The sequence below is a fragment of the Ascidiella aspersa genome, chromosome 2 (assembly GCF_963924565.1).
Source record: "Ascidiella aspersa chromosome 2, kaAscAspe10.2, whole genome shotgun sequence".
NCBI classification, from domain to species: domain Eukaryota; kingdom Metazoa; phylum Chordata; class Ascidiacea; order Phlebobranchia; family Ascidiidae; genus Ascidiella; species Ascidiella aspersa.
The window spans coordinates 9,196,409-9,768,422 of NC_139448.1; the positions used below are offsets into that span (position 1 = coordinate 9,196,409).

Below are 572,014 nucleotides of genomic sequence, written 5' to 3' on the forward strand. Positions count from 1 at the left end.
ATTTATTTATCACGCGTGTTGAAGTCCCCACTAAATTAAACGCATATATCAATAATTTACGATAGTTGTCAGATGTTCAACTACAAAATGGACAAGACAGCACAGTGTAAAAAAGCTTCGCGTCAAGATGCGCTTAGTATAGGTAGGCAAGGGTTGGGAAAATATTTTTGACAAGGGGCCGTATGAGAAACAAAAAACAAAAAATGTCTTGGCGGGCCGTGCTAGTGATTTAGTGAAAAGGCAGGTTACCTTACAAGTGTAAATTATTTCATGAAATAGTCTAAATTTATAAAAAAAGGTCGAGGCCTTCTTTTGCTTAAAAACATTTTATTAAAAGGGATTGAATTGCTTGGTGTACCGTGTAGTTTTCCCAGGTCTGGTTTACAGTAACTTCACAATCCACCATTACATTCCCACTCGGATTGCGGTGTCTTTCTGAACTACAAGTAAACACGCACAGCTCAATTAACGACAATTACGCGAAAGGCTTTTCTGCCATTGAATCAACAGCGCACGTGGATCAGTGGAGGTGTTGAATTTCGTGTTGGTCCTGCTTTGTGCTTAGTCAGTCGACTGCGAAGCGCCAACTTTTTGACTCATTTTCTCGCCTTTGTTGTCCTACTCCAGCCAACTATTTTCCGCACACTGAATTACTACAGTGTGCTGTTTAACATTATTTCCTTAAACAGGTTGTCAAATTCTCCTAAAGCTTTCACCTGTCGCATTGTTAATTGGCCTTGTAGCGTCGCTCGGGGTTTTGGTTAATAGCTTCCGCGAGCCGCCGTTATTATCTGCTGGATTAACGATCAGTTAGGATACACAAAGTAGCCTTTCGGCAGCCGCTGATAGGCCGAAGATGTGAAAGTCTGGTTATTAATTGCCATCAGAGCGACGGTCGACAGTAGCTGAGCTATTACGTTCTCTACTTGCTACTTTTTACACGTAGACGACAACGCTTAATTAGCCTTCAGGTCTACTTCTGGTCGCGTTTATTTAAAGTAGCATCAGCTAAGATTAGGTAGAACATAGTTTGAAAGCGAGCTGAGGTATTCGCCTGTATTTGATTAGATTCACTTCTTTTGAGCAACAGCTGTCGTGTTTTTATTGTCACTACTAATCAAACCCGCGCTTTGTCATAGAAACAATACTGTTTGTGTTTTTACAGGAAACTGTGGGCTTTAGGAATTTGATTGAAAGCTTTCGAACTGTTGCTATCACAGAAAACAACGACGAGGACCGAATCAACAAAGAAACTGCTGCAATCACAAACTCGGCATTTTTAAAGGTGAGTGTATAGTTACGAAAAACAGTTACTTTGTACGCACATGTTGTTGTAAACACCCCCTTGTTGGTAGGCGCTCTAAATTACAGGACTGTGTTTTGTTTTACTTTCCGGTAACCAGCGATAAGACGAATACAACCCAATGGGCTAAATACAGGTGTTGTTACGAAAAACAACTACTTTGTTGGCACATAATATTAATCACACACCCCATATATGTAGGCGCCAAAAAGTGAAACAAAACATTTCGTTCAGCGCAATGGAGGGGTCGTAACACTTGGATTTTAGAGGTTGGCTAGGGGCTACAGCTATTTGAGTACATCAGCATAAAGGTCAAGGCCTTTTAGCCATTGTGTAAGGCTAACCGCAAAGCGGCTGTGTAGGGTTTAATATCCTACCTGCTGCTACCAATGCCGCCTTTTAGCGTCCGATAAAAAAACGCTTCCCACACTCTTGATAGCGCAGAGGCCTTCAATTACAATCTGCTGTCTGTGCCTATGCGCCTTGGCAATAACATGCAAGTAGGCCTGGGGAAATTTAGACGGGTCCGGCGCTTTGTCCGCGTTTGCCTTGGCGTCTTGAGTGAAACCGAAAGGCGTGAATTGGCCTCGGGTATAAGATAACCTCAAACATACACAGAGACAGAGAGAGGTGCAGGGCGTCGTCGTCCTGTATAGCGCCTCAAAAAACGGGAGCCGAGTCATTGAATAGGGCGGCCAGGAAGCAGAAGTCATACATCGTGCTCGCGCAATCCGCTCCGCAAGTCGCTACCCTTGCTGCAGATTATGCCACCGGGGCCGCCTTTCGAGTAATTTGTTCCGGTGCTGTGTTATGTACTTGTAAAGCTAATGTTGCGCCTGTTGCCAGTGGTGCTGTCCGAACTTTTTGGTCAAAGTTGTCGTGTAAGATGAGGCAATTATGAACAATATTATAATTTCAGTGTGCTTGTATTTGAAATAATGCTGTTCCTGTATTCTATGGTGGTGTACGAAGTATTGTACAATCCTGTTGGCCAGGGAGAGCTTGAACGAGGTGTTTTGTAGGATGAGGCAGGTAAATTCATAATGTTTAGTATTTGAATTAATGCTGTTCCTGTAATCTTTGGTGATGTACAAAGAATTGTACAATCTTGTTGGTCAGTGATAGCTAAAGGTTGTTTGTAGCACGAGACAGTTAAAAACAATAATATAATATTACAGTGTTTAGTATTTGAATCAATGCTAGTCATGTATTTTTTGGTGTTCCGCTTTACAGTAGGTTAGATAGAGCGTAAATAAATTGTCTTACAAGATGCAGTGTTGTACAATATTACGAAACAATATTTAGTATTTAATTTTGTGGCCATTTTGCTGTCATTTTATAATAGTAAAATATTTAAAACTGTTACTTGACTAGCCACAGTGCTATTACCAAAGTAATGTGTTGTGCTCAGGACTTCAATGTTTCCCCGGTGGAATGTGCGCAGTTGTAGGTCAACATGTGCATGTCGACTTGTAAAATGCAGTAGCACTTTGGTGTGAAGTCAATTTAACCAGCGTCAGTCAGTTGGCTCAAGGGCGTCAAATTATGTTAAACTCCCAGCTAAAACAGTGCAACATTTCATTTACATTAAATATGACCGGGTGCGCGCAGTGCCTATTGCGCTTACTTCAGCTTTACTCCAGGCTTATATCTTTTGGCAGTTCCACAGTGCAGAAGTGTGCATGCGTTGCAGTTAAAACGGTGAAGCACAATAAAGCGGCTTAGGCTTGGCGCAAATGCAGTTGAACTATACGTCTTTCGTAAGACTTACGATATGTAGGAGCTATTGTTGCGACTACGGTTAGGCGTGAAAGGTCGCGGATAATATAATTATTCCGTAAAAAACATCTGAAAACTGTATATTACGCATACAGGCCACGAAACATGACATAATGTGGGGGAGTGGACAATAGTAAACACATACACGCGTCATACGGCCTTGTTAAGTTGCCCGCTATCGAAGCAATTATTAGCAATTTGTCAGCTAATTGACGCTCGTATGCGCTGAGTCTACAAATGTACTTTTAAAAAACCTGTTCTCGTAATTTTGCGATATGACGAACCAAAATGACGGGTGCTTTTTGTTGGCGGAACTTTACGGATTAATTCGACCACGTCTGGGATATTTAAAATCTTGCGCGTTCGAAAACTTACCTGGCGGGACTTGACCTTAAAATGGAAAAAAATCATCTCAAATAAAACACTATGAAACGATTTAAAACTTGTAAAACAAAAAATACCCTGTCAAAGTGGCATTCCAGGAAAATAGAAAACCCCTGACAAAGGCCGTTAGCGTTCCTAAAAAACAAAAAGGAAAGGTATTTTGCCTTAAAAATCCGTGATCGAAAATACCGTTTTGAGCAAAGGTTTCTCAGTTCAACGGACGACATTTTTCGACTATTAATAAAAACCCGGATTTTTAAAATTAATTTGCGAAAATTGCGAAATTTCCGACGTGCATGCGTAACTGTAACCTGAAAGCTGTATTTATAAAACAATATTTTTTTGTAAATTAGGTTTCGCAATGACATCATTCGAAAAGACGCCGTGGTACGTTTGAGTTCGTCGCACTTGCCGGTCAAATGCCCTTTGCAGTTTTGCTATTGTTAAGCGCTTGCCTTTGAAAACGTGCTTGAGTCTGGGCCCTGGTTGTGAGGACTTATGCTTAAAAAGGCAATGTTGCCAGTTGCGTTAGTTTTATAGAAAGTGCGTCAGGCGCCGCGGCGTTTCGAGGCCTGACGCATTTCGTCCACATTTAATGAATCAGCCTAATCTGGCGCGTTCTGTTCCATAGAGGCTTCGACAGGCGAGCGTGTATCTGCTTGTTTACGACTGGCAAGTTTTTTTTAGAACATATAGCTTGCAGCGTTTGGTTTGTCTGCGGCCGGATTTGTGAAAGTGCGAAGGGTAGAAGATACCGATATGCAAAAAGGGTAAAACTGCGCCTTGATACATTTAGTCTACGTGGAAGCGATTTTGACCTGCCTCAGTAGCTGAGTGGAGGATTTTGCGGTGACATTTGAGACAGTACACAGAATTGGTGATGTAGTACGCTTGTTACTGAGATAAAGTATATTTTGTTTAAAGAACTGATATTTGTTGTTGGTTGATGGAGTAAGAAGCAGCTAGGAACAGATAAAGCCGTTTTATTTTAGGTGTAGCTCTGAGCACCTGCTGGGTTTTCGCAGCGTTATCTAAGTTTGGTTTTCACAGACGAAAAAGAGTTAAGAAGAGCTGGTTCATAGGTAGTGGAGGTATTCGTTCTTAAATTTTTTTAAAAGTCATCAATAAAATATATATTTGTTAGAACTAGAGCTGAACTTAGGATAGGTAAATTTTTAGCAAACTTAGCAAGTCAGTTGCAAGTTGTTCAATACAGAACGGCATAAGCGTTTGCCGTTACACTTTCACTCGTTGAAATTATTCCGTCGACTGTTGCAGCACTTAAGACCCTTGTGCGTATGACGCGTAAAATGTAGTTGAGACTGGCTCGTGATAAAAAAGCGGCCTGAAAGCTGAGCGATGAACGGGCGGAGGTCGCCCCTGATGGGCAAGAAACGGAACAACTTGCAGAGCCCGAGACCCTACTCTATGTTCGTCGGATCCCAGTACCTCAAGGTTTCCGACAGCTATTCGATTTCGTCCAATTCATCGGGCAACCGATCGTCCTACTGCGAGCACACTTCCACCCCGTCGCCAAAAAGCGGAAAGTATGACGACCTGTGTAGAATGTATATACTGCTGCTGCTGTTTTTGTTTGTTGTTGCTGATGTTTTTGTTGTTGTTGGCAAGTGCGTGATTCAGACGCATTGGGATTTATATTTGTGCCTTAGTTGTTATGTAATCTGCTAAGCAGTTTACTGGATGAAAATGTATATGGCTGTCAGCCGATGCCTACTATCGAATTAAAGCTCACGCCTAAAATCAGTTACCACGTGTTTGGGAAAATCATCAGTGCCAAACGCATCACATTTAATTGTCTTGTTTAGACCAGATCCGCCAATAGTTGTCCAAAAGTTGGGTACTGCTACTGTGCGTGATAAATAGATAAATGGGCTTCGACCATGATATTCCATTATAGCACAATCGCCGGCCTAAAGGCGATTTGGAGCGTTGATAAAGCTTATAGAAATATTTTATAAATCTTTAACAGCCCTGCCTTTTAATGTTACAAATATGTACGGTTTAATACTGGTGTAAAAATTCTTTATAAAAGTTTGGATTTATCCACGAATTTGAATCATCCTACGATTGATTCATAGATGTTATTATTTTGAGAATGTGCCCCAGAGCAACATTAACCAAGATGAATTTTTACCATTTTCATTCGGGTTGGGTATTAAGTTAGATATACTAAAAGTGACGCGCTTTTCGTAACTTCAGAAAACAGTGTAGGCTACTGTATGGTCCCTTATACAAACTCTTTGGAACTCAATTAAGTAACCATTGATATGCATAAAGACCCTTTCCAGGATGCATAAACACTCTTTTTAAATATGTCTTATATTATAGTATATTTAGTTCCATTAAAGTACAAATTTTCACGTTGACAAAGGTATAGAATGCGGTCGCGAAGTATGCTGGAGTCGTTAATACTGCGGTCACCGACAATGGGAAAGCAATTCTTCCCAGAACGGTAGGAACGGTGAATGCGGTGCTTCAATTTAGCAATTCGGGATGGTCTTTAATTAACCGATGCAAATTAAAATAAACAACTCGAGTATGGGGTGCTGTTGCTTACAATTGCTTATCAGCGATTACTAACTTTCCTAAACTTTTTTTTCTTTCTGGTGTTCGTTGTTTTCTTTCTTTTGCTAAATTATAATATCTTTGTACTTATATGGTTGATGAATGGTAGAGATTCTACTCGCTTTGCTTATATTGGTATGGCGAAATTAACATGTTAACAGTATTTTTATGGTGTTTTAAGGGACAGAAACGGTCTTTCAAACGATAGCCTTCAGTTGAAATTACAGCAGAGAAATAGTAGTCAGTAATGTTTACCTATACTTCTAAATATTCCTTGGTGGTCACCAAAACCAAACATTTGAACAAAAAACTGCATGTAAAAGTTGTATAAAACATGTGTTATTTTTGTGAAAGCAAAAAGGAGATTTGCTAAATCAAGGGCCAATGCGGCTCGAAATCGGTAATAAAGAATAAACTCCTGTAAATATAATTTAAATGTAATACGAAAGGCCACAAAGAGTAAGGCCGGAATATTGGTTTGAAAGTCTACAGAGGGTAATCTCAACGTGCAGTGAAACCACGAAAATAGCACAACGAACATAGGTTTGTGGAAAATTAAATTTCGAATATTTTCTCAGCAGGGGTCAACAATGGAACAATTAAAATCCCCACGGCCAAAACTACTTACGCATGTACTCATTTCGGCTGTTGCATATGCCGAATATTGGCTAATTTGGCATCGTACGTTCAATCACGTCATCTTTTCCGCGAATAGCATTCGTTGGTGTGGTAGCTTCTGGGAACCAGCACGCCCACTTTGGGAATATCCTATTTGCGGACCGAGCCCGTGTCACCCGGTTAATGGTTCACTTACGCATTGAAAAGTTGCCCCCCTCCCGCTTTCCGCAAACACTCGCAATTCCAGCTTTGCGAGCAGTTTCCGCTAATTCAAACCAATTGAAAAGGTCGGGTGACGTAATTTTTATGGGGACGATGGGCACACGCTTTAAACGGTCGACGAGCAGAACATGGAAAAGCTTAAGGGGCTCTTAACAACCGTGGATGAAACATTTTTGATACACCATAAACCCGGGTCACCATGAACTAGTTTTCATTTGTCAAGGCTGCCTTGAAACGCAGTCGGCCTTTTACACTTGTTTAAAGATGTTTTTAAGCTTTGTAGCGCGACAACATAGTTCAAAATTACAACCAAGTCATAGTTCAAAATTACAACCAAGTCCTCGTAAAGTGCTAATGCAAACCGACAAAAGGGTATAAAGGTAATTGGAACAATGGAATTGTAAACTTTGTCTTTTATAGTGGCACAATGTTGATATGCGCATTTAATCGATTTACATACTTAGTTTCTAACCCATAGACTGACAGAGTTTCCGTTTTCTTAGTTAAATTCGGGGCGCCTCTTCCTTTTCCAAGCCCCGCTAATAATAAGGCGAGTGCCAGCAGTATACCGCCTCTGCGTTTACGAGTGTGCCGGTCGCAGTTGTTAGTTTGGGAGTTTATGTGCTGGTTTTCGTGTTCAATAGTTAGTATAGCACGTAAACTACAAATTGTGTTTTTTACCTGCTGGTGTGGTGGTTACTTCTGGGTGCTGTATCTTAACGTGGAGTGCCGAACCCTCAACCCGATTAATATGTACGTATCAAGGAATACCGTTGTGACTTGGGCAAGATTTTGCCACTATGATGCTCTATTTACAATTGTCGACTTGCTCGTTTGGTGTAAGCCGATCTCCTATTTCAGGGATTCGGAAAGCTTTATAGTTAATATCTAAACAACACCTTTACTGTACTGTATATTATACGCGCAACAAAGGTAAGGTAGGAATGGTAGCTATCTATAACTATATTACCCAATATGAATGGTGTTGCAATTGGAACGTGACTTTAACTCTTCAACTCACTCCGAAGCTAAAAGGTAAGCCTAATTCCCGCCTTTTTGCCAAACGCAGGTTGAAGCGAAACTCGAGCGCTGAGTGTTCGACAAATTGCACAGGGGCCTTTGATAGCCTTGTGTGCAGCTTACACGCAGTTGACGTCAACGCCAACAACACGACCATTGACCTGGTGAACAGCCCGCCCTACAGTAGCAGCAGCAAAAAGAAGTCAAATTCCCCGTGAGTATTCCTTAAAGCTTCTGTGTGGCTGGACATGTGGAGCTGGATTTTCTCAGCTGCGCAATGCTGATGATACAGTTGTGCCAGCTGTTCCGTCTGTTGTGGTAGGGCGTTATGGTATGTGGCTTGGCGCTGTGCGTTTCGTGTTGTCAGTTTGGCTGTGGACGTGCTCTGAGTCAACGGGTGCCCTTTAGCTTGTAAGGAAATGTATCTGATCATGCACAATAAAAGGTGAGATGGTCGGACTGACATGATTTGCAACATTTCATGCGTTTATTGTTTAGTAAAAGGGCCGAAATATTGCAGGACCTACATGCAGACAGGTACCCTTGTATATTGGTTTGGTGACCACAAAATAAATATTAGGATACGGCAACTATTTTATAAAGTACTGCTCATTCTCTGCTTTAGTTACTAGGCTGTATTTTAAGACCGTTTCCGTCTTCAAAACAGCTTACAACACACTGGATAGAAATATATCGTGTGTCTAGTACAGTGTAATCTTGAAGAAGGCTGGAAAATTGCAGGAACAACGGCCCACGTATTTCGAAAAATCAAAACAACGAAGTTATTTTGTTTGTTTTAGGCAAAAGCGGATGATGCCGCCGGCTGGTCCCAGCGCGCGGACCTGGATTGTTCCCAAACAAGTCAAGTAAGTTGGACTTTAACCTTTATCCAACGGGGTAACTATCAGCTTTTATAACAGGGGTCGGCAACCTTTTTCTAGTCGCGGGCCAAAAACAACCTCAGAAAGATCTCTGCGGGCCGCACAAAATCTTAACTAAGAATTGTGTTATAAAAGTGTTAGAACAACTGTGAATCTAGGGGGCCTCGGATTGTTTTGCGCTTAAAAACGTGTTTAACTATATTTAAGGAGGCAGTAAAGTGTTGACGCAAAGCGAAAAAAGCGTTTGTTTGGTTTAAAATTTAAGTTTACACGTCGTCATCCATACTACTAATGAAAAGTGTAATAAAACTACTTTGAGGGAACGCGATAACTTCAATGGGTAAACTTGTTTAGTGTTTGTTAAGTTCGGTCGCACCTGACGAGCGAAGCGAGCGCGTTTATTTTGGTATACTGGCATTTCTTTTAAATTTCTTACATGTTTTTATTACATTGCTGATAAGAGTAAAATGTTAAAAATATATGTGCAATATTTTGAATACGTTTTCCGTTTGTCCGCGCCGCCCTTGTCTTTCAGGCTTTCACGCCGCAATGGTAAAGCGTGAACCTATAGTTTAAAAGACAGCATCAAAACTAAACAAACGGGAAGTATAAAGATCATTCGCGCAAAGCTCGAAAATGTTTCTCACAAGTTAATTAAAATTGTCAAAAAGTATGTGAAATGGACTGGTATCTAGTTTTTTAAAGAGGCGGCGGGCCGGATGAATTACACTGGCGGGCCGTAGGTTGCCGACCCCTGTTTTATAACATTGGCCAGCAACAATATCACCAGTCATTTCAAAATTACAGCGTTCGAGTTACTGTAACGTATGACTTGCTGACCAAACGAAATAAGCAGGCCCAATATAATTAATACATCACGAGTGTTAAACACAAATAAAATTATGCCAAACTGATACGTCTCGAAAAGTATCTTCGACAGGCAAAAAAACATCCATACAATTATACATGTTATTTTAACTCGCAGTAATCAGTGTTGTAAACAAATCATTTCCTAACATAAGTGCCAATCAAGTCTTTTGCAAAATAATTAAACTGCAAGTCAAGTCATGTTGTCCGAAAGATTTAAGACAATTCATTTGGAAATTGTGACTAAAATGAAGTAAAAAAGTCCAATCGTTGACTTAAGTCATTATACCACTGGTAATGATAGGCTTACCTATCTAAGACTAAAGGAAAAAAACTTGAAAAAAAACTAAAAAATGGCAGAGAAAAGGTAAAAACGTGCATTTTTTCGTTTGCAGAAAACTGCCGATCGGCGGCGTTGTGTTCGGCACCCACATGGGAAGGTCGGGAACCTGCTACGTATCGGTGGTGACGTCAAAGGACGAACGTGTTCTCCAGATGTACGACCGAGCCGGGATGCTTGTCAAGTCCTTTCAGACCCGCGCCACCAAGGCTGGGAAGCCCTTCGAACCCTACCAGGTGAGAGTTAACTTAATGGAGGAGTCCTGAGTAGTAGTCTTCTGCATTTTTTTTGGTCTCAGAAAACTAGAGTTTGATAAGGTTTTGATAATGGTTGGATTGATTGTATTTGTGGATCTATTTAGCTTCCCAAAAATACAACGACCGGCTCCCTGCATATAAAAATGTTGTTTTTTGACGATTTTTGTATTTTTTGGAATTTCTTTTGTTTCAAGACGTTTAGGCCAGAGTAATTCTATAGAGTTTTAAATAAAGATATAATTATTATTTACACAAATTCTGGCAAGCTGTGATAGTGTTAAACATCAACCGTTCAGATTTCACTTTTCTCGATATGCTCTACTCTGATCTTCCAACAATATATTAAATTGCAATATATACTTAGCAATTGACATAGCGCAATGAAACGTGTGATGTAGTTGTATCTTCTGTATTTGTAACAAACAGACAGTAACTTGTTTTTTAAGTATTTTTTTCAAAATTTCTAACACGCGCCGTGGTTTGTTTCTTCAGATGTGTGAAACCAAAGACGGTCACATCGCGGTGGCTTGCGGTTCCTCGGTAACCGTTTGGTCCAAAGAAGGAAAGCTGATCACCGAACACGGAAAGAACATGTTCAAATGCGCCAAGTCGATCGCCGCACGCTCAACAGGTAAATCGTTGTTTACTTTGTCTCGATAGGTGTAAGAAAAGGCAAGCATTGGCACTGCCGTGTTTGTCGTCGAGTTATTGTAAACGTTTACCTAATGTATCTGCCAACGTTGTAAACAATTCGTCTTTAAATGACTGAAGTCGCAATGGAGTCATTTGTAAAATACCTCAAGTTTCATTTTATATCAATTACTTGACTTGTATTTAACTTGTTCTAATAGTGACTTGACAGGGACTTAACCTGGCGAATTAATTACTTGGACTGGGACTTGACTTGTTATTTTTGCTAACGACTTGACTGGGGGAGCTTGAGTTATTTTAGAAATGACTCCATTGCGCGACTTCAGTCATTTGACCTCATTTGCACCAAGATGGAATGAGCTAGCATTCTACATTAATTTAGGGTTAGATCGAATCTTTATCGTGTCAGTGCGCTCTTGCTTTCTCTTCTTTCGCTGAACGTCTGTTGTTTGTTGTTCGTCATAAAGAGCAAACCAACAAAGGATTTTGTACGTGACATACGGTAAATGGTACAAGGAGGCAAAATCAATTTTACACGTTTTGTGGGGTAATACTAATTTACGGAATGATGAATGGTCGGAATGGTCGGAACGCTCAGTAATTTAAGTGTAACCCCGTTAAAACAATTATTAAACCAACGCACAACATTTGGGTTAGGGTGGGGGTTAGCGTTTGGGTGAAGGTGGGTCAAGTGTTATTATATTTAATAATAATACTGTAAGCGTTCCGACCATTCCGACCATTCATCATTCCGTAAATTAGTGTTACCCCGTTTTGTGTAGAGTTTGCAAAACATGCGCTATAAAAACCTTTGTGTTATAAACGTTAATTATATATTATGAGCGAAAATATACCGTTCAACAGAAACTTGTATTATAAGATTTGCGTGTTCTTAAAAGTTGGTAGTTTGCATTTAAAACAAGGAGGCATGTAAAGCAGTTTGCACAAATTGACTGTTTTTAATTTTACGTGAAATACATTTATCGATATTTGTCATATATTTTGTTACACGACCTTGATAACTGCAGTCCGGGTGCCTGTCTCTGTTTTCAATCCAAGTGGTTACACATAAAAACGGCATATGGGAAGGGTCAACAACCATCAAGCTGTTTACTTTTCCTGTTAACAATCAATATTACAAATCCGTATTGAGTGTTTAGCACCTGTCGCAATACATTTAATATGTTTTGATTTATTCGGACTGTAGCATTGTTTGCTAAGTTTTCCCTTTTGTTCACTTCTCTGTGTACACCACAAAAACGTACAAAACATACTAACCCTTATAGCTTTATTGTGGAGAAAAGCCTACATTGCTCTTAACGACGCTAAGCAGTATTGATTGTAGGCCTGTATTTTTTGCGATATTGTAGAAATTTAGATCAATCCTAATGTGGTTAGTAGAGATGTCCGGTTTAAGTGGATCAGGACCGATACCCGATGCCAAGTGGTAGTATCGCTACTCGTCCGATACTCGGTTGGCATCGTTGCATATCCGACACCAAATTGATATAGGAATTTCCGGCATGATTTCTGATTTAAAATTTGAAAGGTTAAAAACTAATATAGGTTGACAATATAAGGTAACTGAACTTTTTAACCTTCAAGCAAATTTCGGCCTTATAACCTGTTAAACTGTTTCATTTTCTTTATTTTGCTAGTTTGGGCATAGTAATGACGTCGTATGATATCGGGTAAAATATTTTACTTATCTAATAAGTCAAGTCAAGTCATTTAAAAACAGTGACTTAAGTGCAAGTCTTTAAAACACTGGAACTTACCTATTGTTGTTGTTAACGCAGGTGAAATCATAGTAACCGACACCGACAACAACGCGGTTAAGATCATTTCCTCCAACGGTCAGCTGATCTCGCGACTCCAGGGCGACTTCTACTGTCCGGTAGGTGTCAGTGTTGACAGTGACGACAACATTATCGTGGTCGATTGGAAGGATCGAATATGGGTGAGTGGCTTAACGAGTAAAATGTGTTCTAAAGATACGATTACAGCAGCTGTGTAAATCTATTGTATTAAAAATGATGTTTTAAACAAAAATTAACGCTTTTTGGACGGAATTGAATAAGCTGGGCATATTTTATTTAATTTTTTTATTAACATGAGCACAGTCAAGTGACTTAGCCAAAGTCTTAAGTCACCTATTAGAAAAATGGCTTGGCGCAATCAAAAATGGCTCGTTGGCGTAATTCATTATAGTATTATTACCCTACAACGTCGTTGTTTTTTTGCAAAACCCCATTCTCCGGGTCCTTCCGTAAAAGGATTTTGTTTAAGAAAAAAAAATATTTTCCCAGATTCTATATATTTTATCGTTTATAGTGTGGGTCAAAATTCCCATAAAAGGATTATTTTGCGAATTTTTCCAACTGAAAAAACCATATTCCTTCGATATTCAAAAAAATGATTTTCTAGTTATGAAAATTATCTTAATTTTTTTTTGTTTTTGAAGTAAAGCAAAAACGAACATTTTCTTTCTTTTCAGATCTTCGACGAGGAGAACACCCTGGTGCGCACTTTCGGCACCAAAGGCGGCGCCGATGGCGAGGTCGACCTGCCCTACGGCGTCAGTGTGGACAGCGAGAACAACCTAGTGCTGGCCGACATGTGGAACAACCGTATATCGGTCTTCACGCGTGAAGGCCAATTCCTACGTCACCTGATTCCGGACCCGAGCCAGTCGGCGGTCCGTCTTCCCTGCTCGGTTTCTGTATCGCTGGGCAAGCACCCCGACGACTACCGCATGTCGGCCACCACCTTTAGCGGCACCGCCGTCTACCTGTTTACTTACTAGCGGACGCCGGTGTTGTGATCGCCTTGCCGCCAGGTGCTGACAGAGAGCCGATGTGAAAATGTGGCGTTGTTGTTGCTGAAAGCTGCGCCCAACCTCGGTTTGAGCAACTCGCGAGACACTGTAACGCATCCTTGCCCTGAAAATGAAGCACGATATCCCTGATGATAGTGTAACGCATCCTCGCCTATCGTAATGTTCTGGCAATAATCGTTCTTGCCAATCTTTGATAGTTAACATCTTCTAAAACATCAGAACTTTAGCGTGATGCAGACTTTCAAATGAAGCAAGATACCCCTTAATGACAGTCCTACATCATGTGATGATAAACTAACACTGCTGATCTATAGATGCGCATGTATTTTCAGTAGTGCGTCTTATAAAAAGCAAAATGCTGCCTAAAATAAGATGAAATTTCGATAAAAGGCTCGCATTTTGAATGCCTCTTATCTGAGTATGCCTGTCACAATTTTAAGGGCCTTTTGTCATCTTCTGTAAACCTGACTAAAAGTCGAACATTGTATAGTAATAATTTCTTGCGCCAAATATTAGAGCATAACAAACACTTTTTGTCATTCCAACACATAGACACAGCTGTACAATCAAGTCAGTCCGTTTTTATTTTCTAAGTGCATAAAGTTTACGACTGTTATTTTTTTTTCAATCATGCATCAAGCCATTGCAAGTTTTTCGTTACGTTCCTTTTTCCTTTTTTGTATTTTTGTGATTTTTGTGATATATTTATAAAACGGCGCCTTTATAATGCGTGTAGTTGTTGCTGATCCTGAAGTTTCTCTCGCGTCTCCGCAAACTGATTCAAATACAACGGCGATATTAAGATGATTTTGGAAACTCTAAAAAAATGTTTTAGTTTCTAGCTTGGTGATTCTTAATTCGTGTGTCTGACTCGGGAGATTTTCAAATGAGTCTTGAAAAACTTTGGCAATCTTAACAAAAACATTCCTATTACAAATAGGCAGACAAACGTGCGAGACTTAGAACTTTTGTTAAGTCGCGAAACACGTGTGTGTAATTTTAGGAATAAAAAATCAAAACTAAAGTTCATATTAATGTATTAAAATAAACAACAACAAAAAAGGGTTTTTCATTGACTTTCAGATTTTCTAAGTGCGATATCTGGGCCCGTTAGGATAAGTACAAAATTAATACTTAAGCTGTATTGTATACTTCGCAATTACAATCTTATTATCACACATCGAGTATTATTATTAGACAACAATAAATAGATAAAATGAAGACGTAACATTTTTAACTGTTGATAGCTTGCATAAAACAAAAGCTACCTACTTCCATTGTGTTAAACCAGTGATTTTGGACAGTTTTTTACGGAACAATAGTTAAGCTGAAACATTTCTTGCGAAACACCGGTTGAAAATTAGTGCATTAGTTAACTGATAACATAAGGTTATTTACCTAATGCCTTTTCGTGTGGTTGGCTTTGTTTTTAAGTTAGAATTGTACCGAATTTTTGATTGCCTTTGTGTGCCGCCATGCCTAAAAAGTTTGAAACATACTTGTCTACTGCGAAAAAGTGATGTTCAGCTTTGTAAGATGCTAACATCTGGTTTCGACTTATTTCTAAGTATTATATATAGTTTAATTCGGTTCCCGGAGTGTCACGAGTGAAGGCCCTTATTATAAAGCAATGTACAATAGCAGGTGTCCCATTGATAACAATACTTAAAAATAGAATTTGTTGATGAATAGGTATAGGCAAATGTATTGAAGGTCTCTTTGTTGGGACCACCAATCATGAAAGGATAAGTATTACCACTATATTTGTACCTCTGAATAAACTTGTGTTTTTAAAGCCATCGTCGAGAAATCTATTTTGGTTTAATTTACAGTTTCCCAAGCCATAATGTCACCTCGAAGATTACAAACCCCCAAAATGAAACATTTAGGACTAGGTGATCCAGACCAACACCGCACACTGCCTTTGGCGAGGCTATACCGCGCACCCCAATTTTACTCAAAATCGCCAAACAAACCCTTAAAACAATCAAAGATCGCAAAACGACCTAAAAATATTCAAAGTTCGCAAACTAACCTTTAGAATTGGATATTTGACCCGGAGAACCTCAGTGAATTACGCCGGTTTGTTTGAACACTCTCCCCACCACACACATATCACCTCTCCCCATCTCTCGCGCTTCGCGTTTGGCAAACCCAGTAATCGCGGTTAAGCCGTCTCGCGAGTGTGTTGCCAAACGCCGGGCCAATGCGAGAAAGTATATCCACCGACTGGCTACACAGCCGGGCCTTCCATTCAATCCTCAAATCATACCATTGTTCCTTTAGCATTACAATGGCCGGCGAGCACAAGCGCCCTGAACAATGCCATCGCGTCGTTCGTGTTTTACTCTTTCTACGAGGCCCCTTCGTTACCGAGTCGGTGGAGGTTCAGCTTACACCGGCCGCTAAACAGAGCCTGGCCCACTTTTCTCGGCCGCTTTTTGTGCGTATTTTTGCAGCTTTACACCTAACCCTGCAACTCCGACAAGCGGCCCGTTAACCCTGCAACTCCGAAAAGCGGCCCGCCAAATTTTTTTTCACGTTAGTTAAATTTTCTTCACCTTGCCCTTTTGTTATTGTAGGCGCAAAAAGTCTAGAAAATTGGTCTGAAAAAGCGAGCCGGCCCCTTTCTAAAGCGGCCACAAATTCTGGCCGCGGTGGGAATACAATTGAATTGCGTCACGGCGTTGTCGTATCAGCCCGTCGAGATGTGCACACGCGGAAATGTAGCTTGTTGGCATTACTACACAGCCCCCCTTGTATATCGAACGAAGCGGTGCGTTAGGGCGAGTGGGCAGCCGGCCACGGAACAAGATCTGTCATCGGGTGAAACAGTCGAGCGAGAGGGTTTGTAGTTTTGCCCCCAGGATATTACGTCTGTCAACTAGCAACACAGTAACAGAGAGAGTTATATCTCTGAGAAGGGGCACAGAAATGTATACAACACTAATGTATAACCACGCAGTTTTGGAGTTAGACTTGGCGAGGTAAAAGTTATATAAAGACTTCAGTGATAGTCTGAAAGCCTCACAACTATTTCTGACAATACTTTATGGTTCAGTGCAGCTTGTCACGTCCGAAAACTCGTATTTTTATCACCTAATTCCTGTAATTATGTATGTTCACAACCGTGCTTAGCAACGCGTAACACATGTTAGGAGGCATAGCGGCGCCGTGATTAACACCTTCAATGGATGCTTATTTTTTTATAAGATTGCCCCTAGCACCCCACTGCTGATGGCCCTACACTAAAAAGTGAACAGGTGACTTTTGAGTGGGGTTTGTATTAATAGTAAGACCCTGTTACTTAGAACTATTGCCTTGGATAACCTAAGCCGATGACACGTAGTACACTATTGTAATCTTTTTGTCGCAAACTGGAATGACGTTTCTAATGATATCGATAACGGGGTTTCAGTGGAGCTCGAAAGAAGGTGTTTCTACCAACTAAACTTTAATCACAGCCAGGCAGGGGCGTTTTTTTATGAAAATCACTGTCCTTTAATCAGTTTTTCAACATCCAAGGAGAAAATTGAAGGTAGATATAACGCTCGGTGTATTTTGGTGAAGGAAGTGATTTTCCTATTTCCTTTGAGAGAGCCATTATGTAGGACAAGTAAAGTATAAGGTAACTATGTATTGCCTGTAGTATTAATATTCTGCGTTCCCGAATCCCATATTCTTGTTTCCATAGTGGAGATCTTTTATCCGGGATTCAAGTGTTGTCAAGCACGAGACCGACACTTCCGATATGAGCAGTCCATACACACGCACAGCAAACAATACAACCACGTCCGAATTGAAGTTAACATAAGATAAAGGGTTTCGAGAACTTCCCCCTTTGCCTTTTTGATCCTAATATTACAACAGAAGTCACGTTTTGTGTGTATTCCGACAGAATAAACACCCGGAGGGAAGGTTCTGCTGTGAAAACAACGGCTTAGCGTTCTCGAGAGTTGCGGGCTTATTGTTTTCATTGAGGTTTTACAGACCTCATATACTCGAAGAGACCACGCGGAAGTATGACAGACATTTGGTTTACGCCCAGAATTTATTGCATATGGTTCATAAGTCATAACCCATATGAAATAGTTAAATTATTTTGAGTATTTTCCCACCTCTTATGTTTAGATGGCTATTCTTGACGTTTTTTTTTGTTTGACAAAATCCACAAACAGTAAATTTGGTAAATTTGCAACAATATCTAAATGTAAAACTTTGGCGGTCGCGTATTAAATTTAGTATATGCAAAGGCTAATGTGTTCTATATTGGCAAAGTAGCTTCTTGTTCGGAAACTTGCAAAAGTTAAGAGTAGCTTAGTGCAATCTTCCTCTATTTAATTAACATCAGGTGATTCGTTTGTACAGCGGTGGTCCAGATGCTGGACCATAGTCCGTATTTGTGTGGTTCAAAATCAGTGTCCGAACCTATAGGCTTGACTTATAAGGTCCAGGGATTTAAACTACTTCCAAATTTGCTCACCTGGCTTCAAGTTTTTTCGACGAAAGCATCAACAGATAATTGGAGAGCTGCTTCTTTTCAAACCATCAAAAGAAAAGCTGCAAGGGTGGACCGCGGCATTGCGAAGTGCAAATAATCAAAGACCCAAAGGGCCCGTAATTGGCTTGCTGTCATTAGGCATCGATTGGTGCCCTGTCTTCAAAAGTACTCGAAGCCACCCGAAAACCAGTTTGGACTTGGTTATTGTTAATCCCCGCGCGGGCCGGCATCTCTGCGTTCAAGTAGAACGAGCAAGCGAAATGACCAGTATCCCCGGCCCTCGACTTGTCTCACATAATTGTTGTCGGCTGAAGGGCCCGTTCATCTGCTTTCACCCTTTAACCCTCGGCTTAGGGCCGCGTTCAAAAGACTTGCCAGCTAAGTGGGACGAAAGTTTTTCTGGCGCGTGTAGCGTTCGGGTAGCAATTGTTCAGCAACTGGTAAATTCACACTTGCTAGGTTCCAGCTTGACTTTGTAGATGGCTTGCTGTTGATGTTTTAACCTAGGTCAGATCACACATATCGATGGTTATACTCGGTTTGGCACATAGTTGACTATAGCTGTAGTATGGACTTTGTAGACTAGCTTTAATATATATCAGTTTACTCCATCTAATGTGTGTTGAAGCAGTGTTTCTTAATCAGGTTAATGGTTCACCCCAGGGTGAATAAACTTTTTGCAGGGGTGGACACACCAAAAGGGTGAATAAGGGTTAACCGCAAGAAATGGATGATAGCTTGCGAGCAGGGCGGAAATTTCGGCTGTTGTTATATATAGACGAGTTAGTTTGATAATAGCATGAGATAAGGGTGAATAAAATCTGGAGATAGAAGCTAGGGGTGAACAAAACTAAACAAGTTTAAGAAGCACTGTGTTAAAGAACCGATTCAAGTTTGTGTTATTTTATTTAGTAGTTGCCGTCGATCAATTTCTAGATTGGTTTTGCTTTAGAATATATTACTACAAGAAAAACTAAATACTTTACGGAAAGTTTAGTTTTTTGTCGAGACACTTCCAAGTGTCATTTATACGTTGTTTAGCCATAGTGTATATTCTTAGCGCGTGTATTAGCCCAACCATACTTATGTCGGGTAGCAGGTGTAATTTTTTTCGTTCGCTCAGCGTTTATTTATTCAATATTTGTGCGAAAAATTGTTAGGGAGAATTGCCAACAGCTTCAAGTTTTATTCCCAGACAGCACTTGTGGGTGCGAGTCATGGCCTCGCGACAAAAAAACGGGCTCGTTCGTCTATTTCTGTGGCGTCTAGTTGGGGCTTTGCAATCACTCGTTGTAGTGCTCGACTGGAAAGTGTAGTTATGTGGTTCGCTGATTGTCCTCGTGGCCTGTCGTGGGGGCGAATGACACATCGAGCCGCCGGATTAAAGTAAACTTGTCGGTGGGTGAAAAGGCATATTCACACGGTCCTGCCTTTTAGCCGAGTGTTGTGATTATTGGGAATGAATATAGAGAGTGACAGAGTATGATCACAGTCTCACAGAGCGATTGTGTAGATATCACTACTCAGTTATTTTGCGATTGTGATCTCTTCTGTATTCCTAAAGCTGTGGTTAACCCTGCATTTTCAACACACAGGTTAGCCTTTCAATAACTTTAAGTCTGGTGAAAACCTTATTGGGAACAGGTCGAAATGGCTGACAGAATTATCGCTGCCCTGGAGTATTTGGACGCACACACATCGTATGTCTTGCAGAAGCATAAGCACGTAAGTAAATAGCGTTTTGGAAGCAATAACTGTTAGTGAGTAATGTTCCGCCAATTAAATATTTGGATCTTTAACATTAATCTAGATTCCGCTACTGTCTCCTGCCTTAATTTTTGTAATGTTTTCGTAAAATTAGCAAGCCTTGTCCCATTGTTTCGTATTATGTTATTTACATATCCGCCGACACACAGGTTTCTAAGCAGTCATCAAAAAATGTAATGTGAAGCATGCGACACAGGGATATCATTATAAATTTGCAGCTTGTTTCGTAGGTGTAGCATTCTCAAACGACACAATAACTTATTCGTTTCGCGCAACCTTTATCAATCATTTCGCGATCTGGTTAAACGCTTTGCGAAAATCACTCCCAACCAGCATCGAAACGAATGTGTGCCAAGCCGTAAAAATTGAAAACATGGCAAAAGGTTTACGACGTGAATTGAGCGCGTCCCGTAAAACTTCGCAACGACCTTCGAACGCCTTGGCGTACCAGTCCGAGCACGTCGCTGGATTTAACAACCGAAAGTTGCAGCTGTAGGCGTGCAAAATGTTTCACGTGAATATATCGGTCAGTATCTGGTTGCAGCAGCCAATGGCATGGTATTTTAACCAAGAAGTTAAATAGATGCGTGACTAGAGGAGTGAAGGTTTTAGAATATTTTACTTTTTTTAGTAAGTCAAATAGATGCGTGACCAGGATTTGAGGTTGTAAAGATAATATTTTTCTTAAGCAAAATGTTAACGGTAGCAATAATAATAGCATCCCTTCTTTAACATATTGGCACCATGCATATAACTAAAAAGTAAGGTCATATACCAAAACAAACTATTTTATCAGGCCGAGACTTGTTTAGATTTTGAAATAACATATATGGTGCACTATAGGTTTAGAATTTTGAGCCTTTAAAGGTTTAGTTTGGTCCTTCTATAAAAATATACGGCAATTCGATTGGAATGCTTTTTGTACCCTATGAACTAGAACATGGGTAGGGACATTCGTCATCACTAAGCAAAGTTTACCAAGAATCAACGTCAGAAAACGTGATCGCATGTTTCCGTCCGTTCGACTAACAGACGTAAGTCGAAAACGCCCTTCACGCAGAAATTCCTTATTCGCGCCTTTTTAAAGCCGCTACATTTCCGTCAAATGGCCGATGACACATTTTCGCAAAGCTAGCGTCAGGTTTAATGAAGATGAGATACATATTTTAAGAGCCCAAAAAAGGACGTGTTTACGGTTTTCCAGGGGCACCAACTATGGCAGTACTTTGCGTGCGCTAAAAAATAGAAAAATCTAAAGTTGTGTGAGTTGCGTTTTGCGCTAGTTCTCCTATAAATTAGACGCTTGTTACCTAACGAGTAGTCCACTGTACAAATTCTAAATATTTTCTTAATAAACGTATAAGAAATAATAAAAAAAATAAAGTTAAAAATATTCGATGCTCAACACGCACAATACACAGTGTCATTATTTAAACAACTCAGACATTGAATTTCTATCGTATCGCACGCCAACGTTCCATTAACACTCTTGGCCTTTCCGATAGCGCTCTCTGGGCGACATCGACTCCAAATACGAGGTCATTGACCCCACCGAGGTGCCTCCGTCCGTTGCCCTGCGCGACCAGATCCGACTGCTCGGGATCAAGCGAACCAACATGTCGCGGCAGAAGACCGTCGATCAAATCCTGGACGAGGATCGCGAGAGAGTCGTGCAGTCCGCCAGAACAAGGTTTATTTTTTTAAAGTATAGTTAAGGGCATATGTGTATTGTTACTGAGCTTATTTTTATGGGCAAGTGTATAGCTGCAATCTTTATACGCTTTCTGAGTTATGCGTGCGGATAGAATGAAGCATGCAGTCATCCTTTTTAGGGTCGTTTCACTATGGGCTTGTTTACTTGATTCAGTTTGTTACCCCGATTTTACCCTTTTAAGCCTATTGAAACTTTTCCACGAATATTTTACATTGATGAACAGATGAATTCTCGTTGCCATACGTTTTCAACAAATGTTTAAAGCAATGTGTGCCAAAGTTCTAGTTTGCTTAATTTATCTATTACGCGACCCTCAGTTTGGGAAGCCCAGAGTCAATGTTTCGGTTAGGTGAGGTCGTGAGTTCGAACCTCACTGCAGGATAGAATTTTCCATAGCCTTTACTAACTTAAAAAATACTTGCGGTACATATTAAAAAATCTTAGATCTTGCGTAAATTAAAAAGCGTTTTGGTTGGAGATGCAACTAATATGGTCAATGGTCATGCAAACGTCAAACGTTTGTCAATTTGATAAATCTACCATACTCTCTTTATTACACGCAGGTATGGATTTTCAAAAATAGCAAGTCCCAAAATTGTGTTCCACGGTATTCTCAATTAAAATATTGTTATATTATAAACGTCCTATGCAGGCAATCGGTAATTGGTACGAGATGCTAAAAAAATAACTCCTGAATTTGAAAGTGAAATTTGATGTTTAGTGCTGCTCCTGTAATTTTCCGTTTCCGCGTATCCAGAAGACAAAAATATCCTAATATCCGGGAAAATGCACCTTACGTGTGTATTGTACGTTGGATTTGCTAGACTTCAAAGAGTTGCTGTACCCTAGGAAAAACAATTTTATTTCGATCAAGGGCTTTCCAAGTTCGCCAAAATTGAAAGGTGTAGGTTAACATAACAATTCAAATCACAGTTGCCCTAACAAAACCGTACAGTCGTACAGCCAACAACATGTTGTCATTGCCAAATCGGCTTGCTTTGATTCGTTTTTGCGGAATTTCATTTTCTCCGGCCGCTCAGTCCAAATGAACGCCCTCTCCCCCCTGAGAGTTTGCGAGTTTGTTTTTGTTGGTCTGGTAAAAGCCTGTCCTCGTGTCTCCATTGTTCATTTTGGTCATGTAGAACCTGAAAGGCCCGTTACGTCCGACCGCAGAACCTCCCCAGACAATACTGAAATGCAGAGGAAATTATATCTGAGGAAATTGATCCAGACTGGGGACTTGAACATATAAATTATGCAACCAGTTGCTTTGATGAATGGCTATTTTTTTGGCTTTAGGAGAAGTGCTTTACCTTCGTTTTTTCCCAGGTGGTTATACGTCGGCCCTAGTTTAAATATCCTCTTTGTAGTTAATCTTTAAATCTAAGAATAGTTATGAAATAGGGGAATTTTTCACTGTTCCCTAACTTGCTTTTCTGAAATTCTTACAAAACAAGAAAAATTGTTCGATGTTTGACAACCATTTCAATTCTGGGTTTAGAAGTTTCAGATTTTTTACCACAAAGTAAACACCAGACCAATCGAAATACTTTCTACCCAAGTGGGTGTACCAATTATTGGAAAAGTGAATTCTTCTACGCTAAAATGGAAATATGCTAGCCCCGTTTCTAATGCCTTAAAAGCTTTATTGTTGCGACACAAACAGCACAGTCGGCGAGTTCTTAAACTGGCCAACTTTATTGTGTGGCAGATTACCAGCAACCGCAAGCCATTCTTCCAGTACCCCATTCACATTACGGGTATGCTTGTTGTGGCCTTTACATACACCTGTGACTAAATCCCGCTTCAGCTTGGATTTAAGACCATGACAGGACAAAGCGCCTGGATTACATGGCCACAACAAAAGCAAATGGCGCTTTTTTAGCGTGGTTTAGTGCTGTTTTTATCCCAATATATCCAAATATTACTAATATAGCACAAGACAGGATTAGGAAAACACATAGTCGCCGTTTGAATTCCTGGTGGTAAAGCAACATTTAAAACATATCTACAACAAAGAGCAAAGTAACAACATTTGCACAACTGCCGATCTTAAACGGTTAAACTCGGAGAAAACCCCCAGCAAAAACAATCTGGCTTATTAAGTCATGCAAAGGTGATGCAAAAAGAGAATTGATGCAAAGGCCAAAAAAAAAATTGGGTCGCCGGTTGTAGTAGATATGATTAGATTTATTGAGATTGGTTTCTCAATAGTTGAGAAACCTGCAAAAGTGCGAGGACATGGCTAATATTAACAAAATTTGAACTTATTTTTGCCAATTTCATGCTTTGTTGATCTACACAAAGTTCAGTGAAGAAAGTTTGGCTTGGTTTGTGTGTTGTACTTATGCTCACTATTGGGGTCGCCGCAAATCGAGGTTGAGAATCACTGAACAAATAACAGTTTAGTCAAGAAGTTTGGGTGATAGCAATTGAGTTTGGGGTTCGTTATTTAACCGCCTCAAGCTCTTGTGTCGCGTTGTGGTACGGAAGTAAAAAAAGTTCTTGACCCGCGAATCTACCGAGGCCGATTCGCGACAAATACGTTCTTGGTTGCTCCTGGAAATCCAACACCGCCGTATTTCTCTGCAAGTTTTACCAAGCATTCGTGAGGTTGAAGTTTTACCCAGTAGCCTTTCTCGCCGGTTTCTTTCAGCGCTAACATTCTCAGAAGCCAGGTGCAGATTTCAAATCGCTCTGTTTTGTGAAACTGCGGCTTGTCCGAGTATAGGCATATACTGTTTCCCTGAAGTCAGGATAGCAGACCTCGGCGTTGCCTTTCCTTTTGTGATGCACTTCTTGTGTGTAGACGAATGCCTGAAAGCGACACCGCAACTTTGAAAGTACAACTTCAAGCTATGTTGTAATATGCCCAACGAAACCGTGATATCGCTCAACAGGTGTGAAAGTAGACATGTTATGGCTGGCCTTTCGTTGTGGATATCGGACGCGGAACGATACACTACGAACGAGCGCAAATTGGACAGAGTCATCAACACAAATGCCATTATGGTGTAAGGCGATTGTCCCTAAGTTTATACTAACAACACAAGAAACAACTAACTATACATATAGTAGGCCAGTTGGCCTTTTTTAAGTAGTCGACTCCCTTTTTCCGCCTCATATCGTATGTCGGCTGTTTCTAAGTGGCCAATACTTTTGGGCCAAAGGCAGAATTGCGCACAAACGTGTTGTCGAGAAACTAAGCGGACGTGTAAACTGAACTATTGTTTTCAGTCAAACCCCTAATCCTTACCAAAGTATGTCGCCTAGTTTGACGCCTTGTCTCTTTCGACGGCTGAGGTTTCAAGCTACTGTGAAATAAACACCGTTAATAGGGTATTGTTGAAGACGAGTGTACAGCCCGCCCCCAAAGTATGGGGTTGGCGCGCCCATCTTTGTCTCTGCCCTGACACCGGCTTGTTTACTGTTATCGTGTTGCCGTAACGTGGTCTGTTTTAGGGCATTGCATTTCGTCGCGCTGTCTTGCCAAGGAATGTGCGTTTATCGGCCAGCTATATGGCTTTCAAAATTTTGTGGTTGCCCGTTCATTGGCATTAAACAGTTCGCAGTATCTTTTGGCGTATTTGTATTACATGAACCGAAAGTTCAATCCTTCATTTTTTTTGTTTGAAATATAAACACCATAAAATTATTACGACGCCATTCAAATTATGAATTTTTAACCTCAACTCGATAACCAAAAATAACCTCCTACCTGAAAGTAGTTTTGTTACCCTTAACAATGTGACCATAGTCTATAGGTCAGTGGCTACCAAACTTTTTTATTCTGTGGCCCGATTTTTTTTATAAAACATTATGTGGCCTATACCATGTCTCGTCAACAATTTTGTACGCCCTTTATGGCCTATCAGCCAAATGAGATATCCTGTGTGATGTGCATATAGCGAAAGTTTTGTGTATTTCCCACTTTCGAGCGATTACACAATGATTAACAACAGCCCAGTGATTTAAATGTTTATGTTTCTAATTACATTTAACAAGGCGCTTACGATAAAATGCGTTGGTTTGGTTTAAAATTGAGAGAGTCAATGTTTTCTTAATTTTGATATCAATAAGACCAAAAAATCACGGTAAGTTTGGTAAACAAGATAGGATTAAAAATAGTTTGTTCAAAGCTCTTTATTTGCCAACAGAAGCTATTTAAAAATTTCAGGTCGGCGCCGTCCAGAAAGCGAATCAGCAACTTTCGGCCGCTCACCTCCAGTTCCTACGTGGCCAACTCGGCCGGCGGCCCGCGTCGGCGCCGCGTCACCGGTCCCCGTTCCGCAATGACGTCATCTAGTACGTCACTGAAGAAGATGGCCTTCACGACGCCCGGCGTCAAAGTGGCCCCGAGCGATGCCAGGGACGAGGTTATGGAGGAAATTGTGAACAAACCCTTGACGCACACCCCTGCTAAGGTAAGCTGTGAAATTGTTGCATGGAATATTTTATCGTTTGTATGTGCGTTATTGTTTCTATATTTTATCGTTTGTATGTGCGTTATTGTTTCTATATTTTATCGTTTGTATGTGCGTTATTGTTTTTTATATTTTATCGTTTGTATGTGCGTTATTGTTTTTTATATTTTATCGTTTGTATGTGCGTTATTGTTTCTATATTTTATTGTTTGTAAGTCTGTTTTTCTTTCGATTTTTTATTTTTACTCACAATCTTGTATAGCTTTTCCACTTCTGCACTTCACCATTCACGTTTTACTTCTTATCTTATCACTTTTTCTGTTGGTTCACTAAACTAGTATCAAGAGGCTTACGATCGAGCAAATATCAGATTCTGAAAGATTTCCAAATACCTAGGCGTCTGGATCATTTAACATATCACCTCCGGTTGAAAAGCATTATTCTAGAATCTAGATTTTCATAAAAAACAACGAAATTTAAAATAGTCTTTCTTTGCAATTAACCCACCTTTGCGAATTTCAGCATCAATCCAGAAACCTTAACAGCAAAGTTCGACCGGATACAACGTCATCACTTCCGGGACGCGTCGTCACGGTCGGCTGCAAGTCGATCAACAGCTCCCTCAAGCGAGCGCAAACCTTTCACGGAAAATCGTCTCCCAGGAGCCACCTAGCGGCCGAAAATGGTGGCGACGCGTGGCAGAAAAAACCCGGACCATTTGCGACTGTCAAGGTATATATTGGCAAATTAAGACTTTTTGCGGTTTTAATTTCATATTTGTAGGTTCGTATACTTATAATTGATGGGCCTTCTTATGTTAATTCCACCTATAGAGATATCCTACTTATCTTATTTCCACCTATAGAGATATTCCTGTTATCAAACCGATGCCTGGCCTGCGAAGCACTGTTGGATTATAGAGATGGTTAACGTTTAGGGTTTGATCAACGAAATATAAGTGAGCATATTGAAAATGTTTGTTTGTATTTAGATTTTTCCGATTACACCAGTTTTTTTCGTATACACCTTTAAGTTCCAACTGGATATATCCTATGTTACTAAACCGAAGCCTAAACCCTATGCTCGGATACAAGACTTATAAAGCCGTTTCTGCAATAAATGCTTTTCCGCCAAGTGTTTTTACTTTAAAAGGTATTTAAAAAAAGAAAAATAACAATCCATAACTACAAGCCTTTTTTCTTATTTAAATATAAGTTTTTCAACACCAAAGCAAATTTTGGCATATGCCTACCCGGAAAACATTACCTCTGTATACCTACCCTCTGTATAATTCAAATCAATTTTGATCATACCGATGGTGTCACTAAATATTGGGTCGAAAGGCATTACGTTTTGCCTATTATATAGCCTATAGATATAGATAAAATAATATAAAAACCTTCATAGTTTAACTATTGAGTGTACCGCCTTGGTTTACCGGTGCAAGCTGTTTTATTTTATGTGCTAAAACGTAGAAATCACTTTAAAATGTTTTGCTGCTGTAGCTACTAAAAACCTATGCCACAAAAAGAAATCAACTATTTTATTTTATATGCCCAAGGAATCAACTATTTTATTTTGTATGAATTTCTTTTGAGCGGTACCTATACACTCTAAAGTTGACAGGTCGTCCATAATAAAACTAATTTACTAAGTATATTTACAGAGGCCAATGAGATTCCCTATACTTTCTCTATGGCAAAATAAAGTCACCAGATGTTTCTCATTTAATTAGAACAAATTAAATATAAAATTATTAGTGAAAACAGGCTGAAGAAAAAGCACAGTTTACACTTTAGTATATTGTTTACTATGGTTCACATAGAATGTGCGACAGTTATTGATTTGCATCACATTCAACACATATTTACATTGAAAGACTTATTTACGTTTTGTAGCACTTATTCAGTCTAGTGAGGAACAATTACGTAACAATGCGCACAATGTGTAAATATATTTCGTGTAACAACAAATCTACATAAAATCAAAAAAATACTATGACTGCCGGCTCCAACATATACAACGAATGTTTATACGCCGTAAGACTAATGGTACTTTGTAATACCGTGTCCTGATGCTTTATTTAGTGTGAAGATCAACAACAAAAAACAATGTGCATATAAATGTAAAAAGCAACCATTGATGCTTCTTTTCAAAGCTTAAAAAAGATCATGGTGCTTTGACACTTTTTACATTCAACGAACATCAACTTCGAAAAGTTGTAGCACCGTTTTACTGTTGAATTAGGCGCGTTTCCTCCGTAATATTGTTGTTGTCTGGCAGCGCATTTTGAAACTCAATCCGTTTGTTGTTGGACGAAAGGGCAAAGCACAACGCAAAACCCACCAGAATATTTAAACGCATGAAAACCAAGACGCCAAGAGCGCCCCACTGATTGAAAACGGCTCTACCAGCAATCCCGTACAAGATTCCCAGCGGAGTCTGTATTCCGCTCATCCAAACGCCCACGAAGCTTTCGTCCATCGGGAAGGTCGTCTGCATAACTACGTCATACAAGGTCACCAGGGCGAATTTCTGCGCGCCCACGGATAGAAAGTTCATAACGCACAACGCCGGGTAGACGGGAAACAGCCAACTTAAAAGAAAGCCGAGCGAGAACGCGAGGTAAATAAGCGACCCGAAGATAGCGATGAGCTTGTACTTTTTGTACCTGTTGACAAATGCGCCGGCCACAAGCGAGAAGAGGGCTCCGCCGCCTGTACTCGCCACAATTAGGTAGGCCCCGCTTTGATCGACCGTCAAGCCGCTGGGCAAGGCGTCAGCAATCGGCCTTACAATTTGCGACACCATTAGGAACATGATGGTGTTGACTTGAAGTTCAATGCCATAGATGAGCGACGCCAAAACGAAGGTTTTATTCTTGAAAAGACTCTTAGTCGCTTGTAGGAAGTCCGTGAGCTTCCGTGGCGCAGGACTCTGCGAATCTTGGTTAATTTTTCTGGCCGCTTGAGCTTCTGTTGGCGGCAGTGGCGGTACATCTGTCATGTAAATGCAAAGGAATACGTTCACCAGTACTGCCAGCGCCAAAAGCGCAATGTACAAGATAAACAACCCTTTCCTTTCGCTCTCAACGCCAGAATCTGTCCGAATAACCGTCACTGGCAGAAGTGCGCCCATTGCGCAGCCAAAAGACATGCCCATGACTTGACTTGCTATTGCAGTACCCACTTCGTTTTCTGGGAACCAAAGCGAAGCAAAAATAGGCGGGATGGCTTGCATTATTTGCGCCGAAATTCCAATAGCAAGCTGCCCCACCACCATCAATGGAAAGAGCGACTTGTTGCTAAAAGACGTCACGAAACACGCGAATCCGAGAGTTACGCCGCACGCTGATATGAGCGTCAAGCAGCGCAGGCGAATAATGTTGTAAAAAGTGAGGATTGCCAGCGGCACAGTAACAGCTATAACGGGGGCGTTGTGCGCCAAAGTAAGCCAGTCCACTTCCCAGTACGAAACATCGAAGTACGCCACGTAAAAGTTGTTGATTTCGCCGAAACAGCTGAAAGCAATTCCACACATTGCTTGCAGTAGAAACTGCGCTGTCAAAATCGCCCATCGTCGTTTATAAAGCATGCTTTTCGTCTCTTTAATTGCTAGCTGCTGAGTGCTAAAGCTGTCGCTAGCTTGCTGAAACATATTTCAAAGGACAACCAAAAATTATTTCGCTGGGCCACAAATTAGATCTGAACAACTTGCAAGCACAGACACTTTTGGTTTAGGAAAAACAAACCGCCAATTGTCAGTTTCCTGTCACGACACAGTCCCTTCCTTTTTCAGAAATGAAAAAAATAGGCTTGTCAAAGAATGGGAACGAAAGAAAACAGCAATCGGCGACCTCCAATATTAGGTAGTTTTAGGATGAACTATATATTCCATTCTGCAGAGCGCATTTAAACGTAAAAAAGTATTAGTTAAGGCTCTCTAAAAAAAGAAGCAGCTTGTAAAGAGTTCAGCGGCAGCAGACCTTACGGAATGTTAAACTAAGAAAGAGTTCTGTAAAATAAACAAAATAGTTTTATTAACTCCATTTTTTAGGCAATTTTTATCAACCATTTTTTAGGCAATGCTATCCTTAAAATACGCTAGCGTAGCCACGGCGTTTGAATGTCGATCAAATGTTCGCGAGAGAACAGAATTACTTGTTCAATAGCCATTGATGAATTGCCAGCTGCACTTAGATGCAGGAAAAGCGCTTATATTCAAATGCAGGCGAGTTTTATTTCGCACCGCACCGGTTCTCAGTGTACATCAGTGTTTTTTTTCGCACCGGTTCTTAGTGTACATCAGTGGTTCCCAAACTTTTTTGGCTCGCGGCACTCCAAAAAACTTAACTATTTCTCGGCACACTCTTAACAGAACAACAATATGTTATTTTACAATCGCCCTTAACACACGACGAACTATATGTAAATACCTCAAAAATATAAATTTGTATTGAATAGTGCGTATTCAAGTCTAAAATGCTTGCATGTATGCCCATTGCCCATTGGTAATATAAATATCCTCTTTTCTGCAATTACAAAAAGTTTCTGGGCACCGGGACAATCTCTCGGCACAGTTTGGGAATTACTGATGTACAATACATGCTTATAGATGGCATATAAGGTGGACGGAGTTTATAGAAAACAGTTTGTTTTCCTTCCTTGTGAATAATGCTGTTAAAAGTAATTTATTTTTAAGATTAATGACGAGTGACATTTCGTTTTCGAAACATACTGTAAATACAACAAGGTTACGAATAACAATACGAATAACACGCTAACACTATTGCATCAAATCATAATGGCAGCGTTGGACTACTGAACTGCTGGTACGTACCTAATGACAAACGGCATTATTTCGTACACTCAAAGCTTGTGCCCTTTTTTAATACAGCATTTCAGCCTTTTGAAAGATCTGCCTTGTATATTTCTGCAAACAACAAGTAACATGCCAAACATTTAGTTCCCTACTTGAGCGTTGAAAGAGGCGTCTTAATTAATGGTTGAGGTTAGGGTAAATCTATTCATAATTAAATGGTTTAAACCAACTTAGGGGCATTTAAAAAGCGGCAACAGCGTGATGTTTCTCTTGGCTGCCATCGCTTAAACCTGACTGCCTCTTCTAACAAACAATCGCCAACCTAGCTGTTAGTAAGAAGCGATTACTGCTAATCTAGTATAGAAATGTATTTCGCCACACTGTCCTGTGCTTCAGCTCACCTTTTACTCTACTCGTTTGTTTTGACTCTTTACTTATGCCTTTTCACTAATCAGCACTATAGCTGTTCTACGCTCCGCTTTTCCTTTAATATTTGCCTGTCGCAATAACCGATTCGAAGGAACCTCGGTAGGTTTTGGCGGTTTTAACAGCAAGCATTTCTGTACTTTTTACGTTGTGCCGACGCCGGGCCAGAGTCGGGCTCTTAAGCAGTCAATCTAACATTTGGCTTTTCAAATGGTGACCACGCCAGGACCTGCTATCGGCAGTATAGTTATCGCGTCAACTAAACCAGTATTTTTTAACCGTTTTGTGGCGACTCATAGTTACAACAGCGAAGCTTTTCGATGACCCAAATATCTAAACTAAACGTTTGGTAAACATATAGCGATCAAATAAGACAGTAGCGTTAGTGGTGCAAATTTATCCTTGGCATTGCTTCTGCAACTTCCCTAAGTTTTGGGGAGAAAACTATTTGAACTACCGCAGTCGGCAACCCAACCAAATCAAACCGCATCCCAATTTTGCCACCAACTTATAGTGAGGTGGAGCTACACTGAACTAAACTGAACTGAACTGTTGTACCACACACATGCAAAGCAAAGATCTGCAAAATTTACTAATTTCACATTGCCTACTTCCTAATAAACCCTAGAGGCAAAGTTGCCAAAAACAGCTGGCTGCTATTCAGGGGCTACTATCAAATGGCCTCTCTGTAAAGCCGAAATCAAAAACGACACTTCAAAGCAACAGGAGCAGGTTGCAGTAAAGCAAATTTTTTTCTTTAATTGGAGCAAACACAACGAGTAAAGAAAAGAAAAAAAAAACTGTACAACAGAAATCAAGCACTTAAATTTAAGTAAATAATTTATTTGGCGCGGCATTCTAAATACCTTAAAAAACAGTGATTTCGCAACTGTTTGTCGCTACTGGTCATCGTTGTTTACGTAATACCTATATGTTGGATCGTTTTACTAATAATTTCTGGCCCTAATTAAAAAGAACAAACTATGCAATCTATCAGGTTTTGACTTCATTTGTTTGTCCGAAACTTTTGATGTCTGTTTTCATAACATAGTTTAACATAGTTCAATTTTGCGCGCCATGCGGTTTCTAGTGCAGCGTTTTTTACGCAAACAGCCTTTTCAATTGACATCATTTGATAAGTTATAGCTCGATAGTTAACGGACGAGTTAGATTTATTGTGAAATCAGGGGCGGATATAGTTTGACATGTAACCATGCTCCTTGTTTACGAGTTTGGCCGGAACATGACTTCTATAATGGTAATTTGTTTTGCAACATCATTTTATGGCGTAACTTTGTGAAAAAATGATGTACCTCCCACACTAAAAAAAATTTTTTCGAGGGCTTTTATGGTTGAGTTTGGGGTATGTTCATCAGCGTTAAAACTTGACAAAAATATAAGTTCCGGACACAAACCGCGCTCTTTTTCACAGGTCACGGGCCAGGACATGTGGGTTGTGTCGGATTCCACTCCTCCTTCGTACTTTGGCGGAGAGCTAAATGGAATCCTGAACGGCACCGAGTCCTCCAAGCTTCCAGGATGGGAGGAGGCAGCAGACTCCGTACCCAGAGAAGAGAGAAAGTCCGCTCCGAGGTAAGACTCGAGCTCTATTGCCAAGAGATACTGTAAGAGCTTTTTGTTTAGGGTTAAATAAAAATCGCTAGGTTATGCCAGCATTATGAAACTAACTAGGTTTTACCAGCAATATGAATTAAACATAATTATATCTTTTTTTGGCAACTTTTCATTCTCATTTCTGTTCTTAGTCATTTAACACTGGATTTAGCGAATTAGGCCGACCCATTCCACTTTTCTAGGCCCGTGGTGTGCCGAGTTGTGCGTAGTTTTCCTTTCTAGATTGCAAAAAGGATTAAAGTTTGTTCTATTTCATCTGTTTTATTATTTTTCTAATTTTAGGTTCGAAAGGCAGTTGGGGGCTCCCCCGCAGTTCGGACCGACGTCACAGTGGTACAGCTTTGCTGGTAAACATCCCTCAAAACAGCAGCCAATTCTCACTTCGTTTACTGGTGAGTTGGGTACTTTTCGTACTCCCTCTACTGGTGAGTAGGGAAACTTCTTACTACTTTACTTTCCATTTAGGAAATGTTTCTTGTTATAAAGCAAGAGTTAATTTAAAGTAATTGGTCATTCTACGTATATCTCGGCGAGATATCATCCTTTAAATGACATTGTTTTTGTATTTATTCAATGAGTTTGCAGCAGTTCCAACTACTTTAAAGCTGAAAAAAACTTTTAAAGTTAGGAGCTATAGAATGTATTAGCTAGGGGGAAATATTTAGTTAGTGGTAAACAGTATTGCCCAAATAGGAATCAGAAGCTGTTGAGAAGATTTAGGAATTCATAATTTTGTTTTATTTGCTGCTTCTAGCAGAATTAGCATGACTCTTTTTGCAGGTGTTATGTAAAACTTAATGGCAAATGTAATTAGACTTGAGACATTTCTTTTATCAGCATAGAAGAGTGGTTCTTGCGTGGACCACCGTAGGCAAAAAAAATTAAAAAATGACGTTATAAATTTACGTCACAATACAAATAGACTTCATAAATCTGCTGATTTCGGTCCATAATTGTGAGAGTGACATGGAGTATTAATACAGTCAGTGCAAAACCGTTCTATTTTTAATTAAACTGTTTTCTTCGATAAATTGATTTAGTTCTTAAATATACACTAATATTTCAATTAGGGTTCATGGACCCCCTAAAACTATTTTACAGACCACCAAGAGGGTCCATGGACCCCAGTTTAAGAACCCCTGGCATAGAGCAAATAGCCAACATAGTGAAAAAAATCGTACCTTTTTTTAAAAAGTCGCATTCATTTATCCTTCAAGACGAGCAGCTGGACGATTACTACAACATCGAATCGAGGGTGAGCGAAACTCTCATCAACCAACTTCAGTCCAACACGGGCATACGAATCGGTGTGAACGGATGCGTGGTTTCCGATTCTATGAAGGTAAGGATTTTTCGCTTTTTTCGCAAAATGTTCGAAACAATTAGTTCTTTTCGTTTTCGTTCAACTTAAGCGTGTTAATAAAACGTGAGCGTCTTTGGTCTTAAATGTCGATTGGAAAAAAGCCTTAAGCCCATAACTTTTTAAAGATGGTGTTTTAAAACAATTATACTTATGAAACCCTTGTTATTTCGGCCGAAGTCATGCCTAATTATGAAAATGAAATCGCGTTTAAACACATTAAAAAATCGCCTAAGCCTTTTCAAATATTCACTTTGTTTAATTATTCCTGTTGTTTAAATTATACACTAAGATACAACCTTTATGGAACGCTCCAAACTACGGGGCCACGAACCCTATGGTTTAAGAACCTCAGATTTGGAGCTTTACAGAAACGTACAGTTTGGGGCGAATGCAAATTTCGACAACATTTTCCAGGTTTATGGCGTTTTTCCTAAATGAAAGATTATTATTTTGAAATGTCTTAGACGGAAGCAACAACACGGCAGCAAAATACCTTGGTGCTGCAAAAACACTAAACTTATAAATAGTTTATATATGGTGAATTCGGAGTCGGGAAAAATGTTTTCGGGTCCGACTTTTGGCCAAATGTGCCAGAGACCGGCTCCGACTCTACAGCCTGTATATGACGCTTTTACTAATAAAAGTGAATACCATGGAAAACACATATTAAAATAAGTCTGTGCAGGTTGTGAAGAAAGCTACACCTACCCCCGTTGAAGGGAGCGAGTTCGGTTCGGAATCCGGCAACATTGTAACTGATGCACCGAGCGAAGAAAAACCTGGGTAAGTTATCGTTATCGTTGCGTATTGTTTTATTATTTGTTTCAATGTAGAGTCCGAAGTTGTTAGGTTTCACCTCTTTAACTTCTGGTTGAACTAAAGTATCCTCGTCAGTGTGAAACTGCGAGGTTTCTTTATTAAAAGTTTAATATTCACTGGTAAAGTTAAAGAGTTGCCATCGAGCAACGAATATCAGTTTTTTGAGTCCTGCACAACAATATCAGCTCATTGCTGAACTGCGTCCTAATATTTGTTATTTCACTCTCTTCTGTAATGTATGATTTCAATCCTTCCATCAATTTCAAAAGTAAAACAAAACGCTGCTGTTGTTTAAAAACTCGCCAAAACTCGTTTTGCTATATCATAGCCTACATGGTTTCTTTAGCATTTCGTCATTCTGCTATTTTTCGTTAAACACTGTTTCTATGTACAACATGTTAATGTCGGAGTAATACAAAGAATGAAAAAGTTACAGTAAAAAAGTAATGCCACTTTCTTGAAATCAAAACTATTGATTGCGAAAATGCATGATTATGAGTAAAAAACCGTTGCAAAACCGAACACCGCACTTCTCTACCCTGGCAATATCTAGACTAGAGAAAAGGTATTTTTACATTAAACTTGATCTTTTCCAAACCTAGACCGCCTTTTTGCATCAGTATTTATTTTTATCAGTGACGACATCGAGAGCGTGACAAAAGACGTCTCGTCCCTTCACTCATCCAGCGACAAAGAGAACCGATCGATCCTGGGTGACGAAAACAACAGCAACAGCAACATTATTCCAACCCCGGAGCCCGAAGACAAAAAGTTCACCCTCCTGCGTTACGTGGGTGTGGCCAATGGGGCCAACCCCTACCTGGGGCCCGGGGAATCCTCGGTGGCCTCGACTGGCTCCGACGACCTGAGCGCCCTGCTGGCCGGAATCGCCCAGCAGCAAAACGGAAAGCGAGACTCGTCAAGGCCGGACCCCGAACTGGCGAGCGACGAGTCGATTTGGAAGCTCCTCAAAGGTAACGCTTGCACGACGTAGAAGCACACGCGACTAAAATGCGATAAGGAGCATCATGTCTAAATTATCCACAGACAAATTTGCGAAAAAGTGGGGGAGGGTTAGTCTATGTGTTTTATTTTATTAGTTACTAAATCACGACGAATCATACAGAAGCGAGACTTTTAATCCGCTGACACCACAAAATCCATTTAAATTTAACAGAAGTATCACATAAAAGGTGACATTGCCAACTACAAGGGCGATAAATAAACGTCTTAGGCAGGGCTTTAGACTTAAAATAACCCGATTCCGACTTCGACCAAAAAGATAAAACTGGTGCGACTTCCGAGCTCCTCGTCGAAATCCGGCCCAATGTGCGCTTTCGTCGAGTCCCGAGTTCAGCTTCTACAGCGTGTATATAACGAACGTAACTCAAATTCAGCAATCCACTTTTAGGGGTGTCACATAACTCCAAGACCCATATGGTTCAAAAATATTCCAACTTTACAATTTGCAGTTTGCGGTCTTATCGTTGTCGAAATTTGATAGTGCGCATGCACACGTCGAACACTCGATTCGGGTAGTCTTATGTAGTCTTACTTGAATCTCGAGCCCGACACCAACTCCGTTAAAACAAACCGATTTCATCGAGTCGTGAGTCCATCTATGACTACAACTCCGCAGCCCTGGTCTCCAGTGTTGACTTGACTATGTCTTTTTGGCAAAATTACTTGACTTGACTTAAGTCCTTGGAGCAAATGACTTGGCTTGACTTTGTGACCTGGCTTGAGATTAAGTGTTTTCATTAAACATTTTTTTCGTAAAATTTGGTTAGTTATCCCAATTTTTGCACATGAAACAATTTGCTTGCCCCCCATTGCCATTGTGTTTTTTTAGTTAAGTTATTGCTCATATTCGGACGAGTTTACCCATTTAAATAGCTTAATGTGCGATTTTTATGATAAGGATTTGACTTGAAATTGACTTGCCTTCATAACGACTTGACTGGGACTTGACTTATTATTTATTCAAAAAGACTTGACTTAGACGTGAGTTATTTTACACCTGACTTGACTTAGACTTAAGTTATTTTACAAAAGACTTGACTGCGATTTAAGTCAATTCAAAATGACTTGTTTATAACACTGTTGGTCTCTGTTCGTCCTAGGGGCGTCGCCTTGCTTTTGGATCTCCAAGGAGAAGTGGCGAAGGATGCGCGAGAAATTGATGCGCAGGCGATCCCGGAGGCTGGAGCAGTTGGCGGAGGAGAACGCAGGATCCAATCCGCTCTCCTGGGAGGAACAGCTGAAGCAGAGCGACGCGAGAATCGTCGAGACCAAGACGAAAGAGGATTCCAGCAACGGAAGGGTGAGTCTTATCAAACGGTTGTAGATGATTGTCAACGGGTCTTATATGTAGGCCTATGTTGTACATTTTCATAGGCTTTGGCGCAAATGATTTTTTGAATTGATGTATATCAGTTTAAAAAAATGCATTTTGTTGCAAACATAGAAGTACAAAACTGACACACCATGTCGGGATACAGCAGATGATTACGATCACTTGTGTATATTTAGTTACATGCTATGCATATTATTTAACAGGTCATTGCTAAAGAACGTTTAAATCTCACTAACAGGCTGATGTATTTTTGTGGACCTTGTTCGAAAGGCATTGAAGTTTACTCCTTCGTTCAACATTAAATTTTTCTGTATTTTTGATGACAAACTGTGACGTTTTAAATGGCTGTTAAATCAAATTGTGAAATTACACTTCTCACTGTTGGTTTACTGTTTGCCCATGTACTTTTTTTATTAGCAACTGCTTGTAATTTTTAATCTTAACTTCCCATACCTTCGGCAAATCATTCGAGTTTTCTAACCGCCGCCCCTTTTATATAGCCCCCCTTAAATTTTTAAGAAAACCATAACTTATTTTTTAGGAACTATAACTTTTTTGTATAGGGTCCTAATGGTTCTCTGCCTGTCGTCTTCCACAAACTCCTCTCGTACGACCAGCTTCCCAAGAGCTTCGTGCACCTGACAAACGCCGGTTACCGACCACACTCTGTCGTTTCTCGAGTTGACAAAGACCTGGATTTTACGACGCCCACCAAAGGATTCGAATCAGGCATATCCGCTCAACCGAGATCCGCAAGGTAAAACTGATATGTTTTTTGCGTAAATTTGTAAATAACCCGACAGAGGCTCTCATGGGTGTGTTTTGAATTATTATCAAAAATATATTATGAAATTTACTCATATTGGTGAGTATTGTGATGTATAAGGCACACACTTTCAATAATGTTTATGTTTATAATTGTTTTACATAGTGTCGCTATTTTTAATTTCTTTTCAGGCGCTAAAATATTGTTTGGCATAATTAACAGCTTGGAGGACATATTTGGCGTTTAAACTGTCACATAAAAATAGGATTTCTAGCGACACTCGAGAAGGGACACTCGAGATTTTCGGCAATTATTTTATTAAAAAGTTAAATACATCCAAAAAGGCAGTAATTGACCGTACGATGTTCACCTCGGAGATTATTATAATACTTGGCGCTGGTAACAAATTTAAAACAATCGCAGCATCCCCGAAACGAAATAAGCTCTCCATGCTAAAACACGCTAGGTTTATGTGGTTATCTTAGCTAAAAATGCCCAATTAAAAAAATATCTGATCGCCACATTATGGCATCGTTTACGTTGTTTTTTGATATGCAGATCTCGCCCGACGACCATCAACGGTTTATCAGGAGCAGAAAGCCCATTCCCGGTCCGTCCCTTCACGTCACAATCACACAGGAAGCGAGATTCATCGCTGACCTCCGCTGCCCTGGACATCGGTCAACTGCTGATGGTGTCGCAAGATTCCCTGCCTAACAACACGACGGCCGAAGAAGCGTCGCACTTTCAAGGTTCTTGCGGTCCAGACAAAGATTAATTTATGAGTTAGGGCAATTGGGATTTGGGGGACCGGTCATGACGTTCCCAAAACTAATTTTTCACCGTATATTTTTATTTTAAATAAATTATATTTAGAACCAATCTACGATTTTGGCGGCTATTCGGTCAACTATAAATTAACTGCTGAGATTTTTGTTTTTCTCATATTTTCGGGCCCTTTGTTGTTGTGTTTTGTACTACAATCTGCCTATAACCTTTACTCAGTGTGGATTTCATAAGTCTACATATACTACTACAGTAAGCAGTTGATACGGATAACCATTTAAATTTAAACCTTTACTTAGATTAATTTACTATAAATTAACTTTTCAAAAAGCACTTCGTTTCGTCGAAAATTTTGACATGCTCTGTTACACATTACAATATGCGCTTGGTGGATTAATATTTGAAAAAAACAGCGAGAGGTAGTCCGATTTACCCACATTTTCCCTGTAAACGCCAATAAAACACTAGATCATTTAGGTGGTATCTGGAGTTTCTTTAGCATATTATATGTTCCGCAGGACTGAAGAAAATATAAAGTTTACTGAATAAAAATGTCATAAAAATAATAGAGGGCAACAATTTTCACACCACATAAGCAAAGCTTTTAACTAAAACTGAATAACATTTTATAATAACTAGCAACACAGTTTACAGTTTTCCAACCATTGTTTGCAGCTGAAGAACTAAGCGAAGAAGAGTTGGCAGCCGTCCGCAAAGAAGCAACAAACAACATGAAGATGACCGGACTATCAGGACAACCTAATCTCTCCGGCAATTCCGACGAACAGGGCAAGACACAAAATGGCGGCCAAACCACGTCACCCAACCAGTCACGGTAATCTTACAAAAAAAATTTGCGTTCTTAAAGTAAACAATGTTATTGCCGTTTTACAGGTGAAATTAACCCTCTAGTTGGAAGATGTTACAGGTTGTATCTTGTATTTGCATCATAATACTTTATTAGCATTGTTTTTGTTGTAAATTTTGCTTTTTGGGATATTAAAGTGTTAACAAAGATTTGCCAAATAACCTAATTTATATAACCGCAATATGGTTAAACTTGTTTAAGTTCTATCCCTGTTTCGAATCTGAAATTAAACCTAAAAACTGTTTCTGCCTGTGTTTGAGTCATAAAGCATTCTAACCTTTCTATTGTTATTTCTACAGCGGTCAGCCCGGTCGAGGAGTTACGCTTAACAGCTTACCAATGAAAGCTGGTGCACTCATTTCAACCGTCGACATCCGCCCATCCGTTCCCAAGTTAGTAACCAACATTTTTTCCTTTAAAAAACATTTGGTAGCAAAGTGCAGTCTCACAACCAAGTGTCTTTGTGTTTCTGAATTTGTTGCGAATATGAATTTGATGTGAGGTTAAGGTAAAAGCAATTTTGACTTTGCACAAATATTAAGAATACATTTTAAAGCGGGGTTGCATTGGATTTTAACCAACTTTTATAGTTTTATAACAAACCTATTAACTTTCAATAAAAATACTATTTGTCTTTAGATCGTCGGTTCCTGTTAGTTCTCTGAATTTGTCCGAGCTGGATGAGAACTACAACGTTATCAACGGGCCTAACCCACCGAGTCCGATGTCACCTGTAAATAGTTTACTTAAATATGAACGTTCTGTATCCAAAACTGTTACCTCGAATATACTTTTAGTTTCCCAAACAATAATATTTTAGATGTTTTTCGATATAATTTGCTGCGAAGCAGGGTGTATATTTTTCATAATAAAAAAAACTATGGGATCTGTTTTTTTACATAATCTGTGAAGGCTGAAAAAGGGAAACATTTGCTTTAATGTACACTTAACTAAAAACACACATTGCAAAAATCATGTGGTAATTTATGGCCAATTTTAACGACGTGCTCTTTTAGATTTGCTCTACTATAGTGAAGTAAGCTAAGATTTTTTTTTTGATGCACCTTGTTTTCCTCGATTTTAGTTGCCTTTTATTGCACAGAATCGCACGGAGGAGATTTTTGACCTGGTCACCAACACCTCACTGGCCAACGTTCTCAAGCTGGGCATGGCGGCGCCGGTCAACACACCCAAGACGCCCAAGATCCCGGCGGGCCAGCAGAACCTAAGGCGCGTGACGTCAGTCGATGACCAATCGGCGCCAGGGCAGGGAGACTCGGATCGGGCCAGGGGAAACACCAACAACCGGAGGTACGGCGCCAGGTCGGCCGCTTCCACCCTTCCCAGGTCCAACGGGTCCTCGCCAAGAAACAACCAGATGCAGATTAATGCAGGTGGGACGGGATTTTGCGGATATTTGAACTGTCAACCCTACATAATGGAGAAAAAATATAATATAACTTTTGATCTTTGTAAGGATTTAACATTCTCAGTTTTAGTGAGGTTCGGAGTTCTCATCCTAGCGCTATTTAGCTCCTCACTTCGAAAGAAATAATTCACATTGCCTTTATTCATTCTCTCTATTGATTTTGCTTAAAAATACGTTTGGAAATATATGGTTTATTTATTTAGAGAAGGCTTGTAAACAAAAGTTCCCTTAAAATTGTATCTTTTCATATCCGTTTAAGTTAAGTTGTACTTATCTCGAAAAATAACTGAGCTAATCGAGAATACACGATTTTATTGTTTCATTGCCTAAAATTTTCAATGACACTTAATTGTAAAGCGAGCTGTTTTAAAATACAGTCATATGTGCCATCCATCGTGATGATAAAATATGCAAGGGTGTTGACATTTTTGACAAGGCGATACTTGCAGACCAAATAAAGCGTAAAACCGCTAAATTAGTTAAACCAACTTATTTGCTCCATCAGATATGCCGTTGTATTCGCCCAGCCGTGGATTCCAGGGATCACCGTTGGCCAGCTCTCGCGCTGGAGCGGTTGGTAAGAACGCGCGGCAGCAGCACGGCGCCAATGTGGGCAAACTGAGGGGGCCCGTAGGGGGAGTCCCGATCAACGGGGACACGCGCCCGGGCTTTATCCAGATCTCGCACCCGCTCCACATCCCGCAACAGCAGCGTCCCTCTTCCGCGGAGGCAGGCAAGAGGAACAAGATCTACGACAGCTACATGAGAGAGCTGAGCACACGCGGGGAGCCGAGGACCATTAGAAGAAAAGGAGCATCTTCCGCAACCGAATCGGCTCCTCGTCCTTCCGGAGTCATCGTTAAGAGCCTTGGTGGTTCCTCGGGCAAAAACCTTCCCAACCACCAGGGATACAACCGGAGCCAAACTTCAAAGAGCTCCTTTGGGTTTTCGGCGCAGGCCGGCCGCCGTTCAGGCCTGGCCATCGCCGCCGACGCCCCGGCGCACCCGAGCGTGGTCAGCAGCGCCAAGTCGGCTGGCCCGATGAAGCTCGGTCTCCAGGGCGACACGGTGCGCCTCAACCTGGACAAAAACATCCACGTCATCTACCGCGACCTCGGTCTTCTGAAGAAGAACGGCGGGAACGTATCGCTCCCCTCCTCGCCCAAGCAGTCCAGCATTATGACGTACGACGAGGTACGCGCAGCCAATGGAGGCTCGAGGCCCATGAGTAAGCGAAGCGGGGAGAGCAGGTCCCGGGCCGCGTCGGCAAAGTCTGCTTTCGAGGACGCTGCGTCCAGTCATTCGGTTGTCACCATCCCGACAGCCGATGTCCTACCAGAGAAGCCCGACTCGTCTGCCGTCCAGTTCGACGAAGATCGGCCAGATCGGGAACAAAAAGAAGCTACTGATCACCAGGAAATCCAGGATCCAATAGAGGACGTGGATATGAAGCAAGTCGATGCTACTACTGAGAGACCTACATCCGCCAAGGCGGTTCGAGTATCGAAGAATTTGAACGAGGTTGCCGACTCGGGAACTCAGTACAATCCGCCGGACCCCGAACCCGGAGCACAGCTTGCTGGTAAGTATGCAAACTAAACTGGCGTTTCTCTTTCATGGCAACATTTATAGCACATGCCAGAATGAAATTAATTATCCAGCGTATTTGTCTGGAACACTTGACTGAAAATACTGCTTCAGGTCAAATTTGGAATCGTTGAATAAGGATAGCTTATATCTAAGCCTAACAATCTTGGCTAATTCGAGTATCACGTAGTCATATTGCTGGATAATTAGTTTAAATCTGGCTTAAAGTAATAAAATCAATTACCTTAATTTAACCTTGCTGTCTCTTAATTATTGCAAGTCTGACAATTGCCGAACATTCGCATTTGCTTGGATACCCTATTTCCAGTGTTGTACTTACATAAACCAAAACTTGACTTGACTTAAGTGCACTTAAGTCACTGTTTTCAAAATGACTTGACTTGACATGACTTAATTCTTTCAGACAAATGACTTGACTGTGAGTATTTAGGAGAAATAAACGAAGTGCTTTTATTAGGATATTTTTATGTATAATATTTGCATATAAAACAATTGGACTAGTTTACCAGTTTTAATAGCATAAAGTTGTATTTTCATGATAATTACTTGACTGGGACTTTTTATTGATTCTAAAATACTAAATGACCATACTAGGACTGTTTTACAAATGACCATACTAGGACAAGTGGTTCGAATGACTTGTTTGACAACACTGCCTATTAATTTTACGCGCAGAACACTCTGATCAAGACGCACTGGCAGTGGACGTAGAAACGAAAAGCGGAGCAAAGAAGAATGAAGATTCCTTCCCGATCCGTATGGAACTGGAAACCGGTCACGTGGCAGAGGACGAACCAAATACTGACGACCTCGACAATAAGGACGCTCGGCTAGCTTTGAAGGAGGAAGATCAAAGCACTGGACGTGAGAAAGCTGTCGCTCTCGAAACTGATATTACCGAAACGAATCCGGTAAATGACAAAGAGCAAAAGAGTAACTCGCTTCAAGAAATTAAAGAGAGTGACAAAGAGAAAAGGGGTAAAACAGAAGAAGAAGAAAGAGAAGAAGGCGGAAAAAGAGAAGAAAGCGGAGAAAGAGAAGAAGGCGGAGAAAGAGAAGAAGGAGAAGAAAGAGAATACAAAAGCGAAGGAGGAGAATTGAAAGATCGCAGAAGCGTCTCGGAGTCGCACCTCGACCAGATTGGCAAAGAAGACTTTGAGGAAGAAGTACACGAAGACGATCCGGAGGTAAGAGGAGTCACCAAAGTAACTGTGAACATCCCTCCTCCGTCCAGTTAGTAAGTGGTTGTGGTTACGCATCTCGACGTCCAGGTAAAAGGCAAAAGTCAATCCCACGCAAGCTGTGGTCTCTTATTTGACAAAACTGGTGGAAATGAATTTAAACACAGTTGCCTTTAAAATGCATAAAGATGGTACCAATTCAATATGTTTTTGGTCGTTTTTCTGGTGAAAGTGCCAACTTGATTTTATTGTACCACGTTTGTCTTTTCTGATTGTGCCAAAACGATTCCACATTCTTACGAGTGTAATATGACACAATTCTTTTCTTACTTGTTTCAAATTTGTCGAGTGTTCGCAAATGTATCTGATCTGTTGTTTAAACGGTGACTGTGGTTGAATCGTTAAACATTAGAGATGTGTTTTTTAAAGTTGTTTTAAATCACTGTGAGGTTGCTGTTTTTGTGAGTGTACTGTGCGTGTTCAAATGGTAATTTTATTGACATCCAAAAAAAAAATACAACTTACTTTCCAGAAACTGTGAGCTCTACCTGGTTACCGTCAATTTTATCTTTTTAAAATGTAGGCCTACACAGGTTGCCGTTTTTCAAACACAGGTTACTGTCCATTTAAATGTTTGTAAAAGGTCCAAGTGACAGGTTAGTTTTGGGTGGAGACAAGAAAAAAAATCCATTTTTAGCGTTATAAGATCCATATATTTGGTAAAAGAAGAAGAAACTAAAAGTGTTTGAAACTTACTAAAATGACTAAACGTCGTATTTAAGAATTATTTTTTCGAATCGGTTAAAACCAAACCGGGCACTTTCAACAAATTGCTGAAGGAAAATACAAAACAAAGCATTTTTTCATAAAAAATTCTTGAAAATTTTATCAAAATCAAAAACTTTTATAAAAGCCCTGCTAAAATAAAACAAATTAGGTCAAAATAATTTTAAATTCTGATTTATAAGTGATTTAAATTAATGCAATTTCTAATCCGAGGAATTTCTCTTCGAACTTTCATTAGAATTTAGAAACAAACTATATTTTAGTAATTTGTTTTTCAACAACCTTTTAGAATCGCCTCAAATTGGTATATTCCAGAATTTCAAACCGGAGCACTAATTTGATCGTGAGTTAGAACCTTACTACAGTTTTTTTTTAACCTGGGGTTGCTTGCACTGTACTATGATTCTAGATCGCAGTTCTACACACTGACTTGTTCGACAATTAGTGAATCTTTTTGCTTTTTTTTTCGAATATAATTTTTATTTTGCAGATTTATGAAATTTTTTTTAAACTGTGGCTATTTGAAACAAAGAAGATTGGACCATGAATTTATGACCTTGGCAAGGCCACAATAGTCCTGGCTGTTTTATGTTTTATAATATTTTTTTAAATCCAACGATTTGCGGTAATTATTGCTTGTTTTTCCAAATTTAAAGAAATACAAACTTTTTCGTTCCCGGGGTAAATTTTCCGATTTGCAACCTGTTTTGGGCTTTAAATGCATTAGGTTCGAATTGCAATTGTTTTGGGCAAAATTTTGTTCTATTTGTTAATGCCAGAAGTTTGATTTGGTTAACATCAGAAAATTAAAAAAATCGTTGTTCAATGGGAATTTCCAAATATTGGTTTAGCTTTTTTTTGGTCTTTTGGTTGAAAAAGTTGTTTTATTTAAAAATTAAATAAACGTAATTATGATGGTCAGTCAATTAAAGAGTACATTCAAAAGATTTTATGTAAAACTGGAAAAAATTATATTCAATAAAAAACTTTTAAAAAACTTCCATGAGCTGGTTTCAAGCGGAACTTATTTCGTTTTTTGGGGCAAATTAGTTAAAAAAAATTTACAATGACCATTTTTATTGAAGCAAGCTGGAAATACAAAGGCAATGGTGAAAAGCCTTTTGAAATTGTTGAAAATTTAGTTCAAAATCGGGACTATTTTGCTTTATAACAAGTATTTTGGTGTATCTGATAATACGCTGTAAAATATCAAGATAAATCCCGTCATAAAGTTGTAAAATACATAGAATTTTTTCCTTAAAATCTTAGCTTATTGATTGATGGAAAGGCAATTTCATATAAAAAAGTTGATTGCCTTTTTTAATGAGGCGTAATGGCTGGATGATGTAGTTAAAGACGTACAATGAATATCAAGCTCATGCAGAATGAAGGAGGTATTTTCTTTAGCACAGGGGATCTTAAACTGTGGTCCATGGACCCCTTGGGGGTCCGTGAACTAGTTCTAGGGGGTCCATGAAGGTTTAATTGAAACATTAGTGTAGCGGTAATCAATTTATTAAAGAAAATAATTTATTTAAAAATAAAAAGGTTTTGAACTAAATGTATTTAGACTCCATTTCACTTTCACATTTTTGGACCAAAATCAGCAAGTTGGTGAAGTCTATTTGTACTGTGACGTCTTTTTCTTGGCCTTCAGTGGTCCACGCGAGATGAAAGAAAATTTTAAGGGTCCGCGGTAAAAAAAGTTTAAGAACCCCTGTTTAGCATAATTTGAAAGTGTCGAATATTTATTTTTTACTATTCTTCTCATTTTGCTAATGTAAATACAACACACAAGAATGTCGGGAGAAAATTACATTTATTTGCCGGATCAAGACTGTTGGAACATAATTATTCGCTCTTATAAACAAGGCAAGCAGAAAAAAACACAAGAACGGGGGATTTGGGGGGACAAGGCAAGAAATGCTAAAAAACATAGCAACGCGAAAAGAACGAAAATTAGAAGAAAGAATGCTTCGTAACAACAAGTACTGCAAACACAAAAACAGAACAAGCTGTAGGAATATATAGTTATTTGCAATACGACGAGTTGCAGGGGGTCAGAAAATCACAGCTGCGAATGTTTGGGTGTAAGATTATAAGATCAGGGTTTCTCAACCTTTGTTTTGCGGCGACGCAAATATACTTAGCGAAAGCATAACAACGAAGCTTTGGCGTCTTAATTATATTCACCAAACTTTTTGGAAGAAAACCAAACATTTGACGTCAATAAGCTCGAATTGGTCGTCAATAAGCTCGAATTGAAAATGAGCCATGTCTGCAATTTTGTCATATATTGTATAAAATATGTTCAGAACCAATCTTGATAAATCTAACCAAATAGAATGACTGTATTCTTCGAGCCAGCCAGATTAAACTACGACCCAATTTAAGGTCGCGGGCCATGGGTTGAGAAACACTTTCCGAAGAGGACATCGTTAGAAAACGTGACGAAAACATATTGTTGGGGTGTTGGTAAGCAAACTTAGAAAAAAAAGCCACAGAAAAAATTATTTTTGTTATAAAAGCAACGGCAGTGGCTCGACAGGTGACTAAACTTGCCATCTTTAGAAGCGAACCGTTAAAAATTACGAGCGCCGAAAAGAGGCTTTGATGAAGAAAATCGTTTTTGGTTGACTTTTTTGGTTTTAAACCAAGTATTACGCAAAATACAGTGACCAACGAAATTTTCGCAAAAAGCTGACGTCACACGTGGTCTCCCACGCGTCACGCCAATGACGTCATAACGGGGATGTGAAGAAAACGCGAGAAAAGGTTATAATATAGGGCAACCGAAAACCGCAACAAAAAACGGCAAAAACTAAAACGCGAACCAGAAAAACGACGAAACGCTGCTTGTATAATTCTGAGAGTATTCATCTCGGTAAACGTTCCACGATAGTCGCGTGGAATAACACAGTTTTCTATACAAGAGTTGTCGAACACACAGGGGGATAATAATAATACGAGAGGATAGACAGCGTGCAAGCGGGGGTGAATGGGTAAAAAGAGCGCTTTGAGGCTATATAGGACAGATAAACACTTGTAATGTGTACTCGGCGTGATGCTGTGTCTAATGCGCGGCCACCCATTCATTGGGAAAAAGCTTCAATCGACTGACGGAAAAACGAATATTTTGGCTGCCAACAAATCGTAGAAAGCAGTGCTTTAAAGGGGTAAAACGCCCGGAATTTGTTACTATAGGAATACTGAGCCTCAGTGGAAGCGTAATTAAGGTGCAGGCTTCGTCTCGCGCGGTGCCACGTAAAACGCGGACACTGTGCGTGTTCTAAAGGAAAAGATACTTGCGGAATCGACGGATAACACCGGAACATCTTCTACAAAAATTTAGTGGTTCTCAAACTGTGTGCCTCGGCTCGAGAAATTCTCAAGTGTGCCACGGAACTGATTTAATTTAATGAACTGGCCTGTATTACAAATAAGTGTGGCCTTAATGTACGCCTTGATTACCGATAATAATGGTATTTACTTATTGCAGTGCGGCGTAGTAAGGGTGACATTGCATTAAAATTTGCCTAACAATTTTCTTAAAGCAACTTTGTTTCGTGGAACGTGTGCCGCAAGCTGGACGAGTTTGAGAACCACTGGTCTAAATTAACAAAGGGGCATAATAATACTCCCAATGGGCGATAAACACTTGTAGCTAAACGGCGTGACCGCCTCTTGCTTCTAACATAGCTTATTGCATAAACGCCAGATCGGCGTTATTCGCTAAAGGACGGCGTCAGACGATCGCAGATTGTACTTGGAGGAGCGCACGAAGTTACTATGATTGCAGTTCCAGTCAGTAACCAGGGAACCACCATTGGGGTCAGGATTCAGACCGGACTTCGCTCCCAAGGAGCAGCTGGAGTACATCGAGTCCGGAGGCTCGGATGCGGAAAGTTCGTCCTCGTCTATGCTCCAGACCAAGTGGTGGTTGCCACTCGGGAGGAGCGAAGGATGAAGATCGTCCTCGAACCCAGAGTCCCGGTTGCGGAGCTTGGATGGATCAGAAGCGCCGTTGCAAGAGGCGTGGTTGATGTTGCTGTTCGAGAAGTTCCTGGAACTTATTTCGTTTCCTTTCGCTTCGGCACTTCTTCGTCGCCTGCGTGTGATTTCGGCTGCGGCCACCAGGATCCCGGTGGAGGAGCTTTCGGAAGAGGATGCGGAAGTCCGCTCTTCAGGAGCATGGCCGCAGTCCGAGCAACCAGTGGACTCCGAAGCAGCTCCTTGGTCAACGGCACCATGATTTGCGGCGGTTTTATCTAAAGTGGTAATTTTCGCTTCTTCAGATGTGGAGAATCGCACGTGGTGTCCTCCGCTTGATTCTCCGGAGACGCTGGAGTGATCGCTCACAACGACGCAGATCGATTTAGGACGCTGCTCGGGAGCGTTTTCCGCCGCGTCGGTGAGGACCAATTCCTGCTTCTCGGCGTTCTGGTAGAAGACCTCGTCTCTGGTCCGGGAGCGGCTCTTTCGCGGCGAAGAGGCAGCGGAGGAGGAGGGAGGAAGAGCGGCGATCTTCCCTTGGCCGTGGAAGAGCGTGCTGATCTTGGAGATGTCCGGAAGACTGATGCTGCGGCGCACGGAGCAGGTCATGTTCCGGGCGAGGACCGACATGACGGAGGCGAGGGACCTCCGTTCCACATCCTCACTCACCTCCGCGTCGGCTCTCTTCCGTGCGCACCACCAGGAGGCGAGGTTATTGCCGCGAGGAGAGAGTATCATGGATCGGCGAAGAGCCATCTTGTACTCGTCGCTCACTGAAGTCGGATGTTGGGATGTGGTGGAACCATCCGGAGTTGTGCAGTTGGACGCGGGAGCCGAGTCTAGGCTGTCTGAGGAGAGGTGGTGGACGGTGTGTGCCGGGGATGAGAGGTTCAGCGACATTCCTTGGTGGTTTGGGGAGTGCGGGTGAGGAGCCTGGTTGAACGTGGCTGATAAAATAGTAAATGCTTCACGTTAAAAATAGGTTTACATTGCTAAATTTCAATAGTTTTATTTATAATGTTCTGGCAGTAAATAGAACTGATATTTTTGCGCTATGTCCAGCCCGTGTAAAAATCCGCTTTCAAACACTTTACCAGACTGAAAAACGTACAAATTGATCTAAATCAGATTTTAAAGACACTAGTAAATTTGGTTTGGTGAAATTAGGTTAAAAAAGTATTAGGCAAGTATTCCTAACCTATATAGGGTCTGTCAGCAGGCGTTATGTTATAATATGAAATTGACAATTAAATATTATTAACAAGTTGCGTTTGTTTTATACTATAGCTTACAAATCTGCAGTTTAAAAAGGTCGCCGCTTACCAAAAACTACAAAATCGTTGCGCGTTAAATTTTCAATGAACTTTAAAAGCCAGCTGGCCCAAGAAAAATATTTTGAAATTTAATATTTCGGTTGACATGAGGGCGTGGTCGCAATTAAACAAGCAGTTTAAAACTTTATTTTAAAACTTCCATAAAGCGTAAAAGCTGTTTAACACAAATACGCCATCACGGCTTAATCGTTGCGCGATAAATTTTCAGTGAACTTTGAAAGCCAGCTAGTCAAAAATTGATAAGAGGTTTTATTTGGGAATTTCATATCTTTGATCGACTAAACAAGCAATTATAAAATTTTGTTTAAAATTTTCCATTGAGCGTAAAAGATATATTTTCAATGAACTCTGAAAGCCAGCTAGTCCAGGACTGATAAGTGGTTTTATTAGAGAAATTACATATAGCGTAAAACCAGTGTAACACAAATACGCCAACTTACCGAAAACCGACTTGGGCCTGTGTTTGCGTCTTGGCAGTGACCTGCTTCCCTCAGTGAACTGACAGCTCTTCAGATGCTCGCTGGTGGCGATGTCAAAGGTCATCTCGAGCAGGGCAAGGCTCGGTTCGTCTACCAGCTTCATACGCCCACCATTCAAATGCTGGAAAGATGAACGAAGGGTTAGGTTTGTGCGTTATGGGGGCCAGATGGCATGATTTGACAGAAGAGTTTTTGTCAGTTTTTATGGACTGTTTGAAAGCACCCGTCTCCCTTACCCAGACACACATTTTGGCCTTTTGCACGGCCAATTTACATGTCCCCTTCCTCGGTAAAGAGCATACTGTTATAGTAATTTTTACAAATGTATGTCAGAAAATAGATGAAACAAATGTGTACCAGAAAAAAATTTACACGTACAAAATTTGCAAAACCTAAAATTCGTATAAAAATCTCCGTTGTGGATTGTGGAACTGTGGCTAAGTTTATCTATAGACCAAATCCGGATCGGGTGTTACGCCCCTAAATAACATATCGATCTCGCAAGCTTTGTTTTCTTAAGTTGCTTGGCTAATTAAAAAGTCAATCCCGATTGGCTTGCAATGTATATGTTTGTTCTTTCAACGTGATATTAAGTAAAGACCCGAGCATATAGCTCACCAGGGCGGCCTTAAACGATGTAATAGCAACCGTTTTTGGAATTTTTATCTAAGAATTTATATTGAATGACATGTTAGTGAATAACTTGGGCATTCCAAATACTAAACAATTGTGAAAATCCCAGTTAGGCCAACGCAGAAGTGGTACAAATGTCGGTATGGTATGCGATTTTTCTTTAAAGCGATGTGAACCACAATTTAGTTTTTTTTTAATTATCCGGACGTGATTTGCCGTGTTTAAAATCAACCAGTGCTAGTTTTTAGGACGCTGATTTTATGTTAGAAGCAGACCAGTAATGAATCAAACTTCTTAGTGCATTAAATTAGAAAAATGATTTAGTCGTACGGCTAGCCTACACTAGCACTAGCCTTCTGCAAAACAGAAATGGTTTGGCCGCTTTTGTTAAATAGAGCAAGATTGCAGCAGTAGCAGCAGCACACATGACGTCAAGCACGTTGTTACGTCATCGCTGTAGCTCAGCGTGAACGTCACGTGACACAACATCCGCTCAGGGAGGGGATGGGCCATTACACCACATTCAAGAAATGTATAAAAAATAAAAAAAACTCTAATCGGGGCCTTTGTTCGTGCAATGATAGCCTAGGGTGAAAGAACAGTTTTGTAGATGACGAATTCGACGAGATCACACGAAGAGTTGTCGGTTAATTGAGGTCAACTGCTGGTGGTTTCGAAACGATACAGTTAGTTGAGCAAGTGATTTTTGAACTTGCAGAACCGCCATTGTACGATATACCAGGTCCCTCCAATCTTTTACTCAGTCATCGCGTCATTTTAAAAAAAAATCTCTCCGCGGGTCACAACGGCTAGAAAAAATAAGAGTTTCGCGAGACGTATTTTGTCTTTTATTTTGTTATTATAGAAAAAAAAATGCAAGATGTCAAAATAATTTATTGTATTGTAGGTTGAGCAGCCTTGTGATATAGTCTTTGCTTTGCGAAAAACCGATCAGTAACTCGAATTATTTTTCTAAAACACAAAAATGCATAGAAATATACTTGAGCATTTAATAGAAAAAGAATAAAAAAAAAAGAAAAAAAAGAATGGAAACCCAAACCAACGCGCAAGAAATCCAACACGTACCAAGGTGTTACCACGCAAGGCTGGCGAGTTAAATGTTGAATAGAGACCGGGCGAGTTTAGAATGATTCAGAAGACGACCGGAAGCTAGCTGGTAAACACGGGAGCATCCGGACTGACAGCTGGCAGTTTGGTCGGGCCGTTTTTTTTCTATCAATTCTACTGCTTTTATGGACGCCGAGTGCTCTTGGCTTGTCATCGTGCGAAATAAGTTGGGCCATTTCTGCGGAGGATTTCTTTCGTTGCATAACTAAATGTAAGACTTTGATGCTAATGGGATATAAAAGCCTGATTGCAAAAGGGTTTTAATTTTTGACTTAAAACCAGAAAGGATGGCCATAGGAGAATGTGATTAAAAGTTAACCCGTCCGCGGGTTTATAACTAATGCGCCTTCAGTCATCCTAATAAACTTAAGATAAATAAATAAAATTTTATTTTAAATTTTAAACATTCATGGTGTAGCTACTAACAAACTGAACAAACAGTTAAGAAAGCCCGGGAATATATATATAATATATTAATAATATGCAAAAGTAAATTTTATACCGAACCCCCCTTTTTACCCCCAAACTGTTCAAAACAAGGGAGGGGGCTCTTGAAAAAACTTTGGTGTGACACCATAATATACAACGTCAATGAGTTTTCGACGAATTGGTTTGGTCGGTGTCATCGCTCACAGGAAGGTAATATTTAAACAAGACTCTAACACAGTGGTTCTCAACCGCCGGTCCGCCAAACATATAACAATTTTAAATCTCAATTGCAAATGCAGGATGCTGAAGGCTTGACCATCAAATTTAGAACTTCGCCAGTTCCGTAATTTGCATCATTGTGACGTAATATAGAGTTAATGGTCTACTTTGGACTTTATTGTACGCCACAATGCTGCAAGTGTTGTGTCAAACTGTTTAAAATTAGGTTACAACTCGTTTAAGTCTTAAACTTTAGGACCAGTTGTCGGTGAAAAACTTCAATGGAACCACGTATAACACGTATGACACCGAAAAGAAAGCAGCATATTGCCCATTAAATAGAAGTTTCCATTATCTGCTTTTAAGTTGCATAGTTTTGTCATAATTACATGTTGGGTTGATTTTGAAGGTCCACCACCATTATTTTAAAATAAATATTTTCCTACATGTTTAAGTTGATTGTGTTGTTCCAGTTCTAGTTCAATTTATAGAGCATTTCAGTAAATTACTCAACGAAAATTCCAGTCGGGGTGCCGAATGCCCGAATCTATTTATTTTTGAGGGGTGCCGTGAGCCATAAAAGGTTGAGAATCACTGGTGTAGAAGTTATACTAATCTAAGAGTGGTGCTGATACACGTTCTTTAAAAAGTGTCCAAAATCGCCTCCTTGTTCTGATAATAATGTGCCGAAATGATAGACGGGCAAAGCCATGCACACCAGTCGATCAAACAAATCCAGAAATTTTACCTCGAGCGTTGAGAAGGGGTTCGAAAAAGTCCCCTCGTCATCAGATCCCTCACCCAGGAGCTCTGACGCGTGACTCGATGACGCCATGATGGCGGCGTGAGCGAGCAACTCACGTGAGATGTCCGAGAAGCTTCGTGATAGGCGTGACGCGGATGACGTGCGACGGGTCTGCGTGAGCAAATCACATGAAGACGTGTAAGTGAATCACGCACGTGGGTCGTGAGTGTCCCGGTAGGGTGAATTGGGTTTGAGAGTTATGGGGTTTGGAAGGGGGAAGCAATTAAAATTTATTTGGGGGGAGGAATTTGAGAGATAGAAAACCCACACTTTGGGGGTAAAATGTCAGAAACCTCTAATATGGAAGTTAACCCTAAAAATGCCCAACATTTTGAGAATTAAAAACCCAATATCCCACATTTGGGGAAGAGGTCAATGTTTCAACTAAATTGTAAAAGCGATTTTAGTTTTGTTTACGAGACAGATCGGGCAAGAAAGGTCGCATGTAGTTGCTTTGCCTGGAAAATGAACGCCACATGTTTGTTTTTATGGATGTTTTCACCAATGCACAAACGCTGAAAACAAGCACAATCGCTAGTACGGCTCGAGTGATTAAAACCGGGGTTACTCGGGGTTATCCGTGGTTACTCGGGTTCGGTTTTGGGAGATTTTGAGATTACGAATCAAACAGAGACACACGTCGTCTACTAACTGTTGTGTTGGGTTATTAGGGTTGGGTACACTCACCCTGTTCCTGAGTGGGGGCTTGGACGGGGAACAGCTGGGGCTCGATCCTGATTGGCTGCCGCCCGAAGCTGCGGGGGTGGAATAGCGACTTCGAATGGCGGCGTCGGCAACTGAAAAGAAAAAGTGGTTTTAGACCTTAGAAAACGGTTTAGACCTTAGAAGCTTTAACATTAACAATGTAGCGCATATGAACATTGTGTCAAATAATGTGGTAGAAAAAAAAAGAAATAAGAAATTAATGTTTATATAACCATATACTAAAAAGAAGTTCTCTTACGTTAGCCGAAACGTCGGATAAAAAAATTAAGTACCGGATCTACTTATTTTCAGTATATACTATGCCTGGTAGTAACAGAATATTTTTAGTTTAAATACCCAAGTTGGTAATTCAGCGCCAAATTCACTTAATTAAATTATGAAGACGAATGCGCGTGGTAAACGTAAAAGAATTCGGCCGATACCAAGTCAACACATTCCACGGCATGTTTGAGCGTTGAAATGATTTATATCACCTTTGGTAGTCACACATCGCGTGCTTTTGATGCGGTAAACACCCGACCGCTTTTTAAAGGATTTAATTGCAAAAAGGGAGGTGTTTAATCCAAACGGGATTATTAAACTTGGAACGCAAAGACAAGCGAGCGTGATTTAAAGCTCCCACGGTGCAAGTCCAAACAACGCACGTTAAACGGCACAGCAGTAAATTTAGACCCTATACGAGCCATTACGGGTCATTTTAACAGCTCTGTTAAGATGTTTACTTGGTTGTACATAAAGTCAAGGCCTAACTTCTAAGGTCTATAGGTGCTTGGTACCAAAAAGCGAAATTGCGGTAGGTCATACAACCGAGTCTTGCACATACAAAGTAGAGAGCTTAACAACATTGGTAACAGGTTATTTCGTTTTACCGCATTCCAAATATATTGGCCGCCACAAATTTACGAACTCAGTTCTTGCATTAAGTGATATTACTTTGTACCACAATTTTATACGGACATATAACTGACAATTTGTAAGGCGAAGGTTTCGTGTTTTAAAGCAGCTAAGATTAGTGGGAGTAAAATATCGCGGCTACAGTATAGAAGCGATGCTGTTTATGCACGGTTTTCAAATAGTTAAAACCAGTAATATTAAGCTGCGTCAACAGTCGCTCATCGCTTATTTCAACACATTAAAATCTCGCCCAATAAAGACACGCATTTCAACTTTACAGCACGGATGCACGCAGTTATTGTATATGTTGATATTGGGCACAGCTGCACAGTGATTGACGTGCCATTGAAAGCTGCTTTCCGAGTAATTATACTGTTTAGTAGGTGCGATAACCAGCACTGCTCATGTGATATAACGATTAATAGAATTGCTCTGGCCCGATTACAGATTACAGTGATCAGTATATATGCAAAAATTACGCTTAACGATACGCAACTATACCTACGCCAAGCAGAGCCAACGCATCAAAGTTTGATTTTGATGTAACGGCGCAGAATAAACCATCCCAAGGGTCACAACGCACAACTAGCATGAGAACATAAACAAACAGACAGATGCGACGGTACAGTCAATGCTTGGCTGACAATAAGGACACAGTAAACTAATGCAAAGCGTAGTGACCCGAACGCCGAGTCGGATGGATTTATGCCGGCGAGCATTAAAGGGCAAGAAAATAAGTCAATCACACGCGCTAGAGCAGGGGTTCTTAAACTTTTTTTACCGCCGACTTCTAAATTTTTTTTTTGGCTTCGCGTGGACAACAATAGGCAAGATATTTTCAACAATGACGTCATAAATTGACGTCACAATCAAATAGATTCACAATAACAAATATGATGATTTTTCATAATTTTACATTACAATATAGATAGACTTTCAGACATATGCTGATCATTTCAGTAAATTGGAGTCTACATTTAATGCTAAAACATTTTTTTTTTCTTTAAAAAATTAATTACTTCTCAAATATACACTAATATTTCAATTTGTCCTTCATAGAACCCCCACTCTAGAGAGACACCTACACTTGTGATTTGACAGCAAGCGGCGGCCACAAGTAAAAGGCCAGTACACGTGACCACTTTAATAATACAAATGGCCGGGTTAATAAAGAAAATTTGCGATGCTGTCCACCATACACCTAAATAAATGCGACATCTTCTAATGTAGTTAGCCACCTTTTTATTTGTGTTTTTTTTTTTTACAGTGGTCTAAAAAACATGGGGTGAAAAAACAGAGCCGGCCCTTGAAAACTGTCCCTGTAAACTGGCTTTTCAATCAAGTGATTTTGCTCAAGCCGTATTTCGTTACAGGCAGGAAGGAACACCGTGACTACCCTCAAACGGCTGGTGCTTGCAGTTTGCTGACTTAGCGCTTGCTCAGGTCGGCTCTGTGCTGCTGAAGGCACCCATGCATTGGCTCTGCGCACGTTTGCCAGCTATATTTAGGCCGTGTGTATGTTCGCGGGTGCGGGAAAAGCGGAACTTTGGGACTTTGGGGCGAGTTCTATGTGACTTGGCGCTGGTGGCGGTTAACTTCGCGTATGCTGCATGAAAGAGCGTTTGTATTCAGATGTGGCGGCTTATTTATGTTGCTGTCTCTGCCTTTAAACGTTCGTGTGTGTCACAGGCGTATCCGGCCATTGTGGCTTGCAACACTTTGGCGCAAAACCTCCGTGTGTGACGGAAGCCTAACGCTTTTATTACGCAGGTTTGGAAAATGGTTTAATGCCGTTTTAAGCGATGTTTAATAGGGGGAAGAATGCTAATGATTATATAAAGCTATTATCATTTGTCTAGGGCCCACATACGTCCATGCAACAGGTTATCAACAGTTGAAAAAACAGATCCTATAATTTACTTTTTAACTTCACAAACATGCCCGAGTTTCACAACGTACCCACCAATAACATTAAAGTTATAGGGATTGGTATGAAAATGAAATTAAAGGAGATTTGTAATGTCAAAACAGTTTTTAAAATACCATTATGTTGTAAAACCGTTAAAAAAAACATCATATAGTAAAAATAGAGAAATGCAACGATGCAATCAACTCCACTCACAGTTAATAGGACCAATACTTAACCCTCAAATAACCCCGTTCTAAATAATTAAAAGGCACCAGGTTGCCATTCAAACTACAAAGTGTATAAGAATGGAATTGAAACTAAGAAAATAGCGATACAAAATTCAAAAAATTTTCACGCTTTCTTTGATAATTGCGCTTAGTCACCACTCCAGGACAAAAGTGCAAAAAATAACCAGCCGATACGCGTTGATGGTTGAATTTCGATATCACGTTCAACCCCCAAAAGGCGAACAAGCCATTAACAATCTTTCGGCTTCTAATCGGAGGGTAATCGTATTGGCTGCGGCAAACCAGGATTCCTAGTAACGACGTGAAAACCGTGCTGTTTACAAGCACAGCTGCACGCACTCAAGGCGTTCACTAAGCAGCTAAAGAGACAGTTCTTTGTTGCGTTCTCCGATTTTTATCGTGATTGGCGACAAGAGATAAGTTTACATGAACGATTTATCCTTTAAACCCATGATTTTAAGTCACTTCCATGGCTTAAGTGAAATATTGAAGCCGACTGTTTTAGTACCGGCTATAAATATCGGCTTTCGGCACAAAACTCTTGTTGAAAACCAAAAAACTGCCCAGGAGCATTGTTTGCAGAAAAACACCGCGAAAATAGCGTTGTTTTCGTCGTATTTCGAGCAAAATGCCTCGAGCGACTCTCATTTGGCAATATACAATGGCGCGACTGTGTTCGTGCCTCTTTCGTGTTGCAGGCAAACCTCGTGCGTGTATTTTTGCACGATAAGTTCGCCAGTGCGGTTTTTGAGTGCATTTCACGGGCGCCGCCATAAAGATACGCATCAGGTTTGCATTCCAACCGGTAGCTGTCTTTACAGCGCTGCAGACAGCCGAAGTAAACAATACCCCAACAACCACTATACCACAGCTTAATGCTGAGTGCTCTTAGGTTATTCAATAAACGCGGCATAGTAAGAGTTTATAAACTTTAAAAAGCTGATAAAAGGGTAGGAAAAATAAGTCTTGTTATAGAATTAAAACAATCCAAGTAAAGTATACCCCAACAACCACTATATAATGCTGTTTAATGCTAAGTGTTTACTATTTAATTAACGCGGCATAGTAAAAGTTTTGAATTTCAAGGAGATGATAAAAGGATAAAAAATATGTCTTGCTGTACAATTAAAAAATTAAAAATTCTATATGTCGTACAAAAATGACTGTTTGGTAAACTAAAGTCATTTCATCAAATTTGTTAAACACAAAATTGACAATGCGTTTTGCTGTGCCACAGCATATATGTACACAAACAAAGCTACGTGAACGAAACGAGGCGGAAACATTTCAGTTTGCACAACCCGCTGCGACGGTGTTCGTATATAGAGACAGTCAGACAAAAAACGCTTGATGTTTTTCAAGTTTGTCCTATGCAACTACGGCATTATTTCGTGATTAACTTGCATTTGTCGCACTTTGTAACAAGAGTAAACATTATCGGCGTCAACAATGTGGTGACTTCATCATGCTTTTTGGCACAGAAAATATACGAACGAGCGTTTTGGACGACGTTCCTCGCATCGCAAACGCAGATTGCAGACGTTATTACAAAACGGTGCGTACTTTGCCAAAAAAATCGGACGCAACGATAACGCTGTGACGTAAGTTGATCTTGCGTTGCACGTCAAGAAACAACGCGGGTCAGTCACGCCAAAGAACTGCGCAAACTACAGCATTAAGTACATGCTTTTTGGTCGCGCTCTAAGAACAAGTAAATGTCAACATTACTGGTTTGCGTTTATAGTTTTGCAATAAGTACTCACAAAAATATAAAGTTGGCGATACAAGTTGTATATCGCTTTTTGTATATATACAATTGCTATAGCGGTTGTGTCTTGGTTAAGAACTGGTACCAGTTGTTTGATTAGTTAGGTATTTGCTACAGCACAAAATGCCTGCTATCTGTTTTAAATCCAGATCACAAGAGAAACAAATGAAAAATAACTGAATCGTGATGTGGCTGCAGTTTTACACCAAACACTCACCAAACAGAGTTGCCGAGTGACCTTTGACAAGATCGCTTTTGTGTGTGTATTAATGTGCTTCTTTAAGCATTAACTGAATAATGGTTGGGCAGATAGACAAAGCACGACCCTTGTCTATTCATCATATCTAAGTCATTAACCTATAGGATGTACCCTTCAATCGATTTTTAAAATAGAATTTAGCGTGCGATTAAGATGCGCAACGTGTAGGCCAAACAAAACCGAAAATAGCGCCGAAAATCAATTTCTAAATGGGTCCGCCCGTATTCGTTTGACTGGCTCCATAGCGGCAATTATCCCCAAACGAGCATGTGTCCACCTGGAGTTTGGCCGAAGATATCGCTGACAAACAGACGGGAATAGCTCGGCTCCGGTTTCGTTCTTGGGAAATCGAAGACGCGAAAGAGAAACTGGATAACGTTGGGCAGATCAGGGGCAGCCAATTTCGTGCCGGGCCCAGTTTGGCAAGTTTGCTCACTTTTATAACACTGTATGGCTTCCAGGGCAGAGCAATAGTTGAAATGGATCTGTACGTCTTTAAATTTAAGGTGACGTGTAACACTGGTCTAGAAGTACAAAACTCTTACAGGAGTTAATAAATAGAGCCAGGCGTTTTTTAATCCGGCCATAAAAATCGGCCTTGTGGTAGAATTTTCCACAAAGACGGGGGTCAAAAGGGGTAGGTCAACCTTTGTAAGGCGGACATGCCAACTGGCCTATATACACTTGGTAGCTTCCGCCTAGCAGCTATAGACAATTGCTAATTCGGGCGCGTGTTTACAAACCGGGAGAGATAGCGTCTTTCTTGCAACAGCTTGCCGTTTTAGAGACGGTTGCCGACGCAAAGCCGGGCTAAACAAATGTGTGGGGATTCTTCGTTGGCGGCTTTTCATTTTTTTGAATAGGAACAGTCGCGGAAAAAATCGGCGAAAAATGAGCCAGCTTTTAAATTACGCTTGAAAATTCAACGTTATACGGCATTAGGCCACGCGAAATTGTATTGTTCTGCAAGCAAATTAAAGGACCCGTTTCGACCATTTGCAATCGATAAACAAACGAAGCGTTAGGACCGCGGCCGTTCAGAATAGCGCCAGTCGTAGCGGGAATTGCTCAGGGCAGCGCTTCTGCGAAACCTTCAAGTTTCATTAGAGCGATATACTTATATTTTTCTATGAAAGCAACCGATCGCCGTTTTGCAGTCCCAAAATCGAATTGGTCCCTATTTCTCTCCCACCCTCATTTTTTTCGCAATTTAAAATGGCAAGATAAACTTACCGATCGTTTTTTTTTTAGTTCAGAGCATGTTTACACAAAAAAACAGGGACCAGGAATCACAACCTTACGTATAGCAATATTCTTCAGCCTATCTAAACCTTCTTAAAGTCAGAAATATAAAGATACATTTTTTCCGTCAAAAATATCATCATCAGTTCCTTACTCGGTGTCTGATAGAACAACTTACTAAGATTCTTAGATTGTAAGGCAGTTTGAAATATTTTCTGTAGATGGGGTTGTGATTTCATACCTATTTTGCTCTAAGCATTGGTCACACAAAAAACTTAACTAACGTAATGCGCTTTCACATTTGAATTGCTTGCTAAGTTGACCAGACGACGACCTACCTCGGTACGAAGAGGCTCGTTTTATCTTCTTGAGACGAGTGAGGATGGCCTCCAGTGACGTCACCACTTGTTTGATCGTCGGTCGGGATTTGGGTTCGAACTGTAATAAAAACGTTCATGGTTACAGTTAAATAGCAAAAGAACAGCAATTATTATAGGTAAGCGGTTTTAGCTATAGACGTTTCGATGAAAGAACTTATCGAAACATCTTTCTCAAGATGATGTCGATTTACTCAGCCTTTTTGGTTTTTAAAGTCAATATTAAGCTACATTACTGATCCGTGTATAGTGTGAAAAAACGGTCTTAATGACCAATTTCACAGCCAGAATTTGTCCCCTTTTTCGGTGTCATTTTTATACCGTTAATTAAGATGAGTTTAAGGGGTGGAGTGTCAAAGAGCACAACAGTGTTATTAAAAGGGTTGCCCAACAGTCGTATATACTGCCCGGCTTTAATGAAAGCTGACCCACCAATAGCGCATTGATTGACGCGCGGTCGCTTTTTATTAATCGCTCGTCGGAGTCGGTTGCAAAAAGTATTGTTTCCAATTACGGAGATCGATCACACTCGAAGGTTATGCAAGTAGCACACAGTGGGTTATCGAGCGCGTTCAAAAACGTAAAGAATGACCCTCAACAAAACTCGACGCCTCGGCATACTTCGATCGGCGGTTCCTAACGGCCGCAATCGCAAAACGGAAAATTAAAAATGTAAATGGCCGAGAAACAATTGGGGCGACGCAACGTTTTTTAGCTGTAACGTAGCGAGTGAGGTAACTGCGGGCCATATGCAGAACACAGTCAGACGCAGGTCGCGGGTGACTCACGCGGAACAATGAGCGATTAGGCATTACTGTACAGCGTTTACTACGTTCTACGCACACTCTGCCATGCATTGTAGTGCCAGTGTATTAATTCGTAACCTTAATTAGGTCGGTTGCCAATAGTTAGCTCCCAGCGACATGTCACAACAGTTTTTTCACCGGCCGCCGAACGGGACAAGCTTAGGGGTTGTAGGGGTCATGTGTTTCCCTATAGTCCCCTAAAGTAGGCGGCCTCGTACGACCCCCTTAACATGGGGTAATTTGAGGTGTCAGCAACAGCACCTTGAATATACAACGCAAGAATTCTTAGATGTCCCTAAAGCAATGGTAAAACTTGTTAAATGACTATTTGGGCTTAAGCTTCATTGCAGACTTCCTATAGTTAAAAAGATTCCGAAGATTGACAAAATGAGCCCATATTTTATCCAAACGCGAAAAAGGTATTGCGTGTAAATAAGAAACGATAATACAATCTTAACAATTACAGCAGGTATGTTATAACCTCTAACTGTCAATACATCTATAATTTGGCGTTCAGGTTATACAGGACCACATATTTTTGTGTATTAAATTGCACCGTTCGACAGACAAGTAATCGGAAAAGAACTGAATGGGCCATTGATCCATTCCGACGGACACTTGATATGCATTATGCCACGCGCGTATTGAACGTTGTGCGACAGCATTGTAGCACACACCATACGTATCCATCTACACAGTGATAAAATAAACGGACCCAACCCTATTCCACAGTCTCGCAGTGTAACGTTTTAAGTAACCGGACACTTGGTCTTTAGATTTGGAAACAATACGCGTTTCTTCGACGTGAAGTGTTCTACAGAAGCGTGGTCAAATTAAAGGCCGGAGGTCCACGTTTTTCCAGTACGCAATCTTTCTATGTATCGATTTATCGTGGTGGTAATAAGTCACACGAATAAACATAAGCAAAATCTGTCGAACATTCCTTTGAACAAGAACTCGGAACATTTACTTGCAATCTTTTTTCGAAACTGTCTAATTTGACAAGCTTTTGTTCATTGACCCACCGAAAATTAGTAATTTTACCTAAGCGATGTGTTGGAAAAGAAAAATACAAAAGAGAAAATAAAAGCTGCAAGTATCCTATAGCTTTATCAGGAATCATATTAAAGTTATTCCATGAAGGTACGGGTAACTCTAAGAACTGAATATGGCAAACAATTTATAGAGAGAGCTTTATCAAATTGTCCTCATAAATAATCAAAGCTTTTAAGGTTTAGTTTGATTTGCATATGACGAGCATTTCCTATAATATAGCTGTTATTGACCCATTATAGTTTTATCAAGCAACACGCCGCGGGCAGGGAAAACAAACCAAGCGGAAGGTAGTTTAATGGCCACTGTCCTTGAGGCCCGAAAGTGTCTTGGAAAACGTTAACGATTTGTTTTTTTTTGTAAATGATGCTGAAGACTGCAGTTTTGAAACGAAGGAGGGAGGCAGTCGTGAAAATGTGACGTGGTTAAGGAGGAAATGTCAAATGTGTGGGTGTTGGATGGATGCAATGAAATCAAGGAAGTGAAAAACATGTGTGTCAGCAATGCATTGGCCAGAAACATACGGCAAAGGTCAGAATGGCAAAGTAAACAAAGAAATCGATCCCAAAAATGAGCAATAAATACCTAAAGTCGTCTACAATAAAGAATTAAGGTTCTCTAGACCAGTGGTTCTTAATCTTTTAACACGTGTGGGCAAGTAACAACACAAAAATATTTTCATGGACACAAAACCAGAATTTTTAATGCGCGATTCCTTACTAAGACAACTAAGGCCAGTTATTAATGAACAACAATCACAAGGAGTTTAGTGTTGTACACGGTTACCACCTAATCTGGAAATGTTAAGAGGAATTCAGAGATTTTAGGACAAATAATTATTTTAGCATTCCTTTTTATTCAAGTGCTTGGCGGTCAATTCTCTTGTCTAAATTTTATGGGTTAATCTCTTGCAGTAATGCGCCATTAAAACTTTTTAGCATACTCTTTCTGTGTGGTTTATAAACAGACAAACACTACAGAAATAGTTTTGCCGAACACATAACACAATACATTCACTGAGTTGGCAAACTTGTAGCCATAACCAAAAAACAGTATAAGATTATATACCACGGATATATGTGTTGTTATAATTTGGAGCTAGAATGCCATTACCTACTCCGGTATTACGAGCAAAACGGATCAACTAACATTGTCGGATATAGGACTATAAACGCTTCCTGACAATATGTAAAATAGGACTAACGAGGTAGATTAACACACGGGAAATCGGTACAGTGTGTACACTACAGGTCCAAAAAGAAACAACTCTGCGCATTTCAACAAAGGCAATAAAAAAGCGAGGTCAACAAAGCAACAAAATTACGCGCAAAGCCACCGAAAGTGCCTCATAACCACCACGAGACGCAGTCTGGCTCTTCAAACAGCTGACACGTGCAGTTTTTTCGCCAGCAAAGGTGATAACCCGAGGGACGTGAGCCATTGTACTGAGCGCTGCGTACAATAAACGATCGCGTATATAATGGAGCGCGCTGAGCAAGCAAATCGCCCATATTTGGCCGATCAAATATGCGACGGCGGGCGCGTTTACATAGTTTACACGGACTTGTTTCACAATTTACAGCCTCGCATGCCAGTTTACATTGGGCCTTTCTGTAGCAGCCGATCCCCCTTTTTAATTACTCTGTTTTCCTTCCTTTTTTGTATGTTTTACCCGTTTAACAAAGATGTACATCAGTTTTACCTCCAATATATATAGTGGTGCTCATTTAATAAAAAAAAACATAGGTAACAAATTACAACAGTTATATTCAGTGCGACGGCTGCCCTTGCTTTTTGGCAACGAGTTTTTCAATGTCTGGTAAAGTAGTTGGTAATGCACATCGAATATCAGATTTAAGTCGGTTTCGTGCTTTAGATTTTATAGTAAGCAATGCAGAGAAGCCGCTTCGCATAGGTAAGTTGAAGAAACATGAAACCAGAATATTCAGAGCTTGAATACCCATCCTTGAATTTACCCCCTAAAACGTGGAAATTTACCCCCTGGGGTAAATTTACCCCAGGTTAAGAAGGGCTGGCATAAAACGAAACAAGAACCCAAATAAAAAATACAGCTGTTTTGGAAGCAGCGGTGCTAACTGGCCGACACGTTAAAAAATGTAAAAAATGTAGCCAAACATAGCTTTATGCGTTTCAAAGCTGACATGTTTATTGGGCTTATGTCGTTTATACACTCCCGTTTGGCAAATACAGGAAAATGTTAAGTGCGTTCCGGCCTCTTTGCGTGCCTGCACCGTTCTCTCTTGAATTATTAACAAGAGTGCGCACGCGTGTTGCAATGTGGCAGTGCGGCCGTATACCGGTCTATCATCGGAACGAGTATTGAACTTGAGGCCAGATGTGATGGGTTGATTAAAATTTTTAATGAAATACAGATCGCCTAAATCTTTCACAGAGCGTAACTTCGGTTCTTGAGTAGTTTATAACGCTTAAAAAATATCATTTTTAACTGTGTAAGTTCAGTGTTTCGCCAACGCAACAATACCCTTTGAACATAATAACAGATCCTGCTCAAGCGTACTACAATGGGTCCAGTTTAAGAATGGTTAAAAAAATAGCAAAATACAAGACAAAAAACCCGAAACAAGATAACATGGGTTGTTTTAAATCGCGTTCAACGATAGATTTTATTGTAGGTATTATAAATTGTTGTTGTAAAAATTTTAAACATCCTATCACTTTTTGAATTGTTATTGTAATACTATATCCCGTCATTTTCGATAAAATCGACATTTCGCTGTTGCAAACGTTTTGGCCTCATGCCATCATTGGTGTCTGCCACTGGCATGAGGTATTGTTTTTTTTTCAACACACACCTGGCAACAGTCGAAGGCCAACTGGAGAAAGTCGGGGGGTACAGGCTGGTCCAGGCAGTCCCGGGCGGCGCCGCTTCCCACCGTCACCATCCTCTTGAAGAGGTCGAAGGCGAGTCCGAAGTCATTGGATCGCGGCAGCTCCTCCGGATCGCTGGTTACGAGGGCGATGAGTTGGCAGAGGAGGAGGCCAAATGCGAAGATGTCCACCTGGAAGAAGTAGGTATTGTTAGGATGAGACTTAAGAGTTTTGGGTGAGATACTTTACAGTGCTTCCATCAGACTTAGATAACTATAAATAATTCTAGTTGTCTAATTTAATAAATTAGAGCAAAATGTGTCTAATTCTAATCTAGTTTGAAAATTGTATGTGTGCTCTAATTCTATTCTAATCTAATTCGGATTTTACCAAAGGAAAAAGATGATATCTTTAGGGTGGGATTTAGGATATTGGGGTAAGACTATAGGAGTTGGAATTGTTGTTGTAGTTGACTTTTGGTTCAAAGGGAGAGTCCCAGTTATACCAGTTACATGTTGGATTGCAGTTTGTTATGTGTTGCTATGAATATGCCATTTTCAAGTCAGTCACTAATGTTACTGAACATGCTTTACGACTCCATTAAAGTTTTAGACTTATTTTCGGTTTGATTTTTTAGTAACCCAGTGCTATTTAACCACGGGTAAAGGTTACAATAAGTACTCGGGGGTCCTTTGAGTAATATATAAAGGTATATTTTTATTACTCAGTCTGATCTGGTCATTTGCAAATAACTCAATAAGCGTTCTTGGCTGTAAAATTGGGTTATTAAATTTGTTAATCAAATATAGTGATTGTTATGTATAATAGTCTAAATAACAACATGTTTTGTCATGTATGCTAAATAGTTTTACGCCAATAACTTGATCGAAGTTAATAAATAAATCAGGTCATTACAGTTACTAAAGTATCCAATGCGCACATAAGCAAACCACCATTAGATAAGCCGACAGGCTATTGTGAGGGTTAATCAGCAAAAAATATACTTCATTTTTGCACATGAAAAAACAAAAAAAAACATCACGGATGGCAGCGATGGATTAAATTTCGTTTGGTCGCCTTTTTACACCTTCTATTTTCGAGTACTGGGCGGTATCGTGCGTGTGTCTACACTCTACAGCCTTTGCGGCGTATATCCGCCGATTGACAACAACTGCTTCAGTTTTTCCGCCGTATTTCGCGGGATTGGAAAAGGACGCAGCAGGTAAAAAGGTGAAAGATGAGTCGTTTGACGCTTTAAGACGGTGACCATGCAGTGATTAGTCCTAATGCCATTATCGAGGTAATGACCATTAAAACGCATGAGTTGAATGTCATTCGTGCCACGGCTCTTCAGCACATGCCTTGAAAGGTTCGAAAAGGTCAATCATGAAACTTGACTTCACGAAAAGCGAAGAAGGTCGAAAAACATGTGCAAGCCCCTATGTAGGTTCTAGGTGCAGAGCGATGTTCGAAAAGCGTCCTATGCGATACATAACTTACATCTGGGATGCACATTTTTTTTTTATTAAAATACGTAAAACTGAAGCAAATTTGCAATTACCTGTGGGCATAGGAATATAACTACACATTTGCTGTTCATCAGGTGGCACTGTTATACATCAATTTGCAAAGTATTATCTACAAGCTTTTGCACAACTGTGGTTCATCGGTATGAACCTGTTCTGTCTTTCCATAGTACCACCTTATATATAGGATTTCAATTGGACAAATGCGGCTAGAGATTGACGTCTACTTTTATTGTTTTACTAACCGCCAATCGTTATTGCGTGAACGGTCATATACGCCAGAGTTTCAGTCAGTCAGTCGGTAGTTCATGATATTGTGGTTGGGTGACTACAAGAGCCGCACGTTCACGTCAAAACATATCACTTTCTCGTAATCGATCACGAAAAGCTAAACCGAGGCTGGCTTGGCTTGGCGGCAGAATCAACAACACTGCGCTTCACTGGAAGCCGAATCTACAGCATTCCACGCATGGAGCGCACGCACAAAGACATCAAAGGGACAAGTTTACAAAACCGTTTTGAACGGCACTTTCCATAGGTCGGTTCTTCTTGGGCCGTATTTCAGACCTCGCCCATAATCGAAAGCCGCTACAAAAGAAGCCATGGCTTCTTTCTTTTAGGGCCATTTTCCAACGCTTGGCCATTCTCAACGGTCGAATAACTCTGCCATATACGATGGCCGCTAAAATGTGCCAAGGCTCCCGTTTTCAGCCATAGTTCAGGACCACCTTGCCAATTTTAAAAGCACTACAACCTGTTTTAAGGTTGAGGTATTTCTTTTTTAATAAGCTGTCAGACATTATCCAAAGCCAAGCTGATTTCGTTGCGGACTATATGACGTAAAGCAAAAGGCATCGGCTGCCTTTGAAGAGGTTAGGTTAAGTATGTAATAAAACATTCGAAGAATGTGACAGGGAGGTGGCGACATGCGACATCTTGTCTTTGCTCGTGTGACAAGAACGCGACATGAGCGCGCGACACAAGGCTACACACAACACAAAATGCTGCTGCTGCTGCTGCCTTACGGTCGCAATTTTAGAAGGCGGCGAATCGCACGACTAGTCCGTGACACGCCCGACGTGCATTTACTCTCGTTCGCGCGATTACACAAAAGCATCGAAATATCGCATTACATAATTGGCTTTGGCGTGCATTTTCGCGCGGAAGATGAAACGTACGCGTATTAATACAACAGGCGCATTTTGGTGCGATTTCGTCATATCTAAAACGCTAAAATGCAACGTTGGGTGACCAGTTTTGGCCTTGTAGAAAAAGGGTGGGATTTCTGGGGCAACAGGCGAGGAATTGCTCATTGAGTATTCTCGGAGATTTGAAACCTCGCAGGCCTTATATAGCTAATTTAACTGGTATTTTAAAGCCTTGCAATTCTCCTCGACGGGCAAATACGCCAACCTGTCAACAATGAACCGCATATAAGAATGGCGGCCGGAGCAATATTTGCTCAAAGGTTGGCCAAAAGATAACACACCAAGCCCCCCTAGGAAAGCGGTAACCGGGTAAATATGCTTTGTCACTCGGGTGTGGGTGGTATTTTCCATTCTACGACGCGGGAGGGGGGGTTACAATAGCTCAACGGTCAAGTAGACAATCACGAGAAAAGCGAATGGTACGCACGCGACAAAACGGAATTCCTTATGACTTTAAAGCTTCGGGCGCCATAATGTTTGCGGTTCCGGCTAAGTCCAGTTTACATAGCAAAGGCCCCTCTTTTAAGCCTATTTCTAACCCTTCACCTAGTTTTCAGTGTTTTCACAACCACTTCAAAACCAGTAGGCCGACACAACTTTGCCATAAAATTAGTGCGTAAGAAAAGAGAGCTGTCTGATTTTGAAGTGACTGAATGACTATGCGAGCAGCTAATAAATACCGAATCGTAATAAACACCGAATCCAGCGGTTCTCAACCTTTTGTAGTTAATCCCACTTAAAAGAGGCGCTTGATAACCGAGGCCATCTGCTTGTCGTTTGTTCCCGTGTCTGGCATTTTTTAGGTGCTTTGATGTCTAATATGCTTATCGTCACAATAGCATAGGAAAGCGCAAACAAAAAAATTAGGTAAAAACTATGCTTTAAACGCAATTTGTGTGAAAACTGTTCTCGGGTTTTTAGAATAACTCCCAAGTAAAGTCACCATAAAAATTACCTAACTTACTTTCAAAGTAACCGTAATGCTGTTAAATTATTTAAGGCCATAAGTAGCAAGAGAATTCAAGCCAGAAATAAAATCAAAGTCAAAGAAAATTTTTATTAACCCATTAAGTAGAAATTTGGCCCTTGGAAATAGGTAAATCCCCCAACCAGTTGACAAACTGAAAGCTAAACTTATGCGACTCAACAAATCAAAAATTTCAGGTAGAAAAAAAACTAGCGCTTACACTTTCGTTGTAGGGCTTTCCGTGGAGGACTTCGGGAGCCATGATGTATGGGGTCCCTACCATCGAGAGTCGAGACTCCTCCTCAGCGGATGCAGGAATCTTCTCCGCCAGTCCGAGATCGGCCACTAGGGCGCGGTATCGCTTCTTGGCAGCTCCTCCGGGACCCTTGAGGTTGCGAGAAGTGGAGGTGGTGATGCGGATCAGACAGTTCTGATGGCAGAAAAATTGCCCGTTTGAATACGATGCGAACGGATTAAAGGTTTGGGATTCGATGCATCGACTGCGGTTTGTTTTATATTGTTTTGTGCAAAGTTTACTGAATCGAGTGACTATAGCGATTACAGAAGTTTTGAGACGACATGTTGATGGCGTAAAACGCCAAATCATTATGATATGCGTTTAAAGTAATAGTAAATAGAAAAGGGCTTGCAAATAATCGGCCTTTTTGTTGAAACAAAAAAACATGCAGCAAAACGACATATTCGTATGGTTTTCCTAAAATACTCTAACTAATATTTCCCACGAGAAAATCGCTCAAGTTTTATGGCCCATATTGAACTGTTTTTAACCTGCTGTTTCACGTATATACTTAGCTCAAGCCAGAATGCGAATAGTTCGTGACTTAGCAAAGGAAATGGCACAACATGGCCTCCAGCACAGCTCAGTAAAATTATTGGCATAATAATTCATTTCAAAACCGTTTCGGAAATATAGGAACAGCCAGGTAAGCCAGTCAATCGGTACTATGCGGTCAGGTTTATCAAATTACGGGGAAATTAGTCGGAAAAGCCGCAAACCACATCATACCTTGGCACTAAGGTCCCTGTGGAAAACGCCGAGCGAATGCAAGTAGTGCAGGCCTCTGGCTATATCGAGGGCAATCTGCACACGCTCCTTCCAAGAGAGACTGACTTTCCCCTTTGAAACGAGCTGCTCCAAGTCTCCGCCGTTGATGAACTGTTGTTTACGCAAGGGAAAATCAGATTTATGGTTTGGTATGGTTTTGAGGCATAAAACCAATAAAAGTTGTATAGTTTTTTAAGGTTATAAGCAATTAAGCCGTACAAAAATAGTCAGCGATATGTGAACGTTGTAGCTATTTTTGTTTTACTTTTAACATTGTGAAGTAACGATAGTAGAAAATGGCCAACGTATTACGCCAGTTGCAATTTCAAAATTCATGTTAACCGGCTAACGGGTGGGAAAAACACAAACTTGTACTTATAAATTAAAGTAAGGTTCACCAAACTACGGCCAGTGGGGTTAAATATGTCGCCAAGCGGCTTATTGCTCTACTCAACATAAAATACAGTATACAGATCAAATGTTTGTCTTTTTAACTTAAACAGTCTAATGGTAGAAAGTGGTTTCGCGCAGTGCTTATTTTAAGAAGGTCATTTCCTCCAGTTGTAAATGACGTGAAACGCTATGAATCAATTCCCTTTATAACACCTTTACTAAACTTAGCCGCATTGCAATGAACACAATGACTTTTCAAATCGAGAATATGTCACAAGTATTAGTGGTTGATTGGTAGCAACTCAACAGTCGCCGCTGTAGCCATTAATCAGCAGTGAATATATTCAGCGCTTAATAATGAATTGATTTTCAATATTTAATTTACAAATATAAAAAATACCTCAGTAAGGCTGTGCAGTTGTCCATCGTCCACGCACACCCCTTTAAACCTGTGTAAAAAATCGTATATATTGAACAACAGCAAGCAAGCAGTTATGTGATGTTCGGGCATTTGACAATATCAAAACACACCAGAGTGCTTGGCGTGCTTTGAGTGCGCGTTTGAAGGCGCCAGGTCTGATAGGAAATGAGGTAAGAGGTGTTAGAGAACTATCAAGGAAGTGGTGGGCCCAGGTGGGGAAAATGCCCAGTTGAACACACACATGCACAAGGCACGTATTTAGCTCCGAACATTAAGCCGAAAAACGCGTTTCCAGTTATAAATTTCAAAAAAACATCGCCAACGTATCTATCGTTGCTCGTAACATCAAAGGCAGTGTTTCCCAAACTCGTCAGATCATATATATAAACTTCACGCCACCCACGTTTGAGAACAACAAACAAAACATTTCGTGTTGTCTCCTTATGCACACAAATGGCGACATGATGTACAGCTCGAATGGGGAAATTGCGTTTGCCGTAGTTTTACCATTTACATATCGAAATTTATAAGTGTTTATACAGATGTCGCACTTGTAAAAAAATGATATGGGCGCAATACATCTAATTAAAGGAACTCTGAGCTAGGGTACATTAACGTTACCAAACAAACAAATTACCAGTCGAAAATTTAACAAAAAACAAGCAAAAATCGCATATGTACACTTGCGGGCAACATCTAGAGTGCATTAACGCTATCAGTCGGTAACTGTGTGCGGTTATCAAGCTCTTGTAGCGTACCTAATGGAATGCAAGGCTTAGGCAACGAAGCCGGGTCCGTTTAACATCGCAAAGGGAGCTCCAGCAATCAATGAGCGGTGCAAAGGGGATCGATAAAACAAGCTCGTAAGAAGCGACGCTTACTTGAGAATGTTGGGATGCGAGAGGCGGTTCATGAGCTGCACCTCGCGCAGGATGTTCATCTTGCTGTTGGTGTCCTTGTTACGTTTCAGCACCAGCACCTTGCCGGTCTGCTTGTGGGTCACCTGGGGAAGCAAATAACAAATTGCGCTGATGAATTGCGAACGGGTTGAATCAGGTTCGTTGCCTTCCGCCCTATAGCGCGCGTGAGCACGACCCATTAGTGCATATTTAACGTTGCAGCGCACTTTGCAGCAGTAATGAATGCAATGCACGTCGATTGAAAGCCGCCCCGCCCCCCTTGACTTGGCTGTTTGAATGCGCACGTTACAGTACATGTACCGAATGTAAAATTTCTCTTACATGTACATTACTTCTATTGCAACTGCAAGGCGTTCAAACGGTGTTCTGACAAAGGATTTGATACACCCCAATTAGGGATTTTACATAATAATATCGGGGGATCGTAGCCGATACTTGATGCCAAGTGATAGTATCGGTATTTGTCCGATACTAGGGTGGTATCGCTTCCGATCCTATACCAAATTAAAATAGGAATTTTTCACATAATTTACGATATAACTGACCCATTTTCACTCCAAAAGGTATTTTTTTAGATATAGCATATTAACAGTTAAAGTAACTAAATGTCCCATATATAAAGCAACAGTTTGTCAGGAACACGAACAACATTACATTTGCACGTTTAAATTTGACTAATTTTCATTTCACCTTAGTAATGGCGTCATTCAGCAGCGGATCGGCGGTTTGCTCAAAACATCGGGTATCGTATCGGCACAAAATGCCAAGTATCGGACAAACGGACATCCCAAGCGGTGATATTTACCCAATATTTTATGGTCAATGTTACCCCTCATAGGCACGTTTTTGTACGATTCAATAAAAAAACTATATTCATCCTGTTATTTGGTTTCCAATTTACGCAATACATTGAAGAAGAATAAAAACAAACCTTTTCAGTATACGCTGTTTCAAGTTTGTGCAGGTCGCATTTTGGCTGCAAGGCACCAATGTCTTAAAATAACGCGCTTGTAGAATCGGACGTTCGTCGGGTCGCAACTTTTCAACTCTGATTCGATGCGAATGGGTCGATTACCGATTCGGGGCTGTAAATCATCCTGGGAGCGCGAAAGTACGTCCGCTGCTTAATCTATACGTGTCAGCAGAGGTCGAATTTACAAGGGAAAGTGAGTGTGTGAGTTCGTCCCAACGATGACAAGGTAGGCAAACTCGAAAACAATAATAGTGGCACCTTCTATGAAGAAGGTATCGCAATACAAGCCAGCATAAGCTGTGAAAATACTTTAAGCGAGTCAAAAGAGGTCGAAAGCCGCCGAGTAATAATTGCACAACCCAGATTTTTTTTATAAAAATTGCACAACTCGAGTTAGAATAATTGCCTAACCCATATTCCGCCGCCATTCAGCCGACACGTAGTTATCCACAAACCATGTTTTCTCCAACGGATTTCGGCAAAAAGGCCCGGTCAGCAAAGCAAACAACGAATGCTTTGTTCAGCTTCAAACACCGGTCGCGTTTTCCTGTAGAAGGGGCGGGTAATGCACACAAAAACCTCCTTGCACAATTCGCTAAACGTCTTGCACAATCATACGAAACGACAGAAGGAAGAAAAGCCTCCCACAGCTGGTGTTGAGAAGGGTTCTGCGGCGGGCAACTGCCATCAACAAAGTGGCAAGCATGTTTCCTAAACGTGGCGGAACGTCGCAGCAAGCTAAGTGTAAACAAAACTTTGGTAGCATTGAGGATCGCAAGCACAGCAGCAAATTAACAGGCGAAAAGTTTCCACTTGCCAATGTGGTGAACGGATAATTTGAAAGCCAAATTTCTGCGGGCTATTTTATATTGGTATACTAAATAGTTTGAGGGAGGGCGCAACGGTAACAAAATATAAACAACCATAAAACCATAATTAACTTGTCGCTATATCGCACGACAGGTACCCAACTAGCCATTGTATACAATTTTGGAAATATAACAATGATACTTATTAAAGATATAATCACAATAATTTTAGACGAGCAGAAAGAGACCCAGAGCGCAAAATGACAGAAAGGGTAAACAAAACAACCCAACTCGCTCCAAAAAGTGCACGGCAAGAAACGAGTTGCAGACAATTTTGCAGACATTTAGCCGGCTAGAATGTTTTCACCACCGCCCTTGCGTCAAATTTCGAGCACGGGAGTCGCAGGCGCCAAAACACGCGGCGGTGGAAAGGTTTAATTGCCTCGCAATATGCTGGCAACACGGTCGAGCGTCTGGAATTGTTTGCAGCAGCGAGACTTGGCAGGCCACAAAACGCGGAAGTGGCTTGCGAACAAATATGATCTGGTGGCTTTGGGCGGAAGCGGAGAAGTTTGTTCTGAGGGCTGCTATTATGTTGACGCCGTTCTGTAATCAACTTCGTGGGTCCCTTACACTAGGGTTTTCTAAGCTGCGGGTCGCTACCCTGCTGGGGGTCGCGCATCGGGTTTAAGAAAACGCTCTATAAAGTTGTTATTTTTTCTCTTTGATATGCTAATGGCAAACCTAATGCAAAACATAACCCTTTAAATGTACATTATTTTAATTACAGTAACAAATGCGTGCCAAAGCCCCGTCTTACACATCAGTGTTATCACAGCGCGCACAAAACTCCGGAGTTCGCCAGATTTTCAGATATCCTGCAATGGTAGAATACCTAAACGGTCGGTAAGTTGCGAAGTCGTAATTTCAATAAAGCCGAAATCGTGGCAAATTATGCGAAAAGCTGGGATCAGCTTCGGACACGCAGCGTTACTGGGTGAACGTGTCAACAAACAACCCGTTTCTTTAGAATCGCAAATCCGAAAATTACATGGTTCAGTTCAGTGGGCGAGCTTCTGGCCGCCAACTCCCGCGCTATAGCCTGCATTTGGTTTCGCGCGGCGCCAACAATGCCCTTCGACCAATGTTTACCTTTTAATACGCCGGCGACGACAGTGCCCGTGAATTACGGTCGGCGCTTCGGCTATTCATAGACACAGGTTGGTAGTCGGCCAAACAGCCAGGCTAGGCGGGGAATCGTAAATTACGACTGCGGGCCAACCACGTTCGAATCGCCGCCTTTTCCTGGAACCAAGTCCCGGTCAAGAACCAGCGGGCGAGCTCAATTTACTTCCGCAACCCAGTTTCGCGGTTCACTTGAAAAGCGAGGGGAGAAAATCTCACGAAAGTAACGAGAGGCCTGTTTAATCAGCCGTTGTAAAAAGTGCCAGGCTATACCGTTTTAAATCATACCTTGTGGTCTTTTTTGACATTTTAATAATACTTGACGTTTCATTGTGATGCAATTAGTCGAACTAGGACTATGCTATCCCACGCAAAAAAAATTCAACTCGGAATTAAGTTATTTTGTAAATGACTTCATTGGGATTTACGCAATTTCAAAAAGATTTGTTTACAACACTGACCATACCCAAAAAAATCAGCATTTATTCAAATATACATGTGACCTGCGGCAGAAGAAAACAACATGTAACCGTACATTTTCGGTGCACATAACAGGCAAAACGACTTCTTTTATAGTAGACAAGTTACTTTGCCTAATATTGGATCAAGAAGGCAATTTCTCGATTATACCTCAAATAACTGGCCGTAAAATAAAGTTGTTTGCACTGCGAACATCCGAGACGATTAAGTTTGGAGAAATAAGGTATTTATGACCATCAATAAACGGTTGCCCTGTCGCTGTTTTCCAAACGAAGGCAAATATTTTACAAAAAGCAAACGTAAGTGAATTAAGCCGTGGGTTGGGATGAAAAAAACCTAGGTTTTTTTTAGTAAAATGATTGCGAAAATATATTTATAAGAAAATAAACCAACAACAACAATAAATTTCGGAACAGAAAGAAAACCCGTGTTTGCGTACTGTGTTCCACGGTTTATTGGTAGCGATCACGAAAACAAAGTAAGGCTATAAGGATTGTTTTTAGGTTTTTTTAACATGGGGTTCGGTGTTTTTATTAAAACAATAAATTCCTCTAAAAAAATCTCAGAAGCAGAAGCCTGTTGGCAATTTGAATTATGACACGCCCGGTGAGCAGCTCGTAGGAGGTACACGTGCGATATAAATACTACAAGCCACGAAGCCAGAACTATTTAAAAACTGGGCGTCGGATTTCATTTAATTTGCATTGTCACACTGGCCGTTTCCGCTGCACTACCGCCGAATTGTGGCAGCGTGACGAGGCCATGATTGCCAGTACAGCAGTTGTTACAAACACCACGTTGCTGCTTTGTATATGTATTTGAGCGCGCGGGTGTACTGTGTGTATATGAACGATAAAGTGTATACACAACGTAAACGAAACGTTGATGGAAATAATGGGCCTTGTCAATAAGCCGACACGCAGCTCGTTCTAAAAATACTAAATTCTGCGCGACTTTATAATATATACATATATCATTGGTTGAATTCGGCATCAGCGCTATATATATATTCATAATGTTGAATAATGGCCGAGGTCTGAATACGTTTCAGGTCCCATATGTTTAAGTATGAAAATGCTTGCATAAATATCCGTAGTTTTGCGTGACACGGCCCTTTATTGAGTGCATATTTTCAATTTTGTAAAGTTTATAAAGCCGCATTTGTAATGTAAGTTAAATGATGTATGTGACAATATGTCTTGCTCACTATTGTTAATACACTGTACATGGTATGTCTTATACACGATGTTAACATTGGGCAAGTTGACTTTCAGTGCGGGCGGTCGCGTGGGGAATAGCACAACCGTTAAGATCGATGCTTCGAATGCAAAACGACCAACGATTCAAGACCAAACGCACAGTTGTGGCGGATATGGAATCTGTTGCGGCAATTAATCCGGTGATTAACCCAGATCTTGACCAGCCGTCGTTCTGGCCAACAGCTCAGCTTAAACGCCAACTGGCCAATTTTAGTGGCAGCTTAGAAATGTACTAGGCTTCTTTTTTTAATAAATTTTGGGCGTTTTCCACTGTTAAGCCAATTTATTGTAAGGTAGATCGTCGCATTTTATAACACGATGTTAACTTTAGAATCTCTAAAAAAGCCAAAAACAAGGCTTGTGAAAAGGGAGCCGGCTATTTTTAAAGTGGCCCTGTTAACTGGCCTCGCATATCTTGACGTTTGGACGAACGAAATTTGGATTTGCTAGAACAGCTTGCACGACAAGCGAAGGCAAACAGTGGCTAACAAGGCGACCTAATCAGCCGAAGTCAAGCGGGAAAGTTGACTGTCCGGGGACGTTTACCCAAGGTATAAAGGCAAGTGACACGCATACAACTGTTTGACTTGGACCAACAGATTAGCTAACTTCCGAACAGCCTGATATGGGTGTCCTCTGAAGTTCACAGACCCTGTAATCGACCTTTGTAGTGTTTATTTCTCCACACAAAAAGGCACTGTGCCATATGCTGCATTTTAACTCTATCACAACAGTATGTTACTTCTTTGGTCCTTGACTCTATTGTTGGCAAAATATTCCCAATTAGGCTACTCACTACTTTATAAATTCAGGATATAATTTCTTAAAAAAAAATGTTTTGCACTACATCATGCCATTTCAGAAAAAATGATACAACACAGTTAATAGAGGAAGCTGTGTGAATGGGTTTAAACTGCACACAACTGTAGGTATAACAATGATTTCCTGAATTTATAGTCAGCCTAAGAAGAACATATATAAGGAATTTGTATAAAAAACTAAATTTTAGGCCAAGAGTTTGATTTTTCAAGTTACACACCACTGTACTATACAGAAACATCTTTTTTATAAGACCTTGCTTTTAAAACTTTTTTAGTAACCCCTTGCGTTTAAAGTATGTACCACGGTAAACAAACTTCAAAGATGATACAGACTAAACCTAGCATGACTGAAATAACAAAACAAGGGTCCAAAATATTAGTTTGAACAATTGGGGAACATTATACCTATTGTGATCTGCCAATTTTGAAAGATAAGAGTTATAATTTGAAGAGGCCATTTGACTGCATTTTTTAGATAAATATGCATACCACTGTCGGTTAAAAAGTCACTAAATAAGCAGGAAACTATTACTCATAGACCACTAGGGAAAAAACTAAATGGATGCAACTGTGACACTAGTATTTTGCCTATAAATAAAGATACACAGAAAACTATTAATAACAGACAAATATAGATCAAATATTAGCCCTAACATATTATTGTCAAACTAACTCAGTCATGTTTTACTAAATTTCCAATAAAAATGAACCATCATTTTAAATAATTTTTACAACAACAACATCCGTCTCTATTTCACATGGTGTTTGTGTTAAATTATACTGAAACTATATGTTTTTTAAATAATTAAAAAAGTGGCCCTAAAACCAGAACAGCCAAACTTTATTTTGAGGGCTACAACTAGTCAACATTATTTAACTACTTCAGCGACACAAACTACAGACCTAACCCAACCAACTGCATTCCATAGTTCTAGGGGCCGCCAAACACTTTTTTGGTTGTTCATTGTACACCAAAGTTCTGTTATATAAATAAATTATGTTATAGCCACTATGGAAAGTATGGAAAGTGCACCCACAACTATTTTCACAACAGACAAGACCTGCACCCCTAAAAAATAAATATGCACTTGGTTTTCCCATATGTTATAATATTGGGGTGCAATTTTGACCTCAGTTGCACCCGGTCATCCCAATTTTCGGTTGTGCTTCCACGAGATCTCGTTGAGATGTGCCATACTCTCTAGATGTGTTTGTGGGTGATATGTATTTGGTAAAGACAACTAGAATGCAAGCCTGCCTTTCCAATCAGATTTAAAATTTACAACACATCTAAAAATTGATGTCTTACCTTAAAAACATCAGAGAAGAAACCAAAGCCGAGCTCTTCGAGATCAAAGTCATCGATTCTTGCCAAGTTGGATACCGCATTTTGAAGAGCGTTAAAGTGCGACACGTTAAGGCTCCGTCGTCTTGCATAGGTGGATCCAGGATTGGCTGAGGAAGGTAACGAAGTCCTCATTCTAACCTGGGGAGGCATATTATTATTTCCCAAATTTTGTGCTGGGGAGGCGTTGGGCATAGTTGTCGAATTTATTTTGTCAGCTTTCATCAGATGGCAGTTGTTTCCTCAGACATAATTTTTTAATTCAGAACAATTGTCTGCAATTGAAACAACATTTACTTTATTATTCTACATTAAACAACCTCACAATGGCAATAAACAACTTTGGCACTGGTCTAAAATTCTACAACATTTTCGTCCAGGGGTTTATATTGCTAACACTATTTGGGTTTGAGTTTATCAAATATTATGGCGCTGGTCTAGAATCCTACCACAACGTTGAAATGATTATTAAGCAATGCATAATATGTGGGTTAGGGTGTCGGTTAGTGTTTGGGTGTGGGTAGGTCAAGTAATATTGTTTAACACTATTACTGGACTCACCCAAACCCAAACGCTAACCGGCACCCTAACCAAAATAATGTTCGTTGTGGTAGGATTCTAGACGAGCGCCAATATTATTATTATTGGGTCAAATATTATTATTATATTTATTATCCTAGTTTGCAATTTTTTAATTTTGACAACTTGTTTTGTTACTGTAAAAAGTGGTAGGATTCAAGACCAGTGCCCAACACTGTTTTGAACTTTACCTAAAAATCCACAATAATGCAAGTCCTAGAAATTATTATACAGAACTTCTGAATCTGTTTGTTATTAATGAGCAACTGCAGGGCTAAAGATGAATACGTACCTACACAACTACTTAAGTTTGTCGTTAATTAATTACCTGACTTTCTCTAATAATTACAATGTAAAAACAGTATTCACTTGGCTATTAAAGTAAAATGCAGGCAAAAAAGCATGACATGTAGGGCCACCTACACCTAAACACAACCAAGCCCTTGATCGCAGGTTGCAAGTCAAGCGATAAACCGCAGTCAACTGTTTTTATATCTTCACACGCTCGCGGCATTCTTGACCATAACACAATTACTCTTGCCTGCGACCTAGCGGATTTTATTGTAACATGTAGGACTACGATGCTAACTGGCAGTATTAATTTGATATCTTAATTCTTAAGAATTCCTTGTTTTCCAATTCGACGTAGGTAGCGCCGGGTAAACAGAACATGTGTGTTAGGAAATAAAAAGCAAGTGCGGAATGTCGCTTTTATGAGAGAAACTGCAATGATTTGCTCACCAGTCACGACCTGTGTCCGACACCAAGTCAATTTTGATCGCTTATATTTTGTGACAATAATTATTGAGATTTAAGTTTTTAGGTAAATTAAATACTAATCAATCGTTGATGTTAGCTATACAAGAAAGATTTTTGGGTTGAAATACAGGAAACACGAGAAATGTTTAAATCTATTTGAGTAGTATCTGATTGTCACACTTCACTGGTGTTGTTAACTTCATAGAATAGTACATACAGAAAAATCGCTGAAAAGCTATTTTTAGGCCTGTGAGGCGTCTGCATTTAAAATTTCTAAATATCGGATTAAATCGTAGTTAGGTATGTCAGATACTTGTTGTTTATATATCTATAGGCCTACTTTATGTTTCGAGTATTTGGATAAAAATTACTGCGATCTGATCTAATGCCAATAATCATGTCATTACTATGGTAAAAAATGCAAAATGGATGAACTTGACTGCCCAAAACTAATTTCTCGCAGGTTGTGAGACCAAATTTGCTTCAGCGATCAGGAGTTTAGTTACCAGCCATTATTAACCTTCTATAATTGTTCAGGTATTATATTTTCAGGATGAAAGTCACAGCGTTAGATTGCAAGCATGTCTGAAATTCCTCATTGGTATAAGCATCGGTACAGATACCAGCTTGGTATCATACGAGTAGCGCTACTGCCAGTTAGCATCGGTTAATAATGGCTGGTAACTAAACTCCTGATCGCTAAAACAAATGACTTTGGTTGAAATGAAGTGCTTTCATTCAACATTTTTCGTAAATGTGTAAAACAATTAGATTGCTATATGCTGTTTTTTGTTATTTTTTTTACTTGATTTATTGCTTATATTCGGATAAGTTTACCGATTTTAATAGTTAAACGGTTTATTTTTATATCAATGACTTAACGTGCTGGAGTTAACTTCCTCTAACAATGACTTGACTTAGAATTCATTTGGCGAAACTGTGATTTGGACTGGGACTTGACTTATTAGCTTTGGAAAATACTTAACTTAGGTTTTGTCTACCAATGACTGGACTGGGACTTAAGTTATTTAAAAATGACTTGTTTACAACCTGATTAACTGGTAACTTGCGGTCAACTATTCCCTACCCCTATCCCTATCCATGCTCAAAAAGTATACTTTTTATTATATATTTCCACCTTTAGTCGATTCTTTTAAACCCTAAAAAACGGTCCACGGAAACATTTTAAGTTACAAGGGTTCTTGCAAGTCTCACGGGGACACAAATGTATATTCTTAGTGCCAGATATGCCTCGATCAAGACCTTGCCTCCAAGAGATGTGGGAATATGATTTGATTGCCACACGAATACGTCTCCTCGTTTATTGTTGAGTTGTAGAGTATGCACTGCGTTAATTCCAAGATTGTCTATTTCGCGTGTTGAAATTCACTGAAGGAAAGGGTAGCAAAATTGTCGAACGCTTCTTGGTGGTGATCTTCTCCTTTGAGGTGATCTGGATCTGGAAAAAGTATAAAGAGTACATAAAAAGAAGGAAGTATATACCAGAAGTTGTGAATTTAGTGTAGGTGATATAACTATCGCTATAATCATAGAGGAAGACTGTAATTGCGTGTTAGTCCTACACATTTGTAGGCCCCCTTTAAACTTAAAAAAAAATATTCTAAAAAGTACGCTACCAGGATCCCCAAATTCACTAGGCAGCACAAAGTTGTCTCGCACATGTATCCAAACAAGCCATTTAAATAATGACAGTTGTTTTCATTTGAGCGAAAGTGATAACAAAATAGACTTTTTTATGGCTATAGCGAAGGTGCGTAAAACCTCTTTACGGGGGCCAACGAAAAACTTGTTTGTAACACTAATATCAAACAAATACCGCGAAACATAGAATGTTATCCTGGCTAAAAAATGTAGATTGTAAAAAACTCTGTCTCTAGGTGGCGATAAAACGCTGGGATAGTATAACTAGAGAAGCGTTCATATATTTTGAAACAACATTTAAAAAGCTTGGTTTTTTTTAACTGTTGAGTCGGAATTGGGCGCGGCTGAAAGACTTTGAAGCGTAGATGAGATTACATGTGCTAAAGATTTTAGTTATTAGGAGTGCAAATATTCTGGGTACACTCGTCTAATATACCAGAATTTTGCCAACTGTATTTGTCCAGCATATAGAAGGCAGGCAGAACAGCAAAACAGTTGGGCACAACGCCCCAAAGCTAGGCTTAAGCTCGAAGGTGTTCAAGAACGAATTCTCCCTCGATGCCAATTGGCAATTGGGCGACTGCTTTGCACAAACAGGGCAAATCGCGGTGGCGGCAACGACGGTTCGAAGTTGCCTTTCAACAACACGCACTGACATCATTTCCACATTGCTTCCTGCCCGCGGCCGCAAAACGAAGCGCGGCCGCAGCAGAAAACGCGATCCTTCATAAAACGTGCATTTGAGGTGTGACGGGCCGCGCCCAACATCGAGCGGCAAGCAGTGGCAGTCAGTAGACTAGCTTCTGGCTGGTTGCAAGCGGATTGCGGGCGGGTCTGCGTCGCTCGCTAAGCGGTAGCTTTGCTGCTTGATTCTTCGCTTGTAAGATGGGCGGGGCAACTAGGCAAGATGAGCGCATTGGTCATGTCCGGAAGGATAGGAGAGCGGAAAGATAACAGCGAACTTTCAACTGCGAACAGAAAGAAAGGTTGAGGTCGAAGGTTTTAATCATACGAGTTCGCACAGCAGGAAAAGAACTGGTTTTAGCGTTTGACGTCTTGTTGTGGGTTGACTCACATATAGACTGGTGTTTTTAATTGAAGTGAACACGGCCGCGAAGATCGATCAACGCACTTACAGAGGCAAGGCGACTGGATCGAAAAGCGCGGATAAATAGGTGCTGTATTGTCGTGTTTAGAGTACCGGCGATTAGAGGCCGTCGTGCTTTCCCTCGCTTTTCTTGCTGCTTCTCAGACATTCCGCTCGTCGACGCAACGATATTTACTAAATAGCCCCGGGGAAAACGGAACGGCCTAGCTCGACGGAGAAAACGTTTGCCGCGCCGCAGTCGTTCACCACTGGCAAAAAGTCGCTCTTTTGCTGCGGGAAGAGCCTTGTTGGGTGCTGCAACGCTAAGCGATTCGCTCGCTGGCTGCAGTTTAAGTAGAAAGGGTGTTAAAGTGAAACGGCAGCGCGAATAAATGCAATCCTAATCGGATTTGAACAGTGTAATGCTAACGCTGCGATCACGCGCCGCCGATGAGCTAATGCTGCCAAACTTGGGCGTTAGAAATGGCTGTGCTAGGCTGGGCGGCCGACCGACTGCCAGCAGCGACAGTGATTTACCAGGAAAATGAGTGCGAAGCGACAGCTATCCGTGAAAACGTCATTTTAGGCACTGCAGCGCGCGCGGGTCCATAAATCCACAGAAAATGCGGGTTAAAGAGTATGTGCCGTTATCGCACTTGGTTAGATGGTGACAAGCGCGGCGGTTTTACAGCCGTTGGCGACTGTAGTGCCGCGTACAGCTCGAAGGAACAATAAAACAGAGTCTGTCAGCCATTCAGTAACTACTTAGGATCGGTCAATGGCGCTTCAAGAAGGAGCGAAAGTTCTCTCCGATAGCGACAGCACAGCTAGCAGCAGTGGTGAAGCCCAGCGCACCCAGAGCACGCAGTTATTAATATCATCCGGAACCCAAAAGCCTCAGGAAACGGGCGCTGTCCGTGGCTGTGTATTTGCTGCTGTATCGCCGATTTGCAGTAATTACCAGTCGACTGGGGAGTAGGTAGGCTTAAGGTCGTCGGCGCAATCTCGGGCAGCCTAGGTTGGTTTCTTTGAGAAAGCTCGCGTTTAGAGTGTGCTTTTCAGTTGCGCCAGGTCGGCGGGAATTTATTTCAGACATGGCGGGTCCCTGGGGAGTGGTTCCGCCTCGAAAGCAGCGGCTCCGGCGCTAAAGGGCTCGCATCGCGCGTCGATCCCGGCCGCGCCACTGAATATTTCATAAGCGAGGCGATGCGAACAGATTGTGTAATGAGGGAAATTAACGCACGTACAGCTCGCCTGGCCACTATAGTTAAGCAAGCGCACGGGCGTGCTGATACCTGACGCGCCACTTAAACCGCCGGCCAATCGAATTCCGGCACAGAAGGATGCGCGGCCACCACTTGAGCCCCAATGGACTCTAGAGATAGCTGCCTTGTGGAGACGGCTGGACACAGCGCAGCGCTCGGCCATCAGAGTGTCTTGTTTCTTGTGTTTCAAAGCGCCAGGAATGCGGTCTGTTGTGCCCCGGCCCTGCGCTGGCTTTCAGCCACTCACGATTAAAGAAAGCGTTTCATGTTTTAGCATCACGCCTTGCCTAAGCGGTTCATCAAGGGTTTTTTTCTTGAGGGCATGTGCCCAAGTCAATTAGACGCACGACGTCAGGCAAGTTACAGTTTTGTTAGGGCGATAGGCTGTTTACTCTGCAACTTTAACATACACTGTATTGATTTCTGCAGGTCTATTTTATACTTTAAACTTGTTGCTGCGTTCTACGGCCATTGGATTTTAAAACAACCAAACAACAGTCTCGCAAGTCCGGAATCTACTAAATAAATCGTCAACAAAAGGACAAAGCTCCAAAGATCAAGCAAAGATCCAAAGACTCGCCCGAAAAAAATCAAATAGATCGCAATGGGTTCAATCTGCGGCAAGGAAGCAGCTAAGACGGAAGCGAAGGCAGAAAAGAAGCAAGAAGAGGAAGCAGCAGCGGCCGGAGGAGAGGGAGAACAGGCCAAGGAGGAAGCAGGAGCTGAGGCGAGCCAGGAGGCAAATGGAAAAGCGGAGACGGAACAGGAAGCAGCTCCCGAGGGCGGCGAACAACAAGAGGAGAATGCCGAAAAACTGTCGAGCGAAATTGTGAACGACGCGGTGGCTGAGGCCAACGAGGTGCAACAGGAAAGTTAGACTTTTTTGTCGCCGCTGCGAAAACCTATTTTTGCGAAACGAAAACCAACTATTTTCCTACCCAATTATCTTTTGCCAACATTCCCGCGAGAGGTTTACCGCATATAATACAGTCGCTATATTATTTTAATACTATTATGATGATTATGCTACAATGACACGCTAGTGCTTTCTCTTACGTTTTTTTTAACTGTAGCGTTTTCAAGTCATTTTATTTTTTGCGGCGTCATAACGGCGGGCGAGATTTTTACCTTGTTTTCTGTCTCGTATACCGTGAAGCAGTATTTTCTCCCCATGTGTCTGTGTGGAGCCCGCGAGTCGCCTCTGTAATTCAACGGTGGAAACCAGTTCGGCGCGTGGCCCAGTCGACATTCGCACGTTTTTTAGCCTAAAGTTTTTTTTTTTCCATATTCTAATCGTGGTTGCGCCCCTAGCACTAGCCTTGCGTAGTACAAGCGTATGTCATACGAAGCAAGTCGTTCTCAATTGACGATTACTGATAGCGGCCCTTCATATTTTGCGAAAGGCTCGAGGCCCTCTTCAGCGTTGTTGTGGCGTCGAAGCTGGCTCAGCAACCGCAGTTTACCTCGCAAGCTGACTCGCGCGCCCAGCAGCCGAATTTGGTGTAGAGAAGCCGCCCGGGCGACCTCGCCCAAAAGCGATGACGTCACTCGAAAGCGGCACAATTAATTGCTTTGCGCGCGGGGCGGCGAAGCGTGACGACTGTGCTGTTCCAAACGCTGCTATACTGTTTCGGTGAAAGTGCTCGCGCTTATGCACGAATCCCGGCACCTCGAAACCGGACCAATGCGTTTTCCGGGCGCTTTTTCTTTGGCCATTGCGCGAAATGCATTGCGCCCTAGAAAAAAGAAGGTAGAGCGACTGCAAATCGTGGAGCGTGTGTGAGCATCGCGCGCTTTCCCACTTGCGAGCGTTTGGCCCAAAACGAGTTTTCGCGAGCGCGCGCAGTGTTGTGTGTGTGCGTGCGCGTGTGACGCCGAATCGCCGAATGAACGCGCGCCCTTTGTCTCTTTTTTTCACGTGTGTTTGTCGTACCGTCATGTACTACTACTTATTACTACAACTAATAGTACTACAGCTTCCCCCGTTTACTTCTCCCGTTTGCTACAACGACATTATGTTGTGCCCCCTCCTCCTCGCGCAGATTCACCCCCCGCACTAATACTCACAAGTGTATGACGTAATAATAGTGACACCGACCGATAACGCGCGCTGTTTAGAACATTATGTGCATGTTGTTATTTTCAGAACAAATAAAATTTGACACGACAATACATAAAATATGTGGTCTTGTATTTTTTATTTAGATGCAAGTGCTGCGTAAAATAGTTAGTACAAGTTTTGTTGAGATTACACATGTTTTTGCCAATCACATCAGAGAAGATTTCTTAAATTGATTCCTTTCTTAAATTGAACTAATGACACGTAAAAATAGCAAAGGAAGTATTCAGTCTAAGATGTAACTTACGCAAATGCATAGCACCACTTGCGCAGTAATTTTTGATTCTCATGTGCAATTGCAGAATCATCTATATCAAGATTTGGCCATAAACCTTAATAAAGTAGGAAAATAAAAAGCTATGTAATTAAAATTTGTAATTCATTCAGAAATTTACAAACTCGAGTTGGAAATATTCATACTGGAACACTGGTCAAGGGCTACAAGAGATTATAAAGGATACGTGACTATTCGCATGCCGCGTAAAACCACGTCAATAGAGAAGGCCATTCCAACACCCACCAGCAGATTATGGCCAAGTGGTCGTATCACGTTGGCATACAACTAAACAACAAACGTACGCGTTTGTGCACGTCGCACAAAAATAACGAGAATCCAGGCCGATGGTGGACTGTATTCAAGTTTAGTAACTTTCTACCGTACGCAGTGCTTGACAGCGGGCATACTCACGCAGCAAAGAAAAGAAGACCTTATGACATGGTGACCTGCTTTCCAGCAACGGACAAAATTCCGATGCAACGGATAAGAACGAGAGTGGTGCCAAATGCCCTGGGGGCGAGCGCTGGTCGGGCTTCAATGCTTCCAATAGAAAACGTAAGCCGACACCGGCGAGCCGATATTGCCTTGGCGCTGATATACGACTGTGCTTGAAACAGGAAATCCTGGGTGGCAGACAACAAAGCGTCGTTGGCTGTTGAACTTGTGGGTATTACGCTTGTTGAAAGCTTTTTTTCAGACAATTTTTTTGAAATTATGACTATTATCTTGGCGCGTGAAAATCATCGGACAAATGCGTTCTGGCTTTCTTCTGGCCAAGTTTGGGGATAATAAGTCCTAACGTGACGTTGTAAAAATAAATCACGATGTCAAGTCACGTTTCGTCCAACTAACTTGCCTTGTTTGGGCTGCTGTGGGAATACTGAATAATGTTCAAGGCGGGCTGCACAGTCAAGGTCCCTCGCCAGCTTTAATTTAGGTTAGTTTGGAGCTTGATAAATTAATTGCACAAGACATCGTTCTTGCTAAGGCATAAATCAACTTGACACTAAAAAATCAACAGTAATTTATTGCAAATCGTGTATATAGCAGTTATATACGAATCTTACGGTTAGCTTATATTTCAGATTTTTAAGATGTCCAGTGTAAAATTGTCGTCTGGTTATTTTTTCTTTTTTTAACTATGCCAAAACTCGTTACATTTTTAATATATATTAGCTCATGTTGAGATATTTTAGCAGTATAAGCAAGCTGTGCGTCTCATGGCATTTTGCTAACATTTAATCCTTGAATGAATGTATTTATGTTTGATTTCCGTTGCATATATTTGCATATATTTTGGCATAAAAACTTAAAAAACGGCTTGCAATCAAAACTTTTGGATAACGTTTTTTTGAAATACTAAACATAAACTGTATTTTGAACATTTCTTGCCTACATTAGCAGCGCTTCGGAGCCGAAGGGGCTACGTTATCGTTGTTGTTATCTCAATCGGCAATCTTAACCGCTTTTAAGCGGACTGATTTAACGCATAGAATTTGCAGCGTTCCGTTTCTTGCGGAGTCTTGTCGAAAAGTCGGTTGCAAGGTTGAGATTTTGATCGCAGCATGCTGTTGTTGTTGTTACTTGACTAGATCAACCCAAAAAATCACAGGGGCCCCGCGCGTTAAGGAGTTATTTTTTTCTCTGTCTAGAACATGCCCACACAATTTAGGACGATACAAAGGTCGCATTTAAACATATTTTTCGTGTACCCCACACTAACGTTGCTACGTGAATACAAGACGATAAGAAAAAACAATGAAAAAAATGCCCCAAACGGACACCTTTTCAAACCCGAAAAACAGCCGCATGTTGTGCAGCCCTAATTAAGAAATCACCCTTTTCGCGCATACGCATTCGGGCTAGACCGCACACAGCTTGCTCTTGTTGACATTCGTTTGGTGGAAACGCTGCTTCGAAAGCTGTAAGCTGTTGCTGCCGCCGCTCATCAATCAGCCAAAGCGCCGACAACGGCAGGGACGTCCTGATAGTTGCTGATATCATTGCGTTGCGCTAAGGCAAAGTCCGTTTCGGCCTCATCCCGTCTGTGCGTCAGCTGTGTGCGCAAATTGAATTACGCGCGCGGACCAAAAAAGGTCCGGCGCCTTATGCGAACCGTATTTGACCGCGAATGAAAAACTGGTCAAGCCGTGTTAGTGATTTTTTCTTAAACGCCTGACCTAGCATGTGGATTCACATTGCAAAACAATCGGCTACACAAGAGTTTTGAAGTATTTGTTTATGTAAAACAATCAAGGATGAAATTTCGCCTACTTTGGTGCAGTATTTGAACATAAAAAGTCGCTTTGAAACAGAATGAAACAGCCCACTGGGCTTACGTCATACCATAATATGTTTGACTTGTAAAAGAATCGCGGGATTTTAGAATTGAAACCCGTAGCACACCGTCAATAAATGCCACATGTTGTCAGTACTTAAATGCACAGATGTTGAAAAGGTGCACAAATTACTCACCGGTCATCTGGGAACGCGTCGCGGCGGCCATAAAACCTGTGCAGTTTACAAGCGCAGGTCGTGTGAAAAGCCGGTTTAGAAGGCGCCGTCCTTTTGCGAACGTATAGAGTGATTTACGGTGCGACGAAAACCGGATCTGGGATACTTTGTCGGTGCGTTGTAAAAGAAAGTATTTGCCTTTGAGCTGCTTTTGACTGAATTAAATCGAAACCTATAGTATGTTTTAACTCGGAGGCCTTATTTTTTCAAACACCATTCATGTCTAGAAGTCCCCCTAAAAGGAAAATGCACAGGCGTTATATTAAGATATTTCTCAATTTTTTTAGTTTCATGGTCGGGTGTCATCTTACATAAACTGCCTGGTACAAAATGCAACAGAAATGTGGTTGGTTCACAAAAGTGCTTTGGCAAAGTATGTTCCATATCCAGAAATATTCCATGTATTGTTTATGTCGATTTCTCTTGGAAGTCGTAGGAATAAAAAGTAACTGCCTTTTGTACCACGCTTTAAAGCAGGGGTTCTTAATTATTTTTTGCTTCACGTGGACCCCTGTAGGCAAGAAATTATTAAAAATGACGTCATAAATTGACGTCACAATCAAATAGCCTGTCAGAAATGTGCTGACGATTTAAGTAAAAAGGAGTCACATTCAGTGGTAAAACGTTTTATTTTTAATTAAACTCTTTTTTTTAATTTGATTACTTTTTAAACGTACACTAATATTTCAATTTGGCCTTCATGGACCCCCTGGAATTAGTTCACGGACCCCCAAGGGGTCCATGGACCCAGTTTAAGAACCCCTGCTTTAAAGCCTTTTTTCTCCTCCTTTGTTGCAACTATACCGTGTATAACTGGGAAAACGTCTGCTTTTCTAGCCCCTGAGAAAACAATGTGGCAAAATGAGTCGGCTGTTGTCACGGAGGGAAAATGAAATGACCAAACGTGAGATCAAGTTACCAAAACCACCGAAAAGCGGTTCACGTTATTCGAAAGTGGCCACCACGCAAAACTGGGATTTTATCAAGCTGCTAAAATTTGGTGCTAATTTCGCGTTTTTTTAAAGTAGATAAGCAGCAAGTCGAGATTTCATTCGAAATATATTTACCGGAAAGAGAAAAACGCGAAAAAAGCGTCGCGGAGTTTCGCACGACGACGGCAAAGGACACTGAGACAGGGAAAGATAATAATAATAGGTGGTAGAAGACGAACGTGTAGTAGTAAACGACAAAAAGAGACTTTTGCGCTTCGACCAAGCACTTAAGCGGAACCATAAAGCGGTAAATGCACAACGAAATTTAGGCATGAGAACTACAGTATAGGAAACGCGAAAAAAAGAACGTGACAATTAAACGTTTCGATATCTTGTAAACATATGTCTTAGGTACAGCATTTTAAAAAGCTGTTGTACTTTAAAGCAGTTATAATAGGAACTTTTCATTTACCCGGCAATTGTTTATAACCTTTTTTCGAGCATGCTGTATTTCAATAAGCTTACGAAACAAATCGGTACAGGCGTATAACAGTGGCGGGTTAGGAAAACTTGCGCATATATAGAACACAACGAGGGTTTTGCAAGCACACAAAGCTAATCAGAAGGTGAACATGCAACACCAGAAAGAACTGTATCAAAATCGAACGCGAAAATAGGGAGAAAAAGCCGAAAAAAATCACAAACAGGCACAAAAACACGCCAACCCGAAACACGTTATTTACTGTAGGTGTAAAAAAGAACAACGAAGTACCATACACATTTGACTAGAGACACTCCAGTTACATTTAAATTATAGACTTTCGAAGTGTAAAAAACTAAACCTTCAAAATGAATTCCTACATCCGACAAAACCAACACTACATTTTTTCATAGTTATTAGGTTTTTACAGGAATCGCATGGTTAAGTTAGTGATAATTTGGCCTAATTACACATGACGTCATGTGGTGATGAGAAAGGCACACTTAATATTTGCCGGTGAGCATTTGGAGTTTTCGTAACAACGATCTAATGAAATCCCTTCTTGATGTGGTTAGGGAAAAGCGCTTCGCATATAGGGCAACTATAGGTGAACCGCGCAACGCACTAGTTTAACGCATCAAAAATCAGATCTGCCTTAGTTTTTACCCTTCTGTCTTGACGACATGACCAACGTTTTTAAAGGTATTTTAAGGGACCGAAGATTTAGCAGTTATACTTCAGACGAAATAGTCACGGCCTTTCTAAATACCTCAGCGTTCCCATAACCAAGCCTTAAAAAACGGTTATGAATGTGACAGGAGCAAAACGTCACGTTGCCGAAGTTCGTCGAGTCAGGAGAATCTGCCGCCCGCGAGTTTTCGAGACGCAAGTTAAACGAGTTTGAGCAACGGGTTGAATATCGAATGAACCGCAATACTCTAAATCGAGAGGAGAAGTGCACCGGTGGGGAAGTATGTGCGTTACATGTTTTGAAGGGTCGAGAACATGGTGCGACAAAACTCTGTATGATCAAGTATCAACGGTTGCTTTGCTAGGCAACGTGCTATACAGCTTTTGAATCAACGCCCTTATAAGTTTTTTCCAGCTGTGCGAACTGGAAAACGACCGTCAAAGCTATACATCAGTTGAATAAACGCCCATAGCACAAGACAGGTTAGTTGGAGCACATGTCTAGCAAAAATTCATCGGGCCATGTTTAATTGCACTACACTCTCAGGCATATGACTGTACAGACAAATCAAATCTTGGTTCATAGACATCGGGACTTTGTGCAAGATTTTCAACTGTCGTTTTGTTCTACGTTGGGCTCAAAGTAGAAGAAAATGCGCTTTGGGGGCCGAGGACTGGCACCGGATCTGCTGTGGGCGCGGGACAAGCCAAGTCAGCGTTCCGGCTCGTCTGGGCCAAGGGGAAGTAATAGAACGACGTGGGAGCGCCGCTTTCTCCTGCTTTCAATGCGACTCTGGGCCGTTTTGTGTGGCCATTTTGAAAGGACCAGGCTCCTTTTTTACACGTGGTACTAGGCCCCTTTGTTAACTTGTAAGCCAATATAGAAGGTGGCTTCGAAAAAGCGGCCGGAACCCTTTTTTCGTTCCGTTTTCGTGCAATTTTGAGCCGATACAGCTACATTAATGGCAAAAAAAACGGAGAGGCTAAAAAGAGAGCCGGCCTAGGTGAACATGGCCGTTTGCGGCTTGAGGAATTACTAATCGGGCGCTGCTATTGCCTCGCGGTTGGTGCTGAGCATTGCCTAAGGAGATTAGTGGTTGGATTGAAATAGCTGCGTGAGTCAGGGACTTGGAATTCCAGCGTTGGCGCGCGTTTCTTGTTTAAGTGCAAGTTTATTTAAGTGTACACAAGATTGTTGATGTGGTACAGACTATAAGCCTTTCAGATGTTGGTATTTGTGTGGGATGGTGGATAATACACAATGTGGGTTAACACTAAATGGTCCACTGATAAAATGTCATTGGTCAGTGAGTTAAAAAAACAAATGAAACGTCGAGAACTTTGGTCGGTGTAGATATTTTGTGATCTTTCTTGGGTTGTCAGGTTACATTTATAAAATCGCAAAATAGTAGCCTATAGCTAAAAAACATTAAGGCTGGAAACATTACGATGAATGGTCACCAAAAAGTTGACCTATTTCAGAGATAGACAACCTTCTGTGACAAAGAACCATGTTTTACTTTTGCTGCTGATCACAACTAACCAAAAAAACACCGAAGACTACACTGGGCAGCAGTATTTGGATCATAAAACATTTCAAATAGAAACTAATAGTAAAAATCAGCCTACAGTACAAAAAAGTGTGACAAAGTATAATTAACCGTGTATCACGTTGTGAGTTACTAGAACTGGCCCGAGTCTACACCTGCCATTTGCTTGCAAGTATTCCCTAAATTTCAAATATTGTTTTAAAAATACATAGCTTAAAATCGGGTGTTAGTTTGGCGCCGTGGTCGGCAAAGGCATGTGCACAGCCGACAACCATTACCAGAGTCGAATTCCGAGAATGGGAAAAAACGTCGCACGTCCACGTCACAACAGCAGCGCCAAACCTTGCGAGTAATGTGCGGGGCCGGTGGAGCAACTTGACGAAAGCCCTCGGTAAAGTTAAAAAGATCCAACGACACCACAATGTAAATGTTAGGCGAACCAAATCGGACAGTCGCGGTAATATTGGCCTAACACATGGCGAAGAAGCGTCGACCTTAAACGTTTGCCATCAACACAAAACACGACATTGGAATATTGAGCTTTTCCGGGTAATAAAATTGCTGTTTTGAGGACGCTTTGTGCTGTAATCGTGGTGTAAATTGCATTTCTCAAACTGCTGCACAAAAAAAACGTTACGGTTGCTTTTCTCGATGTAAAAAAGCGCGCTTTTAACTCATAACGGTGGCGTTTCTGATGGAACTCAATTGCAACAAAATCTGTAGTTAACGGCATTAGCATCTTGCAAAAGGATACTTTTGAAGATAGGCAAAATGGTGTTTCTCCTTGAGGTCGGCGCGGATTCGTCATAGGGTGGCGGTTTTGTCGGATAGGAAAAAAGTTATCTGCCATGTGTTGAAGGTTTAACTTTTTCTTATACTTGAGCACAATATATCAAAATGTTGTCTTTTCGTGTAACTGACTCGTATTTTCGCCGCATTACACAGAAAATCATACAGTTTGTTAACTTGCGTAAATTGATAAGCCTGGTATTATTAGCGCACTATGTTCAATCATACTTGTACAGGTCATATAGCACCAATGTCGGGTAAAAGGTTGCGCAAAAGTATAAATAGCCTAAATTGCTTCCCTTAAATATAAATCATAATAGAGCATAACAGAGATAAGGGGTGCGGGTGTAGATTGACGCAAAAGGAGATTATGGCACTTGGGTAACAAACACAAACTAATTGCGCAAATAAATCGCGTTTCTCATAAAGCACAACTCTTTAGTGACGTAAAGAATACGTGTTTTCACATCGAAATCGCGCACCGTTTGTTGTATTGCGTTTGTATAGTGGGCGAAAAAAGGCCACGGCGACCTATTCGGTTATTACGTAAGAATGAGCGTTTAAAGCCTTGTCCGCTGCATTTTGGAGAAACGCAACGGAAGGGTTGGTAAAAAGCGATTTTGGCCGGCAGATGAACCAAGCCGAAAACTGGCCTGGCAATTTTTAGTTGATTTCGGGTGGCAATACGCAATTTCCGCCTGTGCTTTTTCAATTTTCATGTCCCTTGTGGCGTCAGGTGATGGGACAAAACGCACAGCAAGACATCTGCGATCAATACGTCTACCACATGCTTTGTTAGGCAGAGGTTCTTGAATCGATTTTCGAATACGTTAAAATAAATAATTCGATCTTATTCTTTACCGTTGAAGTTTCGCAATAGTACATGGTTTCACATTTGTGTAACATTGCAATGACACAAATGACAAATGTGACTTTCGATGGGATATTCTTTTGTAACCTAGTTTTTTAATCATTTTCGTGCTCTTTTGGGGGCTACGCGACTGGTTTACGTTCGTGGCCACAAACGGGTGAAACAGAGAGAAAGTAGCCACGTGCGAATTTTGAAGGATACACTGCAACTGAGCCGAACAATTTCGACCTTTGAAAAACCCGAATAAAACGAACACACAAGCGACGCGCGCATGCATGCACGCACACACACAAACACACACGCACGCACGACCGCAGGTGAGTCGCTTCTTCATAAACGCTGTACAGAAAGAAAAATGAAAAAGTTTGCTACTAAATTAAACTATGTAGAAGCCCGGCGCCAAACCGCAACTCGCCGCCCTTAGTTCAGCGCCGAAATCCTTCAAACGACTTCATTTTTTCGGCAACGTATACGTCATCGGTGTTGTCTGGCGCCGGTGCTAGAGGGGGGTGGGAACCCCCCGCACTGGGTAACGTCCCTGGCTCCCTGGGGCCTAATTTCTGGGTCCTGCTTTGTTTTTGATGTTGCGCGATAAGGTTTCCTCTTCGAGCAAGGATCCCTCGAAGATTTCAAGTTTCTCTGTTGAAGAATTCGGATCGATCGTTAATAACAAGAAAGGAAACTTGATTTGTTCATTTGGTTTAGTCTTCAATTCATACAAATAACGAAATCGGTATAATATATAAGGCGTCGGAATGGCGTTCTATCAGATTTTAGTTGGCCATTATGAAGTGTTTGTGTTGCCTGGCAGTTATGACGTCATATCACGTCTTCATCGTGACGTCACACTAATCAAGTGCTGTAGTAAATAGCTCATATTTCGCTAGGTCGCATATACGGGCGTTCGCATAATGTCGCATATACGGGCATGGCAAAAATGTGTCGCACTGTTCATTTGGTTATACTCTTCAATTATTATAAAATACGAAATCGGTATTCTTTAAATCGTATTACGCTCATTAAAGGGGCACTGGGTCTAATTAAGAACTAAACTTATGGTTTAAGGCGAGAAGCGCTTAAGTTACCTTTGATTCAGTTGAATAACAGCAATCATACCATTTTTATCCTTTACTTGGTTAAATGTAAAACGCAATTCATCAACTTATGAATAAAATATTGTCCAATGCGAAGTTTTGAAATTGATGAAAGTGCTTTTTGATAAGCTCAACACAGTGACTTTATTTTTTTCCAATTTTGAGAATTTGATTTTAATTTTATATTGCGACTTGATGTTACACAACAATTTCGAGCTCATTACTGGATGGGAACAATTTTCGGCAGGGCAGGGTACTTAGCTTTGCCTCATTCGAAATGACATTGCAAATAGAACGATACCCGTTGTACGACATTCTATATTAAAAAACGACCCATTATTCATCAAAGCGAGCCTAATCCGAAATTCAAATGCAGTGACTGAAAATTGATGAGAAAAGCGCAAACTAAAACTTTCGAACCGATTCACAATTTGTAATCACGTACCGAATTAACAGAAAGCAACCTTTGTAATTTGGGCATCTTACAACGAAAATTAGCGATTTGAGTAGAACTGAAATAGACAACGAAATAGACAACCTTAATTTCCCTTTAATATGGTACCCAATCGCCCTTTCTGTCCCTGATCAGTTTGTATCGAAGGCTACAGTTTTAGGGGTTAAGGCACCCTACACATAAAAGATAAATCGGTGATTTGCAGACAATATAGTAAGTTTACAATCGCCCTTAACACACGACAAACTACCTGTGAATGTTTTAATAACTGTGTCAAATTAATTTTGTAATGGATAGTGCGTATTTAAATCTGAAAAGCTTGCTAGTATGTCTATTGGTAATCCAAACAACTATTTTTTTCAAAACGTTTCACGGGACACTTAACAATCTCTCGCGGTATACAGTTTGAGAATCACCGAGATAAATAGTTGTGGCCATCCTTATTAGCATTTTTGCTCCGTGTTTAAGCCCAAAAAACAGAGCAAAAAATTAAATACAAAATAGGGTACATTACAGTATATCTCGGCAAGCTTAAGAAGCGTCAGAAACTGTTTGTAATCCAATGGCGTACACTGACGACCTGTCCCGAGGTAACCCCCATTTAGAAGGATATCTCAAAAACAAACGCTTTTAGTCGGGAGCGACCGAGAGGTGAAGCCTAGATGCGACGGTGGGCGGCTGTAGTTTGCGGGCGGGCGTGAATGACATTTCCCCTTCAGCAAATCGGGCTGTGGCGGGGGAGGGCGCGGAAACGAGGGGCGGTGGCGGTTCGCGGTGATGTCGAGTGTCGGGCCGTTGCTGTCGTCGCTCGCAGCTGGCCTGGCCTAGCCGGGGACTTACGTGATGTTGTTGTTGTGTTTGGTTCGCGTAGGTTTACCCGGATGAGTCAAAAAGAGAGATTTATGATTTTCTGTTGTTCGTCTTTTCCAGTTTTTACAAATTTCTTGCACTTGGCAGTTTTAACAATATTTTTAATTGGGCCAATTTTACGGATCACCTTTTTCACCAGGGGTAACCAAACTGCGGCCCACGTGGCTAATTCTGTCAGACGGTGGCATTCTGGCCAATCAAGCTAAAATGCCGTTGAACTAGTGTAGGATGCAATTTTAAACCAAATTTGTAGGCCAGGCCTACCCGGGGACTTACGTGGTGTGTTATTGTTGTTGTGTTTGGTTCGCGTATGGTTAACGCGGACGCGCCGAAGAGCGCAATACTGAGATTTATTATTTTCTGTTGTTTGTCTTGCCAGTTTTAACAACAATTTCTTCCTTGCCAACTGTACCGATAACCAGCCGGGGTCAAAAACTACGGCCCGGGTGGTTAATTCTACCGGTCCGCGGCATATTAGTCCAATCAAGCTAAAATGACGTTGAACTGCTGTAAGAAGCAGTTTTATTTAAATTTTATCCTGAACGACGCGCTACAATGTTTGTTTTACCAGCCTTACAGTTATCTATAAATAAACTGCAAACCTACAAAAAATTGTTAAGATTTTATTTTTGTCTGTTCTGCCGCCCGCCTTCAGAGGTGTCGAGCTCCTATTTTACACATTTTTTCTTTTATTTATCTATTTTCAAGACTGAATCAAAAGCGCCTGTTATTCGCCTAACATTTCCACCCCTTCTTTTATCCGTTGTACAAGCATGGCACAAAACAAAAATACATAGGAGAACCGAGCAACCGCTTTCGGAAATATAAAAGAATTGGAAATTAAAACCTGCGCATTTTTAGGTGTCTATATAAACTGGCGGTTTGTCGAAACAAAGACCGACCCTAGCTCGGAGTGTATTAGGTCGCAATATTTACGAACGCGCCCGCTTTGTAAGTATGTGTGTATACTTTGTGCATACGCAACAAGCCCCCGTAAGCGCGAGCTTAGAAAGTACATATTATGTGTCTAGGAAGCCTTAATGGGGCTTGTGAAATTTATTCCAAGAGGCTTTACTAAATAGTGCTTCCCCTGGTTCCCCAATCGGTCAACTGCTGTTGAATAAACTTCGAAATAAATGGTACTTATCCTGGTCAATTTTACAAGGGTTTATTTCAACATGCAAGCCTGTAGAGCAAATTTAATGAAACGGCGTAATTTTTAAGAAACGTGTAAATACTTGGTTTTGGTTAAATCACTTGGTTAGGGGGATAAAGGTGTAAGTCATTTTTCGCTCAACTCGACCAAATATAACTCGGTGGTATATGGCATTAATAAAAGGATTTTATTTCAAACTGTGGGATTTAGAAACAGCCAATGGTTTCGTTACCTACGAGAAGGACTGATAGATATAAGGGCTTAAGAAAACTGGTAAAATTTTGTATTATAAAAATATTACTGTCGCTGTACAATCATTCGTACGATGGCCGAAATAAAAGTATCAAAACAAATTTCGGCAGCCAAACTTGAATGAAAAACTCAATAGCCAGGAAAATGAACACTAAAACACGAGCTAAACATCGGCACGCGGCCGTAATCTATAACCCCGGATATGTAGCTTTGATATGATTAGCAGCCCGTCGTTATCTTTTAACCGGCGCGACATCAAAAGCATCGCGGCCAGCACGAACACGTATATACATGAGTCAGTTGATACAAGATAACACGAACCTTAGGCGGCGACAGGCTTTAAACACGCGGTGTAGATTGCTCGAGGATCAAACGCACAACGCTAAAAAAGGACCTTACCTTGCAGATCGGTCCTCAGTTTCCTGTAGTCGTCGTCGAAGCGCGTCAGCTGCTCTTTCACTTTGGCCACGTAAGCCTCCGGATCGAAATCGACGTCTTCCGTCATGTTGAAGAGGCTGCTCGAAGCCGCCACCGCGTTCGTTAGCTGCACGTTTTATTCAAATTTAAGCCACTGTTGGTTATATACGTGGTACACTATAGATCAGTGGCCGGCAAACGTTATTTGTCGTGGCCCAAAATACTCTGTCAAGAGCTTTTATAGGGCAACTATACTTAAAATTTGGAACCACTACGATAGCTAAGGCGATTTCAAGATTTATTTTGCTATTGGGGCCATGAAAATTGTTAGAATGACGTCAGAAAGTTACGTCATAAAACATATAATCTAAAAAACAAAATGCGAACTCGGCCAAAAAAGGAACGGCTATCACGCGGCCCACAATCGTACGATAAAACTAAAATAAAAAAAAAAAAATAGCTCGTGGCCTATAGCAAAACTGGCTAAATGGCCCAAAGTTTGCCGACCACTGCTATACATAGTCCGGTCAATGCCGACATTTTTGTCCAGCATGCCTTCGTTTTGGTGTAAAATATCTACCATAGCAAGGCAAGGGTAAATTGAGTATGGAAAATTTGGAGGTGCAAATGACAAAGCGCAAGTGTTTAGGTAAATACATTATAGCGCAGTGGTTCTCAACCTTTTCAGGTTTGCGGCACCCCCACTAGAAAGCAATTCACTGTATTGTCACAATAAACGGAACTGGAACAGCACACACGAACTTTACACAATGTAGGAAAATATAGTTTGATTTATTGTACTTTAATCGTACACAGAAATATGCAAAAAGGCTCACCAAATAAGAAAAAAATCACATTCTTAAAGATCCCCAAATATTCTCGGCACCCTTTAGCACCAGAAATGCCACCCGGTCGGGAACCACTGAATTAGCGGGCCAAGGCAACCATATTAAAAAAAATCTGAAAAAAACGCGAAAACCGATAGAACGCTATTAACAAGGCGTCCGCAAAACATATTTTTTAAACGAAGATCGATTGCTATTCAGCTTCAAAATAGAACGGTCTCATTGCCAATTGTTCGCTGCCCTAATTGCGCGCCGCACGTTGGCGAAAAAACAAGCGATCCTTTTGAGAAAAGGTTTCTCGTAAACAACGTAGAGTGGCGCGGGTTGGGAACTGCACGATCGTGGATTAACTTTTGGGTGAAAGTAGATTGCGTGGGCGACAAAACGGCGTTTAAGAATTTTAAAGAGAAATTGGAAGGGCCAAGAGCTGGCGTTTAATACAACGCTTTTGCTTTTGTAAATATCCTGGCACACTTGGATCGTTTATACATCAACTTAAAAGTGTACCAGTTTTTTCTTACCTAAACCAGTTTGTGTCGCCGTTTTTTTATACGAACAGCTTATAAAGCATAGGTAGGCTTTTGCAATCGGTACAGCGGCTGTTAAACATTTACTTTGCAATATATCCTGTTACCATCTTCAAAACGTTAGCGTGTTCTTTCTTTACCCCAAACCAGATCACGGCATCTTTTTGTCCAACCCATGTGAGCCAAAATCGCTCACACGCAAAGGTTAACCTTTCGAAGGGACGCCTAACCTTTTAAACTTGCTAATTGCCGACCGACCAAAGTGCAATACGCAATTTTCGATCTTTGTTCGCAGGATAGGGAATAACTGATGACGTGAAGGCGGCGAACGGGGTACCGGATGCTATGTAACGCACGTACCGACTTTTTAAAAATTGATTTACTACGATATGAACCAGGCCTCTCAACTGTGGGTCCAAGGACCCCTTGGCTCCATGACAACCTACCAAAGGGGTCACGGGGTTTTCTTAACTAATACTTAAGAACCCGTATAAATAGAAGCAGATTTACAGTGTTATAAACTAAGGAAGGTAGAATTTGTGCATTAAAAGTTCAGTGTTATTCAAGTTTGTATGTTTGTTGCTATTTGCTGGGGGTCCAAAGAGTAATCTCAATATGCATGGCCAAATCGAGTAAAAATCACTGATATAGACAAAAACATATCGCTTCTCGGTTCGGGTACTTACCCCTTGCAGGTAGTTGCGGTGGCACTCAACCGTTTCCTCCTCAACCTCCTGTAGGCTCGTCACGGTCTGGTGCACCTCGTACATCTCGCGCGACATCTCGTTCTCCTGCGTGGGTTTAAAGAGAAAGTGAAGGTTACTGTCGGGCACATAACGTTGAGTTTCGGATAGAAATGGTTCCGATGAAGGAAAAAGGGTGTCAGCTTTAATCGACATAATTACGACTTTTAAACAGAATGCCCAAAAGTATGTACAACCATTTTGATACTGAGCAATAAATTATAGCGATAGTGGGCCCAAGTATCTCCTTGCCTCATAATTATATTAGAATTAGAACTGAGGAGAATATTAACGTGGATGGGAAAGGGAGATCGATTGGTGACGACTGACGAGAAAAGCTATATCCCGAAAACAAGAAGCAAAGGGTTATATAGAGACCAAAACCGAAAGGATTGGATATCACGACAAAATACAAACGAGTCGTTTGCCATAGAAATTGTGTTTTTTTCGGGGGAAACTGTGGCAAACCAGTTAGAACTTTTTGAGGGCGAAAATACTTGATTGTATAATTCCGATCAGGCCAAGACATACGTTTTGGACAATCACACGCGGCTGTGAAAACAAAAGTGGAAGCGGCAATCAAAACAAGAGCGATTTTCCGAATTTAAAATACGACGTCGAAAACTCGCGACAAGGGTCAATGCCCAGATGGTTTTTCGTGGAGGGTGAAAGTTAGGGGTCGATTTGAGGTGTTGTGATGTGTCACCGTTTACTTTCAATCAAACAACTTAATTTCAGGTAAAATATGCGCGGATATGTAAGGCAGTCTGAAAATGAATGTTAAAGCCAAATAGGTTGAGTATATCGACATCATTTTAAAAGAAAAACGGACATTGACAAGAATTGTGTTACACCCTGTGAGGTTTGAACAGATTTGACTTAAAATAAATGATAATGATACAAGTGTGTATTTTTTTAAGATGATGTCACGATACCAATCCAAAATGTGCCACAATGACGGAAAATTTTCTCACTTTTTGTGAACCACAGGGATTGTGGTGGCACAACACAAAAAACTTAACTGTTTTAACTTCTGAAACTATAATTTATATGTAAAGTAGTTAACCAAACATATCAGCGCGACTCACGATTTTGGTCACAACTGAGTTCGTAAATCCGATAGCAATTAAAACACTATTTCAAAGATAACACAGACTTTTTATGAAAGCTGCGTTTTGGCAGGGTTAAAAACAATTAGGTTGCTATAAAAATTAAAGAAAGAGATCAGAATTTTCTTGTTTCACGTGTCGCAAACTGAACGTTCATCACCATGGTTTATATCTTCGAACAAGCCACTCAAAGCTTGAACAACGCTGGTATAACGTCAAATATACAGAGCACAACATACAGGTCTCGCGAGCTTTTCATTCACAAACCAGTAGACGCCGTTCGCCCTTTTCTTTCGGTCGCAAAAATATAAATAAGCGAGCGATCCTTGGGGAAAACCGACGGTCCATGCGGTTTGTTTCACCGATGGTGCCCTCCAAAGGCCTCTGCCTCTTAATGTGGCCTACGTGAGCTCTGCTGGTACACTATTGGTCGGAGGCGTCCTTAGGGAAATCGCGCGCCCAATTTGAGCTTTCGGTGGCTTGACGAAGTCCGTTGTACGTGGTGGCCAATTGAAAACGTGGCAGGTTTCTTTTTTACCATTTTTCGCCGCTCTGGGGTTAGTAGGCTTTTTTCGGCCAGTTTCGTGAAATTATCTCACTTTTACTGTAGCTGATTTAAAAGCGGATAGCTCCCTTTTGGATTTTCTTTTCTAGGTTGTAGGAACACATGAAAATTGCAGATTATCTTTAGCGAGATTTAGCTGAGGCGACAAAAGTATTCTTGCATAAGGGTTGTCTTCTAAGCGGCTATGTATGCTTTCCAGGTATATATAAATATAGACTGGGCGCTATATTCGTTTACCGATCTGCGTTTTCCCAGAGCGCTGATGCGGTTAAGCAATGACTGACAGAAAACAAAAATAGGCGACGTTTTGGCCGCTTTGAAGTTTCAAAGGGAGAATAATGCCAAGACAAGTATCGGCCATTTCAAAAAAGTTCATCAGTGTTTCTCAAGCCTTCTTCGCGGCGACTCAGGCGTCAGTATAACAGCAAAGCGTTGGCGAACTAATTCTCTTTACTAAACTTTAGGCGAAAAAAAAATACTTTCAGCGAACAAAACATAAAACATTAACATTAATAAGTTATAATTTAATTATTATCAGACATGCCCTGGTATTGCTTTCATAATGTTTTCAATTTTTGGAGAAATCATGCTTAAAAATTTTGGAGCATAATGGTTGGAGGTAGTAAGACGTAATAAGAATATCAAAGCCCATACAGAAGCAGGTAGCATTTTGGACGTTTCGAATAAACTCTTTATTATACATCAGATGTTGAAAATGAATAAAGCTGATGTTGCGCTTGCTCGACAGAAGTTGCGTAACTGCCAAGTCACGATCTCACAACGACAAATTTCGATTTGCCTTGAATCAAATTAAGCTATCCTTAGCGGTTACAGGATAAAAAAAAAACGCATTATATTTAGTTTTACAAAAGTAACACTGCTAACATTGTCAATGTAATATATCTCTGGCCCCCTTTTTAGATAAGACATATTCCTGGTTTGGTAGTTCTACCGTCATATTGCTGACGAGTTGCTATTATACACTTAAGACATTTACTGATTTTTGACTTGACTTGAGTGCACGTAAGTCACTTTTTACAAATGACTTGACTTGACATAAGTCCTATAGGCAAAATGAATTGACTTACGGAACTGGTGACTTGGATTTGTGTTTACAATCCTGCACAATACCAGTCTTTGTCACAAAAACGGCCAACAAGAAGACTATTTTTGGTGACAAAAAAGTTTAATTTAAATCGAGTAACAACAAACGCCAAATGTCATCGGCATGTAAATTGTACATACTTTGGGATGCGTATTGGATAACGCGTGGCATCAAGGTCGATCCGATAAGTATACAAACAACGCTTTTTATCAATCTGATAAATATACGAACAACGCTGTTCTGAACTTGTCAAACACGAGTGTTTGCCAATAAATTCCTCTACAGACCTTTATCGGAGGTATCAGGCATATACCGTTTATTGTAATCTGATGAGATCACTAATTAAAAGTTAAAACATCGAACAGCCTAGCGTTAGCAGTCAGCTTTTCGACGATCTTAAACAAACGCGAAGCTACAAATAAAGTGTTACTCACGCAAAGCGAGCTGATGAGTGCTAGATCGCTGTTGTTGGGCGAATTGAGGCTGACGCGTTGTTGCTGCTGATGCTGCTGCTGTTGTTGGTGCTGGAGTTGCTGGGGCGATTCGTCCAGACGCTCCAGGCCGGGACTGGGTCGCTTCTTGAACGCCTCGTCTCCCCCGTCGTCCACTGCTAGCTCCTTGACCCTTTTAAAAAGAAAAAAATAGGATCGCGGGCGGCACCAAGCGGATCGAAGGGCTTCGGTTCGACTGTTTTTTTTGTGTTGTTTGATTTTTAGATATGACTTGGAGATTTGATTGCATAAAATAGGTAGTTAATTGGGTGCGTTGAGTATAATTGAACGCTTTAGTTAAAATAAGGGTAAGTTCGAATACAACTGTGAAGTCTAGATCAGCGGTTCTCAAACAGTGGGCCATTAGAACATTTGAGGTGGGCCACAGACCAATTCAATAAAGCTAGATTTAGTTTCATCTGTGTTACTATATTTAATTTTACAGGAATAATGGCTTGGGGAAGAATTAAAAAGGAATGTAAATTTATTGTTCAGCCGCAAGTATCTCACTAATGCACGGTTGAATGTGTTTTGTTCTAAACCTATTTTACAGTTTTTTCTTTCATTAAGATTTATTGGGCCACAGAGTTTTTTGCAACATAAATGGGCAACGAAAGAAAAAAGGTTGAGAACCACTGGTCTAGATTAAGTGTATACAGAGTCCCAATACAAGAGTCAATGTGTATATACAACAGTATATATATAGAGTACACTTCAGCACTGATTTTTAATGTTAGTTCTAGCAACCGCAGTCATTCGAATCGTTTAAAACGATAAACAAAATATTTTACAACATACAACATAAGAAACACCCTTACAACATACAAAGGTAGTTATCACAACGTTTAGAAATGTTTAATGAAATCCTGAAAACGCCAATATGCAATGAAACGAGAGTCAAGCCTTGAGATGCTGGGTTTTTACGCCGACATTAAAAAAAGTTGCATACAAAAAAAGCCTTCGCATATTCTCGGCTTTACCGCCTTAAGGTATATAACAAAGGGCAAGACAACGTCAACCTACGTGCGCACAAAACGAGAGAAACGTGTTAGGGCGCTTCTGCACGCTGACATGACGTTACGTTGTCAAGCCGTAAAGTTCAGGCGTTTTTGCCAGCAGCGTGCTCTGTGATTTCTCCCAAACAGAAAAAAGATTCAAATGCCAAAATACCACAATCGCAACTCGGCCGAAAAGGTTAGAAACCGGCGTTTCGGCTGCAGATTGTATCTGACCTCGGGGTAAACGATTAAATGTGCGCGCCTAAACGGTAAAGTAACGCGATGGATTAGATACGACTGGCGTTGCGTGCCGTTTTAAAGGTTTTGTTTTTGCAGCTCGGCAGGCAAAATCGCGATTGTATAGATAGACCATCAGTGCTGATCAAACGAACACTGACAAAACACTATTGTTATTTATAGGGTAATATGTACCCAATAAAAATTCAGACAGTGGCAAGACAAAATAAGTTTCCTAAAAAAGGCAATACAAAGATATAACCGATATATGCTGTAATTCACACTCAAACGCTAGTTTTCTAAGCTTGGTTCAAATCGGCCTTGACATGTTTTCTAAAAAATCATCAATTCACAAAGCGGAACATCACAGCAATATCCAAGAACTGTGCTGCTCCACCGAATAACTTTTTTTCAAAACGCAATGTAAAATATTTAGAGTATTAAATATCCCCACTAGATTGCTAAATTTGGTGTTGGGGGCGGTCATAAGAGCAACTGTTTAAAGTAGATTTGCGATAATTTTTATAAAGATTTTAGCTAGAAAATTTTTCGAAAAAGAACAATTTCACGCCATGGTAAAGACGGAAAACACTAAATGTAACCTGCCCGGCAGGATTTTAAAACACCACACCAGAAATCAACATTTTACAATACAAAAACACGCGCACAACGACCACAAGCGACCCTAGTCAACAAAAACACGCACTGGAAGTGAAAGGGAGGCGGCAAGTCCTCGGCCAGCCACCGCAGGCAGCTCTCGTCATCTGCAAAGTCAAAATCGTCGCCCTCGTCACAAGTAAGCGAGCGCGTCAGTAAATCGAGATCGGCCTGAAGGCTGTAGGCGCCACGCAGCTCGCTGGCACTTGCCAGTGGCTCCACGTCGTCACTGACACCCCCCGAAAGGCAGGTGTCACTGTGGCTGGGTGCCATCGGCTTATGGAACGCTGTGGACGGCTGTTGTGGCGTTCGCTGACCGGACTTGGTAAGGTTTGAGGCGCCTATTTTGCGACCGCGAGCTTTCGCCGGCGGTTTTCGGGTTTCAGAATGCGAGCGCTTTTTGCTTTGGTTGGCAAAGTTTCGGTTTGAAATGAGCGACGGTTTGGGTTTTGGCTTTGGCAAGGCTAAGCAGTGGCTGGCGGGCGCCGAGAACTCTTTGACCCTGCGTTTGCGCGACATGCAACATGCGACGTGCGAACGTGCGACATCAATACGTTTTTTTACGGGGATGCGTCAGACACAGCATGTTACCGTTTTCCGAGTAGTTTTGCAAAAAGGTAGTCGATAAAAACACAGTTGTTGTATTAATAGCTAGCATTAGTGTTGCTTTTGAATTTATATACGACAGCAACACTTTACAAATTTTAATGAACAACCAGAGTTATAAAAAGGAGCAGCCTTGTAACCCTTTAAAAGTTCGCAAAAAAAACACCACTAAAATTTTCCGACTGTTAGTTTTGTATTGACCGACACCCCATTGAAACATTACCAAATATCTGGTAAACAACTACACTCAAACGATATAATCCCATTCCCATCCACACACTTAGCCTTTCCTAAGTATTTCTTGAAAATATATTCACAAGTTTTACCTGTCGGCGTATCTCAGCGTGTTGAGGGTGTGTTCGCACGACGTTATGCCCGGTGAGATGGTGGCGATCATGCACGTTCGTGAGCGCTCTCCTATGAACGAGTCACGGAGCACCTGAGTGAGTTTGCTGGCGCGGAAGGGCAGGTGCTGCTTGTTCTGGCTCATGGCGCGAATGCACTCCTAAAAAGGTTGGAAAATAGATCTTAAATTTTGGAGCATAATGATTGGAGGTTGTAGTAAGACGTAGTAAGAATAACACAGCCCATAGAAGTAGTTATCATTTTGAACGTTTCGAATAACCTGTAATCATTTTCAACAAAGAACAAAGAGTTATTCAAAAAGTTCAAAATGATACCTACTTCTGTACGGGCTTTGACATTCTTAATAAATTATAAAATAATTTATTAAGAATGTCAAAAATGTCTTGTTTATTAAAATTGTTTGGGAACTGAATTGTATAGGTGCTGAACCATTCGGATTTCGGTAACAGGTGGCGAATAACACTTGTTGGTGCAATCAAAAGTATGACAATTAGTGATCAGCGATACACTCACAAAACTATGCTGGTATAATATTGGGCGAGTGCCGATACTACCACTTGGATTCGGCCGCGCACCTTATGCTATATTATTCGGCCGCGCACCTTATGCTATATTTGGACATCACTAAAGAAAATTATAGAGACTGGAAATTATTCCAAAACTTTTTTTGTCTAGTACTTGATGACTAACTGTGAAAAGTGTTGCTGTTGTCAGACAGAAATTGGAATGAATGCAGTAATATGGTTGCTTATAAACAGCCTGCCAATTGTCGCACTATCGGTAGTAATCCACCGTTTGAAATGATTCGTAATACGCGCTAGCCGACCAAGCAGTCAGACTTGGAATGAGTCACGATCTTGTTTTCCAGATGCGGAAATTTGTCGGCTGACGAGAAAGTTGCCAGACCACTAAAATTAGCTTACATCGTAACCTACCTGTTTCTAAAACTTTTTCAGTAGACATTCCACAATATCTATATCATTAACAAAAACTGAACGGTCTAAATCTGACATATATGTAAATGTTTACTTCTATCTCTTTTAAAAGTCACTAATAGGTTTATGTCAATTTTTAGGAAATGTTGAACTATACGATATATACATTTTACCCAGAAAACAAAATACTCAATTTATTTGCATAAAGCACTTTTTGATATTTATTTTTTTTAATGTCAAATTTTCTTCGAAACAAGGTGAATAAAGCAAGTCTAGACTTTTACCATTGCAGCAAACCATTTGGCACGTCATCCAGACTGGGACTCGCAAGGGCAGTGGTTCTCAACCGGAGAGCCGAGGCACTATAGGGTGCCTTTTTAACGCTCAAGGGTGCCGAGATATATTTAAAATTCTTTGGGATTCTAATTTTTGCTCTATTCTATTGGTAAGCGTTTTGATACAATTTTTTGTGTACAATAAAAAGTGCCAAAAGTTAAAACTATTTTTTCAACCTTGTGCACAGTTAATGTGCTGTTTCAATCTCGTTTATTCTAACGTTACAGTTTTGAGCAGCAAAAATACAAAAAAGGGTGCCGCGAACTATTTATAATTTCTGTAGGGTGCCGCAAGCCACAAACGGTTGCGAAACACTGCGCTAGGGCATGTAGAAATGGTCATACAGCGCCGTCTAGCGACCAAATATTTTCAGGAATTTATTGGCATGAGCAGCGAGCCAGCGGTCCAGCTCGCGACACTTGGCTTACCTTGAGGGCGAGCAGACTCTTGTTGATTTCCGAACCCTCAACGCGAGTCTGTCGGTCGGCGCTCGTCGTGTCCGCGCCTCGCTCGTTGCCTGAAAAATCGAATTTTGTCAGTTATGTGATTTCGCTATGCATTTTGTAGTCTCGCGTAGTTCACTCTCGAGTCCCTTTGGCGAGAAACGAACACGACAAAATTTCAGAAAAATGTCTTCTGAATTTTACCAAAAAAGAAATAGCTATTTTAAACTCTATATATAACCTATAATGAAGTATAACTATTATACTGTCCAATTACACGTGAATTACCGGTTGAATTTACGTCTGTGAAAGAACTAAGGGTAACTTACCGTCATAGTAACTCCGCTAAATGTCGACTGAGTCACTAACTCCATTGAGGTTTTTACCGTTAGAGGTTGGCATTTGTTGGATATTTGTTTTCATTTAATAATCTCGACCGTTAGCTTTAATCCTTTTTCTTTCGGTTTCGAAGATTAGGTTTTAAGTATTTTGGAAAGTGCGACCAAGTTTGAGCATCAGGTAAATGCCGTCTGAACCGACAAGACTGGAATGTGGGTGTGCCTGTTTTGATGCTTGGGGAATATTTAATGACGGCAGCGCAGCACAAATAAGTAGTAAAATAAGGACTCTGCCGCCGCAGTAGTAATAAAGTAAGACGCATTCGCAATCTAGGCGGGTTAATGCAGACTTGGTAAGTGTTGATTTAAAAATTGCTAAAACGGTAACGAAAGAGAAATAGCCTGTCACCTAGGACAATATTTAGAAAAAACGCTAACAAGTCGCATTCAGCATTGAATCCGAACAGTCGGTGCAATAAAGTTTGCTTAAAACAAATCCCCCTGACCAATTTTACAAAGCACACTGACAGACAGTTTAATCAGGTAAAATCCCGGACCTGGACCGACAAGATGACCAAATACTACAAATCTAAAACAAAACCTAAACACATGGCATTTTCTACTTGCAAAAAAAATTTGACTGATGGAGTTTTTCAACGAACAAACCAAGTCCCTTAAGTTACAAGAAAACTGCTGCCAGTTAAACTTACCAGCGAGATCGATGAGCGAGAACTTTCCGTGGAGCTGCTGCCGAGGTCCACTTCTGCGCAGTATCAGCTGGAAGACCGCGTGCGATCGCGACGAGTGCTGGTTCGCTGATGTCACGCCTGACGTTCTGCGCGAAAAAAATGACGTCATTCCATTTGAAGGTGCTACACTCGACTCATTAAGCTACGGAATATTGGGACTCTTTTGTATTTAATTTTGAATGTGCTTTGCAGCTATTTATTACGTTTTCCTTTTGTAATCTGTATGTACCTGCTTGAATTCGGTCAAATAATTAACTTGATGTTGCCTATTTTAGGTAGAAAATTTTGTCAGCAATTTTTTATGTTAGAAATGACATGCACACGGCCGTAATTTGTGAACTGATAAATGTTTATTTATTGCTACAATGCGAAAACAGTAGCAAAGGATAAACGAAGAACCACAAAATGGTTATCGAGTCAGTTGACCCTGAAGATATTAGGAATTCAGGTAACAAGAAAATAGGAAATATAAACAACACAAAAAAAAAGATTAAAGCAAAAATGCATAAGGAAGGTTGGCAATGCAAACTATGTTTGGCGAAAATCAAACAATGAACAACCAATCGTTAGTTCGAGTAAGCAATGAAAAATTTGGATACTCGTTTCTTGTACCTAGCTGGGGTTGGGGGCACAAATAACGAGATCGGGACTTGGAAGTAATATTTACCACGCCTTTATTTTCTTATTTTTCGTTGCTGCTGCGACTGAGTGTTAAATTTTTCTGGCATGTCTGTAAACTCACACACTGTGTGCTTCGGGAAAATGGCAATTCCAGGTCGCGTCTAATCGGCGGAAAAGAAGGAAAGCCGAGAAAGGCATTTGGTTCATTAATAAGTAATGCAGACAAGCTGCTTCGGCGACAAGAATTCGGCGTGATGTTTAAGTATAATTCAGTAAATGATTTAACGAGCGTTGGGTTCGATTTGCTTGGGGCGGTTGACGAAAAATCATTCTCAAATTGCAAGCAAGTTTTGTTAATGTCTTTAAGTCATTACCAAAACATATCATTGACGAAGAAAAGAAAACATCACAAAAATTGATTCTTGTGAATATTTGGGAAAATGCCATAGACGGGTAATCCAAAATTATACTAAGTTAATTGTGAAAATTTATTGTCAGCAAAATCAACATTGAACACATGAATTTTTTCTTGTGTGTGTGTTTTAGAAATTTGAGTGTTTTAATAACAGTAAATAGACGTATACGTAGGACCCAATAATTGCGTTTATATGCTAAAAAATAAACCTCATACAAAGAGCAATTTGTCACTTGTTAGTCTTCCTTTGGAACGTTGAAAAGGTCAAATTCAAGACATAAAATGTTATACGTTTTCTAAAAATAAACCTAAAGCTGCATATCAAATTTAGTGATTATTCAAAGACTTTTGGGAAACCTAGGCATTTTGAAAGACATTTGAAAGACAATCATTCACAGATCCAAAAGTTTGTGACAATCTTGCTAAGTCACTTTTCACAATACTTTAGTCAGGAGCAAAACAGCGTATTTGGGTGTTGTTTGGTCGAGTCACTGACGTAGGCCAATGCACGATGCCATTTTGAAAAATAAAGTTTTCAAAGGTACCGCGCGCTTGTCTCATTTAAAAAACGAAAGGCTTTCCTAGAAAACCCACCTGCAACGGGTTCCCTCCGATATGAGTTGCAGAACGTCGTCGATGCAGGTGACCCTTCTCTCCTGCAAGCCTACCACCTGAACTTGCTGCTTGCCGTCCTCCAAAACGCGCAGACGACACTTCTTGTTCAGGAGGTCGAAAACCTGGTTGGGCAAGGAGTAAAAATCAGCACTTTTAGGGAATAAATTGCTTACAGTTGTCATTTCTTACGCGTGTTAGGATTTATTCAGGCTTAAGCGTTTAGTTTGGAACATGTGAAATTCGTCGAGATTTTCGAGACGAGCTCGAAAAATTAGTTCAGTATAGTTGCTTGAGGTTTCATTATCTAGTGTGTTCGATTGTAAGGGTGGTCAATCTATGACATATATGGTATATAGGTTTATATCACATTTCCGAACGGTGTGCGTCATTTCTTACGTTATAAGTCTAATACTTTAACGCGTTGAAGGAGTAGCATAACAAAATAAAATAATTCGGTTATTTACACGCTCTTTTAAAAGCAAGTGGGTCCTGTTTTACTTTAAGGGGTAATTTTATTGTGAAACGTGAATATGGCGCAAAAGCAGGACAGAGAAAAGGTATAGTCGACTGGTATAGTGCCCAAAAACCGTGTTTGGTCAATGACCGGTTAAGAAATTCAAACGTTAAATTTAAAATTAACGCCAGCCGACCAGCAGTCTTTTAATGATTTGCGTCGGTTTCTATAGCGGCCTAAAATACAAATAAACAGTAGCGACGTAACGATCTATATCCGAGATTGCGCTACAGAGCGAAAAGTTTCGCCACCGTGACGAGCGAAGAACGACTAAGCCCTTTAAACTGTGGGATGAGGCAAAGGTGAGTGGGCGCTTCGTGTCTGGTTACCACTCGTCAAGGCACGAATACCGACGACAAAGGGCTTGTGTTATTTCGCCGCACGACAACGTGAATCAGCTGCGAGTATACCACCCGAAGCGCACAGCACGTGTTCATTAGAGCCAGGGCTCCTCAAACTCGTTTTCGTCCGTAAACCGCTATGTGTGTTAAGTTAACGTTGTGAACGCCCAGCAAAGTGTAAAACGCGTATTTTCAGAGCTGCATACATAAAATGCGAAATCATAACTGTTTAACTGTTACTCGATTCATCGACCAAGTGAATTGTCCATATTCATATGGGTTTTAAAAAACTGTAAAAGTTACCAGACCCTTTGATAGGTATGAACCCCCTTAAAGGTTAGGATTAGGGACCCCAGTTAACAAACCCAGCATATGAATAGTAGACTGTTTGGTCAAGCCACAAAGCAACAGCCTTTGACTTTTTACTCTGGTTCCACTTCAGGGAAGTTTAATAAACTGCGTTGGAATAGAGCCCGATTCCACCCAAAGCTAACGTAGCTGTACTTTTTCCCGGGTGTCCAGTTCTTATTTTTTATTGAGGAAAGCAGGCTTCTCCCTATTTCCAAATTTCTATGTGGACAAAAATGAACACGACGGCCTTTGAGTCGGTTAAAGTAATTGATCACATAAGCACAATATCCTGAAGTTAAAATATTGGAGACTGGGCTTTTCGAAGTGGTCAACTAAACTGGTCGCGGTATAGAAATGTGCACAAATTAAACTGGGGACCAAGTTATTTATAGGGACTGTCTGATCTGGCCATTTGAAAGTAAACAAACCTAAACAACTTCGTTGAATCAAATTTCGGTTGCTTACAAGTGCGTGAAAATAATCGTATGATTCTCTACAGGGATTTCATAATTTCACTGAAGCACGCCAGATTGTTTGTCGTCATAGCAAAAAAAAACAAACAGGTTACCGACACAACTACAAGGGACTCGGTACGGGTAAATCGTCTTTGCCAATGTACTCGTCCGACCGAGTATAAAGCAATTGTGTCTACAGTAGCGGTCACCAAACTACAGGCCGCTAACCAGATGCGCGGTTAGGTCGTGGCCTGTGCCATATTGCCCCAACAAAGCCAACATACAGTTATCAATAGTTTAATAACGTAAATATTTTTCGAAAGGAAACGCTAAGCAAGCTTTATCAAATTTTAAACTAAACGACGATTTGCTTTTACATTACATGTCTATTTAATTAATTTTTTTACTTTATGCTTTGGTCAACATTTTGTTTATGTTTTATTTGAGTAATAACATTTAATTAACAAAAGTCGACAAAAAATGTATCCCATGTTGCATGTCTTAAAGTTATGCGGCCCTTTATAAGAAAAAAGTTTATTGGCCCTTGACAATTTGATTACACTATATATTTATTTAAATTTTGCACTTTGTATTTTAGTCAATATTTTGCATATTGGTTGGAGGTTGTAGTAAGACGTAATAAGAATATCAAAATCCTTTATTCAAACAAATAAAGTGTTATTCGAAACGTATATCCTTATTAAGTCAAATTTTTGTTTATGATCATTTTTGCGGGCCACAATCCTTGAAAGTTACCCGGCTTTATAATATAAAAAAAAAAACGGTATAAAGCACGTAACGTGTGGTGCGACAGCTGTTGTTTACCTACCTTGCCGCTGTAGATTTCGAAGAAGCTGGCGTACACGTCCAAGTTCAAGTGACGGCGTGAGGGCTTCTGTAGAAACTGGAAGACATCTTGCGCTAAAAATAAACGTTCGCCTCGTTATGTTCGCCTTGATACAGGTTGCAAGGCTAAGCTAGCCGAGGTCATGTTTTTTCTTTAATAAGCGGTAGGATACAAACAAAAAAGCTTAGGATACAAACAAAAAAGTTTTGGCGTACCCTAATATGTTGAACGCCTTCAAATTTGCACAAATTTTTCTCGTACAAAGGACTACAAAACTTGTTGCCGAATGGACAAAACTTTAAAAAAATGTCAAGTAGGATAACTTTCACATGCTAAAAAAATGGAGTTGTCCAGCCCACTTTTGTACAAGTAAGTTTGTGGTTTTGTGGGTGAAAGTGGGTAAAATTGCATTTTATAACTTGTTGGCCAGCTCCGAAAAGTCGCCCATCAATAGTATAATCTGTTCATTGACGTAATTTCAAGTAGGCGAATTTTATGATCCGTATTTAAAACTAAGAGGGACCATTACGGACAGTAGTATTACAGTTGGGTAGCCCAGGCGCACAGTGAAAGCTTAGCGTATAATAGAATTCATAGACAAACTTTTTTTAATTTGTTGAATTAAGGTGTACTAGATTACCGGCCAAAGCGTAAATTCCTTTCCGTGTGTCTTGGGCTTTTCCTGAGGTGAAGTCTCCTCCCATTGTCTGCACCAAAAAATAAAATAGTAGTTACAAAATAAAACGACAAATATCAGCTTAACAATGTAAATTAACGTGCAGAACTGCAGATATATTCAACAACGTAGAATTTTGAAGCAGGTATGGGGAGTCGGACTCGTGAATCCAGAGTTTGAGTACGAATCCCGAGTCCGACGTGCGTATGTACAATGTACATTACCAAATTTCTAGACTGATATGGCGCAATCTGTAAATTGTACAGGTGGAATAGCATATGGTGTAATATTTTCCTACCATGTTTTGTGGGTGGATGAATTAATATGAAGCCCATATGAGTGGATTACTGAATATCCAATTATCCACCTTTTTAGTTGGACAAATGGCTGGAATACAGGATATAAAGGCGGGACCATACTCTGGGCTAGACGAAATTGCACATTAGAACAGAGTCGCGCTCGGATTCAGCTTTTTGACCATAGTCGGGCTCAGGTTATTTTTTAATTCGAGCCCTGCTTTGAAGTTAGAAATACGAAAAAAAAAACAAAAAAACGCGTTCTGATTCAAAAGTATAGATCTGTGTATAGCAATGCTATAGCACCATTTAGAACCACAATCCTGTTTAGGTTAAAGAAAAGTGCATCGAAAAAGTTCCAACCCAGTGTAACCGAGATTTACGTCACATGTTTTAGTAAGCTTACATGCGTTTTTCCGCTGCCAGTCTGGCCGTAGGCGAAACAGGTTGCCATGCCACCGTCGAATATACACTCCACTAGTGGGCGTGCCGTGTACCAGTAGACCATCTCGTTGGAGCAGGTCTCGTCAAATGTGTAGTCGAACCTGAAGTTTTGATTTTCTAGGTACTTGGTCATGTCCACCTTGGTCTTGGGTTCACTGACCTTTATTAGAAAAAAAGGTATTATGTCAGTGACCTGGAGTTACCCCCACCCTTTATTGTTGGTGTATTTTACGTTACATCAAAGACAATTTAGCACATGTTAAGCCATATATGCGGCAAAATTTGGGTGAACATGAATAACGATTAAAGTATAAACACAAGATCATTTAGTAACAATGACGGAACAAAAATGTCTTCAGACAATGACTAAAAAGTAAAAAACTGTAAATAAAAAAATTATAATAAGCTTTAAATATTGTGTTAATTTGTCTGACAACGTATTTAAAATACATCCAACAAATGCATTATAATGTCTTGGCTGGTCGATAGACACATGATGTTAACAATGGGCTATTCTTAGTAGGTGGCCTGAATTGTATTTCTATTTTCTGGGCTCTCTAAACTGGGCAAAATTTTCTATCTAAAAATAAATTCAGGCCGTTATATTCTTCAACTGACAATATCGGACAGATATTTTGCTTCTACCGATATCTCAGTATCGATTAAGTTTGGCCGATACGTTGGATATTTTAGGAAAAAAATGCAGTTGTTCCTGAAGAAACATTAAAATTTTCTATTTGTTTTTTGGCAAAAAAACTTTTTGTTTGGCATCATGCCATGTCAATCTGCAAAAAAAGACTTCAATAAACATTGGTAGATAAACTAAAATGTTATTAATGTGCTAAGTTTATTTTAATTTTTGACCATATTTCAGGAACATAAAAAAACAGTAAAGGATATTGGTTGGAAAAAACATAAAAATTGGGTATAAGGTCTGAAATAGTGATAACGGACAATCTTTTACTACCGAGTACTAAGTACTGACCATGGCGAGATTCTTGTTAGGAATTGTGATGACATCAATCTCTTTTCTGCCGGTCTCTTTTTTGTTTAGGGGTCGCTTGCGCACACAAACGCAGATCCTGTGGTCTATTACAGGGTCGGCTGCAGTTAGTGGCTTCATTTCGAGGTTGGCTCTGCAAACACAACATTGTTTTATCTGACATTATTCATGGCTGTAGAACTAGGGTACTAATACTGACGGTTATTAAGAGCTTGTGATTGTGACATTTACAAAATTTAAAAAAGTTCGCCGAAAACTGTGTTAATAAAACAGATGTTTAATTGATTTTGAAAACGATTAGTTACCTAAATAAATTATAGTTAGTTTCATAAAATCTTCTGGTTGTTTCAGTTTTTATATGATAACAGAAAATAGAGTAAATGTACTTAAAGTTAGTTGTATATTTACTAATTAAGTGAAGTTAATACAGAGACAATATGAAAAACTAGTAATATTTTAAGGGAATAACCTTTACTTAAAAAGTTTATAAATGCCAAATGAAAACGACTATAGGTTTTAATAAAAATAGAGTCTTGTAAAAATTGGTTTACACCATAATGGATTAAAATGATAAAAGCAAAGCTGCACAGGTTATACAAATGGAGTGAGAATAATATACGAAAAATTTAACATTTTTTTTACTTGAAGTCTTTAATCATAATGGCAAACTCCCAATTGGCGTTATTAGGGTCGAAATATTGTTGTCGCCTTTCTCTTTCGATGACTTGAGCTGCCCTACGCTCCTCGCGATTCTTGCGCAATCTCTCAACTTCATCAACTACAGTCGACTTTCTTCCTCCTATGTGGATCACATGAAACAGATTTAAAAAAAGTTTTGGTAAACCGTTGAATTTCAATTAAAATATACTTGATAAAATAACGATGTACAACTCAAAACTAAATTACCAGAGGATATTTTAAAAGCAGTAAAAAACATATCACACCGTAGTAAAAATAAAAGCACAAAAATATTAAAAATGCCAAAAACGGTGTTGCCACACATCACAAGAAAATAGAAACAAATGCTTTTTTAAAGTTGAAAACACAATTTGAATATTTACAAACACTGAAAAATCTAATGTATGGTTATTTCAAACATGGGTAACAGACTTTTTATCTAGCTTTATTACTATAAAATGATATATATACTTACATTTAATTATAAAAAGACAAAAAATAAGCTGTTGAACTAAAATCTATTTGTAAGAAATGCCTATAAAAAAGAGTAAACAAAATTAATAATCCCAAACATACGAGGAGGGGCTTTTGGAGCTGGCATCATGGATCCATTTCCGTTGACCCCGTTGCTACTCGGAATCTGGCTGTGTGCCTCGTTGACTTTTGTGGGATTGGCGAAACTCTGCCGAGAGGAATTTGGGTTTTGTACTGGGGGCGCCTCGGACTTAATTACTTTCCTACTGTAGTAGTTGGGCGACGGGCTGCGGTTTTCTTTCTGCTGAAGCCTAAGTGGCCCGGCGGCTGGTGGAGCGATCGTTCTGCGGCTGCCTCCACCCCTTCCATCTGTTCTCTGAAGTAAAAATAACACAACATTGAATTAAGGCACTAAGTGGGAACCTGGTCAACGATTAAAATGAATTTGATAAGGTTATTTTGAAAAAATAGCAATAAGAGTATAGTTTTACATCAACTTATATATAGTTGAAAAATTTAAACAAGAATTAATACCAAATAATTTGTATTCTCATTTGAAAGCGTTAACACACACACAATATATTGAAAGCTCATATAAAATATAGTTTTTAAGCTGGTTGCTATTCAGGAAATAAGTGTTACTTTGAGCATGATACACCTCTTACATTGTTTTTTTAAAGTAAAAATTACAGACAAAATAAATAAAGCACTTTTGGGGCAGTCTGGTCATCTAATGGAATGTAAATAAATGTAAATTTAAAGCGATGGCATAGCAGTGATAGCACCTTATAATTTTTAAATGTAAAGTAGAATCAATGACAAACCAAAAGAAAATATTTAAATTTAAGAGTATATTAAAAGCTAATATAAGATATCGAGCATATTAATATTCAACAAATTAGGCTTGGTTTCATTTTGAGCATACAAATTAACAGGTTGTCAGCGGCGTTTGACACCAAATCACTAAGCAGCCTTAAGCGGGCACTTGACACAGGCGCTCTTCACATAATTGCCTTTTATTTACTCAAAATCGCACAGCAGTTGGGTAACACTCAACCGTTACCGTCTCCTAGACACCCTTGGAGTGCAAAAGGACACAAACACACAACTTTCACAAACTTAATACACACCTGTCTAAAATGTATACAATATTTTTTAAATTTTGTATCCAAATTTATGTACACATAAATTATATTTGTATTTTTATCATGTATCTTATTTGTCTCCAAGTAACAAGAGAAGACTACCAAATTACACAAACAATAAACTTTCACAAACTAAATACCTGTCCAAAATTGTATATATATTTATAAAATGTTGCAATTAAGATGTAATTACACAAATATGATATTTATAATTTCTATTATTTATTAGTTCGTGATTTTTTTATTTATTTGCTTGACAATTTATATTTTGTAGAATCTCATTGACTTTAAAAGTCTGATTGCTAATTTGATTTTCAATTATAATACAGTCTTTCATCATGACCAAAACCTTTGTTTCCTTAGTTTTTCTGAAGGAACGGTAGGACCTGGATTGTCTCATCTTAATGGAATGGAACAAAGAACAAAATAAACTACTGTTTAAAGTGTTTGAGGGATACATACATATAAACTCTTGGGGGGTATATCTGTTTGTACAACAAAACGCAAGTCGTCAATAAGTGATATTTATAAAAGTGATACAAAGAAAGTTATACATTAACAAAAAATAACTGGTTTTAAACTAAGCCGTTTAAATACTAGTACATTAAGGTTTGGTTTGTGTGTACACAGTACTGCCTGCTACACAGAGTTTAAACTTAATGGTTACAATACCACGACTTATTCAACTGTGTTAAAGATAAATAAAGCCACAATTTGATTAACAGTAAATAAACCAAGCAAGTGTTAAGTTTATTTAGGAACTCAATAATTCAAAACTCCTAAACAGTTTTAAAAAGTAAAAGAGCTTTTGGGTTTTATAAAAACTCACCCTTGATGAAGGCCTGTCTTGTGTTTTTTGACTTGCTGACGGTGCAATTTCTGGATTTAACTCAAACACCATTTCCAAGGAGACCTGTGTATAGTGAAGCATATGTTACTACCAGTCGTAGTAACGTTCAATATGCATTAATTTTTAAGTAGTTATGAAAAACACATATCTGTGACAAATAATTGTAGGCACACAACATCAATTACAGTTCATTTTTTGCAAAATAAACAGCAAAATACTATTTGGTGAGCAGCATAACATAATTTTAATGCAAAAGTTAAACGACAGCTTTTAAAACGGTAACAATTTAAATCCAAAGATCTATGTTATATTCTAAATTTAACAGTGCAATAAATATACAAACCTCTTTTCCTTTTGTTTCATCATCTTCAAACCATTCAACAGTGACACTGGCAGTACTTCGTTGTAACTCTGTTACTATTGCTTTGTGAACGCGACCTAAACAGATGTAAATTAAATTTATTGCTTTGTTCAAGTGGTGATTGATATATTTTTTTTAAATTGATCGCTCACATAATATTCTACAAAGAACTGCAATTTCAATATTTGAATTTTGACTGTGTATACCTAGTTTGGGATAACTAATGATAGTTATGTAAAAAAATTATTAGATTGTTTACATCTAAAAAAAGTCTTGTAAATACTCTCAAGGAAGTTATAAAACAATATATAGTATGATTAAATGGTATGGTTCATTGCATTGCATTGTACACAGCAGGATTAATTAATATTGTAATTGTATTCCAAAATTTAAACAACATACCATTGCTTCTTCGTATGTTCACACTTGTTCCCTTGGCTAGTGCACCAAAATCAACGCTCATAGTTAAGATTTATAAAGTAGAAACTTCAACCACATAAATAGGAAAATAAATCATCTAATACAAATCTAAACATACAAAGTATTACAATTAAATTTTGAACTATGAAAAAATATTGGTAGGGTAGTAAGTTGTAAATGGAGTCTAGCAAACTTTAACTAGAAGAACCAAGTCAAATGCCAAGAATATATTTTCAGACAACTAATTTCCCCAGACAAAACATTGACGGAGATGCCATCCAACCAAAGTGAAGTCTAAAGCTTTTATTAAAACTGTTTGTGTTTTTTCTTTAATTAGTAATAAGAATGTAAGGGAAATTTCAAGCTATCTTAAACAACTCGAAAGTCAAACAAGTAAAATCTAAACAAGTCATTGGTTGCTGTAAATACCGGCAAAACCTTTGACCTTAGTTGCACCCAGTCACCCCATATTTATTGACTGTGGACCCATGAGATTTTTGTTGAAATTTATTCATAATGGGTTATCAGTTAGGTTAATACAATTCTCAACATATATTGTCAGTGGCACAGAGGATATGAAGTATACACAGTCAATAATAGTTTGGCGCTGGTCTGAAATCCTAACGTTTTTTTTTTTTACGAGTTGTCAAAATTGAAATTCCAAGGCAGAAATAAATATGGGAGAATAAAAATTGTAATAATACTTGACCTGCACAAACTCGCACCCTAACCCAAAAATGTTAGCAGTACAACCCCCCTATAAAAATGCGATAAGATTCTAGACCAGTGTCCATAGTTTTTATTGGATAAAAGTATAAAACATAAACATTTTGTAAAGAGTATATTCAAAACAAAATAAAAAGACAATTTTGGTGTAATATTAGGCAATTATATATTGCATCCATGCAAACTAAGGGCTCTGGTCTAATCTTACCACATTTATTTTAGCAGCATCGAAAAAAAGTCATCCAAGTTGAAATTACAAGGAAAGGCATATGTTAGAACTAATATAATAATAATACTTGAACCACCCAAACCCAAACTCGCACCCATAGCAAATAATGTTAGCCATATAAATCCCCAGAAGAAAATGTGGTAGGATTCTAGACCAGGGCCAAACTAAGTTAAAATATTATTTTAGTGATTCTATTGAGTAAAATATTACTTAAAGTGAAAGATTTTCTGAAATGAATTAGGCACAAAATGAATTTTTTTAGATATATAGAGATGTAAAACACTATTGGCCATGTGTAGCATCGTCTTTCTAGGTACAGCTGTTGTAATTTATAGCGCCAAACCTTGTTTATTATAATAACACTTCGTTTAGTTAAACTACAATGCAAAGTAACGATTTCACTAATACATTCGCACGCTAAACCGGATGAAGTAGTTAATATCTAACATGGCAAGGCCGTAAAAATAAAAAGCAGTACTTTTGAAATCCGTTATCACAACTTGTGTTTTCGCGTTTAAAGCATCATTTTCAAACTAAAATTGTCTCACAACATAGAAATCATTTAACATGACAGTGACATCCAGTGGTAATAAATGACATAAGTGTTTTCTTTGTTCAAGAAGCTACGGATTTAAAGACCACTGTTCCGTTCAATCGTACGTTCATGTAACACAAAATTAATTCCATTTTTTCTGTTGGACAGCATGCCTGGTATTTTGCTTACCTCAATATCTAAATATAACTTCTCGTTCGCAAATCAATCACGGTGTAGCCTGGCTACTACTGATGGAGTTATGCGGCTCTTGCCTTTATATTTGAGATAAGCAATGCACAGTATGAGTCAATAATTTCTGCATGTTTCATCTCTTTACTATATGAAAAAGTCAGTCTATCTGCAATAAAAGCGTGACTGCATTGAAAAAGTATACGACCCTGCTTGTGAATAACAATTCACTTTTAATTTAGCATATCTTACTCATGATTGTTGGCAAGTAACGTTTTAAACAAATCACGTTGATCAAAGGAAAGCGCGTAAGTAAAAATAAAGCTGGGCGATGTTCACTTTTGCCTATGTAAAGAACCCCTGTCCTACGTGTATGATATGACTCGTTACCTAAACACAGGAAGTTCAAAATGGCGTTGGTCGCCTCTGACAGTAGTCGTACTATTAAAACGATTTAGTGATTCCCTTATACACTAAAATAGTTGAGGCCGGTGAAAGCAAACATAAATGGCGGTTAGCCTTATCGGCATTCGACAACAGGCGCGGATCTAGGATTTTTGTTCGGGAGGGTCATGAAATTTTCTTTAGAGATGACGTCACAAAGTTACATCGTAACGTGACGTCACAAAGTTACATCGTAACGTGACGTCAAAAATGTTAGACCTTAACGTGAAGTCATAAATAAGTAAGAACATTTATTGTGTTCAGTTTATAAGGTTGGGATGGTGTGACAAACGCTTTATTATAAAGATGTTATCGATTCGCGCAAATTAAGCGAAAAACGCCTTTATGTTGATTTAGATTCCAAAAATTTAATTTCAAATAGTGCTTTAAAACGCACGATGCCTTTGGGCTGAAATAAATTGAGATGGGGTAAAATATACAATATACCAAAACCGTAATTATCCAGATTCGAGAAAAAGTTTTCATTTAGTTTTGCTCACGTGACCATACCTCCCTGGTCCGCCCCTGGTCGAGAGTAGTGGAAATGGACGTGATGCACCTTTAATTCGCCATCGCGTAGAAGAGCTTCAACAAACACAACAAACACTTGACTGGAGGAAGTGTTTGACAAACCCTAACACAATATTAGGCTTAAGCGGCGGACATATTGGATAAACAAAAAGCGGTGGTAATTGACCGAAAACATTCCAATTATATTTGGTATTGAACCCGTTTGTCGGCAATGTTTCTTCGAAAAGAAGGACATTTTTTTATCTTGGAATGACAAAATGTGTTGTCTATAAAAGTGTTTAGACTTGTGCAAGACATATTCATTTTACGTTCTGCGATACTGGCTTATACGTTTTTTGAATAGTGAATAGCGACAGATAACATCGCTATATATAGAAACTAACAATGTCTTGATTTATTATGAACGGTAAGACAAGTCGTTTTGTTGGAATAGGAGTAGGCCTAAGGCCAGTGTTGTAATGACTTAAAATTAAATCATTGACTTGACTTAAGTATTTTGACCAAAACGACTTGACTTACATTTAAGTAATTTTGTCATATAACTTGGGATTAAATTTAATGTTTTTCATAATTATCTCACGTTTTGCACATTAAATACTTTTATTTCTGTATATTGCGTGTGTGTTCTTTTGTAGCCTATAGTTGAATTGTTGCTCAAAATCGGACGAGTTTACCAATTTTAATGGTAACCTATAACAGTTTACTTTTATGTCAATAACATAACTTGAAATCCAAAGACTTGTCTTGGGTAACCGATGATTTAAACTTTAACTTGATCTTTTTTAAATGACTTAACTGGGAGTTTTCATTTGTTTACAACACTGGCATAGAATATATACGTTTTTAAAAAGGATAAAGTAAATCGACTAAGATAACAGTGAACTACATGTTTCAGCTAATGGCTTTGGTTGCCTTTCAGGTTTGTTGCGCTTGGGAGAGTGTCTTGGTTGTATTAAGCCGGACACAGATGAAGATTCGCCGCCTGGTTTCGGTAACATGGCCATTTGTTGTTGATTTTAAATAATGTTTGCACGACAACCCTAATGGCATGCGCTTTATTTAGGAAAAAAACACCCTTCTAGAGTTAATTGCTGTTACTATTGGTAGATCAGTAGGACGAAAAAGAAGCAACACCTATATCCTACGTTACATTTATTTCTTTAATTTTAATTTATTCTCTTTTCCGCTAATGTGTTATAAATTAGGCCTTCAGTGGATAATAGGTGACTGTACGTAGTGACAACTGTAGTGACCTTTATTTTACTAGGTCCACATAGATAACGGGTTATAATTATGCTACGGAGTGTATCTGTTTAACTGTTGGTAATTGCTTGAAATTTCATTTGTGGTCCAAACCGTCAACTCAGGGGCAAATATCTGCTTTCGTTAACCTTGCCCGGTTAACAAATTCATGCAAACTCTCACCCCTTGTCTTAAAATCTACATATCAGTAGGCTAACAAACGAAAGTCGCCCACCAGACTAGGGTTGTTGAGATGACAATCCCCTAATAATTTGTTCATTTCGGCCATGTTTTGCTATTATTTTTGTTTCTTTGTATTTTTGTTTTATATTATTTTAAAGTCGAGGATAAATAACCTTTCCAGTGTAAAAGCAAAATTAAAACAAAATTAGCTTTGTACGTTCTTATTTGAAATAAAATACTAACTCACAGTAACGACGTATATCATGCAAATATTTGGTCCCGGATTTCTTTAAAGTTCATTTGTCAACGCAGGCAAATGGAAGCCTCCCAAGAACAACAACGAACGCGCTGTAATCGAAGAAGATTGTGGTGCGCAACACACTGTAATCACAACCAGGTCCAACGTTTTCTTCACTCCGCGGCCGCTCGTCTCACAAAGCCGCGTTGGATGACGATAATCTGCTATCTGAACTGGAATGTTGAAAAGCAGGATCGTTTAACGCAACAATGTTGTTTGAAATGCTTCTCATATCTCTGTAGACTACGCCACTGTTGACTGTATCTCTTTAAAGTGTTACGACGTTAATTCAAATTCAACCAAAACAATTTCTTAGAATATTACTGCCTCACTGAAAACTACCCAGAAAGAAATTTAGACGCTTCAAGATGTATTAAATGGGGTGCACTGCATGGATAAAACCACATTCCCTGTTATTAATTATGTTTAGTTACTTAATTAAGTGGTGCATGCGCGTTGTATCGTTCGTAGTTTTTGGCGGTATAAAGGGAGACAATTTTTTAGATTACCTGCTACACGATGAAAATGAAGGATGACGTGAAAACCACTACGTTTTTTGCGATTTACTGAATGTTCGTATTTTCTCATGATGCTTCGGTCGCTAATGCAATGTTTAAATTACGTTAACCTCTACAAGCACTAACCATTGTAGCATTTGTGTTTTGCGTAACCTTATCTTGAGCAGGAAAATCGCTGATGACGTAATGAGCACTAAACCCGTAAAAACGGAGGCGCCATTCCCGACTGTCCTCGATTTTCTTTGCTTAAACAGTTTGCGCAGATCTTGTTTATACCCAACGCCCTAGTATTGCATTAAAAAAATAAAATAATTTATCAAGTTTGACCTCAGTTTTGTCCAAAAAAAATTGTAAAATTAGTTATACGCAAGATTGCAACGGCACGATGCTGCAAAAAGCGGAATGTTAGATATGGTAAGTGGAAATATAGGTTCAGCGAACGTTAACAAACAAGCTAAAGCTTTCAAAAGTAAAATTAGGTAAAAACTGGAAAAACTTTTACTTTCAACCATTTTTTTGGTTATGTCCATACAAATCAGAAGACCCAAATTTTGAATTTAATATTAGGGCAAAATCAACATTTTCTAAAAGATAGTCTTACGAAATTAGATTTTATGGAAGTCACTTAGTGCTGAACAATACTTAATAACAAACTGAAAAGTCAACTTAAAACACTTTTTAATAGTGTAAATTTAATATGCATCGTATATCCCGACAAAAAATAGACGAATGGCAAGTTGACACAACCCAGTTTCAAGCTTCATTAACATTTAGCTTGGCATTGCATCCGAAAACGCTTCCTTAGAAAAGTACAATTAACCGCATTTTAGGATAATTATAGAAATATGCCACGGACCAAAGAAATTAATCTCGCGAACGGAATCTAGCACGCGGCCAGTAGTTCGGGCCCCCTGAGCTAGATGAATAAGTCCTGGCGATTTAAACAATTTTAAGGAAGTTGTATTGGTCAGTCATGCAGGAGTCATTGTTTTTTCGAGTGCAAAAAGGCGGCGCGTCCTTGAAGTTCGATTAGCCCAGGGGTTCTTAAACTGGGGTCCATGGACCCCTTGGGGGTACGTGAACTAGTTTTAGGGGTCCAATAAGGTCTAATTAAAATAATAGTGTATATTTAAAAAGAAATCATTTTTCAAAGAGAAGACCTTAATTAAAAATAAACAATATAGACTTGACACTGAATGTATATTTATACCTCACTTCATTTTTGGAACCGGAAACAGCAGATTTCTAAAGTCAATTTGTTATGTGACGTCAATTTATGACGTCATCGCTAAAATTCCTTACCTACCTGGGTTCACGCGAAGTAAAAACAAATTTCAGGGGTCTCAGGTAAAAATAGTTCAAGAACCCCTGGTTTAGCCTGAGTAAAACATCAGTTGTATGGACTGTATAGGTCACGAGTTTGGGCCACTTTCCCAAGGTCTTCAAGATATTACTATCTCAACCAGAAAAGCATTGCATTTTCAACGCACAATTTTAGTTAACGAGGAAATGTGAGCTTCAAGTTTGCCCTGCCTTTTCAAGAATCAGTTTATGGATCGCATTTCGTTCTTCCGTGATCGCGCCTGGAGACAGACTCTCTTCGCTCCAGGACTCGTTCCATTGATTTTCACGGCACACAAGTTCGGCGGTTTTGATCACGTAAACGCCGCAGTCGTAACCTGAGATGATATGATGTAACGTTATTTGAAACATAAAAAAATACGAAAATCGATTAAATCGAAATGTTGTGCACTATTTGGCGTTCCCAGGAGACAGCGAAAGACCGTAACCTACGGATTATTGAGTTGGTTCAGGTTAGGACGGCCCTTTTAAACTGTTTTCACAACCTGATTGGAATGACATATTAACAGATGACCTGAGTAAGCGATATTATAAAGGGTAGTATTTTCATTTGTTCTAAAATCTATCTGACCAAGTCGAAATGATTACATTAGAGGGCTGAGTGGCATTTTCTATTGGTTCGGCTTTAAGCTTAAAGTCCCCATTTGGTAAGAAGACCAACGATTAAGAATCTGGGTTTTAACCACTGTAACTGTACATTTTACAAAGTTTGTGATGGTCTCTTTTACCTACACATATACATATAAATTGTATATAACAGCTTGAAATCTCTGATATAATCACTAGAAAAGGTTAAATCAGGTTGTCTCGGTTTTATAGCACAAAAAAACAATGTTGCTTGTTGTACTTTTATCTAGATCACACCGCACCGGTAAACAAAATTGGCGGCACACCTACGGAATATATGACGATTGAGAATAGACAACAAAAGCATAATAGCAGGCTGCTCAGAGAATAATGTGCAATTCAGGATTAACGCGCCAAAGGCGCCGAAAATTTGACGTTTTACATTCTTTAATCTTCTGAATTTACGGTTTTGCGGTCTTTTAAAATATCTTAAGACGGCCAAAAGGACTTCAGCCATAAGACCGGATTTAGAACAACATCAACGTCGAAATAAAACACAGTTCGGAATAAGACCAACATAGGACTAATACCCATAGTCGTATAATATTGTCCAAATCGGAATATGTCCTAACCTGTCGAAATTAGATTTAGGCCTTATTCCCATCAACTTTAGGTTTATTCCGACAGGTTTAGCCATTTTTTTCGACGTTTTTGGATCTAATTATATCGCGGTTAAAAATCATTTGCTGAAAATTTATACTCCTGTTTTTTAGTTAGTTAAAAAAATATGTTTTGAAATTTGACTTCCGGCGATTGAACGTAACATAGGTCATAGTTTTATATATTAAGGAAAAATAAAAAAAGGGATTTCTCACAGTTAGCTTGTTTTGAAACTTCCATTTCGCAAGGCGATGGTTTTGATGCTAAAAAATAAATGTTTCAATTTAACACAAAATAATAGACAAATATCAGTTGACAGTGTTGTTACCTTTTAAGGTGCTTAAAAAATTGCGACAAACGTTATTGGCGGCACTGATGTTTAACCTTGAGAATGAATCATAATGTAGAAAAACTTTTCTGGCACTTTCATACACAAGAAGGCTCCTACAAAAAAACAGCATCTTTGTTAAAAAAATACAACTATAACACAACGTAGCATTAGATATTTGTTTGTATTTATTAGCTGCTATAGCATAACTGTAAAAATAAAGTAGCATGTAACTTCAATTCTCTAATAGCAACTTTTTGGGTATGAAAGAATAAATTGAATTAGAAAGAAAATAACTGACCAATGAGTTCCTCCTGCATTTGACGAATTCATGTTGTCATTAACTGGTACAAAAACAAGATCTTTGCTTGCCAAATCCATGGTGGATAATATGGATGTTGCATCTTCTCCTATAAATACATGTTATTTTTTGTTTGAAGTTCAACATTTACGCTATGATACAGTAAATTAAAAATATATTACTTGTGGAAAGCTTAATCAGTTGCACAAAGTTAGGGTCTAAAAAGGCTACTCTGCAGCTCTTGAATAGCTCTAGTTGAAAATATCTGAAGAATAATAAGAATAAGATATAACACAATTTTTTCATAAATAAAAACATTTTTGTATCAGAGTTATGGTAAATTTTGATTGCAAATTACTATAAAGCACTGGAAAACTTCAATATTAAATACAACAAATGGCATCAAAAGACTCTTACTAAAACAGACACAATAACAAGAAAGCATAACAAAAAGAAAAAATATTCATAGAGGGTCAAGCTTTTAGAATTTCTAAAGAAGGTGTACAACTCTTCGATTTGCTTGTTTGTATTGGCAATAGCACCATTGTTATCGATAGTGTGTGTTGCATACTTTATTTTCTCACTCAACGACATTTGGCTGTTTATTCTTTTCAGAGATTCGCTTTCTGAGTATCCATTTCTAAGATGCAAACGATCAAGCTGTGCCTGTTGTGAACAACTGACAACCACAATGTATTTTAAGCAGTTAAGCAATACTTTGTTTTTTGATTCAAGCAAGAGTGGAACATCCAACACAACAAATCGCTCCCCTTTGAGGAAGTGTTTCATAACTTGCATGAACATTGTTTTACTGATCTCCTTGTGGGTAATGGCATTGAGTTTCATTCTTTGCTCGCGGTTGGAAAAGATTAACTCCGCCAATTTTTCCCTGTCGACTTTTCCATTGCCAAGCAAAATGGAGGGACCAAATTCGGTCACAATGGCTTTGTACGCCTTTTTGTTCGGCTCCAAGATTTCTCTAGCAATTAAATCTGCATCCACTATAGGGCAACCGAAGTCTTCCTTAAAGATTCTAGACACGGTGGACTTTCCTGAACCAATTCCCCCAGTCAGCCCAATTAAATACATTGCAGTTACAAGAATGTTCACAACGCATATAACCGTTAAAAAAATTGGTCATGAACTGTAAAAATAAACAAGCATGCAATTTAAACACTGAAAATGATTGAGCATAAACAAAATAGGGCATTGTGCTCATTGAAATTGGTATAATGTACATTTTTTTAGACTTATAGTATAATATTCAAATCGGTAAAAAATAACAACAGAATTTGATGTTATTTATATTGGCAACAAGAGGTTTGAAGACAGCACCTTAAATGACTACTAAAACTGATGATTTCAAATTATTCAATAACATTTTTTTAAACCTTATGAAGGTAGACCAATAGACCATACATAAGTGTAGTGAAAAGTACAATTCATTCAACACTGATTCTATTCACAGTAAATAAATTACAAAGTGACATTTTAATTTTCTAATTTTTTAAGGTTTTTTCAAGATACAAACATGATAAAACTTTTATTTTTATATGTAAAGAGCTGGGAAGTATAGGCCAGTGAAAAGCAAGCTTACTTAAAAACTTACTCAAACATAAAAGCGATGATATTGTCATTCAGCCAATTTCCATTCTGGAGTAACATCAAATCTGATTCACGAAGAAGGGAATCATTGTAGCTTAACACAATTTTATCCATTTCATTTATTAGTTCTATTTATGGATATTATTGCAGACTTTTTGCTTAGAATAAACAAATCCTGTTCTGGATTTAAATTTATGATTTAAATTTTAGACCTATTTCAAATCTTAGAAAACCCTTCAAACAATCGTCCTCGATTTCTTTGTCGATTAATTCGAAAATCTTTTCTTTGGCATTTTTTGAATCCTTGTAATATTTGGCGAGTTCCTCTGCATGTTGAATCCAAACACAGTTTTCACATCCTGTGCCACAACAGAGAGTTTCAACGGGTCGAATTGGAGGAGCATCTTTGGATTGTTCACATTTCATTGCATCCAATGTTATCAATCGATGAGCAATACTTGTTGAGTGTTTGGGTATGAATGTTAGCAGTCTCTTTAAAGCTCCATGAAACATCATTTTGTAAATTGAACTTAATTTTCTTTGCACAGAAATTATCTCTTCGAACTAGAAGGCGTACTTTTTAAGGGTTAATTGCCACAAAGCAATTAAGTTGAAAACTCAAGTTTAACATCGAGATCACGAATATAATGTGTTGGGATCAATTGAAAGCAGAGTTTATTTCTATAAGGTATAATATTACCTCGTAAAGTTCAAGAATTGCATATACATTTTAATATACCATATTTTTCCATATTAATCTTCATATTATGTACACCTGAACATAAACAGTTTTAATTCGAAAAATATGAGGTTTGTAAGAATTCAGTATGTGACTCAAGAACCATTTCAATTATATTATTTGTGCTTACATTAAATCAGGATCGAAACATACTACTGCCACAAAAACTCAAACAAAAGGTGATAGATTAACAGTTGCTGTTAGAAACTAGTATGACACATTTTTTTTAAACATTTTATGATTAAAAAAACACTGGAAAACTCGTAGCAAATGTTTGTTTACAATATTTGTAAGCGTCCCGCATGTGAGTTTCTATGTTTGCAATCGGCCAACTGGAAAGTCAAAAGCTCCTGCCAATCACGTGACTTGCGCGCAACCAACCGTGACTACAGGAAGAAGTACGTAAAAGTCAAAGGAATCGACGTATGTGAAACTTTCCTGTTAGAATTGAGATGTTTCGTTGCCTTTGTGTAAACGTGTGGGATTTTTAATGTCCTTTTGAGTTGTTTTTGTTCGTGTAAGATGTCGCACGAAGTACGAGTTGTTTGCCTTAGTCCCCCTTAAAGCAGTTTACCGGGGCTATTAAGTAAATAAATGGATAAACGTATAAAAACTATATTTTTGAAATATATATAATTTCAACAGATTTTAAAATTTGCGTTGTACAGTACAATAAGTTAAGAATAACACGCAGTTGTTTTGCACAATATGACCAAGTAGGTTAAAATGGTGTTCATTATTTTGTAATTGTAGCAGTATAAGTAAAGCGTGTGTTTTTAGCACCAAAATAGTTTAAGTAAGACTGATTTGCACGGCTAACACATTAATAGGTTTAAGTGGGGAAAATTAGGCAAGGTTACATTATGTATAACAGAAGTATTTTGTTAAATTTTACTTAGGTGTGGTATGATATTTAAGTGATGCCCCTAACTAGTAAATAACATTTTTTTTTATTTCTTGTAATTCAGGGTTACAACTTAGGTAATTAAAAAAAAAAAACTTCTGTGACAAGGGCAACACACAAAGGGCAAGATGGGAAAGTCGTACAATAATTACATGTGCAAGAAAGACTTCCATCCATCATCACGGGACAACATCAAGCGAGTGTGGATGAGGCAGCAGAAGCTGGAACACGAACAGAAGAAACAGGAAGAAATGATGGAGCAGTACCGTAAAGAGCAGGACATGCACGAAACGCGCGTCTTGATGGGTGACAGTAAGGCTAAAGTGGGATTGAGCTTTATGTACGACGCCCCGCCGGGAATGAAGGACGAAAAGAAAGAGGAAGGTGAAGAAACTTTCAAGTTCGACTGGCAGCGTAACGCACCAAGAGAGTCTTGGATGAAAGGTGACACGAGCACGCTGCAAGATCAACCTTTCGGCGTCTGTGTGAGAAATGTAAGATGCATAAAGTGCCACCAGTGGGGCCACATTAACACTGACAGGGAATGTCCCCTGTTTAACAAAACGTCGTCCTTCGATCCAAGTGCCTCTGTAAAAACCTCTAACGCGCCAATGGCAGATGGTGCCAGCGCCAATCTTGCACTCAAACCGAATGTTTTAATGAGGAAAATAAATGAGAAGAACTCCAACCAACAGTACCTGAAAGAGGAACAAGAAGACCCTGAGGTGGCCTTCCTAAAAAATCTCACAAAGAAACAAAAGCGCAAGCTGCTGCGTCGATTAAACAGGATGGATGATGGCAAGGACAAAAAGAAAGGTAAGAAGGGCTCTGAAAAGAAGAAGAAACGTAAAGCAAGCGACAGTTTATCAGACTCAGAAGAAGAAAAAGTTAAAACCAAAAAACACAAAAGGAAACCGTCGTCCAGTGACAGTTCTTCAAGTGAAGAAGAATCGCCGAAAAAAAAGAAAAAGGCAAGCAGCAAGCATAACACCAATGGGCACCACTCAAAGCCACACTCCTCACATTCGAGAGAGGACAATGACCGTAGACACCACCAAAGCAAAATAACTGATAGCAGCCATCACCGTGACTCACATAGCAGTAACAACAGAGAAAGGAACAGTTCAAGTTATGACAGGCACCAGCATAATGGCCATTCCACAAATAACAACAGAAGACATTAGCTTGACAATTCTGTTTCTATTGTATTTTATATTTGACTGTATATATATTTCTGCCTAATTTTTTATATGCCTTTAATGTTAAACTTTGGGTACAAGTTTTTGTTTTTATTTGATACTAGGTGTCAGTGCTTATGCTATCATAAAACAACCAATTGGATTTTAATAATTTTGAGTGATAAACTTACGTGTACACTTTTGCTTGTTTGCTCATAGAAATAAGACATGTTTAAATTGTGGTGAATTCTGTATGGCAAAGATGACCACCTTACCTTCGGGAAAGCCTTATTCTTCACACACCTACAGCAGCTCCATCCTGGATGGCTTCTGCCAACTTCGAGCAAATGCAGCGCTGTGCGACGTAACGCTGTGCGCAGGTGGCAAGAGCTACGAGGCTCACAGAGGCCTATTGGCTGCTGCTTCTGACTACTTTAGAGGTTAGTATACGCATAACACATTCCTACATAGATTACAATTTTTGGTTTAGTTTTAATAAAGGCCCTATCAGTTTATTTAAACAAATTGTAATTTTACATTTTTATTAAAATATGTACATTTTGAAGCAGGGTATATGTAATTTAAATAGTGTTAGAAAGTTTCAAAATAACTGTAGTCTTTTTTAATGAAGCATTAATCTATAAAGCCAGCTTCAATGTAATTTTTTACACTATGTGGCTATCTTAACATGTAATCATAAACTTATGTTCTCAGCGATGTTCACATCAGAAATGAGAGAAACCTTTGCCAAAACGATAGAGCTGCATGCCGTCTCCAGCACAGGCCTGGAAAAGGTCTTGGAATTTATTTATTCTGGTGAAATAGTTTTGTCGTTGGACAACATCCATGATATACTAGCTGCTGCATCACACCTTCAAGTTACTGCCATCATGGACTTCTGCAAGGTATGCTTCATTATGACAGTGTATAACTTCTAATTTGCCTTAAAATGTAAGACCAGTAAGCCTTTCCATGTGCTTCCATAATCCATACTTTCTTTATTCCTTGTTTTGTTATATTTGACCTAAAAACAACATTTTTGTTTTGCATTTATGAGACCATTTTAACTGGTAATTGTAATTAGGTGTTGTTTTATTTCATACTAAAGATCTAATAGGGTTTGTTTAGATTAATTATGACATTGTAAATTAACAATGATAGTGGATATCATTTCCTGTCAATTAGTTCATCACACTGCTTCAACCACTAATGCAATTTAATCCTAATTATCTGACCAAGTGCCCTGGCTTCCTGTATTTAATTGTCTTTATCCTACCTAATTAAAAAATTGTTATCCAGGCTTTTCTGATATCCAAAGTTACTCTGGAAAACTGTGTCGACATTGGCCATATCGCCAATGCATACAACTTGTCGTCTGTCGACCATCATGTTAACGTCTACATGCTGCAAAACTTCAACCTTGTTAACGACTTTAACAAGGTTCCTTTCGAAAGACTAGCCTTCTTGCTGTCCAGTAACAATCTTAAGGTCTGTTTATTAGATTATTGACTAATCCAAATATTTATATAGATAAAAAAGTAGGTGTATCGCCAGTTTTTCTTTCAAAATGTGTTGTCTTTGGCTGTCTACATTTTCAGAGACGATTTGATGGCTTGAGAAGTAGTAAAACATTTTTGTAAATCACTTAAAACATGGTTCTTTTGTTTTACCAGTGTTATAATATGAACAGCGAATGATGTTTTTAGAGCTGTTGGCTGACTGGAATGTTGTTGAACTCTTATATATTTATCCATAGTATGCCCTTAATATGTACACACCAAAATGGTTTCAAGGCTGTTAAGTCAATAAGCTTCTTATCACCCAGGGTTGTAGCGAGCTACAATTGTTCAATGCTGCCAAACGCTGGATCGAAAGCGACCTTCCAAATCGTCAGAAGCATGCCGCGGCGCTGATGGAAAATATTCGCTTTCCCCTTATCAATCCAACCGATTTGATCACCCACATTCAGGTATTGTGTGCAGATTAACTTCAGTATATGTGTATTTAGAACCTCATCATAGGACGACATTATTATGACTCAAATTACAACACTGTGTCCATAACAAATATTCTTTAACTGATTTTGTCGTCACTCATTTTATAAGATGTAAAGAAAATTATATTTTGCCCCAAATGCATGTTTTTTTCCGAGAAAGACGATTAATAAAAAAGTAAAAACCAACAATTAATAAAAAAGTAAACCTACACCAGAACTAACAGCAACATCAGTGGCATGAATAAACATATGTTCTTCTCTTGTGATACCCTTTAGTTTAGTTACAATATTGATTTTTATTTGATGTGTGCATTACACTGTGCTGTCTGTCTATTTAGTTTTTGTCCCGCTAGCAAAGGCATATTGCGATATAGTAAGCACAATTAGGAATCCAAACTGCATGGACAAACAGATACAGACTACATTACAAAGGTATCCCAATTGCCTAGTGATTGTTGTAATAGGAAGTGCCCAATAAGGGCTAGCCGGAAGTGGCCTGTGGGTGGGTTAATTTTGATCTGGACATTTTCTGGCTCAAGCATGAGATGAGATGCATCTGTATTGTATAGCTACCTGGAAGTATATTTTTGCTCCATAGCGAAAATTGACTAATTAGGTCGTTGGCTTTTGACGACTTCGTGTACAATAACGATTTGCGTATGTTGATTTTAATTTTCACACATATTTGACACTTGTCCTTTAGTTTCACAATTTCACTGCTTCAATTCGGGTCAATACACGACTTTTAAAAGCTGGTATAACAATGAAATAATAATCTGCCGTCTTGCCCAATATCTGTATGTTCAAGTCTTATAAATTATTTCTGCTTTTTAAATTAGATTAAAATTTTCAAAAAATAAAAAATAAACAAAAATCTGAACCAGATTAGCATTTATCGTTTGACATCAATTTAGATAAGATCGCATTTTTTTCTGTTAACAAAGCCAATAGCAAAAAGTTACAAGCCTACATTTGTAGATTTTAGGCTGTATAATTTGCCTGCATTCTTGAAAAAAAACGCCGTTGGACAAAATATAATTTCAAGGTAAAATCGAAAAATTAAGTAATTTACAAAGCAGATTAGAGTTAGAATTAGCAAGATATCGCTCAATTTCGACTAGAGGTATCTACAGTAGTGGTTTAAGACTGCGTTTACGGTGAAGCCTTTGTCTTACCAGCGCAATGACCTTAATTCTGTCAATTGTATACCAGACTGTGGATTTCATGCGAAACGACAATTCCTGCATGGGCTTGCTGCTGGAGGCGTCCAATTACCAGATGGTTCCCCACATGCAACCAATCCTTCAAACTCCCCGCACCAGAATCAGAAGTGTAGCGACCCACCTCGTTACGTTGGGTATGGCTTGTTTTTAGCGATGCGTTTTAGAATATGTGAATCGTTCAAAAACGCCGACCAGTATTAAAAGTTTTAAAACTATGCCTTACTTAAAAGTCTAAGTCAGGTCATAGTTAACACAAGCCAAGTCAGCAATGTCCTAAACCGAAAAAAATTAGATTTTGCAACATGTAGAAAGCTAATTGTTTTTTGTCCAAAAACTAAAATGAATAACCCCAACTTTCATTTAAAAGCAGTGGCTTAAATGTACTTTAGTCGAGTGATTAACTCAAGTCATTACAACGCTGGTTGTGGCATTCGGAAATCGTGTTAGTATTGTTTGTATTGCTATTGGTTGAAAGTAATAAACATAAATTGTACCCTTGTACTCGGCATTCAGCTAGAATACCCCAATTAAATTCCAACCCCTTTATAACCAGTTCTTCGATTTTCCCTATTTTTACCCCGTCCATTATATTCGGGCAGGAAAAGGGAAAAGCAGCTGCTCTTTTTACTTACCAACTAAATTTAACCAATTGTCAACGTACAGATGTTATTGACGCAAGCTGCCCTGCCCTGTCCTAACGACACCAATCAAGTGTTCCGACACAATACACTTCTCCCCACTGACTTGCTAGACGTAAACTCGATAAATCGATGACGGCGGCCTTTTTACCGATCCGACCGAATTCACGCGCGAGCCTAATTATAGCGTTGCTGCGATAGAAATTAGGGATCTTCGAATTCTTGTACAAATGATGTGCTACGTACGCATAAACGCATATAAAAAGGCTGTGTTGTGGATATTTTGACATTTGCAACTTGGATTTATGGGGGGGCAAAGATTTGCTTAGCAATTGCCGTAAAACAAACAAAGCTATGAATTTGGGCAATTGAATAATGACTGATCACGATTACCCCACGTTGACTAAATACTATAACACCTGCAAACTTGCATGGACAGAAAGTATTTTCTAATCTAGGGTAAAAACCAGCAATACTTGCGCTCCTAAATCAGATTGCTTGAGTTCCAGCCTGTCTAGTAAAAACACACATGATTATTAAGACTGGAGGAAGAAAACACTTGCTGTGATAAAAATTAGGGATGTCCAAAAATATCGGCGCTGGTCCGATATTTCAGTATCGGTACTCGATGCTAAGGAGGTATCGGAATAAATTTCCAATTATCGGGCATCAGTACTAGAAATGAAAATAGTTCGACCGAAACTAAGTCAGACGTTTTTGCCCTAACTCAGGGAAGCCCTAAATTATTTTTTTTGCTTCGCGTGAACCACGGTATGCAAGAAATTTTCATAAATGACGTCATAAATTGAAGTCATAGTACAAATAACCACGGAAATCTGCAGTTTTCGGTCTACAAAATGTGAAAGTAAAACGGAGTCTAAATACACATTTCTATTTAAACTATTTTCTTCAAAAAATTAATTACTTCTTAAATATGCAATAACATTTCAATTTAACCTTCATGGACCCCCTAAAAATAGTTCACGGATCCCAAGGGGTTCATGAACCCTAGTTTAAGAACCCCTGTCCTAACGTCATTGTCGTTTTTTCAATTTGAAAGATTCAGTATGGTTTTGATTTCCTGGTCTTAACTAAAATTAGGCTTCCGTACAACAAGGATATAGCTGCTTTATTGCTTAATATAATAACAGTGGGCGCTTCTAAATACACATGATCGCTTGAATCAATGATTGCGCGTTTAAACGACGTCCATAACTGGTGCTTATATTAAGATCCGCGCTCACTGGCTAAAATCAGTGTTTCTCAACCTGCGGGTTGCCGTTTAGTTTGCCTGGGTCGTCAACTGCAGAAATTTAAATAGTTCGATTTATTGAGATCTGTCCAGAGCATGATTTCTTCTAAATTTAAGGAAACTGTTGGTGAAATACGAAGTTAGGCTTGAATGGATTGAGTTCGGGTTGATTTATGCCATTTGTTTTATGTTTTGTTCATTTAAAAAAAATAGTGAAGAGAGTCGGGTAAAAAGGTTCGTAATTATATTAACGCTTAGTATTTTGGCCGCCCCGAAAAAAAAAAACGTTGAGAAACACCGGCTCAACTCGATAGTTTATTTCCTTTGCGATTTGCTCCCAAATATGGCCCAATACATCAGAGTACTTCTTTGTCATCCAAGACCAACCTTACTGCTTTCTAATGGTATCAGGCTTTAACACCATCCCATTTCTAACGTTAACAGTGAGCTGCTATAAATGACTCAAACCCTAACTCTTAATTATCTGGCCGCATTTCATAACGCGTCATTGGTTTATAAAGGCTAACTTTTGTTTGGCAGGAGGCGTTCTTCGTCACCAGCTCGACGTATCCAAGGATCTTCGAGTTTACGACGAGCAGCAAAAGCGCTGGGTGAACTTGGCCCCAATGGAGAACTCCAGGTATTTATGATATAAATGGTGTGTATGGCACGCCTATTTCAAACGCACTTTTGTAGCTTGTATGTTATGCGGTTAAATGGCTTGTTTAACTCAACCTGTTCATGTATTGCTATTTTTACACTGTGTGTAATAGGAGGGCGGGAAAATGGGTTAGGTGCTGTTAAAGGGACCACGAAAGTTGAATCCAGGCGTGTCTTGGTTTATCCGCCGTAGTTCGTTTTTCATCGTAACCGGATTGTACCAGCTTTTCTAACTTGGTTTGATAGTCTGATTTAAGGCGAAGCTGCTGACTTTGTGTTTATTACATGTGCCATATACCACAAGGTGATATCACAATTGAAATATGAATCTGTATTCAACAAATATCCGGATCAAACTTGAAATAAGTCATCCCAAATTGCTGTTTCCTTCCATTCAAACCTCGTCAAAGCCCTACTGCTACAAGTATACATGCATCCCGTCGTCTGTGTGTTGTGTAAGCCGTGTCATGGTCAAAATCGCCGCCCGAATCGCGCCGGGACCCCTGAAGGTCTGACTCAACAGCAGGCCACAAAAATAGCCGCATTACCGCAGCCGGCACCTGTTTGCTCCCATGTAGACCACAAGGAGCTGGCATACCATTCATATGCCTTTGGCCGCAGATGGCAATATGTCATAAACGCTTATTATGGCCTTTTACGCATCGCACCAAGTCGACTGGGTTTAAACCTATTTGAGTCGGTTGCTCTTAACACGTCATTTCCACGTCCGTATTGCCGGGTCTTTCTCAGACGAGTTCACCTGACGCCCATAACCGCAAAGTAACTCGAGGAATGTAACCACGTACTTTATTAACGCGCTGCTTAGTGACGGCTAACGTGAATAGCATATACATTATACTAGCTTCGATAAGGTTTTACTGCATTTACATCCGATTGAAATCACACTCTTTGTTATTTTTAGCATTGCATTTAGGGATGTTTGATACTTGTCATTGTATTCCGATACCGATACCCGATATTTTGAACAAAAAGTATCGCGATCCGATTCCAAATGACGTCATTACTATGCTAGAACAAGCGAAACATGAGAAATTCATACGTTTAAATTAAACTTTAATGGTATTTTTTCAGTTTATTAGCCGAAAAAAATTGCCCTAACGTTGAGGTAAACTGACCTTTTACGGTACAAAGCGCGGCATTCAAACGAAAAAAACAAAAGTTGAAAACAAGGGTGCGGATACCAATCTAACATATAATAAATTTAGCCATGGTTGAGGATCTAAAGCAGCAATTCAATCTAGAAAGGCATTTTTATAAACAGTAGGTTAACAACTGGAGTCAACTAAACTTAGTAACGCTGCAGGAAGTTCGCCAACAACCTTGCAAAAAGGTCTTTGAATGTTTCAATTCCATCCTATTTAGCTTATTTGTTCATAGTAATGACGTCATTTGGAATCGCATCAGATCGCGACACTTTTCGCAAAAAAAATCGGGCATCGATGGTAGAATAAACTATGAAGTATGGTATAGTGATTTCTTACATAACAGCAAATTTTGTCGGATCGGCACCGCCCTAGTATCGGATGAATACTGATATCCTCCCCGATCCGATATTATTGGAAATCCCTAATTCTATTTTTGCCCTGCATTCCAAATTTGCAGAAGTCCTTCGAGAATATATGTTGGCATTTTGGGAATTTTGTCCGCACTTCAGTTTAAAAATTTTAATTGCAAGTTATTTTCTACTCAACGCACCAATCGAGTTGAAGTGAAAAGGACAGATTGCAACAGTTGACCTTAAAAGTACAAAATGCCGGTTAACTTCTCACTTCGGTGCAGTTTAACCCCAATGGCAGACCACACGGTGGTTGTTAATACATGACTTATTAAAAACAGCTGAAAATTAACTAATCGCATTATAAATGACCCACTTGGCCAGATACCAGCACGGCATCGCGGTGATCGGCAACTTCCTGTTCGTCGTGGGAGGCCAGAGCAACTACGACACCAAGGGTAAGACTGCAGTGGACACGGTGTTCCGCTACGACCCAAGGTACAACAAGTGGATCCGCGTGAGGCCGCTCAACGAGAAACGAACCTTCTTTCATCTCAGGTGGGTTGCAGAGATTCGTGGCTGGAGCGAATTAGAGTTGTTGAATGTTCATGAGGTTGGCGAGCGCCTTCGGTACAGTTTTAACCGCATGCTTGTGTTCAAGCGTCAAATTAAAAGGCCACCCTGAGCCCTTTTGGTCAAAACTCTTAGCCCTGCTTTTGGCTTACGACACCTAAAGGCACAGTTTACCGATTTGTTGTTATTATTGAACCAACGTGTGTGAAATACCTGCGTGAAAATATCAAAATAGAAAACCATGATGATTGTTTTCAATTTACTCTAAACATTATTTTACAAATAAACAACCAATTGCTTAGCCCACGCCTTAAGTTTTTTAATTTGCGGGCATAGCTTAACAGGTGCCATCTGACATTTTTTTAGAATGATCTTCCATTTACGCTTGTGAATGCTGTAAATCGCCTTTAGACCCAATCTATATAACGCTTCTAATACAATGGCAAACGTTTTCTTAAATCAACGAGCAACGACCGTTGAAAAATTGATGCCAAAGCGGCTCAAGGCCTCCTTACTTTGTTCACGAGCGATTAACGAGCACACGTATATCTTCTGTACAGTGCAATCGAGGGCAAGTTGTACGCTGTGGGTGGGAGAAACGCCGCTGGCGAGCTATCCACGGTGGAGTGCTACAACCCGCGCTTCAACGAGTGGAACTTTGTCGAGAAGATGCAAGAGCCCCATTACGGACACGCAGGTATGCGGCCGTGACTTTCTATTTTATTCGCTTGAAAATTGTAAATGGAGTCGCTCCCCATCTTGCCACATTATCTTCCCCCTCTCACTTTTGCCGTTTTCTTCGGTATAGCTTTTTAAAATTTTTTTAAATGTTGCTGCTTTTGCCTTGCACTATGGTTACCAAATAAAACGGCCACCCATGAGTTGAGAAACACTGGGGAGTCTGGGGTACGCCACTAATGACGTTTTTATTAACCGTTTATTTTTGCAGGAACGGTTTACGACGGGCAGATGTACATCTCGGGGGGAATCACCCACGACTCATTCCAGAAGAAGCTGCTCTGCTACAATCCCGAAGCCGACCAGTGGGAACAGAAGTAAGCGAGTTCCAGCCAAATATTGCTATTTGTCATAGGGACAAACGTCCCTCCATTTAAATAATTGTGTATTCGGTTTACTGACCGGAACATGTAGTGTACTGCTTGCTATAACACTAGACTTGAATTTCAAATTTTATAGTTTGATAATTTTGTGCTGCCTGCTAGCAATACAAAAAACAGGCTACATAAAGCGATTAAAATGTTTTTCAGAGTCAACTTACATGCCTTTAGTTTCGCATAAGCAATAATAAAAATGGGATCCTACATAATTACACCATCAATCGTGTGCATTGTACAGTGAAATGAAATCAATATCGGTAAAAACTCTAACACGTCATGAAGTAAAATATTAAGCCTAGACCAGTCAAAAGTGGTAATTAGCTCGCCGTGCGGTTTTCTAGGCTACTTATAACGCCGTTCGCATTAAATATTTATGCGTGGAGCAGTATGGGTTGGCTCCGTGCTTGTTAGCAGATAGCTGGTATTGTATTTATGGAAGGTTTTTTCTACTATTCGTTAGGAAGTTGAAACTATTTCCGTATACACTTTTTTTTTTTTTGATTATGTGTTTTTCAGTTATGCGAAATTCGAACTCGTGAAATGTTAATGCTCAATGTATTTCTACCTTTTTTCAGCAAAGCGACAACATTCTTGAAAGAAACTTAGTTTTGTCTGCTATAGTTCAGCGCGAAATTCTGTTTTTCGGTGAACAAGTGAAAAACTTAAAATTACGTATATTCGGTATTTCTCAGTTAACTAATTGCTAAAATAATAGAAACAAAGCGGATACGTATTTTTAGCTGTTAGCTTAAACACGATTTCTGCGGTATATAGGCAAACACTTAATGTGGTTAAAATGAGATTTTTGCTAATTTCTCTGGGAAAACACCTTGGCATTGCTAAAATAGGGCATTAGGAGAACTTGTTTTTGTCGGTTGCTGGACACAATATTTTTGCGGTATACAAAAACATGTAAACAACGAAATAACTGCGGTAATCACAGTTTCGCTAATTGCTCGTGTGAAACGTCTCCGCATAAAACTTTTAAACAAACGCGAAAATCAAAGGTTCGCCAATTTCTCAGGTAAAGCAACCAGGAAGTGCAAAAACGGCGAAAAACAGAAGGGGTAAAAAACAAACTGTGCGCTGCCTTAACAGCAGGGCTCACCAAACTATCCGGCCCCGCCGGGTCAGTTAATTAATCCTTCCCGCGAAATGTTTCCTCGATAAAGATGAATGCAGTTCAAAAAAATAATGTCGAATGCAGCTCAAATCAATTTTGATAAAATTGTAACACACATTTTATAAAGGCTCACTGTAGTTTTTTTTTTCTAGTTTATTGTATTTCCTTCGTTTAACAAAAATCAAGCTAATAAAGTTCGGCAAAAAAAGTTATTCACGGCCCTCGATCGTAAATCGCAAACGTAATCCAGTCTGACAATTATTTGGCCCTTCATCAAAAAAAGTTTGGTGAACCTTGATTTACAGTGAAGTGGCGACTAATTCGAGCCCGCTTACACTTTCGCACAGCAATTAGAGCGAATAACTGGCGCGGAATCGGGCGCCAATAGTTGATTTTCTTTATCGATTCGCGCGGATTAGGACGGAAGCTGATTGCACTTGACGGTTGGCCGACGTCATACAGTGGTCCAATGACGAATGGCGACGCTATTTACGTGAGTTTTCCCGATTGGGCGACCACCCTGTGTGAACGGGGCACCGCAAATTGCCGTTGGCCTTCCTCTGATAATTGTGCGCCAAGCGGTATAAATAGAAATATGGGCGTTTTTTGTGCATTTACGAGCTGTAATTCCGGTTCGTGTCCAATATAGTTAACAACAACAAAATAAGTCGGCCATATATAAAAAATACATCATTTCAATTGAATTAAATGATATATCAAGTTAGCATTGGAATAGGGTACGAAAAATAATTAATATGTTACTGTTATATCATATAAAAAATCATACCGAGTGAGCATTGGATTATAGGATTACTAAAAATAAGATATTAGAATTAAAATAAAAATACGTTGAATTAAAATAATAGATTAAGCCTGCTTTGATTAGGATACGCTACTAAACCTGTTTTTTTTTCTACACTGTGTGCTTTTTGTTTCTCTAATCTAAACAAGTAAAGCAAATATTATCGTCATCCCATGAACAAAAAACTCGAAAAAAAAACTTGAACAATAGTAACTCTGTCAGTACGCAATGCGGACGATGACTTATCCCGTTGGGCCAACACAGCTTACAGTGTTTGTTGTCACCAAATCTCAACTCGGCTTTGTAAACAGCGGCCTGAAAGACGACCGTTGCTGTTACAATTCGCAACCGCGCGATTACGTCGCTGTAAATAAGCTTTTAATCGCGGCAAACCTTCAGAAGTCGCACCTATACCGACGCCAACCCAAATGTTCCACGGCCGAAGTGCTTAAAAAAAATGTGTAGAAAAATGTAAAAAAAAACTTGGAATCGTTTTTAATTCTTTATGATAATGCGACGCAAAAAGTTAAAATTAGTATTTGAAATTTATTTTCAATTAGAAGGATGCGCCTCCTATACCTCAGAGTTGCGTGGCGTAAAATGGATCTACGTGATCCACTACTGAAGCTCAGCCTTGAAAACCACCGGATAATCTTAAGGCTACAGGTGTTTTGCAAATACTCTATCGGTAACGCGAAAATAAGGATTTCACGTGAAAATGAACGTCAAAGTCAAATAGGCCGAGTAAGTGGACACCACAAACGCATTTTTACAGATGATGTCGATATACTCGACCTATTTGGCCTTAACATTCGATTTTAGGCTACATTACAGATCCTGCATACTGTATGTACAATTGTACAATGTACATAAGCAATTCACTATTTGCGACTTCCTATTCTTGTACAAACACGGTTATTGTTTTTATAACAGAAGCCCAATGTCGACTGTACGCGGCCTCCATTGCATGACAACTGTCGGCGACAAACTCTACGTAATAGGCGGAAATCACTTCAAAGGTGAGTTACATAACATTGGAATGAATTCAAATTTAGTTGCGTAACAGTTTAATGACCCAAATTTTGGCAACCCTATGTCAAGGTTTCATAATCTTTTCAAAAGCATCCGGATCTTAATTGTATTGACCAGTTTTTCCGCCGTGTTACAATTCATGATAAAAGTAGGAAACATCTACATATGGATTTGCTCATCAAGTGCCTATGGAATGGACGTGAAGTTATAATTAAATTAAACAACCCATAAACTGTAAACTGGTTTTAAATACCAAAACGATTTTCCAGCGAATCGTTTACGTCTTGATATGTATTGTTCACTACAAGAACTGCTATAGCAGTGGTTCTCAAACTGGGCTTCACGGTCCTTTTGGGGTCCGCGAGACAATTTTCTGGGACCGCGAAGCAACCAAACAAAAAATCAACACGACGCTCCTAAAGAAATTTTTTTTGTGCAATAAACTTTCAGGCAACTTACTTTTTCAAACCAAGCTGATTAGTTGTTCATTCACGTTATTGCACGCTTGAAGTTGAATTGTCCATTGTGACGTCATAGTGTTGTGCAACTGAGAATTACGTTTATACAGCTTGCTGCGTGGCCACTGTGGGCTGTACGGTCACGGTTTTAAAACTGTTCGTGATTGCTTCACTCAAATATAATAAAGTGTTTCGTTTAAGGCTAACATACCATTAAAAACAACGTGTTGTTTTGTGTTTATTGGGTATATTTTTAAGGGACCGTGAGCAATTAAAAAAATTGCCGGGGGACCGTTGCGTAAGTTTTTAAAAAAATTTTGAGAACCACTGTGCTATAATGATGTTAAACTGTATAGTGACCGAAAATTTCGTGACGCCATCCTCCTTTCACGAGTAATTGCATGTGCACAGCCCACGTCATATCCCGTCTTTTCGGTTTGACTCTTTAAAAGGATTTGATCAGAACGCGTCACTTTGTTTAAACAAGCAACAGTAGATTCTACAATCATTTCGTTTTACAAACGAATTTACATGAACAAGATTATATAGCCCTCTTTGTGATGGCGTTTTTAAACAAATTGAACCCGTTTTTTTATAACTTAGTTTTAGAAAAGCAGGTGTCTTGTTGTGTTACGAACTTTTCACACACATCCTATAGATGGCTATAAACTTCAGCACCTAGCAAAATATCCTAGGCTTAAACCTAGCACGTGGCCTTAAAACTGTATTTTTTACTGCAAGGAATAGTTTAAGTTTACATTGGAATTTTCCCTTCCAAAACAGAAATTGCTGGATCAAAGTTATGGCTGAAATGTACAAATTAAATGTGACCTTAATGGTAAAGTTGAGTTGCTAAAAGTAAAAGCCTATTTAATAAATACAATGTTTTAGTTGACACGGAATTTATAAAAATGTGTGCCGTATTGAAGACTTATTTGTTAAAAAGAACAGTGCCCTGAACAAAAAACAACAGTGCTGTTGTTGAATAACCTTTCGTCTATAAAAAGAAGCTTTTCCAACATCTATTTATTTCATCCAGCGTTACGCTAAGCTATGCAGGATGCCTTTAACAGGAATGCAGAAACAACACTTAAACCAGTGTTTCTTAACCTTGTATGGTTAGCGGCACCTTACAAGATTTTTCCGTAGGTAATTCACTAGAATGCCACAATAAACAGAACTTGGACCACACACATCAACTCTACACAACTCAGGAAGTTATAATTGGATTTATTCCACTCTAATCTTTACAAAAAAAGTTGTAAGAGTTTAACAAAAATCAGATTTTTAGAGATTCCCAAATATCTCTCGGTACCCTTGACCATGAGAAATGGCACCCCGGTTGAGAACCACTGACTTCAACACTATGCAAGGAACACACGTAACGCTTTCGTCTTTCCAGGTACGACCGACTACGACGACGTGCTCGAGTGCGAGTACTACACGACAGCAACCGACCAGTGGACGTGCGTCTCCCCCATGCTCACAGGACAGAGTGACGTAGGCGTTGCCGTATTCCAGCAGAAGATCTACGTCACCGGTAAGTCGGCGGATTTCGTATGCGCTATGTACGGTGATATTGCTAAGGTTTGCGTCCTCCTTGCTTGGAAGACACAAGTAGCGTTTATTTTGCATTGAAATAAGGTATGATTTAACTAACCCTATTGTTATAAAGTTGTTTGATGTACCTGTATAAAGTTATTGCCCCATGCTACGTCACAAGCAAGAGATGTTAACTGTGCCTGTTCTAAAAAACTTGTGGTGTCGTTATCACACAATAGAGGTCAACTCCTCGAATTGAGTTCTGCTTGACTTTAGACATTTTGATCACTTGTACATCCCTAAAATTATGACAATTTATGAATAGTGTTAAAACAAACTTTTGTGTTGTAAAAATCTTAATGTTTTCAAAAAGGTATTGTTTTGAGCGATTTTATATGAGATCTCATACCAGTAAACCAAAATCTCAAATAATTTCGCATCATTTTTTGTCTGAAGTAATCCAGCATTGCATATCTTGCTTCTAAAACCTACTGGCTCGTTGCAGTTACGGTATTGAAAACCTTTTAAAGTTATAGCAGCCGTTATTTCACGTTAATTCCGTCAGACGCCAAGCTATCGATTGTTCGTCAAATAGGCTTGCTATATGGGTACTCCCCAATGCTAAATACTGGAATTATCTATTGATTACCTGTCGTTTTAATACCGTGCCAAATATAGCACGTAAATGGTCTTTCCAAACTAAAAAGTCGAATGTTTTCCGTTTAAGGTGTGAAATAATTGAAAAGTTACACTCAGAAAAGGCTTCCCCTTTTTTTACATTTATTTGACTTTAAAAAACAAGTTTTATGAATTTTAATTGCGATTTAAAAAGTCTAAAAGTCAGTATTACGACATATTTTTGTTATCTTTTGCTGCGTCGCTTTTAAAATATCCGAATATTCGTCGAAATGTTGACCTGTGAAAAGTCCCAGGTGGCGCCCACCATTATTTATGACCTTTTCAAAAGGTCGTGTTTCGCCAAACTGAGCGGCAGTCACACGGTAAGTGGCACGGCTAGCAGGTTTTTGCAGCACCAGGTGTTTATTTTTTTCCTGCAGCGACAAGACACCTAGGTCGGATGAGTTTTTACAGAGACATTAACTGAATATTATTTTTTAATGGTTCAACCTACTTTAAAGCATCCGATTGACTATTTTTCTTTATAATTTATTTTTATCGAATTTTTTAATTTTTTTATTTACTTCTGTTTGATAAACATTAGACGGTTTCGTTGGTATTTTAATAAAAACGTTAGGTTCTCTATAATTATAGCAACTTAATGCAAACGCATCATTCTTAATGTTCTTAATCCGCGTATAAAGAGGAAAAATAACGTCTCGTCATAGCTCCATAGCACAATAAGCAAAATGTCGAAACGCTGTAGCAGTAGGAAAACATCGGCAAAGTTTGTTGATATACACTGGTTGACAAAAAGTCTTCTCCACCAAAAAAACTCTTACAGTTAATATTATGGGATTGCCACGGTTTTGAATCTTTAAATCACGTTAATTGTCTGTAGTTCCAAAATTTCCTTTAAGCTTATGTTTGGAAGGTGTCGTAGTAAAACAAATTTTTAACCATTTTTGTAGTGTTGTGTATGGCATTTATACTGTTTTTTTTTTAGTTAAATTTAAAATACGTCGAGCTTTCCAACTTAAGCTATTCAAAAGTCAATCACTGTCCTTTTAAAAAGAATTTCAACGTCTTTGAATTAGTTTTATGAAAATATGTCAAACCGACCTTATATAACTTATTTGATACTTGGCTTTTTAAGCCCCCGTGCCCTTTTCACTGTTTATTAATTTATTCTGACTTTACTTTTTCGCCGAAAATCCTTGAAATTGGACAAAACGCCCTCGTGTTTTTCTCGCTTTAGTTGGAAGACTTTAAATTTGTTTCATAAAATTAACTTAATTTGATAGCACTTGGCCTTTTAAGCCTCTGCGCCTTTCTTACTGTTTGGACTTTCCTTTTTTCCGAAAATACCCGGGCCGTATTTTGGACAAAACTTCCTAGTGACGTCATGCACCCTTATTTCCCGTTTTGATTGACAGGTGGCTACTCGTGGAACAACCGCTGCATGGTGGAGCCTCTGCCTATATTGTTTTTGATTTATTTGGACTTCATACTTTTTCCTAAAAAATACTTGATCGAATTTTGACAAAACTTCCTAGTGACGTCATGCACCCTTATTTCCCGGTTTGATTGACAGGCGGCTACTCGTGGAACAACCGCTGCATGGTGGACATCGTGCAGTGCTACGACCCTGACAAGGACCGCTGGAACAAGACCTTCTCCCTTCCGGCAGCTCTCGGAGGAATCCGCGCCTGCTCCCTCACCGTTCTCCCCTCATCCTCCCAGCAGAGGAGCGGATCTTCTTCATCTTCCTCCTCTCCTGGAACTCCTCAAGGACTTCCCAATATCGGAGGTCTTCCGGATCAGGATAACGCATCCGGTAAGTTGGCGTTTTTTTTTTTTTGATTGGTGTTTTATGAAATGTTGTTTTTACCGTCGCAAAGAAAAGTTTGGGGATTTGTTTTTACTGTCTTCCTATTTTACGCGATAGTTTTGTTATGAAAATTGTAACTTAACGGGGAAATATATTGAATATATTGTATTTTGGAAAGCACGACGTTATTTTGAAAAATAAGCGTGTTAAGAGTTTAACTATGCTTAAATGTGGTTTTAATATTTCTTAAACTTTACTCTAGTTTTAACGTTTAATGTAAAAGTTAGAGGGATTTAATTTGTTTTGTTCTTAATGTTTTCTATTTTACGCGATAATTTTTAATGAAAATCGTAATTTAACGTGGAATTATATTATAATGAGGAAGCACGACGGTTTTTTTTTTTTGAGAAAAACTGTTTAACAGTTTAACTATATTAATGTGGTTTTAATATTTCTTAAAGTTTACTCTAGTTTTAACGTTTAATGTGGTTTTAACCATTAAAAACAATCTTTTTTATATCATAACATTATTATGCAGATGTGAATTTGTTCCACTTGAAAATAGTAACTGCATTAAAGCTCACGTGTGACGGGGATATCGATATTCCTACTTTACTTGCACAACGGCAAATTTTAAAGTTTTTGAAGTATACTGCCAATATTTCTTGTCGTATTTTCCGCCATATCTTCTTTTACTGAACGTTTTTGCTCACTATTTTATTTTTTCTTTTGAAGAAATTACACAAACAATTTTGTTTTAACAGTTTGCTATGTTTAATGCGGTTTTAGCATAATTTCCAAAAGCAATATTTTTTTTTTTTAACTTTCTGATGCAGTTGTAAATTTATCCTGCTTAAAAAAATAACACATTTGAAAGTTGCTAATTGCCGTTATACTCTCAATTCTTTTGTCTTTTCCTCGAAGTTTTTTTTTTTTTTATATCAGTCAGAATTAAAACCTTTGTCTATACAGGTGACATGATGTTATCCGTGGAACGACCCCCGGCCTCCGCTCGATCTGCTCGATCCAACGCCCACGCGGCCGCTGATCGGGTACGCGGAAATCCGCCAGACGGCGCCGTTTGATCGCCGACCACTTTTCTTCTCTCGCCGACACAAAATCCATCCTGATTGCTACTTTTACCTTCTCAACTTGTTGCAATACGCAGCCCGGGTTTACCTTTAACACTATACGCTCGAAAGCTTATTCTTATCACTTATCAGCAAAAGGAACCGCCAACTTGGTAACACACTTTACTTCAGGGTAGCTGGTGAAATTGCTTTAGCTTGCGCAAAAACGTAAAATAATGTTGTGGTTGTGTGAATTTGGCTTGCAGTATGTTGGCGCCCATTTACGAAATAAGACGGGTTTAGTGTTAACTGATGTCGCCTTATAAGCTTGCGTTGAAAGGAAAAAATGAAGAATGATAATTTCGAATGAAGGTATAATAAGTTCACTCATTTTAACCGCCTTTTTATGGATCGCAATTTTTTTAGCGACTTTTTCTTTCTTTCATTTCGAGGCTATATGTTACTGACCACCTTACGCGCGTTCTTTTTCATTGTTGAGGCACTGTTACGTCACAGAGTAACGCTAGAGACTTTCCGAATGCCGATATAGGTTCACACTGACATGTGCCGTTTAACTTCGCAACAAACCAATTGAAAATAGTTTTCTCTTTTGATCGTGATGACAGAATTGTGCGAAGCTTGCAATTTACCGAATGATATTTCTATTACGTGTTTTTTGTGCCACGCCTTTGCTTTCTCTGTATTTGTCTGCTTATATTGTAAGCACCGTAACTGAATGCCGTTTAGTAACTTTTTCTAAGCATCACAATAAGGGATTGACAAACTCTGAACCTTGAAGAATTGTCCAGCTCTTTATATTATTAAGCTGAACGCCAACACTCAAATCAGTGGTTGTCAAACTTTTTAGCCCGCCGCTTAGCAAGAAAATATAAATCGAGGATACCTTTTTACAAAACAAAATACAAGTACAACTTGAAAATCACCTTTAGAAGAGTTAAAGGCCAAAAAACTTGAAAAATGAGCATTTAATTCTCACCTACATGACTACATGCCCATAGTAGTAATTCAAACAGGTCATGTTGAGAAATTACAAACAATTCTGCGGAGCACAGTGTTGAGAGCCACCGCCCGGCTTGACGCGCACCTAGCCACTGTAGGTCCGGATAGCGTGCTTCTGTCGCTCCGGATCCGCCCGGTTTCTCTTCTACACCGCTTTGATATTCACAATGTTGACCCAAGCATTCGGTTGAATGATGTGGATTTGACACCAGGGCTAAATACTTGAGCGCGGTTGTTAAAGAGGACTTATTCTGTTTGGCTGTGCGTATGAGTTAACATATATAGTTGTCAAGGTAGCGGTTACTTTTTTGCCTCGCATATTTCAGTATTGTCTTTTTATTCTCTTGCCATTCATTCGTCCGTTTTGCTTCGCTGTACAGGCGGAAAATGGCTTTGCTGCATTTTGTTTGACAACGTGAGTTTTTTATTGCGTTGCCCGTCGCTGCGACGTCCACAGTTGTCAGATAGTGATAGTGAGTGGAGAGATTCCACCACACGTCTGTTTCTCATACTTTGTAGGTGTTTAAATGAGGTTTTCTTCTATCGCTTAATATTTTCTCGATTCTCGTCGCTTTAAACTCGTGTCTCCATCTATCTATTTTGCAGCATTTTTTCCTTTTTCCTTTTGTATATTAAATTGCGAATCAAAACGATGCCGTGTGTTTTATTTGGACGTGAACAGCGGTTTGGAACTGTAACGTAAGCTAACAAAAATGTGGTAAATATTGCAAATCCTATAGCTTGTGGAGCGCAAGCGCTACATGTAGCGCTTGCGCTCCACTTGCAATACCGCGGCTGCAAACAACTCTCAAGAAAGAATAGCCCAGACTTAGCCTTAGCAACATATGGTACATAAAGACAAAAATTTGATAAAAAATGACCCAAGCTATAGAAAGGTATGACGCAACCCGCTTTTTACTTAAAGCTTAATGCACTATCACGCAAAGTTACTTTGCGAACCGTAAAACATTTACATAGATATTCGATCAAGTTGAAGAACCCTTAGACCCTGGGGTAGGCAATTATTTGGACATAGGACCGCATGACAAACAGAAATTTTGTTTGCTGCTGTTTTTTGCCAAACCAGTTAAAAAAATGAGCAGCATGCTCGAATAAATTGCTTGGCCGACTGGACCCGGCCCTCGGGACGAAGTTTGCCCAGGTATGCTTTAGCCACCATCTAAAATAAGCTCCATTTTTTTCAAAGAATTAAGTCGTTTAGAAAAAAATGTTTTACTGTTCACGTTGTTAAACTTATTCGATTCTGAGCAACTTTTCGCCAAGTTAAAACTTGATGTACAGCAGCTAACTATTTTAGGTGTATGAGGTTAAAAATTAATTAAAAAAAGATGAGTCGTTTGCCGATCCAAGTGTACTTAGGCTTAGCGAGATATTATAACATAAGTTAATACAACCTGTTTAAGGGATTGCTGTGACTTTTGAATTACTTAAGGCCTACAATGACAACTCTCTGATTTTTAGTAGGTTTTAGTAAAGCAATAACGCCAATGGTTCGTGTGTTTGCATGGAAAAATGTAAGGTTTGGTTTTGCATTTTATTAAACTCATTTTGTCGGTTTAAAAATATAACTGCTTTAATAAAATTCGTTGACAACAAGAGACAAAGAAGCGAGGCTTTGTGAAAAATGTCTATTAAAGAAAGATTCCTAAAAACGAATAAACTTGGTTGTAACTGTAGAAGTCAAACAACAGACTAAATAGGCTGCAACGAATTCGGTTTGTTGACAAACAGCAAGTAACTCTTTCGGTAATCGTATCACATGGAAAACTCGAGCAGAGAAAATGTATTGTTGCAGCCCTCTGAAATATTTTAAGTGCCTACCTTAGAACAGCGTGAAAATTCCGCAGATGTATGTATTGAGTGAAATGTTTGATCTATTTTGTTTGAGTTCAAATATTTAGTCACGATGGGCTGCATTAACTAGCATTAGTTAAATTATCACTAATGATAGCTCAAAACAGCAATTGAAAACAGAGTGCCGTTGTAATTGCTGCTTCGCGTGCTAATACACCCTATACTTCCATCAAATTAATACTTATCAATTATTACAAATGAAAATCCATCAAGGGACATTTGTTTATTTATTGCAGAGAGCACTTAATTATTTCCTGTCTTTCAAAGGACGAATTTTTGTGTTTTGTCACGAACAAGAAGATTAGCGAGATTTTCGTGGGAAATCCTTAACGCGAAGCTGGTTAAGCACGTTTTGCGCTCACTTAAGCTTTTCGATATGATATGCAAGAAAGAAGTCCCGTTATATTGCAGGTGCCGTTATATTGAGAATCACCAGCCTATATGGCTTTTATATATATAAAGGGTTTATAATTTTGAGACTTTCACAGGCCATTGAACTGTTTAAACAACGTGTAAAACAGTACAAAAATGAACAAGCTGCGTACAACCGGAAGGTTCGTGATCCGTCCAATATGGAAAAGCGACCTCGCCGAGGTGTGGAGGTTCCTGGAGAAGCATTACTTGGGGCGCGAAAACTTGCACAAACTCACCGGCTTTGCCAAGTCCGACCTCCGCGACTTCTACAAGTACAGACTGGAAGCCACTGTAGAAAGAAACCCCGGGCTCGGCGTTAGCTGCTTCGATTTGAACACGGGTGCTCGGGTTGGCGTGATGCTGAATTCCCTGCGAGACCATTCCGACAAGAGAACCTCGATCGAGCAAAGTTTTCTCGAGATGAAGCAGCACAAGGTTTCCAAAAACATCCTGATGTATCTCAGGTTCCGGGATCGCTTGGAAGGAGCCTTTCGAGAGAAATTTCGTCCTGAGCGCTACATGGCGTCCAATATGCTCGCTGTCGATCCGGATTACCGAGGTTCGGTGGTGGGTCCCAAAATGGTGACGCAGAGCGGTAAGGTTGCGACCAGGAACGAGTGCGAGTGCTTGGTTGGTTCTTGCGTTTCGCACAGGATGACAAAGATTTTGTTGAAGACTGGCTGGATCATTTGCAACGAGCTTGACTTGTCCAGTTACGTCGATTACCCAACCGGAATTAAAGTGTTTAAAAACGCCGCTTGGCCTGATAACAGAGCCACCTTATTAATAAAGCCGTTACAGGGTTCATTTTTACACTAGACTCTTTGATATAATTTTTCATCCATGTATTTTAAGCGATTTTGTATGCAAGAAATTGTAACGGGTTACCGGATAACGCAGTTGACCGTTTACATGAACACTTATCAAGTGGATTCAGCGATGGCTTTCTACCCGCTGTTTTCTTTTTTAGGTTTTCCGTTTATGTTTTTTATGGGCTTGCACACAGCATTGCGAAAAAGTAAGAGGAAAGCCCTTCTTAAATAGAATAAAAGATACAAGTTTTAAGCGACATAACTTTAAGATATATAGAAGAGAATATTATAAACAAAGTTTTATAATTATAGGTTGCTTTGAAAGTTGTTTTCCACTTCCCGACCCGACAAACTGTGTCACATGCAGTCGGTCAAATAACATTACTAGGCAGGGCAAACAGTTACAGTACTGTTGGGAGAGCCACATGATTCAGCCGAATAAAACCTGTGGACAAGGAGGGTTGGCTATAAGAGAAAATGGCCGGATTGCACAAATGACTTTTATTCGACTCTTACAAGTTGTTCACGCAATTACTACTTAGGCCCACTTTTTTATTGAAATAATTTTTATCTCATTTGTATTTTTTGATATTCTTTGTAAATTTTGTTATCTACCTCTTCTTCTGAGATAAACAATTAGCTTGGTGTTTACGTTGTTTTGTGTTTGTTGTGTAAATATTGACTCTTATTTTATTGGTTTTTCTTGTATGAAATGACTTGGACCGCTGGTAGGACTTTATTTAAGAGGGTTTAAAGCACAAAGAAAAAATTAACAGAAACAAAAAACACAAGTGTAATATTGCGCCTTTCGCTGTGGCAAGTTCCACTTTAAATCGCCTACAATCATCTAAAATCTTCGGCTAGTGCTGGTAGCGAGCTTTTTTTTCTTTTTTTTTTTTGAGCTTTGATAAAAGTTATTCAAATGAAGTTTTTCTTCTGTTAACAGGCGAAACGCAGCGACAGTAAACTGCCACTTGGTGCGCGACAAAAAGTAAGGAACCACCGGGCTAAAGGTTACTGATTGCCGAATGCTGTTTAATTAACAACACAAAACAGATGAAACTTTTACATAAATAGGAATCGAGCGAAGGTTTGGTTGTCATTGGCGAGAGTTCCATGATGGGGTTCCGACCCTTAGTACAATTTATAAAAAATGCAGCTAAATTGCGCCAACCTAGAGGTAATTCATCAATAAGAATACTAATATTTTAATAAAAGTATGATTGCTGGCTGAGTTAGATTGCTTCAAGTATTATTTAAAATGTTTTACCGATATTCAATTTACTTCGGGTTATATATTACACGGGGAAATTTCGAGCTTCATGCTTCCTTTGGGTTAAAGTAAGACGAAGGAACGAAACTTGTAACATCATATCTATTAAAATTACTGGGTCTTTTAGTCGGTGTTTCATAGCAGAGGTAGTGTATGAAAGTTTTGCCTGCGATAAACCAATCTTTTAAAACAATATGCAAAGATTATAAATATATGTTTTATAATTTCTATTTTTGTCACAAATTAATATGCCTTAATTTAGGACACTTGCGGCGAATAACACAATTTTTTTTATAAACATGCTACTTAGTCAGTTTTTAGGCCTATATTCAATCTGAGCTGTGTAAAACATGCTTTTAACCGGAAGACAAATTCTTAAAATTAATCCGACACGATTTATCAATCAATCAACCTAAAGCTAGTACGCGTATAGGGTCCGATAGTACGGTGGTAAGTAAATGTGTCAGTAACACAATGGGATTGCGTGAATCTAAATAGAAGACTCGTTTTTTAATATGTTAACTAAAAGCATGGTATAATACGAAGGGGGTTAAGTATAGGTAAACTCAACACAACTTAAGAAAAGTTGAAACGAAATATAATAGAAATAACGGGATTTTAGTCGGCAAAGCACTATGTTATTTTTTTCACAAACTTGTTTTGGTGCTATTTTCACGATTAGGTGAACACAAATCTGATAACAAACTTTAACCAATCAACCCTTTCGGTTCTGATTGGCTGATTTTGAGCAGACACACGCCCGCGGGGCGTCTTCAAGGGAAAAACCAATTGAGAGATTTAAACTGTGCTAGATTGGCGTTGCCAGTCGCGCAGCTTAACGACAGGTCGCTTGCAGCCAGGTGAACGGGTGATTTTTTGCGCCTGTTAGAATGCACGAAGATGCGTCAGAACCAGGGCGAACGTTTAGTATTTAGGAGCCGCAAAACGAAACACGTGTTTTCTTTATATAGTTATTATGTTACATTATCTATAGTCTTCAGTTTCTGTATGTTGAGGCAGTATTGTAAACATGTCGTTTTACAATGACCTAAGTATCAGTCAAGTCTTTCAAAAGAAATAAAAATAACAAGTCAAGACAAAGTACAAGTCATAAGTTACCCAAGTGACTGAAGTCCAAGTCAAGTCATTATTACAGCAAGTCACCTCCAAATCTAAACACTGATATAAAAATAAAACAATAAATTGATAAAATAGGTAAACTCGTCCAATTATGAGCAATAGGCCTATCTTAACTCTAAAATAACATAAAAGAATAAAAGAAATAAATGAGATAAATAGCTCAAATTTATAATACAATTTTAAATGAACATTTAATTTTAACCGAAGTAATTTGACTTTAAGTCCAAGTCAATTGATTTTTCTAAATATTTAATTTAAGTCAAGTCACTTTACCGAGACGACTAATGTCTAAACAAGTCATTTGAAAAGAGCGACTTATTGCTTTTAAGTCAATACAACACTGTGTAGAGGTGAAAGATGATTGCTATAAGAAAGGAAGAAAACAGCTAAATTTTATCCGTGTGACGTATTTTTATGCACTCTGAGACCCCCTTAAACATATACGGTTTTAGCAGCAAACAACATTATGTATAATTAAATATACGAGTTACAGGGTATTGTAGAATTAAGCTGTATTATAGCAAATACATAGAAAATAAAAGTGGAATCTGTAATAAGTATACATACGCCTTATAGTTCTGTATATGCAATTTTCTGTATATTTTTTGTTATGTTCATTGATTAAACCCTAGTTTTATCCCAACATCTCAATTTACTCCACTTTAACTATAGTTTCATTGTTTATTTTCCAGTTGTCAGTGGGAAACGATAGACCCGTTGGAGTAACTTTATTATTTTAACGCCGGACTTGTTGCGTACAATATTGCAAGGATTAAAATTCCTATGTAGAACATAACTGCATTTTTTTAAGCGGAAGTCATGCGGAAACGCATTATTCTAGTTAAAACGCCGCTTTGTTGGTTTCGCTGAACACGTTGCATGCTTTGTCGAATAACTGGTTGCAAAGAAAAATGTTGACGGCGTTTGCAGTTTCAGTCATTTATAGGTTAAAAAAATCGTAACTTTGTAGCAAATCTGACAAAATGGCTTTTGATTACATTTGGCTGCACGTCGACGTTAAAGTCGCTCTCATCTTCATCGCTACCTTGTTGGTGATCTATGTCCTACATTTGAAGTCATCAAGAGCCAATCTTCCGCCTGGGCCACGGGGAGTGCCATTTCTTGGCAGTGTTCCCTTTGTAGGAAGCAGGGCCGACCTGACTTTCGGGAAATGGGCAGATAAATACGGCCCAGTGATGTACCTTAAATTGGGCACGCAACCAACGGTCATTTTAAGTACCTATGAGGCTGTAGAACAGGTAGGATATTGTCTTTCCAAAAAAATCATTTTTTTTCTTTTATTGTGGAGTTTTTATTGTGGTAGTTATTACACAAAATTGCAAGATTTTTCTGCGAATGTAGCCCACACCAAAATAATTTCACTGTAAATAAATTAACATAAATAGGACGAATACAGTTTGATTCTGTGGATTTATTTTATCGCAACAAATTTTAATCATAGCGTTTTAATCTCTATCTTGTTTAAGATAATATAGTCTTCGGCGAAGTTTTAAGTGCGTGGTAGTTTTAAAAAATATTTCAGTATGTACTGCGAGTGTACCATAAACCAAAATTATGTGATTGTAAATAAATTAATATAAATAGAACGAATACGGTTTGTAACTCAGGATTTATTTTTTTTTGCAACAAAATTTAATCGTAGCATTTTGAATGTGAATGTTTTCTTTGTATGACGTAGGCGTTCATCAAACAAGCACCAAAATTTAACGGAAGGGTTACCAACGCATACACCAAGGCAATTACTGAGGATTCGGGAATTATTTTTTGCAATGATTTAAACAAATGGAATATTTACAGGAAATTCGGTCATAAAGTTCTTGGAAGGTATGGATCAATATATTTCTATTTTGCATAATGTTTAAGGCTAGCAGTTCGCTTCACAATGTTCGGGGCTACCAGTTGCTTACAAACAGATTATTATATCAGTGTCCCTTTATAGAGACGGGTGGAATGCGAATGGTCTCACCAATGAACAAAACGTCATTTAGAAAATCTCGACCGAAAATTTCGATTTGCAAACGTTGCAACATGAAAGTAAGCTTCTGCAACCTTTAATCCCCGATTTTGGCCTATTTGCGAGACTAATGAAATGGCCTCTGTGTAGGCCTACTTGACCTACTGCACCATTGCAAATAGTTGTTCGCTAGCAACTAAGGTGAGATTCAAGGCGAATTGTTTGGTCCACTTGCTCTTTCCGAAAGATAATAATGTTTGGAGAATCAAACAGAAATTATGACAAAATTATAGGCACATTGGGCTGCCATATTTTCAGCACCCAAAAAGAGCACATTTTTTTGCCGACAAGTAAAACGAAAGTTGAATTGTTACGATTGAATTGATGATGTTTTACATTTTCTTGGTAGTTGCAGGCAAAAGTTACAAAAACAGACAGAAACAACAAATCAAATCTATTTTTTAGATTCAGCTCATGGATGCTTTGCGGTTCTCTTAATTTTGCCAATAGGGAATGATCATTTTTAACGAGATCGTGAAATTGTTTACACGAAATATCATTGAAATTATTTACAACGGTCAAGATGCTTGAAACTCATTCAACTAATAGGCTGTCTCTTTTGTTTGTACCATTGTGGCTGCATCAAAGAAAAAATGCATTCAACATTTGCTTATGAGCCATAATGCTAAAGTAAAATTGCGCGATCTATAACAGTTCACTAAAATTTCTTGGGTTCTGGATTGCTGGAAATATTACTGAACATACAGTGACACTGATAGTAGGCTAAGCCTACAAATTTCACACCTTTGCTTCATTAATGGGCCTTTTTACATGCGAGGTTCTGTTGCAATTTTTCTGGCGCAATGTTTGCATCAACCATCAGAAAGGTAGGGCAATTTATTGGATAACCTTTTTTACACCAGCAATTCAGCATGTTTTATGGCTACAGTATTTTTTTGGAAATAAATACAAAGTCTTGTTAAAAGTATAAGCAATTATAACTCCAAATGCGAGAAGAGAGGACTTCTGCGCATTTTTGAGCGTCCTCGGAGGACCATTCACTTTTCTTGTAAAAAGAGGACAAATCCTCCTAAAAGAGGACGTATGGTAGGCCTTACATAGAACTTGATTACATCATCATTACGTTACATATCTTAGACAAACAATTCAAAGGTTTCGTTCCAAAATTGGGCAATGTTTTTTAAATACGCATGCGCCCTCTTAAACTAACAAAGATATAATCTGCCAAAATCATGTTAATGCTATGAGATTCAAAAACAAAAAAAAACATAAACTTTAGAGCATAATGTCTACTCTATAGAGGTTGTTGTTGAACGAATTCCACTCAGAAGTTGGTATTGATAAACATAAAAATGTTCTATAGATTTTAGATATCCGGTCTAATCCAATTATTTCGTACTGTTAAATACTCGCAGAAAAAAAATCCCTGAATATGTGCAAATTTTACGAACCTTGTTATTTTATGGTCATCCTATGATGAGAGATCGTCTACTAAACTAGAGCAGTTTTTTCAACTGTTCTCACCCTGGACCTAAGCTAAAAAAATATTTTTTAATCCTTGCGGGTTTTGCCTTAACAAAATTTATTAATGTGTATGAGTAAAATTGTATTGAAAGTGTTGTAAAAACTTCGACATAGGCCTACTACAATTTAAATTTAACAGTTTTGAGAATGTATATAACAGACTGGATAAAACAAAAGATGGTATTTTCACCTCATCTAGGATTTAATGTGTTTTTCAGTTCCGAGCTGCTAGGTGGCAGCATTGAGAAAGCAATACAAACAGAAGCAAAACTTTTATGTGAACTCATTAAAGCCAAAGAGGAAACAGCATTCATATTGGAGGTTAGCTGAAAAACATCTTAAGTTTGCCGAACAGTTAACATTTCTTTTTTATTTAACACAGGGGCCTCTGAGTTTCTCGATTGGCAATGTTTTATTCCGAATAATGGCCGGAGAAACAATTGAGGGGTCGTCTTACAAAGATTTGGAAAAAGTATTTTGCAACACTATCAATGGGTAAGCGGTTAAAAGCAGGGCTGCGGAGCCGGACTCGAGTAAGACAACCCGAGTCCGTCGTCGGCATGCGTAGTAACAAATCTCGCAGTAACGAACAAAACTGATAACGCTAAAAACTGCCATTGGTAAAGGTGGAATAGCTTATGGTGGAATATTTTTCCACCAAGTATTTTGGGTAGATCAGTTATATAACACCAATATGAGTGGATTGCTTAATATCATCCTTTAGTTTGTTACGTAAATGAGTGCAATCCAGGGTGTAACGCCGGACCCGGGACTCGACGAAATCGCACACTTGATCGGAGTCGAACTCGGGTTGTTTTTATACGCCTCCGCAGCCTTGATAAAAATAGATAATAATTAGTTGATAATGATTTAGATTTGAATATTTGGCTTTATTTAAAAGTGGGTAAAACAAGGAATTTGACGTTATATTTATATGTGTGTAAATTGCATGAAAACACAATTAATTATAACATTCTGACTTAAAATACGGTTTGATCTTAGAGGTTAGTTTGTCACAAATAATGACAAAATTTTATTTGTTTAGGTTCGAAAATCACAGAATTACATTAATGTTGTTCATGCTGTTTCCTTGGACGCGCCAGCTTCCCTTCCTTTCAAAAGATTTTAAAATTATTCTGGGAGAACTAAAGTTGTTGGGAGGTAGTATACTTGCAAATTTGATCAAAAATAATTTGATTGAGCTTATTAGTAATATACTACAGTGAGTGGCCAACAAATCAATTTTTTTTCTTGAAAATGTTCTTTTGTAGAGGTGATGATTTCAATCATCAACGATCACCAGAAAGTGTATGACGCGAACAACCATCGAGATTTAATTGATCTTTACTTAGAGAAAATCAAGAGGCAAGAGTTCGGCTTTGATGTAAGCTTCAACAAATCTCAACACAATTGTTTCACAGTGTTGTGATGACTGTTGGGTAAAATGATGTACTTAAGTGTGTTGGGTAAAATTACTGGACTTTAGTTATTTGGACTTATTTTTATAAAATTGAGTTGAGCCTTATCATCATAATTTTTCCAAATAAAACAATTTGTTGGCTCGATGTTTTATTTTGTGTTATTTTTTAGCTGAATTGTTGCGAACAATTGGCCAAGTTTACAAATTAAATTGTTGAACGTTTAAATTTAATGACAAGGAGTTGACTCGTTATTATTCAAAACGACTTGACTTGGACTGAAGATTTTTTTACAAATGACTTGTCTGGGACACAATCATTTCAAAATGACTTGTTTACAGCACTGTTCTTTCATTAGAAAACAATTTTTTAAACAAAATAACCTTATTTTTTATTGTATTTTTAGATTCTGTTTGCAAATAGCACACTGTGTAAGAATAATGTTCCTTTTATTAAGGTGGACCATTTAATCTACGTTCTAAAAGACTTTTTGGCTGCAGGATCTGAAACCAGCACCACATCTGTTCGTTGGATTCTTTTTCATTTAATTACATACCCCGAAGTCCAAGAGAAAGTACACAGAGAAATTGACCAAGTTATCGGTTAGTAACCTAATATGACAGAGTCTGAAAAGCATTTTAAGATTGCGTTACGTCAAGAAACAGATTAAACTGGAGTTTTCTGAATTAGGAAGGGATGGTTGTATAAGCAACAGAGTTGAACTTCACTACACAAAAGCAGTAATAGAAGAAGTGTTTCGATGCAAAGCAGCCGTTCCACTAGGTGTACCTCGTCGAACAACTGACGATGTACAATTGATGGGATACAAAATACCTAAAGATACCCAGGTTTGATTAATCAGTAACTTTATCTGTTAGGCTTACCAAAACATAGTCGGGTGGGATCGCCGTTAGACTTTGATTATTTTAAAGTCTGGACCGAATCCCGTCGAATGCGGCTATTTTCAATGTCAATTTCAACATAATTTAGGCTAAAAATGAATAATTCATTTTCAGGAATAAATTCTTAACATGTAGCATGTGTACCACACAGTGATATTGTATCTCGGTCACAAGATACTTTTAAACTGTGCGCCCTTAACATTCTGAAAGTCTGACTTTAATACGGTTAATTTAGGGTTCAAAAAGAAATTGTTTAATATTTATAACTTATCTTGAGGACATTCTCATTCTCTTCAGTATAACTGTTGCCGGTAGTATTTTTAAAAACTTAACGAGAACAACTGTTTTCAGGTGATTGCAAATATTTCAAAAGTACATCACGATACAGCTATTTGGACAAATCCTCAAGTTTTTAACCCGGAGCGGCACTTGGATGAAAACGGCAGGTTCAGAAAATCAAACAAGGTTATACCGTTTTCGGTGGGACAACGGAACTGTTTGGGAAAGCAGCTGGCAATCACAGAAGTGTTTGTATTTACCGTGGCCATTTTGCAAAGATTTAAAGTTTTCGCTGGTCCAGGCGTCAAACAACCACTTCTAGAGGGTGAACTTGGTGTTGTTTACTACCCCAAAAAAGTCCCAATCTTGTTTAAAGAGCGCTGACTGTATCTTGGGAAAACATCTGGTTTATTGATAAAACATATACTGACAATTAAAACGTCTTCTGAATGTGCGCGTTATTATTGCAATACAATTTGTTATATTAGTTTTTTGCACCACAGTTGTTGTTCATCTAATTGCGTTTAGTTAATCCTGTTTATGTCAAATTTATATGGTTAGCAGGTTGACCTTGTGTTTGTATTTTAAATTAGTTAAAAAAAATCAGTTTTTATAGGAAAACCTAATTGCACTTTTATGCAATTTTATGCTTTAGGCATTCTTTAGACAAAATTACAGGTCAATACGGATAAAACCCTGGGACTCATTTGCAACCAAGTGTGATATTAATTCGTTTTATAGTCAAACATCCGAGTACACACACACAAAAAAATAATTCAGTCTATTAATGTCTGTTTTACGGACCGCATATTATTAAACGAACTCGTTCAGGAGATGTCAGCAAAATTAGTTTATTCCAATCAAAACCTTTGGGGTAAACAAATATAAGCCAAGCAACGAACATTTTTTATAACAATTAAAATAGGGCTACAATAATGTCTCTCTGACACTTTTCTTTAAAAAATGAACGGTCGTTCTGGCCGATAAATTTTGCGTAAAATTACTATCCGTAGCCTTTAATTAACCAAAATGAGGAGATAAAATCTTCAAACGTATAACTTCGTTTGCATTGTAATTTTTCCGTCAGCCTCCATAATGCAGTATGAAAGAAATTGGATGATTTCAATAACAAACCCGGCTAGGTTGTGTTATTAAACGGCGCCAAACTCAAGCCAGCTGATATCTAGTCAATTAACTGATTCGATTGTCAAACGGTTTGATAAATTTACGCAGTGAATAGATCACATATTAGTGGCAAACAATCACTTCTAGAGAAATAAATGTTGTTAATACTCCAATAAATGCGTAGAATACTAATTATTTCAACGGTGCGGAAATAACTGACAAGTACGTGGTTCGCACAACTTCTTTAGTATTAAAAATTTGTTTGTTATATTCAATTTTAACATTTATTATTATCAGGAAAGACTGTCAGAACTGAAATACTATATCGCAAAAGTATGTTGTAGAATACCAAGCTTTCATAACGACATCGCCACATTACAATATTAACCTAATAACAAAATATGCTTTCCTAAAATCTGACTAGGCTCAGTTCCGGAAGCATGCAATTCATAACACAGTTAGCATTATAGCCATAGAGACTTGATTCGACCAAGCTATGCGCCTTCTAAGCATCACGCTTTAACAGTCATGCGTCGAAAAACGTCTCGCTGCTAGATTAAAGAGCATCACGACTTGCATAGCACATTCTCGCTTTTGTGAGTTAGTTCAGTTAAACGTACCCAGTGAGGTTTGATAGCAATTATCTTTAAAAAACAATAATAATGGAGGTATAGCCTATGGTTTATAATGCTGGGGTTTTAAAGTCACATTATGGATCTACTTAGAAACACAGTTTGATCAAGATACTGCCTGGGCAAACTTTAAAACAGACGAAACTTTGTAAATTAAATAGCTGTCTCACACTATCAGAAATGGCAGCGGGGTGTAGCGACAGTAGTTACCGTATCATCGACGAAAACAGTCAAAAAAGTGCAAAAGGCATTTTGTGCGCAAATGTCGGCGATTCTGTACCAATTTGTCTGCAACAGATACTGTAGCTTTTAACTTAGAAAGCAAGAAACATGAATGAAGCTGCAGCTTGTGCACAACTAACCCTCGTGCACTTCCGCGTGATAGTCGTGCGTGAACGTTTGTAATAATTAGTAGCGCACACACAACATGAATGACGTTGGCAATTAACGATGTACATTTGTTGCTGTATAAATATTTACCTCGCCTATTTGACAGAACGCTGTCACCGTACTGACGTTTGAAAATATCGTTTTTAAAGTTGAGAAAATCTGAATAATATAGTCGGTCGACCACTCGGGTAGCCCGAGGCAATCGAGGCATGGTACTGTAGCCTACTATAGGAGTTTAAAAAAAAAATCGAAAACGATACTTATAAGTTAGTGCTACTGATAGCAAGGTTTGCCATAAGGAAAATTTTTGTTATCTGTGTTAGTTTAAGAAGTGTATGACGGTCATACTAACCACACAACGTTCCTAATTCCAGTACACTAGAAGGTTCTGAAAACGCAACATGATTTTCGATTACATTTGGCTGCACACCAACTTTTACGTTGCACTCACATTCGTCGTAACCTTGCTGGTGATCTATGTCCTACATTTAAAGTCGTCAAAAGCCAATCTTCCGCCTGGGCCATTCGGGGTTCCATTTCTTGGCAGTGTTCCCTTTGTAGGAAGCAGGGCCGACCTTACTTTCGGGAAATGGGCAGATAAATACGGCCCAGTGATGTACCTTAAATTGGGCGTACAACCGACGGTCATTTTAAGTACCTATGAGGCTGTAGAACAGGTAGGATATTGTCTTTTCCAAAAAAAATCATGTTTTTTTCCTTTTATTGTGGAGTTTCTATTGTGATAGTTATTAAACAAAATCGCAAGATGTTTCTGCGAATGTAGCCCACACCAAAATGATGTCACTGTAAAAGAATTAATATAGGACAAATACGGTTAGATGCTGTGGATTTAGTTTTATTGCAACAAATTTAATCATAGCATTTTCAATGTGAGTTTGTGAGTGTTTCTTTGTATGACGTATAGGCTTTCATCAAACAAGCACCGAAATTTAACGGAAGGATTACAAACTCATACCTAAAGGTAGTTACTGGGGATTCAGGAATTATTTATTGCAAAGATTTCAATAAATGGAGTATTTACAGGAAATTCGGTCATAAAGTTCTCGGAAGGTAGGATCCAATATATTTCTATTATATTTTGTATAATGTTTAAGGCTAGCACCAGTTGGTTTACAAACAGATTGTTTCATCAGTTTCCCTTCATAGAGACGGTTTGAATGAGGACTGTCTCACAATCAAACAAAACGTCGCTTAAATAATCTCGAACGAGATAGCGACTTGCAAAGTAAATTTCTGCCAGTGTTGTAATGACTTAAATTATTGGGTCAAATGACTTGGGTTGAAATTAGGGGTTTTCATTTAGCATTTTACTCTATATTGAGCGAGTTATATCAAGTATTGCAGGAAAAGGGATTAGATTGCTAAATATTTTGTATTGATGTTTTTTGGTTGAATTATTGCTGATATAATCGAGTTGTTTTATGATTACATCAATGATTTGACTTAAAACTGACTCGCTCTAATAATGACTTGACTTTTTTTTTTGAAAAGGCTTGACTTGGATTGGAGCCATATAACAAATGACTTGACTTTTTTGACTTGACTTGATTACAAAACTGGGTTCTGAAACCTCTAAGCCCTAATTTTATCCTTATTGTGGGACTCATGAAAATGACACCTGGGTACTTGACCTACTGCACCATTCTGTAAGTAGTTTGGTTCGTGACAACATAACGCAAATAGTTGTTCGATAAAACAAAGGTAAGACTCAAGACGAATTGTGTAGTCCTTTTGCCCTTTTCGAAAGATATTTGGAGAATCAAATTGCGGCATAGGTATGCCTATACGCAAATAGGAGACCCTGATTAAATCATAATCGCGTGACACAAGCACAACTAAGACAAACAGTTTAAACCTTTCATTTTAAAGTAGGGAAATGTTTTTCAGAAACTCATGCACTGTCAAACCAACAAAGATAGATACCGAAAAAATCTTGTTAATGCTTTGAAATTCAAGAACAAAACAAACACTTTCGAGCATTATGGCTAGACGACAGATGTTGTAGTTAAACCTCTTAACACTCATACCGAATAACGCATATATGAAAACATAAAACAATCTGTAGTTAAAGACAATTGTTTCGTACTGTTAAATACAAAAACAAAACCTGAATATAGGTAATTTTTACAAACCCTGTATTGTCGCGGGTTTCATTTTATCATGGTCATGCTATGACGATATATCGTCTTACAAATTTAAGGAGTGTTTCTCAACCGTTGCCATTGACACCCGGGTCTTATGGAGTAGAATAGAACCTAAATCATTTTTAAGGTCTTGAGGGCTCTCCATTAACAGATTTTAAATCCCGTACATGTAATGTATGACTGAAATTTTAAGGGTAGTGAAAAACTTGAACGTAGGCCTACTAAAATAAAATTGTAACAATTTGGAGAATTTTATGGCAGGTAGGATAAAACAAAGCGCTTTTTCGCCTCATCCAGGACTTAATGTCTTTTTTAGTTCCGATCTGCTAGGTGTTAGCATTGAGAAGGCAATACAAACAGAAGCAAAACTTTTATGTGAACTCATCAAGGAGAGAGAGGAAACAGCATTCATATTAGAGGTTAGCTGAAAAACATCTCAGGTTTGCCGAACAGTTAACATTTCCGTTTATTTTAAACAGGGGCCTCTGGGTTTCTCGATTGGAAATGTTTTATTCAGAATAATGGCCGGAGAAACGATCGAGGGGTCGTCTTACAAAGATCTGGAGAAAGTCTTTCTAAACTCTGTCAATGGGTAAGTTCGATCGGGACTCTAAAGCGTCCGTAGTGCGCATGCGCAGAAACGAATTTTAAAACTCCTACGACAGCAAAATGTAAATTGTAAAGGTAGTATAGCATACGGTAGAGTATTTTCCCACTAAGTATTGTGAGTCGATGAGCGAAATGACGCCCCTATAAGTTGGTTTGTGAATATCCATTTGATTTTTCTTACGTATATTAGAGGAATATAAGCTGCAGACTAAAATCCGGGACTCATCGAAATGGCACATGTGACTAAATAGATCATTACTTCATAAAAGAAGCTTTATTTGAGGCAAAATAAAGAAAGTTGATGCTTATATCTAAAAGTGTGCAAATTTCCTGAAAAACCACTTAACTATAACATTAATATCCTAGAGGTAAGTTTGTCAAAGTAATAAATCCCATTTGATTAGGTTCGAAAGGCACAGAATTACAATGTTGTTGTTCATGTTGTTTCCTTGGACACGTCAACTTCCATTCCTTTCAAAAGATTTTAAAGATATTCTGGAAAATATAAAGTTGGTAAAAGGTGCTTGCACGTTTCGTTAGAAATAAGTTGATTGAATTCATTTGTACTATATTAAGTAGTCCACAAATCAATATTTTTCACCTGAAAATATATTTTTTGTAGATGTTATGATTTCAATTATCAACGATCACCAAAAAGTATATGACGCGAACAACCATCGGGATTTAATTGATGTTTACTTAGAAAACATCAAAAAGCAAAAGTTCGGCTTTGATGTAAGCTTCACTAAATCTTAACATAATCGTTTCATTAAAAAAAAACAATTTATTAGACAATACAGCCTTGTTTTTATAGGGTATTTTTAAGATCTTGTTAATAGTGGAAATAGCACAGTGTGCAAGAATCATGTTCCTTTTATTAAGGTGGACCATTTGATCCACCTTTTAAAAGACTTTTTGGCTGCAGGAGTTGAAACCAGCACCACATCTGTTCGTTGGATTCTTTTTCATCTAATTACATATCCAGAAATCCAAGAGAAAGTACACAGAGAAATTGACCAAGTTATCGGTTAGTATAATTATTATGACAGAGTCTAAAAAGCATTTTGAGATTTTCAGATTTAAGAAACAGACTAAACTGGAATTTTTTCTGAAGGAAGGGATGGCAGTATAAGCAACAAGGTTGAACTTCACTACACAAAAGCAGTAATAGAAGAAGTGTTTCGATGCAAAGCAGCCGTTCCACTAGGTGTACCTCGTCGAACAACTGACGATGTACAATTGATGGGATACAAAATACCTAAAGATACCCAGGTTTGATTAATCAGTAACTTTATATTTTAGACCTACCAAAACGTAGTCGGGCCCTTTCAACGAACTTTTAGGGTAGCCGTTAGACTTTGAATATTTTAAAGTCTGGAACGAATCCCGTCGAATGCGGCTATAGTCACTGTCAATTTCAACATAATTTAGGTAGAAAATGAATAATTCATTTTGAGGACTAAATTGCTTTAACATGAAGCATGTGGACCACACATTGATATTGTATCTCGGTCACACGATACTTTTAAACTGTGCGACTTGTCTGAGGAAATTTCTCATTCACTTCAGTCGAACTGTCAAAAAAGTTAACAAGGACAACTTTTTTCAGGTGATTGCAAATATTTCGAAAGTACATCAAGATACAGCTATTTGGACAAATCCTCAAGTTTTTAACCCGGAGCGGCACTTGGATGAAAACGGGAGGTTCATAAAATCAAACAAGGTTATACCGTTTTCGGTGGGACAACGGAACTGCTTGGGAAAGCAGCTGGCAATCACAGAAGTGTTTGTATTTACCGTGGCCATTTTGCAAAGATTTAAAGTTTTCGCTGGTCCAGGCGTCAAACAACCACTTCTAGAGGGTGAACTCGGTGTTGTGTACTACCCCAAAAAAGTCCCAATCTTGTTCAAGGAGCGATGACTGTATCTTCAGAAAACAACTGGTTTATTGATAAAACATATGCTGACAATTGAAACGTCTTTTGTCTGTACGATTTATTATTGTAATACAATTTGTTATATTATTTTTTTTGCAACACAATTGTTTCTTTTAATTAGGTTCAGTTAGTCCTCCTTATGTCAAGTTTAGATTGTTGACGATATGTTTGTCTTTTAGATTAGTTAAAGGGTATTCAGCATTGTTTTGGGAGCTGATTAGACTTTCCTGGCGGCTTAAGTCACTTTCTCAGACCAAGTTACAGAAAAAAATACGGATAAAACTATGGAACTTATTCGTAATCAAGTGTGATACTAAATGAATTTTTAGTCAAACACCCAACACATACACAAAAAAACTGATTCAGTCTACTAACGGTAATTTTACTGACCGTATATTATTAAGCGTACTCGTTCAGGACATGTCAGCAAAATAATGTTATTCCAATCAAAAACACCTGGGTTAAAGAACTATCTAAGCGACGGATGAATATTTTCACAATTCAAATAGGGCTACAATAAGTCTTTCAACACTTTCCTTTAAAAAAATGAATGGTCGCCCAAGGACATACTGAAAAACACCCAAGTGATTTTTTAATTTTGCCTTTGTTGCTGATATTTTTAACACAAATATATTGTTATGTGACGGCTTGATACCTAAGTCAAGGCAACTGACTTTTCGGCGACAGGATCAGGTCTAATCATTTTTGTTATCACCGTTTCTTAGAAAAGTTAAGGAAATCGCAAAATGTACATTATGTGAATCTAGCCAATAAACCGCTCACCAAAGACCAAATAGAATCCAATGTCAACGAATTTGATAGGTATGAAAAGTAAACAGAACAGATATTTGCGCCAAACACTTTCTAGAAACAAAAAGATGCTTGCTACTCACAAAAAAACTCCACTTTTAAACTTATTTTTTTGCTATATTCAATTTGAACAAAAAAAATACTATTTTGCAAAATGCATGTTCTAGAAGACCAAGCTTTCAAAATGACATGACCACACCAAGATATTAGGCTACTAACAAAAAATATGCTCCCCTAAAGCCTGACAAGGCTCAGTTCCGGAAGCATGCAATTTCATAATAACACAGTTAGCATTATAGCCATAAAGAGACTTGATTCGACCAAGCTATGCGTCGCCAAGCATCACGTTTTCACAGTCATGCGTCGAAAAGTGAGAGTATCACGACTTGCATAGCACATTCGCGCATTTGTAAATTGGTTAGGTAGCCAATGAGGTTTGATAGCAATTCTGAATAAAGATGTAGTTATAGCCTATAGTTGACAATGTTGTAGTTTTATCTGTATGAAATTCACAATACGTTTAAAAAAGACAGCAAGTTACTGCGTGAGCAAAGCTTAGAACAGACGAAATTATGTAAATTATATAGCTGTCTCTCATTTCCAGCAATAGCGACGGTGTGTAACGCCTACAGTAGTTAATATATTTTCGAAGAAACAGACTAAAAAAGTGTAAATGCTATCTTGTGTGCAAATGTAGACTTCGAAATTTCTGTGCCCTTTCTGTCTGCAACAGATACTGTAGCTTTTAACAGAGAAAGCAAGAAACATGATGCTGTAGCTAGTGCACAACTATCCCTCGTACACTTCCGCGTGACAGACGTGCGTGAACGTTTATGATAATGATTAGCGCACACACAAGACTGGCGTTAGTAGTAACTATGCACGTTTGTTGCTGCAAATCGATTTAATTCAACAGAGCGCTTTTTACCGTATTGACGCTTCAAAAGATCGTTTTTATTTTTACGAAAATCTTATTAATATAGCCCGACGACCATTCACTCATTCAGGTAGCCCGAAGCATGGTACTGAAGTTGTATAAGAGTTTTACGAAATTTGAAACGATGTTTGTAAATTGCTGCTAGAGATGGTTGAGTTTACCTTCATAGAAAGGTTTGTGTTAGTTAAAGAAATGTATGACGACCATTAACCACGCAACGTTCTTAATTCTTCTGCATTGATAGGTTCTAAAACAAATAGCCTTTCAGCATATTCTGTCGTCTGTGTCGGTATGATTTTGGATTACATTTGGCTGCACACTAACTTTTACGTTGCACTCACATTCGTAACCTTGCTGGTGATCTATGTCCTACATTTAAAGTCGTCAAAAGCCAATCTTCCGCCTGGGCCATTCGGGGTTCCATTTCTTGGCAGCGTGCCTTTTGTAGGAAGCAGGGCCGACCTTACTTTCGGGAAATGGGCAGAAAAATATGGCCCAGTGATGTACCTGAAATTGGGCACGCAACCAACGGCCATTTTAAGTACCTATGAGGCTGTAGAACAGGTAGGATATTGTCTTTCCAAAAAAATCATTTTTTTTCTTTTATTGTGGAGTTTTTATTGTGGTAGTTATTACACAAAATTGCAAGATTTTTCTGCGAATGTAGCCCACACCAAAATAATTTCACTGTAAATAAATTAACATAAATAGGACGAATACAGTTTGATTCTGTGGATTTATTTTATCGCAACAAATTTTAATCATAGCGTTTTAAATGTGAATGTTTTCTTTGTATGGCGTAGGCGTTCATCAAACAAGCACCAAAATTTAACGGAAGGATTACAAACGCGTACACCAAGGCAATTACTGTGGATTCTGGAATTATATTTATCAACGATTTAAACAAATGGAATATTTACAGGAAATTTGGTCATAAAGTTCTCGGAAGGTAGGAACCAATATATTTCTATTATATTTTTTATAATGTGCAAGTCTATCACCAGTTAGCTTACAAACAGATAGTGTCCTTTTATAGAGACTGGTAGAATGCGAGTTGTCTAACCAGACAAAACGTTATTTAGAAAAACTCGACCGAAAATAGTGATTTGCAAACGTTGCATAATAAAATTAGGATTCTGTCAGTGCTGCAATGATGACATGACGATTACTTGACTTAAGCGCAATTAAGTCATTGTTTTCAAAAGAAATGACCTAACTTAAGTCGGTTGGTCAAATGACTTGACTTTGACTTAAGCTATAATGTCAAATGACTTGACTTGGACTTAAGGTATTAGGTCAAATGACTTGACTTTGACTTAAGCTATAATGTCAAATGACTTGACTTGGACTTAAGGTATTAGGTCAAATGACTTGGCGTGAAATTAGGTGTTTTTATTTAACCTTTTATTCTAAAATTGAGCTACTTGCCTCGCAGTAATGCACGAAAGGATCAGGCAGCTTTGTTGTTGGCTACTTTAGTTTAATAAATATTACTATTGCTGATATAATTGGAAGAGTTGATTTATTATAATATCAGTGATTAGACTTGAAAATGACTTGCTCTTATAATGACTTGACTGGGACGTGACTTGTTATTTTTTAATAGCCCTGACGACTTGGACTTAAGTCATATCATAACTGACTTAACATATACTTCAAAATGAGTTGCTTACAACCCTGGGTACTGCAAGTTCTAATCCCCAATCTTGGCCTATTTGCTGGACTTATGAAAATGGCGCCTGGGTACTTGAACTACTGAACCATTGTGTAACAATTGTTTGGGACGTAACAACCTAACGTAAATAGTTGTCCAAGACGAATTATCAAAAATTATTTTTACAAAACCCAGTATTGTCGTTCGTGTTCATCATGGTCATGCTATGACGATATTATCTTCTAATAAACTAATGGCGTGTTTTTCAACTGTTGCACCCCCCCCCCCCCCACCCCGTATCGCCTCATCCAGAGTTTATTGTGTTTTTCTTTTTCAGCTCCGAGCTGCTAGGTGGCAGCATTGAGAAGGCTGTACAAACAGAAGCAAAACTTTTATGTGAACTCATCATCAAGGAGAGAGAGGAAACAGCATTCATATTGGAGGTTAGCTGAAAAACATCTTAGGTTTGCCGAACAGTTAACATTTCTTTTTATTTTAAACAGGGGCCTTTGAGTTTCTCGATTGGAAATGTTTTATTCAGAATAATGGCCGGAGAAACGATTGTTGGGTCGCCTTACAAAGATTTGGAAACAGTTTTTCGCAACGCTGTCAATGGGTAAGCGGTTAAAAGCCAGGGCTGTGGAGTCCGACTTAGTTTGTTTGGCTGGAGTCGGATCGAGTAAGACTACCAGAGTCAGGAGTCCGTCGTGCATGCGCTGCAACGAATTTCGAAACTGATACGACCGCAAAGCAAACTTTAAATTGTAAAGGTAGATTAGCATATGGTAGAATATTTTCCCAACAAGTATTGTGAGTCGATAAGCGAAATGACGCCCCTATGTGTGGATTTCTGAATATTCAACCTTATTTTTGTAACATAAATAAGCTGAAAACAGGCTACAGGGTCAGAGCTGGACTCGGCAATATAGCAAATTGAGATACATAGATTATTCGTTCTTTAATGAGGGTTTATTTGGGGCAAAACAAGAAAGTAGATGCTTATATGTGTGTAAATTTAATAAAAAAACCTAATTATAACATTCTGATTTGAAATACAGTTTGATCGTAGAGGTTAGTTTATTAAGTAAAGAACAATTTCCTTTGTTTAGGTTCGAAAGTCGCAGAATTACAAATATGTTGTTCATGCTGTTTCCTTGGACACGTCATCTTCCATTCCTTTCAAAAAATTATAAAATTATTCTGGAAGAACTAAAGTTGTTAGAAGGTGATTGCAAATTTGATCAAAAAAAGTTGATTGAACTCAATTGTACCATAGTAAGAAAAATAGTAAAAAAATTGCTTTTGTAGATGTGATGATTTCAATGATCAACGATCACCAAAAAGTGTATGACGCGAACAACCATCGGGATTTAATTGATGTTTACTTAGAAAAAATAAAAAAGCAAAAGTTCGGCTTTGATGTAAGCTTCCCTAAATCTTAACATAATTGTTTCATTAAAAAAAAATTTATTGGACAATACAGCCTTGTTTTTATATAATATTTTTGAGATTTTATTAATAGTGCAAATAGCAAAGTGTGTAAGAAACATGTTCTTTTCATTAAGGTGGACCATTTGATGAACCTTTTAAAAGACTTTTTGGCTGCAGGATCTGAAACCAGCACCACATCTGTTCGTTGGATTCTTTTTCATCTAATTACATATCCAGAAATCCAAGAGAAAGTACACAGAGAAATTGACCAAGTTATCGGTTAGTAACCTAATATGACAGAGTCTAAAAAGCATTTTAAGATTGCGTTACGTCAAGAAACAGATTAAGAAACAGATTTTCTGAATTAGGAAGAGATGGCTGTATAAGCAACAGAGTTGAACTTCACTACACAAAAGCAGTAATAGAAGAGGTGTTTCGATGCAAAGCACCTGTTCCACTAGGTGTACCTCGTCGAACAACTGAAGCTGTGCAATTGATGGGATACAAAATACCTAAAGATACCCAGGTTTGATTTATTAGTAGGCCTAACTTTATCATTTACCAAAACGTATTCGCACGCTTTAACCAACGTTTTGGAATTGCAGTCAGACTTTGATAATTGTAAAGTCAAAACCGAATCCTCAGTCGTGTTTTTTATCGAATACGGCTATTTCCTCTGTAAATTTCATCATAATTTAGGTCAAAACTGAATAATTCATTTTTAGGAATAAATTGCTTTCAACAGGTAGCATGTGTACCACACAATGATATTGTGTCTCGGTCACAAGATACTTTTAAGCTGTGCGCCCTTAACATTGCGAAAGTCTGAATCGCGCTCGCTTTGCTTGCCAGGTGTGCCCTGATTTGCAAAGGTTAACAAACACTGATAACTGTTAAGGTTATTGCGTTTTCTTAAAGTAGTTTTATTACACATTTTTAATTGGTAGTATGAATGGCGACGTGTGGACTCGAATTTTAAACCAAACATTTTTTCGCGCTTTGTGTCAACACTTTACTGCCTCCTTTAATGTAACTAAACACGTGTTAAAGTACAATAAGAGATTCGAGGCCCGCTTTTTCTAACATTTTAATAGCACAATTTTTAGTTAACATTTGGTGCGGCACGCAGAGACCTTTCTGAGTTTGGTTTTGGCCCGCTACTAGAAAAAGGTTGACGACTCCTGCTTTATAACGACGCCATAACGGTTTATGTAGAAAAAGTAATTGTTTAAACTTGTCTGAATTTATCATACTCTTCAGTCTACCAGGTTAGTATTTGTAAAAATTTAACAAGGGCAACTGTTTTCAGGTGATTGCAAATATTTCAAAAGTACATCAAGATACAACTATTTGGACAAATCCTCAAGTTTTTAACCCGGAGCGGCACTTGGATGAAAACGGCAGGTTCAGAAAATCAAACAAGGTTATACCGTTTTCGGTGGGACAACGGAACTGTTTGGGAAAGCAGCTGGCAATCACAGAAGTGTTTGTATTTACCGTGACCATTTTGCAAAGATTTAAAGTTTTCGCTGGTCCAGGCGTCAAACAACCACTTCTAGAGGGTGAACTTGGTGTTGTTTACTACCCAAAAAAAGTCCCAATCTTGTTTAAAGAGCGATGATTGTATCTTGGGAAAACATCTGGTGTATTGATAAAACATATACTGACAATTAAAACGTCTTCTATATGTGCTCGTTATTATTGCAATACAATTTGTTACATTCGTTTTTTGCACCACAGTTGTTTCATCTAATTAGGTTTAGTTAAATCATCTTTATCTTAAGTTTACAGTGTTGACCTCATGTTCCTATTGTAGATTAATTAAAATGAATTCAGCATTGTTTTGGGAATCCATTTACACTATCATCTCATGTAACGGTTTTGTCACTTATTTATACAAAATTACAGGAAAATATACGGACAAACCCATGGAACTCATTTGTAACCAAGTGTGCTGATACCAATTGGTTTTATAGTCTAACACCAGAAAACACACAGAAAAAAATGATTCACCCTATTAAGGTTGACTTGACGGACCGTATATTATTAAACGTACTCGTTCAGGCCATCTCAGCAAAATTAGTTTATTGCAATGAAAAACTGGATTAAAGAACTACCCAACCAAGCGGCGGATAATTTAGGGCTACAATATATCTTTCAAGCTCATTTCTTAACAAAAATGAACGGTCCTCCGAGGACATTGAAAATCACCCAATTGCTTTTTGTATTTTTCCTTTGCACTGTCTTGCTGAAATTTTCAACACAAATATATTTTTTGTGACTGTTCGACATGAGGCCTAAGTTAAACCAACTGACGTTTTGGCGACAGTATCATGTCTAATCATTTTTATCATCAATCATAGTTTCTTAAAAAGTTAAGGAAACCACCAGATGTGCATTATGTGAATCGGGTAAATAAATATTCGGGATAATTAATATGGATAGCGTACAATTATCGACAATAAGGTGATAAAATCTTTAAGCGTTAAACTATATTTGCATTGCAACCTTTTAGGGCGAAATTGTTTAGCACGTAATCGTTTATCGTCTTGCAAAGACCAAGAAGAATCGATTGTCAACGGGTTTGATAAGTTTACGCAGTGAATTCAACAGATATTTTTGGCAAACAATCACTTCCATGGAACTAGTAGGTGTATTTTTACAGTACTCAAAAAAAAAAAAAAAAATTTCTTTAGCAGTAAATACTCATTACTCTGCGATATTTAATTTTAACATTTACTGTGATTGGGAAAAACTGCTACAATTAAATACCATAGGGCAAAAGTGAGTTAAAAAAACAAACTTTCTTAACTACATGGTGACACCAGGTCATGAAGCTTATAACAATATACTACCACAAAGGCTGACAAGGCTCAGTTCCGGAAGCTTGCAATTTCAAAACATCTCAGTTAGCATTATAGCCAGAGAGACTTGATTCGACCAAGCTATGCGTCGTCAAGCATCACGCTCTTACAGTCATGCGTCGAAAAATGTCTCGCTGCTTGATTAGAGAACTCACGACTTGCATAGCACATTCGCGCATTTGTGAGTTGGTTCAGTTAAACGTACCCAGTGAGGTTTGATAGCAATTATCTTTAAAAAACAATAATAATGAGTTATAGCATATAGTTGATAATGTTGTGGATTTAAAATCACAATAAGGATACTTAAAATACAGTTTGATCAAGATACTGCGTGGGCAAACTTTAAAACAGACTTAGTAAATTAAATATCTGTCTCGCATATCAGCAATGGCAGCGGGGTGTAATGACAGTAGTTAAAGTATTATCGATGAAAACAGTCTAAAAAGTGCAAAAGGCATTTGGTGCCCAAAGGTGGGCCTCGGCGATTCTGTACCCTTTTTGTCTGCAACAGATACTGTAGCTTTTAACTGAGAAAGCAGAAACATGAATGATGCTGCAACTTGTGCACAACTAACCCTCGTACACTTCCGCGTGCTAGTCGTGCGTGAACGTTTGTACTAATTAGTAGCGCACACACAACATGAATGACGTTGGCAATTAACGATGCATATTTGTTGCTATAAAGATATTTAACTCGCCTTTGGACTAGGATAGAGCGCTTTGGCCGTACTTACGTAAATTGAAAATATCGTTTTTAAAGTTTCGAAAATCTGAATAACATAGTCGGACGAGAACTCGGGTAGCCCGAGGCATGGTACTACAGCCTACAGGAGTTTCACGAAATTACGATGTTTATAAATTAGTGCTACAGATGACAAAGTTTACCTAAAAGAAAAGGTCTGTTTTCCGCGTTAGTTTAAGAATTGTATGATGGTTATTCTAATTACACAACGCTCTTAATTCTACTACACTGATAGGTTCTGGAAACGCCGTAACCTTTCAGCATATTCTGTAGTCTGTGTCAACATGATTTTTGATTACATTTGGCAGCACACCAACTTTTACGTTGCACTCACATTCGTCGTAACCTTGTTGGTGGTCTATCTTCTACATTTGAAGTCATCAAGAACCCATCTTCCTTCTGGGCCGTTTGGGGTTCCATTTCTTGGCAGTGTGCCCTTTGTGGGAAGCAGGGCCGACCTGACTTTCGGGAAATGGGCAGACAAGTACGGCCCCGTGATGTACCTTAAAATGGGAATGCAACCGACGGTCATTTTGAGCAGCTACGAGGCAGTTCAACAGGCATCGTTTTAACCATGAAACATTCCAATGTAAGTCTATGAAATAACTGTTTTTACTTTTGTATGGCGCAGACTTTCATTAAGCAATCTGCCAAATTCAATGGAAGGATTACAAATTCCTACACGAAGGAAATTACGGAAAACTCCGGCGTCATATTTTGCAATGAATTGGACAAATGGAAGATTTATAGGAAATTTGGTCATAAAGTTCTTGGAAAGTGAGACACTGCATTTTTTTTACAAAACTATTAAAGATCAACGAAACATTTTGTATACATGTCATGCTTTATTCAAAAAATAATATAAATTTTTAGCTCTTAAATTTTTTATGTTTCTAGCTCTGAACTGCTAGGCGGTGGAATCGAGAAGGCTGTGAAAACAGAAGCTGAAAACTTATGTGAACTCATTAGGAATAAAGCGGGACCAGGATTTATATTGGAGGTTTTTTTCAAATATTTTTTTTTGTAATGAAAAATGTAAAACTTACTTTTTTTAAATATAAGTTCTAACCTTCAACTATGTAAATATTCTGTACATAGGGTCATCTGAATATTTCCATAGGAGATGTTTTACTTAAAATATTGACAGGAGAGACAATTTCTGATTCAAGTTACAAAAATATGAAAACTATGTTTGACAATGTCTTATATGGGTACGTTTTTTGCTATATGGACAATGGCAGAACAATCTGTAGCTATAGTTAAAGGGATAACCTAGTTTGAAATAAGTGATAATATTTAAAACATTTGCTTGAATTACTTTATATGAAAATAAAATTGATCTTGATCCCTGTTTAGGTTTCAAGTACATAGAGTTGCATACCTGGTGTTCTTGCTTTTTCCATGGGCACGTCTGTTTCCACCTTTTTCAAAACACTTCAAATTAATGCTTGAAGAAAAGAAAATGGCAGATGGTACAATTCTTCTACAATATTTTCTAACTAAACCCATGTTTTTGAAAAGTTACTGTTATTTCGGCAATTTGTTTTTATTTTTATATTTCCTAATTAATAATTTTTTATAGATCTTATGCAGATGATAATTAAAGATCACATGAAAGATTTTGATCCGAACCATTATCGAGATTTGATTGATTTATACTTAGATGAAATGAAACAGCAAAAGTTTGGTTTTGATGTAAGTTTAAGGCAAAGTTGGCAATAAGCATAGTACGAATATTAAAGCCCAGACAGAAGTAGGTAATTTCAGCATGTTGAAAATGAATCAAGAGTTATTCGAAACATTCAAAATGTTACCTACTTCTGTGTGGGCTTTGACATACAACCCTCCATTTTTTTTTCATCCATCTTATTACAATACTGGGACTTGAATAAAATTGTGTCCTGTCTTTAAGGTGGGTCATTTAAGCTATTTCTTGAAAGACCTTATAGCAGCGGGTGTCGAAACTAGTGCAACTACTATTCGCTGGATCCTTTTTCATTTAATTACTTACCCAGAAATTCAAGAGAAAGTTCACAAAGAAATTGATCAAGTTATTGGTGAGTAATTTAGTTATCGTTAAGTGAAAAATAATGTTTAAAAGCCTATAGTTTAATAAAACCAATATCAGGTAGGAATGGTTGTGTAAGCAATAGAGCTGAACTTCACTACACAAGAGCAGTAATACAAGAGGTGTTTCGATGTAAGGCAGCAGTCCCACTTAGCATCCCTCGCAGGACCACAGAAGATGTGCAATTTATGGGCTTCACAATCCCGAAAAATACCCAGGTTTGAGAAGTGATTATAAAAATAAACAAACTGTATTTTTTGGAGATTTCTAAACATTTCCTGGTTTAACACTGGGTAGTACTTTGACAGAGTAAGTGCTGAACTATTTGTAATCTTACAAAGGTTTGATAGTAAACAATCTAGATAAGTGCAATTTCGCCCATGACTTATTAATTATATACTAAGTTTAACAAGCATATGTAATTAGTTAAAAACCACTGAGATATATTTAAAAAATAACATCCTTCTACTAACAATTGTTTTCATAACTTGGTAATTAAATGCAAAGTCAAAAGGTTAAGTAAATCGACATCATCTTGATTAAAATGTTGCAGAAGTTCCAGCTTTCGAAATTCAAGCTATAGCGCTATAATGTTATACATCTTAATCAAGATGTCGATCTACTCAACCTTTTTTGGCTTTGCAATTAATTATTATCAAGCTACATTACCAATCTGTGCATAGTGTGCCCAAGTACTGTAAAGTAGTTAATTAAGTAGGTACCTGGCAGAGAATCAGAAACCATGTTTAAATATGTTTAGGTAATAGCAAATATTTGGAAGGTGCACCAAGACCCAGCTACCTGGACCAATCCCCACATTTTTGACCCAGAGAGACACCTGGATGAAAATGGCAGGTTTATAAAATCAAACAAGATAATGCCTTTTTCAGATGGACAGCGGAATTGTTTGGGGAAGCATCTGGCAATGACAGAGATATTTCTATTTGTAGTGACAATTTTGCAAAGATTCAAAGTGTGCACAAATCCAGGCAATGAAAAGCCTTCACTGGAGGGAATACTGGGGGTTGTATATTATCCAAAGAAATTTCCAATGTTGTTTGAGGAGCGATAAGAAAATCAAAAATGCTTAAATGCACCTTCTGATTTCAGTTCACAAAGCTTGCAGTCGTGGAGTCCTGTTGTTATCTTACACCCTTGCATATGTCATACTAGTTTCACGCTTGACAATTGCGATTTTTGTAAATTGAATTTAGAGGAGAAAAGGTTTATTAGATTACAAAATTTAATAAAAGTAAAATTTTAACCATTGAGAAATTATTTTTATACAAGCATTGTTAAACATTATTTGAAAATGAGCATTAAAACTGTAACCACATTTATCAACAGAAGTCATTACACACAAGAATAGTTTTTTTTAACAGCATTATATTGTCTCACCTCACCTAGTTCAATTACCTTCAATTTTGTTGTTTGGTGTATTATGTGCTGCCATCCATCTTGATCTGGAGTTAAGTGATCCTTAAGGAATGAGATCTTGTTAAATGTCCCATCTGCATTATAGTACTGCAACACACATACTTTTAAAAGCTAAAAAAAAGATTTAATGGTAAAATGGATATCTTTTCATAAATCCCCGTGCTCAAAATTTAAGATAAATTGATGAAAACTAAATAATAAATCGGATTTTCACTGAATAAAAGATTTTGCTTGGTGGAAGAATGCTAAGAATACTGGCAAATTGGAGACGATGTTGGGTGAAGAATAAACCAAAACTGAGGAAATGCGGATCAGGAAAAATAACTTTAAATAATTTTTTTAGTTAAAAAACGCTCAGGGTTGTACACACATAGTCAATCTAATACTGTTTTAAAGTTTTTAATATACTATAGTGCCATTCAGAAAAAAGTCACAAGGCTGGCAATATTCTGTCAGCCTGTATATAACATTGTATTTCTTAGTAGTTTCCTGTTTTTTCTGGTATAAAAATATCTGACAGGAGTACAGTTATTAAAATTTGTTTTTTGAGTTATGGGCGGGGATAATAGAACATAGCTCATTTCAGTGACATTTAGTTCTGTTAAATGTGATTGGTTAACTGCTCTAAAGTAGACTAGTTAATTTCCCTGACAGCTATATAATTTTTTTCTATACATAATTTGACCAATTTTAAGTCTCACCCCTACACCAACACCTTTCTCTGTTGAGTTTTAGTACATGTAGAGGTTATGTCTATCAGTTTGTTAATAAAATAGCGTTGTCTGGCACAATGCACAATGAAATACCTTTGTAGTGAGGTCCCTTCATTTTCAGTAAGTTTTAGACTTCAGCCATATTGGCCAGTGTCACAAACAACCACACCCTTAAACAAATGTTTACGAATTTGACGCAGGTCTAGAATCCTACCACTTCTTTTGTAGTAATGAAACGAGTTGTTAAAATTGAAAATTGTAAGCAGTTGGCAATATACAGCACGGCGAAAATGTGGTAGGATCCTAGACCACTGCCCATCTTTTTAAGTAGCCTAAAGGGTTGTCAAAATTAAAATTACAACGAAGAGATAAATTTTGGAGAATAAATATAATAACAATAGTACTTGACTAACAAGAACCCAAACGCCAAATCGCACCCGATCCCAAATAATTTTAGCAATGTAAATCCTTGGACAAAATGTGGTAGGATTTTAGACCAGCGCCACGAATTTTGTGTTTCCTATTATTGTCATCAGGATTATAAAAACTTAAAAAGACCAACCAAAATCTTGCGTAGTTTTTGTTTAAACGGTTCAAACTACCTTTCTGCCAGCAAAAAACGGCGGGCAAACTTGTTTTGCACGTTTCGCCAATCAAGTGATTTGCTTTTAACCACGTGGTTTTTGCGGTCGCTAGGCAAAGACCTTAGCGGGGCGCCCCAACTGAAGCGGAACGAATGTCAACAAACTTGTTCTTCATCGAGAGCAACACATGCAATCATGAATTGCAGAAAGTTGTAATTTCAGCAGTGTGGTTAGGGCTTGTGTCAAAGCGCACATAAGTGTTTTTCAAATGCCTTGATTTGGACTTGGTTGTAATTAAGTCTTTACATTTAACATTTTTTTATATTATAAATTAGGCTATTTAATTTATTTTTTGCATTTAATATGATTAGATTGCTACATGTGGTTTTTTGTTTGGTTTTAGTTTAATTATTGCTCACTTTCGGACGATTACCTATTTCAATTGTTTATTGTTATATCTTTATATCAATGATTTACCTATTGACTTGAGTGGAACTTGACTTTAACAGGTATCTTGGATTGGGAGTTGACCTTGGCGATGCAAAGTGTCATGTATTTTATAAGGACTTGACCTGGAATTAAGTTATTGTACATATAACTTGACTGCTACTAAAGACATTTTTAAATTTCGGTGACAGACCGTGATTTGACTAACAATAGTAAAATCCAGCCCATTCAATGATTAAGTTCATGACCTGTAATAAAGCAATGGTTTAAATTTTGAGTCAATGAGTAACATATTTTTTGTAACATTTGGGTGTTTCAATTTGTTTTCACAAACACCTGTAGTTAAATATTATTATAAATTATAACTCTCTTATTTTTTGTTAGCTTTAAAACATGTAATGGGTGGCATTTAAATTCAATGTGTAACAAAATGCGAAAGTTTGTAGATTTGCAGTGCTCTGCTAAACAGTTAACTTTAGCAAATAAATTTCCAAATATATAATTGTTTTATAGTGGGAATTATTTAATTGTTTATCAATCTTTTTTGATTGACAGGCTTTTGTAAAACAAATAAAACAACAGCAAGCCAAATATGGTGCTAGTCCTGCTGTGGAATTGGTTGTCTTCCAATGTTGCTTTATTGGCAACCACAGTCGTGTTTCTTTTCCTTGTTAAAAAATACTTTTTCTCCAAATCTTCTCTTCCCCCTGGACCTTTTGCTCTGCCATTTCTTGGAAGCCTGCCATTTATCGACAAAAGAGCAGAAAAAACTTTTGCCAAATGGGCAGATGAGTATGGTCCAGTTATGTACGTTCAACTCGGAAGCAGTCCAACTATTATTTTGAGCAGCTATGAAGCCATTGAGACGGTTGGTCAGATTAATGAGGACTTTGTTCTTTAAACCAATGGTTAGTTTTATACAACACTAATTATTTGTTTTGGAAATATAGGCCTTTGTGAAACAAGCACTAAAATTTAATGGAAGGTACACAACTTTTTTCACTGATGTATCAACTGAAAGCTCAGGAATTGTGTTTTTGAATGACATGGCCAAATGGATTATCCATCGGAGATTTGGATTAAGGGCTATTGGAAGGTATATTTCAATTGCTTTTAAGTATTTCGATTCTTGTCCTTTTAAAATAAAAATTGTAGGGGCAAACAACTAAGTTTAACATTGTAAAAAGAACAAAAACACATATATAAAGGTAGATACCACTTGACTATTAATCTAGAAACTTTATAACTCAATATAGTGCTGGACAATTGGGAAACAACATAGAGCAAAGTGTTCAGGAAGAAGCAAACCTTTTCTGTGAAGTGATCAGAAGCAAGAAGGGAGAGCCATTTATTGTCGAAGTATGTGGAAATTAAAATTGTGAATAGGAATTTATTGACGTTTGATAAAGTAAGGTGTTTATTCAGTTAACCCTAATACAGTCTAGTAAAACACTTATTTATGGGTTTGATATTTACACTGTTTTGTTATTGAATATTTTCAATATCATTTGAAAAATTTCTGTAAAAAAACATTTTAATGTTATTGTAGAAAGTCCTTATTCTGGCAATTGCCAATGTTATAACAAGCATAACTATTGGCGAACGAACTGAGCAGTCAAAGTACAAGTTAGATGAAGCATTTTTACAAACTATTGAAAGGTACTTAATATATGATAATCTTTAAACAAAGTTGGAAATCATTTACATAAAAAAAGTTTTTTTAAATTGTATTACTATTTTGTAAATTCGTTTTTCTATATTAATTTTTATAGCTTTCGCAAAGATGGATTTGCTTACATCATGCTGTCTGTGTTTCCATTGAGTCGCTTTTTTCCTCCCATTTCTAAGAATTATAAACATTTGTTGTTTTCAAAGCATGAAGGGGATGGTAATGTTTTTAAGTGTTTCCTTTGGTAGTTATTTTGTTGCTTTTTTTTTATTTTTATGTTTATTTTTAGTTAGGATGATGGAAATTCTTAACGACCATGAAGAAGTCTTTGACAGAAACCACCCAAGAGATATAACTGATCTTTACCTAAAAGAAATGAAAGACAACAAGTTTGGATTTGATGTACGACTTTATTATGACACTTACTCTAAAAACCTGTGTGTTAGGTAAAAATGTTCTTTAAATATACCAAACTAGATTCATGGAAAGAGCAAAACAAGGGACGTGACCTTAAGTGTTTATCAAAAATTACCAGAAATAAAGAAACCAAGATTCAATGCTTTTAGGCAATTTAAGCCAATAACTCCTTATGCGGTCAAATATTTGCATTTATAATTATAGATAAAGCATTTGTGCCAGTACCTAAAAGACATGCATGCGGCAGGAACTGAAACAACCACCACCACTGTAAGATGGGCTCTTATCCAGCTCGTTAAGTTTCCTGAAATTCAGAAACGCGTTCAGAGGGAAATCGACAATGTTGCAGGTAAAATACTACTATTCTATTAATACAGATTTTGACCACGGCCAAAATAGAAAGAAGTCTGGTATAAAATGAAAGTTTTACAGAAGTCATGTAAATAGACCAAGTAGGATGTGAATGTTAAACTTTGTTTGTTTAAAATCGTTTGTGTTAACGTTTGTACGTGCACTTCTTGATTCAATTCATCACTATTGACATCGATGTTGTTTTAAAGCAATGACTGTGCATTAAGTTTGTTGGCGATGCAGAGTGTCAGTAAACGGTACACTTTGTCCAGTTGTCGTCCTTTGTCAATAGTTAACGAACGTGCAATCGTGCTGCTTCTGTCATCACCATGTGGTTTTGTTGATCGTTGCCAAGTGTGTAACAACATCAATGATACATTTTAGTTTCCGTTTTGAAATGTAATTTTATGAGATCGGTGACGTACTTTTAGCTATTCCTAGTTGTTTTTTTGTCAATTAACGGCGGGTAAAGCAACATTCTAGGATATAGAGTAGACTACAAACGGAATCGAACTGTGTTCCCTGTAATACAATATTATTTTTTAAATTTTTCTTTTTAGCTGGTCTTATGCCTGGGTATTGGTATGGCAACTCATAACTAAGTCTGTGACATAATTCGCAGTCAATCAATTCCCATTGTTAAAAAAATGTTTAAAAGTGCACCACTTTATGTAAACAATCAGGGCGCGACGGTCGTCTGAGCATCAACTCTGACCTACCTTACACGAAAGCGGTCGTTCAGGAGGTCTACCGCTGCCACACGGTGGTGCCCTTGAGCGTGCCGCGACGTACGACCGAAGAAGCGGAACTGATGGGCTACAAGATACCCAAGAACACCCAGGTAAAGAATTAAAAAGCGTTTAAAATAAGCCTGGTTGTCAAAAAATGGGAAACAGCACTAGTTATTTTTTCACTAGATTTGTGAGAGCGACGGTTTTGTTATGTGGACTTCGTTTTTACTGACTTTGCTACATTGAGCATTTGACGTTTCTATGGCAACTAGTATTATACATTTTGTTCTCGTGAAAGAATATCAGTGTTGTACTGAATGAAGTCAATGACATCATTTTACGTAAATCAATGTTTTTGAAAGACTTGCCGATGCGACTAAAGTCGTTTGAGTAAATGACCTTTTTAGAGGGTTGAATTTTTCCACATAAAATAGTTTGCTTGTTAACTGTAGCGTTTTTGATATTTTTTGTTAAGTTTATAATCGTAACAGTTTACAAATTTTATTGTGAGTTATTGATAACGTGTTGTCCCTCAATACTGGTGCGTTACTTGCTGTAAATGGTGTCAGGACAAAAGGTATTCTTCAGTAGTAAGACTGTCACCTGATTGTCGTTAAAGCAACAATAATAATAATAAAATCTTGACGCCGCTTGCAGGTGATCCCGAACCTGTGGAAGATCCACCATGACTCAAACCTCTGGAAGCATCCGCACCAGTTCCGGCCCAGCAGGCACCTTGACGCTGCCGGCAAGTTTGTCAAGTCGCCCTACGTTATTCCCTTCTCAATCGGTCAGCGCAACTGCCTGGGCGAAAACCTGGCCAGAATCGAGGTTAGGCTTTGTTCTTTTTTTGGAATAAATGTAAGACTGAACAAAGGCAAAAGGATTGGGACAGCATTCTCTTTCGATTCGACCAAAAATGTGGTCGAGTGGTTTAGAATTCATTTGTGCCTCTACAAATTTGGGCCCGACATATTAAACTGCATGACAGATAGCGTTTTTCTACACGACTCTTGTTATTTATAGGTGGTCAGCCATCCAAGTTCTAATTAACCAGTATTATGGTTGCTCAGGTGCATTCAACCTCGTAGCCTTTAAAAACCTTTTATTGACCCAATGGTCAGATTCAGATTTATTTTATTACGTGCAATAAAGTTGTCGTGTTCTTGTAACAAAAAAATCTATAAAAAAGGAAACTTTACGAATACTTCTATTTTATGTTTGCTACATTATATCATAACCAAACACAATTAAATCTGTGAAACTGACGCATAACAAAGTTTATTCACGTATAAATACATGTGTTTCTTTTCAATTTTTTCTCTATGTCGTCGGGGTTCATTTGTGTTGCATTCAGACGCGGTTAAAATTGCCACTCTGCCCTCTCTTTAACTTGAAAAAGGTTAAAATCTTAATGTCCTAAATTAAAATCCGTGATGTCCACATGCAGGTTTTTTTTAAGGTTTGGTTTGGGTGACCGCTAAGTAGTTTTAAGAGACCGCAATTGTATGAATTATTCGACAGCGCTCAGCTTAAATGATTGTGACAGCGACCAAACAGCCTGCCCAACACGGCCGCCAAACAAGTTTGCTGCACAATCAAACAAAGTGTGCTTGTTGGCTTCTGCTTGTTATGTTTTCACACGTAAAAACTGATCATTATGCGCCATAAATCAGAAATAAACATTGACGAGTTTCGAAGGTGCACTTCTTTTGTGAATAACTCTTTGATTCAGCTGTTAGCTGTACCTCCACTTATTCTTTTTTCCGAACGTGAACTATTGATCGTAGGCTATATTCGTATTATCGACAAGACATAGCGAGAAACAACCATTACTTTTCTACTGTAGTTGCAAGTCCAAATTTGGGGAAACCGCTGGAGAAATTTGGGGGACCGTTCAACATTCTCTTTTGTGTCCTACTAATGCTAACAATTGTACATTTTGCGTTGTTGAAGGTCTTCGTCTTCGTTGCCACCATCTTGCAGAAGTTTAGAATCCTACCCGACCCAGACAATCCCATTCCTATAACAGATGGGATATTGGGCGTGGTCTACGCTCCTCATCACTATAAGATGAAGTTCGAGGAACGCTAAACGATTAGAGATCACCTCCTTTTGTCAATACTCACATGGTCGCGGTGCTATAGGCATATTTCTGTTTTTTTGACAGGAGCCCGGAAATATATGGGAAAATTTTAAAATGTAAAACAAATCAATTCTAAAAACAAACCTCTTTTCGATTAGTGACTTTTTGTCGTTCAATTCGCCTGGGTTTGTTCGAAAAAAAGTATATATTTTAATGTGTATACGTTGCTCTCTGTTTCTTTCGTTTGGCGATCACTAACCTTCAAACTATTTTATAAAATTTCTGGTTGTTTTGCTATTGTATATAATCTCGGCATGTCGTGTAATAATTCTGTTGCCGCCAAATTACACGTTTACTAACCGCGCATCCGCTTTTTTTAATCGCAAAATGTTTTACTAACTTTTGCCAACAATGCAAATTTGTCAAATTACACGTTTACTAACCGCGCATCCGCTTTTTTTAATCGCAAAATGTTTTACTAACTTTTGCCAACAATGCAAATTTGTCAAATTACACGTTAACTAACCGCGTATCCGCTTTTTTTAATCGCAAATTTTTACACTACAATCACACTTTTACCAACAATGCAAATTTGTCTTTTCAGATCTGGGTTTTATGTGTTCCCCAGTTCGGTGCTTTTACTTTTATGCAATTTTTAATGTTCGAGAATGTTTTCTTTCGTTTACTGTAATTTATAATCTGTATTTTGTAATCTTTGAAAGTTGTGAATTCTTTCAAAGTACTTTTAAAGTTCAATCGTTAAACCTGAGCTAGCATATTTTAGGTTTCGCTGTGTTACTTGCTTAACTTGCATGATGATTCTACTAATTATGTTCATGTGCCACTGGTACGATTTAAATAATTAAAAATGTAACATACACCAAGCTCGACAGCTCGACTAATGCTTGTTTTAGATCAGCCTTACTGATATTACTAGAATAAAGAAAATACAAATCGAACAACATTTTACGATGAAGTGATTTTATATTTGCGTATAAAGTGCAGAAGTCAATCGACTTAGATGAAGAATTTTAGTACAAGTTTGCACCTTGAAAATGTGGAAAAAAAACCTGAAAGGTCGTAACAATTAATGAACTCTGAAAAGAGTTAAACAATGTGGATATATGAGGCCAGAACAGGTTAATAATATCATCAGGTAAGTTTGTATATAGTACCACTGTTGGTCACTTTTTTTAAAAAAAGTTAACGTAATTATGAACTTTGTCACGATTTTTTAAGACAAAAATTAATTTGAAAGTAGTTTTAAAATACAATGATTGAAGAAAGTCGTAAAAATTAATAAACTACCAAAGAGGTAAAACTTAAGGATACTTGGGGATGAGACACGTCAATGCCACTTTTTGTTAAAACTAACAAATATTATAACTTTTTAGAATAACAAGATGTAAAATATAGCCTACTTGTTAATAAATGTTATGAACTTCGTATTGGTAAGCTTAAATTTTCACTTCTACCCTGACGCTGATGCTCAGGATTAGGGCATGATTTTTAAAAAGAGCGTAAAGAGCTATTTTTCTATTCAGCAAAAGATCAAACAGTTCTTAAAAATACGACCATATGCTGCTAAGTACCTTTAAATTTGGAATCGGTAAGACGGGAATTTTTTGTTTTGGCAAGAGGGGAATCTCCATTTTTTCCTGGTGAGTTTTACAAATAAAAATTCAGTAGATTCGTGTTTGGACCCAGAAAAATGTTTCCCTCTGGTCAGTATTTCATGTTCTGCAATTACCGCGTCGTTGGTAATAGGCTAAGGCTAGAGCTTATAATCGAGAGTTTAATTTCTGTTCTAAGAATTAACCTACATCAAAATCTTAATGTAACGATATTTTAGCAAAATAAGTTTCTAGGTGGAAATTAGTCGATTAGAATATCGACTAAAAGGGTGCACAGGTAAAAAGGTAGGAAACCACTGGGCTAAGCCGAATTGGTCAACAATTATCATTCCCCAAAAAACGTTTACAGCAATTAACCAGCCAATTTTCCCACAGCGGTCGAGGGAGCACATAGGTTGCACAGAAGCTCAATCTCTCAACGACTGGCAAATGGGATCTTTGGGATGCAACCAGCAGTGTACCGACAGCATTCGGCTGCGATCCTTTTGAAACTTGAACGTGTTGATCGAGGGTGGAAGCTGTAGTGTGTTTTTGTACGCATAGCTTAAGGTCGCCTGTAAAAGTCAGATGAAACACGATCGGTCAAAAATCTGCTTAGGAAACTTCGATAAGTCAAATTTGTCCGATTGCACGATTTAGAGCAAAATGCAAATGATTGTGCTTCAATATAAGTTAGGTTCTAACTTAAGAGTTGACTAAATATACAACTTTTAACATTATTAAATCCGCATTTATATTGCAGACGAATATTAAAGTAAACTTTTTTTCGAGTTTGTGGCATGAATAACACTGTACTACAGTTAAAATCAGGTGTATTCGATTTAATATGACTTTGAATTTGGTTGTGTTTTAAGTTTTTCTTAGTTTAAAAGTAACTTGGGTTAACTTAAATTCTACATTTTGTTTAACCAATTGATTTGGATGGTCAAAACAACTTGTTTTAAACAAAGTATAGGCCTATAAATGTCGCAATAGCCAGTTGCATATGAAGCCTTTTATTTCAATTTGTGTTTTACTATAGGTAGGCTACTTCGTGATAAATAGGTGGTCTCTATTAGACAGAAACACTATCAAAAAATGTATCAGCAACTTTTAATTTTTCTGCGGTTGTTCAATTACGGTTGACGATATATTAACGGCACCAGGCCCGGATCTTGGAGGGGGACAACTGATCTTGCCCGCACCCCTTGTTGTTTCTACGAAGGCCTTGATTGTTGTTTTTACGAAGGACTTGACTTTTACGTAAGTTATTTTTTTATATAAAGACTTTTCAAATTCAAAATGACTTGTTTACAACACTGCTTGGCATGCTTTATTCCAAAGTTCTTACCGCGTTCATCCAGTCCGACTCGTTAAGCGTTTCCAGCTTCTCACGGTGTGAATGAAATCGGAACGACTCGACGAATGGAACCTTCAGCATGTAGGTGATGACGTAACCGAGGGTGCAATCGTCTGTGTTAGAAGCCAGGTTTTCACACGCGTTCACGAAAGTCCCATTTCTATAAAAATAGATTTTTCGATTTTGGAATTGAAAAATATTTTTTTCAAAATCTACACCTTCTGTGGATGACAACAGACTTGATTAATAACAGCGATCTTAGGGGTCCGTAACTCATTTGTCTGTACAAACTTGGCAAGCAGATTGTCTTATCTTCTTTTCTTTCAACCTCTCCAATTATATTTTCCCTTTTCGCTTTACCATCACCATTACATCTTGCCATTACATTACATCATTACATCTGGTTACATCTTCCAACATTTGGGCAGTAGGATGGCCCACTTTTAGTGACATATACTTTTTAACTTATATTTACGCATTTCGCTTTAAATCCTGTTGTTGTTTTTACTTTCTTATTGATTGCTACCAACCAGTTTTTCGTTTGCACTGCTTTTTTTTATTACGTCAGAAAAAAGTAAACAATAGAAAAGAGTAAAGAATAGATCCAAAGGCTAAAATATCAAACAGGGTTACGCAATTATTTGGCTACAAAAATCGCAACCTAAACCTAATCTTACCCACAAATCGGGTTCATTCTTTGCCACAGGGTCCTTGTAATGCACAATCCTGCCCCGCCATGCGCAAACTCATATTTCTGGTACCCTTTATTCGTCCATCGCTGTAAAATAAAATATTTCGGGCAATCTAACGCTTTAAGGCAAGGCCTGTACGACTGAATGTACGTAGAGCCTTATTTGTATTAAATTGAACACAAACTTACTACTAGCACAAAAAAAACAGTTAGTTTTAAAAGTCATTGTGACATATGCTAATTTCCTTTTTATACCAACCTAAAACTGTTGTAAATCTTTTTCACCTAGGTACATTGTACAGATCTGTAAAATGTAGCTTGATAATGAATTTCAAAACCAAAAAGGTCGAGTAGATCGATATCAACTTGTTTAAATATGTTTCGCTCCGAACTTGTATTATCTTTAGGTAATGTGACTGAGAAGTAAATTAAAACATCATTTATAAAAGGTTTTACTCAGGTTTTTAACCCTTGAGTTTTTTTGTTTATAAAAGGTGGGGCGCAATTCTTATATTTCTAATAGAAACTTGACCTTTTCGGCTTTGAAAGTCATTATCAAATTTTAAACATGTTTTAATAAATTCATCACCTTGTGAAATGGCACGCTTTTTCTGCCTAGGTAGATGGAATCGCTTGCCCGATATTGGTTAAGTACTTCCAGTAGATGATCCACGTTCACGTAGTTGTCATCATCGAAACGGCACCACCACCTTGTGTAATTGAAATGGTAAACGAAAGGCACAAAACACCTTGTCTTATCTCTAAGGATCAGGGAAAGTAATCTGTCATGTATACAACTGGTTGCTTTGTAGAAAACTGGTGACTGCACAATTCTGATTTTAGAAGTGGGGATATAATTACAAACTCGGCACGAAAACCTGGGTTTGTGACCATTATAAAAGCAACCGATTTTCAACAAAGTTTTTCACAAAAAATAGACAGAAATATCTTTAAACCTTCCCATGCCAAAACATGTGTGGGCAAAAATTCCTTTTTTGTGGTTTTCATTTCGTTGATGGTCGCGATGCTCAGTGTTGTAATGACTTAAGTCAATGACTTGACTTAAGTGCACTTAAGTCACTGTTTTTAAATGACTTGACTTGACTTAAGTCATTTGGGCAAAATGACTTGACTTGACTTAAGTATTTCAGACAAGTGACTTGACTTGACTTAAGTCTTTTGAACAAATGACTTGGGTTTGAAATAAAGCAACTATTTTTTTGGTAAGATTAAGCTATTTGTCCAATTTTTGTACAAAAAACAAATTGCTTGCTATATGTTCCGTTTTCCTTATTTTTTAGTTCAGTTATTGTTCATAGTCATACGAGTTTAAAAATTCTAATAGTTTAACGTTTTCTTTTTTGACAAGGACATGACTTGAAGTTGACTTGTTACAATTATGACTTGTCTGGGACTTGACTTGTTATTTGTTCGAAAAGACTTGACTTGGACTTAAGTTATTTTACAAATAACTTGACTGGGACTTAAGTCGTTTTATAATGACTTGTTTACAACACTGGCCGATGCTTGATAGTAAAGCAGCTGTGCCAATTTGGGGCGTTCATTCTTATATTAAGCCCTCGGTATGCTATTTGTTAACGAAAAAGTATGACAAACTTACTTTTTGTTCGCATGAGGAAGAAACAAATCGAATTCTTCGCCAGTTTTGCAGCACAAGTCTTTCCTGAAATGAAAACGAATTTAGAATTAAGGAAGAAAATCAATTAACATTTACGATGTCCAGATACACGTGACAATAATATTATAACCCCTTTCAAACTGTATATAAGAGCGTTTCGAGCAAAACTTAACAAACGTGAAATCTTGTCGTTCAGCTTGATCGGTCGCTGAAATCTCTGTCATTGGACAGTGGGGCGCTTTTTAGAAAATTTACTCGTTATGCGAAGGTAAACCAGCCTGAAAAAATAAGCGCTTTGGAATACAAAGGCCCACGTATACAAAGGCGGTCGTTTTTGTATATGTGGGAGCTGTGCCGCAGAGCGGATACCAGCCACCCCCGTAAACTAGAAGCCCAATAATAAAAAACGGAGTTTAAGTTCAACAGGGATAGCGCAAATAACCTGTTTATTGCGTGGGCTGCCAATAATAACATAACTACAACTATACGTATGGTATCTTTGGTCCAACTGTGCACGTTAATTGTGCTTTCATAATGTACATCAAACATGACACAACGAATTACTGAAAACGTTTTTTCAAATTGAAAAAATAATGTCTTTTCATCTTATTTTGTAAAAAAAGCACATTTTAAACGCGATTTTTTTACATCGCATTAGTTATTACTATAAAATGGTTCCTACAGCGATTTAAACTATTTTCGCTTTGATCATTGAAATTTGTAAAGTGAGTCAAACATTATTTAGAACAGTGGTTCCCAACCTTTTTTGTTACATTCCTCCCTTGGCCCATTTTCGAACTATTCATTCCTCCCCACGAAAAACAAATATAACGTAAAAAATTATAGCATTTTGAAATATATTTATTTCACATTACAACTCAATGCGAAATTTGCTCTTGTTTGCGCTCTGAAAGTAGTTGTATACGCGGCGCAGTTTGTGACAGTGCACAACGCAAGTCATCCTCAACATCAAGTTTGTTTCTTGGTTTGCTCCTAATCTGCAACAGAGCAGAAAATCCTGACTCACATAGGTAAGTCGACACAAAAGGAATAAGAATGCGAAAAGCTGTTTCTGTTGTTTTGGGGTAAGAATCTTTTATTTCCATCCAGAACTGTTGAAGAAGTTTTTCTTGATACACTTGCCTTGCCGAAGAGTCATTCTTTGCTCTAAAAATTCGTCCTGGCCTTTATCAGATGTCTCTGGAAAGTATCTTTCGAATTCCCTTCTCAAGGGTTGACAAATGCTTTAAAATTCCTTTTTTAATTAGCTCTGGCATTTTATCTGCTCTGCTATCCACAAGCATATCCAGTTTTTCAAACATTGCACAATTTTGTATTTCGATTTTTCTTTTCCAATTAGTCAATTTAGCTTTGAAAGCCTTCAGTGCATCAACAAACTTAATAATATTGGTATTTCTACCCTGCATCTGTAGGTTGAGTTTGTTTAATAAGCAAGAGAGAGTATCCATTGTTTATCATCTAGCCAACAGTAATAATACTCCATCTTGTTCTTAAGTTTACAAAATTCCTTTAATTATCTTCTAAGTTCAAAGACTCTTCGCGTAACGTTTTCTTTGGATAGCCATCGAGTTTGAGTGTGATGGAGAAGCACCTGGTGGTCTTAGTCCAAATCTTCACAGAATGTATTTAAAAGCCGGGAAGTCAAAGCTCCTGATGAAATTACCTATTGGAATCATCTTATGTAGAACCTTATCAAGTGATTCAGGTAATGTTTTGGAAGCTAGGGCTTGCCTGTGCAACATGCAGTGAACACCTTTGCTTCTTGGAGATCGGTTCTTTACAGAAGCTTGAAAGCCCGAATGGCACCACAACATCGCTGGCGCACCATCAGTACAGCAGCCAGCAAGATTTTTCCAATCCAAATTCCCAGCCACAAAACAGGATAAAACTTTCAGAACATCTGCTGCTTTTGTAGTCGTTTCAAGAGGAGAGCAAAAAAAAAAACTCTTCCTTAAATGCACCATTGAAAACATATTTTGCAAACACCATCAACTGTGCACATGAAGATATGTCAATAGATTCATCCTGCTGGATGGCAAAAAGACCAAACGGATCAGTTTTGATTTGTTGCACTACCTGACTTTTTATATCATCAGACAAATCTTTGATTCGTCTTTGAATCGTGTTATTGGATAGCGAAGCTGCCGCTAGCTTTTTTTGTGCATTTTTTCCAAGTACTACATCTGCCATTTTTAGAGCACAAGGCTTGGTCAATATATTCCCAATAGTGTGTGACGTTTTCTGCTTTGCCATTTCAAGTGCCACTAAAAACGATGCTTCAACAAGTCCGTTAAAAAAATTCAACAGAAGCATCCAGTCTCAGCATTTTCAGAGCTTTATTGTGACGTTCGAAAACACTTTTTTTCTTATTTTGTAGATGTTGCTTAAGCTTCGTTGGTCTTATTGAGTCGTTGAAGAGTACTTTATTACAACGTACGCACTGTGGCTTTTCCTCACCGCTTTCAGTGATTGCTGTAAATCCATACTAAATATATATCTCATTATATTTTCTTTTTTTACTACCCATGTCTCCTAAATACTAGTAGTATTTGACTAAAACTTAGGCTACAGCTAAAATCTACACTAGATAATAATATGTAACTAAGAATCTAGTTTCATTACACATACTGTTTACTAACTGTCAACTGTTCAATTGTTAAGCAACTAAGCAACAGCCAGATTGTCAAAAAACAAATATGGCAAAACAATGGACTTTGTTACGACAATAATCGATTAATTTTACCCTTTGAAATGTGACATGCGGCAGTTTTTACAAGTAGAGCTTATAATTAGGGAGGTCAATTTCAGAACACTTTACAACCAGTTCTAAATGTGAGCCGGGTCCAAATCATAATAGACATCCCCAATTTATATACAAAAATGCTCGGCAACATTTTCAACGTATTTTTTTTTTAGTTTTTATGAAATTCCTCTGCTGAACTCATAAAATTCCTCCCTAGGGAGGAATTCCTCCTCGGTTGGGAACCACTGATTTAGAATATAGGTATCGAAATTATGTAGGCAATTGTATAAAAAGGGCTGTCAGTGTCGCTTATTATTGTTGCACGGAATATTTATCGTTTGTGCGTGCGATTTTGTTTCTATATCACATCGTTTGCAACGTCTTTGTTCTTTTCACTTATTTTCCCCTTTCGTGAAGTATATCGTTTTATCTACATTTCCTCTATTGAATACAGTTTGAAGGCATTTCGGGTAGCGCTTGGCTTTCGCCAAATTGATAAGTGGGGCACCTGAAATTCGTGTAACACTATCAGTGTGTAATTACATGCTACACTGCGTTCGAACCTTTCGTGACTTTTCCCGCAGCTTGTATTGTGCATGCGACCGCCGCTTTTGCGTTGGTATTCTTCATCGTTCTCGTCCGTGACAAAGTAGATCTACAAGAGCAGTATTATAATGACATCTGCCTAAGCCAGTGATTTTTAATCTGTAAGTAATATCCCCAACGAATAATTGATATTTTCCCACAATAATATCGGATGATATATATTAACCATTAAAAAGCCAACATTAGTATTCAACTTTCAGTTTGGAACTTTTGATTGTTTATTTGAATGAAAATTAATACAGTCCAATTATAAATTGCACCAATCAATTCTTTCTTGATTACTTAGGTAGAAGTGAACGTAAGGTTTAGAAGAAGTGAACGTAAGGTTTGTATAAAATAAAGAATGTCATTAGACAAAATGATTCATTAAAACATGGCTTATCTTGAACTGGGTTAGACAAGGCTATGTATTTATACCATCTTTTCTTCAATAGATTTACTTCGAGCAAAGTGCAGCTTTGTAGGTATAGGACGTTTGACATGGACGAGACTAAAAAGGGGTTCACGAATAAAACCATTTAAACAGTTCTTGCCAATCTCTTTTATGGTTATATTGGTATAACTAACCTGGTCCCTCGAAATGTGCTTAAACCACGTGTTGAGAATTATCTCCAACTTGGTTCCGTGATTCTTTTTACAAGTTTTAACTGTGAACAAAACGTCGCTTAACAAGGTCTGCAAAGTATTAACTCCTTCCTTTTCCTTTTGGAGATGCGGTTTCACTTTGTCGATATTATAAACGGCAAACAGAGTACAAAGCGTCACCGCAAGAAATCCGAGGCGAATAAGACTCCGTTTTTTCCTCAAAAATTCCATTAGACTCGTAGTTGACAGCATACGTTGATTCCATGTGATTTGCTAGAGTAGCAAAATCGCACTCAAATCGAACAACATTACGAAACTTAAATGTTCAAATTTGTCTAGTTTAAGACAAAAAATTTTTTCAAGACGTATTGTATTCAATAAACCGGCACACTATTTTTATGTAAGCAGTCGAGCACCTAAAGCATGTGCCAGTTACAGCCTGCGCCTGTCAGCCAGCGTTAACCAACAGTACGTCTTCCATAAAAGCTAAAGCACTGCCAAACTCAAAGATTAGAACCTAACGAGTGAAAACCTAAGCCCTTTTAAGACCTTTTAGTTAAATTTCTAGCCGGAAAATTGACTTACCAATATCCATTAAAAGACAACATATACACAATGTAAGAATATGCTCAACACCCAGCCTGTGGTTAACTGCCGTCTTCATAATGATTCTCGACACATTGACTCAAACTCAGGGGGCGGTTCCCCAAACGTTACGCCATTAAATATGGGCAGTTCGCAGACTGTGCCTTCTTAGCGCCACCGCACGGAAGGCAAACGTTAAAAGTTAAACCAAAAGGCATTTGCAATGTAAATGGTTTAAATCTTCTGAGAAGTAACAGCATAGCACGGGGTTTAATTGTTATTTACTGTGATTGATTGGATTATTGTTGTGTTTGTTAGTTTACTTTACACTTTTACAGAAACTTGGGATTCCGATACCCAATATTTTGACCAAAAAGTATACTACTGTCATGCATTACCAACTAGTTTATGACCTAAAATTGCGGTAGTAGGTTAGAAACTAAGTTAACCACGATAATTTGTCATATTCGGGTTAACATTCACCGAGTAAAAAATACATTTCCAAATAGAAAGAACACAGGTTATTTATCCTCTTATGTATCCATATATACAAATAAAAATGGTGATATACGTCAGGGTTCGGCAACCTTTTTGGCCCTGCGGACCGGTTTGAAATTACAAATTTTCCGCGGACCGGCTTTAAAAAAACAAAATTTCAGTAAAAGTAATTTATTACAACCTTTTTTTTAATGAACTAATTAAAACGCATACGTTCGTTTTGAAAAATTTCCTGCCTGAACATCAAAATAATAAATCATTTTGAAATGCATCTTACATGGCCACAGCACCTGTTTGTTTTGAACCTCACGAGTTCTTAATACTAATTGAGATTTTTTATCAAACCAATCAACCATGGAGTAACTTTAAACAAAAGTTAATGTGTTTTGAATAGAAAACCACATCTAATTGTTTTTGAATTATATCTTAGTTTTTTGGCATTTTACGTACGGTTTGGGTTTACATTAAAATTTTAATCTGGCAACCCATGCTACGGACCGGTAACGAACTCCCTGCGGACCGGCGGTTACCGACCACTGATATACGTAATACACGAAAATACGAGCACATAATACGTAACGAATCGAAAGATTTATTGTGAGCGGTTGTATAATGTGCGGTGTGCATATATGATCTGCAAAGTAAAATATTTTACAATATGTATTAACAATAAAAAAGGTTTCTAAATAGAAATTACTTGTGGTTCTTTTTTTGTTTGGCCGTATTTAAACATATTTATATCTGAAAGAATTGTTCAAAACTTTGCAAAAATATTAGAATTTACATCAGTAATATATCAATTAACTAAAGTTGTGATTTGGGCTTCTATTTGGCTCATTTTGCTCTATTTTTTGTTCTTATAAGCAAGAATGAGTTCGTGTTGAAAATCTGAGAAGCTGTGTAAATAACAGAAGCCTTAAAAACAAAAAAAATGTGAGTGAGATCTAGAAATAATTTTTAGCTCTTATATCCCCAAAATTTCTTAGTAAATTTTACATACGAAACACATGAAAACACTGTAATATATAAAGTCTAAACAAAAACTAGCCAGAATCGAGGGTTAGGCTTGTTCTGTTGAAATGGGTAGAATTTTCTTGGAATAAATGTAAGGATGAGCAAAGGCAAAAGGACCGTGACAGCATCCTTTTTCGATTCGACTAAAAATGGGGCCGAGTGGTTTAGAATCCATGTGTGCTTCCATTAGTTGGTCCTAATGTATTAAACTGCATTTCAGATAACGGTTTTCTCCCTACGACTCTTTGTATTTATAGGTGGTCCAGTCTTGTGGTTGCACAGGTGCATTCAACCTCGTAACGTTCAAAAACCTTTCATCCTCTAGATTTATTTTATTACGTGCAATAAAGTTGTGGTGTTCTTGTAACAAAAAAAATCTATAAAAAATCAAACTTCATGAATTCTTCTTTTATGTTTGCTACATTACATCATACCCAAACACAATCAAACTCTAACACTGACGTAGAACAAAGTTTATTCAGGGATAAAGTACATATCTTCTTTTACCTATTTTTTTTCTCTTTGTCGTGGGGGTTAATTAATGTTGCATTCAGACACGTTTAAAATGGCGACTCTGTCCTCTACTTAACTTCACAAAAAAAAAAAAAATTTTGTCCTGAATTAAAATCCTTGATGTCCACATGAATTAGTAAAAACGATAAAATCATTTCAACATTTTCTTTTGTGACATATGCTAACAATTGTTCGTTTTTTTTAAGATCTTCGTCTTCGTTGCCACCATCTTGCAGAAGTTTAGAATCCTACCCGACCCAGACAACCCCATTCCTATAGCGGAGGGTATATTAGGCGTGGTCTACGCTCCTCATCACTTTAAGATGAAGTTAGAAGAACGCTAAACGATTAGAGATCATTTCCTGTTGTCAATACTCACAGTGTAGCGGAGTTATAGGTTACTTTATGTTTTTTGAGCCGGTGTTCTTTTTTCTAATTAAAAAAAAAAATAGGAAAACTGAGAAATGCCGAATAAAGCAATTCCAAAAACGACAGTCTTTTCAATTAGTCGCTTTTTAACGTTTGATTAATATGGGTTCGTTTGAAAAAATATATATATATTTTAGGGTGCATGCGTTGCTTTTCTTCCCATTGTTTGGCGAGCACTAACCTTTAAACTTTTGCGCTGTTGTATACAATTTAAACATGACGAAAAGTTTGGTTGATTTGCCCTTGTATATGATTTGGCTGTGCCGCCGCAATCGGATTCCAACGTTGTGTCCACTGTACTAATTCTGTTCCCTCCAATATACACGTTTACCAACCGCGTATCTGCATATTTAATCGCAATCTTTTATACTAAAATCACACTTTTACCAACAATGCAAATTTGTCAAATTACACGTTTACTGACTGCGCATCCGCTTTTTTTAATCGCAAATTTTTTTACTAACTTTTAGCAACAATGCAAATTTGTCAAATTACACGTTAACTAACCGCGTATCCGCTTTTCTTAATCGCAATTTTTATAATAGAATCACACTTTTACTAACAATGCAAATTTGTCTTTTCAGATCTGGGTTTTTATGTGTTCCTCAGTTCGGTGCTTTTACTTTTATGCAATTGTTAATGTACGAGAATGTTTTCTTTCATTTACTGTAATTTATAATCTGTATTTTGTAATCTTTTAAAGTTGTGAATTCTTTCAAAGTACTTTTAAAGTTCATTCGTTAACCCTGAGCCAGCGTATTTTAGGTTTCGCTGTGTTTAGCTTCAATGCATGCAATCGCCTAACTTGCGTGATGATTCTACTAATTATGTTCATGTGCCACTGGTACGGTTTAAATAATTCAAAAAGAAATTATACCCCAAGTTCGACATTTTGACTAATGCTTGTTTCAGATCAGCGTTACTGACATCACTAGAATAAAGAGAGTACAATTTGAACTACATTTAACAAGGAAGTGCATAATTTACATTTGCATAGAAAGTACAGAAGTCAAGGTGAAGAATTTAGTAAAAGTTTGCACCTTGAAATATTACAAAATAAAATTAATAAGGTCGTGACATTTAATGAACTTTGAAAAGGGTTAAACAAGGGGATATATCAGGCCAAAACAGGTTAATAATCTTAGCAGGTCAGTTGTTTTTAAGTGGGATAAGTACTATTTGTCACTTTTGCGAAAAAATATACCGTAGTATGAACTTTGCATTAAGACAAGAATTAATTTGAAAAGTAGTTTTAAAATACACAGATTGAAGAAAGTCGTACCAATTAATGAACTATGAAAGGAGTAAAACTTAAGGATATTTGTATATGGAACACGTCAATGCCACAGTAACAAGTTTTATAGCTTGTAAGTCCAATTGGTCAACAATTATTATCCCCAAAAACGTTTGCAGCAATTAACCAGCCAATTTTCCCACAGCGGTCGGGAGATCTCATAGGATGTACAGAGGCTTAATCCTTCAACGACTGGCACATCGGATCTTTGGGATGCAACCAGCAGTGTACGGACAGCATTCGGCTGCGATCCTTTTGAAACTTGAACGTGTTGTTGGAGGGCGGAAGCTGTAGTGTGTTCTTGTACGCGTAGCTTAAGGTGGCCTGTAAAAAGTTGCCAAAACACGATCGGTCAAAAAACCGCCTCGAAATGTTCGATAAATGAAAATTTATCAGATTCCACGATTTAGAGCAAAATGCAGATAATTCCGATTTGATGTACTTGTGAAAAGCTGGTGTGCTCTAACATGAGTTGGATTCTTACATCAGATTTGACCAAAAATCCGACTTTTTGAGTTAAACTTAACTAGTTAAAGGCAGGGTTATTCGATTTCACAATCTAAAAATGTATCTGCAGCTTTTAATATTTCTGCAGTTGTTTAACTACGGCTGCTTTATAACCCAGGGTGGTATATGAACGGCACCAGGGTCGGTTCCAGAAGGGGAACACCTGACCATGCCCCCCTCCGCATTGTGCGAACCGATAAAATCTTGTTATGTAACTTTTTTTACAGTAACGCCTCTCCAACCTAAAATTTAACAAAATACTTTAACAGTGTGGAGCTATTAATTTAACTATTTTTGACCTAATGTTTCGATGTAACTCTTTGATGTTAACTCTAAATACGTTTTCATAGCTCCCCCAAACAAAATCCCGAATCAGCCCTCGGAAGACCACACTGCATATTTGTTTAGAATGATTTTTTACTTACAATGAAACACATTTATCGCACGATGCAGTAATAACCACCTTACGCAGTGCCGTGCTTTCTATAAAAGTTGTATTTCCTTTCAAACAACGGCTAAAACACGGACTGGCGAAAGCAACAAGGCCACCACACGTTGTTTAATATCTGCAGTGGACTCTGTTCACCGATAAACGTGCAAAATAGCGTTCGCACCAATCTGTTGATATTGATCGTTTTTTTACATTTGAAACGGAGATGTTCAATCTTTTACCATTTACGTATTATGTGGCGAAAACATTTGTTTTGTTTATAGCGGGCTTACTAACCAAAGTAATGAAATTATTATCTACATTTTATGAAAAATATTGCAAATACATTGCTTTTTGTGTGAATTACCCTTGCGAATTATTTATGTAAACATTTAGCTTTATAATTTTGTTAATGTCCGGCGAAGTGAGAACAGAAGGTTAATTGTGTTAAATGAGGCAAATTGCTTGGTGCTTCGATGATAATCGTCAGTAACGCATATCGATTATTATGTAATCCATATATTTACTTTCGACGACCTGTCAAATGTTATACAGGCCTTAGTAGGGGTTTCGCTCAATTTCAGTCAGGGGTGAAAGAAGAGCTGTTTTTTTAAAGGAACGATGAAAATTTTCTTAACGAAACGCATAAAAACTTCAGAGACGACGTCACAAGTTAAAGTCACAACGGGATAAGAAGCTTTAAAAAACCCGAGGAATTCCAGGTAATAGCGGGACGGCCTGGTGAAGAAGGGTTATGACCCGCTAAAAAGTCAAGTTTTTTACCAGTTCGGTGTAACGGAAAAAATTATTTAAGCGAAACCCAGTTTCGGACCATTCCGACTTACTTCCACTACTCATTACAATACAGCATAAGTATAACTTTCCCAAAAAACATTAAAATGGGGGATTTACGGGGACATGAAAGGTATCTCGGAACAAAGTACGATGCTAAACATTAAGTTGACTACACTGCAATTTAAATTTACATTAAAAGTCATTAGCAGCAATTATTCATGGCTCTACCATTCACATTCCATAGAAAACATTTCCACCTATAAAAACCGAACATTTTAATCGCAGGCTTATATGGAATTTTGTGTTGATTTTACTTTGGCTCAAGTCATTATGTCAAATAATTTGGTTTGAGATTAGTTGAGTTTACGAAATATTTAAAAAAAAGGTTGTTTATTATCTCAATTTTTGCAAGTAAATTAATTTGCTTGCGATGTGTTGCCTACGTTAGTTGAGATATTGCTAATGTGCAATAAGTTTACCGATTTTTCTTACTTTGAAGTTTTATTTTTATGTTAATGACTAAAAGTTGGCTTTATCTAATAATGACTTGACCGGGACTTAAATTGCTGTTTTTACGAAGGGCTTGATTTTGACTTTAGTTATTTTTCTTGACTGCGACTTAGGCAATTTCAAAATGACTTGTTTACAACACTGCTTGGAATGCTTCATTCCAAAGTTCTTACCGCGTTCATCCAGTCCGACTCGTTAAGCGTTCCCAGATTCTCAATGTGTGAATGAAATCGGAACGACTCGACGATGGGAACTTTCAGCATGTAGGTGATGACGTAACCGAGGGTGCAATCGTCTGTGTTAGAAGCCAGGTTTTCACACGCGTTCACAAAAGTCCCATTTCTATAACAAAACATATTTTTTAAATTGGAAAAATTTCCGTTTTGTGGTTGACAATGTTTTCCATTTATTAAGATAGTTTCTAGGGGTCCGTAATATGTTTGTCAGCGTATTTTAAAACTGGACAGCGTATTTTAAAACTTTTTTTAACCTTTTCCTATATTTTTTTCGCATTTTCCACTTTTTGACCGATTGCATTTTTTCCAACAATTTTATATTTACATTGTATTGTTTCCTGAGAAAAACTGTGCCGTTGGCAAAATATATTTTTCTTAACATTTCATAAAATCACTGGCTTTGAATACCAGAAAAAAAAAGAATAAATAGGATAAAGGTATGAGTTAACTTCATGCTATACCGTAAAAATGTATGATGTTTCTCAAAACAAATCCTTGATCATCTCTGTTAATTCGGGTATATAGGTGCGGTATATGATTAGTAAATCAGAGGTGCACAACCGTTTAGCTATAGATGGTGATATAAACAGTCTGTATTTTACTCACGGCCGCCAGTAGTCTAGTTGCCCCATATTATTGAATCGGCGCCGCTACCTGACGTCAAGTAATAGTATGGTATTCGTCTGATACTAGGGTGATATAAGCGCCGATCCAATACCAAAGTACTTTTAGTAATGACAAATAATATCGATTGTAAGTGCTGTAAGTACATCACGTACAAGGTTTATCCCTATGCGAGTTACATATATTCGCGTTTTATTGGCCCGTTTTTACATCCGCGCACGTACATTTGAGTGTTCTACATGCCGTCGGCTTGACAACAGATATATTGCCTATACATTTCAGTTCAGGTGTCGCTTGGAGCCTCTAAAGAAGTGTTTCTTAAACAGGTGAATGATTCACTGCAGGGTAAAAAGAATTTTTTGGTGGCCCATGATTGCCATCCTGTTTTGTTTTTCAATTTAACAAAAAATAGAAAAAAATAAAAAATAAAAAATAAAATAAAATAAAAAAAATTATTAAAAAAAAAGTTATTACAAAAAGGCCCAGGACTGCCATTCTCATATAAAACGCATTACGGTCGGACCAGCACTGCCATCATAGAATACTTGAGTATATGCAATTTTCTATTGTGTGCTGTTTGAGTTCCAAGCCAGCTCATGGAGGTTTGCCACTTAGTCTTTTAGGCCTTCTGGTGGGATTCACCAAGGGGAATTTGGCAGCTCGAAATTCTTTGCGTAATATCTCCGGAAGTAAACAAGATTTTTTTTTTTATACACATGAAACAAGGGTGAATGAAATCTGGAGATAGATGCTATAGGGTAAACAAAACTAAAAAAGTTTAAGAAGCACTGCTTTAAGGCATTTCGGGATAGGCGTGCTGTGCTGGTTCAAATATAGGCAACATGTCATCACGAGGGCAACTTTTTTTCACATAATGGTCCTTTTTACCCATTTTTCAAAAGGACCATATGTCGGACAAGGTTACATAGTTTTGCGGCTAGAAAAAACGCAAACAATATACACACTACTGTGTTCATCTTACCCACAAATTGGGTTTATTCTTTGCCACAGGGGTCTTGTAATGCACACTCCTGCTCCGCCAGTCGCAAACTCATATAACTGGTACACGTTGTTTGTCCATCGCTGTAAAATAGAAAAGTTTGGCTTTGTTAAAGCTAATCTAACGTTAAAGGCAAATACTGTAATAGCGCCTTATTTTTAATAAATTCAACATAAATTAAATACTTGCTCACCAAAAAAACACTGTGACATAATTTACCTTTTACACCAACCTAAAACTGCTGCGATAATTTTACACCTAGCTATATTTATGTACGGCTCTGTAATGGAGCTTGATAACGAATTTCAACGCCGAAAAGGTCGAGCAGATCGACATAATCTTGATTAATACGTTTATATACGAAGTTGTATCTTTTTCTGGAAATGTGATTGAGAACGAGAAGTAAATTAAAACATTACTTATAAACGGTGGGGCGCAATTCTTATAATTCTTATCGAGACTCGACCTTTTCGGCTTTGAAATTTATTATCTAATTTTGAACATGTTTAAATAAATTCATCACTTTGTGAAATGGCACGCTCTTTCTGCCTAGGTAGATGGAATCGTTTGCCCGATATTGGTTAAGTACTTCCAGTAAGTGATCCACATTGACGTAGTTGTCGTCATCGAAACGGCACCACCACCTATGTATTCAAATGTTAAACGAAACGCACAAAATATACTTTATCTTTTCTATTTAAGTAGCGTTGTAAGCGGGGAGAACGATTATACCGTTCCAGGATAAAAGTATAGGCAAAAGAACTTACTTTATTCATGGTTTACGTTTCGTTAACGGTCACGATGCTTGATAGTAAAGCAACGGTGTCAATTTGGGGCGTTCATTCTTATATTAAGTCTTCGGTATGCTATTTATTAACAAAAACTATGACCAACTCACTTTTTGTTCGCAAAAGGGAGAAACAAATCGAATTCTTCGCCAGTTTTGCAGCACAAGTCTTTCCTGAAATGAAAACGAATTTAAAATTCAGGAAAACAATATTTGCAAAATGAATTTTTTCGCGCCAAATATGTAGAAATAAAATAGACAATCCTATTAAAATTACTATTTTCATCATTTTAATATTATATAAGTCGTTTTAAAATCGGTAATGAGCGTCTACACTTATTTTGTAAAGAAAGCAAATTTTAAACGATTTTTTCACATCGCATTATTACTACAACATGGTTTATTCAGTGATTTAAACTATTTTCGTTATGATCATTGAAATTAATTTTGCGCCTTTTATTATTTGATCTACGTTTCCTCTATTGAATACAGTTTGATGGCAATATGTGTGGCGCTTGGCATCCGCCAAATTGATAAGTGGGGCACCTGAAATTCGTGTAACACTATCAGTGTGTAATTACATGCTACACTGCGTTCGAACCTTTCGTGAGTTTTCCCGCAGCTTGTATTGTGCATGCGACCGCCGCTTTTGCGTTGGTATTCTTCATCTTCCTCGTCCGTGACAAAGTAGATCTACAAGAGCAGTATTGCAATCACATCTGCCTAAGCCAGTGATTTTTAATCTGTGAGTAATTATGCACAACGAACAATTGATATTTTTCCACAAGAATATCGGATGATATATTTAACCACTAAAAAGCCAACATTAGTATTCAACTTTCAGTTTGGAACTTTTGATTGTTTATTTGAATGAAAATTAATATAGTCCAAATATAAATCGCACCAATCAATTCTTTCTTGATTACTTAGGCTTAAAATGACTTGGTAAAGATCGTGGTAGAAAAAAAACTTAACTTAGTGTATTTGGCAAAATAAATAGGCAAGATAAGAAGTTGGATTGGTTACAGAATTGCCCCTTAAGCTTTACTTCAACTTGGAAATGGTTTCCCCCAAAGTTTACATTGGCTATGGTTTGAATTGGGCGGGCACTAGAAGTGAACGTAAGGTTTGTATAAAGCAGGGTTCGGCAACCTACGGCCCGCGGCCTATTTGACAATAGGCACAACAAAGTCTATTTTACATACTTTTTGACTATAAAGTGCGAACAATTTTTTTATTTTTTTTTTCGCTTTGCGCGAATGGTTTAAATATGTCCGGTTCGTTTACGCTTGATGCTGTATTTGAAATATATAAGCGCTTTTTTACCGTTGCGGCGTGGAAGGCTGACAAACGTATTCAAAAATATTGGACATTTATTTTTTAACATTTAACTATTTTCAGCAATGTAATAAAAACTTGAAATGCCGGTATACCAAAAAAATCGCGCTTTTCTCGCTCGCCATGTGCGCAGGGACTTAAAAAGGTTAACAAACACTGAAGAAGATTAACCATTAAAATTATCGCGTTTCTAAGTAGTTTTACAGTTTTCATGTAGTATGGATGACGACGTGTGGACTCGAATATTAGCTTAGACCAAATGAAAACTTTTTTTTCGCGCTTTTCGCCAACACTGTACTACCTCCTTAAATGTAATTAAACACGTCTTTAAGTGAAAAAAATTCAAAGGCTCGCCTGATTCACAGTTGTTCTAAAATTTTAGTAACACAATTTTTAGTTAACATTTTGTGCGGCCCGCAGAGACCTTTCTGAGTTTAGTTTTGGCCCGCGACTAGAAAAAGTTTGCCGACCCCTGGTATAAAGGAATGTCATTAGACAAAATGAGTCATTGAAACATGGCTTATCATGGATGGGACAAGGCTATGTATGTAGACAAGCTTTTCCTTACTTTGGTTTACCTAGAGCGAAGTGCACCTTTGTAGGTATATATAGGAGGTTTGATATGGACGAGACTAAAAATGTTCCCGAACAGAGTCAATTAAACAGTTCTTTTCTCTATTATATAGTTATGTTTGTATAACTAACCTGGTCCCTCGAAATGTGCTTAAACCACGTGTTGAGAATTATCTCCACTCTTGTTTGGTGATTGTTTTTACAAGTTTTAACTGTGAACAAAACGTCACTTAACAAGGTCTGCGATGTATTAACTGCTTGCTTTTCCTTCAACAGATTCGGTTTCAATTTGTCCACATTATAAACGGCGAACAGAATATAAAATGTCACCGCAAGAAATCCGAGGCGAATAAGATTCCGCTTTTTCCTCATAAACTCCATTAGAGTCGCATTTGACAGCATACCTTGATTCTATGTGATTTGCTAGAGTAGCAAAATCGCACTCAAATCGAACGCCGGTACACAACTTAAATGTTCAAATTAGCCTATAGTTTTAGAAAAAATAGATTGTATGGTTAGGATGTGCATGGCACCTTAAATTTTCCAAAAATCCTTAAACAAGAATGAATTCAGTTGGTATTTAGATTACAGGTTAAACATATCATAAGGCATTTTGTAAAAAAAAATTAAAATCCAGAAGTCGTACCAATTTCCAGCAGAAAAATTGACTTACCAATATCCATTAAATGACAACTTATACGCACTGTAAGAATATGCCCAACAACACCCAGCCTGTGGTTAACTGCATTCTTCCTAACAATTTTCAACACATTTATTCGAGCTCAGGGGGTTTCCCCAAACGTTACGCCATTAAACTGGAACCTCACAATAGGCGTTTAAGTATCTTCCCCATTAAACATTGTCAGTTCAAGACTGTGTCTTTTTAGCGCCGCCGCACGGGAGGCAAATGCAAAAAGTTAAACAAAAAAGGCATTTACAATATAAATGGTTTAAAAGATCTTCTGACAAAAAACAGCATAGCACGGGGTTTAATTGTTATTCACTGTGATTTGTTTGGATTAATGTTGTGTTTACACTTTTACAGAAACTGCAGATCCACTTTGTTTCTTTATGCCATTGGTACGTTCAACAGAAATTAAACGTACCAATGGTGTTTGATTGGGATTCCGATGCCCCATATTTTGACCAAAAAGTATACTACTGTCATATATTACCAACTAATTTATAACTTTAAACTGCGGTAGTACGTTAGAGACTAAGTTAACCAAGTTAATTTGTCATATTCGGGTTAACATTCACCGAGTGAAAAATACATTTCCAAATATAAAGAACACAGGTTATTTATCCTCTTATGTATCCATATATACAAATAAAAATGGTGATATACGTAATACACGAAAAATACGAGCATATAATACATAACGATCCGAAAGATTTAGAGTGATCGTTTGTATGATGTGCGCAGGGCCGGATTAAGGGTATTATATAGGCCTAAGTCTGTTTACTTGAGAAGGGCCTAATTCACTAGAGAAGGGCGTAATACCATAACTTTCATGAACCTAGAGCCCCACACCTCATTTAAAAAAACACGCTAACTTAGTGGTTCTTAACGGCCGGTCCGCGTCAACTTTCCTGCCGGTCCGCCAAATATATTACAATTTTATCTCAATTGCAAAATGCAAGATGTTAAAAGCTTGACTCACCAGTTTATCATAAGTCACAATGCTGCAAGTGTTCTGCCCAACTGTTTAAAAGTAGGCTACAACTCGTTTCTGTCTTAAACTTTAACACCAGTTTTAAGTGAAAAACTTAATAGAACCACGTATAACACGTATGCTATCAAAAAGACAGCAGCAAATCGCTCATTAAATTGAAGTTTCAATTATTTGCTTTAAAGTTGCATACTTATGTCGTAATTACATTTTGGGTGAATTTTGATTTTTGGAAGACCACCGGTCCGCAAAACGTGTTTTAAAATTTTACCGGACCGTAAGCTAAAAGGTTGAGAACCACTGCTCTAACTAACCTGGCAACTAATACACAAATACGATTAATAATCCAATGATAATGCAACAATGTGCCACGTCGCCAAACCTAGTTCGCAGAAATTGCATAATGGTGACAATAGACGCCAGTCGTGCAGCAACTGTATTGAATTCCAACTATTGAATAAAATAAAACTAACTGAGGGCCGAATTTTGTAAGGGCTTAACTAAGGCTATAGCCTCATTAGCCTAATGGTTAATCCGGCCCTGGATGTGCGGTGTGCATATATGATCTGTATGGTAAGTTATTCTACAATATGTATAAACAAATGGTTTCTGAATAGAAATAACTTGAAGTTTTTTTTGTGTGTCGGCGTAATTAAACATAGTTATATCTGAAAGAATTGTTCAAAACTTTGCAAAAATATTTTGAACTTACATCCGAAATATAACAAATAACTAAAGTTGTGGTTTTGGCTTCTATTTGGTTTTGCTCTACTTTTTGCTCTTATAAGCAACAATGAATTAGTGTTTTCACATAAAATAACTTGAACTAAATAATATGAATTTATTTATGGTAGAAGAGCAATTTAAATTGTTAAACTTGATTAAAGTAAAATTTGAAAAGCTAAGAAGCCGTGTAAAAAACAAAAATATTAAAAACAAAAAAATGTGAGTGTAGTCTAGAAAAAGATTTTAGCTCTTGTATTGTGGGGCACGAGATTAGTTTAGTTGAAGCTTCTGACCCTCGTTTTAAGGTTGCTTGAAGGTTGCGTGCGTATAACTCGTTTGCCAACCACAATGCTTCTGGTGATTATTAATTGTATTGTCAGATAAGCGAACACCCAGTTGAAACTATAGTAGGCGGACAATCAACACTGTAAACAACACAGCGCTGTGAACAGCACAGCTCTGTCAACCGCACAACACGTTAACTGAAAAGAGATCCTGTTTACAAGCGGATAGCGGCCTTAAGTTGCCACAGACAATCGAACTGCTGACCGCCGGGAAATCGCGGAACAGCACATTTAGCATTTACACTTTGGTGCGAGTAAACAATAAATCTGGGGCATATGCCGTTACAGCGTAAATTGCACAATAAACACAAAATCTCTTAGTCGGTAAATAGCCGTGAGCCACAGTATCCCCAAAATTTATAGTAAATTGTACGTACGAAACACATGGAAACCTTGTTATATATACAGTCTAAACCAGTGGTTCTCAAAGAGAGCCACTTGGCTCACTTTGGGGGTAATTTCAAAATTTTTGGGAGGAAATTTGTTCCAGTGAGGAATTGGGGAGGAAAAGTGGATGAAAATGGCTCAATTTTTATTATTTGATAATTATAACACATATAACTATAACTGCTCAAGGTTTAAATGGGAACGTCTACTTACTATAGACTCAAAGTAGCCTTATGTGAAGACAATATGCTGCTTTAACTGTGTTAAATCTATGTCATAATAGACTCTGTTTGGTTTACAATGTCTATTGTTTCGTCACAGTAAGTAAAGTTCACTAGCACCAGGTGTCTGTTTTATACTGTTTGTTTGTTTGTTTTAGCATGGTTGTAAAAGCATGGTAGAAGTAATACGTAAAAGTATGCCAAATTAACCGTTGCAGAGCAAACACTTCTCCCATTTCCGACTACATATTAAGTTGAATGTGGTTTTAGTGCCATTACAGGCATTTTAACCAAATAGGGAACACTGTACATTTGCAAAAACGGTGATCTTCGGGAAAAACTGACATTCTGCATAATTTTCATTGTTTTTGTTTTAAACATGAAGCTCATGGTTCACATTAACAATGAATAACGCTTTGTACCCTACTTTTGTAATTATCACTGATATCTCTGAGATAAATCATAAAAACGCACCTTGCACATCATATCCATACTGTGAAATTTTGGCAATATTCCTTTTGTAATTTTTTAGGGAGGAATTAACATTGTTCAAGCCTTTAAGGGAGGAATAGGAAAAAAAACTTAGAGAACCACTGATCTAAACAAAACCAAGCCAGAATCGAGGGTTAGGCTTGTTCTGTTGAAATGGGTCTAATTTTCTTACAAAAAATAAGACTAAGCAAAGGCAAATTTATTGTGACAGCATTCTTGTTCGATTCGACCAAAAATGTGGTCGAGTGGTTTAGAATTCATTTGTGCCTCAACGAGTTTGGGCCCGACATATTAAACTGCATGGCAGATAGCGGTTTTCTATCTACGACTCTTTGAATTTTTAGGTGGCTAGCCATAAGTACTAATTAACAGTAGCCTATTGTGGTTGATCAGGTGCATTCAACCTCGTAGCCTTTAAAAACCTTTGATTGACCCAATGGTCAGATTCAGGTTTATTTTGTTACGTGCAATAAAGTTGTCGTGTTCTTGTAACAAAAAAAATCTATAAAAAAGGAAACTTTACGAATACTTCTATTTTATGTTTGCCATATTATGTTATAACCAAACACAATTAAATCTGTGAAACTGACGCAGAACAAAGTTTATTCAGGCATAAAGTACATATGGGTGTGGGTTTTAAGCACAATGATAGATGGGTTTCTTTTCAACTTTTTCTCTTTGTCGTTGGGGTTCATTTTGTGTTACTTTCAGGGGTAAAATTGCCACTCTTGCCCTCTCTTTAACAATCTTGATGTCCTAAATTAAAATCCTTGATGTTCGCATGAATTGGTAAAAACGATAAAAACATTTCAACATTCTCTTTTGTGTCCTACTAATGCTAACAATTGTTCCTTTTTTGAAGGTCTTCGTCTTTGTTTCCACCATCCTGCAGAAGTTTAGAAATTTTAGAATTCTACCCGACCCAGACAACCCCATTCCTATAGCGGAGGGGATATTGGGCGTGGTCTACGCTCCTCATCACTATAAGATGAAGTTCGAAGAACGCTAATCGATTAGAGATCACCTCCTGTTGTCAATACTCCCAGGGGCGCGGTGCTATAGGCATCTTTCTATTTTTTTAGCAGGAGCCCGGAAATATATGGGAGAATTTAAAAATGTAAAACAAATCAATTCTAAAAACAAACCTTTTTTCGATTAGTGACTTTTTGTCGTTTAATTCGCCTGGGTTTGTTCGAAAAAAAGTATATATTTTAATGTGTATACGTTGCTTTCTGATTCTTTCGTTTGGCGATCACTAAACTTCAAACTATTTTATAAAATTTCTGTTGTTTTGCTATTGTATATAATTTCGGCATGTTGTGTTCACTGTCCACTGTAATAATTCTGTTGCCGCCGAATTTCACGTTTACTAACCGCGCATCCGCTTTTTTAATCGCAAATTTTTATACTAGAATCACACTTTTACCAATAATGCAAATTTATCTTTTCAGATCAGGGTTTTTATGTGTTCCCCAGTTCGGTGCTTTTACTTTTATGCAATTTTTAATGTACAAGAATGTTTTCTTTCGTTCACTGTAATTTATAATCTGTATAGTGTAATCTTTTAAAGTTGTGAATTTAGCTTCAATGCATGCAATCGCCTAACTTGCGTGATGATTCTAATAATTATGTTCATGTGCCACTGGTACGGTTTAAATAATTAAAAATGTATTTTACCCCAAGTTCGACATTTTGACTAATACTTGTTTTAGATCATTACTGACATCACTAGAATAAAGAGAGTACAATTTGAACTACATTTAACAAGGAAGTGCCTAATTTACATTTGCATAGAAAGTACAAAAGTCAAGGTGAAGAATTTAGTAAACGTTTGCACCTTGAAATATTAGAAAAAAAAATTGAATAAGGTCGTGACATTTAATGAACTTTGAAAAGAGTTAAACAAGGGGATATACCAGGCCAAAACAGGTTAATAATCTTAGCAGGTCAGTTGTTTTTAAGTGGGATAAGTACTATTTGTCACTTTTTCGAAGAAAATATGCCGTAATATGAACTTTGCATTAAGACAAGATTTAATTTGAAAAGTAGTTTAAAATACACATTTTGAAGAAAGTCGTAACAATTAATAAACTATTAAAGGAGTAAAACGTAAGAATACTTGGGGCTGGACACATCAATGGAACAGTAACAAGTTTTATAGCTTCACCAAAAATTATTATTCCCAAAAACCGTTTGCAGCTGTTATTCTCGCCAATTTTCCCACAGCGGTCGAGGGAGCACATAGGTTGTACAGAAGCTCAATCTCTCAACGACTGGCAAATGGGATCTTTGGGATGCAACCAGCAGTGTACCGAAAGCATTCTGCTGCGATCCTTTTGAAACTTGAACGTATTGTTCGAGGGCGGAAGCTGTAGTGTGTTCTTGTACGCGTAGCTTAAGGTCGCCTGTAAAGGTAAGATAAAACACGATCGGTCAAAAATCTGCCTCGGAAACTTTGATAAGTCAAATTTGTCCAATTTCACAATTTAGAGCGAAATGCAAATAAATCAAATTTTGTTGTATTTTGTTACAAGCTGGTGGATCTCAATATAAGTTAGGTTCTAACTTAAGATTTGACGAAAAATTATACTTTCAACATTGTTAAATCCACATTTATATTGCCGACTATAAAGTGCAACTAATTTTTTTCGAGTTTATGGTGTGAATAGAACTTAACTACTGTTAAAAGCAGGTTTATTGGATTTTTGGTAACTTTACATTTTGTTGTGTTGTAAGGTTTTAAAAGTTTGGTAGATAGTCTTCTAAGTTTAAACTAAGTTGGGGTAACTTAAATTCTATATTTACTTTAACTAAATGATTTAGAATTTAGATTGTCAAACCCACTTGTTTTAAACAGATCATAGGACTTTACAAATGTCACAATATTCAGTTAAGTACGCATCAAACGTTTTATTTTAAATTTTTTTTACTATATTTCATGATAAGTAGGTGGTCTTTATTAGACAGCAACACTATCAAAAATGCATCAGAAGCTTTTAATATTTTGCGGTAGTTGAATTACGGTTGCTTTATAACCAGGGATGACATACTAACGGCACTAGGGACGGATCCAGGAGGGGGGCACCTGACCATCCCCCCACACTTCGCGTTGCGCGGATCGATAAAATCTTTGCCATGTAACTTTTTTTTAAAGTAACGCCTCTCCAACCTAAAATTTTAACAAAATACACGAACTGTGTGGAACTCGTCTTTTGACCGAAATTATTGTTATTCCGCTATGAAAAATATTGAAAATACATTGCTTTTTGTGTGAATCACCCTTGCGAATTGTTTGTGTAAACATTTAGCTTTATAATTTTTATAGCCTAACCGAGAAGTAAGAACAGAAGGTTAATTGTGTTACATGAGGCGAATTGCTGATAGTGCTTCGATGATAATCGTCAGTAAGGCATATCGATTATTATGTAATCAATATATTTACTTTCGACGACCTGTCTAATGTTATACAGGCCTCAGTAGGGGTTCCGCTTAATTCCAGTCAGGGGTAAAGCAGAATTGTTTTCTTTAACGAAACGCATAAAAATTTCTGAGACGACGTCACAAGTTAAAGTCACAACGAGATAAGAATCTTTAAAAAACCCGAGGAATTCAAGGTAATAGCGGGATGGTCTGGTGAAGAAGGGTTATGACCCGCTAAAAAGTCAAATTTTTACCTGTACGGTGTAATGGAAAAAAATATTTTACCGGAACCCAGTTTCGGACTATTCCGACTTACTTCCACTACCCATTCGCATTCCATAAAAAACATTTCCACCTATAAAAACTGAAGATTTTAATCGCAGGCTTATATGGAATTTTGTGTTGATTTCCATTTCACCTAAGTCATTATGTCAAATAAATTGGTTTGAGATTAGTTGAGATGACTAAATATATTTAAAAAAAGGTTGTTTATCCCATTTTTTGCAAGTAAATTAATTTGCTTGCGATGTGTTGCGTACGTTAGTTGAGATATAGCTCATGTACAAATAAGTTTACCGATTTTTCTTACTTTAAAGTTTTATTTTTATGTTAATGACTAAAAGTTAGCTTGCTCTAATAATGACTTGACCGGGACTTAAATTACTGTTTTTACGAAGGACTTGATTTTGACCTTAGTTATTTTTCATATACTTGACTGCGACTTAGGCAATTTCAAAATGACTTGTTTACAACACTGCTTGGCATGCTTCATCCTAAAGTTCCTACCGCGTTCATCCAGTCCGACTCGTTAAGCGTTCCCAGCTTCTCAATGTGCGAATGAAATCGGAACGACTCGACGATGGGAACTTTCAGCATGTAGGTGATGACGTAACCCAGGGTGCAGTCGTCCGAGTTAGAAGCCAGGTTTTCACACGCGTTCACAAAAGTCCCATTTCTATAAAAAATATATTTTTTAAATTGGAAAAATATTTGCCAAATTTACGTTTTGTGAAGTTTATAGAGCTCTTCTGGCAAAGTAACTTTTTATTCCGACGTTTCGACGTTCCGTCCTATACAGGTCGTCTTCATCAGGGTAAATAACACTGAATGTGACTAGTACAGTGCACAATAAACAAAGGAAAAAATAATAAAGAAAAAAGAATGGAACGCAAGCAACGTTACAACGCAACGCAAACACCGCGCGATAACTCTAACCTTTAAGCAGGTGCCTGTAGCACGCTGACAGCAACACGTCTGTTTTGATGTTCATTGTGTTGCCCCGTTGGTGAATATTCCATGACTCAAGAAATAGTCTTTTCCTGTAGTCAGGCTCCCGGGCCACAACAGACGCCGCATTGAAATCAATACGGTGGCCCTGTGACACCGCGTGATTGGAGAGGGCCGACTTCTTCGCGTCGCTGTTGGCAACATCCCGTTGATGTTCTTTTCGACGGGTGTTTAGTGACCTTCCAGTCTCCCCGATATATACTAACGGACATTCGGCGCAGGGAATAGAATATACAACACCACGTTGTTCAAAGGTGTTGATTGGATCTTTCGGGTGACTCAGTAGCTTGCGGAGAGTATTGGCAGGTTGGACGCCAACCGCTACACCAAAGTCACGCAACATACCGCAAAATATCCGTCAGTTTTGGTATGTACTAGGGTGTCACAAAACCCTCTGTTTTTGGATGAGTCACCTGTTTGGGACAAGTTTCCCGTCGATCAAGGAGAATCCAATTGGGGTAGCCATTATATTGCAGGGCTTTGCGAACGTTTGCCAGTTCCGCCTCGCAGTCGTCACTATGTGTGCACAAGCGTCGCGCCCGATTTTTTAGGGAACGAACCACCCCTTTTCTGGTATGTGGGGTGATGAGATCGAAAATTGAGATACCTGTCGGTACTCGTTAGCTTGTGGTACACTTTCGAGTACAAGACACCGTCATCGGTTTTTGTGTCCTGAACATCTAAAAATGGAAGACAGTCTACCGATTGGAGTTCCATGGTAAACAGAATGCCTGGTTGCGCCTCGTTGAGATGCCGTAGAAATGCCTCAACCTCGTTATTATCAATGACACAAAACATGTCGTCAACATATCGCCGCCAGAATCTTGGTGGGTAGGCAAATGTTGATAGGGCTTTTTCCTTAAGCGCTTTCATTGTCATGTTCGCGACAACCACAGAGACCGGGGAACCCATCGCTGTGCCTTGAACCTACTGGCAAAAGCTTCCCCTAAATGTTGAAAAGGATTGCTCCAAGTAAATCCGCAGACCGTCCACAATATCCAACGGGGGCCATGGTGTTCTGTCTTTAAGGCTATAGTCGTTTATAATCCTGGATAACGCGATGTTCATTGCCAATTCAACAGGAACACTTGTAAAAAGTGACACAACGTCATACGATACCATTACCTCTTCGTTGGACAGGGGCGGCACCTGTGCTATCTCTTGAACAAACTTGGACGAGTTCGAAACAATCCATTCTGTATTGCCCACGAGCGGAGAAATAACTCTCGCTAGGTACTTCGCAAGGTTGCAGGATTGAGTACCAACAAACGAAACAATTGGTCGCAGAGGGATGCCATCTTTGTGGATTTTTGGTAATCCATTGATGTGCGGGGCGGAGCCGTCCGTGCTATGCAGTTGATGGAATGCGGCTTCAGAAATGCATTGCCTCTCTGTGTGTAATTTCCCCACAAACTTATTAAGGACGCGTTCCGACTTACGTGTTCACGCTTTAAACGTTTGTAAGTCGAAGTATCCAGTAATAAGTCAGACATCTTCTTGTCGTAATCTAAGCGGTGCATGATAACAGTACAGTTCCCTTTGTCTGCGGGTAAGATCGAGATGTCTTCATTTGACCTCAAACGTTTTGTGGTTGACAATGTATTCCATTTATTAAGATAGTGGTTTCTAGGGGTCCGTAATATATTTGCCAGTGTATTTTAAAACTGGCAAGCAGGTTGTATTATCTGTTTTAACCTCTTTCTCTATTTTTTTTCGCATTTCCATCATCACTGATTACATTTTCCAACACTTCACTTTTATTGATACACAATTTGCAACTTCTATTTAGTGATGACTGATGTCACTTTAAATCCTTCTGTTGTTTTAACGTTTTAATTGATTGCTACCAACCAATTTTATGTTTACATTGTATTGTTTCCTGCGAAAAACAATGCCTTTGGCGAAATATATTTCTCTTAACATTTCATAAAATCACTGGCTTTGAATACTAGAGAAAAAAAGAATAAATAGAATAAAGGTATGAGTTAACTTCATGCTATGCCGTAAAAATGTATGATGTTTCTCAAAACAAATCCTTGATCATCTCTGTTTATTCGGGTATATAGGTGCGGTATATGATTAGTAAATCAGAGGTGCACAACCGTTTAGCTATAAATGGTGATATAAACAGTCTGTATTTTACTCACGGCCGCCAGTAGTCTAGTTGCCCCATGTTATTGAATCGGCGCCGCTACCTGACGTCAAATGATAGTGGTGTTCGTCTGATACTAGGGTGATATTAGCGCCGATCTAATACCAAATTGATAAAGTACTTTGAGTAATGACAAATAATATCGATTGTAAGTGCTGTAAGTAGATTACGTACAAGTTTTATCCGTATGCGAGTTGCATATATTCGCGTTTTATTGGCCCGTTTTTACATCCGCGCACGTACATTTGAGTGTTCTACATGCTGTGGGCTTGACAACAGATATATTGCCTATACATTTCAGTTCAGGTGTCGTTTGGAGCCTCTAAAGCAGTGTTTCTTAAACAGGTGAATGATTCACCTTAGGGTGAATACGATATTTGCAAGGGTGAACCAACCAAAAGGGGCAAATAAGGGTGAACCTTCAGAAATGGATGATAGCTTTGCAGTAAATCGACTACTAAACTGTTTTTTTTTTTGGCTAATTGTAATAGTAAAGTTGGTTTGCACTGAGTGTATAACTACAAAAACTTGGTGACTGTGTTTAGTGCTTTTGTAGCTTTATATTTATGGACTCGAAAAATTGTAAATTTGCCATGATAAAACTTAGCTTGAGTTGATTAAAAAAAATCGAGAGAGTATTATGTCATGAGACAAAGGGTGAATGAAATCTGGAGATAAATGCTAGGGGTGAACAAAACTAAAAAAGTTTAAGAAGCACTGCTTTAAAGCATTTCGCGATAGGCGTGTTGTCCTGGTTAAAATATAGGCAACATGTCATCACGAGGGCAACTTTTTTCACATAATGGTCCTTTTTAACCATTTTTCAAAAGGACCATATGTCGGACAAGGTTACATAGTTTTGCGGGTAGAAAAAACGCAAACCGTATACACACTACTGTGTTCATCTTACCCACAAATCGGGTTCATTCTTTGCCACAGGGGTCTTGTAATGCACACTCCCGCTCCGCCAGTCGCAAACTGATATAACTGGTACCCTTTCTTCGTCCATCGCTGTAAAATAGAAAAGTTTGGCTTTGTTAAAGCTAATCTAACGCTTAAAGGCAAATACTGTAATAGCGCTTTATTTGTAATAAATTCAACACAAATTAAATACTGGCTCACCAAAAAAAAACACTAAGTCATTGTGACATAATTTACCTTTTACACCAACCTAAAACTGCTGCGACAATTTTACACCTGGCTATATTTATGCAGGGGAAGTGCGGGAACCATGGAACATGGGGACCAATGGTACACTGGCATACCCCCTGTTGGCAGAACGAAATAAAATTTTGGTTGAGGGAATGAGATTTTGTGTACAGAACTTTTTCTAAAAAGTTCTACAGCGTGCTTTTGGAAATGGTTGATTTATTCCAATTTTTCACTTTTCTAGGTGAAAAATGTACTTTTTAGCTTGATATTCGTACGGTGTTTTGATAGTCTTTAGGTAATTGTAAAGTAGTGAATATTATTTTGTGGAGAGAGGGGATTTCTAGGTACATGTTGAAAGTTAGTTTGATTAATTTGGTTCAGAGTACTTGCCATGAGTGTTTTTATTAAAAATGCGATTAGAGGACCTTTGGAACAGTCTGTTCCGTTGGTCTCTCGATCATTTTGTGATTGTATCCTTAGATTTTAAGGATAGCAGTATGCCAACTTTTAAGACAAGAACATCTAATAAGGGGTTGTTCAAAGGACCAGGGCTGCGGAGTCGGACTCGGGACTCGAAGGAGTCGGACTCGGGACTCGAGTAAGACCACGTAAAACTACCAGAGTCCCTTGTCCGGCGTGCGCATGCGCAGTACCAAAAACCGATTTGCCGTCAATTGCAGTTTATTATAGCGGTATAGGATATGGTGGATATTTTCGAACCATTTGTTGAGTGGCTTATATGACATCCCTATGAGTGGATTGCTAAATACCCACCGTATTTAGTTACATAAATTGGCGGAATACAGACTGTAGAGTCAGAGTCGGACTCGGGACTCGACGAAATCGTACACTTGATTGACTATTATTATATTTGCAGATATGTTCTCATAAAACAGAAAAAAAAATTGATATAACAAACCCCGGCACATTCTATTAAAAATAATAATAAAATATCTTTTAGCATTTTGTGCTTGTTTCCATGTGTTTTTATATTTATTTCTTAAAATAAATTTTCTTGTGTCACTATTTCTACACCATTAACTTAGTAGTTATGCACTTCTGGAATACCCACGTTTTTTATATTTATAAAAAAACTTAGAAGGATATGTCGGATTTCAATTATTTTTCCATGTAGGTACCCATAGCGGTAAGCTTTCCAAAGAAAATAACTGCGAGTGTTTTTGAGTTGTAGATATTACCGAAAAAAACAAATCCGTTCCATGGGTCCCACACTTCCCCTACGGTTCTGTAATGTAGCTTGATAACGAATTTCAAAGCCGAAAAGGTCGAGCAGATCGACATAATCTTGATTAATACGTTTAGATACGAAGTTGTATCTTTTTCAGGCAATGTGATTGAGAACGAGAAGTAAATTAAAACATTACTTATAAACGGTGTGGCGCAATTCTTATAATTCTTATCGAGACTTGACCTTTTCGGCTTTGAAATTTATTATCAAGTTTTAAACATGTCTAAATAAATTCATCACTTTGTGAAATGGCACGCTCTTTCTGCCTAGGTAGATGGAATCGTTTGCCCGATATTGGTTAAGTACTTCCAGTAAGTGATCCACATTGACGTAGTTGTCGTCATCGAAACGGCACCACCACCTATGTATTCAAATGTTAAACGAAACGCACAAAATATACTTATATCTTTTCTATATGGTTTTGTGAAAACAATGTAAGCGCTTTGTTGAAAACTGGTGGCTGCACAAATCTAATTTTTTAAGTAGCATTGTAAGCGGGAAGAACGATGAAAAAAGCGGCACGCCAACGGGCTTTTTAACCATTGTAAAAGCAAACCAATAAATGTTTACCAATAAATAGACAAACACATGTTTAAACCGTCCCATGATAAAAGTGTAGGCAAAAGAACTTACTTTATTCATGGTTTACGTTTCGTTAACGGTCACGATGCTTGATAGTAAAGCAGCGGCGTCAATTTGGGGCGTTCATTCTTATATTAAGCCCTCGGTGTGCTATTAATTAACAAAAACTATGACCAACTCACTTTTTGTTCGCATAAGGGAAAAACAAATCGAATTCTTCGCCAGTTTTGCAGCACAAGTCTTTTCTGAAATGAAAACGAACTTAGAATTAAGGAAGAAAATCAATTAAAATGTACGATGTCCAGATATGCTTGACAATAATAGTATAACCCCTTTCAAACACTTAGTTAAAACAAAGTAGCAACTTTTTCCGCGCTTCGCGTGAATCCTATTGGTCTGTACGTGGCTGTTAGTCCGTTTGACGGTATCTCCTATTATCTGAAAGGCCCCGTTCAAATTCAGATTCAATTTATTTTTGCGCATGTTTGCAAACATCGAAAAACAAAATAACATACAGAATAACACAAGGACAGTTCGTATCATGGCAACCGTAATTAAAGTTTTGCAAACTTTGCCAATGCATTTTTGTGCGCTAAATATGTAGAAATAAAAAAAAAAAAACTTTTAAAATCACTATTTTTACCAACCTAAACTAGATGTTGAAAATATTATATGACGCTCATGGAAATGCAGCATTAAGCTTTTATGGCTCTCTAAGCTAAAAACGTTCCCGACCCCTGGTTTATAAGTTTCCGTGGGGTTAAAATTAATGTAATATATGTCGTTTTATAATCGGTGATAAGCGTCTACACTTCTACGCCTATATAACATTTTTGTACAACGTTATACGCCAGAAAATGAAATGTTTGTGTTTTACGTTAAAGAGTTAACATTGACGTAACATATTTCGTTTTACAAACGATGTTGAGAGTCTACATATTCCGGGCCGGACTCGGGACTCGACAAAATCGCACATTTGACCAGAGTCGGAGTCATTCGACAGTGGGGCGCTTTTTAGAAATTTTACTTGTTTCGTCATGCGAAGGTACTAGCCTTTGGAATACAGGCTCACGAATACAATGGCGTCGTGTTTGTATATGTGGGACGTGTGCCCGCAGAGCGCATACCAGCCACCCCCGTAAACTAAATACAACAGAGATAACGCAAATAACCCGTTTATTGCGTGTGCTGCCAATGATATTATAACTACAGTTATACCTGTCCTATAGTATCTTTGGCCCGACTGTACATGTTAATTGTGCTTTAACATAATGTACATCAAACATGACACAACGAATTACTGAAAACGTTTTTTCAAATCGAAAAAATAATGTCTTTTCATCTTATTTTGTAAATAAGAACATTTTAAACGATTTTTTTTACATCGCATTAGTTATTACTATAACATGGTTTCTACAGCGATTTAAACTATTTTCGTTTTGATCATTGAAATTTGTAAAGTGAGTCAAGCATGATTTAGAACAGGGCTAGAAATTTAGTAGGAAATTTTGAAAGTATAGGGTTGTCAATGTCGCCTACTATTGCTGCACGGAATATTTATCGTTTGTGTGCGCGGTATTGTTTCTATATCATATCGTTTGCACGTCTGTTGTTATTTTCACTTTGTTTCCACTTTTTTAAAGTATATCTCTTTTCCACTTTTGTACCGTACCTTTGACGTTTTGTTTCTCATATATTTTTACCTTTTACTGTTTGGCAATAACTATCGTTACATTCGGGACTTACACCATTCTTTGCCTCCGTTTTGGTGGATCGAGAAACTGAAAGCAAATAAAGGCGGTTGGGTTTTGGGAAGGCTAATGTACGTTTTTAAACTATGGCATTGACGTTTAAACCCCTTTTTAGACGTTGGCCGCTTTTACTGTTTTACGCCTTTTATTATTATTTCATCTACGTTTCCTCTATTGAATAGAGTTTGACGGCACTTCCTGTAGCGCTTGGCATTCGACGTGATGTTAAGTAGCCTAGGGCTTCTGAAATTGGGTAACGCTACCAGTATATATACGTTGTGAGTCTTGTATTACCGTGTAGATGTCAAACTTAATGTTAGTACTTTAGGGTTCCCAAGAGCAGTTTGAGCAAGTTTTACCCATTCAAAAGTAGAATCTTGTCATTCAGCTTGATCGGTCGCTGAAATCTAATACGTATTTATTTGTTTAACGCCTTTTGTTAGTTTATTTACCATTCCTCAATTGAATAAAGTTTGAAGACACGTCGTGAAGTCTGGTTTTTGAACAAAACACAACCGTTTTTGAACAAATGTTTGCATTTGTACAAGCCACGACATATTTTGCCTAAAATCCTACTTTGCCTCAATGGCAATTTTAGTCTCTCAGTCGAAACAAGTAATTTGAGCTAACATCGATCAGAACAAAGAGAATCAAATCTCTTTGGTCAGAAAACTTTAGGTGATTTTTATAGCCATTATTTTGCGCCTTTTGTTATTTTATCTACGTTTCCTCTGTTGAATACAGATTGACGGCCAAAATGTTAATTGTTCATCCGCCAAAATGTTAATTGTTCCGCCAAAATGTTAAAACACTATCAGTGTGTAATTGCATGGTAGAATGCATCCGAACCTTTCGTGACTTTTCCCGCAGCTTGTATTGTGCATGCGACCGCCGCTTTTGCGTTGGTATTCTTCATCGTTCTCGTCCGTGACAAAGTAGATCTGCAAGAGCAGTATTGCAATGACATCAGCCTAAGCCAGTGATTTTTAATCTGTGAGTAATTATGCACAACGAACAATTGATATTTTCCCACAAGAATATCGGATGATATATTTAACCATTAAAAAACAAACATTAGTATTTAACGGAGTGTTGCTCTTCCAGCAGAATATATAATAGATCGACGTTTCGACGTGCAATACAGAACGTCTTCATCAGGATACTGACGTGACATGTAAAACTCTCGATCTATTATATATTCCGCTGGAAGAGCAACACTCCGTTATATATTATGCCTGGCAACAATAGCTTATTTCATTAGTAATTAACTTTCATTTTGGAACTTTTGATTGTTTATTTGAATGAAAATTAATACAGTCCAATTATAAATCGCACCAATCAATTCTTTCTTGATTACTTAGGCTTAAAATGACTTGGTAAAGATCGTGGTAGAAAAAAAACTTAACTTAGTGTATTTGGCAAAATAAATAGGCAAGATAAGAAGTTGGATCTTTACAGATTTGCCCTTTAAGCTTTACTTCAACTTGGAAATGGTTTCCCCCAAAGTTTACGTTGGCTATATGGTTTGAATTGGGCGGGCACTAGGAAGTGAACGTAATGTTTGTATAAAGCAGGGTTCGGCAACCTACGGCCCGCGGCCTATTTGACAATAGGCACAATTAAGTCTATTTTACACACTTTTTGACTATTGTGACTATAGCGATTCGCGCGAATGATTTTAATATGCCCGGTTCGTTTACGCTTGATGCTGTATTTGAAATATATTAGCGTTTTTTTACCGTTGCGGCGTGGAAGGCTGACAAACGTATTCAAAAACATTGGACATATATTTTTTAACATTTTATTATTCTCAGCAATGTAATAAAAACTTGCAAGAAATTTAAAAGAAATGCCGGTATAAAAAATCGCGCTTGCCTCGCTCGCCATGTGCGCACGGATAGTAGTTTTATTACACTTTTCACAAGTAGTATGGATGAAGACGTGTGGACTCGAATATTAGCTTAGACCAAATAAACACTTTTTTTCGCGCTTTGCGCCAACACTGTACTACCTTCTTAAATGTAATTGAACACGTTTTTAAGTGAAAAAAATTCAAAGGCTCGCCTGATTCACAGTTGTTCTAAAATTTTAGTAACACAATTTTTAGTTAACATTTTGTGCGGCCCACATAGACCTTTCTGAGTTTAGTTTTGGCCCGCGACTAGAAAAAGGTTGCCAACCCCTGGTATAAAGGAATGTCATTAGGCAAAATGATTCATTGAAACATGGCTTATCTTGAACTGGATTGAACGAGGCTATGTATTTGGACAAGCCTTTACTTAGGTTTACCTCGAGCAAAGTGCAGCTTTGTAGGTATGGGACGTTTGATTTAGCCGAGGCAAAAGGTGTTCCCGAACAGAGCCAATTAAACACTTCTTATCTCTATTATATTTATGTTTGTATAACTAACCTGGTCCCTCGAAATGTGCTTAAACCACGTGTTGAGAATTATCTCCACCCTTGTTCGGTGATTCTTTTTACCAGTTTTAACTGTGAACAAAACGTCGCTTAACAAGATCTGCGACGTATTAACTCCTTGCTTTTCCTTTAGGAGATTCGTTTTCAATTTGTCGATATTATAAACGGCGAACAGAGTACAAAACCCAACGGCAAGAAATCCGAGGCGAATAAGATTCCATTTCTTCTTCATAAACTTCATTATACCTTAATGCTATGTGATTTGCTAGAGCAGCAAAATCACACTCAAATCGAACGACATTACGCAACCTACAGGTTCAAACATCTCTAGTTTCAGAAAAAATAGATTATGTGGTTAGGATGTGCGTGATTATACGAAAAATCTTTGAAAAATTTTCAAAGCATCCTAAAACAAGAATGAGTTCAGTTGATATTTAGATTACAGGTTAAACAAATCATAAAGCATTTTGTAAAAAATGAAAATCGAGACGTCATACCACTGAAATTACTATGTCAGATTGCATGATTTTCGCTTTCTTAGCGTGCTATGTTTGATCTGATGTAATTGTTCTAAGTGAGACAAGACGTTAGGTCAAAATTTGTCACAATTTTAGTGAAAGTATCAGAAAATTGTTGGTATCATAATAAAAAAAAATATTAAAATATAATAAATGATCAGTTTGCTAGCTTTGCTAGACTATTGTGCTGTTACTGACAAATTTAGATAAACATAAGCATGTGTATCGACCCAAATTTCCCTTTCTATCAGTCAAACTCATTTTGACGTCTTGTATTCAATAAACCGACACACTATTTTTATGTACGCAAGCAGTACAGCGTCTAAAGCTTACTGCCTGTTACAACCTGCGCTTGTCAACCAGCGTTAACCAACAGTACGTCTCCATAAAAGCTAAAGCACTGCCAAACTCAAAGATTAGAACCTAACGAGTGATGACCTAAGTCCTTTTGAGACCTGTTTGTTAAATTTCCAGCTGAAAAATCGGCTTGCCAATATCCACTTAAAGATAACTTGTACGCACTGTAAAAATATGCCCATCAACACCCAGCCTGTGGCTAAAATATGTTTATTTTGGCGTTAAAATTATCTGCCAAAATTATTTTGCCGACTAGCCCTTGGTCCCAAACACTAACCAAACCGACACCCTTTAAGGGCTCTGCACACCAGACACGGTGACGGCTGGCGATAAGCGGCGTCAACGGTTGATCGCGTTTCTTCCGCCTGTCTGGCCAGTTTGTTGGGCAATATGTTTCTACACATTTTCATTCCGCTTTTGATCCTTGTACTGGCTGCTACCAGAATCATATATACAGGGAGAATCCTGCACCAATTGTATCAGCACTTCATTGAATTCCATTGTTTTTTAAGCAAAAGTTTATCTAAACAAAACTCTACAACACAACACCAAAATAATTAAATCAAACCAACATTATTGCACCTTTCATCGTGTCTTTCATTCTTTTTGCGACACTTTAAAAAAAATATTAGGGAAAGACAAACTGTACCCTTACCATAAATAAATTTTACATAAACCTTCTATCCTCAAGTAAACTAACTTAAAACTACGAAATTGTCCCGTTGCAACAAGGTTCTGCACACAGCTCTTCAGTCTGCAAGTAGTGCGGCTGACGGAAAAGTTAAATCTGATTTAACTTTATTTATATATATATATAAACCTATATAAACCTAAACAAACACAAATACGGTATTCTATGTCGACACTCTTTGACAAACTAGACACGAGTCAATTTCAAATACTTTTTGACTTTTTAACTACATAAGTGTGAAAAATCTTTGTAAGTCCGGGTTGTTTGCGGTTTGATGCTGTCTTTTGGACTAGATCAGAGCTTTTTACCTGCGCTCTGGAAGGCTGCCAAAGTGCCAAATGCGTCGCGGACAACGGAAAGCGTATTCAAAAATATTGGAGATAAATATTTTAAGACTTTTTTTATTTTTATTTTCGGCAATTTAATAAAAACATGCAACGGCAATGTAATAAAACAAGAAATTTAAAAGAAATGCCGGTATACCAAAAAAAATCGCGCTCGTTTCGCACGCCGAGTGCGCCATGACTTACAAGGTTAACAAACACTAGATTAACTATTAACGTTATAGTTTGAATACACTTTTCATTGGGAGTATGGATTACGACGTGTGAACTCGAACTTCAAACCAAACAAACACTTGATTTTCGCGCTTTGAGCAAACACTTTACTCCCTCCTTAAATGTGATTAAACACGTTTTCAAGTGCAAAAAATTTGAGGCCTTGCTAATTCAAAGTTGTTCTAACATTTTAATAACACAAATCTTAGTTAACACTTTGTGCGGCCTGCAGAGACCTTTCTGAGTTTGGTTTTGGCCCGCGACTACAAAAAAGTTGCCGACCCCTGCTATAGAGTATACTGTATTTTATTTTTTGTGATACGAGAAGAATCAATATTTTCCCGATTCTTACATCACAGAGACGCCCTATTATAGTGTATAAATGGGTAATAGTATGAGTGATTTGGATTTTTTGATCCCCAAATGTGTTTTTCTTAATTTCAGCCTATCTTTCTACAGCGGCTTCTCAATAGCCTACTGTACTCGAACAAAAAATATTTGGTTTAGCAAAAAAAAACTGTTTCCACATACTTAGGTGAAATAGCTATGGCGTATCTCAAAATCTGTAACCGGTTCCCAAAGCCAAGTCCTAAAAAGTCTCATAAAACATAGCTTACATAAATAACAAATTATTTGGTGTAGCAACAATGATCATTTCTAAATACTTAGATGAAATAGCTGGCGACTCTAAAAATCTGTATACGGTTACCGAAGCCAAATCCTAAAAATCTATATCAAGGGGGCGTTCTTTTCATAATTTTGGGGCGCTGAACGCACATAAGGGGGCGTTACATAAAAGTACTTATATCAGAATTTTATAAAAAGTTCACATAAAAATAGTAACAAACAGCACTGTAGGACGTAGGTAACTTTTAACCTTAAATGGCAACTTCCGTACTGCGAACTGTAGTAGTTTCCCGACCATTGTAACGTAATAATTGGCTTTCTTATGTAAAACTGTTGGTTGCTGTTGCGTTTCACCGTTTTATACGCGGCAAAATGTTTGTATATTTAAAGCAGGGGTCGCCAACCTACGGCCCTCGACCCGCCGCCTCTTTGACAACTAGACACGAGTCCATTTTGAATACTTTTTGACTATTTTAACTTAGTACGGGTGAAAAATTTTCACGCTTCGCGCCAATTATGTTTCTACGTCCAGTTTGTTTACAGTTTGATGCTGTCTTTGGACTAGATCAGCGCTTCTTTACCGTTGGGACGTGGAAGGCTGCCAAGTGTGTCGCGGACAAACGGAAAACGTTTTCAAAAATATTAGACATATATTTTTTAATATTTTTTATTTTTTTGCCAATGTAATAAAAACTATAGCAGAAAATTTAAAAGAAATGCCGTTATACCCCCCAAAAATCGCGCTAGCTTCGCTCGCCAGGTGCGCTAGGACTTCAAAAGATTAACAAGCACTATTACACTTTTCATTAGTAGTTTGGATAGAAAAAATCCGGGGCCCGCCTGATTCACAGTTGTTCTAACATTTTTCTAAGTTAACATTTTGTGCGGCCCGCAGGGACCTTTATGAGTTTGGTTGTTGCCCGCGACTAGAAAAGGATTTAAAGTCTTGGTGCAGAAAGATATGATTTTTTCCTGGTAATAACATAACCTAGTGAAATAATGTATGTATAAATTCCAATAGTGAATGTATGTTAGACAGCCTTAACTATACGAAAGTGAAGACCATATGATGTTAGACTACGATTAATATAATAATTTACTGTAACGCAAGATTAGGGGGCGATATCAAATATTATTGAGCCCAAGGGGGCACTAGTGTAAAAAAGGTTGGGAAACACTGGCCTATATCAACAACAAATTGTTTGATTTAGCAACAATGATCATTTCAAAATGCTTAATTTTAAATGAAATAGCTGCCTCTTAAAATCTGTAGCCGGTTCCCAAAGTCAAATCCTAAAAAGTCTCATAAAACATAGCCTACATAAATATCAAATTATTTGGTGTAGCAAAAATGAATATTTCTAAATACTTAGATGAAATAGTATGCGTCTCTTAAAATCCGTAGGCTATGCGATTACCAAAGCCAAACCCTAAAAAGTCTCAAAAACCAAAATCGATAACAAATATTTTGGTTTAGCAACAATGGTTATTATTTTATACTTAGATAAACTAGATTGAGGTTTTTTAAAATCTGTATAACCGGTTACAAAAGCCAAATCATAAAAAAACCCTGTATATGCAACGGCCCAATGACTTTTTAGTGCCGCTGGTGGAGAATAATTTCGTAGGGCGCCGTCACATAGGTGGAACCAAAGATGCCATTGTGTACCGAGGGCGGCTCCTTGGCCGCAGGGTCCGGGCTGATCCGGAAGCGTTGCACCATGGAGACGATCAAGAGGAAAAGCTCGGTTTTGGTAACATCCTCTCCCAAGCAACGACGAGGTCCCATGGAAAAGACGAAGATGTTGTCTCCTCCCTTTACGAACTTGCCATCTTCGTAGATGGTGCGTTCTGGTCGGGTTTTCCCAGACCTCCGAGTCGTGGTGCACTGATCAAATGCTGGCCATCACCTAAAAAAAAAGAAACAAGACTAATGCGAAAAATGAAAAAACGACTTTTTGTTTCAAGTTTCGGCAATATTGGAGTATTTCGAACAGCTTATCAAAAGTAAGTATACTAAGGTTTGTGTGAATGTGTTGAATTCCTTGTTTGAGAATAAGATTTGTATTGGTAAGACATTTTAAAAGAATTTAAGAGGGAACATTTCTGCAGTTACACGCGCTGTATAATACTTTTTCAGTTAAACGAATCGACCAAGTCAGAGACCAGTGATGCCAAATAGTAAATCAAAGTGCCCAAAAATCCGACAAACAACTAACAAAGAAGAAGTTCTTAAGTAACCTCTGTGTTCTTGGGGATAAGGTATCCCCCGATTTTAACATCCTTGTTGGTTTTGTGAGGAACAAGAAGTGGACCGACGTGCCTGAAGCAGTGGACCTCCTCGATAAACGCCATAGTGTAGGGCAGGGATGGCGAATCACTAACCCACCACAGATTTTTTATGATCCACTTATCTCTCTAAAAATATCGAAATGTTATCAATCATTTTCAGGAAATGATAAATGTAAAATCAATTTTTCGTTAAATGGCACTGCACTATTTAAATCAGGGCTTCCCAATCTGTGGGTCGTGCAAAAGTGTTTTAGGGGTGACGAGTACTGCACTTCAAAAATGCGTGCAGAATAGCAGACAACTAAAAGCATTTTGTTTATCTCTGTAAAACGTAAAGGGTGGCGGGAAATTAAGACCTCGCAGACTAAAAGTTGTAAATACCCTGTGACCATGCTAAGAAGCTTTCTGCAAGTAGACCTGACGCTGGGTTTTTAACTTCTCGTTGTAATCCACATAAAGGAGGCCGTTGTTTTTGTGCAAAACTTGTTGCATCACGAAGCTGATTGGACGTCCGAAAAACGTGTCGTATTTTGTGACAAAGGCCTGAAACGAGAAATATGTATAACCAGTCGCCCATCTATTGTATAGGTCAGGGTTACTCAATTGACCGTGGTCTGAACATAGCGGTGTTTAACTTCTGTCCATCAAAAATGGCTGCGGGTCGGAACTGGACTCTAGACGCGGGACTCAGCGGAGTTGGTTTGTTTGACAGGAATTTTTACTCGGGACTCGCGCTAGTCTCACAAGACTATAGGCTACTCGCGTGCTGAGACCGATGCACAGTAGCAAGTTGGGAACTGATAAGGCCGCATGTAAATCGTAAAGGTGAAGTGACATAGGGTGGAATATTTTCACCCACGTTTCGTAAGTTGGTGAGTAGCCTACGTTGCGGCTTGGAATTGTGTTCGGGTCAAACCCCGGTTATTCACTCCGAACAGTCTGGCCGGTTGTGACGTCATCTCGCCTGCCAATGTGTGTTAGTTCGAGGTAAACTTATTGAACGTATCGTAAGTTCTGATTGGTCGTTTGTTTGTACGCAATAAATATTATTCCATTGTGGCTCGCGACAACAAGTACATGATAGCCCTATGAGTAAATTGCTGCATCTATGCTCTATTTTAGTTAAATGGATGCGTGGAATACAGAGCTGTGGATTCCTGTATCGCCGATTCGTACTGGGGACTTTACGAAGTCGGTTAGTTAGGCCGCAAATGAACAAAATCCCAAACTAATCCTGAATGTTTGGAAAGCTCCGTCGTAGACAATTTAGCATTTCGCGTGTTGCGTCAATTCAGGCATGACAAAGACATAGAAACCTAAATACCTTTGTAGAATGGTAAACACTAAAACATACTGACAGTCACACAGTGGTTCTTCTATTGAAAGTTCCTGATTTGGAACAAACAGTACTTTATATTTGTACCTGATTGCTCTAAAATTTCTTGCGATGGGCCATCAGGCTAGTAAGATGATGAAGAAAGGGATGGATTATATTGCAGGTAACACTGCAGAAGACGGTGGCACAAACTCATTCGATCAACGACTAGCAAGTTTTCGTGGAACCCCTTTCGTGTTAAAAAGGACAGGGTCAGTACTGCTATACATTTTTACTATTTTTAGGTTAATTTGTATTTACAGTTGAGTTTAAATTAGCAAAATAGGCCTATAAATATTTTTCCACTGTTGTATAACATGCCCAGTTTGCATTCTATGGCAAGTGCATTAGTGCACACTCGATATTTTTTGAAAGGAAATCTGTGCACCTTTATTAGTATATGGCGCACTTTTTTCTGAAAAAAAAAAAGAAATTTTTGTAGGATTTCAAACATGATTGCACACCTGCATAGGTATCATCTCCAAACTTGGCGCTGCATACCCGAGTTCTCGGCGTGAAGTGCCATGACATGCAGACTGGTAAGATGTCATACTCCCTACTAATGATGTGCTGCCATTCTGCATTTCATGGCACTTTTTGCAATCCCAATTATGGACCATCAAATTTAAAGGCATGCAGTTGTGCGATCAATACACAGCCTAACAAAAACTTAAGAGTCAGTCTGCAATCTGCATTCTGTGGCAAACCAAGATTTTTGGCGCTGGTCTAAAATCCTACTACAGTTCTAAAATCAACACACAAAATTTTATTAGGTTGCGGGTTAGCGCTTGGGTGTGGGTGGGTCAAGTATTATTATATTCTTTATTTAATAATAATACTTGACCCACCTTAACCCAACCGTTAACCCGCACCCTAACCCAAATGATGTTTTGTTGTGGTAGGATTCTAGGCCAGCGCCATATTTTTTAATAGGGGATGGTAGGGGTTTAAATTATACAGACAAACAAACCTGTAGAATTTCAGTTTAATACTTTGCTCTTCCAAGTATGATCTGATATAAATGCACTGCATGCTAAAATGACTAAATTTACACAAAAACCTACTTTTCCAATAATGCCCATACCCGCAGGAACAGGATTATAAAACTTTTTTACTTCCACTGTTTAAATGCTTATTTTGTTAAACTATATCCCAAATAATTGGTGCACAGTTCACAATATTTTGATGAAGATGGACATTTGGCACATGAGTTCTACACAGAAATTCGAGATAAAAAGGTTGCTGGGAGAGTTCGATTGAGAAGAATTTCAAAAGGTCTTCGTAAACAGGTTAGACCCAATGCATACAAATGTCATTTGACCACAAAGCACTAACAATTTAAAATCATGTTGTACTTTCAACTATTTTTCTCCAATAAAAGTTGTAAAATATATGTGAGGGCAAATAAGTATCAGCCTCAAAAATTGACACAGCTTTTTAAAATTGCTCAAAAAGAATACATAATTTTAATTATTCTAGGGTGAGATTCAACTGGACCTTCCACGGTTAAACTGCAACTTTCCGATTGTCATATATGAAGGTTGATGACACAGAAACTTTGCCAGTGCATCACTAGGGCTCGCTTGCCTAAAGCTGGATGGATGTTGAATGGTTTTGTTTTGTTGATGTTGTGATGCCAAAGTATATCAATGAATTTTACTTCTAATATTTAATAGCAGTAACAAACATGCGCCAGTTAATCATGTTTAAAGTCAAGTATGATTTTTAACTATTTTTTAGTGTTTTGTACCTTTCTAGGCGTAACACGATTAAACCTAAAATCTTGTAAACAGCAGAATGTGCATATATGTGACACAATGTTGTACAAATCACATTTATTTTACTGTATACCAATTACCAACAGCTATTGAAATTTTGTTTCATTTTAATATTGGATACTATTGTGTATTCTATATGAGAAAAAACCTGTGTTTTGCATGTAATATCAACAAGATCCTAAGAAATCTGCTTGCTTTTTAAATCACGATGCCTAAAAAGGGCTCAATAATCTTGATGCAGCTTAAGCTAGTATTATTTGCACTGTGAAGTTCTGTCCTTTGATGTTGCGTTTTCTCTAAATTATTATTTTTTTTTGCGCATTAAAATGCTATCACTGCCTTTGTGGTAATCTTATTATAATTTAATTAGACAGGTGGTGGTGCACATTCCTATTTGTGGTTGCTCCTGTTTTGAATGTCAATTAAGAGGGCAAAAAATAAAGACTTCAGGTTCCTTAAGTTTGTATAAATTAAGTTTATTTACACAACTTTTCGATTCACATGATACAAAAGTTTTGTACGACAAAAAAAACAAAATAAAAAAATTCATAACCTGCAGTAGGCCGCTACTAATATGCAACATATGTCGAAAAGGAGACGCATTAAAATAGAAAAAAGATGACCTCGCGACAACTGGTTGCACAGAAATGTTGGTTGATCGAAGGCAGTAAAACTAATAGACACCGGTGTCAGCTTTGCTCTCAACAACCTTACACACAGTCAGCATACTGGAGTACAACTTGCATCCTATTCTAGATGACGCAAACATGGAATCAGGTTCACATATAGGTACTTTCATACACTTTGTGTAAACTTCCACAGTAATGAAACAAGCCTGTCGCAAGTGGGAATCTTGACAATAACGTAACAAAAACTTAATACATGTGTGCATGACAGACAGAATGTGACGTATCGTACCTGTTCAGCACAATAACAAGAATAAAATATGAAAGCAAAATTTACATGGTTTCATTTTTACAAAATAAGAAACACAAAATTTCACCAAATGTTTTTCAAATTATTTTGATGTAGATCAAAAAACGTTCACTAGTAATGTTAAATAAACGCATAACACTAATGTGGGCAAGCAACCCGATTTTGTTCATTAATATGCAAGAAACAATAGCATGGTGGTATGCCTTAAAACAAAGCAAGCAGGACTATGAAATTGCTTTTGCTGTTTTGTTTGTGTCCCTCATATGTATGCTCTTTGGTGTTAAAGATGCCCGATATCATTAGATTTAAGATAGAGCACAGCTTGTTTTTAGGTAACCTACTTTATTCAGATTGGGATAATAACCTCACATTTTGTATACAATTATTTGTTGCTTTAGGAAGTCTTTATTGTGTTGTTTATAACTATTTACCAGAACATAAATTCCTAAAATTAGGTAATATTGGCCTCCATTTGGGGGGTGAAACAGCAATTATGGTTTTGTGCAATTCATAAGCTAGAACAAACCTTTTCATAATGTACATTGAGCATAATGGGTATTAAAAAAATTTATGTAGTTGACAAATGTTAGAAAAGCATTCACCACATTGGTAACAAAGAACATCAGGTGAATAATGCAGACACAGTTTATTTTTTTTAATTATCAGTTACTGTAAGTTAAAAAAAAAAGTAGTCCTAACATTTATTTAGCCAGAATACCAAAAATAAATTCAAAAAGTTTTAAATCGACACATTCAATAAGAGAAGGAAAGTAGAAAATTTGCAACACTTGCATTATTTTGCATTTTATAAATTTCATTGAACATGAATTGCACCCCAAAACTGTAAGCCCATATCATAACTGGTAAGTGGTAAATGCAGGTTACCATTTCAGCTGATTGATGGGATAGCTTTTTTTAACTAGGCCAAGTGAAAAAAAGCAATGAAAACAAAGGAGAAAGTGTTGCAGCTGTGCAGCTATTTCCGACAGCTAGCTTTTGTTAACTAGGCCAAGTGAAAAAAAGCAATGAAAACAAAGGAGAAAGTGTTGCAGCTGTGCAGCTATTTCCGACAGCTAAGTATTTTTGACGGTAACAGTGTTATAATGCAATAGCAGTATTCCCTCTAACATTGTTTAATCAAAGTGTCCCAATGTTTGCACACTGGAATAAAAATGAAAATTGAAACAGTAGTTGTAAATCAAGTTTAATTAATTATTATTGGGAAAACAATTGACGACTATTTATATGAGCCAGTTTTGCATAGCAATCTGTGAGATGAATACTTTGCAATTTAATAAAAATAAACAGAAATTTTGACATTTACTTTATCTTGGGAGATAAACCTGATAGACCTTTTAATATTATAATCTAAGAGGGAACACCGCAAAAAGTAATCTAAACTAACAGCAAATAATTCCAAAAGTTAAAAGTTGAGCAATGTTGTGGCTTTTTTGTTGGATACTGCAGCATATTTGAAAAATTGCATGAATCAAAAACAAACATAGTTTAGCTGAAGCACAGTTTCTAAAATCTATAAATCTCCAATAAAATGTGTCGACGTTGTCGGGAAAGCAAACAGCAAAAAAGTCGCGATATTAAACGTTGAAATGTTATGCTTACAAAGGCTTCGGAAATTTTGTTAGTGAAAAATATTAATATACAAATTGGTTAGGTAAGTAAGCACTCTTAAACATTAATAATAATCACCAAGAGAGATATTATAGTGGTGTAGACATTAGAATATGCAATTCAGTTATGAATGTTGGTTGTTTAATTAAACCAAGGTTCCATAGCAACAAATTAAAAAAAATGCCATACTTTTCACCATTTAATTTCTTGGGAAAACATTTAAATTGTTTGCTATCCACAAAAGAATTAAAAAATTCTAGTCATCAATGACAAAGAAGGATACCAATAATAACTTTCAGCTAATATTCAATTAGGCGTTTACAGTTTATATAATACACAAACATCTACTATAAGTTTGGAACATCTGTTAAATTTGTAAAAATATCACAATACATAAATATCACAATACTGTGACCAAAAGAAAGAGAGTTTTATTTAATGAAAAGGGCAAGCTTGTATTTTCACACTTCCTGTAAGTCCAGGCAAAGGTAAATTGAGGCTAAACTATCAGGAAAGTTTAAACAAGTACGATGGCTCAATACAAGGCTTACCTTGTTTTTAATCAAGTGGATTCAGTAACACCCTGGAGTTGTAGTTTGAAGAGAAATTGCATTGAAGTACATTCAGCGTTTAACTTTACCTAAAAAGAGGTGAGCCTAGTGAAAGGGGGGTCGGATAACCCCACAGAAAAAATATCAATTCAAAAGGGAGGCACTAATACGCAAATGGGACATGTGAAAAGGTTAGATTATAATACGGCGGTGTACACTCTTTTGAAGAGCAGATAAAAAGAAGGGCTGTCACGAGTTCCAAATCAGCTCGTCAACAGTGTTTTCGCTCAAAAACAAACTGCCGCTTGAGGGAGACAGCAGGTTATTGTGAGCGACGGAAACATCACTGCTGACCACAATACTATTATGACCACCACCCGGGTCAAGGGGTCGGAGTTCAGGAGTCAGCTGAACGTAGTTGACATTACAAAACTTGCTATTGTGGTTTAGTGCAGGGTTTGTGCTGGCTGGCGTGTCCAACATTGTCTCGGTGGAAGTTCTGTTGTCAGGGTTACCCAACACCTGGTGGCCAGTCATTAGACCGTTCCTGTCATTTTGTAAGTCAGAACACAACGTTGTGCTTTTTTCTGTTGGCGTCGTGGTTAGCAGCCTTTCAAGTGCGTTGCTTGAGTCTAGGTCGAAGTTATTGGAGTTGTTGGCATTACGCGAAACTTGTTCCACCAATCCACCAGACCCTAAATCAGAAAAGTATTATCTTCACCACTAAAACCAAAGTAAATTGCAAAACAGGTTAGGGCTGGAAGAAATCAATTATTATCTTAGGTAGAACAAGTTTAGCAGTCGAACTGTGGTAAATTGTTAACTGCAAGTAAACAATCACATTTTTACTTTCTCTTACGAGTTTTGGGTTAAATAGCAGTCTTTACAATATTATAATTGTATATGTCAATTGTCAATGAATTTCAAGCGAAAAAGGTTGATTAACTGAAGACGAGGTCGAATCGAATACGTATTAATCAAGTGATGTCGATCTACTTGACCTTTTTGGATTTAAAATTCATTACTTATCTAAATCACAGATCCGTGCATAATTTACTCGTGTATATGTTAATTTGCCAACACTGTTTCGAAGTTACCTTGTGTAAAGCTAATGTTGTCTAGTGCCACAGTGTTGAGACCATCTGCCGCAGGTGCGCCATGCTTTTGTATGAGTGCTCCTATCTTGCCACTGACCACAGTGAGCGGTAATTTGTGGTGGACATTGGAAAGTCCATTGAGAGGTAGTCCCTCGTGCTTGACGGTGATTCCAGTTTTCTGGTGATGATGTGCAAAAGATTTAGCACAGTGTTCTCAATCTTTTTTCGTGACGACCCAAATAATAGTCGAAGCTATGACGAACCAATTCTCTTCACTGAACTATTTGTAAGCTAACGAAAACATAATAACTTAACATTAATAACAGTGGTCGGCAAACTTTTTTTGTAGCGGCCCAAAGTACTCTTTTCAGAAATATTGAAGGCCCACTATGTAAAACCTCTACGAAAACAGCACTAGCGGATATTTTTTTTTAAAGTGATATATTACATGGCGCCTTAATGCCCTAAACACTGCTATGATAGTGTAAAACATGCTATAAAACAAAGAAAATATGCGTGAAGCGCGAAACATTTTGCGTTCACATATATTTAAAGTTGGCAAAAATATAGTTTGACAGGCTTCCACGACTACATTTGGCATGTGGGTATGAACCACGCTGAGACTATATAAAATTTCTAAGCGACGCGAACTTTTAAAATAAAGTGCAATAAATGCACAGCTATCATGCAGCCCACAACTGCATGATAACAATAAGCATTTAAAAGTAATTCGGGTCCACAAAAAATGGCTCTGCCCACAGTTTGCCGACCGCTGATTTATAAGCTTGAATTTAATAATATGAGCCAATTTTAATGTTTTCAAGTATATTGAGCCAATTTTTTTAAGTATTGGAGAAATCTTGCTCAGAACCAATCTCAATAAACCTAATCATGTGAACTATTGCAGTCGGTGACCAATTCAAACGGCGACCCAATTTTAGGTGGCAACCTATAGTTTGAGAAACACTGCTTTAGCAATTGGGCACCTCACAAGTCACAACATCTAAAATAATACAAGGACTTTAATGCATGAAATCTAAGTGCATCAAGATTTTAAATAAGTACCTTGGAGATATTTTCAAATCATATGGCCAGATCACAAATGTACTGTTTAATAGTTTAAGTATAACTTGATCGTTTTTTAATACCTTTTAACTCTTCAAACTGGCCTATTTCATTTTAAAGAAAACAGAAACAACCAAATGTAGCATTCCTTATTTTACATTTAAAATGCAACAATGGTATTTGAGAAAATCTTGTAGTTCTCCTTTTTTAATTGATGGTAAACTCACCAGAGCAGAATTTCTTCTTGATTTGGCAGAATGAGGTCGTTTGCTGTTGGATTGATGTTGCAGCACCAGTTCTTTGCCGGACGCTTGAATGTGATTGATGTCTCCAGGAACTTTAAATCCCGATGAGCCACCTAACCCGGAGCTGACTTTGGATGGAGCGCAGGACACGGTGAACTTATCTTGCCCGGTGGTCAGAAAAGAACTAAGATTGAGCATTTCGTCATGAATTGAGGTAGAAGACTTGTTAGCTCCCTGTTGCTGGCTGCTGCCATCGAGCGGCCAATTTACCACATTGAATTCTGTGTGCTCGCCATTTTGATGTCTAGCCTCTTGCAAAGTGGAATTTGAGTGCTGACCATACTCGACAGTGAATCGTTTCGCCCGGTTAATTTTCTTCGAAAGCGTCCTGGACGAAGGATCGTCGGTGGAGCGTTGCACCATAGCACTGTTGTCGATACTTGAGGATTTAGTGAGGCCACGGCCAGGGGGCGGCAGAGAGGCGGCGACACCTTGCTTTGTCCGCATTGCACTGCTTGCATAGGTTTGGGTGAAAAGGTTGCCTGATTGGTCTGTGACAAGCTCGTTGTGTAATCCAGTTGACGAATCAACTCGAGTCCTCCTGAGGTGTTCGGGAAACTTGGCACTTGAAAGGGGCTTAAACGAAAGTTTGTTTTTAAGAGTGCCGCCGGAAAACAATGCTGCTTTTGCGGTTCTTTCCGCGCCCTGGCTTTGACTCAGACATTTATTTACCCTTCTCCAAGTTAAGTGCGACTTTCTGTTGTAGCTGGTGTGCCTGTTATCCATTGACCAGCCATTAAAGGCGTTCACCTGCACACAAGTACCAAATAACAAATATTGAAATCAGTTTGCATAGAGATCTAAATAAAAACAGATGACAGTGAGTATACAAAATAAGAGGCTATATACTTGTTTTCATCAATGAATTTACTAGGCATGTAGGTGAGATAAAACTTGTTTTCCTAAATATTTTAGTAATTGTATTCTATTTGATAAAACTAAGAATAAAGGAAAAGCAAACAAAAAAAAAAGACAATGTTCAGTTTATTTGGAAGGTTAGGTGCAAAAACATTGCCTCTTTGCCATCTATCATCGTGTCTTTTTTACAAACTAATTCTAGTTTAATTGATTTATTTTGTATTGATAATAAAATGAGCTGGGAGAAAAAGTCAAAAGAAAAAAATTATATTTAAAAAAAATTGTAATGGCTTTAAATTAAATTTGTCAAGTTCATATGTAATGTGTACTGTTTCCTATTCATATGCGAATTGTCATTTCAAAATGGCACAAACCACTGATTATTTCCATGTAGATAAAAGTGTGGGGAAATAAGGGATAACTATTGTTTCCAGCAGCTTCCCTTTGTTTTACTTCCTAACCAACATTAAATATAGCAAAAAACACAAGCAAATTAGAGCATTCATATTTTCAATGTTAAAGGAAGATTATTGAGAGTAAGAATTATCCAGGGTTTTTGTGTTCCCTTTAGAAAACAGAATGTTAAAATTACTATAATAAATTAATAAAAGACTAAAAAATGCAAACAGCATTATGCCCGTAATGTTTTAAATGGCAGGAATTTAATAAAACATGATTTAAAAAAAGCTGTGAATAAATGTGTTGAATTGTGGCTTTATTAAAAAAACGGCCAGAATGGAACTTCTTTTGAACATCTAGGTTCCAAAATGTATAAAATGACACACAATGCCAACTGTCCAATTTAGAAACACTAGTATAGCATACAATCCGAATTTGCAAGTGTTACCATTAATGGCTTGGGATGATGGGAGATATAGTGCTGGTTTGGAAAGTTCTCCAATTCTGACTCCGTGTCTGCCGCAGATTCCTTCCAGCAATCAATGTGCCGGGGTGCGGTGGATCTGGTAAGACAAAAATGAAAATATAACTGAAAATAGAGCTTTTTTAATCCTATGAACTGCATGCAACACATCTGTTTATTCTAAATGCAAAAACAAAATAGTAGACAAAACCTTGTCTGTTTTGAAGCATGAACATGAATAGTTACTGAAAAAATGAATGAAGAGATATTTAAAAGAGTCAAAATGCAACCTACTTCTGTATGTGCAATGATATTCTTACTATGTCTTTACAACCTTTAACCATTATGCTCCAAAAAGTTTTGAATGTTTAGTGTTTTACTCAATAAAAGCACAGTTGTATATAAATGTTTTATTGATCAAATAGACTAATAATATTGCCTACATTGACAAGTCATCTAAAAGATATATATATATCATTACAGCCTGTCGCAAATGTTTATTCAGAATTCAGTAAGAGCAGACAAATGTCACCAGAAATAATCCATAAATAGAAAATACTAAATTCTCACTGCAGTAACATTTTGACTTTTTAAAGGTTATGATAATCAACAATCATTTTGAAACAGGTCACAAGAAAAAAAAACGCAAACCTAAGTTATACCAAGTTTTAAAAACTTTGTTAATAGTAACTAAATCCTATTTGGTGTTCAAAACTCTTAATAAATGTTAAATGTAAGGTAGGTTAACATCATAAGGAAAGGATAAATATGGAACTTCCCATTACTATTCCTGGCAGATAGTGTTTGTTTAGTCTGTGGCAAACTAAATAACACAATGTGCTATAGGTACAATAACATGCATAATAAATTACTTATTTAATCTGCACTCTTTCATGTGCCTTTAAACTGTTAAGTTGGGGTAAAAAAACAATGCCATCACACCTAAACTATTCTTTAATCAGTTTCTTTTTCAGGTAAAAAATACACTCTTAGCCTAACCAATAAGCCATCAACCATTTTCATTTTTCTCTCTGAGTAATAGCTGTTTCAATCTTTCAAATATTCTGGTGTTTGTTTTTACCTCAATCAATTCTATAGGAATTAACTTTCATGTGGCTCACAACTGTCTAACTAACACTTTCCTAATTAAATTTCATTTGTGTGTGTGTAAATTACTGCATATAATTGCAATCCAGGTTGGGACAAATTAATAACAGTTATCCTCTACACAAAGCAGGTGGTGTAATTATAACACACCCTGACCATTTCAAGTAGGATGGGCTGCACTTTGTCGTTCTTTGTTCAATGCTATTCTTTGAAGCACTATCAACTTAAACAACCTGCATAACCCTGCACTGTACCTGTATTTTGAGCTTACAAATGTAAACAAAAGCAATCAATTACCAGCCGGGCATCATTATAATAAAACACAGGCAGTTTTTAGGCAAAAATTATCTTGAGTACAATTATATTTTAAAGTTGGTACCATTAGGCAAACCCTGATATAACAATGTCATAAAAATTGACTAAAACATCTATAAAAAAGTGACACATTACCTTGGAAACAGATGGATAACATGCTTAGGCTTAGTAGAGGTCGACAGCGTCGGTTTGACCTCTATTTTGGGGCCAGAACTCTTGGCTTTGGGTGTTGTAACATTGACCGGCAATGTTTTGTTGATGACTGACTTGTGTAGAATCACAGGCTTGGGCGATTCAGTAACGACTGGTGAAACAACAGAACTTAATAAAAGGAAGTTAATTGTTCGAATGCAAGAAACCTACTATGATTACACATCACAACTGAAATGGATTGCTTATACCAGTAAATGATATCGCAGGTAATCATAAAAGTATAAATATAAAAATTTTTCATTTTCAACTAAATAAATTGAAATAAATATCCCATTCATACAGCGACAGGCCCACAGGTATTTATTTAAATTTAAATCATTACTAAATAAGCAATCACAGTTTTAAATAAAGTGAAAAGGTTAAATCCTTTGGGCAGTAATTTTGCAAACTAGGGTCTGCAAAATTTAAAGCCCAGCCGGATTGCTTTAAGCAGAAAGTAGTCGAAAAGTTCTTGTGCAATGTGGAAATAACTCTGGCATGGTTATTAGTGACTGGACAGTTTAACATATAAATAAGCTGAGAAATCAATGATTGGAATAACATACCTTACAAATAAAAGTGCAACAATTTAAACATTCAATTCAAAAACAAAGCATATTGCTTTATCATTCGGTAATCTAAAACAAGTAGAAAGGGAATACCTTTTGGTGTAATGGGCAGAGACAGTTTTAGTTTTAATTGAGTATCTTGTTCTTTTAACCTCTGCTTGGTTAGAGCATGCTCCTTCAGCAGGTCTTCATATGGTTTCCTGCGACCTAGTCAAACATATAAAATTATAACTTTAGTTTAGCCCAAAACAAACAGCTGCATTGCTTTTTATGGTCATAACATCATGTAGAAGTGTATGACGATAGTGGACCGGAGCGGATAACAGATACATATTGGTAGTAGTATTGGTACCTAATCCTAGGGTGATTTTGGTGCCGATTCGACAACAAATTATTATAGAAATTTCAATCATGATTTGTGATCTAATGCAGTGATTTTCACCTTAAAAACTTAATATATCAAACAGCTAGAAAAAAATATCAGGTTAAAATGTTGCATGAGACATCTCTAATACCTTGTAAAAAAACACCTAAACTAACTTTTATACTGTAAGATTGAAAAAAGTGGAGAGTTTGTTGTATGACTTGACAAAGACGCCACAAATAATAGCAATAAAATATAGTTTTTTTACAAAGGAAAAGCACGGAGTATATAGCAGTCTTTATAGGCCTGAATTGGGACCTTCAGGACAAAATAACTCCTCTCATTAAAGATATTTTAACAGAAACAGCAAACACTATAAAAACATACCAGCAACTTTCTTTTTTAAGCTTTTAGCGTGTGTTTTGCAGGTAAGCGATCTGGTGCAATTCATCATGTCTTCAACCACCCAAACTCCACAGTGTTTGTTAGGATCGTACTCACGTGCTACGCACAACCAAAAACAAAGGTTCATTAGTTAAAGAACAATACAAAGCAATAAGCACCACTGTATCAAATTTGTGAATTGACTTGTCACTTAATCAGTATTAGATCAAGTGTTTAGCAAAGGGTAACTTTACAAAGAACTGTTATTTATCATTTTTGCCCAAACTTCAACTGGTTATAAAATTTTATCAATAAAATAAATTTCCCAAAATGCAATGCAGCCATAACTATTTTTTTTTTCATAAATGTAAGGCATGTACCTATGTTGTTTTGCAAGGTTTACCGTTATAAAATAAAATGTGCTCTTCATGACATATCTATTTTTTTATTCTTTTTAATCCAATAACTTTAGTTTTATAAAATATTCAATAAAAGTCAATAAAACGATACAAACCTTTTAACGGAATATTTTTCTTTGGTCTTATAACAGTCCCATCGTCGCTAGTCTTTTCAGGTAAAGTTTTGGCACCCCTGTCCTCAGCCTTAACAATCTCCCGCTGTGGGTTGTGATGATGTTTGTACTGACGATTCGGTGACGGAGGCGGGCTTTGTCTATCGCGAGCTGCTTCGGCAAAACTTCGCGATGTAGTTTCAAGTTTGGGCGACTTCTTTAGCAGCACAACTGGACCGTTGCTGAGGTGGGTGCTTTTTACTGTCAAGGAACCAGGGTTTTCATTGCCGCCACCGTCTTTGGCATTTTTCACAACCTTTGCAATTTTGCTGGCAGAGCCTCCGGCCGTTGCAGAGTGGTGCTTCGCCGAGTGGGAGATCTGGCTGTGTAAGGATCGCTTTAAACCACTGGCAGATCGCTGCACTTTAACGTGGGCAAGCTCCGATGTAGGCTTAACATCGGAAGTCCGGAGAGGCTTGGATTTGCCATGTGGAGCTGCAGCCTTGTCCATTGCCAACTTGATCGCAGCAGAGAGCTTCTTCTGATCGACTCTTTTCGATGCCGAAGATGCTCCTTCGGGAATGGGAGGTGGCAGCTTGGTACTAGTTGGAGGGCAGACAACTGTTGGTTTAACGAAGGGCGCTTTGGCAGGATAATTGGATTTGGTGATGGGCATCTTGGAAGTTTTTCCACCATGATGTTTTTCTGAAACAGAATTGCATTTTTTTGTTTGATAACTGAGGGTTTATTGCAGCTGACTTAAAATCATTCCCTTAATATAATCTGCTTTTAGTTTTTTTTTTTTTTTTTTTTTGTTTAATTGTGTTATTTATATTTAAAAATGAAAGGTAAGAATTTTATATAGGTACATCTGTTCTAGCTTTTTAAAACCTAATGGTTTTGCATAAAAAAAAGTGTAGTAGAATGATACTTATATAAGCTTTTTTTCTTTTCATGCAATTTGAGTATAGTAACACAGATGCACTTAGTTGATAGTAATGAGCTGTACATTGCATTAATAGGAAAGTGAAAATTTTACTAAAATAGGTATATATTTTGGAAGTTGTTATCTTGGGGTCTATGGTAAATAAGTGATATATAACTTTAAGTATATAAACAAAACACAAGCAATTGTCAATGGTATGTGGTATCATATAAACAACGTGAGTTTTAATGAGCTTGAATGTTGTTATCATGGGTCAACATAACTTACACCCCGCCGATAATATAATCTGTTCTAAAGTGGAAACCTACAAATTAATAAAAAGTAGCAAACATCAGTGCAAAATTGGAGTACAGATAGGAAACAAACCACTTACCGACATGATAATGGAAAGTCTGGGGTTTAATCGACCGTCGACAGTGCTTGCAAACAACAACATAAAAGTTGTCTTTCGCCGGGCAGAATCCAAACAGACCAAGATCTAGATATTTGTATAAATTAAATTAAGTAAGTAAACAAAGGAAGGTGATAGTTTTAGACTAGTGTGACAGACAGTGATGATTCACTTCCCAGCACTGTATTGGTTGTTTAGGCTTCATGCATATTGCATATCACCGTAAATGATTTAATACAAGGGTAATTCTAATAGTTAATGACAGTTATTGATTGGACTAGAACTGAAAAGTTGACATGTGCATAGTTCGTTGCATCTCTCAGTTTTACATTTATGTTAATTTACCAACTATTATCATAAAACAACATATAACAAGCTGAACTTTTTTACCTTCTCTTTTAAGTGTGGCAACTTCTTTATCTTGCCTACCCGGTGGAGTGGATGGGGTACTACTCTCACCTGAAAATATTTTTAAAGTAAACAAACTTGTTTTAGGTATTTCAATTCATTATCTTGAGAAACCAAATAGAGTATTAGAAAAAGATGCAATTGAGTTGACAATTTTATCTAACTTTTTAAAAATTCAAAAAATAAGTAGCTAAATTAAAATGTTTTTAGCGTTTTAATTGTACAACAGCAATTGGCACAGTAAAATTATCAACTTTAAATATAGAATGCCGCTATAAATTTGAGAAAAATACTATTGAATTGTATTAAATATGTAAAACTGGTTCGTTTAACTATTATTTTAAAAAACAAATTTGTATAAATAACAATAACTTTTTGTGGAATATAGATATTTATGAACTATAAAACAACAAGTAAGGTGCTCCTTTAGCATCTTAACCATTGTGGACTTTAATTGGCATTACGTTTACACTTGTCTAGCATTGACCCAGTTTGGAAAGTATGGCAGATTTCAACAGATCTCGCGGGGGCACAGCCGAAATTGAAAAAATAACATGGGTGCACTTTCCATACTTTCCACAGTGGGTACTGACAAACAAAACAGTTTAAATCACGGAAGTTGGCACGATATTTAGGTTATATAACAGTATTTGAAAGCTTATATATACCTTGCCACAGAAAAAAATTAAAAATTTAAAAGTAAACATACACAGACAGTTTTACAAAAAAGTGATTCCGGGTTGGTTCATAAAAAAGGAAATCAGCCTGTAGTTCAACTTAAAAGGGACTAGAGGGGCAAAATAGCTTTTCAAAACCTGAAATGAACTTACCAAGTCCCTCCTGTTCGACTGCATTTTGCCACTCAGTCCACTGACATCCCTGAAACTGGTCAAGATCTGGTCCAACGTTGTCTTCAAATGCTGCCATACTTTACAGCATTTAAGAGTGTAGTACCATCGTTTGGGGCACGACACCTCTCAATAACTATACGAACGTATGTCCATATTTTGCTTTTCAGCTGACCGTAGAATGTTGTCATCAGAAACAGTACACCTTTGTTTGCACCTAATTCGCGGTAAATTTAGTGAGTTCTGTCCAGTACAAAAACACTTTTTAGCACACAGGCTTGGCTTAAAGATAAACAGTAGATCAAAAGTCGGTGCTTCTGTTCCTCTGTTTGTTTCACTCTACCACTTGTGGCGCAATATACACCTACCTGTAAACATGCTCCAGTGATGAAAGATTACTACAGCATTTTCTTTGCTTCGATCATTAAAAAAACAACACTGTAGCATTATCAGTTGATATTTGCATTAAATTTTATATAGTAACTTTATTCGATATTCATTAAAGATATTTACAAAATTTTGTACGAATGTAAAATAAAGACTACAATGAAGTGAAATGAGTCACGTACAATTCAATACAGTAAAATTGAACTGATTCGAATTAAGATAGCCGTAAAGCGCTATTCTGGTAAATACGTAAAATGAGGTAAAACTTCAACTAAATAAGCGACCTGGCTATAATCACAAACTATGGACTCTATAAACCACTGTGCTTTTGCTTTACAAACGATAGTTTTATTCCACTTGTAGTGTCCTTTGATCGGTTGTTATATTTTTCTCATCCTATTAGGGAATATATATACTTCTACATATAAACTAATAGACGAATGAAAATAACTTTTAAACTTATATATTGGTTGATTTTAGAATTTGGAAGGTATTATATATTAACAGGTTTTTACGAACCTTCAAAATTGATTTTAAAATTATAGCACAACGCCAGAAGTTCAGTCATACTTGCCACTTTAAAAGAGACACATAAATTAAACCTCGTAAAGAAGGTTTTTGTTAAAACGGTATGAAATCGAAAAAGAGTTACGTCTTTCATCAATCAATCAAAATATATTTATTACGTAAGAAAGAACACACAAATCCATTTATCGTTTTCCATGTAATATTTAAAACAAGGGTAGCTTTACAAACCAATAAAATATTTAGTTTAGCGTCAGAATATTTTATAATATTTTTTTCGGGAACGTTTGGATCGGTGTTGAATTCTATTTAAAAGCTCATAGATAAGTTACTATTTAGGTACTTTCCCAAATCTCAGTACTTCGTGGTTCTCAAGGAAAATCACTGTTGTTTATTTACTTTAATTTAGATTTAATTGATGTACAAATGGGGCATTTTAAATTACTAATTTAGTGAAATAAAGCTTCCAAAAGTTTTCACAATGACAACCGCTAGTGACGGTAAGTTTCATGTATTTATATTCCAGTTTACCCTGTTTAATAGTAATGTAAGAAAATGTTCGATTTTGTGGCTTTGTATAGAAAGAAGGAATGTTAAGTGAACTACCATGTGATAATAATAACTAGAAATCAGGTCAAACACAATATTTTAGAAAAATAACTATTTTACTACAAAATTTCTTTCAGATGATGTCATCAGAAGGCGATTATTAATTGATGGTGATGGCGGAGGCGATGAAAGAAGATTAAATGCGCTTATGAAGCTCTTCATAAAGTGGTGCAATGCACCTGAAGCTGACAAGTATGAAATTATCTGTTATAAAACTGAAATCATTTTAAACTTGGTTTGTTTCAGAAAAAATCTGAAGCAAAATTGTCTTCAGATATCAGCTATAGTGTTTTGAGTTAACAGGGCACAAATATTTAGATGTATAAGTTACTAAGTAATAATCTCTTATTTAAATTTCTTAAAATAATCCCAGCTGTGCTGCACAAAATAATCCCAGCTGTGCTGCACTCTTATTTAAATTTCTTAAAATAATCCCAGCTGTGCTGTCACTATATGCAGACTGTACCTTTATAAGTTAAGATTTCTAAGCAATATATACGTGGGAAGTATTTTTAAGTAGATAAAATATGAGTTTATTTTTTTTCGTATTCAATAACATCACAGATTTTTCATAAATCAAAAGTATTATTTTGTTTGTGAGTTTAAGACTACATGGTCATCATTAGTACACAAGATGCTTTTGGGAAGGCTTACTAAAATCAACAGAGATTACTGTTAAGCACAATAAAACTTTGACAACTCAAGTTTTTCGGCCACATAACCAGATATCAAAAACAAGAGTACATAATTTTGTGTGGCAAAATATGTGGAAAACATGCTCCTGGACGGCCAAAGAAAAATGCTTATAAATTAATTGAGGGACTTTCTGACCATCAAAGCAGAGAATATTTTGTAATTGGCAAGAAATAGTAACATATGGAGAAAACTGTGCTTCATAGCAGCCGAAGCCTGGTTCAGGCATGGCACTGATTGATAATGATGATACTAAAATCAGTCCGCTTGATTGGGATTAAAGTGGAAGCAAACTCGGGCTAGAAAAAAAAAAAAAAAAAAACAACCTCCGGTGAGGTGCAAACTTACAACCTTGTGTCACACCGCGATCAATGCTCTATCAACTAAATAGAGTTGACTTGGATATTTTAAAATGTTTTCCAGTTCAACTCATCAGCGAATGCTTTCATTCCTGGCTCAAAGCGAATTTGCAATGACAAAATCATCATTTGTTTACACAATGAACTTACAGCAAATGGAAAAATACAATATGCTTCAGGTGAATAACTGTGTTTATCTGACATAATTGAACAAAATCTGGTTAATCATCATGTAAATAGCCTTTTATGCATCCACAATTTTAACTTTGTAATATTTTAAGTATATTTAATTGGCAACTAAATAACAAAATGAGACTTACTTAATACTTATGTCTTACTTGTTTTATGGTTTTGGTATTTAAACCAGCTACAACTTTTGTGAATATTTCAAATAATTTCTACATCTTATCATCTTCTGTTTGAACAGTTGTACAACCATATTGAAATCTGTGGGTTTTATTCAATTAGTTTTTTTGCACCGCATAGGAAGAAATTGATAGAAATGTAGCGTTGGCTCACACGGAAATTGAAAAGTGCAAAAGTGAACTTGAGGAAGCGCGTTTGGTGCGAAAGAATCGACAGCAATACGATGCTCTTGCTGGGGTTGTGCTCGAACAACCTGATCGACAAAACACTGAAGGGTAAGTAATATGTAAAAATTAATAAAGGGGTCTGCAAAAGCACCTTAAACAAATTTGGGTATTTCTTTTTTTTTTTCATTCTGATACATATGTTTTTCTTTACATTGGTATATGATAGGGAAGAATTAGTATATAATATCTAAATTAGTATATAATATCCAATTTAACACCATTTTTTCTAGTCAACTTAAAGACCTTGCCCAAGAGTTGAAAGACCTTGAAGCCACAGAATTACAGTTGGTTACCAAACTTGACCTACGAAAAAAGCAGTTTCATGCCCTTCTAACATCCATATATCAATTGCAAGCTGTTTTAAAAGGTTGGTATTACTCCAAATTTGTTTAGACATTAAAATGTTTTTTGTAATGAATTGCAAAGCCATAAAGGTCGATACAAGTTCATATCGAACGTCTTAATCAACATGATGGCGATATACTCAACATTTTTGACTTTGCAATTTATTAAGATACTTTACAGATCCGTGCATAGTGTACCCAAAAACTGTTTTTATTTTTTATTAGCAGCAAAACTATTGTGAGATGTTGGTAAACTTAATAACGCTGACGATCAACTTCTAGACATCAAAAAAACAAATATACTAAAGCTTTTTTAGAAAAAAACTTCTAGACACCAATAAAACAAATATATTGAAGTTTTTTGGAAACACCTGTACGAAAAAACATACTACTTGTAATATGGCTTACCAATTTTCATAATATTACATGTTAAAATACTACTGTAATGGCAAGTTTGTAGTCGTTTAACTTGGCCTAATGAATGACACCCATTGTCATGTGTTGAATTAAATGGAATTCAGCTCTACGCAAAAGCTGGGACTCTTCCATTGTATGTATACACAGTTACTTTAGTTTTAATTATTTGTGCTTAAATTTCAACACCAGCATTATTCCTAGGTGCACTATGCACAGATCTGTAATGTATCTTGATAATGAATTGCAAAGCCAAAAAGGTCGAGTCGATCGATATCATCATCATTAAGACGTTTCAATACGAACTTGTATCATCTTCGGTTAATGCTTCAGTAAAACAGTTAAAGCATTAACTGAAGATGATACAAGCTCGTATTGAAACGTCTTAATCAAGATGATGCCGATCTACTCGACCTTTTTGGCTTTGCAATTCATTATCAAGCTACAATATTCCTTACTTTGTAAAATAGAGGAAGAAGAGGATGAAAGTAAGAGTCTCTCCAATGATGAAGATGACGCCATGGAGACTTCGTGAACTTCCTGTTCGGAAAACTGCTTTCCTCTTTCCAAGTTGCCTTCTGCACTGGCGGATCAATGTACTGGACTTCATTCAGCATTGATTTTCGTTCCTAGGCCATTTGACTATAGAAAAAACGCTGTATGTTTTTTCGGTCGACAAAAGTTTGCTTTGAGAAAACAAGTTCGTTGCGGTTTTACGTAACAACCTGGATAATTTCATCATCCTAATTAACATAGTGCTCTGCAGTTGCTGTTCAAATGACGTTTCGTTCCAGCAGAGTTCAACAGCCATCCGAAAGTACGAAAACGCCTTCTCGTGCCTAACTAAGATTTTTTAGGATAATTAATGATAACCTTTACATCCATTTTACGGGCCATGATAGCCACATTTTGTCTTACGCTTTTTTTTCTTGTGTTTAACTGTAATAAAAACTGTAACAAATTGTAACATTTTTGCATGAATTGTTCTTTTCTATCGGTTTTACAAATTAACACCAAACATTTTTTTCACTACGAATCGTTGCATCCGCAGAGGGGCGCTATGGGGCCAGTTACATCTGTAGAAAACTATATTTTAATCAGTCGTTAAAAAGTGGAGATTGAGTCGAATGCACGAAAACTGTAAATGATATAAAAGACACGTCACATTGCTGCATGTTTAATTTTCCTTATTTTTGCGTTTCGTTAGTTCCCGAAACAATGACGGCCTTAAAAGTTACGAAGTATTTCTTTTATTATTACGTGTGAGTTACCAACTCGGCCAAAATTCAGAAAATAAAGAGTATACAATAGGTGGAAGTAAAATTTACTGGTCTTTTTTATCCTTAATTGTATTAAGGCAGTAGATATCGGCTCAAGAATGGTCATCAATGCAGAACTCTTGGAACATTTATTTTTGGCTCTTAACTCTGCCTTTAATAAGCTCGAATACTGGCATTTTTTCTCAGCTTGTAAATAAAGCCATGACAACTAGAGTCGTTTTTAAAATATTCGTACAATATTCAAAAATAGACCGCCCCTTTACCGAAACTTTTTGCGTTGCTGTGTCTCGTTATTGTCTTTCTTTTATGTAAGTGCTATAAACTTTCCCATGTAAAGTTACACCCATTCTTATATGACAGGACCTTCGCGTTGGCCTGAAGACGCATTTGACAGACTTGGACAACTAGATAATTCTAGCTTTCTAATTCATTGAATTAGAGCAAAATGCGGCTAATTCTACTTCTAATCTTATTTGTGAATTCATTGTTTGCTCTAATTCTAGTTCTAATCTAATTTGGATTTTACCAAAAATGCTACTTTGTCCAACGGCATTTTTTTTTTTAATTAGCAGACACATATTTACCATTCACGTTCTTATAAGAATAAATTGTGATTAAATTAAATTGGTTGTAAAAACTAAATGTGATTCTAGTTCAAATTTGATTTTTTAGGAATTCGGTAATTCTAATTCTAATCTAATTTGAAAAAAACTCAAAACGATCTAATTCTAATTCTAATATAATTTGGAAAGACTAAAATGGTCTAATTTTAATTGTAATCTAATTTGGAAAAACTAAAATGCTCTAATTTTAATTCTAATCTAATTTTAAAAAGCTAAAATAAATCTAGTTGTCCAAGTCTGGCTTTTGGTACGTGATGGGTATTTTCTGGAAGAATTTACAGCTTAATCTTCGACGTAGCATTATAGGAGGCCGCCAAAGGTTTATAAGCCCATTGTTGGCGAATACAGTCAGTGGCAGTGCAATGTTGTTAAAACACAGATGCAAAATAGCTTTTCGAAGTGCGACTTCAAGATTAATGATAGTTATATGCAAGGCTGGCTTAACCATTAGGCAAAATAAACACACACTTAGGGCACCACATAAATTCCATAGCCGAATTTCCAATAGTGCCTTAGTGTTTGTTGAAATATATCGAGTTAGTCAGACGACTCGGACCTCATTAGTATAGCCGCTCGAAATGCATTTCTGCTTATTTTTACTTTAAAGTATCATCAAACCTCTATATTTTTTAACAATAATATCTTTTGTGGTTTAATATGCTTATATTTTGAATGACATATCTAGAGCACCAAAATCTTAAGTGCTTAAGGCTTTTAAAATGTAGGCTCACTATCCGGCCCTGGTCTTATGTAGGCTATAGTAAATGCGTGGGAACATATAACTTAATGTGTTACTGGTACGTCGCCATTACCAGCGCATTAATTCAAAAGGAAAACTAGTTCAGTTTTACTGCAAGAGCTAGCAAATATGTTGTGAATTTGATAAACTTTGATTTTTGAAAAAAAAACGTTTGAAAACACGCTACTTTTCTCGGTCAGTCCTGTAACCAAAATGATTTGAACGTACCAGACTCGAAAGACAGGAGTTTTAAAGGCGCCCTGCTTTTCCAAATGCGTTAAAATGAATGCAAAAATAATCGCACTTTGATACACATTATAGGGAAACTTTAGCACTGTAAGTAAAGGATGTGTTCAATAGATTTAAACGACAAAAGTAACGACAACCATTGATTGTCTTATAAAATTTCAAAGAGCTAACCGAAAACATCTATCAACTTACGAGGTATATTTTTATTGACATAGTTTTGATTTTTTTAAGGTGCCATTCAGTAAACACCCGAAGTTGGTCAGATAGTCGCAGTCCTTATTCACGTAGCAGGAACGCTCGGAATTTTGATATCCGCTAATGCATTGTGGGCGAACACGGTCTCGCGTTTCACCTCGGCAAAGGTCGCGAGACGACGCGGACATTTAAAGTTATGATTCGTCCGAACGATTGGCGTTAAACAAAGGCCCACGGGCCACCCCTTTGCGCGCAGTTTGTGAGGACAACGCTCCGGTTTCGTTTTTCCGTCACCCAACACGGCCTTCCGTGCTTAGGTACCTTGTAGAACGCAGCGTATAGAAATTGAAGTCAATAATATCTCCGGCGCGTCCCGAAATATTCAGGTTAATTGCTCCTCGGGCATATTCTCAAGTCCTGAAGAAAGTACAGCCATTAAAACAGTGAAAAAGGGCGACAAAAATTTACTTTTAGCCTATTTAAACCGTATAGCCTAAAAGTATTTTTTAGGAAAGGAAAATCTATTGCAGACTTGTCGTAAAATATTCAAATTTCATCAAACCTTTTTTCCTAGTTCTTTAGCTTATTTTTAAAAAGTATTTTGTGTGAATATATATTAGGGAAATCAATTTGAGAATCAACCACATGCTGAATATGATTTAAAATTTAGGTCTTTTTCATAATTTAAGCAAGGAATACAGGCTTTTTCTGACAGAACAAATAAAAAGGCAGTATGGAAATTAGTTGTATCCTTATAGGTTATTGGGAAGCTTACTTTATAGGGTTAACAGGTGTACAAAACGCTTACCTTTTTTACAACATACAGATTCATTTTTTTATCAATTTACAGAACGGTCGAGCAGCAACAAATGGCTGTCTAGAAATGTAGAAAATATTCTGTTCGTAGCTGAAAACCATTTCAAGCCATGTTTATCTGAATACGCCCATAATCATGGCCAGAAGGGTGGTTCGGAAGATTGCGAACCCGTGGTGTTCGTTTGGCACGAAGCGACGCCGATTATGGAGGTTAAACTTTAGGTTTTTTGTCGTCATATGCGTCTTGGCTACCCTGACTGTCGTCACGGTAAAATTTGGGGAAGAATCGTCAATTTCCACGGATACTTTGAAGCCGAATCTTGTCCAGCAAAGGTTGCTCAGTCTACAGGTAACACACTTTGGAATGCCAGAGGCTAAATTCAACTGTATGATTAATGAGAAATATATATTGGGTTTAAATCCCATGCTAGACTTTTTTAAATGCTATTATTTGTCTTGTAATTTTACTCTCCCCTTTTATAAAGAGCTTTGTTTTCTAACGACTGGAAGGTAGGCCTATAAATCTAAACTAAAGTGAACACAAAGTTAAACAACGGAGTAAAGTTCGCCAGTGAAACTAATGTGTGTTGACTTGGTCGTATTTTTAAGTTTTTGGAGTGCACAAAGAAACTGGTTAAAAGCTGGCTGGGTTCTCAATCACTAATGGTTGGGAGAGTTAAGGGTGTACGTATTTTTAGCAATAAAAGTGTTACTTGGGTACACTATGCACAGATGTGTAATACAGCTTAAAAAAAATTTAAGGAAGAAGAATCGATACTTACTAGTATCATCATAAGTTATATTTGCTGACTATAATTCACATTCCCAGCGATAAGAATCGCGTTCAACATTTTCAAGGTAAAATTAAATGCATGCTGGCAGTCAGTAAATTCACTGACGATGATTGAAGTATATGTAGTCTTTCGTGTTACCGACATCCCAAAATACAAGCCTATATTGTTCCCCTTTTTTAAAGCCCGCTAGGCGCTGCCCATTTTAAATTCACCCAACCTGGTAACGTATCTAAACATCTTTCTCAAGACAAAGTTACTTACTATTAAAATTAAAAAGTTAGTTTTCGGGTGCTTTTGAAATGCCAATGCGAACTGCCATATTTGGTATATAGGCTACAAATTTATAATGGACTGGGACACCACCACAAAGGTAAAAGCAAGAAACAAGAAATGTTCGCTTTTAATTTGTCCTATATTGATATCAAATTTCTTCTTTGTGTTACACCATATAATATGAGCCTATTGTTCCTATTTTAAAAGCTCGCATTGCGCTACCTTTTCAAATAAACACAACCAAAGTCTTTATGTAAGTGTTAATGTTTCAGTACAGCAGTTGCAACAAAAGTACAAAAACACATGTGGATATCGTTATTTATTGAAAAAGTATTGTAGGCTACTTGATTTTTTTGTTGGTGCCTTGGATTTATAATTATTTTTAGTTGATAATTACTATAATTTTATTTTTGCCACCTTTTCGCTTATTGCAGTTTGGTTGCGATATTCAGATGAAATTTACGTAAGCATGATTTGTACAAATGTTAACAATATTTAATCACAACTTTTAGCGAAGCTTCTCATAAAAAAAAAATTAAAATTAAGGGTCATTCCGCAAAAGCTTTATTGTGGCAATATTCTTTTTTCGACTACTTTGGGTAAATCAAGACAAACTTGGGTCAACCCTATTACATTTATTGTTGTTTTTTTTAATTTCACAAACACAAAAAAATACCGAAAAGGCTGAAGTAAGCTATCAGTAGGTTATCAACCAAACCAACTTAGTCAAACATTTTTAGGTTAAAGAAGGGTTTTTTTGAACTCTCTTTCGCCAAAAAAAAATATATACGACTTTTTGTAACAGAACTGGCCGAAAAATATGACTTTCGTGATATAACCGGCTGACAAAAAAAATGCATCCCCCCACTGCGTTAAACAAGCATGGCTGTAGGCTATAACCGGTTTGATAAAAACATTTATCTTACTTTCAGAGTAGAGCATTTGCGGAACGACGAAAGAGGAATCGAGTACAGAGTAAGATCAAACATTTTTATGACTCAAATTCGCTTATTTATAAATTTTTTGTAGATAAACGTTTTCCGAAACAATTAAAATATGCTGTTTGAATATGCCTTACCTTTCCATTGCTAAAGTTTGCTTTATAATTTGCAGATGTGTCGTTAGTAGTTGATCCGTTCGCAACATCAGGTAACGAGTTCGTGTAGTCTTGTAATCAACAGTCTTTTACCTGCTTAAGCCAACAACTTGACTTAAGTGCACTTAAGTCGCTGTTTTTAAATAACTTGACTGGGTTTAAGTCTTTCGACCAAATGAATTGGGTTAAAAAAATGAGGTTTTTCATATAAAACGGTATGAGTATAAACATAAGGGTTAAGAAACAACTAACGTAACACACTTTTTATTTCATTCAGTTCAAGCAGATGAGTGGAGAACGGCAGTCAGCGGTGACGGTAAGTCGATATGTATTGCAACATCTCAACTTCCGAGAACCTAAATATAATATACAAAGATCTAAATATATTGTACAATCCAGGTAGGCTATTAACTTTTGTTGTCAAGGGAGCTTTTCAAATGAATCAAAACCTTTGCCAACCAAGTTTGCCATAATGTTCACCTGAGAGGCGAACCCATTAATTCCAACATAAACATTTTTAAAGGCCCACATTGTTTATTTGTCATTGCAATATATATAGTGAGTATATCGATTGTCAATGCAATACCGTGCAAATGTAGCCTTTTGTTTTCAGTAGTTTATTAATGTGTTATAAGTAGGGCGATTATTTTTTGACCTAAAAAATAGGAAATTTTGACAAATTTTGACCTAGAAATAATATATTTTGACAAAATTTTGACCTGTTAGAAATTTCATTCATTTAAATACCCTAGGCGTCGTTAATGACGCGTTTTTTATACCGTATATTGCTCTAATAAAGATATAATGCGGTTAAAATGACTTTGAATATAAATCAAAACTAATTTTTTTGATAAAATTGAACGATAAATTTCAAAAGAACTAAACGACCAATTTTAAAAGGCTGACTATAGTTTTTTAATTTTGTAAACGATTTATGTGCATTTTGATTGGATTTTGACTTGAAAATTTTTGATAAATTTTGACCTAACGTGTAAATTTTGACAAAATTTTGACTTTTTTTGACAAGTTATAAAATAATCGCCCTAGTTATAAGTGCCTTTTGGGGCATATTGTTTGGAGGTTTGAGTTAGACGTTGTATAGGAATATCAAAGTTTAATCGAAATGACCAAGTCAATCGTATTAAACAAAAATAATTTGATCGCCTTCGTTTATTATTTCGTATTAAACAAAATAATTTGATCGCCTACGTTTATTATTTCAGGGTCTGGATCCGGAACTTGTGACTGCTCAGGTAGGTTTAGAAATATCAATTAAGTAAACCAATAGCAGTAAATAAACAATTATTCTACGGGCTCTGCTTGGTATGTTTTTATCTGGATCGCGAAGTATCGTTATAAATATATTCCACGCTTGGCATGCTAGGTCTAAAAAATATAAACTCTGTAAATGTGGAGAATTTTATTTTATTTATCCTTCTTTACCTTTCTTTAACCATAGAATCGCGTTGGTTGTTGCTTTTGCACAGACTGGGTTAAACTAATGTACCCAAATCAATAAAACGTTGGTGTTTTGGACTAACCAGGTAGTTGCTATTTTTTTTAAAGTTTGGGTATGTCTAATGCAAAAGGTTGTTACGCAAAATGTGACAAGTCTGACGTCAGATACCCTCTTCGCATAGCGCTAATGGCTGGTCATTTTGTTGTTTAGCAACTTCAGTTTCATCTGGTGCTGGAAGTGGCTCGGGTTCTACACGTGAGTAGGGTTTAGATCAGTGGTTCTCAACCTTTTTTCTTTCGTGGCCCATTTTCGTTGCACATAAATTCTGTGGCCCAATAAATTTTTATGAAAGAACGAATCATAAAAAAAGGTTTAGAACAAAAAAATAGCGGAGAATATATATAAACAGATTATTTATTCAACCGTGCTTTAGTGAGATATATACTTAGTGCTGAACAATAAAGTTACATTTCATTTAGATTGCTTCTTGATTCTTCCCCAAGCCATTATTCCTGTAAAATTAGGTATAGTGACATAAATTAAACTAAATTCTTCAATAAATATAGCGGTCTGTGGCCCACCTAAAAAGTTTCCATGGCCCACCAGTGAGCCATGGCCCACTGGTTGAGAACTGCTGGTTTAGATGAATTCGCGATAATCGTGTTATGCCGTATTTTGCACTGGGTTAATTAGTTACCTTAACTGAAATTAAGGGTTTTCGTCGCCTTACATCGTTTAGGGATACATCGCAGGCCTTGAAACCAGGAAACAAGTTCATTAATTATATAAATTTCTGTGATTTCATGTACAATATCGTTAGGACAAACCACATTGGGGATGTACATTACTTTCTATTTATTTTGATACTGATATTCGATATTTTGGGGTAAAATTTACTGCGATACAATCCGAAAATTTGTTTTGCTTTACGCTTTACGGGAAGCGTACATATATTTGATTTTTAATGTAACATTTTAACTAAAATATACAAATCAAAATCAAAAACTATACCAATAAGTAATGGACGAGTACCGACACTATAACTCGAAATCAGGTGTCGACCTAAATTCGATATTATTGTGCATCCTTTAACCACATTCACCTGTGCGTAGAAATACACGTTACTTTAACGACAAACCCTAACAGCTAATTATTTTTGATTAAAAAATGAAACTTAATGCATTACAATATGACCTGATAATGTATGGCAAAGCCAATTATAGTTTGAGTAAATCGACATCATCTTGCTAAACACCTTTCGATACGCACTTGTATAATTATTATTAGGTAATAATGTATCATCATAAGTTAATCAAAAGTGCCTATCATAACGTCTTTTTTGCCACGACCCACTTGACTTTAACATTCATTATTGTCCTACATTATACAAATCACTGTATAGAGTAGGCCTACCAAATAAGTAACTTGTTTGCAATAATGTTTGTAAGAAAATGAAAAATACTTCTTAACAGCCTGTGTGTGTACAACAACAACTTCAACAACAACGACTACAACAACTACAGCTAAACCAACAACAGCAGCAGCAACAGCAACAACAACAGCAACAATAACAACGACTCCAGGTGAGCTTGTGTGCATCGTAGAAGTAAAAAGCCCTTAAGGAAAGTTGCATGTTATAACGTTTTAAATGACATAATAAAATCGATGCTTGAATTATAATTCCTAACAAACGTTTTTTTTTATTTTAATAAAATTTAGCGTCATACTTGTTTGCTATACAGTACAATAAACAATTTCTAAATGCCGTTTTCGAATTTGAAAGACCCCGATACAGTTAGTTAAGTATTTACTTACGGTTATACGGGATAGATGATTTCTGTAAGCATTTCTTACCCCTTTCTATGTAAAGTATAATATTGGAAAGCGTGTGAAAGCCTTTGATTGCGCTTTAGTCAAAACCAGCATTGTTATACACCAAAAAATAAATTTTCTTAAGTCTACTGATAACATGACATTCCTTAAATTATATTTGGCAAGAGTTTTTGAACCACTAAAGAAATGTGAACATTTATTACCCTTCATTAAAAAGTGACGCCGACCCGTGAAGATTTTTTGTTCGCGTCGACCAGGGTCCGCATGGAATTTTTTAGAGATGACGTCGTTAAACCAAGAGGCTTAACCAACTCTACATGCAGTTTATAAACGGGGTGTTGTGACAGAAAAGCCGAAAATACTTGTCCGAGCTTAAAATTTCGACAAACACAACGCAATACTTTCCAGCAACAACTGTTCCGCCGGTGGTGACCAACGATCCTGACACTACCACGACGCAACCAGCAACCACGCAACCAGCAACCACCACAACCAGCACCACAACTGGTTCAGGGGATGGCGACGATTCTGGCATCACAATCGGTTTGCTCATTGGGGTGGCGGTCGGCGCTTTCGTGTTCGCAGTATTGATCTGCCTTGCGATCGGCTACGGCTGCTACAGATACTACAAGAAGAAGCGCGAGTCCTCTTACAAACTGACTGACGCCGTTGAGGAGAATTCCGGCGAGTTTACGCCTCACGCGGTAAGTTGCAGGGGCCTGAGGTATCTTTGATTTCGCAAACCTCCACGCAAAACAAATCTGGAACAGGCCAAAACACATTTGGGGTGTCTTATAATATCGGTTCGGTTATAGTAAAATCAATATTTTTTTCGTCTTGCAAACTGACCGACGCCGTCGAGGAAAATGCTGGCGAGTTACGCCTCACACCGTAAGTTGGAGTGGCCTGAATAAAGCTCCATTGAAGTTGTGTTGATGTAGTTTCACAAACGACCACGCGAGAAATCTGGAGCAGGAAAATACATATTAGGGATGCCCCATAATATCGGATCGGAGTCGATGTGATAATATGCATACTCGTCCGATGCTCGGGTGGTGTCGTTTCTGATCTGATACCTACTTAATTTTTGCATTAGAGAGTGATTTGTTATACTATTTAGCTTAAACTAATAAACTATTTATTACTAGAAGGTAAACAATTATCTTAACTTTCTACAAAAGATGGTATAAAAACTGATCAAAACAACTACATATTAACAGGGCTGATTGTGATTGTTGGTCAATGTGTTTAAATAACTGTGCGTTTCAGTAAACCATTGCAACTCCGCACTTAAAGTCTGGGATTAAAAATTACAAAAATCTGTCAAAAATAATGAAACGGTCCGCATAGAAATAATAATTACAGAAAAGTGGCACTTCCACCAAATTAGAAATACAAGACTAGTGGCGTTCTACAATTACGGGCATACTTGACGAGTATACTTTCGGCCACGCAACAAATTGCGTCTAAAAATATTTCCGATACCTAAAGAATGAATTCTCCAACAGGACCAGCCCTCCGCCACCCTGGCGAACGTCTCAGCGAAAGAGGACCTTCTGAAGGATGCTCTGGGCATGGGAAGCATCTCGGTACTCACCTTCGCCATTCAGCAAGCAACTGCGTCTGGCCTTTTCACGGTGAATGACGCGCTTATGACCAAGGCACAGTCCAAGTAAGTAAAACATTTAACCCAAGTACAATGGTAGACCGGCGACTTATAAGGTGCAAAAACTCAAATTTCGTAACTTCTTGGCTTCTTTTGCGAAACGTGAAAAATCAATGACTTACGATAAAAACATTTTTTTGATACCTGTTTTGTTTACCCAAAGTACTTAGGGATAGTGCATATTGATTTCTGAGGGGCATTTAAATCGACGGACCTCATGTTTATAGCTAAGGGGAACATATGTGTGTAGAAGAAACGTGTTCCAAATGAGATCGGTTTAAACTTTAAACACTCAAGCATACATGTTTCGCGGTATATTAAGAAACTTGAAAAAAAAGATATAGTTTTACGGTAAAAATGACTTTGAATTTGTTTAGAACCGAGAACGCCTTTTCGTAGAAACACAGAGGAAGATATTGAGAGAAAAATAAGGAGTACGGTACGGAGAGATAGATAGAGAAAGGAAAAGCAAAAAAGAGACGAAGAGACAAAAAGAGACAGAACGAGCAAGTGTACGAAAGAAAAAAACAAGGAGAGAAAAGGGGAGATAAAAAACGAGAAACAGATAGAACGAGAGAAATATGAAAGAGAATAGAACGGAAGAAATGAGAAGATGAGTACGAGAGAAGGAGAAAGAAAGAGAAAGAAGGAGTAAGAAAGAGAAAGAAAGAGAAAGACGGAGAAAGAAAGAGAAAGAAAGAGAAAGAAAGAGAAAGAAAGAGAAAGAAAGAGAAAGAAAGAGAAAGAAAGAGAAAGAAAGAGAAAGAAAGAGAAAGAAAGAGAAAGAAAGAGAAAGAAAGAGAAAGAAAGAGAAAGAAAGAGAAAGAGAAAGAAAGAAAGAAAGAAAGAGAACGATACGAACGAAAATGAACGAAAAAGAAGAGAAAGACAGAGAAAACAGAGAGACCGACTAGTCACGAGAGAAATAGAGTCTTAACGATTTTATAGCTCTCACTGAATTCTCCTTAACCCAACCATTTTTGCGTTTGCAGGTTGAACGATTGGAGTCGAGCGCGCAATAAGTTGCAGGCGGCCTACGAGGCCAGGGACCTGGACGCCATCGAGGAAATGATGACGCGTTTCGCAGCGTTCGAGCTCAAGGACGAGACGGGAATCTACAGCAAATGCGCGGACCTCCTGCACGAAAGGAACTCGTGTAAGGCAGAGATGAGAGCGGCGGCCAACATGCGCAACGAAGACGCACTGGTGACCTCGATCGCAAAGTTCAGGTTCGGCTTTAACATTCGTTGGTATCAATTTTGGTGAAACTTAATGGAGGCGGTTGGCTGTATTTTCATCGATGAAACTGTATGTCAACGGTTTGACGTCATGTTAATATTGTTTTTCTGTAGGCCAAAAAATCAAAATAGAAAAACGAAAACTGTTAAAAGAACGTTGCGCACCCCTTGTTTAAATAAATATTCATATTAAACATAGGTGCAGCATTCTGCTTCAACAGAGGAAAAACGCATGTTGTGCGCCAATTATGCAAACCTCAACGCGGTCGACTTTGATCGCCAAACTCATCAGCTTGTGGGTTAATTTTTCCAATTTAGAGCCTGCGTGGTTCATAAAGAGGCTGTACGTAAACACTGAACGCGCAATTATTTGCACAACCCAAACTCTGATTTTTAAAACAAAGCAATACTTTGCCAATGCACTATTTTAAACTTTAAATTTGGAGCAAATTATTTTCTTTCAACGTCAGAACAACCTGTTTTTGTTTTTCGTCAGACAGTAAAATAATAATCAAGTCAGTTAGAAGAAAGATTTTTTTTTAACCATTAACTGTAAGCCCTTTTTGCATCAATTTTTATGTGAATCGTCTATGTAGACGTTATGTAATAAATTCCTACCCCGTTTCTTACTTAAACTTCAGTTTAATAAAACGCTTGAATTTGCACTACATTAAAGACAAACGAAAGCTTGATCTATACTTGGTATAGTCTTATATTTCAGTCATTAGACTTAATAGCCTCACATAACCATCCACAGGAGCCTCAACATCCCGGCAGACTACAGCGCCCGCGACGGCGACCTCCTAGTGGCGCAAAAATCGCTCGGAGAAATCCGCCAGGGGCGCCTCCTGCAGGGAAGGTCGCACAATGAGATGCGTCTAGCACTTAAGGACGCCGTTGCGTTGCGCAACCGACGTAAGATCGTCGAACTGATGAAGCCATTCGAAGAAGCCAACATTCCCGACGTGGACGAAGATCTCGCCCAGGCCGACAGGTCGGTGACGTGCTGTTGCGTCACAATCGGTTGTTTTTTTGAGTTGGTGTGTCGCTCTGCGTGTTAACTTTCGACCAGTGGTTCCCGTCTATATTTTAATCACCGTCATTCTTCAATGTAATGTAACGCCTACGCGTACCTTTCATATTTAGGGCTGACTTTAATTGATTTTCGCAAAATTATACGTTTAAAAATAAGAGCACACTTTAAACAGCATCTGTTAAAAACACTCTGTTAATTCCAAGAATTGTGACCTCATATTTACTGTTACCTTCCATTTAAAAGTTTGTGTTAGTTTCCATTCCACTTGAAGAACCTTACATTACTTGAGGTTCGTTTATAGGGAACCACTGCTTATTAGGCTGGATGGGCAATTATAATTTTTACACCGGGCCACCTAAGAAATATAACATGTTGTTGCCAAAAAAAGGCGTTTAACATAAAAGAAATACAGATGAGATTCGCGTAAAGCTAAAAAAAATCATTTTACTATTTAAAACAGGCAAAATGGACGGGTTCGTGACTGGGTCCGTCCCTGGAAAGAGTAATATATATAAATATATATATGTTAAATACAAACATATAACAGTACCGCTTGTTTTTACATATCTGCCTTGACTTAATAGTGAACAGATTTTTTTTAAACAGGCTATAGGATAAATTTGCAGACGTTTTGTCCAACTAGCGCATAAACTAGAAAAAAAATAACCTGCGATTCGGTTTAAATTGCTTGTCCATTTAAATTTTTCCCTTAAATCAGTTCTGGGTTAAACGAATGATTTTGTCTATTTATGGCGCCGTATGCGCTTAAACGTGAAGGATCAAAGTAAGACTTTTCCTAGGTGGTGTATAACTATGCAGGTTTTAATTTGACTAATTTTGCCTATTCGACCATTTTAAGAACGTAATTTGTTACGGACGAAGGCCAATACGTTTTAGCCAAAAATTTTAGTGAACCTCTTTTTTATCAGCTTCAGAATAAAATACCAATGCCGACTGATTTCGGCCTGTCCTAACAAGACAAAGCGGTGCTCTTCATTTTACTTTAAAGGTGCGTTAAATACAGCCACTTTCGTTAAAGTATAAAAAAAAAACAGTCACATTTATCAGTCGTACATTAAACTTAAATGTTCTCAGGGTTGTTAAGGAGATCGACTCGGAGCAGCTGGCTTTGCGTGACGCGGCCTGGGACAAGATCCAGGCGGCCACGATGGCCAGGGACGCCGGGGCGCTCCGGGACGCTCTGCGGGATTGTCGGAAGAGCGGGATGGCGCTGGAAGAGATCCGGCAGTCGGAGAAGCTCCTCAAGGTGGTGGAGCGAGAAGATCAGCTCCTTCATCAGATGCGAGAGCTGATAGTGACCAAGGACGCGCCAAAGCTGCAGGAAGCAATAGCTGTGTTCCGGTATAAAATGTTACTGGTATTTTACCAATATCTCTCCTTGTCTGGTATATATGTATTTTTGTCTATAGTGGCAATTATACCCTGTAGAGAAGATTGGCTGAATGGGTATTCGAAACGTTGGTACTTCAATAAAATTTTGCCGGAAAAAAAATTTTACAATTGAAACAATGCCTGGTAGCAACAGCATATATTCACGTCCCTCAAATGGGACTCATTTTTTGTCATTTCAATTTATCTTAAAATGACCCTGTTTTAATAAGTGTTGGAGAAATACAGTTATATGAAACTACACTAGTTTTTCAATATAATATTGGTTGGGTATGCTGAATCGTTTGGTAATGGTAATCCAGCATGACTAACGCCAAAGCCTTATAAATGTCAGCCATTTTTTGTCACTGAACTTTTTAAGTAGAAGGCATTTTTAAGCATTTAAACTAATCTTGACGCGTGTGGTGTGAATAGCAAACGGTTACAAAGAAGTGCTGATGCTATAAAATCAGTGTTAAAGAGAAAAAAATGTAAAGAGAATATTTTACATATACGCTCAAACAACTCTGTTTCCTTTTAAACCCAGTTGCTTTACAACTTAAAAAAACTAAAACACTAGTATTGAAAAAGCCTTTACGTTAAAGAACGCGACCGTTATTATTTCCAAAGTTATATCGGCATCTGACAGCAGTGGCTGTATTTTCTATAACGTTCTCCTATGATTTAATTGCCCTGTGCCTTTCGCCTCCTCACAATTAAATAATTATTATACACTATGTTTCACAGTAAAGTTCTCACCTTTTCTTTTCAGAACTCCGGGCTTGCAGCTGGTTGACAAGACAGGCGATGTCCAGCGAGCCGATGAACTGCTTCACGGATTGCGCGACCAGCAGAGGATGGACAGGGCCAAGGGAGACGCCATGTGGAGGCTACAGACCGCCAGGAGCGTGGGAGACATCGGCGCCATGGAGGGAATGCTGAAAGGTGGGAGGCGGATTTGTTGGTGATCAGGCTGCCCTTACAAGATAAATGCCCAGCTAAATTCTTGATCAATAGCAGAATACTCATACTGACAATAAATAACTTGTGAAAATATATAAAAGAATATATATATATAAGTCAAAAAACAAAGTAACAAAAAAGTGTAAAAAACAATAAAAAATAAGTGTCTGACCTAAATTACTCTGCAGAGTGCCTCTTATAGCATTACTTGTAAAAAATGGGATAACATTGAGGAGATAAACATACGTCAAAGAAAATATAAAGCTATTTATTTACGAGCGCTTTGTGTTTGAGAAAGGATTATTTTAAGCATTCTTTTTCAGATGTTTTTGTTTTTTTCAAAATGAGAGAAAAGTTTATTCATAAGAATAGAGGGTTTCTCAAACGTTTCAAATTTTTCTATAATTGATTCTTGAAACAAGATTTGATTCTGCAAAAACGGAGTTCTGTTTTAAACACATTTTAGTAAGGATGGGTTCGTCATACCTTTCATACCCAATCAATAGTAATGTATATACCCAGTCCAACACTGGTTTTAACTTTCTCTGTATTAAAAAGCCCTGGAGAACTTGTCGTCAGCCGGGGTCGACGTCGACGAGGCGCTAATTCTCCGGACCAAGACCGAGGTCGAGACACTGAAGGGCGCTGTCGACTACCGGACCCGGATGGAGTCGATCAAAAGCGCCATCTCGCGGATGATTAAAACCGAGAGCCTGCCGCAGCTGGAGGACCTTATCGATCAGATGGTCGACCTCTCCAAGGACGGCCACTACACAATGACGCAGGATGACGCGCGCGTTCTCGACCAATCGCGTGACATCCTACACGACCTGAAGCGCAAGCACGCTCTCTTGCAGCAGATCGAAATGGCGCGTCCGATGCTCCAGGTGCCGCTGTTGCCCGGCGTGGTCGATCGCCTTGCCGAGGGCGTAGCGCGCATGACGGAGTTGCGCGACTCGGCCGCCGAGTTCCCTGGCGTCTTTACAAAGTCAGACGAAGAGCTGCTGGCCACCGCGACCGTTAACTCGGCCGAGCTCAAACGCAACGTCGAGAAGATGACCATTGCCAGGCAAAAGCTCACAGCGGCGATGGAGACCCGCGACTACAATGCGCTCACCGAGGCAATATCGCTCGCCGAGGAGGCACCCTTTATAGAGCCGGCGTCTTTGGAGGCGGCTAGGGAACGAGCGGCTTTCTTAGACCCTGTGATCCGCTGCAACGCGCTTAAAACCGCAATCGCGGCACGCAGCATTGCTGAGATCACGAGCGCGGTTGACGCGTTTAAGGAGGCCGGGGTGACCGGGCATGACCGCCTGTTGGCCAAGGGCGAGCGCACCGCCGCCAAGCTCAAGAAGCGCAAGCGCAAACAGATCAAGGCCGAGCGGAAACGGAAGAGGGAGGATGCTAGAAAAGCGGCTGAGATCGACGAGCTTAATACACGACTGTCCGAGGCCATGGAGTCCCGGGATGTCTACAAGCTTCAGGAGGCGCTAGATTTGTGCGAGAACAGCGGCTACAGCGACGGGGAGATTCCCATGTACGCGCCGGCCGAGGAGCTCTTCGACCGACTGACCGTCGAGGATTTGCGCGACAAGTTGGCCGACGGCATCGCGCGACGCGACATCGACCTGCTCGAGTCCACCATCGACGCCGCCGATTACGGAGGGTTGGGATTTTTTGTGTTTAATTCGGATTTTGTTTATTGGGAAAATGTGTTGCCATAAGATATATATACATTAAGGTGGATTTGGGTATTTAGGGAAGTTAAATCGGCATATGACTTTTGGGTATGTCACGTTTGGTCAGAAATCCAACTCACACAGTACAAGTCGACTTTGGTTTGTTAATTTAACACGACGTTTTAGTTTAGGGGGGAAATGTACAACGAGACTATTACACAAAGCTCGTATAATGACGCTTTAGGATCGGTAACGTACATTGGGTTAGTCAGTTTTCTACAAGAAAACGTGCTTACAGAATTTAAATGCTCAACAGCTACAAAAAATTATAAGACTCAAGTTATGATCTTCTTAAAAGGCTACGGAAGTGGCTTTTAATATTTTACCCTGGCATCATATCAAAATATTATGTCCAGAAATACATTAACTTGGTATTAAAAACACGCTGATCTCTAGTAAAAGTAAAGTTTTCCCAGCGTACCCACGGCTGGTCAAGTACGCCATGTATCATCTGTTACATCTCATTTAAATAATTTCGTGATAAAACATCCAAGAAAACGTAGTTAACGCCCACTTTTGATTGACAGGTTCGTTCCCGACCTGGAGCCTGACTACAGCTGCGCCAAGGACCTGCTGTACAGTCTTCGCGAACTGCACATGCTCAGGGAGAAGGTTGCCGGAATGAACCGATCCCTTATCTCGGAGATCCAGAGCTACAGCAAGCCGCCTGAGGTGGTGAAGACTGTGATGACCACAGTACTTATGCTTCTCGGCGAGACGCAGAAACAGGCGGCTGTAAGTAACTTAAGAACATGTTGGTGTAACTTAAACAACGAAACGAAGTTATTCTTTATGGCAGGGCTACGGAGTCGGTTAAAGATAACCCAAGTCCGACTCCGGCCAATAAAATAAACCCGAGTCCGACACCGTGCGATTTCGTCGAGCCCCGAATCCGGCTCCGACTCTACAGCCCTGCTTTATGACAAGAATCTTAAATTACATCTAGTAAATTTGCTTGACAATTTGACGAATGTCCTTCTTTTTATTACACCCGAGACATAAAAATGTGCATCTGACCACTTAACCAGTATTTTTTACTCAGAAGGCGGACACAGCTAAATCCTTTAAAAAATCCTTTTAGGCAACGTTTTTAGCATAATTTAGTAGTTTATCCCCACTCATTAAATATCAGTCAAGTCATTTAAAAAATAAAATAAAACGCAAGTCGAGTCTATGGCACGAAACAACAAGTCAAATTCCAATCCAGTCCAGTTACCACAGTAAAGTTCAAGTCAGGTCATTATTGGAGCAAATCAACTCCAATGCAGTCATTTAACCTAACTGACTTAAGTTCAATCAAGTCATTTGAAAACAGTAACCTAAGTGTGCTTTAGTCAAGTCATTGACACAAGTCATTGGAACATAGCAAAATGGACCTAAATATCAAACTTCATTCAATCTCATTATAACTCCGTCGGTTTTGCGAGCAGGACTGGATAAACGTCCGAGCAATCGTGTCCAAGACCGGCAAGGACTCCCTGGCCAGGAGGGTGCGTAGGAACGCCCCCGGGGATGTCCCGGCCGAGTTGTGCGACCGCGTGGAATCGGTACTTGGGGAACTCACGGTGGAGAAGGCAGCCGAAGTCAGCCAAGGATCCGGAACTTTCCTTGCATGGGTAAGCTGTGAGAAAAGCTGTACTGTGTGTTGGTTCCGCGGTTTAACGTGCCGGTTTGCTGGGATTTATTTCAATTAACCTCGGGTGACAATGCTAGCTCAACAGGTGGTAAATACTTTAACTTAGTAAAAGTAAAAGTTGGGTGAAAAATTCATAGAATGCTTAACACGTTTTTATTAATGATCTGATAACTTTAAAATAAACTTTTAGTTACGCTTTAAGCAGTTTAACATATAAATTGATATAAATATCACATTAAATAAATATTCTGTGCCTAATGATTTAGACCAGTCTATAAAAATGTGTGAAGCATTGTATGAATTGACCTTTCCCCCCTTCAGTTTTACCAAGTTAAAGTATTTACCAGCTCAGGTAGGTGATCAAGTATCAGGGCGTCAGGCTGGAAGATTTTTAGGCAGAAATAGGGATAAAGGATAACCTATCTCGTAGAAATAAATTGGTATTTTTGAGTTTGAGCTTCAAACTTCAAGAAAAGATAAAAATGAGCTTCAAAGTTTAAAATAGTGTCTTATCTGTCCTTATTTATTTTCGAATTTGTTTTGGGCTTATCTGACGTTGATTGAACAACCGCCCTTCATAAGTTTTAATTTATTTAAAAGCGAATGTTTAAAAGTTATTTACCAAATATTTCAGACAATATTCACAAATGTTGAAATCTCAAAATTCCTCTAAATTGTACCCAAAACTGCTGATAGCCTGCTGTCATACACATTAACACATAACATCGTCGAGTCTCAAAATTGTATACTTGTATGGCCAGATCACCTGCACCATCAAGGAAGCTCGATCGCTGCATTTTATGAAGCACGGAGCCGAAAGCTCGCACGCTGACCTCTCGGAAATCTAACTTATGATGAGACAAGACTTTTGGTGCTTTCCTAGAATACGATAAATCAAAACGGAGATTTTTTGGCGGTGCAAGAAGCACCGGAAAATATTATTCTAGCTACGTTGTTTTGAAACGAATGAACGGTCTTTTTTGCACAAACTACTATGCCAGCTTTTTGTACCATTTTTTAAAAAAGTGTTAGAACAGATTTTTTTTAAACAAAATACTTAACATGTCGGTTATTCGGCCAACTGATAGCGCGTCGTTTGGATGTTTGTAAAAGTAAGACGATACTTCATATTTGGACTTTAATCTCACGTCCATTTTAAAAAGCGTGCTTTAGCTTGCCGTTACGCATCACCTTTTCACTTTCTTCGTTTTATTTACGAATTATATTGTACTTATTTTGCTTTTCTTATCGTTTTTACTGTTATGCTTTGTCACGTTATTAAGGTTTTACTCAATATTTGTTAACATTGCCTAAGGGCTGTAATTGTTTGGTATATTGTGTATGTACGACGTGCCTTGCGAATTACTGCATCAATAAAATGTTGTGTGAATATCGAAAGAACTACAGCCGAAATACAGATTAGGTAACCGAGCTGTTTTTAGAATAAATGTTGACGAATCTCCATTGCCCAGTGCCTATTTCTCGTTTGCTCAATTAAAGCAATCAGCCAGAGTGTCGAGGGCGCTTTTGTCAAACAAATCACAATCAACGGGTTGTTTGGCTGAGGTTAACTGTAGCTTACACAGAAGAGAGCCAGACTTGCTATGCAACGTGTTTTAGTGTTAAAACCTTAACTATAGATAGGTTCACATTGTTGCTTGGATATCTACAGGAAACTTCTGATGTTTATTATGGTGTTGTGAAGAATGAACACTGTAAACAAAAAGTGGTGAGTGTTTTTATGTTTCAATGTTTGGCAGAATGTAAACCATGTATAACAATTATTCTGATACCAGACAAACGAAACTTACGAAGTAAAAAAATAAGTTATAAACGCAGTTAATGAGTTTACCCATATTTGATTGATTGGTTTTCTGAATTTTTAAACCTGTATTTTTTAATTCCCATTGCAGATTGTGTTAAAAATTATGAACGAGTTACACTGTTATCAAAACATGGTTATAGAATTATAGATAAATGTAAAAAAATAAATTTATGACAGGTCAAATCTTTTCTAAAGTGTTTTTGCTTCAGCAATCCATCGCACACACTTTTAGCAAAAAATATGGATAAAATATTATTTGTTTAAATTTACAAGTTTAACGTTGGACGAAATTTTATTCTACCACGAATCGTTGTTTATCGCAATTTGTTTTTTGGTTCTTGTTTGTTTTCGTGTACCTTATTCTTACGATAAGTTGGTTACTTTATTTATACTGAGTTCTTTATGTAGTTGAATAAGTAAATTTTATTATTTATATAGGAGGGGCAAGGCCTTACGGATCCAGAAAATCTGGCGAAAATATTAGACCTAAGGTTTCAAATAAACAAGTCAAATGGTTCATTGCCGGTTTGTCCTTCCGTGGTCAAACCATTATTCCACTTTCCCCTGGACTTTGCGGTCGCCACTATCCCAGGAGGAACCAATTCACATGATAAAAAAAACGGACTCAGAACGTCTTGTCCAGACAATTTATCTCCAGATTGAAAATCTAATGAAAATAACCAAGAAGCTGTATTCGAGGTCAAAGGTAAATACGCACAAATTTTGGTACTGCGGCGATCTAACTGATTGTTAAGCTTGCGCTTTTTGGTGTAAGCCCTTTATGACTAATGTAATTGCGTAAACATTCTATTATTTGCGGTCAAACAGTCACTGAGTAGTTGAGCACATTGTGCCTGACACCCTAGTTGTCTCCCTCTATAGTTGGTGTTACTATCTTGTAGCGGTAGGAGCTCGCGTTGTTAGTTACTTGACGCTTTACATAAACTCATGCGTTTTAATAACATTGTTTTGTACTATATTTGAGTAGGATAGGAATCCACTTAAGTAACTCATTGTGTTATTAGTAAGTTCATGTGCATTCATAAAGACTTCAGTATTGGATCATATTCAACAATTTTCACCTATTATAAGTTATAACTAAGAGATTTGTTTGATATAGCTAGTTTATCTGTATGTTTTTATTAACTATTTTGTTGTGCCTTACATCTATTGTATTTGTGTATCGAAGCCCATAATTTACCAACCATCATTAACGCTGCCATTCTTGCTGCCTTACCCAAACAAGGAATCAAATATTTTAACTTTGAAGTTCCGAACTCAACAGTTCTCTGGTATAATGCAATCCATGTCTCCGATGATGACCTGGCCATTTATATTGTGCAGCTAGAGAAGTGATAAAGCCTTCATGTCGCAACCCAAGGACGGCACTTTTTCGACGAGTATCGCCACTTTGTCTGAGTTGGTATACCGTCTTACACAGCAACTTGGAAACCAACTTTTATATTGAAACATCGTCGCTGGTATATGCCACATTAACGTGTTGCTAAACAAGGGGACTCATAAAAAAGGATAATATTATAAATATGATCTTGTAATAATAGCAATTATTCTTTAGACTTTCCTGTCCTAGTCAAAGTCAGTCGTTAATAAGTTCCAGTCTTTTAAAAGAGAAATATATTTCGCCATAAAGGCATCATCAATTTCTTAGTTCGAACGAATCGAATGATTTTTTAAAATACTAGCCTTATTAATGACTATTTTGACTAAGAAAGAAAAGTCTGAAAAATATTTGCTCCAATTTGAAGCCGTTGTCATCATTTACGTATAAGGGCGAGGAGATATCTTCCTATTTCACACACTCAGTTTGCCTTGTAATAAAAGTTGTTAGTAACAAATGCTGTCATTTATCACAGCAGCTGCCATCAGCGTCAGCTTTCGACAAAAAATTATCAGCAGCGGAGTTCCCATTCTACCTGGTTTTAAGGTTTTAGCTGATAAATCGGTATGAGATAATCTCTAACTAAGCGACTGCAACATGTTTGTTGTTGGGCGGGCCGCGACCGTTAGATGGGCAGCAGGGAGCGGGGACTAAAGCCATTGAGCGGATGGCAAAAGTTAAGTTTAAGATAAAAAATATGTTTATACCAGCAAGACAATGGAGTCGGGGAGAGCTTCGATGCGCCTTTCCTTAATGTCCGGGTGATCCGAGTAGTTATGTTGTGTTCTGAGGACACTTTGTACATTTACCACGATAGAACGCGCTTCGATGCTGCTTACATGAATGCCACCGGCGGCATTATGATAGAAACCAATAGTTCCGTTTTTTGCGTTTACGAAATTCTTGTTCGACATCTCTGTAAGGAAATAGCGCCATCAGCAGTTGATACTTTGTTACCAATTCCCACAACTCTTCATCGATTAGCAAATTATTGCATCTTTAAAAAGAGACAAAAATCATTTTTTTTATTCTTATAGGTGTTGTCATAAAGCAGTAGTAACCTTTGGGCGGAAGTCACGAAGGATTTTAATTGCCCTATTTTGCAACGCTTCCAGGTGTGCTGATGGGTATCAGCTTTTAAATGCAATATTGTAAATATGCTTTAACAAGGCTGTTGTAAAGCAGTTGTAGTTCACGTCTATCCAATATTTCTTAATATTAAACGTTGCTTTTACATTTTTTTGAAATAAAGACCTAATTATTTGATTTATTTAGGGCGATTTTTCGTATTATTAAGCTTACATTATATTCCTTGGTAAGTTTGGCTTTGATTATTGTGAAATTTGTTTTTGCATATTATACCAGGGTCTATGTTTTCCGAGTTATTTTTTGGATTGTATCTCGTGAGGTGTCTATATTACCATGCGAGACATAAAGTACAGTGTCATCACCATTTAGGCTGCAGGTTATGCAAAAATTGGATGTAAGGTTGTTAATATTATAGATCGAGCTAGAATGGGATATCGCATGCGTGCTTGGTCGAAAATATATATTTTTTTTGTGAAATGATTTCTAACTACTTGAGAAATGTTTCCAATGTCAAAGGCCTTAGCCAGATCCGAGAAAACAGTACAAATCTATCTTCGTGTTTGATTGTTATGTTTTATAAATAGTTTCGGTAGTTAAAAAGTTTACTTTTTTTTTAATATTTTTCCGAAAATTCATGTGACTGATATTGATAGGCGTTATGAAATCTGTATTCGAATTTAGTTTTCAAATGCATCCGGCAACAATTGAACTGTATTTTATCTTATGTAAAGAAGTATGCCGCGGGCCATAGCTTTACATTGTAATACCGAGCACACAATCTATATTTGCTCTGAAACAGCTTTATTTCGTTTTGTTCGCACGCTGGCAAAACTTTCACAAACAAGAACAACACGGCGGACATCGCACGTTCAATAAATAGCGACGGTAGGCTTGGTAGCACAGAAACATAACAATCGGGCTGATAGCGAAAGTCAGCACAGAAAAGTTCAGGCTCAGCTCGCGCAGCAGCGCCGCGTAGCGGGCGTCCATCTGCTCGAACCAGTTCGTCTCGCGCCGCAAGATGTCGCACACGCGCAAGGGCAGCTGAGTAAGCGCGAAAGCGACCACAAGCATCGCCAGGAGAAAGTTAATGGAGCGTTCGCGCGTTACTTGGTGGACAGTTTGCCGGTGGATGCGACTGGATCTCCGCCGGACGCTCTTCCCACGTCCGTGAGGCGGCAAGGAGGAGTTCCCTAGCGTTCCAGGGTTGTTTGAGTATGCAAGCGATAGAACTGAGATACCAGACATGCATGCGACCGAAGGGGCGACTGGCGAGAGTGGCGCGCTCTCTGACATAAGGTGGCGATGCGAGGACGCTATAGTGCGGATGCTGCCGTTGTTGGCTGCGATCTTCAGCACAGGGCTCGTCTCGTTCTCGGTGAGGTCTTCGCTGGAGAGCAGGGGCGAGAGGCGAGCGTGGTACTGCATGTAGGACGACTGCGAGAACTGCCGGTCCATGGCGAGGCGGTGCTGGTAGAGCGAGTCGCTTGTGTAGGTGCGGTTGCTTGGCAAACTGTCGGTCGGGTAATTGTGCGTGTGCTCGACGATCGGTGCCAAGTCCAGGTCCTGTGCGCGCGCGTTCAGCGTTCCCCCAGCCTCGCTGCCGGGCTGCGGCGATCCTTTTCCCGCGTAGCGCTCCAGCTCCCGAAGTGCGCGGGCGAGTCTGCGGGCGATGGCGATGCAAAGTCCCGCGCAGGTCGCCACCGGGACGAAGAAGTAGAGCGCGAAGATCCACCAGTGCCTAAAAGCGGCGTAGAAGGCCATGAACTTGGCCAGCAACGACGGGAGACCTTTCCACGAGCCCGAGCCGCTTTCAACGCACACGCGATACTCGACGCTGACCCGCGTTGTCGTGCTATTGTCAGGCTTAATAGGAAGGCGCGCCACTACGTTCCTAATATCCCCCTTTGACGCGTCTTCGTACGTGGACATGGCCTTCATTAAGCGAGCGTTTGCTTCGGCGCTTCTCCGCAGCAGTTCAATGTACTCTTCCCTTTGGAAGGTGACGCCTCTTTCTCCGTTACTCGTCCACCTTGATTCATCAAAAACGACCGGCGGATCGCGAACTAGTGCCTTTGCAGCTCGCGTCTCTCTCATCAGCATCTCGGGCGCGGCGAGCAGCATGCAGCCCAGCCAGAGCACCAGCAGCTTGCAGGCGCCTCTGACGCGTGAATCCCGCGTGGCGTCACCGCGATCGCGACCCACGTGACCTGCGCAGCGCAGCCGATCGATGGCCAGTGCGCAGTAGCTGAAGACGGTGGCGGCCAGTAGAAGAGCCTGAAAAAGCACCGAAAGATAAATAATTGATTGTTCGCTGACGATAGGGAATGCTGTGCGTTAGATATGGAAAAGCTGCTGCTCAGGGCATTTCATTGAAAATTATAATTTTTTATACAGGTCGCCGTTTACCTTAATTACGACTAAATAAAGTGTTATCCATTTAGTTTCAAAATGGCTTAACGGTGTTGTTATAATAATAATAGGTCAGCAACTGTGAAAAAAATTAAATTATTGTGGACATCTAATAAACCCGCTATATATTTATTAGAAATGTTATAACTATCAATATTATAAGAAGGCAGGAAAGCTTGTTATTTTTAGCATGACAATTCTTCTTTCAGTTGTGCCACATAATTTACGGATTAATATGTTGACCAATCAATTGTGCCTTAGGTAACCTGCCTGCAATTGGCTCGTTTGTTAAGTGTGCTCAGTGCACTGATTGAAAATCACATTTTTTCTAGATAGGTCGCCCCGATTACCTCAGCTTGACCATATAAACTGTTAGTCAATTATATCTTAAGTGACGTAACCCTGTTGTTAAAATAATAAATAATTAATTGAGCAATTGAGCAACACCTGTAAAAAGGTACAATTTTTTCGGTGTGTAATTTAATGAACATGTTGTATTTATATCTACGTTAAGTTTTAGAAGGTATAAGAAAAGTTTATTGATTTTAGCATGGAAATTTGTCTTTCACTTGTGGCACATAATTTACGGATCAATATGTAGCGTCAATCCATTGTGCCTTCAATTAAAATGGTCCAATCACTCGACACTCTCCTTTCAAACGTTAATTAGACTGAAAAGTTATAATTTGTAAGGCAATAAAATAAAGTGTTAAAATGTAGAACCGCATAAATATAAACTTGAACGTGCTTGTAATCGCCGAAACAACTGTTCCGAGTTGTAAAACTTTTTTCGCGACACCAAAACGGCAACGTTGTGCAATTAGCGTCGCAATAAACGCTAATCAGCTTTAAAGGCGAACGATCTCAAGGGTGTCGCGCGACATATGGCGTGTCGCGTTCGGCGTCAAGGCGACTGTCGCGACAATAAAACCAAGCTAATCGCGTCCGGCGCTAAATCCCGCGCGACAACAAAACGCTTAAAAACGAGCAAACAAGATTTGCAAGACAAGTAGAGCTGCGAAATTCGGCAACCGACGCGTGTAGAGCAATTAGGGAAAGTCGAACATTAGTTAAGTTAAGGTAATCCAAGAAACACGAACAACCAGCTAGTAAAATTTTGCAGGTACGTTTACGATCTATTAGATTTGAAACTTTGAAGCTGGGATCCGTACTCGTTTTGAACGCTACTCTATATTTTAGGGTTACTATTTTTAAACGGTAAAATCTCGCACATATTGATGTGGGTTGGATATTGGATAATCACCTCCAGCGGCACCAACAATGTTAAACATATTTGCAAGTTTTTTTTCTCCACACAGCCCGTTCTAATTTTCCTACAAAGTGGATTGATCACGGTAAAAAATGCCCTCACCCTCACAGACGCATAGCGCAATATCAAAACCCCAACATGTCTGGAAAAATCTGGGCGTATAGGTATGACAACCTTGGTCTATTTCTTAATTCTAAAATCAAGAAAAGAGCGATTAGGCTTTGACAGCTTTAGTGTGTCGAATCCATTATTTCTTTAAAGTTTTGTTTGCATTTCGAAACCCTAATAAAGCATGAATAACCAAATGCTTCAATTTTAGAAAGTAAATGTAACAAAGCGTGTGATTCTCATTTAAGCCCCAATCAAATCTCATTTAGTTGTTTCACCAACTTGTTCGCAACATTGTCTTAATAATACCAAAATATAAGTGTGCTTGTTTACTAACTAAAAAAAATCCGGTTGTCTATTGAAATAAAAACTGGTCGCGAAACAATATTTTAGCAACAAATTAGATCGGTGTGTAGGACTTGGTTCGAAAGGGAGGAATATTTGACCTTTTGCATGTTCTAGTTAAATGTCTGTTCGGGCCATTAACCCTCATGGCACGATAAGGGTTTGGAGATAAGGTTGACCAGTAGACATCCAGAGAAACCGGCCAAGACGTAAAATAAACCACTAAAAAGTGGCTATAAACTGGAGTTAAAGCGACGAGCAAACGTATATTCGTGTTCATTGCGCGAGGAGTAGCACCAATCAAACTTTCACCCATTCACAACGCTTCAAACACATATTGCCCCTGATTTTGACCTGCAGACGAACGAAGCTCGTGGGAAATCAAGCGGCGCGACGAAACTCGTCGACAAGTGCAAATCGAAATTCAGTCGGCGGCGGGGACGTGAAATCGCTGCGACAAGACAATCGATGCCGCATATGCCGCCTTTGGCAACCGGCCGCGGTATGTGACAGTAATTCGACGGGACGGAAAGAGATTTTTTGGGAATGCCACAGTAAAAATTATTTTTGTACGATTTTTTTTTAATTAGAATTAACGCCGGGAAACGAGTATGTAAAGTGGGGATGGCCAATATACCGATTCCAGCATCGGTACTCTCGATACTATACAGTGTGATATCGCTACCAATACAATGAAAAAAATTTGGTTTGACCATCTAAGTCACGTCAAACGATCCCGCACATGAATTTTAGCCTGGAATGCAAGTTTAACCACAAAGAAATCTTTTCAGCATTTTGCTTTAAAACACAATATCTTCTCTATATTTGGAGGAATTTATAACTTTATCACAGGAGTTGCATGACTTCTGCATGTCTTTATTACAACTCTTTTTTTTTCGTTTGAATTAGTCCTAGAATTGTTATCATATTATTGGGACAAAATATCTAGTATCATTATTGTATTCAATTACAAAATTTTGGAAATGTGCCACGTGAACACCAAACAAACAAACTTCAACGCCAAAAACCAAACGTTTTCTACGTAGACACTTTTTTACCTTTCAAAAGTTATACTGTCAGCTTATACATACGAATTTCCTGTAGCACGCAATGCTATATGTATCCCTATTTAAGGCTTAAATAAGTTCGGGGATATTTCAGCCCTTGGGAGTTAATTTCTTCCTGTTAAATTGCAATGAGCGGAGTGAGTCGATAGCGAGACAATGAAACAAAATCGATTGCAATATATCCGCAATGCGATCAAATCAAGTCGAAGAGATATCGAATGTGGAATTTGTTCAAGCCGCCATTATCCCCGGCTTGTCATTAGTCTCGTGCGTTCAATAATCTCGAATCCCAATAGAATGCCTTTAAATTATAAATCGTGGTTTTGTTTCTAAATAATCCAAGTTTCAAAACACAGTTCGAAATAAGATCAGTCACTGATCCTAAAAGATGTAACAACATGTAGTTTTGATAAAAACATAGAAGAAAAAAAATCCCCATCCTTGAACTAGGACAAATGACTGAAGTAGCATTTTAAAGGATCAATCCTCCATTTTACGTGGTTTAAAATCTCTGAATTTTACTTGATTACCAGCAACGGCCATTTTTGTGCGCACAAAGGGCCTACAATTTAAGTTACTGAGAATATAGTTTGTTGGTGAACCTAAATACGGTTACATGGTTGGCGTCAGCTGCAGACAAACCGTCCGTCAACATTGCAACAGTTCCAACAGCAGTAGCCCGTCACATACCACCATTAGAACTTAAACGTGCATATTTTCGCCGGGTTAAAATCTCAAAACTGAGGGACTCGAGATGACGGGGCGCCTCTAATCGGGCGTGACGACCCGTGACCGATTGACAAAGGCAAGAGGTCGAGCCCCTCGCTAATACTTAATTGCCGTGAACGATGCGCTACACACTTTCCGACTGTTGTCCGTCAAACAAACGAGGTTAACGCGTCGTCGTGGTCGTCCTATCAAGCAGATAGCGATCGAGAATCGTCTGGCGTGGCGAACCGTACTGACGCTCCGCTGTCGCAATGCAAAAACCGCACCGTTCATTTTCTGCCGCTTTTCGACAGCCGTGTAATGAAACCAATGCATGGAATGCAGCTGAAATTTTCGTTTTTTAACTATATTTTGTCGACTAAATAGGAAATCGACCCGACAAGTGTTCAAAACATTTTTCAGAAAAGTACAAACAGTAAAGCATATCTTTATGGAATCCCAAATCATTGGCAGCATATTTAAAGGCTGGTGTCGCTTTAATCAGGTTTGTAATTAAAAGGTACACTTATTTTGCACTATAGGTTACGTTAATTATGTCAATTGCGCAAAATAACAATATTGTAACTTCCAAACTTTAAAGACAGTCCCTATAAAAGAAGATTTTTTCCCCTTCGCAACACACCTTTCATACACTTATAAACCACATCCGATCGCTTGCTGGGCAAAACAAAGTACCGCCGAACATTTCGGGCCCAATTCGCACGCTCCACAAAAAGCGGGCAAGTCTTTAAGCCGATCGCCCATTGTCCGCGCAATCTCCGGCCGGTTATCTCGGCATTAAGAATCGGTGCCAAGCAGCAGCGCCAGGCCACAGCTTGACTTGTTACCGGGCAAAAGGCGAAGAGGCACGACCCCGTTTCACACCGCCCGGCGCAGCCCTTTTAAGCCTTTTATCCGAATCAGGCTGCTTTGAATGCGCCGGTGACTGTCGCAACTACGGGGCAGCTCATGAAAGCCGACCAAGGGATTTTCGATTGGGCGTAATTGATCCCCTCCGATAGAATCTGGTTCAGAACTTCAGCCGGATAAGAGTGCCGGTCGCGGCGGCATCAAACAGTCAAAGCGATTGACCAATGCGGGAAAATTTCGCACCGCGAAAAAAAAATATATAGGCCGTCTAATGAGCTCGGCATACCCTTTGGTAATCGGAAATCTGCTCCAAAAAGTTTGATTTTTTTTAAGTTGGCGCCCCTGTGATAAGCAGGCGAACATAGTTTACAAGTGCCGATAAAATAAGTCACGTAGAGCCCGCATAAATCCCAAGCGCAGGTAATCGCATGCCCAGCCAACTCCAAGATCTCCAAGCGAGCGCCAAAGAATCCGTCAAGCGCGTGATTTCAGTCAAAAATAAATTGCGCGCTTTTTCGACCTGCCCAACTGCCGTCAGCGCCCGGCCGTGACTAATCGCACCCCCTTGCTTCCCCCCCCCTGCCCTGACCACATAATGAATAATTATCTCGATTCTCGCCCAAATGCCAAGTTCGAGTGCGATGCAGATTCGCTCGGAGATCGCGCGAAGTGTATTTCGGGCTCAGTTTACCCGCGTGGGTCGTACATCAGCATTAGGTTGATGGATTACACTGCGTGGGTCGAACCGACGATGCCCATTTCGACTTGTTTACTCTTTTTTCGGGTGTGTGGCGTTTCAAAACCAGGGGGTGTTGTTGTCTTACAGGCTGCAAGCAGGATTCCGGGGTGGTTTTGTCGTCTTATGTTTATGGAATGTATTCATTACAAAATATTATAACATCACTATATCTAGGTTAAGGGTGCAATTAATTTGTGCAGCTCTTGGAAATTATTCGGAATCGGCTGGCATCAGTGAAAGTATTTATAAGTTTATTTACAAATTTATTTATTACTACATGATTATATTTTCTTGTTCTAAATGTGTGAAGGAAGTATAAATTATTCTGTACGCACAGGCCAAGCAATCCATCAAGGTCGGCGGTTTTTCCGGGGACTAATAAATCAGCTAAATTACTCTGGCCGGTGGTCCCCATACCCTATCCAGGAAAAGTAAACATCAAGAAATGCGTTTGTTTTTCCACGAAACAACAACAAACTGCGGCACAAAGCGACGAGGGGCAGCAAAATCCTCTCGGATTCCACAGCGAGAAATTTCTGATCAGCGACGAAGCGAGACGCGAAGTTTCGACCGCCATAAGGGGCCCTTGCTACCAACCAGTCCAACACAATGCACAAAAATCCAAAGCTTCGCAGCCGAGCGCCGCTGAATGGATGCGACAGGCAAGAGCCCCGGACGCAGCAGCACCACTAATGGATTTTCGGGGGGGCGGGCCCTTCCTTTAGTCGGAATGTTTCCAATTTCGCTTGTCAGTGGGCGAAATCAGCCAAACAAAAGGATTCCTCCCAGGCTCGCGTTTTGCTCAGCTGCGCCCGCTGCACCTTTTCAGGCGCCCGCGCCCAATCCCAGATTGGCCTGTCATTCAGTAGAATCATCAACAGCAGGGATCTTTTGTTTCCGTTCTTTGCCCAGAGCCCCTTTTTATGTCGTTCGCATGTCAATTAACGCGCGCCGGGCAAACAAATAAACAGAGTTTTGTTCGTGTCTTGGCTCTTGGGACAAAGCGGCTTTGCTCCCGCGGGGTAACGAGAAGGCGACAAATTGCGGGAAACGAGTAGAAAGGGCGTGGTTGCGAGGAAAATAATCGGCTTTTGTAAATTGAAGCAAAATTGTGGTGTGAACCAACATTCGCTCAAAGAGATTGTTTTGTTTAAAGAATCAGTGCACTAAAAAATGCCATTCCTTTTAAAAGCTTGAAAAGCGACTAAAGGTGTTGGGTTTGACAATTGCTGCCTGTAGAGAGATAACTTGCTTTGAAACTGAGCAAATTAACTATTTTAAAAGTATGTTAAGTCCTGACCTTAAGTCATACGCAAAATAATTTGTTTTGTCCGGTTATTTTACAACAAATTGCAAATTCAGCAGTGCACAATAAATGTAGCGATGGCTAGGAGTGCAGCAACGTATTTATCATGGATTAATTACTTTCGCTTGATAACAACAAAATGAAACTGCCATAAAACACTCCCAAGTATGTTTCAATAACACGGGGTGGTTTGTAGCACTATGACTGCCTACAACAAAATATTATGATATTTGCTTGAAATTAAAGCCTAAACAAAGGTTTAACCTCAAAGTCGAAGTTAGTAACGAAACAGCAAAACTAACTCCTACCTTTATTGCCAAACAACAGCTACAATATGCTTATTTAAAAATATGGTTTCCGTTGACCAGCCGCAAGGCTTATTGCTAAGCAAAACACTTATTAATTTTGGTTCGGCCACAATATGTTTATCTAAAAATATGTTTTTCGTTGACCTGACCACAAGGCTTCAGCCTAACAAAAAAAATAAATGTTCTTTGGGTAAACGAAAAAACCCGAACATACCAAGAAGTCGGGAGTTTTGTTAACGTACGTACACGATAGATAAGTTTGCATGGCCTTTGCGCACAAAGCCTCCCTTTCCATTTAAAGATTTTGTGTGTACAACGACACAAAAGCAGGGTGAAAAAACGACTGCTTTCAATGCGACAGTGCAAACCAGCCTTTTAAAATATTTGCATAAATATATGTAGTTGTTGCTTTCGGTATAATTACTAACGTAAATGTTACAATGAATTACACTGGGATTGGCAGTAGCGTCAAACTTTTATCACCCAAAGTGCTTCTACATGTTTACCGACATTATGCAGAGCTTGTTTGCCTGGGAGCGAGTCAATTTCACGTCACGTTACGGTTATTAAAACAGAACGCCGGTCACCGGTGTGGCAGGAGATATAGAGTTGTAATGGGCGGCACAAATCGCTCAAAACGGCGACCACAATCAACGAAAGCGCGTTTGAAGTTGTCGCTAACAGGGGCCACTTACATGCCGCTGCCCTCTTCGGTAAAACGGTTCACAGCAAAGGGAAAGTGAGCAAGTACTCGGTTTAACTGTGTGTGCGTATCGATCAGCTGTTTTCAGCTGGTGCGTTTGGGCGTTTGTTCAGCCGCGGGAAGACTGTCGATTGGTATTCCAAAACAAACAAGTCCTCACCCGCTGTGATGTAACGGCGTTGGCGACAGGAAATTTGTCGTCTTTCGATGAGTTTCGCCGACTGGGAGTTTTTTCTTAATTTTAAACTCGTTTAAGAGCATCTATATTGGTGCGATTGTTTACATTATTGAGTTGTTCGCGAACTATGACGTCACACAACAGGGCGCTTTGAAGTTTAGTTAACGCCGTCGGTTCGGCGCTAAATCGCCCCACTTGTCAAAACAGCGGCCCAGACAATCGCCATTCGCCTTGAACTGTCAAGGCGAAGTTCGTTTTCCCTCCAAAACGCGCCTTTCGCTCCGAAAAAGTGTGAAATCGTCCCATAACGCTATATGCACGGCCGTCACCGGACACCATTGAAAAGAGCGGACGACGCTGCCTAATTGGGCCTTCCTTACGGCAGGGAGACGAGAACCGTGTGAAAAACTAGCAGCACCCGCCTTCCAACGTGCCTTTTGACAGAAAAAGCAGCTCAAAGGGACAACAGTCCAAGGCCATTTCGTAGAGCGTTGGGTTGCCACTATTCTACCCCATCTTGTAGGCCGGTTTCCCTCTGGCTGCTTTTAAAAAAAACGACAATCGCCTTTGCAGGCAACTTCCCAGGCTAAAGTTGGCCAAAAACAGTAAAACGTATAATACGAAAAGGTTCTGGCTTATAAACTGGCCGAGAATGTTGACTTACTCTGTTGGTACATTCTCGTGAATCCCGTATGCCAGTTTCTTTCCAACTGCTTTAAAAATACTGCCATTTTTGCAAGCAAAATCCTAATCGCGGCAACAAATCATGGAAATGTAAATGGTTCTGGTCGGTAAACTGGCCGAGATTGTCGAATGACCCTGTTAGTACACTCTCTTTATGCGTTGGAAAGTCGTCGGAAAGGCAGCGCGGCCGATTCGATTACGCGCAAGCCGGCGATCGGATTTCACAGAGGATTTCATCGGCATCTTTGAGCGGCCGAAAACGGGCTGCCGACGCGCCCGGCAACCGCCAGTGCGTAATCCCCTTTTTGTTTTAATTGGCGATCGCAATAGCGTGCGTCCCAGTCCAGGAATTTCTGTGTCAATCCGGTTTCGTCGCGCGCGCCAAAGGCCTGTAATTACACACGGCCGAAGAGCGGGGACAACAGGCAGCGATTTGTGTGAAAGCGCGCCCGTTTTTACTTTCTCGCGAAGGGTAAAAGGTGGCGGCACCACGAACAATGGAATCCCACTTATTTGCCAGAGAAAGGGAAAACGGCTTTGTTGTTGTGCAGCCGAGACTATCGCAACGAGGTGTAAACACCGGAAGTTAGGCAAATGGAGGCGCATTGGTTTTAATAGAATGGACCAAATTTAAAAGGCCCTTTCGAACAGCAAAACCTTAGTTGTAACACAACAACGGCCTCTTGCGCTTTTCAACTCAGTACACAAAAGATACAATACAATGCACATAAGAAAAGTTCCCCTAAGCCCTGACTAGGGCCTAATATTAAACGAAAATGACTCTCGTAAATGACCAGGACTTAGAGAAGTTGTTACTTTTTTTCTGCATTAGATTATGCCGAGCTCTGACGATCGGCAAATTTATGTCCCGGACATCTGCAAGGCTTAACGCCCTGGACTTCAAAGAACAAATCCGCAACTACCCGAAAACAGTGTGAACTGCACTAATCCGTCTGGTCCCTAACTCGCAGTAAATTTGTCAACACCCTTCAAAGCCACAGTCTGACAAGTAACAAGGGCCACAACAGCCAGCAACGGAAGAGGGTCTCCCGCAAGAAGCCTTAATATAAATATTACGTTCGAACAGGCCAGTTAATAAGACCGCACTGGGTCTCTATTTGCAACAGATTTCTTGCTTTAATGCATTGTACATTATCTCACCTCTGTGGTCAGTTTGCAAGCTGGCTATTCTAAAACCACCTTTTTGCGAAAAGAGTACGAACATTTTTTTCCCTAATAGTAGACTCCCGTTTAGGAAAATTGTTTTATGAACTGTGCCACCAATTAAGCTAGTCAACATGCTGTCTGCTGTAAATAAACCTCGGTGAAAATAGGACATGACAAAACCAGACAAAAAAGAGCCGATTACATTTAAAGTGGCCATTACAACCGGCCTATTGGTGTACATGTCGATTATGTTTAGTGGGCTTAGCGCTTAACTATCAAGGGAGCCTATCATCCACGCGACAACGATGAAAACAAGTCCCCAAACGGACGACTTTAATCAACCGATACACTTTCCCGTGAGTGATCTCGCGTTTGCATCTAGCCCTGATTGCAACAACTGCTCGACCTCTAGTCGTTTGTACCAAGGCAAAGGGCTCTGCAAGGCCAGCGAGGTGTCTGCTCGGCAGAAAGAGAAGCGAAAAGTAATTACTAATTGGACGTAATAGCGGGCAATTGACGCCAAAATAACGATGGGCAAACACTTCAGATTTTTGCGATTACGACATGATTACGGCACGCGTGGGCCACACAAGCACAAACACTTCCGACCTGGCCTTAAAATAAGCGTTTCGAATCGCACTTTTACGTTTTGTACGTTTGTGTACAGTCGTTCACAAGTTGGCCAATAAAAGAAGTTTCAGTGCTCAGCACATCAAGTTTGATTTTTCTTCCCATTCGACGATTAATGCAATGCACACGCAAATCATAAAGTAAGAAACGTCAGGCATTAGGAGAAGAAACAGCCCTAAACCACAAGTGGTTATGCAAAGAGACTGACGCTGACTTAAGTCCTAAACTTAATTTCGAATAACACCAATCGCCGAAAAACGTTTTTTTAAATCGCACTTTTTACGTTTCGTTGATACGTTTTTGTGCATTTCCACAGTCGTTCACAAGTTTATTCAAGAAAAGCAGTTTCAGTGCCCATAGCATACATAAATTAGGTCTTACTGTGTGCATTTCGAAATTCGACTAACACAAAACGCCGAACCTCGCTCACCTCAATATATGACGTCATGCGGCACGTGACGTCGCCGAAGATCCACTCGCGCGTGACGAGCGCCATCACGGAGCGGTAGGCGATGGCGGGCAGACAGGTGCACACGTAGGCCAGCTGAGCCGCGCTGCAGTTGGCCAAAATGACGTAGGCAGATGAAAGCGGCGCGTTCCGATGGCTTTGCGGGAAAATAGAGAAACACAGTTTGGACTTAAGCCGGGCGAAATCCAAAAATAAAAGGTTGACCGGGGGTTCTAACGAATACCGACAGAAACCCCTTCGCATACCGAAATGATAATTTTGAAATAGCGTAGAAAACATTGGGGTTCTTGGTTTACAAAACTACGTCACTTTTTGTAGTGATTTTATTGTTACTATAGTGTCCTATACTTCCAATTAAAAAAAAACATGTATTCGTTACGTTGCTGTTACGACACATAAATTCCATTCGTAGTTATGACAATTATTATCAAGATTGATATGACGTAAAAGTCGTCGTTTGGCCCTAATTAGTATCTTGAGGGGGATACAAGTTGCTGGATAACCAGGTTACAAATAGTGGCGGTGATGAAAAAATGCCAAGAAACGTCGGAATAGTATAAAACGTCAAGTCTCATTTTATCTGGATTGGTCAGAAATGTTTAAACACAAATTTGAATCAACGAACACAATCACTCTTTTATTCGTATTTTTGTTTACATTGTTGTAGCCCTGTTTTAACAACCCTTGCCTTGGATACCATTGCTGAATTACAAGAAACACGGCGCGCAATGTTACAGCCGCGACGCCGAGCCACCCCTGGTTAATGTTTCCCTTTTACCGCGTGAAAGATGACGACATTGCGCCGAAGAACCGCGACAGGGAAAGTCGCTCACGTCACCTGTGGCCCTTATCCCCCCTTCCCGGGCGCGTTAATATTTTATAACGAGCACAGAAATCGGCGGAGGCGGCGAAACAAAAGGCACCTTTGTCGACGCGACGAGAAACACAGCACGAGCAGGTGGCCGATAAAGCCGGCGAGGAAAATCGCTCCGAAAACGACCAGGACGGTGATGGCTGTCACTCTGGTTGACTCTGCTACAGCAAGAGAGTCAGCGTCCGCAGTGGATGGTGACCCTTCGCTCGGCCCCGAGTCAAACGGCGAAAGGCTGTAGAAGACCTCCTTGGTATCCATGTTCCTCTGGTGTTTTCTGGCGAAAGAGTGGCGTTATAGTTTGGCTGGTTTGCAATGCCGGTCCTATATAGGCTACTGCATAAAAGCGCCAAGCTCAATTCTAATTAGGACTGAAAACAAAATAGTTATAAAAAACAAGAAAGTAGCCTTTGTGCCCTTTTGTCACTCCTTGGATTTTAAAATAACAGCTCAAAGGCCATTTCCTTCCCTTTTTGTTGAATCATGGTTCCTTTTAATTAACCACACACAAACTCGCGTAATACTACCCCTTGTTAATCGTTTTACCTGTCAGTTTGTTCGATTTTAAAGTGTATGAGGTCTCATGTAAAATAATGGCACAGAGGTTATGAGTTAAACTATGAATAAACACAGTTTTACACATTGCATTCCTTCTGCCAAGTTAAAACAGGAAATAGGTGGCAGTCACAATAGGTAAACCAATATTCGAATTTGATGCCTCTCGCAAAACAAAACGGCAGTAAACCTTGTCAGAAAAGCCCTCTCACTGGAAAGGTAATGCGATCGTCGTCTGGCTGAGGTGTTCGCGGCACTTTTACAACCTATTTTTACCGGTGACTCAATGTTGTACTTTCGAGTGGACCCATTTTGTTCAAAGGCGAGCCCAATGAGGTCATGGAAATAAGCCATTGCGGAACTGATCTCTACAAAAGCGCGCCAAACTGAGTCACAAACGATTAATTTCAAAAAGCAAATGGGGCCTATTAGGATTTGAACACGGAAAGCGACTGACTACTTATAAAACGCAATTTGGATAATCGCCCGAAACGACCTACATTTCTAGATCGCATTTTGACCGTGAATTGCCCTGTTTTCTTTCCACTTGATTTCAAGCACCCTTTACACTCTCAATGAAACTAGGAATGTGGTTCGCTAAGTTTATAACCTAAGAAAGTCGAACGTAAAACCAACCCACATGTCTTGTTTTTTGTTGCTGTTTGTGAGACATTCATTGCAATTTCGAAGAAACAGCAAAAACACACATACACAACTTGAGGTTATAATTACACTTACCAATCTTCTTGTAAGGGTATTCCAAGCTCTCTTGTCGTTGGTGTAATCCTCAAATAATCGCCGCTCTCATGCCCAAGTGCTACAGCAAAACGTTAACAGGCGGATCTAATACCTTGCAAAAACAAAGCACACGTACATAACACGTACGCACATGAGTCTCATGTGAAGACAACTGAAATCGATTGCCATCCCTCGGCCCTATTCTCATGGCAAATTCTCGCTTTTTACCTTTTCTCTGTACGGTTGGCTGTGAGGGGGCAACCAGTAATTAGCCGGGCAGCAGACAACAAACAAGCTTTGAATGAAGCGTTACTTTTGTCAGCTCGCACTTTCGCCGGCCGAACACAAACCGGTAAGTTGATACGCAAACTGTTCTCGACCAAAATTCCCTTGTCAGTCTATTAGGTAGCTTTATACGTTCGCTATGACACTCCTAAACAACCTACTGCACCGGTCAAAGTGAATGTTTAAACCAGGGATGGCTATCCTATGCTGCATGCACCAACAGGGGCGCATTGGACGATTACAAGTGGCGCAATAAACCACATAGATAAAAAGTGAAATAGCATACTGCTCGAAATAGCTTAAACACGCCGAATAACAGAAATAACTTTAAAACAGCAATGCTTTTTGTTTGTTTGGCATCTATTACCTATCTACTTGAAACAAAAAAAAGTTTCTGTGCCGCATCTTCCGTAAAAGTGAAAAATTGGCGTATTGGAACAAATGTTGGCCCTGGTTTAAATTACCTACTTTATGAACGTAAAAATATTATTTACAACTTCATTTACAAACTACAGTCTGTTCACTGAAGCCTCTCCACAGCAGGCTCGCTAGACTGTTTTTCAGAAACTGCGGGCAATCATCTTCGGCGAGGCTATTCAGAAAACCGTTTCACTCACGTTTTCGTTGTCTAAGAAGCCTGCTTTGAAGTTGAACGGCATGAACGCGCACGCAAAGGCGACTGTGCGTTCGCTTATTCGCCGAACGGGCTAAATCGTGAAAAGCGAAATGGCCAATTTGCACGCCGCCTGTGCTTTCGGGCAAGCGGGAAACGCCTCGCAGCCTTTGCGGTGGCGTTTAACTGTGGGAAAGCGGAAAAGCAGGCGCCCGGTTTACAAGAAAACGCGCTATTCTGGCCCCGTTAACTTCATCAGACTTAAAAAGCAATCTCCGTTAACAAACAATCTAACTGACAGTCACAGAGAATCGTACAAGTAGCTAATACAAACTAACAACTTTAGGCTTTCTGTAGTTGAACAAGTTGCAGCAGGTTTTTGTTTCTAAGATTACAAGCGACTGCTGTCCGGCTCTACGTTTTTCCTCCCTCGCTCTGTCTGCTCAACGATAAACACGTGCGAAACGGCGAAAAAACTATAAAAAATCCAGCCCCGCTGAAAAGTCAACAGCGCGGTTTCCTTTCGGAAAGCTGAACCTGCTGCAAAGAAAACAGGCCAAAGCCGCGAGATGGAATCGGCGCGATCAGAGGACCCTTTCGCAATACGGAAGCGCCAGGCGTAAACTTCCAGGGCCAACTGGTGCTGGACGACAATGGTGGAAGAACAACAACGGCCGTCTTAAGTTTACACAGCACCAGGCAACGAAAGACTGCTGCTACTGGAAAGTGAAACCGAACGCCCAGAGACCTCCCCTTTCAGCAGCAGCAGCAGCAGCGGTAATAGCAACGGCGGCTACGGGCCACCGGCCGACAGACTGCTGCCACGCTTTTGGCCTGTTCAACATCGCCTTCTTCGTTCGCCCTGGTGTCGTCGGGTCTCAGTGCAACTCCCACAACATAGAGCGTAATGGAATATCTTGACGGCGTGCCGCGGATGCCAGAACGCTCGACAATCGCGCGTTTTGCTTCTTGGCCTGTGTAAGCGAGATGTTTCCTTTCCGACTTTGCGTGTCCGATTTCGGGATCGACGCGACGACGGAAAGTAAATATTTTTGCCCGCTGAAGTGAAAGTGCGTCTATTTTTTGGAAATCAATTTTAGGTGTTGGAAACACCGACAATCTAAGACAAAGTATCGTTTTTATTGCCGCTTGCCTTAAATTGTTTTACTCTTAAAAGAAGAATCCCAATAGTATCCTACCGTAAAGTTAATTTTTGGACACTAAAAATAACCTGGTAACAGTAGGCGCATCTGAGGCTAAATTTGCTACAGTATTTTAGGCCCTTGAAACTGTGCAATCGAGACTGTAAAACTAGTCAAGGTTTTTTCTCCTTTCTTCAGCGCGAGAGGAACCCTATTTATTTCAGTAACCGGGTACGCAAAAACCCTGTCCTGTAACTGAAGCCAAGAGCCCGCTTTACATGCGATTTACGCAAGCGTTGCTGCTAATGGCGCATACCACCCTCATTGCAACAACCACAAAAATGTTTTAGGCTATTATTTTCTCTTCGTTTCCTCTGGTCGGACGTCCTACGGTAGCAGTTAACTGCTGAAATTGTAACGACGTACCTTTCAAGTGTATCTTAATAGCATTTTGTCTCCCACACATTCCACAATATACGTTTCGCTTCGTTTGTAAGACTTGAGTGACATTCACCCAGAACCATACTAACAGTATGAACAAAACGCTTTTTCACTTATGTATCAAACTTTGCTTTTTGAAAGCTGACCCTCTTATTTTATTTTTTGGGTATTCTACCAATCTACCTGTCCTCAAAAATAACACGTCGATCAAAACTTTTGTTCGCAAAGCAAGCAGAAACTTTAAACCCAGCATTTGGTTAACGGCGCGCGGGTAACTTTGTTAACGTCTAAAGTTGCAGCTCGCAAAAAAAACCGCAGCGATTTCAACAAAATCCGATTGGATTCCGTTAATTCGCGCCCTCGACCGTTGCGCCACAAAGAAGCAACCTGACCCGCCGCGCCCGATGGCATCTTTTCAAGTCGCCTTTTCATCAACGGCCAGCTCACGAGGCCGTTATACGCGCTAAAAAAAGCACATAGGGATGGTGAAAAAATAGGCCTGGCCCTCGCCAATAAGACGGCCCGCGGGTCGAATCAATTAAAACCCAATACCCCTGAAGTCCCATTGTGCTGATTGGCGCTGGATGGGCGAAAGTGCCTTCATTGTCGGCCCCTGTAAAGTTCGCAGCAAAGGCAGCCAGTCAAGCGCCAGGCGCCTCTATAGGCTTAAAACGTTAGGTGGTCCCGCGGCCATGGGGAATAGAGCAAACCTCGACGAAACTTGACAGGTTTATTTGCGTCAATGGCGAGGGACAATAGCTAATCAGGATCCGTCGCCCCTGTCCCATTCCTTCCGCCAGACTGCTCGCTTCCGAAGTGGATGACGCGAAGTGGAGAGGCCTTTTGTGTTCGATGCCTCGACAACCTTTCTGCTTTTCGACTGTAGAGGAGACCTATATCTCGGCTTCAAGGGAGTGTTTTCGCGGGGCAAACAGTTGCCTTTTGTGTATGCTTTCCGGAAAACGTGCGTTTTTTTTATCAACGTCCGGTTTTCTAACCTGTCTAAGTGTTTCACCAATGCAATATTTTAGTTTGTTTCGGGATGTGTGCCAGTTTACGCCGTTGATTTTTCATTTTACAAGATCAAAAATGAACCACAGCTCTTTTAACCTGTCAAAACAACTTTAGATAAAGAACATGCTGGCATTATTAGCTTCGGCGTAACTATAGTACTCTGTTTTCTTAAAAGTGTTTTAGATCCTTTTTTAACATTTTTGTTACATGTTTAGGATCTGCCTAAATGTTTTGAGTAGAGGGCTAAAGTAACAAAACGCAAAATCGCTGTTTTTACTTCATTTCGTCCAGCAGAATTTTGCAAACAGATGTGAACTTTCATTGCTTTATTGCACTTGTGATATAGCCATTGAGTTTGCATTATCGATTTGAAGACAAGCTCAAAGAGCATGACTGTCCAGTGTCCAGTAACCAATCCTAATCCATAGCGTAGCCAATATTGTGGGACCAGCCCACCACTCTCCTGCCATGTGTACATAATCAGCGGCAGGCCAACGCGTGAAAGTAGGTTAGGAAAGTCGTTCCGGGTCGGGATTGTTTTTCGATGGGCGCCGTCTGTTAAACTGAGAGTGGTCAAAAAAGTTCATCCCGCCACAACCTTAACAAAACGGCCTTTGTGCTAATGGGCTGTTTATCTAATTGGCCAGTTTACATACTCATCTTTACAATATTCGGTTTAACAACCAAGATTTTGTTTTGATTTCAACTCTTTGTCTGTTTGCACAGCATTTGAAAACTGATCAGGGTGGTGTTAAATTGGGCAGATTACCTTTATCTATATAAGGATAGCGTGAAAAGAAGCTGGTTGATTTTGCGGTGGCCGGGTACTGGTTCAGTAACATTTAACAGCACCGCTCCAATCGTCTTGCAATAACAACCCCCTCTTGGAGTTTCCCTGGTCCTGGTACAACGCTAATATCACCAGTGCTTGAAAACAAGTCATTTCAAATTGAACTCTGTCTAATACAAGTTAATTGCTTAAAATAAATACAATTGAAACGTTTAGTGGCCATATTGTCCAAAATTATTAGGCCACAATTAGCTTAAGCGCTAAAAACGTTAACAAATTTAGTTACCGCCAGTGGTCAACTTACTATGATGAGATAATTTAATATAGAATCGCTGTTTAGGATAGTAGATTATAGGTAAAATTCCCATATTGATTTGGTATTGCATCGTCACCGATGCAACCTTAGTACTGATCAAGTACCGATATAACCACTTGGCATCCGATATCGACTATAATCCAAAGACTAGTCACCTAAAAAAAACAAATGTTAAACTAGTGAAATACATAAACTCACTGGATTACTAGAAATATTCGGAGAGCAAACAAAACCAAATAAACGTAAATAAAACGGTTTACGAGTAAAAATCTATTAAAAATAAACGACTGTTTTCAAATTTTATACTTATTGAAAACTATTTTCTTAAGCTGATATCACGGGGTCCTAATTCACTACAACACTGTTTTTGCTACTGTTTTGGCCTGGCAAGAAAAACGATAAGGAAAGACTAATTTGTTGTCAAGAGAGATAACTTTGTATTTTGTTCTCAAAGGATGCCATAATGCAACAAAAAAAAACATGGGCACAAAGCATTAACTGGCCAGGGCTTAACGCAATGCTCCCGACCCAAACAAATAAGTTCGTAAATTGTTAAGAGCGCAGTTTTGTCTTCTATAATCTAGTGAACTCAGTTGAAAGCGCACGCCAACGCGAAACTGTGACGATGGGAGTTGTTTTGTTTCGATCGCGATAGTATCTCGCGCACGTCATCTAGATTGACTTCATGCCGTTGGTTCTAAGGTTAGACTGATATTTCCAAACACGGGCGTCACCTTGTTTAGGGTCGGTCGCCTCTACAGTTAGGCCTACCCTGTTTCTTGCACTGCGCGTGGGATAAGTCTCTATAACGTTTAACATTGCGCCACTAAACATGTGGTAAACACGCTGTTCCAAGACGACACGCATGTTTGAACAGCGTACACGGCGGTCGGCGGTTGATTTCGGAACCAGATCCCTGGGGAGCAGCTATGTGCGCATCCATATACGGAAGCTGCACGCTCACCTGTCGACTGCGAAAAGTGTTTACGTACTCTTGTTCTTTATTGGATTGATTCTATCACAATAAAAACATGCCCTCGAGTCCGTGAGTGTTATGTGGAACGATTTAGGTTGACATTCAAAGAATAGTTGCACCTGGAGAGTACAGAGTGCTGATGACATACATGCGATTTGGTCAAGTATAGCCTACAATGTCTGTAAATCCATGATCGTTGTGTCGTTAGTCTGTTAAAACCAGTGGTTTCCCCTTGGGGGTAGGCCTACGTTAAAGATAAGCCGAATAAAACAAGTCCTGTGTATCGATCTCAAAGAGCTGTTTTTTTAATATGGACTTATAAATCATTATAAAGTTGGCCAGGAATGTGATATGCATGTTCCTTTCAACATTTGGAAAAGCACAGGTTTATACAAGAAATATGTCCACGTTCAGCCTCTAATGGATAAAGTAACTGGCATTTTATACCCAACTCAAAGAGCGACCGGTCACTTTTTCTTTACCCTGTAGCAGAGGTAAGTTAATCGGGTTGAAGAATCGGAGCCGGCTGCCTAAAATTCGGTCTTTAAAGCTGACCAACAGTCGTTCGAAACGCGAAGTTGAAAAATAGAGCCTCGAACTCTTTGGTGAGGTCCCTTGAAAAAGCGCCTTGTTTCTTGGACTTAGTCGAGTTGGCGAACGGCGCCATTAATTATGCAACGAGCGGCGAAAAAAGAGAGAGGCCGCCTTCAATTATGGATGGCGAGATAAACTCCCATTTACCCGCTGACGGAAAAGCACAGAAACGTGCACCTCGACCACGAATAGCGATGGAGTCACGCGTTCTTCTTTACTGTCAGATCCGCTTCAGGTTCGTCGAATGATAAATTGATTGCATCCCCTGGTCTAATTGGGGACTCCTGAGACCTTTTACGTATAAAAGTTTAGGCGCTAAAAATGCAGGAACAACCTAATAGTTTTACTAGGGTTATACTTACTCGACTTGTTGTAGTGGAGATGTTTAGTAAATGTCAGAAAAACGTGGTTTTCGGCTAATGGCTTGTATAAACACATAATTGCAGCACGCTTGCTTTGATTTTTTCGGAGCTTATAGAAATACCTAAACCCTTGCACTCCTTGCAGTATAAAATAAACTTCTGCGTTTTGTGTAAATAAATTTCTCTATTTGGCCAATGGCAAAGGTTAAATATTTTTGAAATTGCGACTGCCCCCGAGTGGACTGGTTGTAAATAAGTCAACAAAATCGTATTCACAGGACGTAGCAAACCACGCTTATTATGAACTACCACTAAACCTTAACGAACAACTACTGGTTAGTAACAAGCATTAGACGTCAACTTGATGTGGATTTTGTGTAAACATATATACACAACACAAATTAAAGCATTTAACGGCACTTTGAAAACACTTATTGCATATAAAATAAATTTGAAGATTTTTTAAAGACTTTTTAAAAATATCGGGTTTTTCAAAGACTATAAGTAATTATGATTAATGCCATGGTGAACACAAAAAAAAACAGTTAAAAATATTTTTTGTAACCGGTGTTACTTAACACGTAACTTAAAACCGCATATAAAATAAATTCAAAGACGTTTGGAAAAAATGTTTTTTCAAAGACTTGTCAATATCTAAATCAATTCAAAGACATTAAAAAACTCAAAGACTTAGTGGCAACCCAGTACAATGTGTGTGTACTTGCAGATTGATCTTACGAAAACGACTTCGCTTCTCACAAGCCTTCCATATCCATTACAGCACTAAACTCTGCGTTGACGATTTTTTAAAACAAAAGTCGGGTTTTATCAAAAAAAATGATTTATTGTCGAACGGTTTGAAGAAGGCGGAAGTGAAACAAAACAACATCTTGCAATAGAATCTCCGCGAAAGGCAACTTTGGCGAAAGTGAAAATATGGACACAACTTGCTGAAATCAGTAGACGTTACAGAAAAGAACACGAACCTTAAAAAATACAGAAAATACACACGAACAACGCTTCTGCATAATACGACACAAATATTATTTAAGGTGGCCTCGTAAACCGGACAACCGTTTTTCGTTCGCATTTGCCCCCAAATCCACAAAAAATAGTGGAAAACACAAAAACGACAACCGGTTGCTTTGAAAGCCGCTATGCGAACGTGGCAATATGATTTTCACAGTAAAAAATCTAGAGAGTGGTGAACTGAGGACGTAGTTATTCGTCGAGTGTTCTAAAAGATTAGAACTAACTGGCGTAATTAAAAAAAACAGCCACACCTTGTACAGACCAATGACTCTTTAATTTTTGAATTTCATACTAACCCTTTCAAAAGGGTTTCATTGGCGTTATAAATAATTTTGGGAACGATATTCTTTACCATTTTTTATTGTTTACTAGCAAAAATAAGTTTACAAGCCTTCAAATTATTTAACATTTTAATGAAGATTACGTTACAAGGTAGTAAGTTAATATTGTTTTTTCTTTGCCTTATTAATTCCCGGAGCAATTTGTTCTTAAACATGGGAGCAAAGTAAACAATCACAAACTTCCCTCAAGGGGTAGACACGGGGCAGTTTAAAGAACCACCGACGTGGACTCAAAGGCATTGCAAAGTAAAAAAAAATCACATAAAAAAACAAATCTGCCTGAAAAAAAATGCTACCAGCGACGAAGCCGCGTATTCACGATTTCGTACAGCTCTACCGGGTCGCTCTCGCCATTTCCCAGACCCCGCCTACATTTCTTTTCCAGCACCAGTTCCACGTGCGGGGAGTCCCCTTGCTGCTGCGGGTCGGAGTCGATCAGCCGCACGAGGTCGCTGTCGACCGTGGCGCGCAAATCCGGGTCGGCGAGGTATTCGCGCGGGGAAATCCCGTGGAAGAATTCGACCTGGCAGTAGGGTGAATGAAAGGAGTGATTCACTCTATTGGTTTTATATAAATGAATGAGAAAATGAAAAAAAAACTCTGGTATACCGATAGCTTAGAATTCCAAAACTGATTAATTTTAAGTGATCCAAACCATATTCCAGAAATGTATTATTGTGCAAATGTACATTTTTCGAAATAAAAAACTCTTGTTTTTGAACAACTTTATTTTAGTAGTTTTATTTTATTTTCAACAACTTTATTTTACTCCGGTATTTTTTTTACCAGAATGTTTTTTGACTAAACAATAATTCGTTTAAAGTCACTATACGCATGAAAATTGGCTTTTAACAGTCTCAAGCATAAAAATGTTCAGTTACGAGACTATGTCGTATATGTTATTTCGGCACCTTCTATCAAAAAATGGCATCGGTTAGAACGGCCTTTCGCAGTATCACAAAATTCTCATCGGACAAACACTAAAAAAATAAAATACGAACTATAGGACATCACTAGCGGCGGGCATTACAAAACCATCCTACGGTAATATTCCTCACTCAACTTACCATCGATGAGCAAAAATCTGTTTTTTTAAATATCCAAAACATAAACTAGAAATGTACGTACATCTTTCTAATTATATTCGATAAGAAAATGTTAAAACACACTAGCTCTAGCTTATAAATCGTAAAACTTTTTTTTTTTTTTTGATAGATCAAAACCTATATCAGAAATTTAGGAACATCTTTCTATTTTTTTCCTCTAAATAAAAAAAACGTTTTGGAACCAATTTATTTCAGTATTTTAAATAGAAGGTTTTTTGATTAAACTATAATTCATTTACAGTGACTACCAGACTTGCAGGGGTTAATTTTAAAAATAAATTTAACACTTTCAAGCATAGAAATGTTCAATTACGAGACTATTCCATTTTTGTTATTTCGCCACCTTCTATCAAAAAATGGCATTGGTTAGAGCGGCCTGCCGCAATATGATAAAACTCTCAGCGGGTAAACACTAAATAAACGAAATGGGAAGTATAGGACATCACTAGCGCCGGGCATCACAAAACCAGAAAAATACATACAGTAATATCCCGCACTCAACTCACCGCAGACGAGCCTTTTACGCAGGCTTCCAGCTCCGTCGAATCGTCGTCGGCGAACGTAAACGTGACGTAATAGTGGAGCAGCAGCAGGGGACACGACAGGGCCTGTAGGGGCTTCCCCGGCACGAAGGTGGCCGCTTCCTCGCTGAGCGAAGGAATCGCAACCGTTCTCACGCAACCAGGTGAACTGAAAGTAAATAGGCGAACGTGAGGGTTTACATTGCGCTAAAATATAGTTGCTTGTGTGCATATCTGCTGCTATTATATTACTATTTTTAATAGCGGTTAAGCTGGTAGAGCAGCGGTCCTGCTATGGCTGGCCCGTGTTTGCGGGTTTAGATGTTTCTATAGTTGGTCTGCTTTTTGCACGGAAATCCGAAATGACTGATTTCGATAAGACACCTCCTCATCCAAAAACATCTTTTGCTTAATAATGTCGGCGTAGGACACTTGGTATACTAGCGATATGTGTGCACTTTACCCTTTGTCAGTGACCAGTCCTTAAAATTAAACAGCTAATAGGTATTAAGAACAGCAGTATGTCAATTTGACACTCTGGAAGCAACTTTGCACGACAATGCGAATCTCAAAACCGAAGTGCATTTTGTATCACGAAATAAGTTTACTTAGCAAATGTATCCCAAAGTTTTATCTCAATCCCAATATGGGACAACATATTTCTATTTTAAAGAACATACGCGTTGGCAAACCTCTTGCACTGAAGCTATCATGCCAAACAACCACCAACATTATTGGCACAAGAAGTAACCCACCAATAGTAATAAATACCCCCTTGGAATGCGACGGGGGGTAGACTTGATGACGTCAGCTGCGCCCTGGTGATGACGCGTACGACGCGGTTGTAGTCACGTGACAGGGTGGCGAAGCTCTCTGTTCCGTTGGAATCCTACAAGTTAGAATTGGAAAAAAATGGTTTCTTAAGAAATATATTGAGGCTGCCAAGGCCCCTTATACGAAAAATTATTAAAATAATTGTACAAAGCACCAAAGGGAGCTGAATTTTAACGTTTCAACTTGGTCGGAGAAACGAATGTGCTTTAAAATACTCCAAACACAATGTAAGGCTCTTTCTCAAGCACAACTCTATTAAGGCCGACTACTGCATTGTAGACAAAACATCTTGTTAATATATACTGCATATACGTGTGTTAAAGCCGCATAACTGCATCAAAACATTAAACTTCATTTAGTCTGTTCATAATAAAATTTAATGTCTCAAATAAAGAGTTATAAGAGAAAGCTATAAAGAGTTGAAAACTGCACACAGCGAAGCCGAGTAAATGTGATCTTTGCGCTAACAAATAGACTCACGTAAAAAATAGTGAACTTTTCCCGTTCGGTCTTCCGCTTGCGCACCAGGTCCTTGCCAACGACCATGGCCTGCCAGTGCGAACCATCGTCGGGATGCTCGTGGGTCGCCATACTACAAGAAAAATACAGAAGCGCTTTTTTGATAAACGTTTCTCACGGTTTGATTAATTTCGCACTACGTTTTGTACCCCATATCAAGGGGGAGTCACTTATAAAGCATTTAAATAAATTTCGTCAAGACAGCCTCGTGCATTAAAGGAAAGTTTGCCAAAAGAATAGGTGTAAAACGATAATGTAGCTTTGGAGCATAAAGTTTGAGGGTTGTAGTGAGTCGTAGCAAAAATGTCCGTACAGAAGTAGGTAGCTTTTAAACGTTTCGAGTATACCTTCATTCATTTTCAACCTAGTCAGTTACTCCCCTAAATTTTTTTTTTTTTGGTATACCGGCATTTCTTCTAAATTTAAGTTTTTATTACATTGCCGACAGTAAAAAAATAAAAAAATGTTTAAAAAATATATGTAATATTTTTTAATACTTTTTCCCATTTTATGCTACGCACTTGGCAGCCTTCCACGGCGCAACGGTAAAGAATCGCTGAGCTAGTTGAAAAGGCAGCATCAAACGTAAACAAACGTATAATAAATATTCGCGCGAAGCGCGAAAATTTTTCGCAGTTACGCAGTTAAAATAGTCAAAAAGTATGTTAAATAGACCTATGTCTAATTTGTCAAAGAGGCGGCGGGCCGGGTCCGGCCCGCGGGCCGTAGGTTGCCGACCCCTGGTTTGGACAAACAGGTCAGGGCGAAAATTGCTTATATTGGCAAGTGGTGAACAGCATTTTCAACTGATTATTTAAAATAAAACGAGTGATTCCGAAACACTTCTGGTATACTATGTTCGCCTCGATTCAGAATCTTTCCAAGTTATCCAATTAAAATTACCACTAAAACCATATGTTAAAAGAAAACTGTTTATGACTGACGCGACATTGACAGAAGGCAGCTTCCACTGTGTGTTACATTCTTCCTCTTCCAAACTCGCGAACGATTGGTCAAGAATCGAATCCTTGTCGCCATCTGACGGCTGATCGTACTGGTCCAGACCGCACGATTCTCGCCACTTGGTGAGCCATTGCTGCACGGAGTCGTCGAGGATGAGGTTCGAGCCATCATTCTTCGCAACGACACTGTATATTCAAGAAATGCAGACCTTAAGCATCCTAACACTATTTTGTTTACCAGAACGCATACCATTTTGATTGACAGCCTAATTACGTATTAAATGATATTGCCAACAGTGTTTTGTTTTACATATGTTTTAAGAGGGACCAGTCAACATTTTTTGCATAGGAAACGAAAAGATATAGCCTCCTTGTTTGTAAATTGTGTATATATTATGTTTTACACTACCGTTATATAATATTGCATAGAAACAATAAGTCAAGGTTTTACATTAAGATTATCGCTGACTTTCAACTAAATGTTCAATGTTTCAATTTCAACATTAACAAAACAGCGAAACTAAATATAAAACTCGTGGTTGTTACTCGAATAACGGGCTGTTAATGCACTTGTTTTTTTTATAACTGGTTTGGGCTACAAATCGACCGTTAACTGACAATTTTAAACCTGTGTAATAAGTCAAATTTCAAGGCCGCGAAAGCAAGACCGACTATAAAGACAAGTTATCTTTCTTTTCCCAAATTTTGCGTAAATACAGAAAATAGAAATGCAATTCAAGGCTTAAACTTATACCGCAGTCCAGTGGCGGGGCAGTAGTGGTAGACCAGGCGACTCGGGTCGGAGCACTTTCGGATCCTGGCCCGGATGCGGAAGAGCTTTGATGTCCTGGCGGGCACCTCGGCGTCGATGACGTCACGTATTGAGGAGAGGGTGATCGGCGATCCGTCACCGAAGACAACTGCTCGAAGAATTCGAAAAAAAGTTTTTTTTAAGTATTGCAAAGGTGTATACTAGAAAAAAAAGTTAAATTTTGGGGGGCTGGTCACAGATGTTACTTTTTTAATAGTTCAAAAGCGCTGGAATCACAATTTATTTATTTAGCTAGCCAGCTCTTTGAATAAATTGCATTTTCACACGTGCTTCAAATCTTTAAAATCGTTTAAAAAAAGGATTTATCAACTTATTTAAACTTGTGTTGAGATCCATATTTCAAGAGGGAAAATACGTTCAGTGTATCAGGGGGGTTGGCAAAAGGTTGCCGACCCCTGGTATAAGACGTTCTTGTATTTTAGCTGACTTGGCACACAGCTCGGCTCAGATGTTGCGCTAATCGAATAACACTCGGGAAAAACGATCTTCGTTTAGTATTGCAGGTGGCGAAAGACGTGCTTGTAATTTAGCGTTGTTCCGTACATGGATCTACAAATCAATCAGATATATTTCACGGTCTTGTTTTCGTTTTTCGCCTGAAGTGAACGATTGCTCACTAAGCGGTGTTGCAGCTGGCGCCTGGCAGGAGTTTAGACGACGCACGGTTAGCTTTGCGTCTAAAGGTTCGCTTTTTCTGGACGTTTATTGGCTGTTTCTGATAATTTTTTATTTATTTATGACGTTAATGCAAATGGCTATTTTATGACGTCATATCCGTCACTATTGTATGACGTCATTAACGTCAGACGGAAAAACGGGGAATTTCCCAAGTTAAAAACCCTACGTTGGAAAATTCGGGACCCCCCCCCCTTTTTGGATTTCTGGATACGCCCCTGAATACGTTCCGCTTTTTATATAAATCTTCAAAAATATTTCACAACAAACAATAAGGCAATATATGGCAGTAAGTGTGGAAAAAAACTTAAGATATATATTTCGACCTGAAAGCCAGGATAATGAAAATGAAAAAAATCATGCGATTTTAATTAAAATCACCAACATACATTTGACCTCAAAACCAAAATTAAAAAATATATATAGCAAATTTAATTTACAATTAAATAACAAACGATTAAATGTTTTAAGTTTTTAGGTCGCGCAAAGAGAAAAAAAAAGTCGCTTAACATTTTCTATCAAAACGACAATATTAAACTTGAGAATCACCCTGAAGGGCAAATATTATGCTATAAGGGCAATAAGTTAAGGTACTAATACTATCAGTTTTCCAGTGGATAATGTGCATTCAAGACTCACATACTTGTTTGCATTTAATTTTCGAATACAAATTTTTTTTGCAAAATAACAACAGTTACGCGCCAAGCTTGAAAATCAATCTAGCGACACACAGTTTAGCAACCTGCAATTCTAAAACCGCCTTCAGGCCGATGCGAAAGCCGCTGCGAAACCCAACAAACAAAACAGACCTACAAAGAACCAAAATTATAAAACTTACCCGTGCGCGAATCCTGGTGGCAGCGAAGAGCTTCGCCGCTCTCCTGTGTCGCCACCTCCTGTGAGTCCTGGGAAGCAGCTGGATCTGGATCCCCGTTGGTAGCCACTTCCATGTCCGCAAGCATCCCGAGGGTGTCCACGGTTCCCTGGGCGGACTGAGATAAAATTGTTATCAGAATGGGTGTTCACTGTTCAAACTAAATTGTGTTTGCGTTTGACAAATCACGTTCCGAGTATTTCTAACACGGAAAAGCAGTGAAATAAAGCGACAACTTTATAAACAAAAATACAAGAAAAGTTTAGTTTGTCAGGAAAAATATTTGTCAGTAAACAAACGTCATTCAGCAAACTTTAAGTTTAATGAGAAGTTTTGCCCTAAGGGCTAATATGAAAATTATAAATAATTTATTTTTGAAAATGTTCGATTTCAAACAAACAAATTTTTATGAAATATTTAAAAACACCTTGCATTTAAACTATATCTGTTTTGGTTGTTTTTCAATATCAAAAATAATAAACAATATTAGACCAGGAGCAGAAATTATAGTATCGTATATTTTGACTTAGTGATAGTTCGTGTTATCACTAAATAGAATTAAAAGAAAAAAAAATACTGTTATATCAAAATACCTTAGACAATGAACGAACGAAGCAGGACATAGAGGGCGAAAAAAACTGTTTTTTAGTCAGACTTGTGTGAAACAGTTAATGAGTAAACCTTTCAAGGAAAAAATGGAAAATATTATCAAAATATTGTTTACCGCAATCGGCAACGCAACAAAAACAAAGAGTGGGGGGGTTACTTCTAAATAAAAAGACCTCCGGAATTCTTCACACTGTTGTTTATATTCAGCCAAATGCTGATTTAGAATCAACATGAACCACGTCAAGGCAAACATCTTTGTAGAACCCTGACTTTTCCCCTCTCTCCTACCTGCACTGAGTTAGGTTGTTGTGCCACGAGTTCAACCACGCTTCCGCTTGGCATCGGGCTCCGGTCAACCAGTTCACCCTGAGAGCGCTGAGGTGGCGTCCTGAAAACGTCATCCGATGTAGTCGAGCTCGGGCTAGGGCCTTAAGGCAGACACAAAAATTTCACGCAACGTTCCGACTATACAGTCGAGTCAGGCTTGGACAACTAGATTAATGTTAGCTTTTTTAAATTAGTTTTGAATTAAAATTAAAGCATTTCAGTTTTTCCAAACTAGAGTAGAATTGGATCAGTATTGTTTTCTTAAATTAGATTAGAATTAGAAATACCAAATAATTGAAAACTAGAATTTGAACAAGAATTCCATTTAATTAACTACAACAAGTTTCATTTACATCGCAGTTTATTCTCATAAGACTGTGAATCGTAACTATTTGTGTGCTAATTTCATTATTTTTTTGCATGGGCCTCTGCTTTTTAAACTGTAAAAATCATGAACAAGTCGTTTTGAGTATTTAAGAGAGTATTTACATTCTTTGCTGCGACCGAGAGATTAAAAACGCCGCTGGACAAAATACCGTTTTAACAAAATTTGAATTAGATTAGAATTAATCAGAGCACACCAGCCATTCACAAATACAATATGGATTAGGCACATTTTGCTCTAATTCATAAAATTAAAAAAATAGAATAACTATGTTGCGTCACGACTGTATTTGGCGGTATACTGAAGTAAAGGAAAGCTTAAAATAAGTGAAACTCAATGTTTCTGCGACCTTTAAACGTGTGTGGATATTAGTTTTCCAGATACCTTTTTCACGTGGTAAATATGGGACCCTAATTTAAATAATTTAATTTTAAAGGAATGGACAATGTTTTCTAGATTTAATATTGATTTTTACACGTTTTAAGTAGATAAAAAGATGGCCGGTCTCTTTAAGACAGCTGGTAAGCTTACATTGTGTTTTGATATTCAAGGAAAATTTCGAGTACAGGTGCTCACAACCTTGCAAACAATGTTCAAATTGTGTCTGACATTTTAAAACGTTTTTTCAATTGCACAACTTTGATTTAGCAAATTCTGTTAAAAAGTTGGGTTAAGTTTTTTGTTAATCTTACTAGAAAACTTTTGCTTTTTTGCCAGCGCCGCTGAAGTTGAAGCATTGGGTGAGAGAATCCTCTTTTTGGGCTCTTCCAATGACGAATCGATAGATGCCAACCTCGCTTCTATTGCGTCTTTTAATGATCTACATGAACATGTCAAACGAGATTTTTAAATACCACCAAAAACGTAAACCATGCCAATCTGCCATGTGTTGGTTTCACAAAAAAAAAAACTTATCCAACTAAGTATTCCCAATTAAATACCTAAAGGCCTTACCTTTTTAGTTCTGTAAGATCGCCTGAATCAGTTCCAAGGCACATCAAGCCCCTGTTAAAGGCCAACCCCCCATGCAAAAACAGCTCTGAACTCCCTTCTGCCTCTGAATCTGCGTTGCCAGCCTTCTTCGAGGCGTGGAGGTTTACAAAACGAACAAACATGCCTTAAAAACATTTTTATATAAATTGTCAAGCGAGATTATGAGATATGTCTTTTAAGTCAGATGCTTGTTCAATACCTGGTTGAATGTCCAAAGTTTGTACTGTGTCCACATGATTGTCATAAACAGCAACATCAACAATATACTCATCTATTAATGGCATGTTTGGCATGAGGGTAAAAGTAGTGTCCTGGAAAAAATGTATATAGTTGTATTTACATATTTTTTTCCCAGAAATATAGTTTTATCTAAAGTGAAATCTTTATTTTAAAAGGCTATTGATTTGCAAGCAAATACCTGATTTACTTGCGCTTTTTGGATTTGATGAGATGGGAGGGTCCCATCCCACGCTTTAAAAACAATGGTGTCAACATTAATCCGAGCGATGCCAACAATCTGTACAAGAATCATAATAATCTGAATTATTATATACATAATATATAGAGCCAATGCACACAACGCATTAATTACTAAGATGGTAGTATAAACATTGGTTAGAAATTAAGCAGTAGCCTTTTATCCTGAAAGGATGATGTGCACACCTTAAATTTAGCTATGTACCCTGTGCATGGTTTTGAAAGAAATAAACAATTGTAGTGTTCTATATTTGTGAACGCTACATTGTTAATTTTTAGCACTGACCAAATCTATTGTTTTTTTATATAGTCAGGCAGCTTAACTATTTAGAAATACTTAAAGCTAAGAATGATATGTCAAAAAATCACGCTGAGACACTGTACAAATGTTATATGTATTTATATGTAATGCCATATGCCGCTTCAATTAAAGAGAATTTAACTTGGTCAATGTTCCTTCTTAATTCAGTATGAATTTTAGCTGATTGAAACAGTAACTTTCTTCATAATTTATTATTTTCAGACAATAACCTGACAACTCCAGTCAAAGTATGTTCCCGGCCTTGCTTCTATAAGCCTGCGAGATCCACCCATGGTTGCTGTCTTTCCCAACGAGTCCAGTGACCAAGATTGTATGCTCACCCACTTCTTAAGGTCTTTTACCAGCTTTTTATCGCTATCCAGAACAGTCCATGATACAGCTGCAGACTTACCGTTGTCAATCTGTTCATCTCGCTAAATAGCGGTAATCATTTTAAAATATCAGCTTATCTTATAAACAATAAAAAACAAGGAAACAAAATATTAAAGATTTAAATACTGATGATTGCCATTTATTAAACACCTTACTTTGACATTTGATGAGATGAAATTTACAAAAGAAAATGAAAACGAAAAAATTTAAAATTAGGAAGTCCATTTATTTCACAGTATCAAATTTAATTTAAATCTCATATTTCAAAGAGTCACCTTTGATGTCCATGTAACCCAGGACCATCCTTTTCCACCAACCAGCGTAATGTTCCCCATATAAATATCAATTCTCATCCTATGAAGGCGTATGATATCCAAAACGTTTACCTTAAAAAACAATTTTTGAGCTTAAAATCGTGCATTCTGCAATAAATATTATTGTTTTGCAACAAAATTATAAAAAATGAAATAGGGATTTTGCACAAAGTTGAACAAAGCTTTAAGCAGCCTAATCAAGGCAAACAAAGTAATATAATTAAGTTAATTTTTCATTTCACAAAATAAAATGATGTTTTTCAAATCAAAAACTCGCAAAAGATATATTTTAAAACTTTTCAATTTTCAGGGATAAATGCTTTAACGAAAACAATAAAGCATCGGTAATTTGTGTAATAGTTCTTTCTTCCCAGAATCTCTAAACAAGTGGTTGTTATTTAATACTAAACAATTTATAAATCATTACATCAGGAAGATCTTTCTCGAGGGGAAGAAACAGAGTCACTTTTATTCCATCTTGATCCTCATATGTATCATCGGTAATTCTCAACACTTTAAAATAGTCTACAAAAAATTATTTATTAATTTACTTGAGGTTATATTTACCACAGGCCAAACTAAGATCACTGCACCATAACGATGTTTTCCGCCAATTGCTTAATCAACACCGATAAAACAGTCATAAATAGTAGGCCAACTGTAAAGAGCTTAGACTTACCTAGACAATATAAAAGAGAAAACCTAGACAATATAAAAATAAAGACTTGTCTAGGGCACCAATCAATTAGATGCAATTAACGTTTTTTGAGCATTCCCTTCTTTATGTTTCTTGCAAAGCGGTTTCAGAATGTGTCATGCACGTTTTTTTTTTACTATTTTATACATAACTTAACTAAATTTGGCACAAAGTACAAAAACAGAAAAAAGAATATCAAATAGTTGTACAAGGTTGGTTTATTTGAGTGAATAGTTTGGCACTGGGTGTTGTTAGGATAAGTGAATGTAGAATTAGGAAATACTTTTCAATATTTCGCCCCATCGGGAGCCAAGAGTTTCATTTATCCACATACCTCTTCCTTTTGACATTCTCGTTGGTCTGCTGTCCATCACAACGCCATAAACATTAAAACAGTCCTTGCTTCCGACGTTGCTTTCAAGTTCCTTAAGCTTCGTGTACGTGTAAACTGTTACTTTTCCTCGACGGTTTTCGTTCCACGTTTTTGGTCTGTCTATTGTTGCATTTGTCGTGGTCATCTTGCATTCCGAATGTTCTAACCCTTCCCTTAACAACACAAAAACAGTCTGTAATATTACAGATAAACCGACAACAGCAGATATAGTTGTTTCATTATCGACTCTGTTTGCGAGATATAGTAACAAAAAGTTATAAGACCCAGTTCCATTAGTTTCAAAATTTAAACAAACTTGTTGTGAGTAAATGGGGATTACCCGTACCACTCACCCGCGCAATCGCTACGCGTGAACAGTTTTAACTTTGTAGAAAAATAAAGTAAAATGACAATTTTTTGCAGTCCAAAGTTAACTGAATTGATGTCTAATATTTGGTGTTTAAAGTAAAATGTTTTCATCAAACCGGTATTTAATTAATTAACTTCTGTAAAAAGCATTCTAGGTTTATGTAGCAAGTGTTCTTCTAAACAAAATCGAGGTCGAATTATTACAAAAAAATAGATTACCTAAAAAATTAAAAAATTGATGTTGCATTATAAATTTACTACAACTATCAAATTCGAGATGGTTATATGGACTTTTTAATTAATTTTTCCTTACAAAAACGTGAAAAACAAATATATACTAGAGTGCATTGGATTAAAAAATCTGTGAACCAAAGCCAAATTTTCGTTTATTCTTTGTTGCTAAGAAACGGAAAGTTTTGACGATTCTTTTGGAATTTTAAAGTCAGTCCCAACAATTTTAGTAAAAGTGAGCCTCAAATAAAGCAAGTATCTTCTTATGTCGATTAATAATAAATGTACTAACAGGTTATTTTTTATTTTAAAGCACTAGAATTTCATGTTTTTAACGTTTTATTAGTGTTCTTGTAAGTTGTTTTTAGCTAATATTTGTATCTTTTGTTTCATTCAGTATTACTGATATCAGCAGATTATAAGCATTATGTGGAATAATAATATAAACAAAACTAAAACCTTTATTTTTTGTATTATAAAACTTACAACCTTTTATGTAACAAACTACAACCTTTTATGTAACTTATAGTGTATGGGAATTGTGCTCAAAAGTTTTGCTATTTTTATTCTATTGTTTGTAAAACCTTACATGTGTTTAAGTAGTATATGCAATCATCTTTCAAATAATATCACATGCTGCCAGGCTTTAAATATTGCCACACATTTTGAATTACAATCTACTTATTATAAAACAACTTTAAATATTTTAACCATTCATTATTATTAAGTTTTAACTAACTATATAGTGCCAGTAGCTGAAGAATTACAAAATTCATTTTTCAGGTACCTTGAATTTTATTTACCCATTTATCTTAAATATAATTTTTTAACATGGGTGTAGATTATTATGCAATCCTTTCTTTGACTCGAAATTGCAACGATGCTGATATTAAGAAAGCCTATCGCAAGCTCGCCCTTAAACTACATCCAGACAAAAACAAAGACCCTGGATCTGAGGATAAATTCAGGCAAATTGCAGAAGCTTATGATGTCCTCAGTGTGCCACAAAGAAGAGCAATCTACGACCAGTTTGGAGAAGAAGGTTTAAAAGGTGGAGTCCCAGCTGGTCCAGATGGGTTCACTGTGGGGTACACTTTCCATGGGGAGCCTGAGAAAGTGTTCCGCGAGTTCTTTGGCGGCGACAATCCGTTTGCCGACTTCTTTGACGGCGAAGGCGACTTCATGCTCGGATTTGGCGGGATTCAGGGAAAAGGAAGAAAAAAGCAGGATCCAGCCATTGAAAGGGACCTCTTTCTCTCGCTGGAGGAACTCTTTCATGGATGTGTAAAGAAAATGAAGATCTCCAGACGTGTGATAAACGAAGACGGCCACTCATCCAGCATCCGAGACAAGATTCTCACCATACAAGTGAAGCCAGGATGGAGAGCCGGCACAAAAATCACGTTCCCACAGGAAGGCGACCAAGGTCCAAACAACATCCCAGCTGATATTGTATTTGTTGTCCGGGATAAGGCGCACTCACTCTTCAAGCGTGAAGAAAACAACCTCATTTTCGTGGCTCAGATCCCTCTGGGCAAGGCTCTGATAGGATGCAGCATTGAGGTCCCGACTCTGGATGGAAGGCTGCTCAACATTCCGATAAACGATATTGTGCACCCCAAGTACACCAAGAGCATCCCGGGCGAAGGTATGCCTCTTTCCAAGACGCCCTCCGAGAGAGGAGACCTCGTCCTACAGTTTGACATTCAGTTTCCCGAACACCTGACGCCAGAGAAAAAGCAGCTCATCCGACAAGCTTTGCTTGTTTAATTCCGCGTTTTGTTGCGCTATCGACCGTTTCTCTCTTGGTGTCAGAATTAAAAATATAGCAGCGTTCTTCAATTTTTGTACTTTTCTACGTTGCGTCGTTACTTGTTTTCGTTGTTGTTCTTCTAAGCAGCGTGCTGCATGGAATTTTCTTATTTGCATATCAGATTGTGATGCTCCGCGGGATAAACTACATTTTTGTTGTTCAACTGAAACACAACCATTTTTGGGGCGAAAGTGTTGTATTTTTTATCTCAAACAATTTTGTTTCGTATTAAAATAACAGCATATATGCTTGATGAGCATTACGTGATCAGTTTGAGAGCTTATACAGAGTTATGCCATGATTAAACTTGATGTCAAGACTAAATAATTATTTTTGGTAGTACCGATATAAGTTAATATAGGTATTTTTGCCACAATTTTTCACCCTATGCAGCAATTTCTACCTTAAAGGTACATAGACAACCAATGGTAATTAAAATTCTTTAAACTATTTCTTTTAAGCAACCACTTTAAATAAGCCGAGAAAAAATTATCCTTAAACGTTTTATTTTTATAACTATTTTGTTTGCTTTAGCACAGTTATGACGTCATTGGTATCAAATCGGATACTTTTTGCTTGAATCGGATTGAAATATCAAGTATCGAACTTCCCTAACTTCAAGTAGCCTACTAGCTACAGGTGACAATGTGGAGAGACTTTTGGTCCCTAATATCAACGAGCTTGAAGGCAGATAATTTTTGCAGGCTTAATTTTTATCAAGAAGATAATTGGATTTAAATAAAAGTATGCTGGATTGGTAATATTAAAATGACATCATTTAATGTCCACTTAGTAACAGCTTTAAAACATATTTTGTTCCTCCTTTTTCTTGCGGGTTGGCTTTGCGTTTGTCCGACCAGTAGGGTACAGGAAAAGCGAACCTTCCACACATTGAAGGTCAAATTCGCGGAAAATTCGACCAGGTTCACTGGAATGTCACTGCAAAAACTCACTCCACCAACCACGAAAACGGAATTGTGGTGTGACACGTCAGGCTCCGCGCCAAGAATTTACATTCCGCAAGGGTTCAGACACCACGTCTTCCGGATTCTACACTCAGTGACCCATCCAGGAATCAAACCCACCATCGAATTGATCGCCAAACGCTACGTATGGCCACATATGAAGAAGTATGTTTGCATTTGGGCCAGACAATGCCACGAATGTGCAACTTGTAAAGTGACACTACACAATTTCACTACAATTGGACGATTGCAAGCAGTTGAGAGAAGATTTGAATGTGTGCACGCAGACATCATGGGACCATTAAATGACAGCAACGGTTACAAGTACATTCTAACCATGACAGATCGATTTTCTAGATATGTAGAAATTGCACCTCTAAACGATATAACAACCGACACTGTGATAGAAGCTTTTCTACACACCTAGATTTCAAGATATGGAATATGCTACACTGTGACCACAGACCGTGGATCTCAGTTCACATCAAACCAGTGGAAGGAAATGAAGGAATATTTGGGGATACAACATAACACAACCACCTCGTTTCATCCACAAAGCAACGGCCAAATCGAAAGATTTTCACATACAGCTAAAATCGTGTATAAGATCACAGACTTTAGATGAGGACTGGTATTACAACCTGTCGCTCATTATGCTGCAATTGCGATCAACGTGGAAAGAGGATTCACAGTGCTCGCCAGCAGAACTTCTCTACGGGAAAACACTAAAATATCCCAATGAGGTTTTTGCCACTACGCCGGCAAAAAGCGAGGTAACAGCAAGAAGCATTCTTTGCAAAATTCGCGCCTATGGACAAACAGCGATACAAGCCACCCTTGGATACATGGAATAATTTGCTTTCTTGTAATCCAAACGTGCATTTGGGAAATGAAATTGACCATCGCAGCTCTGTCAGAAAGGCTTCAACAGCGTTTCCCGAACAACCCATTCGAACAGCGAATGACGAACATGCGGATTCGCTTCTCAGGATGGCGCAATCACCTACGCAATTTTGCTAGGAGAAACACAAAGATGCCACCCTCATAAAACAACACAAATAACCCTACCCATACCCCAACCCCTTCTAACTTACAGTCGGCGGCAATACCGTTGACGACAGCGCGAACAACGATACAGAGGCCTAAATTAAACCATGCTTAATCACCTAAAAGCCAAACGCTATAAGCTTGTCGAATTGTGCATGAAATTAATCGCCATGTATCTATAATTCGATGTATATCGTATTTTATCAATGTACGCCTGAAATTTATTTGTGTCGCAAAAGGGTTCGAGCGACCAAGAAAAATTATTTTTCATAAATTGTTTATAAAACAGACAGCCTTTAGCTGTCCATTTCAGTTGCCGCAGCTTAAAGAGCCCGGCCAAGAATTGATTGATACCTGTATTGCATTTTCAATCGTTTGTGTACATATGGCTCGCAGAAAAAAAATATTTTACAAAATCGCCCACCAAAAAAATATAAAAACACCCATAAAAACGTTACTCTGTTGAGTTGTATATATATTGCATTCTTATAACGCCACGCTTGTTTTTCGTTCGCCACTTTTGCATGCTATTTCTCTTTGTGTCCCACAGCTTTTGACACGCACCCAAACCACATCCTAATATCAATCTTACGGATCTCTTTTCAAATTAATGAACCATCCTTCCTACGTCTGAATTGTTCATTGGAAGGGGGATTCTGTAGCATTTAGCCTACTTTTACGTCACTAAACACGTGACCGTTGTCCACTGACGTGGGACCGCAGCGCCTAGCCAATTGCTTTCCGCGTTTTACAAATAAATTCTACCTTATGCATCGTACTGAAATTGTCTTACTCATTAGCGGCTTGAATCACTGCTTTGTCTATCGTTGTGTTTCACTGCTTTGTTTATCGTTGTGTTTACTCAACGGGCAATTATCTACGGAGTGGATTGACTTTGGCTAGAGTACAAGTAGTTAAGGACAGGTATTCTAGCAACCTTTTCCTTTTGGAGATTAAGAGGTTGTAAGAGACTAAGGCAGCCGTCGATTCTCGTATATAGGGTCAGCGCCTACTTACACTTAACTATAGACCTCAATTTGCTACAATGGTTGCTTGCTAATTCACTAAAATAAACCAAACTATATTGGCCTGCACGTTTGTAAGCAGCCGTTTCGATTTCGACCGATGCGCTGTTTTGGGGATGTTTGGTCAAACGTAAGATTTTAACTCTGAATTACAAATAAATTTAGGCACTTACTCAATATTGTTAAATTTTCATGAGGAGATATAAATGTTAAAAATTATGCCCAATTAACGTGGTTACACTAACTTTTGTCGTTTGATTTTATCTCTTTTGTTAATTTATCTATAGTTATGTGCAAATTGTGTTCATATTGAACTGCTACAATTATTGCTAAAACACCCTTTTTAATTCTGGTTTATTTTAAGACCGATTCATATTGATACTTCCGAACCCACCAATATATAAAGAGCAGTAGATAGCCTATAGTTTACGGAATAATTTGTTTTGTGTAGTAATAAGCAAGGGTAGACTCAGTATTTTTGTTTAGGTGTGCAAAAATCCTGCAGGTGTTAGTGTAAATTAGAACCTTTACTTTAGATTAAAGGATACCTGGCGCATCAAAAAAGCTAAGGAGTTTTATAGAATTCGAAACAAAACGTTTGCACAAAGTGCAAAGAAGCGTACTTGGCATTTACCTTGTTAACAAGTTAGTGTTACAATAGCCATATTAGAAATATATGACCGGCATATGGGAAAACATGCGATAATTTGAAATGGATTCGGGCGGCTTGGTTTTCGAGGCATACGAAACTTACTTTTTGCTCAATTTATAATTACTTCAGAACTCTGTTCTATTTGCCTCTCATTAGACTTGTTATCACGGATAGGTAAGAACAGCACACACATTTAAATTGTTCGGTTATGGTTTGAAAGTTTAAGTTAAACTATTGAACAATGTGGTTTCCTTGTACTTATGCAACCTATTTTATGTTGCCGCACAATGTGCCTACAACTTTTAGCCTGCCAAGATGGCATGGTAACCATCGACATTAAATTCTGCTTAGTTTGAAATATCAATTGTTTTTTTGAAGACAATGTCCCCAAAAGTAAGCAGAAATATTAGAAATAAGCACAAAACGTTAACCCCGTCTATATATGTTTGAAAGCGTTTTTATTATGCACATCCGGTTATCTCAAAAACGTGATGCAGCAATCGAAATACGTCTTAATGTTAAAGCGCCTGAAGACCTTTATGTTCGGTGGCTTTCAACTAAAAAAGTTCCTCTTTAACAGTTTAACATTGTATGCAGTTTTGCAGGTCAAATAAATGTTGTCGTGAATTGAATAGCTAAACTTTGATGTTCTTAAAACGAATTAAGGCAAACCAAAAATAAGGTTGTCAAATAGGTCTGGTATAGCAGTGGAACGGCGCAAATAATTTTTACAGGTAGGCCTACGCCGTATAAAATGTTCCTTTTTCAACAGCTACCTCGGCATCTCCTTTTATATTTTTTTAATATTTTTTCACAACATCGAACGATAGCCGTAGATTTCCTTAGGTTACTTGTTTTAGATGTCCAGTTATGACGTAGCTTTGTGACGTCATTACTAATAATCGTCACGCGTTCCGCTCAAAAAATGACTATGCAAAAATATATTCTATTTCAAAAATGAAAACTCTCAATTTGGACTTGGTTTCTTTTCAAGTTCAAATAGTTCCACGACATGTCCACGACATGTAAAAGAACAATCGCAATTCTAACTACATACTTCAGAAAATCGATAGACATTTGCTTTCGTAAAAACGAAAACAGTATTTTTTTTTTTTTTGTAAAGTAAACTGAACTTAACTAGCCAGATACATTACATACAACAAGTTAATATATAATAAAACATAACGATAGAGCAAAACATTTAAATAAATTTTGTGTCAAGAGTTTTGCCTGTATACTAGCATTGCTAGTCTGTATGTTATAAAATCAATAATAGCGAAATTTCTGTTTTTAAAAGTCTCGTGTACTTTAAAAAATGTATATGTAATAGAAGAGAAAACAACATGTTATTATTTTCTTTTTTTTAAGTTTACCCGCATAGGCCACACACTCAAAGCAATGTGGGTTACCTTATCGTGGAAGTGCCGTTATCACGGATAATTTGTGTTGGTGGAATGCTGTTTAAGTCTCCATTATCACCGGTCAGTCAAATTGTCCGAACGCCTGGACAACAAATCAGGACATGTTTGCATTTTCCATCGTTGCAGAGTCGAACAATGCAAAACTACTACTTCCGCATTTCGGAATTGAAAGCATGACGAATCCAACTTGCTGGAGTAGGTTTGTCGAGTCACGCGCACGTTTCTGACAGTCACGCAGTTGTGTCAGTTGTCGCCAGACGAAAGATAGATTATAGGCTGTAATTTGCCGGGCATGGAAACCCTGGAAGCCATTTGAACGCAACTTATTCACTAAAACCCCAGAATTTTCTAAGAGGCAAGTAGAAAGTTGGGCCAGGTGCTAGCGTAAGTCAATAACAGTTGCGTTTTATAGTTATAGGCTCGCTTTAAAGGTGCGGGGGATGTTTAATCGCCCACGGGGAACGGTTAGGCTATAACAGGGCACAGTACGTTATTGCGGTAACATTATTTGTGTTTGCTAGTTATTAAGTCCTAAAACGTTTGGATTTTAAGATGACTTTTAGTTAAAACTCCTTGATTTTAATCAAATTCCGCTTTAATTTTAAAATAATTTATAAAAGGTGCTCCATTTACATGTTTTTGTTGGATCGTCTGTTGTTTAGTGTACAAGTTTATAGCTTTAAAGCTTCCACACGGGCAACTGTTGCTTCTCATGCCAATCTTTTAATATCGTTTGGTATCTGCGGAAAAAAACCTCGTTTGGAATTTGCTTTACGGACCAGATTAAAAGATGAGTGACACTCAACCGATTGTAAGCGCAGCTGAGGATGGTTTGCAGGTGGGTGAAAACTAAACGAAAAAGTAAAAACACATGGAGAGTTTAAGCTTTGAAATCATAGCCGTTGTGACAAGTTTGACTGGACATCTAGCGAGGAATTATATTTTTTATGATTTGTTTAACCGGTTTGAACAAAGGCTGTTTCTGCTTGTGGGCTGCTGATTGTGCGGCAGATTAAACCTCGGCGCACATTTGGTGAAATGCATTCTTTGGCATTGGCTAAAAATGCATGCGCATCCGCGTAACTCATTTACTGGCGGCAAACAATTAAAGCGGCGGGTGCAATACAGCAAACTTTGTCCAGGGTACTTTGCGACTGTGGCATAACCTGGATTTGCTAAACATCGCCACTAACGTTGTTTTTAACTTCCACGCCAGTGCGCTCGTAATAGAACGTATTCGCTATCAGTTTTCGCAAAACCAAAGGCCTACTCCGGCCGTGCGTTTGAGGAAACCGTTTAAAGCGGCCAAACATCCACTGCTGATTGTTAAACGCCATTTTTACGACCCGGCAGTTCACTCGCTTCCATATTGTGGCCGTTTCGATTTGTTGTTGTAAACGATGTTTCGTTTTATGTATAGGCTATTTGGACTATGCGCGTATACTGGTTTCATTAGCTCAACATCACCGATAAAACTGACGCGCTTTTCAAAACCTTAACCCTGCCGTTACTTGCAAAACAGCCTTGATGTCAAGTCGAAAGCCTATAAATAAAGACACATTGTGAATTTTCCCGATATTGTTTACAGCTGCTGTTTGGAGACCACCTTGAAAACTACATAAATTACCGTTTACCAAAATATTTCTCGTTGGAATTTACGTGACCCTAAATAAAACCAGATAATTGAGCATCTACTGCAATATTGCCTCACAAGGTAGTGGTCTCCTAAAAGCAGCTGGAAACAATATCGGGAAAATGCACAATAAGTCTTTATGCTTTGAAAACACAAATAATTATCTGTAAATAATTGTTGTTGTTTAATAAGAAACATCATTGTCTCATAACAATGCGTTTTCTTAACTGCGCTGTGCTACTTTCAGAGATTGAGATTTGAGAACGGAGTATGAATTTACTTGCTGCCAGCAATCAACAACAAAGCACAAAGTTTTTACGAAGTATTGACATGAAAAACCTCTCAAATATACTATCTTAATTTTGCAATATTGCCCATCTTTTTACCCGAAAGTCATTACAATAAAGCAGCGGTAGCATAAAATTGCCCAAGCCACAAACTGTCGAAATATTACGACTCGCCTAACCATAATTTAACTTTAAGTTGCAGGGGATCCAAGGCAACAGGGGCCTGTCGGTGGCGGTGGCGGCCATCTTTATCGTTGGAACCATGTGTGGCAGTGGAATTCTTGCCCTTCCCAGGGCCCTCGTCGATGCGGGCTGGGCAGGTAATACTTGTGTGGTGCAGAAAAGGGCGATGATATTTCAATATCTGCGCCGAGCCTAATTGAAATCAATGTTTCCTACCAATTTATAGCCCTTGGCCTTGACGTACTGTACAATAATGAATGAATTACTATAATATATTAAAAAAACATATTGATTATTGATTTGGCGACGAAGTGCTGAAGCCATTGTGGATATAGTGTTCTAAAATGTATAGTCCTGGTAATTTTATATACATATACATGGTCTTGACAGTTGGCAGAACCTAAAATCTAACTGTAGGTTAAAATACAAGGTAGTATAACTCGAAAGTTTCACTTGGCTTTATATAATGTTTTATTATTAAATATGTAACGGAATTAGCTTAAAAAGTTTAGCCAAAGTTTGGGGTAGACACTTCGTATTGAGTTTAGCATCAAGGGTTTACACATAAGAAATCATAATGATATGACCATGGTAAAGAAACCAACATGTTAGAAAGAAAACCTGCATCATAGTTTGATCAACTGGTATTTTCGGAAACGGACTTAATTTAAATCTTAAAAGCAAATTCCAAAATTCCAATTTGGAATTGAACTTGGATTGAAATTAAAAAGATAACCCAAACCATATTTCAAATAAAATCATACATAGACATTAATTTTCTTAGATCGACAGTATGTTTTGACCAGACTATAAGGCAACAGCAATAAGGGCTTAAGCATTAGGGCGATTTCGTAAAACTGGCTAAACATTTCGCGCTTACAGGAACGTTAAAACTGTCGTCTGGCGCGTGATTGCCAAGAGTAATCGTGAAATATCAATTGACTTGGCGGAGATTGCGTGATTCTGGACGTAAGAAATCTAATTACTGACAAAGTAATAGCGGTATTTTTACTGTGTAATATTCTCGACCAACCCGAATTCTAAAGCATTTCGCCTAAACTGGAAAGAACGGGACAAAAAGCTTCGAGCGACTTGCTGGAATTTCCGTGGTCTGAAAAGTGGAATTTGAGCATTAATTACCGTTTCATTGAGCGTTTCTGTGGCGTTAAAACTTTGAATACTTGAGCATTGATTTATGTACGGGTAATTTTCTTGTAATATTGGGTAAAAAAATGCGGAAATGTGATTGCTGATGAGCAGTAATCATGCAACAGCTGGTAATGCAAAATGTAACACAACGGGCATCACCTTAAATTCAACAACACCTCAAAAGAGCATCGTATTGAAACTGCTGCCCTGGTACTGATTAGCGATTTCGAAAGCAGTTGATGCTTGGGCGATTAAGGCAATCGCGTCACATTTCGTGTGGTTCGAATGCGACCTACCGCGGAATGACCGACAGGCTAAAATCCGAGTCACGAGACAACGAACGTCACTAACCACACAATACACTTGTGATGCGCCGCAAATTGCAATGCACGGTGCCTACAGGTCTTCTGTCAAGTGTACAGCAACGCTATAACAAGAAGGTAATACGAAAACAACAGGTTACACCTTTCAACGTGTAGCGATGTAAACATATTATTCGAATACAACAAAGTTCAATTAATATCGTTTTTGACAAACAGAAATGTCAAATCAACTTTTTAAAGATTGGAAATTGTGTAATACAGTGGTTCCAATTGCCAAAAACGTTATAAATATAATTTCTTCAGGCGAATCTCAATTTTCTTTTTGCTGTATTTTAGCCCTTTTCGATAAACCGGTATTAATTTTGGCCTAAAAGCCCGCGCACCGAACCGCGCTTTCTAAAACAACAGTTTTTTTGCGTTTGTGCTACCTTTTTACCATGGTATCTGTGATCCATGGTATCTGTCACTAATTTTTAACAATTATTAAGTATAATCGATCAGTATTAAAAGTCTAGCTACGAAAGTATAAAATAGTGCGTATACAGCATTACTCTAAAGCCCAAAGGCAATATTTTTTCCTGCTATATATGTGTCTGCTATATCCAGCTCGTGTAAGAATATTTCTTAATTCAAGTTCCTCAAAAATACCACCGACTCGTACCTCAAATATGTTAATTCTTTTTCAGTAAACTAGGTAAGTTTTAGGTACAAATTTAGCAGCACTTTAAATGCTCGTCCGCCAGTCCACCAGTCCGCCAGTTGATTAGACCTGCAATGAACGAACGTTCGCATTCCTTGCAATGTAATTAGCCTTCTAGTTACGTATGTGCGCACGGAATCCCTAGGGTGCCTGTTTTACGTCGTCAAACTTTAACTTAGTTTTGTGCAGTCATCTTTGGAATTTCCGTGCGTTTTGATAATAATATTTATCAGCTTTGATTTGACCTAAAATCTCAGTTTACCCCTGAGATAATTGGTATAAGTCATCCCGCTTTCCAGAAGTATTTTTTCTATACCTTATCCTGGTGACAATATAAACACCCTTTGAAACAAGATAAACGCAATACATAAGTTTTTTGCTTCACAATATCTCTAGCAATGTTTTTTTTGTTGTTGTGTGTCCTATGCCTTATGTCCCCTGAATTAAAGTTTTGACAATTAAACCAAATAAAGGGATCAATTTTTAGAATAGGGCGACAAAGAATCATCTTCGTTATTTCAAGGTGGTCTCACTGATGGGTACTTATTTTAAATCAAAGGGCCGTCGAGCAATTCGAAAAGGGTCGTGGGAGAAAAACGTTAAGAACCATTTGTAACTAAACACACATTTGTGCCGTTTAGGAATCCCACTTCTGATCATTTGTGGACTCCTGTCGTCCTACACCGGGAGCATACTGGGCAAGTGCTGGACGATACTGCGCATACGATACCCAAACGAGTACAGCAAAGAAGTTTCCGATCCTTACCCTGCGATCGCCTTCAGAGCAGCTGGCAAGTGGGGCAACATTGCCACGCACTTCTGCATTGTTGCAACCCTGTTTGGTGGAGGTAAAATGGCGCAGTTTTAACATTTATTGTACAAGGATAGTTTACTCTTGTTGTCAGTGCAGTCGCTCACGTTTCCACGGTATATATTTCCATAGCCAGGGCATTTGAGTTGGTCAAAAACAGCCCCGGTCCGACAAACTAGTACGACTCCGGCTGAAAATATAAAGTTGAGTCTGAATTCAGATTAATTTTCCGATTCCGAGTCAAAACTTCCTGTATACATCCTTTAGATTCTACCCATTCACTTTTACTAAAACAGGGTTAATGTATTGCAACCCACTCATAAGGGTGTCTGATAACTAAGCCATAAGGAATACGTGGTAGGAAAATATTGCGCCATATAATCTACTATTCCACCCATACAAATAACAGTTTTAACGGCCTAAAATTGATAATGCGTATGTGCACGTCGGACTCAAGAGTCGGACGTCGTCTAACTCCTACCTGAGTCTCGGTTCCGACTCATAGAAAATTGCCGACTCCCTCAAAGTTACGAGTCCAGAGTCCGACTCCGAATCCGCGGTCCTGTCCCAAAGTAACCGTGTTGGAGTTTTTAGGTCTTTTTCAAAAAACATTTGGTTTTTATAGCGCCCTATCAATCATTATTTCAAAAAAGAAATGAAAAATTCCCGCTAACAAAAGATATTGGCCGAATTATAATGGCTACAGCGCTTTTCATAGCTCAGGACAGTTTTAATTTTTATGATATTATACTATAGACCTGCATATATATGCGAATAATAATAATGGATGGTGCTGATACTCATGGCAAAATAGAGTTATCTGTTCTTATACCAAAACCGAACGAAAAAAATGGTTGGTATGTCCAAAAAAGCATGTCCCCTTAAAAAGCTTGATTATAGGGTAGGCCTACCCTCTTTCAAAGTTGGGAAATCTTGTGACAAGCAAAAATTTAACACAATGCGCTTTTCAGCCACCGTGTTTCTCCTGCTTATTTCCGGGAATATCTCGAACTTGATCCTCAAGCTGGGCAACAAAGAATTCCACACGTGTTTCATGATACTCATCATTGCTGTAGTCCTTACACCACTCACGTGGCTTGGTACCCCCAAGGAATTCTGGCAGGCTGGGATTTTGGCCGCGGTCACCACCACTCTTGGAGGCATACTGATTGTTGTCAACCTAATCGTGGTAAGCTAATTGTCGCTAATTATAGCTAAGTTATATAGTTTTGAATATCGGTGCAACGTGTTGCTTTGCCAGGAAAGCAAGTTTTATGTTTACAAATGCCGTTAGCCTACTATAGATTGCCCAAAATGTGTCGACACTGGTAATTATTTGCAAGCATGGTGTTAGCTTCTGACAGGACAACTTAAAGGTGTTCTCAATTTATAATTATACAATTCATTCATGGACATGTCTATGTATTTTGGATTGGCCATTTCAGATATTAAACTGCACAATATTAGATATTTTAGATACATTTTTTAATGTTTAGGCGCAGTAAAAAATTTGAGAAAATTGATAAGGCTGTGACCCAGATGATTTTTATTTTGTTAAAGATGTGATTTGACTACCTTTTTTAAATTGAGTTTCAAAGGAATGTAAAATGAAAGTCAGAACACAATTTGATTTACTGTAAGCTCAGCACTTTTAATACTGATTAATTGATAGGGCTATGTCTAGTTCCACTTGTTTTTTAAGTTTCAGTAGTATTTTTGCTGGTCTCCTGTTTCCTGAAAGAAAATTAGCTTAAAACATAAGTCATGGTGTTGATAAAACATCCGTTTTCCAAATTACTTGTCTAAAACGAGGTTTTAATTGCAGATGGCAGGTACTACTCCAACAGCACACCATAGCAACCCGACTTTTGCCGGCTTTTTCAATGCCTTTGGTACGATCCTTTTTGCGTTTGGAGGCGCCAGTTGCTTCCCAACTATACAAGTCGATATGCAGAACCCAGACAAGTTTCCCATTGCCGTAGTGATTGGGATTTTGGGTAAGCTTGCTGTTTTAAATAAAAGTTGTTTGCTTTGTTGCCTATTTAAAATCTATTGTACACAATAAAACATTTCCAAACTGAACCCGGTTAAGCGTGCGCTCAATTTCTAAGAATTGTTTTCTCTTTTTAATCGCTCTAGGAGGTTTTGAATAAATCATGCAGTACGCGTATTGTTTGTTTTACCATATATTAAAAGATTAAACATTCTACAATCTCTGGATGTATTTGCATTTCTTTGAATGCCAAAAAAGGCTATACTAAATAACAGAAAAATATTGCATGAGTATTTACGTCTAGCCTGTTTTATATAAACGTGTTAAATCAAAGTTTTGTTTTGTATTTTCTTTTAATAAACTAAAGTACTATGAAGCCTGTTGCAAGCTTAATGAACGTATAATTCCAATTCCAGGAGTCCAAAACAAAACCTAAGCCTTTTACTCAGCTCAGTTCGGTTCATCAATTCATGTCTTTATGTTTGTACAATCCAAGCCCCAAAACAAAATCACGGTCAACACAAAATCACCCTATCTTCATACAAAAATTCCAAATTGAATTTATCATCAACATATCATTAACGCTTTTCTTCTTCCTCCAGCCGTCCTCTCCCTCTATATTCCTGTCTCGGTCGCCGGATTCGCCGTGATCGGAGACAGGATGTCCAACAGCAACATCCTTGACGAGCTGGAGGCGGGCTGGATCCTTTACGCCGTCATAATCCTCATCACTTCTCATCTGCTCATGGCTTTCCTCATCGTGATCAACCCGATTAACCAGGCCTTGGATATTCTGTTTAACCTCGAGAACAGTTGAGTTATTAAGATGTTTATCTTATGCACGCTGTGTGTAAAGCGAAAGATGTTTTTCACAAATTTAACTGGCCCTCTTATATGACAAGAAATCACACTCGTATCATTCTATTGCCATTTCTTTTCTCCTGACAATGCACCAACCAAACTCTTGAGAGTGGGTTTGTTCGATTCAAGCACCTAATGCCACTGAAGCTAAATATAAATCCTGTGAAACGATCGCCTGAAAACTTTTCTATATATTTCTCTATACGAATATGCCCTTTAACTGTTACGTGGGGGTTATTTTTCGTAAATTCAACTGCCCCTCTGATAAGGCAAGCAAGGACACTCGTATCCATATAATATCATTACCAAGTTATTCTCGCAAACTGTACTTGTTTCTCCATCAAGTCTAAAGTCTCTCAAACCTAAGACCTTGGTTATATTCCCAGTTAAGTAACCTCTTAAAATCCTTGCCCACAAATTGCGTAGAGAGCATTGCAATATAAGAATTTGTGCCAGTTTTATTCAAGGTTTAAACGGGGTGATTTATTCGATTTAAGCACCAAAAATAAAGCCACTAAGGCTAAATATAAATTCTGTAAAACAATCGTCGGAATGTGCGATTTTTTTGTCTGATTAAGGTTGTCTGTTCACTTGTTAGTAAGACTATGCCACTTCAATGATATCGACTACTACACGTGCTCCCGATGATGTATGTACACTTTAGTGTCATCATTTTTGCGACTTTGTAATACTTTATAAGGATTCACCATCAAGAGGTGCCTCGTACGCTCCGGCACCATGGTACTCGTCCTTTTAGCTGCGCTGACCATCCCCCATTTCGGTGTCATCCTTTCCCTGGTGGGAGGAACGACCGTCACCGCCACCAACTTCCTCTTCCCGCCACTCTTCTACCTCCTCCTAGCGAGACAAAAGTATCCGGAGGACGCATATGGCTCCCTCCCGCAGCTCGATTCCCAGGTGAACAAAGAGGAGGAGTCGAAGAAGTTTGACTCGGAGGAGGAACCGAAGAAGGCGTCGTTGGTTTATCCTGCCGGCGCGATCCCCTGGGCTCAGTTCGAGATCCCTATGTACGTCAAAGTGATCCTGGTCGAGATTATTATAATAGGCCTGGTGGGCGGGGTGTCTTCCACCTACTCTGTGATCCTGTCGTTGGTGGACGGATCGTCGGGATTTACAGTGCCCTGCTACGTGGATTGGGCGACTGCCGACGTTTAGACGACGGTGGCTTACATCGCTGATCTTTTCTCGCCTTTGCAAGGCTTTATTCTCGATACTACATTACGTGTTATCCTGAAAATAAGTTCTCCTGGTATTTGTTTATAGCAGAAGAACTTAATTGCAGTATATACAATGCCTAGTAGCATATTTATTACGTGTTATCGTTGCAATGGTACATATAATAGCACTGCTGAGTTTGTCAAGCGGGACTCCAATTATTTGTTCGTATTATCGATTGCTGTGAGTCGAACGCAAATTTCAAGATAAGCACCCAGACGAAACACGTTCATTCTTTGCTTGAACGAAAACGTGCGTGTAATCTCCAAAAATTCAGTCAAGTGAAAATCCATTTCCCCTACGCAGTATTTTTGCATGAGAGTTGTTTGTTGATTTGCTTAAGCCAATGACAAAACACGACAAAGCGATAGTTTAAAGTTTAAACAATTGCTGTTCACCAGCTTTTTTACTTATATCGCAAAATAGTTTTTTTGTCCCAATTTGTTTTGTCAAGTAAGTTCCAAGCGTATTTTAAAGTTAATCATGCGAGAATTTGTTACTGAATATTATCATAGCAGTGTTTTTATTTTGATTCGTTTCCATCAGCACTTAATGGCCGCATTTCCTGTGATCAATGCTTCTAATTACAAAAACAGACCAATACGTTAATGACGTGACTTAAAATTTAAGCAGCGTATGAGCCGTGAAAATGTTAAAAGTATTTATTTCCATTAAAAAACCAACACATAAATAAATAAACAAACTAATTTAGTAGATATTTGCACTTTTTTTCAATTTTAGGCCACAGTTTGTAACCCGGGTAACATAGTTCATTTAGGGCGGCTAAACACAAAAAGGAAACAATGTAAGCTTAATAAGATTTGTGATACTTCTAAATTGCTCAACCGTATGTTTATGTCATAAAATGATATTTGATTGCCAAAAGAATCTCAATAATATTAATTTGTTACTGTTTTAATGCTTTTGTCTATTTTCATTAAATTGAATTATGTCTAATACAAACAAATGAGTACACTTAATGATCGCAATAGCATTGTACATGACGTGATTTTACCCGAATTCGCAATCAGGAATACATGCTTTTGTGTTAAATTTGTGTCATTAGCACCTTAACATCTTGTTTTCTGTAGGTCGTTAATAGAAATACACGCACAGTCTGTATTCTGTATCCTCGTTAATGGGATTGTCAGCTCTCCAAATGGCACTGACATATTCTGAATCGAAAGGACGGCCCTCTTAATTAAATGGCACGCGGTAATCGCATCATTCATTGCCTGTCAGTGGCCGGATTTCAAGCGCTGCGAGTTCGTGCTCCGCTTTAGCTTCGAGTCAATGTTCCTCTTCTTGTTTACGTCATCTAGCCATCGCAGGATCATATCGGTCTTGCGAGAGTCGCAGAAGTTGATGTGGTCGGGCATGGACGGGATGGGCTGGAAGTCGGTGGCCGGCGGCATTTCTGGGCCGTTCTTCGCCGAGTTGGTGGCTGAGGTTGAGGTGTTGTCCAACGACGCTTTCGGGGTGCTTTGCCGCGGTTTGGGCCGATCAGGCGCCGGTTGCTGCTGCTGATTGTTTGGCGACGCGCGTTTTGTCTGCGGGGATGTAGTGAGGTAAACCCCGCCCTTTGCGCTGGTCAGCCTCGATCTCAAGTTCTCGGGATTCTGACGCGACTCGGCGCGCGAAATTGGTTTTCCGGGGATGTTATTATTGTTATTATCGAAGCGGCTTCCGCGCACGGCCGCCGTGAACGCGCTGTTGGCCGTTACAGTGCTGCGCATGCGCGGCGCGCTCGACTGCACAGGGAGGCTGCGTTTCGACCAGGCCGACTGCTTTGGGAAGTTAGGCATGACAACAGTCTGTCGTTTGGGCACCAGCTTGCTCACCCTAGCCATAGCCTCGTTGCTCCTAGCTTGACCGGCTGTGGAGGCGCGGCGAGTGGCCTGAGTTCCTCTCCTGATCAGGTCGTTTGGAAGACTGATGGACACGTGGTTGCTGATTATGCGTGACGCCATGTTGGCGACGCGGCGTTGCGGGTTGCCCGGGTCGGGCGCCTCTTTTTCCGCAGCGACGGGAGCTTTGTCAGTCACCTCTGATCCGCGGCGCTTGGTGACGATCACCTTCATAACCGGCGTGACAAACGCAGTCTGTTCCTGTCTGTCTTCTGGTAGGGTCCGGCTCGCTACCGAGTCCGAGTCGACGCCCGTTTTCTCCCTGTGGAGACCCTTGGAGTCGAGCGAGGACACTGACTGGTTGCTGGCGTTCGAAGTCTTCTCCATACGGCTGCGCAGCGACTGCAGTAGCGCCTCGGTGTAGGAAGGCTCGTCGATCTGGTTCGTAACCACCGCGCAGTTAAAGCGCACCTGTGAAACAGTTTTGTTACAAGCCAGCTTATCCGAATTGTGTAATTGTTTTCATTACAGTTTTCCTTTGTCTAACCCCATACCTATTTGCCAGTGGTTCATAGAACTTTTGACGTCACGGATCGCTTTTTAAAACGCTATTAAGCATACAGACCCCTAAATATTTTAACACTGAGGCAACCTTTTAAATATATTGACTTTTTTAAAAGCGACAATGTAGATCAAAATCAAAAAAGTACTCCAAGTTACATAAAGAGTTGGTACCTTCCATTACAAAACTTTGCTAATTTTCAGTGCGTCCGTATACTTTCTGGAATCTTTCTACGGACCTATAGTTGGAAATAACCTTTTTACAGTTGCGGTTTCACCGTATTGTTTTTAGCACGCGCACCCTTTTTTCATCGCCGACAGTCGCAGCGATTTCAAAGAAAGCACCAATGGAATGGGTTTCAACAACCAAATTAATTTTGAATCGTTTCTTGCTTGCCTATATTCTCCTAATACAGTGTTGTTCAACCTTCCTCTTCCTTCATATGCTTTCATCAACCTGTGCCTCCATACATACGTTTCAGATAAACAGGTCACGAAACGACGCAGGGAATTCTATAACTATTATTAACATAATCTTATATTTATCGGACTATAAAAAGAGAAGATGGGTTGGCCTAACAAAATTATAAGAAACTTCGCTGTAGAGGTAAGGCGTCCTACAGGGCGTAAAACAGGTACCGGTAACATACATACCTTCTTTTCCACTTTGGTAGGCGTGGCCGCCGTCGAACTACCGGTCTCCTTGTGAGATCGACGCATCAGCGCCGAGACCAGGGAATCCAGGGTCTCTTCGTTTGTGTTAGTCGGGCTCTTGGTACGCGAGTCGTTTGCGTTCTCAACACTGCTTGGGTCAGTAGGACGAGGGTCCTCAATTGGAAGAGGCTGGGGCTTTTCGATTGGGGCGGGGGCGATTTTGTCGATCTTCTTGCCTTCTATGTCGATCGAAGGCACGTCCACAACGCTAGCGCCGTCGCCTCTTCCGCGGATCTCGTAGAAGGGCACGTAGTTGACAGAAGAGCGCTGAGACAAGTTGCCGAACTGGTGGTAGAGGCCGGGCCTTACTTGTTGCTGGTGGTGATGGTTGTAATGCGGTAGCGGCGGTTTCTGGTCCTGGGGGAACACGCTGTGGCCGTTGGCGGCGATGGAGGCGTGCACTGCGGACCAGGCCGCGCTTGCCGCAACACCTGTGGACGCCGATCCGCCGCGACTGAACACGTTGCTCATGCTGGGCTCACTCGTTTGTACTCCAGATGGGATACGGATTCTATCTTTGTCGCTTAGACTTCGCGGCGTGCTGTTGTTGCTTGCGTGCGAAGGGTGGGCGAAAGAGCGCAAACCGCGACGCCGTTTATAGGCGGCGCTGTTTGACGACTTCTGCTTCTGCTGGAAGAGGTTAGGCAGCTTCTCAGCTTGCTGCTGGTACCTGGACTCGCCCAGCGCGTGCTGTTTGTATAGCGACGCTATAAGCGAAGTTGTAGGGTAGGAGGTGACAGGTTTGAACCTGGTGTAGGTCGCTTGTCCGTTGGTGCCTGGGCCTGTGACGGCCTTGCTTCCACGGATGTAGTGGTCCAGGTCTTGTTCAGTGACCAGGGCGCTGTTGATCCGGCCCGTGATGCCCCCGGCGTCCTCGAAGCGCCTGGCGCCGCCGGTGCCTCTGGGGCCCGGGGCGTCGACCGGCGCCGTGTGGGGAAACACCGACTTGCCGCCGTGGTGGTAGGCCTGGTCGTGGAACATCTTTACGGCCATTTTGCGAACACGGCAAGTTTTTGTTTTATATTTATCCCTGCGTCAACATAAAGTTTGCTTAAAGTTAGACGTATATAAAACACCAAGGTTATTTTTACATACATATTTGTTTTAATATATCAAAAGTTTCCTTTCAAGTTAACCTAGAGCCATTAATCAGCATGGTCCAGGGGTTGAATGAAACATGAACTGTATGCTGATGAATCCCGCCGGTAGCACCGACTAGCTCTTTGTTATCAGTGTAGCGGCTCCCAATCTATGACAGCTGTAATCATGGCGGCATTAATATTTGATTTTGTGGATCGTTGCCTATAGTTTATTTTGTGCATTGTTGCCTATTAATATTAACACATACCGGTATCCGCTTTGGTTTTGACATTATTTAATCACAGCGTCAATTACTGCCCAACTTTTACATGTATTAAATTTTGACTTTTTTATGCATTTACACACGCGTGGTCGTTACGGTGATCGAACCCTTCGGTAGTCTTCCTAGTATCTAATGATACACCGAAAAGCCATCGCAGACTCGCCGAATCTGTCGATCTATGATGCAAGCAGAGCAAGCCAGAAAAACAACTGGCCTGCAGTGTGGTTCGAACTCACGACCTCCGGTCAAGCAGTAATCGTTGGTCATAAAGCAACTTCCGAGGGGCTAGATCACAGATGTTATTAAACACATATGTTTGTGTGTGTCTTTCATTTCATAGTGTCTAATGACAACGGCACACTGAATCCTTGATTAATCGACTGATTTCGGCCCTAAAGACTTTATTTTAAAACATTCATTGGCCTTCCGCAATTTTTCGGTAAATATCCTAGTACCTATTCGGGACCCAGTCACTTGTCACTATCTCCGTTGGCTTGACTCGGTGGTTTCCAACCTGTAGTACACGTACGACTATTTGTACAAAATCCTCCAGGTTTTGTTTAAATTTACTTATATGCAATATCGTTGTGGCTTTCGTAAGCTGTACGCACTGTTTTACAAATTCCATTGACGTTTTATCTACCATCTGCGGTAAGCTCTATGAGAGAGGAGATTTTTTTCATTTTGGGCTTTAATAAACAAACAAAAATTTGGAAAACATTTAGGACCACTAGTCTAACCAATAGTCTATACATTTGCGACTTGAATAAAGTTTTTTTTATTATAAAAACACGGGTTGTCATCTTCATCAACATGATCACAACTGTCATCTTTATACTGCATAAACGCCAATAAACTCTTCAACCCTTTCGCTATGTTTACCTTGCCTTCGCACGCATCGCCAAGTTGGCCCTCGACTCTGAGAAAATCGTCGAAATAAACTTTCACTTTGGAGTGCCCTGTCGGCAAAACACTCAGGTTGCGATCGCGGTGGCACGAAGCGCGGGCTTGGGCCCTCTTCAGGCCGCAATCATGGCGTAATGTGTCTGGTGAACTCCGCTCTCCACAGGCCTCACCCCTTCACACAAACACAGTCGCGCATATGTAATACACCCGGCGTTACCTTTAAATCGCGCCAAACAATCCGAGTCCCTCGCGCCATTGTTTCGCCTGGCAACAGTAAGCGTTCTCCGAGCGCTTTTAAAGCCGTCGGGACAAGGCCGTCGCGAAACACGAGCGCCCAGTAATCTCCGCGGTCCGTCTCTGACACCCGAGCCGGCCAATACGCGTCCCTGGGCCTTGTCGAACGTGTAGCCGCTGGCGAGCCTTTTGTGCCCGGTGTTTACTTTTCATCAGAATATCTAATTGAAACAAGTGCTTCGCGCGGCCGACAAACAATCAAGCCCGTTCCGCTTTTGGAATTGGCCGGCCTGAACGCTGTGGTTGTATAGCTAGCAGCCTTTTCCATTTATCACATGCCTTTGGAAATGCTGTTCATCACTAAACTAGTCTGAAATAAGTTTTGACTTGACGGGTTAAGCAAAATGCATTTACTTGAATTTAAGTTATTTTATGAAATGATTTGACCAGAGCCAATGAGTTTTATTGAATCAAATTATTCTAAATGTGGCTTGGTTCTTCAGAATTTTAATACAAAACAGTTTTTGTTTTTTGTGCTAAATTTTTAATGCTTGTAAGATGTAAAGAGCTAAAACATATTATTTTAATCGTTTCAACAATTTCCTATTTGTTTTATAAAATTACTTTTTTGATAACTGATTAAATGGTCTTTACATGCTGTTAACAGACTTGTGTCAATTAAAAAATAACCAGTTTTTCCCGCCTTTTCAGTAAAAATTTGCCAGCTTAATGTGAAAAGGGGCAGCCGTACGCTGTTCAAAAATATAGGTTTTGTGAATTGGCAAAGCGGGAATAAAGCCAAAAGGCTTGTTAAAAATGAGAGCCAGGACCACTTAGAAGCGGCCGTGTAAGCTGACCTACCGTGACCCAACTCGCCTTTCTTCTGTGAGTCGTCGGAAGAAACTATGTTCAGGAAACAAGCAGGTGTGCGAGTTTATGTGTGTGTGTGTGTATGAAGCGGGAACCCGCGCGACATTTGCTAATGTGACATGATTTGGAAAGTCGAAACTTGCTTGATGACTTGTTACGTTGTTTTGATCCTTGCTCCTTTTCATGGCTACTTCCTGTTGTTGGCGAACACGTATTCTATTTATATATACTATAGAAGTCCCCGGGTTATGAAAACAATCGTTGATTTTTATTCAATTTTTCATATCGATCTGGTGTGATATTGATGTAAGTTTTTTTTACATTTGAAAAAAGAACTGAAACTAAGTATAAAAATCTGCTATTTGTAAGCATATTATATACTGTATACCTCTTGCCAATAAGGTTAAAACCATTTTCCTATGTATAGACTCAAGTTAACAGGGTCTAGAAGAAGATATCAACGAGTAAACAAACCTAAATATGTCTGTGTGAAAGTGAGGGAAATTTAATTGAAGCAGCTTATATTTTTTAGGACAAAAAATTGAAATTAAACATAATGTTTATCAACTGTCAAATATAAAGCACCCTAGGTTACGTCGTTTAAGTGTAGCCTACTTAAAAAACTGCAAACAAGATTGTCAGTCGTTTCGTGTGGAATTACGCCCAGCTACATTATTGTAATTATGGGTCTGTCCGTAATAGTCTACTTGTCGTTTTATTCTGATACCCACACACGATATTTTAAACAAAAAGTATTGCGGCCAAATCCATTACTAAATGTCGTGATTACTATGCTCAAACAAGCAATATAGGCCTATACAAAATTGAACGTTCAAAGATGTTTTTTTTTCAGTTTTTTATCCAAAAAATTGCATTAACGTTAAGACGTTGAGTTACCTCCAGTTTCTAATCTACTATTTTTCGAGAAACTGACCTTTCAAGGCACAAAAAACACTGAATTAGAACACAAATCATTGCTAAAATTCCTATATTGATTTGGCAATGAATAGGCACCTATACCGTCTCAGTATCGGGCGAGAACAGATACTAGGCTACTACTTGGCGTCGCGGGTATCGGCTCCAATCTGATATTATCAGACAAATGTAATTTTGACCAGTTCAGATCTAACATGCGTTTTTTTGGTTAAAGCAACGCCTATCTATATGTTGTAGATAGGCGTTGATTAAAGTAATAAAGATTTTTGGTAATATGAAGCCACAATAAGAGTAAAACAGAGAGTTGCATGTAGTCTACAAATACTTAAAATTCTTCGCTTGGCGAGATTCTAATTTTAAGTTCTTAATAAAGCATGTCTTTCTTTTCTCGCTTTTCATAAGCATTGTAAAAATGAAAACCTAAAATAACCATTTTTTTCTTGCCTTACAAAACGTGATATTTACAACGAATTTATTCTCAGCTTACGCAAGCTTAGCGTTATTTCGCAAATTCGGTAGAATTTCATAAATATTGTTAAAATGTCGTACTACAAATTCTCAGTCAAGCATATCATTTTCAGGTAAGGGTAAGTACCGTGAACAAACCCACTAATATTTTTCACATTGTGTACTGGACCTGGTGTTTTGTAATAAAAATAAATATGGATTGTTGACAACCATTTCCTAAATTGTTATAACCGTTTTATATTTTTAAAAGTTAATTTTATCCTTTTTATATTTTGGTTAGTTGCAACCAATAATAAAAGCTGTTTTTTTGTGTTTCTTTGCTTTCCCGTTTCCCCCTTGGTTCTTCCCTGGCCGGCATTCTATGGCAGGTGCACACCCCAGATTTTTTTGAAAACAATTTTTTGTGCACACTTGAAATAGTGACATAAGCCGAAAGTCGGAGTTGTGTTAGATTCTAGATCTCAGTTGTGAAAACCTTGATAGCAGACCTGTACACCGCAAAATTTAGCGCTGCACACCGAGATCTTGGCGAGAAGTGACAAATACAGACTGGGCTCCCCTTGCAGTTAAATATAAACCCCGTTTCTAATAAAAAAATGTACATAAATCTTCACAAGGAGATTAAATGTTTATCAAGATGCCTTAAGATACTATAGACGTGTAAGTATATATGGGCATTATTAGTCTCATATTTAAAGGAGAATATTGGCACTTTAGGCGCATTATGTATATTTTTGGTTATTTTACAAACTTATTGACTGATGAGTGATGACATGTCAGGAGAGTCCAAATACGATATATAATTTTATAAAAAACATTAACTTCTACAGCTTAACCACAGTTTCCATGTGTGATTTTAACCTAAAATTAAAATTAGAAAATAACGGCATTGGGGAACCGTTTGTTATAAGAAAATGTGTCCCTACAATGAAATGGACATTTGCTTCGTTAAATCCAAAAAAATTGTCACAAATGCTCGGAAACAAGAAGCTGAAGTTTCGAGTAGGAAAAATAACCAAATCAAAATCAGGTATGTTTAACTTTGACAGCTATTTGTGTCTCACAGCATAAAAAATAAATTTGTTTTCCAGTACATATATGGCAAATAAAGACAAAGCTGGATAAATTTTATTTTGTATGAACTTAGCTGTGACCACATACAGCAACTTTAGAAACTGTTGCGGCGATTTAAAAACAGACTGATTTAAGCTTAAAACAGTGGTTCCTAAACTTTGTGAGACACAACCCCCTTTTACAGTTTTAACAAAACTTGTGCCCAACTTGTTTCAAATCAAAAAACATAAACAGCAATTTATTTCCAGGTAAGTTGCATTAATACAAATGATGTAACGTTTTTTTGGATATCAAATGTTTAATTCGAGGATTAGTAGCAGGGAAATATAACTTTGTCTTAATGTTTGGTCATAATTTATACAGAGTTTGTCAATTTCTCGCGCCCCCCTTGTGAACCTCACACACCCCGAAGGGGGTCCGCCCACCAGTTTAAGAACCACTGGCTAAAAGAATATATACAATATTTCTGTATTTCAACAAATACTCTTTTAACAAGAGCTAAACTGGGAACATGAGAGTGAGTTCATATTTGCCTCAATGGAAGAATTCATCCAATGGAGTGAATCAAACAAGCCTTTGCACACTGGACCATTTAAGCAGTTTACCAAATCAAAAAATTGGTGCTATGCAGACTATATGTATGTAAAAGACCTATTTGAATCGCACCCTTATTTTAATTTGGCTGAGTCTATTGATTGGAGCACATTGGGCTTTTCTAAGAATGAAGGTCAAGATTCTGCTGTTTGGATTGGTTCTCCAGGAGCAAATACAGTGTGTCATTATGACACTTATGGCTACAACTTGGTATATCAGGTTAGTGTAGTTGCTAAATTGGTTATTTTTAGTTATATGAAATTTCATAATTAGGACAATTTTAATACATTTATCTTTTTTTTTGTAACATGATTCGAATATACTTTTGCTCTCAGTCATTGTTTCAATTGTAAAATGGTTCTCTGTGGCAATTATTTTAAAATTGTTCTTTCCAGCAAAATGTATTGGTAAAGAGATTTATTGTTCATTTTAAAATTATAATTTCATGGTATGATAAAATATGTTATTTCTCAAACATAGTGAGCATATTTGTGCTAATTAAAATCATAATTTTAAACAAAATTACATTTTAGGTGTATGGAAGTAAGAGATGGATTATGTTTCCTCCTTCAAACACGAGCTACCTTTATCCTACTAGATTACCTTATGAAGAGTCCAGCATTTTCAGTAAAGTTAACGTTTTGGCTCCAGACTTTAAACAACATGAAAGGTGTGGTTTTATGTGTAGATTTGTCTCTAATTGCCTGTTAACAGTGTTCGCGTGGCAGGTTTACGAAGAGTAACCCTTACATAGTGATCTTGGAAGCTGGTGATTTACTTTATGTTCCACATCATTGGTGGCATTCGGTGGAAAACTTGGAACTAAGCATCAGTGTTAATGCATGGTTTCCTGTGGTAAGTGAATGAGCTGTTGTGTTATTTATAAAAAAACACTAGTTAGATAAAAAATAATAAAGTATTTTTAATAAATAAGTCCGGTTTTGTTTGGCACAAAATAAATAAGTTGGTTTATGTTTGCTTTATTTTCAGGATTAGCAGTAGTTGTTAAAAAACTAAATATCATATATATGATAGTATATTTTAAATCTATAAAATGACAGACTCAAAATTTGTAAGGATATATTTTTAGAATACCTAGCACTAGTACGCCAACTGAAATCGAAAATTATCCGGGTTCTTGTTGCAGCACTCCTCAAGTTTGTATAAAAAACAACCGATGTTGTTTACAATTACATTGTTCAGCAGTTAGCATATGTTCTGCTGATAAGAGGTTTTTAAACGATGTGTTACGCCTTTTTAAACGATGTGTTACGCTTGACAGGATCAAGATCACCAAAACCGGCTACAAGAGGCTATCACGCAGCTGCTGATTAGCGTAACCTCGGAACAAGATCCCCACTTGGATCGTCTGCTGATTTCCAAAGCGGACCTACCCACTTTCGAACAAAGCTTAAAGACTTTGCACCAAACTTTTTCTGAGTGCAGCAAAAATAAGGCTTCACACACTGACAGAAAAGTTAGTCCTAGAGTTGAACCAGGGAACGAATGTTGTTGCGCCTTGTCCGAACCGATTTTTAGTCTCGGAAGCGAGCGTTTTTTGTCGTTGGACCGCTTTTGCGTTGGACACGCCTGTGAGAAGCTGGAACGTTGGAAACCGTTGAAAGGCGACTTAGTTCTCGGAGACGAGCCTCCGTGCAAGAAGTCTTGCGACTCTACGATTGTCGAAAAACTCGATTTTCAGCAGTTTGTTGAATGCCTGACTCGCCCGAAAGTAATCCAATGTATTGTCGACGAATTAAAGCACAATGACTACACGTAATCAAATCTGTTATTTAAATAATTTTCTTTTTTCTGCGTGCTGTTATACCAGATTCGTTTTTGTTTTGTAGCAAGACGAACTACATGTTTTATCTATTTCCACATAAAAAGTATTTTGAAATCCTACAAAATTGTCTTCTATAGGCCATTATTATACAAATGGCAAGTTTAATTGAACTAAATATTCAAAAAAAATACTTTGAAATTCAAATCAATTAAATTCATAGACTTTACCTGCCCTATAGTTATAGGCCTTTGTCTACTGTATTTTTTCACCACTGGCTAAATTTCATAACATTTATTTTAATAAAGTAAAAGACAGCAAAAAAGTTAGAAAGAAAAAGAGGAACGTATGCCAGTTGCCAGCGGTAGAAAGCGATTAGTACAATGCAAGTTAAATTTAACGCTGTGAATAGTAGTTAAATTGTACAAGAAATATGCTTAACGTACACACAGTAAGGAAATTCGTGAAGGCGCGATTGTGTATTCCGCAGTCGATCCATTGACCTCGTAATGTATTTCAGTGACTCCCAGGCAATGCTTTTGTTTTTTGTATAACTATTGATGTAAAAGCATTTCCAAGCATTAAAAAAAACCTTCGAACAGCAGTTGTACGCTAGGGGTAACACTAGTGGGAATTTACACAATCATTTTAATAGTCTTTTTGCCTAGTTTAGACGCTGCATATGAATATTGTCGCTTGGCCAGTTTTGATAGATAACTCATTTCAATTCTGCTTTCATGTGGTTCTTGCCCAGAAAACTACAGGAATACCAGCTTCAAGTGGTACTGGGTGAAGTTGAGAGATGCCTAGCGATCTCACAATGTCCATCAAAACTAAACGTTAGTGAATGAGCGATAAACAGTTGTTGCGGATTTAAGTAGTCCCCGGCCTCTTCCTTTTGAGCGTGCCTTCGCTTTCAAAGTGTATCTTCACCACAACGCTACCGTCGTTGCGCGACTTGAACGAAGCATCTGAAAACGCAAAATTCAGTGGTTGATTAATGTACTTTTGTGCCGAACATTTACTATAAAATTGGCTTTACTATACAAGTGTACAGACTAAAAGTTGTTTTGTTCTTGACTCGAGTTAATAACGAGTAGCATATATATACAATTTTACCATAGTAGGGACGCACCTAATCTTTTTAATCATTAAGCGGCCCTTGAAGATATCAATACTGCAGTGGTTAGTGTACACTAAATCGTCCCGTTTTGCAAAATATTTTATGGAAAAGTAATATTATGATTCTCCGTCGTTATCCTGCAGTTAAACCAGGGGTTCTTAAACTGGGGTCCATGGACCCCTTAGGGGTCCGTGAAGTAGTTTTAGGGGGTTCATGAAGGTCTAATTGAAATATTAGTGTATATTTAAGAAGTAATCAATTTATTAAAGAAAATAATTTAATTAAAAATAAAACGGTTTTGCACTGAATGTATTTAGACTCCATTTCACTTTCACATTTTTGGACCAAAATCAGCAAATTTATGAAGTCTATTTGTACTGTGACGTCAATTTATGACGTAATTTTTTAATTTTTTTGCCTACAGTGGTCCACGCGAGATGAAAGAAAATTTTAAGAACTCCTGAGTTAAACCATAAAGAAACCTGAGCGGTCTAAAACGGCGTTCCGATAAAAGAAGATAGTTTTTTTTTTTGCAAGTAGCCTACATCTTAACGAATTTTTTATCAGGCCATATTCCTTATAGACCAGGCCATTCTTGAATATATTAAAACTAAGCGTTCAGTTGAATATTTGTGCACAACATAGAATCATAGCCTTACGTTTCCTAAGTTCGTCCTGTTATGACGTAACTTTGTGACGTCATCCGTGAGCGTTTTTATGCGTTTCGGTGAGAAAATCATTGTAATTTCACCCCTGTAGTCAAGTGTGCGATAAGGCGACATTCGACCTGATTTCAATATATCCCCAAAACATCGTTATGTCTGGTTTTGTCTCACTGGCAATTAGTTCATGTAAAATGTTCTCCACTTACTCTTGACGTCGCCGTGAGAAAAATCGCTGGTCTCGGATCGAGCCTGTGACGCAAGTCGTTTCAACGTCCCCTTCAGCGGGAGAAGCTCGGCCTCACTTGCGTCGTCTTTCACGTCAGCTTTGCGCTCAACCTGACGTCACGTACAAGTTAAAACAATCTTTGTATATGGCCGTATTTGTCCTAATTCTAAATAGAGAAATCAGGTGGCACTGTATAAAGACAAATTGTATTTGATTCTCGACAAGCTTTCGCACAACCGTGCTTCATCAGGTCAAAGTATAAAATTTTATACGAAAAGCTTGTCGAGAATCAAATACAATTTGTCTTTATACAGTGCCACCTGATTTCCCCAAGTTAAAACAAGCTGTTGACACCACGGTAACGTGATAAAACAAAATCTTCAACAGGGATTCCACGAACAACAAACGGGTGGCAATGGCTGTCATGTTGCAGTTTTATAATTCGCTAACATTAAGGAAAATTATAATTCGCTAACGTTAAGGTAAAACATGAGAGTGATTCGTATAAGGGAGACCTGGGTTCCGCGTATGCCGAGATACATCGTACAAAACGCTTCCCAATACCATAGGGCATTCTAATATCATTTGGATCAAACTTTATTGCCTTCTTTGTAGATTTTTGAATTTTATTACGCAGATTTGGTTAATCCAAAAAATTATAGGTGAAATTCTAAGTGGCCCACAACAATAATAGCCTATAGTAACTTTTAACTGAACGTGTAAGTCCAAGGGTGTAATTTGTTTACCTTGCCAAAATGATTCACAACACACTAACACAGTTTGTTTATTTTGTTTTTGGCTGGAAAGGTGTCGGTTTTAATACTAAAGTTACATTACAAAGACGTTAGCGATCGCACAGCTAAAAACGCTTTTATAGCGGTTAAGATGCATAAGCTTTTACGAGGCTGCGATGAGACACATGGCGCCTTCGGGCAAAAATTATTTTATTTAAAATGTGCTAAGATATATCAGAAACGTTATTGAGATTCGAAGAAGCCCTTAACGAATAAAAATGCCGCATGAACATCTTATCCACTATTTTGCGTATGAGTTCCACCGGGTATAAGATTTCCAATAAGCCTGCCCTTTTCTTGTCTCATCAAAATCAAATCATATCATACTTCGGATACTTAAGTGTCTTTTAGTTAAGTCGTATTTGGCGCATATCTGAACTAAGGTGATATATAGACAAGAATGGGCGGTTAGAAAAAACGCAAAAACAGACTTATTTATGTCTGACTCCAAATATCGGGGTGCTGCTTTACACGCCTGTAGATAGATTGCGTATTTTGATTGGTGCGCACGACACCACTTTGCCCAATTGTTTATTTTGGTTGTTATAAACGCATCCATTTCATCTCAGTTTCCGACATCATCAAACGTTACCAGGCGACAGAGGCACTATTTTCGTAACACAGGAAATCGCAAAGCCGCTACTCCCAGTAGCACAGGAGTTAATGATGGTGAAATACATTGCGGGTGATATACCAAGCTTTAGTGAACAGTGAACACTATACAGTGTGAAATAAACGTCTAACTAATCTTTCAAATTTCGGATCTAACTTTACACGATTTCGCCAAGACACAGCCCACAAAGCCCATGTAAGAAGGAAGAAGCTTGTTCCTGATCCAAGTTAAACAGCATTTATTGCATGTTTTAATTCGCCTTGCGCGAGGGAAAACGTCAGCTTACCTTTAACACGATCAACCTGTAGATTTGTAGAAACACAACTAGAACGTTCTTTCCGGTGAAAAATACCATCATTTGATGGATTTGACGATAAACGATCATCATGTAAAGGCGGAAGGCTAGAAACGGAACGTCCTGGAAGTAATGAAAGTCGTTCAACAAAAGTATAGGTTTATTGCTGTAAAACTGACGATATAGCCTATATGATCGTTACATGTTTTTTTACGTTTTTACCAGTACTTTGAACAAAGTATTTTTTTTAAGTCCGAGTGAAATCATTACTCACCCAAGCCACGTCCAAGTTAAGTTAGCATGAAATATAACATTGAAACTTTGAAATAAACTAATTCCATTTCGAGCAATATTTAACATAGTAAGCAGAAGAAATTAGGAAAATAAAGGAAACTGTTTTTCGCCGTAAAATTGAGATAAAACCCGAATTGTAATGAAAAGTATTTAAATAAAACATTTGTTTTAACCTAAGTATAGTTTACCTGAAATGACTTAAGTCCAATCAGGTCGTTTTACCTATAAGGAATTAGTTACTTCGAAGTCATTTGGAACGAGTGACTTAGTTGCACTAAAGTCAATTTATTGACTGAAATCATTACAACACGAGTTTCTACAGTTTCATTAAATTCTGTTGTCCCTCTTTCGGTTTATTCATGGTCTGCTATTGGCCTTAGGGTGTACAATAATACATGTATCATCACGTGTACTCCATGCTGCATGTATAGACATGTTATGGATTATCCCCGCGTCACACGGAAAGCAATAGATTAAGGCGTAAATGTTAATCCGTAATGTTCGGCCACAATCAGTTTATGGTTTCTTCGTCGCGTCTCAATCAGTTCGTAAACATATAACTACATCTTCTTAATAGCTCATCTTGATTTAAAGAAAGAGAGTTAAGGGATGCCAGATATATGCGTATAAATAGCATATTGATAGTATATCCACCTTTAGAAAATTTTCGCCAATCCCAAAATTAAGCAAACTAGCCCAGTGATTATGGCGAGCCACAGACCAAACATTTAACAGTATTCCTAAATTCTGTGAATTTTTTAGCTGTCTTCATCCAGTGTTGTGTTAATTGCATTTCTCCTAATAAATCACTACAGAAGGTATAGTCGTGCCTAAGTCTAAAGTTGTCCTATTTTAAATATTTGACCCACACGAAGAATTAAATCTTTTTGCAAATCTGTATTCTGCTACTGCAGTACTGTTAGATAATAATTGTACAATATGGTTAATACAACGTTGATTGTTGCACTGAATATGTGAAAAATAGAAATCACCTTGACCCCTTTTTTTATTTTTGAATAAGATATACTGACGATGCCTTAGTTGGCGAAATATATATATATCTTTTAAGATCTGATTAATGTGTCTGACCTGACTTGCTAGCTTTGCTAGATTATTTTTCTGTTAAAACGTTGATTAACTGGAATATCATTAAAGGACCTAAAAACGATTTACACATGAAGGTTAATGAAAATGCGACAGCTAAGTGTTCAAACATAATAGATTTCCCCGTAGGGTGCTGCAAACAAATCCTATAAAATTGCCAACAAAAGTTTTTCAGCTCGTTTTCTCAACCAAATGATTTATCTACATCGAAACATTCAAAGTCACTTTGGTCATGATATATTCATTTTGGCCAAAAATAATAAAACGCCTACAGAATAGATCTAATTTCGTATATGAAATCAATTTAAATCAGCTTTATTTCTTTTTTAATTAAACACTAAAATTCGTCCAAGAGTATAGATATAACTCAATGTCAAATCACTTAAAATAACTTGCTTCCTATTTCATAAAAAAAAAATTCTGCCCACCAGAATACCACTTTAGCTTAATATCAGGAAATCGTGTCGTGTTGTAGTGACTTAAGTTATTGACTTGGCTTAAGCGCACTTAAGTCACAGTTTTCCAATTACTTGATTTGAGTTTAGTGTTTTGACCAAAATGGCTTGACTTGACTTCATGAACGTTAAGCAAGATACATTTCTTGCACCTTCCTATCAATTTTTGTGCAGTAGCGGCCATTAGAAGGCTGCAGCCGGTTTTCATGTTTTCACATTATTCGCGCCTTGTTTTCTTTTTTCGCCTCGTTTTGCCACCTTGTTTTTTCGTCGTTTTTCTTTACTGTATATATACCTCTGCAAGGTTACAAGTTTATATGCCCTGATGAAGATTACCTGGATAGGTTATCGAAACGTCGGTACAGAATAAATTATTGTCGGAAGAACCCTCTTTATAATTGACTTCAGTCTGTTGGACAAATAACATGACTTGGACAGCTTAGGCCTACCTGAAGCAACATGGTGACAAGTATGCCCCAGAGGTCGGCGTTGTTGAACACGGATCGGGCGCAGCAGTTGTTCCCGGACTCGACCATGGTCACCTGGCCCGAGCTCTCGAACCCAACGCGCGTCTTCCGCGATTTGGCGGCGGTCAGCACCAGAGTAAACTGCGGCAAAAGTTGCTTGGTATATTGTAGGGTTGAAAACATGAAATTTAAAGTTGTTCAAAAGTCCAATTCCTCTATTTTCGAACTAATACCACCTATCACTAATTTGAAAATTATGAGAAAATAAATTCGAAACTCGTTACATTTTTGGTGCGGTAAATGATAAAAGGCGATTTATGCAAGCACTACCTAAATTAGGAAGCTCCGAATTTTTAATTCAATATTAAACCAACTGTACATTAAAGTCAAACAAAAACGTTTTCTTTTATGTTAATCGAACTAAAACGTAAAGGTTTCTGGATTACCACTTCAATGTACTAGTAATACATGAAGTATACTCAGCATAACACAAACTACATAGAAACGAATATGCAACACAAGCGCGTTCTTAAATTGCCGGTTTCTCCCCTACTTTTGCGGTCAGTCGGTTTGTGAAAATGATCGGAACTAATCGTTTTGGGGCGCCTTGGGCAAATACGCAAAATTGCTTTTCCGTCGTCAAATATCGCCGTATCTAATTTTTGCCAGTCAATTTCACGACCGCAAAGTGAACATTAAAAGGGCAACGGAAATTTCTCTGTTTCTACAAATCGAAAACATATATATTCGAGTTTATTTAACCGGTTATAGGCTTTTCATATAACAAATAAAAACGACAATGCGAAACTACATCTAATGGGGTATAACGGTTGGAGGTTGCCGTGATATCAATTGACAAGAAATCAATTAAAAACCATAGGGAGATCGATTAAAACCCTTTACATCAGATATATAGTGTAGGTAATGTTACATTTAAGAAGAGAAGACGGAAGATTTTATCAAATCTTAACCACGTATTGGTAGATTTCATATTAATTCCACGTTGACACAACTGTATATTGGAATACGGCAACAATTTGAGCTTACTGGCATCCTATCCTAATATAAAGCACACATTCTGTCAAGCCCCATACATATTAAGCTGTACTGGTAATGCAAGTTTATCACTCATTTACCCTTACGTAATATTCACCTGCAAAAGACTCCACGACCAAACTCCGTAAATGATGAAATGCAGTAAAGGGTCGCAGCGCACCCCGCGCACATCGTCGTCAATGGTTTCTGAAAGTACAGGTTGTTTTTAATAAAATGTAGAATATTATGTAATTGTTTCTAATCCGTTGCACTGTTACCTTGTGGAGTAAGTTAAAAGTTTGTAAAAAAAAACAAACGGTCTACTGTGCTAAACTGGCTGTTTTCTATTTTAAAATGTAAAGATAGGATTCACTTCAAATGAGAGTAGCGTAGATATAGCTCAACCGTAATAGCTAAAACACAAACTTTGGGTCGATACACTTCTTGAGGACTGTCAAGAGTTTCGGGGGCTCAAAGACAGTTTTTGGTCCTAAACGTAAATACAAAAATAGAAAAACTATTCGAAGCCAAGCGATTAGTCCATTTCATTAAACTTTTGTTTGTGTGTTTCATTTTTATAATGTGGGCTACCACCAAATATATGCGAAAGCTTCGTCAAATTTTTTTATAGTTTGAAAATCACTGCACTACAGAGTCTTTAAACTCAAGTTTCGGATCATTTGTTTCTGGCATATAGTTTTTATTTTTTTTTGGCACCTGAAACAAACTCCAAGATGTCGGCTCCCACTCCGATGAAGACCAGGAGAAGTTGCGAGAGCTGGTCGCGGGTGATCTCGCCCTTGGGAAGGAGCCACCTCCCGATCACCAGGACAAAGAGGAGGACTTGATGAAGAGCCAAGAGCCAACTCTCTGGTTGAAGTTGGTTCAACTGAGTTGTGTTAGAGAGCGATTAGATTGCAGCACTAGTTTTTTTTAAGATAGGTACATGAGTCTGGTTTTTGTTTAATGCCGTTTACCTGAGAGGAGCTTGACGAAGTCAAGATAAACTTTTTCGAGATAGTAAAAAATGTTTGACCTGCAAATTAATATTGAACTTTTAAAAAAATTAAAACCTTTAAAACGTTGGATTAACTACACTTAAATGTGTAAGAATTTGCAAACCGATACTGTATTTTTCTACCATCGTTCTAAGATAGCATCTCATATTAATGTCAAAATAACCTCCTAAAGATGCCAAGTCTTGCTTTGCGGGTAATTAATACTTTAGACTTTAGATCAACATTTTCCTTTTCCTTTGTGGTTTATCTTTATACAGATAGTGTCACGTTAAACGTTTTATACAGTTAGTGCATTTTGAAGAGGGTTCATACAGTTAAAGTTATAGTTCTTCTTTAAAAGTTTCATGCAGTGTTTTTGTATAAAACTTAAAAAAAAACTTACAAACTGGTTCACAGTGTCCGATGTGTTCTGAAGGTACTTCACCGCATTGTTGCCAAACTCGTTGATGGAGCTCACGATGTCCTTGTCCTTGTGGCGTGTTGACGTAGTAGATGACGTCATTGTCGTGATCAATGTAGAAAACGGAATTTCCGTGCTACCCGACAAGGTTGAATTGACGGGGGAAGTAATCCGTTTTGTCGAAGTAAATTGCGTCGTTGTACTTGAAGCTAAGTATGTTGTAGTTGTGCTTGTAATTTTAGGTGGAATTGGTGTCGGCGCATTAGTGACGTCAGCTTTTGCAGTTTTATACGATGACGTCATCGCCTTGGTCGAACTGGTTGAGGTTTTCTGGACTGTATTGGTAGTACGAGTAGGTTGTGTAGTAGGTAAGCGCAAAGTGGGCGTTTGTGTTGTCGTTATTAGGTTTTGTGTATTTGCTGCTGACGTAGAGGCAACTGCGAAACTTGTATTTGCCATGGATAGAGTCGCCGTTGTCGGGTTCACATAATTCCCGTCATCGTTCGGAGCCACTTTAACTTCTCGGGTCGCATTCCGAACAAGTGCGCTGCCGTCTGGCGTAATGATCGATGATCGAGTGGGCGCGGAAGCACTTGATTTTGATGCTGGAGTGCCCTCGGATGTGGATAACCGACGGGGCTGGCTTGTTTGCGTAGCTGTGGACAAGACGGGCACGGTTGGCCTTTTAAGTCTGCCAGTCGTGTTTGGCGTCGCAACCAGCGTCGTGCTGCTCGGCCAAGTGCTAAGAGATGCTCCCGGCTTTAAACTCCGCAAAGTCGAGTTTCCAGCTGTAACATTAACTTTTTGCCAAGCCGCAGCAGCAGCAACACCAGTCGCGTTTGGCGTCGCAACAAGGGTGCTGGAAGCGGCTCTGGGCTTTGAATTTTGCAAAGTCAAGTTCTCAGCTGTCTCGTTAACTTTGCGCCCTGCCGCAGAAGCAACAGTAGTGGTTGGCGTAAGCTGCGTCAAATTTCCGCTGCCTGTTGCCACAGCGTTGCTGGTAGGCGGTGACGTCGATCGCTTTCTCTTGTTCCTCCGACGCCGTGCGTTCGGGTTGCGGTCGCGCTTCCTTTTCTTGCTCTTTGGCTTTCCTCTCACCGAGTTGCCGTCGTTACCGCGGCGAAAGCGACGCAAGAGATCGAGATAGGATGACGCGGAACTTCCGATATGATCTCGGCGGTCGTCGACGCTTCGCCGCAAGCGCGTCGTTCCGTTGACGCCGATCGCTATCGAGCTGAGTGGTGGAATCGGTGGGAACTAAACGGCGATAAGATAAATAAATCTCGGCCATGCCGCACAATCAATGCCGCATTACGATGGGCAACTGAATAGTGACATTTCCAGGAGATCGTACTTAGAAATCTTTTTAAAGCCGTACATAAACTACATACTTGCGAAGCGATATTCGATCGCAGTCAGATACATATTCACCTGACATCGTGTGAAGCAAAAACTGTTTTCCCTCGTATAAAATAACGTGAGCCTTGTAATTGAATTAAGGTCTAATTCACACCAAGACTGTAGCTATAAGCCTAAAATCTTTATTTATGGTGTTTTATACTAGTCGATATTTAAAGGTCGCTGCACTGCAAAAACCAACTGTAAAAATATTTTTAACCAACTGTAAAAATCTTTTTTTAAACCAACTGTAAAAATCTTTTTTAAGGCTTGTGATTAAATTAAATTGCCAAAAGCAAATGCGATTTTTATATATTGTGGCGACGCATTTGGAATGAGCGGCAAGGTTTAATTTCAAAAAAGGTATAATTTATTCCTCTTAAGTAAAAATAAATGTTAGCACAATCGACTTTAACAACGTAAAAATATTTCGTCAAAACAGACATATATACGTTGCTAAGACGTTTTCAATCGTTTCACTTGTAGGTGTAAAAAAAAAAAAAAACTCGTCGCAGAGCAAACCGCCTTACCGTGGCGTTCGGCTCCAAGTATACGTCGACGCAGCCTCCAGTCACCAAGGGCGTGGTAAGGTGGGTGTTCAGATGGTGGAGTTCCAGAAGCCAAAGGCAGGGCACAACGCTCAGCAAGTAAAAGAAGACGCTCGGGCAAAACCTGGAAAAGTGCGATCGCAAAGATAAAAAATTGCTCATATTATTTTCTTAAGATAAGGCGTTAATGTATACAATGGGAGTTTATTGTTATTTCTGTTCGCCTTCGAAACTAATCTGCCATCTCTCAGTTTTTGCAAAGAAATCAGGGTTAAAAGGTGCACATTTAAAATGACAATTTGTAGGCCTACTGGCCAGGCCTATATAATACCAATTAACAGTGTTGTAAACAAGTAATTTCGAAATGACTTTAGTCCCAGTCAAGCCATTCGTAAAATTACTAAAGTTAAGTCTGTGTAATTAAAACTGCCCGAACACGCCATTAAGATATAATTGGGTTAATTTGTTAAAGCTTGTTTCGCAAATCGGGGCGCGACTTACATAGAGAACTGTTTTTTGTTAGGGCTTAAACTGGTAATGATTGATCAACAGCAGGACTGCGCGGGGCTTGATATTTACAGAATATAATTCACGCTTCCTGCAAGACGTTTATCGAATCGTCGAACGACAGTTTACACATAATGCTGTGACATATGGCTTATAGCAAGGAAAAAGCTCTGCAAACAGTATCTAAGTAAACGGAAGTTTGCGGTCAACCACCGACAATGTAAAAAAGCTTTGGGTCTATAGCATTTTTCTAGTGTTTCAAAGAGATTGCGAACGGAAACCGCTTTCTTCTATTCTCTTGTTGGAGAAAAGTGCACTTCAAATATTACGTAGTTGCCTCTTCTGGTAAGAAACGGATCCAGGATTTTTGTTAGGGGTTTTAAAATATTTAGAGATGGGGTCACAAAATATGTACCTGTGGATATATTTGCTCGAAATCGTGTCCTAATGAATTGGAGTTTAAAGATATTCAAGAAGGTCGGGCTTTCGAGCGAAAAGCAAAACATTTGCGTTTATTATAGATTTAAACTGACATACTTTTATTTAGAAGAGATGTTACGTTTTTATCATTTTCGAGATGTTTTGGTTTACGAACCCCCGATTTAAACCAATACAATGCAAACCCAGTTGTTTGCACAGAGTCAAGGTGCGAAAAATCAAACATCGGTCCGCTTTGGAAAACTCTCTTTGAACTTCTTGCGTCATAGCTAACGGTAAAGCGATGCCTGAAATTACAGTCGACGAACCTAAAGCTACTTGAATTGCTCGCGTTAAAAAGGTCGTATTTCACAAAAATAGGTTTTATTAAATCCCTGCCGTAGTCGTTGTAAATTACGCAAGCAACGGCAAACAAACTTGACATTTTTATAATGCTAGCCTGTAATTCAAGAAAAATCCAAGTCATGGAGAACAGTATACAGCCAAAGGGTAAACGCACCCGTTCGTTTTTGATTGTGAAATCAGGCTTAATTAAAATCCCGCAGCCAAGCCACCATTGGTTTAAATTCGCCAACAATAATTTGAAAGAAAATCTAAAAAACTTTCTATTGCTTTATGTCTATGGCAGTTATTCTTACACGTCATACTAAAAATATAAAACCAAGTTCGCAACACACTTATTACCAAACCAGACAATTATAGTTTACAATCACCCTAACAATACGGCAAGTCAATACGTAAATACTAATCTTGTTAGTTATGTAATGAATTGTAATTCGAGTCTTGGAGGCTTTGGCTATTTTCCTAAATGACAAAAAACACTGCTTTGTGGCTACGCAACACGAATTAGTTTACATTGAATTTTAATCTGGGATTTTACACAACCGCACAGGAAAACCTTTCATCCTGTATCTATTTCCACTTAAAAAGATCAGGCTTTTTTTAACCTTTGGTTTGTCATTTTTAACCCATTGTTAGTTCATGTGATCTCTTTGAAAATGTAACATGATATCAAAACGAGTTTCAAGTATAGTTTTGGTTCTAGAAAAATACATTTCGTTTTATTGAAATTATGTTTGTGTCAGTAATGCGTACTTGGTTTCATTGTATTTACCGAAAAATGTCTTAAGTAAAGCATGCAGGTTCCAACCGGCGGAAAATGTTTAGTAAATCATGCTGGTGACAGCTGGCTTGAATGTGGGACCACAGCCCTAACTCTACAGCTAACAAGGGTTGGGCTGCACACGGCAAACAGAACCCAACGCCGCCGACAACAGCAGCAGCAGCTCTTTACCGGCCGCGCCTATATTTAGTTCTCACCATTTGTATTCCTTTCCCTGACGCACCGCCAGTGTAAATATCATCTCAAGCAGCAGAAAGAAGACTCCGATGCTGAGAAAGTACAGGTACTCGGGCGGGTAGAGTATACTGACTCGCCACAGAGCGATACCGGTGTGCAGAAGGAAAAGGCAACGAGTCAAAACCGCCGAAATCTTTTGGGTGCATCCCACGTTTTCACGGCGCAAGCTGTGGGCGGCGTTTTTCTTCTTTTTCTTTTTCGAAGAGCTCGAAGATCTATTCCTTGCCTTGCCGGCAGTTCCGTTCCGACTTTCACGCGACATGTTCGGCGCTGATTCACGCTTTCCGCTTCGTGTTAGTGCAGTCCGAACGTACAGGCAAACCTATGGGGCCTAATCATTACGCTTTTGAAAAAAACATAAATAATCTGTTATGGACGTTCTTCGTATATCTAACTGACAAACACAGTGTAAACTTGAAGCCAAGCGGGATCTCTGGCTTGCCAAGGCAAAATAGCATTGTTTCATTGATGATAGGAGTCGACAGCCTACCTATGGTCTTAAGGTGCAATAGTGTCTGACGACCTTTTCCAGTTAACACGTAAAACACTGTTTTAACAGTTTTATCATTTTTACTTTGGGTTTATTTGCAATTTTGTGTGGTGTTACTTAGAAAACGAGGGGTGCATTTTAGGGTAATTTTTGCTTTCTGTTTTGCTTACTAATTTTTTTAAGAATTCATTCTTCAGCAAAAGGTTTCACTGACAAAATGACGCTTTATTTACGTTGCCTGCCGTTTCCTTTCTTCACAAAAACGCTTACTGTCAGTTGTCGGAAATAAAAACTCCATGTTTGGCCTATCCGCGCTCGTTTTTAGACATGACCGAATGTTGTCGGCGCGTCTTAAGTGAAATCCAAAAACAACGCAAAACTGCACTGCGTGGGCGAAAAGGTCATTCGATGACGGGCGCCCAAGTTCGTTTCTTCGGTTTCCCGAACCTATCGATGGCGTTAACGACGTCAAATTCCCAACCGCAAACAGTGTAGACTGTAGACGTGTGGTGAATCTACAAATTACAAGTTTGGGGTACAAGAACTGTTTCTCGAGATAATGTGTGCGGATTTGTTTCTTCAGACAGTAAGAACATAGTTTGTGAAAGCTGCACTGCATTTCAATTAACCGGTTTAATTTTCACACCTGACACTATTAAACGCTGTAAAGCTATTGCTTGAGGACTAGAGCCTTCTCTATACATAAAAAATCTCGTTTTAAGCCTCACTTGGTGAGCAAGACGGCCCTGTGTATACAGTTGACATAGACGACTATCTCCACGTATTCGACTACGCGCGAACTTATGGGCCATGGTGTACAAATGTCCAACGTCGGAATGCGCCTAAAACTTTGACCAAAATAGTTAAAACATCTGACTTAAACTATAGTCTCCCTTCGTGGTTTCTCGCTCAATTTGCCTATCGCTAGATATTTGAATTGACCTAGTCAACCTGGCGCCAACATTTTAAATATCCCCTTATCCCATGCCCAAGAGTAGATCTGGCGAAAGAAGGCGGGGTTTATGCATTTCTCGAAAGCTTTGCTTAATGCCAAATTGTGCGAGCTTTAAGAATACAGAAGGGCTGCTTGTCGGAGCTTACCGTGCGAGCCCGCAGGCCACATCACGAGCACGGCTAACGCATTTACGCCGCGCTTGTTAAACCTTACGAGGCGAATAGGTCAAATTTTAACGCCCCATTGTTGTACTCGCGGGTGGCGCGCAAACACACAATTGGGCGTCGACACCCTCACTGTTTCTGCCTGTTCCGGCTGCCAGTTGAACATACCACTGAACTAACTTTCGTATTGCAATGAAATTTTGTTAGATCCTATCTACGATTAATACCTAAACGCAGAAACTTGCTAAACATTATATTGACAATGATACGACTGAACCACAAGTGGAGTGACTGTAAACGCTCGCCCCATCAAGTCCTGTCGTTACTTGGCCTTAAAAACAGGCTATTGGGCCATCACAAAGTAAAGGAACTAAAGTAGGTATACCTAAAAGCACAGTGTGATATTTTAGATAATTTTCACAAGTCCCATTCGCCAACTGTTGTTTTACCATGTGATATCAGCGCAACAGTCGATGTTTTCGGCGTTTCCTTGATTTGATAACAAGGAATGGCCACACAAATCTCCTTATGGCAGTAAAGTGCCTAACACACCTGTCCGATAGGGCTAACGTCGATTTGATTTCCTGAATAACGATCGAACCTCCCTAATGCACACCGTCGCCTGTCTGTCTTTTGTGCCTTGTTCAGCTGATTTCACCTGGCCCGGACTGGATGTTGATACAGTTGGGCAGTCGTCGCGCCTGGCTGGCTTTGTTCTGTCTGAACGTCTGTGTTTAATTTTGCTCGGGATTAGCTCGCTTCGACGGTATAAGGCGCTTTGGCAGACTCGCTTCCCGAGGCCGCAAATGTTTGGCATTTCTTAGCGGTAAAATCGCTTACGCGCGAGTCCCGCGATTACGATATTCTGGCGACATAGCGATCGGGAGAAAAACGCTTAAAAACGGCCTAATACCATGTTTTGACCCTTCGGGGCCTTTCAATCTTCCATGCTGTACCTTACCTCACAATATTCAGGTGTGATTAACATCTTTTTCATATTTTGGCTTGTGATGTCAGTTAACTTGAATATGTTTCAGCGACATAAACATTGAATGCCTGAATGCCTCGTAGAGAAACAACGATCTAATTGCGCGAGGACTTTGCTTCATTGTAACTCTTTCAATGTCACGTCCGCCCGCCAGTCCCAACACACAGAAGAATCCTATAGCATATAGCATTCAACCAGACCTATCTATGGCATTAAAATCAATGACATTATGAGTTGCAGCTACCTCTGTGAACAATTATTGTAACTGTAATACCTTAACGGTTTTATCACAGTAATACTTATTCTTTTACGTGCTATTGCCTATTGCCCAAGGCCAGATCGACCTCATATATATACAATTACTTCGAACCTAAATTGCGTACCTAAACCGTTAAAATAAATACATTTGTGAGTACGTTGTTTCGGCTTATAAATAGACGATATTCCGTATACAAACGTTTTTCAAATGTTTCCCTACACCCGTGTTGCTTTTGTGCATTAATATTGTGATTTGCAGTTATATGTTTGACGGTTTAAAGACATTGGTTTCGCTTATGTTAGCTATACTCATAGGGGATGCCACGTAAAGGCTGTCTTTGTATCCCCCGCAGTTATATGTTATGAGGTTTATGAAAGCTAAAAAGTAATGTCTATTGCAAGTCTAATTCAAACATATACGATTTAGTTGACCTAACTACAAAAAGTCCCTTTGGAAGCTATAATTTACTAATCCAGGAGCGGTTGACTGAAACGACCCGATCTTGTCGGTTGATGCGTTTTGACATTTTTCTCTAAAAAACTAAGGAACATTCCATGAATTGGGATCATCTGTACATCATTTTACTTTCTTGCCAACCTCGACAAAGTTAATTCAGTGAAAAAGGAAAAATTAAATAAAGGGCCTTATGTCAGTGGTTCTCAACCTTTCTGTTGTCACGGACCCCTTTAGACAGATTATTATTTCTGCGGACCCTTAACTAAATTTTGCCTGAAACTCAATTAACATACTATTGACTATTGTAATAGTTATGCTACTCAATTACTTTACTGTGCTACTTTACTTGCTGTTGTTGAAGAAAGAAAGAACGAACAAAAGTTGAATAAACAATTGACGTAATACTAAAATAAAAAATCTAGAAAAAAGTGGGGAAAAATATATAAATAAAGACAAGATAGGCTGACGACCAACCCGCTACATCTGCACAGCAGGGGAAGACGGTCAGAGGTTTTTAGCGGGAGTTGCGCCTCGCACTGTTAGGACTTCGCCAAGCGGTTTTCCTCGGGGATATAAATAAAAAAGGTGACCCAAAGTGCCATGCCGAAACTTTTACAACTTAAGCAAATTTATTAAGAAGGCGGTTGTTGCCTTTCCTGAACTAAACGGCTAAATTGTGGTTAAGTTTTTGACAATACAACATGTATGTCATCTTTAACGTCCTCTGCCTTAACCTATATGCTTACCGGTACATATCTACTGGTCTACTAGTAGTACAGCGAAATCTCCAACTGCAAGCAGTGGATGTCGTTCCCGACACTATGACGTAAACTTTGGTTGCACCGCATGCTTTCTATAACGTATTTTAACGTTGTGAATGCAATATATCATTTTTCATGAAAAGGGCACTTTCCCCCCTTGCCCCCCTTAGCAAAGGGCAGGAGGGGCGCTGTGGTCCTGAAGAATTAAACCAGTTGGCCAGATGCGGTGTTCTTTGGTGGTCGACCCCATATCCAATTTTAAAGTTTTTTTTTTGCGTTGTGATTTGATTTGAGTGACATTTGTGTGCGACAGCTGTTTTAAGACGTCACGTTATGGTGTAGGCTACTTTTGTGACGACATTTAAAAAAAAATGGTAGCCTATATAACCCTTAAAGGACTTTCTTTGAATCATTTCTAATTCTCATTGTCAATTGACACTCACTACTATTCCTCCTGTTAGGAGACCTGCGGAATGTTGCAGATACAAAATCATTTATGTGTATTTTTATTTGGTTCGTTTTTGAACCGTCGAACTCGTTCAATAAACAAGTAAGGGAGGGAAATCTGTTTGAGCTACGTCTCAATACTGATATTCGATGTTGTATAGCGGAGTAGACCTGCCGTCTACCAGTGTTACGTTAAATACTAGACTGGCATGAATAACGCTGACGAAGCAGTAATTAGGCGACTTAGTTCGCTGCAACCATGTCGTTGCGCCTTATTGCGTTTAGGTCAAATGCGGACACAAACGTAGGCCTGATACTGATCATATAAAAACCAATGATATTATCACTGCAACCTAATTAAAAGATAAATAAGGAACCATTAGAGGCAGTAGAAATAGTTCAAGAAGTCCGCAACCTGGGATATCTCTGCAAAGGGTTTAGAAGTCCGATAAACGTCATTTAACAGTAAGATAACATTTTTGATCAATAAACGAAAATGTGTGTGTGACGAACACCTTAAAAGATTGAAATAAATTATGACTTCTTTACAGTTACGCGACATGTAATAATATCAAAATGCGAGAAGGATGTCGTGTCTCACACAGGCCCGTAACCATCATGGTTTCAATAATAGCTATGTTTTACAGAGAGATCAGACCAATAATACTATAGTGTATCATTGATCAGACGCTAGTTAGCACCCGCAGCACACAAGAAAGGAAAAAAGGGCAATAAATAAAACGCGAATTTATTTTTGTGTTGTTTTTCAGTTATGCATCGCTAGTTACACACGTTGTGCTTGAGTGAATTACTCTAATCTTATTGAAAGTGTCTGATTGCAGAAGCTTCTGCAAAATGTAAACAACCCACACAGCTCCTTAATGTTTATGTTGTATTTGTTATTTATAATTTGTGTTAAAACAAAAAGATTGTGCACGGAAGTTTCTTCAATCTTAATCACTTTATTACGTGAGCTAATTTAAAAAACATTGCCCTTACCAGTTAAGTTAGCAGAACTTATCACTATTATATGGAATTTAATGATGAACAATAAGTTATTGTGTTACTTAACAAAACTGTTTACCCTGAAAGCATAGTTGGTTAAGAGTTAGTCACTCCAAATTAAGTACCGTATTCCAACATGTTTGTAATTTATTTCTTTAACTCAGTCGTCCTTTGGTTAAGGACCTTAACTTTTAAAATATTAAAATAAATGTTCTACATATAACTCGCAATAAACATATATTTTCCGCTCAATTTTATTTTATTCAAGTAATTTAGGTGTGACTAGCCTGTGATACCAACTTTTCTTGTGAAATTAATGTTACTAAAAACCAAGCTTCTAATAGTGCAAACTTAATGCAGTCTAACTTAGGCAGGAGTCAGTTGCCAATTCAAGGGTCAGTCCCTTACTTACCCATAGCAAGTTAGCAACAACCAAAGACCAAACAAAATTAAGTTAGTTTAATGGATTTGTTTTTAGATCTATGAATAAATAGGGGTTTACATTAAAACACTATGGCTTCAAATGGCATTTCTTTGAGAGACTTGTGTACAGGAATTCCAAATTCACTTCCTGAACTGAAAGCAAGAAATCCAAACATCCCTCATGCTCCATACAGGAATCATAAACTCACTGCACAACAGACACAGGTCAATAGCCCACTTATTTACTAACTGTATCAAAATGCAATTATGAACACCCAAAATCACTTAACATGACCTACTATTTGATTTTATCGACTAGCCTTAATGTTGGAAATTTAACATTTTTTGTGTTAAACATTCATTTTTTTGTGTTAAGCTTTTGTACAATATTTAAAGATAAATCAAGATAAGCAGAAATTCAATGTTATTTTGCAGACAGCCATCAGGAATGCACTGCGATACTTCCCAACCAAGGATCACAGTATTCTTTACAAGGAATTTGCAGCTGAACTATCTGAATATGGCCATATTTACATGTACAGGCTCCTTCCAAATATTGAGATGAAGTAAGGAATTTGGTCAATAATATTTTTTACTAAAATATATCAATACAACAATATATTCGGAACTTAACTTACACAGATAGTTAATTATTCAACAGAGCCTGCTAATGAAGTATATATTTTTTCATTTTATCTTCAGGGCGTACCCCATACAAACCTACCCTTGTAAAACTAAACAGGCAGCAGCTGTAATGCATATGATCATGAACAACCTGGATCACAAAGTTGCTCAGGTATAATAAAAATGTAACGGATATTTTAAACAATAGTGTATTTATACTAGTTAATGTGGCACAATCAAAAGCTTTCATTTTCCATATACCAGACTATTTTTTGTATCAGTCTTAGCATATAAACATCATAAAGTAGAGTAATTTTTAAATTATCTGTAACAAAATAAATAAATTTGTTGTTTTAGTTTCCACAAGAACTTGTCACTTATGGAGGAAACGGTCAGGTTTTTAGTAACTGGGCACAGGTAAGAAACTGGTTTGTTTTTGAAAATTTTTTGATTACTTTTTTTGGATGCATGGGTTTTCTTTGAATGTATGTGTTTTGATTGCCTTTTGTTTTGTGTATACAGTTTTTACTGACACTGAAGTACTTGTCTGAGATGACAGAAGAACAAACCCTGGTAATGTGTTCTGGCCACCCACAAGGTTTATATCCCAGTTCTACACAAGCACCAAGGGTTGTCATAACAAATGGTAAAAATGGTAAAAATTGTAAAACAAATAAAAACTATAACATTATGGGGAGTATATCTAGGTGACTAACTCTATCAGTCAATTAATAAAATTTAAGGATCTTCATGCTAGCAGGGCTACATAGTATGGTTTGTGATGTTCAGTCTTACAACCCCAGCCTCACCAGAAACGTACCAGTACCAAATGGGCTGCATATTAATATGTTTATAAATTAAAACAAAATATATTTTAGTTAATTGAAATGCCTACATTTTTTCATAAAAATTTTTTTTTTTTCTAAAATTCTTATGAATTGCATTTTTTTTAGGAATGGTGATTCCAAACTACTCTTCTCTTGAAGACTACAACCGAATGTTTGCCATGGGCGTTACAATGTATGGTCAGATGACTGCTGGAAGCTATTGCTACATTGGGCCGCAAGGAATTGTCCATGGAACTACTATAACAGTTCTAAATGCAGGTAGAAATCTCGCACTTGTTTTTTTCCGAATTTACATTACAGGTCAAAAACTTTGAGTATATTTAACTTGGCTTATTTATAAGCTTATATGCTATTGTCATGTCTGCATTTATTTGTTTTTAATTCAAGAATCAACTGTTTGATGTGCATGAATGTATTTGCATGTGCAAACAGGTCGCAAATATCTTGGTGTGAACGACATGAGTGGCAAAGTGTTTGTTACAAGTGGACTGGGTGGCATGAGTGGCGCCCAAGCCAAAGCTGCTGTTATTGCTGGTTGTGTTGGCGTTATTGCAGAGGCAAGTAGAAAATAGGTTTGAACACTACAAGCTTTAAAACCCTAATAGTACAACTGACATATCATTTTTACTACAAATTGTTTTTTTTTTTGTAGATTGTCATCAAGTTTTTTGTTTTTAACCTGGTTCTCTGGTGTTTTAAACCTTAGCTCACAATATATTTTTTTGCATATCTCAAGTGTCTTTGTTTACTAATTTTCCATATATGTGAGATTTATGCTTCATAAACAGGAAAAAGATAAAATACAATTTGTCAGCATTCAATTGTCATGTTACAGTAATAATATTGTAACAGGAAATGGTCATACCATACTTAAATTTGCCATGTATCATGTGTTTGTTGCTTTAATAAATTTTCCTTTGACCATTGCATTAGCCAACATCAAATATGCTAAAATTGCAAACTTTTCTGTTATAGGTGGATGGAGCAGCATTGAACAAGAGATTCGAACAGGGTTGGTTAATGAAGAAGACATCCGACTTGGATGCACTTCTTGTCATGATTAGAGAAAGTAGAACAAAGGGTGAACCTGTCAGCATTGGCTACCATGGCAATGTGGTAGACTTGTGGTAAACATTATGCTTTTTGTTCGTTATTTAGTGTTGCTTTCTAAATGCAAGTTTCACAATCATATTAATTAACAAAGGGTATTTTTTTTCATGACAAAATTATAAACATTTAGTCTGTTTTATGTAGTATAATATATAATATTGCTGTTTTTTTACTGTTACATTTAAAAAAAACACTTCAAAATGGTGTTTTAAAGAAATTTAAGTGATGTTTTTAAAATCATCACAAATTATTTTACACCGTGAGTCTTTAACAGACTAACAGAATCAGTCGATCAATGAAGATTTTCATGCAAGCCTGGCTAGAAAAAACAGCTAGACTGTGGAGAGGTTCGAACTCATGGCATTGACCACTGAAACCGTCGCTCTACCAACTGAACTACACAGGCTCAGAGGAGAGCATGTTGAGAAACAACCATGGTACCATTGCTTGCATCCCATTAGTACAAACAACTTCATACTGAAGGGGACCTATGGTGCAATGCCAATCAATGAAACATACATACACATACTACGTGTACAACAACTGTAATCTAGCCCCTATGAAGTCGTTATGTTTTCTTTGTTCTGCTAAATCTTATACAATTGATAAAGGGAAAAGTTGGCTGAGGTCTATGAAAGCAGTAATGAACTGCTGGTCGACCTCGGTTCCGACCAAACATCGCTACACAACCCTTACAATGGCGGCTACTACCCTGCTGGCTTGAGCTTTTCTGATGCCAACAAGGTGATGCAAGAAAATCCCGAAGAATTTAAGAAGCTCGTAAAGTTGTCGTAAGTTTGGTTTTGCAGTCACTTTCATCGTGGTCCATTCCTTTAAGCCAGTGGTTCCTAAACTTTTTTTATTGCTGACCCTACATTTTTTTGGCTTTGTGTGGACCAGGGTAGGCAAGAATTTTTTAAAGATGACGTCATAAATTGATGTCACATTACAAATAAACCTCAGAAATCCATTGTTTCCAGTTTAAAAAAATTTAAAGTGAAACATCAGAGTATAAATTCATTCCATACAAAAACGTTTTAATTTAATTAAACTATTTTCTTTGAAAATTTCATTACTTTCTAAATATACTCTAATTTTCAATTAGGTTTATATCGTTCCCCATAAACTAGTTCACGTATCCCTAAGGGGTCGATGGAACCCAGTTTAAAAACCCCTACTTTAACCTTTGTCTTAAATGTTGTTGGGTGATTTTTATAAACATTGAAATGGAATTTGCGGGGAAACTGACTTGCGCATATTTTATTTATTTATTGGACAATATTTGTTTACGACAGACTTCGAAGGCAAGTTGTGGCAATCAACATGCTGTCTAAAGGCGGAATGTACTTTTGGGATTACGGAAACGCATTTTTATTGGAAGCTAAACTTGCCGGTGCCGACATTTTGAAGGAAGGCGCTGAAGCCGACTCATCATCAACCACAAACTTTAGATATCCATCCTACGTTCAACATATTATGGGGTAGGTCAGTGATCCTTAAACGTGAGTTCAATGAGCTCTCGACGCATTTTTGTCCCCTGTTGCTCACGGAAAAAAGGTTCACATAGAGTCACAAGATAAGTCTCTAAAGTCCTGTCGAAAACGATAAATTTTAGTTTAACTGGCTAACATTTAAAATGAGATACTTTGTGTCCACCTGAAGACTGGCCACGGTTGAGAAATTCTGGGGTAGGCCTTGTCAAAATAATAGAAAGTTCAAAGTTTAAACTCAGCATATGTGATTGACTTTGATTTCTTAGTATAATGTTTTGCAATTTCTTGTTATTGAATTTGTTTATGCTACGCTTTCCTTTGCTTACGATTATTACTTTCAATGTTATTGTAGAGACATATTCTCCCTTGGGTTTGGTCCCTTTCGTTGGGTGTGCACATCTGGACTTCCTGAAGACCTGGCTATCACTGATAAACTGGCTGCAGAGGTTATTGACAAACTCGTGAAAGATGTAAGTGATTTATATCAACATTTCTTTATAATTGAAAGGAGGTCTGTAGATAACGAAATTGTTATAGCTGTCAGTTTTGTATTTTAAGTAGTTTTAAGAAGAACGAAGTTTGTATTTTAAGAACACCATAATAATTTATCAATGTGTTGCACAACATAAATAGAGAAATCATTTTATAGTCTGTTGTGTTGCGTGTTACAGAACGTGTTAAATTTGTATGGTAAAGAAACATTATACATCCTCAGGTGTTCAAACCGTGGTAATATTTGTCTTTCACCCGGATTTAAAATATTTTAATAATGCGAAAGCACTTGTTGCCCCAACCTTCGACGTCGGAAGATCGTTTCTCAGACTTTTATCATTTGCAACACTATATAAAATGCCTCAAAAGATTACATGCAAGACTGCAAGTGGTGCCTAAAACCTCTCTGTAGTAGTGTAGTGTGTAGGCTAGTTGTTTTTCTAGCCTTGCTTACATCATTGATCGACAGATTCGATTAGCCTGCGATGGCTTCCGGTGTCGTTGCCTAAAACGTTTCTTTTTACATCTAAAAGTGCCAATGAGCGCTATATTTTTGAACTTGCAATGTCAACCACGCACAACACTAAAAAAAGATACATGGCACCCAATCGTGGCTGAGTGACTTATCGTAGCACCCAAGATATTGCACGAAGTTTTCTTGTATTTTTGTAATCCAAAAAAACGTAGGCTTGGAAGAATTTATGTGTTATAAGCACGTAAATATTAAGATGATTATATTTAAAACTTCACTTAAGCTCGAGTAAACGAAGGTATGTTTCCATTGTAGAAATGTGCTTACCTTTCTAATAGTTGTTAGAACAAATTAGGTCATAAATTACGAATATAACGCATATATGATATTTTCATCCCGTTGCAGAAGCTAATGTTGATAGAGGTTTTGTGCATTTTCGTCTCGACGTTTTACCTAAAACATTATTGTTTAACAAAGGGCACTTTTGTATATTTATAGAACTAAATGGTTAAGATTTTATACTCGCCAGCCGCCTAGGCGAGTGCTGATTAACACTCGCTTGCCCAACTGACTCAAGCAAATGTTGGTTGTTGTTGTTGTTGTTATCTACCTAATGGTGGTCTCGATTTGTAAATCTGCGACAAATTATACTTAACTTAAACGACTGAATGCCAATTACTTCGTTAATTCGCTAACGATACAACGCTTGTGTCACTAGAACAATGAATTAAACCCGCGCATCGCACATCAATAAAAGTCCTACGTATTCACTACCCCGGGGTAAACAATCGAGGCCGCTTATCGGTGCACTGTATATACAAACTTTAATTTAATACCATTTCTGAGCGACGTAACATTTATCACAAAGTGTTAGTTAAAACAGCCTCAAATGCGCTAACTGTTCTTAACTTACTATCGGACATAGTAAACAATGACACAAGTTTCAGTGCATTTTTTTTCAGAATCCCACAACGATCGTAAAGCAACAATATGAGGACAACATGAAATGGATAAGGGAAGCCGGAGACCACAAGTTGGTGGTTGGATCACAGGCCAGAATCTTGTATTCTGACCAAAAAGGCAGAATTGCAATTGCGTGTGCATTCAACAATGTAAGAATGCACTAATACAGGGTTGTCACAAATTATTTGATTTGATTAGTACATAGCAAAGCGGTTGAAAACCCAAGGTCTTTGTCTTTGAATAGTCAGATTAATTAAGCTATAAAAGTGCTCTAGTAAAACCGATTTTTATATTATCTGCCATAAGGTTGACCATGGTATTTATAATGATTGGTTATCGAATTCCATCCAAAACATTACTGTTCAGTAATCCCAATATCGGTATTTGAAAACCTGTTTATTTTCTTTAAATATGGTTAAGTTTTTTTTCATTAAACTTTGTGGCATCTTTGTAATATTGGTTGCGTTGTTGGTTGGTTATTTTTCCTCGGTAAATTAAACTAGTAATTTTATCGCCCTTGCCAAAATAAGCAGCCCCACTATTTAAACTACCTGAACAATATAAGTTTATTTTTAATTATTAAAGAAAAACATCCAATCACCAATTCATCATACATACAGTTAAAATTAGGTTTTTTAACAAAATTTCTCTTGACTTTTTACAGGCCATCAGGAGTGGTCGCATATCTGGCCCGATTGTAATCAGCAGAGATCATCATGACGTAAGCGGAACTGACAGTCCGTTCAGGGAAACGTCAAACATTTATGACGGGTCTGCGTTTTGCGCAGGTACTATTTACTAATTAATAAAGGATAGAAAAATTCAATAAACCAAACTATAAACAATAAATCACTATAGAAAGTCCATTTATTTGATCCGGAATTACTCGTTTTTCAAACAGCTATTACTTTCTAATGTCCTATATGCTTCGTGGGGTAAAATATGGAACGAAAAATGAGTTGCATACTTTGTTGCTATACATAAATACTGTTGATATACATAAGTACTCTAAAAACAACATATTAATGCGTTTGTTCAATTTGCTTAAAATTCACTTTTAGCAAATTACAATGATTTAAAAAAATACATTGCCTCGTCCTTGCCTTGTGCGGTAAAATGACGACAATAACTCCGTTTGAAAACAAATTTTCTTCTGAATGGTCTGGCAAAAAAATCACTCACTTTATTAGATGTAAAAGATAAAAATGTTTTGCCTATATGGCATCAGCGGTCTGATTATTATTTATCTAATGAATCTAAACCAGTGGTTCCCTAACTTATTTGGGTCACGTCACACTAAAAAATATCTTAAATATTTCGCGGCACACTTTTAACAGAACAACAATAGAGTAATTTTTCAATCGCCCTTAACACACGACAAAGTGCGTATTTAAGTATAAAAGATTACGTGTATGCCTATTGGAAATACAAATACTCTATTTTTCAAAATTACAAAAAGTTTCGCGGCTCACTTGAGAATCATGTGAGGCAGTTTGGAAATCACTGATCTAAACTTTCATTTTTGTGTAGACATGGCTGTACAAAACTGCATCGGTGATTCGTTTCGAGGTGCCACATGGGTCGCACTTCACAATGGCGGCGGAGTGGGTTGGGGTGAGGTTATGAATGGGGGCTTTGGGTTGGTTTTAGATGGCTCAGAAGACGCGGAACGCAGAGCCACGCAAATGCTGGGGTGGGATGTGAGCAATGGGGTAAGTAATCTGACTTTTTTTGTCTTGTCAATGTACAAATATTGGCACTGGGTTTTTTACAACTCGTAGGTTAAGTTAGTTTATATACTAAAAATTTAGTTGTTTGAGTATGACTTGTAGTAGTTTGTAGCAGTGTTGTAATGACCTAATTCAATGACTTGACTTAAGTGCACTTAAGTAACTGTTTTCAATTCACTTGACGTGAATAAGTCTTTTGGGCAAAATTACTTGACTTGACTTAAAATTCAGCGTTTTTAATTAGCATATTATCTTAAATTTGGTTATTTATCTTACTTTTTGCGCATACAACCATTTATTTGCTAGGTTTTGTGTTCATGTTATTTTTTAACGTGATTTATTGCTCATAATCGGACGAGTTTACCAGTTTAAATAGTTTCAAGTTATATTTTTAAGACAAGGACTTGACTTGAAAATTTGACTTGCTCTGATATGACTTGACTTGGGCAACCGGTGACTTTGACTGTGACTTGACTTGTTGTTTATTCGAAAATACTCGACTTGGAGTTAAGTTAATTTGCGAATGACTTGACCGTCACTTAAGCGATTTCAAAATGACTTGTTTACAGAACTGGTCTGCAGTGTAGTTACTACCAGATTTTACAACCTATTAGGTGCTACTACTGTTGAACCCAAGCGTCCACTTTTCATTTATTTGAAATACTACCACCTAGTTTCACTTAAAATCGTTTGAAGTTTTACCTTCTACAGTCTGAATTTTGATATTTGCCCGGATTATAACAACTTGTGAGGCAGATAAATGCACTTCTCAAAAGTATCAGAAAGTGAGAAGTTCGATATATTACATTAAAATTGGACAAATATAAAATACATATATATTGGCAGAAGTTTATTGATGTTTTGCAATTAAGTACAATATTTTTTTAATTATGTTTTTAGGTATCAAGAAGAGCTTGGTCTGGCAATTCTCATGCAAAGGACACTATTATTAAAGCAATGGAAACCAATCCACGACTGGTTGTTACTTTGCCATTTGATGTTGATATAGCTGTTTAAAAGGTTGAAAAATGTCAGCAGTACACCATTTTAAAAAGTGTACAATTTGTGTTTAATATCTTTTGCTTGTATGTATTAATTAACGCACACAGTAACACCACACTTGCCTTTTTAAAAGCGACTTGTATATTTTTACCTATGCCTTCTCAAGTGTTTAGTGACATCATTTTATGTATTGCAAAGTTAAATCAGTGTGAGTGTATTGTCAATGAGTGAATTGTGGTTTATTATTCTCCATTCCAATCATATATTCAGTTGCGTCTTCAAATAGCACGCTATGCAATGGGTTACACAGTAACATGCAATGTTGTTAAATCGGTATATGCTTCTCTAACTGTTCTGTGTGTTATATTAACGCTATTTTAATATCCGATTGTTTAACAATGTTAGTGTGTAAATACAGCAGCGAAAAAAAGTGTGGAATTTGTATGGGATGGTGTTTTAAAAGCTCGTTAAAAGTTTAGGAAACAAATCTATGTTTATTCCAACACGGTTAACAAAAAATCATTTTAAAAGAGTTTAAAGTTGAATTTAAAATAACTTCATATTAGGGAAACTACCGAAAGCGTGTTGTCATCACATTTTATTACGAAATGGTTGGCGTCCCTTTCGTTTGGAATTGGCTTGTTTCGAATAAATTTTGGATTGTGAATGAAGTAAATCATAGCTGAGGATAAAAAAAACACACGTTACCATGCTTCCATTCTTTGCAGGTAAGATTTTGTTTTTTTCATTTAGCCATAACTTATTTTTGCAAAGAAATAGGAATATTCGCCAAAGATATGTATACATTGAGCGATTTTTGGAGCTAGTTTCGCTACGTGATAAGTCAGTTTAAAAATAACTTATCATAGTTTTTTAGATTAAACTTAGAATGTTTGCCGAACTAACTATAACTAGCAGCCATGGTATACAAGTTAGTGATGTTTAAGTATTTCAACAAATGCAGACATCTTATAATTATCAATCTGACATAACTTTCCATCTCCTAAATGCACAAATCAAAACGACTTAACTAAATTCTTTTAGGCAAATTATTCATTAAAAGTCTATATTCATTTCAGTAAAATTAAGGTATTTATGTACTTTATTATATATAAATCTTAACCTGCTGTTTGTGTTATTTTTTTCTTTGCCATGCAATTGTGCTCAGAATGAAACATTTTTCACAGATTTTTATGATTAACATTTGTTTTTGGATGGCAGAGATGTGACTTGGATTCTTTTATAACCACTTGGCCTTAAACTTGGCTAGCCATATGTTTAAAATTACCTGACTTGGACTTGAGTTGTTTTGGGAATAATTTGAACGGGACTTGGAGTCCTTTCAAATAGACTTTTTTACGACCCTTCTTTCTCTGATAGAGTTAGGAAAATTTATAATGCTGTCTGCTGTTAGATTGTGGTAAAGTCTCCCTATATATTTTTAGTTCGAGAAAAAGATGGCTTGTCTCTTGTGGAATGGGACAAAACTAATGGTTGTTTAAAACAATCTTTGAAGTATGTATTTCTTAATTATGGTATTTTGCCAATGTGGTGTTTATAGTAAACCTGTTAACCTTATGTTGTACATAGGCTCAACCAAAATCAAATCAAAGTCATCATATTTTCCTCAGATGGCAATGTTCTCCTTTGGTCTGACGGTGTAAAGTAAGATTGATGTGCTTTATTATGTGTGTGTATCAATTGTATAGTCATTTTAAATTGCAAGATAAAAAACAGTCTTAAGTGTTTTTGTGTGGTAAAAAATGCCAGGTTTTCGTAAACGAATATATCTCTATAAAATCTTTTTGTGTTTCAATAAAAAATAACAAATCCATTATATTCAATAAAATCGACAATTCAAATATAATAGCTTTGATATATTTTTGTGTGTTTTAATAAGGGTTTTTCTTTACGATGTTTCGAAGCACTCCACAGTATTGACACTGGACTTACCCCGTACTTTTGCTCTCTATCTTTCCCCAGATGCAAGCCTCTTTTGTACTTGGCAATCTTTCTCTGGTAAGTGAAAAACTTGATTTGTGATTATGCTGTGCAATACATAATTGTGCTTCCACAGCGTCAAAGGAAAATCCAAACGATGTAAACAACTTTAATATCTGGAAGTCAGCAAGTGGTGAATGTGTGCACAGTGGTGTGAATAAGAAACAATCCAACTGGCATCCGGTTTGGCTCTTGGGCACCAACGTGTGTGGAAAGTTTCTGGGAAATAGCGTGCACTTTTTTCAAAATGAAAACTTTGGTAAGTAATACAGATATACTCTCTATTAGAAATTGTTAAATTTTGTTGGTTAAGTAACAAGGCATTTCCTGCAGTTTTATTGGCTTTTTGTATGCGCCTGTCAGGAATTGATTTAAGGGTAAAGTTTTTTGTTTTTTAATTTTTGAGAATAAATTTTACAGAAGCTGTTAAGGAACGCTTACACATTGATAAGTTGGATTCCTTCTCTGTTTCACCAAACAGCCGGCCACCACACAAAATTGCTTGCTTTGTAAGAGGAGCTAAGGGTGCACCCTCCTCAGTTAGAATCTTTGAGTATCCCAAGTTTGCAAGGGAAGAAGTCTTGGCCAACAAAAGCTTTTTCAAAGCAGACTCTGTAAGACACATTTAATTTGGTATTCTAATTGAAAAAAATGTATCTGTTTCTGATAGAAAAATTTAATCTGTATCTGTAGCATTATTTTTTGTTCGAGTTATGTGCAGAGGCAACGCTGATATTTTTTAGTCAAATGCTATTACAAGAAGCATGCCTAGTTTATTTTGTCTGGTTTTTGGTAAATTAATCTGGTTTCCAGTAACAAAAATTAAGTTCAACAAAATTATCAAGTTCCATTAAATAATTTTTGGGTAATGAATAAGTACCACTACTGGCCTACTGGGGAGTATTGTTTCAAACAATATCTTTAAATTTGCAGCAAAGATAAAGTATAGGGAAACTATTTTATTATGTTTTTTTATTTTTTAATAAGTGATAATTTGGACTTTAGGGTGCTTTTTGCAATAACTGCTGTTTATACAAAACTTGCATTGAAAACTAATATTTTAGAGATTTGTGTTCGACCATTGCAAACTCCAAACTTTAAGTTTGTTGGGGCCCGAGTCTACAGCCCTGTATCATGAGTGATAAACACTCCACGAATACCACAAATTCTAATTGAAAAACTCTTTAGGTAAACATTCTGTGGAACCAACATGCAACTGACTTGCTGGTCAAAACTACTGTTGATGTTGACACAACTGGGGAATCATATTACGGCGAGCAATCTCTTCATTATATGTCTTGCTCAGGAGAAACCTGTATTGTTAGCCTGTGTAAGTTGATTGGTGTGACATAATATATGTGTATACACATTGGCTAAGTTTTGTCAATTGTTAAAGTTTGATACTCCCAATGGTTAGTTATTATTAGTTTGGTAACATTTTCTTTTTAAAAATAAACTTTTATGTTTAGTAGCTTGAACACAAAGAAGTTTTTCCCAAACTGCAAGATAGATTTGTTACAGATTTAAAATGATGTTTCAATGCAGTATGATTTTTAAAATAGTCCGGTGATGTTTTTATTCATAAATAGGGCGAATAGTTTTTGACCAAAAAATAGGATTTTGACTGTTTAGAAATACATTGACTTAAATTACCTTTTTATATTTTTATACTGTATATTGCTCTAATAAAGATATAATACGGTTAAAATGACTTTGAACTTATATCAAAACTAATTTTTTTTGATAAAATAAAAGATAAATTTTAAAATAACGGAACGACCAATTTCAAAAAGCTGACTTTAGTTTTTTTTTAATTTTGTAAGCGATTTATGTGCAATTTTATTCGATTTTAACTTACAAAAATATTGACAAATTTTGACCTAAAGTGTAAATTTTGACAAAATTTTGACTTTTTTTGACAAGTCAAAAAATATTCGCCCTATTCATAAACTTTCAACCTATATACAATAGTAAGGTGCTTTGCTTTCTTCTTTCAGTAAGTTTACCTTAAACATACCTAATTTAATTTTAGCCAAGAAAGGTCCTATTTATGATGTAAAGTGGTCGCCCAACTCAAGCCAGTTCTGTGTCGTATTTGGATTCATGCCAGCAAAAGCCTGTATATATAATCGAAAATGCAATTTGTTGTTTGAATTTGACCAGACTCCTAAAAATGAATGCTACTACAACCCACAGGTATATATGTGTTAAGTTTTAATTAAAATACTATTTATTTACCTTAACTATTTTGCTATGTCAGGAAAGTTGTAGTCAAAAACTTACTCTAACGTAAGGATTATTTTATCTTGGATTCCAATCTCATTTTTGATCAAATTATTCACTATTTTAACATGTCTTCAGATTTTCCAATCGTCAATTTCACCCTATCTAATTGCATTACAACTAAAACTGATCACAGCACCAGGTTAATCTGATTAATGTTGCGCTCACTTTTTTTAAAAAGGAAATCAAACTTAATCATAGTGTATGAATTACAATACAGCACTCCAGTTTGCCTAAGTTAAAATTTATATTTTGGCTGCCTAATTATTTATTTTGCCTGAAAATAAACACAATAAATTTTAGCCATATGTTGTGTATTTTCTATCTGGGGAATTCTTTATATTGAATCCTTTAAATAAATCGTTTTATTTTATTTTTTGTAAAAGCCACTACTCAACATCATGACTTCAATGAAGCTGGAGCAATTTTTTTGAATTTAATTTAAAAATGACGTTTTGTTTGTTTTTTAAGGGAAATTTACTTGTCCTTGCTGGTTTTGGCAATCTGCGTGGCAACATTGAGGTTTGGAACTGTGACAAAAACAAACAGGTTTCCAAGTTTACCTCTCCTGACACAACCCACTTTGAGTGGTGTGCCGACGGCATCCATTTCTTAACGGCGACAACTGCTCCCAGACTGAGGGTTGGGAATGGGTATAAGCTGTGGCATTACACAGGTTTGTCAACAAAACAATGTGTTTAATTGTCAATAAATATGTTATTCCTACCAGGAATAGTACACTAAAAAAGAAGCTAACTTTACGTCTGCCTATGCAGGAGGTTTTAGTTTGCGTGGTTTTGTTGCAATACCTGATGAAGGCATCTTGCATAGATAGCCAAAACGTTGGAGAAATAAATAAGTTTCATAAGAGGTTCATTTTAGTGGTAGTGTTTAATTGACATGGTTCATAATTCGGTTTGTGCTTATAAACCATTATAAACAATTAAAATATACTCAACAATAATTACATGGCATGAGCTGCCAATTGTTTTACAACCATTACACTTTTAAAATAATCAGCAGAATGTACTAACAGTATACTGTGGCTGTTAATATTTTTCTGGATGTCACTTACAATAGCAACATGACTTTTGTACTATATATCGGTTTAGCAAAAATTTCATGAAAAATACTTTTAAGTTGAGCTTACTAGTTATAATAAACACCAAGCGCTATAAGAGTCATAAAAGTCAAACGTGAACCGAAATGTAAGTTGTCGCGCGTCCACCTTTCTCCTTTTTCCACCAGAGGGTGTCATCCACGAGGTGAGCATTCCCACCGAGCTGCACCAGGTCTTGTGGCAACCCAAGCCCCCTGGAACCTACCCGGTACCAGTCATTAAGGACGTCTCACAATCCGCCTTGGCCATCAAAATCAACGAGGACAAACCGACCGCATACGTACCGCCGCATGCGAGGGGAAACACCGGCAATTACGTGGCCGCAAAGGTGGAATGTTTAGCTTGAATGAAAGTTTCATTTCCATTACCCAAAGCACTTTTTCGTTTAAAAGCCAACTTAGCCTGTCTGTATTTTAGCTGTGTATGTTTTATTTGTTTTTTTGGTCGTTTGGTTAATTTGGTTTTGAAGCGGCCTAAATGTTTGATGTTTACACCAAGCTCTATGCTTTTGGTATTCACTGTACGAAAGACGGGTAATATCTTGGGGAAATGCTTCAAGTTCGCCTTGGCCGATGGTATAGCTTTTACTTGCCCCAGCTGATTAACAGTGAAAAAGTTAAACTGTATTAAAACCTTAACAATACTTAACAACGTAGCACCAGCACCACAGCCAAATTGTTTTCCAGGCTGTCACTATATCGCGTCAAGAGGTATAAACCGCACAAAACAACCACGTATTCTTTTTTAGATAAATCCGACCTTCCATAGTTAAATCCGAAATTATGGTTGGATGTTAGGTAGAGAATAGAGATGTGCGATAATATCGAATCGGTTCGGACCGGAGCCGATAACCGATGCTAAATGGTAGTGTCGGTATTGGTCCTATTGAATTAGGAATTTCAGCCATAATATTCGATTCAACACAGTGATTTTACCTTGAAAGCTAAGCGCTAATACAAATTTAGGTTTAATAACCTGGAAAAAACTAAATTTAAACGTTCCAATTTCATCTATTTCACTTATTTGATTATAGTTATGACGTCATTTGATATCAAATCGGATCGCGATACTTTTTGTCCAAAATATCGGATATCGGTATCGGAATAAAATATTAAGTATAAGACAAGACTAGTGCCAGGCACAACCTACCGTATTTTACGGACCATAAGGCGCAGTTCAAATCCTTTTTTTCCCTCATAAATTGATCGTGCGCCTTATAAGCCGGTGCGCCTTATGTATGAACAAAAGTCAAATCACAGCAATTTATTGACAGTGCGCCTTATAATCGGGTGCGCCTAATGGAAATACGGTATAAATACGCCCAATGCTATATGACCAAATTACGCCCTTCGGCAGAATCGCTTCAACCAGAACGACGAGCAGTCGGCTTCCCAGGACCAGCCGCAGCAAGCTTTGTCGAAAGCTGCGCAAAAGAACAAGAAGAAGCGAGATAACAAGAAGCGGCCTCCCGTCGCCAACCCACAACAACATCAACATCAGCAGTCCAACCTCAGCGCGGAACAGAGAGACGTCGTCCAAATGGCGAAGTACCTACTTAACGACACGGAGAAGAAGCCCGTCGCTTCGCCCAACGTACCCAGCGCCAAAGAAAAGGAAATAAAGAGCCTCAGAAAGGTATTGGTTTGGTTCTTCTGCTTAGTGTTTTTGTATTCATCTGGGTAGATTTAAACATCTAGAATCTGTTATCTATTTTAAACTAAATTCATTACAAATTTGACCTTTTAGTTGTACTAACTTATAATCAGAATACCGAATTCCTAAAAACTGAAAATGATAAACCAAAATATGAACGAGAATTGCGTTTATTCAATCCACATTTAAAATAAATTATCATAGGGATGCTAATAATAATGGCAATCATCCATTCGCCAATATTGTGACGTTTCGCGCTGTAAAATTTAACTCGATGGCTTGAAAGACTTAAAAACTCCGTGGGTCAAACTAGCATTTTCGCAAAAAATAACATTATTAGACCTAAAATGAGAGCACCACATACCGTTTGCTTATTGAGTTAGAACTAGTAAAGTTTCGCTTTTGGTACGGCAAACTAACAATCAGAATCATATGTCGACAAAAGTCTTACATCCTGTATATTCATCCTAAAGCTTTTATTTTGTTTTTAGATTATGTTTTCATTAGGATATTGTTAAACTATTTATTTTAAACGTTGCTAAAATCTAGTCAGAGAAATCTAGCGTTGAATGTTAGCACTCCTTGATCGATTTCTTTATCAGTTCCAATGTTGCATTGACATAAGTTTTTCAAAACCTTGTTGATGATGCTTTTAAAAGCACGACGTCACATAAAAAACAGCCACTTCACATTACGCCGCTCGGTTATAGTTTTATGACGTCATTATCCTATATTCTTTAGTTACACGTCTAGGTAGGATCGTACTTAGTTAAGTTAGGAGCCCTGGGCGTTTTAAATCTTCCTTTAGATATAAATTATTTTTTATGGTTAGCTTAAGCACCATAAAGTTGTTTTGTCGTATCTTTGTGTTCAGGGACGCCGGAGAGGGGGGGCGCGGGGGGCAAAAGTGCCCTTTTCATGAAAAATGATATATTGCTTTCACATCGTTAAATATTATGCGACGGAAATCATAAAGGGGGTAGGGATTGAGCTACGGAAAAACGCAAAAAAAAATTCGTAAAATGACATGCTTGACATTTGTTAAAACATTTTTGGTACCATTTTAAGCCAATCTAGAGGGCGTGGCCGCAAAAATTTTTCCGGAAATACCCCCGCACCCCCCCCCAATATTTCGGCTCGCTTGCGGTCTATGTTGCCCTTACCAAAAAAGTTGCCCCCCTTCCTCTGCAATCGCTCCGGCGTCCCTGTTTTGATTGTTTTATTCCCTATTATTGTGTTTGATTTGTGCAGCAATAAATTGTAATGCGATTGCGTATAGCGCGTTCACATTATCAGCAAAAATGTAAAGAGAATGCAAAACACTGTGCCAGGTAATATGACATTGGCAGAAACATATTGCTTGTCACCTCTTGAATTTCACAGAATTTCTGTGTGTATTGTTTATGGAAAAGTGTAAACGCATAAAATTGTAACATTACGAGGAATTAAATAAAATAAATCATGAAAGTAGTACGTACACAAAGTCTTTTCCACACAGCCCATATTTTGTTAAAAAGCATCATTATAATCCACAAACCCCGTTTAATCATAGATAACTATTATTGTATATATTATATTATAACTTGAAACTGATGTTTTTTAGAAATTGCAAGCTATTGAAAAACTGAAGCTGCAACAAAGTCAAGGCAAAGTACTGGAGAAAAATCAAATTGAAAAGCTAAAGACCGAACAGTCGCTTTTGCAAGAATTAAATCAACTGGGGATTAGCACCTAGTAGTTACAACTTCGTAAAACAACAAAATGGATACGGAATACACTCATATTTATAAAAGCATCGTAATCAATAGTTTATGTTTTAATATTTATTTATAATGACAATTTTTTTAGGGTTACACGAACATTAAATTGTAATGCTTATCTATTTTTGAACACTGCGGTACGCGAAAACTGCAACCGCTTTAATCACGTATAAAAATTTGCGTTTTGTATAAACTGTTTGAAATATTTGGTTTATGGAATAAAACTATTGGCTATATAATGTGTGACTGTTTATGCTTGCAACTCTAGAATAATAATATGTATTTTTTAATTTGTTGAAATTAAAACAATACAGTAGGCTATAGTGCTTCGTAAACGTTTTAATCTGGAGAACCCTTCTGCGTCCGGTAAAAATGGTGGACCTCGTAAACTCCGAAGGCAAGGAAAGTAAAAAAACATTAATGTTCAATAGTTGCTGGTGTGCTTCAATATTAAGTAAAATAAATCAGGTAATGGAGCCCAGTATTTCCAAAATTTAGGCCCCACTTGTATGGTGGATCCTAGAGCATTAAGGCCCGTTTACACTACAGCTGCACTGGACGTGAAATAATTTTCGCTACAGCTGCAGTGAGCTGCGATGGGCGTAAAAATCGCCCCAAAACCTAACGTTTTCAATAGCTGCACTGCGGGCTTGAGTAAGCAAAGCGTGAAAATCGCTCCAAAGCGTGAAAATCGCTCCAAAGCGTAACTTTAAGCTATCTGCAGCTGCTACACGGGGCTTGAGTTTAGCAAAGCTTGAAACGCTCGCCACAATAGAATTTGAATGCAAATTACGCTTTGCTTAGCTCAGTGCAGCTGAAGTGTAAACAGGCCTTTAGAGCTCTATGGTGGATTACAGAAATTGGTGGTGCTTTCCCTAATTAAGAGTATTTGAATTCGCTACAGCTAAATTTTTTTATTAGGCGCGAATTTTTTTTCTAAAAGTTGATTAAACTCAAAACAACAGCAAAACGAAGATCACTGCACAGTTTTAGCCAGGCTTAGTTAAACAGTTTTTCCACTAAAGTGGTGTTTTTCAAACGCATATTACGTTACTAAGCTCTGGGCAGACATAGACGCTCTGTTAGCTGGTAAGTACTAAGTAGCAATGAGCAATTTGTTGATGACTAATATATATTAAGCCAATTAAGCTCTAATCGTTTATACTTGTTTTGTTTTGAAGATCTTTTTTAATTTTAAAAGGATTAATATGCTGTAAAATGTTTATTAAAAGTGTAACAATCGATGGTTTTAAGTCGTATGCTCAACGTACTGAAATAAATGGATTTGACCATCTATTTAATGCTATTACTGGCTTAAACGGCAGTGGCAAGTCAAACATCCTTGATGCTATTTGCTTTCTTCTGGGAATAAGCAACCTTTCACATGTAAGTTGTTAACAAACTGTCTTATGTCTGTAAAAACGTGTATATATCATATTAAGCAATTATCAAAAATCAAAATTGTGTCCAGTGCTTTTATTTACAAAATTAAAAAAAACAAATAACTGTGGAAAGTATGGCAAGTAAAAAACATTCATATACACCCAATCATCCTGATTTTTTGGTTATGCTGGTCCCAGATTGTTAACTTTGAATTTTGCGCGGGAACACTTTGCAGCTAATTGATTAATAACGTTTACGCCAAAATTTGCGCGGCTGTAATAACGTTATTTGTAAAATTTGCACAACCGAAAATGGAGTAGTATACGGAAAACCGCAATTTTTCGCGACAAACGCATAAGTTGATTTTACATAAAATGCACGGCTATGACCGTGGCCTAGTGGGAAACTGCTCAGAAGAGTTATTCAGGCCTTACTTTCCAACCTGGTGCTGGTCTGTGAGACCCACCATACTTTCCAGATGGTATAAAAAACTAAAAAAACATATATATAATAGAGTGATTGGTACTAGGGCTCATCATTTGATTTCCGTTTCTTGTCAACTTTACTATAAATAGCCGCATATCTTGGTTCCTCTTCAGGTAGTGGTGAATTTAAAGCTAAAAAAAGCAAAATATTTGTGTACTTAATTTTTGAGTGTTGTTTATTACCTTTTTTACTGGCGGGTCTGCATTTTATGGCACTTTATGTCACTAAAGTTGTTTAAAGTGTATTACAAACATACTTCAATTGCTTACTTTAAATACAGAATAAAGGATTCAGAAGTATTTATCTTTTATATAAATAAACAAAGACATAATGTGTAAAAGTATAATTTTTTAAATATATATATAGAGTAAAACACAGTTCTCTTTCAGTTGTGTTTGATTTATTATTTAGCATTGTTGAACACCATCTAAGTTAGGATATAAAATCTTGTTTTTTAAATACATTTTTCTGATTTATATATATACATATATCTTTAATTTTACTCACTACTTAAATAAGTCACATTTGAGAAAACTCTGGCTTCCCGATTCCATTCACCCAAATCGGATTGGGATTGCGCCTCGCTTATATCTTCAACTGGATGAGTGCGCTCAGCGTTTAATGGAATAATATTGTTCTGTTCATTTTCTGTCAGAACCCAAGATGCTTGTTGTCTTCTAGAATAAAATTTAATTTTCTAAGGAAGATGTCTGATATACAACAGTGCTTTAAACTAGATAGAAACCTTACATATATAATACATGCTTAATATGTTAAAACAAGGTTAAGAATTTATGATGATAAAGCAAGGTAAACTGTTTCTCATGTTAATTTAATATGTTTTTTATTTCATTCATGTTATTTAAACATTGATTTCACAAATAAAAGCTTTTTTTGGGGGTAACTACCTGTTCTTTCTTATGTAGAGAATAATGCTCACCATTACAACAATAAACACTAAAATTGCAAGTGGTATTATGGCATAGTAGAGTTGTTCGTCTCTAAAAGCCGCCGCTGTTGAGGTTAAGGAACTTGGTTTGGGTGTTGAAACGGTTGTAGTGAGAGAACTGAATGGTTGGTTAACCGTAGTAGTTGACAAACTTGACTGCCCAGGGACTGTTGAACTAGTGCTAGGCAAACTTGCAATTGGACTTATTGTGCTAGAAATTGTCGGTGTCTCTTCTTTAGTTGTCATTTGAGCTGATGTAAGCATAGAAGATGTTGACTGTATTGCTGTTATACAATAAAGTTTGTTCAATAGAGCAGAAACAGTAGACTGCTATACAAAAGTATTTATACTATTGTTTGGTTAAAATTGAAAAAAATACCTTCTCAATTTGATATATTTCTATAATAATTTTTTTTACATATATGACAATTATTAGAAAAAAATTACCATTATTTAATTAACAATTTACCAGCTATATTTAAAATATAGTTACCAGACTTTTCACAAATATATCCATAGTTGTCTTCAAAGCATCCTTGACTGTGCCACTTGTAGTTTCCAAACTTCCACATGGCACAGCATGTTTCGTCTGCGTCAAATTCCTCACTCACATTATGCCAATTGGAATAATTCAGTGCGTTTCCGTTTGGCCATGACCATGTGGTATTTGACCTTGTTGCGCCAATCCAGAAATACTTATCGCCCGTGAAGTTCAATGCTCTAATTGTGCCCTCAATAAAATTTTGAGCAGAAGCTGATAAAACTGTGGCCAGTGTGGCACCAATATTTTCGCAACTTTCCTTCGCTTGTTCAAAATTTGTTTCTGAACGATTTACAAAGTATTCCGATTCAGAAATGTTCGATCTCGTCCAACTAACAGCTTGCATTTTTTGTTACACATCAACACACACAACTGGAATACTAATGCAATGCATGGCATACAACGTCCTGTGAGGTAGACAAATGGTGACTCATTGTGCTTGCTGAATCACACATTTTTTCTATTCCATTGGATGTATAAGGCGATTTGGTTTACATCAATTGACCTGCAAGTCGCTATACTAGTAATTTTGTCATCTGCTAATAGTGAGTGACGTTCTCTCGAATGATTTCATTACAGGTACGTGCGACCAACCTGCAAGATCTTGTGTACAAAAACGGGCAGGCAGGTATCAACAAAGCAACTGTGTCAATTACTTTCGACAATAGTAACAAAGAACAAAGTCCCATTGGAATGGAAGCCCACAATGAAATTACCGTAAATGTCTTTTATATTTTGTTATTGCAATATGTTAGTCATTTTAGTTTATTACAAATTAAAAAACTCAATTTACATTTTTTTTTTTTTTTTTTTTTCATTCAATAAATCCGTATAATATTTCTTTGCAGATAACACGTCAGATTGTGATTGGTGGAAGGAACAAGTACCTTATTAATGGAGTCAATGCTCAAAACTCGAGAGTTTCTGACTTATTCCGATCTGTTGGACTTAATGTCAATAACCCACATTTTCTTATTATGCAGGGTAGAGTCACTAAGGTAATGTATGTTACTCTAAAATAGTACCTGGTCTGCCTTGCAGCCAAGTATTACGCCAACCTGCATTTATTTCATAAACAATGTGTCATATTGCTGTGGTCTGCCTTACTTCCCTAGTGTGATTCATAATTTGTGAATTGTAAAGAGCTTAGCTATATCCTTTCACAGGCACACAATTGGTATACATTTATTTTATATTTTAAACCAACTGGTTCTTATGCCAGCATAGGCAGGACATGTTGTAGTGCCTCTAGCATTAATGATACAGCTCTTAGCATTAATAATACAGCTATACTTTCCATTAAAGCTAATATAGAAATAATAAAAAAGTCTCCAGTCTTACTAATGTGATATTTGTTTGTTACATTAAAGCTATTTTAAACGTAATCACATAAATAAAAAAATAGTGTCTTAAAAATAGCAAAAAAGGTTTTATGCCAAGACACCTTGAATAAAAAGTATAAAAAAAAAATAAAAATACTATAAAAAAATATATTGTTTGAAAAAATTACAACTTTAAAATGTTTAGTTTTGTTTTTCCATAACAAATATAGGTTTTCATGTGAAAATAATACATAAAATTAACATTTACTTTTCATTTTCAGCTTCGATTTATTTTTGAAAGGCCTTATGTGTCTATTTTTACCTTTTAGTTTAATTTCATTTGTGTACGCTTTTCTCACATTCACTGCTTTGTGTTGTATTATGTGTCTAACTATAGCTATACCTTATCCAGGTTATGAACATGAAACCTCCAGAAATACTTTCTATGATAGAAGAAGCAACAGGAACAAGCATGTATGAATCCAAGAAGGATTCTGCACAAAAAATGATTGAGAAAAAGGAAAATAAACTTTCCCAAATTAACCAGGTTTGTTTATTAAGATTATTGCATTTTACTATTCTATGTATTTATTGTTGTAACTTGTAATATTTAAAGATAATATTATTTATGGGAAAAATAGTTTCAGTATCAACTGATCTTATAAATTAATGAAACAAAATTATTAGGTTACTAGGCACCCCCATAACCTGTTACTGGTTTATATTGCAGTGAAAAGCCTGTAAAATAGACCAACAATATTTATCTGCAAATTTAGTTTTTGGCTGTGCCATAAAGAAAAAAAGTGTAAAAAGTAAACTCCAAGTTTTCCAACATTTAAAATTTAGCCACATTTCTGAATTAATTATCTATTTAAATTAAATAAACAATGAAGCTGAAAATTTAATTGAATAAATTCTGATAGAGATAATTTAATTTTACAAAAAAATATTTCCAGAAAATCAAGAGTTGGAAAAATCCTCAACATGCTGACTGTATTTTACGATTATCAGTTGTAAAATAAATAAAAAAGACCCTAATAAGTACATAGTGCCCAAGCGATTAAAAATAGTGTTTAACAAACAACAAAAATTATAAGTCAGCAAACGTACAACAGGCTCATTTTAGGGTAATTCCATGTCAAAGCAACCAGAAAAAAGGAAAATTTTAACCACTACACCTTGGATTTCTTTTATATTTGCCACACTTGTGGAGTTTTTCAGCCAGATCATTAAAAACTTTTTTTTGTCAAAATTGGTTGAGGGGTAAAAAAGTTATGTTATTTTAAAATTTGGGGTAATTTGTGCTCGGTCAACCATGAAATTCATTGATTTTCAGCTATGTCAACTTCAACATCTTGTATCTTTGTGATGGATTGAAGTTTGTGTTTGAAATAAAGTTTATTTAAAAGATAATAATTTAAGGTCCTATTGCTTAGATTTTTATGACATTTGAGGCTGAAGGTCAGAGGTCATGCAGAGGTTGAATATTTGTCTTTTTTGAAATCAGTGAAGCGGAACCCAATTTAAATGCGGAATATCTCAAAAGCGTTGACTTAAATTTTTGTGTTAAGGTGTCTATGGAGAGCTTATTCCAAGTACTTTCATTTAAACCAGGTTTCATTGCTCCTTTCAAGGGATACCACTGTCATATGAGCTGTGTAACATGACCGTCTAAAAAATAGCATTTTGGTTCGAATTACAAATTTATTTCAATACAAAGTCTGAATTACATTATTTTTTCAACTACTAAACTGTGACATTTGTTTTCAAATAAATTTATTTTCACAATATATATTTTATTCTTAAAATGTTTATGGAAGTACACTCCAAATACTTTTTTAAAACATGGGTGGATAAAGTGCATTATATCATGTTTTTTTTATTACAAATTTTTTTTTTATTACAAATGGAAATTTCTGTAGTTTTGTGAATTGTTTATCTAAAATTGTCGAAAAAGTACTCATCCAGTTATTAAAAATCCAGCTAATGAAGAGTTTAGTGCTCGCAGTTACACACTAATGAGGATTCTGAGTGCCATAGATTAACTATGGTAAAAGAATGTGGGTATATTCTATTTGCTGAACTACCTATAAAAGATAAATCGTTGCTATTAATAAGAGCCTTATTATAAGAAAAATTTGAAGGATAAAATTTGCTTGTATCACCATGCTTTATTCTTAAACACAAGATACAACTCCTTTAATGTAGACAGTATTAACCTCTTCTGTTCATATACTTTAGTTGCAACACTAACTTTGTCGCTAATTCCTGGCATTATACGTGTGTTGTCATTGCCACAGATTCAGCACAGCTTCTTTCTATGTTTCCTGCTGGCAATGGTTTTCTCTTTTGGTGTACATTTTTTTTGGATCTTGCTGGATGATGGTAGGCTATGAAGTTTTAATGGGATTGACTAATCACATGTAGGCTTGTGTTAAGCTGACTTGTGGAAAGATATAAATCGCTGTTGTCACTAGTGTTAGAGGCAGCTACAATAACATTCGTCTCAATTGACGATTCCGATGAAATGCTTTCATTTTCACTACAAATTAATTTTAGTTTTGTTTTGCAATTACTAGAATTTTTTGTCCAGGGATAAGCTTAAAATTATTTTGCTTAGTTTTTTGTGAAAAATCAAGTTGTATTTTTTGTAATTTAGCCATAATATTTGTTTTATGTGATTTAAATGGATTGCAGCAGACTTTTTGAGGCAGATCATATTTATTTAGGAAAAAGCATGGTGATACAAGCAAATTTTCTTTTTGCAATAAGTTTGCTCTTATTAATAACAACAATTTAGATAGTTTAGCAAATAGAATAGGCCGATATTCTTTTACCATAGTTAGTTTATGGCAGTCAGAATCCACATTAGTGTGTAAACCAACACTACAAGCACTAAACTCTTCATTAACTGGGTTTTCAATAACTTGATGAGTACTTTTTCGATAATTTTAGATAAACAATTCACAAAACTACAGAATTTATCAACTTGTAATGAATCTGAAATAAAAAAATATGATACAATGGACTTTATCTACCCATGTTTTAAAAAAAGTATTTGGAGGAGTATATTCTTCATAAACATTTTAAAAACAAAAAATATGTTGAGAAATTAATTTATTTAAAAAACAAATGTCACAGTTTAGTAGTTGAAAAAATAATGTAATTCAGACTTTGTATTGAAATAAATTTGTAATTCGAACCAAAATGCTATTTTTTAGACGGTCATGTTACACAGCTCATATGACAGTGGTATCCCTTGAAAGGAGCAATGAAACCTGGTTTAAATGAAAGTACTTGGAATAAGCTCTCCATAGACACCTTACACAAAAAAATTTAAGTCAACGCTTTTGAGATATTTCGCTTCTAAATTGGGTTCCGCTTCACTGATTTTTAAAATACACATTAGTTTGACCTGCACTTGACCTCTGACCTTAGAGCTGAAACAACAAAACAATGTAACAAATCTAACATTAGGTTATTATCTTTTAAATAAACTTAATTTTAAAGTAAAACTCCAATCCATTAAAAAGTTATGCTAGATTGAACTTTGCATGAGTAAAAATCAATGAGTTTCACGGTTCAGCGAGCACAAAATGCCCAATATTTCAAAACAACATAACTTTTTAACCCCTCAAAAAATTTTGGTAAAATAAAGTTTATTGTAATCAGGATGGAAAACTCTACACATGTACAAAATTTGAGCAATTTTGAAAACATATGGGTTAAATAGGTTGGTTGCTTTGACATGGAATTACCCTTTAGTAAGTTTCGGCTATGATTTTCATGCCTTAGCTCCTGTTCCAGTTGTAAAAAAGGCGATCAAGCAGGGCGTTTAGAAACTCAAATGTGTATAGAACTAAGAAAATAATAGCAAAGCAGGACTGTGCCGACTGTCGTAGCTTCTTTCGTTGAAGACTATAGTACATATAAACACAAAAATATTAAAGGAATCTCGAAAATAAACTATTCTGTTACTTATAAAATTAAAGCTGCCTGGTTTAGAGTTGCTTCTTCAGTTTCAGGCGAATAAAACCGCCAAGTATTACAAAAATAGTTACTGTAAAGCTATAATAAAAAAATATAGTAAAACCGCTTTTGCCACCTTTTTGTCTGCCATTGCCTCTTCATTGCAGTCGCTGGGCGAAAAGAACGACCAAAATGATAAAATAGTAAAAATAAACAATTCTGTAAATACTTACAAAAAAAATGGTTATACAACGGTTTTGTTGCAGAATGATTTCATTCACTGTCAGCAATCAAAACACAAATAGACAGTGATCAAATACATAAAAAATGACAACACAAAACTGACGGGTCCGCTCTCTGTCACTTCCGGTCTGGTTTTGGTGTCAGACGCTATATATGCAGAGCCACTACAATTAAACAAAAAAGACAACATAAAACAACAGTTACTTAGTATCTCATTTATTTTGCTTGATTGAGCATATGACACCATTTGGTTTCGGAACAGATCGCAATACTTTTAGGACAAAATATCGGGTATCGGTGTAACATGTCGAGTATCAGAAATCCCTAATCATAAACCAAATTAAATTACGCATTCTAGCCATAGTTTGCAGTTTTCAACCTAACATTTTTTGCGAAAAAAAATTTCAACAACTGCAACTAAGTTTCCCGGTGCGCAAACGAACAACGTGTTAAACACTATTGTGTTATTATGTTATTTGTTTGGTATGAATATAGTTGTTACAGTTCAGGAAGACTGTAAGTTTTCGCGGGATTGCTATCGGCATCGGACATTGCAAGTTCCAAGACCTTATCTTAAACCGGCGATGCTGAACCTTTTAATGTCATGGGCCATTCTTTTTTTAAACCTTGCGGCCACTTTTACTGAGAAATTCTGACACAAATACACCTTCGCACGTTTTAATGAAAGGCACACACACAAATGTGTTTTAATAACAACTGAGATCTAGCCCCTCGGAATCTGCTTTTGGACCAACGATTACGGCTTCCGTATCATTAGTACACCGAAAAGCCATCGCAGACTCTCCGAACCAGTTGATCTATGAGCTCAGTTGGTGGAGCGGCGGTCCCGGTATGACCGGAGGTCGTGAGTTCGAACCTCACCGCAGGCTAGTTGTTTTTCTAGCCTGCCCTGCTTGCATCACAGATCGACAAATTCGGCGAGTCTGCGATGGCTTTGCGGTTTACTACTATTCGCACGTTTTGGGTTTTAAATTATGCCTAAAATAGTGTTATCGCAATAACACACAAACTATCGTCTCAGACCCTGGACGAGGAAATAACGCCGACTCTACAGAAGCTTAGAGACGAGCGCTCGAGCTACCTCGAGTTCCAGAAGGTTCAGCGCGAGTCGGAGCGCATCAGTCGTCTAATTGTCGCCTACCAGTTCATGTCGGCCGACCGCGTCGCCAGCAGCGCCACCGGCGATCTTGATGGAATGCGCGAAGAAAAAGAGCAAATGCGCCAACAGGTCGGTCAAAGCATCAACCCTCTCTGTTGATATTTTTCGCCATTAAACGCAATAATATAGCGGCATATTCAAATTTTATATTATAAAGGCCTATACTCACAGAATATCCAAAACAAGTGCGTTTTGACCTGGAGTCTGCTTTAAATAGTTATAATGCAGATTTTTGCTCTGAATCATGATAGAGTAGCTGTTATGGTTTAAGGCTGATAACTAGGGCTAGTTTTGACCTAAAACATCGAAAAATATTACTTTTTTTGTGATTTAAGACCAATAACTAATAACTAGGGCTAATTTTGACCTGAACAATCCAAAAATATTACTTTATTTTGTGATTTAGGAGTACGACCAAACTAGGGCGAGGTTTGACCAAAAAATTGAAAAATATTACTTATTTTTTTAGGAATATATGACTTTATTTTTTGAGCATTAAATTATGCCAATCTGCGTAAATAACAACTCGCATTTTACATGTTTTTGAACAATGACACTACGAACAACGAACGAAACACTTGCGTCACACGAAATTTCTTTTAAAAAAATGTCTAACAGTTGTTTCACTGTTATCAATTTTACTACTCTGTGTCACCCAAAATAATTGACTTTAATTACTTGTACTAGCCCAATTAATTAACTAATCGTTGAGCTGTTCCTCAGCTGAGTTCACACATTGATTTGCTTGGTGTTAGGTAAACAGACGAGAGTTGTAAGCTTTTCCAGAGTGGCTCAAGCGTTAAGCAACAGCACCCTAGTTGAATGAAAATTGCCCACCCGGTTTATATGAAAGTTAATCGATGTATTCAAACAATAGACGGAACTATTTTGTGAAAAAACAACCTTTTCCTGGCAAAGTTGTGGGCTACTACCGCTTCTTTGCGTGTTTGACAAACAAGTTTAAAGGGCGTTAATTTGGGTTACGCAGAAAAATACGTGTGTTTAATTTGTTTCGATCACTTTCTATCGTTTATTTTACGCGTTTGTATCCCAGGTCGATAAACTAAGAGAAACTTTCGAAGAAGCGACCAAGGAAATTTCCGACATGGAACATTCGCTGGACACTGTAAGTTGACAAACTCGAACTGTGATTATTTCTGGTAGTTTTTTTTTCTGATTGACAATTAAGTGGCAGTTATATTCAACTATTGAAGGTTGCATTTTTATAGTGACATAGTCCTAAACTCCTAAATTTGTACAAGTACCTAAATTGTCCCCATTTCCGTGGAATTTAGCTTTTGCAAGTGGGACTAAAATGGTTTTCTATTGATTTTAACGAATTTATGAAAAATAATTAGCTATTCGTTTTACATTTGTTTTAATCAATCACCAAAAATAGTGGTTACTTAAAAATATGTCTGAAATTTGGTAACTATCACGAAACTGCTGCTTATCTCACAATAAATGCATCTTGCTATAAGTTAGGCAGCTATAGGTTTTATAAGTTGTTTTAATTCATCGCTAACAAATTAGTTACCTTTTAAAAAAATATCTAAAGTTTTGTAACGATCACGAAAATACTATTATCTCTCAAAACAAATTCATCTTAATATAACTTAGGCAGCCATTGGTTTTATATCTTGTTTTAATTGATCACTAACAAATTGGTTACATTTAAAAAATGTCTAAATTTTGGTAACGATTACCAAAGTGCAGCCTATCTCTAAAGAACTACATCTTGCCATAAAAAAGAGACTTTTTTACACCTTGCTACACAGGAAGGGGGGAGCAAACTGAAAGAACTGGAAAAGATTCTGGGCGATACTGAGAAGGCAGAAGCCAAAGCACACAGCGACCTTACAAACCAGAAGAACGTCGTCAACGCAGAGAACAAGAAGCTTAAGGCTCTCCAGAAAAGCAAGGCCGAGGTAAAAGCAATTTTTGTGTGCCTAGTAACACAGGGTGTTGTTTTAAAGAACGTTAAATTAAACTGTTACTTAACCCGTCGTTGATCTTACAAGTGTCTGTCACGAGTACGTTATTTTGTTGAAAACAACCATTGTTTTTAACTGATTTGTAAGATTTTTGTGGTACATTAGTATAACAAAGTACAGGGTTGCCACAAAGTCTTTAAGTATTTTATGGTCTTTGATTGTTTTTGAATTTCTTGCGTATTTAAGAGTTTCTTAATCGCGCTAGGTTTTTCCTGAAGTCTCTGTGTTTTATTATCAGCTTAGGTTTTGGTTTTAGAAAATGCCGTAGTAAAACAAATTGGTAACTGTTTTATTGCGCGGATTGTGACATTTACACTGATTTGTTCTTCAATATAATCTTAACACGTCCAATTTTAGATCTTTAATCATTTTTTAAGTCTTTGATTTACGATAATTGCAATATACATTACTTACAAAAACGAAACTTGCTTGCAATACAAATAGGCTTTTATCGTTTAGTCGTGTCTCGTCTTTTAATATAAGAAATATTTACAGATCCGTGTTTAGTCAAAACGGATGCCACAAAGCCTTTGAAATTTTTGAAATATTTAATTTGCGTTTTGAAAAGTCTTTGATTAGTCTTTGAATTTATTTCATCTTTAGTTTAAGTTATCGGTTAAGAAAGTGCGTTGAGAAAGAAACGGTAGTTTTATCTAATTTATAAAACTGTGTGGCAACTTTATCAACACAAACTTCATTGAAAAAAATGATACCAGTAACAACAAAATTCCACACAATATATATATATTTATTATTTCGCGATGCAGTGCGAGGCGACAATCAACAAAAAGAAGAAGTTTGTGACGAAACAAGAGGAAAAGTGCGAGAAAGCTGACCAGGAGTGCAAGAAACACGCCGACGTGTCCACCGCTGCACAAAACCACTTCCAGGTATATTCGGTCGTCGCAAATGCATTCTTTAGGCCGTCATGTGAAAAAAATGTTAATCAAACCAAGTAAAAATCCAATATTTACAATAGGGACATGCGGCACTTGAGCGCGTTTCAAGTTTTCAAGTTTTTATTTTTCTCCCCATCCACGCTTAATACATACACACGCAAAATAGAAAAGTAAATAACGTTACCGGAGGATGAGCCTTGAACCACAAGTGGTTATACAAAGAGACCGGCCCTTTTTGCGTTTTAGCCTTTTGCCCATATTTTGGTTATAAAGTAAGTTTCACGAACCAATATTTACGCAGCAAGTAAGGACTGAATAAATCACAACCAGTGGTAAAAATTTAGTTTCACGTACAGGGCGTACTGAATTAGAATTATAGTTTTAATGTTTTCACAGCTGGCCATAAGGATAATTGGTGGCAAAATACAAAAAAATTGTTAAACTGGGGTTGATGATACGATGCAGACAATCGAACGATTCGCTTCCTATTTTCCATAAATGGCTGTTGAAAATTTTAACTACTCGAAACGCTTTCACTACAAGTACTTCAGCTTCCTTACGCTTAGGTTAAATAAATTTGAATATTTCTCTCAAACATATATACGTTTGGTAAATTGTGAGGCAAAAGAATAAGCGACCAACGAAGTTTAAAACTGATGCTTAGTCGGTACTCGTCGTATACTAGGGTGGTAGCGGTGCCGATCCGATTCCAAATTTTTTTTATATTGACATTTAAGCCATGATTTGGTCCAACGCAGCGATTTTGCCTTAAATAGATTTCTCAAAAAATTGTAAATTAACAACTGGGGGTTACTGAACTTATTTATGCAAAAGCAGTGCTGTGCTTACTGAAAAAAAAAAATAAATAAAAATAACTTTTCGATTTCATCTATTTTGCTCCTTTGGGCATAACAATAGCGTTATTTGCTATCGGTACATATCGCGATGATTTTCGAATAAACTGTCGAGTATAGGAGATCCCTAACTGCTTCGATTAATACACAAACCGGTTTCAGGCGGTTGCGGCCGGTTTGGCGAAAGCGGACGACGGAGTGGAAGCCTCTTGGAACTCACAGCTGCTGCAAGTCAAGAAGGAAATCAGCGATTTCGAGAGCGAACTAAAAAAGGTTGTTTTTCACTATTTTGTTTTTACACTTCGCGACCATTTTAGGTCCACTTTTATTATAACGTGACTTATATAAATTTTGCTTCTTTTTTTCAATAAAGTATACTATGCACGGATCCGTAATGTAGCTTGAAAATGAATGTCAAAGCCCAATGGGTCTGTCACATTAACTCATGGTCATACAATTGCGGATAGAAACATTTTTTTTAAAGATGATATCGATTTATTTCACCTATTTGGCTTTGACATTTATTTTAAGTAAAAGAAACAAGTTAAAAATGTTTAAAAACCACCGACCTAAAACAAACAACGCACACATCCCTGTAGGTCGACCTGCGCATGAAACACGCCAACAAGGAGCTCAAACCGAAGCAGGCGCAGCTGAAAAGCACCGAGGCTTCCTACAAGAAGGACGAGGCCGTGCTGAAGGAGGCAGAAAAGGCTTGTCAGAAGCACAAGGCCCGTGTCGAAAAGCTGGGCTACCAAGGTACGGGTTTGGCATTTATTGTTTCGATGTAAATTGTAAATAGGTTAAATTATTATCGGACAGTTTTTTTTTTACAAATAGTTGCTTTAATGTTTGAGGTAAAACTTTTGTGTGTTTTGTATGTTTTTTTTTTATGAAAGTTGTGTCTGCAATTAACTGGATAAAAATGGATTGCTTGTAAATTATAAAATTATTTTATTTGTTCGAGTAAGTTAATGTTAGTTGTAAACAGATTAACTTTTCGGAAAGGCTTCGTTTTTACAAATAGATGCTTTAATGTTTACCTTGAACTTTTGTGCGTTTTGTTTCAACATTTTTTTATGAAAAGTTTTAACATTTTTTATGAAAATGTCTGCAAAATAAACTGAACAAAAAAGGATTTGTTGTAATTGTCAAATTAAATATCCGAGTAAGTTAATGTTACGTCATTTGATGCGTTATTTATCATCAAAATAATTTGTAAGGAGGTAGCAATTACTGTTTGTGGAAACTGCATTTCGTTGTATATGATTAACAAACTCTAAAATCGTGAAAAGCGTTGCTTGTAACCGAGCTCGTCAATCATATTTTTATGGTGCTTCGATATACACAAATAAAAGTTAAGTTGACACTCTATTGACTAACTCAAAGGTTTGACTTGAATACGTGTACCAGAAAACGTGCAACGTGCATACTGTCACCACAAGGCCGAAAAACATTTACTACAAGTTCCGACTTTATGTTTCGTTCCTAGAGGGCAAAAAGGAAGAACTTCTGCACCGCAAGAAGGAGCTTTCTAGAGAGATTTCCAAACTCCGAAGTCAAACACAAGACCTTTACAACCGATTTCCGCACCTGCAATTTGATTACAAGTAATACAGTTTTTCTTGCGTAATAGGAAAGCTCGATAACATGCCTTTTAAAGCTAATTAAAAATACCTTGTCTTTGTAAAAGTGTATCAAATTGAGAAAAACTTTGTTGTTATTCGTTTTCAATATTCGTTGATTTTTTGTATAGAAAATTATCCAATTTTAAAGTGATGTATATCAGTTTATTTAAAAAAATAAACTGAGAAAAAGTGAATCAATAGTTTGGATTCGGTAACTTACAATTCGCCAACTATTAGTGCGGTTATGCTTGTCTGAAAAAATGTTAGGGTCCTCGCTAAAATATTTAAAATACTTTTGGATTTGCAGAGATCCGGAAGCCAACTGGAACCGCGATAAAGTAAAGGGTTTAGTTGCAGAGCTCGTCGATATTAAGGATGTCGGAAACGCAACTGGTAAGACGTATTTTATAATCCTATATATCGATCTATTTTCAGACAATAAATGACAAAATGGCCGCTGACCATTTTTAGCTTAGTAACATGAAGATTATAAATTATTGGTTTCTTTGACGATGAAAAACAAAAAATGTTTCGCTGATCTCACACAACCATCTTGAATGCTAATTAAATCTTAAGAGCGTGTGAGTGTTTTGCGGGAGATACGATAACATCACTCTCTGGTTCTAAAGCTGACCGAAAATGGCTTACCTTTTCCGAAAGCTATAGGCTAATGACCGCAGATGGAAATCGTTAACGTTTTTTTAACCAACCACCGGGTCGCCTTATATTCCTTAATTCAACTTCTTGTCCGAAATAACTCGTAATTCTTACCCTGCTCAACACAGCACTGGAAGTGGTGGCTGGTGGTCGTCTGTACAACGTAGTGGTTGACACACACGACACTGGAGGCAAACTGCTTAAGAATGGACAGCTGAAGAGACGCGTCACCATCATTCCCATCAACAAAGTGGCGGCTCGCTCACTCGACCAAAGGGTAGGAACTGCTGAATACTTTTTGTTCTGTTAACAATACGAGACAAGTAAGAACATGCCGTTTAGAAATAACCTAACGATTGTCATGGCATGGTCATAATTTATGTACAAAAAAAATTTTGGTGAACCTTCAGTACGTGAAAAGACGCATGTTGACCAATGTTGATCACACCGTTTTGCGCATTGGAAAACGCAATTAATTTGATTTCTTAAAATAAAAACTGTTGTGTTAACCAAGAAATAGATCGAAATATTAATTTGTAATAATAATATAAATTTTTTTTAATTCAGTGAGTTAACGGATCTGAGTTGAAGGTGTATATTTTCGAAACCAACAAAGTCGTTCATTATAGGAGCTAATAAAAGGCTTCTGCTTCGATATGCCCTGTATCAGGGATGGCGAACCTTTTTTTTACGTTGGTCACGAACGTTAACAAAACTACAGTATCAATTTCACGATGTTATATGAATTTAGGAGAAGCCCCGTGCTGTAAGTGTGAGGATTGTACCATAACATGGTTTTAACAATAGTGCCTTATTAGAAAGATTTTTTTAAAATTTATTTTTTAATTAGGTTATAATTTATTTATAAAAAGACAAGTGGGTCACCGTGTAAACCGCGCGTCAGTGATTGTAGCAAAACTTAACAAAATCTACGCTGAAACCTTCCTAATGCTGTTCTTAGCGGTAATAGTCGCCACTTACCTGGCAGCTGATCGCACTTTCTCATTCACGCTTTTTAAAATATGATATCCACAATGTTGCCTTTAGACTGTCCAGCGCGCCAAGTCTCTGGTCGGGGCCGACAACGTCCACCTCGCTCTGTCGCTGGTCGGAGGCGAAAGCGAAATACAGAAGGCGCTCGAGTTCGTTTTCGGCTCCACCCTCGTCTGCGACACTATGGAGCACGCGAACAAGGTACGGTGGTTGACGAGTGCGTTATTTCCTATACTTGTTGCCCTTTTGTAGGCCATATGGCGTTGCCTGCGAGCTACTATTGTATTGTTAGGTTTTCCGGTTTGAGTATTATTCTAGGAAATGCATAAAAAGGTTTGTGTGTATTCGCTACTTTTACCAGCAATACCAAAGTTTATGGGATTGTCTTAGCAAACGTTAATGGGGTTGTCTCCATTTGTTGTTATTGGCATTATTGATCATACGCTTTAAATTTTTTTAAAGCCGTTTTCTTATTGAACTGAAGTTAAAGAAACTTACAGAATTTTTGTTTAGAATTTCATCAAATCAGCACTTTTAATAAAAAAGTTGCTTATTTTTGTTTTAGGTTGCATTCGACCCCAACGTTAAGACCCGGAGCGTGACGTTAGCAGGGGAGGTTTACGACCCCTCGGGAACACTTACGGGGGGCGCCCGACCCAAATCCGCCCCCATTCTTGCCGAACTGCAGAGGGTGAAATCGTTCAGAGAGGATCTAAAGTCCAAAGAGGTATGGGTTTTCGCGAAGTGAGAATGTGTACTCTAAAAACTCGATAGAATCCGCAAACAATACCTTTCTGCCTTTTAAACAATGCTTTACCGGCGAACTTGTTTATTTATGCATTTATTGTGAGGTAACTATTTCGAATTTATTAGTTTTTGCTGCAACTAGAATAAAACTCGGTCTTCAGATAGCTTAATCAGGATCGCTTTTTTATCAGCATACTTTTTTTTGATATATGAAACAATTTATAAGTGTCACAAGATTTGATTTTACATAACAATATGTTTAGTCCTCAAAGACGAAATAAAGGACTTTTTCGTTACTGTGACTGTGGGTGTTGCGGAATTTAGCTAAACAGAGCATTTAACATTATAATTACGTTATTCTAAACAAAACCTTAATAACGTTAAAAGTAACAAAACAAAGACCTTATAATGAGCCACACGGGGAGAGTAACTATAAATTTAAAAAGTTGTAAAAAAAAACATAAAAGTCTTTAAAAAACGGTATACTTGGTTTCCCGCAACAACTCTACTCGGCTGTCACTAAAGCATAAACTGCTTACCAGCCCTAATCGTTTTTCAGCGTGAATATCGCGAGCTGGAAAAGTCAATCGTCCAAGCCACGTCACTCGCCGAGCAGTACGACGACTTCCAAGGTCAGGTTAACCTCAAGCAGAGCGAGATCGAAATCCTGCAATCTCGCCTCAACGACGGATCGCACGGAAGGCTGCTGGCCGAGGTTAAGGCGCTGCAAGTCGTTCTTGGTAAGTCGATTTGCGATGATCGTGAAGCGTTGGCTCGCGTGGTCGTTAGGACTTAAAATAATTATGTCCGATGCCTCGTATTTTTGCTTTTGATTTTGTGTCACTATTGGCAAATAAGCAAATTTGGTAAAACTTGAAACGTGCGAAGGAAATGTTTTTTAGAGTTTTAGGCTAAAATTTGACTTAGAAAATTAGCTACCTTCGATCGTTATCTTACTCTTTTTGAGAAATTCAAGTTTTAAACTAGGATCGTAGCGTTGAATCGTCACTGTCCCATGGCTATTTGAGTTTGATATCTGTACCACCCTGCTACAGGATGAATACTGATGCTTCAACCTAGCTTAGATTTCAGTTCGCACCAATAGCATCAAGCATTTAAGGTTTGAAGTTCAGGCTGTAGATATTTAAAAGCGAAAAACTAACGACTCTGCAATTGCAGTGTTGTAGTTGAAATGTTGTGTGTTCTTATCACAATTTAGAGTTAGAGTTTTCTTCTCAACAAAAACGTAAAACTATAGGCCTGAGCAAAGTTCTTCGAATCCAAGTTAAGGATTCGGCCAAATCATGTCTTAGACGTCCAAATAGAAAAAAAAAAAAAAACTGCCAACGGCGGTTTGGCATTGGGGAAAAAGAAAACTCCGCCACCAAAAGTGCAAGCATTGGGGAAACTTTGACCCGACCAAACATGTGAGGTTAAATATTCGACCCAAAAATCAAACCCTGTTTTTTTACCCAGAGGAATGCAAGGAGACCTTGGGAAGCTCAAAAGAGACACTAGCCAAGCTGCATGAGCGGGGCAAGGAGCTGCAGCGCAAGATCGACAACGCGCCCGCCGAGAGGGAACGGGAACTGAAACAAGCCGAAGCTGAGATGAAGAAGGCGGCGCTGGACGCAGAGAAATCGTCGCAGGCCGCCGAAACACTGAAAGAGGTGATAAAAAACAAATCCGGCCCGCGGCATATTACTTTAGTTTAGATCCGTGGTTCTCAACCTTTTTCTGTCGTGACCCATTTACGTTGCAAAAAAATTCTGTGGCTCAATAGAATTTTTATGAAAGAAAAAACTTTAAAATAGGTTTAGATAAAAACACAACAGAACATATTTCAAAACAGATTATTATTTATTCAACCGTGCATTAGTGAGATACTTGCGGCTGAACAATAAATTTACATTCCTTTTTAATTCCCCCCTAGGCCATTATTCCTGTAAAATTAAATATAATGACACAAATGAAACTAAATCTAGCTTTTTAAACTGTGGCCCACCTCAAATGTGTTTATGGCCCAGCAGTGAGACATGGCCTACTGGTTGAGAACCGCTGCTTTAAATGAAGTACAGGTTAAATGTTGTCGGGTGCAACCTTAAACTAAATTTCGATGTATTGCAAAAATATATATTCTGGAAATACATTCTTCTGGTATTTATTTGCTGACCGACGTTTCGCCTACCTTTCCAAAGTGCCTTTATCAGGGATTGTGAAACACCACGCAAAGTCAAACGACACACAAAAAGGAGATAAAATGCGAAAAACAACGTTGTGTAAAAGCAATGTTTAAATGCGAGGAACAGCGAATGAAACGAGATGTTTTGCATATTTTATCTCCTTCATTTGCGTCGTTTCACTTTGCTTCGTGTTTGTCGTGTTGTTGTTACATTCCCTGATAAAGGAATCCTGGATAGGTAGCCGAAACGTCGGTCAACAAATAAATACCAGAAGAACTTATTTTCAGTATATACTATGCCTGGTAGCAGCGGCATGGTCATTTGTATATATTTCTTTTGTCAAATGATAATCAAGTTTATAAAGTTTAACAAAAAAAATTATTATCCGGCCCTTTTTCAAAAAAAATTAATGATCCCTGATGTAAATCCTCAAATTGGTTTGGTTGTGTTGTTGCTGAATCGAAAACAGAAAATGTATTACTGTAATTTAGTTCTTTACTCAGTTAAATTTCAAACTGAGGAATGCAAGCTCACTTTCTTATGCTTTATTTAACCAACTTTCTTTTTATACGGTTTCGTTTGTTTGAACTAACGTGATAATAACCCTAAAAATAATAATCTATTAGTCTCCCGAAAGTGACTTTGACATGGCAAAGGTTTTTATTTATTAACAACAACGGAATTTGACCTTGTCCTGTAAATAGTTTTATGCGCTGCATTAATGGTTGACAGTTGACAAAGCAAACCAATTCCTTGTAAAATGTATGTTAATATGCAACTTCTTGATTAAACACGCATCATTAGCCAATTGTTAAGCCATAAGCACATCATGGAAATTGTTTTGTTTTTTAATTTTTAAAATCACAAACGTCTTTGGGAGGATCATTTGATTCAAAAAGCTTCTTTTAACCTAATTTAGCCTGGACCATTTTCAAAAATATTTTTAGTAAGTTCCCGAAAACACAAGATCATAGGTTATTTATCTTAATATCTCATAAAACAAATGGAGAAAAATAAAAAGGGTGCGGTGAAGCTGAATTAGAAATACATTCATAATTGTTGCACCCGCCAAAAACACTAAAATATTTGGCATAGAGTCTATACAGCTTTCGTTGTGTATTGCATAATCTACATAAAGGCGGAACAGGCACGCGAGCAACATGGGCTGCAGGTTTTTATAGTGCACGTTTATACTAGAGCCGGTTTCCTTGTTTATTTTTGTTTATTCGTTTGTATTTTTTTTAATTCTGATAATGAACCACCGATTTCTATGAAGCACAAATGAATGAAGGATCGCACGAAATCCTATCATTTAAGAAAGCGTATACGACCGCAAGCAATCCAGCTTATTGTCTATTAAAATTATTTTTTTATAGAATTAAAGGAGCCGCCACCTTGAGCTATACTAGCGGTAAAATATAAGAAAGGTTGATTCAAGGAGATATCTGTCGACGTTCCAGTCGTTGTGTGTTCCATATCCTGTGTCGGACCACCCCGCGAAATCACCGCAATGTCTTTCGTATTCGTTTTTTCCCGTCGAACCCAAGCAGTAGTGTTCCACGTCGCCATTCGCGGCAACTTTGTGGCCCGGGCAAAGCGCGAAGGCACATTTTTGGTTGTTGATGACGCGAAACTGCACAGAAACAAATTGGCCTTTGGCACAAAGTCGAGTTATTTTGCAGTAATAGCAGTGTCTGTGTGTTTTACCTTGTTAGAATCTACCAAGCAAGACCAGTTGGCGCAACATTAGCACATTTTATTCTATAAACACATTGAACTTACGTAAGTAATATGCATGGTACAATCTTCAGTCATTTCAACAGTGTTGCAATGACTTGAGTCAACAACTTAACTCATACTCCACTTAAGTCACCGTTGTTAAATGACTTTATTAATTTCGACATAAGTGTTTATTAAATAATTCTTGGGTAAAATTGGGTTATTTAGCTCAATGTTCGTACGTAAAATAAATTTCTTTCTATATACGTGTTTAAATTGGAGGTGTGGTATATTTGAAATAATGCTCATAAATATCGGACGATTTCACTTATTTCTATGGTATAAAGTTTAACTCGGATTCAGTGACTTAACTTGGGCTTGTTCTGATAACTATTTGGACTAGGACTCGCCTTGCGATTTAATGCAAATGGCTTTAAACTGGGTCTTTAGTCATTGTAAAATAACTTGGTTACAACACTGATACAATGTACCTGCATATATCCGGGTATCATGTGAGGCTGACTGTTTGGGCCGAAGTGTCCGATGTAATCTGACCCGGAGCCTTGATCGTACACGACGGGAATGGCTGGGCCGTGGCCAGAAGGAAAAGTGTACGCGCCAGACAGCACCGGGAAATGGGACTTGTAAAGGTTATAAAGGTTTCCTTGATAGGTTTGCAGAAAGCCGGACGTGGTGCGGTATCGGAGATAGGAGTCTTTTCTCCAATTCGCAAAGGGCGATCGGTTAGGCAGCTGCCATATCATTACGTCGCCAGCATCGATGCCAAAGTACCCCGGGTTTTTGTAATCGTCGCTAGTTGCCGATATAACGTCACCGAAAGTGCTCTGGTCCTCCCAACTTAGACTGCTAAGCTGGTTGGAAGAGTAGCCTTGCTCGCTCGACCATCTATCTCCAGCTGTACACCGGCCATTGGTGTGAGCGTTGTTCTCGTGTATCGAGGCCACGAGAGTCCAGCCCCCACCGTTGGTCTGCATATCGCAGTAGGTCTGGTATTGGAAGCCATCGGAATCGACCAACTTGTGTATACCGCTCGTTTTAATTCCGACGTCCCGCGCTGCCTTGCAAGACTTGTACAGCTTTTCGTGCTCGGTTTGCTGCGTTTTTGCTATAATATAATGTAATACTTTTTTCTATTCTTGATTATTTAAAAAAAGTAGTCGATCTCACTCGGCCGATGACAACCGTTTGTGTTGTTTATCGAAAGCCTCACGCTTTAAATATACATTTTATTCTCACCGAAACTATTAACTACAGATATGTGAAAAACATGCTTGTGTGTCACATTGTCAGCCCCCTTTATTCAGTTTCTTTATAATTGTGACAAAAGGTAGTACCTGGCCCAAGTATGGCTGTGCCAGTCTAAAGCTAAAATGAAATCATTTCTAACGGGTCTTCCCAGGTCCTTGTTAGTTTTTTTAATAAAGAATAACAAAGTTAGTGAACTTACACTGTGAGGCCAGGATCGCACAGGGTACTGTAATCGCCGTAATAATGACTATTCCTCCAAGAACTCCAGCTACAACGTAGCTCGTTTTGATTTGCATTTTGACTAAAATATCCGATCAGCTCTTACAACAAAAAATTCCGCTTTTAATTTGTTTTTGCCTAAAACTATTGTAAACGTTTACCTATTTCATACAATACCTTTATATTATAATATAAATTAACTTATATGTATTTACAATTTCATTAATTTGAATTTGCAAATGCAAGAAAAAAATGTCACAAATCTTATACCTTGATATACGGTCATTATAGTTCAGGAGCTTTGCAGGCAGCTAATCGAACATTAGTTGCGCTGTGCGGTGTACGTCAGTTAAACCGACGGCGTGTTACAATATTTGCTAGACTAACTTAATGCACACAAGGTGTAATATTACTGTCACAAACCCCTTGTAAACCTCATGATTTACGTTTTTGAAATTTGATATGCATCAAATTGGGTTTGGAAATGTGCTTTTATTAAGGCTATTTTCAACCAAAAAAAGTTTTTTCTTGCAAAGTGTTATACAAGTCATCAGTTTTCAAACGTGTAAATTTTGCTAAGTGGTAGGAATTGTATCTTCCACGTGCCAAACGAAAAAAATACTAATTAGCGATACTTAAAAAGTTTTTGTTTAAAATCTGCCTTTTTGTGCGTTTTAACGTTTTGTAAATGTGCACAGGAACTGAATACTTTGGCGCTAGAAATCGAGGAGCTCGCCCAAGAAGAAATCGAGTACGACCAACAGCTCTCTGCCGCCGACGAGCGGATAAAGGCGGCGCAGGAAGTGTACGGAAAGCTCAAAGAAAAAGTTCAGGACGCGGCGGTAATTATTTCGTTTTTAATTTCATAACCACCGGTTACCTTGATAGAAAACATATACTTCTACCTATTGTGTGCTTGCCGCAGCTCTCATTTGATGGAGGATAAGGTACAGACAAAGAATTTCATTATGAGCAGATGTGCGGAATCGTTCTTTTTTACACCACCACAGCTAAATAAGCTTAATTTTCCACTTTGCTCAGAAATCAATTATCTTTTTTAAAAATAATATGTTCGCCAACTTGTTCGAACCTTGGCACTCACCGTCATCAATTTTATTCTTTTTAATTATACAGCCTTAAATTAAATATATATTTTTATTAGGCTACACCTGAAATTTAGTTCTGTTTCATTACAAACTAAACGATTAAATACTATTTTTTACAAATTGTCATTCAAATCTATTTTATCGCAAACCCCACTCTGGGAAACTCCCTTCTGCAAGAGGAAACGACTTCATTTTAACACAAGAATTTTTTTTAAGTTTCTAAATTTTACTGCAAATACGAAAATGTTCTGGTCGACATTTGAATATCATCTTCCTCGCAACTCTAGTAACTTCATTTTACCAGAATGTATTCCCCCGCAAAAACCACAACGTTCTCTTTCCCTTCACATTTTATAAAATCCCTTTGTTCCTCCTTCCTCCAGGCTCTGGTCCAGACGTCGAAGAGCAACCTCCAGTCACACCGGGAGCACATCCAGCTGGTGAGCAGGGACATTCAGGCGAGGAGCAAGGCAAAAGCTTCCGTCCACCAGGAGATCCTCCAGTGGACTCGCAAGTTCCAGGAGCAGGAAGCCGCCATCCAGAAGCACATCTCCGAGAGCAAGGACGCCTCCGATAAAGTGAGATTTTCGAAATACTCTAGAACAGAGGTTCCCGACCTGGGGGCTATTTTAATTTATCATCTCTAAGTCTACTTCACTGTAACAAAATAAATGTATTAAATTTATAAGCTACTTCTTGATCTTGAGTGTTTTAGATTTATTAATATTATTATTTTAAAATTTGCGCAATGGCTCTCTCGCTAAAAGAAGGGAGTATAATGAAGGTTACCTGTGCTTTTTTTTTTGTTTTTTTATTCTAACTAGCGGGGTAATGTATAAACCATTTTTGTTAGTTAAAATGGCGTTACGTTATTTTTTCAAAAGGTTTAAAAAAAGGTTGGGAACCCCTGTTGTAGAATTATATATGGGGGCGATATAATGGTTTAAACATCAGCGGCCTTCCTACTCTCAAAAGCATTTATTTTCGGTTATATTTAGAGTATTTGTTTTTTAAACAGTTACACAACTAAAATTTTGTTTTGGCCGATTGAAATTGTGTATCAAAGCACATTTTGTTTTCTTTTCGAAGACTGAACTGGAATGGTAATATAACCTTTTCTAAAAGTAAATCAGCAATTAAAAAAAACATCTTTTAACCCTTGGATGTTTTTGGTAAATGCAGCAATTTGATGGTGATTTTCGACTGTCGTAATCTTATCTTCACCTCCGTGAAGAAGAAATCAATATTTTTGAAGAGCAACGACGAATTAGTTTTACACTGTGTCGTAATTGTTTTGAATATGTAACAGTAAGAGATATATTTTACCCGCGTCCGCAAGTCTATAGCTACCGAGAGATTTCCTTCGGCATCCTAGATTCTGGTAGCAGATATATTTTATGAATAACCCCGGAATTAAGATTTCTTCGCTTTGGCAGTAAAAAATGATTGGAGCTATAGGCTTATAAATAACTCGATCGAACGAAAAACAAAGTTTTATTAGAAACGCAAGAAACGAAAACAAATGCACGGTATTAGAGGCGAGGCGTTGAACTGATTTGTGGTTACCTCCTTCGAGTCATTACAGACGTGAGAAACGCGCGGATAAAAAAGTCATTTAAAAGGAGTGTTGGTCGTGGCCATAAAATTTCCTTCGTTTTCTTCGCTCGTGCACTGGCCGCAGAGATACTGTAAGATGCTGCTCATTGCTAGGTTGGCCCTGTCCGGGTTCATGCTCCTCAATTTGCAGGCGACCAACTTTCCAAAGATCTCGAACTCATCGTAATTTGGGGGAAGGGCGATCTTTGGCGTTGTTGGTGTCGCTGCGAAACTGTTCTCGCTTGAATCCTAGATAACACATAAATATTTGCTTTTATTTTTATTTTTAGAGCCTATATTGATAATCTGATAACTGTTTTTAACGTTGGAGCTTTTGGTTGTAAAGGTTGGTGAAATCAGTCGCCTTTTTTAGAGGTATGTACTTTTGACCTCGGCCATACTGGGACCGTTGCAGCGCTTACGGCATACAACACTTTGGAGCTTAAAGGTTAAATATCGTATGTGAAAAAAGCAATGCTCTTCTCAGATAACATTTTCTACCGTAATATGTCCAACAAAACAAAGAATGGTACAATGTACATGAAATATGCGACCTGTTTCTAAAGGCTTGTCACGGATACATTAAAAGTCTGAATGCTGTACTAACCCGAAAATTCAGGCTGTTGGAAAATTTCCGTTTTTTGTGTGAATGTTGTTCTGTTTGGGTAGAGTTACGTTCGCAGTTCAGGTGATCTTCTTCGACTTCAACCAGGAAAGGCACTCGATCCATGACTAGCCCATTTTCCGATGATTCCCGGTTTGTTTGCACTGTAAAAATAAATTTCTCCAGTAGGATAAGTACACTGAATACCATCGCGGACTAACCAAATCTGTCGATCAATGATGCAAGCAAAGACAGTCTAAACAAACACTGCAGTGAGAGTTCAAACTTCTTTGCAGGCTAGTTGTTTTTTTTTAGCACAGTTGGTTACCACGTTTGTGTTTGTATCTTTTATATTTTTTTTGTTGTTTGTATCTTTTATATATAAGTAGTAGAAAGTATTTTATGTGCAGCTTAAGTTGTGTCGCAGTAGAACTATTTTAGTGTGTTGACCATTGTATTATACTACTAAAAAATGATTTTAGGTCTTTAATGGACTTCCTTCTATAAAAAAATTGTGACAACCCGCAGACTCCACGTACGGGCGTAGAGCATTAAACTGCGTAAAAAAACATGAAACATAGTTGGCGAGAAAATCACACAACTTGACAAACTACCTTCGTCCAACGCAGCAATGGTGTCGGAAAGCGACTCGTCTTGCTGGAATTCTGTCGACGAGTCGTCAGAGTGAGGGGCGTCCGCATTTTTAACGAACCTGCCAAAGATAAACAGCGCTTTAACTCAAAGAAGTAATAAGGGTTGTGTCTATATTCTACCGAATGATCGAAATGGTGGTCGAATAATATCTGACTAAATCACTAGTAGTCTAAACCCAGTCGTATTGAGCAACCGGCTCCACTGGGGAGCAGGTGCCACCACTGAGGTAGGGTTCGAGTTGAACTAGAAAGGTAAAGATTTTTAAATTTTGTTGTTGTAGTAAAGGTTAGTTATTTCATTCACAGTGCGACAATTTTGTTTGTTTTGACGCTACGGAAGTAGGGCCCAAATTAAACTGCGCATGGTAAACGGTATTTATTTAAAAAAAATTGCTTGTGGTGGTAGTATAGGTTGGTAGTAGTTAAATTTTTTAATCATACCGCTACCAAAAACTCCGGTCCTAAGAAAAGGGCGGGATTCTTTTTTACGGGAGGAACTTTAAAGGCACAGCGCAATTACAATATCCCACACAGCCCAATCGGTGCACAGTGCAGCCTTGACCACTTAAAAAAAACTAAATCTCACAGCCTGTGTCGGAGGTGCGCCTTGAGGAAGCCGAGCGAGTTGTAGTGTTCCCACAGAGTGGCGTTCCCCGCCCAAACGCCGTCGCCGCCTCTTTTCGTTTTCCTAAGCTGCTTGCGCACTTTGCAGTAGCGGTCGCGCAGATTCTTCCAGCGCTTGGCGCACACTTCGGCTGTAGAAAGGAAAAATATACGGCGGTTGCGGACACTGTGGAGATTTTAAAGCGATACAGACCGACCTTGTGAGGTGCTATGTCTTAGCCATTTTCGATTCAGTATTCTCGAAACGTTTTATTAGATAATTAATGCGACCGCGTGCCGCGTTTGTTTCAAAAATCTTGACCAACCTTTTCAACGTATTCAGTTTGAACTCTAACGAGGGCTTGGGACGCCTATCGCGACCCATTGATAGGTTTCACTGTGGTAGCGTTCTAATAGAGTTTTGTACAATCAATATTTTTTTGTCCAATTAGAATAATGTTGAAAAAGAACAACGTGAATTGCTTCTGATTTATGGAATACCTATTTTTAGACAGAACACACTAAACAATTAACGACAAAGGACGCAATTAAAGTATAGCACTGCTTGGTTTGTTTTACTCGTCGAATCAATAGAAAGCCATTATGAACTCATAGCGGTTTGCTTGCCAAATGTATCTTTAGTAGTGAATTGAATAAACCGAGGGAATTTTACCTGGTTGCCCGGTGCTCTGACTGATCTTATTCCATTCCCTGTCCTTGGCTGCTTGGTCCTTAAAGTCTTTGTGCCTTGCGTTGTACAGGCAGGGCGCTTGACGCACCATATCGATGATCATGGCGTTGAAGTTCATGTCCTCGTTCAGTCTAACCACCTTAAAGCCTAACTCTTCTGAACAAGCCCTCTAAAAACAGAATCATTAGTTCCAAACATATCGATGATCATGGCTTTGAAGTTCTTGTCCTCGGCTAACCACTTATAAGCCTAAACTCTACCAGGGAAAAAAACCTTCTAAAAACGGAATCGTTAGTTCAAAGTTAGCTCTACTGAACCCCAACAAAACCAGGTACTGTTACCGTAGTATGCCGCTGTACTAAAGAGTGCTCGCCTTACGAGTGCTAACTGCTAACGCTGAAACAGCCGTACGCGTCTGGCGGTATGGTCTGCGCCCACCGCGTTTCGCATAAAGCCTTGCGGTAAAGCGACTCGCGCAGCACACACATACACACCAGTGCACTCCGTGCCGTCTGGCTTAAAGCGGCAGGCTTGGCGCGGTAGTGAATAACTCAGGGCAAGAGGCTCCATGGCTTGATTGCTTACTTTTCCTACCTGTTTTTTTCTATAGTTTTAAGCAGGGGACACTAAACCACGGACCGCGGTCCAGCTCCGGTCTATAAAGGTATTTCTTCCGGCCCGCGGCGTATTGTCCTAGACTCATAATTAAGTTGGAAAAAACAGTTGAAATATAGTCGAAATGTTGTATGATGCAGTACAAATTAAATTTTCGTGAGTTTGGCAACAAGTTTTAAAGCTCACGCCCAGTTTCGGTAAATTGTAATGTTTAGTTTCGTTTAACCCAGTTAATACACAAAAAGTTTATCTTTCAGGCAGGTTGCCGGCCCTTAATTGAAAAAATTTGGCGACCCCTCATGAAACTAAAAATGACGTGTGAAATTTTAACGGTAATCTTAAAAAAACACTGTTAAAAACACACACTGTCGATTACCTTCATCAAGACACTTGGACAGTTAATTTTGCGTCCTTTAATTGTGAGCCAATGGATTTTTGTTGCTGGAAAAACTGTTGGCGCTGTTGAAAATTGGAAACCATGCCGATGGAATCCCCGAATACAATTGAAATAGTAAAAAAGGCACACAGGGCGCTCGCGGGACACACACACACAAATCCGTCCCTCTTCACGCCTCGCATCAAGCGGCGCGTTGCGGCATGCCGCGCACACACGGCGTACATGCGGTCGCGCGCACCGCACACCCGCCGCCTCCCGCCTCGCCGTTGCGCAAATAACGACCGTTTGCGCCAAAGCGTCTGGCGCCGTTCGCCGGTCGAAAGATCGCGTCTGGTTTGCCTTTTTCCGCTTAATGCGACCCAGGCGGCCGCTGACTGCTTTCCTTTGAGCAACGGTTCTCAACCTTTGTTTTCGTTGTTACACCTTTACCAACTTACGAATACCTTCGTACACCTCACCAATAGTAATACTTTAGGATATTGTTACTCGACCTATGGGCGGGGACCGAAAATTGTGTGGATTATTGGGTCGCCGACTGCTGTAGTTTTTATATGATTCAAATTCTTAAGATTGGTTTCTCCAAACTGTCTAACAACTTATTTCTGAGATTAAAGTAGAATCCCATCACTGTTAACAGCCACACTAAAAAATACCAGTCGTCTCATAAGTTGTACTTATGATGCAAAAATTCATTTTTCAGACAAACAATCGCAAAAGGAAAAATCACTACAATTATAAAGTAAAACAATGTTTAACTGTTACTTGTGAACTTGACCATTGCACGTTTTGGGAAAAAACACTGTGAGCTACTTGGATCTCAAAAATCAAAAATCGGTGTATTAAATAAGATGCTAAATTCTATTGACAGTTACCAGTAGTGCGAACCGGCTGAATCCTACCACTGGGCTTATTAATTCAATTCGAACTTTAGGCCATTGTTTCATGCGTTTTCGCATACCAAAAGTTGAATGAAAAGAAATGGGTCGTCACAGCTTCGTTTTTACACTTACGCTTAACGTTTGGGTCGCCGCGAAAAAAAAGGATAAAATAATACTTTCACTTGTTCGACACACAGCTACCTTATTTACAAAAGCGTATTTACATATATTTTCCAAATGACCTGACTGAGACATAAGTCATCTCAGCCAATAACTGCAACCAACAAACTCACTGTAATACTTGCTTTTGGATTCGCATAAAAATATCTCTTAAATCAAAGCTTCTACTGCAATAATTCTCAAACTGTTTGCCCGAAAAGATTGTCAAGTGAGCGTACCACTTTTAATCTGGAAAAAGGTTATTTGTAGTACAAATAGGATTACACGCAAGCATTTTAGATTTAAACACGCACTATCCAATCAACGATGATTATAATATCAAGACATTTGATTGTCGGGTGTTAGGGGCGACAGTTACTGTATTGTTGTTTTTTGTACAGTTACTATATTGTTTTTCTGTTTAAAGAAATGTGTTGTTGTTTTTTTCTGTTAAAAAATATCATTCTAAAAAAGTTTTAAAAAAAAAGTACAAGAGCGTGGTGCGAACTATTTAGGATTGTTTTTAGTGTGCCGCAAGCCAAAAAACACATCTCCACTGACAACGCCCCAGACAACGTTGATAAACACCCTGTGCTTTAAATTTAGTTGAATATTGCCTTAACACCAAAACGTTGCTTCAGGTTCGCGAAATGCTTGAAGAATACGACTGGATCAAGAACGACCGCGTCCAGTTTGGCAAGGTTGGCTCGGCATACGACTTCGCGGCCAACCCGCCTAAGGACGCAGCGCGGAGACTGGAGAAGCTACAGCAGACCCAGGAACGCCTCAGCCGATCTGTCAACATGAGAGCCATGAGCCTGCTTGGGAAGGCGGAGGAGAGGGTAAGATGTTATAAATATTCGAGTCAAAAATACATTCATTTGACTTTAGGTGTTTTTGGTTTAATGGCTTGTTTTTAAACGTTGAGTCATTTGGACATAGGTCTAAAGCGCATTTGTCCATTGTTATGTTATATACTGACAGATTTCAAAAAGTAACAATACTATAATATTCGATTCAACAATACCTTGATTTGACTTTAGTTATTCACTTTAATAGTTTGACCATAGCGTCATTTGAATAAACAAAACTAAAATAGGTTCTAAGCGGGATTTGTCAATTGTTGCACTTCAGTTTATAAAAAATGCATTTAATTTGACGATTTCATTATTTTAGAAAAACGACTTGCTGGCTTTAATCAACTTAAATGATGTCAATTTACTAATTTTATCGACTGACAGACTGACTTTCCATTACGGTGACTTTCGACTGTTACTTGACTTGATTAAAGTGAATACCTGAATTAGGTCTTGTGTGCACATTGCTGTTCAAGAGCAATTGTATCGGGAATTAAATTTAAGGCCAATTTTGTCCATGAAGGATTAATAATGTTGGATAAAATAGGTGAAACAATCATTCAACTTTTAAAGTCTATGTACGGTGTGCAATGTGCATACGTCTGTCTGTCCAAAATATACCCCTAATTCCCTAAACCCAAACAAACCTATACTTGTGACTTCCAACAGTACAACGAGCTTGTGAAGAAGAAGAAGATTGTGGAGAACGATAAGGCCAAGATCCAGAAGACGATCGAAGAACTTGATCAAATGAAGAACGAGGCGGTCACCAAAGCTTACGTGCAGGTGGGAAGAAGGGATGATCATGAATTTGAACTAGTTAGAGCGGTGGTTCCCAATCCGATGTTCGAGTGAACCCTGTAGTGTAGTGTTTCTTAACCTTTTTACGTCAGGGCACATCTTTATTAATCTAAAAACGTGGTGACAACAAAAGCGCGACGTTTTTTAGTTGCACATAGTATTTCTTTGAATCGCTCGTAAGGTTTTATTGCATGCGCCTTAAAGTGCTATGCAGTTTTTGTTTATCCGGTTGCAGATATATATCTAGTAACCCCAATATACTACTTAAACGTGTTACATAAAATACGGATTAAAAAAATGCAAAAAACAATAAAACTTTACCAAAAGTGTTTAACATGAATAAACCCATTCCATATATTTATTTTAAATTTAACACTGGCAAACTGATTGTGTAAAATAACAAGATATCTCCCCGCCCTTACACGTAAATGACGACGATGACTTTAAATTGGGGCAAGTATTCTTTAGACTTTCTTGTCTTAGTCACAGCCAGTCATTTATACTTTTAAAACATGGCTGACTTTGACTAAGACAGAAAAAACTAATGAGTAAATTCAACACATCATCAACTTCCTGTACACAGGTCAACAAAAACTTCACCGCTATTTTTTCCGCCTTGTTGCCCGGGGCAACCGCAAAACTGGCACCACCAGCGGGCGGTAGTGTGCTGGCCGGGCTCGAGTTTCACGTAGGCTTTGGTGACGTATGGAAGACCAACCTGAACGAGCTCAGCGGTGGACAAAGGTAATACTTGGTCGATTGTTTTTGCAAGTCTTCTTATTCCAATCGCGACTGTTGCGTCATAGAGTAAGTGTGATTTGAAAAGTAACACACGAAACTTTTTTGCTCCGTGTGACTGAGTAAATTTAACTGTTTACTCTGTATAGATATGTCGTGTTGACATAAAAGTGCATTGTCGTGTTAGCATACAAGGTGTAAGTGGTGCGGCAATTTACAAAAAAAAACAAGTTGGTATTGATAGTTATTAGAGATGTTATCAGCAGTATTTTACCTTTTAGCGCGTGTCTTGCTGCGATTATCAATCAATATAGCACATCTTGTGGTGTCAGCCTTGAACGAAATCAAAACGAAAACATATGAATTGATTTCCCGGTGGCCCAACCACAACACCTGCGTGCAATAGTAAAGCATGCCTGGCAACGAAATACTTTGTTTTTTTAAGTTAATAATTTGAACTTTCCGGTGCGATTCACGTCGCTCGCTAATTTGTTTTAGATTTTATCGGATCGGGGCCCAAACACATTACCCGACCAACCTGTAGTATCGGTGATGCGCTCTTTGGTCCAGCACAACGATTTTTAACTTTGAAGGTTTATAAAATTATAAAAATGTATAGGTAATAGTTGAAATAAACCAAACTTTTTACTGCTGAAGCGAATTATGATATATTTCAAAAAAAATATTTAACTTATCAATTTTACTTATTATGACTCATGAATTACATCATTTATCGGCTCATTCTACTTTATCCGCAAAATATAAAATTATTAAAAAAAATATTTTCGGACATCCTTAACATCAACCCACTCATTGGCTTTTGTTGCGTAAAAACAGCAAGAAAATGTGACTACAAATCACCAGAAAGCACACTTTAATAGCAGCCTGCTATTTCACATTGTTATACTGTCAATTTTTTTCACATGGTCATACTGCCTCCTTTTACTTCCGACGGCCTAGTTGTTTGAACGGCAGCGATGGCCAAAGTTCCCACCTAATTCCTCCCATTCTTTTCCATGTAATTCCTCCTGCTCTTTGCAGATCCCTGGTGGCACTCTCTCTCATCCTGGCCATGCTCCTCCTCAAGCCGGCTCCGATCTACATTCTGGACGAGGTGGACGCAGCCCTTGACCTCTCGCACACGCAAAACATCGGCGGGATGTTGCGGGAGCACTTTAAGCATTCCCAGGTGAGCTTATTTAAGTTGGGTTCGCCGACTGCTGTCTGATTCGCGTGTCTAGTTATTTTAGATTGCGTTTTAATACGCTTGCCATTGCGTCGTAGTTGTGACGACTTTTATCTTGATATCATTTTTTTACAAAACTGACTATAAAGGCTCAACAATGTAATTATCAGTAGTGTTAATCGCTTTACTGAGGTTTTAGTCCAAACTGTATTTCAGTATCGATTCCCTTTAAAGTTTTTACCTGACTTTTGTTTTGCAACGTTTCTAAAACAATGAACATAAAGGCCTAAAAAGTATTGTTATTGTTGAACGCTTTTCTTGTATTTTGGTCAAAGCAATGTATTGTGAAGTTTATTTTTTTTCCAGTTTGCCGTCGTTTTGTTTACTGCTCAGTTTAATCATGAATGACATCACCTAATAATGTTCCGTCTTTACCAAGTGAATATCGATTTACTTCTTTAAAAAAAGTTGATTTTTAAGCTGCATTACAGATCCGTGTTTAGTGTTTCTAGCACTAAGTGCATTTTAATATATAGCCCTACTCTTCGCTTTTAGCTATATGGACTATTGAATTTAATGTTAGAAAGCAGGACCGCCAACGTAAAAATACCTTATACCGTTATACGCAATAATATTTTCGCCCGAGACTAAAACCTAACAATCGTAATAAGGTCAATAAGACCTTAATAATCAGAATCAGGCCTATACAACATTTGAAATACCCCAAACCTCACACCTAAGTACATCACTATAACTCTCCTAATAATTTTAACCCTTACTCAATTTCTAACCCCTAACATTACCCACCACTAACCCCAAACAGGGCAAAATACGGTGCCAAAACAGCGGAGCCCTAACGGCGCCGCGCAAACTAGGGCGCCCAAACGTCGACTACAAAATGGCCGATGTCAAACCCATGGACCCCGATCGTCACATACTCTAGTCTACAGTTTTAGGCGTTATTTTGGCCATATAGGCTTTAATCCGATTAGGGATGCATTACAACAGGTTTATGTCTTATTTCAGGCGATTTAGAATCCTATTTTATCAAAATTATTCTGCTGTAGATGTTCTTGCTTTGTAGTTCTTACAGTGTGTTCCCGCCCGTAACACTAAATAATTTTCTTTCTTTCCAGTTTATCGTAGTTTCGCTCAAAGACGGAATGTTCAACAACGCCAACGTTCTTTTCCGCACCAAGTTCGTTGACGGAGTATCCACCGTCAACCGCTACGCCCAGTCGGTGCCGACCGGCGCCAGAAACCCCCTGGCCAACCTGTCCGTCTCGGCCACTCCGGCGCCGCCGCACAACCAGAAGCGGAAGCGCGCCAAAGTGTAAAATTACGTCACTTCCCGTCGTGAACTTTCACGGTGTTCCAATTGTTCGCTGCGACCTTGATTGCGTCGCAGTAAAGGGCAAGCGGCAAATTTCGCCGCTATGTTAACTTCGAAATATGCTGCCAATTTTTATTTTCGAGAAGTAAAATAGTGGTTTAAGACCCCTGGTAAACACAGAACCAGACGTTTTTTCCAGGTTTACTTTCACTATTTCCGCCTTTCTTAATTTATATCTCCTGCAAACCAAAACTTCTGAATCGCTGTGTTGGTAGTCTACGACTCTTTTTTCTAAAGGCAATGGTGAAATTAGACCTTATTGCACGTACAACTTAACGCTTTTCATTTTTTCATGCCTGCCCTGCTGTCAATATAGAAAAACCCACAGTCCGCTTGTACGTTACACTAGCACTGCCCCTTTCTTTGTAAATATTCAGTTCGTGTCAATAAATTTCACGATAAGATTTCTGGAGTCCTTTAAAAAAATTAGGTTTAAAAACAGTACTGTAGAAAGTGATTTGTGATATTACAACTTAAATTTCTAAATTAGGGTAAGGTTAAAACAATCTTGGCTTTATCTTCAAGCAAACAATGCATATTTTTTACTTTCACCTAAATAGTAATGTCACTTACTCACTACATATATAAACAATTAAACATCGTTTAAATACATCTGTGTCAGTGATTTATTTGTTTTACACGAAACGCCATTTCAGAAAACATCAAATGTTTTTTTTTTCACCAACGGCGCACAAATCCATTAATGCTTAGGTTATAAAATATATTTACAGCGCTAAAAACAATACTAATTCACGTGATTTCTTTGTTTTACCAATAGGTCTACGCACAGCGCTCAAATTGACCGTAATGTTTAGGTTACGATATATATTAACTTAACAGTGTTAAAAACTGGTGCAAATGTATCTATGCCAGTGAATTCTGTTTATAACCCCAAATAGACGCACAATTAAATTTACATTACACAGCATTTATCGCCGCACTTGCAATGCGGATAAGTTTCCACCCCACCCCTGAGAATCACGTGGCAACCAGCAGTGGACGGTTTTGGCCGCAGATGTCCTTTCACTGTCTGCAAAAACAACGTTTCAATCAAGCATTACGTAATTTGTAGCATCGCCCTTAAACGTTAATGTAAAACACGCATCCCTCGCAATATCGATTCTATAAAAAATCAACATGTGTTTTTTGATTAATCGAACGCGCAGTTATCCCTAATTTCAAAAACACTCTTAGCAGGTAGTAAATTAAAAAAAATGATATTCCAATAATACGACGTTCAATAATCTGTATCATACACTTTGACAGTTGTGTTGTCAAATGGTGCAATTTTAAATTCGCATACTTGGATGCAAACTTCTTTACAGCAGCGCTGCAGCAGATAAATTATTTGTAAAATAAGAACTTTAGAATAATGGAATTGGATTTATCTTGCGCAAAATTCGCGGGAGAAAGTTTCTTTTATAAACCGTGTGGTATCCATGCCCTGTGATATCCGCACTACATTACAACACATTTCAGAGCGAAGTCAAATAACTCCCATTCATTAACGGCACTTTAGTAATTATTCCTATTTAACTTAACAGGATTCTGTTTGGTAAAGCAAAAACTTAACTATTTAACCAAATTTGGAAAAAATGGCTTGATTAGGGCGTATAAATTGAAAAGAACTTTGGCTAAATTGGATAAATTATTTGTTTGAATAGTTTAAAAATATTTAAACTATAGCCTAATGTTTATTATAAAATGGCTCGCTTACAACTAGTTTTACCAGGATTGAAAAGGAAATCTGGTCATGGCTCACCCTCGAGCGAACAACCCACCTGCACAGAGCTAACCAGGCCTCTCTTTTCGAGTACACGAAAAACGTAGAGCCGTCGGTTGTCGTTGCTGTACCACATGCCATCGTTTCGGCATTGCGCCACTTCCAACGGCTGCAGATTCTCGATGGCACTACCTCGGTTGAACCACCACATGGCGGCAATTTCGTCGATGGTCTCGTTTACGCCCTTGCCGTTTTCGAAATAGGGATTGATACTCTCCTGGGAGAACTGAAGCTGACTGGGGCTGAACGAGTTCATTACGACTTTTCTTGCACCTACGGTATGTCTGTCAGAGTGCAAAACAAACTTTGTTATAATAGGATAAAAAGAACCGAAAGGGGAACGTTCAGTGTTTTAGCGATCGTGGGAATATTTTGAAGTTGAGTTGTCAGAGTCCTCAACAGGGTCGGATCAAGAATTTCTGTTTTGGGGGCATGAACATTTCAGACGATATGTACAGGTTGTAATGACTTGGTTGAGCGCTGCAATTACTTGACTCTTTGTTTGATTTTTAACGATTTTTTCACTGTTGCTATAATTCACATTTTTTTAAGTGTTTTATGGCATCGAGCTCGTTTTACGAAAAACAATTCTTATTTCGGGCCTTTTGAAAACGATAAGATAAGACGCAACCTTTCCTTTGAACATAAATTCGTATATAACTTGCACCAAGCATAAGTGGTCTGTTTGATAACTTACTATGCTGAACTATTAGCTAAATTTAGTTGTTTCCTTGTTATTTAATAAAGTACAGTAAATGTAGTTTATTTTGGTTGACTTAGAAAAGTAAGCGTCACACCAGAACGCCAATCCTAAAAAACTAAACTTTTGATAAACTTAGGCCCACAATACTCAAACATGTTTGATAGCGTATTCTCATATATTGTTATTGTATATTAGGAACGTTTTATAAACTGTGCTGCAAGTGTAATACTCGGTATAAATCCGGTCCTGCTTGTCTACATTCCATGGTTACAATACGCAAAGTCCCAAACCCCATGCGAAACTTAATGTATATATTAAAACTTGATTGCTTGGGCAAAATTTAATAAAGGAGGCGGCTTCAACTGATATTTTTTTTAGTAAATCTAAAGCTTGGACTCCGCTAACAAAACACTACTTAAGCTTGCATGCAACTACGCTTGCACTTCTGTTTTCGCAGTTGTGACTTTAGAGTTGGCAGTCTCGATGGTAAAACAGAACTCATCCTTGTGGGAAAAACCCTACATCGAATATGCTGTGGCGTTTACGCATTGCATCCCTTGCAGTTTCTGTACTACAATAGTGAAGCCTTTGATATGAATAATTAAAGCATGCACGCCGAAAGGAATACCTTTTTTAAGTTGTTCTTTGTCATACTCCATAAATCAATGAAAAGGGGCTCGGACCCTTTTACGACTAGATATATCGTAATGACAATTTAGCGTGAGTTCTGATTATTTGTATCTTAGCGCTAATGTTCTGCCTTAGTAAGAATATCTGCCTGATTCTCAAAAATACCAAAAAAGGTAATTAGCATTATTAATTATTGACACAACAACGAGCTTGCAAATAACGATAATTTACATACATTAGCGACTAACAATCAACAACTAATCAAACAATTTTACATAACACTTTACCTATCATAGAATATATCTTCAAAACTGCATCAATACATAGAGACAAAACGCTAACAATCTATAACATTCTCGAACAAAAACTTATATCTACTGAAACAATAACGAAACATAATCAAATAATTTTGCTTAAATTTCACAATCCTCGCGTGACCTTACATGCTATAGTGATACATAGATTCGCGAGGTAATATCGTGGTAACTGGCGCCTATGAAATGCACGAATGTTTATAACCCGTCGGGGTACTGTGTGTTAATTTAGTATTCCTTAAGTAATTACTAACGGCTAAAGATGTTGTAAGACCGCAACAGACCCTTACCAGGTGATCGTGACGTATCCGTTTGAAAGCATATAATAATCGTACCCCACTTTTTAAGAAGAATTTTCCTTTTTACGGATAAACTTTTATGGATAAGGGCGTAAATGATGAACAAAATGCAAAACTTGGTAATGTAATATTATTTACCCTGATCCGCCTAAATCCAAATGCTAACTCCAAAATTTAAATGATGTCTAAAAACAGTGGTTATTAACTAGTGTTAGATCGAACCGTTGGGGTTCGACGAAACCGTTTAAGGGGCTCTACACACACGGCCTACTTAAAGGTGTATAAAATATTTTTTTAGAGTGGGGGCAGGGGTGATAAATAATTTTTTTTGACACTGATGTTAAACTTTTTCTGTCGACTCATGTCGTTGTCTAGTTCTCGCATTTATCACTAAAAACAACAACGCTACAGTCACATAACAAATTGGCTTCAACTAAAGTTGGCAGAATGACGCAGCGCAGAATTTCGCCAGGTAAACAAATGTTCAAAACCTCTGTTTAAATGTGTGATCGCTGGGCGGAAATTCAATGTTTACCTACCCAGTCGGAAAATTATCCACGTGCCATGACCAGTCTGGTCGAGTCCTTGGTCTATACTAGTGGATGGTGATATACAGCTTGAAGCGGTCACGCCGTTCTGCTCGCTTGACTTGACTCAAGTCATTTTGACGAATGACTTGACTGGGACTTGGTTTGCAACACTGGTCAAAAAGTCTTGAGTCTGTTACTTGATAAAGTCGATCAAAGCCGAACGCGCATAAGTTTGGATGAAATATGTGATTCTGGGCAATCTGAGAATACCTTCTTCCCAGTGATCGGATCGACGTATTGGCGATGTTCGATTTCCTTTAGACAAGTTCCACCCACTTGCTCGTAGTTCTTGATCGCGTAAATCGAATTGCACTCAGAAAAGCAGAACGTACACCCTGCCTCCTTTGAAAGTTCAAGCATTCTGAGAAAACAATCAAAAGTTTTGGTAATTTAAAAAAAATAACTACAAGGTTATCACACCAAGTCGTGCAGCCTATCCGTGAAGGCGTTCTTAAGCTAAACGTCTGTCTACAACACCACTTTCCTACAATAAAACCTGTCCTGTTCTGTATCTTGTTGGCAGCGACCTTACCTAAACCATTTGAAATTTTTAATTCTCGTTTTATGGCGACTTGTTTTCATGAGGCATAACAGTGAAAAAATGTTCTCATTTGTTGGCGTTTATCGATCAGAAAGTCCATTCGCCCATACAAGGCTAAGTCTGTTAAGTTGGAAAATTGCAGGCTTAAGGTTCAACTCTTGTTTGTGATTCTGAAAATTTAATTTAAGCCCGAACTATTTAATTAAAGTCATTTAAAAACAGTTACTAGAGTCAAGTTAAGTCACATTGACTTAAGCCAGTGGTCGGCAAACTGTGGGCCGCGAGTTACTTTTGAATAGCTTAGTGTTATCATGTAGTTGTGGGCCGCGTGAATGCCGTACATTCATTGCACTTTATTTCAAGTTGTTGTGCAATAGAAGTTTTATATTGGCCCAGCTTGGAAAGGCCCACGTACCAAATGTGGTCCGGAGAGCTTTTTTTTCGCGCTTCCCGCGTAGATTCCTCGTTTTATAGTATGTTGTACATTATGGCAAGGCAGGGTTTTGGCAATCAAGGCGCCGAGTTATATTTCACCTTAAAAACAAATATCTTGAATCCGCCACTGTTTTTTGAGGTTTTACGTATAGTGGGCCTCTACTAGCTCTGAAAAGGGTACTTTAGGCCGCGACAAAAAAGTTTGTCCACCATTGACTTAAGTCATACAACAGCGATGGCAATATTAGGTCAGAAAAATGGGTATTTAATGAAGTTATTTCATATGAAATTTACATAGACCTCCTCTGAAAGTTCAAGCATTGTGCGAAACAATCAAAAAGGGCTGTGTAACCACCTCCCCCCCCCCCTCCCCTCCCCGCAAATGGGTGATATACAGGCTGTAGAGTCGGAACGGGACTCGGGACTCAACGGAATCGACAAGTTTTTTTAGTCGGACTCAGGTTGTTTTTAATAGACTCCGCAGAAATTCCTGCCAGTAAACATAACCAAATATTTTCCGAAGTGTCCCTAGAATAGTAAATTTACGCTCACTTTTTGTGTACAGCCCTGGCTATTCCAGTGCGTTGATAATCTTGGTGGACGGTTATAACTTGGTGTCTCATGAACTTCTCATCTCCCGCGTGGTTGAGTAGCTCTTGGTCTGGACCGAACGATAAACACTCATCAAGCTGAAGAATATAAACATTGACATAATTCAAGGCGTAGTACACCGAAAGCCATCGCACACTCACCCAGTCTGTTGATCAATGATGCAAGTAAGGTAGGGTAGAAAAACAACTAGCCTGCAGTGAGGTTCAAACTCACGACCCTCGGTTATACCGGAAGCATCGCTCTACCAACTAAGCCAGTGGTTCTCAACCAGTTGGCCATGGCTCACTGGTGGGCCATAAGAACATTTAAGGTGGGCCAGAGACAAATTTAAAAAGCTAGATTTAGTTTAATTTGTGTCACTATATTTAAGTTTACAGGAAAAACGGCTTGGGGAGGTTTTGAAATATGTTCTGCTGTGTTTTGTTCTAAACCTGTTTTACAAATTTTTCTTTAATAAAACTACTTCCGGTCTGAGTGGTAAGATATTAATCACTTTCGTAAGCCCAGACATTGAACTCTCATACTGTAAACATTTTATGTCAGTCTTGTCCAGTTAATACAGTGAGCGGTTGTGCTTGCCAGCATGCTGACCGGCTTGCCCATACCAACCAAACAAACTGCGTGGACTTGTATTCAGAATCTGACAATCCCCATTGGAGAAGCAGGTTCAGATTCATCAGGCAAATACAATATTAAAAACTCATAATCTTTATTTGCGTTTAAGGAGGCGGTAAGGTGTTGGCGCAAAGCGCGAAAAAAAAACGTTTGTTTGGTTTAAAGTGGTTTCGAGTTCACACGTCGTCATCCAAGTGTAATAAAATTACTTTGAAGGGAACGCAAAAACATTTAGTGTTAATCTAGCTATGTGTTTGTTTACTTTTTAAGTCAAGGCGCACCTTGCGAGCGAAGCGAGTGCGATTTTTTTAGTATACCGGCATTTCTTTTACCCAGGGCCCCGCTTAGGGAATTCCCCTATTTTTCGTCTGACGTTAAAGAATATGACGTCATAAACAGTGACAGTATGACGTCATAGGTGATTGCAAGACATGATAAAAAACCCAGAAACAGCCAAATACGTCCAGCAAAAGCGAGCACGTGCGACGTACTGCGTCGTCGACAATCCTGTCAGGCGCCAGTTGCGAAACCACAAAGTGCAATCGTTAACTTCAGGCAAAAAAACAAACCAAGACCGTGAAATATGTGTGATTAATTGTGGTATAATCATACATAATTCGACTTTCAGCAGCGCAGTTTTCAATTTCCATGAACGAAACTAGCGCTAAATTACAAGCACGCCTTTCACCACGTGCAATACTAAACGAAGATCGTTTTTCCCGGGTGTAATTATGCCTTAGCGCAACATCTGCGCCGAGATGTGTGCCAAGTCAGCTAAATTACAAGCTGCGGTTGAAGGGAAATAATTGTGTCCATTGCACACTTAGCACGTGGTCTTAGAGTATGCTTAAAAAGCATCATTTTGCGTTAACTATCATTACTTAAGAATGAAGACTTTGAAACGCGTACGACAGTCACATATGTATACCTCTTTTTAAGAATCTGCTTCAGTTAAACAAATGTCGATGTTACACCAACATCGGATATTAGCGCAGAGACCAAACAGCGAGGAACATACATATAACTGGACGTTTTTTAGCAAGAAAAAAATAGAAGGTTAGACTTAGCGTTGTCAGTTGTCAAATACACCCTTGCTAATCAGTCAATCTAAATCTGCGGTTCCCAATCAGTAGTTTGCCATGGCTCACTGGTGGGCCATAAAAACATTTGTAATGGGCCACAGACCAATATGAAAAGCTAGATTTAGTTTGATTTGTGTCATTATATTTATTTGTACAGGAATAGTAGCTTGGGGAGGAATTAAAACGGAATGAAATTGTTTTGTTCTGCCGCAAATATCTCAATAATGCACGGTTGAATAAATAATCTGTTTTGAAATATGTTCTGCTGTGTTTTGTTCTAAACCTATTTTAATGTTTTTTCTTTCATAAAAATTCTTTTGGGCTACAGAATTTTTTTGCAACGTAAATGGGGCACGAAAGAGAAAAACTATTCAGCGCAGACAAAAACAGCGTTTTGCGCTCGATTTTGGTTTCGCATTAGATTAAGACGCGTGACCCAATTACTTAAAAGCACGCCGCTTTAAACAGTTTGTTAAACCCTGACAAAAACGAACAAATGACGATAATATCATTTACAAAAAGGGGGGTAAGAATCACTAATTTGATGCATTAAATATGAAAAAGCTGTAGCTACCTGTTGAAATAAATGATGTGCGTCACCACCTTTTTTACCCAGCACACAATTTTCAGCAAGGTGTCCATCGTAAAAATTCCATTTCCCCCTGAAGGAGTTTTTTGCGTTATTGTGGATATTGGAATAGGGAACGGTTTGTATCCAGGACAAATTCCCCTTTTTTTCTTTTGTGGACCTTTACACTTCGCCATTATTGCGATTTCGCATTACGCAGCAGAATGATTAGTGACATTGTTTAAAACAATCTAGGGCTTTTTCGTTTTTTAAAGCAATCTGAATCGTTTTTTTGAAATTTTAAATGTTTCGATTTCTTAACGGTTTATAGGAAAGTTAAACTACCATTGTCTGTTCTAATAAATCATTATTGACAAACGAATAACTTTTTGGAAAATATTTACGTTATTTAAGTTTTTAAACAGACCAGGGTATTTTTATTCAATATATATTTCTAAATAGGCAGTGAATAGAGTGTGTGCTTAGGGAGAAATTCAATTTAAAACATAAGTTTGAAATTTAGAGAATGGCGGACATTTTAAACTATGTTTGCTTGAATCTGTTTTTAAACGATCACATTTTTCAACTTTGTTGTATCTTATAACCTTATATCAGGGGCGTCCAGCACGTGGCACGCGACCTAATAAAAAAATGGCACGCAAGGCCTCTAAGAATACTTCATTTGTTATTCAGACAATTAGCAAAAATGCTGAATTTGCTATACAGCCTATTGACATTGTTTGTTCACAATGTAAAACAATCGCGCACAATTAACGATTACTTCTGGTATTGTACCACTCTAGTGCAGGGATTCTTAAACTTTTTTCGATCTCGTACCACTTGGACGCTCTGATGTGTCACGCGTACCACTTCTTGCAGAACAACTAATTAGTTCCAAGCATATTTTTGTAGTTTTAACTTACAACTAGCATTATTCAAATTTCGAAGATCGCATTGTTTCAAAACAACAGTCATAGTTACGTAACAATAAGAATGGGCTTCGACGAATTTTTTTATGTAAACAAAACAAAACCAAACAAACAAAATATAAAGTTGTGAATTCAGGGTTTTGTAAGAAAAAACGGAAGCTATTTGCGTACCACCTTAAGAACCTTCGCGTACAACAGGTTGGGAACCCCTACTGTATTAGAAGCTAACATTCACATAATTGTGTGAAGAAGCAAAAGTCAGGTCACCGACGGACACTTGGATGTAGTTATGCGCACTAGAGATGTCAACCGCGCAACGTTTGCATACGCTCGCGAGGTTTAGCCAAGTAGCCGCACAGCGGCGTGTAAATAACAAAAAAAAACGAACCTGTCAAAAAACTTTGGAGCATAATGGTTGGAGGTTGTAGTAAGACGTAATAAGAATATCAAAGCCCATACAGAAGTAGCTAGCATAGAGTTTGAAGATGTTGAAAATGAATAAAGAGTTATTCGAAACGAATATTTAAAATGATACCTACCTCTGTATGGGCTTTGATATTCTTATTATGTCAAAAAAGCGTGTCACTCCAGCAAGACGTCACATGTTGTATTTTGGCAGAATCAAGTTATGCCATGTTCAAAATTTTAGGAGAAACGGAATATTTACTAAATTAAACGTTGCTTTTTAATTTTTTAGATATTTAAATATTGATATGCTTGCTTTTTAATACGTCACGAAACTTAAATTTAATGCGAGTAAATCAACCAACATTTTATCAACCAACATTTTCAAATTTAACGCAAGTGTAATTGTATTCGAAACGGATATTTGTGAACCGATTTAAAATAACAATGGTTGAACCGGAGCTCACCGGTACTGAAACGTATTTCAAGTAAATCCTTGAACCCGAACCGAACCTGACCCGGAAAAGTGGAACGGTTCGATCTCCTGTTTCTTTTTATATTTTTTCGCTTCCAGCTCGACATTTCCTAAAACTACAAACCGAAATGTTTCCTATATTGTGCAATTTTTCTACTCTAAATCAAGGTTACTTTGTAAATTTGCCAAAAAAATCGTTAAACTCTATCGCGACCATAAGATTCTTGCCAATATTATATTAAACCCTGAAATGAGCATTCCAAAGATTTTTTTCCAAACTAAACAATTTAATTCGACGTATTTTTGTGGCGCCCTCTCAAACACGTGCTCTGCCAAAGACTTAAAGAGGATAACTACCAAGGGGCTGTCCTTATTTCTTATTGTTAGTGGTAACTTTGCTTTAGTCAGCATTTGCCTCGAGGTGGAAACAAATGTTCGACATTTGCGGTATTCTCTGGTCGCAAAGAAATCAATGTGAATTTTATTTCATATGCTCAAAACTCGCCATCTTTTTATATGTAAAGACATGTTTTCGTTGCCTCAAAAGTGATGAACGCGGCAAAAGTAACTCGAACAGTCAGTGGAAATCATCACGTGACTTGATCACAGGTTGAAAAGCATCACGTGACCCAATCGCAGGTTGAGAGGTGCTAGAATTGGGTTTCTATAACTCTATTTTTCCGTGGACGCCAGTTCAATTAAAAAACAAATTTGTATCTTCATGGGGGTGTCTGGGGTGTCGTTATAGTTTGTTTGCTTGATACGATAGTTTTTATATTAATAAATATTGTTTTTTCTCAAATAAAATACCTTTAATGTTTTCGAAATATTTATTGTTCCTTTAGTTTCGTTTTTATATAAGATATATTTAATTACTGACTTACAACAAATTGACAAAATATTTCAGTTACTTAGCAATTTATAAACTTCAAACAAGTAAAGGCATAATGTCATGTATTTTATTAACGATTCATTAAATGCAAAGTGGCGTGACGTAAGAGTTTGCAATACTTAAATAGAGAAATATACAATCGTTGGATCCAAATCGAGTCCTGGGTGAATGTCCAAACAAATTACCGTAGGTTTTATTCACAGAAAAAAAATTATTTAAAAAAAAATGAAGATCTAATATATCTATGTTTAAATGTTATATTGCAAAACTCGATGTTTTTGAGAATTAATTTTTAGTTTCACGATGCATGAAATGTATGTACAAGTTGCGAGCAATTATAAGCAGATCAATCGCATCTCAGTTTCATGGTAGTAGCTTTCAATGCAACGTAATGCACCTTCCAATGGTACCAGACGATGTTCTGGCTACCTCCGCTCGATGTTCTTGCCCACTCCCCATTCAAGTGCGAGTAGTGGCAACTACCGAACCACCAAGCTCCGTGGAAGTCGCTGGCGCAACTTCCACCGATACTAAACAACAGGATGCTATCGTTGAAGCGATTATCCATAAAATTGTAAATTAATATTCAAGAATTAAACAATGTTTAAGTAAATACAGAGCATCTTACCATGGTAACTTAAATTTAAGCTCTTGTTAAAGTGACTTCCCCAATGCAAAGCAGCAATAATAATAATTTATCAGCCGTTTAAGCAAAGTTTGCTAAACAAACAAATGATAACATTTAGACCTAACTATTTTATGTGTTAATGCACTTTATATAGTGGTCGAATGGCAGTAATGCAGTTTGTGTGATTGCAAAAAAATACAACAATTATTTTTTCCTTTTTTATTTTCATGATTTTTAATTCTTCTTGCAAACATAAAACGCAAATATCGACTTACGTGTCATGGTCTCGGTCTTTGGTTGAAAACTGCATTCCGTTGTGTAACTCCAAACTGTCACCAGCTGTGCCACTGTACCCAGCTACCAGCAGTGTGTAGTTGCTAGCCTCGTTCCCAACGGAGAATGAACTGAAAAAAAAACAACGTTGTAAAATCAAAAAAAGTCTAATGTTGTACATTTCATATTAAATGGGGAAAGCAGTCGATTAATATTTTCGGTATTTGCACTTGCTAAACATACAGAATAATATGTTTGGATATTTTACTAACTCACCTGTATTCTGCGTATGCATGGGTATCGTTGAAATCGTACAAATCAATGCGAAGCCGACATTGCTTGCCAAAGGTTAGCGTGTGGATTCTTTCCAAGCCTGTGCATTATTAAGACTTTTAACATAAGTTGTGTAATCGACAATTGCGTACAGTGCGTATATGGTTTTACAAGTTCTTTTCTTAAATGTGTGTGATGTAGTGTAAGATTCTGGCTACATTTGATTAATGTCGTACTTTAAACTGCTAAATTTGGCAGTTGTACGAAAGTAATTTAAAAACTTTTTTTGCACTTAAGCTGTTCACATACCCAGCCAAAATTCGCCTGAAAAGTCTCCGAATCCGTTTTTGTATTCGGTCCAGTTGCGATAGAAATCCACACTTCCGTTAAACCTTCGCTGGAAAACCTGCAAAACAAGAATTGATAGAAAACTGGTTTCGTGATAATTTTGCAGGGTTTTTGTTGGTTACTAAAAATATAAGATTCAGTGGATTCAATTGTTGGCAGGAGTTAGGGAATCGGCTACGATCCGATATTATCGGACATCCCTAGTTGGTGCGCCCATTTTAGCAAAAAAAAATTCAAACTTCCTAAAATTAACCAATAATTATATAAAAGCTTACAAAATGCAATTCAAAATAATGCCCGTTTTTCGCAAATGTGTTGTTAATGCATTGTTGTCCTCTTACCGTCCATCCGTCTTCGATGAGAAGTGTTGCCCTCGAGTTAAGTGACGTCACAATCCTTTCTAACTCTGAAAAGTTTGTTGTTGTTTACATTTACATTGGTTCGGATAACAACTTAAACAAACACCGCATTACAAGCCACATGGCTTCCTACAGCATAAAGCCTAGATGCAATTAACTAGGTTTTATGTTATTTAATCATTGTGTTACTTTAAACAGCAGCCCACACATGTGATGTAGAACCAAGTTACCTCTCAATCTCGCCAAGATTTCTTGCAAAGCGCCTTCATCGCTCTGAGCAACTTCACCCTTTTCGCCTTTTAAGCCCCTAAATCCGGTAATTCCCCTGGGCCCAAGTTTACCACGAAGACCTTGATCGCCCTTGGCTCCACGTGGCGCACCCAGGGACCCTGGTGATATTGTGACGTCATTGTCACAAACAGGAACTGTGACGTAACTGCATCGGTTTGCGTCACACGTCACAAGGAAGGAGAGACAGATTGTAATAAACTTAACCAGCATTTTGTTTTCCTGGCGAAACAAAACAAATCCTAATCAAACCAAATCAACCTAAACAATCAAACAAACAAATCTGATCAAAACAACCCATAGCAAACCAACGCAAGCCAAATCAAACCATGGCAGGGCAAGGCAGGGCAGGGCAAGGCATTTTTATCCTAACTTCCGGTAACTTACCAAACCATTTTTTTCACCCAAAGACACTTTTTGCACTTGAGGACACTTTTGAACACTTTAATTTTACTTTGGTCACCGGAAGTCACCTGAGCACACCGGAAATTGCGCCAGGTCAAGGCACACTTGCCGCAACTAACATCCTACTAAGAGGTGATGCAAGTCAAGGCAGGGTTTGAATAGTTAGGAAGCGTTACATTTACAAGTTTCATGCATCTTGTCATTTTTTTATAGGCTAATCAAAAATGTCCAGAAAACTTCGTTATTTATATTCGTGTTGTTTTGTTGGGTTGATGGGGATTATATTAAAATGTTGTCGCAAGAAGAGAAAATAAACGATTGTGCTTTTATATTTAAATTTGTGAGAAGTTGATCCTTAGATGGAAAATGTTAAAATCAGCCAACGCTAACTAGCAACCTAACCCAAATGTTGTGCGTTGATTAATTAATTATGGTAGGATTCTAGACCAGTGCCCTTGACTTTCTTTCGCACATTTCTGGAAAGCATACCTGTGATGTTATTTAAGCCTTTCCAGCAATGAACGCTATTTCAAGAAAGCTTCCTTTAAAATCACAAGAAGTGTCTGGAAATCTCTTTTTTTTCGTCTGGCAAAAAAGTCTGTTACGCTTCACTGATTGCATTGCGACTTTGCATAATGGACTTCACTTGCAAAGTGATTGTTTTTTTATGGTGGGTAGAAAACATCGGAATGAACTGCGAACTATGGGTGGAATTTGGGAATTTATGGGGAGGTTGGGGCCATGGGGGGATCCAAAGGGGGTGGGGGGCAATAGGAATTACATTTCTAGTGAGCCTTGGTCCATTTTTATAAAATACTTTCTCCCCAAAATCCTGTGACTCATCGCGAACTTAAAAATAAAAGTTTGGCCAACTTTAACGATTTTAAGCCGTTTTTTCGCTTTGTCAATAGATAACATCTTTTTAATGTATATGTCTTCATTAAAGCAATGCACGGTATATATGAGCTCGCAGAATTAACCACCAGGCCTAGTTTGATTTGCAATCATTCCATTTCCTATTTCGATAACTAGATGTTTTTTAAATTTTCTGCAATTATTTTGCGTTGTATTTCAACTGTAAATAAATTGCGTCTTGTTCTTGTTTGGCATTTTTATAGTTGTTTGTCTTTATTAAATGACAAAAAACATCAAAAAGCATTTTGCATAAACCCGAAAGAGTAACTGATTGTGTTCGACCGGTGGTCAGTAAAACATCAAAAACATGTGGCTGACGACACCAGCACAGTAATGCAGTACTTAAAAAAACAATATGTTGTTTAAATCAATGTATTCTAATAGGTCAAAATTTTGTCAAAAATATATGTTTTTAGGTCGAAAATTGTTAAAATTTTAAATTTAAGTTCAAAATTTCGCATTTTTAGGTTAACAAAGAATCGTCCTATTTATAACCTAACCAAAATGACAAAACCTTTCAAGAAGTGAACACGAACAGATGAAAATCCAGGCTTTTGTAGAACTGCACAGAATTAGTAATCAGCACTTTTGACACATTTTCATATTTCAACTTTTTAGCTCAAGGCAGCTGTTATCATTTTTGCACACTAAAGAAAAACAGATGTAATTAAATTATTCCTTTTTGTTCTCAAGTTAGATTAGATTCAGTGAATCTTTAAAAAATTATATAAACTAGAATTTGAACTAGAATTGCATTTCATTATTCACAATCAATTTAGTTTAAATCGTAATTTATTCTCATCAGAATGTAACTGGTAAATTTTTCTGAGCTATTTTTACCTTTGCTCATTCAGACTGTAAAAATTACATGCAAGTCGTTTCGACCAAAGAGTATTAATTTAAACTAGACAGGGGTGCGGTTGTTGTATATTTTTTCGGAGTGCATATTTTCAGGGCCCAGTGTTTACTTTATTTCAGTACATATTTTTAAAGTGTTAGTGCGTTGTTATAAATAGCTTATTTACCAGGGAAACTTTTAAATATTATTCATTATGTGGCCCGAAAAAAAAAATTTTATGGACACATGTTATTTTTGTTCCGAATTTTATGAAATTTTTACAACTGTTAAATACCCTCCCAAAGTTGTTTCTAATATAAAAAAAATTTGCCCAGGTTCGAAGGGATGGTTTTTAGGGGGGCAAAACTGTCATTTTTTGTTAATTTTGGTTTTAAGGACTTTTCAAAGATAAAAAAATATGGATGATGGGTAAATGACATATGCAATGCTAAGTAACAAAATTGTAAACTTTACCCCTGAACTGTTCATCCAGGGGGTCAAAATGCAAAACACTTTAGGAAATTTCAATGATATATTTACACCAGAAGGAAATGACAAAAAAATCTGAAAATTTCACAAATGTTAGAGAACCATTTTATGCTGATGTTAAATTAAACATTTTACCTCTTGAAAAAGGGGGAGTATTTTAGGGGGGCAAAATTAAAATTCGGCCATTTTTGTGATTAGACGTGTCTAAAAAACTAAAGAAAACATTGTTAAATAGTTTTCAATTATAAAGACAAATTATAGGTTGCTTGACAGCAAAATTTTGACCTTCAACTCAAAATAATTAACTCATGGGGGAAATAATTAACCAAAAATATAGAAATTAAAGTGATTTTTTGATGGAATAAACATTACAAACAGAATGGTGTACACTCCCTGGCAGATTTTTTATTTAAACTTGCGGCGGTAAAATATTTGTTTTGTAAGAGCAATAAGTTAATTTACTAAGAGAAGCCTCTTTCTAAAAGGCAAGTCGCACGCGCTTAGTTTCACTAAGACGAGACACTTTGCTCAATGGATGTTGCACGCGCTGGACAAAAAAGCACAGCAGGGAGCGAGCCGCTTCGCGGCCAGAACAAGGCAAGCGATATGAACAAATTCAGTATTAAAGATTTTCTGCCGCTAGATTGGAGTAGATAGCTGTAAAGAACTAAATCGATTACGTCACACTATTGACTTTGGTCCCCAATTAGAGGCGTATAGGGGTGCAAGAAAACATTGTTAAATAGTTTTCAATTATAAAGACAAATTATAGGTTGCTTCACAGCAAAATTTTGACCTTCAACTCAAAATAATTAACCCATGTGGGAAAATATTTAACCAAAAATATAGAAATTAAAGTGATTTTTTGATGGAATAAAAATTGCAAACAGAGCGGTGTACAGTGCCTGGCAGATTTTTCATTTAAACTTGCGTCGGTAAAATATGTTGTTTTGTAAAAGCAATAAGTTAATTTACTAAGAGAAGCCTCTTTCTAAAAGGCAAGTCGCACGCGCTTAGTTTCACTGAGACGAGACACTTTGCACGATGAATGTTGCACGCGCTGGACAAAATAAGCACAGCAGGGAGCGAGCCGCTCGCGGCCAGAATAAAGCAAGCGATATGAACAAATTCAGTATTAAAGATTTTCTGCCGCTAGATTGGAGTAGATAGCTGTAAAGAACTAAATCGAACACATCACACTATTGATTTTTGTCCCCAATTAGAGGCGTATAGGGGTGCAAGAAAAAATTGTCAAATATTTTTTTAATTATAAAGACAAGTTATAGGTTTGCTTCGCAGCAAAATTTATATTAAGACCACTGGCAATCAATCTTGTAAAAGTGCACCATGTCCAACCTATAACACGCAACTTCGGGCCACATCCGCTTTTGCCTGTTAAAGCACCGAAACTGGAAGCACAACATTGGGAGTATATGGACACTGACAAATAAGACCCGTTGAAAGAATATAGAATAACCAAGGAATAACACCCTGGTAAAGTATAGTGGAACTTCGCTATACCTCCTGGTATAATATAGTAGATCTGCGCTATACCCCCCTAGCAAAATATACAAAAACCGCGCACCCTGTCTAGTTTCACATTGGTTTGTGGTTTAATATATACCTGCATGCTCCATAGGGTGTCTTTAACTTGTTTCTGCAAGCAAAAACAGATGAAAACTTCCCCACTTAACTTATTGCTCAGATGCGAAAGGGGTTCAAATACGGCGAGGTATTTGGGGATTGATCGAAACATATATTTGATAAATATAATTTACGTACATAATGCGTACGGACCGACCATGTTAAATTTTGGCCTAACATGTTTTAAAAGCAAATATAATCATTCTCTTAAAATGGTTTAACGCCTATGGTTTGCTATACTTTTGCGATCTTGGTAATTTTTTACATTTTTTAAATTTGTTTAGCCATCCCTTAAAAAGAATTTAACTTCAGTATGCGGCCCGCGAAACTTTAGTTTTGCTTGCTGCGCCCTTGAAGAATTTTAGGTTGTGGAAGCCTGGTGTTGATTTGTTTGGATGGAGCAACAATTACAACAGGTGCTAACACAGATGTCTACATAACCTCCAGATTTCGCATTTAACTTCGTGGCGGTAAAATATCTTGTTTTGTAAGATCTGTAAGCTATTTTACTAAGAGAAGCCTCTTCCTAAAAGGCAAAGCGCACGAAAAAAATTCCCGCCTTAATTTATGGCTCAAATGCGAAAGGGACAGTTTGCCAAGAGAATCATTTTCATTTACATAAGTTTGGCTAGACTATGTGCAAATTTCACTTTATCAAAATACTCTCTTTATTTAGAATTTTATTTTCGCCGCCTCAAAATTAAAATCCCGTTCCCAGAAACAGTGACAAAAAGGCACTTCCCGCCTTAAAACTTTACCTATGTGAAAACTTAAGAGTTTTTGTCTGTATGGTTTAATCTGGCGACACAGTTCACGAACGCCATATAAATGTAGCTTCCCGTAGTGCTTCTCTGCGTTCTACGATGGGTGAAACTTTAGTAAATGGCCTTGTCTCTTCAATATATTACGACAATAAATTAAAATTCGACGAGGTATTTCGGGATATTCCAAAAATATATTTGATAAATAGACTTTTGTAGATAATGCGTACGGCCATACTATTAAATTTTGGACAGCTAACATATTTAAAAAGAAAATATAATCACTCTCTTAAGATGGTTTAACGCCTATGGTATACTATACTTTTGCCAATGACTTACTAAGACGAGCCACTGCGCTCAATGAAAGACGCATCGCGGGACAATAAAGCAGCAGGCGTCTAGTCGCTTTCCGAGCTAAACAAAGCAAGCCACTATAACCGAATTCTGTACTGAGTTTTTATACCGCTAGATAAAAACGATGACGTCAAAAATATTTTAGGTTTTTTGTCCCCTAATCGAAGGTGCCTAGAAGTAAACTCGTAAACCTCTTATGCACACCTACATACCACTGTTATGTCTTGTCTGAAATTTTGAGAATTATACGATGTATACTTTTTCTATAAAGCTTCGGACAAAAATCGGTCTGAAACATTTTCGGGCAAAAACAAGATATGTCCCGAAAATAAATTTTTGGCCCATATAATTCTTTATTTCGACTGAGAGAATAAAAATGTCGTTGGAAGAAGTAGCATTTTTGGTAAAATCCGAATTAGATTAGAACAGGGGTCTGCAACCTTTTTCTAGTCGCGGGCCAAAACCAAACTTGAAAAAATCGCGATTTTTTTTGGTATACCGGTATTTCATTTAAATTTTTCGCGAGTTTTTATTACATTGCAGAAAATAGAAAATAAAAAAAATGTTATAAAATGTATATCCAATATTTTTTAATACTTTTTCCCATTTTGCGCTACGCACTTGACAGCCTTCCACGGCGCAACGGTAAAGAATCCGCGGGCCGTAGGTTGCCGACCCCTGGATTAGAACTAGAATTAGAGCACACAGTCAATATAAAAGTTGATTAAAATTAGAATTAGCCTCATTTTGCTCTAATTAATTTAATTAGAAACCTGACAATATTAAACCTTTGAAGCTGTCAATTAACTGTTTTTCTGACAGATTTAAAGCCTTGATCTATCTTCTAATGCTTACTGGTTTAATTTACCTAAAAGAGGTTATGGTTAAGTCAAACATACCTCGATTTGGCGCTGCTCATGAATCCTACCACAGTGCACTTTATTTGGGTCCAGGATGCGTTTGGGTTAGGGTGGGTCAAGTAATATTGATAAATAATTAATACAATAATACTTGACCCACCCTCACCCAAACACTAACTCGCACCCTAACCCAAATGTTGTGCGTTCATTAATTAATTGTGGTAGGATTCTAGACCAGTGCCCTTGACTTTCTTTCGCACATTTCTAGAAAGCACACCTCTGATGTTATTTAAGCCTTTCCAGCAATGAACGCTATTTCAAGAAAGCTTTTTTCAAAATTACAAGAAGTGTCTGAAACTCTCTTTTTTTGCGTCTGGCAAAACGTCTGTCACGCTTCACTGCTTGCATTGCGTCTTTGCATAATGGAATTCACTTGCAAAGTGATTGGCTTTTTATGGTAGGTAGAAAACATCGGAATAAACTGTGAACTATGGGTGGAATTTGGGAATTTATGGAGAGGTTAGGGATTGGGTGGATCCAAAGGGGTGGGGGCAATAGGAATTACATTTCTAGTGAGCCTTGGTGTATTTTTATAAAAAGCTTTCTCCCCAAAATCGTCATGTGTCTCATCGCAAACTTGAAAATCAAAGTTTGGACAACTTTAACGATTTTAAGCCGCTTTTTCGCTTTGTCAATAGATAACATATTTTAATATATATTTATCTTTTGTATTGAAGGTTACACCTCACCAATCGAAGAAATAAGCAAACTGTTAGGTGCTCTTAAAGCTGCTTATTATGACGTCACGATTCGATGTAGCTTGTGACGTCACGTTATGCCGTAACTTTGTGTCGCTGAAAAAATGTCATGGCCCCAAACAAAAATATTAGACTCCCGCCTGGTTTGGCTTGGGGTTCATAGAGAAAATGACCTAACAGCACAACCTATGGTAAAGTACAATATTAAACATGTACTTTTGCTTTGCTTTTATTCATAAATCACGCGATACTCGTTACTCGTTAGATCCGAGTATTTAGAGAACCTAATCTCCAGTAGGCGGCATTGTCTTTTTTTTAATCTTTGTTCTCCAAACTTCCTGAGACCCGACCGGTTCAAAGGTCATTGATGACGTGATAGTAGTCAGGGCAGTAGAATTGCTACGAGTAATACAAGCAATGTTACCCTTATGCAAGACAGACGTAGGAAGGACTGGTTATTCAAGATCTTTGATTGACGTATGTGTTGGCTTTGGCCCGAAAATGGGGGGGGGGGGGGGGGCGCGATAATAAATGTTATCTCACCAGCGAAAAACATATGAAGCATACACAAAATTAACTTATGAACAACCAATGTTATATGGGTGTTATTTATGCGTGTCTTTTGACTTGAGTATTTTGGCATTCAAACGAATACAAAGTTTTCTTAAATGTACGTGTATAAAGCATGTTTAATAATATTTAAATCTTATTTAATAAATTCAAATATTTTAAGATAAAAACAACATTATTTTCACTTTATTAACATAAGTACATCGTCATACGTTGAAAATAGCGCAACTATACTTTCGATAAAGTTGAAATCACTTATAATTATATCGCGACAAACAGAAGAGCTTGTTTGTTTAGGGTTCTGCTTACTAGACACGACCGATACTTGGTGGTTTTTTTTTTGATATCCGATATTAATAACGTGCACTTTTTGTTTGCCAAATTTTTCTTTATCCACGCACGAAATGTATGTACAAGCCATTATAAGCAGATCAATCGCATCTCAGTTTCATGGTAGTAGCTTTCAAAGCAACGTCATATCCCTTCCAACGCCGCCAGACGATGTTCATGGCGCGTCCGCTCGACGTTCTTGCCCACCTTCCATTCAAGTGCGAGTTGTGGCATCTCTTAAAGCACCAAGCTCTCTCGTACTTTCTGGCGCAATTCTTGGATCTAAACAACAACAAGATTCATTATTGCAGCGTAGCAACCTAAATTTGAGAACCTAGTTTGTTAAAAGCAACTTCCTCTATGAAAAGTAGAAGTTATAAAAAATTGTAAAAACGCAAAATGTAACAAAAATGTTGTTAAACTAGAAACTAAAACATTTGGAACAAACTATTTTTATGTGTGAATGCGCTACGACTTGTTTGACTTTTTTTTATTTTTGTGTCGTTTTGGAAACGCGATATAAAATCAATGATACCGACTTACCTTCCGTCGTGGTCTCGGTCTTTGGTTGAAAACTGCATTCCGTTGTGTAACCTCAAACTGTCACCAGCTGTACCACTGTACCCAGCTACCAGCAGTGTGTAGTTGCTAGCCTCGTTCCCAACAGAGAATGAACTGAAAAAACATCGTTGTAAAAATAAAGACAAAGTCCAATGTTATACATTTCATATTGAATGAAAAAAGTAGTCGATTCATATTTTCACCCAGGTAGTAGCACTTTTCAAGCATACAATAAACATGTTTTGGGTATTTTACTAACTTACCTGTATTCTGCGTATCTGTGTGTATTGTTGAAATCGTACAAATCAATGCGAAGCCGACATTGCTTTCCATATGTTAGCGTGTGGATTCTTTCCAAGCCTGTGCATTAATAAGACATTACCACCAGATTTGTGAAATTAGAATTGCTACATTGTTAACAGGGGCGTATCCAAAAATCCATAAAGGGGCGGTCCCGAATTTTCAACTTAAGGAATTATTCCCCTTTTTTCCGTCTGACGTTTATGACGTCATAGAATAGTGACGTTAATGACGTCATAAATTAGTTTTTTTTTGACGTCATAATTAAAACAAACAATTAAAAACGGCCTATTAACGTTCAGGCAAAAAACTAAACCAAGACCGTGAAATATATGTGATTGATTTTGGTAGATCCTTGTACGGGACTACGCTAAATTCCAAGCACGTTTCTCGCTACTTGCAATGCTAAACGAAGATCGTCTTTGTCGGGTGTTATTGGATTATAATTACGTTGGCGTTGTCAATATAGCTGTTTTGCGAAGCAAAAAGCAGCAACCGAGTTTAAATAAAAACTCACTAATTTATAAAATTGCAGAGTGCATTGCCCGTGCTCTACATTATGCTGTCAAATATCATATACTTCGCATTTTCAATTCAGTTGACTGATGGTCCGTAAATAAACATGAATGCATTGCAGGAAACAAGCCCGGGCCGAGTTGTACATACAAGCTCGGGAAATTGAAAAGCCTACGGGCTACGACAAAGATCGACAAGATCAGTGTGTGCGGCATTGGGTAAAGCCTTGACGGAAAGATTACATGCACGCGAGATTGCTTAAATCTATCAGAGTTTGTTTTTTGAATTTAAAACACGTATTCAATGAACGATACACACACAAATGTGTGTTTAACAAATGTGGTGAAATGATTTAAATTTTTATCCACTTAATCATAGCCCAGTTTTTCCTAGCATAATCTTGGCTGTTTTAAAAAAGAAAACTAAATAATGAAGTGCAAAATACAATGGCCAGGTTTGATTTTTCTTAAGAGGTTCACAATCTATTAATGTCTGATTCGCTATTGCAAAGTACGCAATTTTTAGAACTATAAACGTTTTAAGATATAACGGTTGCAATCTTTCTAGGCCAGTGGTTCTCAAACTTTTTTAGCTTGCGGCACACTAAAAATTTTTAACCGAACATCAATATAGTATTTTTTACAATCGCCGTTAACACACGACAAACTATATGTAAATGTCCAAATAGCAAAAAGTCAACTTTATTATGATACAATATTATATAATCACATTTTGTCATCCATTTTTGACGATAAACTTTAAAACTATCATTTGATTTGATTTCCATTCTTTTTTTAGCGTTGAAACACTTTTTTTAGCGTTGAAACACGTAAGATGTAAAGCAAGTCGATGAACAACCATAGCACTGTTGCCTGCTGCATCATGTTGGTACAACTAGTCTATAGTGAGGTTCGAACTCACAACCTCGGTCATACAATGACCATCGCTCTACCAACTGAGCTACACAGGCTCAGAGAGGAGCAAGTCGAGTAACAATCATAGCACCGTTGGCTGCTGCATACCGTTCGTACAACTAGTCTGAGGGTACAACCAATGCTGTACAGTAAGCCCTGCAACGCTGTTTGTGGTTGGGAAAACATTTCCTTCCTAAATTACAATTTCCTTCATGGAAATTCATCGAATTTCACTTCTATAAAAAGCATTGTTAGGTGCAACGTGGAATGGATTAACCTTTACAAAAGGTTTTGATTACCGACGACAATCGTTGCTACGACATTTTAAAAAACATGTTTTAATATGCCAGGAAGCTAAATCATTATTACGCACATGTCTAAAATGAGATAATGACCAAATCGCAACAGACTTCAAAAGTGTCTTACCGTACAGTGCGTTTTTTCAGCTAGTGTTTCTTGCAACAAAATCCTTGTAAAAGTAATTCCAACGTCATCTAGTAACTTGATGTACTATATGACAGGGGTGGGCAAACTGCGGCTCGGCTCGCGGCATGTCTTTTGTGGCTCTTCTAGCGAATCGTAAAATTGCCAAAAAAATCGTAAAGGCTACCAATAGTACCGTTTTCTCTTTTTTATTTTCTTTATTTAGGCCAGCATTTCGTTTATGACGTAACACTGGACATAGAATCCGAGACAGCAAATCAACGCAATTTCATTGCCAAGGTTTAAGAGATTAGCCATTCAAACAAAATACTGATATTGATAAAAACATGAACTTACATTATTTACCGTTTTTGTATTGAATTAATTTTAAGGTTCTCTAGTACTTGTATTTATTGCAAATGGCTCTTCCATTGAATACTTTTGCCCACCCCTGCTATATGACGCCTTCAGAAGGTGTAAGTCACAGTCATTAACACATCTAGCAATTGTTCAGATACTTAAACTAATGTTTCTTGCAAAGCAAATAACCAGCACAAAAAATAAGGAAACTGTAGCCCCTGCAGCATGTTAAGCGAAGCGTGTCTTTTGTGCCTTTCTATGTACGTGTTCGCGTGTTTTGTGTTGGCCTGTCGCCCCCGTGGCAACTGGTGTCAGTCATCAGAACACGCAGCTTGCAGAATACAAGCTTGCCACTACAAAACGGCGATCACCAATGGGCGTATGGCATTGCGTACCTGAGTAAGCCGGGGAAAAAAACCTATGGCATTTCTTGAGGCTATTTACCAGGCTAACAAAGTAATTTAAATGGATTATAAATCCTGAAATGCTGGAAACAATGCAACCTCTAAAAAATAAATTTAACATTACCACCACCCGAAATTAGTGCTAACCCCAACCCTAACTCAAATCAATGTAATATTTCTAATAGGTTTATTTGAATTACCAGTGAGCCGGGCAAATCTCCAATATACATTATACTCCTAATATATACTTCCTGAAGCTATTTACCCGGCCAACAAGGTAATTCAAACAGATTCGAGGAAAAGTCATGAAAATAAATGAAAATAAAAGGTGTGTGCATAGCCGAGCGAATAACCAGTTGTACTTAGACTAAATGCATAATTTTGAAAAAGTTTAGGATACCCAGCATATTTATAGGCACTATTTAACTGATAAATTAGCCCTAATGTACATCCTTGCTAGTAAACATGCTACAATCTATTTTTTAATTTTGTGTTTGTGCCATAAGCCTAAGAGTGTGGGTACCACTATCCTAAATGGTAAGTTACTCTATGCCTGTATAAAAGTGCCTGATTAAAAAGGATGCGATGTTTGAAGTAGAATACCTCTTATTATAAAATGGTAGTTTCAAATTCAGAGTATCAATTTAGTAGATTTTATTGATAAAACTTGATGTAATTGTTGGTCCATAGTGAGTGACATTTTAGGAAAAGGAAAAGTAAAGATAATATTGAATTAAGAATGTGTATATAGATTGTACAAGTAATTAAATCTGCATAACTGACATTGTGCTGTGACATGTTATGCACAAAACCCTAAAGTTGGCCAAATGTGTTGTGTGCACAATGCACATATGGTACATCCAAAGAGTTTTTATTCCATGAGTTGAAACAATGACGTAACAATGGTGTTTTAAAATGTTTACTTCGGCCTGGTCACGGTTGAATGCACGACAATAAAGCACAAGGTCGTCAGTTTACGAGACTGCGAGTGACAACGTATTTCGTGCTTTGACCGTTACTTGCAGATAACAGCAATAAGTATTAGTCAAACTAATAATGCTAAGTTTAAATTTATTGTCCAGACGTTGTTAGGGCAAATATGACCTACGAACTCTCTTGCCAGGTAAATTTGGAGATTTTATTTGAGACGGAATTGGACGAAGATGGCACATTTAAGTAAGGTTTTAAAGTTAATCGGCCGAATATCTTGAACAGAAATGTCCTAATACTTAATTACTGACTGCGTAACAATTTTAGTTAAAATACAAATACAGTCATTAGGCTACATATTTTTGTTTTTAAAATTAAAACATTATAGTAAATAGTTGTTTAAGTTAGGAGTATAAATAACTGTTACAAATAACATCGCCGACACATTAGTGGGACTCTCTGGGTTGGCGTTTTAACCAGTTATTTAATTTTGTTTAACAGATGTCAATACTGCAAAACGGAACTAAAAACACAGACAGAAAAAAAAAAACTCTTTGGTACATCTCATTCTCATAAAAATAAAAGTATATTTACATGTTACTGTGGGTTTTAAGATTAATTTATTTATATACAAGTTTGCAAACTTAAACCAGAGGAGTCTACGAACTTGATGCTCTATTATGCCTATTTTTGTTCATAAAAATGCCTAAATCAGGCAAACTAAAGACGCTGATCATTATGAATAATTTAACTATTCAAGACAGAACTGTGGACGCATTACCTGAAGCTATACAGGTTTCTTTTTTATAAAAGCTTATATTCATATAATGTCAAGCAAAGTGAAGCGTTTAAGTCACAACTAACAAATCATGAATTATAGCACTGTAATGATGCTCGTTTAAAATTTCATTTTTATGAAATTAGTAATTTCTATTGACATGTTAATAATTGTAAATATGAAAAACTTGCTAAAAAAGTTTAACCTAGATTTTATTAATTTTTTATAAACTTAACTAGGACGTTCTTGTATATTATTTCTTTTGTAATATTATGAATTTAATTTCAACTTTGCGGTGTTGATTTGACTTGACTGGGACTTGACCAGGGCTGCAGAGTCGAAGTCGGACTCGGGTCTCGGGACTCGACGGAGTCGGTTTGTTTTGCCGGAGTCGGACTAGCCTTGCCAATTGCTAGTCTTACATCCAGTTACATGAATTATTTCAAATATTAAAGTGTTCTTTTAATAATATCAATTGCAAATTTCCAAAAGGAGGAGAATGTGTATGCAAAGTTTAAAATCATTTACAACGACTATTTATTCTGTGAAGTGTTGTGCGAATTTTTCTGTTTCTTTTCAATCTACGCCCATTATCTATTGTCAGTAATACTTGTTTAATAAAGGAAATATGATCACTTTGTATGTTAGCTATGTTCACATTTAAAGTAACCATTACATTTTTGTGAAAAGAGTTGTATTTAGAATATCCAAGGTAATGTAAAAGAATGTTATCTAAACTAAGATATCATGTTTCATACTTGCATAATATTAGTGAAATATAATTGAAATAAGCAGCAGTATGCTTTTATGGACAATATATGGGCTTTTGGCTAAAGCAATTTTCGCGGAGGTGGTCAGCACTGCACCCGCTCGTCTAGAATCCTACCACAACCATTAAATTAACGCACAATATTTGGGTTAGCGTGCGAGTTAGCGTTTGGGCGAGGTTGGGTCAAGTATTATTATATTTACTCATCCTAACCCAAAACTCTAACCCGCACCCTAACCCAAATAATGTGCGTTGTGGTAGGATTCTAGACCAGCGGCAAAAAATGTTAAAATACCAACTCGTCTGGTATTTTTCTCTTGTAAGAAAAATAAATTTACTACCTAGTCACCTAGTACGGCCGGCGGCCGCTCAGCTGATCGTCTGTTACATATCAACATGTTATCTGTGACGTCATCAAATTTCAGCCAATAGGAAGCGTTCCAATAATTCTTGGATTTGGAACCTCACAATGGACGTTTAAGTATCAACCACTGATCTCTATAAAACCTGGATAGCGCAACTAGCGGCACGCGTGAGCGGTTTTTGAAGCCAATTAGAAGGCTGAAACGCCATCTTGTAAAGGTCCTAAAATGCGCAAAATTTGCATTACGCCTTATGGAGAAGGGTGTTAGTGACAGCGTTTTCTGACTATTTAGGAATGCTTGTGACTTAAAATTAGTGGTTTCTAAGGCCGCAAGCCATACTTCAATTATTTAAAGGAGAAAAAATAAATAAAACTGTATAATTAACGCAAAAATCTGCTTTTTAAAGACGACTGAACCAGTGTATTTTTCCCATTTATTTTTAGACTACTTATAACTTAAAGTTGGTGGTTTCTAAAGCGACAAGCCAATATCTGACTATTTAGAAATAAAAAAAACGTTAAAAGCACCTATTTTTTGTGTTTTTTTACGAGACTAAACCAGTATGACAGTTTTACACTCAACTATACTTATCTTTTATTAAATCTTTTGTTCAATTCTTTCTGCTTGTTGGTTACTTTTGAGTTAAAACTTTAATACTACTAAAATAATGCTCTGCATTTTTGTTATGTAAAGGCTTCTATTTAAGTTTTATTTTATTTTGTAGACAGACATGGAACAAAACTCGTGTTCGGCTAGGATATCCTTAACCAGGTTATAATTTAAAAAACCCAAGGATGCATTTTATTGGATGTCCTGAAGGTTAGCCATATTTTTGCATATACTTCCATAGACTGACACAGTCGGTTTTAAAAGTAACTTGGTTGCTTGCAGCAAAGGAAAAAACGCAATAATTGAAAAATATTTAACAACAGTAGCAATAAACAAATAGTACAAATTTAAAACCACAAGTGAACATGTGATTAATAAAACTTATTGATTGTTAAATAAAACTAGCTTGCTAAGCTTTTTTCTTATTTTTTCTCCCACTATTTTTTCAGAGGTTTCCTTTCCAAGATGGTACAGCCTTATCTTACTGTAGCACTTCGATACAACTTTGATCAGTTGAAAGACATGATTATCCATCACTGTACTGTCAAACATGTGACTATCTAAATCAGGAAATAATTGGGATGCATTAATACTGTGTAATACTGATGTTGCAATGGCATCTGGAATTACCTGTATTAATCGGTTATTTTCCACCAGAACATGCCAACAATCTTAGAAGCATTTTTCGGTGTCAGAGCACACCCTAATTACACTTTCTGATGGTTTCATAAGACCTCCTCTGTCTTTGAATGTCAAAAAACTGGGTTGTGCTATCATTTTCTGGGAACCAAGTGCCAAGGAGCAGGTAAAACATGTTGTTTGTTTTTTTGCCATCTTTGCAACATACCCAGCTATGTATGTAATAGCTGCTTTTTTATATTCTGATAAATTTTTTATGTTTAGACTGTCATAGTAATCATGGTCTGTTGAAATGGGCAGACTTTCAATGAGGTCATATTTTTTAATTAATGCCACATCAGTTAACTTTACCTCCGTATAATTTGTTTTACAAGTGTCGCTTATTGCATCCAGAATTGTTGTTGAATCCTGGTTGGAGCAATTACCATTTGTACCTTTAATACAGCTTCTCATCAAAAGACGCTCGAAGGCTGCTGTGAACTGTTGTGCTGTTGGGTTATTATTGCAGCCACCAGCAGTTCGGACAGCACTGAAAAACAATTCTAGGTGATCTTGGCTAAACTTGTACATTAACAAATAACTTAGTGGAGCATTGACTCTGCCTACTAAGTTATCGAACAAACCTTTTGTGCTCTGGATACAGGCTAAAAAAACAACAAAACCAGTTTTTCTTCTGGAAATGTGCATTGGAGTGCTGTCAGTTGTTTTTAACTGCATTATGTAAGTAAAACATTCTGAAAGAAAGGGATCCCATACAAACTTATTCGCAATCCGAAGGGCAGACTTAAAATCTTTGGCGAGGGGATTTCTTGAATTTAAAATGTCAAATAAACGATCAAACATTCGTAAGAACCTGACAGTTGGTGCACATCCCTTAAATTCCTTTAGTTTTAAATTCTCTGCACAATATTGGATGGCATCAGCCACACTAGAACTCAATGCCTGTGCTGCAAGGTTTACCTTCATTTTTTGCTGCTGCCATTTGATGTGTGCCAGCTTAAGCTTGTTGCCCAAACGCAAACCTTCATTTTGTTGGAGTTTTTGCAATGCAATAATGTATTGCCATTTGATTTTTCCTCCATCTCCATCTACCAAAATTCCCCAATCAGCAAAAATATTTCGCACAAGTTTAAGCATATGGCAAACATCAAGAAGAACATAAATCCGCTCGGTTTTGTTCGAGGGATGTTTAAGGTTTGCTGTTAAGCAACCTGGTATCATAGATGCACCGAGTTCTCGTAACATAGTGAAATGACAAGAAGGACCGTCGCATGTCAGAGATACTACCTTTGCACCAGTGTATGAAACACGCTGAATACATATTTTGACGATGTTTGCACGCTCTGCACCACTTAAGCCATCTACAAAAAAATATGCACATGGCACCTTCCAACCACTATTAATACATACAACCATTAAAACGAGAACATCCTTCGCATATGGTAAAGAGTCGTCATCATAGAGACCATTTCCATGATCTACAAAACCACGAAACTTTTTACCATCCCAAGCAATATGTTTCCTAATAGACATCTCGTCAAGCATAAGGGAGCACATAACTTGTTTACCATTGTTGTGGGCGATTCTCACCTTTTCTTTAATTGCAATAAAAGCTGGTTTTGTAAATCCTGGATCCGCATCTATTTTGCCGTACCATTTTCGAATCTGGGCTTGGTGAGGTAATGAAAAATCGAAACTTTTACGGACAAATTCATATGCTTTAGACTTTAGAGGAATAAAATTGTAGAGTAAGTGCAAATGATTTTAAAGCTGCTGAATATTTAAATCCTTTGCCAGATTTTGTTTTTTTGATTCTTGTTAATAGTTCAAATGGTACCTCTGCTAAACACTGCTTTAACATGTCTTCACAGCGAGTTAAAATTAAATTTTTATATTTTAAAATTCTAATAATCCCCTTTAAAGAATTGACCTTCAATTTTAATCTTCTCGCTTTTTGTCGTGCAACTTTTATTTTCTTTTTTAATCGTATAATTTTTTCATTGCTTTCTTTCAATTTGTTCTCTTCGTTTTTTGAATAAATGTTCAAGCAGTAATGATGGTCATGTATTATGTAGTTCTTGGGAATCTTAAGTTGGTTGGTTGATCCTAGCACTTGTAGTCTGGCATTTGGTAGTTTTCTTTCTTTTGTTTGCTAAAAAAAGTTTTACACTTTATTTAAACTTCAAGTGTGTTTTAGTTTACAATGTAGTTAATGTTCAATCTTAGGGTGCTTTAGTTTTTTTTAAATAATATTTAATACATTTTGCTTAGGATACACAGTGGTGTGTCACAAATGTTTACTTTTTACATAGTATTTTTTAATGCTATAAATGTCGTTCATTGTAATACCCTAATTTGTTATATGGGTCATTCCACATTTAATTTAAAGTTTTTCAAAATTTTTGCACCCATCTATCAAAGACCTCAAAGGGAAAATAATTTTGCAACAGACTCCAGCTATAGTGGCACTTTTAATTTTTATGGCTTGTCTAACTTTGACAAACTAAATCAATGGGTTCGAAAAAATTATATTTAGAAATAGCTAGATATTTTACAGGACAATCAAGAAAGTAATTAAATTAATCAATACATTTGTACAATGTACATTTGTACAAAATATAAATATTATTAGGCATATTGCCACATAAAGACCAGTGGTTCTCAGCCTTTTATAAGTCAGGTCTCTGGACATACCGCAAACCAAAACAAAATGGTTTAACTAACTAAAAATTAAAATATGACATGTCTGTTGCCCCCTGAAGACTTCTTTGTGGCCCCCTGGGGCCTGAGGGACACATTTGAAAAATGCTCCTTTATTATTATGTGTATTTCATGAAACAAAACCATTTAATTGAATTTTTTTTATACCTAGTTAATAAATATTCAATATTAGTGAATATTTGAAATTTATAAATTAATAATCTGTGTTGGGTTTCCGGCTCTTTAAATTAAGCATGGAATGACTATCCAGGTAATTTTGGAGCTGATGCGAGGTATCTAATAACTAAACTACTATAGTATAGTATAGTAATTTAGTTATTAGACATGTCTATCAGCTCTGATATTATCAGTATGGTATGTTTATATACATATATATATATATATATATATAGATTGTATATATCTACCTTTTTTAAGTATTTTGGAATTTTTTTATGTCTGGTCGGAACCGCATCGCTGGCAAGTCGCACTTTATATCCAGTCCGAATTATTTTTTTCTCAGCAAAATGGTCGGAACACACCATCGAATGTTTCGTCGGCGCCCAATTGCTACGGTGAATGTTTGCCACCCAAAGATTTTTTCTTTCCTGATCTGCTGGAAATCTGTCAAGAGTACTATTACATAACTCATCTATAATAGAGAAATACTTCTAAAATTCTACGGAACTGATTTGTAATAATTATATAGAAATTGATGTGACTTCTAAATGCTAATTACTAGTATTAAAACCTGTCTAATACTAACGACTTTAATCTGTCCTCGTAGCTTATAGGTAACTAGTAACTGAAAGTTAAGCTAAATTAAGAACTAATATTTTCAATTAGCTAAGTGAGTAGGTAAACTAATATTCAATCTGCAACTATCTAAGCTAACTGCATTTATTAAAAGTATGTATATTTACAGGCCAACTGATTATAAGCGTTGTTGGTCGAAAACAGTATTATCAACCAGCATAGTAAAGATGTACCAAATTGAAATACATCTACAACACTGACCAAGAAAACCATTTTCAAAGATTGGCTATACTACTACAGTTATTATGAGTTTTATAACCAGTAAGACAACACTCAAACTGGATATTTCCGACATCTATTATAATTATCATACTTGAAAAGTTCTCGGAAATTTTCTCTTTAGGACTGTTTCTTCATCCGAGCTACCATCACTGTCACTTCTACTAGCTTTTTTGCGTTTGCGCTTTAGGCAACCAAACGCACAGCATTGCATGCCTGGCATTTTTATACTTTATTTGGATAGTTAAAGCAAAACTGGTCAACTGCAATACATATTCAAATATTATCATCAGCAGTCGATTCTCATTACCCATCTATAGTTGGGTAATACTAATTTACGGAATGATGAATGGTCGGAAATGTCGGAACGCTCAATAATTTAAGTGTTACCCTGTTAAAACAATTATTAAACCAACGCACAATATTTGGGTTACAGTGGGGGTTAGCGTTTGGGTGAAGGTGGGTCAAGTGTTATTATATTTAATAAGAATACTGTGAGCGTTCCGACCATTTATCTTTCCATAGATTAGTGTTACCCATCTAGTTTGAATTTGTGAAAAATAGCTACTTCAAAAGTATTTATATACATGCCACTGTCGGTGCCTCCTAAGAAAAAAATAGACAGAAAATGGCCAATCTGTTAACGTTGTGCTCAAAATTACTATTAATAAATTTCTGGCCGGTAACTGTCTATACTCCAGAGTTTTACCAGCAGCTTCTCAATCAAAAACTAAGCTGAAAGGTTGGGTGGCATTGAAGTGGGAAAAAAATCATACTGACCTAGAATTATACCACAACGATGACCCGACAAAACTTTTTAAGGAATTGCAATTACTTAAAATTTCAGAAATATATAAATTAGAATTTGGGAAATTTATGCACAAATTCCACAGCAATGCTTGCTCTACCTCCCACATTTAGCTCTTACTTTACTAAAATTTCTGATATACACGATCATGTTACTAGGTTAAAGGATACTAGGCAATTATTTTTACCTCGCACAAACACATCACTAGAGCAGAGATCACTTGGCTACTAAGGACCAGTGGTATGGGGAAATATTGATATCAATTTAAAATCATTATATATAGTGAAATGGGGCACCTTGACTGGTAAACCTGTTGGTTGTATCGGTGCCTCCTGGCATAATATTCTTATTGCATTTGTTGTTGTATTAACGTTATGTGCCAAAATAATAAAATTGAATTGAACGCACATAATTTGTGTTAGGGTGTGCGTTAGCGTTTTGGGTTAGGGTGGGTCAATAATCAATATAATAATACCTGAACCACCCAAATCCAAAGGCCAACTCGCATCCTAACCCAAATATTGTGCGTTGATTTAATAATTGTGGTAGGATTCTAGACCAGCGCCGTGCCTATATATTGAATATATAGGCACAGGTTTCGTCGTTCTAAAAATGCCGATTTTTGCGTTAATTATACAGTATTAGGTTTTTTCTCTTCCAAATGATTAGAGTATGGCTTGCAGCCTTAGAAACCATTAATTTTAAGTAACAAATGTTAATAAATAGTCGGAAAACGCTGTTACTAGCACCTTCCTCCATAAGCCGTAATGCAAAATTTACGCACTTTAGGACCTTTACAAGATGGAGTTTCAGCCTTCTAATTGGCTTCAATTTTCAACCACTAGTTGCGCTATCCAGGTTTTATAGAGATCAGTGGTATCAACCGACAATTTAATGATGTTTTGCCTTTTTTCGTGGAAGTTACGCATGGACAGTTCAATTAAAATACAAACTTTATTCCTTCAGCTGGGTTGTCATCATAGTTTATTTGCTTGATAAATTAGTTTTTATAGCAATAAACCTTTTTTCACAAATAAAAACGTTTCGTTTTTTCTAAATAATTATTGTTCCTTTAATTTCCGTTTTATATAAGCTATATTTAATTACTAACATGTTACGACAAATTGACCAAAATATTTTAGTTACTTAGCAATTTATAAACTTCAAACAAGTAAAGGTATAATGTCATGTATTTTATAAGCGATCCATTTATAAGCAAAGTGTCGTGTCGTAAGAGTTTGCAATAATTAAATAGAGAAATATACAATTGTTGGATCCAAATCGAGTCCTGGGTGAATGTCCAAACAAATTACTGTAGGTTTTATTTACAGAAATAGATTATTGTCTAAAAAAATCAAAAATTGAAGATCTAAAATGCCCTATGTTTGTATATTTTATTGCGAAAATCGATTTTTTGAGCAAAATTAAGGTGACTGATAGGAATTAATTCTTAGTTTCACGATGCATGAAATGTATTTACAAGTTGTCAGCTATTATAACAGATCAATCGCATCTCAGTTTCATGGTACTAGCTTTCAACGCAACGTGACTTCCCTTCCAATGGGCCCAGACGATGTTCTTCTTATATCTGGTCGATGTTCTTGCCCACTCCCCATTCAAGTGCGAGTGGAGGCAATTACCGAACCACCAAGCTCCGTGGTAGCGGCTGGCGCAATTTACATCGGAACTAAACAACAGGATGCTATCGTTAAAGCGATTATCCATAAAATTGTAAATTAATATTCAGGAATTAAACAACGTTTAAATAAATACAGAGCATCTTATCATGGTAACTTAAATTTGAGCTCTTGTTAAAAGTGACTTCCCCAATGCAAAGTAGCAATAATAAAAATTTATCAGCCGTTTAAGCAAAATTTGCTAAACAAAAAATCGATAGCATTTGGACGTAACTATTTTTACGTGTTAATGCGCTTTGTAAGGTGGTCGAATGGTAGTAATGCAGTTTGTGTGATTGCAAAAAAAAATACAACAATTATTTTTTCCTTTTTGTATTTTCATAATTTTTAATTCTTCTTGCAAACATAAAACGCAAATATCGACTTACTGTGTGTCATGGTCTCGGTCTTTGGTTGAAAACTGCATTCCGTTGTGTCGCGTCGTCAAACTGTCACCAGCTGTACCACTGTACCCAGCTACCAGCAGTGTGTAGTTGCTAGCCTCGTTCCCAACAGAGAATGAACTGAAAAAGCATCGTTGTTAAAACAAAGATAAAGTCCAATGTTGTGCAGTTCATGTTGAATGGGGAAAGCAGTCGATTAATATTTTCGGTATTTGTACTTGCTAAACATACAGAATAATATGTTTTGGAATTTTACTAACTCACCTGTATTCTGCGTATGCATGGGCATCGTTGAAATCGTACAAATCAACGCGAAGCCGACATTGCTTGCCAGATGTTAGCGTGTGGATTCTTTCCAAGCCTGTGCATTATTAAGACTTTTAACATAAGTTGTGTAATCGACAATTGCGTACAATGCGTATGTGGTTTTACAAGTTCTTTCCTTATATGTGTGTGATGTAGTGTAAGATTCTGGCTACATTTGATTAATGTCGTACATTAAACTGCTAAATTTGGCAGTTGTACGAAAGTAATTTAAAAACTTTTTTTGCACTTAAGCTGTTCACATACCCAGCCAAAATTCGCCTGAAAAGTCTCCGAATCCGTTTTTGTATTCGGTCCAGTTGCGATAGAAATCCACACTTCCGTTAAACCTTCGCTGGAAAACCTGCAAAACAAGAATTGATAGAAAACTGGTTTCGTGATAACTTTGCAAGTTTGTGTTGGCGACTAAAAATATAAGATTCAATGGATTCAATTGTTGGCAGGAGTTAGGGAATCGGCTACGATCCGATATTATCGGACATCCCTAGTTGGTGGCCCGATTTTAGCAAAAAGAATTCAAACTTCCTAAAATTAACCAACAATTATATAAAAGCTTACAAAATGCAATTCAAATCAATGCCCGTTTTTTGCAAATGCGTTGTTAATGCATTGTTGTCCTCTTACCGTCCATCCGTCTTCGATGAGAAGTGTTGCCCTCGAGTTAAGTGACGTCACAATCCTTTCTAACTCTGAAAAGTTTGTTGTTGTTTACATTTACATTGGTTCGGATAACAACTTAAACAAACACCGCATTACAAGCCACATGGCTTCCTACAGCATAAAGCCTAGAGCAGAACCTTCACATTATTAAACCATAAAGATGCAATAACTCTAGGTTTTATGTTATTTAATCATTGTGTTACTTTAAACAGCAGCTCACACATGCGATGTAGAACCAAGTTACCTCTCACTTTCTCCCACATTTCTTGCAAAGCGCCTTCATCACTCTGAGCAACTTCACCCTTTTCGCCTTTTAAGCCCCTAAATCCGGTAATTCCCCTGGGCCCAAGTTTACCAGGAAGACCTTGATCGCCCTTGGCTCCACGTGGCGCACCTAGGGACCCACGTGTTATTGTGACGTCATTGTCACAAACAGGAACTGTGACGTAACTGCATCGGTTTGCGTCACACGTCACAAGGAAGGAGAGACAGATTGTAATAAACTTAACTAGCATTTTGTTTTCAGTTATGGCAAAACAAAACAAAACCTAATCAAACCAAATCAAACCTAAACAATCAAAACAAACAAATTTGACCAAAGCAAACCATATCAAACTAAAGCAAACTAAAGCAAGCGAAAGCAAACCAAAGCAAACCAAAGCAACCCATAGCAAGCCAACGCAAGCCAACGCAAGCCAACGCAAGCCAACGCAAGCCAACGCAAGCCAACGCAAGCCAACGCAAGCCAACGCAAGCCAACGCAAGCCAACGCAAGCCAACGCAAGCCAACGCAAGCCAACGCAAGCCAACGCAAGCCAACGCAAGCCAACGCAAGCCAACGCAAGCCAACGCAAGCCAACGCAAGCCAACGCAAGCCAACGCAAGCCAAATCAAACCATGGCAGGGCAAGGCAGGGCAGGGCAAGGCATTTTTATCCTAACTTTCGGTAACTTGCCAAACCATTTTTTTTACCCAAAGACACTTTTTGCACTTCAGGACACTTTTGAACACTTTAATTTTACTTTTGGTCACCGGAAGTCACCTGAGCACACCGGAAATTGCGCCAGGTCAAGGCACACTTGCCGCAACTAACATCCTACTAAGAGGTGATGCAAGTCAAGGCAGGGTTTGAATAATTAGGAAGCGTTACATTTACAAGTTTCATGCATCTTGTCATTTTTTTATAGGCTAATCAAAAATGTCCCGAAAACTTTGTTATATATATTCGTGTTGTTTTGTTGGGTTGGTTGCGAGGGATTATATTGAAATGTTGTCGCAACAATATAAAATACTTTTACTGTATAAATTTTTACCATGCCTTGGTTTGAGCAATCACTGTTGAAACAGAGTTTAAATCTGTAGTTTTGAGCAATATGCAAACACGTTTATGTGCCTAATAAGCCACGTTTTATATTGAAAGTTTTGCCAATTTAAATCCAATAAACGCAAGATTTATTTATTTATGACGCCATGTTATGACGTACCTTGTAACGTCGTCGTTAAGAATGCGTTAAACTTAAGCTTTTTGTTGTTGCGGCCCTTGTATAATTATATTTGTTTAGACCTGGTGTTGATATGTTTGAATGGTACAACAATTACAACAGGTGCTAAAAGAGATGTGTACACTGCCTGTAGGATTCGCATTTAAATTTGCGGTGGTAAAATATTTTGTGTTGTAAGAGCAATAGTTTTTTTTACTTAGAGAGGCCTCTTTATGAAAGGCAAGTTGCATGTGCATAGTTTTACTAGGCAAGCCACTTCCAACACAAATGTTGCACGCGCGGGACAATAGGGCGCAGCAGGGATGCCAGCAACCGCCTCGTCGTGACGCGAGCTGGACAAAGCAAGCGAATATGAACGAATTCTGTATGAAAGTTTTTCTGCTGCTAGATGGCTGTCGTTAGCTACAAAGTGCTAAAACGCAATATTTCAGGTTTTTACCCCCCAAGCAAAGGCCCCTGGGAGTGCAGCCTCATAAACTTTTACAAAGCACCTACATACCTCTCTACGCCATGTCTGAAAATTTGAAGGTTCTACGATGTCTACTTTTTCTATAAAGCTTCGGACAAAACTCGGTCTGAAACATACCATAGGAAACCATAGGAAACCATAGGAAACCATAGGAAACCATAGGAAACCAAAAAAGAACTAGACGGGGATGCGGTTGTTGTATATTTTGTCAGGGGGTATATTTTCAGGGCTTAGTGTTTATTTTCACTTTTATTTTTTATTATTTTTTCAATTGATTTTATTTTTATTTTTTTTATTTTATTTTTTTTTTTATATTTTATTGATTTTTTTCATTTTTTTTTACTTTTTACTTAATATTTTTTTTGTATTGTGTATTTTATATTATATATTTTGTTTTTCTTTTTCCTTAACTTGTTTCTGCAAGCAAAAACAGATATGGGCCGAAAACTTCCCCACTTAACTTATGCCTTTGATGCGAAAGGGGTTCAAATATGGCGTAGATTTTGGGAAATGAAACATATATTTGATAAATAGAATTTACGTAGAAAATGCGAACAAGCATGTTATTACATTTTGACCAGCTTACGTGTTTGAAAAGCAAATATTATCATTCTCTTAAAGACTTAAAATGGTTTAACGCCTATGGTTTGCTATACTTTTGCAAACTTTTACCCGGTAAATTTTTACCATGGCTTGGTCCGAGCAATCACTGTTAAAACAGGCTTTAAATCTGTAGTTTCAAACAATATGAAAAACACTATTATGTGCCTAATACGCAAACTATTAAATCGTAAGTTTTGCTAGTTGTTTAGGCCAGATGTTGGTATGTTATTTGGAGCAACATGCACAACATGTGCTAACAGAGAGGGGTGTACTGCCTCAAGATTTCGCATTTAAATTTGCGGCGGTAAATACAACCTATTGACACTTGATTATTAGGCGAAGCTTATCGCAAAGCAATTGGTCGCCCCAAAAAATGCTGACGCCGCATTTAAAGCAAGCATTATAAATGTGTCGCCGATATTCTGCCTTGAACATCCCTACTCGAAATGCTTCCCTGCGTTAATTGTACGGTAGGTGAAAGTTTATTTACGGCCTTACCTCTTTTTGTATTACCGCGACAATACGATGAAATACGATTTGGAGAATATTTGAAAAAATCGTATTTGGAGAATATTTGCTATTTGCACCTGTATAGTATGTTACTCCAATCCAACATATCAACACACAATTTTAAGTTGTGTAGGCCTGGTGTTGATATGTTGGATTGGAGTTGCCAGCAGATTTCGCATTTAAATTTGCGGCGGTAAAATAAGTTGTTTCTTAAGACCATTAAGTAATTTTACTAAAGAGAAGCCTCTTTTTAAAATGCAAGCCGCACTAGCCCAGTTTTGGACGTGCCACTTCGCACAATGATAGTCTCACGCGCGGAACAATAAAGCGCAGCAGGCGGTGAGTCGCTTCGTCACTTTACAAACTGGACAAAGCAAGTGAATATGAACGAATTCTGTATGAAAGTTTTTCTGCTGCTAGATGGCAGTCGTTAGCTACAAAGTGCTAAAACGCAATATTTCAGGTTTTTACCCCCCAAGCAAAGGCCCCTGGGAGTGCAGCCTCATAAACTTTTACAAAGCACCTACATACCACTCTACGCCATGTCTGAAAATTTGAAGGTTCTACGATGTCTACTTTTTCTATAAAGCTTCGGACAAAAATCGGTCTGAAACATACCATAGGAAACCAAAAAAGAACTAGACGGGGGTGCGGTTGTTGTATATTTTGTCAGGGGGTATATTTTCAGGGCTTAGTGTTTATTTTAAATTTTTATTTTTTTCAATTTTTTTTTTTCTTATTCATTTTTAAATTTTTATTTTATACTTTTTATTTTTTAATATTTTGTATTGTGTATTTTATATTATATATTTCATATTTTGTTTTTCATTTTCCTTAACTTGTTTTTGCAAGCAAAAACAGATATGGGCCGAAAACTTCCCCACTTTGATGCGAAAGGGGTTCAAATATGGCGTAGTACTTGGGGAATGATCGAAACATATATTTGATAAATAGAATTTACGTAGATAATGTGTATGGCCATTTTATTACATTTTGGCCAGCTTACGTGTTTGAAAAGCAAATGTTATCATTCTCCTAAAGACTTAAAATGGTTTAACGCCTATGGTTTGCAATACTTTTGCAAACTTTTACTCGGTAAATTTTTACCATGGCTTGGTCCGAGCAATCACTGTTAAAACAGACTTTAAATCTGTAGTTTCAAACAATATGAAACACACTATTATGTGCCTAATACGCAAACTATTAAATCGAAAGTTTTGCTAGTTGTTTAGGCCTGATATTGGTATGTTGGTTGGAGCAACATGCACAACAGGTGCTAACAGAGAGGCGTACACTGCCTTAAGATTTCGCATTTAAATTTGCGGCGGTAAATACACCCTATTGACACTTCATTATTAGGCTGTAGTGGCAAGCTTGTATTCGGTCAGCGTGTTCTGATGAATGTAAGTAGTTGCCACGTGCGCGACACGCAAACACAAAACACACGAAAAAGGCAAATGCGAACACGTACATAAAAAGGCATAAGACACGCTTCGCTTAACATGCTGCAGGGGCTACATTACTCCCCCCCAGAAGCGGGTTAAAATTTTTACGTGGCCGACCTCGTCTTCTGGGAACGTGCAGTTGCACTGGTTGCGTTGGGTCTACATAAGCAGGTTTAAGGCGATCAACAGAGATAGTTTGTCGCTGTCCCTCAATGTCTACAACAAAATACTTAGCGTGGCGTTCGAAAACTTTATAAGGGCCCTCATAAGGAGGATTTAAAGGGGGGCGGTAACCATCTTTGCGAACAAAAACATATGCACAACTTAACAAGACACGCGGAACATCAATGATAACATTACGATGCTTTGACATTGGCGTGGGGAGAAAGTTACCAATTGAGTTTCGAAGCGTTTGAAGAAACTCTGTCGGCTCACCCAAGTTGTGAGGGATAAAATCCCCAGGCAGGGAAATAGTTGTTCCATAGACCAACTCCGCGCTTGATGCAATTTTACCAGATGCCAGATCTAAACATATGTTTCTTGTTCCATATGTATTTATGTTACTTCCGTTGGCTGCGATAAGTTTGGGGCCGCTGGATTGCTTCCGTTTTTGAAGAGATGAGGCAGGGTAAACGCTGATTTCCGCTCCTGTGTCGATCAAAAAGTTTCTTGCGGATATTTTGTCCCATACGTAAAACAAATTCCCTCTTTTGCCGACCGCTGAAGCATTTAGTAGCGGCCGGCTGTGTCGTTTCCCTGAAACGAACAAGGTTGCTGACATTTCCTCGCTTTGTCTTTAAACCTTTCGTGGAAGAAACACAAACCACCGGATTCGTTCCTTTGTATTTTTGTCGTTGAAAACGTTGGCTTCTTCTTGATTTTTGCGATAGTAAACTGCTGATCATCATTTCGCGCTTGCCACAACATGTCAGCACGTTGAGCCAGAAAGCGAGGATCTTCGAAACTTTCTTTTACCAAAACAACACGAATGTCTTCTGGCATAGTTTGCAGAAAGAGGTATCGGAAAAGAAAGCATGGCACATGGCCAGCCATAAGCGAGAGCATTTCGTCCATAAGCTGCGACGGCTTGCGATCTCCAAGCTCAGTTATGTGCAAAAGCTTTGCTGCTCGTTCATACTCGGAGAGGCTGAATGTGCTCAGTAATCGCTCCTTTATTGCGTTGTACTTGTTCCTTTCTGGTGGATCTTCCAATAAATCGATCAGTCTACTTGCGGTATGCTGGTCCAAGGCAGATATGACGTGGAAGTACTTAGTTTCATCGCACGTAATTTTTCTTAAGTGAAATTGCGCTTCAGACTGTTGAAACCATACTCGAGGTTGCTCGACCCAAAACGTCGGAAGCTTCAGAGAAACGGCGCTTTGCATGCTTGAATCTTGATTTTCAACCATTAAACTCGTCTATAGCCAAGAAATTTCGTTTCTTGGACCGGGGTCACCAAATGTAGTGGCAAGCTTGTATTCGGTCAGCGTGTTCTGATGAATGTAAGTAGTTGCCACGTGCGCGACACGCAAACACAAAACACACGAAAAAGGCAAATGCGAACACGTACATAAAAAGGCATAAGACACGCTTCGCTTAACATGCTGCAGGGGCTACAAGGCGAAGCTCATCGCAAAGTAATTGGTCGCCCCAAAAAATGCTGACGCCGCATTTAAAGCAAGCATTATAAATATGTTGCCGATATTCTGCCTTGAACATCCCTGCTCGAAATGCTTCCCTGCTTTAATTGTACGGTGGGTGAAACTTTATTCACGGCCTTACCTCTTTTTGTATTACCGCGACAATACGATGAAATACAATTTGAAGAATATTTGAAAAAATCGTATTTGGAGAATATTTGCTATTTGCACCTGTATAGTATGTTACTCCAATCCAACATATCTACACACAATTATAAGTTGTGTATAATAATATAATAACTTATGGCTTTGAAGCGAAGGGGGTTCAAATATGGCGTAGATTTTGGCAAATGATCGAAACATACATTTGATCAATAAAAATTTACGTAGATAATGCTTACGGCCATGTTATCACATTTTGGTCAGCTAGCATGTTTAAAAAGTCAATATTTTCATTCTCTCTAAATGATTTAACGTCTATGGTTTGCTATACTTTTTCCAACTTTTACTGTGTAAATTTTTACCATGCCTTGGTCTGAGCAATCACTGTTGAAACAGAGTTTAAATCTGTAGTTTTGAGCAATATGCAAACACGTTTATGTGCCTAATAAGCCACGTTTTATATTGAAAGTTTTGCCAATTTAAATCCAATAAACGCAAGATTTATTTATTTATGACGCCATGTTATGACGTAGCTTTGTAACGTCGTCGTTAAGAATGCGTTAAACTTAAGCTTTTTGTTGTTGCGGCCCTTGTATAATTATATTTGCTTAGACCTGGTGTTGATATGTTTGAATGGTGCAACAATTACAACATGTGCTAACAGAGATGTGTACACTGCCTGTAGGATTCGCATTTAAATTTGCGGTGGTAAAATATTTTGTGTTGTAAGAGCAATAGGTTTTTTTACTTAGAGAGGCCTCTTTATGAAAGGCAAGTCGCATGTGCATAGTTTTACTAGGCAAGCCACTTCCAACACAAATGTTGCACGCGCGGGACAATAGGGCGCAGCAGGGATGCCAGCAGCGACGCGAGCTGGACAAAGCAAGCGAATATGAACGAATTCTGTATGAAAGTTTTTCTGCTGCTAGATGGCTGTCGTTAGCTACAAAGTGCTAAAACGCAATATTTCAGGTTTTTACACCCCAAGCAAAGGCCCCTGGGAGTGCAGCCTCATAAACTTTTACAAAGCACCTACATACCACTCTACGCCATGTCTGAAAATTTGAAGGTTCTACGATGTCTACTTTTTCTATAAAGCTTCGGACAAAAGTCGGTCTGAAACAAACCATAGGAAACCATAGGAAACCAAAAAAGAACTAGACGGGGGTGCGGTTGTTGTATATTTTGTCAGGGGATATATTTTCAGGGCTTAGTGTTTATTTTCAATTTTTACTTCATTTTAATTTTTTTTTTTTAATTTTTTTTTTAATATTTTGTATTGTGTACTTTATATTATATATTTTGTTTTTCATTTTCCTTAACTTGTTTCTGCAAGCAAAAACAGATATGGGCCGAAAACTTCCCCACTTAAAATATGCCTTTGATGCGAAAGGGGTTCAAATATGGCGTAGAATTTGGGGAATGATCGAAACATACATTTGATAAATAGAATTTACTTAGATAATGCATATGGCTATTTTATTAAATTTTGACCAGCTTACGTGTTTGAAAATCAAATATTATCATTCTCTTAAAGACTAAAAATGGTTTAACGCCTATGGTTTGCTATACTTTTGCAAACTTTCACTAGGTAATTTTTTACCATAGTTTGGTCCGAGCAATCACTGTTAAAACAGGCTTTAAATCTGTCGTTTCAAACAATATGTAAACACTATTACGTGCCTAATACGCAAACTATTAAATCGAAAGTTTTGCTAGATAAGTTTAGGCCTGATGTTGGTATGCTGGTTGGCGCAAGATGCACAACAGATGCTTACAGAGAGGCGTAGACTGCCTTAAGATTTCGCATTTAAACTTGCGGCGGTAAATACACCCTATTGACACTTAATTATTAGGCGAAGCTTATCGCGAAGTAATTGGTCGCCCCAAAAAAAATGCTGACGCCGCATTTAAAGCAAGCATTATAAATGTGTCGCCGATATTCTGCCTTGAACATCCCTACTCGAAATGCTTCCCTCCGTTAATTGTACGGTGGGTAAAACTTTATTCACGGCCTTACCTCTTTGTGTATTACCGCGACAATACGATGAAATACGATTTGGAGAATATTGGAAAAATCGTATTTGGAGAATATTTGCTATTTGCACCTGTATAGTATGTCACTCCAGTCCAACATATCTACACACAATTCTTAGTTGTGTATCATAATATAATAACTTATGGCTTTGAAGCGAAGGGGGTTCAAATATGGCGTAGATTTTGGCAAATGATCGAAACATACATTTGATCAATAATAATTTACGTAGATAATGCTTACGGCCATGTTATTACATTGTGGTCAGCTAGCATGTTTAAAAAGTCAATATTTTCATTCTCTCTAAATTATTTAACGTCTATGGTTTGCTATACTTTTTCCAACTTTTACTGTGTAAATTTTTACCATGCCTTGGTCTGAGCAATCACCGTTGAAACAGAGTTTAAATCTGTAGTTCTGAGCAATATGCAAACACGTTTATGTGCCTAATAAGCCACGTTTTATATTGAAAGTTTTGCCAATTTAAATCCAATAAACGCAAGATTTATTTATTTATGACGCCATGTTATGACGTAGCTTTGTAACGTCGTCGTTAAGAATGCGTTAAACTTAAGCTTTTTGTTGTTGCGGCCCTTGTATAATTATATTTGCTTAGACCTGGTGTTGATATGTTTGAATGGTGCAACAATTACAACATGTGCTAACAGAGATGTGTACACTGCCTGTAGGATTCGCATTTAAATTTGCGGTGGTAAAATATTTTGTGTTGTAAGAGCAATAGGTTTTTTTACTTAGAGAGGCCTCTTTATGAAAGGCAAGTCGCATGTGCATAGTTTTACTAGGCAAGCCACTTCCAACACAAATGTTGCACGCGCGGGACAATAGGGCGCAGCAGGGATGCCAGCAGCCGCCTCGTCGCAACGCGAGCTGGACAAAGCAAGCGAATATGAACGAATTCTGTATGAAAGTTTTTCTGCTGCTAGATGGCTGTCGTTAGCTACAAAGTGCTAAAACGCAATATTTCAGGTTTTTACCCCCCAAGCAAAGGCCCCTGGGAGTGCAGCCTCATAAACTTTTACAAAGCACCTACATACCACTCTACGCCATGTCTGAAAATTTGAAGGTTCTACGATGTCTACTTTTTCTATAAAGCTTCGGACAAAAGTCGGTCTGAAACAAACCATAGGAAACCAAAAAAGAACTAGACGGGGATGCGGTTGTTGTATATTTTGTCAGGGGGTATATTTTCAGGGCTTAGTGTTTATTTTGTTTTAATTTTTTTTTTAAATTGATTTTATTTATTTTTTTTTGTTTTGTTTTCAATTTTCATTTTTTCATATTCATTTTTTAATTTTTAGTTTTCAGTTTTTATTTTATACTTTTTATTTTTTAATATTTTGTATTGTGTATTTTATATTATATATTTCATATTTTGTTTTTCATTTTCTTTAACTTGTTTCTGCAAGCAAAAACAGATATGGGCCGAAAAATTCCCAAATTCCCCACTTTGACGCGAAAGGGGTTCAAATATGGCGTAGTATTTGGGGAATGATCGAAACATATATTTGATAAATAGAATTTACATAGATAATGTGTATGGCCATTTTATTACATTTTGGCCAGCTTACGTGTTTGAAAAGCAAATATTATCATTCTCCTAAAGACTTAAAATGGTTTAACGCCCATGGTTTGCAATACTTTTGCAAACTTTTACTCGGTAAATTTTTACCATGGCTTGGCCCGAGCAATCACTGTTAAAACAGACTTTAAATCTGTAGTTTCAAACAATATGAAACACACTATTATGTGCCTAATACGCAAACTATTAAATCGAAAGTTTTGCTGGTTGTTTAGGCCTGATATTGGTATGTTGGTTGGAGCAACATGCACAACAGGTGCTAACAGAGAGGCGTACACTGCCTTAAGATTTCGCATTTAAATTTGCGGCGGTAAATACACCCTATTGACACTTCATTATTAGGCGAAGCTTAATGCAAAGTAATTGGTCGCCCCAAAAAATGATGACGCCGCATTTAAAGCAAGCATTATAAATGTGTCGCCGATATTCTGCCTTGAACATCCCTACTCGAAATCCTTCCCTGCGTTAATTGTACGTGGGTGAAAACTTTATTCACGGCCTTACCTCTTTTTGTATTACCGCGACAATACGATGAAATACGATTTGAAGAATATTAAAAAAAATTTGCGGCGGTAAAATAAGTTGTTTCTTAAGACCATTAAGTAATTTTACTAAAGAGAAGCCTCTTTTTAAAATGCAAGTCGCACGAGCTCAGTTTTGGACGTGACACTTCGCACAATGAAAGTCTCACGCACGGGACAATAAAGCGCAGCAGGCGGTGAGTCGCTTCGTCACTTCACAAGCTGGACAATGCAAGCGAATATGAACGAATTCTGTATGAAAGTTTTTCTGCTGCTAGATGGCAGTCGTTAGCTACAAAGAGCTAAAACGCAATATTTCAGGTTTTTGCCCTCCCCAAGCAAAGGCCCCTGGGGGTGCAGCCTCATAAACTTCCACAAAGCACCTACATACCACTCTACGCCATGTCTGAAAATTTGAAGGTTCTACGATGTATACTTTTTCTACAAAGCTTCGGACAAAAATCGGTCTGAAACATTTTCGGGCAAAAACAAGATATGTCCCGAAAATAAATTTTCGGCCCATATAATAACGGCAAAAACAAGATATGTCCCGAAAATAAATTTTCGGCCCATATAATAACGGCAAAAACAAGATATGTCCCGAAAATAAATTTTCGGCCCATATAATAACGGCAAAAACAAGATATGTCCCGAAAATAAATTTTCGGCCCATATAATAACGGCAAAAACAAGATATGTCTCGAAAATAAATTTTCGGCCCATATAATAACGGCAAAAACAAGATATGTCCCGAAAATACATTTTCGGCCCATATAATAACGGCAAAAACAAGATATGTCCCGAAAATACATTTTCGGCCCATATAATAACGGCAAAAACAAGATATGTCCCGAAAATACATTTTCGGCCCATATAATAACGGCAAAAACAAGATATGTCCCGAAAATAAATTTTCGGCCCATATAATAACGGCAAAAACAAGATATGTCCCGAAAATACATTTTCGGCCCATATAATAACGGCAAAAACAAGATATGTCCCGAAAATACATTTTCGGCCCATATAAAAACACAGAAATAGAAACTGTACAAGGCAATAACAAACTGCAGTTTGAAAAGACATCAATAATTGTCTGAAGGTTCCTTTTTTATGATTTATTCACTGTAAGAAATATAGATTCTGAAAAAACTAACTGACCTGCAAATTTTGATAAGCAGCCGCCCCAATTAGGAAAATCTTTAACATTTATAAGCTTTAAATCCCAGAGGCCACGTTGGTTTTGGTATTTATTGGCACTTTATGTCGATATCTTTAGTGTTTTTAAGATTTCCAGGTATTTATTCAGGATTTTATGCTCACTTGATATAAATATTTAGATGTGCCTTTAGATTGCTTAAAAAATCTGGGATGCGCACCTGGCACAAAAATAAACTTGTCAACAGATGTAAAATGGAGCTTGTTTCCTACTTTGTTTAGATACAAATTTAGTTCTTGCTAAAAGTTATTTTATTGAATGAATTTATTTTTTTATTTTGATATAAAACTTGAAATATAATTACAAATATAGCTTAGCCTACACTATCCTAAACATTTATTTGATAGCTAACCTAATCTTTAGGGCTCAAGGCAAAAAAAGAAAAAAACTACCATTAACAAAAAAGTCTAAAGCTCAGCTGCCCTATAGCTTTCAACTGATTTGTGATTTTTAATTGTCTTAACAATAAACATTCAAACTCGATTGTGATGTCATCCGCATATAAGCCAATCGGACGTCTGGAGTTTAAAATTATGCGCGCCGTATGTAAATGAAAAAAAAAAACGCAATATAATAAATTGCAATGACAGCGGGGGCAGGTCAGCGCGAAGTTGAAGCCGCGGGTAGCCAGTATTGTTGCCTTCAGTAGGAAACCATGTGCATAGCGTTGGTACGAATAGTACTTTTCCGAGCGATTTGTGTTCAGGCAACTTAACCTTTACTAATGTAATAAATTTTATCAATTAACATCTTTTTTTTTCAGCATATCTAAATATACCTTCTTAACTTTGCTAAATATGTTGCCTAAACAAGAAAACTATAAAGATTATAACAGCTAACTTATACCCAAGTAAAAATAGTAATCCCCCAAAACATTATTATCTATGTGTATGATATAGGTTAAAATTTTGGTTTAGCAAAGAAACTGTTAAAATAGGCGAGCCTACAAAGTAAAAAAAAAAACTTTGTGGTTAGGTCCGATTTTTCCAAGAAAACACATTTATCACCAAAATTCTGGGAAGCGCCGATGATTATGAAGCTTCGACAGAAATAACCCAGAAAAATATGTCATATATCACTGATTATTGTCAGGGTTACATACCTTTAGCCGGATGTAAATGTTTTCCGTGATGGGATAAACGGGGAAAATTTTCCGACTGGGTATAGACGGGACGCTACGTCCTATACACAGGGCCGGATTAAGATTTAAATGAATCTGGGGCTGTGAGGCCTATTGGTCTACCCAGAGGCCTATTGGTCTATTTTTATTCTGTTTGTTGTTCCAACCACTTTACCATACAATAACATCGATTTATACTTATCAAAAAGATTTAATTAACATGTTTTCTAGCTTCCGATAAAGCAAAGCGGTTGATAACTTTATCGCTGTCTATTTTGTCCCAAAATCTAGTTTTTAATACAGGGTAAAGCTAAGGAATGCAATTTTGGTCCATAAACGAACGCATTTATTTCTTTACTCTTTAAGGACTGAAAATGAGCGTTCGCCTAAACAATTTTTAGTCTTCAGACAACAAAACAAACGCTGTTACTTGCTCAAAGTTAGTTTTATTGTGTGTTTAGATTAGAAACTCGCACTTGTTTACGGCTGATCGCATCTACCACCATCAACTGCCAGCAGATCACTATAGCTGTCTACTGTTCAGCTTCAAGGGCCGAAGAGATATAAAACAACCAGAGTCCTATTTATCAATCCGTCTCCGGCCAAGAATATAAAGTTGAGTAGGCTACGACTCCGTGCAAATCCGTCGAGGAAAGAGTCCGGCTCCTACTGCACAGCCTGTAGATTCCACTCATTTACGTACTAAAATAGTGTGGATATACAGCAATTCCTCATCATATAGGGGTGTCATATAATTCATCCAACCCATTACGTGGTTGGAAAATATTTCACCATAATATATGCTATTCAACCTTTGCAATTTACCGTTTGCAGCTGGTTTTGAAATTTAGTACTCACGTCGGATTCCAGACTCGAGTAGTTATACGTAAACTTACTTGAAGTCCGAGTCCTATTCCAGTGAAATAAACTGACTTCGTCGAGTCCCAAGCGGGGGTGCTGGGGACCACACGAAGTCGGTTTGTTTTGCTGAGGTCGGACTCGTGACTCGAGTAAGACCACGTAAAACTACCCGAGTCCTGAGTCCTGTGTCCGACGTGCGCATGCGCAGTTCGGAATTTTAAAACTGATATTCCACCAACTATAAATCGTAAAAGTGTAATAGCATATGGTGGAATATTTTCCAACTGTGTAATTGTAAGTTACTGAATTATATGACACCCTTATGCGGGAATTGCTGAAAATCCACCTTAATTGAGTTACGTAAATTGGTAAATACACACTGTAAATCGGTCATGTTCAAGTGGCGGATCGCGATCCGGTTCCGGATCTTTACAACGTTTTGTGCGGATCTTCTAATGTAGTCTTAAAAAACAAACTTTCTACAGTGTTTTCATGTGAATACCAATTGTCAGTGTTAATGAATTTTGTAAAAAATCAAGCATATAGAACGAGACTCCCAAATGCTAATCCTTGTAAGCGTTTGAGGATATCAGTCAGCGACAGAAAGCCCCAATTCGATGCTATTGTAAGACTTAAAGTCTAAAACAGGGTTTGGCAACCTACGACCCGCGGGTTGGATGCGCCCGCCAATGTAATTCATTCGGCCCGCCGCCTCTTTGACAAACTAGATACGAGTCCATTTCAAATACCTTTTGAATATTTTAAATACGTAAGTGTGAAAAATTTTCCCGCTTCGCGCGAATCATCTTTCGACGTCCGGCTTGTTTACATTTTTATGCGGTCTTTTGAACTACATCAGCACTTCGTTACCGTTAATAGAAAACTTATTAAATAATATTGGAGATATATTTTTTAACATGTTTTATTTTCGGCAATGTAATAAAAACTTTTTTTTTTAAAGAAATGTCGGTATACCTAAAAAATATCGCGCTCGCCACGTGCGCCCTGACTTGGAAAGGCTAAACAAGATTAGCTATTAAAGTTATCGCGTTTCTTCAAAGTAGTTTTATTACACTTTTCATTAGTAGTATGGATGACGACGTTTGGGCTCGAATTTTAAACCAAACAAACGCCTTTGACTTTTACAAAGTTATCAATATGTTGTAGGGTATGCCTACATTTACATAAATAAAAAAAATTAAAAAAAAATTAAACATCATAAAAATTAAAGCGTGTCCAATATGTTTACTATTCGCATTTGGTGGATCACCATGTTGTCAGGTTTGACTGTGGTGGATCATGGCAGAAATCATTTGAACACCCCTGCTGTAGAGTATTATTTTTAGCTCGGGTTATTTTTAGCCGACTCCGCAGCCCTGGTCCCAAGTCCCGACCCCGATTCCCCTGGCTTATTGTACGACTTTTGAAGAACAACCTACAACGTTGTTACCGGTTTTGTCAGAAATTAGTGCATTTTTAAGCAACAAGGTCTACGACAATTATGGCCTCCAAAGACAGAAAGTCTGACTTTTAAACCTTGAGGTCGTGGTAATGCACTAATTGGACCTTTAGGTAAACTTCCGTCATAGCTAGATTGAAAATATTTGCTGAAAATTTACACAAAAAATGTGAGTTAGAACCAACAATACTTGACTTACCTTAACCCAAACGTTAACCCGCACCCTAACCCAAATAATATATGCGTTAATTTAACAATTATTTTAACGCTGAAAAAAACCCAAACTCGAGTGGACGTAAGATCATTTCTCCAGGGTGTATAGGATTGTTACGTTATACATTGATGTATTGGAGCCTAAAGCGTTTATTTAATTCTTAAACAATAAAACAAAGTTTAAAAGCCAGAGTAAAATCAGGATCAAACATTTTTTTAAAAGGAATATATATTTCGCCTATGCTGGCATCGTCAATTCCTATAAGTAAAGTAAAATATATAATATACAAACATCAGGCTGTCAGAAGAAAACTATCTAATGCAAAGCAGCACCGCACAGAAAAAACATGACGTGACACTCGATGAGGACAAGTCGCGATGGAAAGACAAAAAGGAGAAAAAAGAGAAGTTGTATGTTTATAGTGGCACATTTGTTATTTTTAACCATTTGGCGCTTCGCTAATATCCAATTAACTCATAGGCGGCTCTTCCAAAAATACAATTTCAAAACATTCCGAAATAGCAGGTTTAAATTTAAGTTTAGATATGTGTTCAACAGCATAGTGCCGTAAAAGAGCAGCTTTATCGTTCTTTTCCTTGTAATTAAACGTTTTCCGTACGGCTCTATGGTCCCTCCATCTGGTTGAAAACGAGTTCTTGGTTTGTCCTACGTACCTTGCCCCACAGAGTTTACACGAAGCCATGTAAATACCATGGTTGGTGCAACAAAGCACCTGTTTTAACTGAATGGTTCCACTCTTGGTTGTAACTGCGATCGTTGTTGGCACCATACCTTTGCTATCTTTGAAGTGGCCACACATACAGCAGTTACCACATGGTGATGATTTTCCAGTAGGTGGGCTGTAATCGTTTAAAGTTTTTCCAATAGATTTGTAATTGATTGACTTGCTTCCCAATGTTGGTGGCCGTTTATATGTTATCATTGCATGGGACTGCTGTCTCCTTTCGTTTTTAGTGGTTTTAAGGAATTTCGGAAAAGATATCGGCCAAACTACGAGGTTCGTTTGTTTTAACTGAACTGCATCTTTAACTGTTTCCTGGACCATCCTCCGAGGAAAATGCGATCGATCGCATTTTGTGCTAAGGTCTTGGAGGCTTGCTTTGTAGTCCTCCGTTATCTCGTTAAGACATTTAAGTCGTCGCTTCACCTGAAACAATAGATTTAGAAACGGTGATAGGGTGGTAAGATGAGCCATGCAAGAACTGTCGACGTTTGGCTGTTTCTTTTTTTCTGTTTTTTTTTTGTTTTTTTTGCAGAAACCTGCTGCCAATGGTTTTGGATTCCGTAAAGATACGCCATGGGCGCCCGCACGGGGGGGGGGCAAGGGGGGTCACTTGCCCCCCCCCTGGAATTTCAAAATACGATTATTAGTATTATTTATAAGTATAATATGTATTACTTATGAAGGTTAAAAATATTATACATTATCCATTGCCCCCAGTGGCGTATCCAGGGGGCGGGAGTTCTTACCCTCTTTTTGTAAGTGATATTACCGTTTTTGTCATGGTTTAACAAACTGTTCGAAGCGGCGTGCTTTTTAAGTAATTGGGTCACGCGTCTTAATCTAATCTAATGCGAAACCAAAATTGAGTGCAAAACGCCGTTTTTCGTCTTTTGTTTGGTCGACCGTAAACGCTGGAAGTTTTTCTCTTTCGTTATTTGTTTAGGTTGACTGATTAGCAAGTGGTCGCTTTTGCTGGACGTATTTGGCTGTTTCTGATTAGTTTTTTTTATCACGTCTTGCAATCACCATTCTATGACGTCATACTGTCACTGTTTTATGGCGTCATTATTCATTAACGTCAGACGAAAAATAGGGGAATTCCCTAACTTGAAAATTCAGGTCCCCCCTTTTTGATTTTCTGGTTACACCCCTGATTGCCCCCCCCTGGAAAATTTTCTGCGGGCGCCCCTGAGATACGCCCTTCTATGTAATCCTAAATTAACGCACAATATTTGAATTAGGGTTCTGGTTAGCGTTTTGGGTTTTGGTGGGTCAACTACTGTTAAAATTAATCTTTTTATGCAGATTGCTAAGTCAAATTATGGTTTGGGGTCAAATTTTGACGTCACAACTGGTATTTCACTGAGTAAAGTTACGCCTATTGATATTTTAATAAACTATGAATATTAATAAATAAAACGTGGATATTTTATTTATCAAATATTTGAATAATGAGTTGTTGTCTTTTTAATACGCCACGTAACTTTTAGATTTAACGCAACTTATATTGTATCTGAACCGGAACTTTATGAACCGGTTTTGAAATAACAAAGAGATTATATAATCTCTTTGGAAATAACGACGGCGAACTGAATCGGAACTCGGAACTTTTAAATTGCTCGAAACCGAAACCGGAACTGAACCGGATTTCGTAAAAAATCCTTGAACCCGAACCGAACCTACACCGGAAAAGTCAAACGGTTCGACTCCCTGCTTTGAATGCACTTATTGTCATAGACCTTTTTGCTTAGAACTGCACTAATTTTTGACGGATTGGATGCCGTTGTGGTAATCGGTTTTAGCATATCGAAAAAATGTAAACCGTGGCCGTTTAAGAGTTTTGTTTTATTCTGTTTTTTCGTTTACCAGCTTGCAGCCACTTTGACTAACTAACAAGTATACGATTCTGGCTTACCTTTCAAAAAATTTGGCGCTCTTTCACTATTGTACGTAAAAATTAATAAAAATTTTTTTTTTCAAATGCAGCATACCACAACGCATATTGTTTGGGTTAGGGTGCGGGTTAGCGTTTGGTTGAGGGTAGGTCAAGTTATTATTAATAATAAACATAACATTTCTTGACTCACCCAAACGCTAACCCTAACCCAAACAATATGCGTTGTGGTATGCGGTATTATTATTATTTTTTTTTGCATAACTTTTCACGTACAATGGTGAAAGAGCGCCAACAATTTTAGCAGTGTTGAGTGTTTACTCGAGTGAAAAATTCGCTTTAGATAAGGTGATGACTTTGGGGCGCTCTTTCACTATTGTACGAGTAATATTATGTTCATTATTAATAATAACTTGACCCACCCTCAACGAAACGCTAACCCTAACCCAAACAATATGCGTTGTGGTATGCGGCATTTAAAGAAAGTTTTTTTTTTATAATTTTTACGTACATAAGTGAAAGAGCGCCGACTTTGGTCACTCTCTTCAAATAATTTGACTTGATTTGAAGCTAGCCATAGGACAGTCATTTGGGCAAACGACTTGGTTTGGACTTATGTCGTTTTAACATATGATTTGGCGCTCGTCTAGAAACCTACCACAACCAACATCATTTGGGTTAGGGTGCCGGTTGGCATTTGGGTTTGAGTGAGCCAAGTAATAGTGTAAAACAATAATACTTGTCCCACCCTCGCCCAAACACTAGCCGACACCATAACCCACATATTGTGCATTGCTTGATAATTATTTCAACGTTGTGGTAGGATTCTAGACCAGTGCCGATGATTTTAGCTTGGAACTATTTTAATTAATTGCATTTGCAGTAAAATTGCAGGGTTCTTCTAATTTTTTTGTACTTAAAGTAATTTGCTGGCTATACTTGTGTTGTTTTTACCAGAGGCTAGCGAGCACACAAAATTTAAAAGAAAATTTTAATGGCCAACTAAACTCAAGCTGTTTACTGAACTTCAAAATTTGCCTGACTGTAAATGGCTTTAGCAATAAATCGGGCGCTGGTCTAGAATCCTACCACAGTTCTAAAATCAACGCATAAAATTTGAGTTAGGATGCGGGTTAGCATTTGGGTGTGGGTGGGTCAAGTATTATTATATTCCTAATTTAATAATAATACTTGACCTACCTTAACCCAAACACTAACCCGCAACCTAACCCTAATGGTGTTTCGTTGTGGTAGGATTCTAGACCAGCGCCATAAATCGTATTGTAACTTTGCAGATACGGTTACAGTAGTGAGAATTTCGATTTCGGTAAACATGCAAGCCGGACAAATAACCTCTTTCTAAAAAATATAACATATTGTTTTTTTAACATTTTTATATTTTTAGCATTATAAATACATAAATGATTTACCCATACAATTTTGTATTATGCTGAACCATTAGTTTCCCAACTACCATATAATACTCTCAGACGCAAATGCGCATTTAGTGAAACATTTTGATAAATGATGTTCAGTTACGAAAATTTGACTAAACATTCAAAAATCGTCAGTCGCACTTACAGTTCCCGCCATAGTACATAATTTAACACTACGTCAATATTGAAAATGCGTAATTACAACTGAGCATATATCATCAGTAGGGCGAATATTTTTTGACTTGTCAAAAAGTCAAAATTTTTCAAAATTATTCAAGTCCAAATTGAATAAAAATGAAAAAAAAATGTTTACAAAATTACAAAAACTTTAGTCAGCTTTCAAATTTGTCGTTCAGTTAAAGTTTTAGAAAAAAAGTTGTTTTGAGTTATATTAAAAAAAATTTAACTATATTAGAACAATATACGCAATATGCAAGCCGGCAGAATCAACCACCCATCAGGCCTAGTTTATGACATTAGGTTCAGCTCCAATTTGCGTTGTCAAAAACTCAACCACCCATTTCAACACTTGCGTAGGAGATGCACCAGTAAATATCACATTAAAATTAATGTGCCTTAAATTAATTAGGTATTGTCTGTCTCAACATAAGGCGCTCTAGGCAGGTATACACCAGAAAAATGTGGTCTGCGACTAATAAAAACATAAAAAGGGGCCATGGGTATAATAAGGTTGAGCACCATTGATCCAAAGCATGATGTTGATGACGCCAAGGCACTAATACAGTACTTTAAACAACAATATGTTGTCTAAATCATTGTATATCTAATAGATAAAAATTTTTATTTTTAGGTCAAAATATCTTTTTTGGGGGGTCAAAATTTCTCACTTTTTAGGTCAAACAATAATCAACAGACTCATCAGTAACTTTACTACAGCCGTGCAATTTTAAACAACATAAATACCTCCCCTGCTAAGTATTTGAAATTTATTATCATTGACTCCAAAAGTTTTAGCAATAAATTGATTTTTTTGTACATTTTTAACGAAATGGTTTAAATAATGACATATAGATGATAGATCAGTGTACTTGTAGAAAATTCAATAATGATTTTTCGCACGCAGAAGTCACTTATTTTTAATGAAAACAAAATTGTTTAGCCCAAAAGCAAATGAAGTTTATATTCCCAAAAAGGTAATTCAGGCCATAATGCATTTACTTTTAATATTGTTTGTTATGTGCAGGATTTTGTAGCATGGAAGATCCTGCCATATCTGTATTGGTTTAGCGTTAAAAGAGCCGTATGGGCCACTGAACTTAGTCAGTAGTCGGCATGAAAGTCACTGTCCAGTGCGGCCAAACATGAGCTTGCTGCACAGCGATCAAGAAGGCAAAGACAACGCTTTACAATTACCCCCAAATGGAAAGCCTGTGACTAAACAAGAAATATACACATTGCCTCAAAGCGCAGGCCAACTTTCTCCTGGCGTTCTGACGAGCTTCTGTCCCGGCTCACTGGGAGACCTCATGCTGACACCTAACAGGTCGCCACGCTTTTCCAACCCTCTTAACTTAAACCCTCACCGATTGAAGAACAGCAATGTGGTCACACATTTGATGGTAAGCTGTGCTGATTAAATTTACGTCTGACAACACCATAGTTGTCAGGCAAGGATCTAATTAGGACAGTTTGTTGCGAACCTGTAATTCAGGCAAGAGAATATATGTTAAATATATTTTATTGAAGTTGAGGACTTCTCACTATTATTTAACTTGAAAAACATGGACAATTTGCCTTGTTTTTCCTTATCAAGAAATGCTAAAAAATTGTTGTGCAACAAACTCCTTAACTTTAATATGTTTTACCTGTAGTTTGCCAGTGTTGTAAACAATTTATTTTGAAATGACTCATGTCCCAGTCGAGTCATTTGTGAAATAACTTAAAGTCCAAGTCAAGTCTTTTTAAATAAATACCAAGTCAAGTCCCAGTCCAAGATATCGGTAGGCCAAGTCAAGTCATAATTATAAATAGAGCAAGTCATCTTCAAGTCAAGTCCTTGTTATAAAGATAAAACTTTGAACTAACTTGTCTGATTATTAGTGCACTAACCTACGAAAATTAACACAAACGCAACATATAGCAAGCAAATTTTTTATGTCTAAAAATTGGTTTAACTAACCCATTCTTATAAATAAAATTGCTTAATGAAAACATTTAAATTTTAACCTTTGTCGAAATGACTTAAGTTAAGTCAAGTCATTTGCCCAAAAGACTTGAGTTAAGTCACGTCATTTTTTCCCAAAATACTTTAGTCAAGTCAAGTCATTTGAAAACAGTGACTTCAGCGCACTTAAGTCAGGTCATACTGTAGTTTGACATATATATTGGCAGTAGTTTATTCTATTGTTTTGTTTAAGATGACGCCTAAAGGTTGTACAACTCGACGAAGCAGACATTTTGTTCCAAATGAAAGAAAGGATGAATGCTACTGGAGAAAAAGACGAAAAAACAATGAGGCTGCAAGAAAGTAAGTTGAAAATGCAAATGTTCTATAACTCTGGAAAACCAACAATGGTTTATTTTATACATTTAAGTTTTACAAGAATATACTCGAAACGAAATACAATTATAAATTTATTAAATGTAAAACTTTAAAAGAATAAAAAAAATTTGACATTAAACAAAGCACACAACTAGTCACTTACATGGATCCGTTTTGTAATATTACATTAACAAAGATATATGCATGTATTTATTGTGAACGGACATTGCTCTTACATATAGCTTTTTGACCGCATAAAAGTATATTAAAAATAATCTTGTCTTGTAAGATAAAATATGCTATTCATACAAAGGTAGAAAATGCATTGTCACGAATTAAATTTAATCTTGTGCTATTAAGAGGAGTGTTTATTATCACTGCATTTAGGCCCAAACAAAAGCAACATAACAAAAAACATATATCTTGATCAAAATATAGAAGCAGACTGGCAAAATCTTGCCAGCCTTCTGGTGACAAGCGTTTTGGCCTAAATTCTTCAGTTATCTGGCCGTGCCCCTAAAGTTAAATGATGTGTTTGCCTAAGGAATGCATCAATCTTGCCATGTTTAAGCGATAAACAAAGCTATTAACGAGGAAATTCCTTAAGAAAAAGTTGTTTTGTGACATTAACAAATACATAAGGGGCATGCGGAAGTTCAACATAAGGCCCACATGTCTGCTTTTCTTCCTTAAACACTGTTACATAGATAAGCTGTTTTGGGGTGAATGTGCAGCTAAAAAAACAGATTAAAAAGAGTAATAAAAAATTTTGGGTTAAACTGAGAGAATTTTTCAATTTATATTGTTCGAAATAACGATATTTATAATTTAATTTACTAGAAATTGTTTATCGAGGTCATGGTTATGGTTGAGTCACAAAGTCATAGTGCAACATGCCATAGTATGCTCTGGTGCTTTACAGCTGAATAGATTTGGTTGAAACAGAGACACAATTATAGCAAAACTAGACCAAAGTTTGTGCAAAGCACGAACATTTTTTGTGTTGAAGTAATTAACACAGCCAGACTAGTTTTTGCCTTGGGTGGAGAAGCACGGCCTGGTACATCCTCAATATGTCCATGCCAATTTCATATTGTCTACTTAACAGAAAAGGCGACTATTGTGATTGCTTTTTTATCTCAATATAGGTGTACTTTGCCAAATCAGAAAACTGAAAACGCACAACAATTCTATTATCAAAATTGAGTCAGTTTTAAAATATTAAACAATCTATATGCCTGCACTGGCGTTTCGTTCTTTGTACTTCCGTTACTTTTTAGAATGGCACAACAAAGCTAATTCCTGCCAATTGTAGTGCGTAATGTTACTAAATATTCGGCCGAAAATATAAATTTGATTAAATATATATGTGCAGAAGCAAAGTTTTTTTGTGTGAAATGGATATTTAAAAAAAAACTTTTTTTGACACTAATTTCTTCGGTTTTCTGGCGGACATAGTCGCCAAGTCGCTACCATTCTTGTCTAAAGTTTTCTGTTTTTATAGGACATAAAAAATAACTCCTATTCAATGTTGTATTTTAGACAAAATGTGGAAAATTAGGTATAAGATACGCGTTTGAGAAATACCCTGATTACTGTAAACAAAACACTATTTATTTGGTGAATAATCAAGAAGTAAAGCATGGTTAAATTTTTTAGGGCTTTTTGGGAATTTAATGTATTTAGCCTACCCTGAGACTAGGGTTGGCAAGCCTGTCAATTGACCGCACTTTATTTAACTGGTCAAATACTCATATTGGATTTCAATGTTGTAAACTTTTTAAGGATTGTTTTGTGATATAAGTTTTTAATAATACTATTGTAAAGAATTAAAATATATAATCAGAGGGTTTACCTGATGCAAACACATGTTCTTTGGTAATAACAAAGTGTTTGTAATAGCAAAGTAGATTTATTTTGTTTAGTTTAGAATAATGCACGTATATATATGATGAATCGCGTTTGCCATAAAAGGAAACACTAATTGGGGTATACCACAATTTCAGGCTACTTAGAAATTTAGAAGAACCAAATCCTTGGACTTCAGTGAACCCTGGTGATAATTTAGAAAATTTAGATAGTGACGAGGAGTAAAAATATTTTTTTACTGATGCATTTACTTGTTGTTAAATTGCGGTAATAAACTTGTTGGCTTAACTTGGTGGTTGTAGTAATGGTAAAAATTACTACAATACTGCTAGTATTGCTTGCAAGATCGGCATGGTTTTGCAAAAATTTTTATTGATAGGCAAAAAATAATTGTTTTTGTTTTACAAACCATTGTACTTGAGCCAAAACGTTCATATATTTATTTAAAGATAAAATCAAGATTTATTTTATACTTCAATTGCATTTTGATAATGTGTATAGTATTTGACCTATTTGACAAGTATTTGACCGGTTGACCGGATTTTATTTGACTGGTCAAATGCCCAACCGTACCTGAGAGAAATGTATTACGTTTCAACCCCTTTGAAATACACAGTGAGCTGTATAAAGACAGCGGCACATACCATGTATGGTATACGTAGACGGTTTGTTGTTGTAACAAACAGATTTTAAGATCTTAGTCTGATTAGTCCCGTTTCAGAATAAATTTGCATAATTTTGGTCTCTGAAGCATGTTCTTGCTTCTATTGAGAATAATTATTTTAAAAGATTTTAATAGGGAATGGGTGCAAATTGTTCTGTTTCTGTAAAAAAATATAGCATGTTTATTTTTATCAAGAATATAAACAGTGTGCTAGATTTCCCTTTTTTGGAGTACTTTCACCAATTAAATTATACATATTTCATGACATGGTTTTGCAGACCTTTCGTTATTCATCCCTAAGCAATTCAAAGAATTCTAATGCTTGCAAAAAATCAAGTGTAACGAGATTTTTTCATACATTAGGGCAGTGTTTCTTAACCTTTTTTAATTGGGGGCACACCTTGAGACGTATGAAAACGTGGCGGCGCACCTGTTGAGAAACGCTGCATTAGGGAGTTGACGTTTTTTTTATTTAAAAAGCAATTGCTGTTAATAAGTTAAAAAAGGTTTTCATTTGATTCCTATAAGCCTATGTTGCCAATAAGCTGACTAATACAAGGTAATTTTCTTAAAAGTTACTGATGGTTAACAAAAACCCTGATCTTGAAAAGTCATGTACATAAAAATTGTTTCTCTTGCTAAAAGGCTTTTGATATAATTTTAACTTTATTTTGTAATCACCCTTGCAAATAAAAATCGGTGCAAATGACAATACTGCTGTAATTAAAAGTATGTGACCTTTCACATGATAATGCTCTTAACATGGTATCATTAATTATTAATTCATAAAAGCTTGTTTTGCTTTATATAATTCTCTAACCTTACCCTAAAAATTTAAAATCAATTTGCGACTCTGTATCATGCAAAAAGTTTTTTTGATTTTATTTCTCTGCTTTTTGTTGTACTAGGTCTTGTTTATAGCTGATCATGAAATGTAGCAAACGGCAAATAAGTTTATGGTTCTCTTTAAAGTAAACTAAATCAAAAATTATTTTATTGTCTCAAAGATCCAGAGAAAAGCGCAAAACGTTCGATTGTGTATTGGAAGAAAAAGTTTTTATCTTATCCCAAGAAAACAAGCTGCTGCGTGAAGAATTACACAACATAAAGGTACTGAATAATGTTACATTATATTTTCGTGAACTAAAAGTATTCTCCTCAGTTTCATAAATTTAAACTGTGTACCTCAGGTAATCTGAAGAGGTTTTCCTGCTATATACAAAGTTTTATTATTTTATTGAAATTCTTTAGGGTTGTTCACTTATGTAAGTCACTCTATATCAGCGGTTCTCAACCAGTGGGCCATGAGAACATTTGAGATGGGCCACAGACCAATTTAAAAAAGCTAGATTTAGTTTCATTTGTGTCATTATATTTAATTTTACAGGAATAATGGCTTGGGGAGGAATTAAAACGGAATGTAAATTTATTGTTCAGCCGCAAGTATCTCACTAATGCATGGTTGAATAAATAATCTGTTTTAAAATATGTTCTGCTGTGTTTTGTTCTGAACCGATTTTAAATTTTTTTCTTTTGTAAAAATTCTATTGGGCCACAGATTTTTTTTGCAGTGTAAAGAAAAAGGGTTGAGAACCACTGCTTTATATCATTCTTTGATTACAATAGTTAAGTTGAGTAAACTTTAATTTTAAATCAGTAGGGTTTACCCCAGGTTGAAGACTTGATTTGCTTGATCAATGCAAATATTTGATTACCCAATTAAATTAAACTTATTCTTCTTGATAAATTATTTTGCCATCCAGGTGACGCTGTGTTGAATTACTTACCATTCATGTAGTGCCAAGTCAAATAGGATGTTCGTTATTAAATACAACCTGATGTCACAAAGTACTGATTCTACCTTGCTATAGACATGTATTCATTATATTCTCAGGTGAAATATGGTGAGATTGGTGGTACTAGCGGGCACACCATTGCAGGCTCACCAATCGAAGCAGCTTACGTGAGTGTTGGATCTTAATCATTGCAAAGCTTTTTATTTAGTTTAAGCATTCGTTTTTTTTTTTTGTAGAACGAAGATTTTATCTCCAGCATCGCTCAACTACAGCATCCCTGCAAGCCAAGTGACAACACAGCAGAGAAAACTTGTAAGTTAAGTTTGTTGTTTAGGTACACTATGCACGGATCTGTAATGTAGCTTGATAATAAACTGCAAAGCCAAAAAGGTCGAGTAGATCAACATCATCTCAATTATTAAAAATTAATTATTAAGAACGTTTCGATTTGAGCTTGTCCTTCAGTCATTAACTGAAGATGAAGCAAGATCAAATTGAAACATCTTAATAATCAAGATGATGTCGATCTACTCGACCTTTTTGGCTTTGCAGTTTATTATCAAGTTTGTTGTTAATAAGTAGTTTTCTTTTGTGGTCCTGTCTTCTCTGTAGTCTACTCTACCTCAGCACTTGTATATATAAGCAGTATCATATACTTTGAACCAGTGCCTTCTTTACCATTAAAATGAATAAAAAATCATTTAAAACGTACAAAATATGCAAAAAAAATGCTACCTACTTCTGGAAGGGCTTTTGTAAACATTCTACGTCTGAGAGTTGTTGTGTTTTTCCTTTTTTGATCTATTTTTAATCTGCTGGATGTAGGATATGTCTGGTTGTTTGTACTAGTAAAATTTGCTAAATTCCTTTAAAATTGCTCCGACTTTATGATTTAGTAACACATTATTTTGTAAAATTGGTCAATGATGAAAGAGTAGATGCTACATATACATTAAAAAACAGTGAACTGTTCGTTGCGCTATTTATTTGAACTATTTTTGTTTCTGCAATTACATTTTGCCCCTAGAACCAGCTTTCAATGTACCACTAAGAGTATTTCCTTGGATGTATAAAACCTAATTATGATTTAATTGAACTATTGCCAAACCAAAATTGTACTTGATCAAAGCTGATCATTGTAGCCTTGATTTCAGTTTTGCTATATGATTTGGCAAACGTTTAAAACTAAATTTTAGTGGTTTTAATTACCTTACATATACGGCAGCTTTAGATACTTTAGATTTTTAATCAGATCCTTAAGACCAAAATTCTACTTTAACATCTCCAATCATTATGAGAAATGATATGCCAAAGGCAGTTTATTTATTTTTTAAATACAATTTTTTTTTTTATTTAAGATCGATGCATAAAAATGCTAGCTCACATTGGTATCGCCTACCTTTGTAGAATCACATGTATACCGCTGCTACTTGAAATGATCCGACAATTTGCTGCAACCCGGTATTAACGGACATACCTGGAAGTAATGGATAAATCGATGACGATTAGCTAAAATCTAGCAGCTAGGGTTGACAAACATCGGTTTGCAGCAAATATTGTGTTTCCCGTGGATTTCGCCAAAGTTTTACGCCTCGTTTTGCTGGACGCCAAACCGTTTCCTATTATTCAAAGCCTACGCACGTGCAAACTCTAAACTTAGATTTCCCTCAAACACGCCTTTTCGGCGCTGACTTGGACTTAAACTAGCTTTCCGCTGTCATTTTTTAAACTCTCATTAGGATCCTAACTTCGTCACCCACTTTCGCTCGTTTTGTGTGTTAATTCTTATATTTGGTAACGAACGTTTGTTCCGAAAGTTAGGAAAAAGAAAACACTTTTTTCTTAAGGCGGGTATCAGTAAAACCTGTATTTTTTTAACTTAGAAAGCTTATCTTTGTCGAAAGTCGAAACAAATTTAAAAGTTTGCCTACACATTTACGGCATTTCACATTTGTTTTTCGTCTTGTTACACCCTCCGATCATAGTTCTCTAGATGAATTTAATGAAAGTTTAGCATGTCATTAAAAAACCTTACTTTAAGTTTTAGTGATCCTAGCGCAGCTGGATTCGTGACCTATAGGAAAAACCTAAAAATTTAAGGAGATATAGTGTAACGAAAACTGTCTGAGATACAGCAAGTTCTATTACTATTTAGCGACAGAAGCTTCTTTCTTTTGGGAATTACATAAAATACGAAAAACTTGTTTACTTGTTTCGTATAACTAAATAATAAAAGACCTTGACAGCGTGCTTTATTTCGCGATTTTGGAAACCAAAATCTTTGTGCCTTGCAGCTATTAACGAACTTGAATACTTGTATGCAAAACAGACGGTATGTAATTTCATGCAGAGCCAAAGTATTGTGCGCATTTGCGACGGTGTTATGATAACAGAGATAATGAGTATAGGGCCTTATTCGTCTTCGCCTTGCAACACTTTGCCCGGATTTATCGCCATTTTGATGCTTAGATCAACACACACTCACTTATGGTCGCAGACCTGGAGCCAGATTCCTGAGTTCCAGGAATACCGCGTTAACCTTTTAATCGCACTTAGGCCAATAATTTATTTGTTTATTGGATTACGAAACTATTTAATGTCTCGTGCGAAAAAGTAGGTCACCTGTTGGTGTGTAGACTCTCACGAGTTATATCCAAGAAAGAGAAAATGGTAAAGTGTCGACAAGATACGCGAAAATACGTTTTAACCACATTTCATCCAAGACAGGCCTTTGAATGTTTCGTCTCGGACAACTTCGAAAACACTTGGTTCCCTTTCTTCCCACCTTGTTGACATAAAAAACAGGCCAGGCAAACCGGAAAACCGCTGCTTTGAAGCAGGCTGTATAAGCTGACCAGGTGGTAAAACAATTTTTTGGCATAAAAATGAGACAATGAAGCCTGACGCTTCAGTATAGGTCAGGGGTCAGCGCTCTTCACCGATACACCATGACCTAAGATAACGTTAAGAAACTTTGGTCATGTAGTGTTTTTGGGGTTAAGTTTTTTTTATAGGACAAAGAGCAAATAAAGAAATTTGCTAAGAACAAAACATTACTAATTCAAGTGACTTAGTAATTTAGATTAACTATTTTTAAAGCCTATTAGGTTCCCAAGAAGTTAAAACTCAAAGGAAACGCATAGGCTTACTAATAAAAATAAATACCATATTTTTATCGTAGTCGCGTTTCTGAACGGGCACGACAACGCGCACTCGGTGGGGCTCGACGAAGTTCATATCTCAAGCGTCGTTCCCCCTCCGCCCCTTCTCTGCCCCGGCACCCCCCCAGACCCGGCCCACCAACGCCCCAACCACCCCGGCACCGCACAGGGCCTCTACTGCCAGCAACAGCAGCAGCAGACTCGCTACATCGATGCGCTGCAAAGTTCGCAGTTCAACCAAGACAATGAAGCGACTCCGGCCATCGACCTGTCAATCAAAAAACCTATAAAGCTGCCCGCGCATATGCTTAAGGAAGGTTGCGACGCCACCAACCAGGCAATGCTGGCCGCCAGCGTCCTGGCAAGCCTCAACAGCAACAACAACAATACTGATGCGGTCGAGGTCGCGCCGCCCAAAGAGAAATCGCCGGTTTCTTCGCCCGAATCGGCCGGGTCGGCCGTCGTCGCCAGCGATGCCAGGAGCCCGGCCAAGAACACGCTGCCCTACAAACTGCGCTTCAAGTACGCGAAGAGCAACGGCGAAAGCAGCCCGAACGTGGCCGTGATTTAACCGACGCTACACTTTCGCTTTTTGTTTCCACCAGGCCGATTTCCCTTCGAGGATCGATCCGCAAGGTTTGTCTCGCTTAAATACTATTACTACGTGCCATATCGTGAACGTGAGCGCGCCGGGCTTGGGTTGACTCACCGACAGTTTATGTTTGGGCGTGAAGGATGCGCTGGCCTATTTGTTGGCGCAAGCAGTCTGCGATTTGAGCCCGCGGCCTTGCTCCGAGCCACATTTCGCAGAAAAGTCGACCTGTAATCGTGCTGAGAGATCTGCTAACGCCCTTAATACGAGGCCTGTTGCGTTTCTGCGGAAGCTCTCTCCTTGTCTTGGACAGCCCGTTGGGAACTTGGCAAAGTTATATAAAGTCCCTTTCGGAAATTGGAATCACGCTCTGTAATATTCTAACATCGCCATCGCCACGTCTCGCGCTTAACGTTGGTTAAAACAACAGTTTTTAACGGTTTAACAAGGGATCCGACTTAGTCCGTCTGCGTCAGTGCCATTTTTAGGCCTTTTTGCGTCTCTTTGTCACTGCAGGAAAATTATATTTTGCCCGTTAAAATTAAATTTGGACACGTGAATTTGGCCTTTTTGATTTATTGGTCTGACGTTTGGTACAGATACAGCTTTCATGCTCCACCTGGGCTGAGCAGTAGCTGACCATTAGATTTAACTCCATATATACAGAGTGGGCCAAAACTAGGCTTACAGTTATAAAAAGTAGGGTTTGGGTCTAAAAATAAATTTATTGTTTTTGGGTTCAACACCACAAAAAAAGAAATCCATTGGTGTCAGGTCAGGTAAGCGTGGTGGCTATTCAATGCTACCTAAAAAAAGTTTAATAACTGTGAGCCTACTTTTGGCTCACCCTGTATTAACAGAAAGTTGGACAAATCTAAAAAAAATTGCCCACTGCTTAGACCTTGGTGAAATCATGAACTACATTTCTGTAAAGCATTGCTATTTTCCACGACACCCGAAATTATACTAAAATTTGCAGCGGCATTGGGCGTTAATTTTCGTGAGGCTGGCCATGATGTAATCCTGAGAATTCACCAAGTGATATTTGACCATCTGCGTTCATTCCGGCCGTATGCCACAATAATACAGTTACGATGCAAGTGTTTTTCTATAGTTGAACAAGCTTATGTACATGGTTTTCGTGGTTCGTTTTTCAACGATCGTGTTTATTAGCGTGGTGCCTGCCGTTTGCAGCATACACTTGGTAGTTGCTTTACTTTTCGATACTTGGCAGCCTTGATTTCGTGAAGAAGTGTGGAAAATGCTGTTAACCACAACTTGTCCGCTCGATTATATATATTACGAACGAAAGCGGTAAGCTTGCACAATGACGTGAACACCAGAGCCTCTGCCCCCCAGTCCTCATTGCTTTACATTTTTGTGTGTGTGTGGGGGAGGGGGTATTATTTAAGCTTATGCGCAACTCTCAATATTCGTTTTCTTCTGCATTTTACATGACACTTTCAAGCCTGTTACATTAAAGTTATGTTAAGACTATAATAAAAACAACAGTACATGATCAAAATGCTTTTTCGAAAACTTGTTCCAGCAGTTGTTCGCTGCCTCGTTTATATTTATGTTTTGCTTTTACAATTAACTTTTCCACGCCCCTTTTTAACGCTATGATCGTGTATCGTCGTAATGTCCGCTTCGCCTTACCTACACCGCCTTGGTTAAATTGAGCTGGGAATCTTGAAAGCGACAAGGCCGACAAAGTTTTAGTGTCGTTTGGCAATTTCGCCAACTAAGGAAGTACTTTTGGTTACAATTAGACTCTCTTTTACCATCCTTAACATTCCAACGATGGCTTAGCTATCAGTTGTTTTTTGCCCCGGGCAAATTTACAAATTTTCCGCCCCTTGAATAGTCCTTTCAACAAAAGGCCTGTAAAAATTTGAAAACCTATATCCGGGAAAACACTTGAGATACCCGCCCCCATTAAGTCAGTATACATTAAAACGCTTGGAATATCCTGATAAGTATTGCACAGTCTGCCACTTGTCTTACTCTGCGTTAATATGGCTATTTTCAGTTCATGGCATTGTGCTTTGTCATGATTTACACTACAATCAGCATAAGCCAAAAAAGTATGGCATAGATTACGAAACCACGTCTTTGGCCTATTGTTTTGTACAAATTGTGTTTATATTTAAAGCGTTGTTTACCTAAAGGTGTGAGTAGTCATTGATGAACGATTTTGCCGTGTTTACACGTTGGACTGTAATATCAGTTGCATCCGGCTTAACAGTCAAATGCATACGTGACGCTCCCTTTTTTATAATGGTGCAAATGCTCGGGTTTGGGATTTTTTCTCGCAACTTTATTAAGTAACACATGTGGCAAAATTACTGCGCAGTTACTTTGTAGCGTCTTTAGGAATTTGACTGTTTCGATGTGAATTTTCAGGTTTTGACAGCCCATAAACTAAGAATCAGCATACCTACTGGAATGGATTAACTTTTTTTCTGACAAATGCCATAAATTGTATACCTAAGCCATGTTTATACAATGTTCGCAAGTTTAAAGTTTCGCAAGTTTAAAGTTCCGCAAGTTTAAAGTTTCGCTATTTTCTTGGTTCTTTAAAAAAAATTGTATTTTTGGATGAAAAAAATGAAACAGCCTTCACAATATAAACAATGTTGTGTTCGCTACTGACCGTTATTTGCACATCACATCATAGTGTAGGTTTTCTCGTATTCTTAACGTTACAAAAACACCTTGTCGCTTTCAAGGACCCGGACTTGCTGCGCCGTTCCACCTTTTTGCCGTTTTAAAGTCACCATTGCAGCTTTGAAACATGAAAGTGCACGCTACATGGTACTGACCTAGTACATGAACTTCTCGAGCGTCGTACATGATGTTTTCTTGTTGTTGTTGTTGTCTATCCTTTGATATGATGTCGTCTCCTCTCTTTCCACTTTACTTATATGTTGATGGTGTTCTTGCTTTTAATTAATGACGTGTTGTAGGCGCTTTGCTTCTATTCCGTCGTTGTGCGCACAGTTGATTAATGTTGTTTGCCGGTATTTTTACGCTTATATTAACGCACGTCTTGTATTTGCAACGGAACAGTGCTAACTGCTCGTTCTTCGCCATTGCTCAAAAAGAAAACAGATTGCGTTGGATTCATGCTCTGGCCATTTACCGTGAGAGATTATTGTTTTGCTTATACCAAGAACGATTTTATGTGCTTGGTTTTAACACAGCCTTTTTCGGGACGCCTCTCTGGTTTTGCTATCTTTCTGATAATCTTCCCATTTCCGTTTTGATTTTAATGACATGCAAAGTCCCAAATTAGATCAGAAATGGCGTTTGTATTCTACCCTTGCTTCATTTATTATATCGTTTATTTTTCCGTAGTTCCAAAAATAACCTTTTTAACACCGTTCGGTTCCACGGTTGTCCCAATAATTCGCATTTCTTTTCACCGTTTAAGCGACCAGAAAATAATTTACATTCAGTAGTAAATTGACCAGGTTCTCACAAAAATGTCTTCCCAGTAGAATATAGCATTGCTGAAATGCCTGCAAAAAGCTAGAATGCCTCCACAGCTTTTTTGCGCCCAATGCGTGTTTACTTTGTTCGTTTTCAAAAACCCTTTTTTTTTTTTTTTTTAAGATTACCTTTTCACATTTACATTACTTCTTGTCGTTTACCTAAAGCTTTTTAGTCCACAGCAGTTGCAAGACAGGCATGTTGACCAATTAGAAAGTTTTGTTAACGCGAACCACAAGGTATCATGATCACCTAAGTTGAAATAACATCTGAAAATGCGCCATCGATGTCCATGAATTAAATGAATTTCCGAGGTAAAACGTCTTGTAAGAAATTAAGAAAAATTTTGTTTTGGTCAATTTGTGGCACCTTGTGCAGCACTTCTCAAAAGGACAGATAGGATTTTTTCCCTATTATTGCTGTTGTCAAATTTGCTTTATATAAGGACTAACGCAGTTTGAAGCAACTAACGTTATTGGTAACCTTTTTCGTAAATGCGTTTCTTCGTCAATAACATATATTTTCTGGCATTTTAACTTTACCTTTTCCCAAAAATTGAACTAAAAAAAACTAAAAAATCAACCGTTACCGAAACACTTTTTACAAAATCCTCAATTTTCGCTCTTTTACCATTTTACACCCACTGACTGCAATGTCGCAAGCTTTGGCTTTTGTAAGAGCATTGTTCGGCCATATATTTGCGTCGTTGCGCATGGTAATGACATATTTTCGTGTCCTTGTTTTCTCCTTTTTCAAAGTTACTGTCATCGTTCTCTCCTGGTAACCTTGCTTTATCGCTTTTCAATTAACACCTTTATCTATGGTTTAAAATAACGCGAAAAACAATTCCCAATAGCAGGTTAAAAATTTCGTGCCCCTTGTCATTCTCTTCCATTTAGCTTAACTTTAACTTTATTATTGTATTGGTCAAGTGCTAATATTCCTTGCTCCGGCGATTTTGCGCTGCTTTAAACTTTTTTGTGCCACACATTCTATAACTTGTAACGATTGATTACCTGTTACGTTTTATTGCTATACGAAAGCGATGTTGTGTTTTGCTAAAGCCTCGGACAACCTTTTTGCTTATCTTTGTCACGCTGATGCGAAGGTGACAGTTTGTGACTATAGTGTCGTATCCGCCGGCCAACATAAAGCAAAATACATGTGAACGGTGTCATTTATTTCCCCTTTTTCTTGTAAGACAAAAGCAAAAAAAGTAGGTTAATAAAAAAACAAGTAGTTGAAATAAAGTTGATAACGACAGCATTCGGTAGAAGAAAGGTATACGATCCCTTAGGTAAGGCTCGCCAAGCGTAAAAAACTAAAAAATGTAATTTCCAATAAATTTTATTAAAATAATGGTTATAAGAAAATTGCATATCATTTCTTTATGGACGATTCTGCGTTTAATTTTCTTAACTTTGCAAAATTAAAATTGTTTAAATATTTTCTCGCTTATTGGATTAACACCCTTAAAACTTTAATGTCATATGCAGAAGTAATCGGCGGCAACGTCAGACTTCAATTCCAGTCTCAATCCTGGACTTCACGCAAACTTAAAACAAACAAATGTTTACTTGTCTTGCGACAAAACCACCCGATAATAATGTCACAGCTCGTTACGAAGGAAAAGCCTTTTCCTCTCTTTAAGGACGTCCGCTCCACTTCTTCCGTCTTCTCCCATCGTTTCATATCCCATGTACTCCTCACCCAACGCTCCGATCAGCTTTTCAAATAGCGCTGCCCGGAAAAATTGAAAAAAATTGTTTCGCTACAGTAAGAGTTTTGAAACTTTAAGGCAGTGTTTCTCAACCCATGGGTCGATTAGGTCGCTATTTGATCTGGTTGGGTCGCTTACTGCAGTTTTTCACATGAATAAATTATTTATATTTTCCCTAGTAGGCATTTATTTCTTCCTTGCAGTTACAATTTTGACAACTCGTTTCGTTACTGTTAAAAAATTGTAGATTCAATAACTTGACAGGGACTTTTACAACACTGTTTGCAAAAAGTCACTGGTCTAGAATCTTAACACAGCGTTCAAGCAATTAATAATTTAAACATATTGTTTGGGTTAGGGTGCGGGTTAGCGTTTGGTGGGGGCGGGTCAAGTATTTTTTATTAATATTTAATAATAATGTTTGACCCACCCAAACCGAAACACTACCCCGCACCCTAACCCAAATAATGTGCGTTTATTTAATAATTGCTTGAACGCTGTGGTAGGAATCTAGAGCAGCGCAAAAAAAATGTTCTCCAGGTAATTTTGTTTACCTAGCGGGGCTGCGTACACCTCGTCGATATCCAGGATCCCGTTTGTATTCTTGTCAATAAACTGGAATATCTTCTCTGAGTGCTTCGTCTTGTGAGAGTCCATCCACTTTTTCACGGCCGCGTCGCGAGATTTTTGCTGCGCTTCGGCCACCGGTGCCTCTTGATCCGGAGCGGCAGAGTCCATGGCGAAGAACTTGCGAAAGATATCGCGGCTCATGTTCTGGCCGCCAAGGAACAGATCCAAAAACGCCACTCTGGTAGATTTTGGTTTTGAATTATTAGAGGCTTAATCTAAGCTCCGTAAAAGGGTGGACATTTTTAGGCCTTATGAGATACCGTAACTAGTTTTAAGTGCTTTTTATTCAAACTATAAATTTAAAAGGGTCGGGAATCGGGAATCGGCGCGAAATATAAAAATGCATATTTATTTGAATTGGTGATAAGAATATCAAAGCCCATACAGAAGTAGCTATTAATTTGAACGTTTCTAAGAACCCTTTTATTCATTTTTTTAAATAAAAAGAGATATTCCAAACGTTTAAAATGCTGCCTACTGTTGCATGGGCTGTGATATATTTCGTCTTACTACAACCTCCAACCATTATGAGTCAAAATTAGTCATTTATTAGTTCTGGTTTAAAAGTCACTAGAACCTACAAATGACTGATTTTTAATCAGACAAGAAAGTCCAAAGTATATTGCTACCATTTGAAGTCATTGTCGTCTTTCACGTGTAGCCTTTTAGGGCGAGGAGATATCTTCATATTTTACATATTCAACTTGCCGTTTTTAAATAAAGTAACGAAATACTGTTATGTCAATAGTAATTCGCACCTGGCACTCTCCCTCGGGTCGCTCATTTTGACTTGGGACAACACGGTTTTGTGGCTTTCCTTTTTCTGGCAATCTTTCTCGTCAAAGCGGTAGATGTGCGTCATCCAGAAGCTAAGGGCCAGGTTCCTGGTGTTGGACGAGTTAACGAAGTGGTACCAGCTGCGAAAATAAATTGTATTGCTCCCGTTTTATACAATCGATTATTATAATTTTGCAGCTGTTGCATATTTCCTATACGATCGATAATAATCCCAGTATAGTAATCGAAAACGTCTGTTAGCTGCTTAAAAAATTAGTTAATATACGCCCACGGTAGGCTACAACAAACCAATTAATATTATCTTCAAATTATTCGCTTATTGTTTTATATAGGATTTGTATAAATTGTCGGTTGAAAACTTTGGTTAAAACCATGCTGAAAAGCTTTTTGATAAATACTTAACAATAAAAAATTGTGTATGTATATGGCCCACTTGTGGGTTTTTTTAAGATTATAGTCTAGTATGTGGCCTTTGCGATAAACAACGCCGTGACATTTCAAGTAGGCCTATGAATTACACCACGCCACGGTAAGTGGATTAAATTGTTTGTATAAACAGGTTATAGCTTGATTTTTATAAACTTAATAAATAAGCGCAGGACCATTTCCATAATCACACGGGTTTACTAATTTTAATAGTTTAAGGCAGTGTTACCTTTTTTACTTGGTGGCGCACCTAGAGACGTGTGAAAACGAGGCGGCGCACCTTGCGAGCGAAGTGAGAGCAAAATTATTGAGGTGTACCGATATTTCTCTTAAATTGCCTGCATTTGTTATTATATGTGTTTTGAAGTTGCATATCTTCAAAGGGAGTTCCAGCCTTTGAGACTAAAAACGTTATTTTGTCCATTAAAGTCTTATCCGATTAATTTTGGACGAATTTCGACATGTTCTTTCCTTTCGCTCGCGGCGCACCTAACAGCCGTCCATGGCGCACCGGTTGAGAAACGCTGGTTTAAGGTCTCATTTTTATGACAAGGCCTTAATCTGAAAGTGATTTGCTTTAATTATGACTTATTATTTATACAAAAGACTTAACTTGGACTAAGTTATTTTACAAATGTCTTTACTGGGACTTGAATCATTTTAAAATGATTTGTTTACAACACTATGGGTGTCGGGCATTGATTTTATAAACCACGCCTAAACCCACAGACAAAAAACAATTGAGAAAGTCACCCGTATGGTATAAAGTAGCAGTCGCCCGGCTCAGCGTGCAGTTTGTGCCATGGAACTTGAGCAATGACTGGAAACTTGATCAGGTCGACGCGGTCCACGTCCAGGGCTTGGTATTCTTCGGCCTTCGTGGACCACGTGCTCTCCCCGTCTTTCTGCACAAATGTGTACAACGGTGGTTAGTGACGATCATTATAAGATTAAGTAAGTGACGATCATCGAAACGTGTGCTGTATAGGATTAACATGACTCACGGAGCCTCGCAGTTGGTGTTTAAACTTGTGTATTTTAAGTAAAGATGCCAACAATCCAGAGCTATATTACTTATTTATGAAAGTTACAATAAAAACGGCAAAATGGACACGGATGAAGTGCAATTTTTTATTACCGATACGAAAGAAAGAAATCCGTTTTGCGAAAATTTATAAAATATATTAATTATGTTCTTTAATTGAATATTTTTGTTTACAAAAAATAATTTTCGAATAATACTAAGGGAAATTCTAAACAAAAATTAAGTATAAACGAAATCAAAATAAAAAATAATAAAAAAATAAACATTTTAAGTACCGGTAAGAAACAAAATAATTAAATACCGTATTAATTTAATTTGTACATATTCTCTTCAAAGCGTAATTTTTAATCTGAAAAGCGGAAAATGCATAATCGCCTACAATTTGTTTATAGGCTAACCAGCGCCTTTACAAAATAAAAGAATGAGTGAATACAGTGATTTTATATATATATATAAGTTTTTTCGGTATTATGTAGTTCGCTCTTTCCACATCACCTTATTTAATAGAAGATACTCCTTCCATCCGTCCAAAATGCATTCGAAGCTGTCCACGCCCTCAGCATGCAAAGTCGATTTGGTGCCGCCCGAAGAAAACCACATCACCACCGACTGGATGTTGTTTTGTAAACCGCCGCACTGAATGCTCTGCGGTACGGGAACTTCATCTATACACGCAACACAACAAAACAAACGTTCAACATTTGGTTAGAAACAAAAAAACAAGTGGAGCAGTTATAGCGGAAACCATATATGTCCGAAGATTATGCAATCCCAAAGTAATTTCCTTTATTCCCATTGTAGACTTTCAAGATAAGTTAGTTTGTAGTGGCAAAACACCAAGGCGGATCCAAGAAGGGTATCAGGCTGTGTGAACTATAAACTATTTAAAGTGCCGGTACAAATTTTGTTAAATTAAACTATAAAAGCTTTTATTTCGAGTAATATGCGAATCTTTTATATGTGCTTATTGCCTTGCCAAATAGGTTTTATGGAATTCAGCTGAAATTTGCGCACGAGTTCTTTCCATTGCGCACGAGTTCTCAAGTTTTTAAAGAATAATTGTTTTATGACGTCACGCCATGACGTATCTTGACGTCATTCCTAAACAATTTATGGCCGCCTCACTTAAGGTATTTTGTCTTTCGGTCGTAATTGTCATTTCGACAAAGACATATTTTGCAAAAATTCCGTTGGTTTAAGAATATTTTTTATACATAAACTGGTTTACTGTATTCATATTCGGCTTTAAATTTATAATACACAACCTTTTGAAATTTAAAGTAATATATCACCGAATTTAATAACTTTTATTTTATTTTGGATTAGCAGTCTACGTTTTACTTTTATTACCTAACTAGACACGGTTTGGGTAACAGATGAGGTTGGTTAGGAGTTGTGAGCAATTTTGGCCTGACTAAGAATGGGTTTGCATTGTAAAATAACTTAAATTTATACCAAACCGACTCGTATTCCAATTCATATTAAATTATAGTTCATATCACCAAAACAACTTAGCTAACAAAATGAAATGTTTGATTACCGGTCATTGGGTTAGGTGGCACGAGATCGTGCACCAAGTAAGTGTCGTTTGTCTTATATCCGTCGAGAAACTCGTTCAGTGACATAAAGTAACTTGGTCGTTGACGATCCTCTTTCTTACCCTCTTCGATCAGAACCTTCCAGTTTCCAAATTTTCTGTCGAGAAAAGATTAAAAGTATATATTGTCGCAACTGCGTGGTGAAGACCAGGTGGGCTATGAACTTGGACAAAATTTTGATGATGGTGATGGGCTATGTTTCGGAGTTGGGAAAATACTCAAGTAATTTTTAAAGCAAGACAACTCCAAGTCAAGTCTTCGAAATACAAATAAAACTTTAAATCATTTAAATTAGTATAGGGCCTACCGGTAGACTTGTTCGATAACGAGCAATTACTCAACTAAAACTACAACTTTTAACAAGCTAAGTGTTTTATGTGCACAAATTATAATGAGTAACCCAATTTTATTAAAAAATTAAAAAATCGAGAAAAAGTCATTTGTCCAAAAGACTTTATTCAAGTAATGTCAGTTTGACCAAAAGACTTACATAAGTCAAATCCAATCATTTGAAAAAGGTGACTTTTTACATGCACTAAAATCAAGCCACTGACTTAAATCATTAAAACACTGCTATTAAGTTGTCAATGACTTGACTTAAGTGCAATTAAGTCACTGTTTTTAAATGACTTGACTTGACTTAAGTCATTTGGGCAAAATGACTTGACTTGACTTAAGTCTTTCAGACAAATGACTTGACTTGACTTAAGTCTTTTGAACAAATGACTTGGGTTTGAAATAAAGCAAGTATTTTTTTTTGTAAGATTAAGCTATTTGTCCAATTTTTGTACAAAAACAAATTGCTTGCTACCGTTTTCCTTATTTTTTAGTTTAGTTATTGTTCATAGTCATACGAGTTTAAAAATTCTAATAGTTTAACGTTTTATTTTTTTGACAAGGACATGACTTGAAGTTTACTTGCTCTAATTATGACTTGACTGGGACTTCACTTGCGCAACTGATGACTTGGACTGGGACTTGTTATTTGTTCGAAAAGACTTGACTTGGACTTGAGTTATTTTAAAAATAACTTGACTGGGACTTAAGTCGTTTTATAATGACTTGTTTACAATACTGCAACTTGCGATAGTAAAAAATATTCTTGGACAACAAAAGTGACAAAAAATAGTAACTTATTGCACGTTATGTTTAAAAATTCCCCTATATTTGGGCTTGTTCTACGATTGTTGGAATCGCGTTTAGTATAATTAAAAAATATCCGGTGTGATTGGAATTGGCCTCGTACAAATTAGAAGCACAGCACTTTAATTTAATGTATATTTACTTCTGCTCAATATAGGGTTACCCAGCAATCGCACACTATTATTGAGACATGCCTAAAAAGAGTCTAACGTTTTGTTTAGTTTTAATTAAGTTCGTGCTAATTGACCTATTAACATACTTTTAGGCCAGGTTACACGCAAGCAAACCCGTCAAACCTCAAATACTGGTCGGTCCATCTTTGATAGCAAGGAAATCGCTTGGCGGCTTGCTTGAGGACGACTGGTACGCCGGGCTTAACGTAATTATTGTAGAACTCCTGGGGACTTGGAAGTCGATACCGGTGTTCAACATCTAAGGGTTGTGCGTGTGACCCAAGCGGTTCAAGATGCCCGACGGGTACATTTGGGTGTGCTGAACAAGCGTTAACGTTAGAACACATTCTTTATGGGTAGGCTACAATTAATAGCCAACGATAGATAGGCCTAGGCCTACTGATAACTATGTAATGACACGATAACGAATTGTTAGCGATTATAACTGCTTGTTCACCTCAACTTGTGGAAAAAAGCTTTTTCTAGGTAACCTTTACAAAACTATTTTTTTTTAAATAACAAGCCTTGCTATAAAACTTGTTGTAGAACCATACTAGTTATACATTGGGTACCGTACAGCCATTCTTACCGTAAACTGAAGTCAGCAATTGAAAAACAATTAAAAAGTTAATCAACGAAAGCATTTTAAGAGCCTAATCTGCAACAAAAACAATTTAAATATTTTGTATCTCGACTAATTAGGCGCATTGTTTACAGTTATATATAACCAATTCGATTTGGTCAAAGCACTATAACTGCTGTGAACCAGGCCCGCTGCCAACTAAATGCTTAAATATTTTTTCTTGTTATAGCTATTTCTGAGGAACTTTTTTATCTAGTTTCAACCTTGGCTTTTTAGTCACGTACTGCTTTCAACAGTCACTAAACCGTCTACCCTTTGAATGGCAGTTGCAACGAAACTCGACTCTGATAGCATATGCTTCCAAAATTTCTCACTACGCGGCACGTTTCAGGAAGTGGCGAATCTTTAATAATCGTTTCTGCAGACTGAACTGGAAACTTTATTCTCAGGCCAATTGTTCAGGGCGCATTTGATATACAGAACCTTATTTAAAAATTATGTATTTAACAGAGCGCTTTCCATCGGCATCTAGGCCACCTACGTAGCCTAAAAACCTGGTTTATTTTTTAGGCGTCTGGCGTAATACCACGCTGTAAAAATTAATCGTTATGTAGCGGTCAACGAATTTTATATGCTTAGTTAAAAAAAAAAGCTTAATTCATATATGTAAGTTATGTGAAAGCATAATATGTTGATGACGATTAAGGTAAACATTCGTGATGTGAAATGCCATATTATTATTTTAACCCAGGTAGAATCTAGTTAACTGTTTAATTTGTAAATATATTTTTTAGGTTTTGGCGCAAAATTATTTCAGGTCTGAATTGTTATAGAAAGCAAATCTATTAAAAAAGGAAGATTTTTCTCATTATCACAAAGTAGAGACTTACGCCTAGGGACCTAAAATGGCTTTTATTTCCCAACAAAATCAATAGAAGTATTGCTGTAAGATACACAGAGGGAAAGCTTTAAACATTACCACATTCTATTTTGGCGCAAAACATTACATTTCAGCTATGACCATGTTTCACAAAACAAGGATATTTGTGTCAACAAACGCATAGCACAATGTGAAACATTTGCACATAATTTTACACGGTATACAACATAGGTAAAACTTTTGTTACACACATTTTCATTCAGGTTCAGGTTTACCAACATTTTCAACGATTTTCGGTGATGGCTCTTCACTTTCTTGCAATTTACCAGGCTTTGGGCGCTTGTAAACCAGTTCTGGGTTTCCCTCCATGGAGGAAGTGTACCTGGCCGCAGTAAACAAAAAGTCACTTAGTCTGTTTACATAGCGCAGCACACTGTCGTCTACTTCTTCCTTTTCGTGTAGCTTGGAGATCTGCCTTTCTGCTCTCCGACAAACGCTCCTCGAAACGTGAAGGTAGCTGCTTGTTTTGCCACCAGAGGGCAGTATGAAGTTTTTCAGTTCAGGCAGGTCGTTTGTGTATGTGTCGATCCACGACTCAAGTTCACTTACTAGGTCCGGGTCAAAATCAGTGCGAGCCTTCTGTTTTTCGGTGGCAGAAGAAAGCGGGGTGGCAACATTGGAAGCCACATCCTGCAACACGCATTGTACTTTCTGTAGCGACTCTGAAAGTTCTTCGAAGTTTTCTTTCTGCCACGATTCTTTTATTAGTTCCATGGCAAAGCCGATGTTACTGCTCAACTCGTCAACTGTTCCTAAGGCTTCAAAAGCATTGTCATACTTGATTCTTCTTTCCCCAGTAAAGAGGCTTGATGTGCCCCTGTCACCAGTTTTTGTGTATATTTTCATGTTTCTTTTGGTGGTTGATAAATCTCTTGCTTGCGACATAAGACGAAAATTATACATCCATTTTCTTGACAGATTTTTAGAAGTCTGCATCATTTATAAATACCTAATGATAGTCTGAAAAATATTTATGTGTAAAATTTATATTATGCTTCAAAACATTGTGGTAATTTATTTATTTTATACAGAATATTAAAGCTCTGAGCTGTTTACAGCAAAAACTAATTTAATTTGGTCAGTAAAACCATCATCATTTAATTTATAAAAACAACAATGCTCTATGATTTAATTTGGGTAATAAAAATACTCTTTAAATCTCCAATAAAAACTAAAGACTAATCAATAGTAAGTTCAGTTTTCAAAAATCTATACCCAACTAAAACACAAAAAGTGGAATTAAAAAAATTATATATGTTGACGGATTTAGTGAAACAACATCCACGATTATTTAGTGAGTTAGTTGTTACTAGTATTCATAATCTGTCGCTAATGGAATAAGCTTCTACCTTTTTAGTACATCCTATTTCAAAATTAACACAATAAAAATCAAACTATGGGACTCACTTCACACCTAACTGAGGCTTTATGCTGTATTATCTATAAATGCTTAATCATATTACAACATTAAATAGCATAAGCGACTAAAAGGCATAACATTGTCTGTAATAAAAACAAAAATTACACTATACGGACATAAGCACGACGTTTACCAAACAGATGAAAATGCTACGCAGTGATGACGTTTTTTACTATTTACTTTTAAGTTCATTCAACCATACCCAAACTTTCTTACCCTTATGGTATGTTTAGTTTACACTTACTTGGGCCAAAGTGTTACTTGTAATAACTTAAGTCAATGACTTGACTTAAGTCACTATTTTTAAATGACATGACTTGACTAAAGTATTTGGGTCAAAACAACTTTACTTGGGTTGACATGAAGCTTTACAATTACGCAATTACGCATTTTTGTGTAAATTGGGGTATTTATCTTAATATTTGCACTGAATGAAACAATTTGATTGACATACGTTGCGTTTGTGACAACTTTTTGTTGAGTTAGTGCTCATTCGGACGAGTTTATCAGTTAACGTTTTATTTTTATTAAAAGTAGCCTACTTGCACCCCATCCGTCAGAAATCAGTGCAGTTCTAAGCAAAAAGGTCTACGACAATCAGTGCATTCAAAGGATCAAAAAGTCCGACTTTTATACTTTGAGGTCACTGATTTCTAACGGATCGGGTGCTACTTGACTTGATATCTACTCAAACGACTTTATTCGGACTTCAAATTAACGATTAAGTTATTTTAAGATTAACGTGACTGGGACTTAAGTCATTTTAATTCGGTGTATAAACACTAGAGATCTGGCAAAGGCAGTCCTAGCAGTCAAATTCACACCAAAATAATTTTATTATCATCGACTATTTTTTGGCCCAGGTGTCACCTATGTAATCAGACATTTTAACTATCGGTAAAAAGTAACTGACTTTACTAGCTAAACATAAGTGTGTACTGGAAAATTCTATTTATTTTGTATTACAAAGATAGCAATATTAGGCGTGCCATTATAAATCTCGTGACGGATAGAGCGATGAAGCGAAACAAAACACTAAAAAATAGCAAGCTTGACAAAAAAACTGCACAATGTTGCCTAAAATACACACAAGTAGAAAGTAAAGCTGAGAACAAACCTTAAGGGTATTATAAACACTTTAATAAGGCGAAACAACCAAGTGAAAACAGAAAATATTCGTTTGTCGACTAAAGTTTATAAAAAGGCAAGAAAGCTCGTGATTTTTTTTTTCAGGATTAAGCCAAACCACAACGAGAAACATTTCAAGATCTCAGCGAGGAAATTGGTTAAGTGACTTAATCAAAAGACGCGGTAATGGGATTACGTTTTTTGTATTATTTAGACACTAAAACAAAAAAAAGTTTTTAAAAGGGAAGCTCTTATAGAACCCGATTACAAAAAAGAGAAGAGGCCAAAACTGTTATAAAGTCGTGGCATTTTTTGCGAGGACGGATAAATGAAATAAAAATCTATGTTAAAATTAGGAAGCGAAACTTCGGTATGTAAGATTATTTATATATGCGGTCTTGCTGTTTAAAAAACGGTTAAAAGGCAAAAAGCATGACCTGTATAAGATCAAAAACTGTTTAAGACTTGTCAGCTGTTGGTTGTCAAGGTGCAACATTTCGTTGCGTGCTTATTTGTATTTTTTGAACAGTATTGACGATAACAGATGAGGACGTAATGCGTTCTAACGTTCAGCGGTCGAAAATAATCAGATGTGTTCTTCTTTATTTTTTCCTGCGGGCGTAGAGAAGACAGTTTAAATACGGGCCAAAGCTTTAAAAAATAAAATTCAGAATTTACTAAAAATTACTAGGCATATATCAACATTACACCTGTTCCAAAAAATATATATATATTGGAGCGGAAATCGATCTCCACATACAAAAACGTAGAAAAATATCAAAGACCCGTGTTTAAAACCAGGTAACAGGCAACGCTCCGCGCGGTTTAACAGCAACAACAACAAAACCCTACCGCTACAGCTTTACAGGCGAGGCCGGCTGGCGGGCTCCGGCTCCCTGAATGTAAGAGCACATGGCCGCCTGGAGCGCCGCCGCTCTCCGGGATTCGTCTTCTCTCGCGCGTTCTGCATCAGCCTCGAGGGCTCGGATCGTTTTGCCAAGACGGTCGAGCTCCTTGTCTCGTTCGTTGACCGTCTGTCTGTGGGCGGCCGCCTGCTCGCTAAGGCGAGTCTCAAGGCAGACTATCTTTTCGCGTAGACTGCCCGACTTTGAGGCCTCTTCTTCTAGGCCGGAGATCCTGGAAAGGAAGAAATCAATTGGGAATGAGCATTGAGCAATTTTGTCATAGGGGCATGGCATATTCGTTTTGCTTTTTTTAAGATAAGCAACCGAGCAGCCAAGCTTTGGTGGTAGGCGGTGAAAACGTGAAAGCGGCCTTTAAGATATGGTTAGCTTCTGGCATAGACCAGTTGTGATGTGCTGGTGAATGTTTTTAGGATACTATTTTTACTTTTTTATTTTTTATTTCGTTCATAATATACTTTGTGTTACTAGGATTAAAGGATTACTTCACGCTGAAGACGTTCATCTTTTAGTCAAGTATTGTGTTTGCTAGACGAAAATTGCTATTTTTGTAGGATGCCGCCTTTTTAATTTGTTTGTTTTAACCTGTACGTGGTCTGCGCAACTATGGTACGGCCGCCCAACCGGACAACAAAGAAATATAGGCAACACTATGTAAACGTCGTATTAACCAAAGTGCTGTAACACACGGTGAGCTGGCAAGAACCGCTCCGGTTTATAGTTCGTTGAGAGCTCACAGAACGGGCCTACAACGCGTGAAAGACTGAGAACCACTAGACTGTCTGCACTAGAAGTCTAACAAGAAATAAAAAAATACCCAGAAAGCAGCAACCGTTAAACTGGCTTCCAGCATCCTTCTCCAAGAACCCTATAGTAGATAAAAACAGCTCCCTCACCGTCTCTCGAGTTCCTTTCGAACCCGGGCCACCTTCTCTTCCGACTCGTCGTCCTTATTGCCGAGCACCTTCTGCAAGCCGTCCACCGTCCTTCGCATGCTTTCAAGCTGCGCGTTCGACGCCGTCTTGGCCGCTTCGGCCTCGGCCAGGCCGCCCGACAGCTCGGCCACTCGTTTCTGCAGATCGGCCTTGTCGGCCTGAAGGCAGCGCGTCTTCTCCTGAAGCTGCTCGGTCTGGAACTGCGCAGTAACAGCACACGGTGTGAAAAAAGCTTTTTTGTTGGTTGGAGTGAATTTGCGCAAGGGAAACTCCTAACTATATCGTTTGGGATTTTTGCGAGCAAGAAGGATGAGATTTTTTACGTTTGTTTAAATATTTAGAAATTTCGAACGATGAAAATATATGTGTGCTTTTGTAGTACCGTACCACACTTTTTTGTATTTTTTTTACCTTTGAAAGGACGAAAAAGTAAATAAGTTGCAATGTGACTTTGCAGAGCAATCTATTTATGAACAACTCTTCCTGTTGCTTAAACATTTGTAACGTAAGCAAAATATAAAATATACTGTGGTTAACGTAATTGGAATAACAAAAATTAACTTTAGCATAACTTTCAAGGCAATACCAACAATAACATTAGTAAATATACACTGAATCATCATAATAGAAAAGCTAAAACCAAAATGTTTGTCAAAAAACAAATACAACGTAATTTTCATCGAAAGTATTGGAGTCTATATAGCTTCAGTCGTCTTAACTGGTGCGCCGTGGAAGGCAGCCAAGTGCGCCGCGGGCAACCGGAAAACGTATTTAAAATTCTTGGACATATACTTTTTTAACATTTTTCATTTTTTTCTTTCGGCTTAGCTCACTGAGCATACAGTACTTTGGAGATTATGCAACTATGAAGCCTATGTAATGAAACTTAAGAAATTTAAAAGTAATACGGGTATACCAAATAAAACCCGCTCGCTTCGCTTGCCAGGTGCGTCGCCACATATTTCGAGGTTCACAGGTGCACCCTCACTCAAAAAAGGTTAAGAAACCCTGGTCGAACAAAAATAGTTGAGACATGTCGACAGCATCACGCACAAAAAACAAAATATGAAAAACAAAAACAAACAGTGGTGGCCACCTTTTCCTCATCCTTAAGTTGCTTGCGCATCGATCGTAACGAGTCGTCGTGGTCGATCCTCTCCTGAGCGAATCGCGCCTTGATTTCGGCCACCTCTTGATCCAGGGCCTCCCTGGAGAGCCGCGCCCGCTCTGCCTTCTGATCCGCTTGCTGCTGGAGTAGCGAGATGCCCGCCTGCATCCGCTCCACCTCCTGCATCTTCATTTCCTCCTGTTCTCGCATCTCGGCTTGCATCCGCCTCCGCTCCGACGAAAGACGCTCGTCGGCGGTTGTCATTGAAATCCTGGCAACACGTAAATCAGGGGTGTCCAACATGATACATGCGAGCCAAATGTGACACGCGACCTAATAAAAAATGGCATGCAAGCCCCCCCAAAATACAGCCAATTGTCAACAAAGCTAAAGTTGTTCTACTGCCAATTGTTATTGTTTATTTACAACACAAAACAATCCCAGCAATTACTACAAAAGAAACAATTACTTCTGGTATTATAACATTATACTGTTATTTTTTGTATAAAAGTGCTTTTAATATTAGAAAAAAAATGGTTGCTAAACTTTGGCACGGGAGGAGTAATAAGATAAAAATTGGCACGTCGGCATGTTTGAGTTGGATACCCCTGATAGTTTTTGTCGGTAATTTAACGACAATCAGCAGATAAAACTAATTTGTTTTTCTCTAAATGGCTGTATTTGTCTGATTCTAAATAAAGGGATCAGGTGTCACTATATAAAGACAATTGTATTAAATTCTCGACAACCTTTCGCACAACCGTGCTTCATCAGGTCAAAGTATTATTAATTTGCTGCGACTCTTTTTTTATAGGCCGACAAACCGGTTGTTTATGCAACATGTCAATTGCAATTACACAACATATTGACACTTGACAATACCTAACGGACATGTTTCGTCTTCAATCAAACCACCATTGCGGCCGAAATTCTGTTGCTTTATCGTATTTCAATTTGTTCTCTACTCAATTTATTTTACTTTTATCCGTGTACCTCCACATGTAATAGTTATATTATAGCAATCAAGGAGCAGCTGATTACCTAACGGTCTTTCACTGCTCCCTGGAAATCCGTTTCCAAACATTAAAAATATCTATGTATTTATCTATAATAAGTATTTCTGTGTCAGCAAAACAATGTCATAAGAAAAAACAGGATGGGATATTCTTACGCTATATTTTGCTAGGCTATGGCGTGTTGGCACAGATATCTTTAAAAACTGAATTATGTTAGCTCTTTTTAAAGGTTTTTTATAGGCTGCTGGTCCCAACCTAATCAGGATAGTTAATGTGGGATTACTAATTTTTATTTTGAATTTGTATATTCACACCTGTGTTCGGATTTCTGTTGGGCTAGATTTTCCTTCAGAAGGTTGATTTGATCCTGCTGATATTTAACCTTTCTTTCAAGGTCGTTTATTGTAGAGTTCGCGGTAGCCAGTGTTGTTTGAGTTTGTTCCAGGTCTTGCTGATATGTTGTCTGAAAAAAATTAAAAAACAAAAATGATGCTACAGTGTAAACATATAGATAAATTGCAGAAATGTCCAATAGACCTAAACTGTTGAATAGGCATTAGGCAATCTTGTAGTGATACCTTTACTGAATTGCTGTCGCTCCGTTCTCTTGCAATTTGAGCCTCATATGACTTGACAAGTTCCTGGTTGTCTCGGCGACAAATTTCAAGCAAGGCTGCTTGGTCAGCATTACGTTGCTCACTGATTGTCAGGGAAGCTTCATTCATATCAAGCTTCGCCCTGGTAAAACATAACAACCGAAATGTTTACAATGACTAAAAACCTTTTTGACCTGTACACATACACTTATTGTTCTTTCATCAAATTACTTTACTGAAGATATCACCCATTGTTGTAAACAAGCCATTTTTAAATGACTAAAGTCCAGGTCAAATTACATTATTTCCCATTAACTTTAAATATACCACAGTAAATATTTAGTAATGTTGCCATAACAAGGCAATTTAGAAATAATCTGGTATAAAGGCATTTGCTTGCAAAAACTAAATACAAAGGCTAGATTTAAGGACTTAGGTGAACCTTAAAGCATTGAGAGCAGACTTTCTTTCCTCCAGGGTAACTTGCAATTGGTTGATCTTGTTTGAACTTGCTTTACTTGTGGCGTCTAGTTGCTCTCTCGTCATCTCAATGTCATCCATGAAACCAATCATCTGCTTTTTCTTCTCAGACTTTAAGAATTCTATTTCCCTGCAAGTCATTATAGAAAAAAGTTATATTGTTTTCAGTATATATATATATATATATATGTAAAATGAAATAGAATCTATCATTCTAATCTTTTTAGTGCTTTAAGAAAATTATCAGTAGATAAAAAATGAAATAATCATTTTTTTCTTTTAATTACTGCTTAATTTTTACAATGTGTGACCTTTTGCTTCCGATGAAGAACCTGTTTGACGATCTATTTTTTATGAAAAAAATAGGATAAAGACTTATTAATTTACTGTGTATCACACTGCATCAACAGGGTCATAAATTTGTGATTGTCTTATATGTACTTTATTGTTGTGATATATACAACATTAGTTGCCCCAAACCGCCGTTTCTTAACGGTGGCCCTCGGCCCCCCAGGGGGGCCACAGAGCAGTTTTCAGGGAGCCACAACCATGCCCCATTTTTAATATGAGCCAGTGAGACGGAAATTTGTTGTTCTTATTATTACTTTATAGACCTCTCTTGTAATGCTATGTGTAATATTTATCCAATTGGTGAACAAGGGGGGTCACGGAGTGTTTAGTGTCAATCTAAGGGGGCCACGACTGCTAAAAGGTTGAGAACCACTGCCCTAAACCAAATTTTTGGTAATAAAACTAGGCTGTGATTAATCTTTTAAAATTTGGAAAATTTAAAAACTTTTGCTACTTTTTTCCAGTTTTCTTATTTTTCTAACCATTTATTTTTACCAATTATAGTTTTAAATGGTGGTTCCAAATTACCTAAATCATGGTTTTAAAACTGCTGTTTTTTCCGTAGCAAATAATTTTGAAACTTACTGTGTCAGAGTTTTTGTTTTGTGTAAAGAGCTCATTGTCAAATGTGCCCTGTCTTCATTGTGCAAAGTAGATGACTCAATGGCACTCAAAACATCTTTGGGGATATTGTTTCCTGTCACACTTATCTAAACACATAATTCAAAAATAAACATTAGTAGAGATAGAACAATATATTGGTTTAAGTTTGTCAATAAAAATATTTCAGTTCTACAGATATAACGGTATGAGTAAATTTCGACCAATATTTTGATACAAAAATATGATATAGTTGTTCCTCAAAAACAAACAAACTTTCTTTTTTTGTGAAAATTTTCTTAACAAGCAAGGTAATAGTTTAATAAATAATGGTAGATAAACTAAAATGTTGCTTGGATTTTATTATAAATTAATTTAAAATTTTTTTAGTAGGTATAAAAAAAAGTATTTGATATCAGTTGGCAAAACATAAAAATCAGGTAACAATTTTGGCTGAAAAACTGATATCGGTTGATCTCTAATCAGTGCTGTAAAATAGCACACAAAACAAAACTAGTTCCAAGTGTAACTAAAATTGTAAAATTATTTTATATTAACAAAACACATTTTAAGAAAGTTTGTTTTTTAAAGAAAGAAATATATCGATTTCTACCTTGTTAAGAGTGTGATTTTTCTTCAGTGCTTCTGCTAATGCCCTTCCTCCTACCAAGCCAACATTATTCCAGTTTAGGTCAAGTGTTTGCAGGGTACAGTTATTACGCAGGGACAAAGCCAATTCTTGTGCGGCAACGTGATCGATCTGGTTGTTTTTTAGGTCAAGGTGAATGAGAGATGAGTTAACGGCCAAGCCATCACAGAACGCCGCAAAAGAAACTTCCCACACGCCAAGAGCATTCCATTCCAAAGCTAGTGTCTCCAGTGTGTGATTGTTCTGCATTAAAAACATTTAGAAAATAATGTAAAGAAACTAACCAGACAAGTTGATTGTTATCACAAAAAACAAAAACACTAAAAACCATTTTCTCTCGATTGATTCTGGAAATAAATCTTATTGGATACAATATTTAACTACCATTATATTTTTAATGGTATATAAATTATGATTTTTTAGACTTTGTTTTTCAATAAAAATGTAGTATAAATGGATAAATAAATTTTTTCATAAAACTTAGGGACAAACAGATCCCTATAGTTTGCTTAGAAAAACAATTTTTGTATCTAGCAATAGGTTGCGACTGTTCAATACCAGTTTTTCATTTTATTCGTAGCAATTTACGGCGCTCTTTCACTATTGTACGTAAAAATTAATAAAAAACAAATTTTCTTTAAATGCCGCATACCACAACACATATTGTTATGGTTAGGGTGCGGGTTAGCGTTTGGTTGAGGGTGGGTCAAGTTATTATTAATAATAAACATAATATTACTGCGGTATTATTATTATTTTTTTTGCATAACTTTTCACGTACAATAGTGAAAGAGCGCCCAATTTACTTTAAGAGGATCACATATAATAGTTTTTAGGGCAAAAAAACAAAGAAATGTTGTCTGATTTCTAAACTTAATACTACATTACCTTCAGGAAGTTGCCCAGCGCTTCAGCACCAATCCGACGAAAGTTATTTCCTCGCAAGTCGAGTTCCTTTACAACTGTGTTCCGAGACAGGCCAGAAAGAAGGTGTTTAGCGCACTCCTTGCTCAGCATACAGTCTGAAAGCACCACGCTGACAACAGGAAGATCGTAGGAGAACAATTTGCTGAGAACAGCGCAAGTAGAAAGTTCAAGAGTGTGATTCGAAAGGTCTAACGTTCCATTGTCACCCGAACTCTGATTTTCGATCCTCGACAAAATAGAATCTTGCGGATCTATGGAATGCTCCTTGCAGAGCCGCAAATACAGCGAACGGAACTCCTCCATGTCTGCAAAATTTATTATAAAAACTGCTGTTTACATCACAAAGTATCACAAAACATGTAAAACTGCGAAAGTGATTGTTGATTTTGCGCAGCAAAACGCTTTAAAATCAGAATCTACAGAGCGGAACGGTGTAGCGGATCTTTAAATATAGCGGTTGTTAAATTTTATGTTGTTTTTTAAAACTGTATGCTAAGGCCGTGGACCATTTAAAAAAACTAGGATTTAAAAAAAACTGCGATTTATTTTGTTGCGCTTATATGCTACAAATCGCTAACAAAACCGTCACCTTTTAATTTCAATTTTGTAAAATATTACAGTAAAAGTCTAGATAAAATGTTATTGTATATAGAAGCTTGTGCTACAATCATTTACTTCATGTTTAAAAAATGTTAAAGATTTTCGGAAAGCGTATGTAAAATAAAGCCAACGCTATATCAATGGTTGACATGTTATCCGCCCACTTTGTGGATTGAACAATGGATGGGTGTAACATTACTGGGGCAATATATCGCACATATTACAATCTCACGCCAGTCGCTAACTGCACTAGGAGGTTTGAGGAATAAAATGAGTGTATTACGTGAAGAAGTACTGATAAAAAGCCTAAAAAATGTTAGCCTACAACGATTGCGGTATCTTAAGATGGACATGGACAGACTGGCCACGGATTCACGCATTCAAGATGAAAACTCGTTTTGGTCGGCGTTGGAATTTCACGAAATTAAGTAGGATGTAGATTATTACTTCTCAAGTGTTGCATGCGCTGCGTAAACTCAAGTATTTACTGCTGGTAACAAGATTGTATATGAGTTTCAATATTCTAAACAAACGTTAAAATAACGTGATCGGGTGACACTATACGGTACATAAAGACAAATTGTTTTAAATTCTCGTCAAGCTTTCGCACAACCGTGTTCACTGATAAAGTATGGTTGTGCGACAGCTTGTCAAGAATTGAATGCCATTTTTTTTTTGTAGTGCCACCCGATTAACCTATTCACGATTTAACAAATTCGTAAATTTACAAAAATTGAAATAAAGATCAAACTTTATGTGGTGTATGTGTAATATTAGATTATTACTTTGTGTTGATTGGTAATTATTAAGAAGCTTTTAAAACACCCGAAAACACCATTGTTATGTATTGTTAACAATTAGGGACTGGTTAACACTCTAAAAAAACTTTTAAGCCTTGATGAGCGAACCAGAAGGGAGTTCGGCCAAATTATCATCGATAATCGTGGAGTGAACATTGAAATTGCACTCCGCCACTTGAAGAAGGCGCAAAGACAAACAGGTGAGTCTGACTCTTTTGATAAATGCATTTTTAAATTATTTTGAATTGAAACTGTTTATTTGTAGGACGAGACAGTGTTGAAGTGCTACCAAAGGAACCAGAGAAACCAGCAATAACAACCGATAAAAAGTTTGTGTTACAGCTATATTTTACAAAATTGCAAAACGCTTACGAAGCAATTAGGCCTATCTAGGCCTATAGATTAACAACGATACAGTAACAAAGTTTGTTTGGTGAATTTGCTGAAAAAAATCAGGAAAACGTAATGTTTAGATTGTCACCACCTCCTACCACAATAACTGAGTTCAAACCGCCTACACCAACTGGAAAACGCAACTACAAACTAGACAAACTTCGAACGAAAGCCTTGGGGATCGGAAAGCTTAGAGTGGCATTTAGAAAAAGTGGCGGAACAGCACCAGACCAACCTCTGAAAGCAACCGGTGACGGACAGCTGGAGTCGGCAACCTCAAGTGAAAAAACGAAGAAAAACGTAGAAAATTCACCGAAACAAGGTACGCCCCGTCACTCTACAGCTGTTACAAGTTTAACTCCAAAAGAAGTTAAGGGTCAAGTTTTAGTTTTAAGTCAGTCAACCTAATTTTAAATATAACTCACAGGTTAATTTGGTAAATTTTCCTGAATTCGTACTTACAAGTCTTTAAATTAGTGGAACTTACTATAGCTTCAATGTTATTTTTCAGAGCCAAATCAAGTTCAAACTGACGAAAATCGCCCGACGAAGCCAAGCACAGAAGAACAGCCTCCTTTTCTTAAAATATTACTGCAACAGCCATCGTCCTCGGACCAAAATTCGACTTCAGACGAAAAGCAACAACCTTCACAAGAACAAAAGGACAACGAAGGCAAAGCAGAGTCGCCAACACTGGACATGAACAAGGATGAAGGTGGTGAGAAGGGTGATAAAAGGGATGAAAAGAGGCCTCCTTTGGACGAAAGCGAACTGAATCGAATTACGGCAAAATACACTGAAAAGACGCAAAATCAAACGGAAGACAGTTCCAAGGAGAAGGAGAATAACAAAGATGAGCTTCCCATCACCAACGATAATGGAGAGGCGACCGTTGGAAGTGATCAAGATAGTAAAATCAAAAGCAAAGTGTTAGAAGACCTACCTACCCCTGAAGTCAGAAAAGAGGCTGAAACAAAAGAAGACCCAGAAAAACAAACTGGATTGGATGAATTGCCAGCCGAAAGCAAAGAGTCAATCGGACAAGAAACCGACCCAGTTCAAATGACAAAAGCTCAGGAAGACCTGCCATCTGACACTGATGAACAATCGGCAGATGCACAAGAACATTTGTCAGACGATGCGCAAAAACCCGATGACGCGCACAACCCCAGCTCAGCCAAAATAGATGACGTCACGACCGAATTTGTAAACAGGCAAAAATTGATTTCAGAAAAAGATCTGCAGAGCGATCTCACGTCAGACGAAACTAATCCAGAACCAATAGAAAATGGCGATCCAAATCACAACACTCCTGCGAGTGAATCACTAGACGACAATACCGCTGATTCTCAAAACGCAGAACCTAACCTCGATAAACAGAATGACGTCACACCCAGCAATGGCAATGCTACGGAAGGCGGTTCGGAAGGAATCGACGCAGGACCCAGTCCTGGAAGCGAGACTGAAGAGCCCGACGATAAAGACTTGGCCGCGGAGAAAGACGGACTGAAGTTGAAAGCTAACTTTGATCAAGAGTGCGAGAGTGCAGAGAGTTCGCCGCGAGGAAAAAACCGTGATCCGGAGAAACAAAAAAACGAATCAACAAAAAAACAGAAAAAGCGAAAACGCGAAAAGAAAAAGGGCCCTGTCGCACCAGAGACGCAAAGTAACAAAAACGAACAAATCCCTGCTAAGAAGGAAGAAAGTATTCCGGAAAAGAATGAGGAAGACCAACCTCTGATTCCTGACAACAGCTCTTTGACTGGTGAGTCCTCTGGTGACGAAGCGGGCGACTTTTTCGGCCCAAGCGTTGTCAGATCTGTTAAAGTCCACGTCGGAACTACCGAGGTGGAGTTGTTTGATACCAGCGATGTTGGTCTACAAAATTTTCCCGCTCCGGTCGATATGAGTCAAGTCGACCTATCCATCGAATGGGTGTAAGTTGGAATTATTTTTAAAACGTGATCTATCGAAAAAGCGCGCTATTCGAAAAATACAGCACTTTTGTAAGACATTTATAGAGAAATGTATTTCGACTAGAATGGCATTTATCGGTTATTCGTCGCCATGGCCATATTTATTTATTTAAACGAATTGATGTTATTTGTTAGAAATTCATTTTTTTCGATAAACATTGCCAACTTTGGTATTTTTCAAAAGCAAGCTATTAACAAAAACAATGTGATAAACCAACGCTTCGGTAGCATTTTGTAACATGGCTAAAGGTAATAGTTAAAACAATATATAAAAACCATCAAAAACTTGTGTTTAAATATTAAAAATGTTTCAATGCTATATATTTTTAAATATTTCTGACCGTATCGAACATAGAGAAAGCATGAAATCAAAAAAGGAATATTAAACATATAACATTTTGTCGTGTAGTTACGGGTGCAACACGAAACTCTCACAATGCATGATCTCGAACGCGAATGGAGAACTAATTTACTTCTCCGGCCGAATCGTGATTATTTACAACCACCTTCGCAAGACGCAGAGACATTACATGGAACACAGCGGCATAGTTACAAGGTTAGTATAAGCATAATTTTTTACGCACGTATGACCTTTTTGCCAAACCGCTAGTATTTTGCTACTTGCTTAACGAGCCAAATTTGTGCGCTTGCTTTCAGGGCTACAAATTCGGACTCGGGACTCGAGTAAGGCCACGTTAAAATACCCGAGTCCAGAGTCCGACGTGTGCATGTGCAGTACCAAATTTTGAAACTGAAACGGCCGCCAACTGTAAATTGTAAAGACGGAATAGCATATGGTAGATATTGTTCAACCATGTATTGCGAATGAATGAGTTATACCACACCCCTATGAGTGGATTGCTCAATATTCACCGTATCGTAAATTGGTGGATACAGTCTGTAGAGTCTGAGCCGAACTCAGAACTAAATTACACATTTGGCCGAAGTCGAACTCGGGACTCGGAAGTTTTATTTGTGTTTATTTTTGGGGGGGCTGAAGTCGAACTCGAGTTATTTTTAACCGACTCCGCAGCCCCAGGCCTACTTTTTTTAATAAGCCAAATAGTGTATATTAGTGTTTAACTTCAACTCTGAAATTATAATAGATTTTCTTACTGAACCAGCAAAGTCACGTCACGTTGATTAAGCTGTACTCACATTTAACTATGCTCATCCAACGACTGGTAATCTGCAACATCCTTAATTTCTTGATTTCGCTTTTGCACCCGCAACCAGCTGTTTCGTTATAAAGTAATTTACCTTCTATGATAAGACAACTCAATAAGAAACAACCATAAAATAGCGTCTCCCGTTTAATTCCTTAAATACTGTTAAAACGTACAACCAACTTTTTCAGCATCGCCTGTCACCCGACCGAACCGCGAATTGCGTCTGCCCAGCTGTCCAGCCCTGTCCAGGTAGCCCCTTGTGACGAAACGTCGTCCCAGGTCGGCTTCGGCCAGGTCCACGTCCGGATCTGGAACTCGGAATCCTTGGAAACCATCACGGTGCTGGGCCTGGGTTTGCTTAGATGCCCGGTGCTGAAAATGCAGTTCTTGGATTTCCAGGTTAGAGAGTACGGCGGGAACGTTAACTTACCCTTCTACGCATAAACAATTATTTGGTAACTACAGCCGTGTTAGAGTTTGAAAAAAGGCTTAGACCTCACTGTTTCGAGTTAGTTATGACGAGGTTTTAGAGGTTAGATTAAAGTTATAGGCCAAATCCTAGTTTTAGTGTTGTAAAATCTTGTACATATATTTCTAAACTTGATTCAGGCCTATAAATAAGTGGCGAGGCAAGTGAAATAATATATTTTAATTATGGTAATCAATTTCTTCCAAAAGCAATATAACAGAGAAGAACAAATTACCAAACAACATTACGATTTTTATATTATAGCTCATTGTGAAATGGAGATTACCAACAAAATAGATTGTGTTAAATTACTATTCAACATCTCTCTTTAAAAAAGCAATTTCTCATTAAGGCTCTCTGAGGTTGTTTCGTCGGGTCCTTACCCTAAAACTTTTTATTGACGACTGACTAATGTCTTATTGATCACTGACTTTCTCAGGATCACTTTGTCACGCTGGAGAATGACGACAATTGCACGATGACCTTGTGGCGCGGCGGTTGCAAGGTCACGAGCAGAACAACGGCTCTGGAAACAAAGATTCCAGAAGCCTCCATGGTCAAGTCGAATACCAACAAGAACGAACTAAAAAGGCCAAAAACAAGCGGAAAACGGGTGACGGATGCGAAGAAACACCAGGAAAAGAAGCAGCCAGGTTTCCGTCAGCTTTACAAATTCATATATGTTTATTTTTATGAAATCGTGACTCTGGTCTATAAACCTACAACAACGAACATTATTTGGGTTAGAGTGAAGAGTAACGTTTGGGTTTGGGTAGGTTAAGCAATATTATTAAATATTAATACTTGACCAACCCTCACCCAAACACTAACAGACACCACAACCCAAATATTGTGCGTTGCTTTAATAATTGATTCAACGCTGTGGTAGGATTCTACACCAGCGCCGAAATCATTGACACCAACCAAGAAATTAAACTCACAAATCCTGATGAGCATCTAGTTTAACGGTTCGCAATTATGTACTCTGTACCTCTACGTCTATATCCACCTAACCAAAACATCGTTTTCTGTGTTGTAACAATTTAAACAGTATCTTGCATGAAGTGCACTTCACTTTTTTTTTTGATTGGACACCTTTTCGGACAAATTGACCAAATTAACGTATTTCTATAATAGAAAATAATACAAATTAACGTATTTTCATTTTCTATATAGCCTACAGCGGACTGGACTTAGATTAGAATATTGTTAAAATATATACACATTTCCCCCATTTTGAACACGTTTACTTGGTTAAAATATATTTCGTTTTTTCTGTTTGCCCTACAAAGATTTAGTTTCCAATTTCGAAATTTTAATGTTGTTTTGTTTTAAGCTCTTTGGCTTGTCATGGTATTGACTAGGAAACAAGTTTGATGGAAAACTATAGTATACTTACTGGTAACCTGCTATTTGTTGAAAACGATTTGACTTGTGGATTTAAATTATTTTGCAAACATTATGAAGTTTACTAGGCCATTAAAAAGTAATAGGGGTTTAACCCTGACTGCAATACAATAAAGCTGTAAAGCTCAGCGTGAACCCAAACGGACCGAGGTGCGTTGGGGCGATTAACACGGGCGAGGGGCAGTTCGTGACGGCCGGTAAACTTCAGCTGCAGCTCTGGCGTCTCTTGGACGAGTACGACGACGAATACGTGCAAGGGGAAGGAGAGGGCACTCAACTGTCGCTCCCCGTTACGTAAGAAAAACTCGCTTTAGATGATTTTGCGTAGATTTAAGGTGTAAACTATAATTTCAGACGTAAAAAAGTTTTTTTAAGTTAAGGTGTAGAAATATACAAATATAAAATGGAAGGCTATAAATGTTATCAAGATGCATTTTCAAAAAGAAATCGCAAATTTTTAATTTAATATTCCACTTGAGTTTTTATTTTTTTTGTTTTAACTTGTTTCCCCCTTTGCAAATTGATTAAAAGGAATGTAACTTTCGATTGATAACTGGTCAAACGGTTAATCCAAAACAGCACGCGTTTTCAATGAGATGCTTTTTCAAGTCATTAACAAGGTCGAATCGACTTAGGTAAGGATATACTTATCTTTGTTTGAAATAACATTGGTGAATAGAGTCGTATACATTTAAAGTCCCAATATAATTTATTACCCAAATTAGGGGTTACCAAAATACAGCAAGGGTAATTCTACCGGTCAGCGGCAAATTTTCTTAATTAAGTTGAACTGTTAAATTTAGGATACAACTTCAAACTAATTTAGAAATTATAAACTCAACAACAATTTATTACTATAATTTTTTTTAAGTTTTTTGCAAAGGTTTTTTGTTATTTCCTTTGTTTAAGGATAATCAAGTTAAAAACGCTTCACGCCAAAAAATTTAACTTGCCTGCGATCGCCAATCCTTACAGTCCAGCCATATATATAAAAAAAAAACAGTTTGGTGACTTTGGTGACCCCTGACCTAAACTAATGAGTAAAGCTGTAAATTAGCTCTTCGATATTCGCACTGACTAACGATAACGCATGCAGCATACATGATGGGTCGGTCTAGCACAGGGGTTCTTAAACTTTTTTCTCCGCGGACCCCTATATTGTTTTTTGCTTCGCGTGGACCACGGTAAGCAAGAAATTAAAAAAAAATGACGTCATAAATTGACGTCTTAATACAAATAGACTGTAGAAATCTGCAGTTTTCAGTCCACAAAATGTGAAAAGGAGAATAGAAATAGAGACATTCAATGCAAAAACGTTTCAATTTTAATTAAATTATTTCCTTAGAAAAATTGATTACTTCCTAATTATACACCAATATTTTAATTTGTCCTTCACGGACCCCCTAAAACTAGTTCACGGACCGCTAAGGGGTCCATGGACCCCAGTTTAAGAACCCCTGGTCTAGCAGGATTGCTAGGCAAGGTTGCAACTCAAAAAACAGTAAGATTCAACTCACGGTGTCTTTTAAACTTTTGAGAGTTTGACCAATATTAAGGTAGCCAACTTAAATACTACTGTAGGCCAGATAATGGTCTAGCCTTTTTGTATATCCCTGGCTGATTTCGGGCACGCGATGACTTAGGCATCTTTAAATTGATTTCTAGAGGCGACGTCGGCAAGCAATTCTTCAAAGCCGAGTTCTTCTCGTGCTCTTACTCAACGAACCACTTTAGCGACGGATCCCTGCTCACAGGCGACTCTAACGGGACTCTGCTCCTCTGGTCGGAAGAAAGCAAGACGCCGACTCGCGGTTTTGCGCATGCTCACGAGTGCCATCTGTCGGCGGTTTGCGTGAACGATGACGGTAAGTCTTGTCATTAAAGTTTTTACTGAAGTTTTTGGCGTTTGATATACGACACTAAAAATGAAAGGAAGCCGCACCGTTTAAAGTAAATTAGGGAAGCGAGGCGTCGCAATACGTTATCGAAATCTTTATTTATTTTAGCTAATTTAAAAAAGGAGTTGAAAAATAACGAAACTTTTTCATTTTATACGAATCTTTAAAGCGGGTTGTCTTATATTTATACACGTGCACCGAAACTGAGACTCTTAAGCTTGTGAATAAGTGACAAAAATTGCATAGCTCTTGTTGGATGATCTTTGCTGTCATAGCCGGAACGACAATCTCGTTATTGCTTTAAACACGATTGCTCATAGACTCAACCTACTGTCTTCGACCGCAGTTTAACCCGTAAACCTTACTACCAGGCATTATCTTCACCTCGGGTTCACGTGACCGCACTGTGAAGGCGTTCGCTTGTCGCAAGTCCAAGTTGGAGTGTTGCGGACAGGTCAAGCTGCCACCGGGCTTCGGTTCCGCCACTTGCCTGGCCACTGTGTCCAAAACGCTCTTCGTGGCCACAGACAGCAACGCCATCCTTGCAATAGGAGTCGGCCTTGACCAGCAGGAGGCCAGTTACGGCGCTGGGCAGGGACTTAAGATGATGCATAAACGATCTCAGTCCACCCACTCGTTGAAGAACAAGGTTTCCGATTTCAAACCGCCTCAAGAGGAGCAGCAGCCGGAAAGGAGGTCCTCCCTGTTCTCCTCCTGGGAGGAGGCGGAGGTTGCGAGGAGCGTGGGAAAGAAGGAGAGCGTGGTCGCCAAAATTGATGCAATGACATCGAAGAAGCGAAAAATGAGAGGTGGGGATGTTTTTTTTTTGTACGGTAGTAAACCGAAAGCCATCGCAGACTCACCGAATCTGTCGATCAATCAAGCAAGCTAGAAAAACAACAAGCCTGCAGTGAGGTTCGAACTCACGAACTCCGGTATTTATATGGTAGTTGCATATTTAACAGTTAGAATTAAGCTTCCTTCGCTGGTGAGGTGGCATTATAAATCAGGTGAAAAATGTCGATTAAAACCATGGGGCTCTAATATTGAAAGGTTGTCATGACAAAGATTTATCGCGGTGGAATTAAAAGTAAGCTATTGTATGTTATTTTTACCACATTTATAGGGACGCAGAATCTTCGCGCTTACCACGAGTCGCTGTCGAAAGCCCAAGAAGACGCAGAGGTGAAGACGCCCATGAGACATCTCGCCAAAAGTGCTGGGTATGTCAAAATTTAATTGTGATGCGTATAAGCCAGTGGTTCTCAACCGGGGTGCCGCGGCACTCTAGGGTGCCACTTTGTAACGTTCATGGGTGCCAAGAGATATTTCAATTCTTTACAATTTCAATTTTTGCTTTATTGGTAAGCTTCTTGATACAAAATATTTTTTTTACAAAAGTGCCAAAAATTAAAATGTGCTTTTCAACCTTGTTGCACAGTTAGTGTGTTGTTTCACACTCGTTTATTGTAACGTTACAGTTAATCACTCAGCAAAAAATAGAAAGGGTGCCGCGAAATATTTATAATTCGATATAGGGTGCCGCAAGCCAAATAAGGTTGCGAAACACTGCTATAGGCTTTAATTTTGAATGTTATTGCATAAAAAATTACTATAAAAAACATCGCATGCTCATGATTTCCCTTAATTTGGCCTACAAAGCTGTTTTAATCTCATACACGTGTTAACATTTCTTAAAATTTCCTAAAAAGATTTTCCACCAGAATGATACGAGCCTACAACTCGTGTTAAGTGTAGTTTAATGAAAATAGTAAATTCTTAATGCGATTTTAGACTTAGGAGAAAAGTTTACGACAAATCACCTTCACACGCGTGGAAAACCCCAGAGGAAATCTTCAACCTTCACGACAGCAGGAATGCGATCACGAGCTATCCGCGGTTGCGTGCTCACGAGAGGATTTTACTAAGGTGAGGTTACTTTTTTAAGTGACTAAATACCTAATTGACAGTTTTCTTTCGTACAATTTTGTTTTTATGAACATTTTAAGGCTACATGTTAAACAAACTTCATTTGTCATTTCAAAATCAATAAGGCACATAAAGTCACCATACCGGCAAAATTCATAAACCATGACAAAAATACATCATTTGATCTTTAATCTTATTGTCAGCATTGCGTTATTGTACCCTAATGTTTCACCTTGTACCGTGCAAGATGTATATACGAAACATAGAAGAAGCAATTATCATTACAAACAAATTGTAATGCATCGCAATTACCCGATTGCGCGCAATAAAATCGCAAATTAATCTCTTAGATTTCCAAATAACAGTTGAAAATAGGAATAACAAATCGCGCAAAAGTAGACAAAGTTTTTTTCCAGACATCAGCAAACCTTTGTCCGACAATTATTTGCATCTATATTTTTTAAAACGTTTTGATACAATTTGAAGGGAGAAAACCCGCAGTGAAGAGCCAGCCAAACCAGTTGAGCCGTGCGCGGCTGAAAACACAGTCAAGTGCTTGGATGTGTTTTATAACGAGGACTTGTTGAGTCATGATGAGAGAAGCATGTTCGTCGCTGCCTCCGACGATGGATGGTTGGTGCTTTATAACGCGAAACACCACTCGTAAGTTAAAGAGTGTAACGTATGACAACGAAAAAATGGGTTTACACTAACCGTGTCTTTTGATTGCCAAGAATGCTTGTTGGCCTTTGTTCATTAGGTATGCATTTTCAAGTTGGTTTCGAAAAAGTTGCCTAACTCTAAATAACTTTTCTCTGAAATAATATTCATCTATATAAAGTATGCAAAACTTTACACAGTCAAATTCGTTATTTATAGCACATAGGCGTGCAAGATGTACGAAACATACAAAGAAATATACAAAGATACAAAGAATCTTTTCTACCCCCAATTAAACCATATTGCATTTTTATCATTCTAATGGTCAGTTTTTCAACCCATGATTCCCTGACTTAAGTCGTCGTTAGTTTTGCATAGGTCACCAACTGTAATATTTCACATGGTTATAGATTTATTCAGATTGTTTGAGCAAGATTTATCCAAATTGAAAAAAAATCGCAATACGAAGATTTTGGCTCATATTAATTAAATTTTAAGCATAATTTTGCTATTGTCTTATTTTTGTTTTGTTCACTTTAGCTTCAAAAAGTTCAGTGGTCATAATTAGGTCACCCGAGCTTGGAGTGTTTCATTTACGATTAATCTATGGCTCGCCGCGAAAAGGTTTATAAACACCGTACAAAGTCACACATGGGCATCTGGTACTTCAGCGTGGATATATGTTACGTCACAGAATCGTTGGAAGATGCAAGGTGCCGGAGCTTTCTGGAGTCACGTGTCTCGACACTTGCGCGCGCCGCGAACTGGTTGCCATCGGAACCGCTGTCGGGAAAGTTACAGTGGCAAGAATAAACAAAAACGCTTTTGAGGTAAGAGAAAAATTTATTTCTGAAGTAAAAAAATAAAATTTTATCATTTTAAATACTGTTTTTTTTTTTATTTTGGCTAGCTAACCGAGGTTAAATTTGGAACCCGTGGCTGGAAAGGGGTGTGATACAGGGGGAGATTAAATATTTAATATTCCAATTATTTGCCAGGTAAAAACTTTATGATTTCGATTTATGTTTGGGGTTTTCATTATAACTTTAGAGACCTGCCTTGTAAAAATCTGTGACGCATTTTTTCTGAAATGTGATCATGCCTGTGAAGGGGTCACAACTCACGAGAGGTTAGTATAACCACTGTGCAGAGGCTTACATATGTCCCCGGGCGCCAAGGTACAGGGACGCCAAAATGAGGTTTACAAATGCTAAAATGAAGCTTCTCCTTCTATAAATACAATGTTCTATTAAAGTTTGAACGCTCTATTAAAGTTTTGAATGAAATTTGGCCCCGTGCGCAAATTTGTCCCTGTGCGCAAAAATAGACTGGATACGCCTCTGCTATTGTGCTATATAGCTTAATATGTCTAATGTACCAGCTCTTGTTTAGCTCTTCGCTCCAGTGGCGTGCGTTTGTTCAAGAGGAGGAAACTCCAGAATCAACCAGATCCGCTTTTCTCCTGACGGATGCAAGCTCGCCGTGTCGGTCGGTTATGACATCATAATATACGGCGACATCGGCCGAGATCAAGTTGTTGAGTTGGGAAGGTGAGGGACGTTGCAAAGAGAGTTGATTTGTTAAGTGTTTGTCGCTAAAGATGTTTAACCGCATGCTTGATTCACTTTTTGTTGCAGATGTTCTGATGCTGGCCACACATCGCAGTTCATCACGGGATTGGATTGGTCAACCAAGAAATTCCGTGGGGCCTATTTTCTGCGCACATCCAGCATAAAACAAGGTATATAAATCAGCGAGTGGAACAGTTTGAGTTTTCCGGTTCAGGTTCTGTTCGGGTTCAAGGATGTTTTTTAAATCCGGTTCGGTTTTGGTTTCGGTTCGGAGGAATTTAAAAGTTCCGGTGCAGTTTGGTTCGAGTAAATTATTTTCAACAGATAATCAAGTATACTTTTTTATAAAATTTTGAACGTGACATAACTTGAATCTGTAAAATGCAAGTTGTGACGTCATGCTGGGGTGAACCGTTTTTTGGCAGGTTCAGGTTCTTTCAAATTATTCAGTACAGTTCCAGGTCGACTCCAGAAAAAATGGCTGAAAACCGGTTTGTTAAGTTTCAGTTCGGGTTAGGTTCGATTCCCTGATATAAATATTTAGTTACAGTGACGACTTGCTCTAATTGCATTTTAAACGTTTAATGTATGATATGCTGTTTAAAGTCTATGTTTACGGAGCTAGCGTAAGCTAGCTTACAACAACTTGGCGGCCTGCTAGTTTCATGCATAAGTCTTATTTGCTCTTATCCCCAATCTATTTGCCCAGAAATAGAAACATTATTTTGGAATACAAGAACTATGCGAGCGACAAATCCAGAAGATCTTCCGCTTATTTCTTGGACATCCGCGTCATCTCCTTTCGACTACAGTCTGCAAGGTGTGTCAATTCAGCAAAGTGATTTCAGGCGATTTATTTAGACTTTTGTTGGCGCTTTACCTTAGTTATATTCGTAGCTTCCAAAACCAATTATGGTAAGTTTCGTTGAATTGATTAAAACATATCAAAATAGACTGACTATTTAATCAAATTCATTCAGCTGGACTTCTAAACAGAGAAGTGAACATCCGGTTTACATAAAGCGAAAATTGTTTAAGAGACTAATTTCTTATTTTAAACTTATATCCTACAAAAATTTGAACCAACCATCGGTATACATAATATGTAAAGTAAGAAAATTCTTCGATGAAAAATTAAAGTAGACCTAGTATATTATATACAGCGTTTGGCAATAGTTTTATAGAGCTGCAAACAGTTTGCTTTTCGATTTATCCCAGAATTAAACATCCTCGCATATATTTTGACAGGCCTGTGGTCAGAGTTTGACGAACACTCGTATTCCGCTCACGACCTAAGCGAATTTCCACGAAAACCAGGCATTACCGCAGATCGCGGCAGCAGTGGGCAACTGGTATGGGTTGGCGATGCTGATGGAAAGATTACCGCGTTGGCAATACCCGGGTCTAGCATGTCAACAACTTGCACCTACAGGTAAACTGGTATTTTGTCTATAGCTAATTAGGGTTTTTTTTTACTTTTTCCTTTTAGTTTAATTGACTGTGTGAAAGTAGAATAATTTTCTTACCGTACCGTATCGCATGGAAATTTTCAGAGATGATGTTACGAAGTTACATCAAAATAAAACACCTTATCTCTCGAGGTAGTGCACAAACATGCAACACAAAAACCTAGTTCAAACACTTTTAATGCAATCGCGGGCTTGACTGGTTAAAAAAGACGCGGCCTGGTAGAAGTAGAACATATTTTTTACCGTGAGTAGCCTACCCAAAAAAAAAGCACATACTTGAAATTCATCGTCGTGAGAATATAGGTCTAATTAAGTCCCGCGGGGCAAGAGAGCTGTTAACGTTTTAAACATTACTATTTTAACAACATTATAGCCTATACGAAAGTTGTTTTTGTGACAAGTCAGGGAGGTTACTAGTTTTGTACAGCGTGGTGTAATAATCTGCTGCTGTTTTTGCTCAGAGGACACATTTCTCGGATTACGCAACTTCGAAGCACGTCGGATAGATTAAGATTTTTAACAGCCGCGGAAAACGACGGGAGTCTGATTCAGTGGAAAGTCGGTCATGCGTAACTATTTCAAGAAGCTTACCAATAGAGAAAAAATTGAGATGCTAAATAATTTGAAATATCTCTCGGCACCATGGTTGAGAACCACTGGTCTATTTGGTGATTCGCAAGATTTATAAAAAAATAACAAACTAACAAATCAAACCTTTTTCGTGTCGTTATGTTAATCAGTATATAACAATGGTAAAAAAAACTATGGTGACTCAATCTTCGGCCACATGCTTTTTGATATATCCTACTTCAGGTTTTTTGTTTGCGCAATTCTAATATCACTATTGATATTTCGCAAACTTTCACCTAAAATGGATATAAGGGAGAGGTGTTGCAAACTGTGCATCGTTTCAGTTCTACAAACGTTATTCCGTTTCGTTCCTAAACTATTGCTTTAATAAAATGCTTGCCGATACTATTATACCCTTTTCGTTTGCAATCCAGTATAATATTACAAAACTGCAGCAATTAATTATAATTTTCTGAAGAAAAAAAGTGAATTTTGGTGAAAATTAGTAAAATTTCTATCGCTGGTTGCGTCGCGTCAAAACACACATTTCCAAAGCGTGACAAGGGAATAAGTTTGAGAACCACGTATATGAGGTATTCTAATCATTATTTACCAGTAATTCGAATTCCAACCAAGCCCTATGTGATAGAACTCATAACAATTTTAATCGACAATACGAGGCACTTGCTGAAACTTAAAAAAACATCACAAAATTGCACGTTATAGTGTATTTGGGGGTTAACGTTCCACTGCAATACACAGATAGCGTGGGCGCGGTTTGCCTTCGTTGTGGCAGTGTTAAAAAGGTAGAAAAAGACTTGCTGTGCCTCTCATAAACTTTGCTGAACCGAACCGTCTTGGGCGGAGAAGGTGAACACTTTGCAGTCGGCCCCACCGCTCACTATGCTCTGCGCAAAGCAAATTATAGACAATGTAAACTTCGCTTGTATATTGTGTACATTATAAGTGGGATTTTGAAACGCAGATCCGTTAATCAGACAGCGCAGTTCGAATAACGATAGTGTGGTTGCTTTCTGTTCGACTTTCGAGTATATTTGCAAGCTAAAAATAAATTGTTTCGGAGATATAAGTTTTATCTGGAATAGTTTTATTTGACAATCACCACCAAGAAAAATATATATGAATAGAACCAACGTTTATGTTGTGTTTGCAAATTAGGAAGATCCAAAATTGAAGAGTTTTTTGTATGTAAAAAAAAAACAATTTTAGTAATGCTTCACAGTTAAAATAAAGACAGCAGCAGTAAAGTGAGAGGTTGCAAGTTCCAACCTAACTACATGAAAGTGAATGCTGATCTAACCAGTGAGTGAATACAGAGCAAAAAGTAATATCTTTCAAGACTTACTAAGGTTACTGCTATGTTATGTAACGCGCGAATGTCGGACATAAGACACTTTGTCTTTCGATTTAGTTTGCAAAAAAAAAAAGCACAAGACTAACCTTTGATTTATGCCAATCAAGGCACATCACGCGGTCCGTGTGAGCTGTTAAGTCAAACAGTGGAGTTTTGGAACTAAAAGAAGTAAAATTAAATTAAAGGAGGATTTGTATTATATTATAAAGGGTGCATTTTAAGTGAACTATTAATTAACCACAAATGTCTATGTTATTGTCATGGTGAGTTTTTATTAAACTTTTTTTTTGTTTAGTTTTGGTCTTAATTATCTAAATTCGTTGGAGTCTTTATTCCTTGTTATAATTTGTCAAATTTTGTGAAACAGCACCTAATTATCGTTTTTAGCACAGTACAATTACTCAACACAAGATTTTACCTTCTAATGTCCCACATTTTAACGACGGTATCAAACGACGAGGATGCGAGCAGGTTTGGGTTGGTCGTGCACCACTTGGCACAGGTCACCCAACCGTGGTGTGACGTCAAATTGCACTTCACTACCGAGCCTGGATGTCAATAAAAACTGATTTACGCCGATGACAAACAATTTTAAAATCACCAAAGAAAGACTAATAACTTTGTTATCCACGACTAAAGTTGCCTAAGAAACGAATAAAATAATTTAAAAACACGTTTCTTTAATATAACAAATTAAAGTATAGGTTACAAAAAATGTAGGTTTATTTTTTAAGCGTACTTCAGTGTCACAAAATTTGCAAAAGTTAGATTTTTTTCAAGTTTACTGAAACCATAATGTAATTGAAAGTGAATGTCTAAGCCAAAATGTTCGACATCATCGTGATAAAGGGGTTTCGATATGCGCTTGAATCACCATCAGTTGTTGTGACTGAAATATATCCAACCTAACTTATAAAACGTAGGACGCATTGTTTATCTAAAAGTCACCTAAGACTTGAGTCACATTAATCAACTGATGAGATGATACAAGTTCGTATTAAAATGGTTTTATTAATATAAAGACGATTTTTTAAGTATTTGGCATAGACATTAACATTTAGGCTACGTCGCATATCCGTGCATAGTGAACCTAAATACAAACGTTGTGTTTTATATATCTGCATCAATACCTGAACTTCTCGGATCCCAGAGCCGTACATGCCGATCGGTGTTTCCAGTTACCAACATGTTATTTAAATGGGAATAATCAACAGACAAAACAGCTTTTGATCCACGCTGGAAAAGAAAGCAAGCCATCCTTAATATTAAGTTTAACCCTTGTAATATAAAACACGACAATATTATAATAGAAAACGATATGAAGTACCGGCAAATCTAAATTAATCTCTGTAAACATAACTAGTCAGACTAGCGTTTCTCAACCTACGAGTCCCGACCCAAAATTGGATCACCGTTCGACTGGGTCGTCAAACTGTAGTACATTAGAAACACGGAGTTACACTAAAAGAATTAAAGTATTATTTATAGGTACAGGACAAACCTACATTTTCATCTGTTAACATTTTTAGGCATGTCATAATAATAAAATGACCTAATGTTAAATTACTTCAACTACGAAGGATAACAGTTTTCTAACTACTGCTATACAGAACTTAAAATCATTTGAATTTAATAAATTCATTAAAATTAAGATACTGATGATACTTTTAGTAGGAAAATATATATATCATATTGTAACACCGAAACAAACTGATTTTCTGTTTACTAAGTTCCGTACAATCTTTATCCTTGATTTGCAACCAGAATCGTTGTTTTCATCATTCGGATTCAGGGAGAATTTGTTATTCAAAAAATGTTCTGATTACTTCTATTGTTACACTTACATCCAATCAATTTTTAAAAGAATGCAATCAATTTTTAAGCTACTAACCAGTTGTGACTTTTCCCTTCCCTCGCTTGCATCCCACAACCTTAAGGTGTGGTCCCACGAGGCACTACACAACTCGTTCTCGTCGATCCAGACCACTCCGGTAACGACCTCTGTGTGACCTGACAAGGTCATGTGGGCTGCCTGCAAATTTGAAAAGTGAATTTAAAATACGGATTTTGAGCCCGGCAGCAAGCCTAATCATAAGTAAAGAATACTAATTTGGAAAAGTTTTTTAATGTTATAAAGTGATGTGAAATTAAAATTGCTACTATATATATTATTTATTTACACCAGGGGTGAACAAACTGCAAACCGCGGAGTTAGTTCTTCCAGACCGCATCATATTTCCTAAAATATGGTTAATAATTGTCAACTAAAATTGGCTCGTATAAGTATAAACTACATTTTAAGTAAATTTAAAAATAAAGGATACAAACAGTAAGCTGTTCATCCAGCCTAAAAAGGTATTTCTTATTCTAGCCATTTACAAAAAAAGTTTGGTAACACCTGATTTAGACATTAAACAATTTAAAAAAAAAGATTATCATTCTATTAGGTTATGACAAAAAAATAGCTTTAAAAAATTCCGAATTTTTTTTTAAAGGCATCTTACTCTTGAAAAGCCATTCTTCTCTAGCTTGGCTCTTTTCTTATTACTGGCGGAGTTGTATTGTTCTTCCTCGGCCGTGCCCTTTTCCATTTCCAAACTGGACGACCAGAATTTAACTGTGCAATCCCACGAGCCAGATGCAATCTGCGATCACACAAGAATCGAATAAACTCAAACACCACAGTAAGTCGGGGAAATACTGATCTAGCAGGGGTGGCATCAACATTTAAGCTGGTCGGTTGAATCTGTTTCGTGTAGAACGGTTGTGAGAAACCATATATTTTTTTAGACTATGAAACACACACTTTAAAATGTTACTACAACCTAAGGGCTTCAAAGAACTTTTTAAGATTCCCCAAATAAACAAAATAAAATTTGGTACAAAACACCACAGAACTTTAATATATTTGATACTAATAATTTGGAATAATTTATTTTGACAACAACAACCTCCTTTGAATAAACTATAAAAATAGAGGACCTAAGGGCAATAATTATAAAAAAATACCTTCATATGTTTGTGATTTACAGCCAAACACTCCACACTCCTGGAATGCCCTTTACAGACAAACTTGGGCCTCAAGGAGTCTTTTCCGGTGTCATACTTCCACAATATAAGCCTTTGATCTTGAGATGAACTTGCAAGATGCTTCACACCTTTATCTTATGACAAAAAAGAAAACAAAACCTTTTTTCTCCATCTGTAAACCTTTAACACCAAATGATTTAGTCTGATTACTAATTGAAAACTCTATATCGGGTTTCTCAGATGAACTTGCAAGATGCTTCACACCTTTATCTTATGACAAAAAAGAAAACAAAACCTTTTTTCTCCATCTGTAAACCTTTAACACCAAATGATTTAGTCTGATTACTAATTGAAAACTCTATATCGGGTTTCTCAAACTTTAGGGCTTGTATCTTGTTAATTGAGGAGTTAGTAAAAAGGGTCATCCAACGTTTTTTTAAAGTCACAAGAGGAGTTTGGATGTTACAAACACCAAATAAATATAGAAAACTAATAGAAATATTCATTTTAGGAGCCTCAATTTTAAATGCAGGTTCCATACCCCCTGGATTATAACATTTAATTCACTAATTAATTTAGTATTTAATTGCCTTCTAAACACTAAAATAAAAAAAAAGTAGCCTGGCAGTTTAAACAACTAGTAAACTCATCACACTACATCTAAATATTTGTAAGTACCATCTTGTTGAAGCCATACAACAGACTTGACCGGTTCGCTGTGACTTATACCAGTTGCCAACTTTTCACCAGTCTTTTTGCTCCATACATTCACACTGCAATCATAAGACCCTGTAAAATCAAACAAATTTACTATGTTTATGCCATTTGTTACGTGTTTATCAACACGTTAAACACCCAAATTGATCCGCTCTGAAGGATTAGTCAACCTGTACTTTTCACTAAATTCTAAATATAAAATAAAAAACATTGCAATGTAGGCCAAAATACACATATGTGTAGTGTGTGTGTCTTTCATTGAATGATACTGTATGGTAGATCTCCTTCGTGTGAAGTTTCTTGTACTATCAGAATGTAGCAAGCATTTGTGTATGGTTTTTTCTTGACTTGCTCTTCTCTGAGCTTGTATCACTCAGTTGGTAGAGCTACAGTCCTGGTATGACTGGAACTCATGAGTTCGAACCTCACTGCAGGCTACTTGTTTTTCTAACTTGCCTTGCTTGCATCATTGATCGACAGATTCCGTGAGTCTGCGATGGCTTTTCGTGTGTAGGCCAAAATAGTTTGTTATTTTTATTTTTATACAGTTTTGTATTACTCGCGCTGGATAAAACAGATTCTAGTATAAAGCAATCAATCAAGTAACACAAAAATGAAATACCTGTCAAAATATAACTGTCATCAACTTTTACCCCACTAATCCAGTCATTTTCTGACAAAGTGTGCTGAAGGGATGGTGCAGTTTGGGCTTCGAAGTATTCTACTGGCAAGACAGATTCCTATCAAAGGGACAAATTATAACTTACTAAAGAAGAATTTGACAATATTGTACATTATAAAATAGTCAGAATTTGGCATTACTATAGTTTGAAAGTAAAATATTCTTTTGCAAGCAAATGCTAAACAAAGTAGAAATATTTTAAATATAGTATTTAAAAACAAACAGCTTGAAACAATTCAAATCTTTTAAGGCAGATGTTTTGTTTGATATGCAAATTTAACTTGTTCGAAAGAAACAAATATATTTTTAAATTATTGAACATTAGGCCATGCCATTAATATTTAAAATTGGAATGTACTTTTATTTAGAGGCGGTCAGTATATTTTATAAATTAACATACCACAGACAAACCCTTTTCTTCAATATGTTCAAGTAAGGCACTTCTCAGAAATTCTCCATTCACCACAAAATCAAAGTTGTGGTTATCCTGTTGGATTTTCGAGTCCTAGATTAGAAATATGTATAAGTTTAGGAACGATAGTTGGATCTGGCAAAAATTGGTGTAAAAAGCATCTGTTGAATAGGACACTAAAGTAAATAAGTTTATATAAGAGAAGACAGATTTATAAGAGATAACTTGGTGGCAGACTGTCAGTACTACCAAGGTAAAAAAATTGTTTTACAGACCAAAGTCTTGAAGGCATGATTACTAATAAGACAACTAACTGATGGTCCTTAATAAACAACACAAACAAACAAGCGTAGGATTATATAGGTTTACTAGGTAGTCTGAAAAGGTGCATTACTATTATTAAATTCAGATATTTTTTTGAGGACTAGATGACAGTTCCTACAAAGCATCATTTTTATTAAAAATCCTAAAGGTAAATTATAAAATAGAGTTTTCAGCTTGTAATCAAATCATTACTAAAATGTTATAATATTAAATAAATACAATATTAAATCTTCATTTATATATACTTTTTTAAATGATAAAAAACATTAAAATCTATGCAAAAAGTTAAAAATCTTCCAAACACATTTAAGAGGTAGATACCTGTTCGAGAAGAAGCTTGTTTATCAGATCACTTAGTTGTTCCCCGGTTGTTGTTCCTAACACTGAAAATGGTGATTCACCAACTTTGTACCTAGCAAGCATTTAAAACAAATGTTTTATTTATTTCAGAAATACATGAAAGGTGTCTCTCTAATTGAGTCTAATAATTTTTTTTAAAACTTGGGCGCTAATATATAATCCCATGAGAGCGTTCAAACAATTATTAAAGCAAACATACAATATGGGGGGTAATACTAATTTAGGGAATAATGAATGGTCGGAATGGTCGGAACGCTCACTAATTTAAGTGTTACCCCGTTAAAACAATCATTAAACCAACGCACAATATTTGAGTTAAGGTGGGTCAAGTGTTATTATATTTAATAATAATACTGTGAGCATTCCGACTATTCATCATTGCGTAAATTAGTGTTACCCCAATGTGGGTTAAGGTGTCGGCTATAGTGTTTGGGTGAGGATGGGTCAAGTAATATTATTTGACATTATTGCTTACCCTACCCAAACACTAATTCGCACCCTAACTCAAATAATGTTCGCTGTGGTATAAAGCTAGACCAGCGCCAAGGTTTATTCTAGTTTAACTTAGCATATTTACCTTTCTTGTTGAGTAAAAAACTTGACCTGAATTTGAGCCATTTTTTGTTGTAGCTCAAAAATACCCTTTTTCGTGCTAAGTTCAGATAGCAAAAGAGTGGGTAACAAAGTGTTAAGCCTTTTTGTGTAAATATCTAAACCTAAACTTTACATTACAACTTAAAAAAGTTTTTTTAGCAACAGCATGTTTTATTTTCCGCACTCAAGCGTAGAAATAAATCAACCGTCACAATAATCATTTTTAGTCATAGAATACTTTCTAATTTGGTAAATTTACCGTATATTTTTTTGTTAAACTATTAAAAAAAATTGTATATATGTAACGCACCATAATTTACACGGGTTACATTTTGCTTTACATCAGTTTAAAAAGCTGATTATAGAACTTGAACACACTTTAGTTGGCTATGACCCAAACAGTTTACAAGTTCCAATTTTATTGACAACGATAAAGACACCTCAAACGCACAAAATGACAGCAAAGACATTAGATACATATAAATCAAAAGATCAGCCCTCTGTCACAGTATATTTACGTTATTGCATATTGTTTGTATCAAAGAGACTAAAAAACCCTTTGATGTTCACATGCTGCATTAATATTGAAAGACCCGTAACCTAGAAATATGCTGGATATAGTTTAGTAAGAAAAGACTGAAAAACTTGAGGTCTTTTGAAAATGGTGTTGATGAAATGCGAAACAAATATTATCGGTTATAAATATACCTGTTACACTGAAGTTATTTCTTAGAAGGGTAAACAAATTTAAAATTGCAACTAAAATATAAGGCCAAATTAATTGTGCAAATAATATCGTACTTTATATAAAGACTAAGCGTATCTACGACCCCCGATTAAGAAAATCATTTAAATATTTGTGCAAATAATCTGCATCGTAACCACAAACAGGATTTTGCCCTGCGTAATGTTTTTGGCAAGTAAAATAACGCTGTTTGATCTTTTCTAAACAACTTTGGGTGCGGGGTACTGGCATATACAGCCCCGCAATTTGTCAAAACATCCTGTTTCCAGCCATTCGGTTGTATTCGAGCCAGCCGAAATGCCAATCGACAAGCAGCCGGCACCTTTAGTCCTCCTCAGCCAGGTTTGGTTCACAGCAGTGCCATCAGTAAAGACGTATATCGAGCCCCTTGTAGTTCCTTTATACCCGTCGATCCAGTATCTTACGCTTTGCAACTTTCTGCCGAGGTATTGCTGTGAACATTTTAACCAAAAAATATAGTTGTTCACAATGTAAGAAAAAACCTCAAGGGCTTGTTTAGGCTTCATCGTTAAAGGCGATAATTACAATTCACACCTAAACCCAGTGGTTCTTAATTTTCTAATTATTGTGACGCTACTGGAAAAGTTTATTTAACTTGCGACGCACCAAGTGATAAGAATTTTACTATTCTTTATTGATTTGCTGTTTGTTTGTTTCAAAAACTCAAGATCAATTGCTGTATTTTTTCGTTACATCGAGTTCCAACGCATATATAAGAAAATACCATTATTTGAATATTTACTAACGCAATTCGTTTCAGATACGAAACGGAATCGAAATCGTTCGGATAAATTAAAACGAGATAATATACTCATAATAATTCAATTTAACCTTCTTCTTTTCAAAAGAACAAGTTTTAGTTCTATCTGCGATACAAGATAACTATGTTTTATTTTAACCTTATAAAAACAGCTCACAAACCTGAACATTAATGTCTTTAAACATTGCCAGCTTCGCCCCAGAAGTTTCCGTCCAGCACTTGTACTCAGCCTCGATGTTAGAAATCCCAACGTCCCAAGTCAACAACGAGTAGCAACTCGAGTTGACCCGAATGTGATCTGACTTTGTGCAACCTGAAATATCAGCGAAAAACATGCGAAATTACCAACACAAGTTGTAAAAAATATATTTGAACACAAAATATTTGATATAAATTTAGTCCGATTAAAGTGAGTGATATTGCTTTAAGCTTAGTTTACTTTTTCCATTTACTATAGTAAACCAATTTTCGTATCACCTTATTTGTACATAGAGCGAAGTTTTATATAACATATTTTGCTTCAAAACATCATTTAATCAATTTATCATCGTTAAGGTATTGCAACAATTTCAAAAATTGTAAAAAAAAACGCCTTAGTATTTTCAAATACCCGCCTTTAGTATATCAAGTGATCGAAACTTTTTTTAACGTAGGTGTTGATAACACGGTTGAAGACCATGTTATAAAATTCAAACAGTTTGAAACAGACCGAGCAACACAACATTTACCTTGGACGTTTGTTGCAGTTGGAGTAGACGATGTACCCCGCCACGAAGCGTTCTGTCTTAAAAACTGAAGCAAAACCCTTTGGTTGTCCTGCAATAACAGTTTACATCTGCCTCAGTATGCATAAATTCTTAGGAAAGCTGAACTAAAATAAAATATAAGGAAATAGGCCAGTGTTTCTTAATCAGGTGAACAGTTCACCCCAGGGTGAATAACATTTTTGCAGGGGTGAACCAACCAAAAGGGGTGAATAAGGGTGAACCGTCAGAAATGAAATTTGTAGATTTGCAATGGTAAAATTTACCTTGAGTTGATCTTAACAAAGATGGAAACAACCTAAGTCATTTTGTGCTGTTATATATAGACGAGATAGTTTTATCATATCATGAGACGAGGGTGGAAATCTGGAGATAGATGCTAGGGTTGAACAAAACTAAAAAAGCACTGTAATAGGCCCATAGATAAGCTGGGTCTGAAGTTTAAATTGCCTCCCGGTCCAAAACAAAAATTGTCACAAATAATCTAACCTGGATAGACGAGACTTTTTGGCGAATCCATTCCACTTCGTCGAAAGTGACGTCAGCATCATAAATAACTCCCTCGTCGTTGTCGAATTGCTGTTGCTGGAGACTCTTTTGCTGGATCACTACATTAAGGTATTTGAGCAATATGAACTCGAATTCAAGTTATTTCCGACGTTCATACGGACTCTGGAATGTAGCCTAAGACTCACATTTATTATCAGACAATTTTTCACTTAAACTTTTTTGTTCTTTATGAAACCGTTAAGGTTTCTAAAAATGTCCAATAGTTAACATGCGCCATGACTATTTGTTAATGTTTGGCTGTTACAGAGGTTATTCTTTTAATTATGTGTATTTGCAAGTGAACTTTTACCTTTGTAATTTAAAAGAGCGCCTTTAAAGCGAAAAAAGTTATGTGGTCTGTTTTAAGTAAAATATGCCGTTGCAAAGCAATTATACATTGTTATTTGTTAGGCTCAAAACAAATCAAAAAAAAAGAAAAAATTTATACAATGTTAAAAAGAAGCATTGCGACACAGAGGCTCACACAAAAATATATTATCTAGTGATTTTGCATGTTGTAAGTATACCCATCAACCTTGGGATGTGATCCCCCTTGCCCTAACATTTTGTTTCGGCTCCTAACTTACTAAAAATGTTAATGTAAATACAGTAAAAGTTAATCGCCTTACTAAGAAAGATAACGACGCATAGCAGCATTATAAATCCAACTGTGAGTCCGAACAGGTACATTTTAATGCAGAAAGGAAGTTTCGGTCGTCGAGGTCGATCGCCAGACTGAGTCGAAACTAGAAAAAAAGTAAAAACAAGTAAGTAACTTTTATTTTTTTGTTCATATTAAACAAATAAAGAAAATAATTAAAATCAGAGACGGGAAGCTTTTAGAATAAGCTCCATCGCACGTTATGCGTGACGTTGTTTGAACTGTGGCGTGCAAAATTAAATTAATCATCTTTACTGAGAATTCAGTCGCCATTATGACGTTGATAAAGAATTGATGAATAGCCTGTAGCACGAAAAAAAATTGATTAGTATCACACATTACAAACGTTAACAATAAGCATACAGACTTTTAACTCATGTATGTAAATATTGGAAACAACAAGTACACATTCGTAAGCTTTACAGTTAAACGAAGTTAAGTTCAATCTCATGATTTTTACAATTGCTGTTGAATTGGACACCAATTTACGCAGAGACTGTATTCAGGGTTCGGGAACCTATGGCTCGCGTGTCATATATGGCTCTTTTTGTGAAATCATATGGCTCTTTTGATAAAAGAATCTTGCTTGCAGAAAAATCTAAGCTATCGTTTCTCCGCACGATATCAAATTAAACTCCACGCGGGGCTATCAGCGTGCCTTTAGTTTAGATTTACATATCTAGTAGTATGCTATGAAACGGTCACGCTATTGCACAAGACGTGTTAAAACGGCGACAAACTTCCGTGCAGTAATTAAAGCACCTCTCATCGGGACGTTGACATATCTTTCACCTTCGCTGTCGTCTCGACTCCACTCCGAATCGGCCACGCTGAAAGGCCGGTCAGCCGACATGTTCATTTGTGCAGCAACGGCAGTGCGCACAATATCCTGCGTTTAGTTTTCGTTATTTCGTAGCACACCAGCTGCAAAAGACAATTCTTGTTTTGGTTGTAATTCTTTACCAGTCTAAATTGTGCTTTGTTAAAATGTCTGTCAAAATAAGACTGTTTTTTCCTTTAGGTATTTTCGTTCTTGCCGGAGATCACACATATGTTAACCTTATGTGACCTTCCTGGCAAAGCAGCATCTGTGATTTTCAGTACGAATACGCCACTGTGCGTTGCAGGATGCAACTTTACTAGGTTGTGACAATGCTTTGCTAACTGTAACCTTGCATTTTGTAAAGATATTTGTTTATTTTAACTTAATAAACTTCACAGAAAAGTTGCTCGAAAGATGATTCATATTGCAGTGTGAAACCATTAGGTTTGGCACGTAAGTTCGTTTTGACTTGGCCTCAGTCAAATCAAAAAAATTCTATTGCACTTAAAAGCTGGCTATAGCAGAAAACTTTTTCATTCTTTTGTGCAACCACCATGGTTTCATATTGTTGTCATATGAGATGGCTATCGCACAAAACAAAGGGTTTATTTTCGCCTAGTTTAGCTCAAATTGTTCAGTAGTTTCGCCTCGTAAGCCTTAAATCAGCAACTTCCCATTTAATTGCTTTGTTTACTTGCAACGCCTATTCACCCGATTCGTCAAGAAACTTACCGAAACACATCGGTGAACTTACGAAAAAAACGCCGATTCAACTTCGGTAAAATTATAATTTTCTATCCCAGGATATAATCTCGCTCGATTGGATCATTTACCAGCGATGCGTATCGCGAACAGACGATAAATGCTAGGGTTTGCATATATTTTTTTCCAATTGGCGTATTGGACAGGATAAGGCAATATATAACGTAGTTTTAAATAAAACAAAACGTAAAATGTAATAAAAAAGTTACAATCAAACCCTATGATACCAGGCCGATGTCTTTTGTGGCAAACGCGTTGTTAAGCCACTCCTAGCTTCCCAGGCTGACCTGATTCTTGAAAAACTGGTTCACTAAATGTACTAAAAGCGGAATTAAAATAAATTAAACAACATAATGTAGGTATAAATGTTGTAATTACAACTCCACCACCCCAGTCTGTATTTATAGGAAATGGGCGCACACTGATGATTTAAATTAGTAGCATGCACATTGCACACCTAAATTTGCAACACCAGAATAATAAAAATTTGTTACAGCACACCCGAGATCTTAGCGAAAGGTGCCAAGAAATGCAGACTTGGTCCACCCTAGATCTGAGTAGATGGTTAATCCCTCAATTTGGCGCTGGCTGGTCAAGAATCCTACCACAACGAGCATTTTTGGGGGGTTAGGTATTGGGTTTTGGTATAGGTTAAGCAATAATATTAAATATAATAATACTTGACCCATCCTCACCCAAACACTAACCGACACCCTAACCCAGGGGTTCTTAACCTATATTGTATGTTTTACCCCCTTTAACAAAGATGAATATCAGATTCAAACCTGCCCCAACCCCCTCCCCTCCCCCCCCCCCCCCTTTTGCGGCCGCCAATTTTTTATGGACGAAATTCAACGCCAAAATAGGATGATATATACGCCGAAGGCGTGGTTTTAAGCAAGCATTTCAAGCCAAAGATCGCTGGCGGTAAGGCACTAGAATGCAATCACCCCTCCCCCCCCCCAATATATAAAATAATGCTTAATTATTAAAAAACAAAAGTAACAAATTACATCAGTTAAATTCAATGCGATGGCTGCCCTTGTTTTAACGAATTGTTCAAATCATTCTAGTTTTGTCTTTGTAAACTGGACAGTTTTGACTCAAAAAAGGACCGGTTTTTGCTCATCATACTTCGATGACCATTTAGGTAAAATAGCAGGTTTCATGGTACTGTTTGAAAATGTTTCCATGCACAAAGCATACTAAGGAATTTGCCGATCATCCTTAAAAAGATATGTAACACACAATACTTTACACGGGTTACCTTTTGCTTTGCATCAGTTTAGAAAGCTGGTTATAGAACTAGAACACACTTTATTTGGCTAGTTCAAGACCCAAACAGTTTACAATTTCCAATTTTATTGACAACGATAAAGACACCTCAAACGCACAAAATGACAGCAAAGACATTAGATACATATAAACCAAACATCGACCCTCTGTCACAGTATATCTACGTTATTGCATACTGTTTGTATCAAAGAGACTAAAAAACCCTTTGATGTTCACATGCTGCATTAATATTGAAAGACCCGTAACCTAGAAATATGCTGGATATAGTTTAGTAAGAAAAGACTGAAAAACTTGAGGTCTTTTGAAAATGGTGTTGATGAAATGCGAAACAAATATTATCGGTTCTAAATATAGCAATATCTGTTACACTGAATTTATTTCTTAGAATGGTAAACATTAAAATTGCAACTAAAACATATCCGGTCAACATCAAATTGTGCAATGAATATCGTACTTAAACGTATAATATTTAGTACAAAAGACCAAGAGTATGAATAACCCCCGAGTACGAAAATGATTTAAATAATTGTGCAAATATTCTGCATCGCAACCACAAAAAAGCTTTCGCCCTGCGTAAATGTTTTTTGGCAAGTAAAAAACGCTGCTGGATTTTTTCTAAACAACTTTGGGTGCCGGGTACTGACAGATACAGCCCCGCAGTTTGTCGAAACATCCTGTTTCCAGCCATTCGGTTGTATTCGAGCCAGCCGAAATGCCAATCGACAAGCAGCCGGCACCTTTAGTCCTCCTCAGCCAGGTTTGGTTCACAGCAGTGCCATCAGTAAAGACGTATATCGAGCCCCTTGTAGTTCCTTTATACCCGTCGATCCAGTACCTTACGCTTTGCAATTGTCTGCCGAGGTATTGCTGCGAAGATTTTAACCAAAAGATATAGTTGGTTACAATGTAAGAAAAATCCTCAATTAAGGGCTTGTATAGGCTTAATCGTTAAAGGCGATAATTATATACCTTAGCACAGTGGTTCTTAATTTCTAATTATTGTAACGCTACTGGAAAAGTTTATTTAACTTGCGACGCCAAAGTGATAAGAATTTTACTATTCTTTATTGATTTGCTTGTTTGTTTCAAAAAATCAAGACCAAATGCTGTATTTTTTCGTGACATCGATTTCGAACGCATATATAAGAAAATACCATTATTTGAATATTTATTAACGCAATTCGTTTCAGATACGAAACAGAATCGAAATCTTTCGGATAAATTAAAACGACGGACCAGGTATCGCGCCGCACAGTTTAAGAACCTCCGCCTAGACCAGATAATATACTCATAATAATTCAATTTACCCTTCTTTTTTAAAGAACAAGTTTTAGTTCTATCTACGATACAAGATAACTACCGGTATGTTCCATTTTACCCTTATAACAAAACTGCTCACAAACCTGGACATTAATGTCTTTAAACATTGCCAGCTTCGCCCCAGAAGTTTCCGTCCAGCACTTGTACTCAGCCTCGATGTTAGAAATCCCAACGTCCCAAGTCAACAACGAGTAGCAACTCGAGTTGACCCGAATGTGATCTGACTTTGTGCAACCTGAAATATCAGCGAGAATCATGCGAAATTGCCAACACAAGTTGCAAAAAATATATTTGAACACAAAAAAATTTGATATAAACTTTTTCCATTTACTATAGTAAACCAATTTTCGTATCAACTTATTTGTACATAGAGCGAAGTTTTATATAACATATTTTGCTTCAAAACATTATTTAAGCAATTTATCGTCGTTAAGTTATTGTAACAATTTTAATTAGTTTTTCAGTTATAAAACCCGCCTTAGTATTTTCAAATACCCGCCTTTAGTATGTCAAGTGATTGAAACTTTTTTTAACGTTGTTATTTATAACACAGTTAGAGACCATGTTACAAAAGTCAAACAGTTCAATACAGACCGAACATGACGACATTCACCTTGGACGTTTGTGGCAGTTGGAGTAGACGATGTACCCCTCCACGAAGCGTTCTGTCTTAAAAACTGAAGCAAAACCCTTTGGTTGTCCTGCAATGACAAACAGTTTTACATCTGCCTCAGTATGCATAAATTCTTAGGAAAGCTGAACTAAAATAAAATATAAGGAAATAGGCCAGTGTTTCTTAATCAGGTGAACAGTTCACCCTAGGGTGGATAAAATTTTGCAAGAGTGAACCAACCAAAAGGGGTGAATAAGGGTAAACCGTCAGAAAGGAAATTTGTAGATTTGCAATGCTAAAACTTAGCTTGAGTTGATCTTAACAAAAGTCGAAACAACCTAAGTAATTTTGTGCTGTTATATATAGACGAGATAGTTTTATTATATCTTTAGACAATTGGTAAATGAAACCTGGAAATAGATGCTAGGGATGAACAAAACAAAAAACGTTTAAGAAGCACTGTAATAGGCCTATAGATAATCTGGAACTGGAGTTTAAATTGCCTCCCGGTCCCCAACAAAAATTGTCACAAATAATTTAACCTGGATAGACGAGACTTTTTGGCGAATCCATTCTACTTCGTCGAAGTTGACGTCAGCATCATAAATAACTCCCTCGTCGTTGTCGAACTGCTGTTGCTGAAGGCTCTTTTGTTGGATCACTGTATTTGAGCAATATGAACTCGAATTTGAGTTATTTTCCGACGTTCATGCGGGGTGTGAAATATAGCTTAAGACTTACATTTATTATGGGACAATTTTCACTTAACCTTTTCTGTTCCTGATGAAACGTTATAAGGTTTCTAAAAATGTCAAATGTATAGTTAACATGCGCCATGACTATTTGTTAATTTTTGGCTGTTACAGAGGTTATTCTTTTAATTATGTGTATTTGCAAGTGAACTTTTACCTTTTTGATTTAAAAGAGTACCTTTAAAACCAAAAAAGTTATGTGGTCTGTTTTTAGTAAAGAATGCCGTTGCAAAGCAATACATTGTTATTTGTTAGGCTTATTTTATAGATTAAAAACAAACATTGCGACACAGGGGCTCACACAAAAATATATTATCCAGTGATTTTGAATGTTGTGAGTATACCCATCAACCTTGGAATGTGAACCCCCTTGTCCTAAAATTTTGTTTCGGCTCCTAATTTACTAAAAATGTTAATGTAAATACAGTAAAAGTTAATCGCCTTACTAAGAAAGATAACGACGCATAGCAGCATTATAAATCCAACTGTGAGTCCGAACAGGTACATTTTAATGCAGAAAGGAAGTTTCGGTCGTCGAGGTCGATCGCCAGACTGAGTCGAAACTAGAAAACAATAAAAACAAGTAACTTTCATTTTTTTGTTCATATTAAACAAATAAAGCAAATAATTAAAATCAGAGACAGGAAGCTTTTAGAATGAACTGGCTCTTTTTGTGAAATCATATGGCTCTTTTGATAAAAGAATCTTGCTTGCAGAAAAATCTAACCTATCGTTTCTCAGCACGATATCAAATAAAACAGCACTCGGGGCCTTCCTAACCTTATTTTTCCTTTTTTAACACAAATTTTCGGCGCCTTGCGCGAATCCTATTTGTTTTTTGAGACTGTTATCTCGTTTGAAGGAATTTTGAATATCTAAAAGGCCCTATTCTTTCAACGGAAATCCGTAATCAAAGAGCGCAAACTCAACTTAGCTAATTTTTGGTGCATAGCATGTTCCGTCTTCTAAATGAGAACCAAATAAACGGCATTGCTCAATTTACTAATTTTTGCCAATTGCCAACCTATAACTATGTTAAAAAGTATTATATGGCTCTCATGGAGATAGAACAAACCATATTTGGCTTATATTGCCCCCTCAGCTAAAAAGGTTTTCGACCCTTGCTGTATATAGTTCAAATGCAAAGAAACCAAGTTGAGCCAACCTTTCAGCGGAACAGATTTCTGAGATTTGCCTTTGTTCTCTTCCACTGGTGAGGTCGGTCCGTCGGAGGTCATCATGGAGCGGGCAGCTTCCACATGGGGTGGAATGTCGTACATCCGACGCTCGGCGTGGAAATCTGCATACAACGACTGCTTTAAGAAAAACCTCACATATCACCGGGCAAATATTTTTAACAGTACATATATACCCAATCGAAAAAAGTAATCTATCGATTTGGGGTATATAACTGTTACATATTTCAGTGAAGAAAACATTTGGCATACGAAGGCTAGAACTCTAATATAAGACCCTATTTATCGCGTCGTAAAATAACCTAATGAAAATGATATCTGTGTTATAGCTTATGGCAAAGACATTCTACGTAGGGAGGAATGTCGTGCATTCGACCTTCGGCGTTGAAATCTGCATACTACGATAGATGTACTGTATATGTGAAAACGGAAATCACCTTGACCCTTGCAAGATAAATGTCGACCTTAACAATGAGATTCGGTCGAATTAAAAGATATACTGACGATGCCATTGCTGGCGAAATACAGTATATATATATCCTTTAAGATATTTTAATAGTGTCTGACCTGAATTGCTTTTCTACAGTAGTCTGCTGTTACATCGACAGATTTAGGAAAAACGTCACATGTTATCGGCGACTTTTTTACCAGGATACATACCCCAATCAACACAAGTAAACTATATTATTTTACTGAAGAAAACATTTGACATACGAATGCTGTACGCTAATTTAAGACCCTTTTTATCGCGTAGTAAAATAACTTAATCAAAATAAGAACTGTGATGTTTGGCTTATGGCAAATGATCGATGTACAATTAATTAGATTTTTATTTGTACATGATAAGGTGCATTCCAAATTCACGTACTGATAAAAACAATATGCCTGTTCAAAATATATAAAATGCAATTCGGTAAGCACCGGCCTACGGTTTCCTTTTCCTGGATAGCAAAAGGTCTGTATTGAATGCAAATTTGTCTTTCTTAGGTTGGACCAGTAGGAATAAAGTATATTTCGTCCTAAATTGCATTTAAGATACAAAACACTTTAATGGACTTGCTGTTAGATTGCTATCAAATGGAAACCCAAGTAATAACAATAGTTTAACTAAAGGATTCAACCCAACCTAAGTGAGTCCATAATAAGATCGAAGGAGTTCACATTAATAGTTAAGGAGGTTATATATATATATAACCAAACAGCCGCCTCACCCCCACAATTTGTGAGCTTTTTACTGCTGTTTATTTTAACTAGTTTTAAACACTTGTTTAAAAAGAGGGTCGTTTTAAATGAGGGGGGGGGGGCCTTAACGGCGACAAATTTGAGCTATCAGCGTGCCTTTAGTTTAGATTTACATATCTAGTAGTATGCTATGAAACGGTCACGCTATTACACAAGACGTGTTAAAACGGCGACAAACTTCCGTGCAGTAATTAAAGCACCTCTCATCGGGACGCTGACATATCTTTCACCTTCGCTGTCGTCTCGACTCCACTCCGAATCGGCCACGCTGAAAGGCCGGTCAGCCGACATGTTCGTTTGTGCAGCAACGGCAGTGCGCCCAATATCCTGCGTTTAGTTTTCGTTATTTCGTAGCACACCAGCTGCAAAAGACAATTCTTGTTTTGGTTGTAATTCTTTACCAGTCTAAATTGTGCTTTGTTAAAATGTCTGTCAAAATAAAACTGTTTTTTCCTTTAAGTATTTTCGTTCTTGCCGGGGATCACACATATGTTAACCTTATGTGACCTTCCTGGCAAAACAGCATCTGTGATTTTCAGTACGAATACGCCGCTATGCGTTGCAGGATGCAACTTTACTAGGTTGTGACAATGCTTTGCTAACTGTAACCCTGCATTTTGTAAAGATATTTGTTTATTTTAACTTAATAAACTTCACAGAAAAGTTGCTCGAAAGATGATTCATATTGCAGTGTGAAACCATTAGGTTTGGCACGTAAGTTCGTTTTGACTTGGCCTCAGTCAAATCAAAAAAATTCTATTGCACCTAAAAGCTGGCTATAGCAGAAAACTTTTTCATTCTTTTGTGCAACCACCATGGTTTCATATTGTTGTCATATGAGATGGCTATCGCACAAAACAAAGGGTTTATTTTCGCCTAGTTTAGCTCAAATTGTTCAGTAGTTTCGCCTCGTAAACCTTAAATCAGCAACTTCCCTTTTTATTGCTTTGTTTACTTGCAACGCCTATTACAGTAAAGCGTCACGGCACCTCCCCGCTTTGCATGGCTAGCATACATTGATCTTACTTCCGGCACATATGTGACGTCATCCGCATTTCCTGCAGTTATTTTGTAACTTGCGTAGGACGCTGACTGGCAACCTGGGCAATATAAGACAACAGGTCGTTGTTTTTGACTTTTTGTTATCTTTTATCGTAAAAATACCGTTTGGAAAATATGGCTGGCGTAAAATTACTTAAAAATAAACTTTTGGTATAGGTCAAACCCGGCGCAGCACAACGTCTTGTTTATCTGCGCATTCTTTTACGTATATGTTCAACTTCGAAAATAGACTTTAGATTTAACCTGAGTTTTATAAAGACTCGTAACCCTTTGTCCATTTATGAAACAACGCCTGTAAGCTATTTTAGGACTTTTTCCATTGTGATAAGCCCAGACGGGTATTAACCAAAAGGGCGCCTGCTCTGATACCAAAACAACTTTATTCGTTCAGTGCCCACTTAGTACTCTTTAATTTATTTTAAGGAACTGTACACAGGGTTTCTGCCCGAATTTTCAAATCCGTTTTTTCTAACTTTTACCATTTTACAACTTTTAAAAGAAATTTCTTTGGGCACTGCGATCGTAGAAAGTGGTGATGACGGTGAACTGGTGATGCACTTAATCATGGTTCAATGTTACATATCCCATGATCTAGAAAAAAACGTTTGGTTTTTGTTGCTGCATCTAATCAAAAAGTAACTTCAACTAGAACGCCTCTTAATCGAATAAATAAAATATCTAGCTCTAAGTCAGCTTCCAATGAAACCTGAACAGTTGAACACACATATGTGTGTTAACAACTGAAATCTAGCCCTTCTAAAGCTGCTTTTTGACCAACGATTCTAAGTCAGCTTGCTATAAAAGCTTTCCAAGAAGTCCCAGTGCCGACAATATATAGTTAGCACTTACAATTTTGGTGTACACATATAACGTCTGCGTTGTATTGTTATGCTTACTTTCGTATTGTCGATTAAAATGTAACTGTTTGTTTCGTTTTGTTGCGCATAAAGTATTTAACTCACTTACTCGTCATTGAAATGGAAATTGCAACTTTAATAAGCAGGGGCGCCATTGAGACCATACGATAACCGTCTAATGTCGCTACACAAACGTTCATCAAACAAAACAACAATTAGTCCTGTATATTCAGCTATATATGTTTTCAGAATAAAGTTAGAATGCTTTAATATGTGAATTGGTTAAATTTAAGGGTACGTGTAGGCTACCGCTCTTGAGTGATAAACAATAGTCGTTTTATGTGGTTACTGAAAAGGGAATCACATATCCAAATCGCGATTACACCAGTTCAAAAAGCCCAAGCCGCCATTTCTATCTTCAAGACAAATTAGTCGCCCAAAATTTAACCGGCAGAAACCCAGTTTGATGTTTTATTCAAACATTTGAAAATAGATTGTGTTTAATATTGAGCCCCATTTCGTCATTACAATAACACCAAGGTCCATTGAGAAGTTGTCTGTTAAAAAAACGACTTTTATGTACCGATTTACTAAAAGCGGTCGCATTGAAAACATCGCCTTTTTACGACGACGAGATCTCACAAGTGCGATTACTTCCAAAAACACACAAGTGGGTAAAAGAAATAGGCGAACAGGCGCTTCTTTGTTGCGACACAAGTTCACGCAAACGAGCGACGCCGCGAGACCATTATCGCGTCACAGTGGAACCCGCCTACAGTCGCGGTTATTGACACTATCAGCCGCGCGCCTGTCGCCTAGCAACCGGCGGCGTGGTGTACCTGCCGACGAGCCACACAAAATCGTTCGCGCGTGACGGAACGCGAGCGGAGCCAGTTATCGAAAACCGTTTCAGTCGGGCGGCGGTCTTTTGTGCACAGCTATTTGCGAACGCGGCTCTGTATCGTTTAGGCCTTTGATGGATATGATATTCGACCTGTTATGGTGCTTTGGCATCAATGGCTTTGCGAAAGCGAGGCCTCCCTGCGCCCATCTGCGGCCTTCACAAGAACATTATACAGCGGTTACTTCGACAGGCGGAAAATTAAACGTGAGCCCCGTGTAGCTGTGGAGATTTGCCAGCGCCAGGCCTGCTGACACTCCAGCTTAAGTGTAAGTTGAATGCGTGCTGGTAGTTAGCCTTGCCCATTGCTTCTTTGTGTTACAACAAAAGGTGTGATTCCTCTGTGTCAATTCAGGAGTCTAAACAAACAGTTTAAGTGCAAGAAATTAATAAGTACTGAGTTTAAAGATGCTATATAGGTTAGTTTCAATTTTGTCAGTCAATTTACCGATATGTGGTCAATAAGTTTATAACACTCCTAACCCTTGAAAATGACATGCCTATAGTAAAACATTAACCAAGCAGCAAGCAGTGTGTAGAAAGAGTGAGTTTTAAAACTGCTTGAAATCGCCACACAAGCGTGGTTAATTTCGGCGGGCTTAGCATTCGAGTGTCGTTCAGTAGGTAAAAGTGGTCGCGTATGTACCAAAGGATTAGAAAAGCACTTTCTCGACTAACAGTTTGGAACAGCGAAGGGAAAAAGGTGCTGCCCTTTTTAAGTTTGGGAAACGCAATTACACAAAATATATTCTGTTCAACCACCGTAGTTTTGTAGGTTCTTTTATAACAATTTTGCAGTTGTGTAAGTCATGCTGGTTATCTGGTGCTGCTGGACAACTATTGGCATTTAATGCCTGTTTTCAAAGCACGTATGTTGCCTCTCTTATCTTTAAAATGTAACGCTAATTTGCAATAATCAGTCTCTCAGCGATAGGCCTATAGCAACGAAACTGACTTTTTTTGTTTATTTTACGCATTTTTAGCGTTTTTACTTTCAACCTGTTTTCCAAACGACCGAAGTAGAGTAGGCCCATTGTTAGTTTTAAAGGCAATGTAGTTTAGTGTCACGTTCGACAAATGGCAATGGAGTCTCCGGGAAGCGACGGACAGGATTCGCTGTTTTTCCACCTGCAGCGAACCCCCGTCCGCCAATATCGGCGTGTCAGGAAAGAGCCTGAAGAGCTACCGCAAGCCTTACGGTGAGTTTCGCGGAATCCAATCATAGTCTATTGTCTCCTGAATAGCTTGAAAAAGGAGTGTTGCAAGATGTGTGCGGCTTTGAATTGTCCGTTTGATAAGCGGCTCTAATTGTAGGCGTCAATAACCGCCCTGCTTTTATTAGTAATTCTCTTTGCTCAAGTGCACAGTGTTGGCTGAATGCACTTAAGTCATTGTTTTATATAGCGTATTTGTCAATTGTTAAATTATTTTTAATCGAATTTACCAATTTTATTAATTTTACATTTAGTTTAAATGGTGATGACTTGACTTTTCATATACCACTTGGACTGGAATTTGTCTTAGACGTACTATTCGTTAAAATAGAGTAATCAGGGACACTAACATAACGACAAATTGTATTAAAATCGTGACAAGCTTTCGCACAACCGTCCTTCATCAGATCAAAGTAGAAACTTGTTGAAAAAATGACTCTGATTCTGGTATTTGTTGAAAATGTGTCTATAGGACTAGTGATTTCAAGATAACCTGTTTACTGCAATGTAATTTCGTGACATATTCCGCTTAAGTTGTATTTAATTATAAAGATTCTACTAATAGCCTACCAACGCATAACAATACTTTAGTTTAGCCCCTAGTTTTTCTCATATAAAAATCGCGACCAAAACCACCTGGGTGTGCTTGGACATTTTTTTCTTGTTAAAAGACCTTATTCCAACTGTAAAAACGTATTTGCTAAAGTTACCGTTTGCGTTTTTTCGACAGATATTTCAAATATGCCAACCTAAACCCGCGCATTGCTGCTTTCTTGGGCAAGCAGGACCCAAAGAACATTCTCAAGCGATCTAAAGGTGGAAAAACAGATGGGAAAGAAGGTGCAGCGAGCGCACCGAGCGGCGGCATTATGCCTGGCGAGTACGGTAACGATTTGAGCCAAGAGGCTAGGCGATTGCTCCCAGAAATCGGCCAAAACATGTCGTTTATGAATCCCTTTGGGGACGATTCGTTTGGACAGTCTAGGCTTTCCTTTACCAACGATATCGACGACCCTCAACGTTACCAGTTCGAAGAGACTACATTCGCGGCTCCGAATATTTTACGCGAGCTGGCTGATACACTGGCGAGGTTTAACAGCTCGTTTAAGGAGTACGTGAATCGAACGACGCTGTACGACCCAGATACCGGTGACGCGCTGACCCCAGAAAACACAAATCCGTCTGTGCTCCTGCCAGCCGGCGTTACAAACCTGTTGTGTATAGATTGGGACAGCGCCGTGGCCGAAACGGTCTACACTCCTCGGGCCTGGCAGACCACGGCCTATAAGGCGGCCTACAACTTTAGTCAAATGGCTGGGGCGCCAACGCAGTCTCCAAACCAGAAGGAAAACTCGCAACAAATAGCTGAAAAACCTGCAACGGCAAGTGGAGCCTTGAAACCGGAGTTAAAAGGCATGGCAGATCTGCTGGACGAGGTAAAAACGAAGCCGCAAAGCAAACGAGATGGCGACCCCGAGTCCAGGGTCAGCGTTGACACCAAGAAAAAGTCGAAGTCAGTTTCAAAAGAAATCTCTCTTCATGCGCTAGCCCTCCCAGGTAAGAATATAGTCCTGTCCCAAAATGTTCTATTAAAGATAAAAACTTCCGCTCGGCTTTTTTGAACTTAAAGTACAGATTTGTTCATAAAATCGAAGATTTATCTTTGTGGTTAAAAAGATTAGGTCGCTAGTTGATGGCGCCGAGCTCCCGTTAATAACGTTTCATAATCCGTAATACGATCTGTTAGGCTAATATTATTATGAAACAGTTATACACGTTTTTAAAGCGTTAAAGCTGATTGCGATCTCAAGTTGTCCAAAATATCTTGCCCAAAAAATTATTTGCATATCGTTCGCGGACCAAACACAGTTTGTCACATAAAAAAGAAAATAGTTTATTTAACAGTTACAGGGAGTCGAACCGTTTGACTTTTCCACTTCAGGTTCGATTCGGGTTAAAGGATTTTTTCAGAATTCGGTTAAGTTCCGGTTAAAAACCGGGTTATAAACTTTCCGGTTCGACTCCCTGTTTGTTTGGAACCTCCATGTTGGTAACCACTGCTCTGTTTTAACCTGAAATTTTGTAACCATAACCGAACAATTTGAATACATTTTCTGATAATTGACCACTTAGCCTGAATGTCCCAAATAGAATAAAGTTCCGAAATTACTGAAGTAATTGATGTTCGCGAGTCACAGATAATGGTGTCAGGCCTGGGTTGGGAATATTTCAGACCACACCATATAAAGTAGACATATAACTTGCTGCTATTGTTACATCATAATAAACGCATTATACTGTATTTCAGTCTTTGGTCACAAGCACATAAATGACTAAGAGAGTATAGTTAGGGAAATTTATTGGTGGTAGTGCACGTAAATTTCTGCAAATATGTATAGCAAACAAGAAGAAGAAGATAGTGAAGAAAGAAACATTAACCTTGACATTGAAGAACTTTTTGTTTTTAAATATGTGTCCCCCGATCCAAGTGATAGACATATTGTGGAAGAAGGTATCATGTAACATTTAAAAATACTGTGTTTAAGATTTTATAAGGCCTTAAGTGAGTTATAAATTAAAACAGGCTTGTGGTATATTACGTTATCAGCGTTTTTGTTAGTTTTCGTTTAGAAAGTGTCAGATAAAGAGGGTAAAAGACACTAGAAATCAGGCAACAGCAGTTTAGACAGAACAGATGGCTTCTCCGGACGCACCAACTTATGGAGAACCCAGCGTCAAAAGACGTAGCACAGGCAGAGTCAGGCGTGTATCAGTTTTAGATCCAATTGAGGTCGCAGGTATGGTAGTACAAGCTATAAATAAACCAAGAATTACAGTAACAAAAATACTGGAAAAGCGTTGTCCTAATAATGGACTTTATGTAGGCTACATGGTTTTACTTGTAATACTGAAAAGCTTTGTTTTGTGTAACTTGCAACAAAATGCAGCTCAAAACCGTAACTTGGCAACGCGAAAAAAACTTGTAGCATTTTTTTAATTAGTATTTTTTGCCGACCTCGTTTAGAGTTAAAGAACAGCCTCCGAGATAAATCACAAGACAGGAAAGTACCATTAAAAGAGCCATCCCAGTCAGCCTTAAAATCCAAAGCCAAGAGGCCACAAAGGCTACAAAGGCCACAAAGGCGTATTCCGGTCAATACCCAACCATCGAAGGCACAGTTTTCAAGACTCATTGGAGATGAAAAGAAATTCAGTTCGGGTGATTAAACAATTTTTCGGTTAAAATATTTGTAAACCTTAAAAAGTGTAAAGCTATCTCAAAACCACAACAACATGACTTAAACTTCTTGGCAAAATGAATTGACTTGACTTATTTTTGACATATGACTTGAGTTAAAATTAACTGTTTTCAGTTAGCAATTTTTTATAAAATTAGGTTATTTATCTTGAGTGGTGGGATTTAATCGATTCGCGCGAACTGCTCCCTGAGAGTTGATTGTTGACCTTTAAAAACAGGTAATTAGGCGGCCAATTGTTAATTATTTGAATCCCGCCATTGACTGAATGTTATTAATATAGAAACATATTCGTTTAGCAACTTTGTAGTTGTGTTTCACATATAGTTTTTAATTTACTTGAGGATCTTGTGAACACTTTTGTTTCTAAGTTAACAAACTTTTATTTCGCCGCACAATTTCTTACAGCCGACCGCCAGATTAACAACGGATTTAATATATATATTTTTGTGTTAAAATGTCTTGGCCTCAATTTTTTTATTACGCAGTGGCCGGCTTACCAAAAGGCAAAGACTGGGCGCTTCGATCAAATGCCAGTATTTTGGGCGGCCAGGAAAACTACCACGGTAAGAATCGGTAAAATTGTTCACAACTGTCTAATTTATTGCAAAGCCAAGTCGGTATTTTTTTAGGCTCTGTTAATTTCATTAGAGTATTAATCAAATTTTTTTTCAAAAAATCGAAGAAGAGTGAACAATGTCCGCTTTCTAGTCCGGCTTATCCGACTAACAGCTAATTCTTACTACTTGAAAAAGACTCAAGCGCCACACAAATGTTAATTTATATTTCCAAAGGATTGCCAATAAATTACCATAAAGACCAACATGTTTTTTTTACAGACAAGATCGCTCGCGGCAACCAGACAGTCAGTTTCAACCTTTCGTCCAAAAAAGCGTTAGATGAAGGGTGGATCGTAAAGACGCAACCCGACGCAGATATGGAGAAGAACAATGTGCTGGAATGGGCCACGGGAAGATTGCAGTCCGCCATCAAACAAAGGTATTACATACCAAAATAAAAACAGAAAAATAGAATTTGACTACCTTTTGATAAAGTTACAGATAACGGTTGATATTTCAACTAAAGTACTTCACCATATTCTTAGTTCTGTGTTATAGAGATAAAATTTTAGCTGCATGATCTCATTCATTAGCTAGAATCCTAGATAAACAGAAAATTATACCAAAAATAATACATCATACCACACAGACCAATGATGCAAGCAATCGCAGGCTAGAAAAACAACTACCATACAGTGAGTTACAAACTCACTACCTCTGTTGATACCGGGACTGTCCCCTCACTGCGAGTTAATTGTTTTGTCTAGCCTGCCTTGCTTGCATCATTGATCGACTGATTCGGTGAGACTGCGACGACTTGCGGTGTACTATGATCCGTAACCCTGTATCGCTGGTCAAAAAGCAGCTTCAGAAGAGCTAGATCACAGCTGTTGAACACGTTTGTGTGTCTATCTTTTATATAATGTATTACCTATTTTGGCTGGAATATAACTTCGGCAAGTGTTGTGAATACGACACAATACTGTTGTTTTCTTTCCAGGGATGAGGAAAACGAAAGTGCGAAGAAGTCCGGATGCAACAAGCCGGTGATTATCCGTTACTACGGTGACAGCAGAAGGGACACTTTGCTGAAACTCTACAGGTGTGAGCAAAACCGCTTTTTGCGCTTTTTTAAGCCCGTTTCTCCGTTCGGCCACCAAATGACGCCATTATTGTAAAAAATCGTCAAATTTGATAAATTTCTATGTTCGAAGTTAATTGTTTTAGGCCTAAAATGGAGATATTAATTTGGTATCGGATTGCTAGGACACTGCATCCAAGTATAGGACGTGTACCAATACCAATACTTGGCATTTCCGCTCCGATCGAAAATTATCGCACATCCCTATAGATCAAAGGTTCTTAAACATTTTTTACCGCGGACCCCTAAATTTATTTTTTGCTTCGCCTGGACCACAGTAGGCATGACATTTTTAAAAATGACGTCATAAGTTAAGGTCACTCTATACGTATAGACTTCAGAAATATGCTGATAGTTTTCAGAAATTTTCGTTAAATTATAAATAGACTTTCAGAAATATGCTAAACGTTTTATTTTTATTTAATCTGTTTTATTTGAAATATGTTTTACTTTTTTAATTTATACTAATAGTTTAATTAGGCCTTCACGGACCCCCTAAATCTAGTTCACGGACCCCCAAGGGTGCATGAACCGTAGTTTCAGAATCCCTGCTATAGATCTAACCCACGTTTCTTGGCGACGCAGAAAAGGCAACGAGACGGACGGTAAGGCGGCGGCGGTGGCGGCAGGCCTTCTGCCTGGACGCAAGACAACCGGTGGTCTAAAGATCCCGCAGCTGAGCAAAATGGAAAACACTTCAAAGGATCGGTTCATGGTGCAAGTCGCGGACGGATCCACTACCGTCTAGTAAGAAAAGTTTGATTTTATGTAAAGGGGAATGAGTTTTGTGGTAGTCGTTGCGTGTAAAATATCCAAGTCAATTGTTTTCCCAAAATAACTAGTCAATTCCCAGTCATGATCATTAGTTGCCTAAGTGAAATCTATGTCTAGTCATTATAGAGCAAGTCACACTTAAGCCATGTCATTTATATAAAAATAAAAGAGAAACCAGTAAAATTGTTTAACTTGTCCGATTATGAGTTACTAAAATAACAAAAAACAGCACATTGCAAAAATACCGGCATTTCTTTTAAATTTCTTGCAAATTTTATTATATTGCCGAAAATAAAAAAAAATAGGGAAAAATATATGTCCAACATTTTGAATACGTTTAATTTTTTGCACTTACGTAATTAAAATATGTGAAATGGACTCGTGTCTAATTTGTCAAAGAGGCGGGGGGCCGGTTGCCGAGCCCCTGGTTTACACTATTGTCCTTTTAATAAACATTTAGTTCATTTAAAAAATAACCTTAATCTACCTAGCTAGGCAATTTGGATATATGTAGCTTTATATGATATATATATAGTTATATTAACGCGAGATGAAGATATACAAATAAGGTGTTGAACTGTACCGACAAATTAAGCCGCGCGTTGACTTATTTTTTGTAAAAATATAAAAAAAAATCCCACTAATTTATAAAACCGCAACTACAGCTAGAACTATTCACCCCTCTACTACTGTATTCAAGTCTAACCATAAACCTTTCAACTGCAGTTACCCGAAGACAGGCGAGATTGCGTTTATGGCAAGCGCAGTACCCGAGTATCCAGGTCAGCTCTACACAAACGTTTTCGCCAACGACGAGAATCGCACTTGCCTAGCCAGCTTCACGCCTTACGGAAAGGTAAAAAAGGGAAAACGAGTTTTTTTTGCAGTTTCGAATGGTATCTGTCACGTGTGACCGAGCAAACCGCAAAAGTTGGTTTTGGTTGAGAGCGCATTTTGACCAGAGTTGGATTAATAACGTGATTTCAGTTTATTTTTAACTATAATACAACTACGCTGTGATTAAAACATAAACGTTTTTTCGACAATTTTTGAAAACATGAAAGATGCTTTACCTTACTCTTAAATCTGTTTTCAATTAAATTTCATACGAACTAATTTTGCGTTTAATTCAATGTAAAATTCCCCAAAATAATAGGCCAAAAACTTGTACAACTGGATACAAGAAACAATAACATATCTTACTTTTTCGTAAAATGTATACTGTTTTTTTGTGATTTTTCTTCAACTGTTTTAATTCACAAAGAAAATATTTGTGGACCTTTAGGGTTGAAAGTGAACATTAGTGTAAAAATCCTGATCTAATCGAATAATAACGAACTCGCAATAATAAGGTCAGCCATGAGGCCCATGAGCACTGCCTTAACATTATTACTGCCTTGCCTTTCCTTTCGCCCAGTCCTGCTGCTCTTATGTTGTACTGTACTAACGAAATCACTTAGGCCATTAGCAATGCCCTTTCTTTCGCTCAGTCCTGCTGCTACCACAAGAACGGCGCACCAGGCCTGATCCTAACCGACCAAGGCGGCCTACTTAAGAACGAGGACGGTTCAGTGCTAAAACGCTGGGAGTGGCCTGGGCCCGGACTCAAGCTCAAGGACAACGTGGTATTCCACCTTAACAAGGAGATGTACGTGCGAGTGGGCAACCGCAACAACGTAACACTCCATTACACAGCAAATCGCGAGACGATGAAGATGAACGTCGGTGCGCTGCCGGGACTCGACGGGCCGTCGGCCATGCCCGATCAGGGGGTAAGACGCGTTTTTTTAAGAACCTGCCCTTCTTTTAGCTATTTCGGGCCAATTTTATCCTGAGTGTCTTACTTAGCGGACCACGTTTGCGTTTAGGCGGATTAGATCGCTTTTATTTTTTTCACAATCTTTGTACTGTGGCAGGGGCGTATCCAGAATAATGACGTAATACATAAATAAAAAACTAATCAGATACCTAATAACGTCCAGCAGAAGCGAAACTTAAGACGCAAAGCGAACACGTGCGTCGTCAAAAATCCTGCCAGGCGCCAGCTGCAAAAACATCTTCATATGCAATCGTTAACTTTAGGCGAGAAACTAAACCAAGACCATGAAATGTGTGTGATTGATTTTGGTAGATCCTTGTACGGGAGTTGGCTAAATTGCAAGCACGTCTCTCGCCACCTGCAATATTAAACGAAGATCGTTTTCCCGGGTGTTATTCTATTAGCGCAACATCTGCGTGCAAAGTCAGCTAAAAAGGGATGTGTGCTAAGTCAGCTAAAATACAACACGTTTTGCAGACTTACAACAACAACAGATATTAGCAGACAGCAAGCAGCAAGGAACATCAGCTGCGCCTAACTCAACGTTTTTAACGAGAAAAACGAAAACCGCTTGATTTAGTGTTTTTAATTGTCAAACACACTTGCTGATCAGCCAACCGGAACGAATAACGATAGAGTAAAAATCCTGCGTTTAACGGCGTTTTGCGTTTGTTTTTGGTTTCGCATAAGCTTAAGACGCGTTACCTAATTACATTAAAAACATTGCCGCTCAGGACGGTGAGTAAAACCCTGACAAAAACGAACAAAAAACGAACGAAAAGGGGGGTCCGACCCCCCCCTCAATGCCTGTACTGTGGGTATTTATTGATGGGTAATTTCCAAACTATGTGCTTTGAGGGACTCTTAAGGGCGCAGCGGAGCTATTTGTAATTTTAAAAGTTAACATTTTAGTAGAACCGCGGATTGAGCAGCCTTGCTTTAAAGTTTAAACCGTGGCTCCCTAACCGTGTGCCTCGAGAGATTCTCGAACGGGTGTCGCGAAATTTACTGTATCTGAAGAAAAACCCTTTTTGTGTATATTTGAAAAAAAATGAATCTTTAAAAACACTTTTTTTCCAGTTGCAATGAACTGTTTTGAAAACTTCATTATTTCCTCAATGGTATTCTCACTTTCCCTACAATATTATTTCACCTCTTTTTTATACTGATTACTACAAAACACTTCAATCTAGTGATTTTTTTTTTTACATGGCTATTTACGATACGGATAAAATACATATAAATATATATATACCTCTTCTGTTTTGTTTTTCTTATACGTATCACCCGACAAAGCTCACCGTGATACTTTTGTATGCTTTGTCCTGTCTCTTCGCAACGCGTACGGATAGCACCTAAACACCAGAAAGGTCCCCGTACTCTACATATACCTACTATCGGGTATACGCTGCATTACTAAAGGACATTTAGAATGTGGTTTGCGCTTTCCAGAACGTTCTGCGATCTGGCTACAAGTATTCCTCCAAGGCTGCTTCCGAGTTCCAGCAAAGCTACAGAAAGGAGGAGAGAATTCAAAGAGGTGGCAAGAAGGGAAAACAAATGATGCGAAAACCGGTAAAGAGTATTTTTATTCTCTTTAAATAGCAGTGCCGCATATCATTCACTCGGTGCACATGTCACACACCGATGCCTTCGTCGAAATTTACTGACGTTTTTGCAAACTGTAATCAGCTATATTAAGCTATTTTTAGGAATTTTTTAACGCACAGTGGATATTAATTTTTCCCTATTTTTCCCAACAACCCTAGTTAATCCTTGACACGGAACTGCAATGGTTTAAATTTACTCGTGCGCACAACTTGTATTACTAAAGATCCAGACACTGTGGACCATATTTTTAATTTCCAAATCCTCCAGTGCTTCTTACAGTTTCTTAAATACCAGCGGTATAGAATGAACGACTGTGACCTTGTTGGGCCTAAAACTCGACCCAGTCAAAAATCAATAAGTTTTCACAGTACACTAGACGCGTTTTGCGTCTGGCGTTAGCTTCTGGCGCAAAACGCTAGCGTCGTCAGTTCACACATAACGCGTTGCCAGCATTAACGTCAAATTTCCTCGCTTCGAATCGAAAGCGTCATAGTTAAGGTATTTTAACTTTCCGCAACCGTAAAATCTCTTTAGGCGTCGACGTATCCGTTAATGCAAAACGCGTCTAGTGTGAACTCAGCAGGTGGTGCAGTGCGCCACATTTTCCATTTCGGAAGCCTCCCGTATCAGTCATACAGTTTCTCAAAGACCAGCGGTACAATAAACGACTGCAACTTAGGTCGGCCTAAAACAAGGCAATGGCAAAAAACAACAAGGTCGTGTTCGTGACCGCTTCCTTATTCCGATAACGACAACACAATCTCAGCAGGTGGTGCAGTCTCGCAAGTCGATCGAGGTCGAAGAGCTGAAGCATTCGCTCGACCCGCCCGAACGCTTTCAGTTCGAATCACAGGCTGACCGCGAACTGCGTCGGTTGCAGGACAAGAGCAAGCACGTGGTCGACGAATGGATGGAGCACTATCGCATCGCGGTAGGCCTCAGCTCGCCGGCACTCAAGAAGATGCTAGACCAGCCCGTGGTAAGCCGTTGAAGTTAGTAAGCCATAGAAAGCCATTGGTTCTTTAAATTTCTTTGATTGTCTTTGAATTGATTTGCATATTGAAAATTGTTTAAGAACCCTGTGTTTTTTGAAAAGTATGAATTTGTTTTATGCGCAACTTAAGTTATGTGTTTTTAAAGTGCCGATGTAAAATAACTTTTTGTAGGCTACTTGTTTTTAGAGTTGACAATGTCATTTATTCTGTTTTGTTTTTGACGAATTTTTAAATGTCTTTGATTGAATTAATTTGCATATTGAAGATTATTTAAGAACACGTCTGTTTTTGGAAAAGTCTGAATTTGTTTTGTGCGCAACTTAACTTATGTGTAAAAGTGCCGAAGTAAAATAATTCCTTTAAAGTTAAACAGTTTGTTTTCGTTTAAATCTGATTAATACAAGCCACTTTATAACGCTTTAGGGACGATTAAGTTTGCCAAAGCGCAGAAGAAAGCTTTCGAAAACAGCCATTTTCACCCCGTTTGTTTGGCCGCATAGAAAGTAGCCCACCCTTTCCTCCGTTTTATTGTTACCGAAAAAGAAACAAAGAAATTTAAAGTTACTTTTAAATAGACATTTTATCACAATTTATATATAGGTCAGAGGTTTGTAAACCTCTCCTGTTTTTCTTGTGTTGCCATACCCATAAAGAGTCGGTTAATTAGGTGACCTGAGTCACCTGAATATTCATGACATATATATCTGGAAATCAAAGGAGTGCCGAAACGTTACAGTAACATTATACCCGATTCTTATCAATATGTTTACATGGACACCAAAAACTTTAATTTTCGCGTTTTTTCAACTAATATTCGATTTCGCTATTATCGCTAGGCAATATTTACAAGTGGCGAATATATAGTTAATTTGGTTATTCTTCGGCAGATTAAAGGCGCCCACAGGAAGGTGCAGAGCGCCCGCGAGCGGAAGGAAGCCGACCGTGACGAGTCGGAGGAGAGGATCACAAATTTCCAGTCCTTCCGTTCCCCCTCCGCTCCTCCGAGACACATGGTGCCCGGACCTCACGTAAGTTGGTCCACTAGATCAGGGGTTCTTAACCAGGGGTACGTGGACCCCTTAGTTGTAAGATTCACCAAAGTAAGGGGTAAGACATGCAGTATGAAATTATGCGCTATTTAGGGATATTTGTGATGAACGCGTAATTTACGAAAAGCATAAACAAAAAGCCTTTAGTAAATTGACTGATCGTTTGTGTGTTGTAAATATTGTTGAACTTACAAGACTGTATTTAATGCATTTTTTTTAATTGCTATTAGTACAATTTATTTACTTCTGTCGACCATGATAGAGGGGCTACGAGAAAATTTCATAAAAGCTGAAAGGGAAAAAATTTCATAAAAGCTACCTTTACCAAAATTGTGCATATAACAAACATTTTAGTTAAAATTTCTATTTCAGGTAAAACGTTCCATTTTTGGACGGTGCACCATTTTGTTGATAAATAATAACTCCTCGCCCTTGCAAGAAAAAGGCGACAATACATTTAAAAACGAGCGAATATTCAAGTTTCGTTTGAAGAGACTGAACAAGCCTTCCTGGCGAAACTCGTCTTTATTCACATCTTACAAAATAACTGACTTTGATTACGACATTTTAACCGCAGAACAACTAAAACCATAGCCGTTAAAAAGTTGCGCATATAACAAACATTTTAGTTAAAACGTTTAGGTCGGAGCCCTATGATTTTCAGTTTAAACTAATACATACATTAATATTCCAAACCACCAGTAAAATAAAAAAAAAAACAATGCTCACAATATTTGTTTAATTATTCTCAGACTAGTGGTTTAAATGTAAAGTTAAAAATAAAGGACATCATTTTAGCAATTTTCGATTTAAATCTTCAAAACGAATTTGTACCCCTAAGCATAATATTATATATTGTAATTAACCTAAATAAATATCTGATATTTCTATTTAGCTTGTGACACTATTTCAGCTAACAGAAGTTAAGTTCGAAATTTATAAGGTCAAGGTGTAGCTGAAACATATGGTTTGTTACCAATAGATTTTCACGCTTAAAACGCCAAAACAAACTGGCCACTGATTCTTCGGCGTTTTCGCTCAACTCAAAGGTCTTGTTTTCTTTCGTAGGCCGTAATGGTGAAGGAAGACAAGCACCGGAAGGGTGCCACGTCATCAGTGGCGGGTATGACGTCACGAAAGAGTCATGACGCGCACGTGCGCATCGACGACACCCCGTCAGTGGTGGTGGAATCCCCAAGTGAGTGCTGGGCTGACAAATCGCACATTTTTATTCTCGGAATCTTTCTGTTGCTTTTACCTTAAAAGGGCGGTAATGAGCATACATACAGCTGAGCAAACTGAATTTGTTAAATAAGAAAGATATCTCCTCGCCCCCGCAATGACCTCGGATTAGAGCAAATATTCGTTAGACTTTACTGTCTTAATCAGAGTCAATCAGGAACACTAAACACGGATCTGTTCATATTCTTCAGTAGAAAGAGAGTGGCCCAAATAATAGGTAAAAGATTCATTCTTTTATTAGCAAACGTTTCGGCAAGTTCTTTTGCCATCATCAGTGCGGTAAGTCACTAAAAAGAGTCAATCATTTATAAAAGAAATTTGTTTCGCCACAAAATAACGCATTATTAGTCTTTTAATTCGAATGAAGGGACTGGCGATGCCTTATGTGTGGCGAAATATATTTCCCTTATACCTGACCGACTTTAATTAAGACAGTAAAGTCTAAAGACTATTTACTCATAACGCTAACTCCTTTGAATTTGTGGTGTACTTCCGCTTTGCAGTCCGCTGTGTTTTAAATAGTACGCTTAAAAATTTGAATTACGCGTGTAAAATCATTCCAAAATTCTCGATGTTCGGTCGTTATTATTTATTTTAATAAATTTATTGACCTTGGTTATTGATTTCATAGTAAAGCGTTTTTAACTCGACTGCCTTGTGCATTCGCCCAAAGTTTAACGATCAACATACTATTCGTTGTATTTTCAATCACCAGTTAAAACTTGGTCATAATCGCTTTTAACGAGTAAGGCAATAAACTTGACACTTCGTATTCACCTCCGCGGGGTATTTGTGTAATGTTGGGGTCTGCGACGCTGTTAAAAGTATTCGCTTTGGTTTAACGACCTTGGCAGCCCTATCTTAAATTACGGCCCTATCTTACTGACAAGGTTTTCAAGCGATAAAAACGTCCAATTAAGAGCGACAAAAAGAAGCGAAATTAGTTCCTTAGGTACAAAAAGTCACATTTATTTGCCTAGCTCGCCTCCGATTTTGTATCTTTTAGGGTTCATAAAATTAAGAAATTTCTTGAGAAGGGAACTTTAAATAAGGCTTCTTTTTGACAAAACGGGACGAATTGATTTTCCAAGAACGTCCGAAACCTACCAATTGTAAAATTGTTTTTCCGACAAATATATATATATATAATTTTTAAATATTACAATTTGTACAATAGCTGTCGGCAACAGTATTTTCTACATAATGCAAGCCACAAAAAAGCTTATTTTCCCAGGCAAGGATGTCATCAGCCCCCAGCGAAGCACCCAAGGGTCCCGGCAGCGCCCGGCCACCCAGGGCTCGCGGACCCTGCACCGGCCCCAGCGTTCCTCGATGCGCACCAGCTCGAGCGCCGGCAGCGGGCCTGGGAAAGTCCCCGAGAAAACGTGGAGCCCGGCGCCGGAGTGTTGTCCCGTTGTTACGCGGAACACGCTGCTTTACGACGGTATGTATATCGGTCGATGATGCATTGTACTTTTTTACAAAACGACTGGTACAGACACCGCTTTAAAATAGTTATGAGCGACGAAGTTTTGGCGATTAGTGTTGTGTCCCCTTAAGACAGTTGTTCCAAACCGGGGTGCCGCGGCACTCTAGGGTGCCATCTTTACCGCTTAAGGGTGCTGAGATATATTTCAAATTCTTCAGGTTGTCAACTTCTGCTCTATTGGTAATCTTCTTGATACAATTTTTTATGTACGATGAAAGTGCAAAAATTAGAAAAAAAATTAGAAAAGGTTCTTTTCCATCTTGTTGCACAGTTAATGTGTGCTGTTTTATCTCGTTTATTGCAACGTTAACAGTTAACTACTCAGCAAAAATGCGAGCAAGGGTGCCGCGAACTAGTCATAATTTATGTAGGGTGCAGCAAGCCAAGAAAGTTTGCCAAACACTGCCTTAAGACAAGGGGAGTTAAATCTCAGAACACACGGTAACGTAACGCGGTAATTCGAGCTGTATAAGACTGAGTATAGTGGAATGGTGTCAATTAAAATGAATCGGGACCCGCCCGAAACAGAGACCGTTCGCTTTGGGCGTTGGTCACACGTCAGTTTTTTAAATTAGATTAGAACTAAAATTAGATCATTTCGGTTTTTCAAAACTAGATTAGAATTAGACCATTTTGAGTTTTCTCAAATTAGATTAGAATTAGAATTACCGAGATTAGAATTAGAATTACCGAGTTCAAAAAAAATCGAATTTAAACTAGAATTTGAACTAGAATTGCATTTGATTATTTACATTCAATTTCATTTAAATCGAGAAGTATTCTAGTAAGAGTGTGGATGGTCAATATATTTGTGCTAAGATGTCTTTTAGATTAGCATATGTTTTTCAGACTGTAAAAATTAAGTTCAAACCAAAGAGTTTTAATTCAAATTCTTTGTTTTGACTAAGAGACTAAGAATGGCGTTAGACAAAGTCGCATTTTTGGAAAAATCCGAATTAGATTAGAACTAGAATTAGAGCACACAAGCAATTCATAAATTAGATTAGAATTAGAATTAGCCGCATTTTGCTCTAATTCATTGAATTAGAAAACTCGAATTATCTAGTTGTCCAAGTCTGGTGTCCGGCAGTATAGCAGTGGTTCCTAAACTGTGCACCGCGAAACTTTTTGTAAGTTTTGCAAAACAACTTCATCATTTTTTTAAATAGACATTCACGCAAACGTGTGAGATTTTAATGCACACTATCCATTCGATAACTAATAGACTTTAGAATAGGAATCTTTACAGTTCATATTCTAATGAAAATATAAGGCAATTGCCTCTAAAATGTTTTAAAATTGAACTTAACTTGAATAAAGTCTTTCTAATTCGGGTTTTATTATTGTTTTGGTCTTTGGTTATTGTTTTCACAAACTTTACAAACCTAAAGTGGATCTGAACAATGCCATAAAAATAGTGAAAACAGACTACGTATTTTACTTTGTCATATACGAGACCCCCGACAAGCAGTTCACGCGCAAACTGTGGCTTGGACAAAAGCGAATTGTACAGAGCAAACGGACCAGCTGAGGCATATGAATCTCTATGCATATCTTATTATTATAACAGATTGCAATTTCATCTCAATTATTTTTAAGTTTGTTTGATGAAATGTTTCTTTGTCGGACTTTAGTTTAATTTATTGTTTTTCGCAAATTTTTCATAAGAAAACTAAACTCTTAAATCCCAATGGGGTCTGGTCAAAGCTAAAAACAAATTATCCCTTCTTTGTTAGACACGAAGCACCCGGAAAAGCATTTCACGTGCAAGTGCAGCAAGCACCGGATCCCGCACATTCACGACCTCGAGCTCGACTACTACCTCCGCATGGTGGCGCCCGTGGCGCAGCTGGTCGTTATCTGTGTGGTGAACACGCTCTATCCACAGGCGAGCCCCTACGACACCATGTTCGATAAGCTCTACGTAGACAGGAACAAGTGAGTGAACGCGCCCGTGATTTTCACGTTTGTTATATAATAAATATTCATTATATACTAAATTTTTTCAAGCCTCAAATTTTGATTAAGTGTTTTTTGTTAAGGCCTAATTTTTTTAGGATCTTTCAGTTTTTTAGTTTTTTTTGTTTTCTACACCTCAAACATTATCATTTTTTACGATTTTTCTTTATAAACAAAAATCGCTTTCAAATTTAACATGCTCCTAAATAAAGTCATACTTAAAACGTACACAAAGGTTAACAGTTCGGTGTTTAAGGCACTTTAATGGGGGATTTTTTCACACTTGTAGTGGCTGGAAAATATTCCACCCTGTGCTATTCTACGATTCAGTGTGTGACCTTACTGGTCCCAAACTTCCAACTCCGCATATCGGACTCGGGACTTCAATCCAAAATAACCGAGTCTGGCTATGACCCCGCAGGTTTAATGTAACACGGAGAAGTTTCCCTTGTTCAAAATTATTACTAAGTCACATTTAGGAGTATTGTCGCATGGGTAACGAAACGCGGCATAACGCAGCAAAAGTAAAACATGAAGATTTTTTAGTAATACTTATACGAGTAGGTAATTCCGTTTTTACTATTGCCTCGTTTAAAAAGCTGCAAAGGAAACATATCGCAGCGTGCCGCCCTACATTAAAAAAAACTTTTCAGACATTTCTAGTCCCCACTTTCAAACAATGAGAACAATAGACTATAAGTCACCATTTTAACTGGCATAAAATTGCTTGGAGAGCTTAGCCAGTTAAAAAATTGTTTGGATTAGCAAGTTAACCGGTTTAAACACATGCAAAAAATGTGATTACATAATTGAATGTATAGCAAGCTTCATACCAAAGCCCAGAACCCAAATTGTGCGAGGTTGATATCCCTAGTTTCAGCTGGTGTTGACCTGGAAGTTAGCAACATCTGTTATTATACCTTTCCAGGAACCGCTCTAAACCGTGTTCACAGTCGCGTCACGACCAATACCGCATCCTTAGGTACGACCTGGCCGTCGCCAAGCTGGGGTCAAACCGACCAGCCCCTCTACTGCTGGGGAGACACAACGTCGTGCCCGGGATGACACTGGTGATTGATAAAATATTACTTTTTTGCGTAATTTATTATTTGACAGCTTTCTATTTTTTGACAGATGATGCTGGTGATTAAAACAAATATTTTATACAAATTTTTCAACTTTGTTGTTTGAAAACTGCAATACTTTTTTGCGGCCAACGTATATATAACAACCAAGAATCTTATTGTTAGAGTGATAATGAATTAACATTTTTACTAAAAATACGAACGTTTGCTTAATATTTAGGATTTGGTGCATTTTATGATAATAATCACCAAGTATAGTTCAACGTTAAACATGCAGAAGATAAAAGTTGGCTAACGTTACCCTGGAATGATGTAAGTTAAAAGCAATTCACAAAGCAGCAGTCTTAAATAACGTTGATTTTTTAATGTGTCGTTGAAGTGCAAATATCAAGAAGCCAAAAATTGTCGTGGCACGCCAAAAAATCGCTTAAAAGAAAAAAATAACGCGGTTTACAATCGTTTTCCTATACAATTCAATGTCCTAATCCAAAACCTAACCATCCTAAATACGGCAGATGTACTGTGGTGGCCGTCTGCTCTTCGCCGACCACATTTTTAACGGATACGGCAACGCGCGCAACGATTTCCGCAAGCAGGTCTACAGGACGAAGCGAGAGTTTCTGCTCGGACACTTTCTGCCGGACGATTTTAGGTAAGGCGTTACCCTTTTTAAACATATTTGAATTGCCTTGTCGGCGGCCAACGCTAGTTTCTGTTTGTACGATTTTGTTTGTGCTAGGGTTATATTTGTTATCTTTTAATTATTCCGTAGGGGTGATTTTAGTGTAAATTGTATAGTGGTACAGTATTCTTGATTTGATGGCTGTATTGATTCTAGAAATGACGTTAGTACTTATAATTTAAGAAACATGTTTAGTCACGTATATGAAATTCCTGGCAACTTGTGTCGTAAAAACGAAAATTTGTTAGCATTTCTCTTTTTTCCCAGCCATTTTTCTATCTTCCGAGCCTTTGAAAAAAATCACTTTTCAATTTAACATGTTGAAGGTCCTTAACCAGCCCAAACTTCAGGCATGCACAAAAATTCAACTTTGTTTGCATTTCTCTTTCCCCGACCTTTTTCTTTATTTTTTGTTTTCCGAGTCGTACAACTTCAATTTCAAATTTATAACATGGAAGGCCCTATACTAAATAAACGCAAAATTTGAGCGAACACAAAGATTTCTGAATCCCCGTTGTTCCCTATTTTCAGGTTCACGCCGGGTCGTGGCAAAGCGGGTTCCAGGGCTGCCTGGGGCGGTCAAATGGGCGGCGCCGGTGTGGACGGCAAGGGGTCACCTGGGCTGTTCTTCAATAACCCGGGGGTCAAGGCCAAGTCGGCCGACTTCAACCCCCCGGTCCAGTCCGACGAGACCAGGTCCCTGGGTGACGTCACTTCCGATTCGACATTGGATTTGAAGATGCAGACCTCGAAGTGAGTTGTTGTGAAATCCTATCGAAAATATATAAGTTGTCCGATCTCGGGCGGTTTGGTCTCCGTAGATTTGTGAGCTCCAATTTTAATTGGTATATATCATTTATAACAATTATTTACGTCCAGTTCTTGGGCAATGCCACCCTACTCGACTTATTTTTTCCCTAAAATTTCCAGTTTTCTATAAAGATTAAAGATGTAGACCTCGAAGTAAATTGTTGCCTTGAAATTTGAACGTAAACATTTTAGTTGCATTATATCTATTGTGAGGTCATAATAGCCCGTGTGGGGTACTGTCGTCATATATTTTGATGCTAACCGTAAAAAATTCAGTCCAATTCTATACGTGAAAAAAACGATTCTGTTCTGTTTAATTTTATATTGAAATGTTTACACCAATTATCGTGAAATTGGTATTTCTACGAAAAGTTTAGGCATCGTTTCCAAACACAATATTGAGCGATAATACTAAGATTTGTTCTCAAACTTTGGCGATATACCGTGGCAATTAAAAAAAGAGCCGTTTTGGTCGGCATACTTGGATTATAACAAAGTCACGTCAATATTAGTAAAATGCAAGTTGTTCGCTGTGGTGGCTTTAAATATGCAATTTTACCCTTGGGTTTGTAACATGCTTTTACATTTAAAAGCCAAGTATAAAGCACTAATTTTTATTCTACTGTATAGTCTCCAATTTGTTAGCCCTAAAATTGCTATTACGTTTTGGCTTAAACTCTGTCGCTCCACTTTTTTTCCCAGAAGTTTCGACACGGCGCGCGACTTCGTGCAATTCACCCTCTCCACCAAGATGTACGTCATACCGCCGTCGGCCAATCACAAGCGCAGTCGGACGAGAATCGACCACCGCTCGCACTCGACCGCCACCTCGCGGTACGCGCGGCACAACTCGAGCTTTCCGCCAGCGGGCGCCACGCCGCACTCGTCGGTCAACGACGACGGTTCGTTGCGTCAGCTGAGCAGTTTTTCACGGCTGCAGACTGTGAAGTAGCGACGGCGGATCTTGGTCGTTTTTGTGAAAAGTTGCTGGCTGTTTTCGTAGCGTAGCACGAAAAAACACAGAACTGCGGCCTTCTGGCCGGCGTCTGAAACTTCGGTTTGATTTTTGATCAAAAAAAGACGCGCTTTTATTTTTGATAAATGAAAATGGAAAAAACAAAAAAAAATGAAATGAAATAAAAAGCAACGGAATTTAACTTCGAAATCAGGGGTTTTTAAACTGGGGTCCATGGACCCCTTGGGGGTACGTGAACTAGTTTTAGGGGGTCCATGAAACTCTAGTTGAAATATTAGTGTATATTTAAAAAGTAATCATTTGTTTTGAAGAAAAGTGTTGAATTAAAAATAAAACGTTTTGCACTGAATGTATATTTGGACTCCATTGCGCTTTTACATTTTTTAACCGGAAACAGCACATTTTTGAAGTATACTTGCATTGTGACATCAGTTTTTGACGTCATCTCTAAATTCCCCTGCCTCCACTGGTCCACGCGAAGCAAAAATATTTTTTAGGGATCTGCGGTAAAAAAAAGTTTAAGAACCCCTGTTCTAAACGGCCTTTAATTTTGCTAATCTTTGGCATGGCTATTCCTTGACACACATAGGCTATGCGTGATTAGAGATAACTTATGTTTTATTCAAGCACAAGTACACTATTTTTTTTCGCTTAGTAGTACAACAAATTACAACTCACCAGTATATTGCAAAATGATTCCTCAATTTGTAAATGCTTTTTGAGATGCCAAATCCGTAGTTTTCTTTCATCGTTTTATCGAAGTTTAGCGATGTTTTGAATGCATGCAAGTTGATCTGTTTTTCAAGTGTTTGTGAAGCTTTTTTACTTTTTTTAATTTAGACACAATATACGTTTCCTATACACATACTTGATGGGTGCACTTTTATTGGAACTAGAACAGCACAATTTGAGCGAGGTTGTAAATAAGCCTTTGCACATCATTAGCGACATTACAGTATATTCAGTCCGATATTATAAATGAACTTTTGATTAATTGGCAAATTATGTTGTACTTTCAAATTTAGGCGAACTAATACAGTAGTTTGTTTAGTTAATAATCTTTACTTATTTTTCAGCAATACAGTAATACAGGAACAAACTTGGCAACTAGAAGTCTAGTTGTCTAGCGCGACTAATGCACTCAACATGCTGCTAATTTATATCTAATTATTATTATTAACGAAAATGCTATTTTGCAATTCGAACAAAATTGCTAACTTTGTGTAACTATAATTCTCATCTTATAATTGGGAAAGCTCAAAAGCAGTAATTTAAAGTCTTATCTAATGAGTAAAAAGCTGAAAAGATTCTTCTTGTTGAAGTCTGTATGGAATGGATCTGGCTAAGAGCCAAGTTCGGACAAAAACTGAACTACGGTATGGGTTATCTTCCTCAGTCTGAATGAATGCGAAATATTAGTCTAGACCAGACCAGGGGTGTCCAACTCAAACATACTGGCGTGCCAATTTTTATTCTATAACCTCTTTCCGTGCCAAAGTTTAGTAACTATAATTCTCTCTGATAATAAAAGCGTTTCTTTACTAATAATGAAAACGTGTAGCAGCAGTGCGCATTACTGTATCTAAATGTCCGTCGGTGAGCTGACTTTTGCTTCTTATTTCTTCACACCAAACTTTATAGTTATGTGAATGCTAGCCTTCAGTGCAATATAATGTTATAGTATTAGAAGTAATTGCTGTAAGTTGTCGTAATTGCCGCGATTATTTTATATTGCGAATAAACAATAGCAATTTACCGCTTAAAAAATAAGTATTTCTTGACAATTGGCTGAATAACAAATTAAGTATTGGGGATTGCGTGACATTTTTTATTAGGTCGCGTGCCACATTTGGCACGCGTGCCGCTTGTTGGATAGACCAGCGGTTCTCAAGCCTGGTCTAGACCAGCGGTTCTCAAGGTGGGCCATAAAAACATTTAAGGTGGGCCACAGACCAATTTAAAAAAGCTAGATTTAGTTTCATTTGTGTAATTATATTTAATTTTACAGGAATAATGGTTTGGCGAAGAATTAAAAAGGAATGTAAATTTATTGTTCAGCCGCAAGTATCTAACTAATGCACGGTTGAATAAATAATCTGTTTTGAAATATGTTCTGCGGTGTTTTGTTCTAAACCTATTTTACAGTTTTTTCATTCATAAAAAAATATTGGGCGACATAATTTTGTTGCAACGTAAATGGGCCACGAAAGAAAAAAGGTTGAGAACCACTGCTCTAGTAAATCACTAAGCCATGGGTGAAAGTAGAATAATTGCCATACAGAAATGCGTGGTGATGTCATAGACTTACGTCATTACGGAACTCCATTAAGCAAGTGACCTTGAGAAACGAAATGTTATCGTTCGATCTCGTGTAGAAATCTCAGTATTCAAAGAACTAGCGACAAATTATTTGTGCAACAAGAAAATAGGTTTATTGGTTTTCAATTGAAAAATAAAAGTAATCTAGATGGGACGTAGGGCATTCGATCCAAAAAAATTGACGCATTGCTCGATTTATTGGTATTCAATTTTTTGTTGCAATAACATGATTACAGTATAAGGTAAAATGAGTAATTTCGATAAAAAAATATATACACTATTTTGACCAGCACACCGCTCTAGATCCGTCCTGGCTTACTTACACTACACTATGGATCGGTGAAATAGTGTTGTTTTAAACTACCATAAAAAAGTGTTGCTTTGCACTACAATAGCGCACATGAAAAAAACGCAGTCGACACAAGTCGTTGTCACTCGTTAGTCGAAATAATCTCGCTCAGGTCGGACCATACGTCGTCCAACGGCGGTATTGCTCTGGTGCGAGCAACCACGCTGCTCAGAGGCGGAATGTGGTGGAAAACGGTCGAGGCGGTGGCGGTAGGCACAGCGTAAACCGGCGCCACGCGGTTCGCAATTGTTTCCAGCCCAGCCAAGCTCACAGTCGAGTGCTTACTAATCAGATGCGTGGGAATTTCATCTTGTACTTGCGGCGCTTTGTTGTACCCATTTAAAATAACCGGCTTTACTTCAACTGTTTCCCCATTGGTTGGCGCGTAAAGCCCGGAGGCGTGTGATTGGTCCTTGGTTCGGCGTCTGTTACGTGGCGGTGACGTCATTTCGGGTTCGTTGGAGGCGGCGGCGGCGTCGATGGCGTCGATCATGTTCAGGTCGTCGTCGTTGCTGCACCAGAATCGCCTTCGCTCCTCAAAGTCTCGCTTGCCGTCGAGGCAGTCGCGCAGGAACTGAATGTAGCGACTCGCCAGCTGTTACAAAGGACAAGGTTTACAGGATATAGGCTGCTGGAAAATCACGTGGACTTCTACTATGCTAGGTCATACCACTAGGGGTATTTTGTAAAATGTACCATTTCTGGAGCTTAAATCTCAAACAAAATTTTAGATGATTTGCTTTTATACTGGCCTCAGTTAAACGCTTTTTATTTTTTTATTTAAACAGCAAAAAGATTTTATTCAAATGCGAAACCGTGAACGGTATTTAAAAAGAAATCACGTGAACGGTTGCCTACAAAATCTAATATAACTTTGAAAGCCTGAAATGTGAAATATGGCCAAGCTTTTCTGCCGTCCATTAAAAAAACAGCTTTAATGCCACTACACACCAAGTTACTCAAAATAATCTGTTAGAAAAAACACTTTTGGGATTTGTAAAAATAATTTAGTTTTCATACAGTAAACATGCTTTTTCCCTGGCGTTAAAATAGCTTAGGCCGAAAGACTTCAAAGCACGTTAGTTCTTAATTAGTTGATATAATTTGCAACTACCGGACAAAATAGCTTGTAACATTCAACCATTGTAAGGCTATCTCTAAACAACTCACCTGAAGAGTTTGCTTTTTGTGCAACTTTCTTCCGGCCGGTAATCGAACTGGGATGACCTTTTGGAGCGATTCCAGAGATTCATTAAATACTCTAAGTCTCTCCCTTTCTCGAACGGCAGCGTAGGGCTTCTTCGGGGGTTGGGACTTGAAAAAAGGCTCGTGGTAGATTTGAACAGAGTCCTCCTTTTTTGACTTTCTCCTACCGCCTTTTCGCGCTGGCATCTTAAAATTGATTTTAGTCGCGGCTTGACTGCTGATTTTAAACTTGAACTTGGAAGGTCTAGCTGGTAACGCTCACTTCTTGCAGTTTGTTCTTTGGTTCAAAATGGCTGAAACTGCTGGTTATCATTGACAGTTACACTTATTAGGTTTGATCTTTATCCAATAGCCTATTCAGGCTTTTTCTTTCACACATATATTCAAACCAAACTAAAATTTGCTCTATATTGTATTTTCTGGACCAGCGGACTATATGTGAGCAATCAGCAAACGAACTTTAGTTAACTTCTTCATTTGAAATTAGTAAAACCGCAACTGGTAAAAGAAAAACGAGCTTGCCTAATGCGCTATACGCGCATGCCGAGCTTTCGCAGCCGTGGTAGGCGATTTAGGCCGTTGTAAGGATGTACAGTTTCCGTATTGCTTCACGCAAGCGCCAGCACTCGTTTCAAATCCATCACACAGCCGTTGCATGGAGTAACGGCGGTTCAAAGCGGTTTTACTGCGCTGGCGGATTGTTCAAGGTACAGCCTAAAAATAAGTGTTTACATTTTGTTGTGAGAACAAAAGCACTCAAAAACAATAGTGTACGAATTTAATCTAATTTATTAAAGCTCCGCTAAATCTTAAAATTTATTAAATACACAACATGTTGTCTTTTTTGTTATAACTTTAACGGTAATTCAACAGTAACAATGGTTATAGAAATTTGAGGTTTGTGAAACCAAGTTTAACATATTATGTTGTCTGCTGCTAAAAATTACGCTACTTGTGTGTACACTTTTGTAAACTCTATTACTTTGGAAATTACTGTGTAACGTAAAAAAGGTTCTTCCATATAGGTCGTTAATACATAGCGGTACATTAAATTAGAATTTACTAAGTATTCGGGTATTGTATTGAAGTACAATGGCGAGTTCCATCGTAGGTAATACAACTTAAGTTCCCAATTCTAATCTCTTTTTATTGTCTACACTTCGCAGTGAATTTGTATAACAGCGTGATTATTTGCCCAGGTGAACAGCGCTGTGGAAGTTATAGTTGGACTACGGTTTAAAAAACCCGATCAATCTTTTTTGCCGCCGTCTATTTTAAATCGGAAAAACACACAAAGGTCTTACGCAAATAAAAGCCAGCGATACGTACCACTGTCCGGCGGCTTGCGTTTTTGCACCTTTGCAATTCGCTGTTGCGACGTTGTGGCGTATACGACTTAAAATATTTAATAACACACTTTTGACATTTTGTTTTTTAGGGAGGGGGTACGCTTTCGTGACAACTTTTGACTACTGTTTGTTAAAACAACCAATATGTGACTTTCCTTTCGAAAATGTCCTGCGTTGTTTATGTATCTATAAATGTATTCTTACTTACAAGTAGAATACATTTATAAAAAATCTAAAAAGAAAACACAAAAATCGTTTATAGTTTGTAAGACAAGCTGTGTTAAAAAACTTTATACTCAAAATTAACAGAAACATGTTTGTTTTATACTTTTCCGTTGCACTTTTATAGCGTGTTTGGCAAACACTGAGGTAAAATTATCTCACTTAAATCACACACGTGCGTCGTACGCTTAGCTTTTTGTTGCAAATAACATGCGCGGCAAAAATTGCTAGGCAATACTGCCGTTAAATGTTATTACAGCGAATTAAGTTTTGCGTTAAGCACGGTAAACTTTCGCTATCCGGTAAAAACTGTTGCGTGAGAACGAATATTTGTCGAACTGTTAGTTTCCACTCCCAACAGGTCCGCGGGGAAATATTATTTTGTCGGTCCATGCATTGCTTCCTAACGAAAACACCGTGTTGGTAATTCTTAAGTTCTCACGAAAACGTTATTTGTTTTTGGTTTTTGCAAAAGTAGCCGTGGGATACAAAATGCTAAACATTTTAAGTGTTACTGTACAAACATATCTAAAAATTAATGTTACAAAAAAACATAAGATATTTAATTCATCGTGTGAATAATATTGCGCAATTCGAGTAATCCTCTAAATAAGTTTCAGCGTAATGCAATAGCTTACATAAAACTTTTTTTAATGAAGTTGTGCTTTCTTTACCAATCTATTTGTAATATAGTAGAGATAAGCATGGAAAGAGTGCTTACGTATCACATTTAATGCCGTACTCGCATATTTTCAAATTAAAAAGTAGAAGTTCGGACAGTACAATTTAAATGAAATTCAATGTAAAGTCTAAAGATACGTACTTACCATATCAGATAATTCTCGATACTTCAATTAAAAAAAAAATATATATAAAGATGGTTTTAAAAAGAATACACCGTGATGCTGTCACACGAAATAGTCAAATATTACACTTTAGTGAAATTATACCGACTATATTCCAACACCAGTAAATTAAAAAATATTCCGTTCATTCTTCTTTTATAAACATATACGATATTTCAGTTTTGAATTTGTGACAATATCGGTTTGGAGCCGATACCAAACGCCAAGTGGTATACCAGGGCGGTATCGGTGTCTATACGATACTAAATTGATATCGGAATTTTTTTAAGCTTTGCGATCCAACGAATCTATTCTAGTTTGAAATCAAAATTTATTAAAGAATATAATATAAATAACCACCGGGTGTAACTACATTTTTAACTTTTTGGTTTAATACCCTGGTATAAACATTAGCTTTATACGTTATTATTTAGTTTACTATGCTTGTTAGGGCATAGTAATGAGCCGTTTGGTATCAAAGCGGATCGCGAAATTTTTTGGCCGAAAATATGAGGTATTCGAAAAAAATTAAGGAACGGACATCCCTAAATTCGATCATGTCCAATTTGCCCGTACACCAGCAAACCTAAAGGTAGATGATGGCGTATAGAAGCCGAGTGACGTGTCAAGTGCGAGATTTGTTGACCAACGCAGCAGGTGATTGCGTCACGAGAGCAGTCGGCGCTTTCAAAGCTACGCCTCGTGCGTCCGACCCTGGTCCCGCAAAGAATCGAGTGCATAGGTGAGAACCCTGGAATAACTTCCGCCTTCCGGGCGTGACGTAAGCTCGCTCGAGCCCAATCAGCGATGAGACGAAACGAAATTTTCAGATGTGGTGTTATTTTTAAATTAAAAATTATTCCCCAATACACTTAATATTTTTCTTAACAATTGCGTTCTTTAAATTACAAAAATATATGTTTTAAAACAAGTTGTTATAGCCTATACACCATTTTAGATTTTTAATTTTAGAATTTCGTTTATGTTGCGAGTGTTTGAGAAGTCCGATAGATATGGCCAGCATATCAGTTAAGGTTTTTTTAAATAACGAAATTTTTTTTTTAAATACGTATATTATAACATGCTAGATTTTGAGTATACTATATTTGCCTCTAGAAGTCATAAATGCTACAGCGCAATATAGCAACGATATTCGAAGCTGTAAACCGCCGCCGGGTTAAAAAAATGATTTGCTACTTTTTCGAAAACGGAGACCCAGCGTTCCAACAGTTACATAAACAGCAAAACCCTGGGTAAACACAAGGATGAAAACAAAACCGGCGTCAGCAGCCCAGCGTAGGCAAACAGATCCACGGAAAATTTCCTCAAGGCGAAAGGCGGGCTTTTGAAAAGCGCCGCCGACTGTAGGTCGGATGTCCACATTCAGCCCAGCATCCGACTCAAGCCTCATTGTCACTTGCCGCCCAGCAACCCTTGGGCCGGTCGCGCCTGGAGATGGCACAGGGGCAGTCCGTCTGGGCCTTAACTCCCCCGGGCCGACGCTCTCCCCTCTTTGGGGGATATCTGGCCGGATATTGGGAGGCCGAAGAAAAAGTGCAAACCCTGGCTGGGCAAAATCGTATAAATGCCTCGCGCTTTCGATGAGAGGACACTATTCGATTTGAATCGACCAGCATCTAACATTGCATATAATTAAAGGTTTACGAATTTTGAGCCTTCTTACCGAAGTTAATATACTCTAAATCAAGAATGTACGGCTTCGAATCGAATTCTTACCAGTCCGAGGATTTCTTTCAGGTAAGAAGACCTACAGTGTGTTTAGAATTACATTATCCTTTTATCGGTATTGCAAAATAACCGCTTGTTATTATCAAGACTATTTAATATAAAGATACCATTATAAAATAACCTACAAATTTCGAAAAAAAAGCTTAACAGTTGGTAATTTTTTTTAAGCTTGGACCATGCGGTAGTAGTTTGTAGAATGTAGATGTATGTCGGCAAAATTCTATAATTTCAGTCCATGTTTGTGAAATGTATCGAAAATTTTGTTTACCCCTCCAACAAACCAAATCAAGTTCAATGCAGTTTAATAGCGAACAAAAAATAAATGCAACTACTTACCTTACAGCATCAACCGGCAGCAAATAGCTCGGCAATGCGCGCATCTTCGAAACGCAAACTTGACTGTGACATCGGACCCGGCGAATCGAGTGACGTCAGCAGTCAATGCAAGAAACGCCGATCCGGAGCGGCAGGGCGCGAGCGCGTCAGACTGCGTCAGTTCAACGAGGCCCTGGAAAGTCTGCAGAGCGCGATTCCGATCAGACTGACGCAGAATCGAAAGCTGCACAAAAAACAGACGCTTCAGGTAACTATTAGAGAGAGTCAATAGAGACGCGCCTTTCGTAACACAACATAGACGAGCGATTTCATTTGAGTTGTTACACATTTTATTTTTGTTAAGTACATACAAACCATCTGCCATTTTTATTGCCTGTTTAAATTGCGATTATACAATTAATATTTTATATTTAATTTTAAACTGCGATGCCTCGTTTATTCAATATATAGTAGTTGGTACAAAACGATTTATTTTCTTGATTAACAGTCAAATCTTGGCCCTATTTGATGTGTTAGATGAGGCTAAATACCTTCCGTATATGATTTAATACGCTTTGACACAGCGGGAAAAATATAAATGCCACAATGTTGCGCCACGTTCGACAACTAAAAGATACATTGCTTATAAGTTACTTCACAATGAAAAAGTCAGTTAATTTATGGTGTACCTTTTTGGTTTTCAGCTGGCCATTCGTTATATTAACTTTCTTAACGGATGCCTGTCGGGAGAGCGCCAGTGGTCGGAGAGAAGCCGATTCTGGTGTAAGACAGAGGACGAGCTGATGATTGACGCCATCGACGCGGCAGGGGAGAGAAATGAACCCGATCCTCTACCGAACCAACTTCTTCAAGCAAGTACGCAGTTCACGCCCTACCAAGAACCAAGTCAACACATACATATCAATAAAGCAGATGAGCAACCGGGTTTCTTCCAACAAGGAGAGCATTACAATCACCTTCCTGTCCATCAATATTATCATCATCAGCAGCAGCAGGAGATCAATGTAAGGCCTCAACAGCAACCCTTTCCTGCCATCTACGAGCCGCTGTCCCCTTACGAAAGCGAATCATCTTCGAATGGAAGTCAAACCATGGCTCCGGCGCATTCCTATGATCACCAGCTTTACCAGAAACATGAGCTCTCGCCACAGGAGGTTCCCCAAATGGCATTCAACTATTATCAGGTGCCACATTTTGTCCACCAAGAGCAAATATTCCCCAATTGCGATGTCTACCCACCAGCGCCGCGCGATCACTTTCAAAAGAGCCAAGTCCAGCAAACCTACGCAATTTACAATGCGCCAAAAGAGCAATGTTACAGTCACGACGCTCACACACAATCCAGTAATGGTGCCAACGCCGGCATCATGAATCTTCTTGCATCAGCGCAAGACGCTTTGAACCCCGAGAGTCCGGAAAGTGGATTCGTGTCGTCGGTTTCCTACGAAATGTAAGCGTGCAACGCCATTTTTCTTCTGTTACTATTTGTGATATTTATAAATTGTGATGTGCCTGCGCAAATCGCTTTGTAAAAATAAAATTTATAAATGTTATCGAATCGCTGTTTTTACATAAGTGACACAACCCATAGAATACATAATCACTTATTCCAAGGTAAAACTGTTATCTTGTTAAAAGGTTTTTCAAAATATATCAGTCCTTTAAGGATTTGCAGATAAGGTTAGACCAGAAAAAATGCATACTAGAACCTTGCCCCCAGAATGATGGGTATCAAACAGCATATTTATGTATATGTTGTGTACAGATTAAGGCCGATCAATGAGCTAAACTGAATAATAAAGTAAAAATGATAATAATAACACATATGTTTTATATTTTAGACTAGAATATTTTTTCATTTGCCTGCGACGCACAACTTTCCATGGCGCACCGGTTAATAGGCACTGGCATAAAGTATAGATATAGACAGAACTAGCGCAATCTAAAATGCTAAAACATACATTACTGTACTGTCAAATATGCCGAATATGATTTTTATTACACTTGACTGTCATCAATGTGAATAATATTGTTTTTTGGTGAACCATTGAATTTTTTACAAAATCTGTATCGTACATTACACCCTATTATTTGTAACACCCGAGTTATTTAACAAGTAACATGTGAATTTATATATTTTATTCAGCACTTGAGCTGTACGCAAACGAGGGTATTCCAACAATTAGATAAGTTTAGCTTTTCTCTAGAATGTAAATTTGTTAACAGAATACAATACTAAACTTCGGTTTTCATAGACTACTTCTATACTAAACGCCTTGATTCCTTGTATTATGGGAGCAACTCTAGGCCTCAAGCGAAAGACGTTGATTAATTACATTCCAATTAAGACATTTGCGCTTTATTAATTGAAATGGCTGTATGCTCAAATTGTAGTTTTTATACGAATTTAGAACCTGTTGTTTATCATATTCTATTATTTAAGTAGAAGTTTTTCTCGTATGCAAAACAAAATGCAACACAAGTTTAAGGGAAATTTTGGTGATCCCGCCTTTTCTTTCTATGTTCTATTTAAATCTGTAGTCATTTATGAACAATACACATTGTTCTAGCTTCTGAGCCTGCATAGCTCAGTTAGTAGAGCGACGGTCCCGGCTTGGCCGGAGGTCGTGAGTTCGAACCTCACTGCAGGCTAGTTGTTTTTCTAGTCTGCCCTGCTTGCATCATAGATCAACAGATTCGGTGAGTCTGCGATGGCTTTCGGTGTACTAATTATACGTAAGCCGTAGTCGTTGGTCAAAAAGCAACCTCGAAGGGCCAAATATCAGTTATTAACACACATATGTGTGAATGTTTCATTGAAAACATATTGTTATACACAAAATATTGATGACAGCCGTGGACTATTTTTGGTTGTATTAAACATGCGAAAACGAGGTACCAAAAACAAACAAACGAACAAACAGTGGCGAAATAAAAACACTTAAAACTTCGCTAAAAATCAAAAGTCAATTGAAGAGCCGAAACCGCTTTCTGGGCTCTCGGGCCCGCTGCTGCAGGCTTTTGGCGAAGCAATAATCGCCTCTAGGTAGCTAAACATGTCATCGACTGTCGTTTGTGATAATGCCGATTTGACGTTGTCCGCTTTTAGCGGAGATCCACAATTAAAATATGTGCCTCGAGGTGGCGACGTTGCGACAAGGTCTGTAACCGAAATTGAGTTCAAATCGTCGTCACAGACGGCGGCTTTCACAATAGGAAACGGGTCAAACTCAGTGAGTTGGTCAACCTTTATTGAAGTCATCAGGTTGAATTTACTTTTGACTGAAACAGACTCAGAATTGCTGGAGTCGTCACAACATGATACTGGACTTTCAATTGGAATCAAGCTTTTGCCGAGTTCCATCCAAGGTGTCGAGTTAAGGTCGCTGCAATCGCTGCTAACATTGAGGTTGGCAGCCGAAAACGAGCCGTCGCTTTCCAACTCTGGTTTTGGCAGCGAGCGAAAGTCATAGGCGACTTTATTGTCTCGAAGCGGGATTACTTCAGTGCTTCTACCGCCAAAGTGGTGGAAGGTCAATTTTGCAGACTGCGATTCAAGCGGTTGGTCGCATTCAGGGAAATATTCTTGCTCGCGAGGTGTGCTGGGAATGTAATGGTCTACAGGCGACTGGCCTTTGTCGAAATTTAGGTTACCAACGCAACGCTCGTTGTCAGCGTTTTCTTTGATGCACGGGCGAGCGTGAAAATATGTAGCATCGTATGAGGGCTTTGGAAAACTTTGTTGGAACTTTATAGCCTCTTCGCGGGAATAAGGACCACCTTGACCAAATGTACTGTCGACTTGATTGACCACGTCAACGGCTCTAGGATCCATGGTGTAAGTGTATCCTGGCACATTGTGCGTTTCCAACGGCTGTACAGGATCTGGTTGGCCCATTTCGGCGATGGCGGCGTCGGCGCCGACCGCTGCGGCGTCAATTGCGTCAATAGCGACGTTGTCTTCGCTCCGACACCAGAATCTGCTGCGTTCGCTGAAGTCTCGACTCCCGTCCAAGCAACCTCGAAGGAATTCGATGTAACGGATGGCGAGCTGAAAGTTGAAGAATAAATTCTTGTTTAGGGATTTTCGGCACGTACCTTATTGCGTTAGATTGACTGACTAACAAAACGCACATTTTCCGTAAGATTAAATGACCCATGTGCGTTGTCTAATGCTTTATTGCGTTAAAAAAACAAGATCTTTAGAAACAGTATGATTACTTAGCTATAGTCATGAAGGAAATACTTTTGTAATTAAGAATTGTATGATACATATTTTTTAATTTCTATTTAATAATTAATTCTATATGTTCAATTCATTACTTAATTTTGCTCATTAAGCTATCTCTATAACATTGTGCTGATCTATGGTGAATCATATGTTCGCTATTTACCTGGAGAGTTTTCTTTTTGTGGATTTTTCTGTTGTCGGTCAGTCGGATTGGAAGTACACCTTGCAGGGATTCTAGGGCGCCGTTAAAATCCTTGAGTCTCTGACGTTCTTTACCAGCTGCTTCCTTGCGACGGCGTTTTGGTTTAGGTGCTTCCCCGCATGGTGACTGCCTTTTCTTCGAGTTAAATTCATTCAACTGATTCTGAAAAAAATAACGTTTAAATTAGGATATTTAAGACACCCCACCAAATAGATATATGATAAACAAGTAGGTAAGTTATTCAGTGAAAGATTGGCAATCAACTTGTTTTTCAGGATTCTTTGGAAAATATCCCACTTATTTACAATTACAGTGTACATTAGTAAACAAAGTTGTAATCCATAGAAGACTTATGTTGAATACTTATAAACCTACCTCTTCGTGGTTATACGATGTATGGCTTGCATTGGCGATTTGGAGAAACTCTTCCAAGTTGTAGCTTTTAGGGGCATAATGCAGAGTCGTCATGATTCTACTGTACACTTGAAACACTTTTAGACTTGCAACAACGGTAAAGCAACAGAAGCGAATGATCAACTTTCGATACCCGTGTGCATTTAAAGGCAGCACTTTCCATTTTTTTCGGCTGAGGACTTGGGTAAACACGGCAACGGCGCCAGGCCCCTGCCCAGGCCGTCACGAACTCCGGCGCCGTCGCATGCAGCAAAGCTAGAGAGGGCAAACGCTGAAAGCCTTCCATTTCCGACTTTGGCGGCGACTTGAATCGCGTCGCCCGCTACTCGACAAACTTCGATTGAAACACGGGAAGGCTTAGACGTGGCGTGTAGAGAGTCTGCGTCAGTCGGCCCCTACCTGGATCGCGCTTTGGGCGGTGGACAAACAGTCGCTTTCCGACTCAGCTTTCATTGTTTTAATGGTGTGAGGCCTGGAATGAGGCAAAATATAATCGCCAAATGGCGTTTGTATTTTTGATTGATGTATTTATTTCGATTAACAACGTTTTGTTGGTTAATTTGAAGTCTTTGTTTCAAATTGTTTCAGGATGTGATGAAAATGAACTGTTGTAAAACAACATTTTTCCCTGTTTAATATTATGCTAGATTAAACACGGGCAAAACATACAGGATAGCTCTGATCAATTGCTCCTATTATTGCATTTGATTGTGGAATTCTTTGGAATCCTGTAGAGTGTAGATGCACATATTAAAAAAAGTTTTTTATTGACACAATGTATAGCTTATTTGATAGGTGTGGCTTTGATGACCGTTTCAGTTTCACTAAAACTCTAAAAACACTTATTTTTTTATTCCATTTTAACATTATCACACTTAAACACTGATATATTATTGAGTGTAGGGAATTTGGAAAATTACTAAACTGTTTTGTAAAAAACAAACATTGCGTAGTGAAATCATACGTTTGGTATGTTACATAAGAGTTCAGAATTCAGAACGTTAAAAAATAGCAGGGTAAAAAAATATCGGACCAATTTTAAACCGCATTTGTGATGCCACGCCGAGAACACGCGTGGCACACGAATCAAAATGTTGACATTATAAATTAAACGTGGCGGGAGACGTTCTTTGTTTGCACAGCAAGGTCAGCCAAGTTGAAGGCAGTGGTCAGATCCGCGACCAATTTCATTGTTTGCTTTGTGCAGAAGTCGCGCAGCGAAAGTAACTATATACGCAATAAACCACGCGACCAAGTTAGGGGTGAACACGTTATCCACACCTTGGTCGTGGCAGACAATTTTGTATAAGCTTTCACGCACGTCAGATGACAAGACGCGTTTTTGTGACTGCCAGTAGGAAAAACTGTAAAGCTGTTTGCTTGCTGCGGGGTAAGTTTAAGTTTTTAAGTTGCGATAGAAAGTATTCAGTGCTTGGAAGTAATGTTTCGTTTAAACCAAGCATCTCGGTTAGTTGAGGCTTAAAGTATTTTTTGACCTGCAAATTTACCAAACCAACACCGTAAAGCTGCATGTAAACTTTCGACACGAAATCCAACCGGAATCGTTGTAATCTCTGGTAATGCTATAGCTTTACAAACTCCTAACAAAAGTACACAAAATATACAATGTAGAATACGACTTCAAAACGGTGGACCTATACTTGTACTACATTTTTGTTTAACGTCAACTAAACACAACCTTCATATAAAACGGCTGTTTTATATCTAACAGACAAATTTGTTGAAATTAATAAGTTTGGAAATTTCAAAACTCTCAAACCTAAGTTCAATTGCACCAAACTATATTTAGTTAAATTACCAGGCTATGACTGTAGTTACGTGTCCATCGATTCGCCATTTTTAGGAGGCTGCAAATTCATTTTTTTTTACGATGCTTTAATTTATAGATGAACAGAGAATTTCCTTAAGTTACTTTACCTCTTGTAAAAAGAAATTCTTACATGTTTTAAAATGCAAGTATTTACCAGCAGCAAAAGTTGATAATTGTGTTAACAACAAAACTTATTATTCCACCATACACGAATTTTTATCTCAATATTAAAATCATTCATAGCAGAGCATCACCTAATTAAAAGCTAATTAGGCTGTATATGCAATGAAAACTATTTATTTGAAATAAAGTCCGAGTCAT

At 37.9% G+C, this 572,014-nt stretch overlaps 46 protein-coding genes and 2 pseudogenes across 48 annotated transcripts; 21 read left to right on the top strand and 27 right to left on the bottom strand.

Annotated features, from left to right (window-relative positions):
- The first annotated feature begins 4,255 nt into the window (after positions 1–4,255).
- Positions 4,256–13,950, top strand: LOC146163469 (uncharacterized). The gene is made up of 8 exons (XM_083381341.1): positions 4,256–5,013; positions 5,865–5,939; positions 7,962–8,126; positions 8,713–8,778; positions 10,056–10,236; positions 10,750–10,888; positions 12,708–12,868; positions 13,406–13,950. The coding sequence occupies exons 1-8, from the start codon at positions 4,826–4,828 to the stop codon at positions 13,712–13,714; spliced, it is 1,284 nt and encodes a 427-aa protein (XP_083237467.1). The 5' UTR covers positions 4,256–4,825; the 3' UTR covers positions 13,715–13,950.
- Positions 13,951–19,847: 5,897 nt separating this feature from the next.
- Positions 19,848–44,712, top strand: LOC146163470 (uncharacterized). The gene is made up of 18 exons (XM_083380513.1): positions 19,848–19,973; positions 21,521–21,705; positions 25,907–26,153; positions 26,676–26,885; positions 32,833–32,993; positions 33,318–33,427; positions 34,253–34,377; positions 35,084–35,181; positions 35,854–36,191; positions 37,341–37,540; positions 38,137–38,330; positions 38,898–39,091; positions 39,801–39,960; positions 40,293–40,385; positions 40,633–40,726; positions 41,096–41,387; positions 41,928–43,004; positions 43,706–44,712. The coding sequence occupies exons 1-18, from the start codon at positions 19,899–19,901 to the stop codon at positions 44,266–44,268; spliced, it is 4,416 nt and encodes a 1,471-aa protein (XP_083236639.1). The 5' UTR covers positions 19,848–19,898; the 3' UTR covers positions 44,269–44,712.
- On the bottom strand, positions 28,386–29,810 carry LOC146163471 (choline/ethanolamine transporter flvcr2b-like). The gene has a single exon (XM_083382606.1). The coding sequence runs from the start codon at positions 29,808–29,810 to the stop codon at positions 28,386–28,388; it is 1,425 nt and encodes a 474-aa protein (XP_083238732.1).
- A 2,118-nt stretch (positions 44,713–46,830) lies between the features above and the next one.
- On the bottom strand, positions 46,831–79,783 carry LOC146163472 (uncharacterized). The gene is made up of 11 exons (XM_083381818.1): positions 79,487–79,783; positions 72,612–72,733; positions 71,710–71,758; positions 70,878–71,027; positions 70,071–70,280; positions 66,134–66,340; positions 61,402–61,501; positions 54,705–54,814; positions 53,961–54,128; positions 50,765–50,924; positions 46,831–49,937 (listed from the first exon to the last, which is right to left on the bottom strand). The coding sequence occupies exons 1-11, from the start codon at positions 79,745–79,747 to the stop codon at positions 48,730–48,732; spliced, it is 2,745 nt and encodes a 914-aa protein (XP_083237944.1). The 5' UTR covers positions 79,748–79,783; the 3' UTR covers positions 46,831–48,729.
- Positions 79,784–93,755: 13,972 nt separating this feature from the next.
- LOC146163473 (kinesin-like protein KIF2A) lies at positions 93,756–121,003 on the bottom strand. Its single transcript, XM_083381028.1, has 17 exons — positions 120,879–121,003; positions 120,459–120,553; positions 120,095–120,178; positions 118,223–118,496; positions 117,611–117,767; positions 116,951–117,101; positions 115,928–116,125; positions 115,190–115,256; positions 114,532–114,623; positions 112,021–112,163; positions 110,352–110,476; positions 109,289–109,377; positions 107,550–107,728; positions 104,669–104,858; positions 101,399–101,503; positions 99,323–99,467; positions 93,756–95,736 (listed from the first exon to the last, which is right to left on the bottom strand). Exons 1-17 carry the CDS (start codon positions 120,937–120,939, stop codon positions 95,651–95,653), a joined length of 2,241 nt encoding a protein of 746 aa, XP_083237154.1. The 5' UTR covers positions 120,940–121,003; the 3' UTR covers positions 93,756–95,650.
- Positions 121,004–126,496: 5,493 nt separating this feature from the next.
- LOC146163474 (sentrin-specific protease 8-like) lies at positions 126,497–130,880 on the bottom strand. The gene is made up of 6 exons (XM_083381519.1): positions 130,619–130,880; positions 129,192–129,274; positions 129,010–129,118; positions 128,709–128,824; positions 128,596–128,643; positions 126,497–127,470 (listed from the first exon to the last, which is right to left on the bottom strand). Exons 1-6 carry the CDS (start codon positions 130,726–130,728, stop codon positions 127,310–127,312), a joined length of 627 nt encoding a protein of 208 aa, XP_083237645.1. The 5' UTR covers positions 130,729–130,880; the 3' UTR covers positions 126,497–127,309.
- Positions 130,881–132,328: 1,448 nt separating this feature from the next.
- Positions 132,329–133,450, top strand: LOC146163475 (corepressor of RBPJ and splicing regulator-like). Its single transcript, XM_083383088.1, has one exon. The coding sequence runs from the start codon at positions 132,386–132,388 to the stop codon at positions 133,439–133,441; it is 1,056 nt and encodes a 351-aa protein (XP_083239214.1). The 5' UTR covers positions 132,329–132,385; the 3' UTR covers positions 133,442–133,450.
- A 238-nt stretch (positions 133,451–133,688) lies between these two features.
- On the top strand, positions 133,689–152,552 carry LOC146163476 (kelch-like protein 9). Its single transcript, XM_083383087.1, has 13 exons — positions 133,689–133,875; positions 134,150–134,340; positions 134,735–134,923; positions 135,261–135,404; positions 136,644–136,788; positions 139,085–139,184; positions 141,105–141,278; positions 141,854–141,990; positions 142,243–142,348; positions 145,270–145,355; positions 147,229–147,366; positions 149,581–149,823; positions 150,790–152,552. The coding sequence occupies exons 1-13, from the start codon at positions 133,689–133,691 to the stop codon at positions 150,900–150,902; spliced, it is 1,953 nt and encodes a 650-aa protein (XP_083239213.1). The 3' UTR covers positions 150,903–152,552.
- A 6,065-nt stretch (positions 152,553–158,617) lies between these two features.
- On the top strand, positions 158,618–163,924 carry LOC146163477 (cytochrome P450 2U1-like). The gene is made up of 9 exons (XM_083380514.1): positions 158,618–158,680; positions 159,121–159,266; positions 161,160–161,262; positions 161,324–161,436; positions 161,987–162,102; positions 162,213–162,325; positions 162,817–162,961; positions 163,050–163,207; positions 163,613–163,924. The coding sequence occupies exons 1-9, from the start codon at positions 158,618–158,620 to the stop codon at positions 163,922–163,924; spliced, it is 1,269 nt and encodes a 422-aa protein (XP_083236640.1).
- Positions 163,925–166,088: 2,164 nt separating this feature from the next.
- Positions 166,089–170,382, top strand: LOC146163478 (cytochrome P450 2U1-like). Its single transcript, XM_083380515.1, has 9 exons — positions 166,089–166,364; positions 166,613–166,758; positions 168,169–168,271; positions 168,332–168,444; positions 168,866–168,981; positions 169,084–169,196; positions 169,344–169,488; positions 169,576–169,733; positions 170,071–170,382. The coding sequence occupies exons 1-9, from the start codon at positions 166,089–166,091 to the stop codon at positions 170,380–170,382; spliced, it is 1,482 nt and encodes a 493-aa protein (XP_083236641.1).
- Positions 170,383–173,877: 3,495 nt separating this feature from the next.
- Positions 173,878–176,851, top strand: LOC146163479 (cytochrome P450 2J2-like). The gene is made up of 5 exons (XM_083380516.1): positions 173,878–173,888; positions 174,137–174,242; positions 175,365–175,509; positions 175,599–175,756; positions 176,540–176,851. The coding sequence occupies exons 1-5, from the start codon at positions 173,878–173,880 to the stop codon at positions 176,849–176,851; spliced, it is 732 nt and encodes a 243-aa protein (XP_083236642.1).
- A 2,229-nt stretch (positions 176,852–179,080) lies between these two features.
- LOC146163480 (cytochrome P450 2J4-like) lies at positions 179,081–181,976 on the top strand. The gene is made up of 8 exons (XM_083380517.1): positions 179,081–179,613; positions 179,734–179,836; positions 179,935–180,047; positions 180,193–180,308; positions 180,419–180,531; positions 180,749–180,893; positions 180,965–181,122; positions 181,665–181,976. The coding sequence occupies exons 1-8, from the start codon at positions 179,459–179,461 to the stop codon at positions 181,974–181,976; spliced, it is 1,215 nt and encodes a 404-aa protein (XP_083236643.1). The 5' UTR covers positions 179,081–179,458.
- Positions 181,977–184,647: 2,671 nt separating this feature from the next.
- On the top strand, positions 184,648–190,231 carry LOC146163481 (cytochrome P450 2C30-like). The gene is made up of 10 exons (XM_083381822.1): positions 184,648–184,953; positions 185,036–185,181; positions 185,342–185,444; positions 185,635–185,744; positions 185,858–185,973; positions 186,044–186,156; positions 186,376–186,520; positions 187,206–187,363; positions 187,911–188,084; positions 189,210–190,231. Exons 1-10 carry the CDS (start codon positions 184,678–184,680, stop codon positions 189,345–189,347), a joined length of 1,479 nt encoding a protein of 492 aa, XP_083237948.1. The 5' UTR covers positions 184,648–184,677; the 3' UTR covers positions 189,348–190,231.
- Positions 190,232–191,380: 1,149 nt separating this feature from the next.
- On the bottom strand, positions 191,381–198,927 carry LOC146163482 (fringe glycosyltransferase-like). The gene is made up of 7 exons (XM_083380519.1): positions 198,580–198,927; positions 197,970–198,061; positions 194,625–194,687; positions 193,593–193,713; positions 192,990–193,090; positions 192,304–192,472; positions 191,381–191,527 (listed from the first exon to the last, which is right to left on the bottom strand). Exons 1-7 carry the CDS (start codon positions 198,847–198,849, stop codon positions 191,381–191,383), a joined length of 963 nt encoding a protein of 320 aa, XP_083236645.1. The 5' UTR covers positions 198,850–198,927.
- A 4,083-nt stretch (positions 198,928–203,010) lies between these two features.
- LOC146163483 (beta-1,3-N-acetylglucosaminyltransferase lunatic fringe-like) lies at positions 203,011–228,185 on the bottom strand. Its single transcript, XM_083380520.1, has 5 exons — positions 227,577–228,185; positions 226,016–226,107; positions 207,931–207,993; positions 205,346–205,514; positions 203,011–203,254 (listed from the first exon to the last, which is right to left on the bottom strand). Exons 1-5 carry the CDS (start codon positions 227,823–227,825, stop codon positions 203,108–203,110), a joined length of 720 nt encoding a protein of 239 aa, XP_083236646.1. The 5' UTR covers positions 227,826–228,185; the 3' UTR covers positions 203,011–203,107.
- Positions 215,832–221,439, bottom strand: LOC146163484 (beta-1,3-N-acetylglucosaminyltransferase lunatic fringe-like). The gene is made up of 3 exons (XM_083382609.1): positions 221,343–221,439; positions 217,780–217,948; positions 215,832–215,978 (listed from the first exon to the last, which is right to left on the bottom strand). The coding sequence occupies exons 1-3, from the start codon at positions 221,357–221,359 to the stop codon at positions 215,832–215,834; spliced, it is 333 nt and encodes a 110-aa protein (XP_083238735.1). The 5' UTR covers positions 221,360–221,439.
- On the bottom strand, positions 217,956–219,192 carry LOC146163485 (uncharacterized; annotated as a pseudogene).
- A 3,746-nt stretch (positions 228,186–231,931) lies between the features above and the next one.
- LOC146163486 (cytochrome P450 2D4-like) lies at positions 231,932–232,689 on the bottom strand. Its single transcript, XM_083380521.1, has 2 exons — positions 232,576–232,689; positions 231,932–232,222 (listed from the first exon to the last, which is right to left on the bottom strand). The coding sequence occupies exons 1-2, from the start codon at positions 232,687–232,689 to the stop codon at positions 231,932–231,934; spliced, it is 405 nt and encodes a 134-aa protein (XP_083236647.1).
- A 1,297-nt stretch (positions 232,690–233,986) lies between these two features.
- Positions 233,987–236,119, top strand: LOC146163487 (tumor suppressor candidate 2-like). The gene is made up of 3 exons (XM_083382591.1): positions 233,987–234,213; positions 235,173–235,290; positions 235,481–236,119. Exons 1-3 carry the CDS (start codon positions 234,074–234,076, stop codon positions 235,544–235,546), a joined length of 324 nt encoding a protein of 107 aa, XP_083238717.1. The 5' UTR covers positions 233,987–234,073; the 3' UTR covers positions 235,547–236,119.
- Positions 236,120–236,249: 130 nt separating this feature from the next.
- Positions 236,250–249,233, bottom strand: LOC146163488 (uncharacterized). The gene is made up of 11 exons (XM_083381663.1): positions 249,100–249,233; positions 248,252–248,320; positions 247,844–247,948; positions 246,528–247,229; positions 246,017–246,133; positions 245,359–245,472; positions 244,640–244,808; positions 243,068–243,182; positions 241,285–242,112; positions 239,993–240,170; positions 236,250–239,590 (listed from the first exon to the last, which is right to left on the bottom strand). The coding sequence occupies exons 1-11, from the start codon at positions 249,194–249,196 to the stop codon at positions 239,145–239,147; spliced, it is 2,940 nt and encodes a 979-aa protein (XP_083237789.1). The 5' UTR covers positions 249,197–249,233; the 3' UTR covers positions 236,250–239,144.
- A 1,277-nt stretch (positions 249,234–250,510) lies between these two features.
- On the top strand, positions 250,511–253,666 carry LOC146163489 (THO complex subunit 7 homolog). Its single transcript, XM_083380522.1, has 6 exons — positions 250,511–250,529; positions 250,716–250,830; positions 251,755–251,869; positions 252,177–252,331; positions 252,514–252,650; positions 253,512–253,666. Exons 1-6 carry the CDS (start codon positions 250,511–250,513, stop codon positions 253,574–253,576), a joined length of 606 nt encoding a protein of 201 aa, XP_083236648.1. The 3' UTR covers positions 253,577–253,666.
- A 3,333-nt stretch (positions 253,667–256,999) lies between these two features.
- Positions 257,000–273,428, top strand: LOC146163490 (uncharacterized). Its single transcript, XM_083380523.1, has 17 exons — positions 257,000–257,292; positions 258,943–258,985; positions 259,124–259,159; positions 259,384–259,422; positions 260,330–260,359; positions 260,776–260,820; positions 262,038–262,148; positions 262,807–263,102; positions 263,907–264,070; positions 265,057–265,293; positions 266,060–266,296; positions 267,434–267,700; positions 268,500–268,672; positions 269,249–270,356; positions 270,957–271,164; positions 271,860–272,045; positions 272,827–273,428. The coding sequence occupies exons 1-17, from the start codon at positions 257,080–257,082 to the stop codon at positions 272,911–272,913; spliced, it is 3,480 nt and encodes a 1,159-aa protein (XP_083236649.1). The 5' UTR covers positions 257,000–257,079; the 3' UTR covers positions 272,914–273,428.
- Positions 273,429–277,180: 3,752 nt separating this feature from the next.
- LOC146163491 (uncharacterized) lies at positions 277,181–291,693 on the bottom strand. The gene is made up of 4 exons (XM_083382210.1): positions 291,507–291,693; positions 290,266–290,490; positions 289,304–289,478; positions 277,181–278,655 (listed from the first exon to the last, which is right to left on the bottom strand). The coding sequence occupies exons 2-4, from the start codon at positions 290,472–290,474 to the stop codon at positions 277,213–277,215; spliced, it is 1,827 nt and encodes a 608-aa protein (XP_083238336.1). The 5' UTR covers positions 290,475–290,490; positions 291,507–291,693; the 3' UTR covers positions 277,181–277,212.
- A 7,257-nt stretch (positions 291,694–298,950) lies between these two features.
- Positions 298,951–310,749, bottom strand: LOC146163492 (uncharacterized). Its single transcript, XM_083380524.1, has 16 exons — positions 310,566–310,749; positions 309,962–310,059; positions 309,496–309,606; positions 309,058–309,261; positions 308,468–308,566; positions 308,249–308,360; positions 308,011–308,173; positions 307,749–307,876; positions 306,633–306,772; positions 305,700–305,853; positions 304,109–304,274; positions 303,337–303,540; positions 302,354–302,465; positions 301,795–301,928; positions 301,025–301,208; positions 298,951–299,935 (listed from the first exon to the last, which is right to left on the bottom strand). Exons 1-16 carry the CDS (start codon positions 310,747–310,749, stop codon positions 299,705–299,707), a joined length of 2,424 nt encoding a protein of 807 aa, XP_083236650.1. The 3' UTR covers positions 298,951–299,704.
- Positions 310,750–311,992: 1,243 nt separating this feature from the next.
- On the top strand, positions 311,993–313,268 carry LOC146163493 (dnaJ homolog subfamily B member 13-like). The gene has a single exon (XM_083381946.1). It carries the CDS (start codon positions 312,036–312,038, stop codon positions 312,972–312,974), a length of 939 nt encoding a protein of 312 aa, XP_083238072.1. The 5' UTR covers positions 311,993–312,035; the 3' UTR covers positions 312,975–313,268.
- Positions 313,269–318,917: 5,649 nt separating this feature from the next.
- On the top strand, positions 318,918–327,510 carry LOC146163494 (uncharacterized). Its single transcript, XM_083380525.1, has 7 exons — positions 318,918–318,965; positions 320,244–320,367; positions 323,044–323,250; positions 324,185–324,402; positions 325,039–325,210; positions 325,809–326,018; positions 326,768–327,510. The coding sequence occupies exons 1-7, from the start codon at positions 318,918–318,920 to the stop codon at positions 327,241–327,243; spliced, it is 1,455 nt and encodes a 484-aa protein (XP_083236651.1). The 3' UTR covers positions 327,244–327,510.
- Positions 327,511–327,952: 442 nt separating this feature from the next.
- Positions 327,953–331,442, bottom strand: LOC146163495 (uncharacterized). Its single transcript, XM_083382489.1, has 2 exons — positions 330,366–331,442; positions 327,953–329,621 (listed from the first exon to the last, which is right to left on the bottom strand). The coding sequence occupies exons 1-2, from the start codon at positions 331,416–331,418 to the stop codon at positions 328,542–328,544; spliced, it is 2,133 nt and encodes a 710-aa protein (XP_083238615.1). The 5' UTR covers positions 331,419–331,442; the 3' UTR covers positions 327,953–328,541.
- A 4,618-nt stretch (positions 331,443–336,060) lies between these two features.
- LOC146163496 (HSPB1-associated protein 1-like) lies at positions 336,061–339,010 on the top strand. The gene is made up of 5 exons (XM_083381488.1): positions 336,061–336,232; positions 336,773–337,089; positions 337,404–337,540; positions 337,599–337,725; positions 338,153–339,010. Exons 1-5 carry the CDS (start codon positions 336,130–336,132, stop codon positions 338,648–338,650), a joined length of 1,182 nt encoding a protein of 393 aa, XP_083237614.1. The 5' UTR covers positions 336,061–336,129; the 3' UTR covers positions 338,651–339,010.
- A 500-nt stretch (positions 339,011–339,510) lies between these two features.
- LOC146163497 (uncharacterized) lies at positions 339,511–351,725 on the bottom strand. Its single transcript, XM_083381487.1, has 9 exons — positions 351,355–351,725; positions 349,072–349,213; positions 347,126–348,400; positions 346,442–346,613; positions 345,843–345,931; positions 344,672–344,830; positions 342,361–342,492; positions 340,648–340,777; positions 339,511–339,624 (listed from the first exon to the last, which is right to left on the bottom strand). Exons 1-9 carry the CDS (start codon positions 351,654–351,656, stop codon positions 339,527–339,529), a joined length of 2,499 nt encoding a protein of 832 aa, XP_083237613.1. The 5' UTR covers positions 351,657–351,725; the 3' UTR covers positions 339,511–339,526.
- Positions 351,726–357,418: 5,693 nt separating this feature from the next.
- Positions 357,419–366,496, top strand: LOC146163498 (urocanate hydratase-like). The gene is made up of 15 exons (XM_083381344.1): positions 357,419–357,567; positions 357,778–357,908; positions 358,045–358,138; positions 358,324–358,383; positions 358,489–358,612; positions 358,920–359,072; positions 359,247–359,371; positions 359,790–359,941; positions 360,536–360,715; positions 361,220–361,405; positions 361,770–361,887; positions 363,344–363,493; positions 364,009–364,132; positions 364,875–365,056; positions 365,975–366,496. The coding sequence occupies exons 1-15, from the start codon at positions 357,433–357,435 to the stop codon at positions 366,089–366,091; spliced, it is 2,031 nt and encodes a 676-aa protein (XP_083237470.1). The 5' UTR covers positions 357,419–357,432; the 3' UTR covers positions 366,092–366,496.
- A 172-nt stretch (positions 366,497–366,668) lies between these two features.
- Positions 366,669–375,126, top strand: LOC146163499 (eukaryotic translation initiation factor 2A-like). The gene is made up of 12 exons (XM_083381836.1): positions 366,669–366,804; positions 367,522–367,591; positions 367,667–367,741; positions 367,977–368,095; positions 368,154–368,336; positions 368,498–368,691; positions 369,266–369,407; positions 370,110–370,273; positions 370,832–371,036; positions 371,609–371,808; positions 372,837–373,115; positions 374,737–375,126. Exons 1-12 carry the CDS (start codon positions 366,786–366,788, stop codon positions 374,866–374,868), a joined length of 1,782 nt encoding a protein of 593 aa, XP_083237962.1. The 5' UTR covers positions 366,669–366,785; the 3' UTR covers positions 374,869–375,126.
- A 972-nt stretch (positions 375,127–376,098) lies between these two features.
- Positions 376,099–410,743, top strand: LOC146163500 (structural maintenance of chromosomes protein 2-like). Its single transcript, XM_083383090.1, has 24 exons — positions 376,099–376,279; positions 378,832–378,969; positions 379,101–379,250; positions 379,987–380,121; positions 384,829–385,035; positions 386,021–386,092; positions 386,745–386,894; positions 387,728–387,850; positions 388,876–388,986; positions 389,313–389,472; positions 390,206–390,323; positions 390,649–390,734; positions 391,127–391,275; positions 392,046–392,192; positions 392,557–392,718; positions 393,298–393,478; positions 394,215–394,408; positions 398,827–398,970; positions 399,618–399,812; positions 406,072–406,272; positions 406,957–407,073; positions 407,672–407,832; positions 408,868–409,015; positions 410,149–410,743. The coding sequence occupies exons 1-24, from the start codon at positions 376,112–376,114 to the stop codon at positions 410,347–410,349; spliced, it is 3,618 nt and encodes a 1,205-aa protein (XP_083239216.1). The 5' UTR covers positions 376,099–376,111; the 3' UTR covers positions 410,350–410,743.
- On the bottom strand, positions 396,327–398,205 carry LOC146163501 (intelectin-1a pseudogene; annotated as a pseudogene).
- LOC146163502 (uncharacterized) lies at positions 400,846–403,540 on the bottom strand. The gene is made up of 5 exons (XM_083382615.1): positions 403,364–403,540; positions 402,674–402,842; positions 402,049–402,146; positions 401,438–401,598; positions 400,846–401,079 (listed from the first exon to the last, which is right to left on the bottom strand). Exons 1-5 carry the CDS (start codon positions 403,497–403,499, stop codon positions 400,846–400,848), a joined length of 798 nt encoding a protein of 265 aa, XP_083238741.1. The 5' UTR covers positions 403,500–403,540.
- Positions 410,744–411,018: 275 nt separating the features above from the next.
- LOC146163503 (uncharacterized) lies at positions 411,019–412,468 on the bottom strand. The gene is made up of 2 exons (XM_083382601.1): positions 412,187–412,468; positions 411,019–411,435 (listed from the first exon to the last, which is right to left on the bottom strand). The coding sequence occupies exons 1-2, from the start codon at positions 412,442–412,444 to the stop codon at positions 411,319–411,321; spliced, it is 375 nt and encodes a 124-aa protein (XP_083238727.1). The 5' UTR covers positions 412,445–412,468; the 3' UTR covers positions 411,019–411,318.
- An 8,875-nt stretch (positions 412,469–421,343) lies between these two features.
- On the bottom strand, positions 421,344–425,306 carry LOC146163504 (microfibril-associated glycoprotein 4-like). 2 transcript variants are annotated; one of them, XM_083381463.1, is made up of 7 exons: positions 425,282–425,306; positions 423,390–423,669; positions 423,142–423,206; positions 422,762–422,858; positions 422,456–422,552; positions 422,182–422,310; positions 421,344–421,808 (listed from the first exon to the last, which is right to left on the bottom strand). In XM_083381463.1, the coding sequence occupies exons 2-7, from the start codon at positions 423,658–423,660 to the stop codon at positions 421,625–421,627; spliced, it is 843 nt and encodes a 280-aa protein (XP_083237589.1). In that variant the 5' UTR covers positions 423,661–423,669; positions 425,282–425,306; the 3' UTR covers positions 421,344–421,624. The 2 variants fall into 2 exon arrangements, with proteins under 2 accessions (XP_083237589.1, XP_083237588.1); XM_083381462.1 differs by lacking the exon at positions 425,282–425,306 and having other exon boundaries at positions 423,390–423,702.
- A 6,166-nt stretch (positions 425,307–431,472) lies between these two features.
- LOC146163505 (fibrinogen C domain-containing protein 1-like) lies at positions 431,473–432,819 on the bottom strand. Its single transcript, XM_083380526.1, has 4 exons — positions 432,813–432,819; positions 432,196–432,292; positions 431,915–432,046; positions 431,473–431,653 (listed from the first exon to the last, which is right to left on the bottom strand). Exons 1-4 carry the CDS (start codon positions 432,817–432,819, stop codon positions 431,473–431,475), a joined length of 417 nt encoding a protein of 138 aa, XP_083236652.1.
- A 12,166-nt stretch (positions 432,820–444,985) lies between these two features.
- On the bottom strand, positions 444,986–447,061 carry LOC146163506 (fibrinogen C domain-containing protein 1-like). The gene is made up of 6 exons (XM_083380527.1): positions 446,791–447,061; positions 446,511–446,575; positions 446,133–446,229; positions 445,827–445,923; positions 445,548–445,682; positions 444,986–445,169 (listed from the first exon to the last, which is right to left on the bottom strand). The coding sequence occupies exons 1-6, from the start codon at positions 447,059–447,061 to the stop codon at positions 444,986–444,988; spliced, it is 849 nt and encodes a 282-aa protein (XP_083236653.1).
- Positions 447,062–451,674: 4,613 nt separating this feature from the next.
- On the bottom strand, positions 451,675–452,666 carry LOC146163507 (uncharacterized). Its single transcript, XM_083382138.1, has one exon. It carries the CDS (start codon positions 452,483–452,485, stop codon positions 451,805–451,807), a length of 681 nt encoding a protein of 226 aa, XP_083238264.1. The 5' UTR covers positions 452,486–452,666; the 3' UTR covers positions 451,675–451,804.
- A 14,529-nt stretch (positions 452,667–467,195) lies between these two features.
- LOC146163508 (uncharacterized) lies at positions 467,196–480,155 on the top strand. The gene is made up of 6 exons (XM_083381173.1): positions 467,196–467,559; positions 468,358–468,467; positions 472,023–472,125; positions 472,910–472,978; positions 473,048–473,123; positions 475,993–480,155. Exons 1-6 carry the CDS (start codon positions 467,302–467,304, stop codon positions 476,541–476,543), a joined length of 1,167 nt encoding a protein of 388 aa, XP_083237299.1. The 5' UTR covers positions 467,196–467,301; the 3' UTR covers positions 476,544–480,155.
- Positions 480,156–481,224: 1,069 nt separating this feature from the next.
- On the bottom strand, positions 481,225–488,245 carry LOC146163509 (bifunctional peptidase and arginyl-hydroxylase JMJD5-like). Its single transcript, XM_083381174.1, has 8 exons — positions 488,182–488,245; positions 487,716–487,911; positions 486,219–486,373; positions 485,174–485,343; positions 484,387–484,538; positions 483,168–483,326; positions 482,334–482,587; positions 481,225–481,799 (listed from the first exon to the last, which is right to left on the bottom strand). Exons 1-8 carry the CDS (start codon positions 488,234–488,236, stop codon positions 481,669–481,671), a joined length of 1,272 nt encoding a protein of 423 aa, XP_083237300.1. The 5' UTR covers positions 488,237–488,245; the 3' UTR covers positions 481,225–481,668.
- Positions 488,246–489,130: 885 nt separating this feature from the next.
- On the bottom strand, positions 489,131–490,071 carry LOC146163510 (corrinoid adenosyltransferase MMAB-like). The gene has a single exon (XM_083382435.1). The coding sequence runs from the start codon at positions 490,052–490,054 to the stop codon at positions 489,311–489,313; it is 744 nt and encodes a 247-aa protein (XP_083238561.1). The 5' UTR covers positions 490,055–490,071; the 3' UTR covers positions 489,131–489,310.
- A 1,411-nt stretch (positions 490,072–491,482) lies between these two features.
- Positions 491,483–499,631, bottom strand: LOC146163511 (leucine-rich repeat-containing protein 45-like). Its single transcript, XM_083381958.1, has 10 exons — positions 499,210–499,631; positions 498,286–498,564; positions 497,658–497,782; positions 496,684–496,851; positions 496,224–496,383; positions 495,960–496,108; positions 494,618–494,900; positions 493,483–493,721; positions 492,516–492,800; positions 491,483–492,275 (listed from the first exon to the last, which is right to left on the bottom strand). Exons 1-9 carry the CDS (start codon positions 499,549–499,551, stop codon positions 492,518–492,520), a joined length of 2,028 nt encoding a protein of 675 aa, XP_083238084.1. The 5' UTR covers positions 499,552–499,631; the 3' UTR covers positions 491,483–492,275; positions 492,516–492,517.
- Positions 499,632–500,118: 487 nt separating this feature from the next.
- LOC146163512 (uncharacterized) lies at positions 500,119–514,411 on the top strand. Its single transcript, XM_083380528.1, has 20 exons — positions 500,119–500,276; positions 500,742–500,848; positions 500,914–500,977; positions 501,122–501,363; positions 501,553–502,978; positions 503,427–503,573; positions 504,375–504,585; positions 505,095–505,308; positions 506,179–506,356; positions 507,728–507,927; positions 508,332–508,769; positions 509,087–509,183; positions 509,755–509,889; positions 510,376–510,552; positions 511,244–511,379; positions 511,942–512,099; positions 512,187–512,290; positions 512,830–512,940; positions 513,369–513,552; positions 514,051–514,411. Exons 1-20 carry the CDS (start codon positions 500,119–500,121, stop codon positions 514,160–514,162), a joined length of 4,599 nt encoding a protein of 1,532 aa, XP_083236654.1. The 3' UTR covers positions 514,163–514,411.
- A 517-nt stretch (positions 514,412–514,928) lies between these two features.
- LOC146163513 (ribosome biogenesis protein wdr12-like) lies at positions 514,929–521,823 on the bottom strand. Its single transcript, XM_083382349.1, has 12 exons — positions 521,637–521,823; positions 521,021–521,111; positions 520,364–520,468; positions 519,904–520,021; positions 519,243–519,353; positions 518,544–518,698; positions 518,039–518,179; positions 517,426–517,566; positions 516,665–516,770; positions 515,953–516,082; positions 515,621–515,693; positions 514,929–515,067 (listed from the first exon to the last, which is right to left on the bottom strand). Exons 1-12 carry the CDS (start codon positions 521,675–521,677, stop codon positions 514,990–514,992), a joined length of 1,290 nt encoding a protein of 429 aa, XP_083238475.1. The 5' UTR covers positions 521,678–521,823; the 3' UTR covers positions 514,929–514,989.
- A 762-nt stretch (positions 521,824–522,585) lies between these two features.
- Positions 522,586–526,006, bottom strand: LOC146163514 (uncharacterized). Its single transcript, XM_083380530.1, has 6 exons — positions 525,916–526,006; positions 525,122–525,238; positions 524,433–524,551; positions 523,908–523,995; positions 523,341–523,492; positions 522,586–522,850 (listed from the first exon to the last, which is right to left on the bottom strand). The coding sequence occupies exons 1-6, from the start codon at positions 526,004–526,006 to the stop codon at positions 522,599–522,601; spliced, it is 819 nt and encodes a 272-aa protein (XP_083236656.1). The 3' UTR covers positions 522,586–522,598.
- Positions 526,007–528,093: 2,087 nt separating this feature from the next.
- Positions 528,094–533,618, bottom strand: LOC146163515 (uncharacterized). 2 transcript variants are annotated; one of them, XM_083382619.1, is made up of 7 exons: positions 533,388–533,618; positions 531,885–532,019; positions 531,166–531,282; positions 530,510–530,628; positions 529,968–530,055; positions 529,438–529,589; positions 528,094–528,901 (listed from the first exon to the last, which is right to left on the bottom strand). In XM_083382619.1, exons 1-7 carry the CDS (start codon positions 533,446–533,448, stop codon positions 528,650–528,652), a joined length of 924 nt encoding a protein of 307 aa, XP_083238745.1. In that variant the 5' UTR covers positions 533,449–533,618; the 3' UTR covers positions 528,094–528,649. The 2 variants fall into 2 exon arrangements, with proteins under 2 accessions (XP_083238745.1, XP_083238744.1); XM_083382618.1 differs by having other exon boundaries at positions 533,358–533,618.
- A 3,351-nt stretch (positions 533,619–536,969) lies between these two features.
- On the top strand, positions 536,970–557,402 carry LOC146163516 (uncharacterized). The gene is made up of 18 exons (XM_083382051.1): positions 536,970–537,176; positions 537,922–538,748; positions 540,937–541,014; positions 541,288–541,447; positions 542,009–542,110; positions 542,735–542,896; positions 543,650–543,779; positions 544,414–544,695; positions 546,195–546,317; positions 547,123–547,332; positions 548,236–548,376; positions 549,466–549,595; positions 550,874–551,083; positions 552,865–553,066; positions 554,016–554,157; positions 554,688–554,824; positions 555,386–555,607; positions 556,367–557,402. Exons 1-18 carry the CDS (start codon positions 537,055–537,057, stop codon positions 556,614–556,616), a joined length of 3,630 nt encoding a protein of 1,209 aa, XP_083238177.1. The 5' UTR covers positions 536,970–537,054; the 3' UTR covers positions 556,617–557,402.
- Positions 557,403–572,014: the final 14,612 nt, after the last annotated feature.

Bases quoted from the DNA above. Each gene is read 5' to 3' on its own strand.
- LOC146163469 (XM_083381341.1), top strand. From the start codon at position 4,826: ATGAACGGGCGGAGGTCGCCCCTGATGGGCAAGAAACGGAACAACTTG. The intron at 5,014-5,864 runs GTATGACGACCT...ACAAAGGTATAG, and splicing joins CCGTCGCCAAAAAGCGGAAA to AATGCGGTCGCGAAGTATGC. The intron at 10,889-12,707 runs GTAAATCGTTGT...TTGTTAACGCAG, and splicing joins GATCGCCGCACGCTCAACAG to GTGAAATCATAGTAACCGAC.
- LOC146163470 (XM_083380513.1), top strand. From the start codon at position 19,899: ATGGCTGACAGAATTATCGCTGCCCTGGAGTATTTGGACGCACACACA. The intron at 35,182-35,853 runs GTAAGTTATCGT...TATTTTTATCAG, and splicing joins CCGAGCGAAGAAAAACCTGG to TGACGACATCGAGAGCGTGA. The intron at 40,386-40,632 runs GTTAGTAACCAA...ATTTGTCTTTAG, and splicing joins ATCCGCCCATCCGTTCCCAA to ATCGTCGGTTCCTGTTAGTT.
- LOC146163471 (XM_083382606.1), bottom strand. From the start codon at position 29,810: ATGTTTCAGCAAGCTAGCGACAGCTTTAGCACTCAGCAGCTAGCAATT.
- LOC146163472 (XM_083381818.1), bottom strand. From the start codon at position 79,747: ATGAAAGCTGACAAAATAAATTCGACAACTATGCCCAACGCCTCCCCA. The intron at 72,734-79,486 runs GTAAGACATCAA...TTGCTTCCCCAG, and splicing joins TCTTCTCTGATGTTTTTAAG to GTGACCCACAAGCAGACCGG. The intron at 61,502-66,133 runs GTGTGTGTTGAA...TTTTTATTACAG, and splicing joins TGGCCTTCGACTGTTGCCAG to TTCGAACCCAAATCCCGACC.
- LOC146163473 (XM_083381028.1), bottom strand. From the start codon at position 120,939: ATGAGCGTTGATTTTGGTGCACTAGCCAAGGGAACAAGTGTGAACATA. The intron at 109,378-110,351 runs GTAAGTTTAACT...TCGATTTTTCAG, and splicing joins CTCGCTCATCGATCTCGCTG to GCAACGAGCGAGGCGCGGAC. The intron at 99,468-101,398 runs GTAAGTACCCGA...TAAAACGTGCAG, and splicing joins ACCGCAACTACCTGCAAGGG to CTAACGAACGCGGTGGCGGC.
- LOC146163474 (XM_083381519.1), bottom strand. From the start codon at position 130,728: ATGGATAAAATTGTGTTAAGCTACAATGATTCCCTTCTTCGTGAATCA. The intron at 129,119-129,191 runs GTAATATATTTT...ATGTATTTATAG, and splicing joins ACTGATTAAGCTTTCCACAA to GAGAAGATGCAACATCCATA. The intron at 128,825-129,009 runs GTCAGTTATTTT...GTTTTTTTGTAG, and splicing joins AATGCAGGAGGAACTCATTG to GAGCCTTCTTGTGTATGAAA.
- LOC146163475 (XM_083383088.1), top strand. From the start codon at position 132,386: ATGGGAAAGTCGTACAATAATTACATGTGCAAGAAAGACTTCCATCCA.
- LOC146163476 (XM_083383087.1), top strand. From the start codon at position 133,689: ATGGCAAAGATGACCACCTTACCTTCGGGAAAGCCTTATTCTTCACAC. The intron at 134,341-134,734 runs GTATGCTTCATT...ATTGTTATCCAG, and splicing joins CCATCATGGACTTCTGCAAG to GCTTTTCTGATATCCAAAGT. The intron at 149,824-150,789 runs GTAAGTTGGCGT...TTGTCTATACAG, and splicing joins GGATCAGGATAACGCATCCG to GTGACATGATGTTATCCGTG.
- LOC146163477 (XM_083380514.1), top strand. From the start codon at position 158,618: ATGTACCTTAAATTGGGCACGCAACCAACGGTCATTTTAAGTACCTAT. The intron at 159,267-161,159 runs GTATGGATCAAT...TGTGTTTTTCAG, and splicing joins GGTCATAAAGTTCTTGGAAG to TTCCGAGCTGCTAGGTGGCA. The intron at 162,326-162,816 runs GTAAGCTTCAAC...CCTTTTATTAAG, and splicing joins GGCAAGAGTTCGGCTTTGAT to GTGGACCATTTAATCTACGT.
- LOC146163478 (XM_083380515.1), top strand. From the start codon at position 166,089: ATGATTTTCGATTACATTTGGCTGCACACCAACTTTTACGTTGCACTC. The intron at 166,365-166,612 runs GTAGGATATTGT...TATGACGTATAG, and splicing joins CCTATGAGGCTGTAGAACAG to GCTTTCATCAAACAAGCACC. The intron at 166,759-168,168 runs GTAGGATCCAAT...TGTCTTTTTTAG, and splicing joins GGTCATAAAGTTCTCGGAAG to TTCCGATCTGCTAGGTGTTA.
- LOC146163479 (XM_083380516.1), top strand. The intron at 175,510-175,598 runs GTTAGTAACCTA...TTTCTGAATTAG, and splicing joins AGAAATTGACCAAGTTATCG to GAAGAGATGGCTGTATAAGC. The intron at 175,757-176,539 runs GTTTGATTTATT...AACTGTTTTCAG, and splicing joins AAATACCTAAAGATACCCAG to GTGATTGCAAATATTTCAAA.
- LOC146163480 (XM_083380517.1), top strand. From the start codon at position 179,459: ATGGCGCAGACTTTCATTAAGCAATCTGCCAAATTCAATGGAAGGATT. The intron at 179,837-179,934 runs GTTTTTTTCAAA...TTCTGTACATAG, and splicing joins GACCAGGATTTATATTGGAG to GGTCATCTGAATATTTCCAT. The intron at 180,309-180,418 runs GTACAATTCTTC...AATTTTTTATAG, and splicing joins AGAAAAGAAAATGGCAGATG to ATCTTATGCAGATGATAATT.
- LOC146163481 (XM_083381822.1), top strand. From the start codon at position 184,678: ATGGTGCTAGTCCTGCTGTGGAATTGGTTGTCTTCCAATGTTGCTTTA. The intron at 187,364-187,910 runs GTAAAGAATTAA...CGCCGCTTGCAG, and splicing joins AGATACCCAAGAACACCCAG to GTGATCCCGAACCTGTGGAA. The intron at 188,085-189,209 runs GTTAGGCTTTGT...GCGTTGTTGAAG, and splicing joins AAAACCTGGCCAGAATCGAG to GTCTTCGTCTTCGTTGCCAC.
- LOC146163482 (XM_083380519.1), bottom strand. From the start codon at position 198,849: ATGCTGTCAACTACGAGTCTAATGGAATTTTTGAGGAAAAAACGGAGT. The intron at 198,062-198,579 runs GTTAGTTATACC...CTGCTCTTGTAG, and splicing joins AGCACATTTCGAGGGACCAG to ATCTACTTTGTCACGGACGA. The intron at 193,091-193,592 runs GTGATGAATTTA...TTTATTTTACAG, and splicing joins AAAGCGTGCCATTTCACAAG to CGATGGACGAATAAAGGGTA.
- LOC146163484 (XM_083382609.1), bottom strand. The intron at 215,979-217,779 runs GTAGGAACTTTA...TTACCTTTACAG, and splicing joins AGTCGGACTGGATGAACGCG to GCGACCTTAAGCTACGCGTA.
- LOC146163483 (XM_083380520.1), bottom strand. From the start codon at position 227,825: ATGAAGTTTATGAAGAAGAAATGGAATCTTATTCGCCTCGGATTTCTT. The intron at 207,994-226,015 runs GTTCGGATGCAT...TTTTCATTTCAG, and splicing joins TGCGGGAAAAGTCACGAAAG to GAAAGACTTGTGCTGCAAAA. The intron at 205,515-207,930 runs GTGAGTTGGTCA...GTTTTGTTATAG, and splicing joins CTCCCTTTTGCGAACAAAAA to AAATGGGACTTTTGTGAACG.
- LOC146163486 (XM_083380521.1), bottom strand. From the start codon at position 232,689: ATGGCGTTTATCGAGGAGGTCCACTGCTTCAGGCACGTCGGTCCACTT. The intron at 232,223-232,575 runs GTTACTTAAGAA...GCATTTGATCAG, and splicing joins TTATCCCCAAGAACACAGAG to TGCACCACGACTCGGAGGTC.
- LOC146163487 (XM_083382591.1), top strand. From the start codon at position 234,074: ATGGGCCATCAGGCTAGTAAGATGATGAAGAAAGGGATGGATTATATT. The intron at 234,214-235,172 runs GTCAGTACTGCT...ATTGGTGCACAG, and splicing joins TTCGTGTTAAAAAGGACAGG to TTCACAATATTTTGATGAAG. The intron at 235,291-235,480 runs GTTAGACCCAAT...TAATTATTCTAG, and splicing joins CAAAAGGTCTTCGTAAACAG to GGTGAGATTCAACTGGACCT.
- LOC146163488 (XM_083381663.1), bottom strand. From the start codon at position 249,196: ATGGCAGCATTTGAAGACAACGTTGGACCAGATCTTGACCAGTTTCAG. The intron at 243,183-244,639 runs GTAATGTGTCAC...TTGTCTTACCAG, and splicing joins GTTATCCATCTGTTTCCAAG to ATCCACCGCACCCCGGCACA. The intron at 239,591-239,992 runs GTAACTTCGAAA...TTTCTGATTTAG, and splicing joins CAACATTAGCTTTACACAAG to GGTCTGGTGGATTGGTGGAA.
- LOC146163489 (XM_083380522.1), top strand. The intron at 250,831-251,754 runs GTATGAAATTAT...AATGTTTTCCAG, and splicing joins AATGCACCTGAAGCTGACAA to TTCAACTCATCAGCGAATGC. The intron at 252,332-252,513 runs GTAAGTAATATG...CATTTTTTCTAG, and splicing joins GATCGACAAAACACTGAAGG to TCAACTTAAAGACCTTGCCC.
- LOC146163490 (XM_083380523.1), top strand. From the start codon at position 257,080: ATGGCCAGAAGGGTGGTTCGGAAGATTGCGAACCCGTGGTGTTCGTTT. The intron at 259,160-259,383 runs GTAACGAGTTCG...TATTTCATTCAG, and splicing joins TGATCCGTTCGCAACATCAG to TTCAAGCAGATGAGTGGAGA. The intron at 271,165-271,859 runs GTAAGTAACTTA...TTTTGCGAGCAG, and splicing joins AGACGCAGAAACAGGCGGCT to GACTGGATAAACGTCCGAGC.
- LOC146163491 (XM_083382210.1), bottom strand. From the start codon at position 290,474: ATGGATACCAAGGAGGTCTTCTACAGCCTTTCGCCGTTTGACTCGGGG. The intron at 289,479-290,265 runs GTGCCTTTTGTT...TTTCCCGCAAAG, and splicing joins TTCTCGTCGCGTCGACAAAG to CCATCGGAACGCGCCGCTTT. The intron at 278,656-289,303 runs GTGAGCGAGGTT...GTGCTTTTTCAG, and splicing joins GCATGACGTCATATATTGAG to GCTCTTCTACTGGCCGCCAC.
- LOC146163492 (XM_083380524.1), bottom strand. From the start codon at position 310,749: ATGACCACGACAAATGCAACAATAGACAGACCAAAAACGTGGAACGAA. The intron at 305,854-306,632 runs GTAGGAGAGAGG...ATTTTATCTCAG, and splicing joins AACAACCTAACTCAGTGCAG to TCCGCCCAGGGAACCGTGGA. The intron at 302,466-303,336 runs GTCAGTCATAAA...TTTTTCTTGTAG, and splicing joins CTGCCTTCTGTCAATGTCGC to TATGGCGACCCACGAGCATC.
- LOC146163493 (XM_083381946.1), top strand. From the start codon at position 312,036: ATGGGTGTAGATTATTATGCAATCCTTTCTTTGACTCGAAATTGCAAC.
- LOC146163494 (XM_083380525.1), top strand. From the start codon at position 318,918: ATGAGTGACACTCAACCGATTGTAAGCGCAGCTGAGGATGGTTTGCAG. The intron at 320,368-323,043 runs GTAATACTTGTG...TGTGCCGTTTAG, and splicing joins CGTCGATGCGGGCTGGGCAG to GAATCCCACTTCTGATCATT. The intron at 324,403-325,038 runs GTAAGCTAATTG...TTTTAATTGCAG, and splicing joins TTGTTGTCAACCTAATCGTG to ATGGCAGGTACTACTCCAAC.
- LOC146163495 (XM_083382489.1), bottom strand. From the start codon at position 331,418: ATGGCCGTAAAGATGTTCCACGACCAGGCCTACCACCACGGCGGCAAG. The intron at 329,622-330,365 runs GTATGTATGTTA...ACTGTTTCACAG, and splicing joins CTACCAAAGTGGAAAAGAAG to GTGCGCTTTAACTGCGCGGT.
- LOC146163496 (XM_083381488.1), top strand. From the start codon at position 336,130: ATGAAATGGACATTTGCTTCGTTAAATCCAAAAAAATTGTCACAAATG. The intron at 336,233-336,772 runs GTATGTTTAACT...TCTTTTAACAAG, and splicing joins AATAACCAAATCAAAATCAG to AGCTAAACTGGGAACATGAG. The intron at 337,541-337,598 runs GTGTGGTTTTAT...TTCGCGTGGCAG, and splicing joins GACTTTAAACAACATGAAAG to GTTTACGAAGAGTAACCCTT.
- LOC146163497 (XM_083381487.1), bottom strand. From the start codon at position 351,656: ATGTCGCGTGAAAGTCGGAACGGAACTGCCGGCAAGGCAAGGAATAGA. The intron at 345,932-346,441 runs GTGCCAAAAAAA...CTGTACTTTCAG, and splicing joins CATCTTGGAGTTTGTTTCAG to AAACCATTGACGACGATGTG. The intron at 339,625-340,647 runs GTAAGTGGAGAA...TTGCGTTTTCAG, and splicing joins TTCTCACGGCGACGTCAAGA to ATGCTTCGTTCAAGTCGCGC.
- LOC146163498 (XM_083381344.1), top strand. From the start codon at position 357,433: ATGGCTTCAAATGGCATTTCTTTGAGAGACTTGTGTACAGGAATTCCA. The intron at 358,613-358,919 runs GTAAAAATGGTA...CATTTTTTTTAG, and splicing joins AAGGGTTGTCATAACAAATG to GAATGGTGATTCCAAACTAC. The intron at 360,716-361,219 runs GTAAGTTTGGTT...TGTTTACGACAG, and splicing joins AAGAAGCTCGTAAAGTTGTC to ACTTCGAAGGCAAGTTGTGG.
- LOC146163499 (XM_083381836.1), top strand. The intron at 367,742-367,976 runs GTAAGATTGATG...TGTTTTAATAAG, and splicing joins CTTTGGTCTGACGGTGTAAA to GGTTTTTCTTTACGATGTTT. The intron at 370,274-370,831 runs GTATATATGTGT...TTGTTTTTTAAG, and splicing joins AATGCTACTACAACCCACAG to GGAAATTTACTTGTCCTTGC.
- LOC146163500 (XM_083383090.1), top strand. From the start codon at position 376,112: ATGTTTATTAAAAGTGTAACAATCGATGGTTTTAAGTCGTATGCTCAA. The intron at 394,409-398,826 runs GTGATAAAAAAC...AAATGTGCACAG, and splicing joins CCGCCGAAACACTGAAAGAG to GAACTGAATACTTTGGCGCT. The intron at 407,833-408,867 runs GTAATACTTGGT...TGCTCTTTGCAG, and splicing joins GAGCTCAGCGGTGGACAAAG to ATCCCTGGTGGCACTCTCTC.
- LOC146163502 (XM_083382615.1), bottom strand. From the start codon at position 403,499: ATGAACTTCAACGCCATGATCATCGATATGGTGCGTCAAGCGCCCTGC. The intron at 402,147-402,673 runs GTGAGATTTAGT...TATCTTTGGCAG, and splicing joins GCGCACCTCCGACACAGGCT to GTTCGTTAAAAATGCGGACG. The intron at 401,080-401,437 runs GTTAGTACAGCA...TGTGTTATCTAG, and splicing joins CCAACAGCCTGAATTTTCGG to GATTCAAGCGAGAACAGTTT.
- LOC146163503 (XM_083382601.1), bottom strand. From the start codon at position 412,444: ATGAACTCGTTCAGCCCCAGTCAGCTTCAGTTCTCCCAGGAGAGTATC. The intron at 411,436-412,186 runs GTGGGTTGTTCG...TTGTTTTTGCAG, and splicing joins GCCTGGTTAGCTCTGTGCAG to ACAGTGAAAGGACATCTGCG.
- LOC146163504 (XM_083381463.1), bottom strand. From the start codon at position 423,660: ATGCTGGTTAAGTTTATTACAATCTGTCTCTCCTTCCTTGTGACGTGT. The intron at 422,553-422,761 runs GTATGTGAACAG...AATAATGCACAG, and splicing joins TTCAGGCGAATTTTGGCTGG to GCTTGGAAAGAATCCACACG. The intron at 421,809-422,181 runs GTAAGTCGATAT...CCTGTTGTTTAG, and splicing joins AAAGACCGAGACCATGACAC to TATCGGTGGAAGTTGCGCCA.
- LOC146163505 (XM_083380526.1), bottom strand. The intron at 432,047-432,195 runs GTAAGTTAGTAA...ATGTTTTTTCAG, and splicing joins CACAGATACGCAGAATACAG to TTCATTCTCTGTTGGGAACG. The intron at 431,654-431,914 runs GTAAGTCGGTAT...GTTGTTGTTTAG, and splicing joins GACCGAGACCACGACGGAAG to ATCCAAGAATTGCGCCAGAA.
- LOC146163506 (XM_083380527.1), bottom strand. From the start codon at position 447,061: ATGCTAGTTAAGTTTATTACAATCTGTCTCTCCTTCCTTGTGACGTGT. The intron at 446,230-446,510 runs GTAAGAGGACAA...CTTGTTTTGCAG, and splicing joins TCATCGAAGACGGATGGACG to GTTTTCCAGCGAAGGTTTAA. The intron at 445,924-446,132 runs GTATGTGAACAG...AATAATGCACAG, and splicing joins TTCAGGCGAATTTTGGCTGG to GCTTGGAAAGAATCCACACG.
- LOC146163507 (XM_083382138.1), bottom strand. From the start codon at position 452,485: ATGGTTGAAAATCAAGATTCAAGCATGCAAAGCGCCGTTTCTCTGAAG.
- LOC146163508 (XM_083381173.1), top strand. From the start codon at position 467,302: ATGAGCTTGCTGCACAGCGATCAAGAAGGCAAAGACAACGCTTTACAA. The intron at 472,126-472,909 runs GTACTGAATAAT...TTATATTCTCAG, and splicing joins AAGAATTACACAACATAAAG to GTGAAATATGGTGAGATTGG. The intron at 473,124-475,992 runs GTAAGTTAAGTT...TTTTTATCGTAG, and splicing joins CAACACAGCAGAGAAAACTT to TCGCGTTTCTGAACGGGCAC.
- LOC146163509 (XM_083381174.1), bottom strand. From the start codon at position 488,236: ATGCTTTCGTTGATTAACTTTTTAATTGTTTTTCAATTGCTGACTTCA. The intron at 487,912-488,181 runs GTAAGAATGGCT...ACGCTTGTTCAG, and splicing joins ATTGCTGACTTCAGTTTACG to CACACCCAAATGTACCCGTC. The intron at 482,588-483,167 runs GTGCGAATTACT...AAAATCTACCAG, and splicing joins GACCCGAGGGAGAGTGCCAG to AGTGGCGTTTTTGGATCTGT.
- LOC146163510 (XM_083382435.1), bottom strand. From the start codon at position 490,054: ATGATGCAGACTTCTAAAAATCTGTCAAGAAAATGGATGTATAATTTT.
- LOC146163511 (XM_083381958.1), bottom strand. From the start codon at position 499,551: ATGGAGGAGTTCCGTTCGCTGTATTTGCGGCTCTGCAAGGAGCATTCC. The intron at 496,384-496,683 runs GTTCACCTAAGT...ATGTTTTACCAG, and splicing joins TCTGCTCTCAATGCTTTAAG to GGCGAAGCTTGATATGAATG. The intron at 492,801-493,482 runs GTGAGGGAGCTG...CTTCCTTTCCAG, and splicing joins CGAAAGGAACTCGAGAGACG to GATCTCCGGCCTAGAAGAAG.
- LOC146163512 (XM_083380528.1), top strand. From the start codon at position 500,119: ATGAGTGTATTACGTGAAGAAGTACTGATAAAAAGCCTAAAAAATGTT. The intron at 507,928-508,331 runs GTAAGTCTTGTC...CCTTACTACCAG, and splicing joins GGTTTGCGTGAACGATGACG to GCATTATCTTCACCTCGGGT. The intron at 510,553-511,243 runs GTAAGTTAAAGA...GTTACGTCACAG, and splicing joins TATAACGCGAAACACCACTC to AATCGTTGGAAGATGCAAGG.
- LOC146163513 (XM_083382349.1), bottom strand. From the start codon at position 521,677: ATGGCTCAAATTCAGGTCAAGTTTTTTACTCAACAAGAAAG. The intron at 520,022-520,363 runs GTATGTTAATTT...TCCCTTTGATAG, and splicing joins AAGAAAAGGGTTTGTCTGTG to GAATCTGTCTTGCCAGTAGA. The intron at 516,771-517,425 runs GTTAGTAGCTTA...TTTCTTTTCCAG, and splicing joins GAAGGGAAAAGTCACAACTG to CGTGGATCAAAAGCTGTTTT.
- LOC146163514 (XM_083380530.1), bottom strand. From the start codon at position 526,006: ATGTCGGCTGACCGGCCTTTCAGCGTGGCCGATTCGGAGTGGAGTCGA. The intron at 524,552-525,121 runs GTAAGGCGATTA...ACCTTAATGTAG, and splicing joins ATGCGTCGTTATCTTTCTTA to TGATCCAGCAAAAGAGTCTC. The intron at 523,493-523,907 runs GTAAATGTTGTG...CTGATATTTCAG, and splicing joins AACTGCAACAAACGTCCAAG to GTTGCACAAAGTCAGATCAC.
- LOC146163515 (XM_083382618.1), bottom strand. From the start codon at position 533,448: ATGTCGGCTGACCGGCCTTTCAGCGTGGCCGATTCGGAGTGGAGTCGA. The intron at 532,020-533,357 runs GTGCTTTAATTA...CGTTGTATGCAG, and splicing joins TGTCAGCGTCCCGATGAGAG to ATTTCCACGCCGAGCGTCGG. The intron at 531,283-531,884 runs GTTGGCTCAACT...ATTGTTTTCTAG, and splicing joins GAAATCTGTTCCGCTGAAAG to TTTCGACTCAGTCTGGCGAT.
- LOC146163516 (XM_083382051.1), top strand. From the start codon at position 537,055: ATGGCAATGGAGTCTCCGGGAAGCGACGGACAGGATTCGCTGTTTTTC. The intron at 542,897-543,649 runs GTAAGAAAAGTT...TTTCAACTGCAG, and splicing joins GACGGATCCACTACCGTCTA to TTACCCGAAGACAGGCGAGA. The intron at 553,067-554,015 runs GTGAGTGAACGC...ATACCTTTCCAG, and splicing joins CTCTACGTAGACAGGAACAA to GAACCGCTCTAAACCGTGTT.